This window comes from Strix uralensis, chromosome 1 (genome assembly GCF_047716275.1).
Source record: "Strix uralensis isolate ZFMK-TIS-50842 chromosome 1, bStrUra1, whole genome shotgun sequence".
Classification (NCBI taxonomy): Eukaryota; Metazoa; Chordata; class Aves; order Strigiformes; family Strigidae; genus Strix; species Strix uralensis.
Genome location: NC_133972.1, coordinates 75,559,235 through 76,113,770, shown reverse-complemented (window position 1 = coordinate 76,113,770; position 554,536 = coordinate 75,559,235). Strand labels below are relative to the sequence as shown.

General features: G+C 40.9%; 3 protein-coding genes and 1 long non-coding RNA gene across 15 annotated transcripts; 2 read left to right on the top strand and 2 right to left on the bottom strand.

Moving 5' to 3' along the window:
* Nucleotides 1-33,829: 33,829 nt before the first annotated feature.
* MYLIP (myosin regulatory light chain interacting protein) lies at nt 33,830-50,559 on the bottom strand. The gene is made up of 7 exons (XM_074871331.1): nt 50,251-50,559; nt 48,902-49,092; nt 39,334-39,519; nt 38,399-38,596; nt 37,902-38,066; nt 35,569-35,989; nt 33,830-35,206 (listed from the first exon to the last, which is right to left on the bottom strand). Exons 1-7 carry the CDS (start codon nt 50,335-50,337, stop codon nt 35,117-35,119), a joined length of 1,338 nt encoding a protein of 445 aa, XP_074727432.1. The 5' UTR covers nt 50,338-50,559; the 3' UTR covers nt 33,830-35,116.
* Nucleotides 50,560-221,593: 171,034 nt separating this feature from the next.
* Nucleotides 221,594-291,699, top strand: DTNBP1 (dystrobrevin binding protein 1). 4 transcript variants are annotated; one of them, XM_074871293.1, is made up of 10 exons: nt 221,594-221,717; nt 225,373-225,423; nt 228,440-228,490; nt 229,364-229,424; nt 232,858-232,990; nt 239,807-239,939; nt 252,777-252,799; nt 285,309-285,464; nt 287,294-287,437; nt 290,802-291,699. In XM_074871293.1, exons 1-10 carry the CDS (start codon nt 221,662-221,664, stop codon nt 291,047-291,049), a joined length of 1,056 nt encoding a protein of 351 aa, XP_074727394.1. In that variant the 5' UTR covers nt 221,594-221,661; the 3' UTR covers nt 291,050-291,699. The 4 variants fall into 4 exon arrangements, with proteins under 4 accessions (XP_074727394.1, XP_074727421.1, XP_074727403.1 ...); XM_074871320.1 differs by lacking the exon at nt 221,594-221,717 and adding an exon at nt 221,936-221,966; XM_074871302.1 differs by lacking the exon at nt 221,594-221,717 and adding an exon at nt 222,105-222,319.
* A 717-nt stretch (nt 291,700-292,416) lies between these two features.
* Nucleotides 292,417-517,640, bottom strand: JARID2 (jumonji and AT-rich interaction domain containing 2). 8 transcript variants are annotated; one of them, XM_074871234.1, is made up of 19 exons: nt 517,542-517,559; nt 516,345-516,975; nt 420,236-420,371; nt 391,159-391,300; nt 358,773-358,942; nt 344,266-344,442; nt 333,458-333,687; nt 323,681-324,698; nt 319,043-319,542; nt 313,744-313,836; nt 313,187-313,305; nt 312,954-313,024; nt 312,005-312,119; nt 307,618-307,723; nt 306,603-306,785; nt 300,313-300,443; nt 298,072-298,255; nt 296,437-296,544; nt 292,417-294,337 (listed from the first exon to the last, which is right to left on the bottom strand). In XM_074871234.1, the coding sequence occupies exons 2-19, from the start codon at nt 516,387-516,389 to the stop codon at nt 294,161-294,163; spliced, it is 3,705 nt and encodes a 1,234-aa protein (XP_074727335.1). In that variant the 5' UTR covers nt 516,390-516,975; nt 517,542-517,559; the 3' UTR covers nt 292,417-294,160. The 8 variants fall into 8 exon arrangements, 7 of the variants coding, with proteins under 7 accessions (XP_074727335.1, XP_074727324.1, XP_074727382.1 ...); XM_074871223.1 differs by lacking the exon at nt 517,542-517,559 and having other exon boundaries at nt 516,345-517,280; XM_074871281.1 differs by lacking the exons at nt 516,345-516,975; nt 517,542-517,559 and adding an exon at nt 514,994-515,093.
* Nucleotides 517,641-517,939: 299 nt separating this feature from the next.
* Nucleotides 517,940-539,175, top strand: LOC141944523 (uncharacterized). 2 transcript variants are annotated; one of them, XR_012629256.1, is made up of 4 exons: nt 517,940-518,250; nt 528,883-529,046; nt 531,886-531,944; nt 539,106-539,175. It is a non-coding gene; the product is annotated as an uncharacterized LOC141944523 (long non-coding RNA). The 2 variants fall into 2 exon arrangements; XR_012629255.1 differs by lacking the exon at nt 517,940-518,250 and adding an exon at nt 526,909-527,131.
* Nucleotides 539,176-554,536: the final 15,361 nt, after the last annotated feature.

Below are 554,536 nucleotides of genomic sequence, written 5' to 3'. Positions count from 1 at the left end.
AAGAAATAAATATAAGCAATAGTGCACAATTGCAGAAGGCTTTGGATTGAGAACAACTCAGCAAAAATGAACTTCTGGTGTTGCCTGTGTAACAGCTGATGGATTTTTGTCAGCAAATCACCTACTGTGATGACAGTGCATGAGAATTTCATCATGTTAGAAGCCAGACTCTACTGGATCTGGTCATACTCCCTCCTCTCTGCAGTGTTTCCATTCAAACTTGGATGCAAGCTTGCACCTGAACTTCGTCTGTAATTTCTAGCCTAGAAACTCCCAAGAATCCATTCTCACTTCATCCTGCTCATGTAAAGAGAGGATAATACTGTATTCAAGAAGCAATTTTGCACAAGTGTTTTTCTCACCAGCAGTTGATTTTACAGTATGCAGTAGAGCAGTCATGGCACTGCTGGGGCAGTGCAAATACTAGTTTGCCTCTTAATTTTTTAATTTTAATTTTTAATATACCTGTATCAACATGCTGCTTCCTTCATGTTAGCCTATTTCTTGTGGAATTAGTGAGTTGTAGGTTTATCCCTGAATCTGTGTTACTCAGGATCAAGGTCGTTAACACAGAAAAGAAAGGAAAAAAAGTTCTCTTGTGCCTCACACCATTGATTTGATCAGTCCCTCGGGCATAAAACAGACTAAGGTCCTGAAACTCCATTTCCTGCTTGTAGAGAAGGGTCAGGACATTGCCTCTTTTAACCCTGGTAATTGTTTTTTTTTGGTTTGGTGCCCAAAGCCTGTTTGAATAACCACACTGCTGTTGCTATATGAAAGAAATGAAAAGCATATCATTAATTAAAAAAACCCCACATTATATAACCAAATGGCATTTTATTTATTTTCTGGGCTTTTCTTGACATTTTTGTGTTGGGTGGAAATCTTGCTGCAAATTTTAAACTGGAAAAATGTTTCTAAACTATGAACATCTGGTAATGACTAGCTTTCAAACCCTATTTAATCTTTATTTAAAGAAAAACTTAATAACTTTGCTGCCCTACTGCACCATCTACAGGCAAAACACCCCCATGTTGTTGATATTACAAAATGTTAGAACTGTATCAAGCACTTTCTTTAATCATTGCAATCAATAAATAAAACTGGAAGTTTCCAGTTTTAATCTCAATAAGTATGAGGTTTTTATGCCTTTTGTGTTTAAAATTACATTTCCCACAACTTTAAATACCTTGCACGCTTTGGCCAGGGAGTTTTGCTTCTGCAGAACTTGTGTTAATTTGCATCTTATCACGGGGCAATAGAAAACAAGATTGGCTTGGACCTTTATTGCATTTTAAGAGTTTAATGGGATGTAGATAAAAGCTGCTGCAGTTATCAGCTGTCACACACTTTTTCACAAGGACACCTACATAGGGATTATGATTAACATCAACTCAGTTGTCACCACTATGCCTTTTTTACCCGTAATTCCTCACTGCCTAAAGTTAAAGATATTCTTAAAATGACCTAGAAAATGCTGCCTCTCTTTCCCACAGCAAATAAAACCTTGCTAAATATTCTCGTATATCATTATGATAAAATGGGAAGGGAAAATTTAATGCCTGAGCTTGTAAAATATGCACTAGTTTTGCAAGGCTGTTTAAAAAGTGAAGATTTTTAGCATGTGAGGCCACAGTAGCTGTACATCTGTAGCTATTGGCTTATATCTAGCATGCTGTTTTGAGTGTCCATATTTCAGTAAATGAATAGGACAAATATGATGTGAAAATGATGGATTAAATCTCATTAATTGCCCTCCTCCTTTTTAGGAAGAAAGCAGATCCTCTTTAGCTGTTCTGTCCTTCCTGTGAACACATGTGTTTAAAAAAGTATATCCAGGGGTAAGCTAAAATGAAATACAATCCTTAGAAGTGGTAGACAGATATATGCATTCTGTCAAGAAAATTCAGAGGAATTTAAGTGATTTTGTTCTGGTAGGAGCACAAGGGGCTAAATTCAAGACCACTTCTTGGATTTTAGTCCTGTATATAATGCCTTTGCTGGGAAACTGTGGAACCAGAATGTTATTTGTCGCAGTGCGTATGCAGCACCCAGAGTCAGTAAGGCATGGATCCTGATTACAGTCCTTTGCATTAGTATAATGAAGACTTCCAAAAATACTGCATATTTTTTGTCTGTTATTCCACATCCTTGCCTAGCAGATTATTATTTTGTAGTTTGATTTGTGCCTACCTGTTTCTCCCTTTTTCCTGAGCTGCTATGCAGCAGTGCTGGTTTCTGATGTTAAAAGAGTTGGCTTGTTTCACCCCTGTCGTCCATATGTCAGCAAAGGCAGAAGTCACTTCCATATGTGGTTTGCAGAGTGCTTTGGGATCCTTCAGGATGAAAGGTGTGATATAAATATAAGATATCATTCATTCCCTTTTTTCCACAGCACACACAGTGCTAATAGGTTTTGCTTTCATCTTGAGCTCCCCTGACTAAATTGTCAAACATCTCAGTAATACCATGAACGTTTGCTTCAGGCACAGTCATAATCACTGTTCTGTTAGCTCCATCCTTACAAAAGGATGGCTATTCTCCAGGCACACAATTGACTCTCCTACTACCAAATGCCTCTTTCTTCTTATCATCCTCAATAGCTTCTCTAACAATTGCCCTTGAGTTTCCTTGCTTTCGTCTAATCCTCTGGATCTCATTCAGGTCCCATTTCCCATTTGCCATGTCAGTTCACCTGCAGTACATTGTAAAGTCTGTGCTGATCCTGTATCCTGAGCAAAAAGGACCAGCGTAAGGGTATTTCTTTGGACTTGTGAGTCCTGTGTCTGTCTTTCTTCCTTCCACTGTGTTTGGATGGCAAAGGCTCTTCCTCCTTAGGCAGAGCACTGTGAGGAAAGCAATAACCAGCTTCTCCAGGCTGCCTAAGCAGTACCTCATTCTCTTCTCAGAAAGAAAGAGGCAAAACACAAGAAAAGCTTCTGAGCCCTTCTGCCCAGCTCTGTGGGAAAGGGAATAATTAGCCTCATTAAGCTACGGGGCCAGCAGCCCCTTGCCTTGCCTTCCTTACAGTCCCCTTACTTGACCCCACTGTATCAGAGCTGCAGCCAGTCCCACATTAAATACAGCTGAGCAGGCGAGCCGCTCCCAGCTGTGGTCACATCTATGCTCCCTTCTTTCTCATGTGCTGCCATGGCACCCACCCAAGGCCTCACAAGTGGCCCTTAGAGAGCTCAGATGGCAAATGCAGAACATGGCGGGGCATTTCCTCACACTCCCGCTTTTTCATTTCTCATTATTTTAGCTCAATTTTTTTTGCTCCCGTGTTTCTGGACCCTCTTGCATTCACTGCGGGCTACTTCTTTTCACCCTGACACACTGCTGTCAGGTGGTAATATATCGCTCAGCAGAGCAAGAATTAACCAAGAAAATCAATGAGCTGCAGTGTCCCTTTGGGGCCAGGCAAACAAGTCTTGTGGAATTTGTTAAATGAGATATGTGGGGCTGCACTGTCATGTGAGGAAAAAAATAGGAATAAATAAATGGCTGTAAACATTTGATTTCATGATCTTTGAAACTGATCCACTTGAATTACTGTGTCTAGTGCCCAATTTGGCAAAAAGACACCTTTCTTTACTCATAATTACTTTCCTAAGCCTACATTTGGGCTGTGGTGTAGCAGACTGGTATAGTCTGTGGCATAGAATCTAGCTTCCCTCACTTACATAAGTGTAAACTGGGACTACATCTAGAGGAGTCAGTGATGGTGTCATCATGTAAAACTTGTGTGTATGATCAAAAGGAGTCCTTGTTTTTCTTTTTCCACAACTCAGAACAGATCTCAGAAATGCAGCACCATTTTGATATTTAAAAACCATTTGATATTTAATCTGAACAGAAATGTGGCATTTGAAGGGCATATATCTGAGCTGAGCTTTGGGAGACATTAATAATGAATTATGCTGATAAAGAACAGCTGTATTCTTACATTAGAAACCATGGGGACAAATAATTAATTTGCCTTCATTAATTTCCCAATTCTTTCCTGGCAAAAAGTCCAGAAATGCTTAGACTACAGATCTAATTGCTATGACAAGAGTGTATGCATTAAGAGATTGTATCAATTATCGGGCCATCAGATGACATTATGAAAGCTGATTTCTGCTTCTGCAGTGTTAAGACCCCCCTCCCTCCTGCCCTGTCTCTTTTTTTAGTTGGCTACTAACAGGAAATCTGGGGAAAATAATGTGATGAAATGTAGATGATAATTTTCGTATTTAATAGAGAGGAGTTTGGGTCTGTTTCTGAATCTCAGCTAAGCAGGGCTGCACAGAGCTGTGAGGTGGAAGGGAGGAACAGCATACAATGTTAATTCCCTCTTGAATGACAACAATATGGAGGCCATAGTTTATTTGTTGCCCTGGTCACTCTAGATTATGGAAAAATGTAATCCCTAGGTTTAAATTTGCTGACTCAAGCATGGTTTGAAAAAAAACAGGAAAATCTAACCAGCTGATCAGATGAATTTAGGAGTTGAATTGAGTAGCAGAAGTGAAGGGTAATGGAGAGATGATGGGTTGTGTACCAAATGTTTTTGAAAGGAAGATGCAGATTCCGCTTACCATGCTGGAGAGGAGCACCGTGTCCAAGCTACCATGGGGAATGCAAGCCAGAGGGCATGGAAAATGCTGTGACACACTCGAAGCTCCGCTGCTCCTCGGTCCCAATGATCCATCTCATGCAACAGCCCCTTCCAGGAGGGGGCTTGCCACTGGCTTCTCTGCCCAGCAGTGGCCCATGATAGTATTGCAGGATGCAGTGGGATACATGGTGGTGGGCTTGGCTGGAGGGAAAATACATCCAAGACTTTGACTAACTTGTCCATGCTACAGATGGAGTCTTCTTCCCTTATATGCCTCTGATGCTGGAGCATAATGTGGGTTTGTGTTTTAGAGAACAATAGGGACATAGACATACACAGAGTACATACACACGAAAACTATACATCACAAACACTCCTACTGCAGCAAGCCTACAGACTGAGGAAATTATTGGGAACTGGTAGATATTCAAAGGACAGAATGGGATTCCAGATCCTGGGAAATAGAGGATAAACCTCAGCTGGCATAGCTCTTCTGAATGGTGTAGACCTTATATTTATAATTGATCAAGTGCCTTTGAATGAGTCAAATTTTTTTTCAGTGGCAAGCAGATCAGAAATCTTGGCATTGTTTTTTGTCATGAAGCAATCTTGGCAAGTATCTATATGGCTGCTACTTAAAAATTCCTACTGTGTCGTTGAAACACTTCCAAGCATCACTTAATCAGGTGAAGGAGATCTTAGCTCCTTGTTCTTATTCAGGTTTGCCAATTATAGCTTGTCTAGAATTTCGTCTCCTCTTACTTGCAAACGTCTCTTCAATTCTTGCTAATTTCTGCAGCTAGACTGAGTGATCAGAACCAATGTTTCTGACATGCATGGTATGTGCTCTCTCTCTCTGCACCATGCTTGCCACGCCTGGTGAGCTCCATGAGCCCTCCAGCCTGGCTGGATATAGGCCTGATATTTTGTTTAGCCTAGGCCAAGAGGGATTGAGAGGTAGGAGTACATGGCTGCATGTCACTCCATTGTTACATGGCACAGATTACACATCAGGTACCAGGTAGTGCTAGTAAGAGTGCCAGCTATGTAGTTCCCCTACAAAGTCTGTGCCCATGGAATAATTTGGGGAAGCTATTTATGTACAGTTTACAGATTTGCTTTTATACTGGGGGCTCTTTATGCATAACCACTGGTTGACCTGAACTCCATTTTGGATATCTGCTGCTGTTTTTCTCCCATGTTAGACTGGAATCTTGGGTGCTAGAGACACAAGACTGCCCTGACAAGGGAGCTACTTGAGGTGCTTTCTTTCAGGCAATAATCTGGCTCCTACCTGAGAAGAGATTTATCAGAGGGTGCTTGTTGAGCATGAAAATAATCTCATAGAAGTTCTTGTACTTAATAGAGCAGGCACTACTGTATTTCAGTCACCCAGTTTTATAGCCACAGACTGCAGAGAGCTGGTATTAGAGCTGATCCCACAGACTCTGATGAGAAAGACCAGTGGAGATCTGGGATGCTGGCTGTTTTCTGACTCAATCATCTTTTGTGCTTTGTTTCTTAAGGGAGATGCAGCAGTGCTGAAAATTCTGCATGAAGTCGCTTCATTGTTGAGGGAGTATGTGCCACATTTGTGACACACTACACTAGTGCATGTTCCTGAAGAGGTGACCTTCAGGAGAAGTGGGAACTTGAGGGAGACATTGCTGCTTCTAGTGCCTAAGCAGCTGTATGGGAACATCAAAGAGAAGGCTCAGATATTTAAAAGCCATCTGGACTTGGTCCTGGACAACCTGTTCTGCTGCTTGAGTAGGAGGGTTGGACCAGATGACATCCAGAGTTCCCTTCCAATCTCAGTCATAGCATCATAGAATCATAGAATGGTTTGAGTTGGAAGGGACCTTAAAGATCATCTAGTTCCAACCCCCTTGCCATGGGCAGGGACACCTTCCACTAGACCAGGTTGCTCAAAGCCCCGTCCAACCTGGCCTTGAACACTTCCAGGGAGGGGCCATCCACAACTTCTCTGGGAAACCTGTTCCAGTGCCTCACCACCCTCACAGTAAAGAATATTTTCCTTATATCTTATGTAAATGTCTTTCAGTTTAAAACCATTACCCCTTGTCCTATTACTACATGCCCTTGTAAAAAGCCCCTCTCCACCTTTCCTGTAGGCCCCCTTTAAGTATGGGAAGGCTATAAGGTCTCCCAGGAGTCTTTTCTTCTCTGGGCTGAACAACCCCAACTCTCTCAGCCTGTCCTCATAAGGAAGGTGCTCCAGCCCCCTGATCATCTTCGTGGCCTCCTCTGGACCTGCTCGAGCAGGTCTGTGTACTTCTTATGTTGGGGGATCCCAGAGCTGGACACAGCGCTCCAGGTGGGGTCTCACAAGAGTGGAGTAGAGGGGGAGAATCACTTCCCTCGACCTGCTGGCCACACTTCTCTTGATGCAGCCCAGGGTACAGTTGGTTTTCTGGGCTGTGAGCGTGCATTGCTGGCTCATAGTCAGTTTTTCATCCACGACTACCCCCAAGTCCTTGTCCGCAGGGCTGCCCTCAATCCACTCATTCCCCAGCCTGTATTTGTGCTTGGGACTGCCCCAACCCATGTGCAGGACCTTGCACTTGGCCTTGTTGAACTTTATGAGGTTTGCATGGCCCCACCTCTCCAGCCTGTCAAGGTCATTCTGTTGTTCTGTAATGTACACATGCAAATGGACTACATACCTTGACATGCAAGACCTGGAAAACATCTTCAAATACTGTCAAGACCTGTGGACCTAAGAGCATATAGGAATGAACATCTGATCCTTTCACAGCAATTTAGTAAGCACCCAGCAGGGAAAGCTCACCAAGAACTGACGCAAGAGTCTCTTATATAATGTAGAGTCATCAAATGGGCAACGATTGACAGCAACCATCTCACTTCTGTGACAGCACAGCTTGTAACAAGTCTGTGATGCCACAGCTGTGGCCTCAGGGGTTTTGGCAGGTGGGTGTTGCTGCTGGTGACATTGAGCATGTAAGCTTTGTTGGTAAAGAACAGGCCTACATGTGGTGTAGCCACAACAAGTCCAGTCCTTACTTGTCCACGCCTTTGTCACAGTCTGTATTTCACATGTTTAGGTTTCATGTTAGGCTACAGGATTGATCCAACTGGCTTAAGTAGCCCCCATCCTTCTCTCCCTCTTCTTCCTCCATGCTTCCCCACACCCCTTTCTTTACAAAAGTCCCTCTGCCTGCGCCTCTGCATGAAAACTGCATTAGAGGTGCTGCTCAACTTGAAAGATAATGCAGTAAAATAAGTTTTATTTATCTCAATCTGCTTTCATGTGTGGCATGAACGGCTGGGCCAGAGCTTCTGTATGAAAGACACAGACACTGGAGCAAGCGGAGGCATAAGTGCCTTGGAGAAATGCACACGGCAGCATCGCTGCAAACTATAGGTGTGCTGGGGAGATTGCATAAGGGTTCAGAAGTGGCTGCAAATATTAGATGAGTTAGGTGATATTAGGTTGGTAGGTAGGGTGTCAGTGAATGGCAAGGGATTAGTGACTGTCAGAGGACTGTACACTCTGTTTTCCTCAGCCAGGGAACTGCAAATTGCTCTTAGTCATTAGCAGCAGCTCAGTCTCCTCTGAGGTGAGGGAGATTTAGCATCACCTGTGCAGCCAGGAGCAACTGAGCCACTGCCATTCTGGGGGATGCACAAGCCAGAAGGGGGAAGAGCCACTTTCAAACCATCCGAGAAATGGCTTCTGTGTGTTGGAGGCTCCGCACTCCTTTCTTCAGCACCTTGTACTGGGACACGGAGAGCATGAGCACTTGCAGCGAAGCTCCCTGCGGCTCTGGCTCTCTGCCCTCTGCCACCAGCCCGCAGACCCCTGCTCATGGGCACAGGGCTTGTGCAGCTCGGAGGGGTCAGAGCCAGACACCACCTCACACCACAGGCTGGGCAGGCTGAAAGCCGGTCCCTGCGTTTGGCCTTTGCCTCTGAGCCAGCACTTGAGCGTATGGAGGGATTCACACTGGAAAATGGTGATGCCGCATGCTCCCGATTATGTTTCAGTGGTTTTTTACTTTTTTTGTTTTCCTTGGTTAAGATAATCTGTTAGCAACATAGTAGAAAGCTATTTATTCCCCATATCTCTGAAGCACTTCTTTACGCCCCTTAGATGCTGTGACTTGATTTATTGTGAATGACAGAGTAGCCTGCAGAGGGCAGCTTTACTCTTGCATCGCAGGCCTCCGCCGCTTGCTTTGTGTCACCAACACTGCTCAGAGCAGTGCTCCTTCCTTTCTTTCCCGCAAGAGAAAACAACAATTTACATCATGTAATTTTTCTCTGTTTCTTTTTCTCTAGCCTGCTTGTGACAGAGGAAGTCACCCAATCTACTATAATCTCTGTGGCTAAATAACATACAGTTCATTTGCATGCCGTGTGATTACGAGGTTCTAGAGGACATTAATTAGGAAGAAAATGTGGGGAGAGAATAGGGATTAGAAAGTATCCGTCAGTCAGATGCCTGTCAGCCAGCAGAATAATAATAATTAATCATAATTAACAATACGTTCTGTGTCAGTAGTGCATCTTATCTGAGGACTTTACAAGCATTTTGTATTTAATCTGTGCAGCTCCTTCTGAGGGGAACAGACATGGTAAAATACTTAGAACTAAATTTGCAAATGGCATTTCTGAAGTGAGACCCCTAAGGTAGTTCTATACAAGCACCAAAATAAAGTGCCTGATTTTCAGCCATGCTGAGCATCTGCAAACCCCAGAGTTTGTGTTCTAGTATTAGATGTCTTTTAGCCCAGACAACATGAGTACTGCCTGTTTCTTGGTGAAGGAAGGACAACAACTTTTCAAGTGATATGCAGGCTGTGCTGGGAAATTCAAGTCTGACCTCGTGGTCATGACTGGATTTACCTCTCATCTCTACTTTCCTGCACTCTGCAAGGAAAGAGCCTGATCACACATGCAGGATCAAGTTCTTACACGTGAGCTGTGCACAGGTTGGGGATGTGCAAGGCCAAGCATGCCACAGGTCAGTTCACCTACAAATATTCCTGTTCCAGCTCTTCTTAACCATGGTGTGAATACTGCTGGGACATTGCCAGCAATGATGGAAAATGTGCTGTTTGCAGGACTCAGTGTGCTTACTGCTGCTTAATCAGCTCTCAAACCATTGAACAGACATTGTCCAAAGCAGTAAGAAGTGTTCTGGTGAACAAAATACTGAGTTGCCTTACAAGTCAAACTTCTGAGCCATAACCAAAACAATGGCGATGAGAAAAAACTTCCAGCAGTTTTGTGAAATATCTTTTATTTTATATCTACACATTTTTTTCAGTGTTTTTCCCCTCAGATAGAATCTCAGGATGTGTAATGCTAGTTTTAGAAGCACCAGAAAAAAAAAAAAAAAAAAATCCAGATTTTGAGCTCACATGTACAATGCCTTGCTGCCACATTTCCCACACACAGATGATTTCTGTCATTTTCATACTCGGCAACCCTGAAATCAGAAACATTACACCCTTAAAGCTCAGCCCCCTCCATCTCTCCAGGCTCACTGGAGAGATACATGCCATTTCAGGTGAAAAATGTTTGTTTTGTCCAGCTAATAGTATGGTTAGTCGCTTCATTGGACACTACCCCCCCTCCTGCAGACCTGGCAAGTTTTTTTGCTAACACAGGTTAACTGAACAAAGGCAAATAAACCTGTGCCACAAATGACTCTTCACAACTTCAGGGTATATAGCCCTTCCTGGCCTGTGTTCAGCCTTTTTTGTCCTTTTTTTCTATCACCATTGTAACAAAGAACTGGTATACTCTGTAGGGAGGGAAGCCTAAATTCTGCCACGTGATCTCCTAGGTCTGTAGCACAGTGGTAGAAATCCTCCAAGTTCTGTAAGAAATGCAGATTAGTTAGAAAATCCCTCTTTAGAATTGATTTAACTATGGAAAGAAAAAATACATCCAGTGTTGCAGCTTTAGTGCTACTTATTTGAGATCAAAAATTCTTCTCTCTCTTTTTTGCTAGTTCTCAAATTTTCTATTTCTGCTATGCTGCAGTGCTTTTGAACCAGAATAGCACAAACCCCTAGAAACGGATGGATATAGCACAAAAGGTTAGAAGCTCTGGCAGTGGACCAAGCAACAGATTATAGATTTGCAATGACCCTTTTGAGTCTCAGAGTTATCACCACTTTGTAAACAAATGGACAAGCTTCACAATCCTCCTACCTATTGTTTCAAGTTGCCTGGGAATACAGGCAGAGCATTCTACACTGGTGACAATCTGATTAACTAAAGTCAGTAATAATCACTACCATGGGGCCCAACGCATTTCCTCTGTCTTTAAAGATAAAATTCTTCTATTTTGTTCAACACAACACATACAAATCTTGTTTGTAGATTTGGCAGCATGGCTGCAGAGGTTTCTGAAGGTGTTAAGAGCCCACTGTGACTCTTCTCCAAGGCTCAGCTGGAGAGATGTAGTCTGAGCTCCTGCAGAAATCTTTCCTTTAATTTTATGCAGAAGGGTCTTTTTATTTCCACAGATGTTACCGTCTTTTCCACCCTATAGGCAGTCTCAACTGTGCTATGACTAAATCCACTTAAACCCTGTGCTTGCAGAGGACAGTATCACTTGGGGCAGGAAGTGAAAGTTCATCCCTTAGGAAAGAGCTTGCCATGATTTTGCAAGGCACAGCAGTAACCTGGTAACCGACATATCCATTCCTGTTACATTTTCTAGGTCACCATGAATCATTCTTAAGGGAGCAAATTTAACAAGGCAAGTTGAGAGGACTGTAACTACCCTGCGCTCCCCCTTCCCCAGCTAGTACTAATCACAGAGATGTTTGTGCTTTCATGGGACATGGTGTAGTCAGGGTGATGCAGTCCCCATCCCCTCCCTGTCCTCTCAGGGTGCTGCACATCCCTGCTTTCTATTGACAGCGATGCTAACAATGATTCTGGTTCCGAAGATCCCATCCATTGGCATCCCACTCAACAAATGTAGAATAAAATGAGAGAATAAAGCAATTTCAGTCTGAGTCAAGAAACAGGAGGTGTACATGTAAGGGCATGGGGAAGACACTGGTCAAAATGAGAGGCAGATTCCATAGCAAGATGCCAGGCAGAGAGGCAGTTCTAATATACACACCAGTTTAGCCCTATATTGGACATGAGAAGGAATCCATGAGCTTCGAAATGCTAAGGGTTCCCCCACTACACACATTCAAGGATAGTGACATACGTATGAAAACAATACTCTTCCCTTTCCATATGCTGTGAACAACAGCATCAGCAGTTGACACATGACTCCCTTTTATCCAGCTGAATAATACTTTCCCGCAAGATGACAGTGTATAGCATGTAAATTTGACCACGCTGCAGTATTTCTTCAGTGTTATCTCTGAAGATACTGTGGGCCAGAGTCTTGGCTGTTTTAAAACCCGAAGCTCTCATGCCATAAAGCTAAAAATGTGCTGGCAGGGGTTACAGACTGCAGTGATTTGAGCTGAGGACCAACAGGGTATGACATCCTGATTAACATTCAATCTTGGTGCAGCAGTTTGTGGGCAAAGAGCATCTCTCAGCAGGAATAAACCATGAAAAACACAGAACACATCTTCATCAATTACATGGAGTATTTCTTAGCCCACAGTTATCACCAATTAGGCAAATTCTTTTCTCTTGTGATTAACTTCTTTTTTGACCTTATATAAGACACTCCACTTCCTCATGCCTCAGTTTCCACACAGGGGATAAAAATATTCCTTTAACTTGCAGAGATGTTTTGCTGATTAATTAATGCCCAGCTGCACTTTTAAGGCTCTTGAGATGAAAAGTGCAATGTATGTATTTACTTTTAAAACTCTATTTGACTATCTTGCTGAAAAAGACATTTGGACCACTGCCAGCATGGGGAGGGCAGAGTTCTCAGCGGACACAGGAAATCAGAACTGAGCATATCTTGTGTACCCCCCAAACCCTGGTCTTCCAGGTTTTGCTCAATGCTCATTGCAAGACCAGAATATCTACAAAATACCTGCTGTCTCTATCCAGGTTTAATTTTGGCTAAATATTATTCAGGGAACAAATTGTGACAGCTGCTGTTCAAACACAGTGAGCCTTCTGTTGATGTCAGTAGTTGTATGAGAGACGAATTTGGCTTGCTATCCCATTTTAATGAGTGCATGAGTGTATGTATCTCCTGTGTGTAACACTGAGACAGTGTTAAAGCAGGTCAGGATTTGGTTTAAATTCCTCAGCCTCTGGGACTCTCTTATTTCCTGCTGAAGAAATCAGGTCTTCAGCAAAATGTATGTCACCGTAGCAGAATCAGGGGTGCCATCTGCAGTTAGAAAGCTGGATTCCACAAAATTGTGCCTTTGCTTTCAGTGACTGCATTGTATCTCCGTATGGACCCTCTTGATATGTGGGCCTTCATTTTGAAAGAGAGGTCCTGGTTTGTTCTGTCAGAGCAGCGCTCACTGTTTCTCAGGCTGCTGCACAGGGTAAAGTGAGTACAGTTTTTCTTTTAATCCACCTGTGCAACAGCCCCAAAAAGTGTGTGACAGGGAGAAACAACTCCACCGTGCAGAGGACAGCAGGCTCTAAAGTGAATTTTTAGGTACAAAGAATGTGTGGGTTGAATGAGTAGCTGAGCAACAGCTGAGAAGCTATGGAAATCAGAATTTTCCTAGATCTAAGAGGTTTAAATTTTTTGATGGAGAATAACTGCGCCCCGTTGTAACAAAGCTGAACGGTTTTTTGGACTGTGTATAAACCCTTGATTTTGGCAAATAACGGCTGACTGAGAAGCTGGAAGCAGTGTGCTGCGCATGCAGTCTGTAAGCCTTTTGTCATTCTGAATGTTGGTTCAAGTAATCTTTCTTTGACAGCTCATTTGCATCTAAGCTATCCCCAAAGAGTCTGAGAGTTTGGAAATAATAGAGATGACATTTGGGTAAGTGTTTAAAAATGCACAGCAGCAGCATGCTCGGAGGCTTGCATTAACAAGCAGAAACGAATCCTGAAAGTGAGCTATAAAAAAAGAAGTAGAGAATCTGTCTGAATGAAGTAAGCTTCACTGGGCATCTGATGACTAAGTAGGAAATGTTTTGTGCCAAAACCTGGGAAGGTAAGCGTTACTTGCAAGATGACAGCGCCAGAAAATAAACCAACACCAATAAGGCTTGTGGCTAGAATGCAGTATTGAGTACAGTCTACTCCCAACCTCTGTGAAGTGCTCCATTGAGAAAATTGCTTGCAAATCAGGCTGAATGGCAATGGAAAAACAGGGCAACAGAATGGTTTCAATGAGCCAAAAAAATTATGTGATTTTAAGTGTTCCTGTCCTCTAGCACAGGCACAGTGCCAGCAAATCTGTTCAAGCAAGGTTTGAGGATTAGGGAGATGCAATTTTGCTAGTTCCCAGGCAGTTGATGTCAGTGCAACTCTGGAGATGTTGCTCAGTACCAGTAGGGTGTATCCTGACAGGAAAAGAGCTGGTGGCTGGTGAGTTTGGAAAAAAAACTGCTTATGCCAGAATGGGGACATTAAAACTATCTAGGCGTAGGTAGCTCCATGCAACTGAAGCAACACAGAGTTGTAGGTGTCAGGAGCGTTAGAGTTTGTGAATTGGATTTACCGCTGGTGTTTCCATGATGTGCAAACATTCTAATTTTTACTCTTATTGCTATTGTAATAGCTTGTAAGGGCAGCGGTTCAGCTGAGGACCCAATTTTACAAACACATAATAAGAGACAGCATTTGCCTGAAAGCTTTTTAGTCCAAATGGGGTGAAACAAATAAAGAATTGAAGAAGAAAAAAGGCAAGATGAGGGGATGAATTGCCCTGAAGTAAAAGGACAAATTAGGGTGAAGCCAGAACTTCCAAGTTCAGCATCATTCCCATAACAACCCTGCAGAGCTGCTCAGTGGGTATAAACCACAACTGTATCAGGACCAGCATCTTATACTCATTTTGCAAAGCATAATAGCCTTCATAAGGGAAGGTGATGTGACATGTCAGGCCCTCTGAAGAAAGAGGACAGAAGCCCTCAGGAGTTTAGCTCTAAATTAGGTATTTTGGGCTCTGGAATGTTACAGAAAGTCTATTAATTTGCTGTTGAAGAATGGAGATCCCATTCAGGCTGTCTACAGGTTTGGGACCTAGCTATGTGAGCACCAGGGCCTGATCCTGCTAGGGGAGACCCAGGGATACAGGATTTGTGTGGTGTTCACTAAAGCCTTGAATTATGCCTCACACCTGCCCAAACTCCTGCCTGCCACTGTCTGTTCTTAACAAAACACAGCAGGAACTGCTGAGCTTTAGAAATAATTTTTAAAGGTCATTGATTTCAGCCATTTATCCTTCCCCATTTTCCACATGCTGGATTATGTGGTTTTACCTGGAGCTTTTTTGGAGCTTTCTTTCTCTTCTGTGGCATAAACAGCCTGCAGTCTGAGCTCTTTTGCCTGCCAGTGTCAGGCTCAAGAGCACACAAAAGCCAGAAATGCTCATATAAATTACCTGCAAAGAAAGATCAAAGGCAATGAGCTAATGTTGACTGTTCTCATTCATTTCAGTAAGCAGCCTTAGTGTGGCAGAGCTCCTGCTGAGTGCCAGTGTAGCCTGCCCTATTTCCTTCAGACCTCTCACCCTAAATAGTGCCTGTTCAGCAGTATTGCTGGCTTCTTTTAGATCCAGAGGAAACACTTGAATTATAAGGAGGTAATAGTGTCCTGCAGTAATATATGAAAAAGAGTCTTTTATACCTGTGTCCTGTCTGGAAAGCCAACTGGCTCACTCAAGTCTAGATGCAGGCAATAAGCCAGCAGGTGAACAGCATGGGCAATGGGGAATTCATGCTTAGCAGAACTGAGACCCCAAGCTAACACAACAGCACAGACAAAATCCCTCTGCAAAATCAGCTGCTTTTCTTCAGAGGTCAATTAGCCATCAGGGGGCATTTTTACAGAGAATCTCTAATAAATAACTTGGAAGAGAACACGATTTACTCTGTGATGAGAAAGAGGGAGATTTTTAAAACTCATCTGTTTCCTCTTATTCTGAAACAAAACCCCGAGAGTTTTTTGTGCAATACCTGCCCTCTTCCTCTGTTTCCCAACCAGGCACTTCCCTCTCTTTCCAAGTGGGCTGCATGGGGAAACAGCTAGGTGAGAAATTAGCTGCTCAGACATTTAAGTGAGGAGCAGGCTGAGGAAACACTTTGATTTTGATAACTGATGTTTCAAAAAACCCAGACCTTTAATGTTCAAGAATTTCTGAATTCCCATGGGGAATAAAATAAAAAAGATCCCTACTCAAAGAGAATCGAAATATCCTGCAACACTCAACTGCTATTCTGGGATGGGATACAAGTAAAAATGTGGTGAAAGAATCAGATCATTCAGAAGATTTCTTGTTAAACAAATAAACATTTTAAAATACCAGTAAGGTCAGTTTAAGAAGGAAGTATCTGATTATTGACAGATTTTTTACAGAGGTTATAAAAAATCTGAAAGCCAAAAAGCCAAATGATTTGTCAAGTGGAAATTTTGTGTTCATCTTCTAAAGATAAAATTATTTTCTACTCTTTTTTTTTCTGTTTTATCCAGCTTTTCACCAAAGATTTGAGAAAATTTGTGGAAAAAAACTGCATGGAAGGCTTTAGGTTTGGAATTTTTTAAAAAGATTTCTGCTGAACCCAACCCATTTCAGAGTGTGGCCAGCTGTAGTGAAAACACAGAAAAAAGTAAACAGAGGACAACAGAACTGATCCTCCCCATAGAAACCACTGCTCAGAAATACAGATAAAAGTAGCTGGAATGTTCTGGAGCACTCCTGGATTTTGTTTTGGAGTGGCAAGCTGGAGAATATTTATTTGCAAACCTCAGTCAGGGAATAAGGAGCCAGAGAAATGACTCACAGGATCCTAGACCCGCTGAATAAAAGCTGTTTGAAATGGCAATCCACTGAAGAGTACAGTATTTCTTGAATCAGATTAAAGCCTCAGTCTACAACTTCTGTGATCACAAAAATACCTTAAATGCTTTTTCTTTTCCTTAGTGCATCAACTCCTTTAGGTTCTGGACACTCCCAAACAGAAGAAAGCAGGTGACTTGCTTGTTCTTATGGACTATGTGAGAAGCAGGCTATGTCTTTATTTTAAGAAAGTGGGTGTGGATGTGCCTCTCCGGTCCACACTCTCTCTAAGAAAGTCCCTGTGCTGCTTGGGAACATACCTCGACAGAGGAAGGCAAAATCCCATTCACTTGCCTCTTCCTAACTCTAACCCTAAGTCACTCTAGAGCAAGGACTTCTCACAAACAGGCTGCTGCAGCCTGTAAAACACAACAAAATTCACAACAAAAGTCCATTAATATTCATAAACTACAAGAGGCACTGGAGAGATTGTTGAATGCTTTATTACTAAGATAATTTCCATGCTTTTTCTAGATTTTATTCCTTCAGGCTTCTCCACAATATTTCCAAATCACCCATGTCACAGATGTCATCTAGGGGAAACAAAGACATCTCCAAAGAGCACAGTCATTAATCTGAGTTCTTTTTTGTTATTTGCTCTTGTTTCAGATAGATAAGCGTAAACAATGTGATCCCATACATGGTTAGTATGTATGGTTAGTAACATAAAATGCCTTATCTGTGGCTGCATCTACAGTTACATTTTGATTTGTTACAGTAGTGTAGTGTTGAAATGAACCCCCTGGTCATTCCCATTTCTGGTACACAAAGTTGCTTGGCACATGGGAACTAGGTTTCCTTTGAAAGAAACTGCACCAAAAGCTCTATTCCAGATATGCATCAAACATGCTGCAGCTTCCAATGAGAAGCAGTCCCAAGCACAAATACAGGCTGGGTGGAGAATGGATTGAGAGCAGCCCTGAGGAGAAGGACTTGGCAGTGTTGGTTGACAAGAAGCTCAACATGACCCAGAAATGTGCATTTGCAGCCCAGAAAGCCAACTCTCTCCTGGGCTGCATCAAGAGAAGTGTGGCCAACAGGTCAAGGGAGGTGATTATCCCACCCTACTCTGCTCTCGTGAGACCCCACCTGGAGTGCTGTGTCCAGCTCTGGGGACCCCAGCATAAGAAGGACATGGACCTGTTCAAGTGAGTCCAGAGGAGGGCCACGAAGATGATCAGAGGGCTGGAGTACCTCTCCTATGAAGACAGGCTGAGAGAGTTGGGGTTGTTCATACTGGAGAAGAGAAGGCTCCGGGGACACCTTCTAGCGGCTTTCCCGTACTTAAAGGGGGCCTACAGGAAAGGTGGAGAGGGGCTTTTTACAAGGGCATGTAGTAATGGGACAAAGGGTAATGGTTTTAAACTGAAAGAAGGTAGATTTAAATTAGATATAAGGAAGAAATTCTTTACTGTGAGGGTGGTGAGACACTGGAACAGGTTGTCCAGAGAAGTTGTGGCTGCCCCCTCCCTGGCAGTGTTCAAGGCCAGGTTGGACGGGGCTTTGAGCAACCTGATCTAGTGGAAGGTGTCCCTGCCCATGGCAGGGGCGTTGGAACTAGATGATCTTTAAGGTCCCTTCCAACCCAAACCATGCTATGATTCCATGATATAAGACTCTGGACCTATGACCTGTCTATCAGAGAGCTTCAAATCACATGCCTGGGGATGATAAGATGGCACCCTGCATGAAACCAGATGCATTCAAGCTCTAGATGCTCCTTGTGCAAAACACAGAAAGGAAAAAAGCAGCCTAGACTGTCAAATCGAGTCAGACAAATGAAGTCAATAGCAATAGTACAGATAACTGTCTTCCCTGGAGATATTTGCTGTGTGTCAGTCTTGCTGACTGACTGATTCCCTCTTTCTCTATGACATTTGAAAACCAAAAATAAATTAGGAATTTATTATAAATAAATTAGCAGTTAGCACTGTTACTGCTGTGCAGGGAGGCCCGTAAAATCTGGGCTAGGAGCCCTAGAAATTATTCTACTGAAGAGTGAGGCCTGGACAGCCACGCCCTTTGCCTTCACAAAGTGCTGATGCCAGCCTCGCTCGGTCTGAACTCCGGGTGATGAAGAGTTCAGTGTGGCTTGAACTCTGACACCTGGCAGAAGCAATGGTGTGTAAATGCGGCCCTGCCTTCTCATATCCCTCAGTAAACCCTAAAATTTCTACTTCTTTACCTAAATGTTTTGCAGTCTAAACTATTTGGTAAGGACAGCTCCAATTTTGGGGAGTAGGCTAAGTGTAAGCAGCTCCTATTTGCTGTTACTTTGCCTGTGTTAAGCGTTGGATTGTTCTTGGAAAAGCAGTGATATTTATTGTCCTGCCTCTTCCACATGCTCCATTCCCCCAATATTTTATGAGGCCAGAGCACTCCTTGTGCGCTGAGTACTATGCTGGATGTGCCTTAGATCCTCAGTGTTTCCCTAACTCTGCAGCAGAAGACTGGAGGATTTATTTGCTATATGACTTGTATTTGTATGCTTTATGATTGCTTTGTGCTTCATGCATCAGAGCTTCTCCATTCTCTGTTGTCTTGTCATTATGACACTGAGAAGGCACATCCTGCACACTGGTGACGCATCAGGCCAAGTGGTCAAGGTGAGCTAGTTTCTGCAGCTGACAGCTAGAGGTATGATAGCACCATGTTGAGCTGCTTTTGATTCACCGCCTAAAGAAATCTATTATAGCTAGTCCCTATGGGACTAGCATGAGTTTTGAGCCAGACTTCTGGACCTGTAGCAAAAGTCTGGGTGACTGCACCAGCAGACCCTGCTGTGGGTGTAGAGTCATTCCAGATTGCACAAACCCTTAAAACAGCAAATCTCTGCAAATTAGTATTATCTTTCTTCTTCCAGCTCTTGTTGGTTTCTCAAGGAAATGTCTTATAAGGGCTGCCAGTGATACCCATCACCTTTTAATACACCCAAAACATCCAGGTATCTTTCAGGGTACTCTCATTTTCAATCTCTTCTGTTTGTTCTCACAAGAATGTAAATATGCCTTCAAACCTTCAGGTCTTGTTCCATTCTCATGAGATGACAAACCCATGAGGAATTGGGATGCTGGGGCTGTGATGGGTTGTCTGTTGCAGGCTGGTTCTGTAGGTAAGATGGCAGATGAAAACCTAGCTGGCCTCTGTCTAAAAATCACTGAGCTGGAATTCTGTCCATGAAAGATAGACTCCAAGAAAAGGGCAAAAACATAGCTATAATTTTTTCTGATCTGCTGTAGCGACAACATTAAATATAGTGAATTGATTATACAGCATGAGTAATTATTATAGCCTTATTTGCCTTTCTGCTGTATGGAAGAATTAAGATCCTTGAAAAAATTTAAGAACAATGTAGTCACAGTCCATTGGAAACAATTACGAGGGCAGGAGAACCTGAGATGCAGCATCAAGTACCTTTGATTTTTTTCTTCCTTTTTTTTCCCTCTCCTTTTAGTTTTTCTTTACATGGCTTTGCTGACAGCATTATGTCACATTTTTCCTAGATAACTTTTGTTGTGAATTTTGTAAGATGCTTTTATCAATTCTTTAAGGCTGATGATAAGATGAATTACTCAAGGCATCCTATTGTTCTGCAGTTCATATCAACCTCATGATTTAATCATTTGACATGGATACATTCTATGTACATTGATACATTATTTTTTCTATATATAAATCAAATAGGAATAAAAATAACAAACCAAGAAAGCGTACACTGTGAGCGGATTGTCAGACAAGGTAAGCCACCAGGCTGCCACTAACAAGGGTTATTGATATATTTATGAAAATAATCCTCCATTTCCATCTCAATGTACACACGATTTGAATGTCATTAAGAAATTCATTGCTTAGTGTTGGGAAAAAAAACCCCATTAATTATAAATAAACAATCAGTTCTTGATTTTTGCAATGCTTAGCATAAAATTAGAGCACAGATAAACCAGCACACACAAAAGCCTCTGGCTTTTGACTGAGCTTGGGTGTGTCTGAGGTGCTATTGATGGGCAGAGATCTATTAAGTCTTGCATTCAGACCTGTTTCAGGTAGTCAACTTAGATGGTGAATATAATTTCCTAAGAGAAGAAAATGGTGTTATCACTAATTGTTTCTGACTGACAAACAAAACTCAATTCTTGGTTTAGACTTTTCCCAGGAACTTCTTTACATACACGTGGTTGTTCATGTGAGCTCTGTCTGTTGCATACAAACAATCAGGAAAAAAATCATGTCATGTTTTTCTCCTGCAGGCTTTAAGGAAAGGAAAAGAGGGTATTACAATGTTGGCATATTCAGATAAATTTATTACATAGGAAACTAAAAGCCTTAATTTTGATACTTAAGTACTTCTGAACTCCATGATCAGCAACCTAATACACATAGCCTGTGTTCAGCCAAAGGCCAGCAGAGATTCTCCTTCAGCATTGTGGAAAGGACTTGCATCTTCCTAGCAGGAGCCCACAGGTTGTCTCCAGGTATCCATGGCTGGTGATGCAGTTTTATCTGCAGAGATATTGTGGGCATGCAGTAGTTCTGAATACATTTCATAGTGGAGAGGTAACATAAGGAGGCATCATGACAGATTTCCATATGGTACTGCCTCTTCACTGAGCAAGAGACTCCGCATGCAAGTTGGCTATGCATGACTGTTGGCTTCTTCCAAAAACACAGCTGGTCATTAAAGTAACTCTGTTCCTTTTTGTTGATGTTATTAAACTGAGAGATAAATCAAGTGTTTGTGAGTATGTGGGAAGGAAGGCAAGTAAAAGAGAAAACAGAAAGCCAGAAAGAGGCAAATCCATACAACACAGCATGAAAGCACTCGCAGAAGTAGGTTGTGTGTCCTGCAGTGTTTTTTATTTGTCTTTCAGCCCACCATAGTATGTTGGAAAATAGGCCTCATAATGTTCTGAAACCTTGGAGGAACATGGTGGGCTCCTGTTCGTGTTCCTTGAGGGACTTTAACTTACTGAGACTGCCCTTAATTATTGGAATTGAAATGATAATCAAAGAAGGGCTTGAATAGAAACGTTGGTACTTTTCCTTGTGTCCGCAGAGTGAGAAACATACCTCAGGCCAAGGTTGCTTCCCCAGAGGTATGTTTGCTCAGTTATCTAACAGATCTTGCAGTTGGCAACACCTATATTTAATTACAACTTCATCATCATGGTAATAGAAAACTGTTTTTCCTCTGCCCTCAAACTCTTAGATGTCAGGCTCATCTGCTGCTCTTTTCCAGCTCCCTGATGGAGCCACAGTGAATAACAAGCTGGTGCTTCCCGAGAAACTGTGCATCAATACTCCTGGAAGCTACCCAGAAAATACCCTCCAGGAAAATTCCAGAGACACTCTTGATGATTCACTCAGCACTAGTGAACCACCTAACTGGATGTGAGCACTCACCCTGTCAGAAAGGCCTTAATCTAATAAGCAAAACAGGAGACTGACTCCCAGCCCTTTTTATATTTTTCTTCTTTCAAAGCCATCTGCTTCTCCGACCTATTTCAGAACATGCAAATTCACAAGCGAGGTGAAATTTCCCATCGACCAGTAGCCTGTGAAATATAATTACTGTGCTAATTTTGAATTCCAAGTGGTCAGCACAGGTTAGGAGTGCTCGCTCAGCAAACACGTTAACACAATTACAACGAATATTAAAAGCAGCCACACTGAGATTTGGCAATGACTCTGGAAAATGACAGGTAGCTTTTTTGGGGTCAGAAAACAGACAACAAAATGCCTGATAAATGTTTTTTTATGTTGCACAAATGCATTCTCAGTAGAAACGACTGAAGGCAAAAGGAAATGATAGTGAGAGAGCATTGCATCCAGGCTTCTTACCCAGCAACGCTCAAAAAATAAGAGGCTGTTATGAAACCTGTGCTCTCTTGCGAGGTCTTTGCTACCTTGTATGACCTCCGTCAAGTTATGCGCTCATTCAGCACTGCAGTCTGTCTATAACAGGGGCTAATGACACTAAGCCTGCTGGATAAATCCATGTGGGATTTATGGCTGTGCAGTGCACAGCATTTCAAGGTATACAGCATGCCAATTTGACAGTATCAGTGACAGGGGTAAGGCTGTGAAGCTGTTTCAAAAAATCATAGAGTAATCCTGCTTATGAGATAATTTTCCCATTGCTTCACAGTGGAATAAAGAGTGAGATTTAATACTACGTTTTAATGGAAATAATTTTGCTGCTTCCAGTAAAGACTGGAATCATGGCTGAATTTTTTTATTCTTTCAGGAACACCTTTGGGATTCATCTAATATTAAAGAATGTGTTTTGATGGTGACAGCAGGTGGTACATGAGCCAAACTCTGGAGTAAATCATACTAGCAGAGCCTCACCAAAGTAACCGGGAACATCAGTTTTCCCCTTTAGCATCTCTAACACTGGTGGTGGGTTCCAGGCTGTGATGCTTGGCAGAGGATGCTCACCTCAACAAAGTAAAGCCCCAGTTCTCTTCTGGGGAAGCAACAGTCTTAGACCTGCTGTGCTGACTACCTTGGAAGAGGGGGTACAGGCGCTGCTGGTGTGCTCATAGCAGGACCTGAGGGAATCAAAGTAGCAATCATTTTGGATGTTGTCTTCATTTCTTGGAAGGGTCTATGTACAAGGTGTGCATGGAGTGAAAGGGGGAATATGTCTCCCTACATCTGAGACCAATTTCAATCTGTTGTAGCATAGGCAGAAGAATTGGAGAGCTCAGCAGAAAATATACAGAAATTACTAATGCAAAGATAAGACGAAATATACTGACGGGGGATGGAGGGGAAGGAGAATCCATTTTGACATACATGCTGAAATCAGACAGCTCAGTGATTAGTGCGTGGGTTCAAATGTAATCTGACTTTGGTCAGATCTGATTGAAAATCCAGTTACAAAAGGCAAGTTAACTCTCCCCTTGGCACTGTCTGTCTGCAGAGTAGGATCTGGGGGCAGAAGAAGACCTAGGGTGCTGCTCGATGGAAGTGCCAGGCAGCACAGTGCTGGCCTGCTGCAGGTACTCGTGGGAGAGTATAGAAGCTGCCCTGCAGGTTCAGGACAGCAATCTGCAGTGTAAATGTGTTTTAACAGCCAGCTGGGAAAAGCATCCTATATCACATGGCTGGCATCGTGTGGGAACTCCACATAAAAGCAGAATTCAAATCCAGCTCTCCAGTGCTGAGAATTGCTGCTTTAAGCATAAAGACTTTTTCTCCTCCCTCCCCAACACTAACATGTTCTCCAAGTCAGAGCCATTTGAATGAGGCAAGGTAGGAAGAAAAATAACCAGAACTGAATAAAATATATATATCTATATACACAGATACATAGATATATGTGAATACATGTATCTATATGATCAGGATGGTACACACACAAGGGGTTTGCAGAGGCAAGAGTTTTTAGGATGCAAACCAACATATTTTTCCTTACTGTCATTCTTAGAACTTATTTTACTGTGTTGCCTGTCTGTTTCAGACTGATGGAGGTTTTTTTAAACTTCAACTAAAAATTTCTGAGTGGTGCAAATTGGCATAGTTATTTGAATAAAGGCAGACATAGTAATTGTTCCTGCCTGCCTATATTAAAATGTCTCTGCTATACCAAATCTTCCATGAGCTGCAGTTCTCCTTTCTTTTAAGCAGTTGTCCGAGCTTGTCTACTATTTATGGTAAAACAATACTGAACATTTTGCCATCATGTTGGGTCACAGAACAAATGAGAGAGCACAGGCAAACAAAACCAAGGGATCAGTGCATAGATGTCTGACATTATATCTGACTGGAAATTATTCCAAAAGTCAACATATGCAAGTAGTTAAATGTGGCTTATATTTTTCCTTTGGTCCAGGGCCCTGACTTTCTTAACAGCAAACACTCGCAAACACACCATCTGTTGTTGAAGAACGAGCAGTTTAATGAAGAGGATCAGATTCTTTCCATCTCACTTACGCCTTGGTGCCCGTTCCATTTTCTGGGCAGTTGTCTTCTGCAAGTAATACAAAATTTCCTTTGGTTTCCTTGAGTTGTTCTTCAGACTCTTAACTCATTAGATTGGTGATTTGGGATGCAAGCACAGATGTCAAATACATTTTATGATTTTTAAATAATTTGCTTTTAAAAGGAAAGAGACCTGACAAAATCATTCAAATATTATTGCCAGAGCAGCTGTAGTGTTTTTAAACCAGAGGTGTAGCACCAGCAACAGCAGTCGTATATACGTGCACCTGTGCACACAGTCTCTGTAGTCACCTCACTCTGACTTTTACTAATCCGTCAATAAAACTATGAAGGGAGGTGATACTGGTGTCCCTGTGTCCGTCTTCATCCGGACCATTTTTTCTGAGCTCTGGGACCATGGTATGGTACATCTCCCACAGCACATTCCCCACATTGAGGTGGTGCACTCATCTCTTGTGGGCCTTTTCCAAATGCCCTGCTTTGCTTTCAACTCTCCCTGGCAAAAAGGCTTCAGATCCTTTCCCTGCAGTTTCCCAGTGCTCCTTTCCCACTGCAAACCTGCCAGGAGGAAAAGCAGTACTTTTTGCTCCAGGAGAACATGATCCTCACTCAAGCTTTACCGAACCGACAGCCACATTAGCAACCAGCAAGGAGCCCGTGAGCAACCTGAGGCTTAATTTTTATAAAACTGAGCCATTTATTTCTCTAATCCCATTGCACAGCTAAAGAAGCCTGACTGTCCAGGTGGAACGGCAGAGGCTGCCACGCTCCATCTCTGCCAGCTACTCCCTGTGGCAGTCTGGCATTACACTGTGTTTGTGCCAAGGAAAATGCCAGCAGGAACCATGTCCAGACAAAGACATAACTGGGTCAGTCCTTATGTTTGAGATGAAGGTCCTGTTATGCTGCTGTCACCATGAAATAGAGCCTCAGATATGCCCCTTTTACACAGTTCATCTAGTTTAACAGCAATTCGGAGAAACTGGGAATTCGGTTGGTCAGAGCAGCATTGATGGCAATGCATGGTTTGATGGGATAAAGAAAATGAAGCTCAGAGAATAACTGATATCTCATTCTAATTAATGTCCATGTAAAGACTTGCACAGTAAACTGAGACTTATGACTCACCTCCCTTAGCCTTAAGCAGCTCTGGAGGAAATGTTCATTTTACAGAGATGCAAACACAAGGCAAGAAGTAAAGATAACCCGCCCACTATGAACCCATCTGTTTGAGCAGAAAGACCTATCTTTTGTAGGTGGGCACAGCATTTTCCAGAGGATGGAAGCCCTGGGGTAATAATTACCTGATTCTTCAATCTACAAACCAGAGGGAAAGAATGAATGTCAGGGGGAAAGAACATGTTTCGGTATTTAACAAAAACAAGAGACATGCCTGAACTGCTCAGCTGAGATCCTGATACAGATGGCAGTCTCAACGTTGAACTCCCAAACTGGAATTTATCTGGTTTCACTTCAGTGCCCCTTACAGATAGAAACCAGGACCAAAGTCTAGAAAGCTTAAATGCTGGCCTTGGACTTGAGTCTGTATCTGTGGCAAACTGTGATACCTTGTAAGGACACTAAGAGCAAATACATGTATTACAAAAAACCTGTTAGGCAGATGGCTAAGAACCAAAAGTTCCAGTCTAGACTGGAGTCTGCTGCAGGCTAAGTCACTTACAACAGAAAGAAACAAAAGTTTAGGAGGATTAAACAATTAGCCACTCTCATTTTTGGAGACTGTGCAGGAAAAATTGCTGTAAATTCTTTCTTGTCTGGGATGAGTTAGCTACAGACATGTTTTCTCTCAAAGCCTGTGTAGGTTGAAGAACATCACTAGCAAAATCCCTGAATTACTAACGATAGTTCAGGTCCTTATTTGGCTTTTTCCTCAAAAAGATGTAGCAACATCACCATTTTTGGACTGTACATCTGGAAAGTCAGCTGTCTTTTGCTTCTTTGATACTCAGTTCATCAGAGATCCAAGTGCCCATACTGCAGCTCCTCATGTTTTAGAAAATGAAGCAAAGTCCTTTGTGAAAAAGGCAAAAGATCAGGGGAGACAGGTAATTTGTAGGAAGTACCAAAAGATTATAGGTAACTGTAGGGATTTGGGGATTTGGCCTAAATGAAGAGTAACAAAAATACTGCTATGTAGCAAAGAATATAGCAGCATGCAGACAGAAGGTGATTTAGAGCTGATGAAGCTGGCATGCTCCTGGGGTTTGAGTTCAAGAAATCAAGAGTGCAGGAAAGGACAATCTGAAGCAGGACACTGAGACAGGGAAGATAAGCAGGACAGGGTTTTGTGGACAGAGAGGAACAAGGAGACTGCAGGTAAAGAAATCTGTCACTGTGGAGGGCAGAAGACCATGGTGAAGCCAGAACACTACATTTTCAGATATAAAGCCAGAACATCACATCTTCAGAAACAAGACCATGCTGTGCAGGATATGAGAGGTAACAAAACATGCAGCAGAAGCCATAACTCAGGGTAGGAGAGCTGGATGCTGTGTGGAAGCTGAAGGTGAAGGTTTAATCTGGTGATGGTTGGGTGATAGAATTAACACTGAATTTGCAGAACAGTTTCCCTTATAGCTACTTGTTTAGCAACCTGCAAAACTTTCCAAAAATGCCTTTTCCCACGACTGAAACTTTTCATGTTTGCACTGAAGCAAAAACTATGTGTGCCTATGTGAATGTCTGAGTCTGTTTTGAGGGTATGTTACTCTTATGACAATTTTCATAAGCTGGCCAGAGCTACAAAGAAAAATATCCTTTCACTAAGATACCCATCTTTTTTCCCTTTGAATACATTCGTTTTACTAGAATAAAACACTTTACCAACGTAAATTTTCAGATGCAAATTAACCTTACGTAGGAGAAATGTATTTTGATAGGGCTGCATTGGACATAGAAAATGGAGTTTGCAACTGTGTGCGGAAATAGGGAAAAAGCCCTAAGAAATGGAAATATCACCTTCCACATAGATAATACTTCCTAGTAGGTATCCAATAAGATGGTGGTGAAACTGCAGGGTGTTTCACACAACAGTACTGTATCCCTTTCACAAACAGGCTGGGCAAGAACAGGCTTCAAGGAAAAATGTCCCCCAGTACAATCATAAAGGACTTGAGTCTTTTGAAGAAATCCAGGGGGACAGCACTCAGCTGAAGATCAGCTGCGAGGGTTGTATCTGCACCACCAAAGCAACGTTCTTTCTCTATGGCTGTGACTGGTATTAGATAAAGAAGGTTTTGGCAGCCTGGGGTTGTTAATTTAACATTTGCATAGCCAAGAACAGGAAAAGAAACATATGACAGGGTGCCATTTATTATTAAAAAACACAGCAGTGTATTTGATTTTTGGGGAGTTGCCCTTTATCCTCCTGTCACTTGTTCCTTACCTTTGTTGGTTCCTCTTTCCACAGTCACATGTTCCCCTCTAGCTTGAGGACATGATTTTCAGGATGATTTACAGCTGTGCTGCTGAGTCTATATTCATTAGACCACACTCTTTCTGGGGTGATTCTGCCTCTTTCCATTGCTACAGAGCTCCCTGCCACATAAGAGAAAATGTTTGCAGTCATGACCTTGACTTGAAGGCCATGGCAGTTGATTTTGAGGGAAAGCCTTCTGGTAGGAAGAGGACCTGGGGGGGAAGTGCCAGCACTTGGGCACTTGGGAACGTACCCAAGATCACGGTCTTTTGGGCAACAGCTCCATTGTGGTAATAGACTTGTGTCTCTCTTTTTCCTTCCAGAAGTTTTTTCCACACCTATCATTCCAACCAGTCTCAAATGTCTCCAAGAAAAGGCTGGCAATTATTCTTAAAAACAGAAACAGATAAATCTTCTCTCTCTTCTTTCTTCCTTTTGAAAAGTTCAGGGAAGAAAGACATGGTCCTCTTCTTCCTCCTGTTGCAGCAGAGGGATTGCTCACTCTGAGAACAGAATTGTGGTCATTTACTTCTTCAGCCCCAGAGGAGGTTCAAATGCACGTCTCCCCCAGGGCAGGAGAGCCCTAGCAACAAGGTGGCAAAGCACCACTTTCAGTGTACTAAATATAAAGACCCTGTAACTGCCCTTCAAGAGTAACATGCCTGTTGTCAGCACATTACCCAGACAGGGTGCTCTCAGGACACTTCAGTATTGCTTCACTTTGTGGATCTCAGAGAGGCGGAGGAGGAAGTCAGCTGCTCAAACCACAGCAGAATTGAAGGTATTTTTAAAAATTCCAGTTCATACGATGACATAGGCAAACAGTTTTAAGGTCAAACACGGACAGCTGGTGTGTCAGTTTATCTTCAGGGCTAGTTTGCTGCTGGGCATGTGCTTTCTGCATTGCCCCTTTGGAACTTCAGCTTCTGAAGCAAGAGTTGGGTTGGCTTTGGAGCGGAAGTCCAATTTTTGGCTGTGCCTCTGCCTGGTTTACTTCAGTCATCAATACTGTTTGAATGAGAGTCCTCTATTGACTATTTATAGTTCTAAACAAGGAAAACAAATACTGTCTCTTCAGATGAGCTGCCAATGTCTCTGTAATTCCCGCAGTTGTAGTGCTATGATTGGAATTTGGTGCCAGATGCATGGATTCCTCAGACAAACAGCTTTCTGGCAGGAGAGAGGAAGATCTGGCTCCGGCAAGCCTGTTTATGTTAAAAGCTGCCATGTTGCTGTCTATCATTACCTGCATTGATTTGCTTTGAAGAAGTAGAGAAGCTAGACACCAACTACTGGATAAAAATAGCAATGGCAAACACCTTCACACATATGCACACCTAGTTAATCCCATCGTAACTGTTAAGTGACCCTGAAACGGTAGCTATAGACAAATAACTTTGTTTAGGCACCTCAATAGTAAGAGGAAAGATGAATATATACTGTATTTTTTCTTGTTACCACGGATGGAGATGGTGCCCTTTGTGCTTCTGACAAGGCACGGAAAGAGATATATGTGTGTGTGTGTGTGTGTGTGTAACATTCTCACTGGATGGTGTTGACCAAAGAAAGTTAGATTCTTTCCTGGGGCAGAGTTTATGTGGACAACTGCTAGAAGAAGAAAGGTTGGCTTCAGAGCCTGGATCCCAGAAGCCACTGGTGAAAGAACAGGAGAGTTTTCAGGAATAAAGTGGACAGGCTAAATCAGGTCACTCAGGAGAGGGTCAAAGTGAAGGCAGAGAAAGGCATCAGCAGCTTTGAGAGGCAGATTGATTGCCCTCCCACTCATGTCTCACCCTCCCCCAGCCTCCAAGCAGCTGAAAAGGATTCTGTGTTTTAGTTGGCAAGAAATCAGCAAGTGACCTGTTGTTAAGCTCCGAGAAATCTGGTGTGGTTTGTTTGCTTGGCCTTTTTCTTTAAGGAACTTGAGTGCTATAAAAGTTAGCCGCTGGCCAGCCCCACAAGTCCCCCATCCTGCAGGAACAGGAGGTCACACTGAACCCTGCTCACCACCTCCAAGCACAGGGAAGCACCAGCCCCATTGACTCTTCTGAATCCCTCGCATCCCACCCTCACATGGAGAGGAATGATGATTCCCACTGAGTTTTCAGAGTTGTCACGGTTTGTGTCTTCCCACTACTGCACCAACCAGTGATTCCTTTAGCTGGGGCTCTGAGAGCCCTTCCTCAGCGTTATTTCTGGCGCCTGTTCCTAGCTCACACCACCCTTTGCGGGAAACTAGAAGACTCAGAAACCATGATAGTTTTTACCACCCAGGACTGTTGAAGGTAGTGTTGAACCAAGGGGCTTTACCTTGAAGTTGTGTGATGTTGCAGATGGGGAGGTTTGGCTGTGGCCTGCCTGGAGTGTGCTCCGGTGGGAGCTTCCCTGAGGGGTTACTGGCCCGCAGTGGCTCACCTGCCCCGGCATGCCTCATCTCTTGCCCAGCCCTGTCCTGCCTCTCCCAGACCTCTTCCCACCCAGCCCCTCTTGCTGAGGGCCAGTGGCACTCCCTGCCAGGCTGCCTGTCCCCGGGGCAGCCACAGCCCCAGACCCTGCACCCGGAGCCCCCCAAGAACCCCCTGCGTGGGCTTCCTCCAGCAAAGCTGCGCTCAGGCCCTGCTGCAGAAAGTCCACCTCTCTTGTGGCAGTCTACCCTGGTTGTGGTTTTTTTCCCCTCCACAATTTTGCTGAGATTTCTTATTTTAAACCCATTTGTCAGTTGCTACTTTCTGTTTTAACAGGCTCCTGCTGGCTGAATCCATGGGCACAAAGGCGACTGAAGCACCTACCTGGCACTACAGCATGTTTTCAGTGAAAACAGGGGGGGACGGGACACGGATTCAAGAAAGGTATTTGACCAGGCATTACTGGAGCTAAGATTTGTCAATTTGTAATTTTAACACCCCATGGAAAGTTTGTTGTTTAAAACCGTATACAGGAAATCTGAGCTGTAATTTTCTCCCGTCTTTGATCAACATGCCAGCGTGCTGCTGTGAAGTGAAATTGTGTAGGCTGATGGATGAGAATTTTCCCCCAAGGGCATTGTGTTAGGAACGCAACAGTGCTGATTTAGCAGGGAAATAAATCTTGAAATTTATGAATGCTGCTGTGTATGTGCTTTTATGGCACTTGAGGAAGAAATCAAAATAATTTCAAAATACAGAAGACTTCAGTCTACAGTTCTTTAGCGTTTTGACATTTGTATGTACCTTGAAATGAGCAACAACATGCTGGAGGATAAAGCCAGGCTTTTGTACCAGTTGTAACTTGAAACATCTCAACATCCTGCCTTTGTAGTCCCTCACAGGTTGAGCTCTCCATAAACAGAGATCTTGATGCAGCAAAGGGAGGATGAAAGCCCGGTAGATACCAGCGGAGGGCTGGAAGTTCCCAGCCCTAGTAGTGCAGGTGTAGTTACTGCTACATTTCAGTGTTTTCATAAGAATGTGTCTCCTACAGTTCAAACTCACCACCCTCTCTCCACATGGCCGCTTTTGAATGCCATTCTACCATCAGGAGCTCCAAGGAACGAACAGGGCTCCTGCTCTTGAATTTACCCAGCAAGTCATGCTGTCTCTGAAGGCAAGTTTTTCCCATTTAGGTACTTGTAGCAGAAATTTGAGACTATTGCCTTTTAAAATGACATTGCACACACCCGCTGGGATTACAGCTGCTGCATTGCAACTTTGGAAATAAACGAGAACTGAATTTTCTGTCGGTTTTCTTGCCAAGTTGTACTAGCTTTGGGTAGCAAATATCAGCGTAGGAGCTGGCTTCATTATGAGTGCCTGGTACGCACCAAAACACTGACATAAGGTGTGAGAGGCACCAAATGAAGCTTTGTCATCAATCCTCCTGCTTCTGAGGAAGACGGGTAAAGGACACAGACTCCAATTGTTCCCACAAACTATTCTGTTGTGGTTGTTTGGGTTGTTTTTTTTTGTTTTAGGGTTTTGTTTTTTCTCCACTGCCGTCGATTACAACACTCAGACAAAAGTTTCTTAGGAGAAAGAACAGCACTTTGGCAAACAAGACCTCTTTCCGCAGTGACCTCTTTCCGCAGTATGGCTCCAGGGCATGGGCATGTGGAGTTCAAAGTTTCCTATTGTTTCTTTCACACTCTTCACAGCACTTGGCAGCTCACGTGGACTGGACACAGTACTTAGAAGAAACAGTGTGCTGGAACCGCAGGCATTGAGCAACACATACAGCAGCAGTTCTGGATGGTTAAGCAAAACTTTTCTAGCATGGCATGGTCAACTACACTTCAAACAATACTTCTGAAGAAAGCTGGCTGTGAATAAATCCAAGCTGTTCTTACATTGTTTTGCATCCTATTTGATCTTACATATAAAGCAAGCGAGGCTTTTAGTGATTTGCAACATTCAGAAGAGGTTAACTGGTGGTCAGTTCTCAGAACAGGAGAGCTCCGTGCTCTCCTTTGCCAACACCAAACTAGACACCCAGTAGTCTCTGGTACAACTCTTGTCCAGGCCTGGGCCTTGCCCTTTCTGCCCGATCCTCTGCATAGCTTTCAAGACTAGGCAGAGTGCATTTACAGAAGTCACAGGCTTTGCCTGAATTCCACTGATGCCATATAACCTGTCAAACCCCACCTTGATTAGAGTTCTAACTACTGGAATTACTTTTATTAGGGATGTCTAATTATACAGCCAATTTAATTACAAGGACCTAGAGTTAATGCTTGCCTGTTTTAACAGCTTGATCTTGCTGAATGCTTTAAATCAGATGCTTGTATTAACATCTATTTACACTAATTTACAATCCATTTGAGCCAGCTGCCATAGGGTGATGGATTAGATGTTACTAATGCAATTCTGTTAGCACAGAACAAAGTAATCTTGGGAAGTGAGGAAGGTTTGTACACTGGTACAGCAACTGGCTGTAGTTTTCTCTGAAAACACTTGTGCACACCTTCCTTCCTTGTAAATGACATATAGGGACAACAACTTTTCTGCAGAACCTCTGAAAGTGAATTCAGTAGCATCCATTTGTTGAGAGATGAAATTTTCATCTTTAATGTTCCTAATGCATTTGACATTGAGACAAGCAGCTCTTGTATTCACAATTCATTGCCTAGTTGCCAGCCACCACCCCCCTTGCCTGAGCAGCAGTCTTTCAGAGCTAGCCTAAAATAATCTTAGGTCTAGGGCCTCAAGCTTCAGGCCCTGATTAACTGTATTGACAATAGGACATGCTACTCTGCAGTCATCTGGTTTAAATAACAATAAATTAATTTTAAAAGGTTGTAAAGTGACTTCAGTTCACACTTGCCAGAATAGAGGCCCATGGATTCCAGAGAGCTTTGGTCTGATCCCAGCACTGTCTTACATCCTTCAACTTACTGGTGGGGGTTAAGCCAGCGCACCAAGCTGGAAGTGATCAAGCACCATATCTTCCAGAATGTGAAAGTGGAGTCATAAGTCAGTAAATATGAATAGCTTCAGTCAAAAAAAAGAGACCCAAACACATCTAATTAAGAACTTTCCTAGACAGGACTGCTAAAGCTCCACCTCTCTCTACTCTCAAGTTGCATTTTTTATTGCTCTCATCTCACTGGAAGATAGTGCATGTATTTAGGGCAATTTACCATAGGAAAGTTCAAGTTAATTCTGAAGGCTATTTTACAGTTGGAGTATGTCAGCTGGTTTAAAGTACACTGCCTGAACAAAGGGGGTTAATGTCAGTTTTCTTCCCTCCCTTGAAATTTGCAGGTACCCAAGGAAACTTCATTACCTCTTACAATGTGACACAACATTCAAGACCATAAACATGAAAATACTTCATACTATATTTTCAGTTCAGAAATGCCTCAGATAATTTCAGAACAAAATTAAAAGTCTTATCAATAACAAAGTAGATTTTTAAAGTCCTTTATTAATCTGAATATAAAAAGACAGAAGTTGCCTACGATATAGGACAAAGCTCTTGCTTCATGAGGAAACAAAGTTTTCTTTACAAAGTGAAAAAATAAATACCCTCTTAGAGTAAGGTTTATATGCTAATGTGTCATAAAAAAGTAGAGTTTTAATATTTTGACAAAATGTCTGTGCAAAGAAACAGATGCATAAACACACATTACTGCTACATTAAGGCAATATGAAAAGTATAGTCAGAAAATTTCAGTAAAGTGACAGTGTACTTTTCTAGCTTTGATTAAGCCAGTATTGCACCCAAACATGGTCTCTAGTTCCCTCTGTACCCTGGAGAATACACCAGGAAACCAGAGCCCAAAATGCCCAAGTAGGGGGGTGGAGATTAAAAATTTTAGCAGGAAATGACCTACTCAATAAAGATGTTAACTGAAGAAAGCATTTAAAGTTATACACAACCATTATTTTAGAAGTTAATGGTACATGTTTAATAGTTTAAAATCAGTCTCCAAAAATAAAGCCAACTTAAAGGGCAGCTGACTGTAGCTCCCAAGACCACCAGCCAAGGTGGATGTGGGAAACCCCGGAGTACCCTGCCCATCAAGAGCTGTGAATGAAGTCCCACAGCAGTGCTTCCACAGGGCACTGCCAGCCAGACGACTTTTCTGACCCACCCTCAACACTTCGAGACTAACTTGTCCTACCCTTCCAAAGCTATCTTCTCAGAATTGTTTTCTATTTAATAGAATTCCAAGTTAAACACAGCTGCTTGATGAAGCCTTGTAATTTTAAGAACCTTTTTTTTTTTAAAAAAGAAGCTCTCTTTAAAGCAGTTTACTAAAAGCAGAAACTATGAGCCATACTAAACTGGTATTTGTAAAAGCTAATCCTACTATTAAAATAAATGGAGTGACTGTACTAAAAAGGATTTAGAGTGTGTAAAACAAAAGGCTGCATTGCTCTCGCTGGGTATATCATTATGTGTACACCACATTTCTCCAGGGTTACCTAGCTTTGCGGCAACAGCGCCATGCTACAAACTTAGGCATCGTTCTCCTTTTAAGTAACATGAATCAATTACACTTCTGCTCTCAGAGAGATGTCCCAAACCATTTTGGACATGTTGAATGAAGAATATTTACGTTAAAAAATGCAGTATTTTTGCTTTTGCTCGTGGATACGTGCCAGAGTCATTGCCTTCTTCACAATGGTTGCATTTCATATTAGTGCAGTTCAAAGAGTACATGATGGGTTTAAAGTGTATACGCAGATCATATCACAGTCAGATTGAGAAGACTGGTGTGGGTTGGCAAGTACACATGCTGGACATGCTCTACACGAGATCTGCAAACAGGACACAACTGGAAAGGAAAACCATTAGGAAATTAGTTTACATCATATTTTGATAGTCTACACTTACTGGAGACTTCTCTCCACATACACAATAACAGAGCACTTTTCCATAATCTCCATATTTAAAACAGGGTATTGTGAGAAACATGCAGCTAATTCTTACCCTCACTGCAAGTTAAGTTAGCACAGCTAAAACATTTCAAATACATCTCAACAGAATGTTCTTTGGAATTAGTTTACCACAAACAAAATTTTTAAAATAAGTTTTACTAGAGTACCAGCATAAACATATTAATCCATGACACAAGCATACAGGAAACCAAAACTTGCATGTATTTGGTAACTCATATCTTAATGGCATGGCAATTACCTGTAACTGGGCAGCACAGGTCTTGCAGCATACTGTGTGGCCGCAGGGACAAAAGGTTGAATTTATTTCTTCTTCACAACACACCATACAAAGCATGGACTCCTTCAACTTCCGCAGCTTCTCTTGCAGAGCTTTTGTTTGTTGGCAGCTAAGACCCTCACAATTGTCACAGTTCATGCTACTTTCCGAAGACTTAAGGGGGGAACTTGGTGGGGTTTGGTCACTTCTTGAAACAAGATCCACAATGCCAGCATTATAAAGAGCTCGCCTCGCATGATCATAAACTTCTTTTGATGTTCTTTTAATGTCAAAGACATATTTTTTACCAAGATTAATGTTTTCATTCAGGAATAAAGATGCTAGGTGGCCCTTTAAGTCTCGACTATACTGCATCATGACAGCACTGGTGACAGTGTCACACCTATAAAACAATAGGACAAACGCAAACTTGGTTAGTTAATACCAATAAACCTATCCCTACAATAGCTTCCTCTCAAAGTTGAAGTAACAGCGCTCAAATTAAAGAAAATAGAGTAGTCTGAGCTAATATCTAAGCTCTTGAATGTTGTTTGCATGACAGCTCTACTTTGAAAAGTGTAAAAAGAAAGTGACAGTTATTTTACATCTTCAAAAATGGCAAGTGTCTGGTCAAATAGAGTCAGCCTATGGAAGGGACTTAAGGCATTACACTAATATTAACAGCCAACACTTGCTCAATCCACAGTTCAGCTTGGCAACCCCTCTTTACATGATCATTTTTAAATACTGCATTAAAGAATTCCAATTAACAGTCTTTGGCGTAACAGCTCTTTCTTTAGACAGGCTCTCAAAAACTTTTTATCAGAGAGTCAAGTAGTCTTTAACCAAATTCCCATTCAGTACTCTACACACTAGTATAATATCATCTGAAGGGAGCCAGTGTGAATGCAGCGTAGAAAATTAAATTAAGCTATTTGTATTTGCAACCGAGTATTTCAGCTACCCTAACCATGCTCATCACATCTCAATGATATAGTTAAGTCTGCAGAAGCCTATTAAGGCATATCACATCTCTAGACAACATGGGAAACAAAACAAACAGAACGCAAGGACTACAGCCTCACCAAGCCTAACATCCATGATATAAGATTATGGCCAAATGCTATTGCCTAGCTAAAATTCTGCTTAACTTAATGAGAAACTGAAGGACAGCAGAATCACAGAATCATCGAGGTTGGGAAAGACCTTGAAGATCATCTAGTCCAACCATTAACCTAATATTGACAGTTCTCAACTACACCATATCCCTCAGCACTATGTCAAAAGTTACAAGCAGGGACAAAGATCAAAAAGTTAAGACTGTCTAAGAAGTTATGTAATGCTTTAATAGCCTGGAAAAAAGTACGAAGAGTGCAAATCAGCAGCACAAGGGCATATAATTACAGAGCAGAACAAGACACGCTTAACATCAGGCTCACAAAATAAGGAGTGGTTAGCTGCTGATTAGCCACAGTGGTTAGAAAGGCAACTAGTTGATGTTAATTGCTGTAACTGTATTAAAATGATCTAATGTGAGAAGCTGGACAGGTCTTTGCCTTGTGTATGTACTTTCCTCTGCTTTAAGACCAATTCTTTGGATTACTTCTTACAAAGTAATTGAAATGATATGTGGTAGTTAAGTTTAGAGAAAACACCACTAAGTGTTTCTGACAGTTAGTTCTACTGATCAGTGTTGGGAGATCACAGTAGGAATGAAAAGGGATTTAAAAATATCAGTCATCAACAAAGGAGTATAGCACCCCTACCTCAAAGAACAATAGGATAAAGACAGTGGATAGCTGCTAGCATCAAAATCCTGGGCATGGAAGCAAGGACAGAGGAATTGCAGGAAGATTTATATATATGGGATGGGATGGCAGCATATAGATAACTTCTAGCAACTGCAGGAACTACAGGACAAGCTAAGGAGGAACAAGGAATACATGTGCACAAGCTACACCTACATATTCTGAAGGACAGGATCTTCTCCTTTGTTCTCTCATCCTCCCTCTTACACAGGGAGAAAAAATATATATATTGCTTATGAAGTATCAAAGAACACAGTAAGCTTACATTCTGAAGTGCTGTTATTTATAATGGTAGACTTGAGAAATTTTGCTTACTTGTCTTGTACTCCCACCCCACAAAATAGGAAGCAGCAAAAACCTGTTCAGCTTCTGGACTTAAGAGGAAAGTAAAGGCTGCAAAAAATGAAATTTTGCAGAGAATTTCTGAAGTGCAGTCACACTGCTGGCTGCTTTAACACTTAAATACTGTGAAGAGCAGCAGCAGTTGACTCTAGTGGCAATACTGACCTGTAAAATGCATGCGTCTCTGTAATTGCTCTATAGAGTCCACTTGCTGCCCTTGTACTGATCATCTTAAACAAGAGAACTACACTATTACCAGACTCCTTGGTAACAGTCAGATATACATTCTTCCCCGACTGAGTTGCCATTTGAACAACAGGATAAGCAATCCTATAAATTAATATAAAAAAGAAAGGTTATTTATCTTTTAAGGATAAGGGCATTTTCCACAAACTACTATGGTGCACTTTTATCAGAAGTTAGTGATCTGACTGTTGTCTGTAATGCTGGATTGAAGATGTCACCTCAAAAATACATATAGAAGTCAAGAGTATTAAGGCCAGTTGTCTTGATTATAAGCAGGTAGTGTCCTCAGACCCTACATTACAATAGTTCCTTTTAGTCATTCATAGAACAGTTTTGTATATTTATGTAAAAACTGGAGGAATGGTCAGTACACTTCTGAAAAATGGAATATGAAAATGGTTCCACAAAACACATACCTGTTGATAGGACTGAAGTCATCTTTACAGATGGATATGCCTTCAGGTCCAACACCAATAAGGAGTCTTTGCCCTTCACTATCTCTCACTGAATGCCACTCTACCCCATAGTTCTCCAGTGTTGTAACAATCTGTAGAACCTGGTATTCAGCAGAAGCTTGACTTAGACCTTCTAGCTCCTTGTGCTTTGCAATAATGCTGTTGATAAAAAAAGGGTGGGTGAATTAACTCAAGTATGTGCTGTTACTGTTAGCAGCTTGTTTTAACACGGGTTTTTAGATGACCTAGTTAGATTATTATGCTCCTGACCTGCTTTATCTGGCTATAAATTTCAGTCATCATGAACTGGGAAGAATTGAGAATTACCAAAACATCCTGCAAATGTTCAGGAGACAGTAGCATGCATGTGCTTAGAAATTAAAAAGCTACATACAATCAAGGCTTTCCAACTCACCTCCACCCCGCCAATGTATTTACCTGAACAACCACCAAGTTCATAACTAAAAAAAATCACCTACAGAAAAGCATGATATACTGAGTTTCTTGATATTCAGGAATTAAGGTGTTTCAAGAACCTTGTTTATTTCTCAGTGTAAGGGTACTAAGCCAGATAAATTCTTCTTACTTTCACAAGTGTAGGTCTAAGACATACTTGCCATTTGATTACCCTGCTCCAAGTATTTAGATACCTATACTTCCCCAAGTAGAGTTCAACAGCTTTTGCTTTTCACAAAGAAAAAATACTCATAATTGAGCTTAAAAATGAACTGAAATCAGAATATTAAACATTCAGGTTGTATTTTGATCTCCAAAGCTATCTAAATTATTATTTTTGTTAACACCACAAGAGACACCATAGCATCTGCAATTAAGGGCATAATAAAATCTCATGCTTTTGGTCTCCAAAGAGGAGCTTATATTAGTGCTCTTTTTACCTCTCCAAAATGGTAGTGGTGAGCTCTTTTGCACACAGTTCTTCATAATTGTACTTGGCAGTGTTCTGGTTATAATCTCCAAACTTCATCTGTGCCAACAATGCACTAAGTTCAATTGCATGCTCTGAAGAACACTGAAGATGACCAGCCAGAAGATCTTCTTTTATATGCAAGAAAAACATATGCCTGCAATGGAATCAGAAACATTTGCTTACACAAGATGTTAAAAGATGTTTGTAATCAAGGTATGTATCAAATAATATCTCAGATATGTTTGGTAACCATTAGTTTGGTCATCAAGAATTTGCAAGGAACATACCAAGCAGAGAAAGTCTGGCACAAGGGAAAGGAAAGGGCCTCCATCTTACTATTCAGGTATACTTAAAAGATGAGGCTACAACTGAAGATGGTATCTAAGTGCACTATTAAAGAAACAAGCACTCTAATATCATGTTCTTAAGAACTGCTTTAACTCCTAAGGCCACTTAGTAATTTTAATTTTGTGAGTAAAATACCAATTAAATATATTTGGATTAGTTTCCTATGTTTAAATGTCTTCAGTTGCCATTTACAAATTATTCTGCATTTCAGAAAAGCAAATTTGTGAAGAGCAACCCAAAACAGCATACACACATCTTTCATGCAACAGCAGAAGCCACACTTTCTCTACACAGCTGAAATGCCTCTGTCACCACAGTCAAAAGGAAGACAGTGGTTTTGCCAGTGACATGATTAACAGAGTAACTTGAAACATCTGAAAAGAAATTGTGGAATAAAATACAAGAACATCTGCGTAAGCATATTTGTCAGATCAACCTTTACACTTGGGACCAAGGCAGGTTTGACAACTAGCTGAAAAATTCGAAGCTGCTCTTAATTATCTAGTAGGTCAGTTAATTAGAGAAATCAAAATTTCCACCAACAGCAGTCTGCTAATTTCCCCTATAGTCTACCTTAACTTCTATAAATTCATCCTTATCTCCCCTCAGGGAAGACAATAAAAATTTCTTAGCATTTCTTCTTAAGACTTAACATATTTATGGAAACCAGATGCAGAAGCAGTTATGTATCACTGAAAAAAATAATCTTTCAAGAAATGAAACCTAGTACCCACAGGGATATGCCTTAGCTTCCACAGTAACAGGACACATTTTATTTTTTTCTAAAATTAAGCGTAATCTACTTTTCTTAAAAAGCTATACTGAATCACTCATCACTGAAGTTCAAAATGCTAGTAAGTGATTAGCTTTTCTTCCAACAGCAATTTTGGATAATATCTATATCCTGTTGTAGCACCCTACAATTCCATGCACACCAAGCAAATAGGGCTACTTTTTCCACCACTATGAACAATTACATAACTTGCAAAATTTGTGTTCATTTTTAGCTCTACTATGGTGAATACCGCAGCTAAGAAAATACTAGCCAAAAAAATGCCCCTTATCCAGAACTTTTGCAATCAGGAAAAAACAGGTATTAAATTATCCCACAGGCTGCTCTACACTCCATTTCCTACAGCAAGTCACAGGTCCAACACCTCCTTTTGCAAGCAGTTTGAGGCACAATAGAGCTTCATTGCAGTTGCGACACAAGTGCTTAATTGCATCACTCTGATGTCGAGACACCAGTCTACACTTCAGGAGTTCTACTGGGGGTCTGGTGGAAGCCAATATCCTCACTCTGTGCAGGATGCAAGTCTAGGCAGCAAGAGGACCGGAACTTCAGACCATATAGTTGTGTCCACTGCTAGCAGGTTTTTCCTTGGTTAGGCTTTTCTTGGAGCAAGTCCCAAACCTCTGCTCAAATCCCTTTCTCCTACCTTGCTAATTCATAACTTTTGCCTTGACCCACAGAAAGGCCTACGTGTGGCTTTTAAATGCATAGGTTGTACACAGTCCTTTTGGGGCTCAGCCCATAAATCCAAAGTATTTGATGAATTACTAAAGCGCTATGGCCAAAATAAATTCAAATAGTAGGCATGTCCCTAATTCCAATCAGCACTTCCTAAAATAGATGGCTTTTCATGCACTTCTGATCCTGTTAATACCAGAACAGGTTTTCCAGTCAGTATAACTATGTACTAATTACATGTACAGTATTTCAAAGAAATATCTGACAATTTTCTTCTCATTAACTGACACATGTTTACAACTACCACACCTAAATGCTTGTATCTTCAGCTTATTTTATGCATATGACAGCACTGACTACACAGGGGAAAGTTAGTCTTCTCCCCTTGCTGGGAAGACCTTAATGACATCAGGAGTGGAGCTGAAAAACAAAAGATTTCTCCTGCAGATACATTACAGAAACAACTACAACAGAGGCATGGCTTGTCACATTCCATTACTAAAAACTCAGTAATGGCATAGGTAAACAAACAAGTTTAAGGCACAACATGAAACAGCATCACATCAGCTAATGTGCATTAACTTCCCATAACTGACTCCTACCACATAAAGGAAAGCATCTCAGACTAAGCTACTTAGCATTTTTCTGATAAAGCAGACAAAGGTATGGCATGTATAAGGGATAGTTATTGCAAAGTAACTAAAGCTATGCAAGTTCATGTCCTGGCTTACACTATGGTAAGCTATTTCCTTGAGTCAGAGAAAACATACACCCATATTTAACAGGCCATCTCACAAAGTCATTGGTCTGCACCTAGAAAACCCATTGCTGGCCCAAACCCATTGCCTAAACCGCACCCATAATAGGTCAGAAACTAGTTAACATATGGCCTGCCATGAAATGAGTTTCTGAATGACTTCATACAGATCTGCTACAGCAGCTGCCCTGAACAAAAGTTCAAGTAGCAAATTCACTGGGGTTTTTTTGGGGGTGGTGTCCTTAAGTGTGTTTGAGGAAGTAAAAGCATCTAGAAACTGAAAGACAGCAAGGGTTGCAAACGTTTTATACATCTGAAAGTGATTCAGGTTAGTGCAGATGTTGATTAGCCCATCCAGCCTACGATCACACTTCTCCAAAGTTACATTAATATCCATTGCAAAATCATCTCCCTTCAAGGTTCAAAACTAGCCAGAATCTGATTATAAAAACAGATTTTTCTTTACACAAAAATAAAAACCACTTTTTGATCCCTAAACAGAAAGGCAAAAGAATGTGCCTTTATTTCTGGATGAAGTCAAACAAAATTGAAGCATTGGGAGCCTTGAGGCACTTCCTTAATTCTGCAAATTCTAAAGGACCCAACAGATTGTCTGTAGAAAACCTGGCCATATTACAGATTCTATTAGTTACCAGAAAGGATTTATGTAAGTTTTTTTAAATTAGATTGTGACCTAATCACTTAATAGCACTTAATCTACTGTCCCTCCTCTCTCTCTAGAAATCTCTAGATACAATAAAAAAATTGTTAAAAGCTCTTCCCACCTCTAAAGATATTCAGGTTGTACAGTAAAAGGGTACTCAGTTTTTCAAGGAATTATTTTAGTATTTTACATGTAATGGAATTTTTATCTAGCAAGTTTTAAAGCAATGAACTATTTTAAAACTGAAAACTGAACTGTTTAATAACTGAAGTCCTCTAAAGGTTACACTTTCAACATTGCTGGCAGAATGTCTTAGTTCGATCACCATGTAAGAAACTAATTGTTTTTGTTTCTGCATCATTCACCACTTCAGTTATACATGACACATTAATATAACCTGTTATGAATTTGAGGAGTAACTCAAGCCAGACAAAAGGTATGTTTCCTACCCCCCTCCCCCAATATTCTCCCAGCACACACTACAGCTTTTTACTACTCTTGCCAAAGTTTCATTTCATCTTTAAATCTTCATAGAAAACAAGCCTTCAAACTCTTGAACTTTGCCAATCAATTGTTGTGGTTCCTAGTCATCTTAACACCTGCTAGATATGTTGGGACATTGAAAAGTAGTGGCAGCTTTACGAACAGAACTTTCCATTGCACTTGTAGCCTGAGTTCTACACACGACAGCATTAGTACAAAAGACAGTCTGTGTAACCTACAACAGCATTAGTTTCCCCCTTGAACCTCATGCTAGCTAGATATTCCTGTATATTCAATTATCGAACATTTCCTTTGAGTCTGGTAGTTCAAAACAGTACACAGGAATACTGATTAGAGGACAAAGCATCAAGTTTGCCAAAGCTACGCTTCATTAGTCACTGCCCAGGCAGAACTTCTTCCTTTCCAAAAGAAAAAAAAGCAGTTTTAGCATTAGAATAGGATCATATGCTTTCTTCAAGCACTATTTACACTGCTGATTTCCTATTCATTTTGTATTCTTATTTTTGCCCAGTGCTTTTTGTACAATTTAAGTTCTATGTGCATAAAGCAGTCAGTAAAATCAAATATACAGTGTGATTAAGGTATTTTAGTTGCACATAAATAATTTGATACAAATGCTGCAGAAAGGGGAGGCTGCAAAGAGATTTCAGTAGATGGCCCATTTTACAAAAAACTATATCTACCAAACCAGTGTCACAAACCCAGACATCACATAAATGGCTTTTTGCCTCCCTCTGAAGAGATTTATGCAGGCTGACTATACAGCACGCCACTACCAGAAACAGACGTCAGTATTTCACTACAATGAAATTTCTACAGGAAGCAAGTCACCTAGTTAAGTGTTCATCCAACTGAACTGACAATAACAACCCTACAAAACAAGTACTATTACAATTGTAGAGTATATGTAATACAAGATTAATTTCTCTAACTCATTGAAGACAATTATGTACATTAGGAATCAAAGTTCTGCACTGAAAACTTTGTTTCTGCTACTTTTTTAATCAAGGAAAGGAAACCAGGGCACATAGAAATCTAAAGACTATATTAAAAGTTTTAAGGTCTAAATTTAGCTGTCGGGAAAAAGTGACAAACCCCGTCCTTTACCAATAAAAGTATCTGTATATGACTAATGATTCCTAAACTAGAAATAAAACCAGAAGAACCTATTCTCTTGGCAGACTACTGGCAAGAATCTTAGCATACACCCCAAGCAGCTGTCTGTTCTCTTTGGGGTACGACACCCCTTACCACAGGGTGAAGGCACTTTCCTACTGTGAAGTAAATTTACTCTGCAGTCTAAAGGAATCAAAATTAGGAGTCATAATTGTTCTCCCTAAAAGATAAAGATCTCTAGATCTACAGAATATAATTCTGGTTTTAAAGGCAGCTATAAGGCCACTCCATATGAAAAAGCAAAGCCGTTACAATTAGGTTCCTCAATATCTTTGTTCTTATTTGCTCTCAGCAGAGTGGGTGAAAGGTTACCAACTGCAATTCAACTCTGATTTAGACAGATCCATTAAACTCACCCTGGTGTCTATTACAGCAGACTTTTATTGCATTGTAACTAATACCATGGCACTGCTGCACTGGCTAGCCAATGCTACAGGATAATAGCATGTTTTTCTGATTTTCTACCTACTACGTGTATAATATTTTGAGCAGCTGGATCCAAGTCAGTTCTTAGTTTTAGCTAATTCATCAATACAACTGGATTACACTGCAAAACCCATATACTTTGTAAATATAATTCAGATACTGCACACAACTTTCAACAGCTCCCAAAAGAAAAATTTCTTATCTCAAGGCTGGCAAAATACAGCTCTTTTGAATGTTCCATGAGATTGTGCGGCCCGTTAGAATCTGACATGTTATTTTAACTTGTCATGGCTTACACGGAATATTTCCTTTCCAATCATATTACGCAAGACGAAGAACTTTGCCCATTTTGAAGTCTTACTTTGCTCAAAAAAATGATTCACTCTAAAATTATGTCTCCTTTCCCTCGATCACAGCAATGTTGACTTTATCCTGCCAGACTGAGAGCCATTGTTCTCCTGGACGACCGTTTGGCACGATCTGCCTCCCGTGCGGCCCGGCAGACGCCCTCTCCGCGGAGGTGGCCCCTCCCACCGTTTGCAGACCCGCAGCCCGAGCACAAGGACGTTCAGCCCCGGGACGGCGGTGGGGGCCGATCGAGATCTGCGCTCCCGGGCCGCGCCCCGGCGCCGCAGCCGCCGATTCGCCCGCGCGCCTACCGCCGGGCTGCCGGCCGGGGTTACCGGCGGCCACTGACCCGGAGTTACCCCGCACCGCTGGCCCGGCGAGCCCCGCGTCTCCTCCAGCCGGAGTCTCGTCTGAATTGCCAGTGGTGAAGCAGAACCATCACTCCAAGCCCCAACGCCTCGCTGCGATGGACGCGTGTACAATAAAGTGTCGTAATAAATAAATCATAAATCATTCTCATAAACCCCCTACTTTTTACTTTTTTTTTTTACTAACTGCGGCATTGCCTATCAAGAAATACAGAAAACAGTGAACACAAACAGGACATAACCCAGAGCTTAATGATCTAGATCTTGGACCATCACATCTATCTTTAAGCAAAAAACCAGCAGGCCTTTTCAAGCCAATGGGATTTTCCATTCAAAAAAAATGTATAGTTACTCCAACTCCTCTAAACAAGCACCCTGTTCACATTTCAGACTTGTTTGTAAAACTCCAGTTGACAGCAGCAGATTAAATTTGAATAGCATTCTTGCACTGAGGCACTTTCATTCCACTGAAAGCCATTCCAAACTACAAAATCCTGTGGTGAAGTGAAATAAATTAGAAATTGAGATCTGAAGAACAATAGAAATAAGCCACTTTTAACCCTGTCAAAGGAAAGAAAGTATAGTAAGAAGATTGGTTTTTTTCCATGCAATTCTCCCATTCACAAAGCACTTAGTGGAGGTGGTTTGTTGCCACAGTGGTCAAAGGTACAATTACAGCCTGCTCTGCCTTTGCACTCTGTAGCAAGAAGGCTCCCTTGCATAAGAAGATTAAAATGCATGAGGTTGCGATCTTCCGCTGGATTATTGCACACTGATTAAAGATAACAGAAGCAGAGGGTGATGTTCAGTTGCCAGATCATCTTTTCACACAGCATGTAGAAGCCTGAACATTAAATTGCTACAGACATACACCCGAGTTTTAAATTTAAGTGCAAGACAAGGATCTCTAATAACGCAGTGGAACTGGGGTTGACAAAGCTTCCAAAGTATAGAAAAAAATGGTAACAACTCAGTCATGACATTCACTATTATCATCATGATGAAGCATATCAACAACATTTAGAATTACTCGCAGCTTCCCAGATTTCAAAAGCAGTCTCAACATGCAACTAATTTATATGTAAAAACAGCATCAGAGGCAGCAAGCAAAAGACTGGGAGACTTCCTCAGCGTTCTTCACACAAGGGACCAGAAGGCAACAGCTCTGCCAGAAACACCCTCTGCATCAGCTGTGGACATAACTGCTAAAGGAAACCAAGGAGACTCATCGCTATTTCTTCATCGACCAGCACTCTGACTTTGCAAGTAAAGGTAAGAAACAAGGTGTCAGCTGTAACTGTACAGCTAATCCTTGCAATTCCATGATAAGCCTACTGATTTAAAGTTCAGTGACCAGTTTAACAAGCTTGTCTTCTCCTTGATGCCACACATGCTTACATGCAAACTAAATATGAATGCAGTTATGTGCATATGTAAATCCTCGAGCAGACTGGAGTAGGGAAAAAAAAAGAGTAAGTCTACTGAAACCCAGTGTCAACACTACAGAAATATACATTAACGACAGGCCCTATGGAATTCTAGGTGTGCTACACAGACTTCTGGGCATACACAACTAAAAGGCAGCTATTGCAAATTTTACAACTTGTATTTGTTTTAGCAAGAACACTAAAAATACTCAGGATGTTGACTGAACAGCTTAGTTGAAGCCCCAGGACTATTCATGTTTGCAAGACAGAGTGACATTAAATACTAGTTTCAACAGCTGTTGGTCTCCAAAACTGTAAGCAATTCTTTCCAGAGCAGATTTTTAATAGATCTCTTCTGATGACTGAGCCTCAATTAATTTTAAAATTTTGTTAAAAATAGTTTTAGAACAGTCTTAATTCAGACACAAAAGAAAGCTTGTCCCACCTACAGCCTTTTAAAGTCATCGCCATAGTGGAGAAGTACTTGCTACTTTGACATACGTATACAAGCTCTGTTATATTCTAGCTACAACCTGTCTTTTAGGCCCTTGGGGTATGTTTCACCAGTTCAAGCTCTCTAACTTACACAACCTGCCAAGTCTTGCATTGACAGTGTTGAAGACAGGAACACAGGTGTCTGCAAAGGCCTTGTGAAGTTGAACAAACATTCATCAAGGATAGCATAAAAACATCAATCACACCAGCTTTAGGTTTCCTCAGATTCACCCTGATTTAGTCTGTGTGTGCAGACACATCCAACACACTCCAGGTAACCTCTTCTGTCTCATCAGGCATGAAACTGTGTTGCTCCTTTCATTCTACATAAAAATCCTTCATTATTTGGTTTTATACTTACTGAGAATATTTAAGAGGACAAGTTTCTTTAAGACTAAAAAGAACCCAAAGATATACCATGGATGGTAGAATTTATTTTTCCAAAATAAGATACATCAAAACTGGAATTTGGTTAGAATGCACTTGCCTTCAAGCTATTATATAGGACAACTCTGGTCTAACTTGATAGCATTCTGAAAACTTCAACCAGATTGATGAGCTGAAACCACTGCTCCCCAAAAGCCTCTCCCTTGCACAACAGTTCAAAAAAAAAATATATGCATGCTCCTAACTCAAAACATTTTTCCTATTAAATAAACACCAAATCATGTAGTAAGCCTCTGACCAAATTCTTTAGACAAACATTCTGTGTAGAACCACCATGTTGTATCCATGGTCTTAAATCTGCAAGCACCAAGTTAAGGTGAGTAGTGAAAACATGTTTTGGCATTATCATATAGACACAAGATTTCAATTTGCTCCATTTACATTAAAATATATATCTAAAACTAACAGGAAAAATTAGTGGAAAGGTCAGCATTAAACATATATGTGCACAGCTTTCTTTGATTACCACATGAATTGCAACTGAGTTATCTTCAAACTCAAGGAGGAAAAGTAAGTGTTCACTACTAATCTTAGAAGACCAGTTCTTGTGATTGGTTAACAGTAAAACAATTTAGTTAGCAGGACTGGCCACAGAAGAAGCAAAACAGCTGTTACTTTTGTAGCCTCAAAGGGCCTGGAGCTATTTGAAAGTTACTGTAACATAATACCAGACAAAAAGGAATTCAGCAAGTTTTTCACTCTGTGGGAGGAATTGTTTCCTGCTTTTCTGTACCAGTGGTTTAGAACGACCTAGAGTAACACCACCGAACAGGGGTTACTATCGGACATGCAAATACCATATAAATAATTTGCTACTGGTAGCTTAGTTTCTTCCACTTCCAGCACTAAGTGCTCACGGAATTACCTACACTCATTACTTACTGATAGCTACATAATAATATTACCAGTTTTATTTTTTTTTTTTATTATTTTTACAAAAGGAATAATACATTTATATAACACTAAGGTTTTAAAACTATACAGAAAACTCAAGCAAGACTACTGGAAGATGGAAGAAATTAAACCAGCGTGCAATCACTTTCATTGTTTTTAATTTCTGTAATTTATAATAAATTACATCTACTTGCAACCATCTCGATCTTACCTTGTCTGTTCCTGTAAGATAAGATGGGGCTCTACAAAAAACTTGACTCTTAATTTCAATCGATAAGGGGCTAAACCATCCATCTGCTGGGAGATCCTGTTCCTCAAATTCAGCCACAGATTCTCCCCTTTGCTGCCAGTGAACTGCAGTCCAAAATAATCAACTTCTATAATTCCCAACCTTCTGCAAACCTGAAAGAAAGAGGTTCTTATGATAAGGCTACAACATAACAATGAAAAGTATCACCTGAATCAAGTATTGTTTGAGACTGCTCACTTAAAACACAGAAAAATAAACCCTGTGTAAGCACCTTTACACAAAAGATTACTTAGTTACTTGGATTTTAAGTTGCATACAAAACAGCATGTAGACAAATATTAAGAATAAACCGGGAATTTCTCCACCAGCCCAAAGCCACATGGACTTCCATAGTTAAGCTCCATCCCCCTTTCTTGCCCCTAGGACAGGTGCTTAACGGTGTCAGTGGATTTCCCGAAGAGGAGAGTATCTGTTAATTCAACACTACAGCCGATAGCACTTCCTAGGCAAGAAGGACGAAAGAGTACAACCCACAAGTTTTATTTATATGCCACCAACAGGCTGGGCTGCTACGTTTGGCTCCCTCCGGCATCCTCACGGCAGCCGCCGCAGCCACACCGAGGCGGTAGCGACGGAAGGGCGAGAGCACCTGGACGACAGCTTCGGCCAGCACGGCCCCAACAGGCCACGGGGAACGGTGACGGCACGGCCCGGGCGGCGTCACCCGGCCAGGTGGGTCCCACTCGTGCCCCCCGCCCTGGGGACAGTTCGAGACGGCTGCGGCAACGGGGCCGAGGCCTGCCCTTCCCACCCGCGCTGTCAAGGGGAAGACAGCAGCGCTGGGGAGCCCCGAGGCGGGGGACGCTGCACCCCTGCATACAACATGGAGGGGGAATAAAAAAAAACAACAAACCACCAACTACAAACCCGAAGGGAAGCGGGGGGCTGCGGCGCCTCCCCGCCTCCAGCGTCGCGGACGCCCCCGCGCAGGGTTGCGCCGCCGCACGGCCCTGCCTCGCGCCACCGCCGCCCTCAGCGGCCGGGGGGCGCCGCGGGATGGCGAGGCCGCGATCCTCGACCCCCCCCCCCCCCCCCCAACTGAGGCGCGGTGGCTCGGGGATGGGGGGGAGAAGAGGGGGGGGGGGGACGCGCGCCCGCCGACTGTCGTGCGCGCCCGCCAGGCACCAGCGGTCTGCGCTGCCCAAAGGGCCACCGTTACCCGCGCCGCCCCCCCCCCCCCGCCCCGCGAGCTCTCGCAGCCCTGGGAGGCGGCGGGGCCGAAGGGCGGTGGGCGCAGCGCGGCCCCTCACCTGGTTGAGGCAGTCCTCGCCGTTGGCTTTCGCCTCTACCTCCACCTCCATCACCACCGCGTCCGGCCTGGTCACATAGCACAGCATGGCTGGGGCCAGCCAGCGCCGCCGCTGCCACGGACACCCGGAGCGGCTGCCGCTGCCGGCGGCGGGGAATCGCAGCTGTCGCTACAGGCTGAGGGAGGGAGAGAGAGAGGGGAGGTACGCGGGCGTCCCCGGCGGCCGCCGCCCACACACGGGCACCGCCGGCGTCCAGCCCGCCGTGCCCGCTCCCCCAGTGCTGGGGCTCCGCCGGCTCCGCTCGCTCCACATATACCCTCCCTCTCCCCCTCCCCCCACCCTCCGAGCGGCACCTGCGGACCAATCGCGAGGCGCCGCTCATCGCTGCGGGCCGCCGCCGCCGCCAATCAGCGCCGCCCTCACGGGGAAGCGGCGGCCGGCAGGGCGGTTGTTGTCGCCGCTCTCTGGCGCCCCCTGCCGGCGGGCCTCCCCCGGGGGCCGCCCCCCCCCGCCCCGCCAAGCGCCCGCCGCAGGCCCTGCCCGCCCGGGCTTGGCCGCCCGAGGGAGCCGGTCCTCGGGGCCCTCTTCCTCTTTAGCACCCGGCGTCTCCAATTTACCTTCCACCCGTCGTCACCTGCAACAGCCCAGAACTTCTTACCCTGGAATTACGTCCGGTTAAATCGCGGCAAAGTAAGTTCTTCTAAGGGAAGGTGGAGATCGAACCCACTTGGCAGGGGGGGGCTACAAAATTAATTGGAGAGTCAGTGGCCGTGAGCTGTGTGACAGCCAAATATTTTCAGGGCTCATCTCTAGGCTTTGCAAACCCACCTTTTCGTTGAGGGGGAGATAACACCTGGATTAATGCTCGCTCTCCCATATTCTCTTTGGCCTTGGTCCAGCTTCGTGTTATGCAGCATGCAGAGCACTGGAAATGTGGAGATTTTAAGAAGGACCGGCCAAGTGATATTAGAGCCTCCATGTGCTGTCATGCTAATGGGTGATGGAGCTTTCACACTGTTGAACTCTGTAGGTATGAAGCTTGTAGGTGATTCCTGGCCAGGGGAGGAACACCTGCGTGAGGCGAGCCTTTAGAAGTATTTGTTTCAGAAACATACCCAAGGTACATAAAGTAAAGTAGTTTATGGCTGCTTTAACAATGTAAATTGAAACGACAGGGAGGACTAAATACAAAATGCATGCTGTGTAGGTTCCCTGAAAGAAACACAGATCAAAGAAGTATGGAGCAGTGCAGTGGCGAGGAACAAGTAGGCTGTCAGGGGAAGAACTACGAGAGGAAACAGGGATCTGAAAATGCAGTGAAGGATAATGGGAAGAACAAATCACAGCACTAGTGCAGGCCTGAATATTAGCCTGCTCCCCTGCGTACAGGTCACTTGCTTCTGTTTGGGTATTTCTGCTGTGCTTGTCAGGGTTGTTAGTATTTCCAGTCCATGTTAAAGGGACTCTCAGAACAGATGCTCATTCTGCTGGGAACTCTGCAAACAGGAGTACATGGAGCTCTGTCCATTTTGTTCATGTGAGCCCTGTAACTAGAAGACTGCTCAGTTCTGAACCAGGCGGAACAGTAGGAGGCAAGTAAGAGTCAGGACTTGAGATGTCAAACCTGAATGGTGCCGCATTTCACCTGTACACTTACTAGCTCAGATTTTCATGCCCAGGTCTATAGTGTTTAAGTTGAAGAGCTTCAAGTCTTAAAAGACCAGACTCATAGAATGAAGGGTAGAAAAAGGGAAATAACATGAAAGGTGGATGAACAAAATTGCAAAATTATGTTAACTCTGTGATTTTATGAGGAAAAACCCCCTCTTTATGAGGGGATTAATTATGAGGGGATTAGCCACTAACAAAAAAAAAAATCACAAAATATTGTAGTATGGAAAAAAAGCCTGTATTCTCCACTTGTTCTTTAGTTTCTGTTGGAGTGGCTGCAGGAAATAAGGGTTTAGTTTTATTTAAGTTTTACTTCTATATATTGCGGTGTTATGGTATTTTATGTGATTTCCATATTTCTGTCATAATCAAAGGAGTCCTAGAATTGTTATGAAGAAGAAACGCAAAAACTGCCATGATGACTCATGCCATTAGTATTCCGATATCCTCTCCCTGACAGTAGCTCAGATCAGATGTTACAGAGGAAGGTGCAAGAAATCTTTATGTAATTGTGAGCTAATGTGCTTGTATTTTTTCTCTAGCAATAAAAAGTTAAAGCTGGCTTCTACCTAATAGATTAGCCTTTACTTATTTATCCATGTTACTTGTATACTAGGAATCAGTTCACCTTGTGCTAGGCGTTGTCCAGACAAATAGAAACAGATGGTTCTTGTCCCAGAGGTCTTACCTTTTCTCTATATATTAATACCCATTCTGTGTTTTCCTTTTATCTGATTTAATGTAAATGCAGGTGTTCTTATTATGTCTGTAAAAGTGTTATCCTGCTTTGAAATCTGCTAAACTGTAAGCCACAAAAATAGCTTGTGGCAGTAAATTGCATAGATTGGTTAAGCTCTGTGTAAAACAAGCATTTCTTTTCAAGGGTGTCATCTGGACACCGCTGTCACAGAAATACATTCCATTTCACAGTTCTCTCTGTGATGTTTTATTTGTGCTGTACAGGAGAGAGTAAAGGACTGAGTCCTGCATTAGCACACGGGAGACAGCTCTTGTTACAAGTGCCCGTTGCAACCCTTTGGGCTCGATCTGAGTGAGAAAACTGAAATGTTTTACAGTCTCCTGCCTGGTCTCTTTGACAAATCAACAACAGTCAGTGAGGTGCACTGTCAAACTGCTTGTACCATGGATGTTTACCCTTTGTGTATTGTAAAAGAACATTGTTTATCAACATGTCATCTCGGTGCTGTATGTCATAAAATGCTATGATGGGTCAGTCTTTTGCTATGGTGTCAATTTCTGCATAAGCATTTCACCTCACAAACATTAATATGCTTAAATTTCCTTGCCTAACACTTGTTGATTATTTTTCCTTGATGTAATCCCACTACAGGGTTCATTTTTGGTCTCATCCTACTTCACATAACAAATATTAGTTGTAGTGCCTCCTTGTCTGACAAGAAAAGCCTGTGAAAAGTCCAGTTCTTTGAAGAAGGGAAATAAAAGTTCCAGACCTTTGAATTTAGGCCCTAACATGGCAATATTGACCCTTGTTTCCAAAAAAGGCTAATACCTCTCCTCGAACAGATTTTTGTTCCCAAGGTTTCTCAGGTAGTTGCTTCCAACCTATTGCCATGATACTCCATCTTGTGAGGAATCCAGCAGAGTAGTTATGGTCTCTTTACTCAGATGTTTATGCAAAATCTTCTCTAAGATCCTCTGTTGCATTGCTTGTTGCCCATGGTATTGACTCTCATCAAATTCAGGATACTTTACTGCTACAGAATACGATGGTATAGGGTAGAAGGTTAGAAATGCTCAGCTCCTGTATGTGCTCAGGATGAGGCTTCATTGAGTGTTTAGAAGTACCTATCATTTATCTTTACTGTCCATTGGTGGCAGTCACATTAAAGGCATGCATGGAAGTACTGCGTTATTCCAGCTCTTGGTGCCAAAGGTGTGCTCTGCAGACTGTGAGGAAGACAATAACCCAGACAAATGATGAGCTTCTGTAGCCCTGTATTAAACAGTAGCCTGCCCTTCTCTAGGAAAGCTAAACACCAACAGACTTCTCACAGCGCTGGTTGTGTGTGGTGCCTTTTGTTCTAGCAAGAATGAATGGCTGCATGACAAAATATTTTTAATTGTAATTCCAGTTTATATAATAATCAGAAGCAGTACGAGGATGTAGACCCTGGCTTTCTGTTTCCCTGTTCTTGTACCTTGTATATGCTCTTCTCCTGTTCTGATTTATTGCTTTCACATTTTGTTTGGCTTAAATAAGAGATATTAAGTAGGTTTAAATACATACAGTTAGGCTATTGACAGATTGTTGAGTTACCCCCACACCCATCACAGGAGAGCCACGAAAGGCCCATCTTCATAAGACCAGAGGAGCACAGCGGGCACAACGGCAGGCAGGAACCCAAATTAAAGACTAAGAGGAAAGGAGACCTTGTTCGGTCCCCTCCCAGGGCTGTCCCAGCAGACCCTCAGTCCCAGTGTCCAGGTGTGAGACTCATCACCATAAGCCATGAGGAGCTGCTCTCCAGGTTACCTCTGGGACTAAGCGGGGTTGCTAGCTGGAGGTGTGGGACACATAAGAGGATGCAGGGCAAGAGCTTTTGGGGATTGTGCAGGATTTAATATGGGATGTTTGGGGGAGGAACCAAAGGCAGGACAAAGGAGGGATTTAGGCAATTTGGGCAGTAACAAATGTGGGATAAGGGAATAAAAGGGTTCATCTGTGCAAAGAGTTGGCTGGCCAGGACGCTTCTCTGGTGACGCCCTGCTCCTGACCAGCACAGTCTCTTTACTAAACTCCACCTTCAACTGTTTTCCAGTAAGAGGCTCTTTACTCCCTGCATGTATGTGGGGGGGGTCTGTGGTGCAGCAACTGGAGCGAGTATGGGTGAGACTGCAAGCAAAGATCATGCCAGACGAACCAGTGAGTAGGTAAAGTGGGCTGGGGGCCAGGATGGGTCTGGAGGTCTCTAAGGGCCACCGCTGGGTCTGAGAGTGGCTGCTGGTCTGTAGCAGTGAGAGCACAGGAGGGTGGCTATTGGGAACAGGGGAGTTCTGGACAGCTCTGGCTGTGTGTATGTGTATGTGTGTGTGTGTAATGGTCTGTACCAGCAGCTGAACTAGGACTGTGGCCTCGAGAGCTTGTATGTCCAGGTGGCAGCAACTGGGGAGACTGGGATCCAGGGACAGCTACTTAGACATACTGTCTAAACCCTGCTGCTGGAGGGCTTCACTTTGTAGATATGTGTATATATATTCCTACAGATGGAACCCCATCCTGCTCAGCCGGAGCAGGGAGCAGGATGAGGCTGGTGGTGCTGTCAGTGTTGGTGTGAGTGCTCTGTGTGTGTCTGTCTGTGATCTGTATGGCCAGTGGTGTATATATGTATCTTTGTGGTGTATATATGTGCTCTGTGTGCTTGTGTCTACTGGGAATACATGTTCAGCCTCACTACTGGTTGGACCTGGGGGCATGGAGTGGCAGCAGCCTTGCCTCTATCAGGCTGCTGCATTAGGTATATTTTCCACTAACACAAATCCTTAGAGAAAAGCACTGGAAAGCACGTACCACACCTTTGTTACTTTAGTTCTGCTTTCCTTTTTCTCTTTTTATTTTCTGACTGTCTCTTTGTATTCCGTATCAAACTGAGTAACCAAGGACCAGGTCAGCACAAATGCATTTTAGGATGATTTGAAATGAAACTGAGTGGGATCACGTGCCTGTAGTCAGTCTTTTCTGATATCTCCTCGCTGGGTAAAATTGCTTTGTGCATGAACACAGCGGTAGTGTCTAGCTTCTTTCTTGTCACTGTCAAGGCTGCTGGTCATGTTGCAAATGCACATCACTCACATGGATGATGATCTTCTGTCTGAGAAGTGTGGAGGGAAGCATAAAATTGAGGATCTATTCTGACAGAGATGGTTCCCTAGGGGAAACACCATCATCCATCAATAAACACCCAAACACTTTCTTTTCTACCTGAAAGATTCTTTTAGTGTTCTCATATATATCATGCCCCTGTCTGAACTTTTTGAAAAATATTCCTCTGCTCCACACTGTCCACAGTGCTTAATCAGCTTCTATGGAAAAAGTGCATGTCAGTGATTGACATGCTTCCCCCAGTGTTGGTTCACCTTTACCAATATAATGAACATAAAATAATGTGCTAAGATTGTCCATGCAGCTAACAGGCCATGAGGTGACTGTTTTATGAAGCATTATCTGGAGGTCACCTCCAAGACTCTTGACAAAATTAGGAAAAAAAAAAAAAAGGTAGGGGTGTCAGTTCAATCTTGGGGTATCTGGTCTAGGGCATTTTAAGAACATAAAAACGATCCCACCAGATCAGACCAAAGATTCACATAGCCCTGAATCCTGTTCCTTGGCAATTTAGTCCAGTGGTAGATGGCATGCTTAACGTGCAAGAGGTACTTGTTGATGCCTATATGCTGCAAAGTGCCCGAGGTCAATACCTCATGGTATATCAAAGAGTGTAAGAAGTTGTTCTTATTCTTGCTCCCCAGAATCCCCTCCCACCTTCCACTGATTTGCAACTCAGGGACTCCCCATCTATTATTGTGTTAGAGAAATAATTTTGTCAGGTAGAATTGCATTTCCTAAACTCCAAAATCTTCACAGTTTGAGACCAGACTCATTGCAGAAACCCTATTCTTGTTGTTGGGACATGTATAAGCTGCTTGTGAAATCTATTCATTCCATTTCATAACCAATTTATTTATAATTAATAGAAGAAAGAAATCTCTCAGTCTGCACTTTTTCAGAAGCTCCTAACATCAAATCACCTTTGAATTTGAACTTGTTTTCCAGGTCATCGATTCCATTTCTGAGCATTTTGCTTCCTTTAGTGTTTGTAGAATGGAGTCATCATTGATTATTTTCATGTTGTTAAAATGTGCTCTTGTGGTCTAGAATCAAACCTTTCACAAATTAAATTCCCACTAACAGTTGTTCCTACTACTGTCACTATAAGCTCATATATTAAAGCTGTTTGCCCTTCCTCGCACCACTTTCAGAAATGCCAGGACATTGAGAAAAATAGGTTGGCATTTAAACAGATTAAAATATGAAGAAAGGCTTGGTATAATAGCTATTTTTATATGTGTCAAACAACCAGTAACCACATTTTTTAAAAATTTACGTATATCTAGGAAGATTTTACATTGTCATAATAATAAGTCAGTTCCACAAAATACAAAGGGGTGTAATAAAAAAAAATCATATCAAAGGTATTTTTTTATTCTGCATTATCAGAGCTGTCAAACATTGATTTTATAAATCTTGTAGTATAACCCTTGTGCTTTTAACTCTGTCAATCAATCAATATAACCCTTTTAATGTGCTTTTATTGCAAATAGCACCTAACAAAGAGACTTGACAAAATACATATTTCTCTATTTTTGATTGATTTGATCTGTGCATTTGACCTCACTTTGCCTATACTAATTTCCACTGTTTCTCTAGTGCAAGCCCCATCAGTTGTTTTTCTGAAGAAAATGCAACACACTGTCACTGATGGAAAACTTGAAAAAAACCCAACAGTGTCATTAAGGCTTGATTTGATAATGTAGAATATAAAATAGTAAAAGAATGTAAATTCTCATATTAAATTCTTCTACTTTTTTTCTGGGGTTTTTTGCAAGGTTGATTTTTAACCTGTATGGTTTTTCAGCAGTAAAGCATAGGACTTTCAGCAGCGGTTGAGTATTAACATTATTTGATCTCAGGGGATGGAACTTAGTTTTAAAAACTAGTATGACATTTGCTACAAAGTATAAGACTACTGAAGAGGTATATGTACCTTTTCAGTGATGCACTTTATAATATGCTAGATGATATTGATGTATGTTGACTTTTTAATTTTTAGTGATGAATATATATTTCTAAATAAAGCAAGCATCAGTTCAATTAATCACTGAACTACCTTTCTAAAGTAAAATATAATGAAATATATTGTCTTTTTATATTTTGCATGATGCAATACTTTCCTAATGCTCATAAAATGAGATTGATCTGGTTTTCTTTCTCACATAATTCCATATAACAATAGCAACAAAAAACATTGGGAATGGGTTTTGATGTGAGAACTGCCCTTCCTCATTAATACAATTTATGAGCTTCAGCTTCATTCAGTATAATTCCACTAAATTAAGACAATATTAATACTACCATACTTGTCTTATTTGTTTATTTATGGGGTGGGGGTGTTTCTTTGCTATTATTTTATGCTACCTTGAAAATTTCAGTTTCACTTGCATGCATAAAAAATAAAAAACCACGCCACCTCAATTGCAAGAAATTATGTTGAGTGCGAATAATAAATTTTTTTAACAACCATAACAGAGGAATTTAAGAGATTCCATCTTCCATCATTTCACAGACCCTGTACATCCCGAGTTCAGATTCATCCTCACTCTCTACATATCTGTCTGAGTAATCAAAAACATGTATGGTAAGGCACATATACAAGCAGGGTGAATACTAATAGCAAAGATGGTCTTAACTGTAACATTTTTTAAAATTTGGAGTTCATGACTTTGCAAATACAGTAACTATTCAACAAGCTGTATTACAATAATTTTAAACTGTTTTCCAAAGAAAAAAAAAATAATGTGCTCTCCCTGCCTCTTTCTCTTCTTTCCCTTGTTACATTTTGTCTCATCCAACAACCTCAGTGTAACATTCTCATGCACTACAGAAACCTCAGCTCCACCACGCTGACCTAACTGAAGCTAAAAAAATTAATAGCAGTAGTATTTTATTAAAAAAGAAATAATGTTTTCCTTTTATGATTGGAAAATACAGGCTTCTGAGAGTACTCAGTGGACAGATGATGTCACATTGCAGAGTCTGAAATTATGTGAAGTGAATTCCTCCACAATTTTGATTGGACAAACGGATCTATTTCTAATTCTATTATCCTGTAATAATGGTCTGATTATTCTTCTGATTTTCAAGCTACTTATCAGATTTCACAGACCCATGTGCAGGTCAAAAAATTTCACATGAAATTTTAAAGAATATCCTATCTTATGAAACGTTCACATAAAGTCAGAAAGGAAAGTGGCCATTTTCCATCAAGAAATTTAGCAGTAGGTATTCCCCTGGCTTCTTTTAAATATTAATTCTGAGGAAAAGAGAGTATTACAGTTACTGTTATCAACTCAGTTTATATTTTTTATTTCACTTAGAATTTATAGAACTTCATAATTTTCTTTAACCTAGCAATAATTTTTTAATTAGTATCCTTAAAAGGTTTTGTTATAGTATTTTATTCTATATCCTAATATCTCAGTATAAATTTAGTTCACACCATTCTTATCAGCATTTGAATATGTAGCTTGCTTATAGCCTAAAAAGGAGAAATAAGAAATACCTGGATTATTATATCTCTGTGTCTTCTGATATACACCAAGCAATACTGTTTGCTGCTAAAATCCCATGTCTCCCAAGTGTTATTATTAAAACAGCTTGTTTGAGAAGATAGCATTTGATAGCTATCAGTTGTATTTACTCCAAAAAATGTAGTCTCTAGGAATTAATGTCTCGGTATTTAGAAAATGAATGTCCGAAACATGAACACAGAAGTGACCTGATTGCACAATTTTATGAGCATATTTTTCAGAAAGGCATTTCGATGGACTATTATCTTTCAGTTGAAAGTATTTGCAGTCAAGACAATTATGTTTTGTTTTTAATGTCAGCCAAGAAGATTGCCAACAAAACCGAAGCAAAGCTGGTTGCCCTTAGAACCAACATAATTCACCATTGTTAGTAATTTTTTCTCTTACAATATCTTCAAACTAGTCTATCTTCAATAACTTCAGTGTTCTTATTTCTTATTTCATAATTAGAAAAAAGCTTAGGGTCTATAGCTTTCATGACCATAGTAAAGAGCTCATAAACTAATTGGAGGGATTAATATTTTCATCTGTTTCAAATGTTGCATATTATTTTTAACAAAAGCAAAACTCTAATCAGACAACATAACAGAAGTTCCTCTTCTTTAGGGCTTGAAGCATGCATGGAATTTGTTATGAGCAGAAGAGGAACAGATATCAAGTTGTGGTAATTCTAGTTAAGTAGAAATATAACGAGCAAATTAAGATAGGTCAGAAACTTCCAACTCTGTCATAAAAAGCAAATAAACCTTTTATAGAGGTGATTATTCCTTTCTGTGAATAAGCTTATCCTTTCCTAAGAAAAGTCAAAGTAAGCAACTGTAGATAGAGTAGGTTTGGAGAAGTTAATGCAGTGTGTGTGGGTTCTCTCTCTGTGCCATGTTTTAGGGAGAATTTAGGTCAAAGTCAGTGATTTTGTCACTTGACAGATCCAGTATTTATCATTCCTACAAAAAAGGGAAGATCTAAGTGACACAGAATTCTGCCACCCTGGTGGCACAGAGTGTTTTTCTGTGATGGCTTCTTTCACAGCCCCGAAGGGAAATTAGCTCACAGATTAGCTGTTTACCCTGTGTACTTATATCAAAGACAGCACACTTTGGGGTGGGGGGAAGCAAAAAAAAAAAAAAAAAAAAAAAGCTATTGTCATTTAGTTAAAGAAAAAAATGGTTCCTGCTAGAAAAACAATAGTTCCTGCTAAAAATATATGCACATCTGTATGTGTATATATATATGTATGTATCTATGCACATGTACTTTGATTAATACCTTCTGAGTGTGAAAGGTTAGTTGTCTTGCATTGTAATTGTTTCCCCAAATGGGTGATACCAATTGTTTCATGAAGTCATTGAAAAAAATGCCAGTTTCAAGAAATGGATAAAGTGTGACAATTGATTTTCTGAAACATTTGTCTCACAGTTACACGACACATTCTTAGCAGGATCAGGAACTTGTTAGACAAGAGGCAAAGCTCATGATACTGACTGTGTTGTGAATGAATTTGTTTGCACGAGTCGGATCCACAAACTGACACTTACTTGGTGTATTCTTGAATGCAAAAGAAAAACAGTAATCACTTTCTGAAAGCTGCGATCTGGTAGGTAGACTGCTTATTACAAATATTTTTGATAAGATCATGAAAAAAGATATTTTATTGATAGAAACCCCTCCAAACAGCCATAGTTGCCTTTACAGCAGATAATGAAACTGCTAACAGAGCTGGTAGAAATAACTTGATATGTTATTTGATTAAACTAGTATAGTAAATAACCCAAACAGAAGTCACAAATGTTACACATCTTCAAGGACACATAGTTGATATATGTGAAAGCCTCCAATAGCCACATTTGCCACTTATGGGCACTGCAGTGGTTTTATAGTACAGGGGTGCATCTACTGTGGAGCATGAAAAGACCATTAGTGAAGAGAAAAAAACAGCAAGGATCTGGGGAGATGCATTTGTAGGAAGAGAAAGAGGTTGTTTGCCTGGTCCAATTTGGGAAACTAGTTTGAGCAGTCAGTAGTGAGCTAAGGATCTATGAAACTAAGGCAGTGCAGAGCAGACAAAACAGACAAACAAAATAATATATACAAGTTTATGAATAGAAAGAAATGTAATTAAAAAATTATGTCCTTGATAATGAAGGAAGAGAATTAGAACTTGATTTTCTTTCCTCATGAAAGACTGGAGGAAGAAACTGGATAAAATTGAAAATATGAAGAAAACTATGTGAAAAAAGTATCTGGAGACTCTTCTAGGAGAAGTCTGTACATTAACCATAAAATACATAAATGAATGCAATACTTTATAGAGAACATAATCTCTTGATTCAGGATCATCAAAACGTAAAAAAGACTTTTCAATTATTTCATTTTTTCTGCATTTGCCTTCTTTTGAATTTGATTTCATGCTTGACAAATGTTTAAGAATGCCTATCTGTAGATACCAAAATATCTTAATAGCCTCTAATGCCACAAGTGAAAGCATGTAGGATGGGTCAGCAATTGAGGTAAAACCCAAGAAAAGTGGGCCAGAATTGTGCTTTTAACTTTACAACCAAAAATTAGTCACATTTCTCAAAAGGCAAAATAGATATGCAGAAATGGGTATTCCTGTATGAAAGTATCTTGAAATTACGCTTGATTTACAGTTGACTGTAGCTGGGAAGAGAACAAAAAGCAAATTGTAGAGTTTTCTATAAAATGTATGCTACAAAAATAGAAGACAGATAAATTATCCAGATTCTCAGAGCTACGTTGTATGTTCTACAGCTTAGCAAGAAAAACAATAATTTCCAGACTGTTTTTGCATCTGCAGTTTTTGTGGGAAAACTATTGCTCTGAAAGAATTCCAATGTGTTTTGTTGTAGTCTGTGTGAGTCATGTGCTAGTCATTAACATCAGAGCCTGTCCACTGTAAACCCATCATTATTGTGTAGGCCAAGGTTAAAAAGAAAATGTATGGTTTATGATTTCACTCACTCTTCTAGTTCTATCTCAATTCTTGTAACAGAAAAAAAAGTGCTTGAGAACTGACAATTCTTTGCAATTTCCAAAACCTCGGTTCAACATCTATTAGACAGCATCTCTTTGAAGACGCTCTTGGCTAAAATATTATGTTTGCACCTGGCAGCTCTCACAAAAGTTTAAAGAAAAAAAAGAAGTGTAGCTACAAAATAGTACATGCACAGCTCTAACTTTCAGCACAGAAAATTTCATTTCCCTGTCTCTGCAGAAGGTCTTAGAGATTCAGAAACTTCATTTACAAAGAGGATCACATACTCTTTATATTAATTACTATTTTTTTTATATTAATTACTATAGACTGAGGAGAAAACAAAACCGAACAAGAAAAAGAGTGACATGCCCATGAAAGAGCACAAGGCTGTATCTTTTGCTTGAGAAAACCTATTTTTCATGTGCCATCAACATGGGCTCTTTCACTTGACTTGCTCTGTATTTTTCACAGAGCTCTAACAACTACTTTAATGTCAACGTTCATTTAAGGCCAGTATAAAACCATCTGTCTCTTCCCATAGATTTTTAAATCCCTAAATGACCTCCAGATAGTTTTTAGAAGTTTTTTCTTTTCTCTGTAGTGTCTTTGGAATCACCAACCCGGTGCCTTTAAGTATCTTCCTCCTCTTATTACTGAGGCTTTCCAATTAACTGGTGACTAGAAATATGGTGTCCTGTGCATTAGTTTTAATTACTATTGTGGGAACTCAGCAGGACCTCTGTGAGTCAAAACCTACATTTTGTAAGAAGATGGTTCCCTTTTTAAACTGTTAGCATGTAGGTAACATAGCCCTCAATCTTGTTCTGCTATCCCTTTATCAGATGTTCAGAAAGGTTGTGTTTGTTGGTTTGGGTTTTTTTAAACATCAAACCACTCCCAGTTTTGTATTCAATTTGCAAATCATATTTTGGTAGGTGGAAAAAATGATCTGTTTGTGAAGCTGCTTTTGGCTATGGCAGGAAGTCATTAATGGGCAGTTTCAGTAAGTGCTGGCATCCTATAAATAACTATTTCCATGAGGATCAAAACTTAATGAAGCCTATGGATTTGTCTTGTGGTTGGATTCCCAGCTGCTTAATAACCTGCTGCCTCTCACTGAGGCTTTTCCTTTGTCTGGAGCATTCATAATGTCCCTGTCATGTGGTTACTCTGGTGTCTAATAAAGGCTGAGTTCATACCGCAATTTTCCTCAGTGAAGAGACTAATACTCTCTCTCCTCTCTGCACAAATACCTGGTTTCACAAAACATATATAATAACTTGATATCTTTGAGACAAATGCCTCTCTGTCAGACTTAGCTGAGACTGGTCAGCAGTTTCAGAAGTTACTGGATTAGGAATCAGCAGAGAGCACAATACATGGATGATATTTACTTAAGAAAACAGGCTCAGTGTTCTGTTTTGTTTGGTTTTTACATCCAGAAACTGAGGCCACAGTCTTCAGGTCTATTTGTTTATGCATGTCTATCAGTTTTTGCTAGTGAGGAATAGGTTAGCAGCCTCTGAGTTTGACTATACAATGGTAAGAGTTATTGGTAACCTTCTTGAACTACTCATTGCCATTTCCCATAAAACAGACTCCTTAATTACCCTTCAGTGTCATAAATTCCCTTAAATTTTCTGTTCCTGGCACCTTGCAATACTGGCTGGCTGGCAGAGCTGTGCCCTGAGATTGCTTGTGCAGGCAAACTAGGTTAGGCACAAGTTTTTCTAAAGCAATTGCTTTTCTGATGACTACTTACACCCCTACTCTGTTGGAAGAGTTGTCAATGAAGACCAATACCTCAGAGAATATCTACATATATTGTGGCATTTGCTAATTCTAGCATGCTAATTCTATTATCACGTATTGACATTTGTGTTTATTCAGCTTTGGCCCAGTAATCATGTTGTTACCCCAATTTTTATGTGAGTCTTTTCAGATGATGCCTCTTAGATCAAAGCCAACCTCTACACTAACTTTCCTACTCTACATCAGAAGCAATCTGTGGCACTTTGTGGTGAAACACCTCATGCCAAACAAAACAAATATGGCAGTGCATGGTGAACATATTATAAAACAGGTATTTAAGCGTATGCTAACATGCACTCTGTTTTGCTAACAGAATCTGACACAACCCTGCAGATACAAAAAGAAGAGAAAAATATTTGGCATCGTTTCATGTAGAATTTCTTCCTGTATAAAAAGTAGAAAGTATTCCCTTGTATATATTTACTTATTTTTGCTATGCGAAGCATTACTTCTGTGAAGTGTTTCATCTCTTCTTTAAATGTGAAGAGTTATTCCCTCTATTTGTCCCATCGCTCTCTGAGGAAAAAGCATTTCAAACATTATTTTAGCATATGCTTTACCGTGCCCTTTTGCTGGGGTCACAAACTCTGGTCCAGCATGACCCCTTCTGCTCTGCTCTGCGAAGAGCTTCCTTTTGCCTTGGAATATATCCTTAAACTCTTCCCCAGTTGTTCTGATCTCCTGAACTTCAACTGAGATCAGCCTCTTGATGAGAACAAGAACTTGCTATAATTTTAAAGTCAGTAATGGGTACTTTAAATATAATACTATCACAAATTACATGTCTCATGGAGACAGAGGTTGGGGCTTAAAGTAGTTTCTTTAACTGCTGATAGTCTTTCCCTCAGTGCTTCATTGCTTCTGGGGGCACTATATGGTCTTGTACATCTTTATCCTCTTTACTGTCAGGTCTCCATCTTCTACTGTAAGTACTGGCTTTTGCTATGATGGCAATTTTTTTCTGAACTGAAGGTGTTGTTGTCATTCTGTTTCACTGTGTGTACACTAGCATGCTCTGCTAGTACTTGCAAATTCTTGCGAAATGATACAGTTCAGTGAAGTTCCTCTATCTTATGTTATGACTAACAAGCCAAGCTTAAGTTGTATTATTTACCACAGCATGTGCTGGTTTTCTGCAGGCTTATTTTGACCACCACATATCTTCCCGCCTCAAGCTTCTTTTATCAGAGCTGCATAATCTGAGCATTGTCTATTCTCCTCATGTGTTGTTCTGGACAAAACAATTTCTTGTTAGCAAATTCTGGTTATTTTGTCATGGACTAATTTTAGCCTGCCTGTTGCACTTGTGGTTTCATGCATGCTCTCTCTCAGACTTTCATCCCATGTCCTCATTATAACTTGGTCTTTTATTAGGTCTTGAATTGCCTCCTCAAATTATCAGTTTGTCTCTTCTCCTTTTAATTGCAGACTCCTTTTTTCTAAAGTCTTTCTGTACTCTTTGGTGGATATTTGCATACCTTACTTTGATGACTAAGTTAGAAGGCTCATGTCCTACAGCTTCCTATACAGTCAATGAAGAGACAGAGGAGTTGTTCTTATGAGGACAACTGCAGCATTTAAACTGGGCTCTGGACTAATCTTTAAGGAGCCTCCCACTCCCAGCCCTTCCCTTCCTCTTTCCCTTAATAATCTATGAAGACTATTCCTCTAATTTAGCTACCTAATTTATAAGACTACATTTAGGGAGTCTTGAGTACTCCTAAATGCCTAATAATGTATTTTTCATGTGTTTTATTTCTAGATGCTATGATGTTACATTTCTATAAAGTTTTACAGTTAGCTTTTTCTGCTTGAGCTAACTGGAAGGTATTAAAATTGTGCAATACTGTTACCCAAAATAAAGCTACCTTCTGACCAATCATCCCATTTTCACTGGCATCCACAGATTTAACCTTCCCCAGTTGTCCTCTGCACTGTACCTCTCCTGCAGAGCTTTTAACTGCTCCATCCCTTTACTGAGGTTATTTTCTTCATTTGTACCAATACTCCTTATATCACATCCCATAGTTAAATATCATTCAGAGCCAGATATCTGACAGAGCTGTGGTTCATTCAGCATCTGACTCTGACTGATCAGCACTGTCTGCCATAAGTCTCTGAATAATCTCAGTGTCCACTTGCAGCTGGCTCATGTCCCAGCTTCTTAAAAAACAGTTATTCAGAAGTTCTGCTTTTCCAAAACATTGGTATTATAAATCCAAACATATTCTTCAGAACAAATCTAAAGAAAGATCCAGAACACAGAAGTCATAGCCTTTGAAGCCTGTTCCAACCCTGACATGCCGGTTTCTGATGGCATTAGTCTACATTCAGCCATAACTAATAACCATAATCAAAGAGAAACAGTATCTCAGGGTGAACTCTGCAAAGCAGATTCCTAAAGCACTTTAGCCAGATGGCTGTGTTAATCCATGAAGACTAATTTACAAAACAAGACAAAAATGTTCCAATGTTAAGAAACAAACTGTAAATAGGAGCACCAAAACAGTGTATAAATTTATTGAAAGTTATGTAGAGTTCCATTAAATTATTTTCTGTGCTCTAAAAGATGTAGAAATAATGCCTATTTACTCTAGCATTACATGTGCAATTCCAGCTTTTGAAGATTTGCATCATTCATACTCATGGCAAACAATTATTGAACAGGGAGTAAGGGATTTTGTTTCATGCTTACATTTTGCAGACAGTTTACTGAAGAAAATAAGATTTTATTTTAAACCTTTTTAGTTAGCATTTCAATGAATTTTTTAGGATTTTTCAAATTTGAATAATTTGCTAGGAATCTGACATACTGTACAACATAGAGATTTAAAAGTACTATTGTTCTTTGTTATGTAAAGTACTACAATATGTAGGCATCTTCAGCATGAATTGGAGTCCTAATGCTTTAGGCACTTCAACAGATGGGAGAAAATAGTTCCACTTTTCATATTTGTACAATAGGTATGATTGAGTACTCTATAACAAGAACTGCTTTCATCGTGCATTGAAAAGGGTCAGCATCAGTCTAAGATCAACTATTTCAACTGCCTCCAGGCAGTTCTCTTGCTTATATAATGTACATAAAAATAAGAAAATTAAATAGGACTTCTTAATAAGACATTCATCTGAATAAATCTGTAATTGTCTTGAATTAAAAGTGTTTATGGGGTCCTGAATACAATACTTCATCTTCACAAACTATGAGGCAGAGAGAGAGTTTGACAAGCAATTAGGAATCTCAAGATAGAAAGCACTATCAAAGTCCAGGGTATTCTTATTATTAATCATTGCGTAGCTCTCCACTACTGTAAATCAGCATCAGTACATTGAAGTCAATGGAGTAATTGAAGCAACATTGATTTTCCACAAGCTGCAAAGCTGACCCAAAGCACTTCAGTTTTATTCAGGTTTCTTTAAAGAAATATAGTTGTATTTTTTCTTTTCTCCCCTTTTTTCTAAGTCAAAGAAAGTAAATACCAAAGCTAGCGTTAACTAAATGTTTAGAGTTGAGTACATGAAGGGATTAAGAATGCATATTAAGATATATTTTCAGCCTTTCCTGTATATAATGTTTCTATTCCTGTTTCTGAACCAGATTGTAATTTCAGATCTGGCAATGTAGTTATGGAGCACTGCTAATGAAATACAGTGCTATTACTGAGATAAACATCTGACTGATAGTATTTTACATGCACTCCAGTGCTAAATGTACATTGTAGCAATTTTTCATATGGGAAAAGTTTGCCAGAATACATTACAAAGATATTTTTGTAGTCATAGAATGGTTTGGGTTGGGAGGGACCTTAAAGACCATCTAGTTCCAACCCCCCTGCCATGGGCAGGGACACCTTCCACTAGACCAGGTTGCTCAAAGCCCCGTCCAACCTGGCCTTGAACACTGCCAGGGAGGGGGCAGCCACAACTTCTCTGGGCAACCTGTTCCAGTGTCCCACCACCCTCACAGAAAAGAATTTCTTCATTATATCTAATCTAAATCTACCTTCTTTCAGTTTAAAACCATTACCCCTCATCCTATCACTACACCCCCTGATAAAGGGTCCCTCCCCATCTTTCCTGTAAGCCCCCTTTAAGTACTGGAAGGCTGCTACATCTGCTTTTATTTGTCATCAGAATGAAAAATAGATGCAATGGATTAATAAGAGCAAGGGAAGTTCCTACATAGACCCAATAAAATACTATGCTTGTTGAAAGTAAACTTTTGTGTGTTGATTGTTCACCATTAAATATACAGGATATGTCGGGTAACACTGGGGTAAAAAACATTTACCCCAGTGTTTTGGATTACCTGAATTTAAGGTACTTATTTTGGGCTATCACATTTCCAAAAGCTAAAAAGGTGGAGCAGGGGAGAAAGGAGAACATCCCTGTAGCACCACTAGAAGTGGTGGGTGGGGAACAACGCTGTTCATGTCTGTGCTTCAATACCTGTACCTGCTTTATAAGGTGGTAAGGACATAGATTGCCCTTAAGTAACCCCAGTCACTTTTGAACTACAGTATGCTGTGCTCCCCACTCCTCCCATCACACCCCCTTCCCCCAGAGTACTCCTCTTTCCGCGCCACAAGTCCTCACTCTTTTGCCCCAAGTGCACACCCCAGTCTGTTATTGCAAGCCTCTTCTTTTCCTGTCTTTTCTCACAAACACATGCTACTATCCCTCACTCCCCACACCATGCTACCAACCCACCTCCTTTCTGCTAAGATCAAGCTCCTCCAACCTTGGAGTTCTCCATTTGTTGCACGCCTTATGCCTCCTCATCGGGCCCAGCTTCCCCAGGAGGTTCCAGTAAATGTCACACCAACATAGTCTCCTCCAGCGCTTCCCAGTCAGCTGCTGTTTCTGCTGGTTTTCTCCTTGCTATCTGTGCTTCCACGGCTACCAGCACACACTGAGTCCCCTCCTGATTTCAGTGCCTCGCCTACAAAATCTTGCTTGTAGCAGATGAAAAAATCCAGGTACAGGTTGCATTTACCAAAAATCACTTGAATGGGACTCTTAAGAAAAAAAAAAAGTAAGGTATGTTCAGAAGAAAAACCCACAAATATACCATGGCCCTACTAATTTATCAAAATTAGCATTGTATTAATACAATATTTGTTTGAACTTGGTGTTAAATAAATGCAGATTCTGTTATGCAACATTTCATATTGTGGAGAATACAGTGTACCACGAATTTATCACATCTGACATGGAACAACCTTAAGCAATAGGTCAGAATGAAAGCACTTTTTTGAGTCTTACTCACAGTCAGACCTAATTACCCCATGGAAAATATCCAGTTTTGAAAGAATGGGCCAGATTTTTGAGCCTGTAAAGCAGTCACTTACGAATCTGTACAGGGTACTTCACCAGATCTGTATTTACCCAAGCCTTGTCAAGCTGCCTTCAAACAGATGTTGTAAACAACTCTTCAGTCATATCATTTTATTGCTAAAGTAAATGAACTGAGGAGGAGACAAAGAATGCAGAGCAGAATAGAAAAGGTCAGTGTTACTCTCTCTACAGTGACAATAAAACACGCTAAAGCGTGGGCACCAAAACAGTGGTGGGAGGGGGGGACTGGAAGGAAGTTACCACAGTAACTATCTTGCAGTAGCATGTGATTCATAAAGCAGCAATGCATGAAGAGGAGAAAGGGTGATTCACCCAAGAAATTAACACCACTTGGTACGACAGCACCTCTCATTTCAGGGATCTGAAAGGATCCATCTACGCTGCAACCTCAGTGCTGCCCCTGGTACTGCGCTTGCATTCTCTGCAAGCAGCAAGTCTGGAAAAAAAGGACCTCAGGTCTGATCAGCTGCCATGGAAATACAGCCAAAAAGTATTATACACCAACTCTCAGTATCTTTTTCAGAGAGGAATTGTATTTACCCCAATTTCATTGAAAGAGAACTGAGGCACAGATAGATTTACTGCCTTTCCTGAACTCACAATACAAATCAGTGACTAAGTTTTCATTAAATCCCATATACTTTCTCAACTGTATACCCCCACTACTCAGAAATGACCTGTAAAAAACTATACTGCCTCAGAGTTCCCCTGAATTAGCCAAAGAGCAGCAGCAGTTGCTGTTGCAGCAGAAGCCATTTATGTCTCTCCATTCCGCTCTCCTGTCATACGTTTCCCATGACTAGCTGCCTAAGTAGGAACTTTGTACATTTTAAAATCACATTTCTAAATGAATAACTGCAATTTGTAAAATTGTATTTCTGTATTGGACTATCACGCTGTATAACTCAAACATAATGTCTGCTGACACTTGTGCATTTCATATATACAAGAGTATCAGACATAGTAAGTAGAGAAAAGAGCGCTACAGGAGTAATTGGTAGCATCAACTTTCAAGTAGATTGGCTGATTTTAACAAATCATGAGAGAATTTCATTTTTTGGATCAGCAAGCTGGTAAGCCTAACAAGTGCAGATTCTATTATTTCCATGCCTGGCTCTCAGAAAGACTGAAAGGAGCCGAAGAAGAGATACACAATACATCAGCAGAGCTTGCTGTGCCGCTGATTAGGAGGACACCAGAAAGCTTACTCTGCAGTCCCGAGCACTCGGGTGCCATCTGTCTCTCCTCCTCAGAAGATCCAAGTTCTGCAGCGCTGGACAAAGAGGTGGGAGGGCTCTGGATAACCCAGCCGGCCCTGGCAATTCACTGCTGCTCCTGATCTAGAAATAAAGGGTTTAACTCATCTCTCATTTGCATGTATGTCTGAGGCACAGAAAGGAGGATTTTGCTTAGGATGATTTCCACAGAACTGCTCAAATCTAGTGATAGGAGGGGAGTATTACTTTGCTAGATGTGCTGGATACTGAGAAGCAATAACTGTCATATTACATTGCAAGCTGTATGTGACACGCTTAGTATACCTAAGTGTGTCATCTACCTTTGAAGATCAATCACCTCTTGGTGAAGAATGTCCCTGGTTTATACTGAATTAAGAAGGACACTATAAAAGTAAATTAGGCAAGACTGGAAACTCAGGAATGCTTTTTCCAATTAAGAATGCAAGAAGCAATTAGGCAAATTGCAGTTGGAATTTGGCCAGTAAAATCAAACTCTGTTTTTATGAGAAGCAGCACAGGATCCTTAAGAGCACAAGCCTAATCTAAAAAAAGGAGATAGAGTAACTGCTCTTCTTTTCTTGTTTTAGTAAGGTTCTTTCATTTTCCTGATTTTTGCTTATAAATTACTTAATTATATTCTCTATTCATAAACATTCTACAATACAGTTGCCTGGAAGTCTAATCCTACAATTGTTATTACAGTTAACAGAAATACGATTTGAAGAGCTATACATTCAGAATAAATATCAGAAGAAATCCCTTGATCAGGCAATTAAACATATTTTAGTGAACTGAGTACTGAGTCTCATAATAAACACATATATTCTCATATAAATGTGGAAACTCTATGAATTTGGGGACTTGTTTCATTTTTATATCTGAATCACACACTTTTTGTGTCATGATTACAAAAGCAAGAGAGAATAAAGTGTCATTTTTGACACAGATGTAAATTTGTGTTATATTGGACATTTTTTACTTGCTTGCAAAGCAAATTTTTGTTGCATAGAATTTAGGCGAATTTCTAAACAAAATGAAGAGCAAAGCATAGTCATAACAAGCAACGTCCCCTGAACCTGATAGGGCCGCAGTTTGTTAGAAAAAAAACCCCTATAATAACAAAACACTGTACAGGTGGATAAAGGTTTGTTGTTAATATGAAAGGTATGAAAGCTGAACAAAGAAAAACAACAGATAAGATTATTTTAACTTTTAACGGTACATATAAATATATATATGTGTCTGTGTGTTACTGAGAATGAAAGGAAAATAATCCTTCAGATGGGTTTACAAAGAGAAGAGCTAGAAGAAGCAATTTTCATTTTTCTTTTGTAATCTAGATAGTGTAAAATTATTCTGTCTTCACAACCTCAAGGCAAAGAAGACAGTCTGCTTCTCTAGCTATAAAAAACAATCTGTCAGATTTTTTTAAAGGAAGTCACAACTGATTTCTCATAAAATAAAAAGCAGGAGGATTAGAGCTTTGTGGTGACAATGAAATCTACTCAAAACTTGTACAGTGAAACCCAGAGCTCCAGCGAGGTCCTGCTTGAGGCACTGACCCTGCAATAAATGCAGTTTGGATTCTGTAGGTTCAGGGCTTGAACTGCCAAACATTTAGACTTCCTTATGCATGCAGATTTAAATTTTTGAAAAAACCCCAATATTTGAATAGAGCTGAAGGTTAACAAAATTAAAACAACCTGCAACATACGATCCCCACACCTATGGCATCTACACAATCCTTGTCATTCTCCTAGAAAAGTGGTTGCAAGGCAGATGGAAAAATATTTCCCAGAAAATACAGCTTTAAACAAACTGTGTCATGTAATGTGTTAAATTTACTATTCTGCCATATTACATGCTACTATGTCCAACTGGCATTCTTTTTGTATACTATTTGCTGTAACAGTTAATTTCTAGCTCTGGGGTCACACTCAGTTGTTTCTCTTTTGTGAATTTGAATATGATCATAGTCTCCCTAAAGTTTTCAAGAGCCCCAATATTAAGTTATTGGACTACCCTCTAAGAAAATAAATGTTCTTCTCAGGGTCTAAAGCCCACTCTAGTGCCTATGAAAAGACTCTGATGAACTTTTAAACGCTAAGGTCAGGCACCCGGGCTAGAGTCAAAGGAATTGAGGCAAAGATTCAGCTTTTCTGCTCAAAACCTTTTTGCAATAGCTGGATCATAATCTTATTTGGAGCTGAACAAGCTCAATTTGTGCAAGTAGGGTGCGGGGCAATCTTCCAGTACTGCTCATGCTTAGTCCTTTGCCAAAACAAAACAGAATCTGTCTCCAAATTAGTGAGTACTTAAGATCAGGAATTTTATGTCTGTATTTGTTTCTTTAGTAGTTAACATGCTGTGGAAGATGTGCAAACAATCAGCCCCAAACTTTCTGAATACAGGCAGTTGTCTGTGCCAAGTTATTCAAAGTCCAGGATAGTATTTAATTTACCAGTTTATAGAGATTGCAGTTGTGTTGGGTGCCGGCTAGCACAGAGAGCTAGCACAGCTCTAGTGCAGATAAAAAAGGATTCAAGAGTTTTCCCTGATAGTTGTGGGGAGATTTTAAAGGAACAAAAGGAAGAGCAGCCTACAACTACTTGAAGGGCACTTACAAAGATGGAGCCAAACTCTTCTTGGTAGTTACAGACAACCTAGTAGGAGGCAATTGCCACTTAGGTTTGGCTTGGGCATTAAGGAAAATACAAACATGGTAGAATCTCTGTCCTTGGAATTTTTAAGGACTTGGTCAGGCAAGGCCACAGCTGGCAATAGTTCTGCTTCAAGGGGACTTCCAGAGATGCCTTCAACTGGCATTTCTGTGACACAATGAAGTCGGATACACATTTTCTGTAGGCTTACTTACATAATCTTGTGCTTTTGGAAATCCAGGATTTTAACCTTCAATCCTTTAACAGGATTTCACTTTCACACTTTCACAATATCCAGCAGGTATTTTGTTACTGACTGAAGAGATGCAACATTCACATAACTCCCAAAGAGACAACATTCAGCACTTTTAACTGAATTGTATTTGGATTTTGTGCATGCATACGCAAACCTCAAAATTCAGGATAGGTGAAATCTAAGGGACAAAATGTGATTACATAGAACAGGCTGGCATTTCACCCTTAAAATAAAAAGTGTATTTTCCAGATAGATGCATTATGCAGATTTTACTCATTGAATTCAGGTAGTTACAACACTGCATCTATCTTCCCTGTGCAAGTGAGAGCACAGTTTGGTCCTGGAGTAATACATCTGTTTTATTATATGTAAATAGCATTCACCTTTCACCTTTCACTTATTTTAATGGAAGTTTCAAAATCAGCTTTGCTAGTACCTATATTATATTTAAAGATATATACACTTCCATCAAAGAGAAGTTTCCACCCCCTCATGAGGAAGCATGTGATAATTCTCAAAGCTCAAGCATGCAACCTGTCTTCAGCTTAAAGCCATGTCTTTGAAAACAAGCATCCATTTTCAGTTACTTGAGGAAGCTTTGGTTTGGAGAAAGGAGGAAGACTGGAGGCTGACTTGTTTTGCTTGCAGTCAAGTGGAAGAAGTCTCACCCTATGTTACTGTAATAGAAACCCAGGGAAGGAATGAGTGGTGTAGAAACCTGTGAAGTTGCCTGGAGGCCAGAGATGAGTTTACAGCAGGCTGCTCACCTCTGATCACAACAGACTCTGTAGCAATGCCAAAAAGCAAGCATTCATACCAGACTAAGCAGAATACTACACCTATTTACAAAGAATAACATGTCAAGACCAATTTTCTTTAGAAAATTTCTTATTAGTCATGGTGGTTTAAAGGCTTCCTGCATGACTTAAGAAGACAAAAAAGGAAGAGAATATGTTACAGCAGAACTAGGAATTCACCTACCACACTACTTAACGTTCCACTGGAACTTAAAAAGGTGCTCAGCCGTTTCATAAAATGATGACTTGTGTAGCATTACTTCTGTTTTCTTGCCTTGGAAAGGAGATGTTATTTATAAAACAGTAAAGGATTGAGAAAGCAGCTTGGCAAGATGTCCTGTCACATACTTCAGATCAGATTCCTCATTTATAATTTATAATTTCATGAGGCCATTCAGTTTGTAATTTCCTTTCTTCCCTTTTCTATCACCAAAATGTGAGAACAAAGACAGAAATAATGAGTCAGAGAGAACTTTTTGCCTCTAGAAATTCCCTCTCCCTGAAACTAGAAATCATATTATGAATTTATCCAGTAAAGTAGAACAAGTTAATTAGGAAGGTAAATCATAGAAGCATTTTGGAGCTTCAATTTGTATACATACACATTTCTATACATATTATATATTCTATAAACTATGTGTCCACGTGAAGCGCATGGCAATGGCACCCACCAGAGCTGCGTTCCAGGACATCAGCAAGTTGTCCTGGCTCTGCAGCCTTGTGGTGGCTCCACAGAAGTGCTGCCTACCCTTGTTTGCTGAAAAGGAGACATGACTACTTTCTTTCTGCAGATGAATCAGAAGGAACTCAAGCTTCCTTAAGCATGTCTGCCTTGTTCATCCAAATAACCTGAGGCATACCAACAGACAGATTAGGCTGCATTTTCATGGCATCTTTAAGCCAGTCTAGGTGCAGACAGCAGCTGAAACGTGTGATCTCACCCTTCCCTGGCACCGTGCAAGATGTTGCTACTCCCAGCTTTCCACTGGTGCTTGCACTAATGTGTGAGGGAGACCAAAAAGTGGTCTGACTGGAAACTATTGCTTTTTGATGTGTTTTCAGACAGAGCAGCCCCCTGACCTCACTTGCACGAGACTGCATAAATGCAAGTGACAACACAAGGAGACATGAGGAAAGCACGGCATGGAGCAGAGAGGTGGGTAGCAACCAGATATTTCAGCATCAGATATTATTTAAATTATCTCAAAACAATCATGTAACCACTATCACATATACTCTTCCATGGTACCTCCTCTGTGGGGTTCAGAGCACCAGCGAAGCGGTGTCCTTCCCGGCTGAGCACCATCCCAGGGGCGGACTGCAAAGACCAACAAATTTCTTCACTTTCCTTCAGGGTCTTAAAGTGTGACATACAAAGCTCTTGCCTCGACCTCTCAACTTTAAGTGCTTCTATTGTTTTTTATATGTGCAGTATGGGCCAACTAGAGACAACACTTTCAGATACAGCTGCTAGCAAGTAGGTTAGACATCTAGTAGCAGAAAACATCCTTGTTTTATTTTATGAGAAACTTCCCAGATTTCCACATGGACTTTGGTTCCCTTATAGCATGCCGGCAATGGTAAAGGCCACACGTGGTATAGATACTGGATTGTGCTATAAAAGAGCCAGGAACCTGTCTCCCTAAAAAAGTTTCATCTGTCTGAAACACTGTGGGACAATACATTGCAACCACCAAAAGAGGCAAAAGAGAGATGAAAGGCTAATGCTGTAACTCTGTTACTGCAGGTCCTGAAATACTACTTGGTTGTAAAATTTCACTATTCATGTCCCTGATGAAATGTGGGCAAGTCTGTATCAAGCAGCCAAGGGCTTTATAGGGATGGAAATCTAAGGCTGCATTAGGAAAACTGTTTTAATGCACTGATGACAACTTACAGTTTGCATACAACAGAACTGTAAAATATGCATTTCCATAGAATATACATGACAGAATTCAGAAAAGTGCGTAATATTCTACCTTATTACCTGTGGGACAAACACTGTCCACGGATTTCTGTGGCATTTACATGTACAGTTTAGAAGAGAATTTGTACACATACATATCTAAATAGAAATATAAATTGATTATGTAAAATCATTACTCCAGTCTGTACTGATACAATTCCCAATAAAAGACCGAAGAGTGCTTACAGTGGTCCTGTTCTGGTAAGTCTTTAACTTTTTGGAATGGTTAAATAAGACTTCGTTTTTTGCTCTTTGTAAAGGTCATGTAGCACTGTGTGGGCGAAGAGTGAAGTCCACCTTAAAAGTAGTGGGCTTTATAATTTTATCACCATTATTCCTACTGGAAGGCTGTTGAAGAACTTCATTGCTCTTAGTAATAGGATTGTTCTTTTAATTTTCAGCCCAAATCAATACACTAAAACAAAACAAAAAAAAACAAACCCCAAAGTTAGTTGTTCAGCTGAATTCTCCTTTGTTGCAAATGAAGCTAATTTCATTTTGCCATTTCCCTTAGCACAAACGACAAACAATTATACAGCAACAGTTTTATCAATCCCTTCTTTATAACATTTAAAGTTCTTTTTGTGTTAGAAGACATACATCTCACCTGAATTTTCTTGCTTCTAGACCAAAGACAGCCAGTTGTTTCAACCTCTGTTCATAGGTCCTATTTTTTGAACCTCTTCTTTCTGCTGTTCTCTCTTACAGTCTCCTCAGAGTGCAGTGACCGAGGCTGGCACCCACCTAAGCCAGCACCCACCTCCCACAGAAGCCTCTACAGGAGGAGTGGAGCACAGTAATTATCTCCCATGTGTTTTATATGGCCTTTTTTGTTAATACGCCCCAGAATACCATTTCCCGTTTTCAGCATCACATTGCTGGCTCATATTTCACCTGTAATTCTATATTAACACCACCTTCTTTTCTGCCATGCTGTTTTTCTGCCAGATATTCCCCAATTAGTATTTCTGCATTTCATTTCCCTTCCCTTAGCACAGCACTTCATACTCACCTTTCCTGCAGTATTTATACTGGAAGTGACATCCATATGCATATCATCAGTCAGCCTGACTCCTTTATTACAGAAGAAATACATGGTAGTTCCTCCAGGAAACACTGCTTGCAGGTGTGTTGATGATTAGTTATATCTGCTAGGGGAAAAAGAGACAGGTAGGGCTGCATATGGTGGAATAACATTGATCAACAATTATACAATTAAACTGTAGTGTGGATTCAGCAGGCCCTCAAAGCTATGTTATGCTTGTAGATCATTACCTAGAAGTGAACGTACAGGTCTCCTGGAGAACATCACAGAAAGAAGGCAAACTGCACAATAGATTTATGACAAGAACAAATTTATGCATTTGTGCTGCACCCCATGAAACCGATATATTGCGGCAGAACAGCAGGGCTGTAGGAGTCATTTGCTAGTGAAAAATGGGCAGAGCTGGTTTAAACCTTTCAAAGTACAAAAGGGAACAAGAATTCAAGCTCAGGCATGACAGTTACCATATGCCAGGGTTTTTTGGTATATTCTTCCTGAAAAATACAGGGTGGGGAGAACATCTCATTTAGGCATAGATTGCCCTTATTTGTACTTATGGAAGTGTGCAAAGAACTTCTCCCTGTTCTTGGAGCTCAGGTCACCCACAGAGCAACCCTGATAGTCCAGAAACCATTTGTTTTCTCTGTCTGTCCTACTGTTCACCCAGGGAGGCTGCTAAGCTCAAATGATCAGTGTAGTTGCCCTTCCATCTTCACCATGCTGCAGAATGGGACAAGGGGAACACACGGTAGACGGTCCAGTTCACACATTACCACGTGCACTTCATGAAAAACTTGGAAGCCCATCCCTGCCTGATATCAGAGCTCCTTCTTATCAGGAGGTGGCACTGTATAAAAGATTGTGCTAATTGTGACAATCCAGCCTTTGTCAGCAATTCTTTTGAAGGTGACAGCATGGAAGAATGGCAGGGCATTTGCCCAAGGAAACCTGAGGTACCCCTTTCTGTAGCCACAACAGTTTTACGTCTGCATAGCTTGATGCATATCATCATCCTACCTAACAATTTTTGCCTACTGTAAGGTGTATCTGCATATTACCTGTTTTTAGTTTACTTGTATAAATGGAGTTCAATGGGAAAGGTCTGTTACTTCTCTGCAAATCTTACATTTACACAATTGGTCAGCATGGTCTGAAAACATCATTTAGAAGGAATAGAAATACCTAGGATAGCAAAATAAGGACTATTAGAGTAACAGCCTTTTTGTATTACTACTATAGGTTTGAGAAATGAAGAGTAAGTTATTTGGCAGGGTAATGTAAAATGGAAATGGAAAACCATAATGAAAATGCACTCTATTACTGTATCTATCAAAAAATTATATATTACAAATTATAAAGCAAGTGGCATTGTCCCTGCTTATGCATAACTATTATGTTGCATAGTTAGTACGCCTGACACACTGGAACATATACTGGGTTTTCAGATTCTTCAGTGACACCGATAACTATGTATGTGTGTATATGCACACATGTACATACATATAGATGTACATATGTAAATATGTACGCATATATAGATACATAAAGCCACAGACACAACATTGCACTTGTAATTTTTTTGCACTTGTAAAGTGTGGGTAAAAACAGCAGTTTAAAATGTCATACCAACCATATATATTTTTCACTCAAAAATTCCTGTGAAGTTGCTTTACTCAAAACTGTTTTCATTACCATTTTTCTGTGAACTTCTCTTCACTTTCTTCTGATTCTTGAAGTTAGTATTCAGGTTGAAATACAAAGCATTACGAATAAAATACAAAGCATGGATCTCACTGAGAGCTTGCGTGAACTCTGGGCCAGTGAAATCACATCCCTTGAATATTCATGTCCTTGGGGGCTGCGTATGCCTCAGTATTGAATAGAATGCACAAGTACTTGATTTGCTTCTGTCTTTACAGCCCATGACAGGTTGAAGACACTTGGCCATTGAAACTTCCCTCCAACTCCCTGCTCCGTGTCAGAGGACCACTGATTAACACCTTTGAGGAAAGATTTATCCTCAAAACTTCACTTTTCATGATACTGACTCTCAACCCGTTCCTCAAGGCTTGGCAAGAAACACGTTCCAGGCCAGAGACTCTCAGATAAATTTAGGATTTGTGTACAATGACAAAAATTCATATTCTCATCGTGATTTCTGCTGCTAAGAGCAAGTGCTGGTGAAGCTGAGAAGAATTTGGCTTGTTGATTGTCTATATGAAATGAATTTAAAGATAGTAGCTCCAAATATAGCAGCTTATGAAACTGAGCATCACCAGACTGTCACTGTCTCTAAAGAAAGCAGTAAATTAAATACTTGCTGACATCCATTAGACTGCCATGGTGGCAGTTTAATGGTGTAGTTTAATGATTTTAATGGTGCAGTTTAATGGTAACAGACCACCATGATGGCAGTCTAAGGTGGCCTTGGGGCTGCTTTGGTAAATGCACGGCTTCAATGCATACCGCATCCAGGTATAAGAGTGAGTGTCGGTATGGTGGATAATCAGTAGGCTTTGTTCCTGTCAAGGCCACCCAGGATCTCTCTTAAACCAGATAATCTTTGAAGGGGAAAATGCGTGTTGATTGTAGCTGAATGTAAATATTCCAACAATAAAATATTGGAAACAAAGTTACAGAAGACAAATAAAAACCAGTAAAATCCTTCTGTAAAATATAGTCACTAAAATACATTCCTGTATGTCATTATGGATCTCTGAGACTTAAGAAACTGAAAGAACAACCCAAAATTTTCTATCCCGAATGTTATACTTAAGTATGAACTTTCTTCAGCTCACCTGGGTGGCCTTAGTCTGTATCTCCAACAAATGCTGCTAGGAATCTTTGTGCACTCTCCACCCATTTGTTCAGCACTGAGTAGCCTACTTTCCCAGGTTTTGCCATATTCCTTAATGATGACATTTCTTCTTGACTGTTTGCTCATCCTACAAGTGCCAAATTATATGAAGTTTTTTTCATGTGTGCCTCAAATCAACAGATGCCAAGCTCAAACTATATGTGCTGAACTACTCTGCATTGCTTGTCAAACATTATTTAAGTGAGGCTGGATAAAATGATCTTGAGTACGACTCACTTTCAACTTGTATCATATTTCACAATGAAAATTCCTTTTGTAGAGAGGGCCAATATGCAGATGATATTGAATCAACTGCAGCAGCTATTAAGTCTGCTGACTTTCTTTGACTTTGCTCCTAGGTCCTGTTTTGTGCTTTCCATCAAATCCAGTTCTCTTCAGTACCCTTTCCATACAACAAGAGGAACAAAACCATCATCACTCTTATAGCTTACAATTGGCTATGATGCTTTTGGCTGACAGACTTGCTACAGATGTAGTAAATACAGACTCACACAGCCTCTGATCCAGCCCTCAGACAAGGACCTAAACTCACACTATTACAATCAAGGACTCCATCTATAACTTAAATCACTGCACCTGGGATCATGATGGTTCTCTGCCTTACTACCACAGGTAAGGACTGCGCTCTGCAAATCAGAAAATCACAAGCAAAACAATCAACTGGAAAGACATTAGTTACTTGTAGGCAAAATAACTTGCTTACTATATTGATAAGACAGTCTTTTAGAAAGTGGTCTTATCTCTTTCCAACTAAAGCCTGGCTATCTTATCCCAGAGTCCAAAAGATATGATACGAATGTCTCCTTGTATTTATGTCAGCTGCCTGGCACATGTCTTTCACCAGACTTCAAAGTTCAGGGGCATCTTATCTAGAAGAGTGTCAATATGAAAAATTGGCAAGGCAGACATCTGACTAGACCACTGAACTTTGAAAGAATTATACTTTGCCATTAGTCACTCTGCCAGCTCAGAGGAGCAGTAATGCAATGCCTGGCAGAGGCACCAAGTGTTCTTTATTTGCACCACCATGAAGACAACATTAGCTTGTGCAGATACAAACCAGCACGTGAGCATGAAAGGAAATTACTTACCTTAAAGCTGCTGTAGTTCTTCTAGATGTCAACAGTGTGGAGTTCATGACTCACCGTCTGTGCTCGCTTTCTTGCTCCCTCCATCAGCTTCAGATCTGAATTATGAAGGAACAAGGAATGGATGGATCCCACTGCTTTTGCCTTTTCTTGAAAGCATGAAGAGGCATAGAGCACACAGCCAGCACTTCACAGGTTACAGGCTCCTCTGTCATGCACAGGAGATGCACGTACATCTACTGTAGGGTCATTCTGGACCCTGATGCCTGCTAGATCAATGCTGGCTTTTTCCGGGGGAAGAGCGGAATTCCACAGCCAAGTACAGGAGTCATTCTGCAAGAAAGAAATAAATTGGGAAAAGAAGAAAACACTGTCAAAAAGGTAAAGGATGTACACAGGATTTTTGCAGTTTGATCGATGACTTGTTTTATTTGGCCCAGCATACTGCTGATATTCTCCCTATCTAAAATTTATACCGAAAGTTCTTTGTTAGTAACTCTTTTCAACACTATCAACACTAGTAATAAAGTTTATAAAATCCTAATATTTCAGTCAATCTTCCCCATTCCCCATTAGTTCTGTTCCCTGGAGCGCAAAGAATGAGCTTAAGAGTCCACCTCACGCAATTTTCTTACTCTTTGGAGCTTGTGAACTTTACCTCTGTTTTCTTCTCTGAGCTGACATGAGTGTGAGTCATGAGATCTCTGTTTCTGTTTTCTTTTTCCAGCTGTTCCAGGTATGGTGGAAATGACTCACCTGAAGGACCATAAAGATGTACTTGTGGCTTGCTAAGAGGAAATCTGCAAATCACCTTTCCACTTTCTTTTTGAATTTGCTGTTTTTAAAAGGAATTTATTAATTCTTTTGCCTCACTGGCACTCTGGGAAACTGATGGTCCAATTTCTTTGTGTGGGTAGACCATCAAACTCTGACAAATCTTACCAAAGTCATTAGACATCCATATGACCCTGGTCATCATCTGTACCGTGGAAGCATGCAGAGAACAGAGTCAGTGAATTCTGAGGCTGTCGTGGAAGAAACTGGGACTCAAATGATGTGTAAATATTCAAGACTAGCCTTACAGTGAATGAAACAGTTAGGAAGCATCATACTCTTAGCTCTCTCCAAATGTGCTGGACTCAAGCTTTCAGCTGACATTAATTTTTTCTTGATGTCGGGTGCTATTGTCAGTTACGGATGCATTTAGACAGCAAACAATAAATATCTTTTTCTTCGTTAACAAGCTTGCCAGCATGACATAAGGGGTCATTTTTTAAAACTAGGATTTCTCTATTTGTCTCTAAAATGTGTTTTTCAGTTCTGGAGGACAGAACCATAATTCTATAATCCTTTTATATTTTGTCATAATAGGAGTTGCTGGTATATCTTATATTTATGGACATCCCATAGAGAATAAACTACACAAAACATTTAAAAGAAACAACAGTGTGTTCTGGCCAGTGTCAGAGCCACAGTGAAAAAAGAGACAAACTAGAGGAAGAGCAAGCATCTGAGGATGGAAATGCTTCTGGTATGGTCTAGATGGTGAGATAGGAGAAAATGTCTTTTTTTCTATGATAAGGACTTATTTTATTTAGCAGTACAGGTAAGGCTGGCATGGCAACACAGAAATCATGGGCTGTATTTTTCAGGAAGATGACTGTGTACTAGGGGTATCAGTTTATTAGAATTAGTCCCTTGTGCTTCACTTTCACTGTCTACCAAATGTCAGGGTCTGGTCTTTGGTGGACAACAAGTGACTTGCTAGACCACGGTTCCCTCTTCCTGCTCTCTTCTTTCTCCCCAGCCCTAGGATTTATGAAAAGTGCCAAGCTGCCTTTCAAAATTTGCTCTGTTTTGCAGTTATATATAGATCACTTGTTGGAAGTCTTTAATCATAGGGGACACAAGAAACAAGCTTTTGAAAAATATTCATATTATATTAGTTCATAAACATGTTTTATATGAGAACAATGTTCTTCAGTTAAGAACTTTTAAGTTGCAAAATAAATGCTTTGGCATTGAATTAAGGCTGTCCAACCTCCTGCTTCTCCCCTCTTCCATTCATACCATGCCTGTGGGAAATCATTTCCTTGTGTTCAAAATGGTACAATCTTAGGCCATGATGACAAATTATTTTTCTTATAGGAACATACATTTGGTACATGGCCAACCGTTTGGTACATGGCCAGATAGAGCTGAATGAGTGAGCAGCTATTCAACAGACTGCTTGCTTCTTGCTTAGCATAAAGCCCCAAGGTCTATTAACATCACCAGACAAACCCTAGTAAAAGGCCCATTATAAATTTTCCCAGGGGTTATCGCTGGCAGTCATCCTTGCAGTATCTTGGTGAATCATCAGCATGTTCTGGCCTAATTTTAAGATTTTTGGCCTAATGTTTTGTGACTACTTAACATTACACAGTCCCATTGATTTCAAATGCAGCCACGAGTGCTGCAGCACTTTCACACATCAGTCTCCTTAAACAAGGTGCTCAGAAGATTAAGAATACAAATTTGCAATCATCTATGAAAAATTTGGCTTAAATGACTTACAGCACAGGAATCTGTTGTATAAGTAAGATCAAGTTACTTGGTACCATATTTATCTTTACAGATAATTAAAAAAAAATAATCTTGAGGTTAGTCAAACTCTCTCCCCATCCATCTATCCACCAGCCTGCCTCTCTGCCTTGACAATGTGTGAACCTGCTGGGCAATTTCAGCCCAATTTCACAGAAGGTCAGTGATGTCAAAGATAATTAACACTCTTAAGATTGCCCACAGTTGGGTAGAGGTGGGAACCCAGAATGGGCTCAGACACAACATGGGCAGCCATTTGCTTAGGCAAAGAGAGAGGTTACAGAAGAGGTAGTCAGAAAAGGAGTTTAAGGAATGGAAGGCTGGAAATGACGGGAAAACAGTTTTTATTAGTTCTGTAGTTCATGAAGATTATTTTTCTCTGGATTTGCATACCTCCCAAGTTTTTTAGGTAGGGCCCCTCTTTTTATTTAATCTCCTTCACTATGCAACCCTAATTAATTCCCAGAGAAAGCTTAGGGAAAAAAGTATAATTGATTATATCTGACTGCATGAGACTGTATATACATCAGCAGAAAATGTGATAGCAAATTAAACCTGCACAAGGCTGCCTTAATTCTACCATTTCCTACCTTATATGTGCTTGATGTTTGAACCTTAGAAACCTTGCTTTTAAGAAGGTGTTTTGCAAATCTAATCTTTACACATACACAGATAGCAGCTGCAGGACTGAGTGCATGAAAAACATTTCTGACTGCAATATCATTCCTGCAACTGAGAGTTTGAAATACAGAATTCTTGACATTGTCTTATTAGTAAATTGCTAAGTCTGGCATGTTTTAAATCCACAGTTCAACTGTATTATTTGAAAGCAGAAAACAATTACTGAATTTGCTCTTAGAAATGCTTAAGTGATAGCAGGATGTGCAAAGTATGACAGCTTTTTCATGTTGATGCAGCTGGGTTTTGAGTTTAAAAACTTATTTATTTTATGGATTTCAAATAACACATTTAATGCCTTGCATCTTGAAAGAACTAAACAGACAGGGTTTCATTGATTTCAACAGACTGACTTACAGATAGCAAAAGGGTAACAAAGTTCTACTTTGTGCGATTTTTTTTCTAGTATTCCTCGTTCTAACAGGAAAAATATCAGACTTTTGAATTTATCGTTTCCTCATTCAGGAACTAGGTGATAATTGACTGAAGAAAAAAATCCCACAAGGTATCTGTATAATCAGTGCTGTAATATACAAGCCCAGTGAGAAAGACATGGCTGTAAGTAGGATGTAGCCTCTAAGCTGCATGTACAAAATACACTTGTACGAAGGCAAGTGTTAATTACATAAAAGTTTGTGCTTGTTTTTCTATCCATAGATGTGTACGTATACCTAGTCATGTATGGAGATTGATTAGGAAAAAAGCCATTCTGAAGAAAGAAGATTTCTAATGTCCTAGATCAACATTCAAGGCAAATACAGAGAGTCCCAGGCTCTCACAGACTGTGGTGCTCTGGGCTCCTGGTCACTGTGACGAATTTGACATATGCTAATGTAGGCCTGGAAGCCTAAGGTAGAAATTTGCATCTGTGCATGACTAGGGCAGGAATTAAAAAAATACCGGGAGGATCATATAAAGAAAATAAGAAATAAAATGGTGGTGCAGGAAGCATACAAATGGATCAGATGGAGCTTTTGCTAAGTAAAACACCTAGGATATATTGAAGATGCTTTACTGACTAAATGGGTTAACTTGTTACAAATCCTTTTCAGTCCTAACTTGTGGCTGAGGGTTTTGAGTCAATCTGTTGACAGAGGGAATAAAAACATCATTCAGTGGCAACAAAATCATGTGTGCCCGAGAGGTTTTCTCTCCTGTGATGCATGCACTCTGGGATTTAGCTAGGAAAGGTTGGTTTGAAAAGCGTGGTAAGCAACACACAGGAATTTGTGCCCTAAATCTCCCAGCAACTCTGGCCTTGCCCCCCCTCCCTGCAACCAAGAACCCTATTCAGAAGTGCTTTCCCTCTCTTGAGAAATAAGGTTTTGCTGTTCTGTTTTACCACTAGCAGAAACAGACATAATATGGTAAGGAATAATACGGGAATTGGAGACGTTTCCTGATTTGCTTAAAGAGAGGAAAACGCACAGGAAATAACTGAGAAAGGAAAGGAGAAGTTGTGAATGGAAGTGACATATCAAGGCATTCACTTAAACATTTGATGGTGTTAACCCTCTGTGAAATTCCAGATGGGGATTTGAAAGCAAGCGAGTCTGCTGCCTGTGGCCAGGTCAGTACTTCATCATTTCTAACGAGGTGGCATCACTCAACCAGACAGAAATAGACTGCTCCTCCACAGAATCTAACAGCCAAGCAAAATCCAGAGGAGTTCCTTATAGTTCATAAATAGAGTCAGGCTACAAACCCATGATTTAAAGGCCTTTAGAATCACTGATTATTCGGTCATCTCCTGTGATAAACTGTCACACGATTTAATTATCTTCCTCAGTATCAATTTAGCATGATCCCTTGAGACATGCCATTGAACTCTGTCTTCACACTGAGCAAATGGTTCAATTACATCCTCTTCAGCCCTTTGGACACAGAGGAGAGGCACGTTCGCCAGTCACACGCCCCACTGAAGTACCAGACATCAGTAGTCATCTTTGGCAACTTGTCTTTGCTGCTGGTTTTTGGCATCTGTGCCAGCTACGAGACCTGTGCCCCATCAAAGAGCAGAAACTAAGGTGGGAGAGAGTGGAGGAAGCCCCCTGGCACATGCAGGGGCCAGGCTGGCTCCACTCCCAGCAGGACATTTGCTCTTTGCCTTCTTCCCCGCCACACCTTCCTGTCCCTGCCTGGAAAGCAGTTTCCAAAGGCTGAATGCTTTCAACTCCTTGCCTTGTATAACCCGCTGGTAGCTATGGAAAGAGACAAGGAAAGCATTCAGAGATACTTCCACTTAAGGAAGGCTTTGTTCCCCCACATTTCACAGGGACCCGGCTCCTCCTGTCTGATCCTGCAGCAAAGTTGCATAGCTGGTAAGCAACAGCCTCCATAAATTTTGTGAAGACAGAAGCTCACAAAATCTTGTGTGAGACCGTAAGAATAGCATATGGCTTCATTGCAGAATAAAGCAAAGCTGAACAACAACAACAAAAAACCCCACGCTATCCCTTAGTTCTCAACAGATCAAGGGAAAACCATAAGGTGAACATACTCAACATCAGAACGCCTGGGATTATGAATCCATTAGAGTGAAAGAGAAACCACAAGCTTTTTCTGTTGTGGAGATGTTTACGAAGAAACTCTACATCTGAGCAAGCCAAACTTCACAACAGCTTGGCTCCAGACCTAGTGTTGTGGCTCAGAGTTATCTCTGCTTATCGCAGGGTACATTGTTTTGAAAGAAGCTTTCTGTTTTCCTGAGGTCCTCACTATGCCCAAGGTTGTCCTTTAATCCTGCGGCGCAGGTTAATTCTGCCCGGCTGAAGGGCAGTGCACCAGCAGCACACAAGGTTTGGGGCTGGGCAGCCAGGCCCTGCACACACGCTTGCTTTAGCTCTAAGTTGCATAAACTCCTGCTGGGTTTTTGAGAAAACCTGATCCTCCTTATAATGGGAGCAAAGCCAATGCTCACATGCTGGAAAAGTCATTAAAAGCAACAAGGCCAGCAGGAGCCTGACAAAAACGTTTTCACCTTTCCAAAATTCAGACACCAGATCCCTGGAAATAATTGAACAACACTCAAGCTAGTGATGCTGAGCAAGCTTCCAAACAGTGCTGGGACTTAAGAAAGTAGATGGATACAGGGAGATGGGCACGTTAGGTCTGAAAAGTCAGCACTATCCTGTTCCCTTGCTTGGTTGACTTCCTGTAAAGGAAATTCTTCTCCCAGTACAGTTTGAGAGTCAGTGGTTTTGGGGATAATCCACTAAATTATTGTTATTAATATTACTAATATTAGTACCATTAAAGACCCTCTCATCCAAGCTCTGTCTCATACCTCACACAGCTTTCAGAAAATTATTTGTTACATTCCATCAATATGAATCGCAGCTTGCTCAAGTGCATAAGGAGTACAGCAAGGAGAAAAATCATTTATGTGAGAGAAGCAGTCAATTACTCCACTGATGTGTGCTGTTTTATAGGCTTTTCACTGCCAATCAGTGTCACAGCTTTTTGTCTCTTTTTCTGAACAAGTGCATGTTATTTCACACAGTTCAACTGATTTTAGCCTGGCAGCACTCTGTAAATAAAGCTGTCCCTTGTCAAACAGTTAACTTCTTTCCCTTTGCACATCACCTCTGAATATTGCCAGAGAAACAAGCCACTGTCAGTGGTTATTGGCCTAGACAGGCACCAGAAGGCAGTCTGACCATCTCCATTTCATGTCAAGGCAAAACACAGCTGGAGAATAAGAAGAGTATTTGTAGCCTGGGAGCCATCTCAAAGCAGAGCAAGGTTCACAGTATCTTCCTCTGGAGCCTTTGGGCAGGAGGCAAACTCTGATTACTTGGTGCAAAGTTGAGTTATTTTGAAATGTCAGGACTGAAGAGGGATTTGGTGGTGTGGGGTTTTTTTTTGTGTTGTTTGTTTGGTTTTTTTTGAAGTAGTTAAGTCAGGAGCAATCTGATGTGGAAGCAGCAGCAGTGTCATCACACTGGCACTGATTTTATCTGCACTGCCCTTTGAGCATTTTGTAGCAATTTTTCATAGCTAGTGGTTTCAGCAAAGGTTCCTGTTCAGCTAATAAAGACATAATCATATAAGCTGTTGAAGACCCCTTCCACTTACAGAGAGGGCCCTCAAATCTCTGAAACAGCCCCTGTTGCACGAGAGACTTCTGTTTATGCAGACTGCTGTAGTCTCTGGCAAAGGCTGTGCTGAAAACAAGAGATTGTTGTGTCCCTCCAGACAGAAAAAGAAAAATAAAAGCAGCATTCAATTAGGATCTCCTCGAGAGGGTCTTGCTTGAGTGAAATGGTGCTGGAAACACGTAAAAGCTTTGCAATGTCCTACCCAGCTGGGAAATACACTCACTGCACAAGAGACAACTTAGTTCATTCATGCTGTACAGCAACATCCACGTTTTTCCAGCTCAGTGACTCTGCTATGCAGACATGGGTAAAGACAGTGGAGGAGAAAGACATTTTAGCTTTTCCTCCAGGCTTTTAGCTCTAAGACAATATTATCCAGTGATTAGGTTACTGCTATCCAGACCCAGCTGTTATTTTTGGATCTGCCCTTTTCCAGGTTTCTGACATCAGGCTGTTGCTAAGATTCAATGTGCCTCAGTTCCCTCATCTATAAAATGGGGGCAAAAAATGCTCTTAAATATGAGGGCAAAACATCTTTAAAATGCTGGGAAGTTTTCCTATCAGTGACTCTGTAGAAAGGCAAACTATTTCTATCTTACAAGCTACTATCATCTTGTAAGTGGATCTGTTGCCTCTCCAAATACATTGCAGAATTTTGTTGTGACTGGACAAATAATTTTTATTGTGTCCACCAGGAAATCGGATATCAACAGTAATATTTAGCTGCTCGGATCCAACTAAACCATCAAAAAGCACTCTTATCCTACACATCTGCACATGGAGTTACCCAGCAATTCAATAGATTTTAATTTTTTTTTCAGAATAACTCCACATAGAAGCATGCCCTTAAGGTTCACATCTTTCACTGAAAACAATCAACAATATAGGATCAGGCCCTAGTAGCTTTAGAGGCACTTTTGTAGATTGATTTGCTCAGCCAAATTGTTATTAAATTTAATATAAAGAAATGTCCTGACCCATCTCAATTCGCACAGCTCCAGAGGGACGTCACAAGAAAATACTGTCCTCCTTGGAAGAAAAATAGAAAAGATAATTCATTTTATTGCTTTCTAGTTAGAAACAAGTTTCTGTCTCTGACTCAAATTTTCCCCCAACTCTACAGAGAGAATCAACTGGAGCACAGGCTCACCTCTGCAATGGTGGATTACTAGTATCCCTGGAAAGGGAATAAGGAACTTTGACAGTACGTGAAGGAACTGTCCCTATAATCCAAATACAACCCTGGTCTGAAAGGATGAAGTCAGAAGATATATATCTGCTTAAATCTACCAGCTGATTAATACATGACATTTTCTCATGGTATTTTATGATTTATGATGGTTTATTTGAGTAAAAAATAAAATTGCACGGAGCATGGAGAAAATTAATCAACATTTTTGTAGAACATTGCAGGAACAACAGTGCTACTGCTAAAAGAAAAATAGCACCACTTCAATGTGCTTTGCAAAGGCAGATGAACAAACAAATGCCCCTTCACTACATAAGGTATCAAAACCTTTTTCCTCAACAGTTTTTGCTTAAATTGTTGGTGGTCAACAGTTCAATGTATTATGAGAATTGTCTTTACTTCCCCTTATGATGAGCAAAACTTTGTCTCTCTGCTCAGAGTGAGATAAAACCAGTCAAATGGGGGATTTCTGCATATATTTCAGTCAATTTTATTTCAAAAGCAGAGAAAAGGGATGAAAATTGAAAGCATCATTAGAGAAACCAAGTATTTCCATAGTTTACAGCCTATTTAAGACATGCCTGCTGAGCTTTTGGCATGTCTTATAGCACCAAGTTAAATGATGTTCAGTGTGCCTGTTTGACCACTGGTTTAAGGTGAGGAAGGATATAGAAGAATTTTATGATGAAGTGTAGCAGATACATATGAAACAAGAGAATCCTAGGATGCAATAATATTGTAGGAATTGTTATAGGATAATTTAAAAGTGAAATTGGTGGAGGCATTATCTGACCCAGTCAACAAGAGGAAGTTACATATTCAATTACAAGCTAAAATCAATACATTCACAGAGAAGTCTTGTCTTTAAGAAATATAAAAGTAACACACAGTCAAAAAAGATGAAGAGTGTTTTGGAAACTGAGATTTAGGTTCACTTGCTCAGATGCATCATTTACCTATGAACTGTGTCACAACATGGCTTGATATTGTTGCTTCATAATATTGCTTAATTCTGGCAAACGTATGCAGAAATTAATAAGCTTTATAGGTGAATATTTGCAATTTTAAAAATCCAATAGATAACCTTTTCTAATCCAGTCTACCTCTTTATACCCATGCTCTCTTTGCTGTTTTATCAGCAGCACAAAGAAATGAGAGACCCTGCCAGGACTTAACTTGCACAGCAGAACCCTTGTGAGGCTGCAGGCATTAGCCTTGTAGGAACATGCTTGTGCTGGCCTTATCTGGGGGAGGTCAGCTCCCACAGGGACTGGGTGGCAGCAGCTCCAGCACTTATTAAATGCATTGGTTTGCAGTTCCTAGGACTGCTCCACAAAACAAATGAGTAAACCTCATTTATAAGAAGCTAGCAAACACCACAAGCTGATACATTCAAGGCTTCCTGGCCCTTATGCTCAGGAGCACAAGGATCAGTAAAACAGGGTTTGGCTGCCCGCATCAGAGAGTCCCCCTTAATGTTTTCAGGAATGGTTTGAGTCTCTTTCATAATGAAACTTTAATTTCAAGTCCTTATAGAAAAAAAAAACCACCCACACAAAACAATGCCCCCAACAATAACAGGAAAGCTATTCTGAGAAAGGATGCTGAAGGTATTGTAGCAGCACAGCAAGATATCTGTGGCATAGCTCAGCTCTGCCTTACCCTGTGGCATCCAGAACATGCCTGGTTTTATCTGTTATTTTTCCACAGCTTGTCTCTTAGCTTCCTCAGCCATTGCAGCCCTGTATTTACACAGCTGCCTCTGAAGTTGTAAGTCAGCAGCAGTGATTGTTGCACAAACAAATGGAACATGTGGATCTTGCCAAATATCACTTACCCCAGTTTTCCTCCTCCTTCTTAAGCAGTTTATATTTTGGCACTAACAGACTTCCTGAAAATTAAAAAGAAAATGCTTTCTGCTCTGTTTCATGTATAATTCATATCTGTTTTGGCAGAAAAAAGTTTTGAATAGCTTTAGGATGGGAGAAAATACAAATAAGAGAAGTTTCAATGTAATGCAGTGAAAGTCACTGTCACATCAAGACCAGCGCTGAGGATGCTGTGCATGTTATGTACCACCCGAGCCACAGAGCCCCCTCAGCTCCCAGCCCTGGACATGACCCTTCAGCTCTGGCTGCAGAAACGCATCTTGCCAGGTCAGGCTTACTAGTGCATTCTAACACGTTGGGACCAGACTCAGCAGGTGTGCTTGCTTTTTTCCCCTCCTTTGGTCATACCCCACCATGCTCAGGTTATCAGAATGGCAAAACACCTTTTCACACCTTAAGGATGCATTTCAAAACATTACATTTTTCAGCAGCATTTTGATGATCAATCAACTTTCAGCATGAGGGACGTGACTGACTAGCCTCCAACATCTGTTTTCTTAATATTTTTTCTTAGCTACACCAGTTGTGATAAAGGAATTTATGCCATTGTTTGCCTCGGGAGGTGGAAAATAGCCCCTGCATGCCAAACAACCGCTGTGCAACAGGGAACACCACACTGAGTATGGGAGACAGATCAGGATGAAGAGATATACGTATTCTGAAATTAAGTTATCAAAGGTCTCCAAAGATACAGATGTCGCTATAAATAGATCAACATCCTGCGTTACTAGAAACTTCAGAGAAGTCTGTTTCACAGTACTTCATTCCTCTAGTGCTCTAAGTGAAAATACAGATTGGGGTAGATAGGGTTGTACCAAGTTCAATAACAGAAGAGCTGTGTTATTGAACACAAGAAATAGCCAGATATCCATTTAGCAGCATCAGACCATAGACACCACAGAGTATTTTAGGCTAGGAGAGACCAGCTGAGGTCAGGTTGCACAGGGCCAGGTCCTCCCTCTAACACATCCCACAGAGGGGCATATCTCTCCAGGCACCCATGCCAGTGTGGGATCACCCTCAGGGTGAAACATTTTTCTTTATATCTGATTGCAGTTTCCCTTGTTGTAACTTGCGTCTGCTGCCTCTCCTATCACTGTGCACCTTCAAAAAAGTCTGACTCAGTCTTCTCTATGCCCTCATGTTAGGCATGGGTATACAGCAAGAAGATCTCGCCATTGCCTTCTCTTCCTTAGGCCAAACAAACCCCATTTTCTGGGTAAACCCATTCGGCAGTTTCTAGCACTGAAGACATTCATTCTTTCACTGCTCTGCTCCCCTCCCCAGAACACAAAAGTGTCAAGACAGACTATTTGCAGAGGTTGAGCACAAAGAAATAATGTGTCAGGAGAAATGAGGGTCATAAGGAACCAAAAGCACCTCAGTCTCACCCCTCCATTTAGCAAATGATCATGGGCTTTGACGGTTACAGCTGTGCCAACCAAGGATAAAGATAAATCTGAGACCATTCAAACAAAACTACTGCAGCAGGACACAGCCTGCCTGCAATCCCACTACCTTTTAATACAGCCTCATTGAGTCACACCATCTGCTAAATTTTGGTCAGGGTCAGTGTGTGGGTGGAAAAAACTGAAGGAGCAAGTAGCAGTACCGGCAGGAAGAAATGTCAGCTCTCCAGCACTTTGCCTCGCGTGATGAGGTGTTGAAGCACCACCATTACGCTGTGCTCAAAAAGCACTGCAGTGCTGGCAGGGATATAAACATTTAGGTCTTGCTCAAATCCAGCAGGCTGGAGCAACTGGTAGGCCCAGCTGCATCCCACAGATCCTGCCTGCCCATCTGGCACCCCTGCATGCCTTGCCTCTGCAGCAGGAGGGGTTGGTGGCTGCCTGACACCTTGTTCCAGAGGAGGACTCAGATGCTGCCCACTTCAGCACTTGCCACATGCCTCTCCTCTGTGCTATGGACCCTGAAACAGTACAACGCTCCCATGCAGGGCAGCACTGGGTTAGGCAGGGATGCCTCAAACCTTCATGTTTTAGGGCTCCAAGTGCAGCAGTGCAGATGGCTGGGCAAGAGGGAGCACTGGAGCTGGGGCATCTGGCAGCACCAGCATCTCCTGCAGGTTGACATGGGTCTGAGGGAGGACGGGTGATGTTCACAGGTTAGCAAACCCACCTGCAAAATGATTTTTCACTTTGTTTTCTACCATCTTCCCCTGAGTCCTAAAATAGTATTTTCCTTTTGCTTCCATCACAGGCTGAGCAACAGTCTGCATGCAGGCAGCTTGCAAGAGTATCCTGTGTCTGACTGACTGACAGATGCAGGAGCTGTGAGCAGCACCCAGGCTTCACAGTACACTCCTTGTGCATGGCCACCCCACAGGCACTGCACAGAGGCTGCGGGTGTGGGGCAAAAAAAGAGGCTTAAAACAACCCTTCACAATAGATTACAATCCAGGAGAGAGTCAGTTTGTCCCTCAGATCCCACTCTGAATTTGTAGAGCTGCTGTCAAGAAAAGTGTCATACTGGAAAGTACCCACCCCTACAGCACAGGCATCCAGATGAGCATGGACTGGGCTGTCATATATATCAAATAGGGCAGCCACATTTCATTTTTCCTGCTAGCAATCATTCTGAGAAGGAAAAAAAAAAAGCAATAAAACAGTAGGGAATCTCCCCAATTAAGGTCTCCCAGATTGCCCTGAGGGATTAAGCAGGAAGAGCTATCACCAAGCCATGACAAGGCTGCGAGATGTCAAGACAGACTTTCCAATGTCAGGGCCAGCAGCTTCAATGGGGATTGGTCTCTCTGGAAAATATCTGCACAAGAAAATTCATTAGCATTGAAGAACAATGAGAGTGCTATTCTTTGAAGAACTAGAGGTTCATGTCAGCCTTTGTGAATTTTATTTGGCCTGATAAAAAAAATTAATACTGGATTTTCTTTTTAGATGCTTTCAATTAATTACACTGCCAGTATCTGCAGACAGAATAATACCTTGTGTCTCTTTGTAGTTGGATCCTTTTTCAGCTGAGGCCAAATGAGACTTCAGCCTTTGAATGCACCTGGAATGGTAAGAAGCAGTTGTAGCCAACAGTGGTAGCTTCCTAGAAGTGCTGAAAGGATTTGGGAAGACATTCCTTCACTTTAAATTTAAACCAGGTGATACCTTAATTAGCATTATTTTAAAGAGTACCATCCTTATCACATCCTTAGGAACTAATTTTTCTGTAATCAGTTTCAAGTTCCACATTAGAATATTCCTATATTCAATTTATGCAGGTAATTTTCCATAATTATTAGTAGTAACACAAAGTAAGTCTAGCACATGCATTTTCAATTTTCATAAAGAGAAGCTACAAACCTAAGTTTTCTAATGTGGTTCACTGGTATTTCCTGAACTTCCTTTGACTTCTTACTGTTAACTTGAGCCAGAAAGTCCAGTACAATATATCCTGTGCTGCTAAAGACTAATTAGTTTGCTCATGCTAACCCATAAGGGGGTCAGACTTCATTAATTCTAATCTATTTTACACAGATGTTAAAGTAAATTAATTTTCAAGTTTAAATAAAACACAGGTTTTAAATATAGAGTAGCAATATCTAAGAAACTATCACAGAGGGTGGTACTGTTCTTATTGAACTTACACCCACGGGACTTTGACAAATGAAGAATCAGACCCTATCATTTCTTCTTTAGTTAAATGGCCCAGATTCAGTGGTGTCTTACATGGCTGGTATGTGAAAAACAGACATTTATCATCCTTAAGTATGTTGTTTACAATATTTACAACTGTATAAAAACAGTGATTATTTAATATTTGATTTCAGTGATACTGTAAGTCCTTACAGTTGGTACACTTCCACCATAATAAAAATTGAAAGAGCTCTTAAAATGCTTTCTCTCTCTCCTTTTTGGAAAGCAATGGAGGTTTTGGACTATTATGGTAGGAATAAACAACCTGACCAGAAATTAGAGACAACTGTTGTCATTGTAAGGAAACCCACTTATCCAGGTGGCACTTTGGAATATTTATACCAGGGAGAAAAAGATGGACTTTGAAAACATTTGCTCCTGTCAACTGGAAGAACCATGGCTGGATGGAGGTTTCTGTATGGCTCACCTCATGTGCCGGATCAACATGTGTTAGCAGTGTATTACAGTGACACAGCTGAACAGAAAGGAAAGTCTCTAGCTGAGCTACAATAGCACAGGATTTCTGCTGAAAAATCAACTGGGAAAGCCATCAACACTGCCCAGTCAGAGTATAAGGGGAATAAGAATACACTGCTTTGACAGGCTTTCTTTTATAGTTATGGCACTATGTTTTCTTATGTGAAGCAGATGGCATCCTTGAACAAGGTAGTGAAATTACTCTAGCAGATATCCTTACCAATAAATAGTATTAATAAAATATTATTAAATAGAAGTTTCATAGTGCTACTAGAAGTGTTTTAAAGATGGATAAGCCAGAAGCTCAGACCTGCAACTCATTGCACAATGGGAACCCAAACAAAAAAAGTGTCTAAATGTGACCTCTATGAGGCCATGTAGTGCTGGAAGTTGTGTGGCAGGTAAGGAAGTGTTTTATTAGGTACAATCCAGAGTACTTATTTGTAATCTTGAAACTTAAAGCCACCAGTGTTAACTAAAAAACCCCCGAAAAAACCCACAAGAATAGAGGCACATCATTTCCCAGCAAAATGAAGATACAAAAGGAAAATTGTGTGTGCAATAAGCAAGCCAAAACCAACTGTCCAATACATATCACTTCCCACATATTTTGGTTTTCCTTTAGTGTTCCATATTTTTTGCTTTTGTCTGCAAAACATGGAGGAACTTGCCTGTATCCTATCTAAAGGTCACCCTAGTGAAACATTCCTTTGATGTATTGCACCCTTAGTAGAATCTCTGTTCGCATCACGTTTTCTGAGCATGGGTAGTCATTGGATTTCAAGTTATATTTCAATATATCTCAAAGAGATTGAAAGAGGCAGCATAAGCACATAGGTTAGTCATGCTGGTTGAGACTAACCGCTGATGACAGGACATGTCCTAATGTTAATACTTCCTAAGGAAATGCAGGTGTGTGTAAAGAGAGAAAAGACACACACATGGCCTTTTTCATACCCATGACTGACACTGAGCATTAAAAATATATTGCAGTGGTAACCACATAATCCAAATATTTATCCTGTGTGGATAAAGTAGGTTTATCTACTAAACTCCCAATTACCAATAAAAATGTCAAACTACCCATCTAAGTAAATGTTTTGTGTAAGCAGTGGTCTTGAGTCCTTCGCAGCAGGAATGCAGTCATTTGACCTGTCTGCTGCTTTGAACATGGAAAGAAAACTGAAGGCATTTAAAACAAGAATAAGTTAATATCCTGCATTTGTAAGACCTTTCCAATTCTCTCTTTGCATCCTTATTGCCTCTGAAGCAAACAAACAGGAGAGGCTTCAGCTAGGGGTAAAAATCAGGTACCTAACACTTCTGCTCTGCTATACAAAGCAAATACTACTATTATTACATTGCCAAAATAGTTCTCATTTGAAGTGAGGATGCTTTGTAGTTCCAGGAAGACATTTTTGCAGTGCTGATTTTGAAGGATATAGTAAGCTATTCCAATGACAGTTGGCAGCAGAGTTTGGAAAAAGCCCATGCAGAGCAATTGAGTGAAACCTGACTTCAATGATTTATAGTTTTATGCCATTCTAGCCCACGACATAAGAAAACAAGTGAAAAGCCAGTGAGAGGTTCAGCTGTCCCAGCCTCATGTGCTAGCATACAGCTGCAAGGCTCTGACAAGAAAGAGCCATTTGGCTCTTTTACAAGATCAGTGCTTCAGGATGCTGTTAACATACACAACACCCATATACTGCTTCAGATTTGAGGGTGGTAAACCTATTTTGTAGTTGCAAGCCCTTAGGTAGGTCAGGAGCCTTCCTCTTGGTGACATAAGTCACCAGCTTCCATCCTTTACCTTCTCCAGAATTTGCACTTACCTTAATACTGGGGGGGGTGAAGGACACTGCCTGCCTCTCTATTGCGGATGGGATTTAGGGCTCTTCAAGCTACTAAATTTCAGAGAAGGTCCTGTCTATCTCTCTTTCCTCCTCTCTGATGTTGTCTTCCTGTAACTCCACTTCACAGCACAGCTCCTGCAGGAAAGGGCCATCTCTCCTGGCCTTAGAGAGAGCCCACAGGGACTCCTGAAGCCTGGCACACTTGCAGGATACATCTACCATATGAAGCTCAGTCAGAGTTGAAGCCTCTACCTTAGCACAGACAGCTGCTAGGGAAACTACTCTATAGCCTATTACCACCCTGTCTAAGACTGTTACAGCAGAACAAATTCACCCAAATCCCTCTTCTTTATCCCCTTCTATCCAAGCTGTTCTATCTGTTAGCTCTGCTCTGGGAGCTGGGCTCTTATACAGTCCTCACCTGAGCACCGGCTAAAAGGGTGCTTGACCCTCCCTAACTGGGGGCAGCTGTAGCAAAGACTCTGGGCACCTGGGTCAAGGGCAGCTGATCACGCTCATTAGAAGCTGCTAGAGCAGCTCGCCTTACCTTGTCCTTACCTAGTTGCATCAGGCACCCTCGAGTTTCTTAAAGGGTTCCCAAGCATTCCCTGATGATCTTGGACCTTGTCACCAGAAGGTCAAGAATCTCCCAAAGCTGAACCCAGAGACTGCCTCTGTTAGCTGTGCTCCTACAATATCCAGTTCATAACATTCTGAATTAAGCCTCTTTCAAAACCATATATGGGACAGTGGGTCAATCAAATGACATGATTTGTAAAACATAAAAAATGTTTGGGAGTCATTTTTCACAGCAGGTCCAGCTCAGGCTGTAGCTGACTCTCACTCCAGCCACATCGAGATGTTCCGATCATGAAATACTTGCACCATGTGGCAAAGAAGCAATTTCAATACGTCACAGCACTTCTTCCATTTCACCTTTAAAATACCACTTCAGATGCTGAAGCTGGAAGATTAAATCTCCATTTGCTATCATGATTTATCACACCAGTGGATGTTTGGGTAAGCCATGCCCCTGTCCAGTTTTTAATCTTACTAAATTCTTGATTTCCACAGTGTGTTATGGCAATGAATTTAAGAGTCTGTTTCTACAGAAAAACACAACATTTCCTAGGACTCATTTCACTTACACCTGTTACCATGCAACGATCTTTCCTCTGCTACTGGAAATGCAAAATCTGGGTGTTATATTGACCCTTCTACTTCATTTAATATAGGCCTTAAAACGAAAATGACACTCGATCCCACAGGCCTTGAACAAAGCCCTGCTTTTGTGGATCAATATTATGAGTCTCATTAAAAGGCAACCCAGACCCTTAGCTCAATAATGTAGCTCAGTTCTGCTGTTATTCTGACTCACCAACTATGAAAGGTGCTAATTCTTACTTTACCAATATTAGGCACGAGCAAATATGGTTTATAGTGCGATAGTCAAACCAGCTGTAAAAATTAATTGTTACTTCTGCTCAAGTACACCACTGTGTTCCACTCCAGCTGGAATGAAACTCATAAAACTTAAAATGCAGTTGGGGAAGGCGTTCACACCTTTATTGCTTGATGCTGTTTCATGTATCATTATGCTGCTATTTCAGCCAATCTGATGACCATCAGTGCATGACACAGAATTATTATTCAAACAGGAAATTTCAGGTCCAGCACTTGGTTTCCTGTTGACTTGATTCACATGACACAGGGTTGGAGTTTTTTTGCATTTTGCATATTTTCCAGTAGAATATCAATAATGAAAATCAATCAGTGACTGATAGTGAATGGTAAGACTCCCATGATGGTAAAAGTTTTGAATAGATAACAGGTTTCTGGATGCAGGAGCAAAGAGACTCAAAGGTGAAAAAAAATGAGTAGTTTGGCAGACTGCAGCAATGCTTCTGGCACTGGGCAAAGCTACATCGCATCTGTCAATTCATATTTTAGGATTCTCTCCTTATTTGCCTACAACTAGCAACTACACTTCGTGTCACTTTGTCTAACATCTTCACATCAAGACACTGTTTAATGATTGAAGCAGCACTGGGGAAAGAAGCTTCAGAAGACATTAGAAGATTACACATCACACCAATTTAACACATTACAGAGCAAATCAATTGTGATGGATGGAACTTCAAATAATAATCTGATTACAGAGGGACAAAACCAAGAAGCATCCAGAGAATTCTACAATGTGGAAAACCAGCAGATTAAATCTGAAATTAATCTTAACTAGATAATAGGTTTCTTTATTTCGGACTTGCATGCACAAAGATGACTGACAAAAATGTATGTGACCCCAAGGGCTACCACAGGACTCAGGGATAGAAACCCGCTCTTCCTTGGTGAACATCAATGTTGCCATTCATTTCCAAAGGACTTGCACATACCGAGACCAAATTTGGCTTTATAGCTTTTCCATTCTCAAGGGCACATTTCTGTTATGCTTCAAGGGTTTTGGCCATTTCAGAGGGTTATGTGAGCTCTTTGCAGGGGGACAGTCTAAGTCCTCTATCCTGGAGACACTTAGGTATGTCCTTGTGTTTAAGGCTATGAATAGTCACACTGACTCCTCTGGGATTACTTGGATACTGGAAGTCAAGCAAAAATCCAGCATCTGCAGGATTGCTGCCTAGGGAATGAGATACAAAAGACTTTAGAAAAAGTATTCCTTAATGAGACTCTATTAAAAAGAACACAAATGTTTAATATAAACTTTGGTTAGTTTGTTACTAATCGAGAAGTACACTGACTCTAGCAGTGCGTATTTTCCACTGTAATTTTTATTATTTGGATACATGCTGTTATGTATGCATACACTGATGTTATCTGCACTCATATCTTTCAGATTTTTTACTTTGAATGTCATAAGCACATAAAATCAGTTAATTCCTTCCATGTTATGAATGCAGAATACTGATTGTGGAGCTAGTAGTAATATGCATTCAGCGTATACGCCGTAGTGACTCTGAAGGATCCACAATTGAATGCTGAATAATTCACAAAATTCTACAAAATGCAAATAAGGTGACTGACATGATATCGGAATGCTGAATTCCCAGACGAATACAAAGGAGGTATTAGTATTTTGTTCCTCTTGTAGAAAAATTACTTGTGAGACTACGATTTAATTTGTTTCAATTTTTACTAAAAATCCTTTCATTACTCTGACCCATTGCATATGACAGCTGCATTGCAAAATTAATACTAATTTGCAAGTGCAGCTGGGCTCCCTCGACAGTGAGACAAAGCACAAAACACGGTTAAGAGAGAAATTAAGGGTGGAGTTACACATATACTTAATTTTATAGTACATATGTTTCAGAATAATTTATTATAAATATACCCCAGTGACATCAGTGCACCTATGAAATTTTGCACCACAGTTCTCTGGTTCTGACTTTCTATGACCCAGATCTCCACAGATCAGTTTGGGCCAGGTGTACCTTGCATTACTATTTAATCTTAGGCAGTTGATCCCTTCCTGTTTACTCCTTCTGGGTTACAAACACTGCTATGGAGAGATGTAGGGTTTGAGTTTAGGGAACTGGTTTTCTTTTGCTGCAGGCAAGATGGAGGCAGTGATGGCTTTGGGAGGGGAAGTTTCTTGCAGACTGTCACAGCTCCAAACGCCAGAACATCCTGCCCGTTTTGCAATAGAGTGGCGCAGCAAGCCAGGCCAACTCAGCCAGACACTTGCTTGTAAGCATGTGTTTATCCAAAGGCACTGCTTGAAGTTTAAGATTTTCTTTGGTAGACTAGGGCCTTAAAAAGACTGTTAGAGCTCCTCAAGGTTTCCTTGTGCTGTATGTTAATAAAGTAGCAATAACATATCCAGCAATTTAGATTTTGAAATTTCTAATATATATATAACTTCTAAGTTCTAAAGTACTGAAGTTCCAATGTATGTCCAATTTTGCTTTGGAAAGTTGTCCTGAAGGTTTTAAAAAGGGCTTGTTATTTACAAATGATCTAAAATCCACATGCAAAAATACACCAAGGGCAATTAGTATAAGCAGTGAAGTCCGGATTCAGACACGAGCCGTTGAAGGATTCTTGCCAGTCAGACAGTTATTTGGAGATGGCCACATTAGGTTTTATGTGGCTGTTTCTAGAGCTTAGATCCTGCTCAGGGATTGATACTGTGCCATGCCAAGGTTATAATTATATATATTTCTAACCCTCTCTGGCCTATGACTGTCAGTTTTCATTTGAGTTGATCAACATTTCTAATGTTTCTTCTTGGGCACTGCTGACAGCCTCCACCAGTGACCTCTCTCGTCCTGCATTTTCTGTGTTTCACTATAAGTTTTTTCTATTAGCAAAATCTCTTCTTGCCCCTTAGCTCTCATGTCACACGCATACCATGCTGGTGATCCAAGCCTAGTTCTTTGTGAGCCTGTCCTGTCCTTTTTGGACATGGTTGAAGCATGCTGACAAAACGCAATGCGATGAGGACTTCTGCCTTACCTCTTCAGTGACACATGGAGCATTGCAGTCGCCCCCATTGTCAAGGTAGTCCCTCTTATGCCACCTCTGTCTACTGGGGTCAAATAAAATAACACCTTCTGCACTTGAAAAGCTTAAGATTGTTGTAGGCTGGTTAAGCCTACACAGCATTTTATAGGCTGTTACACAACGTGATCTGTTTGCACCCACTTACTTTGTCGCAGTGTTTGTCTGGGAGCAAGCCTTCTTGCAATATGCAGCAGCATGACACCACATCCCAGACCTGAACCAATTAATTTCAGAACTGATTTGGGCACCCACCAAAGCACCATGTCCTGACATGCACACAGAAACCACAACCCTTTTCAAGAAATGAGAAGAAAAATACAGACAGGCAACTCGGCAGCAGTATTGGCGCTGTGCTCACAAGCTACTTGGTGTTCAATATACACTACATTAAAATCTGCCTCAGTCATCACACCCTTCCATGGGTATTAATTTTAAATAAAAATAGACTTAATGGGAAATTTAGCCTATTGATAAAATCAGGTATCCTTTGCACTAAACTCTGCCTCACACAGAGAGAGGTAGTTTCTCTATTATTTGTCTAATAAAATATATTATTTGTCTAATAAAAGGGAATGTTATGATTTATCTATCAGTGGTTTGCTAAACATCTCATTCATTTTAGTTTGCATAGTGAAGCTTTGGGATGAAGGTGCTGATATTTTTGAATACCTGCCAGTCCCCAGGGAAGATGGAAAAGGTTAAAAACTTATTGCAGGCACTCTGAATACACTAATGTCTTGCAGACAGAGCTGGCATTGATCCTTTCCCCTCTCCCGCTAAATCTTCTGCAGATGAGAGTAGCTATTTGCTTTCCATTGTGCAAGCAGAGCTCCTTGAAGAGAAATAAAATCTTTCTAACTTGGAACATACTGCTTGGAGCAGAGTTGAATTTCTGTTACACAACGACTGATTATTTCCATCCTAGCAATATCTGGGACAAAGAAACTGTCTTCAAGAGCATCAGCTCTAGGTGAGCAGAAAAAGAACTGGCAACATGGAAATGTCAGCAGCAGCATGCAAGGCATTTATTTATCTGGGCACAGGCAGAGCTGGAATAGCAACAAAAAAAGCATGCATTTTTTTTTAATTAGGAAAAAAGGTGGAGGGTGTTCAACTAGGAAGCAGTTTAATTTATATGAATATAAGAAACAACTCAGTATAAAGACAGTAATTTTATTGTGATGATTAAGATAAGTGAGGAACTGTGTCGTATCTTCCAGAGTATTTCTGGTCCTTCTTTTTATAGAGCACTTATTAAAAAAACTGGGTTGACTCAGTTTCAGGATTCAATAAATATTTCTTACGAGCTCATGGCACACCTCAGCAAAACTACTCGTGAAATACTAGATTAAAATGGTACATACTGTTATCAATATAGCTTTATCAAGATGCTACCCAATCTCTTGCACTGCAGTATCTGCCATTGAAAAAGATGGGGTAGTTCCATTTAGTTCCAAATTTGGCCCTCAGAGATGTATACTCAGAGCTCTTGTGAAAATTAATGGAAAGAGTACATGAAATCAGGCTTTAGGGCATACCCCTTTATGAACTCTGCTTCTGAAGAATTTCTGTATTGCTTTGATTTACAGAAGCATGTGCTACAATGGCACTTGAAGATCACACCTGCTCTTGGGAGCCCTTTGAGCTGGGTACCATTAAGGCTTGCAACTGGAGACAGTCTCCATGGAGTCCTAGTCTGATTTGTTGCCCTCGCTAGGCAGCAGGGAGGGAGCCAGAAAGTTCATAGATGCCCTGTGATATTCTCTGCTTCCATATAAACAAACTTCATTAAGACATAAACAGGGTTTAGCTAAATTGTATATGAATTTACATAACTATAGACTTGTAAGCAAATTCCTTTTGAAAGGATTTGGCTGGCTAGGCTCCAGCAGCATCCTTTAACGAGAAGATTGGGTAGAAATACAAAGTAAGACTGGTGTAGCACAACCTACAAAGATGGCAGATAACCTAATAGGAGCTGAAGACATGCATTGGCTGGAGTCCCTTGTCATGTGCCCTGGTCCCAAGAGTGGTGGTGCCTTCTTCTTAGTATATAGTTACCAGAATTTTGCACAGGAAGTGTCTGACTTGTTATCAAATACAAAGTTGATCTTGTCATTAGTCTTCTATGCATAAATCACAAGTCCTATTTTATGCAGCTCTTTTGAGAGGAACGTATTCACTCTCAGCTACATACCTGATGCATTTAATAAATGCATGTACAAGCAGTAAAGCTCTACTTTTGCCCTGCATACCACAATGCAGAAAGCAGCTGTGTAAGGAAGGCAAAGTGATGTTGGTGTTTGCATGAATTGTGTAATCCAGAAACCTCAGAAAGAAAGTCTGGAATGGGAGTGGTAGACTGACTGGGCTGCCCTAGGACTGTCTGGTTGTGGCTGTGGCCTGGAGTTACCTTCCTGACTAATCACCACTTTGCCTGCATAGGACTTGTTTGTGAATGTGTCTCTGCATGTAAAGCAGAGCTCTCTCACCTACATTTCTTCCCCGAAGAACAGTACTCCTTGCACTAAAGGTAGCATAACTGAACATTTGAACACATAAAAAAGTGCTCTCAAATCATATGGGAAATTCAGGAATTTTTTTCTTTCTGGTACTCCTTTTTCCTACAAAAAGGCTGTCTTTCTTTATGAGTAGGTTTCTGGTTACCTTCAAATGTTCTACCAGTTCTTCTCTGCCTCTCACTGACCACCACGTCCCAAAACTTTCACCATCTGTATTAAGAGATGTGATGGTGAGGTTGGGAACTGACTTGCTTTTAACTTCAATTGCTGTTTAAACCAAGAGCAGCTAGAAAACACTGGATAAGAGACAGCTCTGCTCTGTTTGAAAGAGGATTATTGTGGTTTAATTCAAACTGCTCCTTTAATCAAATTGACATAAGTTTGCTTGGTATCTATTTAAGTTTCCATATTATTTTTTCTCTTGTTTAATTAAACCCATTTTGAAATATCCTTTAAGGCAAACCTACACAACTCTGTATGTATACAAGTTCTCAGATGGTGTTACCAAGATCCCATTTGGAAATGGTACAGCTCATTAGCTTTGCTGGCTCCCAGACAGTTCAGAGCAGTTTGAATTTCCTGCCAATTCAATGGTATTATTTAGTTTGTATTTAAAAGCTCGTGTTTCCTTTTGACCCATGATGGTCAGCAAGCGCAAGCACTGAAGGGTCTGGTCTTTCATCAGCGTCTGCAAGAGGAGAAGAGCTCTGAGACTTTGGATGAGTGCAGTGCTTTGCCTTTTGCTTCCTTTGACTGCTGTTTTACGGAACAGAAGGAAGAGACAATGTGAGCTTTTGTACAAAAGTGAGGTGACCTTTCCAAGTTACATGTGGGATCTGCTGCTGTTTCTATAGAGACCAAATGCATTAACCTGAGTCAAGTGGGAATGCCTGAGGCTCATTGAAAAGGATATCGTTTCTCAGAGAAAGCTGGAAGATTTAAGTAAAAGGGTTGATTCATGTGTTTTACTTTTTAAACAAAGGGAAGCTGCATTTAAACTTTGAATGTCTGAGCAAAGACAAACTTTTTGTGTCTGGTTTGGGCTCCCAATTTCCAACTTGAATCAGCCTTACCAAAAAAATATCCTACTTTAGGGTCCCAAATACTTCTTTGGCTGAATAAGACTCTACAAGAATTGGTTTTGTACTGGTGAAAGATGCTTCTTTTTCGGTCAAAAAGTCTGCAAAAATACTCTTAAGATGCTATTTAGTTTTTCCATCCTGCATCCATGAACTCATAAACTGAAATCAAATCTCTACTCAAGGAAGGTCCTAAGACATAACTCATGCCCTTCAGACCTAAACCCATTTTGCTTCAATACTCAGAACTAGTGCACAGAATAAAATACTTTTGACTATGTGTAAGAAAGATTTAAAAAAAATTCTAAAGGGATCAGTTGCATTCCTTTTCTATGAGCTGACAAGAGAATAATGATAAATCTCTATACTAACTAATAAAATAAACTATTTTCACTGATTTAAGGTGCTAGGCCTATTTAATTTGAGGGTGAGTGGACATGAATCATGTCACAAGTACTGTTTGCTGTCCTCTGTCTAGATATATACTGTCTGATCACAGAAGGAAATTAATCTTCTGCTTAATGTGACCAGTTTTTTGGTAGGGGAACAGAGGGTAAAGCTAGGATTCTCTTCAAATCCAGATTTCTACTTAGTCTAACAGTGGTTACCCCTTCCAGTGGTTTCCACTCTGCATATTTGGGAGTCTGAAAACAGGTTTTTTTGTTTAATGATTTTTCTCTTTTCATCTCTTAGGCACACACTCTTATGCATACCCCTGGCTTTGGGAAGGGGGGTATGCCTGCTGGGCTGCAGAAGTTAAAAAAATAAAATAACAGTGAATACCAGCTCATTTTAAAAAAAAAAAAAAAGAAAGAAAGAAAAACATAGTTACAAAATGGCACGTTTTAAAGGCTGATTTAAAGTCTCATTTGACAAATGTTGCATAGGAGAGAACCGTGTAACTTACAAATAGGAAAAATTCTAATTATCATCCATGAAAAAGAAATATTGCGATTATTTTGAACTGTGTTGAACCTTTGACTACTTTAAAGAAAGTATTATTCAAAAAGACAGCCAATGCATAAACAGCTCTTCATCTTTTACCTAACTCGGCTGGCTTTTAGATCAAACAAGTTGGATCAAAGTTTGTTTTTACAAAGTCTCCTTTAGATGCAAGAGTCCCAAAAGTACTTTACAAAATGGCCCTTTGAGAAATATAATATCTATCAGGTAATAAGTAAGAAATGCAGAATTTAGCAGAATAAAGAGAGATGCTGGGTATCAGCAATGAGATAATTGTTTTTGTCATCTCAAATACAAAATGAAATATTTCTAAATGGCTTTCATTCTCCATTCTGCTCACCAATCACATAACATATAAAATGCTGCCGTAAGGACCTGAACACTCTATTGATCTTAATAGTTTAGATGGTACTGCTCACTGCTGCGTGTTAGCATTCCTGGAATGCTTAATGGCCAGTTTTAGGATGCCCTTTGAGTGATCATCTAATGGTACAACCCAAGGGTGAAGGTTGTGTCTCAAACACAAGTCATTTAAAGTATCTTGCTCCTTCTGTTTGCTGGTTTGCTGCATCTGGGAAACAGAGATTGTCTGCTGCCTATACCCGGTGCTCTGCTTGTAATAGGTCATGGAGTGAGAGCACGCAGAGAGGAAGACAGCTGACAAGGAGAAGAAAAACTTCCTAAATTGGAGCTGGTCTGATCTGGTGCTCCGTGGGTATATGTTCTTTGTTTGATAAGGGTTAAGCTTTTTATTAAAGACATTCATGTGGGTTCACGTGGGTGCTTTGTGTGCCTGAACAACACGATTCCTCCAGATAAATAAAAGAGCATTAGTTTTGAACACAAGCCTGGTTTATCCAGTGCAATAGCACATGCATATGAATAGACTGAAAATATTGACATAGAGTAACAGAAAAGGTTAAGTCAATGTTTGCTCAATGCTGCAATCCACAAGTCATTTTTCGTGCAGCAAATTCTGAGATTCCCATGCAGGAAGTAAACAAAAAGGTCAAAGCAATTAACAGATTAAGTTAGGTGAGCTCAGTGGATGCACAAACAGGCACAGCAAAGCACACCGTTTGTTCCAGACTGCTGGTCAGCCTGAACACACTGGCAACATCTTACTGCCTACGGTTTTGCAGTTGTGTAGTTTCCTCCCTTGCAGAGGGCATTAAGTCCATCCTTACTTAGGGATGTGTGACAGCCAGCAAGGGCCTGCTGGGGAGCAAGGAATACAGGGACATACATTCGTGGGGGTTGGGTCTTATCGAAATAGGGAGCTGCTCCTGTTCATATGGGCAATGAATATATTGACTTCTATAGCAGCAGGACTGGGAGCTGAAGGAGTCATCAATCTTGTTAGAGAGTATTGAGCAGAAGTATAATAGATGCTCAATTCCATCTGTGTATTTTTCATTTGTAAAAGCTATGTATCACTGGATAACATACATTTATAGGAATTGATCTGACAGCCAGAATCTGTAACTAAGGACAAGTAGTACAGTTTAGGAAGGTGAGATCAAGCAGGCAGGAGAGTAGCAGGTCTTTGAGTTTTCCTGTCTAGCTGCAAGCAGAGCCAGTTACCTGGCCAAACCCTAATCTGTCTTGCTGCTGCAAATTACACCCTCTGTACCACCTCATGCTGGGCAGCAGCGAAGCAGTTAATGTGCCTTTAGTGGGAGAGATACAAGATCCTTGCAAGCCTAGGTAAGTAAGTCAATATTACAAAGCAAACACCATAAAGAACCTTAGGTTCTCAGGCAGAGAACCTTCATTAAAGGAGCAAGCAAAGCAGTGCACTTATTTCCCAGGGGTCAACCACTTACACCTTAAACTTTCAAAAATGAAATTTATTCCCTGTATGCCAAAAGACATTCTACATAGTAGTGCCCTTTTGGGATTATAAAACCAAAATATCTGACATTTTCCTTAAATTTCTGTGATAAGGAGGGCATAGGGATCACATTGTCAGAGCTAGCAACAATCTGAAGAACACTAGAGTCCCCACAGCGCAAGAGCTCTCTTTTTGAATATCTGAGCCACCCTTGGCTGAGATGGGGTACCTGCAGGAAGGAATCAACACTTCAACAGTCTGGAAGTATAGATGGCTTCCAAGCCTCAGGCTGGAGCTCCTCAAAACTACATTCAGCTGCAGGTATTTTTCAGATGAAGCTTATTTCTATCTAAAGTCTCTATCAGGTTATTGTGAATTTGCAGCCACAAATGTGGGCACTTCAGGTGGCACGTGGCAACTGGAAGAAGTCTTGAGTGAATGAATACAGTTTAGGACTCAGGGAAAAAAAAATGGCTAACTTGGGGCTCTTTATCCTTGAGATGAGAAGATGGAAAGGGAACATCATAACTTCAAAGGGCATAAAAGACTGTTGCCAAAGAAATAGCTTCTTTTCTTTACTTTCTTGTCAAGAAATAATGTGTTTCAACTGCAGGAAGATTCAGGTCAGGGACTAGCACTATAAACTTTCTAGCGGCAACACACTGAAGCACCAGAGTAGCCTCACTTGGAAGTTCTTGGACTCTTCTTTGCTGCAGGTATTGAAATCCTAGACCAATCTGGTGACCTAAATGTAGCTGATATTATCTTGTGAGGAGGCCAGACCAGCCTGCTTCTTGAAGTCCCTTCAACACTGCTTCTTTTGCTCAGAGTCAGGAAAACTCTACCATGGATCAGGCCAGTCCCAAGACTTCAGAGGAACTTCAGAGAAGATGCAGGAGGGATGATGTTTACCCTGGCAGAGCGGTCTGCCCAATCGCATGCTTTACTTGTGCCACAGAGATGGCACTCAAAACCTTGCAGTGTGCTTTTTTTCTCCTTGAGCCTGATTCCTGTGATGGTAAATAATATTGGAGAGGTTTTTACACAGTTTGTCAACTACTTAGCCACAAAACCTGACAGCATGAGGCACCACTTGTCTGACGGTAGAAAATTTTAAAATTGAAAATAAATTTCCAAGTTGAGGCTCATAGAAGTCAAAGGGGAATTGCACAAACACACAAAATGAATATTAATGTCTTCCTATATAAATGACTCTTATAGGAAGCAACTTTTCTCATGCCACATATTTGAGATACTCAGGTAAATCTTAGAAATATGCCTCAGAACACTGAAAGCAATGCACAACATGTACGAAGATGTACTGTTTTCCCTGGCATCAGCTGCATTTGAGATTTTGGGAACCGCTTGTATTACCTCATTCATCAATCTCTTGTCCTGTTCTGTTCCCACATTATTCTAACTTGAAGCATAAAAAATGTTCCTGTTTTATTTAATCATTTATATGTAACAGATATCAGACCACAACGAGGGCAAGCAGAAAGAGCTAAAGCAGTGACTACTAGGTATGTGCGAGTCTATGAAGTAGCTCACCTGGAGGTAAACCAAACTTAGATATGAAGAGCTTTTCTTTTTATAGTTCTTCAATAAATATTTAGACTTAAGAAACTAAATGTGTTAGACGTTTCATAAGGAGCTCTCTCAGTGCTCAGACTAGTGAACTGACATGCTAAGATGAAAAGGAGAATTAATTAGAACTACTCTTAGTGGGAATATAGGAACCGTTGGAAATGGATCAAATTCTTGCAGGAGAAAGGAAGAGGCTGTTTCATTACCTAAAAAAAAGGAAGAGCAAATGTTTTTTTGATCTTGAAATCAACTGATTCAAAGCAATTTGCACCTAACCTGCTGAGGAGTATTATTCAACAGCCTGCAATGTAATGTAGAAACACCTAAGCTAACTTGAGTCAAGCTGGGTAAAAGAAAGCAGTGTAATTTAGCTGGAATAGACTTCCATTCTGACATGATTAGACTCCTTCCAGTGCTTAAGATATACTGCTTTAAGCTACCTCAAACCTTTTCACACTGCACTAGCACAGACTTCTTGGTTCTGCTCTTTTGCTGCAGAAAGTTGTACTGTGGTTGAACAGAAAAGGTGGAATTTTAAGTTGATCTGAAAAGTCTCTTTTTCTTGTTCCATTCTCCAGAAAAGTGTTTTGTGTTTAAAGACCTTATAGTTGACTTTTAATTTTATGTTTTCTATAGATTTGCTTTTTTTTCCTCACCATTTCACATGTCTAAGTAAAACATTATTTTGAAACAAAAAAAGGATGTTTTGAAAAAATTAATTTTAATGAGGGGAGGGGCTTGCTAAAACAACTTGTGTTGGGTGGTAATTTGTGCATAGTTTTGATTGATCTAATTTTTTGATATTTAACATTTTAGTTAAAAATTATTTGCTCTGTGCCCATCAGCATTTTCAGTGTATTTAACTGAAAAAAACCCTTAGTTATCCATGTCCATCTGCTTACCTGCATCATAGTGCAGTCAGTATCAAAATGGAATTTGAGCATTGTGTGGTCCTGCTCACAGACTTCTGACCAATAAGCATGAGAAAATTACACATCCCTGCCTTGCTCTTTTCCCACTGCAGTGTGCTCAGGGAATGTCACAAGTGACTGCAGACTGCAAGACATGCATCCACTTAAAAGATTTCCATCCTAAGCACACATACAACCAAATGTAATCTCTATCTGCACTATCAAGGACATCTTTCGTGTTGTACACTATCTAAGAAATAGCCAGTTCATCCATTCTCTTTCTGAGAGGGGGAAGAAACAGGGAAAAAAAAAAAAAAATTCAAGGCCTTGGACAGTCTTATGATTGCTAGATAGAGGAGCAAATTTGGACAATAGGGTCCATGTGACACAAGCTGACTGTACAAGTTCTACCTAAAGAAGAAGAAACAAATATGGGATTCAGGAAAGGTGAAGATTGGTGCCTTAGAGCAGTTGTCTTCAAATCAGCAACCACTGGAAAGGCTATAAACAAACACCTGAAATATCCTTTCTGGGGTAAAATGACTTATATACTACTAAATCCTATCCCAAACTGTGCCTTCCAATGTGAAGATTTAGAAGGCAGAATAGTTGTAGAAAATAGGTATTATCCCTAGGACTCACTGTATTTTCATCCCCCTTCTTAAAACTATTTTGCCTTCCATGTGCTTAAAGAACAATTTGATCTAATCAAGATAGCTTTTTATGTCTCAAGATACATATTTGGTCTGAGTGCCATTTAATGTGCTCCAAAGAGCAGAGATACCCCTCTGAAGCTGTCTGTCAGGCAAAAATGTATGTTGCCACATGTATATAGAGGAAAACAGTTTCAGAAGTGTAGACAGGGATTTTCAGAGGTAATTAAAGGGAAAGAGCTCAATAGCAAGCACCTCTGGTCATATCACAACTACCCTGGGGACATATACAGTGCCCTGAAAAACAATAGAGAGGAACATAAACCAACACACCTTATGGAGAATAAAGTCATCGGTCTTTTAAAAACAACTCAAACAGTTTTTAGGAACTGTGCAAGGATAAAGGAGTGCACCAAGTTTGGTTACTGGAATACCCAGGTATTCCTTGCAGGTAATCCATGCTTACTGTAATAAATTGCTCATTCCTTCTCATATTAGGTAGGATTCAAATGACTGTAAGAAACAAGCGAAGGAAATATGGCTGAAACAAATCAATGAGCAATACTTGTCAGTGGGCGAGGCAGACAGTGCCATGTGAGGGCACAGGCTGCATTAAAATATTTTCCATTTTTTCAGGCAGGCAATTATCACCTCAGTCTTTTGTAGGCCTGTGATGCATAATGTCATATTCTCAAACAAACACATTCTCTCTCACTTTTGCATTTGCCATTTTAACTGCATTTCTGTAATTGAGCTCTTTTGATGGAGGTTAGCAAGCTACTTTAACATGGCAGCTATGGCAGTTCACCTGGAAGAGATGAGGGTCAGTGGGGTCAGAGAAGCAGCCAGACAAGTTAATCATCCTCTGAATATGAAAATGACAGAGAGGGAAGCAGTCTATTCTGTGCAAATAAAGACCTTTCGTGAGAGTAGCTGAGATCCATACAGCTTGTTCATCATAGAAAGTGAATAGTTAAAGGATTTGGGGGGACCAAAAGCACATGCTGTACTGCTGACAGCAATCAGAGCTGGATAATTATGTCTTACCAGAAATAAGTACCTCAAAGAGAAAGAAACTTGTTACATATGGATATCCCTGGAGGTGAACATTCAATGTCTTTTTTTCCCTTAACATACCTAGCAGGCTCTGGAGGAAGCTTTCAGGACTGTTTTTAGTGAGTGAGGAACCTCTTTTTCTCACCTCCGGGCTCACTGATTCGCACCACAACTTCAGCAGCAACAGATGAGCTCAGCTACAGCATCACTGAAGTCACCACAAGTATTTCATGAGTATGGCTTAAATGGAGAGGGAAGAGATAGGACTACCGAATTGGAGCTCAGACGTCACTGCCTGATGGGTCCACACAGACCCAGTGGATTTTTTCTTAATAATATAGTGTTATCTTAGCCATTGCAATGCAGACTGGACACCTTTAGCCAGCTAATGAGAGAAGGAAACACAGAGAGTTACTCTCCTCTAAACCCAGCTGATTCCATCTCTGGTGCATTGCTTGATCTCCAAACAGTCTTCCAAAGGAAGTCAAAACACCTCTAACAAAAGCGCATTTTATCTGGAAGACTGAAAGACTTCCCAGTGAAAGATAAAATTGTATGTGTTCAATCCTAGCATTTATGTTATTGTTCCAAAAAGCACAAAAGACAGAAATGTTTAGACATTAGATTGTCAGTCTCTGGGGTAGGGCTGTATTTTCCATGCATGTCTATAGTGCCTGGAAAAATGAATACCTCTGCAAGCTAAATAAGTAGTAACTACTGAGATACTTCTAATGTCTACTGAGATGACTCACAATCTGTGAACAAACACTGAATGAAGTGTTTTTTATTATCTAAAACATCACTATCAGGAAGAATTATTTGTTTCTCCACCAGTAACTCCAAGAGTGTATACATAAGTAGAAAATCTAGTTATATGTAACTCCTGCCTGATGTTTAAAGATTAAAAATCAGATAAAATCTCACATAGCTTTCCATTGCTGTAGTCTGCATATACCCACTATACTTGTGAGCACAGAAAATCAAAACCATTCTCCTAAAATAGAGCAATTCCCCACCTGAACAGTACTCATCTGTCTGTGTTCATGCTGAAATCTCTGAAAATCTCTGACACACGTTCTCTTGCAGGAACTGAAACATCCAAGTCACTCTGAAGTTAGTGGGTGTTAGGAACCTAAATGTCTTTGGACATCTGAGTCTTAATGTCAGGTGAATTCTTTTTAACTTCTTTAACACCAAGGTCCTTTATGCAGAAGGCTGAATGCCAGTTGCAAATACTCTGTGATGACTGCTGAGAACAGGGGACTTTTGAAAGGTGGCCTAAAATGAAGCTATGCTGCGTAATACTAATATACCAAATACATTACTCATCACTGCTTCCGGGCTGTTTAATTATGTGGCTGAAGGAGGCCATTGCGTGAGTCCTTCATACAGATCTGCCAGTATCCTTTAAGGACGAAGCTCAACTGTACATGATAGGGTGAATAATACATCTTTTGTTGCTATGTGGGTAAGAACAATAATCGAAACTATTTAGAGGATAATTGGTGTGCTCTGTTTTAAAAGGAAATAATCTGGTTTCCAAGGGGACTAACTATGAGGCCTAAAGCCTGTAGTTTATCTCAGTGTAGGAATGGGATCATTATGGGGGAAAACAGAGCACCCATCCAATTCAATTACCCCAATTGTATTACGAATGTAAGAGGAAATTGTATGTATCCCAAAAAGGAAAGTTTCCCACTCTTCCCCTTCCACCCCACTTGGAACCTACCCTGGAAGCACTTGGTGTCCTGCAGACTACAATGGGGCTTTTGTGCTCAGAAAACTTGGAAGGTTTGTTCCTTGTAGATTACCCAGCTACCTCTTAAACCATTCTTCGTCCTACATGAACATCAACACAGTGGAGCTTGTCAGGCTACATTCATCCACCTAGTAAACTGGTATTTTTGCAATCAATAAAAATGTACTTGAAAAAAACACTGCTTGGAAGGGGCAAAACATTTGCCAAGTATAAGTCAACTACTATAAAGTTTGGTCTCTTTTTGGGAAAATATTGTTTGGAACTTCCAACTAAAAAACATTAGGGGCGGGGAGAGGGGAGGAACCATTTTACCCACTCCAGAAGCTTTTAATTGGTATTTGGATATTGCTGTGTTGCTCTCTTCTTCTGACTGGACCAACATCCCCAGATGACTAGGAGATTAAGCGATCTGAAAAGCTGATCAGCATATAGATACTGAAATACGGCAGTAGGAAATGAACTGCTGAGGTTCTGCTCATGAGGGAGCTGGTGCCAGGCTGGGATATTCTGCCTGACCAACAAAGCTACCCGCCCTGTTCCTGGGCTAGTGTTCAATTAACCACTGCAACCATCAGCTCTGTTATACTGGTTTCTAGCATTTTATGGGCCAGGTCATCTGCTAGTAGAATTCACTGTATAGCTGTATCTTTCTCCTTTGCAATATTTTAACCTTCTCCCTCCTTGTTAACAGGTTTCCTTTCCCCTTCTTCAGTAATCTGGAGTCTTCAGTAACTTGGATCCTGTTTCAGTTCTGAGTGCTCACTGCATATGCCTGTGACCAAATCAAATTAATTAGATGCCATTAAAAATGAATGCATCTGAGCCTATCTTGCCATTCTGCTTCAAATACAGTCATCTACCCAGGCCCAGTGTGCTGAATTACTGAACTTTGATCAGTATGCTCCGGAAATACTTTGGCAGTCCTGCTGTGGCACCCAGAAACCATGCTCAGAGGGCAGCACCAGTGCATTTCAGGATGATTTATTGCATGTAGAGAATAACGTGAAATGTTAGACATCCATCATAATTGTACTGACCTAATTGAGTAAACTGACTTACTTTTTATAGAGGGTTGCGAAGGTCTGACCATAAAAGAGAAATAAATATATTCCAGGCTGTTTAGTGCTTTATTTGGTTCTAAATTATTCAGAGCTTCTAAGTAGTGGTGTAGTAGTACAGGTTTGACATTTGGCTTTTTTTCTTCTGAAAACTTTGAGTTCAGTGCAGCCTTAATAATCTGTGCCTGCTCACTGGAAAGGAAAGGATGGACCAATTCATCAGAATAAGTCCATAAATCAGTGTGGTAGCTGGAAAAGCTCTCTGCAAATCCTGTACATTGCTGAAGATGGGACTGATATCCTGATGATCTACTGCCAGTGGCTCTGGTAGGTGATCAAAATGAGCATTCATCAAGAGGGTCACATCTTAATGTTGCATATGCTTCCACCGCAGCATATGCTTCTACTGCCATACCACGGAGGCTGGACAGCTGTTGCTGTCTGAGCCAGCCAAGGGAACCCTACCTTTCACTACAGTCACAGCAGTGACTTCAGTTTTCAATCTGAAAATAGCTGGAAAAAACAAGAATCCCCTGACCCTCCTGTTTCACAACCCTTTGCAGGTGCAGAATATCGTGAAATAGATATTATGAAGATTCTCTTTTACTTTTTGTGGCTTGCCGTCTGAAAATCACGGATTGGGAGCTGATGAACAAGCGTTGCTAGAGCAGCCCCCCACTCCCCAAGCTGTTTTGTCTTCATGCTCTGCCAGTTGGGCCCAGCTCTGTAGGAACATTTAGATTCTCATCCATTACAGATTTTAGCAGGAATCAGGCATTGTGCAGCTGGGCCTCACTACACATTTGTCTGGTGCAGAGTTATTTCATAACACAGAGTTTGCTTTAGGAGCATGGGATTCCAGGAGACCCTGCAAGCTGACAGAACCAGTTCTTCAAAATCCAGGTAACAGCCATTCAACAAAACCCCATGTACTGTTAGGTGAAAACAGCCTCTATTTCTCTATGCCTTCCATAGAGACTTACAATACGTGACTGAAAGAGAGCAAGCTCATCACAATACCTGTCTAATACAATGCTTGATTTTAGTCAGTGCTGTCAGTGTCTCACTTCCAGGGGAAATAAACTCAAATACGAATTAGATTCCCTGAAAAAGAGTTTGCTATTAGAAAGGTTTCCAATGCAGTTGTAACAGACCTCAATGGATAGCAGAATTGCTTTATTGCAGGTGAAGCATCATTTAAGAAAAAACAAGAGTTCTTAAACCATATAGTTCTTGACAGCACCACTTAGAATAGGAAATATCACAATGCAGCCCAACAACAGCTCAGTAAAAGTTGCCTTTTAAATGGCAACTAGTAAATGCCAGGGGCAAGGTTACAAAGCAGCTCGTTAGCAGCTCAAGTGTACTCTAGCCGCTTCTTTCTGTCTTTCTCTCTCACAACAGGAGGCAATTTTAAACTGCAGAGCACAGATGTGTCTGGCAGATACATCCTTCTTCCTGCATCTTAAATAAGTGTCTCAGAGATTGTGAGCCATTAGTCTCATAAAAAAACAGGTACTCAAATAGGATTAGAAAAAATAGAACAACAAAAATCACCTAAGAATTGTCACTAGCTGTAAGAACCAAATGGACACCTCCTGCAGTGAAAAAACCACGGTGTGCTATTGCTATTATTATTCAGACTCCTAGAACAAAGGCCAGAGGAATCAATTTTTGCATGTATTTCTAACTCACCCATCCTTTTGGGACCAAATGCCAGTGACAGGTGCATTGCCTTAAATATTTTATTTAACCACTCCTCAATGTGTGTTTGGGTATGCAGTCATGGTGGTGACAAATGTAGTAATTTTGCAGTTTTGTGATTATTTTTGACTGGTGAGTGAAGTGAGCACAGCTTCTTCTCCCTCAGCTCCCCATGCTCACGGCTGCTATCTGATAGCCAGGTCCTTCCTGTCTGTCAAGGCAAAAGCAGGGAAGCATTTCACCCAGGGTGAATGAACTGAACCTCACGGATTCACAGGCAGGGATTTTCCTCCCATCTCTCCAGGTCAGTTAAAATGGAGTCCAGCAGAAGCAATATGAAAATGTTACACACCACAGAGTACATAGATACTCTAAATATTCCGATAAACAATCAGTTTAAATGTCATGGAGCCTCTGAGACTGAGAAAAATTATTAACTCAATCTGATGTTTTTGGAGACTGGAGCATGGGTTGGTTTTAATGAGTCATTTGCACAAGGTTGCACATGAAGGCACTGCCAGGGTGGGAGTTTTCAATCCTGTGTCTAGGACTTGGAGTTCATTATAAATTACCCTCTGACTATACTTTTTGTGCATCATATATAGTAGCTAGGCACCAGATAAACTTAAGAGAAACAAATAGTGTTTTTCAACATGACTCCTGAAAAATGAGGTTAGCCTTTGAATCTCTCTGCACAATGGTTAAAACAAGGCCTTGAAAATTATGAAACCCAGGCTTTATGCCTGACTCTGCCACTGACTGCATGATCGTGAGAAAGTTGTTCATTTGCCCTACGCCTTTTGTTTCCCCATCTGGGAAAGCTGATACTTTATCCTAGGTACATATGTAGAGCTCAGTTGCTTGTTCATGGTGCTCTTTGACATATGCATACAAAAAGCATTTTGAAAGTAGAAGTTATAAGTGCTGACTGTAACATTTTCAGTGGTTTCAATTTCAGGTGAGTTTCCTCTCAAGACTAAAACAAAACAACACTTTTAAAGGATATTTTCCTTGCTTAGCTAGAACTGATATATGTAAAGTAATAAAAATGTTGCAGAAAAGCTTTGGTTACATTGTTTGAAAAAAAATTATTTAATTTCTGGTTTTGAACTACCCTACATTTTATCACTGTTATCAGAGCTAGGGAAAAGGTTTTCTCTGCACTCTGTTCCTGAGAGCACATTGAGTCTTTGACAATCAGGAAAAGTCATGTTTTCTTGAGCACAAATTTATTCTTCCATCTTCTTCCTGCCAAAACAACTTGTGTCCTGTTTTATGACATGGGGCAGTCAAATCACATTCTAGACACAGACCTGGATCTATCCACAAGGTGAAAAGTAGCACTCATACAGCAAAACCAAGTTAACCTCTTGTGCACACTTGCTCAACAGAATTCTGAATCACTTTGCCTTCTGAAAACCACCTCTTTGAGAAAAAAAGAAAAAAAGTTATGATACCAAAATCGATGTTAATTCACTAACTTCTATGCAGAACTTCTCACACAGATCTTTTATCAAAACAGCCCTAGCTGGCTTTAATACTTTACTTATGCTGCATCAAAGCTCATATGGTATTTGATATAATTTACTTACTGCTTTCAGTGTAAGCTTCTTTCCAACTTGTTTCTTTTAAATGAACTGTTGCTTTAATGCTGTAAATATTCAGCAAACATCAATATTATGGCCAGCACAATGCGGTTCAGTGTACCAGTGCCAGGATTTCATTGATTGCTGCCTGTATGTGCCAGTTTTAAGACAGGCTTTTAATAAGCTCAAAATATGTTCACGGGATTGGTCTCAAAATGTCTCTAGTGGAATAATCAAGCTTGTAAGAGGCTGCAGGAAAACCCAACAATTTTATTCAAAGGATTCCAGCTCAGACACTCAGTCAAAACAATTCCCGGCTTAGCCTCATTGAGCAGGTCTCAAGCTGAAGGTCCAGATGACAAAGACAGCTCTGAAGGGCTGTTTAGGGACTTCCCCCAGCCCTGGCACCAGGGCCTTTGCAGATATTGCATTGCCACCCCGTGGGGAGTCTTCAGGCTGCTCCCAAGTCCCAGTCTCCAAGGCCATCAACGTGTTTGTTGCTCCCCGGGACTCCACTGCGACCAGGGATCCCAGCCTGCCTCCATGAGCTGTCATCAGCCACATTTCACAGGCTGAATGCAGTTCACCCTGCCCACCAGCTCCTGCTACTATCTCACATGTTAACTATACATGTTAACCCTGGGCAACTACCACCCAGTGATGCAGAGCTGAAAAGCGCTGGGGCAGGTCACCACGAAGGTCAGCAGGCACTGGGGTCTGTGGGACACCACCCTTCAGCCTGAAGGACGCCAGCAGCAGCAGAAGGCCATTCATTGCCCAAGGGAATTGTGAGGAGGGAGAGAAGGGGACACAGGTAAGGGCAGTATGAGTAACAGCAGGATAAGATACCCAATTTCAGTGGAAAGTACTAGAGCAGGATAGAAGCAGTTTGGGAGGTGGAATGCAAAGGTGAATATGGGTGAGGGCTTTCCCCTGCCTCCTAATGTCAAACATAAAGAGCTCCTCTGTACTAGCAACCCATTGTTTTTGTTATCATATTTCAGCAATTCTAGCAGTTCTGCAAATGAGAATTGAATCAAGCCTGGAGCTTGCTGGGAAGAAAAAAGGACAGAAATAGAACAAAGAAAGGCACAAGAACAAATGGAGGATACTCTTCAACTGGGAGTTGTGATTGTTACATTTTATTAGGACCTTGGAGATTGTGAATGAATCTTTAAAGCCAGTGTGATGATTTGACCACGTTAATGGTGCATATACTAAAGAGAAGAATCTGAGAAAAACATATTTGACAAAATGGAAAGGAAATAACAAGACAATGGTTGTCATAAGTTGACTTTAAAGACTTTAGACTAAAACTAAATCTTTAAAGTTAATCTTTCCAGACCTTAAGTCAAGAAAACAGTTCAGAATTAAGACCTGAACTCATCTCAGGAGATAAACTACCTTTTCCTTTACCACATTATTCCACACAGACCAGAATAAATACAAAAGCATGTTCTGGAAACTCCTCTTGCAAAATGTGAGTCTTTGTCTGAAGTTCAAATGCAAGCATATTTCCCTGCCTCATCTTCTCCATCCAGCACATTTCAAAAGCAATGATTCTCACTCTAGAATCAGCTCTCTGCCTTCTGTTAGCTCAGGCATGTTCCCAGGGGAACATTAATTTGACCTGTGGCAGAGACATTCCTCAGTGCAGTTCAAGCTGGGATAACTCAAATGTAAATGAATAGAACAAACTTCAGTCTTTCTTTTTTTAAAAGAAAGGATGCAAATCCAGAAAAAAACCCCTGCTATTTACGCAGCCTTTCTATGACGTGGATAGGTTAATTTTAGATTCTGGAGGTGGTACTGTTTTTGCTGTTCTGTATTTTTAAAGCCTCGTCACCACACAAACATTGACTTTATCACATATCATACCATTATGTTATTTCCCCATTGCAAAGTTAAGAATGTGAGTTTGAGAGGGATGTGTACAAGTTCACACAGGCTACAGCAGGCCCTGGAAATGAATCCAGGTCTCCTGAGTCTCAATCAAATAATTTTTCGTAAGATTACCCTTCATCTAGGTTAAATTTCTTTCTTTATTTGTACAGAGACACCAGCACCAAACTTGCAGAGATAAGAGAGTTTGAGGGACTGAAGCAAGTGTCAGACCATTTCCCACAGAAGTCACCATCCTTTTTGTCATAGGACAATTAATGTGTAAGCTTGAAGTTCTGGAAAACCTAGTCTGTTCCACTTTCTTCCTCTCCCACCCTTTAAAAAACAAACGGTGTCCTTTAGCCTTGAATGCTCAAGGCTAAACTCCCACTTTAAGCACATACACAGGAACAAGCTCTTGCTTCTACTCACATGAAAATCCTGAAGCTCCTGCTAAAAATGAGATAACCACTTTGGAGAATGAATCAATCAATTGAATGACCTTCTTTGGGGCTCAAAAATATATAGTGAGAAATTGTTTGTTCAGGTGTTTATTTTTCTTACTTATTTCTGGCTTTGCCTGAGACTAACACTCACAGTGTCCAATATAGTTCAGAGACAGTCTTTTTCTGTCTAAAGAAAACTTGAATTTCTGAATGATTGACAGGCTTTGCAAAACTGATCGTGATTTCTCCACAACACTGACTGCTCAGTGAGCTGTCAGACATTATGCAGCTGTAGAACAAAAAAATGTGTTATTTGCTGGAATCAAAATATCAATTAGATCCTGTGATAAGTTAATTCATATCTTTAATGAAGAGTGATATTTTCCTTTGATGTGCAGGAAAGAAAGTGCCCTGAGTATCAAAAATGTTTGCTAAGTTTGCTGCAGAAGGCAATCACTTTCTCTCCTCTTTTTGAAGTATTTTGCTTAAAGGGGGGTAAAGCTTTTGAACTAAAAAATGTTCACTGAGCTTAATGCCTCCTGTCAGACCATATGCATCTGCCTCCCTGAATAACATAAAATAGAAGTCAAACTCAAAAATACAAAAGTTCTTGCATGGTCTTTGTTTTATTTATTAACCTCAGAGGAAAAGAATGGTCCAAGAAAAAGGATATCAGGTCATTTTTCACTCTTAAATGGATTTCATTTTTAAAACAAGTCTGGGTTGCAGCTTATTTCCTTCTCCCACTTTCTCTGGAAATTTTCAGTGCACCTGTAGCCACTGAAACTGCTTGGGTCTCAGAGCTCAAGGATGGCACGCTATGGTTGAAACACATAGACACAGTGAATAAGTTGAAATATTTCTTGATTGAAAAGGACATTGTTTGGCTTACATGCTGGCCACATCTGACAAATAGCTATGAACAAATAGTTATAACAAATAACTATGAAGGACTTACAGTCAAGGTGCAACTCTGGAATGTGCTTGGGTCTTCTGCTGATAGGTGTCAAAGGAACTTGATATAACATCAGGTATATTAGATTAAGTAGGATTTTGATTGCTATATTTTCCTCTTGATCAACTCAGGATCCTCAGCTGTGGATGAAAACCAAAGCCTAGAGTTAGAATGAAGACAAATTGCCAACTCTGGAGATCTTCTGGAGATCCTCAAGTTCTGATTTAAGTTCACATACCTTGATTTAGATGCATCTCAAGAACAGAGCAGGCTCAGTTCACAAGGTCTGTGGAGTAGGTCTTCAGCAAGACTAATCAGTGCCCGTGCCAGATGAGAGCTTAACAAATGACCATTTCCACAAGAGACCATTTGCGGTTCTTTCCAGCTTTTCTCTATTGTCTACTTCTCCAAGTCTGATTAGGAAGGAAAGAAAGGATGGAGCAGCAGTCAGGAGAACAACCTAGAACTCTTCAGACCTGTGTTCAGTTTGTTATTTCACTGCTCCGTGAATTCAGGTAAAAAAATGGAAGAAGAAACCTACTAGAATTATTGAATTTAGTCCCAATCAACTAGGCAATCACATGTGCAATGTTAAGGGCAAATACCATCTCCTTCAATACACAGCTTAAAATACCTTACAGCAAATGTAATATTACTCGCAGAAAAAATGACCCAAAATAGAGTGTACTTCAGGAAGAAGGATCAGGTCTATGCTGGTATGTATCACAGAGATTAAAATTTACTTGTTTCACAGAGATGCCTCCAGAAGAAATGGTGAGACGTGACAGTGAAGTCTCAGCAAAAAGAGGTAGCTGAGTAAGACAGTGATATTTACTCACCAAGAAGTTCTAGCTAAATGACCCCAGTTCTGCACTTAATGCAATTGGTATATCACTGAAACGATGAAATCATCCTAGGGTGATTTTTCTTTTAAAATTTAGCTTGTGTTTGGCTAAAAGAATTGAGGCACAAAACTGTTTTGGTTCTTGGCTGTTATTTAATACAACAATTGATGTTTTTTAAGAATTCCTAGTATTAGATTTACAACTTGCACTTAAAACTAGAAGGATCAAATCAAGATGCTTTTTCTGGAACCCTAAAAATCCCTACTCATTTTTTTGGGAAGGGTAAGCTATTAACACAGAGCTGCTAACAGTGATTAGTAAACCATCCTTGTACAGAAGTAAAAGCATCAATTATATCAGCTGCTTTCCAGTTCTATTGTAGCATGTAAAAAAATATTTAAAATGCTGAAAAATACAGCCCATGCCTAGAGCTGTTTAAATTATTCAAAACAAATGTGTCATAATTTGGCTTCCATAATCTTTTTCTTTGTTTTTTTCTCACGCACAAAAGGCTAAAGCCATTTCCTTCTGTTTGAAGAATTTTGTCCTCTGAAATGCATTTTCCTGCAATGCAGTAGGCCTTTAATGAAGCAAATAGGATTAGGCCACTGGAGGAATAGTTTATCCTGATTTTTGAAAATCTAAATCCAATATTGTTTGAATGACGCTGGCCCTTCTTTCATTAATCCTAGTCCAAAAGATGTTCTGAAATTTCTGTCAAAGTATATTGTATAACAACAGGACAGTGATATGGGTTACCAGAATATCTCTGCTCCTTAGAACAGAATCAGGCCAACACTCTGTAACTCTTTCCATTACCACCATACAAATACGTACATTAGGGAAGCAATATTTTGAGTTGTCCCTCTCCAGGAAACTCTAGTCAGGCTAAAACGGCCTCTGTATCCAGACTTAGAAGCCATGGGCAAGTCTGGGTAGGCAGCCTGCAGCACAGCCACAGTGTAAAATCAGGGCATTAGAAGTCTCACAAAACAAATGAGGTCATCCAGGTAACTGCATGGTTCTGCCAAGAAAACTGTTTCTGAACTGGAGGCTGCTCCTGGCTCGGTTATTCTGGTCAAGGTCACATCTCATCTTTTTCCTACTTATGTAAGCAGATAAAACCTGCCAGAATAGCTCCACTGGCCTGAGCTGGAATGATTGGATGTGGGAGCCCGTCAGAACTGCCACTGAAGGGACAAACAAAGACGTAAGTTCTGTGGCAGTCAGCAGGGAAATCTGCCTTTGCTATGGCCAAATTCAGTGCTGCCAATTCTTCTTCTCAACTATGCTGGCTCTGTCTTTTGAACTACCAAAATATTAAGCCAAAAATTTCCCCGTGTATCCTGTAAACAATACAATGAATAAATGTTCATGTAACAATTTCCTTCCTGGTTTCTTCTGACCTGAATTGTGTGGTAAATGAGGCTTTTGAACATGCTGTGCCCTTCGGCTGATGCCAGGTCCGTGGTATAGTCATCAATCCCAACCTGCACAGGGTAGATTCCATGCTGCAGTCCAGTGGTTGTCATGAAGGTTTGTACTGCTCCCCCAATGTTCCTGAGCTGCCACATGCAATCCTGGATGTACTTCTCCCAAAGGGGCAGCATTTGAATAGCCAAAGGACCTGCTCTACCCTTGGCAAAAACTGCAGGGTTTCTTCAACAGTCTTTTCATGCTTTTCTCTATGGAGAAAAAAATAGAATCACTGCAATATAGTATGGAGAAGAAATAATGCAGGACTACAGTGATTGTGTCCAGTCCATCACAGCATCTAGCCTCCCTGCTGTGCCCCATATATCATATGGCATGCTTTTTCCCTTTCTCAGGATAAGGCATTTAACTGGATGTGTGCAGGTGGGAAACTGCACAACTGTGATGCTGTCCCTCAGGGAATCATTGGGTTTAGTGGGTTAAATCCAGCTCTATTATAGCTAAATTTGGAGCAGGTGTTTTTGCATTCACTTTTGAGAGGTCTTTATAGCCTAGTGGACATGAGGTGCAATCAGTGGTCTTTTGGGGGGCAGAGGGTGCAGGATGCAGTGTGGGGGCTGTATTTCTCACTATTCCCATTACCTATGGCCATGGGGATGCTAGCACATTGCATTTCCCTCCTACCCCTACTCATCTCAAGCCAACCTACCCCAAGTGAGCAGTGCCAACCAGCTCACATAGCTTTCATCACACCAGGTATTTACTGCACTGGTTGAAACTACTCCAAATTTTTTTGTCTTTGTCTTGCCTCTCATTTTTGTCCATGCTTTTTGAAAATATTGTACCCTAAGTCAGATTTTCTGCTTAATCAGATGCATACTATACACATATATTATTACATATATACTATACACGTATATTATTATGTCCCCCACCCCTATAACCCAGTTTCCTGTTTCTTCCAAGTTCACGGTCTTTGTGACTTCATTTCCCAGAGACACATAGCTCTGCCTAATCTCACCGTTCTTTCCCTCCTACTCTCAGTCCTCACCCTTGTCTCCCTTACTTCGCAGCACTTTGTCTCCACCTAGCAATCCTCTGCCTTTTCTCATGCCATTTTTATGGCCTTGATCAGCATTTGCTTCTTTACCTGAGCTTTGTTTTTCATCTGATTCAGTGCTGCCCTTTCCCATGTTTGCACATTACAATTAATCACTGGATTGTGTCTCTCACTCTCAACACAAGACTCTCAGGTCACACAGCTCATCTTCCTACAATACTTGTAGCACCTATGGTGTTATATAAATAATCCAAATGGGCACTGTATCATGTAAGCTATGTCATACAGCCTGGACCATGGCCAGAGCACAGACGGAGATTTCTATTCATGGCATCAGTCCTCTGCCTGTTCCCCTGTTCTTAGCGTACTTTTTTTCTGAAGATTCTGAGAATAACCAGTGTTCTTCTAGAGCCCAATTCCTCCATATTTCTCACTGTGACTCAAAAGACAAAGGCATTTTCCTTTTCTTCCTATTTCCTCAATCTTTTGTGCATCAACAAAAAGACCGTAAGGTATACATTGCAATTAGCACTTCCTCAGATGCACTCATCTGTTGAGAGCACTCAGCAGTGAGACAGTCTTCTGCAGGTGGGTAACTTAATGCCTCCTCTTACCACTTTTATTTATCCCAAGCTAATTGCCAGAAGTGGCAAGCTCTCAGCATTCTGCATTGAATTCATGATCACACAAATACTTAAGATGATGGATTGTGTGCTGTGACAGCTACCAGTAAACCAGAGATGGAACAGGGATTCTCAAAGCCAAAATCAAGAGCACTTGAAAAAGCTGCCCCAGACAGGATGTAGAAAAAGACCTGAAGTTGGTACACATTCAGCAGCTGGTGACAGAAGATCCTGTTTAGACTTCACAGATCCATCTTAATGCAATAAGGTCTTTGTAGATGCAGACATTTCTCCCTGCTCTCATTTTTAAACCTAGTGGGAACAATGGCTTACATGTAAAGTGAAGTACACACCACTGTCGCTAGCACTTTTTCAGCACTGTAGTCACTGGGACCTGAGAATAGAACTGTGAGGTGTCCATACGACAGAGCAGAGTATGACAGCTTTGTATGCCAATTGTTTTTCAACCTGTCTCTAGAGCAGAACAAGGATGGAAAGTTTCACCTTCTCCCAACAGGTCTAATCATAACTGTACTAGTGCTATGAACCACAATGATAGGCGAGTTCATATTATGCAAGGCACTGTGCAAACAAAAGCAATTCCACTTTCAAAGAGCCAACAGTCTGAAGCCTTTGTGCAACAGTCAGACTGTCCTTGGAGTCAAATGGTTGGCCCTGTCTTGCATAAAGCTATATATTGTTATATATTAGCAGGATGGAGCCCAGAAAAACAGGTGGTTATTACTGATTAGTGCTCATCACTAATCTGTCAATTCCTTACAGATACTGGGGGATGCATGTGTTGTCAGGACAGACACAAGTGCTACAGCAGTGCTGCTGTGACACACCAACCCACTGGGCTTTGCACAAGAGGAACTTTACATGAGGTGTTGCATCTATGCATGTACTGCACGGACTTTCTCAGCAAGCTCTTCCTAACAATGTTTCTGGTGCATATACTGTTGGGAGAAGCCAGCTGGCTGCCATCTGAGAGCAGATGCCAAGTGGCTGTCAGATTGTCATCTTGAGTTTTAGTATTCAACTCGTCTTTCTGCAAATTGGCTTTTGGCCTTTTTTTCCCTGGGAAGAGTTGTGCCTCAGCCAAACAACCTCAGATTTATCTCTTGTAAAAGAAATGAAAGTATGAGTCACTATTGCTTCTGGTGAAACAATTTATAAATCAAAATTTCAGTGCTTTAAGTGGTTTGCCCACTTTTTTTTCTTCTGCAGTTACATAACTTTTCTCCTGCAGTTCCTAAAAGAAATCTCAGAAAAACACATAACAGCCACTTCAGACAGTTTACTCGTTCAATCTGTCCATTATGTAATTAATTAGAAAAGCTGAGAGAGATATAGTTTTTCAGTTTCCGAGCTCCTGATGCTCACACTTTTAAATAAAAAGGCTGGTTGCATATGGTCTTCAATATAATACTGGTCAGTCTTGGAGAAACGTCACCAGTTTATCCACAGATGCAAGACAAAAATAAATGAAAACTAACTGAAAAAATCTCAAAATTGTACAGCAAAAATCCCTGGAACAATTTTTCCAGAAGTAGTGATCCAAAAGACGCAACTTCAAGTAGCCTTAAATGACTGCTACTTTTAAGAGAAGGGCTTCACAAGCACTCTTTGAGGATGGAAAATTTTCAGATGTGTCATGGCAGGCAATTTAACTCACTGGTCTTGTGGGAAAATAATACCCTTAAGAGTTCTGGAGGCCAGAATAGAAAGAAGTTGTTATTGTCACTGAAGCAAGAAAGTATCTGCTGGAAAGATACTTACATAAGTAGAAAAAGCATGTTTTCCATAAAAACTACTTGCTAAAAAATATGCAAGGGCCCAGCAAGGAGATAGTTCCAAGTAGCTTGTGCCATCATGCAGGATTTCCATTCTGTGTTATTATTTGACCACCTGGAAGCAATCACACTTGTGTTAAATCCCATTAATGCAGAAGCACTATATAGGGTGCATATTTGTTATATTATTTCTAATTCTGTTAAAAAAGTAAAATTGTTCTTTCTTTTTATACTTTGGGCATTCACATTTAACTTCTGACAAACGTAAGCATCTGCTTGCTCACTACTGGACTGAAATGGCACTAGGATTCTGACTGAAACCAAAGGGCTCTCAAATATCTACCCCAAAGGATGGGAATCAAATAGTGCATGTTCTTACTGTCCCCACTAATGCATGAGCTAAAGCACTAACCAAACGGTAAAGAGCACAATCAGATGCATACTTGTCTGTACATTTTTGTTTGTTACCTAGTATTAGTTTCACAGGTACACTTTAGTTCTCATGGGTGTAACTGTCAGAATGAGAGTGAGATATTATTTCACATTTCCTGGCTTAGAAATACATGAAAACCTGTTTGCATCACTCCAATCTGCAGGAAGCTCTCAGCTGATACTGCTACAATAAAGTGGAACTTTATTCTTTTCCCAGTGGAAAGAGGATAAGGCCAAGGAAACTGAAAAGAGGAAAGACGTTTCATATACAGTCAGAGTTTATAGAAACAGGTTTTAAGCACAAGAATCAGAGCAAAGCGAAATGCACCTTGCAACACCCAATGAAAAGATTACAACAATGTTAAAGGACTTGAAAGATCTAATACAGAAAGATCATGTTGGTCTGTGCTGCCAGCTCCCATAGAACTAAGCTGATAATGAGGAAATGCATTTATTTTTAGGTCTTTTCAAGAAGGAGAGGGCTGATGTCCTGACACAGCAAAAAACCTTGGGACACTGCCAGCACTTGGCACAGTAATCTTTTCTGTATAGCTCATGTGGTGAAAAATGCTGGCTTGGGTGAAGAACTCTTGATGTCATTTTGGTAACAGCAGTAGGAATTTAAAATGTTAAAAGTAGAGACAGCAAAGAAGAGCAAAACACAACATCCAGTGCAACAGCATGCTATTTCTTGGGTATCAGTGACTGGGTTGGCAAAGGTTGGAGGCTCCTAAAATAGACATTGTTCAGTATTTGTTGCATGTCCTGAAGTGCAACATCAGAATTTTCTTGAGGTCTCTAAGTAATAATGTTCTCTCATTTGAAAGAGACAAATTGCTGCAAAATCAGGCACCTTTTCCTTTACCACTGAGCTTCCAGTAAGTTTGCATTTCCAGGAATTTGTAATAGCATTTTGTAATAGCATAAAGAAACCAAAGTATTTTAAACCACAGTTGGGATTAGAGGCACTGCTGCAGTGACACTGGAAAGCAGGTGTCTAAATTACTGGACTTGAGGGCAAGTGAGGGCAAGGAGGAAATGCAAGCAGCAGGGACATACTCCTTCCAGTACCAGCCAACCCGGGTTTTAGGAGAAAGCAGAAGATGAGAAAGATGACACGAATCAATGCAATGGAGATACACAAGAGAGGCAGGGCAGCTCCAAGCACACATGTCATTAGCTCTCAACAGCTCTTCATCTTAATTTTGCATCTTATTACACACCTTTGGCAGGTTAATAAAATGAAAACAAGATAATTATCAGGGCACAGCAAGGGCCAGCAGCTCTGGGAACAGTGGCGGCTCCTCATGTGGCTCAGAAGGGCCTATCCCACTGGCCCAGCCAGGGAGCAGGCCAGGCCAAGGGGCATCAGGGTTAGGGGACAGGGATAGGCCAAGGCTAGGATGTCTGTTTTTGAGGAAAAAAATAATTGTGTTTTTCTAATTTATTGTTTCTAATCTTCATGTGTTGGTTTTTTCCAAGTTTCTCTGACTCACCTTAAAATCACTGCATTTGATGGGAAGCTTGTGTCATCTGACCAGTCTCGTTGAAATGAACATTTCTCATGAAAATTTTATTTTCATGAAAATGTGAAATGGGAAATGGTTTTCAAAACAAGGAATCTTTTAAAAAATTATACAGGAAGAAAAAAATCTATTTTAAATAGGAATCTTTGAAATACCATCAATTTTTTTAAATTCAATTTGGCATGCAAGGAAGCACATAGGAGAGCTGAAGAGAAAAATGTTCCTGTGGTTGGTCTCCAGGAGTTACAGCAATATTCACATTACAGTGAAATGGTAACCAAACGACATGAAGAGCTCTAAGACTGTTTTAGTACTGGTCTGGTCAGATCTCTGAAGGTCTTGTAAAGAGGGATAGGGAAAGGGACAGCTCTTTCCCACAGAGATGCTGAGCTGGGAGGGGAAGAAGGATGCTTCTGCCAGCACTGACCATGTGGTACTCCATGCAATGGAGGATGCCCCAGGGCTATGTCCAGGCTCTTCACCTCACCAAAGGCTCCGGGAGCAGTCTTTTGGCACACAGTTGGGGTTAGCTCAGGGACCTCCGCCTCTGCCCTTGCTTGGGTCGCTTTGTCCTCAACAGCTTCCCTTGTGTCACTGTAACCACCAACCCATGCTACTGTGACCACCAACCCATTTGCTTTCTCAGGCCATGACACTTGGTCCTCTGCTCCTCCTGTGCTGCCAAAGGCACTCACCACCAGTGCTTCACTTGGAGGAACATATGAGTGTGATAACTGTGCTGGCCTGGGCACTAATAAGAGGAAATCTGGTACTCCCTGGATCCCCCTGGCTGGAGCCTCTCTACCTGAGGAGGACTGGGACACCACTCTGACCTCTTCTGCCAGGGGTGTGTGGCCATGCTGCTGACCTTCCTGCTTCTCTTTACAGCTTCCAGCGTGTGCTTGGAACTCACCAGTCCCAGCACCACCAGCCAGGCAGCATCATCCCACAGCTCCCTGGCTCATGAGAAGAGCGGCTGGTCAGGTCAGGCTGGGACAGGAACTCCCCCATGGGTCTCTGCAATGGAGAGACCCCAGACCAGTGCCAGGGCCGACTGAAGCCCAGGTCACTGGCTGAACTTCTGGACAATGGCACAACCAAGCATTTGACTACTTGTCACAAGAGCTTCACAGACAGGAATTTCAAACAGTCCTGAAGATTCCCCATGGCACCTCCTGCTTTGACTAGATCAATCCATAGGCACAACCTGTGTGTCTTGCTGTGTTGACCAGCACCATGGGTGGAGGATCTGACCATCAGAAACTCCTTCAGGTGGGTTCCGCTGCAAAACTGACCAAAGTCTGCATAGATAAGATGTCAGTATAAACTGTTCCTTCAGATGCAGAAATGGTCACCTAGGGCAGTCTTCTCTAGGTCATTAAGATAGTTATGGGCTGTTTTGCACATAGTACAAGGGGTAATGGATCCTGCCTGCGCTGGAGTGGTCATGTAGGAGCATTGGCCAGTTGGATATGGGACTTAACATTACAAGTAACACAATGGTGAACACTATACTGCTCTTGAGCTTGTTTAAAGGCTCGTTTAAAATGCTTTTCCCTGATCGGTCTGTAATTTCTGAGGCATGCACCCCCCCCTAAAAACTGCTTTAAAGGCCCTGATTATTTCAGAATCCCTTTTGCCTTATAGACCAATGGCTCAGGCTGGTTTGGATAATATGTCTGTCAGTGTTAAGATGTACTTTACAGTATCATAGTATTTGGAAAACTGTTACATACCTACCAAGCCTTCCTGCCACTGCTATCTACCTCTGCCACAATCACTTTGTTCCTTTTGAACTACTTTCTTGGCACCTTATGTAAGCTGTAGGCCTCCTGGTTTTCAAGCCAGGTTGCCACTTGGTTTCTGTTCAAACTGGCAATTTGCCTTTTAGCAGCTTCAAAAAGATTTATACTCCCAAACCTTCTCAAATCCCTAAGCGTATAATAAAGTCTTTTAACAGAAGCAGTGGTGTAGACATGTCTACTGTCACGATGCTACTACACACAACAAAAGAACTACACACAACAAAAAGAAACACTGGGCTAATCAGTGTTTCTTTTTGTTGAAAACCATCTTCTGTGCCTCTCCTCCTTTCCTGGGCTGCTGTGGTCTCCAGCAGATCAGGGCAACCTTCTGCCTCCTGCCTCCTCAGTCAGTCACCAGAGCTTTCTGAAACTTTCAATAAGGTCATTGACCTACAGATGAGGAAATATGTACAGTAGCAGCCCACACCCCATGATGGCCTTACAGGTAGTGGTGATCCCCCTGCAGCCCCAGGTGAAGGCAGCAAATGGCTATTCCCATGTACACTGCAACCAGAGCTTCCTACTCTGACGTACTTCCAGAAAATAAAAAGACTTCCAATGTATGGAAATACAAAGACTTGCGTCCAACAAAGCATTTGGGATCCCATCTCCTAAGGTAGGCACATAGCTCCTTCATAGAGTCCAAGCTTCACACCAATGCCAGCAGTATCTCATTGAAAACTAACAGCCTAAAAGCTTTACTGGATTTGGCCTAGCATTCATGTTGGTTTCTTGTCCCATGGCTGTATTTTCCAATCAGGTCTAATTTAAATGACTTTTTATTATCTTCATGGTAATCTCAAGCTTACAATTAAATGCAGCATGTAGTTTGTGAGAAGGAAGAACAAAGTATTTCCCATTAATGGCTACTTGGGGACTACGAGAACAGCCTAAAATATTCAGAGCATGTAAAAACACAAAGCTGTAAAAGATTTTTTAAGTAAAATTAATAGAATGAAGCTGAGCAAAGGAAAAATATAAGTCAGATAGTATCGGGAGGGATGTCCTGGCACTCCATTAAACTGCAAAATAACCTCCTGATGGAAGCAGTTGGAAGCATCATTAGCCCCAATTGTTTAAAGCAAGACAACACAAAGCAATGAATGGAGCAACGATCTTTGTGGCCACAGAGCACTATACTAAGCAGTTAATGAAATACCCTCATACTGGTATTTCAGTTGAACTTCTGGAACTGGTGTAGTGGTGTATACTTCACCCAAACCACGTACGTCCATTATATGCTCATTTGGAGAGGAGGAGGCTGGGTCACCTGGAACAAGAACAGGAGGACCTGTAAATGCAGGTCTTGTTTCGTGCAGAACCACAGAGCAGCCATGAGGGGCACTTCTGAGGCTTTTGGCAGCCATGAAGTATTTCCTTGTCACTTGGTAGCTTCAAGGCCCAGGGTCCTCTTTCAGGTGTCACAAAGACAACTTTCCTCAGATGTGGCTGCCAAGCTTGCTGGAAAAGACAGATTCAGAGGATATCAAGCAGAGACACCAGCTATTAGATAAGATAATGCTTCTGAATTGTCAATGGAAAATATTTTCTACAACACTGTTCAAGAGCATTGTCTAGGCACTTCAGGTAACTGAAGCAATCAGGTTTACAGTCTTTCTCCAGTGAAACTTTTCTACTCAATACATGCCCTGTAAAGAATTGGCCCTAATAATGATCCCAAGCTCTCCTTTGCTCCTATTTACTACTCAACCCCCAACTAAAGTTCTTTATGTGACAAAGTTGTCTGATGAACATCACTGTTAAGTAACTAGAGTAACTGAAACAACTGATGCAAAGTGGATAAGGACAACATGTTATCCCATTTGTGACAGTCATCTCCTGATGCACCACAGTCTTGTTAGGCCCCTCCCAGAATGACCGTAGGCCAGCACTACCAGAAAGATTTTATGAGAGCATCTGGCTGGCTGCCACCTCAGCAACATCTAAGATGAAGATGCATCTCAACATCTGCTCCATGCTACCAGGTGACAAAGACATATAAGATAGATAGCGGGCAATTAAAATTCAAACATTTTGAGTGGGAATACTGGTTCAGCTACATAGATCACTTTAGAAAGAAAGTTATTTTTTCAAGGGAACAGCAACACCATATAGTTAAGCAAACCATAAACTCTAGGGTTACCTTGAGAAGATGGATTGCTGAAATCAGTGTTTTTCAACATTAAACTTTTCCTTCTGGAAAGGTCAGTTCATGACTCTATTTCACTGAACATGGGAGCTTAAGTACTAGAATTAATGCATCTTAGGAGCAACCACCCCAAGAGAGGGTCTGTCAAAGTTGTAACAGCATAAAACAAGAGGATTTGTGTGTTTTTTCAGCCTGCCACATGCAGCTTTTACAGTCACTAGTATAATGCCCTTTTGGAAATCCCTTAGTGATAACACACTTCATGTGTTCTACATTTAGGTTACCAGTCCTCAACAACTAATATGGGGGAAAAGGGGCTTTGTTTTTTTTTAAGATACAGAAGCAGAGATATTATAGTACTGCAGAGCAGCTCACACAGCATCTCCCCACCTTATTCTTACAGCAGTATCCTAGATTTCTGGAGATAAACAAAGTAATGGCAGATTGGAGGCTTTTATCCCAAGACTTCTTCTGAAGTTTTGAAACATATTTTCAACCTTGAATAAGCACTTCCTTATACAAATGGCCTACTAGGCAGATAACCCCTAGTTTCCTCATCTAACGATGCTCTTATTTTATGTCATTAGTTTATTGCTCCTATTAACAGAACCAAAATTTGGCAAATATTCCCCACGTTTGCCAGCAATGATGTATTCACAAATTGTGCTCCACAGCCATTATGTTTTTGCACACATAAGAGGCTATACTTTAAATATGTAGCCTTAGATAATGATGCTTGAAAACTACTTACTCTAGTATAAAATATTCTATCTGATGATGTAAAGAGCCTTTTGGAGAAATGTTCCCCTATAAACTTTCATATGAGATTTGTTCATAGTGAATATTTTTGACTCATCTAAAAGGTTAATTTTTTTGAGTTAAAAGAAAAAAAAAACCAACAAACCTTTTAGCAAGCACATATTACCTTTGCTACTTGTGGACTAGGTTATCCTTTGAATAGTATGCTTAAGAAATCAGCATACTTCTAATATGCCACTCTTTTTCTAGATTATGTAAGGGTCCATGTAAATCTCAGCTCTTTCTGCAAGAATCAGAAGCCAGTAGGTGATAAGGACACTCCTAACAACAGCAAGCCTACACTCCAAAGTTCCTGTTACCTGCAGAAAAAATCCTGGGCTGTTTAGAGCTACTCGAAAAGTTCGAGGTAAAAGCAACAAAGAGGCTGCTCATCAGGAAGAGTGGGTATTCTGAATTCCTCGGGATTTCTCCCCCAAGGAAGATGTAGAAAGCAGTCTGCACTCCATCAGTGGTGCCCTGCAGACAGACAGAAGAATCTCAGCACACAAGAGGAAGCTGTCCTGTGAATTGCTTGTTTCTGTTGTGGTTTGAGCCCAGAGGGCAACTGAGCACCACGCAGTCGTTCACTCACCCCTTCCCCCCACCCCCCGCAGTGCTCCGAAGGAGAAATGGATCAAAAGGCTCAGGAATGGAGATAAGGACCGAGAGGGCTGGATTACCCACTACGGTTACAGGCAAAAGACAGACTTGTTAGGAGAAGAAAAAGGACATCACTAATCAAACAGTAACAAAACCCAACACTTAACAGACAGAATGGGACGGTGAGAAATGTTACCATATCTTAAAAACATCTCTCCCTCCCTTCTTCCCGGACTCAGTTTTGTTCCCAATATCTCTACCTGCTCCCACAGTGGCACAGGGGCAGGGGATGGGGGGTGGAGTCAGTCCACCACTTCCTCCTCCAAGGTGGGAGGAAAGCAGTCTTCTGCATTCTTTCCCCTGCTCCACATGGCGTCCCTCTCATGGGAGACTGTCCTCCACAAACTTTCTCTCTTGTGAGTCCTCCCCAGGGGATGCATTCCTCTCGAGATGCTCTGGAGTAGGTCACCCCCACAGGCTGCAGTCCTCCCAGCGCCAAACTACAACAGTGGGTCCTTCTTCTCACAGAGTCCTGGGGTCCTCCACAGGCTACAGGCAAATCACTGCTCCTCCAGTGACCTCCATGGGTGGCAGGGGGGTGGCCCTGCTGTCTCACCATGGGATACAGGGGGGCCTCTGCTCCGGTGCACCTCCCCCCTTCCTTCTCCTTCCTGCCACTGATCTCCGTGTTTGCATATGTGTCCTTCTCATAACTCCTCCTCATAAGTCCCCAACCCCCTCTCAGGTTTCCCTTCTTAAATATGTTATGGCAGAGGCGCAGCCATCATCGCTAATTGGCTCGGCCTTGTCCAGGAGTGGGTCTGACTTGGAGCCGGGGGAGCTTTCAAGAAGCTTCTCACAGGGGGCCATCACTGTATCCCCCTCCCCCACTATCAAAAACACTGCCACACAAACCCAGCACCCTTCTTATGAGTGGTGACAACAAGAACAACATCTGGATCATCACCAGTATTTGAAATTACAGCAGTGTCTCCCTTTTGATATGACTTATCTAAGAAAATGCCTTCTCACCAGAGGAAAGCCCAGGCAGAGGTAAATGAAAGCCCCTGTCATTTCAAAACAAGTTAAAAAAGAGAAATCAGTTAACTAAGAGGGAGAATAAATTCTTTTTTCTTGAATCTTTCTTGCATTACCACCAGACAAATTCTTAAGTCAAGATATTTTAAGGTCAGAATAAGCATTAAGATATGATCAAGGCTCTGTCTGAAACTTGGAGGCAAAGTTAGGCAGAGTTATTCAGGGTAAACAGGAGAAAAATTTCTAAAAAGAAGAACACAAAATGAGTCAGAGGGCAGAAAGATGACTGACCATATGTGTTTAAAAATACGCCAACTGTACACAAGGAAAAATTTGTTGGGAAAAACATTGTACATGCAGTAGCTGGCAGAAGTTTAATAATTCTGAGTTCTCACTGGACAAGTAAACTAAATAATTCAAGGCACTTTCACAGCTACTGAACTGAATTTACAAGCCTGGATTGCTGATCTCGCATATGGTTCAGGGAAATCTGCACCAGTCCATATCATTATCACCTTCAATTCTAACTCTCTTACAGCAGTTTGGGAATGCTCCATGTGAAAATTAAGTTCCTTACAAAAGCAGAGCTGGTGAGATTCTGGCTTTGCACTTGATTCTTCACTTTTCAGTCATTGCTGCCTTTATTTCTAATTATCTCACATTACAGAACCACCAAAGGAATCCAGAGGCAACTGGAAATCCACTGTGCTGAGCGCTGTACAGACAGAGATGGACCCTGCCCCACACAGCAGGAGAAACCGCAGCAAGCTTCTAAAAGGTAAGAAAATTGTCACTGTTTAAGCATGTTTTCCAGGGCTGGAGTTTTGATAGATTATGTATTTTATCTACTGGGGCTGCATCATCTTCAATTAACAAGGTTACAGTAAAATGAGTCCTAATATCACCACTTTTGGGATAATGCAGAGCAAAATCATGGGGGGGAAAAGGCAGCAACGCAATGGCTAACAAACAACATGTAAGTATTGGAAGATAAGCACAAAATATGAGGGATGATTATCAAAGGTGTATAAATATAACCTAGAGAAAAGAAAACTCAAGGGGCCATAGCTTCAATCTATAAATACCTTCAAAATATAAATATAAATGAAGGAAGGGAATTACTCAATCTCAGCAGATGCTGAGACACAGAAGCAAGCTAACAAAGAGCTGAGACTAAGCTCAGAGTGTATTTCTGAATGCTAAAACCAGTGGGAGCCTGAAAGAGACTAACTATCAAAGAGGGTATCATACCTTGTAATACTCAAAAATGTATTGAGGCATTAGTGGTAAGAAATGCAGGCAGGGTCCAATCTTGCAAATACAAGCTACCTGACCAAGCAGCTCCCACATCTCGCTGGTGTCAGGTGTGGCCCGAATGGATTCTCAACCCTTGGGATAGGCATTTGCAACACTCAGGCTCCTGCAATGCGACAGTAATGTAGTAGCTAGAGAGCAAAGAACCACAGTGGTAACAAAATAGACATGAAGCAACACCTTTTTGAAATCAAAAGACAAACAAAATCCAAATTAACTTGGGGAGTTTATGAGAGTTTTTAGGTCAACTTCATCCCAGAGCATTAAGGCTTTTGTCTTTCCTTTTGTTGAGGGGAAGCTTGTCAAATACTGATGTGGCCCATAGCTATTCTCACATGGAGATGCTGTCCTTGAAAACCTTGGCTCCTAGGATGCACAAATCAAAATGCAACATTGCATGTGGGACTGCCAGTCCTCCAAGCCTGTCTGCAGGTTATGTCTGAAGGTAGCTTATTTTGTGCATGTTACTCAGGGGTAAGGGGCTCTGGAGGTGCCAACGTAACATTTGGTTGGGGGAAGAGTGTAAGTATCCTTTGGTTTTCTGTAAACCTTTCCTAGTACTTACAGTTACAGTATGGTCAGAAGAAAGGTCAGGCTTTGGCCTTGTATGGATAAAACAGCATGCAAGAGCATTGTTAATGTAACAGCCCACGTTAGGAAATCACATAGTTGTGGTGCTCCATAGTATTTCAGCCTTGTTCATTTAAATTTTAATTTCTTGTTTAGATACAGGGCTAAAAATGCCCATTATTATATATGCAAAATGGACACATTAATATTACTATAGGACCACTAATTTGTTCAATTCCTTGGGGTTTTTTACATCTACATTAGCAACTGCAACATTGCAGGAAGAATTGTCACATTTAACACATTTTATTGTCTTGGCTACTGAATCCTGACTAGTGACATTATTTTAGATGTGTTACTGATAAACAATTTTTTTGTAGTGCAAAATGCCAAGCTTGATAGAGAGCAATACAGCAGTTGCTCTCACTCCTGTCAATTGCCAAGCACTTCAGCCTCTAGCACCTTCAAAGATTTCCTGAAGTCCAAGTCTCTTTTAAAGGCTTTGGGCCCTTTAAAGCCCAACTAACTATAAACAGCATAGGAGAAAGAATAATTCTCCCAGTTAAGCCTCCCACAGAGACTCTTCTCTGTGCCAGTGTACAGATGAATGGGCTTTGAATGCTAATTGTAACACTGTGTGTACTCTTCCTGAGCTAATCAGCTCACAGGGTACAGACAAGCAACTTTTATTATCAATTCCATTCCACCACACAAACCATCCTGAAATGCTTTTCCAATAGCTACTTTAGAGACCTCCTGTTGGCTTAGTTCAGGCTGTGGAAGGTTTGTAAACAAGCTGTTATTCAAGAGGAATTTGCTCTCCCTCACTGTCTCTCTTACTTTCTCTCTCTTGCCTAAAGTGTTAGGGTCTAATGGAAATAGTTGCCTAAGAGTGGGAAGCAAAGCATGTTAATACCTACTGGCAAAAGCACATATTCAATGTCTCAAAGGGTTTCATGTGTGACAGAAGAGAAAACTCACTTGCAAACCTAAGTAACAGCACATCATTTGCTTGATGAAGTAAAAAATCATTGCAAAAAATTATTTTCTCCTTTTGATAGTGGAGTAGTTTTTACCATTAGAAGTTATATACAAATTTAGTTTTGTCCCTCGCTTTGGAATGAGATATTGTGTACGTGATCACAGCTAGCAGTGGTAACTTTCAGATATAAAACCTCTGCTGGGAACTCTGCCAGCATGAACTGCAGACAGCATAAATCAGCTGAATCCTACAAGCTTCCCCACACCTTGTACGACCGTTTAGATCTGTATTGAATGGGTAAAGAAGTGCTGCTAAAACTGAGTATTTTCCATCGGTACAAGTGACCACAACAGCAGTGTGGTGAAGACATTTTCAAAATAGGTATTCTCTGCTTTTATATCCCTGTATATGTACTTCTAATCTCTTCAGAAGTCTGTTTTGTTAAAAAACAGAGTGCATTCTCACAGAATGAAGCCTTCTAATGTTTCTGGCACTGTTCTGTTTTAAATCTTTGGGAAAAGAGAATTCAGACTGACTGTGGAGAAAACAGCCTTTCTTTATAAGCTAAAATGTGTGAATAGCTGATAGCAGTTCTCAGGAAAATAAAAAACCCCACAAGCACTCTCTCTCCTGCCCCCCCCCCCCCCCCCCGCAAAAAAAACCCAACAAAAACAACCCAAGAGAGAACTCCTTATTTGAGATGAAGGGAGTTCTTAATTTAATAGTATTCTTACTAAAGAACAAAGATTTTAGTGTAGCACAAATGGACTTTCAGAGACTCTTTGTAATTGTTCCCTCCTTGCTGAAAGTTCATTTGATCCTATGGTGTCCATATTCCACTGTAACAGGTTGTATACTATTCTGAAATGCACCAGGGAGCTGCTGCTGTTATGTACTACAATCTGGTGCAGGAAGCTATTTGTAAGCCATTAAAAATCCACATTGAGTTGAAGTGCGGGCATTCATTTTCCTGCCATGGAACTAAGATGCAAAACAAGGACCTTGTCTTCAGATAAGTCATTCACCAAATCCCCAGTTTATGCTGAAAGCTGAAAGAGAAAAACCACTGAACGCCCTGGTCTCTTTTACAGCTGAAAACACATTTATGAAAGTGACTTAATTCTTCAGCCACTCTCTGTAACCTATTTTGTTCAGCACTGGAGCCGCATTTTTGAAAGGGCTTAATATCTTTCTTGACCTACTTTTGAAATGGGAAGTGCAGACCAAACTTCCCTTCTGCTGAAGTCGGTAGCAGAATCCCACATCTTCAGCCCGCAAGTGAGTAACTGTGGTTCCCACTGGTAGTATGAGCACCTCAGGAAATGGTATTCATGTCCCACCTAAGTGACCCCTTTGTTTCTCATCCACATTGACTGTGTATGCCACAGCAGCTTCTTATACAATACAAGCAAAGAGTCTAAAGAGTGTTTTAGAACTGTATGAAAATGGTATCTTGTCTTCACTTCAAACAAGGATCCCTCACATACGTTTCCTTTGGCTTTTTCTTTTTAGTGAGGAGATTAAAATCTCAAGCATCTCATAGCTCATTATTAATACACAGTCATTCTCTGATGCTCATAAGGGAGATGGAGATACTGACAACAGGCCCCTGAGACAGCAGCCTGATTACACAACCCCTATATGTAGACAATTCCTAGTGACTGCTTAGAAGAAAGGACCAGTTACAGTTATCAGCAATACTTGTTAGGGACCAGTAGTATTTGTGGTGCTCTACAAGGCAAACACTGTCCTACTTTATCCTGAAGAACAATGGATGTCAAAAGACTTTTAAGACTAAGAGAAAGTTACAACTTACAATGTTTCCATTCATTTTCTTTTTGCTTTCTACTTTTTCCTCCTATCATTAAAGGGCCTGTAAATAATAATAGAATGGTGAGGGCAAGCTAGTGACAATGGCTCTGATGAAATGTGCTTTGAGGAAGAATTTGAATGAGAAAAGGACATACCCACAGGCTGGGAGATAACATAGCTGCCAGCAAATGTGAAAGAGAGAAAGTGAACAGAGCACTGGGATTGGCACTGATGACTACACAATCACAGAATCACAGAACTGTCTAGGTTGGAAAAGACCTTGAAGATCATCCAGTCCAATCAACAACCCAACATTAACAGTTCCCAACTACACCATATCCCTCAGTGCTGTCGACCCTACTCTTAAACACCTCCAGGGAGAGGGACTCCACCACCTCCCTGGGCAGCCCATTCCAACACCTAACAACCCGTTCTGTAAAGAAATGCTTCCTAATATCCAGTCTAAACCTTCCCTGGTGCAACTTGAAGCCATTCCCTCTTGTCCTATTGCTTGTTACTTGGTTAAAGAGACTCATCCCCAGTTCCCTGCAACCTCCTTTCAGGTAGCTGTAGAGGGCGATGAGGTGTCCCCTCAGCCTCTTCTTCTCCAGACTAAACAACCCCAGTTCCCTCAGCCGCTCCTCCTACAACATGTGCTCCAGACCCTTCACCAGCTTCGTTGCCCTTCTCTGGACACGCTCCAGTAATTCAATGTCCTTTTTGTAGTGAGGGGCCCAAAACTGAACACAGTAATCGAGGTGCGGCCTCACCAATGCCGAGTACAGGGGTAAGATCACTTCCCTGTCCCTGCTGGCCACATTATTTCTGATACAAGCCAGGATACCATTGGCCTTCTTGACCACCTGGGCACACTGCTGGCTCATGTTCAGCCGGCTGTCAGTCAACATCCCCAGGTCCCTCTCTGACTGGCAGCTCTCCAGCCACTCCTCCCCAAGCCTGTAGCGCTGCTGGGGGTTGTTGTGGCTCAAGTGCAGCACCCGGCATTTGGCCTTATTGAAGCTCATACAGTTGGCCTTAGCCCATCACTCCAGCCTGTCCAGATCTCTCTGCAGAGCCTCCCTACCCTCGAGCAGATCAACACTCCCACCCAACTTGGTGTCATCTGCAAACTTACTGAGGGTGTACTCGATCCCCTCGTCTAGGTCATCAATAAAGATGTTAAACAGGACTGGCCCCAAAACCGAGCCCTGGGGGACACCACTCGTGATCGGCTGCCAACTGGATTTAACTCCATTCACCACAACTCTTTGGGCCCGGCCATCCAGCCAGTTTTTTTACCCAGCAAAGTGTGTGCCCATCCAAGCCATGAGCAGCCAGTTTTGCCAGGAGAATGCTGTGGGAAACGGTGTCAAAGGCCTTACTAAAGTCAAGGTAGACAACATCCACAGCCTTTCCAATAAGCGGGTTGCCCTGTCGTAGAAGGAGATCAGGATTGTCAAGCTGGACCTGCCTTTCATAAACCCATGCTGACTGGGCCTGATCAGAGATTTGGCTTGGTGAAGTGTTGGGATGAAGAATTTGACCATGGAAGAGAGAGCTGGAAGATTTAGCGAGACAAAACCATGATTTGATTATCAGGCAGGAGAAGGTGGTTGTAGGAGCTGCATTTCTGACACACCAGTAGGTAACAATGAGAATATGTAGCAGGTGGGGAAAGGTTGAACTTTATCATCAAACGATACTGAAAACAAAAGACAGTAGGATTATTATGTAGGATTATTACTTTTCTATGTTTAAGGACACGGAACATTAAAATGTATTTCAGACATGAATAAAAGGAGCTACCAAACAGATGAAGGAGGGGAAGGAAGCAGTTCAGTTGAGAAATCTTAAGGAATCTGTAAATTAAAAAGGAATGTCCCACTACATAGTAGTTTTCAGTTCCTTCTCTCCCCAGATCATGTGGCTGACCTAGAGAAATATTACAGAAAGGTAATTAATCATGCAATAACTTCCCCTCTTCTTGAGTTTTATGAAGATTTTCCTTCTCTCCTTTATTCCCCCAAGGGAATTCCATACTATTTAGAAAGGGCTTGTTCAAAGATAGATTAATCTGTATATAAGATCCTAAGGATGAGATGTATATCTGAGGTCTGTCCATTATTCTAGAAATAGATCGCATACTGTACTTACACGTAATCAAGTGACTCAAGTTTTAATAATGAGACTATCACAGTGGAGGATAAAGAAAGGATTTACACTTTGGCATCCAAAGTAATGGACAACTACTCCTTTTTCTTTCCAAAAATGCCAGTTTTATCAGCATTTATCCTAGTCCTTTATAGAATTCTCTCACTTCAGCAACTCTAAGGTTAGACACAGAATGAACTGAAACAGGATACTGGGATTTGCTTTCAGGAAAGAGGAGGGTTACCTTAACCATACCAGTTAGTGTTCTGGTACCTCCTTTATTTTCAAACTATTAGTTTGGTTAATAAGAAGGGCAGAGGAAGAAGGTTTGCAGATATTTGTTTCATGTCAAAGGATACATTTCAGATCAACCCTATGAGTTACTTTTCTCCACTTCCAGTAACCTTTCCTGTTGGTTCCCTACGGTAACTCTCTGTCAAAGATATTCAACATTATTTACTTGCTGCAGTCCTTAATTTGTACCTGCCATCTTCAGAGACCTCAGTCTGGCTGTCTATCTCAAAGGGTGGGTTTTTAACATGGGCTAATACGTGAACATCTTTGCAGATGCAGGACTAGACATACCACTTAATGCAGGTCCTACCATTTATGTATATTTGTACAATTGTACATTATGTACATTTATGTACAGAGCTGTTTGCTGTCTAATGCAAGATTGCAGTGGAACTTCACCTATACATGACGAACACCTCCCTTGTTTGGCTTTTCACTCTTGTTCTTTGATGGCAGTATGGGCAACCAAACTGCAATACACAACCTCCATGAAGGGGAAAAAAAAATTCTATTAGTACTCTGAGAACCGTAATAAAACCTGGAGTTTTCATTTCACTGTTATTTTCTACATGGTATTCTGTAAGCAAGCAGGAGCTCACTCTTCTTGCTCCAAGCCAAGTAGAAGCCATTAGTTTCTCAGCAGGACACACCTTGAGCTCAGTGCCCCACTACTGAATCTCTACAACTGCTAGGGGTCTTGCAGTTTGAGCAAAGTGAGCTTGCACCTGCCTTCAAAACACAAGAGAAATACACTCTCTCTGTCCATGGGCAGAACTACTATATCCTTGTTTCTCTGATTATCAGAAAAGGATATATACTACTTTTCCTCAAAACAGTTAGAAAAGGAAAAACTAATGCTGGTAAGTTACTTCAAAAATTAATATGCAATTTCAAGATTAAGAGTTAGATCTTTTTATTACGCCATGCAATTTTCCTTTTTACTTCCACAGATAGCATTCTCACTTCATACTCCAAACTTACATCAGTCTTTGTGCATAAACTTATTGCTTGGCAGCAAGGAAGGCCAACAGCATTCTGGGCTGTACAAAAAGGAGCACGTCCAGTAGATTGACATGCTCAGGAGATTGACATGCCCACTACTCAGTACTCATTAGATCACATCTAGATACTGTGTTCAGTTTTAGACCCTTCAATACAGCAAAGACATTGATAACCTAGAGCAAGTTCAGTGGAGAGCCACCAAGATGGTCAGGGACTGGAACTCTTGCCCTATGAGGAGAGGCTGAGAAATCAGATCTTGTTCAGCCTGAAGAACATATAACTTCAGGGGGAATGTAACAGCAGCCTGCCAGTACTTACAAGGCAGTTTATCAAGAAGATGAAGCCAGGGTCTTCACAATGGTACATGGTGGGAGGACAAGGGGCAATGGGTATAAACTGAAACAAAAGAGGTTCAGACTGGCTATAAGGAAAAGCTTTTTTCCTCATGAGGACAGTCAAGCAGGGGAACACATTGTTCACAGAGGCTGTGCAGTCTCCAGCCTTGGAGATTTCCAACACCCAACTGATTAAAACCCTGAGCAACCTGGTCTGCTCCCATAGCTGGCCCTGCTTTGAGCAGAAGGTTGGACTAGAGACCTCCTGTATCATCATATGATTGTCTGAACATGACAACCAGTCTAGCCTCTGCAGTATCATGAACCCTGAAGAGTGCTGTGACTTCTTTCTTTCCGTTGTCTTTTTAGATAATCAGAACACTTTGATAGGACTTGCATGAAAATGAAAGGAAGAAGCCAGATCTCAGTATGTGATGTCATCCTACGCTCTTTAGAGTCACGCAGTCAACTAGTGTCCTAGACTTGGGGCACTAGCTTGCTAGAGGTAAAGGGAAATGTGAAGTTAAACGTTTATTTCCAATGAAACAACAAACAGCTGCTATATCTACAAGGATGGCAAAACAAGTAATTTGCAACTTTTTATTGCAGTCGTATTAATACTTTTATTTCCACTTGCAATAAAGTTGCCAGTATCAGCAAAATTTATTCTAGATTACAAGACTGCGCAAATATCTGTATAAACCAAGTGCAGCGCTTGGATTCCTGGCAGTTGGCCAGCATAGCCCTCTGTGTAAACAAATATGGCTATTTCTGTATTAACCACTCATGCTTATGCCTCTCTCCTGGACTATCAAGCTAGAAGATTACCCTTCGCTGTATGCTTCTCTGTGTGGGACAAAGTCTAGCAATGGAGCTGCATTTACAGGCAAGAGAATATGTAAATGACATGCACTGCAATTAAATAAATGCCCATTCTTCTGTACAAGGTTCATTTAGAAATGCCCTGCTGGCCTTAGAAAAGGATTGTAGTTCATAGGTTCTTGACTGAAACAATAAATGAACCGTGTGAGTAGTAAAGTTAGCTGGAGGACCAAAGACAGAAGATTTGTTCAGTGACATAAATTAGGACTTAGAATTATCTCAACAGTTTACATAATATTTGTTGGGCATATATCCATTGCCTGTGGTGTTTAATATTGCATGTATGATTTGGCAGATCCAGTGCAATTTTACAGTGAAGCAAGGACACAACAGATGACAACTGTCCAAAGCAAAAAAAGTGATAGCTGTATTCACATATTGCAGATGTAGTGAAAAAAAAAGGGCATGCTGAAATGTATGTGTGTTTTATCCATGTAATTGTAACTCTCTGCATTCATTATGACAGATTTTAAATACTTGAACTGAGGAACCTAAATACGCCCAATCACCCTACAAAGAAATCTGTGGTTAGAAAAGAGCCTTGCCAGCAAGCATTTCAGAGATTTTATACCACCCTGCTATACCTTTGCCAAGAGGACTCAAGGAAGTACTTCAGCAAGCGAAAGACATATTTCTTGCTCTATGCAGTCATCAAAAACCATTTCAAGTTCTGAGATCCATAGTTCTGTTTTCTGCTACATTTAGTGGCATGAGCAAAACCCACCCAAAAAAATTAGAAAACAAAACCCTCCAGAGGATCTGGGTCAAGAAGTTTCTTGTTGCCAAGTAGGAACTTTGTCCTGGCTGCAGGGTAGCAGATGAAAAAAAAGCTCTATATACAATCTGTCTAATACATAGCTGGAGATATAACGTCTGAAAGTCTCAGAAGGTGCAGATATGGCATACAGGCATGCACTGGCCCCTTTGAGCATTGCTTGCCATCAGTGATTATAGGGCTATTTAAACACACTCTGCTGAAGAAATAAACAGCATTTTCTATTCAAGTGACCGAGCAGCAAGCACCGTCATATTAGCGCTGAAGGAAGGAGTCTAAGGTTTAATTTCCAGGAAGGTTGTCTGTAGAACAGTGGTGTTTTGCTGATTAGGGATATCAATTAAACTCCGACACCAGAGTGAAAAGAGCAGGTGTATTTTACTATAAATAACTAAATAATATAACAGAATAATACAGAAAACATACAGTAAGAAAAGACAGAATAGTGCACTTAAATAAGAAAATACAGGGTAATGCATCACATCATTACTACCTGAGAGAGAGAATAGTGATTAAGAAAGATGCATCACCACTTGCATACTTTACCATCATCCAGATCCGCAGTCGCTGGGGAGCCCCGGTTACAGCGAGGATTTGGAGAACCTTTCCCTGCAAGTGGGAAATCCTACGCGGTGCGTCCACCCATAGGTGAGGCATCCAAAGTCGCTGTGAGTGGGTCCAGCCTTATATGCTAAAAATCAGCAAGCCAGAATAGCTGGCACCTTTGTTTTAAGTGGAAATATCTGGTTTAAATTTCACATTAGGTTCCCCCCAGAGCCTGGCCAGGGCTCAAGGAAGAAACTAAGGGAATTTCTCTGCTTATCTGATTGGATTATGCGCAAGGTCTCACATCAGGCCTCGAGGACAGACACCTGCCTCCATGACTCTGTTATTCTATTCATATACAAAGGAAGGGAAAGATATATTCAAGAGAGCTACATCCTCCATGCAGATTTCACTGAGTTAACAGTTTCAGTTCAGGGCCTGTTACTCAGGCTTCAACACTTCCACCTTTTACATCAGACTAGGTGGGTTCTTATAACTTAGTATAATACCTGTTAGCACAATGGTTATCAGTTATAAAATATACAGGATTCATCTATAGGTCAACTCTGGCTTGGGCCTATTGTCCAAGCCTTAGCACTTCAAGTGACTATGTCAGAGGAGCAATATCTAGTTTACACAACAAAATAGCCTTTAACTATTAAGCTGCAGGGAAAGACAGCAAATCAAAATTAATTACAAGTGTGTCTTGGCTGCATAGAGACAGAAATGCTGCAGTCCAGTAGAGAAGCAAGAAAAGCCAACCAGGCATCAATGAACATTTAGCAGCAGTTTATATTTTGAAATGGATGGAGTACACATCACTGGGAAGGACAGCATCTAGTAGCTTTCCCCTTAATTTGGGGTACTTTTGTTACTGAGACTGAAATCAGTGTTTCACTTCTGTATTTTCTGAACATAAAACTACAGGGTATTTTCATAGGTGAGGATGACAACTACCTTTTTTGCTTTCCCCATTCAATTCCAGGCTACAAATAGACTCACCTTGCCATTGTGAATATCCTTTGCCCTCCTCCCACACCCAACTGTTTATTCAACCATGACAACATTGACAACATTTTGGGATAGGATTATCAAACGGCTGGAATAAATTTCACTGTGATTTAACTTGGCACAGCCTCTTAAGTTAAAGCATTTGCTATTATAGACCCTGATAATGGTACCCCTAGGTACAATACCCTATTTCAGAAGATCTGTGTTAAACATTATGAATTCCAAAATAGTTACCTCCTCTGGAACAAAATCATTAAGCTGAGTAGCCTGACTTAATTAGACTTAAATGTCATCTGTGATTCACTCTGTTTTAATAAACTCATCTGTTTTCATGTCACTTCTGTAATTTATGCCATAAAAAGCCAGTTATGTTGTTCCAATGCCTCCTGAAAACCTTTCAGGGCTACCTTCGCAAAGGTTTCACGCCACTGTAACAGATGCAAACAGTGTCTGTGAAGATAAAGCCTTTTCAGGGAAAGGCATCACAGAGAGCTTTGTGGCTACTAGAAAACTCAGAGCAATAATGTAAAAAAAAAAAAAAAGAGCACAAGCGCATTGGAGAAGGAGCTCTGTTGCAGAAATCTGCTTTGCTATAGAGCTCTGAAAGTACAGTGGGAAGCAGAAAAGATAAGGAAATGGGTGTTTGTGGGAAAACTATTGCAAAATGGTAAGTCTCAAAATTTGGCTGGTAGCTTAGTAGGTTCACTGTCTTCCCTAATTCTTTTGGAAAGAAGTGTTAGAGCTGTGGGTCAGAGCCAAAGAACAGTCTTTCTTCAACATATACCCTCTATTCACCCTGACCTTTCATTATACCTGTACATTAAAGTTGTCCCAGGAAATCTGTGTAAAGGTATTGCATGCATTCAGTCCACTGGCAATTTAAAAGTCAATATATGACTTACCAATATACTCCAAGTACACTTTTACATGTGGGAGGGCAGGCAAGGAGCTGTGGTAAGGATCTCACTTCTGTGCATCGAACTGAGTAGTGCACAGATACCATCCTAAAGGGAATTTAATCACTCTTCAGTGGAACTGCATATGATAACCTCCAATGCACAAACCCTAGGAACATGCTCTTGAGCTCTCTAAAGAAATTCCCCTTTGATGATGGACAGGGGCCAAAACACATATAAACAATTATAGATTACCTAGGTTTCATAAGGTTGGTACTTACCACTGTGACGGATCCAGTCTAGGAACAGAGTTTGCCGTATGGGAAGCCTGCCCCAATCTACTTCAAAGCACAGTTCGTAGTAAACAGGTATGCTAATGAAGAAATTACATATGCTACTCATTTACCAGCTCCCAGAGGAGCCTTAATAGCAGAAGTTGATTACACATGCAGCAGCAAGAAGGTCCTATACCTGACTGAACACATTTGTGGGTACATCACTCCCTTCTGTGCTAGAAGCAAACAGGACAGGCAATATACAGCCAAAATTAATTGTAATGCATCTCCTGGTCAGATTAAGACCCAAATACTCACCCTGGTTGGTGGTATTTCTAATTAGAGACTGAAAGACACTACTTGATATCATCTGTGATTAAAGAAAAACAAAGCCAATTAAATGAGCATACAAATACCCTAGGTATATTTTGTTTGTATGTTCTTTTTCCTCTACAAATACTGAACAGATTTGTGTGCATGAGTTAGTGATGACTGGATATTGCTCTGTGTTTGCTTTCCATGGTGTTTGAAGCAGCTCCACTGGAACCAGGTTTGTTTATTTACCTGGTGTTTGACAAATGGTCTCTGACACTCAGTTATCAGGGATTCATACTCACACCTCTTACTGGAAACTCCATTCTCCTAATTGTTGCTGTAAGCAGGACAACAGAAGAGGCTGTTTTGCCTCTAGGCTATTTCAACTGGGTCTGGTATCAGCCATGTTTTATTACAACCTGTAAGACTGGGATCTCTTTGATTGTCCTTCCTGAGACTTACAATTTCTTTTTCTTTTTTTTTCTTTTTTTTTTTCCCCCACTCTCACATACACTCACACACAGAGGATACATTTAAAGGAATATGTTGATCTTAATGACCTCTCAAAATTTATCCTGGGGCTAATCAGAGGCTTGCTGTGTTGTGCTGGCTAAATCTATCATGGTATTGAATAATTCACAGCCTGCCTTAAAGGCTCCAGACTAGGTGATTTACCCCATATTAATGTGATGCTTTTGCATTTTAATAGGCTTATGTTAATGTTTTACAAAATGATAAAGCATGCTTCTGAACTCTCCAGCGACAAGGGATGACGGTATGAACTACATAATTCTAGCAAAGGACAGCCAATAACATCAGATTTTTGAGTGTCGCTACAGCATCTATCGTAAGCTTAGGCCAGACCAAGTAATTTTGTTGAGTCTTACCCCTATTCTGATCACAGAAGTGGCTTTTCCCAACCTGTCTGACACTCTAATGAAAGTAGTCAGGCATAAGAGAAAAGCTAGGGCATTCTGAAAGCAGAGCTAAGCTTTCCAAAACTGTTTTAGTGTAGAGGTTTTATATCCCTCTGAGAAAAGACCTGAGAGAACAAAAGGGATTTCATTGCTCTGAGGTTGAAATTTTAGAGAGCAGTGCTCATGAGTGGGGTCATATTTTTCCATTTGAAAAGGAGACAGCCTGTCAGCAGAGCTGAATGTGTTAGGCATATGTTGGGTGTTTAGAATCGTAAAATGCAGGCCAGGTGATGTGAACACTCATGCTCCTTTCCTCCAGCTGTACTGCACCTTTGTATCTCAGCTACTCAACAGATCCCATGTGTGCTTTTACTAGCCTCTCAAGAGAACAAATGAACAGCATTTATATCTTAAAACCTTGTGCTTGATGTGAGAAGGGAGTTGGGGCAGAGGGGGGAGCTACAATGTCTCTTCAATATCTATCTACTTTGTATACTTCACTGGTAATGGTGTCCTTGTACCTACCACAATACAGAAACAAAAGGGCAACTACTTCAGCCCTGAACCTTCTGGTAAATGTTGAGGTGGCAAATGAACTTCAGCAAGGCTAAATGCAGCCTAATACATGTGGGAGGGAGGGGGCAGCTGAACTGCTTACCCATCTGACATTGGTCAGCTCAAGCTTTTGAGAATAGGACTTGCTGACAGCTTGCATGGAAGATGGTGGCTCTCCATCTTCATACAAGGAAAGGTTAAAGAAGACATATGAATGAGAATAGGGAATGAACAACAGTACAGAAACATAACATAAAACAGAGTGTCAGGCATTATCTGGATTGCAGTCTGAAGTTCTATTTCCTCACAGTGACAGGCAAAACAATTGCATTTGCTGATTTCAAAAATAAATTTTTGTTCCAAAAGGCAAAAATAACCCCACATTTTTGTTTTCCTTACATGCATCTCATAATTCTTCTGACAGGGAGAAGAAGGCAGCATTTAACAGAGTAAGTCATCTAGAAATGCTAAGATCTTGAATGCTCAGGTACTCACCCAGCAAACAGAAAATTCATTTTTAGCTTGTGTTTCTTGGCTTGCAGCAGAGACCCGAGCCTTCATTTCACAGACTCCAACCCAATTCCTCAAATGCCAAGGTATAGAAACCATCTCTAGCATAATGAATATGCAATGCATTATGGAACATCTGCTCTTGATTTTTAAATGGACTGTGAGCAATTATGGAACTCACCTGGGATATAAGAGACCCAGGTTTTCATTCAGCGTTAATTTAGATAACCATGTTAGCCTCTGGCTTACTGACTGTTCTGGGGTGGGGCTGCTGTTTCCAGAAAACTCACTCTGCAACTGAGAAATTTTCATGACAGCCGGAATGTTTTGTTAAGACATGTCAATGTTAACAGTAGAGCAAAAATGTCCACTAGTTCTTCTGGACACTGCTAAGAAGATATTACAGAACTATTTTTCACACCACATGCAATTGAGCTGTGGACACCATGGCTACAGTTCAAAAAACAATTATTTAAAAAGTGACTAAACATTTCAAAGGGTAACAATACCATCTGGAATTGAAAATGATTGCTATTAATACACAAGCTGGAAGAAACACTAAACTGCATGCTTGAGAGTTTAAGCCAATCTTTGCTACTAGGTATTAGAAGGAGATCTATTGCAGATTATCCTATCACTGCCAAATTTAGGGTCTCATGAATCTGCATTGAAGCATCTGGTGCAGTCAGACAGGAAACTGAAGTATGAAGCCATTTGGTATTTATGTTCTTCTATATCTATAGCATGTGCAAAAGTTAAAAACAAGCTGTACACCTTCAGAACATTAGAGAATTAAGTCATGCATGTGGGTGATTGAGAATGTTGTTACATGCATGACTGAGATTAAATATCTGCATTTGAAAATGTTTGCCATAATATACATCTATCACTATAACCAAGTGCCCATAGGACCATTCAGGTACGATGTCATCCTGAATCATAGAAAAGAACCAAAACCAGCCTCAATAGAGGTGTTATTCCATCTCCTAGGCCCTAAGGATCCATTCTGTGTACAACATTCCTGATGGATGTTGTCTAGCCAATTCTTTAAAACTTCCAAAACTAGCCATTCCATAACAACATTAGGCAGTCTGTTTACAGTGCTTCATAAACTTTAGTGCTGGAAACTTTTTCCAATGTCCAGTTTTACCTCTCTCTGACTGTAATTCAAGCCTATCATTTATATTCACAAAAGTCATGGAGAGCAAATGATATCCTTCCTCTCTGCAGCAGCCTTTATCTCTCGTTCCCTTGCCTCCCCTCCCCTCCCCCTTCCTCTCCTCCCCTCTCCAACCCTTTCAGTATTTCTCCATGGCTATGTTTTCAAACTTCTCATTATCCTCACTGTTCTTCACTGTACTGAGTTCAATTTGTCCATCTTTCAGAAGAGTTGTGCTCAAATTTGACACAGTACTCCAGCTTGGATCTAAGGAATGTTGCGTAGATCAGAAAGAGAGGCTGATGTGCCTTCCAAGGTAGGCTCCTGTCTTACACTGTACTAGAACACCTTCCTTCCCTTTTTGTAACTGTTGCCTTATGTTCAGCATGTGATCTACTAGATCTGCCAGGTCCTCTTTTGCAGAGCTGTTACTAACAATCACACCTACCCTGATCTTATGTAGCCTATTCTTCTTGTGTAAGAGTAGGACCTTTCCTCATCCTTACTCAGCTGCACCCCACTTTCCCAAGTCACTCTGTATTTTGTCATGATCTTTCCAAATTCTCATCTTCTCTCTGTGTGTTCCCTCTTAGTGCTGTGTTGTCTGCAAATGGAATAAATACAGTTTCTATCTTGTTGTGCAGACCCGTGACAAAACCCTCTATATCAGTATGGACACCTTATAAATGCTAGAATGAAATAAAAATTGTCAGAGTCAAGTCAGCACTTTCTTAGAAATTGCAGTCAAACAAGCACAAAATTGCAATCTAGAAACAGATTTTTTTCATTCTTTTGCTCATTAAGTATTTGTTTGTTACAGTTAACAATCTAAAAAAATCAAGCATTCACCTCATTCTAAAATCAAACTGAGTTAATGTCAGGAGTAGATGACATGTATTTCTGTTTTAGCACTACTCAGTTTAAACATCAGTCATACAAGAACAGATTTACAGCTGGAATGAGTTGCCTTCTCAGAATAAATGAAGCAGGAAGTCTGTTATTTCCTCACTCAATCTTTTGCATACAGCATATGTATTGTAAGTATAACCCATGTATTTCAAGGTCTGCAGAATTTAAATGCATCCATATCTTGCAAAAGGAGTCTTAAAACTTACTCTCAAGACACTGATTATTCTGGAGCATGAATCATTTGGGAGTGTATTAGATAACAACAATCTGCAGTGGGGAAGAAATTTTATTCCATAGTCCAAAGTCTTTTTTATCTTTTCTAATATCAAACTTTATGGAACTAGCTCTTCTCCTCGTGGTAAATACAGTTTCACGGTGTTACCTAACAAATCTCTTTGACTTTGGAAAAAAATTCATCTATTTCTCTACACTTAGATAGGAAATTACAGAAGAACCAGTTATTTCCCTGAAAGATTAAACATCTCTGAAGTGCAGCCATTATATATCATTGCTATAAGTTGATCACTCACAAATCCTCTCCACCAAGTTGCACAGAAAGAGTGTTACATGTTTCAGCTAGAGTTCTATACATTGGTAGAACAGCAACCATCTTTCTGAAAGAAAAATCAGAACAATGGGAGTTCAAGAATATAAGCGAAAATGTTCTTACTGGACCTTGTGTTCCTCACTGATCAGAACATGAGTAAGAACTTCTGGGTGTCTTCACAAGTTCTATTCCAGGCCAAAAGCATATTTGGTGTCTCCATATTATGGGAGATTCTTAATACTCATCTGTCTTGCAGGACTTCTGGAATATTTTTTTCAGCACTTCAAGACTTAAATGAAAGATGCTCTGTATGTGGAAAGCATGATGATGACAATTTTTTTAAATATCTCAACAATGGTGATTTATTATACTACTCTTCACTCAATTTCTTAGCCAAAGCACTTGATAGTCTCATTCAATCATCTATACAGTAAAATTCCTTATTTACAAAAATAGAAGACTTATCCTGATTAAATTGTCTCCCTTTAAACAAAGATGAACAATTTTCGCTGTAGGTCTTCAACACTTAGCTGAAATATAACCAAACAGATGTCAAGAAATGGTAAGAAGCATCTTAAGAAGCTACTTAAATTATGAGTGGCTTTGTGTGGTTTTAAAATCTGCATCTTTTCCATTCTGAGTGGCAACAGAGTGGAGACTTATTCTTGTTGCATGGATATGTTGTAACCAATCTATTTTTCACAGGGCTGTCCAAATGAAAAATGACAAATTAATTAATTAAAAGCTTTATGGAAGACAAAGCCTAAAATAGGATCACCAGTTATTGCAACTACATTGCTCCACATCACGAGCAATAGTTGCTTGAGAACCTGAAGAGACCTTGTTCTATACCATTACAGAGCAGAAGGCCTTTTAGCTGTAACCCTTGGTTAGTTGTGATGTTCAGGTATGTATCTTACACAGAGAAGTTGAAGTCATGCCTGGTGTTTTTAAGTGCTACCACAAAGCAAAAAATCAATGATAACGGTTTTTAAAACTCTCTGAGTTGTCACTTCAGGTCATGGACTGTTTTTGTGCTTATAGGACACCTAATAAAACAGGGCCACAATTTAACTAAAAGGTCAAAGAGCTTTTAAAATTGAAATAACAAAAAATAACTGCTATAGTAATGTGTTTCACAGAACCAACCTGCAGACCTCGAAGAACCTGGCTAGAATGGCTGAGCCAGTACAGAGTAGGTGACAATTAACTTCTTATCTATGCCAATGTCATATTAAGACTTAGAGCAAATCTTCTTGTTGCAGCTTCAGCTCAGTATTTCTTTACCTATTAACCATGAACAGAGAGAATGGATCGTTCTTTTTCTTTCTGAGGAAGCCTTTTATGTACTTGAAGACTGTTAATTCAACTCTGTTCAGTCTTCTGGTTTTTACTCTCAGTAATACCAATTCACTGATTCTGTCTTTGAAGTTCATGTGTTGTAGACTTCTGCTCATTCTCACTGCTGTTCCCCAGTATACATCTAAAGTGTTTATTTTTTTCACAAAGTGCAATGTTATCTTCTTGACCTAGCAGGAATATTGCAGCATACTGTTAAATGTAGAAGGTTTCCAGAAAGCTGATAAATGCATCCTGTTAAAAAGTTGAGCGGCAAATAAAAAGCTAGAGGAATGATTGTCCATAGCAATGCCTAAAGCACTGTTTGCTAATGTTAACGTAATAATAAGTTCATGCTTGTGTGAGAACTGGCAGGTAAACATACTGTCTGCTATGAACAATTTCAAACCTCCTGGGGGGGCAGTGAAAATAAGAAACCAACACTCCTACCCCAGAAGCAGACTCCAACCAATTCAGTTTAATAGGTAGATCTCATCTCTCCAGTGCTGCATCAGTTCAGTACCCAGTATAATGAAATGAGTCATCGCGTCACCTCTTCCTATTTCTAATGCTGTCAGCAAATTGCAACAACTTAAGTAGCTCAGGAAAAAGTCTCTTTCTCCTGTTTCCTAAACTTGACCGACTTAGAATCCATGTGTTACAGAACAAGAGTGCAAACTGAAAAATTCCTAGCAACATTTCCGTGAATAACAGAGATGTAATACTATTATTTCCAAGAGAAGAAAATGTGAAACAAGTTTAATGAGATAAAAAGAGCCTGGAGAGGGTTAATAAAAGACATTCCAGAGAGACTGCATGTAATTTTATAAAGAATATTGTTGATTGCATGCCTACTGGACAAGTTAATATATCAAAAGATGTCTGAGGAAAGGAAATGAACAGAAGATTGAGACTGGTTTGTACACATTCGAAAAAAACTGTGTCACAGTGAAAAAACAGCCTGCCAGTCTGCTTTCAAATATGTAATCAGTGCATTTTGGTTTGTTGATGATAGGGAGGTAAGTGGATAGCCAATTTCAGGTTAGCACAAGTGACTGTGAAGTGATTAATACTTGAGATACCTGAGACAGAGTAACTAGAAGTACAAGATGTAATTAAGAAAGTAAAGAACATGAAGAGTTATGCTCTTCACACCTGGTTAGAAAGAGTGCATTGTTGACATGGGGTGATAGCTACAGATGGTAACTGAAGTGGGAAATGTGTGAAAGGTAGGGACACAATACAAGGATTTGTAGGACTCTTCTTCAGAAGACCTGATTTTCAAAGGTGCTTTCAAGTCAGGAGTATACAACCCTATCAGTCAACTGGAGAAGGTGGGAGATGAAATTTTGTTTAATTATAATTCACTACATTAATGCTAGCAAATGGGCACTCACTAGTTACTTAATCAGCATGTTACTGCTCTACTATAAGGGTTTACTTTAAGATTATGTTAGCTAGTTCTCGTCTCAAAGAGGAATTAGCAGTAAACTTTAACTTCTCTCACACTCCACTGTTTAGGCAGATGTTTATTGAAGTACAGGTAAATATATTGAAATAACAAGCGCATTTAATTAGGAACTTAAATTGTCTGAGAAATTATATCCTAAGCTGCACAGAATGTTGAGCCAAACACGAGGAAACAGTTCATGTGTAACACCTATCAATGCATGCAATGATGCAATGTATATATAACACTACAATGTATATATAACACTACTATAACACTTGGTTCTACTTCAGTTTTGATTGTCTTGCAGTTAACAAGTTATTTTGTTAAATAACAAAAAATGCATAAATGCCTGCTCACATCTTTATGTTAGAAGAAAAGGCTCTGATCTTTTTGCCATTTATAAAGGATTAAGCAACAACCTTGATAAAGCAGTAGCCACTGTTTTCATGTCTGAGATTGGTGGCATTTAGTAAGGTCTCCAGCCAGTAAACTGTCTTAAAAGAAACTGTCACCTTCAGCAGTGATTCCACCATCATCTCAATTAGCCACCATCTCAATCTCCCTTACATATGCTAGTATCTGACAAGCAAGCAGCCCCGAATTCAGCACAGTCCATGCTTCCTCTTTCACTTTCCAAATAACCTAAGTATGACAATAGACCTGACAATAGGATGTTGTGGATGTTCCCTTCTCAGGGAAGGGGTTACATGCCTCAGAGGAGCAAAAATATCCATGAGAAATCATGAAACGTGAATCTGTTTTCTCCTGAAAAGTGAGTATTTTGGTATTTTCATGGAGTACCTGCTTCCTCACACAGGATTAATACCAATCTCTCAGCCTTGACCATACAGCAACTCATGCTCCCATTTGCTCCTGGCTGCAGAGCACATATCAGCTCAGGGACAGGAAACATACATTTTTGGGAAAAACATCCTTTGGGCATGCAATGGGTGCTCTACTCCCACAGCACTTCTATAAGAAATGCAGGTCCTGTGTTTGTACCTATGGGAAGATCTTTTCTATACGAGATGCAGTACTGTGGAGGCAGAAACTAACCTGTAGGGTCTAATCCTCTTCTCAACAAATCAAAATGACAACATCCAACTCTATTCCTTTTACAACTCAGAATGAAGTAAGTTATCCTGCAGCAAAACCAAGCAAAGATGTTGGAGTAAGGAAACTGTGTATGATCTCAAGACCTGCTATACTATGTGAGTGGGGAAAGAAGAGGGGATTTTCAGGAAACAAAGGCTAAGTAAAAAGACATCAGATAACAAGTGAATGTCAGGATTTTTTGTTTTATTTCAATATGGGAATTTAAATTGATGACTACCTGGGCTGCATATTAAAAGGTTACAGGGGATGCAGATAAACTTTCATGCAGAGCATGTTGGAGGCTTGGAATTCACTCTCCAGTATTTGACATGGTAGTTTTAATCCACATGTTAGCTCTTGGGAATTATCTGACCAAAGGTAAACAGCCATCTTGTCTCTTAATGAGCATCTGGATAACAATTTACAGTAACCTTAGGTTCATGTGGAAGGGATGCTGCTTAAAGTATGTGTGCTGTTTTCTGGATGGGACACTGGAGCAGATTTAAGTGAGTTTTACTAAATGAAATTAAACAAATGTTTTTAGCAAACTATAAAACTAGTTGAATAAGTTCATCATAATCAGATAACTTTCCTAATCAATCATACACTAGAAATAATTTTTCTGCTTAGCCAAATCTGCACTTATATGTTCCAGGTACCAACCTCAGCAGTAAAAAGGTACTATATTCCTACTACGTAAATGACCATTTTCTTTTTGCACACACCAAATTATTTTTTCCAATATTTTTAGAATACTCTAGTGACAATTTTTCTTAACAGATACTTATTTCATACAAGAAATACTTTCACACGTGAATGTAACTTACCCCATAACTGCTGTAAACCACTACGAACATCCTAAAAATATTTAGTCTCCACTTCTTCAAAATCAGCTCTTAAAATGATACTGTTCATAAAGACCTTAAATATTGGATTTGGGGCTCTATTCAGATTCAATAAATAAATTAAAACCTTATTCTCAATCTACCACCATTGCTAGTAATGAAACATAAACTGGATGGTAAATGAGTCAACCATGTTGGTGTCTTTTCCATAGGAAATACAAAAACGTGTCCTGATTTTGATAAATAAATCACTGTTAGTTACAGTATGGCTGTAGTTGTGTGGCTTCACTACTAGACAAATAAAAACTCTAGGTCTTGCCCAACAAGGTGATTTATCCAACAGTTGTACATGGGTTAGAAACGGAAGACTTTGGTTTTCTCCCTTTCCTCACAGATACATAGGTACTTCTCCCCCTTTCCTTGCTGATACATAGATCCTTCTCCTGACACTGTCTGGTTAGTATGTATTGGATTCTAGTGGTCTCCACTCATTTTATCTGGACACCAGTGGCCCCAAAAATTAACATGCTCATAAACCCTCTGTTATGAGCATATTATACCACTAGACTTTTAAGCAAGACTTGAAACTGGTTTGTATTTTAAAAATTAAGGTACAGAGTAACCACTATTTAGCTGAAACCAGAAGGGCTTTTCACCAAGCAACATTCATAACAGAATCTCACTCATCTCAGGAAGATGGAATTCAGCAAGGACATAGTAAAAGTTATCAGAAATCTGTATTTACAGCCAAAACCACAGAAATTACATTCTTGCTGCCTTTATAGTAGAAATCAAGTAAACAAAGATAGAAACTGTGTGGATAAAAATATTCCTATGAATCTGGAAGTTGGTGACTATGATTTATAATTACTAACCACTTCTTTAACATATGCCTGTATTCTTTTTAAAGACTGAGGTTAACAATAGTTTTTAGTGTTTCTTGCTTCCTATTCTTCCACCAGATTAGCAACTGCAAGACATGGCCAAAAAGAAAACCATGAAGATTGATCGCCAAATACTTTTTTCAGACTTTAAGATAAGCAGGGTTAAGAAACAGAAGGAAAATTAATTAAGAGGAGGGGAAGTATGAAGCAATGTTTAATGCCTTTGGCATTATTTCTTTTAGCAGTAAATGCTAAGCAATGCTTCAAACTGAGATCACAGTTGAGCAGACAGAAAAGGAGAATATCATTTTGTCTGTGAAGTTCTCAGAAAGATGAACCTGTCAAGAGGTAGAGAAATAGGTCACATGAAAGTTAATGGAAAGTAATAAATGCAATACATTGTGCCACAATGCTTCATCTCAATTAAAAGTTCACATGCTGAATGCCATTTAAATTGACAGATACCCAGCTCTTATCAGCCTGTTTATTTATAGTCTTTGCATTTATAAAGGCTGTTGTTTATTCCACTGGGTAGCCTCTGGAATCCTCCTGTTGCATTTTTTAGTCAAGAATAATTGAAGTGTAAAGGAGTGAAATGCCAGGATTCATAGGAAAATGTTTCATGGGAGACTGTTTCTCTATTACAGATGTTCAGATGCTTCAGAATAAACTGATGCTAGAGAAAGACTGGATTTTTCCTTCTAGCAATGTCAGGCACTAGACTGACATGAACTAACCATTGCTCTTTGACCATAGCAATGTCATCACTTCAAGAGACAGCTCCAACACCCTTTTTCAGCAGTTCAAGACAAAAAAGAGTGGTTTGAAAGGCAATATAGGGAACATGTCATACCTGGGTGACAAGCCGTACTGCACCCCAGCTTCCCACACAGAGGTGTGATGAGAATAACAAACTTGCTGAAAGGGCTAGAATATGCTAACTAGTGGGTTACAGCTTTATCCTTGCATTACTCTGCTGCAAGAGGTGAATAATAGTTTATAGAGATGAATAATAGTTTATAGAGATGACTTGAGCCACTTGTAGATGAGACAAAGCTTTGTAGCTTTAATATGGGAGGAATGACTTAAAGCTGAAGGTGAAACACAGAAAGATACCATAGGTACTACTAAAATTGGGAACATGACTGCAGCATGCTGAGGGGAAAAAAGTTGGGCATCAGAAGGGTGCACTTTTTGAGTTGTACGTGAACTCTCATTCCTTCCAGGTCAGGTGCCTTAAGCTCCATGCTTAAGTACTTCATCCCTCTTCTTAGGTTAAACACATCACAAAACTCGCTTGTCTCAGGGCTATAGTGGAAGATATTGTCTACATAATTGCTTGCTAGTCCTTGAACTTGATCAGGAAATGAGAGCTCTGGCATATAGCCCTCCCTCAGTGCCAGGATCTCAACCATATTTCCTCCAACTCCACAGTAAATGCCTGCATTGTATAAGCGTTGGGGAGCACCTTTCACTTCCTGTGCTGGGGCTGTGCCACTGAGCTGCGCAGACTGCCAGAGGCAGCTAGCAAGAGGAGTCTGACATTGCACGAATGGTCCACCACTACAAGGTGGGAGGGATGAGTATGGATGTCTATTTTGTGATGAATGGATGGATGCCAGAGAGCCACAAGCACACCGAATACAACAGAAACACATGGTAGCTTTACTGACTGAGAGCAGAACTGAGACAAATATTAATCTTTCTTGTTCAGACTGGGAGACTAGTGTGCATGCGCAAAAGCCTAAACGTGGGCACCAAACACTTCTACTGCCAAAGTGTTAATGGGATGCTTCATTTTAGGCAAAGATGTTTCTTAGTTAAACTGATTATGTTTTAGCTCCTTCTCCCAGGGCTGTTTTTTTTTTTTCTTTTTTTGAATCATAGCCCTGACAGAGTTGTGATTTTGGAACAAAGACTGCATCAAATCTACAAGTTCGCAGGTGTTCCAGGCATGATGGGGGGCTGGACTACATGGGAGAAATTCAGTGTAGCCTTATCTGGGTGGACACAGTGCAACTCAGTGGCTAAGAATAAAACAAAACCCAAGAGATTCATCAGTGAAAGAAAAACAAGCTCATAGTGCTGTGTCTCCAGTTTACAACAGATCCAACCAAGATCTGCACTGCTCTGACAGTCAGGCTGGCAAATATCAAAGCCAGGAACAGGGGAAAAAAACCTCTTACAACTTGTACAATTGCACAAGTATGCAGACACCTTTCCAGAGAGGTTTGAAAAGAAAAACTGTTGATCCTTAGCTTACAAAGATGTAAATGTGCACTGCTACTGTGCAAATCAAAATACCTGTGTTTGTGATCTGAAAAACATCATACCTGTGTTTGAAGGTCTGATCTTGAATTAGCTGCTTACCCTTAACTCTTCCAAGCTGTATATGTTCTAAGGATCTTAGCGCTAAGGATTCTGCACTGAATTCCTGCTGATTCTTACTTGTTCAGCATAGTTAAGAAATTGAGCACTTTGGGTAGCTCCTCTCCTCACCCAAAGCCTTAGGCTTATTCTGCAGTCAAAAGCCTGAAAAAGAATGCATCAAGAGTTATTTGTAAAATGCTTCTAAGTGGAATTTGTACTCAGTATTTAAGTACTCCTACAATGTCTGTAATAAAATGGGAGCATGTTTTGGAAAGCCCTGATTGAATGTGCATGTCAGCTGGTGCACTGTTAGCCTAATACAATTTGATTTTGATACAGTGTAATGGAGCACAGTGATGAAAACCAGCAATCCTAATAAAGCTCCTCTTTTCACGGCTTATTTGTGGACACTGAAGCAGGTGCTTCTCTATCCCTCTCTCTTTCAGAGCATGTAATCTCAAAATTATTAGCTAAAACAACTTTTCTTTGTGTCATAATTAAATGAAATCTAAGTAACAGACTATTACTTTTATACTGCAAAACCACAGGGGCAAATTTTCAACTCTTATAAACTGGCAGCACAGACATCAGCTGAACAAAGGAAAAACCTCCAGCAGCATCAACTTCACTCACAGGAAAGCAATGGACTAACGGGACCCGATTGCTCTGTAGGTGCTCAGAAGAGAGATGGCTGTGTCCCACGCTTTCAGGTACCTGGTCTTTAGCATCTAGGCAGATCAGACTGTGCTGTGACTTGTATAAGGTGGATTAGTGTTCCAAAGAGAATTGTATGAAGCTACCAAATTCATTTCTGTGTGATTCTGGTTTTGAACGCAGGTTTCTAGGGTGAAAGGTTAATGCATTCACTCATCACATCAAGCTCATCTCATTATGCAGAAGTTAATGTTAATACACTCAATTTCCTACATTTTTAAGGATCTGATCCTTTCAGGGACTTTTTTTCTCCTCATGTTAATTGTACTATTTGCATCTTTTATCTAATTGAACATGTAGTTTGTGTCAAAAAATTCCTTTGAACAAAACAACAATCAGGATTTCATGAAATCACAGATCATCTAGGAAGCAAGGAAAGTAAACTGTGGCAGAATATTACAGGATGCTATTCTCAATCCCAGTGGGCAGCAAAACTAAGCAGAGAGAGTTACCCACTGAATTGAGTACATTCACTCTAGGAAGAAAAATGCAACACTTTAGAAGTAAATGTATGCAATTATCCTCTTTCTCTCCCAGCACATGCATACACATCTGGCAGTAATTCTGGCCTTTACAGGATCATTTTATGCCACCTTCAGGAAAAAAAAAAAAAGAAAAAAAAAAAAGAAAAGCTGTAAATGACCTAACAAGCACTCCTGGCATGAAAGTGCTAAATCACCAGCATAGAGAATAGTCTGTAACACTCTAGCCTCAAAGATTTTAAGGTATGTATCCAAGGCCATGTCTGAATTATGTTATGCTGAACCAACTGAGATGGCTGGCAGCGATAACTTCTTTTCCTATCCTGCACAGGGTAGAATGAAGTGTAGGGAACCTTGATGAAGTCTGTTGCTGACATTTAAATAAATTAATGATGTACTCTGTATACAAACAAGAGAAGCTAATGTTTCAGCAGTGATGGGCCTGATTAGTTTTTAATGATGATGAAGCCAGCACTTTAATGGTTTGTGTCGAGCTTTTTAAGCCAAATTCTCAGTGAGCCTGTTCATGTGGAAACATAATGTTTTTATTGGTATATTCAGCTATGTGAAGGTATGTAGATACTGTCTAAATTTAAATTGTGCATCAAACACATCCTTGTGATTGTTCCAACAGCAGACTTCATTCAGAGAGTGAATGTGACTACCTTTACACCTACACACCTGTTTCCTTCCCAAATAAACCACAAATCTGAAGGTGGAGAGGAAATGGCGTGCATCTGGGTCTCTCCCGGACACGTCACAAAATGTCTAGCAGCTCTATACATAGGAACTGAGAACTGCCTCTGGCTCAGTTAATTTAGACATAGCCACTGCCATTTTCCCATCTGCTGCACTTCCAGTGAAGGGGAGTTTCTGTCCTTCTGTGATGGTAGCTATGAGGCAGCTGCTATTTTATGAGAGCAATTTATGCAACATATCAAGAGAGCAATTTTAAGATGGATACATTACTGTTATTCTTTCTTGATTTGTTGCTTTTCTAGATCTTGATGTAAGTCTGAAAACAAGTGAATACTTTTTGTGTATAGAAAACAAACTTTATTTCCATATAGTAAAGGGAAAGTGGGAATGCTCAACACTGCCTGGTACCTTCAAGAAACTCACTGAAATTCATATTATTTTATGATTCTGTGAAGACGTGGTATTAGGAAAGCATTAGTCTTGACCAAGACTACAGAGAATCAATTCACATGTCATTCTTACAGCTTAAGTGACTATTAAAATACAGATAATTTGGCTGAGTTGGTGAAGTAATCTTAAATCCTCGGAGGGGAGATGTTAAGCTAATTAGGAGACAGGTATAAATTGCTCAAAAGCTAACAAAAACATAATGTTGTCCTCTTACTTTCCTTACCACTCTTAAGTGTTGCTTGCAGCCCCTCAAAACAGGCACAGCCACAAATAAATTATCTATGATTAATTTTTCTCTCCTACTTGAATACAAAAATCTCAAAATTGCTCCCATACCCCAAAAAAGACCTCTAAAAAATCACATTAAAACATTGTGATAGGTCAGAGATATGTTACAAGTCCACTGTGATCCACTTTAACTAAAAAGATATTTATGCTTTCAACATACAGGTTTTCTTAAGCATCCATGAATGCTGACATAAGTTAAGGATATTTAGAGTTGCACTTGGAAACCCCTTCCATTGGAGATTTTGGTTAGAAGCTGAGACAAAGTGTGTTTTGTAGGTAGTTAAATGTCCCCTTATTTTAAAGGCTGTGATAAAACGTGACGTGACACCTTTGGAATCAATAACTTGCGTTTTAGTCAGCTCAGGTGAGGAGAGCTGTATTTCACAAAATTCTAAAGTAATAAAAGCAATGAAACCTGATTTCCTAAGTATGTCTCTTGTGGCTGGATTCGCTGGCACCTCACACGGTGTCAGTTTCAGCTGATGCTCTTCCCATTTAGAGTACCTGTAACATATAGACTCTCCCATATAGACTCCCCTGTGCCTCATCAGGGTAGAGCTCACGCTACAGTGGGTATTCCCTTTACAAGGCTGCTGAAGCTGCCTCTTCGCTGCCCCCTGGAAATTGTGTAGAACATAACACCTTTGAGACAACTATCTCTTCCAAATTTTGAATCATTCTGACAACTTCTGCTAAAGTCATCAGGCACAATCAGACAGATACAGAAAAGGACACTGTGTAAGTCTTGTTTCCCTGGAAATTGTGTAGAACATAACACCTTTGAGACAACTATCTCTTCCAAATTTTGAATCATTCTGACAACTTCTGCTAAAGTCATCAGGCACAATCAGACAGATACAGAGAAGGACACTGTGTAAGTCTTGTTTCCTTCTGAAACTAGTAAAAAGGAGCTGCCATGCATGCCCCAGTAGGACTCTGACAGGACAGACCCAGCTCCACGTCCCTCTTATCAGTTGCAGCACATCTCTCACCGGTTCCTGACTGACTCTAGAGCAACGTCACAAGACAGTTAATAACAGAGGATGCAAGGCAATAAACGAAAGAAAAGAAGTATCCTTAGATCTGTTTAGTACTGTTCCCATTTTCCCTCTCCCTAGCAGTAGAAGTGTACATTAGCTGACACTGACTTGGTCTTGCTCTCAAACCTGCAGAAGAAAACACTGATGTTTTGTACAGTGTTAGCTCATTCTGTTCTTTCCCAGCATATCATGTTACCTTCACAACTGAGAGAAGGATCCCTTTACTTTTCACACTGAGGTACTAGGACATACACAGCATTTAAAATGTAATATTAAACTGTGTTGGTTGCAGATTGCAGTCCATTTAGTACATGGAGAAAATAGTACCTGTGTGAGTAAATCACAAATGCTGTGACAGATATTTTTTAAGAGTACCATGTAACAGTGTGTCAAAGTATTCTTCTTTTACAGTGCATTAAAACAAATCTTATCCTTGAACTGCTGAGAAAATAATTTATCCTGATTTTTTTTAAAGCCTGATTCAGTCCTCTTAACATAATTTCCTGAGCTTTGAACTCATTGAGTCTTCTAATAATGTCCTTAAATGAGGGAAGGAGGTAATTTTCTCTCTCACTGCCTTTAGGGGATCATCAATCATGCATCACTCGTAAGTGCTAGCATTGCACCATGGCTGCCTTTTTTTATTTTTTTAAAGAAGCCTAATCATGCATGGAGAAAGTGCTGTAGAGTAAAAGTTTCCATTTGTAAATTGCACAGTCTTTGTGCAGAATTGCTGTACCTCCTGTGAGGCAATTTTAGTGTGAAGCCCTACAGTGATTCAGATACCTGGCTACAATAATTTTTTTTTATAACCTTTCCTTCACCCGCTGCCACAACACATTTCTGTAACAAGCAAATTCCATGGATGTTACAAGGACTGATTTATAAATGAGTTGTACCGTGATAGTGTCACAGAAGATGTGCTTATTAAGCCAAGGGACAATGCAAGTATTGAGCTCTTTGAAAAGCCAAGCTACTTTTATTTAAATCCCTAGAAATAGGCACCAAGATATTAAGAACTGGTTTAACTGAGCACTTATTCTCAAACATTTGCATATTCAGTTGATTTCAGTATTAAAACACTGTCAAATTAATATACTAGTCTTTTCCACTTGAAAAGCGCATTAGATCACACCAAATGCAATGGTCTTCATCTGAGCCCTCAGCTGACTTTTCCCACATTACAAAAATCAATATTTGCTTTTCCAAAAAGAATTGCAATTGTCAGTAGGTCATTAGGAGAAATGAAGTCTGAATACTAACTGTACCCTGTGGCCAGAAATGTACAGGAGGAAAGCATGAAATAATTTGTGAATCTTGCTGTTTGTTGAAAATAAAAAGCATTTCCATATTATACATTACTTCTTTCAAGAAAATAAATCAGAGATGGAACTAATTCTATCCCTGGTGCAATCCTGCTTATTTACAAATTCTGTTTCCTGAATACACTGGTGCACAGCAAGAAACAACATCTCTGCTCACCACTCCAAGGCCCCACAGCATGATGTGCTTGTTCTCTGCTTATTTCACCCACTCTTTCCACTTTCTTCTGTTGCTTTCACATACCTTTCCATTCAAACAACACTCCCTGAACTCCATTCACTCCTGCAATACACATTTCTAAATGGCCTCGCACCAACCTTTGCTGTGGCCAGTTGCATGCCCATGTTTTGGCATGGGAGACAATACTGTTTCATAAAGATGCTTATTTGCTTCTAAATGCTTGTGGAAAAGGAATACATCTTTTCCCACCAAGGTTTCATTACACTTTAAACCAGTCTTTCCTGAAGTATATATAGTAGCAGCAGCAGGGAGCAGCCTACACTTGAGGCTAGCAGTCTCACAGAAATACTGTGCAAATATGACTTACTGCTTTTTCCTCTTTCAAGCAAGACTTGAATAACTGGCACTGCCTCATGCCTGTCAAAAGACTGCTCTGTAAATCCATTCTGAGCAAAAAGGAAAATATAAGTAAAATGCACATGTTCACCAAGTCTGTTTTTTCACCTTTTGAACTCTAGAACAGCTTTTTAAAGCAATCAGCTGTAAGTGCAAACGATACCCTGCTGCCACTTAGCCTCCTTTCCCAAGAAACCCACTTGCAAAGTATTATTTGTTTATTTCTCTCAGGACAGAAATAAGCATTAAAGATGGGAAAGTTAATACGCTTCATAATGATAAACCAGGGGTTTAAATAAGCACGAAAACTTGCTGAGGCAAAGCCTTTAAAATGATTTTAAAGCTCTAATAGGATCCCTTGCATGCATTTGAAACATATATGCACACAAAGCACTGAGCCAGGACACTGTCACTGCTGTTTCTATTATCATGATGACTTTGCAAGCTGTGTCTTATTAATGAGCATTCAGTGCAGTGCTTTACCTATTGTGGGAACTGCTGTATCTTTGACATGTACCGCCTTTTCCTGAGAACCATCCCCTAATTAAAATGAAACTGCAGTGGAAGAAGGTAATAGTACATGTAACAGAAGAAGCCCGGAGTAGATTTGCATATTGACAAGTCAGTCCAGCATAACACAGAAATACCTGTGCTACCTGAACGACCAGCAGCAACCCAGCGTGGGCCAAGTGTGGTACCTCCCCATGCAAAGAAGGGAGACATTGAATTACCCCAGCCAGCATTATGTAAGAAGACCCACCACAGAGAGGCAGAAAACAAAGAAGGGAAGAATCATTGGTTTTAAGCATGAAAATATTTGGTGTCCTTTGCAGCCAACCACTCAATCATGCACATGGAGAGCACACGCAAAATTTTTCCTCCTTGCAGAAGAGAAGGGAGAAGATAGACTGGTCACTGCACCAGGCTGGAGCTATGAAAGCACTTACCCTGTCCAAAAGAGGAAGGTAAACAAAAGTCAGCAAACACAGTCTTGCTTCTATAAACAGATGCCACAAAACTGCACATACACAGGGTAAACCTCATTTAAAAGTTAGATGAAGAAGCACTGCAGCAGGTTTTGCCTCCTACTTAATTCTTGCTGATTCAACTTAATTCCTCGGGACCCCAAGGACAGCACAGCTCCCATGGCTCTGTCTTTTTTCATCCCGGAGGCATATATGATGCAAAGCTGTATGCATGAACAGTCTGGGCTCGACTGTGCTTTCAGAGGCACAGGCCTTTTTATCTGCTGCAGCAGTCTCAGTCTCCCACAGGACAGTTGATGCCCCTGGCACTATTAATGCAGTACCTTGCCTGAATATGTGTCACTTCCACGGGAGAGCGCAAGGAAGAGAGGTTTCCTGGAAGTCCTAGTGTATCTGTGCAGAGACTCGCATGCCTGGTGCCATGGAGGGAAGCAATCTATTGCAGTACACAGACATGATGGGTTCCTTATCTTGTACACCTTCTCAGATCTGGATCCTTTTTTCACAGAACGTTCTCAACTCTTTAAATCAAGACTTTGCAATCGACTCTGCAATACTTCAGGCTTCTTTCTTGTACCTTCAGGTTTTGTTTGGCTCCAAATTCATCTGTCAGGCAAACAAGGATGAAAAGAAAAATAACATGAGTTGCTTAGCAGGAAACTTGATTAACTTAAAGCAAATCTTAAAATAGTTATTAAAATGCAAGTTTAGCTTTTCTTCCACTGCACAGAAGCAGCCTCATTGAGACAGTCACTATTGCCTATTTACAGAGCAGATTTTTCCCATTCTAGTGTTTGTTTTAATGGCTGTTTCAAGTGCAGCATTAAAACAGTGAGCAGTTAAATTTTGTGCCTGTGAGAGAGCTCTTATGTGATGAAATCCCACAGCATGTTAACTGCTAAGAAACATTCAGTTTCTAGCCTCTACTCAAACTCTGATATTCTTTGTTTTCCACATCCACATTCTGGTCTCCATCACACACAACTCTTTCAAGTGGTCTACACATATAAATGCTAATTGACTACTGCCTAACCCAAAACTCATGCACAATTTCAATGCAAAGGCTTCCACTGACCTCATGGATCAGAACTTTGATGAACAAAAAAACCTCACAATGATAGACTCACATGAAAAAAACTTCCCTCTAAGTTAAGTGAATTTCTTTTTTCCTAAAACAATTATCTCTGAGTTCAAACAGACAGAATGTTAGACATTTAAGTAACATGTCTAAAAAAGTTAAAGACTCATTCTTTTAAGAGTATTTGCCCACATCAGAAAACACCTTTAAAGTATAACAATGCTGTTTGGAAGTATCAAATTAAACTTTCTTCTCCTAAAACAATGCCATTTTTTAAAAATAAATTGAGCCTTTTAAAGATGGTCAATATTGTTGGAATATCTTCTTATGAATATGATAATCAGTGAGCCATCATGCTAGCCGATTTTACTGAAAGGCTCAAAATGTGCAGGATGATAGCTTTACAGATCTATTTGTTAGCCACTAGATTAACAAGGTGTCAGGCTGACACAGGCCACAACTACTCATCCGCCAATCTACAAACCATTTCTCCCAAGAAAAGGAAATAAATTAAAAAGGCTGATTGCATACCTAACCAAGTCTTGCAGATACAGGAACCCATAAAAGCATGAATATTTATGACAGGAACCTTAACAATGGAGTGCTTTTACCATCCACTAATGTGATAGTACTTGGGAGAACCATTCTTGCTCCATTTAGCAGTTTATAGGCAGAGAGTGTTGGCTGTAACAGGAACTGTCAAACAGATTTGATTTGCTGGTTTTTTGCTTCTAGGAGTTGTGAAAAGTTTGCAAAAAGAAGTTGTTTTTCTACCACCCTTGTTGCCCCGAGTATCTAATGTAGGAACAGTTCTCAGAAACAACAGGTGCAAATCGTACATTTTGATTCTTCTGACTGTTATACGGAAATCTTCTTTTACTGGAATCACCAAGACCACCACTGACTGAAAAATGTATCTGATTAATCTGTGTTACAGTGACCCTTCTCATTTTTTAATGTTCACTGCCGTTTAGGAAAAAATATTCAGAAATAACCTTTTTTTTAATTTAAAATTTAAATAATTGTTGAAAAAAAATATTGAAAAAAGTGCCACAGATGAGATCTTTAGGAAAAATGCCAAACTGGGATCAAACTAGGAGTTGTGCTCATGTAGAGCCTCAGTCCATAATGAATTTGGAGGTTTTGATTTCCAGAGAGAACATGGCATAAATGACCTCTTCTTATATGACTACTTTATCGGTAACTGACTGACTGACTGGTTCTGCTTGACATCCCTTATTCCAATAAAATTTCAGCTATTAATTATTTCAGTTTATTTGGTTTTTACCAGCTGTATCTTTCTGGAAATGTGCGTAAGTAGCATACCCATACTGTATTTCAACATCTTATTCAAAGACACAGAACTGACATCCACAAATAACGCACTTCTACGGAAATCTGTTCAGCTCCATGTGGCCATGCTAGCAGGAGTTTTCTGTTTGCATTCTTTTTTAACACAGATCAAGTCATTCTTCTTAAAAGGAATCATAGGCTTCTGTGCTAAAGTTTCATAAATAGAAACCGAGGTACAAACAGAACATTTTCAGACAATATTAACTCCTCTACTGCCCTGCAGGAATCAAACTTTGTAAATATATTAACTACCTAGAAATATAGTGAATCTCTGCCTTGCTGAAAGGCAGAGTGTCATGGCATGACTTGGTGTGGTGTGTAAATACCATGCCAGCCTGTTGGAGAAAGCTTTTACTCCCGTGGTGAACAAGCCTGAACCTTGCAATCTGCCACTTTCCTCTTCCAGGTATCCCACTTCTTAACTCTAGTCCTTTCCTGGGTGATGTTTTAAGAGATAAAAAAGACATCATCTCAGTCATCCAGACGCTCATTCAGTCATTTCACTGCAGCAGTGGAGGAGTGTTCCACTGCACACTACGAGCACAGCATGAAATGTGAGGAGGAAACAGCACAATGGGAGAGCAGGGCTCTGGATACAGCATGGCTGCAAGCTAGCTACAGTCTGGTTATCACTGACAGACAATTTCACCTTAGATTCTGTGATGGATGCACTCAAACCCCCTTAACCAAACCAGCAGCAGTTTGGTACAGGCTCCAAAGGTGGTAAAGGCCTGAGCTGTAGCTGGGCCAAGAACTCCTCTGGGAAATTCACAGAGGAGCTGAATGACACAGTGAAAGTTGTGGGTACAAGGAGCTTTGTGCACACCTCTCCCACTGTATGCAATTTGACTATGAGCCAACCACTTTATCCCATAAATATGACGGCCTAGGTGAGCCTTCTTTGAGCTCTCCCTGCTAGGCAGTGTGGCTGCATGGTGGTGATCTCCCCTTGAAATGGGATGCCTCTCAAGGTTGCTCATCGAAGCAACGAGATCTTTTACCAACAACAGATCAGTGGATGAGTCCAATCTGAGTTCTCCCTGGACGGCAAATGGACTGCATGCCAGACAACTCTCCCCTTGAGCAGGGACACCTCTCAGTGTTTAGAGATACTAGTTGTTTAGCTTAAATAAGTAAGTTTTAAAGAGAATTAATCATGTAAGAATTATAATGTGTGATTTAGTATGCTGTTTGCTTAGCTTTACTTCACAGAATCACAGAATCATCTAGGTTGGAAAGAACCTTGAAGATCATCCAGTCCAACCGTTAACCTAACACTGACAGTTCCCAACTACACCAGATCCCTAAGTGTTATGTCAACCTGACTCTTAAACACCTCCAGGGAGGGGGACTCCACCACTTCCCTGGGCAGCCCATTCCAACACCTAACAACCCGTTCTGTAAAGAAATACTTCCTAACATCTAGCCTAAACCTTCCTTGGCACAACTTGAGGCCATTACCTCTTGTCCTATCACTTATTACTTGGTTAAAGAGACTCATCCCCAGCTCTCTGCAACCTCCTTTCAGGTAGTTGTAGAGGGCGATGAGGTGTCCCCTCAGCCTCTTCTTCTCCAGACTAAACAACCCCAGTTCCCTCAGCCGCTCCTCCTACAACATGTGCTCCAGACCCTTCAACAGCTTCATTGCCCTTCTCTGGACACGCTCGAGTAATTCAATGTCCTTTTTGTAGTGAGGGGCCCAAAACTGAACACAGTAATCGAGGTGCGGCCTCACCAGTGCCGAGTACAGGGGCAAGATCACTTCCCTGTCCCTGCTGTCCACATTATTTCTGATACAAGCCAGGATGCCATTGGCCTTCTTGACCACCTGGGCACACTGCTGGCTCATGTTCAGCCGGCTGTCAGTCAACACCCCCAGGTCCCTCTCTGACTGGCAGCTCTCCAGCCACTCCTCCCCAAGCCTGTAGCGCTGCTGGGGGTTGTTGTGGCTCAAGTGCAGCACCCAGCATTTGGCCTTATTGAAACTCCTACAGCTGGCCTCAGCCCATCGCTCCAGCCTGTCCAGGTCTCTCTGCAGAGCCTCCCTACCCTCGAGCAGATCAACACTCCCACCCAACTTGGTGTCATCTGCAAAATTCCTGAGGGTGCACTCGATCCCCTCGTCTAAGTCATCAATAAAGATGTTAAACAGGAGTGGCCCCAAAACCGAGCCCTGGGGAACACCACTTGTGACCAGCCGCCAACTGGATTTAACTCCGTTCACCACCACTCTTTGGGCCTGGCCATCCAGCCAGTTTTTTACTTATTTAACATGAGTAGCTAGACTTGCTGAAGCTTTAGGCGGCAAACTGTAAATTTCCACTTAGATTTACTGAACGTGTACCTACTTAGTCAAAACAAGGGCCTCCAGAGCCAGCGTAAATCAGAAGATAAGGAGGCTTCAAGGCTACAACCGTCAACAGCACCTGCAACTCAACAAGATAACAAATGGCCTGTCTGGAGACAGTGAAGGAATCCAATAAGGTGTCAGAAGAGCTCAGACCAGAATCACCATTGGACCAAAGAGGGCACTTGAAGATCGCAAGAAGGGCAGGTGAATAGTCTGTAAAGGAATAATTGCCCAGGGATTTCTTTGTTTGGGTCCCTCCCTCTCTGGAGTCACTCAGCTCGAGCTGACCTTGCTGCTGTACCACTCTACTGAATTATGTTTGTAAAATCCAATGCCTGAGAGTCTGTTTCAGGAAACCTCAAACTTCGGAGTGAACTAACACTGGACGCCCAGATGGAAGGTAAGTGAATTGGGAATAAGCACGATGAAACTTTGAAATCTTAGCTAAGTGGTATAAAGAACTGGGTGTGCACATATAATCCTTTAGCCATAAACACATATAATCTTTTCAACATAAACCACTGATGAAGTCTGGGACTAAGTCTGGATCCAGCCGCACCTAGGCTCCATCAGGAGTTTAGAGGGTCTATTCTGAACCTTGTGACCCAATGGGAGGTTTTCCTTATCCTCTGTATCTCTTAGACATAAACCGTTGACCAAGTCTGGGACCAGGTCTGGATCCAGCAGCACCTAGGCTCCTCTCTGAGGAGTTTAGAAAGCAAGGGGGTCCATTCTGAACCTTGTGACTCAATGAGAGGGTCTCCCTTACCCTTGTACCTCTTCCATTAGACATAAACCGTTGACCAAGTCTGGGACTAAGTCTGGATCCAGCCACACCTAGGCTTCTTTCTGAGAAGGAGTTTAGAAAGCTAGGGGGTCCATTCTGAACCTTGTGACTCAACAGGAGGGTCTCCCTTACCTTTTGGCACCTCCAATCTCTGTGTAAATCATTCTAAACTGACTTTAGCTCCATTTTCCTTTGTACGTTTCCTTCATGTAGTAAGTAACACAGTGAACCTTATCACCAAATTCTGTTAAGTCACTTTACATGATCATAAATCAGGAACGTGACAAATCGTCAGGATCATAAAGCACTCATCCACAACAGATTTGCAATGAAGAAGTTCTATGCTGGTCAGTCTCCCCAGTCCAGGATGTTTTCTGAGCAATAAGGAAATACTCTATTCTGTTTCCTACATGGCTGAAAAATTGAGAGGATAGGCTGTGCAGCCTTTTGCTGTTGTTGTGCAATAGCACAGCACAAGGCAGGGTTCAATCTCCAGTGCACAGATCTGTGTAGCATTACCCCACAACCTTTGAATGCCATCTCTTTTGCAATAGCCCCTTTACAGTCTTATCCCCATATTCTATTCTTTTTTCCACGACTACATTGGTTCTTAAAGTCTTGCTCAGTTAAGCTTTCCACACAGTACATTATCCAGCTGGAAGCCTTCTCTTGTTCTTTCTTTCCAAACCCATGGATTTTCTCTAGCTCAAAACATTTCTCTTCCCTCTTCTATTTCTCCTTTTGCAGTCTAGAGCCAGGCTTCTTTCTGTTCCTTCACACTTACTACTCTTGCTGTAAACACCTTCTCATCTTTAACCTGCCATCTGAAACAGATTGCCTCTTTCTCTCTGCCTCATCAATTCATTCCCTCTTCAAATCTCAATCAAAAGCATAGATTTTCTCCCCACCCTATATCTTTTAATTTTTTCTTTGCGTTATCGGCTTCCTGCCTGACTGCCTTAATTAACTCACTGTAGAATGTCTTTACACAATGACTTTCTGTAATTTATAGTCTTCTGTATCTGCGAGGGGCATTTCAGAGTATATTATTCATGACATTTTCTGTAAAACAAAGCACAATTGTATTCCTGTTGTCTGCCAATAAATCAGTCTTACCTATAACAAAGTTACATCTTGAAAAGAAAGACTGTATATCATGTCAATGATATCATACAATGGATATCATGTATATCATACAATGGAATTAATGAATCAACTGCTTTAGAGTATACCAAATTATATTGCCTTTTAAAATTTTCAAATAATATTTGGACCATCTGAAGGGTAGAACTAATTTCAGGTAAAAGCAAGGTATTTTGACCAAGTTAAATGAGTAAAACTTGGTTAAGTTATGACCAAGGCTCACCGCTTACTTTCTTGAACTACTGGTATGCATTGGAAACCATATACACCTGCCCCAGTACTTTAAATTCACTGTAGATGCAACTCCAATTCCTACTTGAACACCTGACAACCTCAGAAGTAGTCTCTTTGCAGAGACAATCAAAGGACAAAAAGCAAATGACAATCCAAAGCTAATGATGGAAGACATCACAGGTATCTGACCCTGACCTTTAGGGAGCTGCTGGTCCTTCCTGCACACTGACAATTTCATGGTCAATGCCATTACGTGAGTAAGTTGCACAGACTGTAAAAGTATCATCCCAGAAAAAGTACTGTCCACAGATGGGGGACACAAGAGATGTTCACACTGCTCTTGCCCACACTCAAATTGACATGGGGACAGAATTTTACTCGCTAGTTTCTGCATTAATTAATCCAATTTAATTTTTCATAGAAGCCCTAAGAATTACAAAAAATTTGGACAATTGCATTTATATTTTACTGGATTTAATTATGCCTGTAGCATAGTAACTGATAAACTAAGTACAATTCTAGGTTATACTCGCTGGCAGTAATCTTCCAAGAATACATTCTGAGAGGGAAGCAAAAGACAGAAGATAGGGAATTCACTTCAGGAGAAAAAGAAACCAGGCCACAGCATACTTAATGGAGACAATAAGATCAGATAGCTGAGTGAAAAAATGCAGGGGAAAGAAGTAGACATTAATGTATGTGCAGCGTGGAGAAAGGATATGCAGGAGAAGAAAACCTCATCAGGTCCTGAAGACTGCTGTTAATGTTTCGCAAATGGAAAAAATAAATAAAATCCCTACTCATCTTGCTTTAGATAAACGAGATAGATATGCTTTAGATGATGCTTTTAGATAAGCTTTTTAGAAATACTTTACATAAAAGAGATAAATCTAATTGTCTTCTAGTCTTAATTTACCACATCACCCATTGCTGTGGTTGACACATGGATGGCATGGCTCTGTGTCGGGAATTACCTTCTCTATTAACATGTAGTTAACCTGAAAATGTGAGAGGCCCTACTTTATGAATACATTCCTATGCAGCTCCTTTCTGTCTTTCACAAGACAATGATGTCTTTCTTATAACACAAAGATTTTAAAAGAAGTTAAAAAGTGGTCTGGTCCCCAATTTGCTGCAATGTTAATTCTAAAGCACTTTAAGATCACTGTGGGAGTGGCGTGCCCTACCATTCAGGGGAACAGATGTAACCGGTGACAAAGACAAAGCTGGTTTTGCAGAGCTCTGTAAAAATACCAATGAGAACTGAAAGAGGTGCAGAGATAAGTTTTCTGGAACAGTGCTCTTGCAGCCCAAGCAATTTATTGACATATTTGCACTGACTCTGCTGCTGGGGCAGGGACTGATGAGGCTGGGCTGAGGTCGGACTCCGGGGCCATGGCCAGGGTGCAGGGAAGCCCCAGGGGAGGCTGGATCTCCCTCAGGGCCCTCACAGAAATAACACAGTCAACGTAAAGAAGTAACTATACATCAAACTCTCCATTAAAATTTTCTCAGGTAACAAACATACACTGAGTGTCTATCAAATATATACCACACATTGCCAGCATAAAAAGTCTGTCATATGTTGTTTTCAGGTAGAAAATATCTAAGCATTTAGCAGTGTTTTGTACTATGTAACTTGAAGCATGCATGGGGCTGATTACAGTAAAAGCACTTGCGGCTGTGGGCTGTCAGAAAGCGTGCCTACGACTGTGGGAAAAATGTATTTGGCAACTGAGAGGAGCTTGTCTTAACTTGTTTTACTCATTTTATTTTAAAGACAATGTTTATTGTCATAGAAACACAGAAGAATTATGTCTCTAAAATCTGCGAGCGAACAAGCCTCAGGGAAAGAGGGAGAGGGAGGACTCCAGCTCTCACAGCATGAAAAGGCAGCTCCCTGTCTTCAGGAGCGCACTGAAGGAAAGAAAGGCAAGTTCAATGGCTCCTAAAGAATAGGAGCTCTTCCCACCAGTGCCTTGCAAGGCAACTGCCTTGCTGAGTTAGGAACCACAGCCCTGTCCTCCTTGTTAAATTTGAGCACACTTTTTTCCTAAAGATTACTCTGCTCATTAGAGAAAAGACAATGTGTATGCGCATGAGTCACTGACCAGTAGTAAATAAATAAATACAAGTAGGAAACACTGTTCTGCAAAAAGTGAAACGCTGTCTCACCACTGTCTTCCTGAGCAGCCATTCCTCAGGATCCAATCCCTTCTCTAAAAGTCCTTTTCATTCATAAATTTCCCGTCCCTAAATCAGGTAGCCTCCCTGACCCCTCCTCACAGCTTCCATGGTGATTCTGGGCCATCAACCTACCTAAAATAAGGACTTAAAAAACTGTTTTGCCTGTAGCAATAGTCCATATTTTGCCTACTCTTATTTGAATAATTAACCTTCAAGGCCTAACAAACTTTCATTGATGGCTTTCTGCAAGGCACAAAAATTTCTCCTGGCATTCCAGCCTACTTCAGTAAAGGTGAAGCTGTAATATACTCACTTAATGCTCAGAATACAAAATGGAGTTTGTAATTTAATACAGATTCTAAACAGCAAAGAGAATTCACACTTGTGGATCAAGGTTTCCTGAGATGCCATAGAAACTCCGAGGCAAAGTTATGCAGCTTTGCCACAAAATCCTACTAGAAATGTACTTAGAATCTAAATCCTGTGATTTCATTTTCATTTTTTATTTTTATAGCAATTATGAGTATTCTCTGGGAGTATCTTTACTACAAAGTCTTTCCTTTTATGGAAGAATGACTAAGAGACTGGTAAGGGCCATTAGAATTATCAGAGTTTAACAAGGATCTATGCGCGTTTGCATAAATAATTAGGTTCAGAACAAGTCTTCTAGATGAGGACTTTATATTAGCACTTGCAAAATGCTCACACTACATTTCTACCGCTTGTGTTTGGTTCTAATTTAAAGTTGTCATAATTCAGTGGCATCAACTACCATTTCCAGGGACATAATTTTTCATTCATATGTTCAATGTAATTTTTGCTTGCCATTTCAGTTCTATGCCCCCCTCTACCACCCCCTCCCACAGAAGCATGATTCAGCATCCCTGAGAGGTGTGGCTCACAGAGAATCTGTCAACATGACATTATGGATGCTGAGAAACATGGACTGTTTGGCAACCAGAAGAGCTCAATGGAGAGACAGACATACCACTATGCAGGATCATCTCTACTGAAAACCCAGCAAGTTCACTTTTTATCATTCACACTATTATGTGTTTTTTCTTCTGATTGCAATTTTATCATGTTGTAACACAAGACATCAGAGGCCAGCAGGCATTTCAGGGTACTTTGGTTTATTTGGATGAAATACATGTTTATGAAGAGAACTGGGACTCTTTAGGGAGGAACTTGTTTTCACAGCTTTGTTTCCAGAATGCAAAACAATTAAGTGATTGTTGAATATTCTGTAGGCAACAAGTTATGTATTGTTGACTTTCCCTGATTTTGGGACCTACAAAAATCCAATGGCCAGAGAGGCTAGAAAATGATGAGACACTTTTCTCTCCACTCTTCAGAATGGTTCCAAATATATCTTAGATTAGGGAAAGTTGTTGGTTATTTATCAAACTATATAATTTATACATGTTTCTTTTGCAAGTTAAGTAAAGGTGGCCCATCCACCTATGTCCAAATCAGTAATGGATTGTCCAGATCAGTAATTAATGTCCTTTTACCAGAATAAGTGAAATATCATGAGTTTGAGTCCCATATCCCTACATACTATCAGTGGTTTCTTTTCAATGCTCCTACTCTTTTCCCAGGGACCTAACTCACCCTAGTTCATCGTGAGATGGGTTAGTTCCACCCTACTGATAAGGGATAGATAGAAGAATTTATGGAAATAATTCTATTACAGAGTACAACTGCAGATACAACAGTTAAGAACTCACAACTGTATGCAACTGACAAATATATGTACAATATCTACTGATGTAAATAGTGCCCAGCTTGATGACATACAACCTGTCCTGTCAGGAGCTGGAGAGTTCCAATTCTGCCAACAAATTGTAATTGCCCAGATATCATTTGCCACGTGCACCCAAGGAAATCCCATAAATTTGATAACAGTAGCATTAGTCAGTTCTTGTACTTCATCTATGAGATGTTGATATTTTACTTTCTCTGCTGCTGCTTCCACAAGTGATGTTGGTTTACTTTCATACCTAATTGTGACATCCACCATCAGAGCTTTTTCCTCTTTGACAAATACCAAGTCCAGTATATATAGTTCATTTTCTTCATCTTTTAGCAACAGCTTTTGAAGTACTACCCATTCTTTCTTTGCCACCTCTTCCACCAATAGTTCACATAACTGGTTATGTCTCTTGATTCTAGCATCTTGTATTGCAGGGCAGTATCCAATGATGTGTGAACAGGTCTCATTCTCTGCTTGACAGTGTTGACACGATTTAGTTTGCAACTCCTGTCTACCCCTAGCCAGGAATTCTCTTGTAGGGTAAACATTAGCTCTTAGCTGTAATGCAGTGATGAGTTTTGGTTGGGGAATCTCTGTAATATTCAATCCAGCTGTTATCGATTTTATCCTTCTCAAAGTTGGAAATTCCATGGCCCTGGGACAGCAGGTTGGTCCAGTTCACAAATTCCTGTTCTCATCAGTTACAGGGTCTCAGAAATATGACTTCTGGAGGGGGCTTTTTCCATTCCAAGACTTGTTCCTCTCCACCTAGTTCTTCTGATATCACCATAACCATTTTCAGGTCCCAAATAGATGGAATTTTCTCTTTATTTCCTCCCACTACAATCCACAACCATTCAAACTCCTTCTCCATACCTTCATGCCTTACAATTGCCTTCATTGTTTCAGACCTGCACACTGGGAACCAATCCCTAAAGTCTGGTAAAGCCTAAACCTCCATCCTTAGTGCTAGAATATAGGATGGCATCACAAGTACTTACTGGTAGATGTAACCATTCCTTGACAGCTGCTCTTATTGTCAAGTCAAGTGTTTCCAGGTACATAGCTCTTACATCCGCCTGGTCCGCCAAGTAGATCAAATGTGGAATAGTATATCTGTTCTAGATGTTAACTTTCTGAAACAGCTTTAGAGAAGATCTCCCAATCTGATGTAACCCCTCTCTCACTTTGTCCAGTAATTCTGGTTTTGGTATTCCAATCCATGGGTCTACACATAGGCCCAAGTATTTCTCAGAACTACCAGATTCAATCCTACTGAAGGGGGTGCCTTTTATAGTCCATGGTGGACAGTCATTGATCGTATAGGAGTCTTTGTTGGCTGGATGTAAAAGCCATGGCACTTCTCCACTTGTGTCTTGAGGCCTGTTAGACCACAAAAGACCTCAACAATTTCAATGTTCTTTTGCATCCCTTTCCAGGATCCACTTGAGAGCACCAGATCATCTGCAAAGGCCATGGTAATTATATGTGTCAAATAGTGTTGGTACCCAGTTCCTTCCTCCTCCAATTTGCACAGCAGAGGGTCCACAGTCAAGTTAAATAAAATTGGAGACATTGGATCACCCTGTTTCACACCAATCAGAATCTCAGTGGGATCTGACTGTTCATCCTTCATGTCAGTAAGTGTATTGATGTTATTATACAGATTAGTAATCAGGGTGATAATACAATTGTCCATACCCTTCTGTTTCAGAGCCTCAATGATGTGAAAATGGCTCACAGTGTCGAAGGCTTTGGCTAAATCAACAAAGACTACTCCTAGGGGTCACCGTTCTTTTTTCGGGTTCAGCATTAGGAACAGTTTCAGGTTTTCTACCCACCCTGATGATCTTATAAACCCCCTTTGATGTGGATTAATGGGACATGCCTTGGCCAGCCTTGCTGATATAATCCTTGAGAATAACCTCAGGACAGTCGATCCAATGGTAATTGGATGCCAATTGTTGATGTTATTCTGGCACTCCAGTAGGGCCAACTTTGATATTAACATAGTCCGACATTCCTTCACCATGCCTGGTATGGTACCAGATACCAGACTGTACTGGGTCTGGCTGAGCTGGAATTGGTTTTCCCCTATAGCAGCCCTCATGGCGCTGTGTTTGCACCTGGCTGCTTCGATGCTGGGATAATGGGGCTGATGCTCAACAACTGGAAGGTAAGGAAGCCCAACAGCTGGGTTCCCTTGCTTGAAATCAAGGAATTGAAAGGGGAATTGGAAAAGAGCCAACAATTTGCAGTCTGTGGAGAGGGCTCCTTTCAAGTGTTAGAGCAAGATAACCTTTCAAGGAAAATCTTATGGACAACTCCCCAGAGAAGTGGACTACTGCAGATGAAGGTGTCCAGTACCTGAGAGAATTAGCAGTGCTGGAAGTCGTCTATGGTGATCCAGATAATGATGAAGCCCCTAAAAATCCAGAGGATGTCCTGTGCACATGGGCCATGTGGAGGAAGGTGATTAAAGGTGCGCCATCCTCATATTCTGCCAGTTTGGCTGCGATGTACTACCCAGAAATGGATGTGGGAGAAGGACTAGGATGTACACCAACTGTGGATGCAGTCTCTTCCTGGCTTCAGAACTTTGAAGAGAGTCTTGGTACCTCCTCATCTCTACGGGCAAGCACCCTGGATGTCAGGAGCGCCCCAAGAAATCAGTTCTCTTCCACCCCAGTCAGAGGGAAAGCGAACCCCAGGCACGTGACACGTGGTGAACTTTGGTTCTTCCTGCATGACCAGGGAGAGGACATGAGGAAGTGGGATGGTCAACCCACCTTTAAGTTGGAAGCTCATGTACATGAATTGCGAGGAAAGACCCCTGCCAAGAAGAAGACATCCAAGAAGGTTGTTAATGTAGCTGGTGTAAAACCACAAGAAAGTAATCAGTGATCTCCCAGATATAGGAAGACTGAGATCACCTCCCTTGACCCTGATTTTGTAGCACTGCCTGAGGAGGTGGCTCATGCCCAAGAGTTACGCCATATAATGAGTTACCAGAAGATGAAAGGCATTATGCTCTGTTTACTGATGGATCCTGTTGTGTGGTAGGAAACCATCGGAAGTGGAAAGCTGCTGTGTGGAGTCCCACAAGACAAGTCATTGAGGCCACTGAAGGAGAAGGCAAGTCAAGTCAGTTTGCAGAAGTAAAAGCGATCCAACTAGCCCTACAGATTGCTGAACGAGAAAAGTGGCTAGTACTGTATCTCTACACTGACTCCTGGATGGTGGCTAACATCCTGTGGGGGTGGCTACAAGAGTGGAAGAAGACCAATTGGCAGCGCAGAGGTAAACCCATCTGGGCTGCTGCATTGTGGCAGGACATCGCTGCCCGAGTGGAAAACATGGCTCTAAAGGTACGTCATGTAGATGCTCATGTGCCCAAAAGCCATGCCACTGAAGAACATCAAAACAATGAACAAGTAGACAAGGCTGCCAAAATTGAAGTAGCTCGGCTGAACCTGGACTGGGAGCACAAGGGTGAGCTATTTGTAGCTCAATGGGCCCATGAAACATCAGGGCATCTCAGGAGAGATGCAACGTACAGATGGGCTCATGATCGAGGGGTGGACCTAACCATGGAGGCCATCTCACAGGTCATTCATGAATGTGAAACGTGCTGCAATCAAGCGAGCCACACAAGTAAAGTCTCCCTGGAACAGAGGGCAATGGCTGAGTTTTTGATATGGTGAGGCCTGGCAAATTGACTATGTTGGACCACTGCCACGAACACGCCAAGGCAAGTGCTACATACTCACCATGGTGGAAGCAACTACTGGTTGGCTTGAAACGTACCCTGTAAATCATGCCACTGCCTGAAATACCATCTTAGGTCTTGAAAGGCAAATTTTAAGGTGACATGGTACTCCTGAAAGAATTGAATCAGACAATGGGACCCATTTTCGAAATAATCTTAAATACTCCTGGGCAAAGAAACACGGCATTGAGTGGGTGTATCACATCCCTTATTACTCACAAGTATCTGGAAAGACTGAAAGATACAATGGACTGTTGAAGACTATGTTGAGAGTATTGGACAATGGGGGATGGAAGCACTGGGATATAAATTTAGCCGAAGCCACTTGGCTAATTAACACCAGAGGATCTGTTAACCATCCTGGTCCTGCCCAAACAAAACCCCTTCATGCTGTGGGAGGAGATAAGGTCCCTGTAGTACACACAGGGAAATGGCTGGGCAAGGCAGTGTGGCTTGCTCCTCCTTTGGGAAAAGGCAAGCCCACTCGTTTTTGCTCAGGGACCTGGGTGTAATTGGTGGGTAATGCTGGAGGATGGGGCTACTCAGTGTGTGCCTCAAGGAGATTTAACCTTGGGGGGAAAATAATCTGTGGTGTGAGTTGTATGTTGCAGAAAGTGATGGAGGAAGTAGGAACAACGAAGAGTGAACCAGATACATGCAATGATGACCCAAACCTAGCCAGTGCTGGTGTCCAACAGTCAAACATACTGCTCCTGTCCCAAACATCCATCTTGACAGATGGCAGTCAAGTCACTGAACATCTGGAGGAGTGAAGAAAGCTTATGGAATGGATAAATGAGTATTATGTGGAACCTGGACATGACATAAATGGTATGGAATAAGGGGTGGAGACTCTACTGGGTCTGGCTGAGCCGGAATTGGTTTTCCCCTAGAGCAGCCCTCATGGTGCTGTGTTTTATGCTGGAAGCTGGCAGGGTGTTGATAGCACAATGGTGTTGTGGCTACTGCTGAGTAGTGCTTACACAGCACCAAGGCTCTTTCCAACATTTCCCCCCTCCAGTGGGACAGGGTGGGCAAGATCTTGGGAGGGGACACAACCAGGACAGCTGACGCAAACTGACCAAAGGGATATTCCATACCATACGATGTCTGCTCAAGTATAAAGCTGGGAAAAGGAGGGGTGGGGGTGGGGGTGTTACCCTTGGTCCTCTGAGGCAACCACTACATGTATCGGAGCCCTGCTTCCTGAGAAGGTCTGACATCGCCTGTTAATGGGAAGTAGAGAACAAATCTGTTTTCTTTTTGCTTCCACGCATGGACCTTTGCTTTGCTTATATTAAAATTGTTTTTGTTTTACCCACAAGAGTTGTTTTTTTTTCCTAACTTATTTTCTTTCCCCCTTTTTGCCCTGTTGAGAAAAAAAGAGGAAGGGGGGGAAGTGATAGAGTGACTTGGTGTGTACCTGGCATTTAGCCAAGGTCAAACCACCACACAACCACAAATTGAACAGTTCCATTAACCGGGTATTGTGGGGATCAATCCCAATGAGATCCCTCAAACTAAGTCCATCTGGTCCTGGTACTGTGTTCTTACTCATCTCTCTGATGCTTAGAGATCTCTTTTGCTGTGATCACGGCTTCAAGTGCTGAGTTGTCTGCCCAACCAATAGTCCTGAAAGCACCCAGGCCCTTGAATGTTCCCAGCAATTCCCATCTCAACTTGAACACCTTGTGCACCTTGTCCAGTGGGATACTGCACCTCAGGGATTTCACATCATCCAGGATAGTACCATACAGTTTTCCCCTATCCAAACAGCAAAGCCACTGGAACCGCAGGAATTGCACCCACTTCTTGGCCCTCTTCTTTGTCTACTCTTTTGGTGGATCCGAAGGACAAGCCTTGCGTTTCCGACCTTGGCTTGCTTCCACTTCAGTGGATCTCATGTACAGGCATAAATAGCAGTCCTCAACTGCCTCATTGTTGAGGTTTGAACTCAGCCGGCAGCCAGACGCCACATGGCCGGCCGTTCACCTCCCCCCTCCCCGGTGAAATAGGGGAGGGACAAAAAGAAGAAAACTCGTAGGTTGAATAAAAAGAAAGGATTTACTAAATATAAGAAGAGAACAGTAAAAATAGTGAGTCCAAAAAGAAATGGGTAAAATGCAGCAGTGGCTTACCGAGCGCGGCGACCACCCCCACGGCAACACGTGACCGGACCAGAAACCTGAAAACGGCCTGCGCCAGAGGGAGAGCCTATGCCCACCTGTATCCCTGGGCATGACATCACATGGTATGAAATTCTCCAATGACTGATCTGGACCTGGTCCTCTAGCTGTGCTCCCTCTCAACCCAGGGAAAGTTAACTCCATCCTGGTTGAAACCAGGACACTCATCAACCAAAGTTTACAGATATTCCTTCCCTTCAAGCACCTTTTCAAAAACTCCATGAAGAATGTGTAGCTCTTCCGATGTTATCCAGTCGGAAATCACACTTCAATAATGGGATCTTGTTATGGATGCTCTCAAACAACCAACCACCAAAAATTAAAAATTTATTACGAACGCAATTAACTAGCCCTCCACAACTATTCAATTACAGTTCAAATGTCCATGAAAGGAGAACAAAGCAGCACTTTCTAGGGTTTAACGACAACCCAAAACACTCTGTCACTCATCTAACAAGTGAGGGCTCTCAACCTTGAGGAACTTCAGGGCAGCGTCCCAACCCAAGTAACCTCAAGGAGTTGCCTTGGGCAGCATCCCAACCCAAGGGGAGAGTCCTTGACTGCAGCACACTGTTCTACAGGGACTAGCTCAAAATGGCTCCCCCAAGGGACTCCATTTAAACCCAGGCTGAATCTGATCTGTGGTCAATAACAGCTCCCATTGGCCAAAGGCTCCAACTACCATGAAGCCCTGAGAACAGGGGCAATCAACAGCTGCTACACTTCAGCAGCCAAGAAGCCCTATTTGCATTGTGTGGGTGCACCTGTCATGATTCAGCTAGTTTCCTTGAAGTGGTGGTGCAGTCACCTCTTGCCTCCAAGGTTAAAAGGGAGTTCAGTCCTGGTGAGTTTCAATACTCATTGTGGATTGTCATTCCTAGATAATTATACAAACAAGTCTCAAAAAAACCCATACTCTATGTCCTTCAGTTATGATTGTAGCTAGTTAAGCATTCTAACAAGCAAGATTCAAACATATCCAATCAACCAGTTAATGCTTAATACAGCAACAATTGCCTCAAGTCTCTTGCCACTTTCTTCATTTGTTGACCTAAAGTGGCATTAACACAATCTGGACATAAATACACTTTCCCCCATCAACAGCACCAAGTTCAATCATATTCTTCTGAAAGGTGCTAAGTTCGAGATTCATTCACCACCACCTTGTCATCCAAGTCTTAGTTGTCCATACGGATCACCATCACCATTGCCAATCAGGATGCCAAAGTCATCCATTGTTCCTCCAAATCCTAAAAAAATCCACAGAACTAGGCCTCAGATCAGAACCTGAGCATCAAGTTAAAAGTCAGGGATTATCCATCAGGCACTAATACAGTGTGTTTTTCCACCTTTATCCAAGGCCTCTCAAACAGGTAAACCTTTAGGTTTTAAGGTCATAGGCACAATGCCAATCAAAGGTAACTTCACCATGACAGGGTAGCCTGTGTATATTTTCAATGGCAACTGGCCCTTATGATTGTCAAATATAGGAGTATCACCAACCAATAACCCCATAGGGCAAAATGCTCATATCTTTGGGTTCCCACAATTTCCCCAGTGGTTATTAATAAAACCACTTGTGATAACCATATGTCTCAGTTAGGTCATGAGACATTATCATATATATATATAAAAAATATATATATTATATATATAAAATCTATATTTTATATATATATAATGATCATTAATTCGCTGGACTATGCCATTAACCTGAGGGTAGTATGGGGTGTGAAAACCCCACTGTACTCCTTGTGTGCCCACTCCTGGACCACACCAGCAGTAAAGTGGCTCCCATTATCTGACTGAATTGATTGGGGTGTGGGCAGGTAGCTAAACCATCCCTTTAACCCCTTCACCATATTTTCGCTAGTAAAGAACAAAACAGGCCTAGTAAGATCAGAGACAACACAGATAATGACCCACTCAACAGCCAAAACAGTAGTCCCATTGTGAGCTTCTGAAAACCTGTAACATATTGCTATAAAGACAAAGAGTGATTAATAGGATGGGACAATTCACCAGGGATTAATTCGGTGATCCTTCCCGTGTGTTTTCGATGCTCAAATCAGCTTCTCCAAGGCCATAGTAGGCATACAGTCTATTAAATCCTGGGGAATCCCTTTTTTGATTCCCTCAGTCCGTAAGAAAGTCCTTAACTGTAGGGGTTTATCCTTAAGAGGGTTGTGCTCTCCTAATCAAGGGCGACATAAACCATATGCTGAAATTCCCTGGTTACAGACCATCCCCTGCTCACTGCCTCTTTAAATAAATGTTTGCTCTCTGAGTGACCTCGCTTTAAGTGCAACCACTGTAAACACACTCCATATAGCGACTAACTCCCCCACCTGAGCACTTCCCTTCTGTCACCATTCGGTCTCCTGAATCAACGTGTATGACTACCAGGCGGTATTTCCACACCTTCCCCTCTCTCCTAGAAGATGTGTCAGTGAACCAGCTTTTTAAGGTGGGACTCGAATGGAGCAGCAGGTTTTATGCATGAGGGAGGAATCTCTGTCTCAAGGTGATCAGAGAGGGCGGATGTGGAGCACTGCGGATATTCCCTGTCTATCTGCCCTGCGTGGAATAATGATCTAATTGCACATACCACCTCCTCACCGTTTCTCGCTGCGGGACTCCCACAGGAGGGGGGTTTCCAGATACCTTAACCCCTTCTCCGGGCGTGGTTTTGGGGAGCTCAAGCCACTGCATAGTGAGCGATTATCGGCAAGTGCCGATATCCCTGGAGGAGACGTGTGAATGTAAACTGCACGCTTTCCCATGGGAGAGCAAAGCGATCTCCGTTTGCTTCCTGCAAAGGGACCCCAGAGAACCCGTCCCCCCGTCCCAGACCCGGGGGCGTGCTTCTGCAGGGCTGCCCCCAGCCCAGCTACGCCAGGCACAGCAGCTGACAAAGGGCCCGGATGGGCACTCAGCCGCCCATAATCGACTGGCAATCGCCACCTTTTGTTTGGTTTGAGGACTGGCCACACCGGAGAATTAAGGGGAATGTGTCTCTCTTTTTTTCCAAGATCATTAACTACCTCTAAAATACCCTGTTTGGCAGCAGTTGGCAGTGGATATTGAGAGACACGGGTCACTTTAGATTGCGGTAAAGGAGCAACCTGCAAAACTTCTTACATGAGTAGGGGTCCTCCACTTCCAAAACTCCACACTCTACCATCCGGTAAACACCACTGTTTACGTGCCAAAACCTCAAACCCCAATATATTTCCTTTGTAAGGACTTAAAGCAACCTCCACCGCTGTCATCCTCTTTTCTCATAAGAATTGTCTTCAAATAAACAATTTCCAATCGCTTCTCTAGATTATCTTTCTTCACTACTACAAAATAACGCTGAATCAAACAGGCACCTACAATAGCGCACATTTTTCCTTCACTTCTGCCATTCTAAAAGTTTTCCTGGCTTTGTTCCAACTTTCTCACAGCTGCCACCAGATCAAACCACTTCTTCGCCCAGTGTACATCTGGGGGAGAAGGGACACAACTATGCTTCTGTAATAACTCCTCTATCAACATCCTGCGGACTACACCAATTAATATGTTACAGTGGCTCTCAAATAAACAGCCAACCACCAAAATTAAAAAATTTATCATCATCACAATTAACTAGCCCTCCACAACCATTCAATTACAGGTTCAAATGTCTGCAACAGGAGAACAAAACAACTCCCTAGGGTTTAACAACCAAAACCACAGAACAAAGCACCACTCCTTAGGGTTTAACAACAACCCAAAACACCCTATAGCTTCTCGGGGCTTAAGGACAACGCAAACCACCCATCACTCACCTAACAAATAAGGGCTCTCAACCTCGAGGAACTTCTCAGGGTAGTGTCCCAACCCAAATAAGCTCAGAGTTTCCTTGGGCAGCGTCCCAAGGGAAGAGCCCTCAACCACAGCACACCACTCCAGGGGAGACCTACTCAAAATGGCTCCCCCAAGGGACTCCATTTATACCCAGCTAAATCTGACCTGTGGTCAATGGTGGCTCCCATTGGCCAAAGGCCTCAACTACCGTGAAGCCCTGAGCACAGGGGCAATCAACAGTTGCTAAACTTCAGCAGCCAAGAAGCCCTGTTTGCACTGGGCGGGTGCACCTGCCACAGACCTCAGTCCCCCATCTCTTCGGTGCAGTGAATGCAAACAACCTCATCATAATTAGATCAGAAGGTACTTTTGAAATGTCATTGCACTTCCTCAGATCTTTTATTGGCTGAGAATTTTCGACTTCATTATTTCTAGCCATTCATACTTGGGTCATGGGAATAAATGAGCGAGTGCAGAGCAGGTAGAAGGTGCCCCTGTCCTCAAGATCGATGCATTAAACCACACTCCTAACAGAATGGGGGAAGAAAGCAATGAAACAACAGTAAAGGAGAAATAACAATAACATGATCCTAGTCCTATAGCAATGGGTCATACCAGGTGCATATATCTATGCATGTTATACAATTGCAAGTTCCTAGTCACTGGAGAACATTATGGAGATTATTGAATACTCTTTCAAAACAGTACAGTATCCCTTTCCGATATTTTTAGTACAGACCTTCAGACTATCCATCTCCGCATGACAGTTTCTCAGAAACAGAGAGAGGAGGGGTGGAAACAGTCTGCAGCACAAAAATGAAATTCTGGAAGTACTACTATTACTGAGATAAATGGATGGTAATATAATGTAAACAAACAATTTGTAAGAGTTTTGAAAGCAAGCTCCCATCTGTTCTGGATACACAAAAATGCTACAGAAGGGACTATAATTTACAGCATAAATGGTAGTACTGTTAACCTCAATTTAACAAGAGAAGGAAAACTGCTATACATGTCAAACACCATAGCATTATATAAATGATCCACAAAGAGCAGAAAATCAAGACACAGAAATAAGCTGGTATGAGTTATTCTACAAGGAAGCTGGGGCCAGAAGCCTACGTATACAGGTATGCCTGATACACTTTGTCAAACCAGTGCTGAAACATACTCTGTGGTAAATGACTATAATAATTCCCCAAATCCTTTGCATCTTCTGGAAAAAAAAGACCTTTTAAAGATCTCATATAATAATTATTCTGTCAATAATCCATGTTCACTCTATAGCAGCTGCTGTGAATCACTGCGTTTCTCACTCACAAACCCAGAATGGCAAATAAGGCTGTTCGGGAACACAGGTCCTCTCCAGCAGGGTTGTGTGAGTGGTGTGACATTTGTAACAGCACTTAGATGATGTGGGAGCAGGAGTCCTCCTCAAAGTCATGGCACAGACAAAAGAATTTAATCCACCATCACAGATGCAGGATTCCTTTTCTAAATGGATTGGTGATGACAGCAGCTGGAATTACAGACATCAGAAAGAGTTATTTCGTTCTGAAGGTTGAGAGGAAAGAACATTTTCCAGCTCTTCAGCAGAAATATACTTGCTGAAGTCATTAGGATGAAATAGGTCTTACCCTTAGGAGACTAGACTGACTACAGGGATGTGCGTTTGGCCTGTTTCACAGAGGTGGCTATTTTCCTGCAATTACCTGGGAAGGGGAAAGAAAGGGAGGCTTTGATGCGCTAGGTAGAACCACAAGTATTATGGACTGATTTACTGAATATATTAAGATTCATATTGTACATGAAAAAAAAAATCTTTTTTTTAATTATACAATTATTTTCCTTTTAATGCAATTGTTGTGATTTTTCTGTCGATTTGTTTTACTACTGGGTAAATGTTGTTGAATTTAACAGGTTTGCCCAAAGGATACTCCTTGGGAGGCTATAAAAAAACCTTCAAAAGGCACAAAGGGAATTTGTACATGGGGGAAAATTGGAAACATATTGCTGCTAGAATACAAAGTCTACAGTTGTCCATCACTGACAAGCAGAGGTTCTGCAGCAATCCAGGCTCATCTGGTAGGCCAGAGGTTTAATTGGGTGCGATCTCCACATTGCCAAAAGTTACAAGTCAAAGCTACAAAAATCGTGACTTTAAAAAGGCAGGTTTTCTCCCATGTTTCAGGCAAGAACTCGGAACTGTTTCCACAGATGTGGGGTTTTTTTTGTAAGGATTTAAAAGGGGTTTTTTTGTTAAATACTACCCAGTGTTGTGACAGTCTCCACCATGTGTTAGAAACTGGCAATACTGGTGACCTGCATCAGCATACAAGTGTCTCCACCCTGCCTGAGACAGCCCCAAATACATTCTAAGTGCCATAAGGAATCATGTAGAAGGTGATTGGGAAACTTTCATCTAAAAATGGGGAGCACCTCATTTAAGAAGAAAGATTAATCTATAAATCAGTTTCTTCAGTGTGAAGTGAATATTATGAAACAATGCAGTTGCTCAAGTCTCCTGTTCTACCCTATCCCTGCTCTTACTGGAACACTTACACAGCAATGAAAGATCCTGATCCCAGAGGCTGGTGAGCAGTGGCACGAAGTCCGGTTGGAGGCCACTAATTAGTGGTGTACCCCAGGGGTCAATACTGGGTCAAGCACTATTCAACATCTTTATTATTATCTGGATGATGGGGCAGAGTATACCCTCAGCAAGTTTGCTGATAACAAACTGGGAGGAGTCACTGATACACCAGAGGGTTGTGCTGCCATGAAGCGTGACCTCAACAAGCTGGAGAAATGGGCTGACAGGAACCTCATGAAGTTCAACAAAGGCAAGTGCCAAGTCCTGCACCTGGGGAGGAACAACCCCATGCACCAGTATATGCTGGGGACCCACCCAGCTGGAAAGCAGCTTGACAGAAAAGGACCTGGGGGTCCTGGTGGACACCAAGTTGACCATGAGCCAACAATGTGCCCCTGTGGCAAAGGAGGCTGATGATCCTGGGCTGCACTAGGAGGAGGGTTGCCAGCAGGTCGCAGGAGGTGATCCTTCCCCTCTGCTCAGCACTGGTAAGGCCAGACCTGGAGTACTGTGTCCAGTGCTGGGCCCCCCCAGTACAACAGAGATATGGACATACTGGGAAGAGTTCAGTGAAGGGCCATGAAGATGACTAAGGGATTGGAGCATCTCTCCTGTGAGGAAAGGCTGGAGAGAGTTGGGAATATTCAGCCTGGAGAAGCAAAGGCTCAGGGGGGATTGCATAAATGTACATAAATACCTGAAGGGGGGGTTTAAAGAGGACAGAGCCAGGCTCTTTCCAGTGGTGCCCAGTGACAAGACAAGTAGCAATGGGTACAAACTGAAACACAGGAGGCTCCCTTGGAACACCAGGAAACGTTGTTGTCACTGTGAGGGTGACTGAGCACTGGCACAGGTTCCAGGGAGATTGTGGAGGCTCCCTCCTTGGAGACATTCAAAAGCCACATGGACATGGTCCTGGGCTGTAGATGGCCCTGCCTGAGCAGGGGCTTGGACCAGATGAACTCCAGAGGTTCCTGCCAACCTCAAACCTTCTGTGATTCTTTGATTCTGTGATTCTGTATTTATTGCTTGCCAGAAAAGGTTGGTACTATCTTTGTGATTTCCACTCACACCAGAAGACACTTTTCTTTGTTATGAGTGTCACATACAAGACTTCCAACTCCAAAATTATTTCAGTTTCCATGTTTACTATCAGTACAGAAGAACTCATTTGAATCATTGGCTTTAACACCAAATTGGCAATGTGTTTTCAGGACCTTACATATTGAAACACATATTGCTTCTAATCCTAATGTTCAAGAATTTGTTGAAAAACAAACACTGCTGGAGTTTCATTAGGTTACTGTATTTAATCTTAAATTACGTTTCTTTACCTAGCATCCCAATGAACAATAACAGATGTGACTGTTTTGGCTCAGTACCATTCACCAGATATATACAAATTCCTGGAGGATGCTTTCACCATAACAAGCTTTTTGTTGTTTAACAGTAGATTATCACTGACAGGAATGGGCTGCTGATAACTGCCCACTGTATCTTTTAATATACAGGATACATACTTAAGTGCTGAGTGCTGAACAACTTCATGTGTGACATCTAATTACTGGAAGTCACTGAGAAGTATGTTTCTGCCACAACACATAAACACACATGCTGTGTTAAGGATAGGAAGATGCCTGAGATAACTCATTACATGAGACCAAACTTCAACTTCAGGCTTAAAAAAGTGCTTGTCAAAGCTTACTGGATGTTTTTTTTCATGGTTAGAAGGGTCAGAGAAGAAAAGTGGTGAAACTGCCTTATAAAGGGTGATGCATAGGGGAAAGCATTGGGAATAACCAAGGGGTGGTGGTGCTGCAGAAGCCAGGTGACCCCTGCTTTGAGCAGGAAGGGTAGGGAAGATGCCTGGGGTAGCCTCCATTCACAGGACAGATACAGGACGCTGGGTAGAGATGGTACGAGAGAACATAGCTTCATGCTCTGACAGAGGTGTCAGCAGAACTGCCAGAAGTTGCCAGAAGTAACCACAGGCAACCTTACAAATGGAAACTGGAACATTAACAAGGTGCAAGCACATGATTCTTAAAGACAAACCCATACTATTGAGAAGTCTAAGAGTTTCTGAGACTCATATTTCTGTGCTGCAATAGCTATATCAGATAATTCACACTAGATACTCCTTTCAGTACAAGATGCCATTTCTCCCAGACATCTTGACAGTGAGAAATAATCACCTGACTGTGAAACAGACGGCTAGTGCAGTCCCAGTGCTTTCTTATCAGCACTAGAAAGTTCATGTGCTAGACTAGGAAAAAAACTGACTCAGAGAAGCAGTGATGTAAAAGAATCAAAACAGCAGTTACATAAAACACCAGTGAAAATTAGGTGCAGATATTTCTCTAATGTTCCTTTCTTTTAAGAACAAAATAATCCAAACTCTTTAGCAGAAGACATGTAAGGCTTTGTTTTAATAGGAAATGGTGATGACATCAACAAAGTGTATTAGTACAGCTAATTTATGTGTATAATAGTCACTACACCTGCACAGACCAGAATTTGCATACTCTAATATTTATATACTTGCTTAAATTATACTAAGACCCTTGCCATTGTATGAGTGGTATAAGTTGGCATCTACATAAATGAAAGCTAAACCCACTGCTACCTAATTTGCTCATGCAAAGGAGATGTGCTCTCTTTGGTCAAGAAACAGATTTTTTAGATCATATTAACTGAAAATTCAACAACTGTTTTATCACAAACAAAAAGTAAGGTAAGATAAAAACCACATTAAATTAATATACACCACGCTTATTCTGCATTGCAGTTCTATCCTGAAATTTTAGCACTTTGGTGCAGTATTTACTATATATCTTTAATGTTTAATGCAACATAAAGCCATTGTATTTAGGAGCAGTCCCTAGCTTCAAGACCTGATTCTCTGCTCTGTGAAATTAGGAGTACCTCAGCTCAAAGAAAAATCAGTCACATAAAACCTGAATTCAAATTTTCTTGAAACCTTCGAGCTATGCTCTTGGCTCCCCTAAAGTGAACATAAAAATGTATGCTCAGATTCCTGAAAGCACATCAGGAACACTATGTAGGTTACATGGCAAACAAATTACACTGAAGAAAAGACCCACAAGATCCTGCAAATTTTATTGCTACAGAGCTCAGTCTTCGAGGAAAAAAGAGAGATTTCTACTGACACATACTGAAAAAAAAAACAAACCACAGTGTTTTATGCAGGGTGTGTAGAAAAGGAAGGGAGTAAAGCTGATGGTGGGAGAAAGAAGTGCAATAACTCATAACAAGGGAGTTTGTTATTATTACAGTTAGCAGTAATAGGCTATTATGTGTGGACATTTAGGATGCAAGCAAGCACAGCATTAGAGGGAGCTCATATTGCAAGATTATTGTGATATTACCCTAAAAGAACTTCACAAGAAAACCTGTGTCCATAGCAAAAAGGTTCAATGAACTGCTTGATCACAAGAAATAATGGAACAATGTGCATCTGGACAAAATAATCCACGTTATAACTCTCAAAAGCAGCAGCTGAACTGAAAAAAAAAAATGCAGTCCTGTTTTTGCATTCACTTCAGTCAGTTGATGTTTCTTTAATACAGTTCCACTGGCAATGTAATACTGGGAAGTCATTACTACAACACCCACCCTACAACACTATGCATGACTGCAGGTTTTCTGTCACACTGCTGTTCATAAGCCTTTTTCTTCCTAAAGCTGCCATTAAGTGGCTACTACCCTACAAATTAGCTACTACACTAGCAAATAGTAGGGTGCAATAGGAGCAGATCTAAACAGTCAAACGTTGGGTGGTGAGACCTGATATCCTGCAGTATATGTATCTGGAGGCTACTACTGAGGTTTATCTACAGTATTATTACTACCTGGTTCCAATAAGCAACACTCATTAGTGGCTGGAAGGCACTAGGTGCACTCCTAGAGTGCATCCTTGGGCTTACTTACTTACCATTTACTTCTGGAGTATCCACACATAACTAAATTCCTGAACTCCTTATAAAGATACTATTTTTCATAACAATTAGGGTATCTTTATAAAGTGCAGTTTGCTGCCATGGATACTCAAGTTATTTCTGAATTAACTAGCTCAAGTGCCGGGTACTCGGGCCCTTGCTTGGATATACAACAAGTAAATATGAAAGTGTCTTTCATTCTCTCATTATCATTGCACAGACTCCAATGGAAAGCTCTGTCTTAGAGTGCTGGGAAGATGACAACTTCTCTCGTGAACCACCAAACCCGTTTACCTTCTTGAATGGTAGAGAGAGCAGGGGAGTGGAAACGTAAGAGTAAGAAAAGTTTGGGACTCAAAACACTTAGGGTCCAATACAAAGCTGTCTCCGGTTCTGTTTGACTTTACTATAACTGTGGGGAATTATTTTCCTGCATTATTTTGTTGTAAAGTATTTTGTCGGGGCTATTTTTGACATTGGATGAGTACATTTCACTGTTAATTTGGAAACTTCAAGGAAGCGTGACTCAGAAATGGTTCTGTTTGATGCTTTTGGGCAGCTTTCATGTACCCACAATGAGAATGTTTGAGTCTGGGCAGAGTCTTCAGTAATTTGAATACGATGTTTTATTTGTCTGATTATGTAGGCTCTTCAGAAAAAGCTGAGGTTGTTCAACTTAGTTCCATTCAGTTCCATTCAATTAAAAATCTAATTAATAGATTTTTAAGATAAATAATCCCATGACTGCAAGATCAGTCAGCTAGTAGGATCTACACCATTCAACTCCTAAAAGTATAAGAACCGTAGGTATTCTGAGAACTTGTGACGCTAGCACATAATAGCAGTTAATAAAATTGAAACAGAAATCCGTGCTGCTCTACTTTCACATAACCTATACCTCAACAGAATAGCCCCCTATCCACCTACAAATAACTTTCAACCTTTATGCATGATCTCAAATTTGACCTAGAAAGCAAAGACAGAATTTGGGTTTCATCTCCATTAATCCCAGCCAATGTGGAAATGTTTTGTAGTTCTGGTCCTTTGTTGATAAGGCCAGAAAATGATCAGACCAGAGTGTGCAAACCAGCACTGAGAAAATATGAAACAGTTCTTGTGCAGTGTGATATACCCTTGTCCCCAGAGTTTTTCCAAACTTTTTTCTTTACAGAAAAAACATAAACAACTATTGCATAATAACATCTCAGTAAAGCAATTCACTTTAATGCCATTATCCTCTCTGGAATGAGGAGTGATATTATCTTATGCTACTTAGTTTAGAACAATACATACTTAATATCCTTCAACAAGACATACAACCATGTGACATTTGATCACAGTAACATGGTGATACTTCGTGATGCTACAAAGATGATTAGTTATGCATTTATAAGATCTCTCTATTCATGTCAGCAAGCAGATACCCAATACCTGACATAAAGTTGATTTTCTAATTGGTGAACATGTGTCTCTACTATGCCTCGTGTTGGCCTAGTTACCCTCAGTTAATTCTTGTCTTGGTTGTGTTGTTGAAGAAAGTGTGCATTTGCAGAAACTTTACTTTTTGCTGATTTTAAGGAGAGAGAACAAAAACATTAGGAAGACTTTAAAATAAGTTTTCTAGCATAGGGAATTTATTTCTGATTATTCTGGCAGTTCAGCTAACTGCATTTTAACATCTAACATTTGATGTTTGACTAAGTAACAAAGATCTTGTTCAGTCTTTAGGCAAAACGCTACTTTAGTCATGGACACCTATCAAAAACTTCAGAACTGGGTCATTAATACAATTCCACAACTGTGGGGAAAACACATACATATCTTCCTGCACAGCACAAAGCCAAATTTAGGAAAAGCTGCCCTAGCAGGCACTTTGGTAAAGGCTGTATGTGACACTTTGTTTTTGCTTCATTTTTTTGGTGACTCAGACTGCCTGAGACAGATATGTAGTGTCTGAAGATTATTATATGCCAGGTGGGAAGCATCTTCTAGAACCCAAAGCAAAAATCAGCTTATTGATTTAAATATGTAATTGTTAGATTGTTGAGATTTGTTTGTGTTTTCTAGTTATGATGGGCAGAATAAAGAATAATTCTATCTATAAAATATTAATGGCACTTAAGTTCTTCAGGCAAGAACACAGTAATAACTGGAATTTTCTTTTTTGTAGATTGTAATATTACTAATGCCCTCTAGTTATTTTGCTCTAAGTTGAGACCACCCCCTGCTATTAACTCACAGCCAGCATTCAAATTGCCATTTGCATAAACTTTGCCTGCCTCTGGCAAGAAGACAGGAGAAATGCCTTTTCCAAAATCATCAAACAAGTACTTTTCCAAAAAATAAACTGAGGTTTGCAGCCATTTTTTAGTTTCTGAAATAAATGAAGCTTTCAGCCAGTGTATCAAACCAGTATACACAGGGAAAACCTCAAAGAGAGCAAACTATTATAAATACAGTACTTGTTAAAGTGTTGATAAAGGGCATTTGAGTTGGCATGTTAAACTGAATTAAAATGCAACAGCATCCGGACACAGAACTAATTCTTGTAAAGGTATCCTCTAAGGACTGATGTAGGAAGTAAGCCACCAGAACGAACTTGCTGATGGTGATACTGTGTTTTATTTTATCTCAATTTTTTGCTTAGTGTTAAATATGCATTCTTGCCAGACTGATCTCTCATTCTAGAAATTATGGGTTTCAGTCACAGAAAAGGAAGGTAGAATTACATTAAAACGTTGCTTCAGAGTACATATACTGATAAAACAACTTTGAAAAAGAAATATATTGTTGTGTTTTTCCCCATATCTTCCTTCCCATACCACTCCTGTATACTACCTCGTACAGTATTTTAAACCTCTAAAAAGCCAATGACATTTTTCTCCCCTCCTCTTCTTCTTTGTCTTTTACTTCATAACGATAAGTGCCTGTCACATAATAATAATAATAGTAATAATAGTAAAAGTTCTTACATGTTCTGGACTAAAATCAAAGGGCCTCTAGACAATTGCCCATTTTCATAGGCCAGAGTCTAAACTGAAAAACATACATTTCTCTGGATTTACACAGACATAATTAAGATGGGAATCAGATGCTGTTCTATAACTAAAAGCCCAATTATGTCAATCAAATATATCTTCAGGAAGCTAGAAAGCTACATAAAACTTGATCATCCTGCTAATATTAATATATAATTAGTTAATAAGCCCCTACAGAGGGGAAGTAATTTAAAAAATTGTAGCACTAGCTGTATTGCATTTTAAAGACTAATGTCACTTACAAAAAGGTGCACCTAACTGGGGTGTTTTGAACTGATGTTGCACTACCACTTTACTTTGCAGCAAGCTTAGTAATTCATTTAGAAGCTGCAAAAAGACAAGTTCAGAGAGAGAAATTACAAGTCCATTATGTATATGAAGTCATTTGTCATCATGGATATTTTATGAGAATTTTATGAAGCTGTAACAGATGGTGAAACTTTTACTTGGGCTAAAAAGAATTTATGTTTCAAAATGTATTTGATTTCATCAAATACATTTCCACACATGAAGAGATTACAAAACATCTTAGTCTCCTGACTTTTGAAAGCTCTTTGACAGGTAATATTTTGTCAGAAAATTTTGACACAGAGTCAAAGCCAGCTGAGTAGAATCAAATTATGCAGAAAATGATGCATGTAATCTTAATCTATAAGAAAATTAGGATGATTTTGTAAAATGTAATAAAATAAAAGATGGAATAAACACATGGAAATTAGGATTTGTATCTATTATAAAAGAAATGTATTTTTCTTGTAAGAAGGAGAATAACCAGTTCTTAGTAAACACTTCAGTAAACACTTTCAGTCTTTGGATGTCGTACTCTATCTCTAGTAATATAAATATTAACAAAACATGATTTAACTCAATTAATGTAGCTGCTATTCAGCAGCATATTCCTTAAAGATGGCTGCGTGCATTCACGAGCTTCCATCAATAGAAATTCTCTTGTCTAAAGAACCCTCTTAAAAGTTTTGAACCATTTTTTCTGTGATGCTGTGTTTGCTTCAAAAACTTTTCCCATACTTTCCCCAGCTCTAATACTTGATAAAATGGCTGGTGAAATAGAGATTAAATGGGAGTCTTAGAAGTGCCAAAATAGTCCATCACTTCCCACACTGGTTCTACCATGGGCAGACTTCCTCATATCTACTCCTCTCTAAAAGATGTGCTGTGATTTCCCTCATCCTTGTATGTCAAACATCTTGCAGTTTTGCAGACACACAGAATCTTTTATGTTAAAGGCTTCAATATCATGTTTAACAACAGCCTCTAGTGATGAACCCTGGATAAGTGAATACACCCTCTAGAAAGAAATTAATTAAAACCAGGTCACAATAATTGAAGAAAAAAAACTAGATTATAGACTGAGGGCAGGGAGGAAGAGGTAGTTAAAATAAAAGGAAGGAATCCCTAATACACTGGCAATAGCAAATGCATCTCCTTCGATGTATCCACAGATAGCTATAATACTGCTTTGTGGCACAAATAGCCCACTGGTGTGAAGCCACTCAAAAGTAATTTCTTTGGTGTGCAACACACAGAAAAGCAAAAACCTGACCTAACTCAAAATATGTTATATTTACAAAGCAATCCTGAAACTTCTGAATTGCAAAGGGGAAAATAACTATATCTGTGACTATTCACTTCTAGAAACTTCAGTGTGCATGTTTTTACTAGAATGAGAAAATTATAGTTTTTTTCCCTAAAACAAGATTTGTCTGCACTGTTTTGGCTTTTCTTACTGCAACTTATCAGTTAAATTGAAACACAACACTGACTTTGCAAACACTGCAAGTAAAATCAACCTGATTGCACACACTCTTGCTATTTCCCCCAAGAGAAATTGCAGCATAGAAAAACTACTCTCCTTAGGATTTGTGTACAAACCACGTAATGTTATGGCAGAGGGAGATAACCAATTTAGAGGTGAAAGCAGCCACTGTACAGCCTCCTAAATGTCCAGCTCCACTCAGGCCAATGCACGCTAGAAATATTCCTGTCTTGCTGTTCTCTGCCTGTACTCTGAGGGAACAGAGCAGCCACCCAGAGCCAGGTCAGGTACCTCTGCCTTGTGCTTTGCTGTGCAGGGTAGGTATTTCACTATTTTAGCATTTTGTTTAAAGTTCTTCTTCCCGATTGTTACTGTCACAGCCTCTTTGTAACAGAATTCAGCAGGTCATCATATTTCTAATCTTTTTGTAACAGAGTTCAGCAGGATGTCATATTTCTGGTCCTTCTGCTTTGCAGGGCTGAAAGATCCAAGGAATTATTTTCAGCTCAACTCAGTTCTCTCATTGCCATGTAAACCTACACAGCTTGGAATTCTGCATTGCAGCTCACATATCCAGTGAAATGCCACAAGCACTGAAGTATTTCCATAAACCTGACTCCCTGTTCTTGTTTCAAAACAAATCTGTAAAAGATGATAAAATCTTGCAATAGAAAGAGACCTTAATCCCACCCTGGCAGGTTAAAATATACCCAGCTGTAATTTTAAAACTTTTAAAATCACACTCACTTCAGATCTTTTAATTTTTTTTTTTCTTTTTTCTACTGATACTAAGAGTCCAGTTTACAATAGGCCTTTAAAACATTTTTGCTTTACAACTGCTCTAGGGTAGAGCAAAACATTAGTAGCCTACATTAAACAAGTGAATGGTATTCATGTCGCCACAAACATTTGAAGTACCTCAGGTTAATGGGAAAATTGACTTAAAAAATGAGTTAGACTAAACTATATTAAAAGGCTAGTAAAGAAAAAAAATATGCATGATTTCCTTGCCTATTCTTGCAAAAACAGACCCTCTGAACTTTCTAAAAGACAGTATTCACATGGGTAAAGTTACTTACCCTTGAAGTGCTCAGAGCTTCTAGGACATTTTATTTTATGAAATTTGGAGTACTAAGGGTAAGGTTGTGTCTTCTGTCTTCCCCTGGTAGTCACTTTGCTCTCTGTGACTCCAACAAAGCAGGGAGAGACAAATACATGATATGGAACATGAGAGTCTAAAGGTCACTATTCACAGTGAGATTTGGAGAAAAGCATAGTAGCCAAACCTGCACATGATCTTGCAATGTCTAAATTTCAAGTTGGCAAACTCCCTGTGATGATTACTCTCTCAATATATTGGCCAAGATTTTGAAATGCTGCTATACCTGCCTTTAAATCATGCTTATTCATGGATTCAGGAAGGATGTCTCATACAAAGAAAAAGTAGGCATCTATTTAGATACTCTTCTAATCCCTACATCAAGTTCTTTTTCAGATCTTCTCCTAGTTTAACAGTGTTTATTTTGTCTGCACCTAGTTTTTACTCTGTGGATTTTCAAGTGTGTAATCAGAGATGCAATCATACTGCAGCCTTTGCCTCCACATGGGACTAATGAAAACCACTATAGTAACCTCGTTAACTCCTTATGCCTCTGTTAATCTTATGCAAAACAGGAAGTACACTTTTAATTCTTTTCCTTCTTATTCCTCTGTTTATGGGACTGAGCCTTTCCTTTTCTTTTGTTTTATGAATGCATTTATACTTCTGGATCATGGTCATGTTCTCTTTCCTGATCCTATCCTCTCTCAAACTTAGCTGTACAAGCTCCTGCTCAGTTGGCAGATGCAAAGAGGAAACACCCTCAGATGTTGCAGTAGGGAATTTCATGTTCTTCACCAGAGTTTCTGCTCTGGATATTGGTATTCCTTTATACTGCTGAATGGTTTGAACGAAATCCTTTCTTTGTAATATCCTTGATTCACACACTTTTTCCCCCCAACTCCTAATCCTGTTCTCTCTTCACTCTATCATCTTCCTTTTTACAATCCTCCTAGGATAATTTAACATGAAAGATTAATTGAAAAATCCCATCTATTGTAAAAATGTCATGTCAACTGCAGCCACACCTTGGCTTGTAATAAATTGTATTACTTCCTTCTCAACATTTCTTTTTTTTTTTTTTTCCTGTTTAGAGCGTGAGATCATCAGCTAAAAAGTCTACTGTACCACCTTTGCACAATGTCTGGCACAGTGTGGCCCTGCTCTGAACTGTCCCACAAGTCTCACACGAATTGATCCTTCGGTATCTACCTGCTAAACCCATGGGAATCAATAGTCCTATTGATAACATACTTGGGAGAGGAAAGCACTTTACCCTGTGTCTTTAGAGCAGAGAGAGGCAATGTCCTAGATATTCTCTTTTCTTTTCCACCAATTCCTGAGTTTGCTCGCTTTGAGGCTGCTTTCTGGAAGCCACCTGAGCAGTCACCTTTAACTTTAGCAGGTACTGACAGATAAAACATGGAAGTACATTATATTCTTGTTCTCTTTGATCTGTTACCCTGAGACACAACCTTAGCTAGTGGAGTTTGATATCACTAACCTCTCCCCGACCTTTCAAATTTCTGCTTATTTAGAAGTCCACTGATGGTGGAGTTTCACATGCTGTGTACTTGGCATCTTCCACTAAGCAAGTACAACCATCTGTTTTAGTTCGTCATCATACCACTCAGCCCTTCAAAACGCCATAGACAACTTTTTTAACATTAAAATGCAAAGACCTCCACATTGCACTAAGGAGGAAGAGAGAATAAATTAGGCAATGCTTAGAATAGGAGAGACAGCAACCCTCAGATAAGCTATAGATACTACATTTTCTTTTGAATGTTAGCACGTTGCTAAGGAGATGGGCAGGAAGAGAATTTGGGAGTATCTACCTTAAGGAACAGGGTGAAAGAAGCAGGTTGACAGCTTCCCATCAGCTAGACTTCAGTTCAGAACTGAGGACAACATCCAAAATACAAGATGTTCCTGTTTATCCCAGTCCTCAACTCAAAGCATCTGGGATAGATTCTGGGAATCCTAAGTAAGAGAGACTGAGATTTGTAACATACTCTCAATTTTACACATAGAGAAATTAAGATAGAGAGAACTGAAAAATTTGCTTCAGGTCACCCACCAGATCAGGAGAAGTAGCAATGCTTTTCTTATCCAAATAAACCACCATGTTGAAACAAATCTAAACAGCTGCATTATTAAATTCTTGCAGGATTGGGTCCACAGACTGCAGCTGCAGAAGCAGAGATGTTCCACGAATATTCCACACAGTCTCTGTTACTAGATTGTGATACTTTTGCTAGAGGCAGAAATTAATACCAAAAAGCAAGCAAACAGCAGCTACAATAAAAGCTGCTGAGCATTCCAAACTAACAATTTAAGCTCCTGTAAACAGAATTCCTTCAAAATAAAGATGTTTAGAAATAGCAGTCTAGCAGACCTAAGCATGCTAGCGCCATCACCAGAGAGCTTCATCCGCTGGGGAATTTAGAAGTACTCATCTGTGCTCTCTGCATTATAATCAGACAATCTTGTTATGCCTTCCTGCTTCATAATTATAGATCTTATTAACAGAGATGAATATGATAAAAAAAATAGGCATTACAAATTGCACAGTTTTCAAAAGAAGAGGGAATCATTTAGTTTTGGATGCCAGTGAGAATGTTTCTTCATTTACCCCAATTGCCAACACCTCCATTATTGTTAATATCATTAGATTAGATGATTTAATGAGAATGTCATTAGTGCAGACCATTTTTGAGAATTTCCAATGTAGAAAAACTCCAGCTAGCTAGAAATAATCAGTCAGATCTTAATCTTTTCTAGATAATGCTGGCTTCAGGAGAGCCATAAAAGTTCATACAATCTAATATCCAACAACTTTTGGATAACTTGGAGCCTTTTCCACAAAGTTTCCCGTTCTGAAAGTGGCTAGTAATAACAGGCTGTAGCTTTCAGTAGTTCATCTACTTTAAATAGATGAACTTTCATTTATATTGAAAGATAAAGCTAGTGTGTTTCATTTGTTCAGTTAAACTATGATAGTACAAGCATCATACAACCTCTCAAAACTATTTCCCTGTAGTGTTTGTAGTTTGTACCTCACTGGCAGTTCTGATTTTGGCTTTTTTTGAAAGTGCTTTAAAAGAAACAGAGGGAGAATATTCATAATTTCCAAACTCCTTATTGAAACTGTAGTTTAGTTAGAAAGTTTAGATTTAGTTAATCACCACCTACCTGGCCTCAAATTCCTTTTCAACTGTTCTGTTTGCGTTAAGTAGGACAAGTAGGATGTTAATTATGCCCAGGTGGCTAGAGCATGTGGCCTGTTAGGTGCCACCACTGCAATGGCACATCAAACAGCCCATCTGCGCCCAGAAAGGCCATAGCATTTGCCTATAATCTGTAGTGAGCTGGGAAGTTTAGAAGTACCCAAGCTCCCAGTGCACGTACAAAACCAGGATTTGATTAGTATCCAACAACAAGGTGGGTTAGAACGGTTTATCAGGCCTATGAGAAGCAGAACAAGGATTTTCTATCAGAGCTCTCCTTGAAGATCGTGACAGCTATGACTGTGTCTGTGACAGTATAATCTCCCTGAACTCCTCAAAGAATTCCACATTTGAGTCTGTGGGATGGATCATTTAGTGACAAACCAGTTGGTTTTAAACCTGCTAAGGAAATGAACTGGTGGAGCTAGGAACTGACCACTTGTGGTTGGGTCCCACTTTGAAAAGGAGTATCGTACAAAGTCTTCATCCACTGAGAAAGGGAGAATAGGAACTGGGAAGTCTCTTAATGTCAGTTCTGAGTGACTACTTGTTACAAAGAGTCCTGACCATACCATGTATAATATTGAGATTATTCTGATATACAGTTGTGTTGGGTTTGTGTGTGTGTGGCGGGGTTTTTGGTAGCGGGGGAGGGGGCTACAGCAGTGGCGCCTGTGAGAAGGTTCTCGAAGCTCCCCCAGCTCCAAGTCGGACCCGCCTCTGGCCAAGGCTGAGCTGATTAGTGACAGTGGCTGCACCTGTGTGATAACATATTTAAGAAAGGGAATCTGGGAGGAGGAGTTGGACTTGTGAGGGAAATACCTATGCAAACACTGAGGTCAGCTGAAGAGGAGGAGGGGTAGATGTGCCAGAGCAGAGATTCCCTTGCAGCCCATGGAGAGAGGGCAGGCTGTCCCCCTGCCACCCATGGAGGTCACTGGTGGAGCAGATGCCCATCGGCAGCCCATGGAGGACCCCATGCCAGAGCAGGTGGCTGTGCCCAAAGAAGGCCAGGACTCTGAGAGAAGCCCGTGCTGGGACAGTTCATTGCGGGGAGGTTTGCAACCTGTGGGAGGGACCCACACTGGAGCAGCTCAGGAAGAACTGCAGGTCAGGAAGGACTCACATCAGGGGAAGCTCATGGAGGACTCTCCTGTGAAAGGAGCAGGGGAAGAGTGTGAGGAGTCCTCCCCCTGAGATGGAAGGAGTAGCAGAGACAATGAGTGATGAATTGACCGCAACCTCCATCCCCTGCCCCACTCAGGGGTAGGAGGTAGAAAAATTGGGAGGAAAGCTGAGCCCAGGAAGAAGGGAGGGGTGAGGGAAAGGTGTTTTTAAGATGTGGTAACGCTTCTTACTGTCCCACTCTGTTTGATTGGTAAATTAAGTAGTGGTGTGCAAATTAAATTGGTGTTCTTTTTCTTCCCCAGTTGAGTTTGCCTTTTGCCTGTAACCATAATGGGTGAGTCATCCCTCCCTGTCCTTGTCTCAATCCCTGAGCCTTTTGTTGTATTTCCTCCTCCCCATCCCTGAGGGGGAAGGAGTGAGTGAGTGGCTGCATGGTGCTCAGTTGCCCTTTGGGCTCAAACAAGGACAACAGTTATTATTCTTACATACAGTTATGATTACTGGTATTTTAGTATTAAAGGAAGGAAAAGAACATGAAACTATTTGGTGTAAATGCAAGGCTTTGCGGGGGTGGTCTCTGTGGGAAGAGCTGCCCTATGCTGGATGCAGCCTTTTCCAGCTCGCTCAGCAACAGATTCACAACAGGTCAAAGCTGCATCCATCAGCAAAGTTGTTTGTGGTGCCTCAGTGAAAACATCTTTAAGAACGCACAAAAAATGCTGGAGAGGCACAGGAAAAGGGAACAAAAAGAGTGAGAAACAGCAGAGGGGACACCACGGTCAGAGAAGGAAAAAGGAAGAGGTGCTCCACGGTGCTGGAGCAGGTATTCCCAGCAGCCTGTGGAAAAGCCCATGGTGGAGAAGATTCTACTGACAGGAACTTCAGCCTGTGGAGAATTCATGCCAGATCAGAGGAAAAGGGGGAGAAAGAAGGAATAGCAAAGAGAAAATCACTGTATACTGACTGTACCACACGCCCCCATCCTCCCCTGTGCCACTCCAGAACAGGGCAGAGGAGTCGGGTGTAAAGGAGTGAAGTTGAGCATGGGAACAGGGAGAGGAAAGGTGCTGTAACATTTGTCTGTCTTTGTTTCTCACTGCCCAAATCTATTATAATTGGCAATAAATCAAATTAATTTTCACCAAGTTGAGTCTGTTTTACCCACAACAGTAACTGATAAGCAATCCCCCTGCCTTTATCTTGACCCATGAGCTTTCTTGTGCCTGTTGTTCTTCCTATTTTCTCCCCGTGTGCTGCTAAGAAGGGGGGAGTAAGTGAGTGGCTGGGTAGGAGTTTGGTCCTTAGCTACAGTTAACCCACCACAGTAAACCTCTTTAATTCCAGAAATCAGCAGGCATTTGTTACTTCAGCTCCAATTATTTCTGCATGTGTCCCTGAAAAGCTTTCATAATAGTATTGTAGCTTAAACTCGAGTGCTTTGATAATAGCAGTCTTCTCTAGGTAAGACAAAGCATAATTTTCCCACTATCAACAAGGAGTCCTGCTTCAGTATACCACAGATAACTGCTCCAGTTCATAGATGGTAAAGTAGTTTTGTTCAAGTGTTTGTGAGTCCTGTTTCTTATATCAAGTAACTGGAACAGTTGATAAATGGAATGAACTCAACCAAGCTCTATGCTGTTTGAAAAGTAGAAAATGAAACATTCATTTCTTAAAAGAAAGCACTGCAAGAAATAAGCAAATTAAGGAACATTAATATTCAACTCCATTCTTTTTCTTGTTTACAAGAGCTAGCTAGAAAATTTCTTGAAAAACAGGTTTCAAATGATAAATGCCAATTTGACAGAATATATTTGATGGAAGAATGCATCTATTCACTTAAATTACTCAGCAGGAACCTTGTTCACCTGTCAGACTCTGCAGGCTGATGAATTTCTGCTAGATGGCTCCCCTGCTCCAGAGAAGATGAGGAGGACCTCCGTGTCTGAAGCCTGTGCGCTTTGGCTTCCAGATCACTGAGGCAGCAAGAATTCCTTCTGCAGTGTCTGGAACGTAGCACCTTGAAATCACTTAACACAAATGCTGTACTGGAAAAATAATAACAACGTCTTATGGACACAAAGGCACTCTAGACCCAAGCTGGCTTTAGACAAAAATGTGTACTGCTTTGACATTTCAGGTCTAAATGGGTTCCTTAAATGACAAGGATTTTGTTAAGAAAATGGGAGAACCTGCCTTGTGCCTGTGTATCAGTGGATCTGACCAAACACTACCTATGTTTTGAACCTCATGCAACTTTAAAAATCTATGGAGAGATACAGCTGTTATTTTAGAATTTGAGTATTTTGCTTCACTGCATCAGGATTCATCTTTCATCTGCTCTGCAAAAGACAGTATAATAGTATTTTAAAACCATATTCCATTAAGTTACACTTATGTAACCTCACTAACTTTGACAGGCATCAAAACTTCACAAATGGTTCTCCCTCTGATGACACTACAAAATTAAAAGTCATTCTGTTACCCTGAGTAATTTTAGCTAGAACTAATAGTTCTGATAATTTTATTAACTTTGATGGACTTTCAGATTCTTTTTTTCTGAGATGCAGGTATAATATGACAGTAACTTTGACCTGATTTCCCAAGTGAGACGCAACTGTACTGAGGCCTCCCCTTCCTAAACCTGTGAATCCATTGAGCATTTTAGACTTCAGAAATATACACAGTTCTCAAAGACAGTAAATTCCTATACATTTTGTGAAAGCTGATTGCTAGAGACGGATCAAAATCAGTGCTACCATTAAGGAAAAGCCAGTTGCAGTTCAGCCAGTTGGCCAATCACCATGGATATAATGAACAGGCAATCAGCACATGATTATTTCAGCAACAGCATATGTTGCCACATTCTCAGCCAAACTGGCAAAAGACATGGGAAGGAGCTGGAAGAAGTACTTGAGCACTGAGGATGGGAAGGACTGAGGAATGTGGGAGAAAAAAAAAAAAAATTTAAAACCTTCATTAGTTCCACAGAACAACTTACTTTGGTGTCTTAAAACTGTAGATTTTGTGTTGAATAAAGGAATGTATGAATCTCTTATGCAGAAGATGTATATATACTTTAACACAAGCGATTCATGACTTTTAGTCTGTATTTCTTTAAGTGATGATTTATTTACAATAAGATGTATTTTACTGGAGAGAAAAGAGCTGATGTTTCATTTGTGAGTGAAATGAAAAGCAAGTTGTTCTGCTTTATAGTAGCAAGGAAATGTAAAGTGAGAGCTGTTGAAAAGTATTTTCAAACAGGAGAATGAATGTCAGTAGGTGATGCATTCTTATTCTGGTAATGACAGAATGGACTAATGGCATCATCAATATGCATGTGTAAACTTCATATGAACTTAATAGAATCACTAAATTTTAGTAAATAAAGCTGGATTGTTTTTTGTCTCTCAATGTCTGTTCTTCAGCCTATCTGACAATTTGAAGACACTGAATAGTCTATTTAAAATCAAATAACTTTCGTGAAAAATAAAATTGTCTGGTATAAATTAGATAGCTAAGATTTTCCTCTGCTACTGCAAAAATGAAAGTATTACAGTCATGACATTAATTTCTACATGCACACAATGTATACCTACACATATAAAATATGATGTGTATTACATTATTTTTTTTTCTTAGTCATACTGAGGCTCTTCATAGAAAAAAAAAGCATGGACATTCATGCCAAAGTAAATCTTTGGTCTAACATGAATATTTAAGGCTGAGAACCTTGACAAGACCTGCTTTCTAGTTATACAACAATTCCATCAGTAATTGCTGAATATTTAAAATCTTGTATGTTTGTATGTATTTGAGTCTTCATTTACTGATATTCAGAAAGTATTATCAGAACCTGGAGTATCAAATGAGCTAATTTGAAATTACCAAATTACTCCTAGAGACTGATGATTTAGCAGAAGCAAAAAACCACAGCACTGCCTGATTAAAGCAATATAGTAAAGGTATTAGAGTAAGCAGGCTATTACAATAAGAATCAAGGAATCAGCATTTTAGCTCAGTGTTCCACATAAAATCTGGGGCAACCTCTACTTTCAAAGATCTGTGTCTTCAGTGCACAGGCTACTTCCAAAAGTTGTACACATGAGTAAAAAGGAAGTACAAATGAAGTCATAAAGAGTCATAAAGCTGAAAACTTAATATGGTATGCCAAGCCACTAAGGTTGTACAGACATCACTGACTCACAGAGAGCTGAGGTTGCCAGGGGCCTCTGGAGTTCATCTGGTCCAACTCCCTGCTCAAGCAGGGCCACCTATAGTCAGTTGCCCTGGGCCATGTCCATGTGGCTTTTGAACGTCTCCAAGGAGGGAGCCTCCACAACCTCCCTGGCAACCCGTGCCAGTGCTCAGTCACCCTCACAGTGAAAAAGTGTTTCCTGATGTTCAGAGGGAATCTCCTGTATTTCAGTTTGTGCCCACTGCCTCTGGTCCTGTCACTGGGCATCCCTAAGGAGAGCCTGGCTCTGTCTTCTTTGTGCTCTCCCTTCAGGTATTTATATACATTGATAAGATCTCCCATGAACCTTCTCTTTTCTAGGTGAAACAGCCACAACTCTCTCAGCCTTTCCTCACAGGAGAGATGCTCAAATCCCTTAGTCATCCTCATGGCCCTTCACTAGACTCTCTCCAGTATATCCATACCTCTGTTGTACTGGGGAGCCCAGCACTGGGCACAGTACTCCAGGTGTGGCCTTACCAGTGCTGAGCAGAGGGGAAGGATCACCTCCTGCAACCTGCTGGCAACCCTCCTCCTAGTGCAGCCCAGGATCATCAGCCTCCTTTGCCACAGGGGCACATTGCTGGCTCATGGTCAACTTGGTGTCCACAGGACCCATCATATGAAATGATATTCATAAAATATATTTTCTTCATGTTCAACATATTGTTTAAACGCACATGGTGACTGCAACATCAAAGCAGATGTGAGCAAAGTCTTTAATATTACTGCCATGTACAGACAGTGCTAATACAAACAGCACTGTTTAAGTCTGTTTATTGCTTACTCGGTAAAAATAATTTCCTAGCTCAAGCTGCTAGTTGCAGGATATACCTAAGCAAACAAATAAATAGAAACTTGATATGTTATGATGCTAACAGAGATTCAGAGATGGAAGAGCAAAGGAAAACCTAGATGTCTAAAGCCAGACCTTGAATGCATATCTTTGGACTGAAACAAGTTTCTAGTTTAAAACCTGAGAGCAGTTCATAATCCTTAGAGCTCCCTATCATACTGCTGGAGTCTGGAATGAATCTAAACAATAAAACCATGCTGAAACTCTTACTTTATCACACAATTGTTGGAGGCACGCTGCAAAAATGGCACTGAACTGCTTTACGAGAACAAGTGGATATTTGGCTACTAGACATGGATAGACCATGAAAACTTCCTACAGAAGCCAATACTATATCTGAAGGCAGTATATCATCAGCAAACAGGTCCAATCCAGTTTTTCCATTTTGTGTACTGGGATATACAGGCCACAATGAGCAAACATAGTGCCTTAAATTTGGCACTGAAGTGCTCTTATTTTCACATGTGGCAGAATGAGCACATCCCACTTTTAATGACCTCAAAAGCCAGTGCTGTAACTGCAGGTACAAGCATTTGGCCTCTCTGTCTCAGGGTTTTTCATATGAAAAATATTTGTCTATGCAATGCACCTTGATATTCAGCAATGACAGCTACTTTCCAAATGAAAAGTATACCTAAAAAAAAAAAAAAAAATTGAGAGAGAGCAGACAACACTTTAAATCAAAACTCGCCTATGCAATTCTCAGGTCTACCCTGAAGCTATGTAATCTGAAATATGGAGTATTTTCCAGGAGGATGAGGTACTTTTGCTGTAGCTAGTAAAGCAACTCTGGGTTGTCACAACAACTGTAAATAGACAGATAAAATAAATCAAACTGACAAAATACACTGTGATAAGAAAGTTCTGCAACAGTACAAGAACCATTATGACTATTTCATTTCAGTCAAACTGAATTATGCTCAATAAATAAAACATAACATGATGATAAAAAAAAGCCCTGTCTCCAAGCTACTTACAGCATAAGTGGATTAAATTCTATGCATAATGGACTAGTAAACAGCAGACCCATACAAACTGAGGAAGGAGAATTCAATTTCAAACACAGAAACAGTACAAAGTTGACAATTGCACAGAATTATTAGCCAAATGCTAGGCAGTCAGCCAGAAGGCTTCAACAAAAATTGCCTTAAGCAAGAGCAGCAAACAAGGGGAGGAGTTAATGGTAAGGAAAAAAAAAAGGCAATTAAATTCACTCATGGGATGATATTTGTCACCAGAAAGGCCAGAATGACAGATGATTAAGATCTTGTTAATGGAAAAAAAATTTTTAAAAAGAGCTGATTTAATGTAAAAAGAAGTCAGTGAAATTAGCAGTTTAGTACCAAATACAAATCCAGAAAACTCCTCCATTAACAGCAAAAGGACAGCCATTTTATTCTGCTAGTGTGTTGTAATTCCCTTTAGAGTTCACTTGGATAATGAGCGATTAATGTCTGTGTGTATAAAACTAAAACTGTGTCCTAATTGGGTTTGGCTGAGCTAATTGCCTCTGATCAATAAAACTGACACATAGTATGCTTGTCCTTCAAGAATCTCACTCTGGGCCTCATTCCACTTCCCTCAAACCATCCTTCTGACATCCAGGGGAGCAGAAATTGGTCACGGTAATAGAAAATTGAAAGTAATACAGAAGAACTTAAATAGAGCAGTAAGCACTGGGGAAATGTGTATTTTATTCGACTAAACTCCCCCTTGTGCTTCATGACACATCCCATCCACTCGCAGCAGTTTCCTAACATTTTTGCAGTCCCTTCTCTGCAAACAGCATTTCTGTTGCTTCATTTACACCAGCACAGAGACCCCAGTAGAGCCTCCTAGTGCTGGCACAGCATACAGCAACAGAAGGGGAGTCCCTTCGGCAACACCTCCAAAAGGCATAGCCTTTGCTAAAGTTCTCTGCCCCCTGACCCCGGAAGTGTAGCTGCAGTCACAACAGCATTTTTTTGGCACTGCAGTGACAAGAAAAACACGCGACTTTTTACTCAAATTAATTATGCTTTATAGCCTAGGGGAACATCTAATCATATGATACAATGCCTGCTCTACTAAAGCTACACACAAGAACTAGCAGATGCACACACAACATAACTACTTAATACTACTCCAAATATTATGGTACAGCATTCATTCATACTTAATACATCCTTTTAATTTCCTTGACAACAGGGTCAAGATTAGTTATGCAAGCTGTGCAGTCTACACATGTCTTCTAATTAACAGGCTAAACCTGCCTGATACAGGCAGCTGCTGTCTGTAAGACCATGGGATCCTCCCCCCAAAGACACAACAGCATGGCTTTTTCAAAATCAGTTGTTAGTAAGTGCATCCCCTCAGATCATCTCAACAGAAATGACAAAGCAAGAGTCATTGGAAATAGCGTAACCTAGTATTCTGCTAGGAGGCAGGGACATGAGGCTCTTGTCCCTGCTTTTTTTCCAAAGACCATCTGTGTTGTCTATAAAAATACAAGTGAAACAGTGTAACACAGATCTCCTCACCCTGCTTAACCAGGACAAAGGAGCTTATGAAAGTAACACCGTGACTATGTCAAATATCAGGCGGCCACTACACCCTGAGCTTGATGCCAATCAAGCCAGTAGTGGTTTTTAAGGTATCCTTCTGAGACTAAATAAGCCATGAATTGTACTTCATACATTATCAGTAATATTTGGCTCATTCAAGATACATGCACTTCCAGAGAAATGAATACTAGCGTATCTCTATTTTGTTTTTCTATACACAGCTATGCCCTCTAGTGGTACTGCCTAATTCACTACATATTTTGTCCTTTTCTCAAAATCGGCACTCTTATCTGAACTACATTCAGTAGCTGGAGTTATGATCCTCACTTTCTTTCAGGATGCTGTTGTATTAACTTTGAAAAATTCAATTGTACAGAAGTTTCAAGATACTGAGAGAATCCAAATTGTAACGTTTTAAATAAAGTCCTTATTTTTGAAGTATTCTTCCTATTAGTTGTTATTTTGATAGAAGAAATCCTGTTTTGTGGTCTTTTCGATAATGTCAGAGATAAGGTCAATTCAGCTAATCTGGGAAGACACAAAATTAGTTGAAGTAGTCTGGAGCTATTGCTGATCTATTCACAGAATCACAGAACCATCAGGGTTGGAAAAGACCTTGAAGATCATCCAGTCCAACCATTAACCTAACACTGACTGTTCTCAACTACACCATATCCCTAAGCGCTATGTCAACCTGACTCTTAAACACCTCCAGGGAGGGGGACTCCACCACTTCCCTGGGCAGCCCATTCCAACACCCAGCAACCTGTTCTGTAAAGAAATGCTTCCTAATATCCAGCCTAAACCTTCCCTTGCACAACTTCAGGCCATTACCTCTTGTCCTATTGCTTGTTACTTGGTTAAAGAGACTCATCCCCAGCTCTCTGCAACCTCCTTTCAGGTAGCTGTAGAGGGCAATGAGGTCTCCCCTCAGCCTCCTCTTCTCCAGACTAAACAACCCCAGTTCCCTCAGCCGCTCCTCCTACGACATGTGCTCCAGACCCTTCACCAGCTTCGCTGCCCTTCTCTGGACACGCTCCAGTAATTCAATGTCCTTTTTGTAGTGAGGGGCCCAAAACTGAACACAGTCATCGAGGTGCGGCCTCACCAGTGCCGAGTACAGGGGTAAGATCACTTCCCTGTCCCTGCTGGCCACGCTATTTCTGATGCAAGCCAGGATGCCACTGGCCTTCTTGGCCACCTGGGCACACTGCTGGCTCATGTTCAGCAGGCTGTCAGTTAACACCCCCAGGTCCCTCTCTGATTGGCAGCTCTCCAGCCACTCCTCCCCAAGCCTGTAGCGCTGCTGGGGGTTGTTGTGGCCAAGTGCAGCACCCAGCATTTGGCCTTATTGAAACTCCTACAGTTGGCCTTAGCCCATTGCTCCAGCCTGTGCAGATCTCTCTGCAGAGCCTCCCTACCCTCGAGCAGATCAACACTCCCACCCAACTTGGTGTCATCTGCAAATTTACTGAGGGTGCACTCGAACCCCTCGTCTAGGTCATCAATAAAGATGTTAAACAGGAGTGGCCCCAAAACCGAGCCCTGGGGGACACCACTTGTGACTGTCCCCAGCACTTTTTTGCATTTAGAGGTCCTAATTCCAGCCTGAACTTTCACAGGTGTTACCACAGTTACTGATCCATCCATATCCCTTGCATCTTTGTTGTGCTGCACGTCTCCATCCCCTGCCTCCACTGGGATAGCAGGGTGAGGGTCATTGCTGGCACAACAGCCCACAAACTCTGGTAATCTACCCTGGGGCTTATGTCTGGGAGTTCCAGTTTTGTCCCCTTCCCCCTCCAAATCTAGTTTAAAGTTCTCTCAATGAGTCCAGGTAACTCCTGCCCCAATATCCTTTTTCCCCTCTGGGACAGGTGCATCCCATCTGATGATACTTTCTTAGCAAAAGCACATAAAAAAAGACAGAAAACTTCAGTAAGATTAGAAAATGCAGTTTCAGACCCAACTTTCATTTGCAAGTTCACTGGTGGAGAAACAGCCAGAGCATATGATCTTACTAGGCAGTACCACACCTGACAGGCTTCAAGCAGCAGCAGGCTTCACATTTTGTCTGGTTGTCTTGCTGACAACTGCAGCACTGAGAAAGGGATGGTCTTGGCTGACTATTTTAAAAAAAAAGCAAAAAGATAAGACTAGGCATAAAGTGAAGGCAGAAAGGAAGATGTGGGGAAAGGAAAGATAATAGGAACCCATGTCCTGCATTCTAAGTAGTTTTCAAGGTCTGCCACCTTCAGGGTGACAGCAAAATTCTTGTTCCCATCTCCATGACTGAACATAGCCGTGATGGAAGATTAAGAAAATACGAAGTCATCCCACTGAATCTGAGTAGGTTTCAGGAAAGGAGAGGAACAGCAGCCATGTCGAGGTGGTTACTCCTTTCAGGATGTGTTTTGCCACCACATCCAGTCAAGTATAACTACAGCCTGCCCCTGGAAATATCTGTCCCCAGCTATCTGCTCCTGTCCCTTCCCCAATATCAGATTTAGCAATTAAGATCCTGCAGAAGGGATCTGGTTAGCTTCCTAACTCTGCTAAGCCACCCATTCCCCTCACCCCCAATTTCTCCCTACAGATCAGAAAGGCAGCAATTCATCATGTGTTCAGTCACCAGATACGAGGTAAGGAGAGTAGGAGAGGAGTACCACAGAATTTCACCATTACTTATCTCTATCACTGTGATGTGCCCCCCTCCAAAGTCTCTTTCACAGAAATGGCAAAACTGAAGTAACGTATCCTTTGATTATTTTGTACTCCAGTTATCTCATTTACTGCACATCTCTCTGGGCTCATCAGTTCCAACTTCATTCTATTTTTTTAATCATTATCTTAGTGCAGGGTACTATACATACAAACTTTTAGTTTAGACTAAGACAATGTTCAAATTTGCCATATAAAAATATTAAATTTAGAATGATAAATACCTTTCTTTCATGCTGTCAGAAAGATGGTCCATTAAGAAGTTAACATCTAAAACAGGTCTTTGAACCTATATTAACCTGGAAATCAAGTCCCATACCTGTTCTTGTGTGAACCGAATTAAGAATATTTTTACTTGTGGGACAGAAATTATTCTTCCAATTCTCACTAGGATCAGCAATGATTACTGTCCATATCTTCTTGTGCTAGTTTCCAGGAAAAACAAAAAAAACCTCCTAACCAACTTGCTTTATTGAGATAAAAAGATATTCGCTATTCATGTAACATAAAAGCTTTGTGTCAGCTGCAGAGACTTTATTACGTTGTTAAAGCCCCAAGAGTTAGTACAGGTAAGAGCAGAAATTAACTCTTATTAGGAAGCTATAAAGGTTAATTTGGAAAAGGGGGCTCTTAGAAGCTGCTAGAAATGGTAATGAGGCCTCAGGATAAGTGAGACTATGACAGACAGTTCTTATGATGTAATGCTCAAATTTAGTTTCTGCTTATGTCATGTGATCCTGCTGAAGCTTAGGGCAATAAAACTCTTCAACAGATAACAACCTTTCTTTTCAGCATGCAGTGGAATTCCTGCAAGACATGCTGAATCAGACCTTAATACACACTTTCATTTGAGCCTTTATCAGTTAAAAAGGCAGTAATAGAGTTTTAGAATTAAAGTTTATCTCTCAGGTATTTCTAACAACATTTAAGCTTTATATCAGTACAGATCTAGCTAAAAAAAATAAACTCTGTATAACAGAGTCCAAGAGCTATAATGTTCACTTGTCAACTTTTAATCATATCCTACAGATCTTAAAAATAAAAAATTATGAAATTTGCACCCAAACCCTAAAAATAATGAGATTGTTAAACCATGCTTATGGTTTAACCATAAGCCATCCCTCCCATATTTTTAATTCTCCCCACCTATCCCACTGCATGTGTGATAATGATGTCACAAGATCAAAGCAAGCACCGTATCATTTGACACAAGTTTTTTCTAGGGAGCCCCATTGATCAACATTTCAACAAACTTCCCTTGCCCTGTGTCAGAGCCCTGAGGACAGCTAATGGCCCTCACTAACCTCACCTGTGGCTTCCATCCATACCCTTTAACAACAGGCCCAGGAACCCCTCCCAAGCTTTAGACCTGGGCTTTCAGTCTCTGCTTGAGCTTTGTTGTATGGGTGCTGGTCTCCAGCAGTGCCCTTGCCTGACATCTTAAACCATTTACAATTGCACACAAAACATTGTTATGAGTTCTTGATGTGGGAAGTGGAACTTGGATTCAAATTCATGATGTTTATTTCCGAAAAAGAAGCAGAGGAGTTGGTACTTGGTTCTGACACAGAAAATCTGATCTTTGCTCCCTGCCTTAACTGAATGGATGTCGTATGTTATTTTGCACCACTTGTTATTTTGAAAGAAATTGAAAACTGGACCAAGAATGAGAGTAAAAATGTTTAATGAGAGCAGAATTTAGTTCCACTGGACTGATATATCTTCTAAGTTAAAGGAGGCCTGATAAAGCACTTCTGCTTCGAGCACTCAAAAATTATATGAAGGCCAAAACAGTTTCTACCAGCAAGACTCTGAGGAGGACAAAATTACTTCCACAAACCTGAGACATTGTGAAGGGCTGAGAGGTTTTTTTTACTATTTCTAGTCAGTTTGAAAGTGTCATATTGGAGGCTATCAAGCTAACTGCACTCAAAAGCAGAGATCAAGACACAGACCAGATAGACACCTAAACAAACTAAATTTCACATCAGATCAGAAGGGGGGGGAAGTATTTAAACTTATCTTTCACTACAGACCTTAATGGGAATGAACCTAGTCATGCAGTATCACTGCCTCAGAGCAGCTTTAATGTAAAGTCAATCTAAACTGGGGGTCATTAAAGCCTAGGGAAAGGTGGAATCAGGCAAAGGCAGGACTAGGGATGACTTTGGTCTGCTTAAACTTTACAGAAATATAGCCTAACTTACGCCTCTAAGGGCTGCTGATCTAGAAAAGTAGAGAAATCTTCATTTGCCACTAGGATTATCCAGTCAAATACATTTCTGCGCTTTATTGCTCTAAATAATTATTGCTACTGACTTCTATCACCATTCTTTACAGATGTGCAAAGCATAGAAAGCTTATGGTTTTGTTGTAGAGGCTGGTATAGCCACTTAGAGAATGCTTGCACAACATTTTACCTATGCTAGTATCAGAGAAGCAGAAGAATAACCTTGGAAGTCCTGACTCAAATTCAGGTCATAAGTAATATCAAATAACCAGCTGTGAACTGCTTAACTACTAAATGAGCAGAACAGGTCACTGATATTAAAAAGTTATTTAGCATTAATTTTATCTCTAGAAAACTTGATCCAAAGTCCCTGACAGAATTTTAGGTAGCACTGTGTTGAATTAACACCTGAAGAATCTGTTCCCATCTCAGCAACCTGCCTTGCTGTACAAAAAAAGTAATAATCTACACTGGGTCAAGCAGATGAACAGTTGTCAAGCCACATAAATGCTGTTTGTTAAATTAATTGCTATTGTACATGAATATTAATTAATTAGTATAAATATGTAACATGTAGGGCTCAGAATGAAGCCATGCAATTCAACTTCAGTGGTGGAAATGTCATAGCTCTGCACTTTCTGGACAAACTGGGGAATGTCCGAATCAGACCAACCAGAATAAGAAGTTTGGAAAATGACTACAAGGAAAAAAAGGGAACTGGGCTTACTCACTATAGAAACAAAAAAGATCAAGCTAAACATGTGAGCTGATAACTTAAGGAGCTTGCAGAATCTCCTTCAGTTCCTAAGAACCAGTTAAACAAAACTCTACATAGTGTATTTATAATTCATCACAGCCCTTGAGCATGGTATGTACTTTCAGAAGTCTCTTCCAGTCCTGTATTTCTAGGATTACTGTGACTGTTAACACCATCCCAACACATTTCTTTTCCCAAATTCTACACTGTGATGGCAACGACATTGTACAAGAGAGCAGTCTTTGAATAGTTTCTTTTTACCTGCAAAAGAAGCAATGGAATCTAAGTGTTTACTCACTGTGAATTATTAGAGCCACCACTGACAAAAACATTCAAAAGAAAATTGAAAATAGATAACACATAAGAAATTCATATGTCTTCTCAAAGGAAAGGTTAAAATCCCTGCCTTGTTTTCTGAAAGCTTTAATTCCCATTATATATATATATTACCTAAGGCCAGATTGCACAGCTTTTGCAGCATTTGTAATGCATGTCTGTGAATACATCAGAAAAAACTTGTTGATTCAAGTCCTTCCTCTCTTAATCTGGAAGGCTAACTATCCAGGGAAGTGGTAGGTCTCTACTTTCAGATACCATTGTTAGGCCAAACAAGAGAAAAATACTGTGTAAATGTCATATGCTCTTTTACAGAACTATATATGCAGTCTGCCGTGAAAACAGCCTTTCTGACCTCAAGACAAGGCAAGCTACATCAATTTCAATGCTTGAAACGATGAACCCAATCATTTTTCTTTTAGCAGGCATTTAGCTCTTAACTTGTATTAAGTCCACAGAGCAATACTTATTTTCAGTAAACCACATCAGAAGTAACCTATAGGCCCCATATTCTAAAAGCACACAAGCAGAGAGTGAATGGGATTATGGTGTCAATTTTCCAGTTGACTGAATGTACCTTGAACCACTCTGAGAATACTTCTGCAGTATTGAATGGCACACCCAACAGTTCCCCCCCTCCGCATACATTCTCCTTGTAACAAATTATTTCTGTGCTCTTGGCTTACTTTTTTTTTGGAACTTTTAACTGAATTGGTTAACAAATAAAATGTTTTTACTTTGAAACCTCTGCTGCTTTATGTAAAAATTGAAGTCTCAATTAAATAGTAGTTTAAGATTTCCCAGATTCATTTAAATCCCAGGTCTGTGTTCCTCAAATATTAACTGAAAACACACAGAGTGGGAGACTGTCTTCCTACTACTATGACTGTAAATACAGTCATCCTGAATGGCCAACCAATTGTTCTGAAAAGGTCTGATTCCACTTAAACTGTCTCAAGATCAGTTGAGTGACTTATAACAATTATTTGAACAGATAGTACCTAGTTGAATTAAAAATATGCACTGCATTATTTAGTACTCGTAATAACTAACAGCCCCTTTTTTTTTTCATTCTTTTTAAGAATCACTTGTATCTTGTATACAAGTCTGGCAGTCTCCACAGAAAACAGAAGTGGGTCACACAGACATACTTACAGTTCAACTACCTGCTTTGCAAGGACTTTGAAGTGTTACTCCAAAAACCCAGAGAGACCCAGTGGTTTTGCTTTCCATTCTTTTAAAATTTTGTTGCAAAGCCCGACTCCCTGAGTTCAGTCCTGCGCCACTATCACTGATGTCAAAATCATTACGGTGAGGGTCCCAACCTGCCAGGGAGTTTACTGCCGTCTTTAAAAAGCCTCTAGCTGCAACTTCAGGGACCCACATGCTTCTCGAGATCTAGCCGTGAGGCGACCCCGGGGTTTAAACACAGCTCTACTCACACACCCGAACCGTAAAACAAGGCACCCAGCTCCCCTCAGCAGCCTCGCGCTACCCCTGACTACGCGAGGAGACTCGCGCCATTTCCCGCCCCGCCCCGCACGAGGCACACACCGGAAGAGAGGGGGCGGGCCTTCCGCTGGGCAGATGAACGGCCGCCGTCTCATGCCGCGCCTGGTCCCGCCCACGGGCGGAGGGAGAGGCGGGAGCTGAGCCCCGCCCCCAGCCCCGCCCCGGCGCTGGCCTCCGCCGCCGGAGAAGGCCGGGACGATGCTGGAGACGCTGCGGGAGCGGCTGCTGAGTGTCCAGCAGGACCTCACCGCCGGGTGGGTGCCACTGCGGTCCGGCCCGGCCCCGCGGGGCTGGCGGGGGGAACAGGAGAGGGACCCGCGCCTCGCAGCAGGGCGGGGAGGGGGAAGCAGGTGACCGGGGGCCGCGGGGTGGGGGCGGGGACTGGCCCGGCGGGCGGGAGGAGGAGGAGGAGGAGGAGGAGGAGGAGGTGGCGGCGGCGGCGGCGGCGGCGGCGGTGGCGGCTGCGGAGGCGGGACCCCCGGCCGCAGCCCTTCCCTCTCACCGTGGGTGCCCAGCGGCGGGTCTGGGGGTTCCCGCTTCCATGCCGGGACAGGCTGGAAACGCGGCCCCTGGGTCTAACCCAGCACCCCCCTCCCCCCACGTCCCTTCCCGCCTCGGCTGAGCGGGTCATGGCGGGCGGGCGAGCCCTGGCAGCTGCGTGGTGGCCTGCAGCTGCGGGCGGGAGTTGAGGGGAGGAGGTGCCGTGATGTTCGGGAGGCAGCTGCGGTCAGGGGAAAGGGAGGGCGAGAGAGAGAGAAACTGCCGTTTTGAGAGAGCGGGGAAGACGTGAATGGGGTCAATTAACGCGCTTGAATTTTTTATGAAGTAACTGACCTTCAAGGTTTTATGGATTAAGGTAATTGCTTAAAGACCATCTCTGTACTCTGTTCGGCATGTGAAAAGCTTTTCTTGGAAGATGAGTTGCCGCTTGGGGAAAAGAAGCGCAGGATAAGCGGAAGGAGCAGCCCTTTCCTTACATTAAACACTAGAAAGATATTCTTCCTACGTTGCCGCACAAGGGTTTTTTTAGATAGGTCTTGTATCAATGCTATTTTTAGTACAAGCAGGTGGTCCAAATGAGCATTACTGGAAGTCAGTGGATGGCCAGAGAACAAGGTCATGCCTGGGCTGCAAAACTGTTCGTTCATAATGAGCAACAGGAGAGTATCGTGTTGTAATCAATTACTTTTAAAAACTGCCTGGTCTTTGGCCATGTTGAGGTTGCCTTATAATACCCCTATGCTAAATATTTATATATAGTGATGGGAGTCTGTGTACTCCAGAAACTTAAATACTTTATAATTACTTGCACCAGTATATGATGGTCCAGAGAAATTGATAGAATAAGCTACCAATCAACTGGATAAATTGTTTATATGTTATCTGTCTCATCTTAACAAACAGTAATTGAATATTAAAATGTCTTAAGAACACGAAGACATTGCTTATTGCTGTCTATCTTTCTGTTTTGTTGTTATTTTTAGAACTTCTCACAGGGTGTGATGCCTCAGTACAGTGTAAAGTTCTTCTGAAAAAGGTGTTTTTCATATGTTGAAAGAGGACAACAGAAAGGTCATAACATGCTGGATCCAATGGTCATTTAACTCTGTATCTCCATGTATTGCTGCAATGGAGTCAATGTTTCCATGTACTAATTTGCTTTCTTCCTTGTATTGCAAAGTGTTGTTCTGTTTTGAGAACAGTCTCTGATTTCATCATTTCCATCTTTGTGTTTTAGCGGCTCCATTAATGGGTCTTTCTTGGAGTGTTCTCTCTTCTAGTGTTGTTTTCATCTGCAGTGTAATCTGTTGCCATTGGGAACCTGTATCTCAGACCCACAGTAGCAGAGGCTGTGGAGAGCATCAGCTTTTTTCCTGTAGTGTCCCCATAGATGCAGGCCAGAACATGACTTGTCCTGTTTTGCCCCCTTTCTCTTCCTAGACAATGCAACCTCAGTGCCATAGTGCTCTGGACTACTCTGTTCCCTGCCCCACAAAAGTGGTAATAGAAGTAATTCTATGCTGTTAAGACTTCAGTTCAAAATGGTCAAAACCCAAATAAAGTATTTGTGGTGTCAAGAATGCTGGGCCAGTTGTGGCCAACTTGTTAACTACGCATGAATACTTGCAAAGTGGAACAGTTGGATTTCTTGAAACATTGTGAGGGAGAAGCTTTTCCAGGACTTCTAAGGAAATAGTATACTTCCAAAGGAAGAAGGGAACGTTTACGTGCTGCTGAAAAAGGTTAAATCTGGGGTTGTGTGGTCTAAAGAAAGAGCGATTTAGGGTTATTGGCCATTTCTGTGTACAAAGAAATGAGCTCCCCTTCCCCCTGCTCAGCTGTGTCTGCAGTCTACTTCTGTGCATCTTGTGAGTGAGGTATCTAGATTTTGACCCATTTACCTCCAAGCAATCTTTTGCAGGAGGAGAAAAAGCAGAACAGTGAGCTGTGTTTGTCTGTGTTCAGGCAGTAATTTGTGTACTTCTGACAGCTTGAGTGATGTGGCGCACACTACCTCTACTTTGTACAGAGAACACTGCTGAAAGGAAGCCAATATTGTATAGTCTAGTGATAAATCCTTTACCCTTTACTTCTGACTGCCTGGCAGATATTCTAGTAAGAGAACTGGTAGTTGTGACCCAGTATTTCCTTCAGTGCCTGTGTGCAGAGGAGTGCTGCTGTTGCAGGCTGGGGTGAATACTGGGGAACGTGACAGAGGGCAAATTGCAGAGCTTTCTGCAACGGTGTTGTTCTTAGTGTGCTGTGGTGGTTGTTAGCTTGACTATTATGAACTGCGCTCCAACAGGGACAAGAGACCTGTCTTAGCATGTCTTTTCTCAAATTGTCAACCACCTATTTTGCTGTAGACCTTTAAGGTTTCTTGTTTGAGTTCCTGGAAATTGGTGGTGCTCGAGACTGGAGGAATGATTGGGCTCATCCTAGAAGGAGCCTGAATATCTTCGTATTAGGGGTGTTTCTCAGTCACTGGATCACTCAGGATTATATATCTCTATGTCATATCTGAAGGATACCTTTGGAGCTTGTAGCTCATTTCCATCTTGCTCATGTCTGCGTGTCCTTTATTTCTTCCTAACCCCTGGTGTCCTGGACAGCTGGAACTCCAAAGGGCTTAGAGGCTGAGGACATCTATCATCTTGGTGGTCAGAGAATAGCAGTAGGTTTTGGTTCTCACTCTGCCATGCCAACTTGAGTAGCATATATGGGTTGACTGAAAAAGAGTAGAGTGGATAAGAGTTGTGTGGTGTGGGGGGTGTGTGTGTGTGTGTGCAGGGTCGTTTGTTGTTGGTTGGTGTTTGGGATTTTTTTGATTGTTTTGTTTTTTGATTTTTAGGAACAAGATACCAGTCAGTTTGAAATTGGCAATAGGTGAAATAAGCCTCAGATAAACTCAGTAGTAGTGCATTGTGGTGATGCTGCTGGAGATTCTGATAGTTGGCAGAAGAAAAGTGATGCTGTTTTGTGTTGGCAGATTTATGGCAAGTGGGTGCCAATGTCTCTGTGTGACTGCCATGCTTTTCCTTAGTACATATGCCTTCTTGTAAAGGGTGTTCTTCAGGATTGGATTGGTTATTTCTATGCAGATCTTTAATACCTGTCTCCTAAGGAAGCAGTATCAAGAGCTGGATGACTTGGATATATAGCTCCTATTAAACTTTTCATACTCAATTACTTGATGCACTTGTAGAAAAATCTCATAATTTAGAAGCAGTGTAAGTAGAAATAGTTTCATATGACAGTCTCCACAAAGCTAAGTGAAATTTGATTTATTTGAAATAAGCCAAAGCAAAATTAACTATAATAGACTGGAATTAACACATTAGGTTCAAACAAGTTGTTCTCTGGTTTTGGTGTTGGAAATGTCTGATGGTTTTGTGTTTTGATTTATAGGTTGAAGACTTTGGGTGACAAATCAAGAGAAGCAAAAAAAAGCAGGCAGAGGTACTTCTGAATGTCTTAACATATAGCTTATTGATCTAGGATGCTCTTGGTAAAGAAAAATTTTAAAGTGACTCATATATGAGCCAGTTACAAGAACACTTGTATATAATTTTACAGAATATTTTTTGACAACAGAAGAGCTTAACCCTAATATGGAAGAAGTACTTTGCTTAATAGAACCTTCATTGATAGGCCTAAATAATTTGATGGCCATCAATCAACGACTATTTAAATTATGTGAATACTCAACGTTACTGTGGTACTCTGTACAAGATTCAGGTTGCAGTAAATGTAATTGTTTATAATCTCTGTGAATCTCATGTACTAAAATTGTAATTTGGGTTTTTTTAGTGCAAGAACTGAAATATGAGGCTTTTTATTGTGGAAAATAGATGTATAATGGAGTACTTCAATTATCTGTTTCAAGAAGATTTAAGAGTTGTGGTGGTGGGTTTTTTATCCTCTGTTTCACTATATTGTTCATTCTTTCAACCTGTATAAACTATAGGGAAAGACTACTTAATATCTGTACATAATGTCTGTAAATGTTGCTGCTTCAAATAAGCTCAGATATGCTTTAGTGTAAAGCATGTTCGTACTAAAACACAGTGTGTAGACACAAATTTGTTTTAAAACAAGTCCTGAACAAAAAATAAGGCATCTGAAATAAACTGTATTAAGTTCTGAAATTTGATGTTTTGGATGTAAAGGGTTCTTTTAACAGAAGACTGGTTGTATTGACAAGACATGGAAACTAAACTAAGAATGGGTGAAGGTTTGAATACAACTATTTTAGGCAACTGCCTTCTCTGGATGTTTCCAGTCCATAATATTTTGGTTCATCTGGTGTACTGTAAATACCCATCTTTTTTTGAGAAAAGCCCTGGACCAAACAATTGGATCATCACAAATAGGGGAATGCCAGGGTGACCTCTGCTTTGCTGATAAGGTTCTGGGACAAACACAGCTTAGCTTGATTGTAAGGATGTTTGAGAGCTTGTGGGTCAGGAGCAGAGGAGATGCCAGTAAGGGTGGTGTTGAGGTGGGAGTTTGTTACTGACCATCTGGTCAGGAAGTGAATGTTGTCCTCTCTAAACTTGAGGAATTCTCTGTGTCATTAAATCCCCATTCTTGTGGGGCCTTTAACTTCCTTGACATCTGCTGGAAGGAGAGCACAGCAGGATGCAGTCAAGAAGAGTTTTGGAGGGTGTCAGGGATAACTTCTTGATACCTTCTTCATATCTTCTTTGGCATGCAGGAATAGCCTTAAGAAAGCTAGAGCTCACCTAGAATTGACATTTACAAGAGATGTTAAGGACAAGAAGAGCTTCTAGCCCTGCACTGGTAATAAAAGACTGAACAAATAGAACATGGGATTGTTGATGAATGGGGTGGATGATTTAGTGACAGCAAATGACAGTTGTTGAGGTACTCGATGCCTTTGTTGCTTCAGTCCTCACAAACAAGGTCTCTCAGTCCTCTGTGCTTAGTGAAAGGGTTTGAGGAAGTGACTGACCAGTAGTGGCTGAAGATCGCTTTGGGGAACTCAACCCATAAAAGCACATAGGACCATATGGGCCAAAAGGTACTTCATGAAATTCAAGAGGTATAGATGCAAAGTCTTTCCCTGGGAAGAAAATATCCCCTGCAACAATACAGACTGGGGCTGACTAACCAGCCGGGAAGCAGCTTTGCTGAAAAGACCCCGGGGATCCTGGCAGACAGCAAGCTCTATGTGAAACAGCAACATGCCTGGCATCAAGGAAGGCCAACAGCTTTCTGGGCTATATGAACAGGCAGTAGGATTGAGGGAGGTGTTTATCTCCTGCACTCAGCATTCCTTAGACCATATCCAGCTGCTATGTCCACTTTGGGCCCCCAGTGTGAGAAAGGCATTGATAACCTGGAGCAAGTTTAGTGGAGGGCCACCAAGGTGGTTGGGGCTGGAACTCTCTGTATATGAAGAAAGGCTGACACTGGGGCTTGTTCGGCCTGGAGAATAGATGACTTTGGGAAGACCTAACAGCAGCCTGTCATTACCTATGAAGAGGTTATTGAGGCGATTGGTATGTGGTGGGAACAAAAAGGTGATAGGCATAAGTTGAAACAAGAGATGTTCAGACAGGAAAAGGTTCTAAGGAAAAGCTTTTTCTTCATGAGAACAGTCAAGCAGTGGAACAGGTTGTTCACAGAGCCTGTGAAGTTTCTGTCCTCAGAGGTTTTCAGCTTACAACTGGACAAAGCCCTGAGCAAGCTGGTCTGATCCTAAAGCTTGTCCTGCTTTGAATAGGAGGTTGCACTAGAGAGTGCCTGAGATCCCTTCCCATCTCACTGATTTTATCACTTTTCCCTTGGTTTAAGGAAAAAGAGGTTTCATTTATGGTATTTGGTTTTTTTCCATTCAAATTGTTTGGATGACAGTGCAAAACAGTCTCTTCTGGTAATCTTCCAAAAGACGAATCTTGGATGATATCGAGATCTTCACACTTAAAAGTGCTGCATTGCTAATTTTCTTTAACTTATTAAGTTACCTTTATATTTCAAGCTGTTATTAATGATAATATATGCATCCAATAGGAGATCATTAGAGCATTAAACTGGCAAAGGTTCTTTAGCTCAGTATTTATTTTTAATGTAAAGAACTTGTGTGGTAGTGTTATTTTTGGAATGTTTCTGTTCACTGTTTCAAGTTAAAACAATGTTTGTCCTGCATGTTTATTAACTGTACTAAGAAATTATCTCATAAAAGTTATTTTTAATGGACATAGTCAAAAAGAGTTAAGAATGGGCTATGATAAAATAATGAGGGGAAAAAAGCCAACCCTAGCTTTGGAATATTCTTGTAAGATACACTGTCTAATGCATTTTTAACCAGAATTGACAAAATGTTTATGAAAGTGAATATTAGGGAATATTTCTGTGCTCAGCATAGCTGTCAAACACAGATGTGTGTGGACACATTTTTTATAACAGCCTTCTATTAATAACATTTGTATATTTACAATTTGTTTTATAGAACTGTTCAGTGTTTGCCAGAGTTTTCTGCTGGACTGGAATTACTGAGCAGGTATGACTTTCCATGTCTTTGTTAGTGTCTGCTTCCTCTAATTGCAGAAATAACTATTAGGTTAAGAAAATGAGAAGAAAATCAAGGTTTTACTAGTAGTTTTTTGGATGTTCTGCAGTTAGTAGAGTAGGGGTGATTACCAAATGGTAAATATGTTTAAAGCTTGCCCAGTTCTTAAGCGCTGTTAAATGTAAAATGCAGTTAAGTGCTGTTAATGAAACAGAAGTTCTAGAGGAAAAGCAACATTTCAAAGATGACTTTAGTTTATGGTCTAAGGCACCAGGGTGAAGGAAGCCAGCACTGAGGCCCAGCCTGTGGTTTTAATTTGATGTTTTATAACTTTTGCATATTTTATATTATTTCATTGCATTATAATAGAGACAGTATGCCTGTCATTGCCGTGAAAAGAAAGTGTATTCCATGTGTATTTAATCACATTTTTTCTGAGTAACAGAAACTATCTGTATTATAAATTTCTTTTGTATTTTTATCTTTAAAAAAAATCTGTCTGTTTTTTGGGGGGGTAGGAGGGGTGTGGTTACAGTCTTGTTAATATTTTTAATTTTCTTAATGAAATTGGATTCCAAGTAGTGCTTAAGGCTTTTATGTGTTGTCTTATAAATATTACTGGGTCCATTTAGCTCTTAATGTAAGCTAGTAGACTAAAAAACATGTATCACTTTTTCTTTGAAAGAAATTATTTCTTACTATATTTTTGTCTTGGTAGAACAGTAAATACTAGAAAGAACTGTACAGCTTTTTAAACTTATTTCTGGTAGTCCCTGTAAGTATAAGCACAGTGGCATCCATGAAATCCTCTTCCTTTGTAAGGGGAGCACAGTAAGAATAGGCATTTACCTTTCTTCACTTCAGATATGAAGATGCTTGGGCTGCCCTTCACAAAGGAGCCAAAGATTGTGCAAAGGCCGGAGAGGTAAGAAAAAATAACAATGCCACACTTGAAATATTTTTAAATGTGTAAATAATTTTAAACTAAAATTTTTAGTACCACTGTACTGGGTTGACCCTGGCCACTAGGTAAGCACCCACACAGTCTTGTTCACTCCCTCACCGGTGGGACAGAGGAGAGAACAAAAATGAGAAAACTCATGGATCAAGATAAAAACAGTTTAATAATTGAAGGACAGAGGAAAAACAAGTGATGCAAAAGCAGTCACTTGCAACATCCTGTAAGCAGACCAATGCCCAGCCAGTCTCATGGCAATAGTTACCTTGGAAGACCAAACCCATAGTTTTTATTGTTGAGCATGATGTTACGTGGTGTGAAATATCCCTTTGGCCAATGGTCAACGGTTCCAGCTGTGTCCCCTCCCAATTTCTTGCCCACCCCCAGCCTACTCTGCTGGGGGAGCAGGGATGAGTAGGGAAGAGATAAAGCCTTGACACTGTACAAGCATTGTTCGGCAATATCCAAAACATTGGTGTGTTATCAACACTGTTTTGTTCAGAAATCCAAGACACAGCATCATACAGCCTGCTATGAAGAAAATTAACTCCATTCCAGCTGGATCCAGAACAACCACTATAATGAAAAATTAATGCTCTGTATTACTGCTTGGGAAAAATGGCAAGTTGCATTGTTTTTTACTGTGGTTTTGAGACGGCGTTTGGCAGGCAGCTGATGGTATGGATTGGAATGTCCAGTTCGTCTTGTTTCTCACAGCTTTTCCAGATTTGATGGTACTCAGCCTACAATTAATATTCTTAAAGTATTAAATATAGATATTGTAAAAATAAAAATTTTCTGTGATCGTGTTTCTCACAAGGTATCATCTAACAAGAATTATCTGAATTTCATTCTCCTGTTTACTGTCTGACATTGCAATTAGTATAACAAACAGTGAGTGTGAGAATTTCCTAGTGCTTCTGAAGTACTTTTCAACTGATAGCGACACCCGAAATTTCTTGTCTTCTGTCTTTTGTTCAGATAGTTGCAATCAATATTTGCACTTAAGCAAAAAATATTAAGTATATCAGCTTACTGTTTTTATGTGGGATATGTTATGTTAGAGAAATATATTGAGAAGTATGACTTTGTCAGAGTGTGGCAAGAAGATGGTGGTAAAAATAAGACGTGTCCAGAAGTTTGGATGGTTGGTTTTTGCACTCATCTGCCATTATTTGTAAGATTCTAAGTTAGCTAGGAATATTATTTTGAGACTGCTTAAGACATCTTGACATTGCCAATAAATGGCAGTGTAAGCAATAAACAGTAATGTAAACAATGTAATCTAAACAATAATGTAATGCAAACTTTAAATAATGTGATGCAGTGTAAACAATTGCAGAAATGATGTTGCATGTTACTGCTGTAGCTCTAATAAAAAGTGGGGGGGTGGGACTGAGAAAGTATAGAATATATTTGGAGTTGAGACATGTTGGTGGTTAGTTTCAGGGTAGGGCTGTTGCACTGACACTGTTTGCTGCCCTCTTGTAGTGGACAGGGAACAGCAAGATTTGAGTTGTCTGGCTGTAAAGATTCAGGAAGTGTCTGTGCTTTCTCCTGATTTTGTTCAGTTTTCCTGCCCTGGAAGTAAAGTGTCAAATAGTGTGGTTTATTTCTGGAACGAAGGGAAATAAAGCTTCCAGTAAATGCTATCAGTGCATTCATTGCTCTGCTGTTCTGGAGGTCAGCACCAGAGTTCCCATTTCAAACCTTGTTTAAGGGGCAGAGAGCGTAAGCTGGGTGGCCATGATGCAGAGCAGGACTGAGCTGGGGGGTTCTCTGTCCTGGCTGAAAACTTCACTTTGACCGGCTGCATCCTCCCTGACTCTTCCGGTTTCTTTAGGAGTCTTCTCTGTATCTTTTTCCAATGGATAAAAACCTCACAGCTTAATAAATTTTGAAGAGGTGAATTTAGGGTAAAAAAGATAATGTTCTTATTTCTCTTGCCTAATATCATGGCCCACCTCTTCTACCTATTCCAGTGAAAACCCTCTGTTATTAGAGATGAAGTTCTCTCTGCCAGCTTTGTGTTCTTTACTGCTTGTGATGATTTTTTTTTAATAAGATCTCTTAAACTACTTCCTTACAATTTTGTAATACTTGCAAAAGTTTACTTTAAAAATTGTAGTTCTGAAAACAATGTGAGGTTTCATATATATAAAACCAATGTAACCTTAATATCACATATTATGGCTGCTTGGGAAAATTAGAATGAGAAACTTGAAAATGAAAAAGGTGAAAAAGAAAAAAATGAAAATGGGAGAATCCAAAATATGTATTGCCTTTATAAAAGTACACGAGATTGACTGTACTATGTCAGATGTAAAGGTCCACTTGTCCAGTTTCCCATTTCTGGTACTGGCCAGTGGCAGATAAACTGTTCATGCTGTCTCATTTATAAGTGTTGAATCAAAAAAGGAAAGTAAAAATTTCAAGCTTTAATTGCTGCCTACAGTCTTACCATGTTAAATTATAGATGCTAACTACTAGTTCCATCTACAAAATTGTCTTAAAAATACTGCTTTTAGCTGATCGTAATTTTAGCTGCATTCAGTTACCTCTGGGCTGAACTGTTTTTCTGCTATTTGCCCCCATCTCATGGTGTTAGGGGTTTTTTGTTTGCTTTACTGTTTAACTGATATAAATCCCATATCTCATCCTCAAAAATAGACTTGGCTTTATTTAAATAAGGATGGTGGTCTTGCAAAGCGGTTCATCACTCAGTGGGCTTTGGAATAAGTTTTCAAACCTTGTCTGGTGGAATAGGATGGATTTTTGACAGGGATAGGTAGCTGGAGGAATCTGGAAATGTGAGAAGTTGTCATTCTAAAAGAATATGTCTCAAGTGAGTAGAATTGTAAATCTCTTGAACTCCTTTGCCCATTGCTCAGACCTTTTCTGTTTCTGCAACTAAATTCTACAAAACCTGAGGAATTCAGAATGCAGATACAGCCATGGGCTGCAGTTGTGTGCAAGAGGAAGAATGGGTAATGGAACTAAGAGCAGGGAAACTATAACTGAATCATCTCAAGTATCATATATGAAGGGAAACATTTGTTACCTAAGATCTCCCAATCTTGATGTTTTTCATAGAATCTGACCTATATAAATAAAACTTTTTAAGCAGTGTATCCATAAAATATTTCCTACATTGATTAGTATATTGAGAAATAACTTTTTATCTTGTTTTGATCAATGTATTTTGATATAAATATTTCATACTACAGGGGCTTTTTTGACCATGTTGTATATTTACTTGAGAAGTACACAAGTGGCAGAGCTATGAGGTTGCTGTGCTGACCTTATGCTTGCAGATGCATAAGAATTCAAAAAATTAGTCAAGATGCTAGTACATAGGTTCATAAATTTGCAAGTAAAGTAAAGAACCTGTTTGTTTCAGCTGGTGGATAGTGAAGTTGTGATGCTTTCTGCACATTGGGAGAAGAAAAGGAACAGTCTGGTGGAACTACAGGATCAGCTCCAACAAATACCTGGGTTTTTAGCAGATCTGGAATGCCTCACGGCAAGCCTAGGTAAGGTTTTATAGACATAACAAGCGTTCAAGTCAGTAGAGAGGATTAGACTGAAGTTGCAGCTGTTGTAAACTTTGCAATTATAAAATTTAATTTGGCTTCCCAAACACATCCTTTCTATTATAAAACGGTAGTTCTTAAACTGATTTTGTAAAACGGCAAAATTAGTAGTGGTTGCTCTCCCAGCAGTTAAAATACTGTATGTGTCATTATTTGGAAAAAAAAAAAGAATTGTATGGCAACTGCATGTCTTGGTGTGAACAGTTGAAAATTATTATTCTATAAATCTTTTTAAATTCTTAAAAGATTTTTAAGTAGTGTGAACATTCTTGTATATAGTTGCTTCTCTTTGGGTCTATGTTATTTTATATAAATTATTTTAAGTCATCATTTGGTCAGGGGTGGTGGGGAGCAAGAAATTCACCTGGCTTGGGACACTTTCAAGGCAGAAACTTTTTGTTGAGAGTAATTGTTGGTTCCAAAGCTAGCTTTCACAGTTTAAGTTGGAGTACAAGGTTAAGCTATTTTGAAGTGATACCCAGCTGTGTGAAACTAGCAATGCTGCATATTAAGGTTACCAGATACTTCATGTTTGTTACATGGGTTCCAATTTTTAGAACTTTACCAAATGTTAACCTACCTATTTAATTTAAAAGATGAAAAGGTGAATCCTGTAGTGCACTACTTCTGGAAACCTCTTATACAAAACAGTTGATCTGCTGTTGCAAATGAAATTAGGAGAAAATGTTCTGGCTTCTTAGTCTCTGAAAAGCTCTAGTGTTACTGAGTCTTGAAACAGGGGTGCAGCGTTTGACAAGTAGCAAGCCTTTCTGTCAGCAGTAGGCCTCTTGCTGCCTCCATGAAAATCTGTTCAAGTTGCATCAAACTGAAGTTGTGAAAAACTGCTGTCTGTGCATGGATTTTAGTAGCTAAGTTCCCCAGGGAGTCTGCCTGCACTATTCCTACACCAGCTGGGAATTATGCAGAAATTCTTCATGTAATGAGCTCTTGTTTTTTGTGGGGTGGGCTGGATTTGTGTGCTGGCACCTGATGTGAAGAAAAGGAGGTTTCTTTTCTGTGTTCAAAGGTTAATTTCTCATTCTGTGGTCAGTGATATGCACAAATCAGCTTTTGTTCCTAGACAGGCTGCTAATAACTTTGCTATTTCTTTCTGAACCAAGAAATATATTTCATTTTTTATTACAATATTCTTATACCACCTTATTTAGTAAGGCTTTATCCTGTGTGGTAAGCATTTAATGTTGGCTTTTTGAAAAGCTCAATTATTTTCTAAGGAAATATCAATTCAAATAATGATTTATTTAAATACTGATTTTAATATCATGCACAAAATGATGCAGTCCACTGATAGACCAAAGATAAACAATATAATAAAACGTAGTGGAATTGTCTTTATAGTTCATAACTGCAAATGCTATAAATCCTCATGAATTAGGGTTACCTTCCCATTCCTAATATTATAGTTTTATGAACCAGAATTAATCTCACCCTGATTGTAGACTTGGAGAAGGCTCACTGTCTCTAGAATATTTTTGGTACTGTACAAGCAGGATTTAAGGAAGCATTAACCAGTGTGCCCAGGGAAGCTAATGATTTTTGAACTCTACTGCTAAGGTTGCGAGATTTGAACCAAATCTTCTAGTCTTACCTCATATGTCAGATTTCAGTCAATTCATCTAAAGGTTTTTATTAGTTCCTACTAGCCACTGTGAGTTTTTTGGAATTGTTTTTTTCTGGTAAGTTTTATAGAGTCTATTTGAAGACAAAGGTATAATTTATACCAAATTCAACATCTACACTTCTGGAAGTGATTTACCAGAAATTTGTTGTGATACTCTGCTCGCTGTTTTTAGTTTTTATAACTCTGAACTATGCTTTTTATAAATGTCAACTGTATTCACTTTTCCAAGAGATCTTTAATACTGTGGCTGTGAATTTTAAATACAAGTGAAACATTCTGTAAAAAAAAATGTGAATATAGTATTATAAACTGCTGTGTGCTGAGTTGTGCATTCAAGATGTAATTTGGCTAATCTTCATCATTTCAGAAAAGTAACGGTTCTGTGTTGTGACATGATATGCTTTTAATAAATACATTAATGCTTTTTTTTGAAAGTAGATAGGGAATCCTGGCTGCCTTTGATAAAAGAAATTTCAGATAATGGAAATGAGCTTTTTAGTGACCTACTTAAAATTGGTATGAGTCATGTACAGATTCTTCATTCAGCTTTTGCTGTGTATTATTACAAGACACATTTTCATTAGTGCTTTTATAAAGTCCTTTAGGTACTCGCATTATCAGTCATCCCTCCAGGTAAAAAGGCTATGTCTTTATTTGATAAATTTATTGTATTATGCAGTGTCTTGTAGCTGCTGTTTAAAACCTTGAAAAAAAAAATTACTCTCAGGTAAAAGTGAAAAGGACAGTTACTGCCCTCTCAAAGTCCAGAATTTGAATCATCACTTAAGCCAATTGTTATTTGAGATGTTGTAGAAAATATCTGCTTGCCAGTATCTGACATACTTGTCTTAGTATGAAATATGCCTCATGTTTGAGGAGTGGCATTTTGCTCAAATATCCGTTTTGATTTCAGCAAATGAATGCATACAAACCTTGATCCAAATTCAATTTTCACCTTTTTTTTTTTAAACATCTAATGTTAGACATCAATTTCATAGTGTTTTCAGAAAGGCTGGTCATGAATGTAGATGACAGATCCAATATAGTGTGAAAATATTTAGACTGGCCAGACTGGGAAGAAAAAGGTGGGTATATATTCACAGAGATAAAAGCCATTGCTTCCTAATCTTTAATAAATATTTTTTTCCAAGTATGGGTAAGATGAGTCTGTAAATCCATTAGGAAAACAGAAACTTTTCACATTGCTTAGGGGAGATATCCTTGTTTATATCTTGATCAGAAGGACATGCTTTATTTTCAGATTGTGTGCCAAGTTTTGCAGTTGCCATTTTCTAGCTTTGCAAAATTAAATCCAGTTTGTTCAGAGAAGCACAAGTATTTTGCATAGAAGGAAAAAAAAAAAAGGACATGTATCCTTTATTTCAGAAGTGGGATTAAAGTATTTTTAATGGCCTCTTCAGACATTAAGGAAATGTAGTAAAACTTGTGAAATGTAAGGTCACAGTGATGATAACGTCTTTTTCATTAATACCATTTTCTGCTTGAATACAGAAGGAAAAACATCCTAGTATTCTTGCTATGTAGTTTCAGCAAAGAACTTACTTTAGCTTCATGTGAGTGGTATGGTACTAGCTGGGCTTAAGAACTTTTCTTTAGAAACAAATCAAAATTGAGCACTAGTAGAATGTAATTATGTAAAGAATTTTTTTCAAGTGTTGCAGCTGAATTGAGCTCTTCCTGAATATATATGTCTTTCACTGCTCATTTTAAGTTTAGTAACCTGTGTCCCTGTCTGACCTAGGGGAAGAGAGAATTTCTCTGATGCAATTGTTTCCACCCTTTCTGTTTTCTGCCTTTTTGGCTTTTAGTCGGAAAACAAATTGACTTTGTAAAAATTTCTTTCATACTCCTTGGTGGCTCCTGTTGTTTTGGTGACTGGGACAGTGCAGGAAGGCTGCATTTAATGTTACAGTATGAAAAATTGAAAACTGTAATATTTTCTGATACACAGCTGTCATTTAGCTTTTCTGATAATTTTTGTACTACTGCAGAACTACGGGTTACATAGGTTTCAGTTAAAAGAAAATTTATGTAGTAAATTTAAATTAACTAAACTGTAGAAAGAATGTGTTTTCAGGAATAAAATTGTTTTTTGTGATTCTTGGGTTCTAGATAAATACTCTGATACCTGAATAGCTGCTAAACATCGTACACTGATGGAAGATAATTCAATCTAATGTCGTCTGATCAAACATTAACGTACTTCAAAAAAATTAAAACCAAGAAGTAGAACTTTTAATAGTGTTGTACCTGTGATAGTGTAAGAAGTACAGGCAAGCTAATATAATGGAAATGATGTCACCTGAAGAACAAGTTATTTTTTCAGCTATCTAATAAAAAAATATTATCTCTACCAAGTGTGGCATATTACTATACAGGAAAATTCATAATCTAAAGGCACAATGGATTTTTTTCCTAGCCTCCTTAAAAATATTAAAAGGAGGAGATGTTTTTCTCCTTCATAGCATTGCTGTTTCAGAGTGAGATGGTGACTGTTGCCTGACCATGTGGTTGTGGGATTTCTTGAAGGGCTAGAAAAGAAGTAGTAGTTTGGCAGGTATTTTTAAAAACATTAGCAGGCTTTCTGGGGCAGATTCATTCTAGGTGCCAACTTGAACTATAAACTGGAAATTAATTTCTAAATTTCTTATTTTTGCTAAATACCTTTTTAAAAGTATGATCTTATTTATCTGTGAATATAGATAAGAGCTGTTCAAAGCATTATGGTTTAAGTTTCAGATTGATTAAATATGTGGCTTTGGAACTTCCTTTTAATGCACAGTGCATACATTCTTACTTGGGTAGGAGAGATGTTAATTCACAGTCATAGCTGGTGCTATTGCTATGGAGCTAGTCTTCAACTATTTTTGTGAAAAGCAACTACGTTGTCTTTCACTTCAGAAAGAAAAATTCTGAAACCTGTGTTGCAGTGAAGTGGGATTGTTGTCTTCTGGAGGCATCTTAAGTGTTCATTTCTGTTCTTCAGGAGGACAGTGTTTTCTGCAGTTCCCACTAGAGGCTGCTCAAACGCTAGTGCTAGGAATCACTTGCCCTCTAGAATTCACTTTTCTTCATCCTCTTTATTTTCCTGTTCTTTGTTGTTGTCTTTTAATATTATTTCAATAGCAAGTACAGCAAAGCAGGTGGTGGGTTTTTTAAGTGGAAAAAACAGTGGTTGATAGGTACCTTACTAAATTATCTTGAGCCCTGCTGTGTTTGTGAATTTTGCAAATTAGTAAGTGAGCAATTATTCTGAAAAGCAAGATAGCATAATACAGACATTTCGGTTTTAATGCACTCAGAAAAGTCCATTTCTTAAGCAAAAAGAGACCACCAGTTGTAATTGTAGTCATGATATTGCCCTTGAATACATCTGGATTTTGTGAAAGTTGAGTGTGTGGTAAACACAACGGATGTTCCACATCACAATCTGTAGAACTGAAAACATTTTTTTTTCCTCAAACTTGTTTCCACATTGTCAACTGCCTTTTTTTTTTCCCCATTCTCTCCCCCCGCAGTGATCTGTATACAGATAAATAATTTAAGGAAATCTTTACTGATTATATGATTCATGTTTCCCTTTCTGATTGTTGTGGAGCAGTTCCTTACTTGTTAGGGACTAAAAAAAATCTTATTAAATAGTTAGAGCTGAACATATGAATATGCGTGCTAGGAAATTTGTTTACGAGGTCTTAACTTTTGCTTTTCCAGAGGGACCACTAGGATAGCAATTTCTAACTGGGTAATGGCTAAGAAAATTGTAATTTTGTATACTTCAAGATAGGCTCCAGGTACAATGACCAATCCAGAATTGAAGATTTGACTAATGCCTTCAGCTTGCTGTTTACCTTCTTTTGAGCATCCAAAACACATTAACTTTAAATCGCCTTTTTTTACCTTAATAGTTATTGTCTAGCTTTATGAAGATTGCTTCTGTCTGTTACAGGAAAAGGTGAAACACAGCCATTTGCCAAAACTCAGAGTTGCTTTAGGTTTTCTGCTATTTCATTCCATCATCTGTGTAGTTCTTTGCGTGAACAATCAAGTTCATACACTGTAACGGGTTAGTGTATCTGTCTGAACTGCAAACTCCCTTCTATTCTTTGGTTGCTATTTTGTTTGTAAAAATGTGATTTATTCTTCCTCCTGCAATTTACCTTCCCTCTGGTGTAGGAGAAGTCCTGGCAAAAGGGTGTCCTGTATTCACACAGCTTCATCCTAGAGTGACTAACTGGTTAGAGTTTGGGAAAGTAGTTTTTCCACTTTCAGATCCTGAGGAGGGACATGGAGTTCAACATGTCACTCACAGGGAGAGTGATTCTTTGATACAAGATTCACATGGGATAATTTATCAGGTCAGAAGGGATGGCAGGAGTTCTGTAGTCCAAATTTCTACTCAAAACAGGGTGAGCTATGAGATAAGATCAGGTTTTTCAGGGCTTTTCATAGGCAAAAACTTTTTTTTAAGTTGAGACTGAGCAATTACAGTTAAAGAGGAGATAAAGAGGTTTTGCATGTTTTTAATTGCATGGGTATGTAAAATAGCTAAATCTAGAGATTTGCCGATTGGTAAAGGGTCTGTCTTCAGAGTAAACTTTCAAAGTCTATGTTCTTTTATGTTATCACAAGTTCATGTAAAAGTTAAAATTCTTTACTTACTCTCTGCTTTACTTTTGCTTCATTTGAATAATTTAAGGTTAGTACTGGTTTTGATCAGCACAGCTTTATTCCTCAGATGGGTACCAGACAGGAAGGGCTAAACTGACAGTCTGCCCAAGAAGCAAAATTAAATTAGGAGTTTTGGATGCTTCTTTTCCTGAAGTATAGACCACAAGCCTGTGAGACCAAGATGCTGAGGAAAATGCAGTGTTTCAGCATTTTACTACAAAGGGAACCTCAGATAGATCTCCTTTAATGTGGCTCTGCTGTCAGTCTTTACTATGTAATGTGGACTGAGATTTATCTTTCTGAGCCATTTATGTATGTGTAATTATTACCGTGTTAATTATGTACCTTTATGAATTCCTGTTTCTGTTCAGGTGAGTTGTCCATCTGTTGATACAATTTGATATTCATATAAATATTTCTTATAGCCCAGCTAGAGGCAAACTTTGAGGAAATGGAGAATCATCTATTGTGTCTTGAGGACCTATGTGAACAGTGTGAGTTGGAAAGATACAAATGTATGCAGACATTACAGCTGGAAAACTACAAGAAAACAAAAAGGTAAATGAAACAATTGCTATAAATATAAATTAGCATAAAATATAAGCCTTTTGTGATTACTTTTTTCTGTATATAATATAATTCCTTTTATTTTCATCTTTTAAAGAAACAGTAATCTTTGACGGAAAGTTGCGTATTTGTAATTATTTATTCATTGAATGTCGGTCTAACTCTTGGTGATGAACAAAGAGTGTGTGTGTCTGGAAAGTTATCACTACATTTTTGTTAAGATGAAGTTGTGTTTATTATTCTCTACAAACAATTTGAGTAAGGGCTATTGTTAACAAGCACTGATAAATTGTTGTTTCTTTTAATCCCTTGCCCTGTTTTTTGAATTTCTTTTTTTCCCCAGGTACCTGTAAAGTTAGAACTGTATTTTCCTCTATCTTACTTTCAGTTCTATCCTATCCTATGAGTACCTTTCGCTCTGTATGAAAGGTGTTAACCTCCTGCTATTCTCTTACTTGCAAAAACAGGGCATTACTGCTTGGAATCAAAGTTCAACTTGTAGCAGTATGTGTGAAAAGTCAGAACATCCAACTCTTGATCTTCATGTTTACCTAAAATATAAAGTAGCAAGAGATAAATATTAAAAGCTTAACTTAAAATGTCGACTTTCTTGTTTTTGTTACTGGCAGTGCCAAAAATAACCTTACTGAAGGAGATAATAAAAGCAGTATTAAGTCCATTATATAAATGAGGAAATTAATTAAATTGAAGCAATTCAACAGTCTCTGACAGACCTGTGTTAGGGAGTGGTGGGTAGATGTGGATGCTGACAGACCTGGAGCCAGCACTGACATGGGGATAACCAGGTTACTTCATCTGTCCAACCAGGTGTCCTTCTGTTAGTCAGAGGAAGCACCACTCTAGGCACCCTCCTTGCTTCTCTTGGTTGTTGAAGCAAGTTTGACTCATGTGGTGTGGTCAGAACAGCTGGTTCGGTTTATGGTCCTCATTAGGATGTGGTAATCAAGGGCAGACAGCTCTGGTCACATTTTGCATAGCTTATCCATTTTCCTTTTTCTTCATCCTCCTTTTGCTATCCTTGTAGCTCTTTTTTTTTTTTTTTTTAAAAAAAAAAAAAATCCGTCTCCTTCCAAATAAACAATCCACCCTAATTACTTTTCCCTATTGGTCCTGGTTTTGCTATTCAAATTTGCTATTTCTGATACCATTATATAGGGAATCTTGGCCTTCTATGGTGTTATGGTTACTGATGTACTGCTGGTGTTGCAGTCTGCAGACCCAGAAGGTCCCCAATACCTTAAAGGTCCCTCTTCAATTTTCTGTGAAGTTTGGCTGTTTCTCACCTAACTCCCTGTTAACCATCTGAGAAATCCATCCATCCCTCATGGTGCTCTCTGTAGCTTTTGTCATAGCTAGATGTGTTATCTGTCACATCTAGCAATTTCTCATGTCATAACCTTTAGTTTTTCACATCCTGTTCAGCTAGCTTGATCTCGGGCCAGGGCCTCGCAGTGGTCTTCCTGCAACCTGGGTTTTTTCTTTCCCAAGCCAGGGCAACACCATTTTCTGTCTTTCCAGGAAGAGTCAACATTAGTCAGTATGGCTGAATATTCACTTGTTCAGACCTATTTAAATAATTAAATAATTAATAATAATATTTTCAAAATTCAAAATGTGTGCTGTTTAACCAAATAACACACAAATTTAAAATTTGCATAAAGCAACAGATTTGTACCACCTAAAATATAGTAATATTTCTGAAGTTTTCTGAGTTTTGTTTGTTCTTGCTCCCTCTCCCCCTCCCCTAGCCTCTGCCTTCAGCATCAAAATAAAGTGTTAAACTGTTGCCTGCTCTGCTTAGCAGCATCTAATCAGTTTTATAAATAGAATGCTAAGCAAACTACTTAACGTAATTACAAGCTGATTACGTTTGGTCAGATCTAGACAAAACAGGAAAAATGCAGGTAATTTCTGGTTGATCATTACCACTGTATTTATTTAGGTAAGAAATTAACTGCTAGCTCATTACTAGGACACTTGCCAATGTAGATACTTGAAGAATGAACGGCCAGTTAACTTAATGTGAGTGTGATTTGTTATGTATGTTTGGAACTCATATCCTGTCTTCCTCTCTTTAGTGTTTGGGGTTTTTACTGTGATACCAGCTATTGAAAGCATGAAGTAGGGGTTCAGGAGTCTATGCTCTCTCTTTAACACAAGAATTATTTTCTGGGGGTAAGTGGTTTTGTGTAAAAAAAAAAAACCCAAGTTTTTCCTGTGTTTTGACAATATAGGGGTGAAAACTGAGATGAACACAAACTCTAGAAACTGGGGTTATTTTAAGCATGTAACAAAAAGTAATTTTATTTTAAAGTCACTGTAGAGCTTACGCTAGAAGCTCATGTATTTCAAGTCTTTTGAAAAATCTTCCTATATGAAAGATTTAGAAGTGCTTTAGGTCAACGTTAAACCTTTGAAATGCAGCTTATGGTAACTATGGGAACTGATTTTCGGAAATAGGTCTCCCTACTAAATAGAGCAACTTTATTTCAGTTCAAACAGATCAATTTTTTCTCTTTTGTCATTGTGTTGAGTACTAGTTTCAAAGTAGATTCAATCCAAGGTGTTTTCCACAATATATTTTTAAGCGTGCTGTTTGCGGGGACTGGTTGTTTTTCTGTGTGTTTATCTCTGGATTTTTAGTATTTTTTGTTTTTAAATCCATTGATCCAGGTACGAGTATTGTATGAAGTCCAGATTTCACCCTTGTTTTCTCTAGTTAGTCTTGCTGCAATTGTTTGTATGGATGTTAGCATTAAACCATGCTCTTTTGTTTCCTGTCCTTTTCTCAATCAAGCACAATTCTTCTTCCCTTCCCTTCATCCTCCTACTGAGAATGTACTGTTTCCGACTGCAGAGAATTCCTTGTATCACTCCAGTCTCCTATGGTAGTCCTTGCATTCCCAAGGCACTGCATTGTGTCCTTTAGGAAGCATTGTCAGAAGCTCACTTTTTTGTGCTGATTTTTATGTGCACCAAATTGCAGGCTTATGGCGCAAGACAAAATGCTTCTGTCCTGAAGCTGTACTTCCTATGAAGTTCTTAGTACTATTTGTATCCATTTCAGACAGATCACCATTTTTTGAAAAAAAACAACTGGTTATTTTACCAGTTAAAAGAAGCTGCCCAACTGCAACATTCTGTAGGAATACATTGGAGATAGCAAAGAGTCCTTGTCACTGGACATGTGTGAATACATGTTACTGTGTGTCATTTGACTTTAAAGATAGTTATCTATCTATTTTTTAGGATGTCTTGTTTAAGAATCCTTTCTGGTTTTTAGTACTTGTCTGCCTTGAGAACAGACGTAGAAGGAAAATGAATGAAGAAATCTAAAATCCTGAGTCTGAAGTATACTCTGATGCCTAGGGTATACTTCAACAGATAAATGTTTTTTGCAAACCTTAGTGGGACTATTTTTTTTTTTCTTTCTGGTGAGATGTAAAGAAATGCTTTACCTGAAGAGAAAATATGTTCTTAAAATGTATATTCATTCCTAATTTTTGTATTTTAAAGGTTTATTTGTTTTCAAATAATGTGTAACCCCATGCTTTGGTAATTAGTACAGCAGATGAGGAGTTGGACAGATTGTCATAATGTTTGTTAGATGCATTGCCGTGCCATGATGGTGGGTTTGTGCTTCTGGAGGAGAAGAGTGTTTGATTTACTTTCTCATTCAGAAGGGTATAAAATTTACAGAAGTTGCATTGTGTAGATTAGTGTATGTAAGAAAATGTCTTAATCAGTTACCACTGTTAAGTTCATTTCTTCTGTAGGGTCTTCTGTTGGTTTTATCCCTCTTTCTAATTGCTTTGGGAACATAAGGGACAGTGAGGATTGTTGCAGTTAGAGTTAGATACAGTGACTTATGTTATGCCTGGCCAACATAAACATTCAAAAAGTAAATACAAAAAACTTTAGACAATTCAGACTAGTCTGTTTTTTGAAAAAGTTCCTTCTAACTTGGGCCAATTAATGGTTATTTATTCACTAACATACAAAAATATTTTTGGGGTTTTTTTGCTATGTTTTGCTTTCAAATATTATCTTTACCTCCTGCAGTATCACTGTAAAAAGCTGCCATTTTTTTTGATCTTATTTAAACTAATTATTTTTTTTTTATCAGGGTCAAAAGAGAGAAGATGGAATGGGTAATACACTGCCATACAAAATTGTGTTGCCTAAAAGAAGATTTATGTCTGTAGATCTTGTTTAGAGCCTGTTTCGTTCCCCAAGTGATAAGCTAGAACAGTACTTTGTACAGTAGTACATCATCTTCAGTGATGACTCTCTCCCATATGGCAGTGATAAATTTAAATTGTACCTTCATAACCCTTTTAAGCTTTACATGTAATTTGCCAAATTAACTTTTGCAACAATGGTTTATTTTTTATGTATAAAATGTTTCAAACAAGTGTATTTTTTCCTTCCAACATTATTGTGAATTATTTCAAAGACTCTTAGCTACATGTTTCATAATTCTCATCAAAATTTTCATCAAAGTTTTCATGACCTATTCTTGATCAGTCTTCTGGTGGTATAGATTTTCAGTTGCTATACCTCTGTACTTGGGTACATAAATAATGATTTCACAAGGGTGGATGCAGAACTTTTATTATCTCCAGGACAGCTTTCATGGTAGATATGCAGTGGATGACTGGCTTTGAGTTTTCATTAGGCATTAATTGTATAACTGTAAGTTTCTGTGCTCAAAGCAGAGTTCACGCTGCAGAGAGGTTGTCCATCCTGCTGTTCATGAGTTTGCATACAGCACAATCAGTAGCAAGTGTTTTCATGGTGATGACTTGATGGAATTCATTTTATGGCCATCAGTTATTGCACTTCTTTGGACAGACACATGGAATGAGAATTCCTATTGATCCTGAAAATCTGGGTTTGCACAAGCTTTGGAAAAGTTCCCTTGATAATTATGCTTCCTTTTGTGTAATTTTAGGGTTCTGAGCTTTCTTTTGTTTGCAAGAACATTTGCAGTGCAGTATTTTGCATGCATCAAACCTCAAGGAGCCTGCTGGTTCATTATTGGTGAGTTTGACTCCCATCAGTGCTCCAAGTGTTTGAAAACATTGGGCAGACTGAATATATAGCAGATCAAGAGATTGTAGGGTTTCTGGCAGTTTTTTATATTATTTGCAAAGTGTGAGTGTGCAGTATAATTTCTGTCACTTTTAAGTTGATTTAATTTTGCCCTTCTTTGGTGGTGGTCTTTGCTGGATGCAGAGAGACAATGACGTTGTAATAAAGAGGTTTGTTGTGTACTTCTCCTTATAGTTTTGTTTTCTTTTGAATAAGCATATAAAAAATTTTGTCTTTTTGGCTTTTATGACCTGTGATTAAAGACTGAATGTTTGTGTTGGATCCTCTGCATTGTACAGCACCTTTTACTGATGTTTTCTAAAAAATGTTAAACACTATGTCAATCCTGCATAACTTTTCTCTACCTTTTATGTAGTGCTGGCTACTGGGCATAATCCCCAAATTCTGTCAGTCTGTTAGTACCAGGCATTCTTTGCCCAGATTTATTGTACCAATACTAGAAGCAAATGGTTTTGGGCTGCCTTAATTATCATTTTGTACTCTCCCTCACCTCAAAACTGCATTATTTATCAAAGTAATTAATTCATCGTGGCTAGTGGCAGGAGAACAGGACTTAGGTGTTTGTCATTACCACACTGAAATCCATTCTCTGCTTTTGAGCAAGGTACTGTGCCTCCTGATAAATTCTGTCTTCATTATGAGTTATTTTCCTGAGATCTTTAATAATTCCTTTTCACTTACATCCAAACCCAATTTGTTTAGAAATTGTTCCAAAAAAAAAGTGTTAAATACATTTATTGACAACACCTCTGTGAGGGAGATTTTACATTCCTGTGTCAAAGGGATGCATTGAGGATGCCTGAAGTGGTACAAGTTGTAACTTCTACCTGTCACAATTTCATTCATGCTGTGTGGAAGCACATTCAGCATTTTATGTAGAGTGTATATAGGGTTACTGGCTTTTTTTACTTTTTTGGTTTTGTGGACTTGTGGTGTATTATATGTCACTTAGTGAATAAAGTTTGGCCAGTTTTTGAGTAATGTAAACTTTTTTAATGCTTATGGGGAAATTGATGGCCAAGTTAAAAGGAGGTCTGGATTTTGTTGTACAGCTGTTTACCAGAAACAGGTTTGCATGAACCCTTTTCCTTTCTAGGAAAGACTAAAGATGGTGGAGTTGATGGTGGAAGGTGGCTTTTGATGGTGGAGTTGTTTGTACCTTGTCTTAAACTTCAGCTTCTCTTAAATTTCCTTTAAGCTTCTCAGATTTCTTTGTACCTTGTAGTTGTTTGTAGCTTCTCTTAAATTTCTTTTAAATTTCAGCTTTAAGCTTTGATTCCCAAGCTTTGGTTTTATGATAAAAATAAATAAATTGTACTGATATGTGTATCTTTTAGTGATCCAATGACATTGCATGCTAAGATAAAAGTTTTTTAAAAAATCAATTTAAAAACTGTCCCCTTTTTTGGGTAGCAACAGGATGAAAGCAAAAATGTAAGAACTGAGTCCTGTGCAAAATCTTGCATCTAAAGGCATAAGCTTTTAGAGGGAGCTAGAAATTTATTTTGCATTTCAGATTCCAGTTTGGAATAGTTCCAATGCTAAACGGCCCGTATCAGTCTCTTGGCAGAGGACAGAACACTTGGTTGCTTTTAATGATTTCACTTCTACCATTTTCTTTCATTTTTAATGCCATCTCCCTTATTTTTACTGTTTTTCTGAATGATAGCACCTGAAAGGTGACCCCCAGTGTTCTTCATCAAGATAAATATTTGTTTCTTTTTTTGAAACATCCAAAGAGAAATGCTTTCACTGTACCCTGAAACTGCTGAGTATATTAGGGTAGTATTTGTTTTCAGTTGTATTTATTAGCTTGATTACCAGTTAATGTTTGCAATTTCTGTTACAAAATTTTGCTTTGATCTGTTCCATCTTCTGGAATGAAGTTGATGTAGAAGTTTTGCTGGAAGACACGGAAAGACTTCAGCTACTTTTGTAGCTGAATTTGAGTATGGGAGCAAAAAAATCTCCATTGCAACATTATCTAAATTCCCTAGTTCTTTTCTTCTCTCTTCTACTGGATAAAATTTCACACTGATGGTGAAGAATCCTGACCTGTCTTCAGTGTTTCTTCAAATATATATAAAACTTTACCTGCTGCTTAATTCCAGGTTTTTTAGTAGTACTTTTAGTTTTTATTGATTTTTCTCTACTTCAGTCTCAAAGGTATTTTAAAGTACTGGTTGCCCTAAGTGATCTGAAAAGGGTGCTCAAGGAATCTGGGGGAGGGAAAACATTTTTGTGTTATTGTCATAAATACAAATCCTAAGTACACAAGAAAGTACTTGATTACTTTTGCACACCATGCAAGTGGTGCAAGTTCTCTTTGGTTTTTGCTGATGATATCCAGAGGAAAGTCCCTTTCTTGGCTTTTTAGCTTACTAATGCTTGGATTAGGCTATGGAAGGAAATTGTTTTTTTATATCATTTGAAAAATTAACTGTACCAGACATGAAACGTGAAATACGGTATTTTTCAGGTTTTGTTTTGGATCATGTTAGGTGCCAGAAATACTTTTAAATTAAATTGCACATAAGCAGCTATACTTTTAGATGATAATTTTTGTTTGTAAGTAGCATTTACAACTCAACATTTATAAGCACATTTCATTGTAAAATCTTTCTAATTTAGTCCTCAACTTTTACCATCCATATGCTGTTTTGAAATTATCTTTTGTTTATGCATGGGTCTAGTAGTTTGAATTTATTGGCTGTTACTTTCGGAGATAGTGTTATAAAATCATTCCTGACATTTATGACTTTGTAACTTTCTTACCTGCCTATTCTTTTCTTGAAGATAAAATATGGAACTGTCAATTCTGGCTGCTGGCATCATTGTAAAGAATGTGGTGTTTCTGTGGTCTCTAGATATTTAACTGAATTCCCTGGTGTTTTGTTACATTCAGAAAATTGATCTTAGTGTTACAGCCCTTTGCAAGGTACTGTAAAACCTGAGAACTTTGTCTTACTTTTGTTGAACAAACTAAATTCCCATTGATCTCAGTAACTTAAAGCAGAATGGTTCTCCTTCTCCTCGCATATTCCTCTTTCTGGATTTATTTTTGTTTATCAGTGATAACCAATATAATCTTCTTCCTAGTGTCCATCTCTTCTGCCCAGTGATTAAAGCAGGGTTAATTCAGCAGTGCAATGAAAAGCCTGAGGGAAGTGGGAAGATAATTAGGACTTTGTATTTACCTTCTAACTATTTGTCTAAGTTGTGGTCATGTCAGTTACTCTGTGGGACTAGTTATATATTGTAGACAGTTTGTTTCACCTGTTGTCTTCAAAATTATATTTTCACACCACAAACCCTGAAGCTCAACTTTTCTGTAAATGAAGAAGTTGAGACCACTGACCACATGATCATTAGAACGTGCCAGGTAAATTATTCAAAAGACACATCCTGTCTCAACAGAGCTTCAAGGCACTACAGTTTTAATTCGCTTCGGAATTCATTGTACTTCTTGCAAATAAAAAATTGTATAAAAGGTATTCTTCAGACTAAAATGGAGTATTGTATTTTTTCAGTGTCTATATATATCCTTTTCCTCTATACCTGTGGCTCAGGTCTTTTTTGATGAGATATTTCAGAGAAGTTCTCTATGGCATCTCTTGCATTAACAATGCTTTGATTTAATTTCTTTAGGTTATTTTGAACCATGAGACATTATCAGCTGTGCCTTTTTAGACATGGTGCATAGAGGGGTTTGTAGTCAGGTTTACCTGTGTCCATTAGGCTCAGAAGGGACTGAGAATCTGCTTAGTGTATCTCTTATGCTAGCATTAAAATATACCTGAATATCATCTTTGTCCTGACTTAAGCATTATCTTAAAGAAGTAGGCAACCAGGCTTATGCAATTAGGGTTTCACTGACAGTTGTTGCCTTTTGCTTGCTGCTGTTGTGTTGGCTGTTTTCAACTGAATTTGAGGGATATAGAATTTCAGAGAGTAATTAAGCCCCCCATCTATTTTATGAAAACAAGCGACTGGAGAGATGAAAACTATTACCTATATGTGTGTGGCCAAATGGTTTTCATGGGCATAACTCCAGTGTAGATGGGGCCTGTATAGCCTCTTGCCTCTCAGGAAGGAAGCTGGGCTTCATAGGTTGCACTGCACACAGAACAAGATTACTTTTAAAGTGCCTCCCTGCCTTTATAGTCTGATTATTTTAGCCTTTAGCCTGTTATTTTAGCCTTTTTTTCTTGCTCAGTGGTATTAAACTTCATCTTTCACTGATAGGAGGTATTTATATTATAATACAACTATTAAGTCCTTTCTTCTGAAAGCTTACCATTAACTATAAAAAAGTAAAGAATATTCCTATTTGTTTAGCCAGATTTGTTGGCACTAACCTAAAATTTAGTAGCTAAAAGTAAAAGAGCATATAGTCTGATGCCAAATAGTAGGTTGTATTATTAGTGGTTAGACTCAGCATGGGAGTTCTTTTAATCCTGGATTGATGCTGAGCAGCCCACACTGGGCTTCAAGAGTCTTCGGGTGTAGTGAGGCGAGGGGCAAGGCACGTGTATGTTTTCTTTCTAATAATAATGGAAAGGATTATCTCATCCATCTGTGTAAGTGCATGAATTTTTTTGGATGAAAACTCTGTGAAATCCAGGAGTGTTTCTCTGTGGAAGCTTTCAATTGTCTTAAACTAGGTAGAAAAACGGGGTAAAAGGGAAGGCTAGCCTTTTCCTGCAGAAAACACGTATAGTGTAATAAGCTTTTGAGCTGAAGCAGTTGACAGAACTCTTCTGCTGAGATGATTCATTCTACTGCAGTTTTGTCTTCGAGTATGATGTTGTTAGTAAGCTATCCATCAAAGGCTGAGCTCTGCTGCTGTAGCTTTTGTATAAACCTAATGTGAAAAATGATCTCAAAGAATGAACAACTTAAAAGAAAAACAAATAGAAAAATGTAATATATAGCATCAAAGCTGATAATTTAATATGGCAAGATAAAATAGTAAGAGGCAGCAGTCCTAGCTACTCATCCAGGCCTACTTCCAATGCAAGTTTTTCCTCCTGTTTGCCTTTTAACCTTGTTTTGAAGATGAGTTTTTTCCAAAACTCTTTCAGTTTAATCTTTTTTAATTACTCATAACCCAGGCTAACTGCTTTTTCTTTTATAGAGTCTATGTTTCAAATACATAGTTTCCTCCTTAATGTGAGTTCAATGTATTTACTTCTGCAGATGACATTTTGTCTCTAAATTCATGGAGAAGATGTGGGAGGGATCTTCTTCCTGACATTTTATCAATAAATGCAAAAATATTTATTTACTTGCAAAGGGGAGGAGAAATGTAGTACTTTGTAATACACTTTTTTTCTGTACATCTGTCTAGAACTTTGTAATCACATATCTAGAAAATGTACTCAATATAATCTTAAGCCATCTGTTTTTCCAGTGGCTTTACAAGTCATAGTCTCCTTTCCACTTTCAGTTTAGTGTCTGTTTCTTACCAAAGCTGATGATGAATGAGATTTAGGATTAAAATCTAAAAACTTCAAGCTTTTATTTTGATAACTTGATTAAATAAAAAAAAAAATCCTCCATGTTGCTGATGCAGAGCATATTTTCGATGAACATGTTTTTTAATATATATTTCTAAATATATGTTTTATTAAGAGTGTTATGAGAAACCACAAGATGCAATTGATTCATTCATGTTGTCTAAAATATAAAGAATCATTAGTCTTCGGATCAGAATTGGTATGAGGATACTAAATTCCAAATCTGTATTTTTACTGTGTATGTTAATTGTAGATATTTTAAGTTTTTCAGAGGTATGTATTCTAAAAAATTTGTGTCAAATATTAATTTCCAACTTTCTTAATGAATGTTAATTATATATATCGATATAGTGACAGCATCTTAATGCATCAACCCTGAAAGTATTGATGGATTTTGAAAGGGAAAATTCTGGGGTTTTAGACAAAAGCAATGAGTATCACTGTCAGTTGCTTACTGTATTACTATCTTATTTGCTTATCTGTTTGAACACAATGACAGCAATTGTTTTGTCTTCCCTTTTGGAGACAAGTGGCATAAGACCTCCTGATTTTAGGTGCAAGTAACATAGTTTTTTTCCTCTTTCTTTCACAAGATGTTTCCTCAGTATGGTTTTGTTTCAGTCTGTGGAAAACAAGCATTTCCTGTGATTGTTGTTTTCTCAACTAGTACACCATTATTAAAAAATAAGGAGTGCAACTCGTGAGGGTGTTTAAGAACTTTGTAATTATATTTAGAGTACACAGAGTAGAAAAAATTTGAGAGTATGAACCTTTAAATCATAGGTGTTGTGAAGTAGCTTTTTTCGCTGGTAAAAAAGGAAGAAAGTAGCTTGGGAAAGGGGTAGAGGAGAAGCAGGAAGGGAAATAGATACTCACGGGAAGTTACAACTAATAGGCTTCTCTACTGTAAATCACACTATAGCTTATTTCCTGGTAAAGCACTCATTCTTTCAAAAACCTGTATTTGACATTTGGTGACAAAAGGGGCATGTTCACTGAAAATGTGGAGGTAAATGTATTCTCTTGCTTCTTTTAGAATACTTTGTCCTGCTTAGAAAACAAATTTTTTCAGGCTTGAAACAGTTTTGTCTGTTCTTGATGCAAGCATAAATGCTGAATTGCATCATCTGATAAGGAGAAGAAGGAGTTGTTATGATATAGCATACGTATTGTGAAACAGTGTATATGGTAGGTGACTCAGGACTGACTGAAGCATGCTTTAGTCTATGGAGAGTGAATAGCATAATTTATCTGGACCACTGTTAGTTCAGTCTTTTTTTAAATTTATTTTTCTTATAATCAATTTTGCTTTCAGAATTCAGAATCTAACTACGCAGTCTGCAAGGCACAGACTGAAAAGTTTTTTGTTATAAATGAGTGTTTTGTAAGGAAAAGGCCAGCATTCTGCCTTATCTAAGCTATTACTTTGATTCTTTTTTAGCCTCTAATTTCATGACAAATCACTACTTTGTAGTGATGGCAAATGGAGCATTTTGCAATTTCTTGAAAACAGAGAAAATATTTCTTAGTTTTATAGCCTTTGCATTCACAATTGCATAACTACTAGAAGTCGAAGGTGGCCTGGTATGAAGGAAAAAAAAATACTATTGCTGTTGACTAATTTCTTAGCTTTCTGGTACATGGATATTGTGGGTTATCTGTCACTTTCTGTACTTTAAAATCCTCTCCTCTGAGGAATGTCACTATATGCCTCTGTTGCCTTTAAAGTGTGTTGTAACTGAGTGATATTGGCAAATTTTTCTCCTTCACTGTTGCCAAAAGGACTTTGAATAGCATTGATGAAAATGGAACGCTTAATTGTTACTCACTGTGCTATAAATTGGCAAAGCTCTGTTAAGCAATGGATGTTTTAATACCTAAAGCCTAAAGAAGTGTTGGTTATTTTTGCAATAGTGCATCTAGAAATTATGTGGCTAGATATAAATGTGCAATATTTGTACATATTATAAATAGGTGGTGGCCTAATTTCTAATCAGGTTGTGATACTGTTTGCTTTAGATAAACATAAGTAGTAATATTACCCTTCTATATGATGATAATACGATTCTTTGGTTTTCATCTTTTAATGAGTCTTAAACCGTGTAAAATATCTCCTGTAGTTCTAGATGTAGTATTTCTAATTTTTTTTTTTAATTCTGCTTTTCTCCAACAGGAAGGAACTTGAGACCTTCAAAGGTAAATTCTGTTTTTAATCTTCTACTTGAATGTTTGCAAGAGTTACAGTAATTCTTGTATTAAGTGTAACTAGTAAGGAATTGTTCCAGTTCTACATTTGATAATGTTAATTCTATGTCAACCCAGCAGGCTGTTTGTTTTGCAGCTTACCTGTTCTTCCTATTGGTTTCTTTGGGAGAGTCATAAGTGTAGGAAGAACACAGATGGTTCTGTTGTCTTAGCTAGGTTTCAGAGATTCTGTATCTAATTCAAGCCTTTCCCTTGGTGTTCAATTTTGGAAGTTAAGGGCTTTGTCTTCAACTAGTTGATGTCTTTCCTAGCATGAATGTGTTTTTGACATGTATTGCAGGCTGTTACTTGTTAGACTTTTGTCTAGCTATTTCTAGGAAAATTTCACGGTATTATGTTACATCAGACAAATGCAATTTTTGTAGCTCAACTTGTTGGATATACGTGATTATATATACAAGTATCTGTCCTAAATAATATGCAATGGCTAGAAACTCTGTCATGTATTATTGCCTTGTCTGTGGTGCGTAGATGGAACACATTACCATTTTCAGTAAATCTTAAATTCAGGCTTACTCTACCTACTAATGTTAATGTTTGATCAGCTTGACAATTGCTATTATCTTTTGCTTTGAATAAGGTGTGACTGTGGCTTTGTGACTAGACTTTATTTATGAGAATGAAGTCAAGTATCTTGACTTCTGTCAATTAACTGTCTCTTGAAATAGAAATTGCCATCCCTTCTTTCAATCAACTGCATTCCTCTTTGCCTTTTCAGTTCGTTACTATCTCATCTTGACATAATGCTAAAAAAAGAAAATAATAAAGCTAACATTAACAGACAAGCAACACAGATTATGTAAAATGTCACTTCATCTGGAGCTTGCTATAACAACCCTTTTTTTGATTGATTTGACAACTTTCAACACAGACTAGCACAATCCAAAACCAAAGATAATGGTAAGCTCATTCTGTTCCAGAAAAGGCAGCTACTTTGTAGTACCTGAAGCTTGTGAGGGTAGTGAATTCTGGGTTTTTTGTTTGTATTGATTAGGTGTTTTAAGTGAGTTTCTGGAAGCCAGAAGGGTGATTTACAAAGTTATTTCTCTCTTGGCTGCTTCTTTTTCCAGTAGAGATTGTAACTTTGACAGTAAATATTTTACAAAGGCAATTATTTTCATGGAAGAGGAAGGTGTTAGCTCTGTGTTGACCTTGAAATTTATAGCAAATTAAGTAACTTGTTCTGTAATAGATAGAGGCATACAGATTTCCAATACTAGTTGAATACTAGTTCCAATAGTAGTCTTGAGTAGACAAAGCTTGTCTTGGTAGCCAAGGGAAGGTTTTTAGTTTACTACAAAGAGGGAAAATTACAAACAGATGCCAGGAAAAAGTCCAGGCTTTGTATGTTTCTTTACTGAAGAGTTCAACTGCAGACTGTGGCTAGTGTGACTGGTGTCTGTGGGAAAGGAGTAGGATCTTGTGCTGTAACAAGGAAAGACCAGCTCTGCTGGACATTTTTTTTTTTTTACTCTTTTTTTATTCTACAATTCTCAAAAGAATTTGCAGAAGCTATGGAAGGCTGGAAAAGCATAGTGACAGATCTTTAAAGATGGGCATTAGATATCAGTCAGCTTAATTTCTGTGGTTTTTTTGTACAATGAACTGATGGGCAAGTTTGTACCTGGCAGAAGAAAGAATAATAGCTAACAAACTTTCAAGAACAGTCATATCAAGCAAGTCTAAATTCTTTCTATAAGATGACAACAGCGTGCTTTAAAATAAACAGTAGATACCCTATTTTGACTTTGGCAACAACTTTCACTGTTTTGCCTGACATTTTCCCAGGAAACTGAGATTAAACTACTAAAAAGCAGGTGCATGGCTGATTGGAAATACATACTTGGAGGAAATGGTTTTATGGTTTCTTGCTTACTAAGTTGTTCTTTCTCATGTCTGATATTTTTGTTGCTCACCTGGATTCTGAAATAGAGGTGTTCATAAGATTGGCTTCAGTCAGTCTTTTTCTGGCCTTTGGGACCTTCAGCCAATTTCTGAGTATCTAGCATATATTTAATTTGATTAGAAACAGGAAGAGTAAGAGCTTCCTGGTCATGAAGGATTTGTGATTATGTAGTGACAGATGTTTCAGTTCTACAGCAGCTTTGCCCAATCTAACTGGTGGCTCCTTCTTGCATTTTTCTGTTTTAAGCTCCTTCCAAGGCTCACCAGATTTGTGCAGAAAATGATCTGTCACTTGGTTTGGTTTAGTTTCAGTTGATGAAGCATGCTGAAATAACTCAGTAGATGGGCTGTAGAAATCCTGGCACAGAAGAAGGAAGAGACCTCAGCGAGGGCAGGCAGCCTGTCTAAGTTAACAATGTAACACAGTCATCTAAAAAACAAATACTTCTGGTGGTACATTACCTAACACATTTTAAGGTAGAGGTGAGGAAGTATTAGCACCATTATGTAAAGCTTTTATGATAAGATCTTATCTTGCTTATAACTCTGGTTTGCTGTATTCAAGAAGGGTTGATTCCAACTGAAATATGTTAAGTAGTTGGGTAGATGATTCTTTACATTTTTATATTGCAGGTATAGACTACATCCTCAACTAATTCATCCTTGCATAACTGTCCAGAGTGAAATGTGTTCATAAACATTCAGTTTATAAAATACCCAATACAGGGGCTAGGAAGGAAGAACTATTTACAATACTTTTATATACACTTGCATCTTTCAGTGCATGTGCAGTTGAAACCACTGTATATTAAATTGTGTTTTAACATAAAAGAACAGAAATGTCAGTTTTCATAATAGTAACTTGTTATTTGTGAATTTATATACCATATGCCAAAAGGTATTGGCTTCCAGACTAAGGATGGTAAATGTCTTGCATAAAAATATATTTCATAAATATATAACTTCATTCTATCTGAATCTGCAGAAATTGAGTACCACAAAAACACTTCTTAAATATGCTTACTAGAGGGGGTAAAAAGAGGGTTGGCTGTATGTTTTTCAGTGTCCAGATGTAACTCATTCACCAGTGCTGAGTTCTCATGCCTTGCTTGGGATACAAAGTAAGTTTTACTGGAATTAAGAAACTGAATGGTATAGTCTGAGGGTCAAAATAGCACAGCACTGGACACTTGAATTCAGTGATGCATCCCATCGATTTCACAATGAATGCAGAAAAAATATTAATTGTATATTGGCACTGACCATGAGAATGCAGGTCTGGGTCACAGGGCAGGTGGGCAGCTTCACAGGTCTCTCAGATCTGTTTTAAAACTTCACTTCCCTTGGAGTTTTGTGTATGTATAAATATAGATATAGATACACAGGTGTAGTCTGGATGGGACCACTGTAAATTTTGAAATCCTCAAATGTATATAACCCTATAAACATTTTAAGTGTCCTTGTATACCTAATATTTACTAAAGACTTATTTTAATACTGAAACAAAATCAACAGTCACATAACCGAGAAACAGGGTTGTTTCTGGCTTCACTTAGATCTTCCTACAGTGTGCACTAAGGTACAAAGTGGTATTTCATTGACCTATTAAGTATATGCTTTGAGGACACCGGGTGTCATCAAGAAGGGGCTCAAACAAACTCAGCGTATATACCCGTTTGCAGCATTGAAATGTGTTGAGAATCCACTAACACTCTTGCTTGTTGATGTATTTAAGTAGCATGAAATAAGGACATAATACTATTTTAAGAAATAGTGAATTATTTTTGTATTTGTCAGTGGAAATACTGTTTTAGAATTTCTTCCTGCCTTTTTCACGTTTGTATTACATATTGTACACTCTTTCATCATGAAAAGTAGCTTTAATTTTTCATCCTTTTGCTTTAGGAATATTTACAGGGCCAGGCATTTTCCTTTGTTGTTTGCTGTACCTATAGCATACAGGGGCAGGACAAACCTCTCCAGTCTTTTCTTTTAAACTCAAGGGTTTTCTATTACAATGTAAGCATAACATATTATTTAATAATCTGTCATGCTGAGAAAGTGAAGGTTAGAAGCTTTCCTACTTCTTTATATTAAGCATATCTCTGAAGAAGGCAGGGAGTGAGTGTGTGGTGTCCCTGTTAATACTGCTACAGCGCTGACATTTGTGTACCCAAAATGTGAGTGTGTACTAGGACGAAGCATCTCAAAAGTTGTCCAGTTCATTTTTTTTTAGTAATTTATCTTTCAGAGAACTTTGCTGTATAAGATGATGGATTTATGAATGAAAACACCAGCTATACCATATGAAGTAGCCTGCAAGTTTCTTCCTAGCGTGCATCAATTTCAGTGTTCGGAGAACCGCTTGCAGGAGCTGGCTGATGCTCTGTACTGTCCTGTCCTGGCTGAGACTTATAAATCTGCCAAAAAAACCCCAGTGTTCTCTTACGGATCTTGGCAATTTCTTGCAATAGTAGAATTTATTTTAGTCTATATTTGTGTGTGTGTTTGTTTTTAGTATTTGATGGTTTGTCCTCTTCCATGGTTTAGAAAGGGTGTGTTGTTATTTTCATTTTTACATCTGAGAAACTAGAAATTAGATAGCAAATATGTGGTTGTTTTTTCCTGATACATAAAACCTAGTCCATTCATGACTGTGGTGAGATTAGAAATTGTTCCACCATCCTTCTAGGCACATGGTCCTTTTTTTTTTTTTTTTTAAAGTTAACCTTACTTCTGTTCCAGTGCAGCCAGGACTGTGTAGTAAATATTTACAGAATGCTGTTAATCTCTTTACAAGATGGAAGAGTGAAGCAGAGCAGTGAGGTAGATAATAGAAAAAAAATTAAAGTTATAGAAGTAGTAGAATTGCACAATGGTAATAACATATGCTGTTGAGTTTACTTCAGACTTTATCCAAATGGGAGCTGTATACACGATAGATTTAAAAATTACTTCTAAAAGTCCGTTTTTATTTAAAAAAAAAAAAAGCTTAGGATTAAATGTTTTGAGGTTGTTTCTGGAAAGAAACTAAAGCAATAGAGGCCATTTAGAAATCAGCAGCACAGCGCTTTTGGACAATGAAAGGTGGCAGAAACTTTGTAAGGGCAGATACGCACATGGCTTTAGCTACTGAGTCATGCATATTTCTAAACTTTAACAGGATTAGTTTCATTCATGCTCAGGGAAATGGGTCATATGACCATTTTCAGCACTTCTATTTACAATACAACAAAATATGTTTTCAGCCCTTTGCATCAGAGATCTCTGCCAAAGAAGTCCTGATAAGTTTTAAGAGCTTTATCAAAATACTCTTTTTGAGAAGGAGGCTGCTGAAGTAGTTTTTTCTTGCTTTTCTCTTCTAGGCTAAATTATTGGGTCACACTTGATATACAGATCTTTTGTCATTCCTCTTCATGCATCTAAGATGCTTCTGTTGAAATTGCAGTTTTCCAGTCCTTTTGTCAGTAGTTTAAATATGCTTGTATCTAAACTTTAATTTCCTGGCTTTCACTGTCCCCTTTTCTGAGAGCACATGATATTTGGAGCAGTCTGTTGACTCCATCCCTTTGTTCTCCTTTTTTTGAAATCTACTTGCCTCAACAAATAGTGTGTCAAACTGATTTTTTTCTTCCAGTCTAGGGATCCTCTTTATTGTGCTGTATTCTGATGGCTGTCAAAATAAACAACTTTTTCCTAATCTTCATATTGTCTTCCAGATGCATGGGTAATATGCAGTGGAGATCTTTACAGCTCATGGTTGACAAAGCTCATACATTCATATGATGTAGCTGTTCTAGAAGTTGTGCTGTAATTTTGAGCACACAATCCTGTACGTTTCTTCTGAGCAAGAGTAGATGACACTGTGGTAGAAACTCATACCAGCCACATGGAGTTTTTAATATTTCCAAAAGTACGACCCTAGAGCCTGTAGGAACGTTCATGGTGTTTCATTACTGTGAAATTGTGTCCATAACCAAGTTGGTTGATAATGAGAGTTCTAATTTAATGTTGTATTTTGTGATTTTGCATTTCAATGCAAATAGGGGAATAGGGGAGAGGAGAGGGTGTCTTTGGTTGTTTGGGTGCCTCTTCCAAAACATTTTGTGGGAGATACACTTACAACAGAAGTACTGGCTTTGATGATTGTTTTAGAATTTATTTAAGTGACCATGGTAAAAAACTTCAATATTTAAACCTTGTAGCACAGATATAAAAGACGACAACTCTTATTTTGGCATACCAGAAAACAGTTGGGGAAACAATTACTTAATTCTATTGTAGTAAAGCTAAGATGGAGTTAAAATTTCAAAGATACTAAAGTTTCAGGGTTTGTCCTCATTATTTTGCTATGAGCTGAAAATATTCTTAGAGATTTCTAGTTGATAATGTGTGTTACCAGCTTCTTTCCCATCCAGGCTATGGGAAGAGAATCTTGCAACTTTGGATGTCCTTATTGTTTGTGGCAAGAACTGACCAAGACTCCCATATATGATAACCATTCTCTTGAGAATGGAACGATTTGAAACTTGAGCACTTCTAGTCAAACCTTGAATGAAAGGCAAATAAGTTTAACTGCTGAAGTCTTCCATTATAGTGTAATAGGATGAGACAGATGGAGAAGAAAAACAAATGATAAACGGTCCTTATAGCTACCTTGCTTTTGATTTTGCTTTTTGTGATTTCAAGTTTGCAGACTCTCACATCTGTTTAATTCTCAGGACATGTTTTAAAAGCTTCTAGATCTGAATCTACTTGTACCTTCTGTTCTCTCTTTTGCCTTCCATGAAATAGATATGGACTTCAAGTCAAGCCTTTTGAAAAAATAAAATAATATATTTTTTAAAAATCCTTTTAAATAGAGAAATTTAAGGATGATTCACTCTTGGTCGTTCACTGATTTCAATCTTCCCCAGTAAATAATTGAATCTTTCTACATTGGGGCAGATATCACCAGCACTGAGAAGTAAAAGCTTTCAAATGTATATTTCTGTAGCCCACAGGTGGTTGGTGCTGAGTTGCACACATCTGATTCTGTTTGGCTGAGTTATCAGACTTAATGACATACTTTCAGAACTTGTTCTATATATGAATACATACCCAAAAATAGTGGAAGTTTTCAGTTTTCTGTCTTGACAGAGACTGCATGTGATAGCACAAAAAAGTGATTGCTTGCCTTTTGCTGGCCCCCTAAACACGACTTTTTTTTTTATTGGCAACACTATTCTATTGAACATTAGGTGTAGTTGAAAATTTACTAGCTGCCTTTGACAAGACAACAAAACATTTGCTGGATTAAGTATTACGTCAGGTGAAGCAAACTGCAATGGGTAGTATCTTGTGTATGCATTTATTTTAAAGATGACTGGAAATAAATTTGTTACCTAACAGGTTAATGTCTACAAGTGTCAAGTCTGTTGGACAGTCAGTTTTTTCTAAACAAGAAATAGAACTTACATTTCAACTGAAGGGTAAAAATAAGGCGTTTTAAGTGTATTTAAACTGTAGAAAAAAAATTCTCTATGATTTTATCTTGAATCAGTACATCAGAATGCTATTTCCCATTATGCTTTGCCAAAAGGTGCGTTGCACTGTCAACTGGATTAGTAATCTCTTATGATAGGAAATTATTTCCCCTGTGCCCATTTTTTATTGGTTTTCAACTGGTGAGAGAAAAACAGGGCTTCTTTGATAGTGTCAGTACAGGCTTGGGTGGATCTTGGTCAGTCATAAAATGGCATCCATTTCTAAGGTAGTTATAGATATTGGAAATGGGTCTGATTTTCTAAACTGTAAATTGGGAGTAGAGTTTCTAAAGGAAATCTAAATTTTATAAAGGAAGAGATACCAGATTATTTATGGGCAAAACATAATCAGATTTCCTCGGGACAAATATTGTATGTCCTTTCAACTCAGCTGATTAAAGATAGTTTTTGGTTTTGTCACTTCTTCCGCCCCAAACCTCCTCCAAAACATTAAATGCTTTTTTAACTTTTTGCTTGTTGTGTGTTTTGGCTATAATGTAACTTTTTATGTTACAAATTTAGTAGTGCTGTTTGTTTGCTTGTAATCTCTTTGCTCAACTAGATTTCAGGATTTTATATGATGGCTGTCACCTGAAAGTAGTATTCATACAATGAGTTAATATAACCCACAGAATACTAATGTTACAGATATTTCTGAAACCTTGTGTTTATCAGGTTTTTTTAATGTTAGTTCTGACTGGGGGAGAGTGGAAGTTAGAACACTTAAAAATTCTGCTTCATCTGCATGTATTTTTAGAGAATCTTGTGCGTTTTTTAATGTTGCTACCCTTATACTCTTTCATCCTGTCTTATGTTGCTTTGTATTTTGAGGGACCTAGTTTATTCTCCCCACAAATTTTAATACTGATGCATTTATGTGGCTTTCTCTTTTTCCTGGAGTCCTACTCTTTCTACGATCTAGTGTTGCACTAAGTCAAAAGCCCTTTCCGAGGTCAGATGTATCAGAACAATTTTGGCATCACTGCAGCTAAAAATAAGATGGCTCTTGGGTGTGCAGGTACAGCTCCTGTTGGCTGCAATAGAAGTTGGCCCTGTGCTGGAGTCAGCCTTGCAAAGTCCTGGTTTTGTAAGGAGTGGAGGAGGCCAGTGTAACAATAGAGATTTTCTGTGGCTATTGCCAGGGTGAATAGCTAACGGTGTAGATAATAGGAGAAAATTTCATGGGAACATAAGTCCTGTCATACTCAGTTTATGTAGAAAAGAAAACATTTTAAGGTATAATATTTTAATTGTCTATAATGCTTAAATGACTGATGTAAAAAAAATAGAAGCCTATTTTGTCTGCAGCTCTAAGTTGAATTCATCCTTTAAGTACTGAAGTCCAGACTGAGGGCGGGATTATCTCGCGATTATTATTATTCTTTTAATCTTTCCCGTAGATATTTTTGGTGTTATTTTCACCAGTGAAATAAAACTGAGTTTTGTAGGCCCATACATTCTCGGTAATTTTTCCTCTAATGATGATGATTGGAGAAATATTTGTTACATAATTCCCTTTTGTCTGTACAATTGTCATCAAGAAGCTTTTCAAAATGTGATCTTTTTAAGTAAAGGAAAGGAATTGTCATGGCTATCGTGGTTTCCAGCAGCACTGCACCCCACCTAAACTGAAGAGGCAATGTGTGCCAGCATTCCCAATTCTGAGCAATGCCTTACAGTTTTTGAAACATAAATGCACTGTTGTGTAACTGCAGCATCACCATAACCAAAGGTTCTCGGTCATATACTGTTTCTGTAATTTTTTTTAACTGCATAACCATTTTTGAATTTTTGATGTAGTCTGGATATGCAATATAAAAATTCAGTTTTCGGTAGAGAAGAGTGCTCCTAATTTATTTTAAAATCACATCCAAGATTTTTAATATTTTATGTGTGAAGTAAGAATAGTATGTAATCTGGTTTGTGGGGTATGTGAGCTAAGCCATGTTAAGGAGAAGTACTTTGAGGGGAGAGCCTTATGAACATTGCCTAATAAAAAGAGGATTCAGAACCCTTCTGCACCTTTTTCCTTGATTCTAAATCATTCTTAAACGCTTCCAGCTCTCTGCCAAATAAACACATGCTATAACTGCATGTCATCAGATTATAACCTGCCAGGAAGATTTCTCTCTTTGTAGCACCCCTTTATTTCGCAGCATGTGGTACCTTCCCAAATACATGCGTGCGTTTCTGGTACAGCCCAGCTGCTGGGAGCTTGTGCTCAGGTTCTGGAGAGTCGCTGAGTTGAAGTATCCATGTGTATTCATCTGTGTGTGAGTGACCCACTGAAAACTGGCAGTCGCGGTATTACTGCTTTGAAAAAGCAGCCTTCTAGCATCGGCCTTTGTTCTACATCAGTGAAGATGCACATCAGTGGAGCTGCTTGGTAACTGGAGCTTTCACTTGACCAGTACTGTATTTCTTTTTACTTGCTTATTTCTTACTGCCATGTCATCTCCCGGAGCCACTGAGGACACTCAGAAGAATTCATGTAGGTGGAACTTTATTATCATCTTTATTATTTGTCAGCTTCATTTGCCAAGCTAATGCAAAATGAAATTAAATTTAGCTGAATTAATTTCCTCGGTTACCACCATTGCCTGATTTGTAAAGGGTGTGCTATAAATGGGAGGTTAATTATCAACTTGATTTAGCAAATTTGAAAGAAATAGTGAGTTAATGTCTATTTTGTCAGGGCTTTTGTTTATTGCTTTGCTTTTGTCTGTCGTTTTGCATTATTGTCAAGGTAATATTAATTGGAATTAGTGAAAGAATACAAATACACAGATACCTTGTTAGCTAAAATTCGAGCAGACTTGTTTAGGGGTGGGGTGATACTACAGGATGAGGAGAGACAGAATTATTATCTGAAGATAAAAAATTAAAGCAGTGAATTCACTAGTATAGATGCAGTCATGCTAATTCTTAGTTTCCTTTAGATAAAATAATAAATAAATGATAAAAATGTATATTTTAAATGAAGCAATGTTATTTACATCAATATGAGCACCATATATCATATGAAACAGTGTTCTTCGTAATGCAATTAATAACATTTTCATGTTGTTAATTTGTAACTAATGATGTTTAGAACTGTGCATTAATTGAAATAGAAATAAGAAGTGGATTTCTACTCTGATTCTTTTTATGCTCTTTTATATAACCACTGGAAGAGTTTTTTTTCTGTTACCATTCACATGGATTTTTTTTTTCTTCACTTGATGTCCAGGACCAAAAAATAAGAGCAAATTGAACTGTTATATTATTTTAATAACCTGTTGGAGCATGCCTTTATCAAGGCTCTACCCATGAGTTGTAATTCTGACCACTAAATTTGATATTTATGTTAAATAACAATGTAAAGTTGAATATTTTGTTTTAAACAATTCATCTGATATGGGAGAACTCTTTACATTTGTACGGATTAGAAATACTTCATTTATCAAAATAGTTGTTTTCCGTAAATCTAGACAGAACGGTTGACTGTTTACTTAAAGATGGCAAAATTTACCCTCGGTTCTGCTAAATGTGATGTGACCACTTTGCACTGAAAATTGTCAGTTTTGCAAGCAATGCTACTGGTATAATCCATTTTGTATCCTTAACTACTTTGTACATATTGACAGAAGTTGTCTTTTTTCTTCTTATTGTTTCCTGAAACTGAAATGGAAGTATGGTGAATTGGGGGCGCAGCTGTGAACCTTTCTTTTTTTCCTCATTTGCAATTGTATTCTGGGCAGTAGAATAGCTATTTTGGGGAGGGGGGTGCAGGGGCCAACCTTGAAATTATACTTCTATAGGCATTAGAATATGGAATTGGAGAATATTTCTGAAATGTGAGCTTTAGCAATATCAGTCCTCCAACTACCACTGGGAAGAAGTAGCAGTAAGTAGAAGCTTCAGTATCAACATTAATATTGGAAAAGTTAGCACCTCTATGGTAACCAGGATTATTCTAATGGTTTTTTTAATCACATTTTCTTCTATAACTTGGTGACAGAAAAAAGTAATGCAAAACTAAAGGTGGCTTATTATTATATTTTTTTATTATAATCTCTTTGCTCAGCATCTCTGTAGGCTGAGGTTAATGAGAAATTAAGAAATACTCATCTACCTGCTTTAAAAAAGATTACTTCTCTCCAGCAAGATCAGATGTAATACTTTTTGGGGTGCTGAAAGACCAAATGCTGTAGGCTCTTGTGGTCTGTGGCTGCATCTTGGTGCAAATTAATTTTTAAACAGTTTTATAATGATAGTATTCTTTCTTTTGGCATGCTTCTATGTTATTATGTGTTAGAAATGCAAATGTAAGTACAGACATTTCATCGGTTTGAGTTGTAGCTAAATAAATGTACAATAATAGATTATATGGCTTTTATATTTCTCCACATGGCACTTTCCTTCTATAGTGGTACTGTAAATATACTACTCTGGTCCTTACAGTGTTCAGAAATAGTAGAATTGTTTTAAAAGCTGCGGTAGAAATAATGTATTCCTTTTTTATAGCATGTCCTTACATAAATCTCAGTCCTGTCTTTCACAGTGTGTTATTAAACTACTTGTTCTGCTCAGGTTTTAATGATGCAGATGGAAAGGGCGGCGGATGGCTGAGATGTGCATGTGGGCATGTAAGAATTCTGAATGTTTCTCAGCTCCTGGTCAGTAGATGGAACAAAAATGTGGATATTCTGGAAAACAATTCTGCCCATTTTATTTACGAGTGTTGTGTATGCTGTGTTAAATTGTATTAAGGCATTAGAGCTGAAACTGGACAAACATAATTCTTCAGTATTGTGGCTAGTGTGGCATCCTTTTTGTGATTTGTTTTTACTGAACGGGTGAAATAATATTCTTTTGGAAAATGGCATTGAATAATAAAAATAATGACATACTTAAAAAGTGAGCTATTTAAAAAAATCAGTAAAATATATTTGTATGTATGTAATATTTCCAAATGACATATTTCTGATAGAGTTAAGGCCAGAAGAGGCGAAGAAGCAGTTTTGACTAACTGGACACATTGTTTCATTTTTAATCACTTGGGTTACTCTGTGGATTAAGGCGAAATGAAAATCTTCTGGAGATGTTGCTCAGCCCTTTTTTCCTTTTATGTAGAAGCCAGCTAATGCTATTTTGACATTGCATAAATGAGACTTGATCAAAATGTAGTTGGCTGTGTCTCATTCTAAATCAAACAGAAATGGTGCCATTTATAGAAATAAGTTTCTGGCTTAATTAGATGATTATGTAATCACTCCAGACGTGGTTGGTGCACTAACATTTCCATTGGCTCAGGAGGGTTTTAATTTAGATCATAATCTTGAATCCTTATAGATTTATTATATGTTCTCTGGTTATCGAACATTAAAGTGAAAAACCCACACTTCACAGAGAAGACAACTGAAAATACATCGGGTGGTTTTCAGTGTATCTGGTGCGTTCACATCGGTAGGAAATGGAACTGGTAGTACTCAATAAGCTCAGGTTTTGTGGCTCACCAGTGATGTGGGAATTGCAGTTTTGCAGACCCAACTGTCCTGAGCCTTAATCATAAGTGTAATGTAATTGTTTTTGAAGTCTGTTTAACCATACAATGGAATTAGAAGGGTGGGTTTTTTACCTTTGTTTTACAGAGTGCTAGTTAGTTGTCCGTGCAATTAGTCTCGTGTGCAGGGTAGCTTCTGGCGCTTGCTGGAGAGCACGGGCCTCAGGAAGGGCCTGCAGCTTCAGCTTCTGTCAACACAAACCGATGTGAATGGAGGAAGCCTATTCCCATTAGAGGTTGGGTGACACATGTATTTTCCCTTTTTGCTTGTTGGTACATATTTAGAGGGCTGTGCTGCTAGTCACTTAGTCTCTGCTTCTCATTGCACCCAAACATGTTTTGGATGCAAAGCTGTAGGAAGGCTGGCAGAATAGAAAGCTGAGTCCTTGATTTTCGCACATTTGGGGAACCATAACTGGTATGAAAACTTCTGCCAGTTACAGGATGGGAAGAAGTCTGGCAGAGGTACTTCTCTCTCCCTCTCTTGCTCTGTCCCTATATAGAGTTCAGGGTGCTTTTGTACCACTGAAGATTTCTCCTGCATATTAGTGATTATTCAGTCTAATTGTCTTAAAATTCATTAAATGAAAATGAGTTTGGTGTTTGAAAGAATTGTAGACTAACTACAACAAAAGAGATAACAGAAAAGGTTTTATCTAACACAGGCCAAAGAAATAATATATTTTAAGTCATATCTCAAAAATTTGGAAACTTTGGGGGTTTCTGAGACAAAAGAAATCAAATTATTTTGGAAGGAAAGTTGTAAAATGCAAGACAATGTCTAAAGGTATTTTTAATGCGTTATTAAAACGTCATGAATGAATTTCAGAAAAAACAGTATTCTTCCTGTATAGTCCTCTTTGCAGTCCTTGAAAGTTCAAGATTTCAACTGAGAAGATAATCATAATTAGACATTTTCATTTTAAGATACTTCAAAAATAGTTGCTTTTTGAATTAATGTTGTGAGTACTATGGCAGTTTTAACATGTAGACTGCTGCTTTTTGAATTAAAGAAATAGTCCAGTATGCTTCTGTAAGCAAGCATTCTTTAAGTATGATTCTTATGCTTAAGGTACACATTATATATATGACTCTGATATAACCTTTGAGAAATACTTACTAGATCTAATTCAGTTTTAATTTGGACATTCTGTATTTTGTTCAAGCAGCAGCACAAGTATGAAGGTTAAGTGTTAAGAACAGGTGACTCTTAACAGCAGTAAAACATGCAGAAAATAATAATTTTATAGATTTTGTCCTCTGGTAGTTAACAACAAGCTAAAAAGTTCTGTGAGTGACAGGTTATTGAGTGAAAATTATTTAAGATGAAAACAGTCCCTGTTATGAAGTTGCACTTGAGAAATGTAATTTTGAGATTAATTCAACTGTGAGCAGGGTAAATAACATCCCCGGGATGGATCAATCATGTCCAGTGGACAGCTGCAAATGAGAAGTTGTATTAGAGAAACAATTGAGTTTTATGAGAAAAGAGCGTATTTCACAAGGCGCTAGGAGAGCTTGGCTTGCTTGATGGAGGTGGTGCAGGGAGACTTCTACATGTAAACATGTCGAAGGAATTAGCGTCAAGAAAAAGAGAATAATTCCTGAAAGGCCAATGTGTGTTGGGGTGGGGTGGTTTGGGGGTTTGTTTTGTAGTAATTAGTATGCCTCCAGCTAATTGTTAATTGTGTTAAACTGTTCTAGTATTAATTCAGCAAAGAGGCTTTCTTAAATCCTGTAAGCGCTGAAAATATTGTCTGCCCATGTTGTGATACTCCAATTTTTTATTTTGTCTAGCATCAGTTGTTTTCTGACTTACTGTAGTCATTAAATTACTGGGGATGAGGAACATATGAGTATTTGAACAACTTCTACTGAAATCTGTTGGGCAGAAAAGTTTTTTTCATAAGCTGTTGGTTTTGGAGTTTCTAGGAAACTGCTGCTCTTATATCTACAGAGGGTGAGAATAGCTCTGTGGTATAAATTTAGTCATTGATGACTAACCTGGAAGTTTGTTATATAAATGTCAATTTTGCAATATTCTGTTAATTGGATCCATGTTCCAGTGATGTCCTTACCCATCATTCTTAGTTGCTATTTTGATATAGAAGGCAATATGGCATCTGGCTGCTGGCAAAGGCTACTGTAAAGAGTTCCATATAAAGCCACAAGATTGTATATAACCATTAACTTTGTTCAGAAGGACAAGTCTGATAAAAGGGTGGGTAAGCTTTTTGGGTTTTTTATCATTGCCAGAAAACTAAACCACATCTCAAGTCCCAAACCGAATTTGTATTCCTTCAGACATGACAAAAGCTCCAAATATCACTTACGAACTTTTAAATGCAACCTCTAACTTAGTCTGGTCATTTCTGTGATGATGATGATGCCCTTTCATATTCTAAGCATAGGGGACAGGATAAAATTGTGTTTGATATTTCATTTCCCTTAAAACTTCCATTTAAAAACATCTCTGTTTGCTAGGAATGCCTATTTGCCATGGACAGAAATATGCTGTTTTAACCTTGGTTTTCAATTCCATGTAGTACATGATATTTTCTCAGTTTTATGTTTTACTAAGCTCTGTGGAAAGTGTTAGGTAACTTGTGTAAACATGAAGTTTCTGTGCAATGTAGCATTGTTTTTAGAAGTGCCTTCATTTTGTCTTTAAGTAAAGTACAAGTTGCTGACTTCCTTCTGCTTTTGTAAATGGAGCATTAGTGGACATCAGTGTGATCTCTTATGTCATGACCTAAAAAGAAAATTTAAAAAGCTGGGTGCTCTCCCTTCCAAAGTCTTGGACAATTGCCAGAATTTTGCATTAAAGCCTACAAGCAGTGGTACTAGGACAGTTTTTGCCTTAAAAGATAGGTGGAGTTACATGCGGATCACCGAGCTAGCATCTCTAGTGAGATGGAGACAGATTTGCTCTGACAATATAATGCGCTTTGCAAGCTTCTATTTTAAGAATTCTTTGTGCTGTGACTTTTTTAAGACTATATTAGTCAAGTATTTTGTTTCTCTTAGGAGCCTTCCACTTCAGGAGGCTCCAAGTTCATACTGACAGTGTTAAATACTGCAAGTCAAAAAGTGCATATACCTAGAGAAGTATTTTTCATGACTACTTCTAAACATAGCTCTTTTATATTTTATAGTTCAGCTACTTCATATTGTTCTTTTGTACTGTTACCTCTTGGCTAGGTGCAATCCAGTCTGCCTAACACCTGAGAAGTGATTTACTGTAGGACTTTCTATTTCATCTCTTTACAAAAATCTTGGAGTGATCTGAAAAAATCTGAGTTTTGTGTTCATCTTTGCACAATGAGCAGGGGCAGTGAAAGTGCAAATAGCCCATCTTCGTGCTGCCTTACTTGACAAGCCTGAGCTCTGGCCTCCAGATCTCGTCTTGATTGATAAGGTAGCTCAGTTTCTGGGCTCCAACAGTTATTCTCCTAGCATTGAAACAAAGGTATCATTTGTAATGACTGAGTAGTTGAGTAGCTTGTATTTTGGGAGGCAGGGAAGGAGTGGTATCAATTTGCTGTATCAGTTTATATAACCTTGGTGACTCAGTGGATGTACATTATACTTCCAGTACTGGTGATTTGACTAGTTGACTGCTGCCTTTCTCTCAAATCTGTTCCTATAGGTGAATAAAGGTGAAGGGTGAAATCTGTTCAACTACCAAGGACTTCTAAAGAATAGTTAAAACAAAATTAAATGTGAAATGCCTTACGTTGAAGTCTCACTTTAAATATGAGCAGAACTCGCTATCTCCTGATCTGATCACGAGGGGTATTTCCAAATAGAGAATCATCTGATGTGACCTATATTATTATAGGCTGGTTTGCTGTAAATATATGTTCTTCATTTTACTGGGGGGTTTAAGAATAACATTTCTTGTTTTAATCTCTCAATACATAACTATACATGCATGCTTATGAAATGCAATCTCTCTCAGGATTTTTCCTGATTCTTTTTTCCCTCTAGGCTTAGTATCATCATTCAATTTACCACTTAGAAAGCATTAGGCTAGTGTTAGAAAAAACATGCCGTCAGTCTTTAATAGCTGCTGATATTATTACAGTTTTCACTTTAAAAAGTGGATTATAATAGCAGTATGCAAGTATATAATTTCTGACCTATTTTTGAATGGTAAGCAGAAACTGCTACCTTGCAAACTTCTTCAGCAAAATGCAATTCATTCTAGCCCTGTAATGTGTTCATATGTGAAATGATTTGCAATACATTGAATACAATGCATTTGTACTTAAGTATGCATTTATACATCTACCTTTATTAAAATTGACTTAAGGGATTTGCATCTGTATAGAGATTTTAATATATAAAATTAATTCATAAAAATAAACTAATGAAATATATATACACATATATTTTATTTAAACCAGATTAATGTTATAAAAAATCCCGTGTTCTGAATATATAGAGACAAACCAGCATTTTACAGGGAACCTGGTAGTTTGGATTTTTGAGTGAAAGAAAGGAACTAATTAATGCTTCATGAAACTCTATAATCTTCTATATATTTTATGGCTGGTTGTGAAGAACTTAATGCTTTCTTGAATAATGCACCAAATTTACCAATTTTATTTTTAAAATACAGTTTTGATGTATTATCAAGTCTTAGTGCTTTTTTTATTCCTTCTGGACCAAAATTTCAGGACTTCATGGTTAGATTCATCTCTGTGTGATGCAGCCACTGTTTGATGTTGATACTGTATTTACTGCATATATAAACACATGTATTGTCAAGGGAACTTGTCTAGTAAATTTAGCACACATGAAAAATAGTTTAAAAGGAATAATATCAGCAAGTGTATTTACCAAGCTTCTACAGTTTTATAGAGCATGAAATGGTAATAATGATGTTAGTTTGATTCCTTACGAATGCTTCAGTTCTCATTAGCTGTGGATTGTCACTATTATAAACAGATTTGATAGTTTGTAAAAGAATCACAATAGGCTGAAGTTCAACACTTGCTGAACACCTTCTTGGTCTATCATTCATTCAATCCTCGAGAGAAAATACGTGTACCAACAGAACAAGAATGCCCCCACAGTATTTCTTGGTTGATTCCCACCCCCACCTCAAGCCTCATTCATAATTTCTAGTATATTCAGAAACTGATACTGAGGGCGATGCATGTACCTGATGCTGTCCCTGGTTGTTTGTCTTGGAAGACCTCATAGTTGTGGTGTTCTTCATGTTCCAAAGGTCTGTTGTTAGCCAAGCCCCGGGACAGATCAGATCATTTCAGTGTTATGTCTTGCGAGGAGTTTGTTCTATAGCTGCCTATATAGGTTCTATAACCTATAACTGCTCTTCACTATCCCATGTTGCCTACCTATCTCATTTGTCTTTTAAAAGGCATCGCAAAGTCTGAGCATCAAATGTTTAGATCCCATAATGTTGTTTGTAACCCACCTCCATAAAATTTAATCTTTTATTTAAAAAATCAATCTTGATCTTCCTGACTATGGAAGAAATTTTCCCTGTATGAAGCCAGTGAAATCAAACACGGTGTCATCTGTTGGAGTCTACAGTAACAGCTAAGAGGTAAGAATTATTCTGCCTCAATCTCTGTTGAAAGCTTAAATCTTAAACTTCATAATTTTTATTTCTGTGTTAGTATCAAATAAAAATACTGTTGGTTGCTCTAAAAAGGAGGCAACAAATCTCCTTGCCCATGGAAATTGGATGCTGTTGGGGCTGACAAAGCAGATGTATGATGACGGGAAGAAAGAGAAGGAAACAGGGCAGATATAATGGTTGCCTGAAGGCAGTGTTTTCCCGCTGTCATGCTGAATGTGTTGTGAACAAACAATTCATATTTAATAAAGGCCATATTGTGTTCTAATGATATCGTCCTCTAAAATTAGTGGATATTCAGCTTTTGAGAGGCACATTACACAAGCTTAGATATGAAAGTGAGGAAGATTTGGCCACTTGAGTAGGATCAGTACACCTCTGCTTACAGTTTATCTTAATGCTTTAAAAATCAGCAGTTCTACTTTTTCAGAATCACTGCAGTTCTGTAGGGGCTCTTTGAATTGTTACTAGTATGGGTGGCTATACCTGTTGTAAAGGTATAGCATGTGATTTTCATTGCTATAGAAAATGACACCTAGTGCAGAGAGGTGCTGTTTAGAGAAATAGTTAAGAAATGTAACTTTTTGAGAAATCAACTGCGTGTTTACATTATGCAGGAAATGTGCATGCATTTTGTGAGGCTTAAAGTACTCACGACTAATTACTGCTAAAATATTCTAAAGAATAAAATTAAAAATTAAATTAGTAGAGCCTTATACATATTCAGGAGTTAAGGAAAAGATTATAAATCAAGTATTCTGTATTTTTAGTTGGCCTGAAGATGAATGTTTTTAAACTGCATACAAATGGCAGAAGTTGATTGATAAAAATGTCAGGGGAGTTAATTCCTCATTTTATACTGTATTGCAGCACAGGCACAAGTAAGTGCTTGCTGTCCCAAGATGTTGAAGACTTGTGTGGCATCCATGCACTGGAAAAAAAGAAGGTGGGGGGAGGGAGCGAGAGAGATTTTCGTATCGCTGTGTATGTTGAAAGGAATGATCTCGTAGGAAGCGTATTTTACAGGTGTCACAGTCCTAATTACATTGACTTCCTTCTTCAGTCAACCTGCTTCTTTTTTCCCTTCCCCTTTGTAAGTGCTTTTATCAGCTTCCTGAATTTCTGCTTTTTATTCAGTCTTCGCTGTCACTTTGATGTCTATGCATCCTTTAGGTGGGTTTTCTTTGTTTGCTTGAATAAGATACTGTATCCTAGGTGTCATCTGTCAGTTCGTTTTTACTGTAGGCATAGGCTTTAGTCATTGATGGTCACGCAGTATGTGCTTTCTCATTCACTTGTAATTGTTCCTACAGCCTCTTCGCTTTTTGTCTGGCAGAGTAGCTTCAGTAGTGCTTATTTCTTTGGTAACAGCCAATTTTATTGCAGTGGCTTTTTGTTCTTGGTGTTTAGTTTCAATATGGCAAAGCCTTTTGTGACTCTGTTTTAAATTTCTTTCTCCTGGTTAGTATTGCTTTTCTTCTCACAACTTGTTTAATCTCTGCCAGACTGGAAAAATCCAAAATAAAGGGTCTTGTCTTATTTATTAGCTCTGTTGAGCAATCTGAGTTGTCAGTTGCCCTTCCCCTCTGCCCCTGCCCCATCTTCATTTCTCTTACTTTGTATCTCCTTTCCTTTCATATTTTTCTCTTGTTCAGTGCTCCACTGATGTGTTAGTAACATCACACATCTGCTCCATCCTCTCCCTAGTTTGCTCTGCGTCGGTGTCTCTCTTTTTGTTATATATATGTTGAGGTGTTGGGCTAAGCAGCTGATAGACCTAGTTAGTTTTATACTGCTTTAGTGATAATGATTCTCCTAATAAGAAGCAGGTGTAAAACTGTGCACATCAAATAAGGAAAAAGTCTTACCTGTAAATTATGCTCTTTTTATGAGGATACAGATGACCTGATTAGGTATACTAACCACTGAAACTTGTCTAGCAGTATTTTATCCCAATAAGTCAATATATTAATCTCAATTAATTAAATCTATTAATGTAAAGGTATTAAGATCTTAGATCTTGCACAGGAGAAAAAACCTGCTAGTTTTTGCACAATATCTTTAAACCAGCCTAATACAGTACTTGAAAAATTAACGTTGCAGTTATTTAAATCAGTTTGATTTGAATAGCAAACTGTAGAAATCAATTTACCTGTTACTGTAAGCTAAACCAATATGAGCACAGGTTAAAATTGCACTGTTACTTCATGCCTGATGCTGCCATTGATGAATTAATGGCTAAACTGCAAAAATGGTTTTGAGTGAACACAGTTGCCATTACGGCTTTAGCTGGAGCTGACAATATGGTGGCTGTTGGTTTTACAACTGATGTCAATTCTATGCCAGCTGCAGGTGGACAGATGATGGCTGATCCTCTTTAAAAAAACAAACAAGCAAAAGCCACCAGAAGGGTTTCTTCTTCAGAATTGTTCGGTCTAGAAGAGTTATTTTTGTACCCAGCCACCAGAGCTTCCTTGGTGTGGTGATCTACTTTGACTTTTCCAGCATTGATACTCTAGTTTAGTCTGGTTGTCTTGAAAGAATAAGCATCATAAAAACTTCAATGTCAGAGTAAAAATTTGAAAACTACTGATATGTTGTGACCTGGTAGCTTCCCTTCATATTAGCAGTAAATATTGGCTTCCATATGGAATACTGAAATCCTGGAAAATTTAAAGCATGAGACATTCCTCAGGGTTGAACAAAATGAAGAAGTAAACCCAGCCACACTCTTCTGTCATAGTTTACAGACTGTAAGGAAGGTAGGGTTTTGCTTTTCTTCTCATCTGCCTGTGTTGTATGGTTGCTCTTCAAGGTTTGTCCTTAAATGCTTTTAAAAAAAATAGACATGTCAAAGTTGCAGAAACTGTTTGGAATTAACAGTAAAATTATGGAAGTGCTTTGACACTATATATAAAGGCAACCTTTATTCCACCTTCAGTATTTAAAGTTGCACATTTGAACAATTTAGAACAATTCTGCTAGAAGATGGCACACAAATAAGTCAGCAAGGCAGTGGGAGCGATCATCTTTCAAGACTCTTTCTTTTCTCCAAAAAGACTTATCTTAAACATTTTTCAAGATCATCAAAAGAATTTTATTCTTACAGTTGAGCTGTTTAAAGACAGTTACAATTTGGAAGTTTTGTCTGGGCTGCCTTTTTTGTTAAGATCTGTTATTTCTGAGCTATAGACCATTTATTAAGCTGTAAAAAATAAAATGAAGAAACAAGTGGAATGGAGTGAGCATATGAAAACTAGATGCATGTAAGAAAACTTAAAATGTTTAATTAAAAATTTAAAACTCAATATCCTTTCTTTACAACTGACATACTGAAAATTGCCTTACATCTGAATCACAGTCCATGTCCGAACTAAACTGTTTTTCACATAAGCCATTTTGTTTTTAAAAATGTTCATTGGAAGAATTACACTGATGTATATTTCTGCACTTATAAGATGCCATGTTTCTTGTTATATAATGCCTCTCCATAGTAGAAAATGAGGAATTTTAGCTGTGAAAATATAGTCATATATTCTGAAAATACTGCTTTATATTCAGCCACATTGTTCTGTTTGAAATGTAGTATGATTTTTGTTTTGGTTGTCTTCCTTTTATTGTGCCTGTACAGTTGTAACTGTCCACTTGGCTGAATTTAAAAGCAACCCATTAATTGAACAGCACTTTTGTAAGAGGATATTATAATGTAGTTTGAAGAGACCTGTCTTACAGTATTATAAAAAGTCTGGAAAAGACATGCCATTGCTACTGTTGCAAATTAGCTTTACTAGTAAATAGCACTGTTACATGCTCAATTTTTAAAAAGAATGCTGTCATCTTTGTTTTGTGTTTGAGCATAAATAGGGATTTTTAAAACAAGCTGGTCTGCCATAATTGATACTCTGTGTGTAATGAACATGCAGGGCTGCATGTATTTTAAAATTCTGGTAATGCATCCCTGATAGTTGTCTGTTAGCAAATTAGTTCCCTCTCATATTATTTTGTAGAAACTGTTTGGATGCTCCTAGATGCTGGTTTGTTAGAGTGAATGGTACTTCAGTTCTCCTTTGGCTAATCATATCAAACAAAAGTGTTTAGTCACCACTAGGATTTCTAAAGATAGTCTGTAGTGTGATTCATTTTGGGACATTAACTGAACAGTGTTGAACTGAACTGGATTTGTAATCTAACAGTCCTTTTTCGTCTTAACTTCTAAGAATGAAGAAATAAACCCAGCAGTAATATGATGGATGAATAGCAATTTTTTTGCTTGTATTGAAGAAGTTCTTTTGGCAGAAATGGAAGAGGAAATAGACAAAGTTGTCAAGAAAAAATAAATACTTCAAGTATTCTGTGTGTGCTATTGATATGATGATTGGCTTAGGTATTTTTAAAATATTACTGCATATGAAATTGTGACATCGTAAACAAACTAGGCTTCTACATGAGAGAGTGATTTCACCGACGGTCCTGCAGTTCTGACTACTTCCAACATTTAGGTTTAATTCGTAGAATTTTCCCCCTGTTATACTTCGCTTAAAATAGAAAGAAGTTGCAAAAAAACCCAACCCCAATGGTTTCTCCTATTTATTCCTTTTATAGTTATTCCCTAGTCCTTTCCTATTGATCAAGCCCACTCCAAACAGGTAGACGTGCATGTTTTAGCATAAGTACCTCATGTGCATCTTTGGACACAGAATCTGTTTTTGTTGAAATAAGGGAAATATTTGTTCCTTGTTTAAAGTGTGAAATTTAGGCTCTGTTAAAAGCCCTGTTTAAGTAACGAGGCCCTAATGTTCTTAACACTAACAGAAAGCTGATAACTGAGAAATAGCTCTTGCAGTTGATTACAGTAATGCTTACAGGCTTTGTGCTTTCAGAACTTCAGTTTGATGTCCAATTCAGATGAGAGAGGACTGATGATTTGGAATGGTTTCCGGCATCAAATACACTTGAAGCATAATTTGCATTTGCAACGTGGTCTTCTTCACTATTGAATAAAAATGTTTTAAGAGTTCTGATGGACATAGCAGTTTCTTCATTGTACGGTGTTGTTTGCTGCACATTTGTAAAGCACATCTGTTAGCAAATGTAGTTTACATAATGCATACTGAATGCCTTACCATGTGGAAGAGATGTGAAAAAATCAAATTTTTTCAACTGGTTGCATGGGTTTTTTTGTGAAAGGTAGGATTTTTTCTTTTCTATTTCTGATTGAGCAGTCATTACTTAAGTTAACCTAAGACTTGTATTAAAGTATGTCTTGAACAGGGCTTTTTTTTTTTTTATAGTCTAAAATACATCACTGTCAATATAAAGTAAGTCAGATTATACTGAGACTATGAATCTGCAGCGCATTCCTTTTTGTCTCTGAAGCCTGTAGGCTCTACCCATCTGGAGAGGGAGGTATAAATTGCATGTTCAGATCAGAAATCTAGTTATTCTGAAAACAATATATGGAGTAAAAGCCTCATTTTGTTTTAGTTAATAGGAAAGAAGGCAATAATTTGTTCACCTTCAGTTTTTTGAGGCATGATTTAATTAAGCACCAAATGGTATTGTTCTGCTAGCCTGTGTATCTGAAGATGGTTGTAGTCTGGGGGAACAATAGTTTCACCAAAGCAAGAGTTTGACACTTTGTGTTATTCTTAAGGACAAGTAAAAGCTGATACCTGCCAACTGATTTGCCATGTTGTGGAACCCATATTTTCAGCATGTGCACAATGTGTTGTGACAGCAAAATAGTATCTCATAATTTATTTATGTATCTATGCATGCACATAATTTGATCTAGAAGGCAAATGTCTCAGAGTTGTGCAAAGGTTAAGATTTAGCACTATTTTTGTAGTAGCAGAAGCCATTTGTCTGTCTTTGAGAGCCTTCCAGTTCCAAAGGAAAGGTGGTTATCTTTTCAGAATGGAAAATAGTAATTAAATTGTTTGATAGATCAATTTGTACTTGGATGATGGGATGTTATTAATCTTATTTTGGACAGTTTCATGGACTTCTGCAAACCTGGATAGAATACTGCAGTGCTGTGGTTTCTATTTTAAGTACTTTGCTTTTAGATTTGCTATTGATTAGTTTTTCCATCTGAAAATGAGTTTTTTTGAGGTAAGACAGAAAAAACAGTAATTGGAGAGCGTATGCATTAAATACAACTTTTCATGACAGTAGACTAGTGCTGAGTCATTTGAACTGTTTTCAAGTATAATTTCTGTCATAGTGGGATTTTTCTATAATGTGTGGCTAGATTTTAAAGCCAGATTGTCTTCACAAATAAACGTATATGTACTGAAGATACGTGTGACATTGTCAGGTTTATTTATAGTGAAAATAAATACTTTGCAGCTTACTAACAGAATTACTGTTCTTACAATACCATAAATGCTGGATTTACAGGGAGGTGGGAAACAAGCATGTGACCTCAGATGCTTGCCATTTTGTTTGGTTTTGATTTGCTTTCTATGCTAGGGAGGTTCAGCTTAATGCTATCCTTCCCTTGCCACCTTTTCTTCTATTTCAGTTGGCTAGAAATCCGACTAAAGGAGGAATGGGGGAGTTAGAAGACCCTCTTCCTAACAGAGCCTGTCCTGGTGCAAGTGGATGAGGGTTTGTGGTACTTGCATCTCACTGAAGTCACGTTGCTAAATCCTGTCTTCTAGAAAGACAGATATTGTCACTCGGTGTTCTTGGGACCATAAATGGAACTGAACCAGGAAACTGGAAAACAGTGGATTGTAGATTTGTTAACCCAGTAGTAGTCAAGTATGGTCCTGAAGGAGAGAATACAACTTTTTCTGTAACATTACCATACTTTGCAAGACATGCATTTGCACATGTGAAGGTAGGAAAATACTGAAGCAAGTGTGGGAAAAAAAATAATGTGTTGTAGAACAGGATATCCGTGATGATTTTGGCTATAGTTAAAACCAATTAAAACAATTTTAAAATTGTTCCCAATTACCATATTTGCAGGCATGAACATTTGTCTGCTCTTAATTAAAAAAATTCAAGAAGTAGGCAAATACAGTCAGGTTTCAGGATGGTTTTTTATGAGAAATATAACAACCGAAAAGCATTCTTACTGTCTCTGAACCACAGTAGATCTAGATCTAAAACAAGAGTCCATTATGCTGCTGTGGACCACCTTGCAGAGGAGTCCTCAGCCTGGTGTATTTTTAAGCTTGCAGAGAATAGAGAAAAGTGAAAGCAATCCAAAGAATATCATGTGCCATATAGCTGCTATGTAGCATGTTCTGTTCATTCTGTTGCAAAAAAGTACAGCTGGGCAAGGCAGGGTTTAAGCTTTTATATATATCTTCTGATGCTTTAGACTTGTCTGAACCCCTAAATTAATTACAGTATGCTCTGTATTAACTGTTTAAAAACTCAAACCCAAACTAGGTGCAGTCTGTCCGTAGCTCAGCTGTAGTCTCATCTGCAGTAGCAAGCCACTGGTCTGCCTTAGAAAGGTCTCGTTATACTTCACAAGGCTTTAAAAAGTAGGAGAGAGCTGAAGAAAACTGGAAGTAAAATAAATGTAGATGCAATAAGCTTTTGTTTAGCTGACCTAAAAGATCCTAATTCTGTCAAGCTCTGAATTCTTTTCACACACTGTGAGGCATATGATTATAAATGATTTATTTTTAATCCTAGATGTATTTACATTTTTAGAACCCGATTCATGCATTTGCTGTTTGGTGGAGCATATTTTTAGTATATTTTCATTACAATGATTTCCTCGTAGCCAGATAGTTTGGAGTTATGTGGAAACCTTTTCCCAAGCTCTGTTTCCTGTCGCCTTGGTCGGAAGCTGCTTCTTCCTCCAGGTGCTGCTTTAGTAACTGGAATCTTGGCATACACACAGGCGATTATTTTCAGTGGTTTATGCTGATATTTATTTAGGCTTTTTCTGTATTTTTCAAGGATCTCAAGTAAGCAATTTGTTTATTTAGAGGGAATTTCCAGGGTAAGCCAACTTGCTGAAACTTTATTGGGCAACTTCATAATTTCTCTGCACTGGTAAAACCGCTGCTTTTCCTCTTGACTAGATTATTTCTGGGCTAATTAGAGTTTTCATATTCTGATGCAATCTATAAAAACACTAGTTAGAAATTGTCAGGGAATATACACAGTCATTTTTAATGGCTATTATTTTGAATAAATATTTTAATAACAATTTTGATAATCTGAAGTTTAATAAAATATCTCTTCATGAAAATGCAGGCTTTTGAAAATTGTCAGACAATAAATCTCATTTGGAATGATGATATTTTTTCCAACAGAGATGATCTTTCTGTCACTGAAGTCCAGTGAAATCCTGTCTTCACGTTCTAGTAAATCAGGACTTAATTTTTTTGACTGTGATTATTTGAATATACCTTTTGTAAAGAAAAACTTACTTCATAAAAAGACTGTTAAATCAGAGTTTAAAAACAATTAAATCTTTTAGTTTTCACATGTTTTCTTCCTACTCCTTTGAAAGAAAGACTGTACAGCTAATTCATCTATCTTACAATTTTTTTTCAAGTTTTGTCAACAGACTCTCCCAAGTTGTCAGCAAAGTATAGTGCAAGAGTGCTCTGAACTTCCTCCCTCATATTATCAAAATGTATTCTAAATTCCATCAAGAATAATTTAAACATTTTGGAGAAAAACTGTATTCTTTGAAGCGCTCCCTGGTGTCTTGTCTTGCTTTGATATTTTTACTTAAAAGGGTATATAATGAGGCAGTTGCAAGCATAAGTTACTAAGTTATAATTCACTTGAAAAGTTACTTGGCTGTCTGTCTTCCATTGTCTGTTTTAATGGTTTTATCATTCTGGTTTTTGAAGGCTTTCAGTTGTTTAGTGAATAGCCAGCTTACTAATAGGTTTTGACAGTCTCTCACAGTATTCTTGCAGCCAAATTATGATGTTACAGCCTGGATGGATGGGCAACAAGATGGATACATAACTGGTTGGCTTAGAGGGTAGCAGTTAATGGGTCATACTCTACCTGGAGGCTGGTAATAAGCAGCACACTGGTCTTTGCTGGAGGAGGTGACAGAGGGCACTCTCACCAAGTTTGCTGATGACACCAAACTGGGGGGATCAGGCCATACTTCGAGGGCAGGGCTGGCATCCAGAGGGACCTAGAGAGGTTGGAGGAGTGACCTGACAGGAAAATGATGAAATTCAACAGGTACAAATGCAAAGGCCTGCATCCAGGCAGGAGGAGCCCCTGCAGCAAGACTGACTGGGGAGGGTCTGACCAGGGGGTAGCTCTGCAGAAAGGGCACGGGGGTGTGGTGGGCAGCGAGCAGGGCATGAGCAGCAGCTCGCCTGGCAGCAAGGGAGGCCACGTCCTGGGCTGTAGGGATGAAAGCACGACCGGGAGATCAAGGGAAGGGATTATCATCCCCTACTCAGCATGTCTACATGCTGTGTCCAGTTTTGGGGCCCCCAGTACAGGAAGAACATCAAAAACCTGGAGTGAGTTCAGTGAAGGGCCACTTGAGACTTTGATATCGTTAGTGAAAGCAAAAATCCCTGAGAAGAATACTTGCATACATTTTATGGTTGGGTTGAATGAGTCTACAAAAACCAGATGAACTACAGAGGTGGAAAAAAGGGTATTTAGTCTAAGCTCCAGTTTTTGTGTTACTCTGTGTCTTCCCCCTCTTTAGCTCAGATACATTTATGGATTCTGGTTCACATGAGAACTATCAAGTAACATAACAAATTAATTGCAGGAAAGTAAACTGATTGAATAGCAGTATGAAAGCACCAAAAAGCCATCCCTTTGGACAACTTGACATCTTTCACGTTAGGTCTAAGGGATGTGTTAGCAATGTAAACAACCAGTGTTTTCAGTTGCTGATTTTTTTTTTTTTCCCTAGTCATTCTCTAATTTGTTTTATTTGTAGCCATACTTGTTCAGGAAATTTGTGCATAAGTGGAAAATGTTTTAGATTAAGGTATAAAATGGTCACTTAGCTTGGTGGTTGGATAGAAACTTTAGGTACTGTGGCAGAATTTTAATTTGTAGGAAGTGTCAGTGAGGCATATAAATGGTATCAGAAAACAGTGTCCTTTATACTTGAGGTATATGGTTATAACCTATTGTAATTTGTTCCTTTGGAGTTTGGATTATTCTAGTGTTTAGTTCAAACATTTAAGATACAGGGGGGAGGTTTTTCCAGAAATAGAGTTTATTTGTAAATAAAAATATTTTATAAAGTCTTTAAAAAAAATAATCTATCTTGAGGTCCTGGCTTTAATAAATTAATCTTGTAATAGGAATACAGTGTCTGGTTAGCACAGCTTCTGGCTGCAGAAAGGTATCAGAAATGTAAATTAAGATGTGAAAATACAGAAGTTGTACCAAATACTTATATTGTACTCCTGGTTTTGTCTTGATTTCTAAGTCTTTGGCCTATTTGCACAGCTATATGGTGATATTTTTGCACACAAAAAAGGCTGAGGGAGGGAGCACCTATAGGGAAAATCAATGCATTAAGGACTACATTCTGGGCACTGATTTTCCCCCCCCTCCGTTGACCTTTAAGACCACAGGGCAGTCCTTTTAATGACTGGAATTAGCTGGTACAGCTTTCCAGGTTCCGTTAGCTGATATGGGCAGGATCCACAGGGGCAGAAGCAGATGATGACTGTAGCTTTTTCTCATGCTGAGGTGTTTGGAGAAGTAGTCGTCTCCTGAAATTTCCTGATAAATCCTCACCTTGCTAGAGGGGAGACGAGGGCATTGTAGCATCTCAGTAGGGGTGCGCTTACCCAGAGGCTGCTTCAGGCTGAAGGAGACCCGACTTCCATGCTCCAGCACCTGCACAGTGAGCGCAAGGCTGGCGAGAGCACATTGTTCAGCAGTGTTGGAGAAAATGAGGTTTTGTAGCAAGTGAAGGTTTTGTGGACGAGCGCTGCTTCTTCACTTGGGCTTCAGAGGAGGCAGCCTGGAAGTCGTGCTGTGACTGAGGGAGGTGAGCTGTGGGTTGGCTGTGGGGCTGTTCCTGGGGATGGTGCAGAAGGCTGTACGTCAGCACTTGAGTTTCCAATTCTTAAGAAATACTCTGCCTCCTTTTACTTCTGTTCTCTTGAAAGTCCCAGGTGGTGTAGAATTGAAGTTGCCTTGTATTTGGGTTATCATGGCAAGTCCTGTAAGACTGCATCTAATTGTGGATTAGCATTTTCTCTGTAGTCTTCTTTTTTTTTCTGTGCACAGCAGTGTGGTTAAGAAATAGGTGCAGTTACTAATTCAAAGGTACAATTTTATGGTGAAAGGAAAAATGCAGTAATATTTTAAGCATGTCAGGTCTCAGTGATGTCTGTAAGAATTTGTATATGGACATGAACAGCATATGAGGGTATATGGGTGATACTTTTGTCCAATTTAGGGCTCCTTTTGGTGCTGGCTCTATTCAGTGTTTTATAAACATGTAAAATGTCACTTGGATTATGGAAAACATAATTCCGAATAGCTTTGTAAAAGAAACCCATTTTTGTTTCAGGTTTGACCATTAGTTTCATCATCCTTCACATTTCTGACAGCAAACAGAAACCCCACATGTAGCAGTTTGGTTTTGCTTAGCCAAGCAGCTTTTATTATACCTGGCAGAGCGTGAAATCGTGCAGCAGGGTTCTTGATGTTAACTCTCTGTAACTGACTTTGGAGAACAAACCTATGACAACTCTTCAGCTAGAGTATTTTGAGTTTCTTTAGAATATGTCAGCACAGCAGGCAGCTGTTGCCATTTAGCTTTGGCCAGCGACAATTTCAATAGTTAACAGGACATTTTAGACAAAATAAAGAAAACAGAGGGTGCAGTACTAAGAAAAAAGTTGTATCAGTCTCATATGTTGTTTGGATGCTGTCTCTGTTCTGGGGTTAAAAATAATCCTGAAGTACATATAGAGTACAAAACTGTCAGAATATATTATGAGAAAGACAGAAATTTCTGTTGTCAGTGAGAGCCTCTGGCTTTTATTGTTACAATTGAATAGCATTTCTGCATCATACACAATGTTGTTAATAATTGCTCATCATTCAGGACTGGAGTAAAGGAGTCGCTCCAAGGAACATAGAGTCATCATACACAACAGTGTAATTGATAATGAAGATGTGTTGACTTAAAGGAAAATGCTTTCCTTATTATACACTGACATCTTACTTCTGAAATCTGCTTTAAGAAAAAAAAGATTTCAGCTTATTTACTGATGTTTTAATGGATATTTGGTGTGTCAGTCCAGTTTTATGCCTCCTTTTGGCAACTATCACAGCTCAGTTGCTTCTGTATATGATCTGTGACCTTGACGCAGGCAACAGAGTGAATTACTGCTCTCTGATGGTTTTGCCTGGTTTAATAAAACATGTTCAGCATTTGGATAATAATCTCTGTAATGGTAAATACTTCTAAGGCATTTCCTTATTTTAAAATATCATTAACATAACGTTTTCCCTGGAAGACCAACATGATGCTTGTCCTAGAAAACCTTACACTCTTTCAGCATTTATCCAAATGGATATTCTAGCTGTGTCTGTCTGGTGTGTGAAGTCTTGGACATTTTTTACCCAACAGTATTTGTTGGAGCTTCCCCTAATGGGTAGAAGAGCCCACACCAGCAGCTCTTCTTGCCAGACCCATCCTTTCCATCAGCAGCTCAGCTAGCAAATTCTTTTTTTTATTGTAAGCAAAGAACTTGTAAGACCAGTTTAGAAAAATGAACAGAAAACTCTTGAGAAGGAAGGGTTCCAGTTTATATATTCCTCCTAAAAAGCATTTTTTTTCAAGGCATATTCTAATAGTGGTCTGGCTACTGTTAGTACTTCAGTAGCTACCACATCTTTTTATTCTAGAAGATGTTATTCTTCACTAAACAGCACAATTCTTTTCTTTGTACATCCTCTGGCCAGTCTGTAGGGAGGGAAGGAGTTCTAATGATATTCCATCTAATACTGCTTTCGCTGTGGGAGGAAAGAGGAGCTGCTAGAGACCCAGCATAGATATATATAAGCAAATTTAGTTGTCACTGCATGTCAGTACAAGCTACACAAGCCGGCCCTTTCTGCTTGGTGTCATATTAGTAATTCATGGCAGTTGGCTCTGCTTTTTTGGTGTCAGTATCATCATTGTCTTCTGGCACATTCTTTGCTGCTGTATACAGAGAAGAGCCTGTGTACCGAATGACTGTGTGGTGTTGTCGTTGAAAACAGTGCTGTTTACCTGTCTCCTGTCGGCTCAGGCTGCCATCACGGCTTCTGTGGATACATACATGCACCACGTGTAGGATATTCTTCAAAGGATTGTTTCAGTCTGTCTGAAGGCTGACAAAACCAGAATCTCACACGCATGTGCACACACGCACATACATTTATATGTATGTACATATAAGCGTAGGTACATATATATCTTTCCACTTGTATTGGATAATGGTGGAAATGTGTTGCAACATTCACATCAAAAGTATTACTTTTGGGTGTATAGGGTACATATAGTAGCAGAAGCATCGTTATCGGGTAGCTTTTTTGAGCAGAATTCTGAAATCCCAGTTGTTGATGGACAGTGCTTTCACATGTTGCTGCCGTTACAGTTTAAGAAATCTGCATCTTGCCTCAAGATAAATATTTATGACATCACCTTAATGTGAAGGTTGTGCTGCCTAACGTAGTATTCTTACTCTGTCAGATTTAAAATACAGTTACGAAGCGCAGACGCCTTCTTTTATAACGGCCTTTGTTAACAGTCTGTAGTAACAGTCTGTCAGTATTGCACTGGTTCAGAAGCTTTTAAACTCTGAGAGTCAGGGGGATATAAATGCAATATTTTATTTGTTTGTTTGTTTGTTTTATGCTTAGCTGAGCTAGATGCTGAACATGCACAGAAGGTTTTGGATATGGAGCACACCCAGCAGATGAAGCTAAAGGAGCGTCAGAAGTTCTTTGAAGAAGCCTTCCAGCAGGACATGGAGCAATACCTTTCTACAGGATACTTGCAGATAGCAGAGAGGCGAGGCAAGTTTTAAAATACCTTCTGTGTAATCCACAAACTCACAACGTGGAGAATATTGTTGAGGGGTCAGAGTCAGCAGCAGTTTTAATGCTTACAGATGAAGCATTGCAGTGTCTAAATTCTTCCTCAGTGGAATTGGAAGTTCAGATAAGCTCTTCAAACAAACTTTGGGTTCCAGGGTAACTAGACACCTTAGAAAATCAGTCAGATTCTCTGTTCTTTGTCTGAGGAAATGTGAAGCACCAATCTGGAACAGCACTTTTCTCTGCAGCTGAAGAGTGCATCCAGCTCAGTGTTGTATTTCAAAACGGTTCCCAGGTGGTAGCTATTTCCATTGTCTGTGTAACATGCAGAGTATGTGATTAGGACATGGGAGATCAGATTAAGCTCTCTCCTCATCATGAGATGACTCAAGTCTGGCATCTCCTGACTAGTTAAAGCACAAGAATGCCATAGACTACAGATACTTCTGTGTGGGAGGTATCCATCTGTTGGGCCAAAATGCAAGGATTGTAGGACCAGAAAGAAAGCAAGCGGGAGATTACATCACTCGTGTGGCAGGAAAAAATGTAGAGATTCTGTCCCTGCTCCAAGACTGGTTCTGCTATCGTTTGTAACAGCAGAACAGAGAATACAACCCAAGATTTCCTTTTCTCTGCATGAGTGCTATACACACCCATCTGCAAGATGCTCTAGATTGGTTGCGAGGACATTCTTCTGAGAAGTGGGATATGTAAGTCTAAATTCCTTTGGTCTAGGAAGGAATTGAGTTTGGGTCTCCTGCTTACTATATATAAATAGCCCACTTAGGCAAAAAGTGGGCGTTGTCACTGGCTAGTACTGGACACACGGCCCTGTTAGAGGGTTAGGTTACTAACCTGGTGAACTTCAGCACTGCAGTATAATGCACAACCCATGTATAGCAAAGAAACTGTTTTAATAAAAGATTTGATCCTGCAGTACATGTAAAACTACAGAGCTATAGTATATTTGGAAAAAAATCCAATCAAATTATAGGATTTCATCTCATATGAAGGCTTTTAATATTGTAATTGTTAAATTTAGATAAACCATTAAACTGTTCATTGTAGTATTTGATGTTATACATGCAGCAACTGGACTTAAAATCTGAGTACCCTTGAACTTACTTGTTCTGTGTTTGTATGTTTTATTGTTCAAGGAATAAGATGCTCATCCAAGAATTCATCTAAGTATTTCATTCCCTTGTGAATTGTCAGTATTACATTGACAATAATAAGTAATTTGCTTGAGTTATTAATAATGTGAAATCCCCATGCTGAGAAGACATTGGGCATCAGCCTAGGTTTTCCCTCCTACTGTCATTTATTAGACTAACTGAATGAGGAAGAAGAGCGGCTGCTCTCTGTTAACATTAATCCGTACTTGTGAATTTCCATGTCCCTTGTATATTGACATTTCATGATTGTTTGCTTAAATGTGTTTGTTTTTCTCTAAAAAAGACTTTTAGTTGAGAAAATTGGAAAGGAGTGTTGCAAAATGGAAAGTTTCAATCTTTGCCCCTGAGCCCCACCCTAGCATATTTCTGACAGTGCTATTGCTGTAAATATTGTTCCAAAAATGTTTTGGTTTACAAAACCAGTAAGGGGCATTAGTTTCACAACAAAGGTTGCACAGAGTACTCTTGGATTTGGGCTGAGATGGCTGCTGAGCAGCTCCTGTGGGTGTGTTCCTTCCATATCTACTTTAATTATTACTAATGCATACAATTATAGCAGCTAATGAAGGCTTTGTAGGTAACAACATCACGTAGCTGACTGTCAGTTTGCTCACTGCACTATTTTTACTACAGAACCGATTGGAAGTATGTCCTCCATGGAGGTGAATGTGGACATGCTGGAACAGATGGACCTAATGGACATGTCTGACCAAGAAGCACTTGATGTCTTTTTAAACTCAGGAGGCGAAGACAATAATATGCTTTCTCCCATGCTGGGTATGATACTAGTAATGTCAGAGTGCTTAGAGACAAAGTGATAAATCACCGGAATTGCTCTAACTTGTAACGGGTGATGTTATCTCATAAAACATAACACTTTACGTAGATTATTTTTCATTAGTGGTTTTAAAAACATTAGCATTTAGTTGCGGTACAAGAGAGCTTGCTGCAAAACTACTTGTATTTCTGGACTGTCTTTTTTCATCTAGTTACTACAGTTTCATGTTCTATTTGTCATGGATGGATAGGTGATGTGTTACATACTGCTTTTAAGGTGCATTTTTCTCTATATAAAGTTAATAGGGGATGTTTTAACAAACATCAACAGAAAGTTTGCGGTAGTTAGGTTGGGGTTTGGTTTTTTTTAAAACTGCTTTCTTAGAATTTGTCCAGACTTTTGGCATTTTGAAGTAAATTCGCACCAGTTGTATAGTGTAAGATCTTCAGTGAAAGATTCAGAGACATGGTTCAACCCAGCAGTTCATATATGTAAAACATGACAGTGTTCTGGAAGCTTCTGAATAGTGATTCTGACACTGCAGCTCTTTTCATGTAGCCTTCTTACTTCTTTACGCTTTGCCACGTTGCATCATGATGAGGGATCTGCATAAAGCAGGAATTAGTACTACTGGATACTTTATCCACTAGGAAAGTATGCTTTCTTAACTAAAAACTTCAGTACTAAAATGCCTTTTTCCAGAAGAGCGAAAATGAGTTTTCTTGGGGGAGATGATGAAGCTCCTTTAAATGTAATTCTGATTTCCTTTGAAAATACAGGTTGAAATATTCTTTATACAAGTACTTGCAGTAAAAAAACCAGTATACATTAAATCCTATCTGATATTTTGGGATATGTAAAGAAAAACGTTTATAATATCTTGGGGTAATTTTCTTCCTCCTTATGTAAAGGTGATTATTACCTGCTGTGAGCATGAAAAGCTTACAGTAAGTAGTCAAGGCACACTTGACTACTAAAGATTTTTGTTTTATTGCAAAAACTAAATTCAGATGGCTGGTTTTGGATAGGCAGCCAATCAATGCATTATTACAGTTGATCATTCTTTGAGCATGCAAGTAGTTACAGAAAATATTTTCCCCTTGCTGGGTCTTTGGCAGATGTTGGACCAAGAAGCTCCTGTCTTAACAACAAACAGTGTAACTGGACTATCTAAGTGTAGAAACTACTAGGTGTGGTTGTTTTTCCTGAATAGGTGTAAAACTTATTAGCCTTTGAAAAAATACATCATTTATTTTGCGCTGTAATGTATTACAGTGTGTATGTATAGATAGTGTATATATTACATATATGTACATACGCTGTAATACAAGGTACCAGTACTGTTATGTTCTAGAACTGTAACCTTAATTCAGAGATTGGATCGGCTTGAAGCAAGACTTACTCCTCCACAGTTACAACTACTACAGTGTAACAGTCCTGCGAACCTCGCTATTGTAGTTCCAGACGATTCACTCCCCTGAATTAGAAGGGATTTTTATGCTTGCTCTAAGGACGTGGCACCCTCGTATCAAGCCAAATATGCAATAGTCTTCATTCTCAGAAAAATGAGATGGCTTAAAGATAACTCTTCATTTTGCTGTCAGTGGAGAACTAGGTTGGTCAGGGCAAGACTTGTTTCACAATTTTCCTGAACACCACAGAATACAGGTAAGTTATTTTAGTATCTGGTGAAAATTAAAATCAGCTCAAGACATTAAAGCATTTTCAAATTTGTCTTGCTATAAGCCTTGCCAGCTTATGGGCATTGGTTTTGCAACATTTCATGATAGTAAGTGGAATGGAAAAATTTACTCGTTCTGCCATTCCAGAAAACTCCTCCTCTGTGTGCATTGTGTAAATTAATCTAATGCATGCTGGTGTGCACAACGTAAAGACAGGTGTCTTTAAAAACATGTTCAGTATAAATCCGTGTACTACCTGAAGAAGGGACTCAGTAGACCTGCTAGGCATCATGGACTGCTGCAGCACCCTGGAGTGGCAGGGTAGTTTCAGTCCAGGCAGGCTGGTCAGCTGTCAAAAGTTGTGAATGTTGTAGCACGTGTTTATCCACTTGTGTTTAAACTGGAGACCTGCTGAGGCATGTTCTCCTTTGGAGTTCCTGGGTCCCAGGGAAGCTAAAACAATGTCACATACAGGGCTACTTGCTGTCCAAGTTTAGGTCCAGAATTTAAGATTGCAGCTAGTTAGGGCAAGAAATATGCTGGAGCAATGGTGTCTAGTACAAGCTTCTGTTGCCTCCGGATTATGTGACTCTTCTCTTGTTAAATTTTAACTCGGATACTTGGTAAGACTATGGGAAACAGTAGTTTGAATGGCTCTGCAAACTGCCATAGCAGAGGTAAAGTGCAGTGATCAGCTCGTTTCCATCCAACCCTCCTGAAACATTTTTTTATAAAATCCCACAGGATTTTAAAGTGTTTTCTCACTAAGGTTACTCAGTGCTGAAGCTGGATGCCCTGACTGTGGAGGAACACTTGTTAGGTAGAGAAGGAAGAAGGGGATTTGGCAGATCACATAGAAAGAACGTTCAGATGTTCCCCTATTTTAACTTCTTATTTACTGCCAGGAAGTGTCTAGAGAAAGGGATCTAAGATAATTTTGAAATCTGAACTTGCAAACTGCAAGCAAACACCATTACACTGAACTTGCTTATAAGTTTTTTTTGCACAGAGTATGGAGGAAGTATAGTCTTAAAATCCCATTCCTGTGCACTTGTACTATGATATGGCTTCACCAAAGGAATGCTTTCATACTGTGGGCAAGAACTTGTTTTGCTTCTGCATCTTAATTTTTAGTCAAAGCCAGAGATTACTACTATGGCCTGTCTCCTAGCTATTTTTTTTTTTCCAATTTCACCCAGCTTTATACGTGTTGTTCAGTGGGACAGTTTGTCTGGAGGATTTTCCTATTGGTGACAATTCTCAGCACATGCTGAAGTCTGAATGGACTTGATCGAAGTCAGAGTTAGGAGGATTAAGTGGTCTTGGGCAACAGGTGAACTGGACATCAGTGACATCTCTGAACAGTCAGAACTGAATACTCCTGCCATCTTGGCTTACTTGATGTCAAGCATTAGCAATTCTAGAATGAGCGAGAGACATACACACCATCAGAAACAGATTAAAACCAGCCTGTGGCCCATATTTGAAATCAACTTCAGGAAAGCCGAAAGGCAGCTTTGAGTTTTGGGAGGGTTTTTTAACGGTGCTTTGCAAAAGAAGCAAACCAGCCTGAATGCAACTCATTAACCAGTGTTAAGGTCAGTTAGTTAATATACTGACTTCTCAATCCACTTGCTGAGCCACAGCTGATTTTTGTTGTTGTTCTTTTCCCAACTATAAGGGCCCGACTCCAACACCTACGTGAATGAGATAAGTCTTCAGGTTCCGAGCCAGTCTGAATTACGACAGAAACTGTCTTCACTGTCATCAACCTGTACCGAATCTGCCAGCCAAGATGCAAGTGAAGGAGAGTCTCCAGTTATTCAGTCTGATGAAGAGGAAGTTCAAGTGGACACTGCTCTTGCTGCTGTAACTGAAAGAAAGGGTGCTTCAGATGTTAGTGATGAAAGTGACTCTCAAACTATTTGAATCTTAAAACCATATCCTTTAAGAATGACTTCTGAATGAATGAACAAGTGAATGAAGAGCTTGCCTGTGTAACAGTTTGCTAACCAAGCATAACAGCCAGATCTTTTTACTTAGTAATACCGCCTTTTTACAATATTGCCAGTCATGTGGAGGTTGGTTTTTAAAAAAAAAAAATGCCTAAAGCACACACACTTTAACAGTAGTCTTGGGGCTCAGGGGAGCAGTAAAACTGTTGTATATACTATGTATAAGAGAATTAAAGGGGAAAAATACAAGTTACTTTGACCACTAACCTTTAAATGGCTGATGGGAAATACTTAGACTTGATGTGTAATACTGAACCCAAATTGTTCCTTGCATGTTTTCAGCTGCAGCAACTGAAGATTTAGGATCCAAACCAAAATGAAAAGTTATTTTCTACTCTTTACTACCTACTGTCTGCCTACTGCCTTGGTCTACTAATGCAGCAGTGTCTACTCTCTCACACTTCCTGTTCAGGACCAACTTAGTTATCATAGGTGTTAAGGAAAAAAAAAAAACTGAAAAGGAGGAGATGCCTATTGAAATGTTACACTCCTCGTGGAGCAGATATCTTAGCATTGTATAAACGTACTCCTCTTTCGAGATAAAATAAAGTATTTCTATCCCAACCATGTCTTTTACTTGATTACCCAAATATTTTATCCATGACAGTGAACAGAGGAGACTAATTCAGGAATCAGGGGAAGAAAAAAAAAAGGTTATTTATCCTGAGCACCAGTGTAATTTACTTTTCCATGGTAACATCTGTTTGACTACACTGATGCAAGCCAGCAATTTGAGGGAAATAAACCTGAATGAATTATAAATGAAGTGTGTACATTTTATAAGCCTTAGGACTTACAGTCATCATCATCTTACTGCCATTTTTTTCTGCAGTTGTTTTTCTAAAATGAAGGTCTGAACATGTCTAATACCTGTTTCTTGTCAAGTCTCACACTCTATTTGCAGGGATCTGCTCTCCTTTGAGACGGCTCCTGGCTCCTGCTCTTCATGCACGGAGGGAAGGAATGTAATCGGAAACAGCGTAAGTAAAAGGACAAGCTGTGATGTAGATCCCTTCCAAAGACCTGCCCTGACAAAGCCAACGGTTGGCAGTGAGGCGCATCCTGCTGCTTGCCAGCTGGGAAGCAGCCACTTTCCTTAAGGATTCACTCTATCATCTCCTGTTACCTGACAGAGTGTTTCCTGACCCCTCTCTGGGACATGAAAGCTAGAAGCTCACTACCTACAATTAGATATTTACTATTTAACGAGGCATCTGTTGAAAGAAATTTTTCTCGAAGGAGCTTACTTTACTCACTTTTCAGAAGACAGACAAAATGTCAAAAAAAGTTTTGTTTTTTTTATTAAACCTCGTAGTACAAACCTGGAAAGTAAACAAAAAACTGGCAATAAACAACATGAAGTCTTTCCTTACAAGGAAAGAGAGCAGAGCAGCGCTAATAAATTAAATGTCAAACTGTAAGCCATAGTCAGAAGTTTACTGTCAAGAGGGAAAAGTACACAGCAAGGCCATAAAAACCAGACAACCACATTTGAAAACACTTGACTCTGTTTATGTTATTGTTAAATATTCCAAAACAGTTCAGTCTTCTGCAACAACAACCAACAAATTGTATTATAGGACTTTCCTGACAGTCACCACTGGCAAGCTCAGTGCAATATGGGTAGCTACGGTATTGTTGAATTCAATTACGAAACAAAACAGTTTGTGAAAACATTTTCCCTTTTTTATTCCACACATACTGTACACACAACCAGAAAAGGGCAACAGCTACTCCATTATTATTTTTTGTTGTTGTTCAGTGATGTAAGCAGCACTTATAAATGTTACAAGAAAAACCCTGTAAGCATCCAATCCAACCGATGAAGAAAGTGAAACGTAAGGCTTTTCTTCATCTTGTCTCTTCACCATCCCTCCCCCCACCCCAAGAAAAGGCTCAAGTATTTAAAAAAATTTACAGGCATATGTACAAAAGGTGTGATTTTCTTTTTTTTTGTTACAACATGAAGAGAAAAAATAGACAAGATGAAAGCAAATGCATTTTCACATTCAAAAGAAATATGCAGACCTGCTAGTGGCTCTAAATGTGATCATATAATGAAACAAATTCAAAACAAAAATTAATGCTTGACTGTGTAAAGGTGTGAAAAACAGCAGTGGAATGGAAATGGAATGTTAGAAAGATTGCACGTCTATGACAAAAGAAGCACTTATGGCTTCAATCACTTTTTTCTTTTTTTTCTTTTTTTTTTTTTTTGTTAAAGGATGCTATTGAAGGGTTTTTGATAAAGTAGCCAACAGCACCAAAAAATAACAGAATGGATTTCCTAATGAAATCAGGCACAGTTTTCCCTCACGTGACTCCTCAAGGCAGGCAGTCTTTTTTCCTCCTTTTTTTTTTTTTTTTTAATTTTTATTTTTCCCCCTCAAAACAGATGCATAGTGATGTGCTGGTAAAAGAGAACATACTCCAAATCTCCTCCTTTTGCCTACAGTTAGGAAACAAAGTCCATCTTCAGCTGCCATAACCTCCCAAAGAAAGTGTGTATTCTCCAATTTAAAAAATTACAAAACTCATCTTGCTGTGACAGAATAAAAGACATCCAAAGTAAAGCAATTTCTTTCAAGTTTTTGTCTCCTATCCCTTTTCTCTCTAGAAAAATCTGCTCACATGACTGGAGAACAAATTATAAAACACATCAAACTTTAACCTATTCAAAAAATGGGTTAAAAGCCTTTTTTCACAGTTACCAAAAAGGCTTTTTATTTTTTCAGCCATAGGGACAATACAAATTAATATTTTATCAGCCCCTTGCCGGTTTTAAAACAGTGAACATACGGCAGTTTAAAAAAATCAGACTGCTGTATCTATCTATTCTAAGTACAAAAAAAAATTCAACAGTTTAATGCTAAAACAAAATTAGTTCTCTAAAACCAGAAGAAAATCTTCTTTAGAGCTAGTGCAAAGACAGCTTGTATTCTACAGCAAGTACTCCAAACTATGGTATAATAATTACAAAAAATATATATAAATTGACAAAATGAGAGTGTTGGCATCTTCAGGATTAACTTGAAGCACTTTTGGATGAACTGGAGGATGAAAGCCTAGATGATGGCACGTCTACTGTTGCTCTCTTACGAGGTCCTCTTTTTGGTGTAGGCTTGCTGATACAGTTCTCAATGCTGCCATTTTTACCAGATACTTTTCCACAGATTTGATTGACTAGACTGATTATTTGTTCCTGTTCAAGAAGTGGAAAAAACAAAACACAAATTAGCATCTGCTCCTTCTCCAGACACTTCTGATGGACAGAGAGGTAGTGCTGCCTTTTTAACTCAACAGAGGGAAAACAATCTATATATTTGGAAACTGTGCAGAAACTTGGTTCATATACTCCTTATTCACAGCCAGGAGTTGTATAAAAATTACTGTGTAGTAGTGCCCTCACTGAAGCTTCCCCCCCCCCCCCCCCCCCGAAATGAAAAGACAGTAATCAGCAGAACTAGAAATGTCTGAGCTCTGACCACTAAGCAAGAATAGAACAGCTGGGCTGCAAAGTTACTTCCCTAGGGTCAGAAATGTTCTTCAGATACAATTTAAAACCCACTGCTGAACAAAGTTATAAATGGCATAAAATTAAATCCATAGTAACACAGCATGTAATTTACTATTTACGAAACAGTTCTTTAAAATTTAAGAAAAAGATTCCACTTTTTCCTTGTGACATTGTTGTCACTGGTTACAGGATGCTACTTTTGTTTTTAGGATCTCTGGGTGTCCAGGTGCTCTGAGCCTGTGCATAAAGAATGCCGGCTTGCTGCCACGCAGAAAAAGGGCTACAGGTCCGTGGCACTGTGATCAGCAGGAAACAGGAGTCCTTGAACTGCACATCAAAGTGTCTTGGCTACACTGCCACTCCTAATTCCACTGCATTCAGGGATTTGCTGAAGTTTGGGCGGGGGGAAGATTTTTCTGAACTGTCTGTCTCATCCTAGTGAGAATGTTGAGAAGTTATTTTTGTGCAAAGTTGGAACAGCTTCTTAATTAAGTCTACCTAACAGGTAAATAGGTTTAACAAGTGGCATTTGACATGCAGGTTATCTCTGTCCCCATTCACAGCCCTCAAAAAAAAATGCTGTAATAATAGCCAGGCATGCAGTTAGTATCTTTCAGAAGTGTAGAAATTTTGTGAGAGTTTTTTTATGTTTGAAAAAAATAATAATCATCATCATCATCCAGTGCTGGAGGAGAGGTTTTCTTGCCTTTCCCAGCACAGCCTAAAATATCTCTTTGTCATTATAAAACCTAGCAAAGTAATTATGGTAAGGGATTCTGCTGGAAAGTGTGGCTTTGAAAACCTCAACAGAATTCAATAGAATCTGTGAAAACATAGGACCGAGTAATCTCAGGAATAAGAGAAATACATTAAAATTTCTGAATAACTTCCTGAAACTTTTCAGTATTTATCACATTACAAAGGCAATTTCATTGTTGTCCTGGTTTCATAGGTTGTGCTTGTTCATACCTACAGTACCTGATACCAGAACAATTAAAAATGAAGCCGTAAGGGCATGATTTTCCTCAGACCTACTTGACCCCTTTGGGTTTTTCCCCGAACCTCTATGTGCATGCATCAGAAACTGCTGAGAAGCTCGTCTCAAAAGGCTACTTGTCCCAACACTGATCTTTAAGAGCTGGTTTAGTAATTTTTCCCACTGCTTCACTACCCAGTTTGGGCTAACAGTAAAATGCTCCCCCCCTCTATTCCCCACCCGTCCCCTCACTCACAAGGGAGAAGTGGCACTAACTGGGCAGGTAAAGAGCCACTGCCTGACTGTCCTGCACCGTAGCGTTAGCCCAGAACCCAGGCACTGTCCTAAATCACCAACTTGAGTTCTGTGATGATTCATCATCACATTTGCTTGAAGCCATTGCTTGACATCTCATCTACAAGTACTCTACGAGTTTGCTTTAAAAGAAGGTTCAGGCCAAGTCAGTGTGAACTTTCAGTTATCAACAGAGAGGTTATCCTAAAGTTACAGAAGTTACCATAAATTATCCAGTCAAAGCACAGCCTCCTGTTCTACAGCATCCCAAAGCATTAAATGGCTTCTCTGTTCTGTAACGCATATTCATGCAGTTCATGCTTCAGGTTTCATCTTTGTAATCATGTTTCCCACTCTTTCTTTTACTTAGATCATAATAAAGCACTTTCTTCCCACACCAAAAAAACCCCCAAGCGGTCTCCTGAGGTCTTGGTAGGACAAAGGCAGAGTTAAGTCTACTCCCAAGTTTTCGGTATCAAAGCTCACCAGCATCACAAAGCTATATCGTACAGACCTCATCGTAACGGTACATCATTTTCAGTCCCCGACAAGACTTCTGTTTTTCCACATGCCGCAGGGCACACTCCAAGCAGAAGACAACGTTTTCATTCTCCTGTACAACCTATATAAAAATGCAGGGGGGGAGGGGGAAGAAGTGCAGTAAGCTCCAAACTGTAGCCGTGTTATGCACACAGTATTGAATTATTGTCTGAATTAAACCTGTATTTTACTACAAGTTAGTAGAAGGAGGCATAAACAAGAAGCATTACACATTGTGAAATTATTCAGAATGTGTAAGAAGAAAGTACATATCCCTTTTTGAATGCTAATGTTGGCAAATACATGCGATTTTTAAAAAAACCCACCAACAGTAATGCAGGCCAAATCCAAATAATGATACATGCATAAAGCTTTATTGGTATCTAATATGTAGCCTAAAGCTTTCTTGAAGGCAGCCATTTCCTGTTACTTTAAATGCTGTCTTGAATAAGGATAAAATCAGAAGCTTAGCCACAGGATTCCTCAGCTACCATCTCATTCAGCAGAGGTCACATTTGCTTGGCTGGCTACCTGCCAAGCCTACACATTTCAGCTTGGAATCTGACAACCAAGTTGACTTTTTGTCCCTTACCACTGTTAAGAGTGACAAGGAAAAATCCCTCCCTCAATTACACTTGTTCCAGAGCAAATGGACCAGAATTAAGAGGTTTCCGTTGGTTGGTTTTTAAAATAAACTCATTTTGGAGTTACTTCAAACTAGTGCTGCTTAAGCAGCGGTCTGCGGACATGTATAAACTGAGCATGTTCTATCACAGGGAGAGGGAGGGAAACAGCTACATCTGATCATTTAACGGTTACAATGTATTTCCATCAAAAACCTAACATTTATAACCAAAAAAACCCAAAAGATGACAGAAAAAAGGACCGAACACGGACTCACACGCACTGTATTATGTTTAGTTAAATATCTGATCTTGGTACGTAAGGTGGTGGGAGGGGCTTTTAGTATCTTTAATGAAATTGATGTATTTCTGGGTGTTCTGCACACAGCCAAAAACCTGAAAGTGTCACCACAGTGGTTAGCACACCTTCAAAAGCCAGTAGGTAATTACTTCTAAAAAGAGAGAAAGTTTATGGCATGACTTGTATTTTTGAACAGACAGGTTGGCAAACAGCAGCTTAGCTTGACAGATAGGATACATCTACCCTGCAATTTGGCTTGCAGGGAAATTGTCGCAGCACGGGTTGTAGCTGCATGCCTGAGACTCGGGGCACGTATTCGAGTTGCTAGCTCATCCCAAGAACTGTTTTTCCATGACTTACTACTACTGGCAACCTGCAGGTATCTTTGCTACCCCTCCTAGTGCAATGCAGACATGCTCATGGGTGTCTGAGAGCAGCTGAGTGACTAGTTTATCCCTTCCTCAGAGCGGGAGGGAAGGTAGCTTGACACCAACTGTTGTCTTCTGTCACCGCTGCCCAAGGCAATAAATGTTCTGACACAAACCGAATCGACATCTCTGTGTCCTGTGTGGAGGGTGTGAGATGACTCTGCAGTCATGTGCTGCCCCTCGAATACTTCTGGTCCGTTACAGTAGGCTAGAACCCGGGGGACAGTACCCCAGCAGTGGCAAAGGATTTTACTCACCATGGAAAGATAGCACAGGTGCTGACAAATCTGACATCTCCTCTCTGACGTTTCTAACTGCAACCACTTTCGAGGCTTTTTCTTTCCATCCATCCCCGTGCTGCTGCTGTCGTGGCTGCCATAGCGCGCTGAAGAATGGAGACCTGCCTCGTAAAGCTGCCGCCGCTGCCTCAGCTCCGTGTCCCTGTGAATGTTTTATGCAATTAGAGATCGGCATCGCCTCGTACCACCACAAAGCCATGTACAATCACCCTTTTACCACAATCGTCACTGAAACCTTAGCTCCACACAGCAAAGCCCTGAGTGTTGTTGGAGGTTGGTGCCATTGCCTACGCATGGTGAGAGACAGCCAGCACCGCAGAAACGCTGCCTAAATGCAAAAGCTATCCTCTCCGGATTCTAACAGCGACCACTGTATCAAGCCAGTGGTTCTCAAACTGCTCCACAGAGAACTGGGGACTGCCGAGTACTTCCTGGAGGTCGATGGTTGCTCGGGGCCATGTGGAGAGTCGGGAGGTGTGGCTAACACGACTGTCATTCCTGAAGTTGCCAAAAGCCACCTTGAGGAAGAGGAGCCGTTGCTGTCAGCAGTAACATAGCCACCTTCATCAGGAGGCAGAGATGAACCAAGGACCTGCTGCCATGAGGTGCTTCAGGCAGGAAAGGGGGTGCAGGGCAAGTGATTGTGCCAAAAGACGAAGATCTTGCTGTACACCCAGGGGAAAAAGAAGGAGATGTCAATTAAGAATAAAGACCAAGCCCTCCGGCCACCCTTCACCCACGGTGTGTGCAAGGTGGACAGTACTTCCCTATGCTGAACTATACAGCATTAGGAAAGCAGGTCGGGTTGGAGCTGAGTGGAAGACAGCAAGTGTGGAGTGAGCTGAGCAGATGGAAGGGAAGAATAAAAAAGCTCACCACCAGACACAGCTGAAGAGGGGTGGAGAGCCAAGCTAAGCAAATGGCATGGGCAAACTGAGCAACCAAGGCAGATCAGGAGAGGCGGCAGCAAAATACACAGAACAAACAAGCAACACAAAACAAAGGGAAAAAATATGGCATAGTGTTCCACTTTGGTAGTTTTTTTTCAGGTTTTGCTGTTTGGGATTTTGTTTTACATAAGCAGCCACAGGAAGGACCGATATCCTCCAGAGAATTCCAACCTAAGCATAAGAACAAGTTTGAGAACCACTCTGATAGAGGTCGATGTGATGGTCTAACAGCAAGCACCAACATTTCTGTTTCACGTTTCGCACTTGCAGACTTTTCCTCTTCAAGGAAAAAAAAAAGCACTTGGAAGTGATTATTCCCACAGGGGAACCAGCTGCAGGTAAAGCAGTCAGCACACCTCTTTGTATTTCTTTCTGAACACTAAAACAACACATGGGCTGTTTTCCCCTTCATTATGTCACTGGAAATTTTCCAAATGAACATGCTAGTTAGTTAAATACAGTTTGTAGATTCCATTCATCAAAACTTTCTTGACATCTCGAGTACCAGTTGTCACAAACTTGAAAGATAGGTAGCAACTACATGGTAGGGAACAAAAGAAAAGATCATTACACAGGAAGCCAGGCAACATTATATTTTCCTTTTTTTTTTTTTTATACCTATCTTAAGAGAAACCCTAAACATGTTTCCCTAATACTGGGGAGAAAAAGGAGTGTGGAGTTTTTTTTCTTTAAAATGTTCAAGTTCTAAAGCAAGATGCATTAGCACCCATGCACAAGCTCAGTGGTTTAAATCAAGACAACTTTCCACTATGCAAAGCACCTTCTACAGCTGTAGTGCAACAATCTTGATGCTGAAGACAAGGGTTCCTGGTGCAAAACCCATTACAGGCATGGATTGACAGTGGCTACTGATGCCAAGAGGCTGAAAAACTGAAGAAAAGTATCTAACCACTTGGCACCACGTAGCTCACCTAACACATCAGGAAATCTTGACTCTCTGCACCAAGAATCAACAAAATAAAAGCCCAAGGCAAACTAGTTTTAATTCTTTGATGGTGCCCAAAGTAGGGAATTCTTAGAGTAAGACATCCTAACCACGGGCACTCTCACATCAGATACAGCCAAGGAAACTGCTTCTTCCACATGTGGCTGTCTTCAAGTATGTTTGCTGGGCTTTTGCTTGGTTAAGCGGGTGAAAGACACGCGTCTGAAAGGGTTACTTACATCATCCACCTCTGGAGTCTGTCAATGAAAACAAAATAGGTATGACAGGCCCCCAATTCGTTACCTGAGCTCTCCAAGAAGTGATGATATCGTACTCAGAGTCGGTCCGTTTTCCTTTTTTGCTTCTGCTGTTGCAATCTGATAGAGCAACTTTTCCATAGAAAATGGTTTGGCTATACGTCGTCTCTTCATTTCCTGGGACAGAAATTGCCGAATTAGTTCTTGAGCAAATTTGAAAATAAGAAGTTACCCAGAATGAATTCAATGTAGCAAAAAGCAGCCTTTTAGAACAACCAAAAGTACGAGCTTTCTATAGTCCAAATTGAAGTATTTATGTTCCTAACTTACATCCAGCACCTAACTTCATACTGAAATAAACTTATAATTGATCTTTTCAGTGGAAAGCCAGGTTCTCAAGTGCTTTGCTGCATTGGGTCTTTCTGTTGAAAGGACTAAGAAGATTTTCTGCACGTGCTTTAGGTGAACCAATGCCACGTTGATCGATAAGAAATCAAACTGTATGCTATCTTCTAATATGCTTTACTGTGAAATTTAATGCAGAGAAAAGTCTGCATATACAAAGAGAGTGAACCCAAATGCAAGTATTCTGGTGTCACCACATTTCAGGTATACACTTTTTTCATAAAAGAAAATTAAACTTCATCAGTGGAAAAAACAAGAATAGGATAAATGTGAAGAAAATGAGAAAAATTAAAAGAAGAAGGATGCCCAGACATAGGTTAGCATGCAGTTCACTGAAGCGGAGGAACCAACAAACACCTCAGAATTCCCTCCCTAAGAATTCTTTTCCTGTGGAGGCCAAGAGGAGTAACCCAGTCACTCACACTATTTGCACTCTCAGCCATCCATTAAGATCTAGTCTTCTGACTGGCTTGAAGCCCAGGGCTGCTATGATTTTGCATCTTTTACAGCACCAAAGATACAATTGGTGCTTAAGAATTAAAGACAACAATCAGCAAAACAGGCAGATATCAGGGAAAAGAGACAACAGGCAAAAGAGGCTTTCAGTTCTGCTTAGTTTTGCCTGTTACCAGCTCCCACCTCCCTGTCGTGTAAGCTTTTAAAGCTGCATCTTTCATTCCTGTCAATACAAACTGAGAGATTTTGGTAGCTTTAACCCTTTTGATAGCTCTTATGTAGGAAAATTCCTTGATTTACTCTGCAGTTGGGAAAAATCTAAAAGTTTTCCCAGTGTCTAAAGAGGTACGTTTTGTTTTATACAATGTCTGAGAAGTTTCAACTGATGCCAACACTGGAGCATAATGTGAAGGTGCCACTTCAGTTAGGAGTTAAGCCCTGCAAATACCTACTTATCACAAAAATGAAGTTATCTTTAACCTTAAATTTTTTTCACTCTGTTTTATAGCCCTTATTACATGCTCTTGGTATTTCTTTTATCAGAACCAATATATCATAAAATTAATAATTTTTAATAGCACAGATTGCATGCATTGAAGTGATAACTAATATACATCTCATAAAATGGATTAGTAACCTTTGGTGACCAAAAAAGCATTCAAAAGAGAGTCACAGGTAAGAAAAGTGTTCTTCAGAAGGTTCTGCCAGAGCCTCCCTGGGGTCCCCAGAACTGCTGCGCTTTTAGGAGTGGTATGATAAGTTTTGTGGCATGCTAGATTTGCATAGGGTATTGTCCGAGGCTGCATATGAACAGCTACTCCAAGCCAGACCAAAAGCCCAGACCAAAGCAACACACACAGCCAGGATAAAAGGCCACAGTGCCGGAGGAAAAAAAAGCAAGGTACGCTCCTGCTGGCTGGCTGCTCAGGGATCTCCTGAGCCTGAGACGGGTCTGTGCTGTGTTCAGCACAACTCACTGGATCTGTGCATTTATATGAATTTCTGATTCACCTTTTTCATACAGTACTGAAATATACAGATACAGCACTGTGTGTGCTTTTGACCTGCTGCCTAATCATTTCTTTTAATGACATATTTTTCAATGTTATGAAAGAGCACTAATATTCATATCACAATTTTCATCGCCCTGCCACTTGTGATCTGGTCTTACTATCGTATACATGTCTCAGTCATCAATTTTCCAGGCTGAGTAGTCCTCTTATATTTAATACAGAAGCTAATTCATACCTCTGATCATCAGTCTCCACAGTGCTTTTTCTAGTTCCTCTATATTCCTGTTGCAATTAAGAGATTCAGAATTGCTCAAGTATTCAAGCCATGGCCATAGCAAGAGTGTACACAGTGCCATAGTGATGCTTCTGCTTTGTTCTCTGTTCTCTCCTTGCAATTCCTAACATCCAAGGTCTACACCCAAGATTTAAATCTCTCCAGAGCACTTGGCTGGCAGCTCCATAGGAATGCAAAGACCCCTTTTCTCAGGAGCAAGAGCTCATTCAGAGCGCATCACTGTGTCTGTCAAACTAGGATTATATTTTACTCCCAAATCATTTAAAATTTATCAACTCATTTTCTTACTCAGATCACTCAGTATCATGAAAACTTTCTGTAACACCCCATAGCTTTAATTTTTGCTGTCATTACCATAAACAGCCTCAGTATAAAGGCTTAGTTTTGCTATTCACTTTCCTTTCTAGACTATTTACGGATACGTTGAACTGTACTGGTCTTAGTACAAATTCCTGAGGAGTGCAGAAAGAGACCTCCCTCCATGATAAAAACTGACCATGTGTTCCCATCCTCTGCTTCTCTTTAAATCAGTTATTTTTCAGTGCATGAACCTCTCCTCTCAACCCATGGCAGCTTAATTTCTTTAAGAGCCTTTTCTGAGGATCCTCGCCAAAAGTCTTCCAGAAATGCTCACAGACTCCCATCAACTGCAACTCTCGTCTGTACATCCTTCCAAAAGTTTCAAGGCCTGGGGGCCATGACCTCACTACAAAAGCCAAGTTGATTGCCCTCATCTCATTCTTTTCTACATTCATTTTTTCTTTTGGCCTTTAGGAAGTTGTTCTTCAAAATCTCTTTCTGGTCTGCATTTGTGTGTGTTTACATGCGTCTTGCTAGAGTGGTTGTTTTATTTGCATTTTCTTCTTCTGGCCACAAAAGGGATTTTTTGGTCTCATTTCAAACACTCCTTTCTCCTGGTGTTTAGCCATGCCAAGTTTAGTGGGGGTTTGCCTTTTGAAATTTTTCTTTTGCTAGGCAGTGTGCATGTGTTGTGAGCCTCTAACATGGCATCTTTAAACAATTTCTATGCTGCACGCAAACACTTAACCCTTCTTTCTGCATTCTCAATTTAACAAGCTTTCTTGTTTTTATGCGAGGCTGTCTTTTGAAATGAAACACCACAGTAGTGGATATTTTGCTTTTTACTGCTCTTTCAAGGTTCTTAATCTCTGCTCACCATCACAGTGCAGCTCCTTCATAACGATGTTTCGAACTGGGCTCCACCATTACTGAGAAGTGAGACGACAGTTCTTGTGCGGGTTTCCTGACCAGCTGCTCCCTGAAGCCATTTTGGTTCTGTCATCCCACTATCCTAGCTAGGGGGATGATGCCAGCATTTTCTATCATCATCGTGTATCCTGTCTTCGCAGCTTCTCTCACCTCCTTTAGTATGACACAGGCTCTGTCTACACACCATCCAGGATGGCAAAGCAGGAGCAGCACATGTGCAGAGCGATACAGTTGATGCCGAGGATCCAAACACCCACCGGACGTGTGTGTGTAAAGCCAATGGCTTTACTTCAGAGCACTCCAGCCAGGTTCTGGGGCCATGTCACCACCAGTGTTTGGAGGACATCAGGTGCACTTCTGGAGGGCCTCTTCCCATTTGGTTTCATCTGAAAACAACCTGGTCTGCTCAGGCTAAGTCAGCTCTGTGATAGGAACCAAGGAGTGGTAACTGTGTGGCGTTTTAAAAGCACATTCCTCACCCAAACTAAAACTTGGTGGGGGGGGATACATATAAAGCCCCTGCCAGCATCTTGGCTGGGCAGTCAGGAGCACGGTGCTAATACCATGCTTTTCCTATTTAAGACAAGAAGATCAGTGCACAGAGATTCTGTCACTGACGACAGGGTTAAACCTGGCTTATTTGACTGTAAGCTCTCTTCTGTGTGCAGCAGTGCTGCTCCAACTGGATGACGAACTCCAACTTTCCTATGTACTTCTTCCTCTCGTATTAACGGTAGTGGCCGAGTCTCTTCTTTCCACCAAGTTTCTAGTAGGCCCTATACCACCAAAGCCCTCCTTTAAAACCAGACATTGCTCCTTATTTCCAAACCTCTAGACTAGAGTGCATTCATTTACTCCAATATTCTGTTTTCCTGTTTCCTAAATGAGTTTTACTGACTTTGCCCAATGCCTTATTTGAGGATATGAAGTTACCCCGTTGCCATTCAAAAAACAAACTCTTCCACCACAACTGTAAACCTTCTCCTCATCCTTAAGTTTAAAATTTCAAGAACTCTCAGGGGTTTTTTTTAAAAGCCAGCAACCTGATTCCATGTATGGTTTAGGTGAAACCTGTCTGTCCCTTTACACAGGCTTTATACAAACTCTTTTATTCCAGCAATTATCCCAACTCCTTATGAACTGAAATCAATGCAATTTCAGATGCAGAATTTCATTTTTCCATATATTAAAGGAGATTGAGCAGTCATTCAATACAGAAATGAAACAACATCATTTAGTAATATAAAGAGAGTTGCTATAAAAAGATCAGGTCACAGTATCACAGAATGAAAACAAAGTTAATGTATCAAACAGCTGAAAACTGTCAGTATTGCTGTTGCGAATGGACAGACAGGAAGGTACAGTTGTTTGTCAGAGAGTTCATTAACAGTCCAAAAGGGGAATCTTGCTCATTACACAGAACGTCTCACAACCTCTGAAAAGCACAGTCCCGGCCAGCCTTTGAAAATGGCAAAGTGCCTTGTCAAAGGGAAGGAACCAAGGAAGAATTTCCAAAATTTAGGGGAGTGAAGAACATAGGATAGTTTGAGGAAAGAAGAGGAGGAAGGAAAAAAGAAGAAGGAAAAGAACAATGCAATAGGTGTTTCCAGAGTTGTTTTGATATAAACACATATACTGTGGTTCTTGTAAAGTTTGTGAGAGCTGTGACTTCAGTTTCCAAGGTAGGTTATAATAGATTGGAATCTGCTGGATTTTCAGTCAGCTTATATTTACCCAGTGAAAAGCTCTTAAAAATTAATCAAAAGAAACTGTTCTTCAGAATTTGAGGCACCAAGAAGAGCTTTTTAATTGCTGCATAGTGATTTCTGTCTCTTACAGGAGTGGCATTTTCACAATATCAAACAAGTGTTCAGTAGAGCAATAAATACAGCATATGGAGTTAATATAATTGTGTACCTTCAGACAGAAAAGGTTAGCTTAGGATTTTCATTCCTTTACCTACATACAATATACAATTCCCACCTTTCCCCAAAATAAATCTGTAATAAAATAACCTTTTATTTCAAACTAAGTTAATATACTGTTAGTATAACCAGGCTGGAAGAATTCCATTAACCCTAAAGAACCAAGACCTAATTGTGGACATATTACATTTAATTACTTACTAACCACTTGGTCTGAGGCTGTAAATGATGATTTACTAGTGGCTTAGCTATAAAACACTACCAAAATAGCATCTGTAACCCATAGTGTATTTGAGGAGGTTGGGAACACAATTAGTGATATATATTCTTTGTCCAAGAACACAGAAATGTAGCCAAAATCATGATGACTGGACAATTCATCTGTTTGTTTCTGCAGGCAACCTGCCTCTGTTAGTTGTGTGAAAAGGGAACAGGAAGATATTTTTATATACATCTTAGTATCGGATGGGCTGGTCAACAAACGTAAGGATTTTCAAGTCACTGAAATTGAAAAAAAACCTGAAATTGCCCTGATCAACAGCTTTTCCTGAATGAAGGGGCAGAGAAAGACAAGTAATACAGCTGTATTAACTGACTCTGCCTACCACAGGAGCTAACAAGCACAGTTATTCAGATATTTGCACCTGAGATTCTAATGGTTCTAGAAAACACCACTTAAAAAAAAATTAGTAAGCATAATACAATATATTATCATTAGCTCTGAAGGGATTCTGAAAAGCTTCCTCACAAACTGGTCTGCAGGCATAACAATCTTCTGAATTGTTCAAATATACAGAGGTTTATAGCTGTCAATTATTAACTCAGTTGCTTTTCCGAAAACACTGGATCGCCTTATGCCTTGCAGAACCTTTTCCTTTTTTTTATTTAATAGTCCACAAAAATATATGTAGCTGTACTAGTCTCACAATGCTATCAATCCTGGAATGTCTGGTTTGTTGTCGTTTTAGATGGCAGGGCCGTGAATCCATTTTAACTCCTTTTCTCAACTTACCTTGGCTGTTTTAAAACCCATACTTGTCCACTGGGTGGTAGCAAAGTGCACTGTTTCAGAAACACTATAGCCACAACACACTTTAGACACAAAGGATCCAGGAAAACAGACAACAAACTGCCCGCTCTGCTGTACAGTACGGTGCACCCTGATCCCCTCCTTACACAAGATTTCTGGGGAGATCTAGAAAGACATAAAAGCAAGATTAAAAAAAAATAAATCAGAACTTTCTTTTACAGTTAGATCCCCTTCCTTGCTGGGTACTGCACGTTACTTGTGCAGAAAAGCTGTGCTCTGCTAACAGCTCAGCTCTGTTCGCTTTCTCTCTTCCCTTCTACACATGCTGCAGCTTAGTGTTTGGAGTGAGAATTACAGAAGTAGCTCTTTTGAAACCAACAGTTTAAACTTTCACTTGCTAAAGCATCTCTAACAAAGCCTCAAAACAATACTACCTACTACTACAGAAAGTAATGCAGGCCACTTGGTTTTCCATCTAGATCTTCTCAGACTTGGCATTGAGTCCACCTTGCTACTACACTTCTGTTAGAGATGTTAACATGGATAGCTGAGGGAGGCTTTTTGTTGTGGGCTCCCAAATTTATACTTAAATGCACTAAATGGAAATTGCTATACACAAAATAAACAAGGGAGCAAAAAATATTTTTAAATTGTTTGATGTATTAGGCTTCTCATAATCATGCTGGCATCATAAAATGTCAATCATGGCAGATTAATTGATTACAGAACACTCCCTTTGTGAGGTTAAATACATTATGGACAGTATTAAAAAATGGACATTTATTGCACTGTCACATTTATTTTTATTTTAACATGTGAGCCTTGTTAGAAAAATGCCATGTGGGTAAACAACTGCAAGTAGAAAGTAGCCAGATTTTAAGAACAGCCTCTGCATCGTTGTAGTGTAAGACAAAACCAAAATAAATCCCCCAAACAACCAGCCTTCTGATTATCCTTGGGTTCTCAAATGGGAGTATCTCTCCCAGTGTTAACCTACCATTACATTACTTTCAAGCATTTCCAGCCCTGGAGTGCCATTGGCTTGCAGCAGGGTATGTACCACATCATCAAGTTTGTTCTCCTCCGCAGCAGGAATGCAATACCTGTTGTTTTGTCAGAGGAAAAGAGAGAGATTTACTGTGGAGTAAATAACGGTCCACAGCTACACAGTAACAGGCAATTCAGACCAGGACATTGATTAAAAGAATGAAATTAAACACAGGCTTTCCCACACAGTTCTTTTTGGTAAAACACTGAGGATTCATGGAAAGCTGTTTACTTAGACTCAGTGTGATGGTGTTCACTAGATGCCAAAGGACACCAAATCCCCAAACCAGAAATGTGAAAACTCAGTGCTCTGCAGAATCAGAGGAGAGAAATCAGCAATAGAGTCGTGTTCATTTTAATGGCACCAAAACAGCTAATTATGGGCAGAAGTTTGCATCTCGTTAGCACCAATATATATTCTGTTATCTTTATCATAAATGGCTGTATTTATTATCTGTGCATCAAGCAAAGAATCTTTTTATTTAATAACATTTTCTGTTTGTAACAATCAAGAAACCACAAATCACCTTTACTGTTAGCACACAAAGTAGCCTAAGACCTTCTTGCTTTGCTTACTAAACAAATCCCACATCTCTCTTCTCCCTTGCAATAAAAGAAAGACCCAACCAAGAGCAGCCAAAGCAGCAAGAGAGATTTAAAACTCTGCTGGGTATATGCCGAGTTGCACATCCTCCTCTCCTTTAGAAGCCAAGGAAGCAGCTGTCCTCTGTGCTCACTGCCAGCAGTGCTCCCTATGCAGAAGTGACAAGAAATAACGTAGGAGTCTGAGGTCTTAGCTTCACACATCCAGAGAACTGCTATTTCGCCGGATCCAGGGAGGCAATGTGGTGACAATTAGTGTCTACTTTTGCTTGCACCCTGCCAGAAGGGTAACGGTTTACGTCCACCCAGAAGATACCTGTTCCCAAGATCTGATAGTTGGTACCTGACAACTGCGCACTGAGCAGCGCAGCTCGGTGGGAAACACGGTGCAAATCCTGGGATCCCCAAACCTGCCCTGAGTTGCTGCCATGCTGTGCTTCATGTGTGACATTACTTTATTTGGATTTGTTATGCTCAGGCAAGCAAAAAGCACCTCCAGATTTATCATGACTTACCAGTTCACTTTAAGCAATGAGACCTCAACCTGAGCCCGTTTGCCCCACACCAGACACACTCACAGAGCGCCATTATTCCAAACTTGGCAACAAGAGAAGAGAATGAATCTGGAAAGATCTTGGGGAAAGGGTGCAGTTTTCTTGTCATTCATCTGGTTTCTCCACCAATTTCATAAAGCGTTCTGCTGGCCTTACAGACCTTGTCAGGATATCTGCTTATAATGTGCGCTAATATTAACTCTGTATGCGTCATACAGAGTTATCCTGCTTGATGAGTCTGTAGGAGGCTGTACTTCCTATGATTTGAACATCTCGTTACTGTTCACTGTACTGATGATGACTTTGATTCATCTTTGTTGATCTTCAAGCCGAGAGCCTGAAGAGATGACAATATCCACTTGTACAGCTAATTGTAGCCACAATAAAGGCTCTAATGAGCTGGTTGCCCAGTTGTACGTAGACTGACTCCTTACATATATATTGACAATGAGCAGAACCTTGCTAAGAAATCCTAGGGTTATAGAGAGGTGAAATGGAAGAACTTCACCTTGGTAAGGACCAAGTCCTAACAGCAATTTTAAATGCATGCCATGTATCAAATACTTTGCAGTACCTGTGTTGCTAACAGTGACAGCTTCAGAATAGCTCCATGTGTGTAGCATATTACTCTAGTTACACTATAATAATGTATTTTAAATGGTGATGAAAATATTTTAAATTCAAAACACAGAACATGGCAGAGCCCAGTCTTTCCTTTTGGAGTTAGAAAATATAGCTGGAACAGCGGAAAGATTCAAGCATTAAGTCCCTCACAAGATGGGCCCAGGAAAAAGCACAGAAAGGATGTGTGAAGAGGAGGGGCAGCACAGAAGTGCATGGCACTATCCAACTGCTGGCAGGACTGAGGGGAACGGAGATCCTTCACAACTGTGGTGTGTGCTGCAATTTCACTCATTTGCAATTCCTGATGTACCTATAAAAATGGGTAGTGAGCAGCCAGTACAGACTTCTGCATGACTTTGGCAGAACAAGATTTTCTTCTCTCTTTTAATGGGCACTGAGGATCCCTCCAGAATAAAAAGGTTAGGTCACTGACCTCTCTGCCCTGCATGAAAATTGACTTCTCCCCTGTTTACTCTTCAGGAGGTAAAACCTGAGAGATTAGAGTGACCTGAGTGATCTGTAGGTAAATGAAGCACCACTGATTTTAGTACCACAGAGATCTGTCCTTGGAAGAGAAGATTTCTGGATGCTGGGTGGACTTTGCAAGATGGAGGAGAGAGCTTTGGTCCCCAGTGGCCTGCTTTGTTATCACTGAAGCAGCCACTGAAAGCAATGCTGTCAGGGCTAATCCAGATACTACATCAGTCCTAGAGTTATTAAATTCATCTTTTCCTCAATAAAGGTAGGTACTTTGTTGCAATATTAAAAGTTGTAATGAGATAATAATGAATACTAGCCTAAAACTTCAGCCTGGCAGCCTTGCTGAAGAATAGCTTTTACAGACAAAGGAGTTCCACTTCTTCCTTCTTATGAGTTATTCCTGCTTACTATCCATGTTTCATCAAGGCAATCATCACAAATACACCTGAAGCTGTGTATTTATGTGTATTGGTAACCCCATCAAGAAAAAGCAAATGGCTGCTTTGGTTTTATTCTTGGCTTGGAAAAAAAAGAAATAGTAGCCTTTCCTAAAACTTTGGCTGGCTGCATTCAAGCCTGTCCAGTCCCAAAAGGCACAGGTTTTGACACACACAGTATGAAGAGAGGCCTCAGAACTTAATTAGGGGATTCTTAAATGCCTTCTGTTTGGAATTTACTGTCATTTAAGACTAGACAAATGTCATAGAGAGAAATAGACTCACCTAAGGTTGAGGACAATGTACCTTGCTCAGCAATTTGTCCTGATAGTATATTATTATAAAACATTACAGATTCCTAGTTCACAGAAGAGGGAGAGGAGCCATGAAATGCCCATGACAGAAAGTGACAAACTCCCAGGTCTGCAGCATTTTACCTTTACCCCTTGGTATGATCACATACAGATTTCTCCAATTTTAAATATTTATTAGAGAGAGGAGCTCCTGCTTTATGGTTTCCTCCAAGATTTCAAATCTTTTTTTCTGGGCTATGTGCTTTCCCAGTGACAGCTGGGTCAGCAGCAGCTGAGAAACAAGGTAATGGCCAAAGTACACACTTTGCACATGAATGAAGAGCAACTGACACTGCCACCATGGGGACTTCTGGATGCAAAGGGGCCCTTCTCCTGTCACACCAAATAAAGAGCGAAAGGCTCCCATAGTTTGGAGTTCAAGAGGGGAACTGCTGAAAGGGAACCAGCTTCTCACCTTTGCAGGGAGGCATCACTTAACTTTTCTTCTCTGTTCATTGCATTTTTATCTGATCAAGAAACACAGTTACACTGCTTATCATTCACTATTCTCTACTGATGATCCTCTTGGGTAATAACACCAATATCACTTCCTTTCTCCAATCCCTCCATCCGCTGTTATACTTCCACTGCAATCTAACTCATCATCATCTGTAGTAGTATGTATGCGCTGAATTCAGGCAGGAATCACCATGTTCAAAACCATTCATAAGTTCAGTGTTAAGTCTATTTGCATGATGTCTTTACAAAGTATGAAATGTAGCTAGCAACTAACTGGTGATGTCCACATCGAGACACCAGAATGATGTGTGTAATCCTATTAATAATTATTATCATAGGATAATGAAAAAAAATACTATGAGAGAAAATACGAGGGACCTGGTAGGTACAGAGTTCAAGATATTTTGATATAATAAGAAAGCAGTGCCTATTTAGTCAGAGCATGGATTCAGTCAAGTGGCAATATGCAGCTAGCTTGACAAGTGTCCCTGTCAGCCTAAGGAAAGCCTACCTTGACTAGCTGTCATTTGGCTTCCATGTCATGAAAACTTTCCATAGATTAAACCCTATGTCAAGCAGAAACACTTTATTGCTAAATTATCTCAGAACAGAGCATGGAAGACAGATAAAACGAAACTTTTCTTCCAGGATGGGGCATTTCATCATTCTAACTTATGCTACATTTTCCCATTAAAACTGCAACCACACACACTGGACCTTCTAGGTGAGATTCATTCATGCAAAAGGTACTACACAAGCTGCTGTTAACACCAGCCTACAGAGAGCCACTGCAGTGAATGCAAAGAAAACAACCCAGGAATACCTACCAAATGCAATCAGCACCAGTGTGTAAGTAGTCAATGTATGGAAGGTGATTTTGGTCTCGAGACCAGCATGAGGTAGAAAAGACCATGCCAATATTTAGCCAAGGAATTGTCACTCCTAAAGCAAAGAGATTGAAAATTAGGTTTGAGTAACTGCAGTTTCTAATTAAAAGACAGTTTGAGAGGAAATTTCAGTTTAAAAGCTTGTTCTATCCACGAGCTGACCCTCAAGTTTTAAGCCACTTTTACCAGAGTAAATAATTCACAGAGAATGATTTAACAAATTCAGCATTCTTCACTAACAAAGTATCTACCAGCCAATTACAGTGCCCTTGTTTTCTAATAGCTGTAAAAAATTTTTATTCTTTAGAGAATTTACAAGTACCCATAATTCAAGCTCAATGCCATTGATCAGAGGAGGTTGCTTCACATTGTCAAGCGTACATGCGCTTGTAAACATGTATCCTGTTTCCCAACTGGTTTGTTCAGGCTCATCACCTGCAAGGAGACCGAATTATGCTTTCAGCTAACATTTCTACCTGTAAATTGCAATGGCACATATGCAGCTGGAGCACTCGTGACAATTCATTTACAAAAATTGTGTGCTGCTTTACCCAGTGCTACAGACCAGGTTTGCATGTAAGGAAGTTGCACGGCTCTGTCCTTCATCAACCTGACACACAGCAAGAACACCGATGTACCAGCAACAACAGAAGGAGTACAAAGCAAGTACAACTGGTTCCTCCCAGGTATATAAGGTCTCAACTATTCATTAATTCCTTATTTGCACACCTGACTACATTCCTTTAAATACCAACTGCTACATACAACTGCGTGCCCACCCAATCACCCAGCAGAGGGGCCAGAAAGAGGGAGAAGACTTTGGTGACTACACCACCACATTTAGAGGACATTTCCACCTGCTGGAAACATAGAAAAGAGACTTGCTTACCAGGCACAGCACCAAGATGTCGCAGGATGGATCCTGTATTATTAGGAAGGACTGTGAGGTTCCACCCATGCCTGTTCAAGGGGTGACACAGAGGTAGACACACGTCAGTGCGTGTTCCCAGTGCCAACATCCCCAGCGCCAAGCTGCCCTGCCAGCCTCGCGCCCCCACTTCTGCTCAGCACAACGGGGTAGCTGGCATGAGTCGACAAAGTGGGTGGATTTGGTGATCTTACCTTGAAAATGGTTCAGATTTTCCCACGGGAAAGCCGCTCCCGTGGGTGTTGGTATCTACTTTTCCACAATGCACTGCTACGTGGCAATCTTTCTGTTCCACTATCCGCCAATATTCTTGCTGTGGTAAGGGAAAGCGGTAATGCATTTTTAATTCACTGAACAAGGTATCTCTCATTAAAATATAAACCCCAGAAATTTACAGGGCTTTCATGACCTCAGTGCAATTCAACATAAAACACTGCTTAAAAGTAAGAATATAAATACTTAAAAGTAACAATGAATTGGGAAGACAGAATTTAGATCCTCTTGACTCCTGTGCTTTAGCACATGACAGATTAAGACTTCTTTCTCTCCCTCAGTTCATCAACACCTTTATTGAAAATGTCAAAAAACTTTAAAAGGAAGCATCAGTACCATGTGTATCTAACCATTTATTTTTCTCCCACACCAGACAGCCTCAAACTGCTTATGGTAATGCCTGAACATCTACTATATTGAATCTCTGTACTCAATCCCCTGAAACAAAATCTTCTACCACTCCTTTTGTCGGCCTCACCTCTACTTCAGCTACTGTGGGCTCCTTTGTGAAGCACATGTTCATGATGTTTCTTGCTGTTCGGTAGAAGGTTGTTAAAGAAACAGACCTACCCTGTGGAAGAAGAAAATAAAATCAAAAGTGAAAATAAAAAACCATGCCTCCATTCCCCTTGACCTCACTCTCTTCCTTATATGCTCAATCCCAGATCACAATAGTGGGAAAGAGGACAATGTCTCCAGAACACATGTGGGTCTAAATCTCATTTCTTATCTGAGGGAAAATACCTCAAAAGACACAGAAATTTAATCACATCGACTCACCAAACCAACCACTTAGAAGGCCAACTGAATGTTCCCAGAAGGCCACATATGCTGCTTTGTCCAGCAAAACGCTCTGTGTTTGATACATACAGAAGATGGACATGGCCCAGCTTTCTATGACAGGTTGCAAAGGACCCAGTAAGGAACCCTCCTGCAATTTACAATCAAATCCAATATGTGATCAAAGGACCACATGGCTATGCTCTCTACATACGGAGAAACAGGTGAAAGACACTTAGGAAATTCACAGAAATGTTCAGCATCAAACTGGTAACGTATGTGATGGAAGGGGGTCACAAAAAGTTTACCAAGATTACTGTAATCACCTGCTTAGAGAAATGAGTTATGCTCGTTTCAATAAAAGCAGTTCAAATGCAAGGAACCAGGACCTATTGTTACATGGCTGAGAACAGTAAAACACAGTAAAATTGACAAATGAGTTCACTCTTTCTTGGCGCTGCTGCAGGAGCTGTATGAGAAGACAATCTGACTTGGTTTTCTGCTTGAGCTACACCTAAGTTTCTGGATACCGGCTTTCACACATACCTCTAATACCTTATGCTCTGGAAGGCATCGTCTGCAGGCTCTGAAGGCAGGAGCAGGAGAACCCGCTTGCTCCTTTCAGCCCAGACATACTGGTATGCCCAGATAGGGACAACCCTATCACCTTCTCCGCTCCAGGGCAGAAGAAACATCCTGGGAAGCTGTGAGCCATGAGAGCTGGCAGGCACCATGCTAGCTGCTGTGGCCATACTGGCTGGCAGGCATTGCTGCGGGCAGAGACCAGCATCACTCTGCAAACGTCAAGTTGAGAATATCTTTGCCCCCTCGCCAGATCTACCGCTCCTTCCTCTAATTTCCACTGTGTCCACTAGTTGCCCATCTGAGCAACCACAGACTTAAAAACTCCATGTAAATGAACGTTTTATTACTCGGACTATTACCTTTCTAGTCTTTCAATTATGAAACAGATCTGCCAAACCGCCTCAGTCTTTCCTCGTGTTTAATTTATTTAAGAACTATGCCCACGAGTAAACTACAAACAACTATACAAGCAGCTTTTCCCCCAGAGGCCAAGTCTATCACTTTGCCATGCTCCTACAATTGTAACATTGTCACTTTTTAAATTGAAGGCAGCATAATTAGCTGTAACAAAAAAGTTTGTGAAATGCCCAGGGCCTGGGGCCCTCTGATTCCCATAAACTTCAGAGTTGGATGCTCTGCGATACAATAAGCAATTTCCTTCATCTTTTAATGCCCTCATGAATCATTTATTGAGGCAGCCTTTTACAACAAAACCTCTCATAAAGTGCAGGGCCCGCACCAACAGTCGTCGAACTTGAGCACAGACTTCACTGCTCACAAACCAACACACGCTCTGCAGCAGCTTCCTCATTTCAGTTACTTGCCTCTTCCTCTCGCCTTACACAGAAAAATAGGAATAAAGGACTCATCCTCCAAAATTAACCACATACTTCCATTTTTTAGATATGCAGCAAGCACAAAAAAAGAAAGTGAAAAAACTGAACAGTTTAGCCCTTTAAAACTGCATGTTCCCATTTCTTCCTCTATCAAGAACTTGGTATCTTTTTAGACTCCAAAAAGTTGTAATGATTGAGGGGGTTTTGTTGTCTGTTTTTGTTGTTTGGTTGGGTTTTTTTGATCTGAAGGATCTCATAAAATTTTCTAATGCCAACTCAAAAGATAATTTAAAATGCTGTAATGAAGCATTTTAACCAGAACACAAAATGAATTGCTGGAGGGTAAAATACCCTTTTCAACACCCTCAAAAATATCTCAATAGTTCAACAACTGTCCTGGGAGCTTCAAGCTACTGAGCAGAGTCTCTGTTGCTGCGACAATATGACAGAGGAAGGTTTAAGGAACAAAATTTCCTATTTCCTCTCCTGATTCTTCTCCACAGCCTCTGCGTTGGCCCTGAGAGCCAACCCAGAGCATCACCACCAACAACACTAAGCCAGGATGAAAGGCACAGAGAAGGACACTGCAATGCTACAAACGTTAAAGACATTAAAGCAACCATAAATATGAGCAGAAAACAGATATTTCACAATAGCCACAGGTGGGAAGGGGCGACTCCTGTTAAGCAGAGTCCAAAAATGCCAAGTCCCCAGCTGTAGAGAGCTCAGCATGGGATTTCTGGGACACTTTCATGTGAGGGCTCTCAAGACTTGCATTGGCGATTTCTTCTGTGTGTCCCTCTAACAGATCTGCTGATAAAACTTCAGCTTGTTCTGTATGGAAACAAATGCTGCTTTCACTCAACTCCCGTAAAGATTTTAAAAGTTTTTTCAGAGCTAAAATTGGGGAAAGAAGAGAAGAGCGAAAATCTTGCAGCAGTTTACTTCACGTACTTACAAGCAGCGACATTTCATCAGTCAGTAGAATGGCCATGCATTTAGGAGTAAAGAAAGCAAGTGTAGCAGCCTGCAGCACACACTTAAAAGCACAGAAGACCTTACAGCCTGGAAAGAAGCAACACTGAAAATAATTTGGGAGCCCTGGCAGAAAGTCAGCCAAACACAGAGGAGATTTACTCTAACCTTGACATGTGATATGGTGGTACATGCTTCTGGAAGACTGGATGTCTCTTTCTAAAAACATGTTTGAGTTCAAGCATGCGCTGACTGAAGAAATTACTGTGCAAAATCCTCTTCATGGTCTGAAGCATAGACTTTATGGCTGAAACTGGACTACAGCCATATAATTATGATGTTCTCCTCCAGCCCTCAGCCTATTGACCTAGGCATTTATCAAAGGGGTGGGGTTTTTTTGTTTTGTTTTGTGCGTGGGTTTTTTTTTTTAATTAGAATTAGTAGTGTGCTTTAGAAAGGAGCCATTACAATCCCATCATCTGTGGAAACTGTAACATGAGGACATGTTCTCTTAAACAAATTTCAGATTTTCTCAGAAACATGTTAATAGGTAAAGAACACTCCCCCCTCCATAGACACATGCACAGAAGGATACCATCATTCAAGAAAAACAGAGAATGTAGGATTAAAAGACTTGTTTCATAAAATGCCATGAAGTACCCTCTGCTTAAATCCATAAGCCAGCACCACCTCACCTCAGTCTTATTAAAAAGCCCAGTGATGAACTACAGTCATTTTACAAGTCTTATGGGTTACTCTGGTATATCAAGATTGTTGCATAATTGCTTATTTCTACATCTTGAAGCTTCCTCTGAGTGCCATAACCAGTTCTCATGTGTCAGTCCTTCTACAGGGTTTTCCCCCAGGTGCTGTAAAGATGAAGCTATGCACCTCTCTCTGCACTCAGACTGACCAGGCATCCTGCAGGGCACTCCACAGCAGGGATCCCTCCAGAAACCCACCACGGATTTGCTTTCCCCTGTTTTCTCCCCAGTCCATCTCCCGTGACAGCAGTCCCCAGTCTCTGCACCACAGATGAGAGTGGAATGGGATTCAAATGGGCAAACGCCAATGTCCAGGAAGCTGCCTGCACCATAGCGGACAACCCGAGGCATTGACTGAGCCGCTCCATGTGCTGCAGCAGCTTTGGTGGGTGGGGAGAGCCCTGGCCCACAGGCCCAGTGATGCTCGTCTCTACCAGCTTCTATGCTCAGAACAAAAGTATTTCTACTGGGTATGTCAGATTCATATAGGGTCTAATGCTGTCAGTACTACCAAGTGCTTTTTTGGGCAGCAGCAGCAATTTGGGAGCTCTCAGCCTTTTGGGGTAAAAGCCTGGGGCTCAGATGACTCAGGCTGGTTATACTGGCTGTGCTTTGCTTGCTTGTTTTTTTTTTATTTTCCAAGTCTGATTAGCCTACTTATCACAAACCCCAATTTCGCTTTTTGAGTTACTCTGCATCTTCTAAACTTTAACTTGGGACTTGCACTGGAAAAGAAGATGGAGGCATTTCCCCACTAAATTTGAGGTTGTTCGTTCATACAGCAGTCCACGTAAGTTATATCATATTTTTCATTTAACATCATTAAGCACAGGATATTAGGCACAGAAACGTCACTTCACTGTTCACAAGTGCTGCTGTCATTAGATAAGCTTCTCTCCAACAGCAGCATGGCAAAGAGATTGCTTTTCAAAGGCAGGATTGAGGCCGGAGTCCCTGAGTAAAAAGAATTTTTGGGCTAACAAATCATAACAGGCTGCAAAAGAAACCTGAAGCAAGCTTTTAAAGCTCAAGTCATGAGCTCATGCAGTCCCTAAATAGCTTAACAATAAGCCACTTTGGGCTATCTGGCTTCATTTCCTGGTGATGGAAGCGAGATTGGAAGGGGAAGAACAGCGTATTCCTTTACTGGGCACAGACACTCAACGCTATATTTCTCTCAGAGCATGGCTACACAATTCAATGCAACTCAAAATTGCACTGCAAGTTACAGTGCCAAGTCCTGCTCCAGAGTAGGAGACTGCCAAATAAAATACAGTGAAAGAGTCAGCATTCCTTTGTAAATGGATGTACTTGATATGTGGAGGACTAAGCGTCCGTGTGACTGCTAGTGCTAAGCAAAATCTGGCATCACGGATGAAAATATTGTTTGCATTTCAATTTGCCCTTCTTAAATGTAGTAGTATTTCTAGTGATGTTAGTTTTGATGCGGAGCACTACTTTGCTCAACAAGAGACTTGCAAGAAGCAGGAATGAGAAAGCAGAACATTACTTTAAATGTCACTAGAAAATGAAAATAAAAACTGTGTCTGCAAGGATAATTGAGCAGAGCTATTCAGGGAACCTCTCATAAGGAGATGAAGGGAGGCAGAGCCCAGCACATCTCGTTATGACAATAGCATGTTCCAGCTTTTCCAGAGAGATCAGGATAAAGCCACCAAACCGCCCGGCTGCGATAGCTGCTGGCTGTGCTGCTGCCCTGGGGGTGGCACTGCAGCCCATCGACTCCCTGCAGCTGGCTGGGTTTGCACCCAGATGCCACCTAGACGACAGCGTCATCAGTTCTGCAAAACAAAACTGGCAGAGCCTGCCTCGTTACCTTGTATATACACTTGTGTAAGTCGCTAAGAACTCCCTCCTCCTCCTCCTCGTCCTCCTTCGTGGTCTCCTTTTCCTGAGCGAAGAGCCGCCGCCTGCCCGTCTTCAGTGGGACATCGACCTCTTTTAATTTGTTGCGGAAGCCATTTTTGTGAACCACGCCGTTGATGAGTCCGTTTTTGGGCTCAAACCGGGGCAAGGAATGGAACTTGTAGGCATTCTCCAAATGTCCCTCCAAAGGTCCTTTCCTCTTCTCCAAAATTTCCTTTTCCAGCAAGACCTCCTTCTCCAGTTTCTTGTGCTCCTCAGGGGAGAGGGAGTCATAGGAGAGCAAGTACTGGCAGTAGGCTTCTTGCAGCTTGGCCAGCCTGTCCTGTGCAGTTTTGGGGATGCGCAGCATGTCTGCCAGCTTGTTCCATTTCTTGAGGTCAGTCACTTGCTGCATCCCCCCCATCTCGTTGATCAGCTGGACGAAGCAGGCCAGGTCGAGCTCGCAGCCTCCTGGGGTCCACATGTGCCAGGCAGCAGAGGAGGGGAAAGGGAAACACAGAAGCTGGTTAGGAAAGCTGTGGGCAGCTCGCGTCAAGCGTGCTACCAGGCTGAGCGCATAAGGGACATGCCACCCGTACAGCTCTGGTCACCTGGGCACCGGAGCAGGATTGTCCCTATCTTGTATGCCTCTTGCTAAAGATGGGTGCGCGCCACTGTTTTGCATTCAGCAGATCACATTTTGCTATTTGCAGTAGCCTTCCCTGTGGTTAAATTTGCTCTCCTCCTTGAGTTTCATTCCCTTCTCAGGTTATCCCCAGCTATCCCTTGACACACGTCTTTCCCCTGGTCATTACCCAGCTGCTGGGGAGGTGAGAGTTGCCCATCTCTTCAAAAGCCCACCTGCTCCCACCTTTCCCCTGCCTGTCACCAGTTCCACGTCTGGTTTGTAGTGGGAAGAAGCCAAACAAGTATCAAGATGGGTACTGGCAATCAAAAAGACAAGTACCTATTCTTTCTGGAGGTGAAACATCGTTTATCTAATGTCTGCACTACACTCTGAATACAGTTAGTATTTAAAAGGAGCACAGTAACATCATTAATTTCACTACAGGTAGAAATATCCTTTTAAAAACCCAAGGGAGGTGGGGGTTTGTGGTTGGGGCCTTGCAACTGCATAAAAAAGTTCCAGATACATTATTCTTCCAGTTTGAGGCCATCCATATTTTATACTCCATTATGTTTTTGTATGTTTTAAGATGACTAGCACATTTCACACTCCAGTCAAAAAATAAAAATGGAGGATTATACAAACGGCAGCATAAAAAGCAGCCAAATGGATGAGGAACAATAAAAGAAACATAAATACTCTCAAAGCACAGAAATAAATCATCAGTAGAAAGAGTGAAGAAACAGACCAAAGACCACCTACAATTCAACGGGGCACTGCTGAAGGAAAAAAGAGAATTAATACAAAACTCGCGTCAACATCGCTGCCGCCACACTGTCTCTCCTTCACCTTTTCCTTTGAGAAAAGTGAAAAATCATTATGCCATAGCTGTTTCAGAGCACTTAGAAATGCTATTATACAACAGAGAAGTGCAAGAAGCAGCGTTAAGGTAAATATTTACTGTTGGATGCAGAGCTACAGCACCTTAAGGGCCAGCCATATCATCTTCCATGTTAGTGCAAGCAGTATTACTTTCTTTCAGCTACCCTGTGCTGCATCTCAGATGCTTCACAGCTGATCCCAATTTTCCTTCTTCCCTCTGCTTTCCCCTCTTCCACCACTTGTGCCTACCCAGTGAGGAGGGAAGCTCAGCAGTGTAAACCTGGGTGCAACATTCTGGGATGACAAGGGTTGCGACCGAGGCAGAGCAGTTCCAGAGGCCGCTCGCTAATACTGACCCACACAGCGCTGGGCAAAGGTGTGAAAAGAGGAAAGGATTTCAGCTGCAGCCAAAACCAAGGGTAAGGCTTTGAGGAACATACGACATGAGTGGAGGGCAGGGCCATGGGGCAGCAGATTTATCCAATTTAGTAATTTTTTTGGAGGGGTCAAAATGGTTAAGGTCTTGAAGCTGAGAAAAGGTAAACACCATTGGGGAAAAAAACCCAAACAAGTTTGAAAGGTTTTCTTTCTTTCCTGTTTAATCCTCCCCATAAAATAACTTTCAAGCTGGCCTCCATTACATGCTGTTACTTTTTTGGTCTAGTGTTTTATATGCACAGTTCACAAATAAGCTGAAGGCATAATTCAAGATGGCTTTCCATCCCAATAGATTCAGTGACCCACATAAAGTTGAGCAACATATTCCTAACTTCGAAAGAAGTGTGGTCCAGGTTTAATGTTATACGTGTTCTCCAGTGGGACAAAGAGTGCATACCCAGCTTAAGGTCCTAGTTTCAACACTGTTTATGAGCTATTTAAGAAATGCAATTTTCTCCCACATCATGGAATGATCGCTCATAATCACTCCAGAATATTAGAGCCTGGGTAGCACATCATTCAACTGGAGCCTTACATATCTGGCAGATCCTCCATAGGGCCAGCTACAGCAAAGGTTTACAAAATGGTCTCAATTATAATTCCATTTCACACAGTCATAAACTTTTGGAAGCATTTATATCTCAGGCTGATGTTTTCCAGTATTGACCTAAGCATGTAAGGAGTTTTAACCCCATTTATAAGCACCTATAGCAAAATGGCTTAAATAGGAGACCTGGCACACGTTATGCAGAAATAGCATCTTTTTTTTTTTTTAAATTGTCTTCATTTCACTAAGTTAGGAATATTTTTAAATTGCCTAATGAGCAAACACATTAAAAAAAAAAAAATCTTAAATCTTCAGGTATGCATTTAATACCAAATGCTGGCACTACACAAGTCATTGACAAAACTCCCACTTACTTCAATGGAAATGTGATTTGGCCCTGAAAGGAGGGATATGTATGCATGTCTACTTAAATAAGTGTGCACTTATCACCACAGATTATTTTCTATCTTTCCTGCTGGAAAGAACAGATTTCTCATCTTTGTACACTGACGATCTCCAGCTTCTTTTCTCCATTTTGTTTTTAATTTTAAACACAAGATAGGTAGGAAATGAACTGCAGAAAGGATACATAGAATGCAAATTTTATAAGAGACCACTGTTTGCTCTGGTTATATGGCACCCAGCAGAATACAATCCATGCCTATTAATTAGGCTCTTAGGTGCTTAAATAATACAAATAATTAACAGTAATGCCATCTTAATGCCGAGTTAAGGTATTTCATTAAAAAGTTAACATTGTTCCAGAAGCGTTAATCGAGCTGCCTTGCACATTTTCTTCTCTCTCACCAATGTAAATTTAATTCATTATTCTTCTCTATTAGCATACAACCATTGCAGACATTAGGCATACAAAATGTTCACTTATTGCTGCTTGAGTGATTTTAATTTTCAGATTTCCTTGAACGTTTTTGCACAGATCTTACAACAGAGCGCTAACCCTCGCTCCTCCTCCTTAAATTCTGTCATTTCTCTCTTGTGCCCTGCATCAGTTCACCATAAACTCTGCAATGTCTTTCTGTGCTTTTATGCATTTTCATTCACATACCATATGTGATATAAAATAAAGTTTGAAAACTGGAGGGAAAAAAAGCATTGTGAACAGTTTAAACAGAAAACTGTGTCCTTTAATCCAACTAGCGTTGATAGCTGCCTCTGATCAGATAATGCCTCAAAGGCAAAACTTTAGCCTCAAGTCACAACATGCAGGTTCTGTGAGCTCTGACTCAAAACACTTCAAAAACAAAGAGAATGGCTAAGAAAAATTAAAAACACAAGTTTGTTACTATGTCATGTCTGCAAAGGCAGTAGAGATGGAGGTGGCTCATTCAATAGTTCATTTGTATGCTGCTGTTGTCATGTTTTTACAAACTATTGTCACATTTTTGTCACGTGTCATATTTGACAGCAGACCATAAACCAAGAATTCTGTTAAATAAGTGATTCTCACTCAGGCATTAGCCCTGGCAGACACCTGCTGGGAGAAATAATGAAACCTCCATTTTGCAATCAACCACATTTTACTGCCTATTCTTGACACTTAATGGTTGTTAAATGTCAGCAGGTCACTGCAAATTTGTGATTTTAAGTGTCTGAGTACCCAAATAGAAGTCAGTTCAGAGATATTTTCTTTCCCCCTTGGTTAAATGCTTTTAAAAGAAGAGGGCGAAAAAATACCTGTATTAAAGCTTGGCAACACTGCAACCTGTTTGGAAAACATCTTTGGAAAGGTCCGAAAAATATTCTGAGGCAACATTTAAACAGAGGCAATCAATATCTGTACTTGTACTACCTACAAAAATAAACAGCAGGGAAAGGAGAAGATCCTGAAATGTGGAGACCAAGACCCCACGTAGCATTTTTTTCCCTGGGTGAAATAACATCTGGCAGGAGGAAAGTTGCAATATAAAGTCTCCCGGGAAAGCTCTCCGACACCCTACCCGCATCGTGCCTGACCGATGGATAAAGAGAGAGATCCAGAGCTCTGCAGTGTTAATGAACAGGGGTTCAGTTAAGCATAAATGTAAATGGAGCATGAAGTTGTATACGGACACTAAAAAGCAGCGGCAAAAGGCCAATGAAACCACAGCCCTTACCTATGAGTGGGAGTTCGTCCATGGTAATGCCCTGAGATTTGAGGTGCTTCTTGATACAGGCCAGCCGCTGCACGTTGGGTCCCCAGCGCCTGCCTAGCTTGTGTATGTGCTGAATCTGTGTCACAAACCGCATTTCATCATTTAGCTTGCACTCAGGTCTCCAGTCTGGAGGAGGAATCACCCTGCACATCCCATACTTCTCTACCTGAGCTCGGACTGACTCAATGTATATCAGTGGGTCATGAAATTCCTTGGTGGAGGGCCTAAGGATGGGAATCTCCCCCAGCATCCCCCACCCAGACTTACTACTGCCCTTTTCGTGCTTTCCCATTGAGTCTTGTGGCTTGTGCAAGGACTCCGCTTGAGAGGTAGAACGATTTTCACAGGAGGCATTTTCAGTTTTGCCATGTGCTTGTTTCCCTGGCATACTCTTTCCAGCAGTGGCTCTTTTCGGCCTATTTCTTTCCAAACTCTTCTCTGGCACTTCCTTTTTAAGGTGTCCATTCAGCAAAGGCTTTTCTACAGCTGCCTTTTTGCTGGCAGCTTCTGCCAAGTTGACGGCCCCTTTCATTTTCTTGGTGGGCGACTGTATTTTATCTATGTGATTCATCTCTTCCAGCCTCCTCTTCGAATTGCGCAGCCCCTCCCTTAACTGTCTCCCCACCTCCTTAGTGCATGTCTTTTGGTTCAACTTGCCATTGACTTTTACACCATTAACAGCGGTATTGTTAGACTTGGATGCTCCAAGGGATAGCACCTGTTTGCGGGTTTTTGCATTGCTACTTTCTATTTTCCCTGAGATTGTGTGGTTGACAGGTGAACTGGGTTTGTGGTGATTTAGTTTGGTTTCCTTGACCAGTTCTTTCTTGGCTTTGGTGTATGTGACAGTTCCCTTTGTCACTGTTGCAGTGTACTTCACAGTTTTGGACGGTGAAGGTCTGACTTCTCTCATCTTTTTGGCACTGGCTGCATTTGCACTCGGAGATGACATTCGAGTGATCCCATTGACTTTAGAAACCTGCAATGCCAGGGGTGTTGCAGAGGGAGCAGAAGGAAGGAAACAGAAAACAGAAAAGTAAATTAATAATGTTACCACTCAGCCACGGTGTCCCAGTCGCTGGACAACCATATTCTGCAGTCCTGACTCCTGGCCCCTTCGTACAATCTTCATATAATGGATTTCTCCCAGGCAAGAGGAGAGACTGGACATTTATAATAAACAAATAAAATAGAAATATTTTTTTAAAAAACAAACCAAAAAGTCCCCAGAAAGCCAATCTTGCTTTTGGAGGGTACAAGCTTCTGGCATTATGTCCCTTCCTTGCACCACCCCCTTCCTTGTCTACCAGAAAGCCTGTTATGGTATCACAAAACACAGGTAGTCTAATCTACAAACTAGTAATTTCATCCTCCCCTTTTCTGGCCCTCAAATACTCTCTCTCTCCCACTAAACTTCCCTTAAGTGCACACATAGTTTACTACTACTTAGCAGAAAAACTAGCCAACATATACTAACTACTCTAACGGGAATGGGTACGTTTTGCTAAAAATACACACTGAGATTCAAAGCAACCTCCTGTCTATACATACATACAAACGTATTAAAAGATACATTGAACACATTACGAACCCAACAGATCAGGATGGTCATGAAGGATCCAGTCTGTCATACTTATTAAATCTTGGGAGGTATCTTGTTGCTGAAGTCATTAATTTGAAATAAAAGTGTATACAGTAGTTCAATGCATTTTTTTAAAGTTTGATATCTGGGCAATTTTGCTGACACATTTTATTACTTCATATTCATCACTCACTAATGTGTCATTGCAACTTAGAATTGTTAGACTCCACTGCTTTCTGTTAGACATTTAAACCCAGCTATGAAATTCAAATTTGTATTTTAACTATAAGACATGTTAAGCACTGAAGGCAACCCTCAGCTTCAAGAGGAATTGTGACGGCTCAGCACTGCCAAAGCTAAGTCCCACTACTAAGAAAAAGAAATTCAAGTTTAAACCTCAAATGAATTTCAGCATTTAAACAAGTTTAAATGTTCTCTTCTCAGCTCCTTAGACTACTGTGAGTGTGTAAAAACACATGCAAAAAACAGGAACATTGATAAAAGTGCTCAAAGTGAAAGCATACAGTACAATCACCCCTCATGAGTGCTTAGGTGAATAACACCATTCCTGAAAAGTTATACTACTTTCCTCTGGGATTTCAAAATCCTTGCCAAATTAAGTAAGCATGGCAGCTTGTCTCAAATAAATGCAAGAAGTGTAGTCACTTATAAAGTAGAGATAAAATGTTATAAAATAGTGATCAAATAGAGACTGAAAAGATCATGCTATGGTCTTGCATTAAGTGACTTGTGGAAGAGGAACTAGAACCTGAGGGTTCTGCATATGCACACACGTATGTGTATACACGCATTTACTCTGTGTGTTTTCTCCTCTATGCTCCAGAAGCTGGAGCAGGAGTAACACCCTTTTAAAACCCATCCATGTTCTTGTCTGTCCTGTGCTTCCGTGGCAGAAACACTTAAGGAAAATCCAGGTTACTGATGACACGAGTTTTTACCTTGAGCTTTTCAAAGATGTATGAGGTATCATCTGGAAAGCAAACGCTTGCTAACAAAAATGCATTTACCCATTTCCCTTGAAATTTAGGCAGTACTCTGCATTTGAAATGGAGGCCTGGGTTTGACTTTTACAGCACTTTCTCATGCCACAGAGCAGACATGGGTAGAGGGCTGCTGAGACACTGCCTCTTGACTGCAGCAGTCAGAACAAGCGTTGAACATCTCTGGCTTTATAAATAGCCAGAAACATCGATTACAGATTCAATCTAGACTAATAGAGAAGAATTGATTGAGAACTGGAAGGGGAAGGTAATCTGGGTGACAGTGATCATGAAATGAGTTTTCAATTCTAAGATGTGACAACAGTAGAAAAAGGACAACAGACTTAAAAAAAAAAGTGTAAACAAAAAACAACAACAAAAACCCACCTGCAAAAAACCCAAACCAAAGCAATTCCCACTCAGAAGAAGGGCACAAAGCACAGGCCATTATGCCTGTTCACAAAGTTCTCTAATGACTGGAAAATTAGAAAAGAGTCACAGTAAAAAGTGGAAACACAATTCTGTGACTAAGGGCAACTATATAGGAACAGCAAAAGCATGCATGGGTAAAGTCAGAAAGGCCAAGAAGCTAAAGAAATTTCAGTTAGCAAGGGACATAAAATAAAACAGAAAAATTGTATAAATACCTTAAAAAGACCACAAAGAACAGCAGAGATCAACCACCACACAAGGAAACAAATGCAACAGTTTGGCTAAAGGATTTGTGCTTATTTTGCATTAGCCTTCACCAAAAGTACCACTGACTGAATACTTACCAGATATATAACATAACCAGTTTCAGCAAGACCTAGGAAGGTGACCCCAGTAAGCTAAAATGTACCTAGATGACTTAGGACATGGCTCCTGGAAATAAGTTGAGAGCAGGCAGAGTCTACCTAACTTCAAACCCTAACATCATTCTGGAACAAATCATCAAACAGTTTTTGTAAACACACAAATGATAATAAGATAATGTTAAAAAAAAAGAAAAATCATAATAATAACACACACACGAGTTTTGCCAAAATAGCACATCAAGCTAATTTAATCATCTTCTGACAGACACCTAGCTGAGCAGGTAAAGCACCTCTGCTTCAGTAGGGCTCCAGTCACTGTGCCACATGACATTCCATCAAACGGGCTCCTGAGACACATCCTAGACATAATTACTCTAAAGTGGCTTCACAAGGGATTAAATAAAGTTATCCTCAGGGCAAATTATCATTGTCATAGTTCACTGCCACCCTGGGAGGGCATTTCAGGTAACTTTCTGCAGGGACTTGTCTTGGCCTCAGTTCTACCACGTACTTCCATCGATAACTTGGATTATCAGAAAATTTGCCAGTGACACACACCTGGAAGGGGCTGCAAGCACTCTGGAGACAAGGTCAAAATCAAAGGCAATCTTAAAGAACTTTCATAACATTTCTACAATATGAGGAAGTGCTATTTTTAGGAAGGACAAATTATGTAGGGGACGAATAACATTTGGGGACCACAATGGGCTGCAAAATGCGACAGTAGTACAAAGCACACAAATCTCTTCCTGACACCTATTATTAAGAATGCCAAAAGCTAGGGATGGGAGCACAGGCTTTCCTAAGCAGGGCTGGACCCAGCATTGGGCCCACACTGTGAGAAAAATTTAGACAGTGGAGCAAGTTTAAAAGAGCACAAAGTGTTCAGGTATTTGGAAAATATGATCTTCACTGAAAAGCCAAGGGAGCTGGGCTTATTTAGTCTGAAAGAGGTGACTATGGAACAACTCTGTAATGGTCTTCCAATGCATAAGGAGGTCCTCTGAAAAGAGACAGTAAATGCTCTTTCCATGTTCACTGGGAAAAGCGAGAGGAAAAAAACCCTGTAATTGAGTACAACAATGATCTGAGGCACAACTAGGAAATCTTGCTCATTAGTAGAAAAGGAAAATGCTGGAAGAAGCTGTCAATGGATGCTGTGGAGTCTCCTCTACAGGAGATTTTCCAGGTTTCAAGGAGGCTATAGCTATATTACTGAGCTGTCAGGTACAGTCAAGGCAACACCTCGGATTGAGCAGTCAGGCTGTATGGAGGTACCCTGTCACTCCAGCCTTCCTATGATTTTTTCTGAAGAAGTTGTGACTAGAAGTCTGAAGGCCTATCCAGGGCACTCCTTCAGCAAGGGGTGGTGACACAGGGCCTGAGAACAAAACACAATCGTGGAGAAAGTGCTCGTGGAGAAAGGCAAGACCCTGACAGCTCCTCCTCTTCAAAGGAAAACATGACATCAGCACCATCAGGTTTAGGCCAGAATTAAAACTGCCAAGATACAAAACTATGGAAAACTGATTTCACCAAGAAAACAGAAACTTACCACAACTGTTTAGAGTTGTTAGAATACCTCCACACAACAAAAGCTTAGATCTCTCAGGGCCAAATCCCGAACTGAACAGGTACATAAAGCTTTGGCTATCTAACCTCCAGTCCTTGATTATAAGTACACTATTTTGAGTTTTTATTCAAACTTAGTGAAGTTAGTTCAATGATGAACAGGTCCTGAAGCAGAGAACACTTGGCTTTGAGAATACCACAAGGAATTCACTTACTTCTTTCTGGTTGCTAACAGAGGAGACCCCACAAAAAAAGAAACACTGCTGAAAACTTCCTCAGGACCATCATCTTCCTAGAGCAGACATAACATGATGGTTTCCAAATGCTTCTCCCTCTTACCTTCCCAAACGCCCACAGGTATCTTAAGTGTTTTCAGAGAGGACTGCATAACATTTAACACACAGCAGTATTATATAGACCAGAATAGACCATGCTTCAAACAGGAATAGGCTGCAACAAATGTCTTCCAGCTGGAAACAAGTGGAACAAACACGGTCACAGCCCACCATCAAAGCAATAGGTAGATTCAGGATTTCACATTGACAGATGTGAAATTCTGGCTGGTCCATCATCACCTGCATGTTCTTGGTCTGTACTTGTCTCTGAGGACCCATCAGATGATTGCAACTAAAAGAAACACGAAATTGTGGTAGGCATTTTCTTACCTTTCTGCTGTTGATATGTCTCCCCCCAAACCAAACATACACACACAGAGTCAGCCTAAAAAATTGGCCACACTGCCAGGTGCGCAGGTACTGGTCAAATGGGCGTCTATGCCACAGGTTCATCATGAGGCACTGTTTACACTAAGCATGTAAGAAAGAAGTAAATTTAATTCAAATAGAATCATAGAATCATTTAAGTTGGAAAAGACCTTTAAGATCATCAGGTCCAACTGTAAACCTAACGTTGCCAAGTCCACCACTGAACCATGTCCCTAAATGCCACATCTACATGTCTTTTAAATACCTCCAGGGATGGTAACTCAAACACTTCCCTGGGTAGCCTGTTCCAATGCTTGATAACCCTTTCGGTGAAGCAATTTTTCCTAATATTCAATCTGAACCTCCCCTGGCACAACTTGAAGCCATTTCCTCTTGTTCTATAACTTGTTACTTGGGAGAAGAGGCTGACACCCACCTCACCACAACCTCCTTTCAGGTAGTTGCAGAGAGTGATAAGGTCTCCCCTCAGCCTCCTTTTCTTCAGAGTCAACAACCCCAGTTCCCTCACCCGCTCCTCACAAGACTTGTGCTCCAGACCCTTCACCAGCTTGGTTGCCTGAACATAGCGTTCCAGGTGTGGCTTCAGCAGTGCTGAGTACTGGGGGACAATCGTTTTCCTAGACGTGCTGGCCACACTGTTTTTGATACAAGCCAGGATGCTATTGGCTTTCTTGGCCACCTGGGCACACGGCTGGCTCATATTCAGCTGGCTGTTGACCAACACCTCCAGGTCCTTTTCCACCAGGCAGATTTCCAGTCACTGTTTCCCAAGTCTGTAGCATTGTGTGGGGTCGTTGTGACCCAAGTGCAGGACCCGACACTTGGCCTTGTTGAATCTCATACAGTTGGCCTTGGCCCATTGCTCCAGCCTGTCCAAATCCCTCTGTGGAGCCTTCCTACCCTCAAGGAGATCAACACTCCTGCCCAACGTGGTGTCATCTGCAAACTTTCTGAAGGCACATTCGATCCCCTCATCCAGATCATCGATAAAGATATTAAACAGAACTGACCCCAATACTGACCCCTTGGGAACACCACCTGTCACCAGCCACCAACTGAATTTAACTCCATTCACAACTCTCTGGGCCTGGCCATCCAGTCAGTTTTTTACCCAGTGAAGAGTACACCCATCCAAGCCATAAGCAGCCAGTTTCTCCAGGAGAATGCTGTGGGAAATGGTATCAGAGGCTTTACTGAAGTCTAGGTAGATAACAACCACAGCCTTTCCCTCATCCAGAGTGGGTCACCTTGTAGTAACAAAGTGATTGACATTAGCCTTACATGACTCAAAGCCTTGAGCTAAAGGTGAAACTAGGGACATGAATAGTCTTATCTTTGCTTTCCAGCTATCTTAGTTTTGCTGACATATATTTGTCTTCAGACCACTCTTTTCTCCACTTTACTGAACACCTGGCTTGCAGTAAAAGATAGTATAATAGATTTTAAATTTTGTTGTCTTTGAAAAAGTAAATGGGACCAGTACATAGCCTTTCAGCAATTTGTTGGATTTGAATGTCTACATACACACCTCTGCATCACACTTAGGATCCAGTCTCCACACACACACACGCACACAAAATAAAGCCAACAAACTTGTTAGATAACAACCACAGTTATAACAGCAACATTAGCAATACCAACAACAGTTTCAGTCCCAAACAAATTCAAGTTACACAACTGATCTCGAATTCATTCATAAAAAAACTGTGTGAGTTTTGCAGAGCTAAATTACCATATTAGGCCAAGAGGGGGCTCTATTGAACTACATTTCCTTTGCCCACAACCCCTTTGAAGTAGGGGATTTGGGAAGATAGCAAGGGAGGAATAAAGAGAGAGAGGGAACACGTGACAAATGCAAGGGCACACCAGAAAAGGAAAGACAGACAGACAGAAAGACAGACAGACAGACAGACAGACAAAATCTCAGGTGATTCCTAGTGTTCTGTCTTTATTTGCTGTCAGACTGGAGAAAACAAAATCACACACATAAATAAAACATGTAAATGTATGTGAACAAGGAGCAAAAACATACTTGGAAGGAGGAGGCACATGTGTCTGGCACTCTGGGAAAACAACTCTCCTTTTGGAAAATACTGAAAAAGTCAACAGACTCAGGGCAAGGGCAGGAAATCTAGCAATGTCACATAACTGGTAAGTCTAAGATTTTGCAGTCAGGCAAAATGCATAATCCACCTTTAATTAGTTACAGCCACATTTTCATTAAAATTGGTAAGAAAGTACTTATGTTACTGTGGGTTGCAGAAGAAAATTTAAATACCTAACCTTTTTTTAAAAAAAATAAAAAATCATCATCTCAGCTTACAGCCCCCTTATTTTCCGAAGTTTGAGGACCACACTCTGTGAGGCATCTGTATGGTGTGACTGTTGGTTGTACTGCATTGCTTTAGAATTTCTCTCCATTTCACGTAGCACAACTGAAAACATCTAATACTCTATTAAGCAAAACCCACTTGCATTGTGGACAAAATTCTTCTACACCTGTCTTTTCCCTTCTCAGAACTACCTTCACAAGTGACAGCAGTTGACTTTCACAATAATTTTAACCATTTATCCCTTGATGATACAACTTTAAAGCATTTCACACAAGTATTCCAGTGAGTTAAAATAATGAAGTACATCCTTACGTTTTGGGAAACTTGTTAAACATGAAGAGCTCGCCACAGCATGTCACAGCAAGGACCATAGGATGCTGGTAGTCACAAAAAAGAAAGCCAAAAGGATGCAAAAGAAGGCAGGCATTCAAGCTGATGACTAGTTAAGCAAAATTTGCTATGGGGGAATAAAGAATGCAAGTCTTACAGAGGTACAGAGAAATATACCACAGATAGCCTTAAGGATCTCAAATTTGATTTAGAGAGCAATACAAATCCAGTGGAGGCATTTCAGGAGAAGGCAGAAGCTAAACATCACTGAAGCACAGGACATGAAAGATTTCCTGGGCAAGAGCACCACTGTTTTTCTTTTTGCCATTTTTGATTTCCAAGCCTATGACTGAGAGGTGCCATTTAAGGCCTTGATGGCCCTACAAGATGGCAATTCCAGCTCCACTGAAGTCCAGGCCAGCCTACTTAGAAGAAAAACCTTTTGATGCCAGCAAATAGACTGTCTCTAATTGGCCTGTTGAGAATTAACCACAGGGGGGAAAAAAAAAAAAGGCGTAAGTGCAGCAATCTTTCTGTACTGCATTGCCCTAGTGGAGGTACCCAGGTAACCTGCTAACCCAGCCCCAGACTGAATTAAGTACACTGAATGGGGATTTTGAAAGTCCTTTATAAAAACTTATTTGACAGTTGCTATTTTAGGAGTCCTTTGATCAAATCATCAAAAATAGATGGAGACGCATGCTGCCCAAATGCCAGTCACAAGCACCAAAAGGTTGGTCTGCTAAACTTCCACACCCAAAACCAAGTCAGGCTGAGACAAACCTCTTGCTGAATTGTTTTGCTAGTTTTCAACCAGGTAACATAAAACTCTGAATTTCTCCCCACCTGGTATGTCCACTGTGAAAGAGGCAATATCCTGGAGCACCTTCTTTATGCATCAGGCAAAATGTTTTTCCAGGACTCTGAGGTCTGTGTTGCCCACGTGCAACACAAGACACCTAAGCATAATGTCAGCTTCTCTACAACGCCAGTGAGCCTCTAAGATAACCCAAGCAGAACAGCCGTACACAAAAGGAGTTCATTCTTCCACATGCTGCCAACTTTGGCACTGTCAGCAGCGAGGCCAACAAGAGTGCCAGTCAGAAAGGTTTAATAAATAGCGATGTGAACTTTACTCTTTCATATGTATACACTGGATAATATAAAGACAGGGTTGTAAAGCATGCTTTATCGTACTGACTTCCCATGCGTATATCACTTTTCTTTTTTCCTTCTTTCTCTCCTTCTCTCTCTTTCACTGAAAATTAACTCCCTGCTGTCTCCAGAGCATGCTTTTAAGTATTGCCATGTTCACTCTATGCCCGGCAGTGGAAAATGGAGCTAGCACCTTAGAAGTCTGTGTTTCCCGTGTGTCCACAGTAGAGTACAAATCATTACCTGTTTCCTTAAGTCCTGAGCCGATCTATGAAGAGTGTGGTGGTTGTTAGCGGTGAGCCCTTTCGTAGAGGAGCCAGTGTTTGTAGTAGGATGGTGATTAGCAGCAGCCTGGTCTTTTCGGCTCTCAGCCTTATGTTCGCTGTTCCTCTCCTTCCCTGGTGTGGCCTCTTTGCTTTTGTGTTTCTGAGCAGGTTCTTTCTCCTTCGATGATTTGCTGGACCCATTGAAAACTGAGCAGAGAAAAAAATCAAGACTATTAAGGAAAAAAAAAAAAAGAAAGAAAAAAACCCCATACAAGACCAAACCCCTCATTCAAAACAATCCAACTTTCTCTGCTGTCAGTGTTGGGTATTTAGCGAGTGTCTCCTTATATCTAAAGTAAAATCAATACAGACATAGAAGCACTATTTTGCATATTTCTTTATATGAACAGATTTACTAAAGTCTTTCCTTTGCTTGTTAACACACATTATCTTCAATATCCAAATTAAAACATACAAGGTATATTACTGTTTTGATTGACCTAAATTTAGACTTTTCAGTTTGATTTTTATTTATGACAGTTTTAATTAACTTTTTGCTGTTGCAGCGAGGGAATTCTAAACATAATCTAAACAGAAAAAGGATTTATTTTTACATTAATGTAAAAGAAAGATGTTCCATGAAAAAGCATGTTTTGTTTTCATCAATATCCAAACTGCTGAACCAAACTGAGAGCAGTTTGCCTATAGCAGACAAGCTGCAAATAGAAAAAGGTACTTCTGCAAAGAAAGGAAAATACTAAAACCGTTCTGGAGCATGTTATATAAAGTAATTCTGGGACCTATGCTGAGTTCCCTAGCCTTCTGCTGAAATGAAGGGATAAGAAAGAGCAGAACAGAAACCATATTTTTTGTACAATAAATATTATGCAAACGTATGCAAGTCTATCTCAGCAAGTTTTGTTCCTGTGTCTCTGCTGAATTTATTTAAGAATAGTCACTGCTCTTTTGTTGTCAGGGAACATGAAAAGCTGAAGTTAAAAAAACCCATGTCACATTTCTCTGTTTATCAAAAATGTGGTGAATTTATGTCAGCACTGCCCCCTCTTCAGTGAAGCACTTGACAGAGGTCCACAGTGATCCAACACCCACAATGGCAAGTGCCCTCCTGCTTTCTCTACTCATCTATACTTGGTTTTTACTCCTGCCTTTTTTGCCATGGTTTAGGAAAGGATGTAAATAAGAAAATTCATAAATACTTAATAGCACAGGTATCAAAAAATTATCTTTATTACACACAACACACCCCATCTGTTTGGGCATATTAACTAAATAAAATAAGTAATTGTTTGGAAGCCTTCTTTTGTCACTAAACGTGATATACCCACAATACATACCTTTTTATCTAAACTGTGAAGTTTAGTTGTCTCTACAGATGTCCTGTAGTATTACAGCAGTAAGCAGCAGTAAAAGTAGCAATAATAAACAACCAACAATCCTGCTGAACAGAAAAGGGGCACCTAAGCTGCTTCTGAGTAGATACCTACCTCCAAACCTTCCCAACCCGCTATGTACCTTCCCACTCACCTCCAAGCTATTGACAAATTTGTTATTCGGGTCACTTATCATATTCAGTCAGTCATAAGTGTTGAAGCAGGTTATGTAAAAAACAAAAAAATTGCAATTGTTCTTCCTGCTCTCTCCTTTCTCTCTTGCATAAATCGAGTAAGAACAAGAGAAAAGCCATCGGCAGAGAAGTCACCACAAATTCCCCTGTGGCTCCGTCACTCCTGAGCTTAGGAGCTAACCCAGACAGGCAAGGATTTCTCAGTGATTTCAGTGAAAGTCGTGTAACCTCCATGTCTCATTTCCAGTGATGGAACTGATAATAATTGCCAACCCCTCTTGGGGAGTTCATGACAATACATTTATCCTCCTTTGTAAGGAGTTCTCACATCAGATGTAAGGCGCTACAGACACACGAAGCACAACTATTTATTTTTAATAAGACATAGCACAAACAACCTATGGCAGCTTTGTTAATATGTATTTCATCACTACGAGTGATATTTTTCCTTTGGAGGGAACAAATTGTATATACTGATCTGCTCATACGGAAATGTTAAGTCAGAGAGATTAGTTTTCTGTATTCAGTTGCCACTCTATAAACTGAAAATTACTAAAACAGAAAACACAGCCAAAAAGCCAAATTGTGCATTTTTATGGTTCACCAAAAAAAAAAAAAAAAGCGAACATGAGACAAGGTATATTTTATATGCAACAGCTCATTAATTTTAAGTGTCGTGGGAACCCTGCCAGTTTTACCCTCTGAGTAATTATCTTTTGTCTTAATTTGTAAGATTCTTGAAAGGGGGGAAGAGAGAAACGGGAGAGAAAAAATGTTCTGTCTCACAGGAAAAGCTTAAAAAGCTTAAAGCCTGAAAACACAATAAAAAGGGAGAGACGTAGATGCAAAACACTCCTAGTCAAGCTGTCTCTAGTTAAACAGTGGATGGTATCAGTTTCTATAAAAATCAGCATTTGTTTCTTCCGACACCTAGAATATTGTTATATCCAGCTAGACAGGTATAAAAACCTTTATGAGATAGTAAGATCTGCAAAATTCACGAACATATTATGTGAACAAGTATCAAAACATTAACTTGATTAATTACAAAACACTAGCACAAGCCAAGCATTTAAGGGGGGAAAAAAATCCCCTGAACTATGATTTTGCTCCCTTTTGAGTAGAAGTGGAGAAGTTATTTAGACGATAAATAAGTGTAATACAATACAGGATTAAGCTGTGGCCCTAATAGCTAGTAGGACAGTTTAGTGAAAAGGTGAAGTCTCAAGGAAAGACCGAAAAGCCCCCCAAGAAATCTCATTGTTGAAGAGTAACTGATAAATAACACAGACAGAAACACCCACTTCTCAAAGGAAAGAAAACAGTAAAACCCAAAAAACCTCCAAAACTCTGCATTAAAAATTACTGGGACCAAATCTGATTTAACAATGATTACTAATTCTTTTGTGTCTTGTTATGCAGCAAATTTCATTCTCCTTCATGTCTGCCAGCTCTTCAATATTTCTGAGGCATTCAGAAAAGGTGTACCTTATGCTTTACTAAGCCCAGATACAGGTATGTCCCAGCTACAATCTCCCATCCTAGAGATAACTGTGACACGAGCAATATCTAATGTTCTGTTCCCAGTTACTTTTTTTTCCTGGTGAAAGGATAGTCAATAAAGGTTTCATCCCTGAAGCAATAATTTCATTAAAAAATGGAAAGACTGAAAAAAAAAAAAGCCCAACCCACATGAGTGGTGAAACTCACATTATTAAAGCAGAAATCTTTTGTAGTCTTGAATTACGATTATTTTATGCTAGCTTAACCAGCTCTATATTTCCAGAACGGCTTTTAGTTAAGGGTAAGAGAACTACTAACAAATAATTAAAAGTGCAAGTAAATGATTAGTGTTCAGACATTTCAAATAGAATAAATGGATTTCCTTTTATCCATATCTATCTGAATGCTTGTTCTCAAAATGCCATGTCCTCCAAAGCAATTATTAATATTATTATTAAGCTGAAACAATAAGAGTCCCAGAGTGAAATACTTGTGGGTCTTTTGGTTAGCAGTGATGATCAAATGCAAAAAAACTGAACCACTACATTCAAAACTCACAAGCACTAGGTGTTTTTAAACCACTGATACACTTTACATCAGCAGAGCAAAACCTTAGGGCAGGCATGATCCCCATGGATGCATCACAGTGCTTTCTGCATCGGAGGAACTGGACCCTGGGCACCAACGGTCACCCAGAATCCCATACAGGGACTTTGGGGTATCTCATTTGAAACTGCAGTAAAGAATTCCTATGCAAGCCAATGCAAAACTGTGCAAATTGTGCGTGTACTAGGTGCAGTTATAATGATGGCTAAAAATTTTTGATCAAGTAAAGCCACAGATGTGCTCAATTACTACAGATTAACTAAGCATTTACTACAGGAATTGACACTGTAGTGAGCGATAAACATTTATTGTGTTTTCAGCAATTTTCTGAAGTATTCCTAGAAATTCATTTGCACGCAAATATTTTATAGGATACATCCAGCCAGTCATTCAGAAGCCAATTTATAATATGTACAATAACCAGGCTTTCACTGTGGAAGTAGCAGAATTACTGGACTGGGTTCAGCCAGCTGCTGACTCCATGGGCAAAGCTTTCTCTCCCAAGCCCTCCTGGAGAGTACTCCTGCACCAGATAAGCTTTATACTTGAGATAACAAGGGAGTCCATTGCAGGGACAGCAGAGTACTGATGTATGAACCCTTCTGCTTTATGCCAGCATCTGGAAAGTGAAGGCATGGAATATACACATACACATATGCCGCATGTTGCAGAGCTCGTGCTGCGTAAAGCAAGTGATTGCGCATTCATAAAACTATCCAAAACAAAGAGGGAAGATAAGAGTGAAAGGGAGAAGTTTTGTTTTTAGAAGGAGAAAAGGGAGCCTTGCCAATGTTGTGAACCCAAGCCAGCTATTCCAATGCAAACCTCATGTTGTTACATAGATCATGTTTGGGAAGAGATGTAATATTAATCAACTTTCTGGCATTAAGTATCCGTTACTGTACAAAAACATTCTTGCTCTGGCTTTAATTCAGTTTTAAGTCACTGTGAAAACATTTATGTGGCTCTCAAACTGCCTTAAAGGACCCAGGCAATAATTCTTTTCCCCTCCCGGAGGATCTAAAACAATGATCTACTTCCATAAAACAGAGTATTTTAATACTGCTGATTGTTTTCCTTAAGTGTCGGGTATGTTCAGACTTCCATAAACCATTTCTAGAGATAGAAGCTGTCCTCTGGAGCCCCCCAACACAATCTACCTACTCAGGTCAGTGGCAAAGGCGTACTTCAAGAGAAGAGGACACCACAACTTCATAGGAAAACATGTGGTACCACTGTTTCCACACTTCTCCAGTCCTAACCCAATTTGTCAGTGGACAACTCTGAAACAAAATTTTCATAGCTGTGCATGCTAACAGAAGTCAAACAGGCGAACTGTGGCAGTTAACATTTAATTTCTTTTTGACGCTACCAATAACACAGCTCAAAACCTTACGCGCACAGGAATATATTGGGCCACTGAGAGGAGCATTATTGGTATGAGACACCACGCCACCGTTTGCAAAAATTCAATACCAAGTGTCTCGTCTTAGCACAAATTCATTACTCTCACCTAACCATTACGACACAAACAACATCAAAAGGGTCACTTGCTAAGCAGCAAGTCCATACAAGAAGCATCTATCTGTTATCACGAGTCTCTCACCAGGATAACAATTCAATTTTTTTGAGCAACTTCCAGCTCCCCTATTCTTCTCCACAGGTCATACATCTAGCTACTGAAAATCCACAAATCCTCAAATGTGTTGTGCCTGATTTGCATATTTAAATATGTAAATTATTGCAAAACGGGTAATTTTCATGTTACATATTTTTGCAGAAAAATTAAATGTGCAACAATGTTTATTGCAACAATTACTGGTTCCATGCTATTTCAACAAAAGGCTGTAAATCACCAAAATAATTGCCCACCCATTAACTATTGTAGCACTGCCTGAAATTTTCTCATTCTGCATTTTAGCTGGATGCAAAAAATATTTTTCTTCTGAATGTTTGTCTCTTCAGGATTAATTTCACTAAAAAGGATGCATGAGCCTAAGACTCTGTCTTATGTACCCACCCACAAATATCAAATTTAGTTAAAAATAAAACTAAATAAAGAATTGCAACCACAAATAGCATTTTCTCACAACACATTCGAACAGTAAAGTATGTAAAAGATATGCCATTTAAACCCAAGATATACAAACACTGCATTGAACTGTATCCTGAAATAAGATAAAAACCTATCTATGATCTTTTCCTGCATCATCTTTGTTACTACACATGTAAGGAAATTACTCTGCTAAATTATCCATTGCAAATTGAGAAGCGAAACATTCTTCTGTATTTCTGGTAAGTGTGGAAGACAGCACTAAAGCAGTGTATAGTATTTCTAGCAATGCCTGCTCACCACGCACTACTGCCAGATCTGTTTTGAAATTTGAGCCTCAAGAAAAAAGGCCTCTCTACAATTTTCTTCCCTGCTCGTTTCAGGCAAAAGGCATGCAGAGCAGTTTTTACCGGACCATGTTAACAAAACACAGCATGGACCAGTAACTGTTTCTGACCCAGTAGGTTTTCTGACATGCTGGAGCTGGTTTGCTCCGGCTAAGGAAACAAGACTCTCCTTCATGAAGAAGTCTGATTACAAATAATGATGGCTGACTCTGTTTTCCCAAATGTAAATTAGAATTTAATTGTCCGTCTCAGGCATCCAAAGACAAACCCACCCGACATTCCCAGGTATGCTGGCCCAGATGTGTTCTTCTCTCCACCTTTGAACTGCTGTGCTGGTGGGAGAAATACCTAATCCCCAAATCATCCTTCTTGAGGAAATTAGCCAACCATTATTAAAGGAACTGTAGCCTGCTGTGTGCAATTTGCATCTGTGTATGCTGCTCCTCCTGAGGCCCTTTTCCAGTCCACAAGCCCTTTCAAGTAGAGTAAGGCCTATCCCCTCTTGCTCCTGTGATGGGACCCATAACCCAACAACTCCCTAACTCCATCTTCCAGCTCCCGATCCCAGCCTGCCTAACAAAACACTTGGCACCTACAAACATTTTCCTTCAGGAGCCTGCACAGAAAACCTTCCATTGTGTCACAGAATTAAATCAAAGTAGGATTTATTTAGTTGTGAGGAATTCAAAGAATTAGTTTTAAAGAAACAGAGACCTAAGCCTACCCTCTTACCTACAACTTGGAATTTCCTCCAAGCAGTGGGGAGATGTAATTTAGACTCACTACCTCCCTGTCCCCCAGGGAAGCAAAGTACAGCTCACTCGCAGAGAACCTGCTTTCCTGGCACGTCAGCCGGCAGCAGCTGATGACTGACACCCTCTTCCCTTTTCATAAAGTCAATTTTCTAATAGATCAATGTCTCTCCATCTCCTCCTTCGTGTTGGCAAGATGCCCTGTCATCCAGGCTGTGCTTAAGAAGTTTCTCCCCACACCTGGCAGCTCCACTGAAGAAAAAACACATTGTTTAAGCCAATGCTCCTGCTTGCTTCTTCCACTGAATTCCTTGTGTTCAAAGCCATGTAATAGTCTCAGATAGACTGATGGTCATTTGAGATCCGTACAAAATGCAAGCTGGAAAATAAGCATATCCATCTGAGCAGCATGTAGGTGTCCTGTGGCTGGGCATTCTGGATATAAACACCAAGAACTACAGGGTTCCTACACCCACACTCAAAAGGGTAACAGGGCTGCAATTACAACACAGTAATCTGAATCTCTGCTTTATCTGCTGCAATATGCAGCACCATATCATCCCTAATTTTCCATATGTTAATTTTGAAATTCACCACAAACTTACTTAGAAGTCTGAAGTTAAAAGGGAACTACGTGCTTTAAAAAGATTAAATCCTTGACTTAAACAGCAAGAGGCATTTTTCTATTTCAACTAAATGTTCGTATGGTTTCTTAGCTGGGAAAATATCCTTCTTAAGTCAGGAGCTATATGGAGACCAAGTGAGTCAGTTGATCAGTTTCTGGCCTTTCACTGTTTTAACCCCGTTACAAATCCTAACTTAATTAAAATCATTCTGATTAGGACCAAAATTCCACATCAAGTTTTAGAAAGCTTCTATAATCTCCTCCTCCTATAAACATACATATATAATTAAAAGCACAAACCTCTGACAAGTCTATTGCTGAATTTGTCGTAGAAGTTATCAACGGTGTTTTGCAGAAGAGGCAAGACTAGATGACCTCCTGAGGTCTTCTGACCTAATTAATTTATGACATGTACTGTGAGATCATACCTCAGTCCACAAGCAAGAACCACTCACATGTTTTACTCTACATTACAAGAGAAGCGTTCTCTTGCAAACAAAACCTGAAAGTCTTTAGACAGTATCTTCTCTTAATGAGAATTGTTCGTTCTAAGTTTAAGCACACTGAAAAAGACTGTAATAGAAGTTACATGCAGAACATCCCACATGACATGAGCAATACCTACCCAGAACTAATACTAGTTTCTAATCAAGGCACAGAGCACCATCAATGACATCCAAGCGTTTATCTGCTGCTAACTTATCTTTACACATCAGACCTGACCTAATCAGCTGAAGTTTGGCAATGACATGAAACCAATTTTTTAAGAGCACAGCTCTACCATTTTCCCTCGTGGCAGCCACAGCAGTATCTTAGAAAATGGTTTAACCACAAGACTGTCACTGTCTGCACTAAGATACTGCATGAGAGAAAAACTTCACATTGCTACATATCCCTTTTCCACACTCCCATGAATCTGGGGGATAAACACTTCTCCTGCCAAACATTTTCTTTGCTCTTTAACAGTTGGATATGTGTGCAGCACATCAGAAGTACTGAGAAAGGAGGATGAAAAGGCACAGGTAACAATCTGATGCTTTAAATATATCTATGTAAGCAGTAAGGTTGGAAGGTGACAAGTCAACTGAGCTGATTACTTCTATTTGTGCAGCAAGCTATGCCACGTGTTACATGTGCTTCTAATTCACACTTAGGCATTTTCGATTGACTTAGCTGTCCAAAAGGTGGCTCAACAGGCTAGGTTATAACAAATAGTTTGGTGTTCAACCCTAATAATGCCCCATATTGGCATCAGAAGAGGATATTGACAAATGACTTTGCCCACGAAAGTTGTTCTGGCCCCCATTTAGTAGAAAGCAATCATTTGACACTGTCTAATGACATTAATCAAGCTCTGAACCTTTGTTGTTGTATGTCATAGCAAACACTTAGCATTTTCAGGTCCAAAGTGCTTGACTACACATTGTATATTAAAAACAAAAGACTTTAATTCATTAAAAATAGACTCTCACGCTAGATTAAGTTCATTTGCTGCACCCGTCCCTGGTCTGCCTTTGTGTGTGGTCTCATTTAAAACAGACACACATGAACCAGAACCTACTTTATTCACAGGAAACAAAAATACTATTGGCTGTCAACCAAAATAACAGACATTGAAAAATGGGAATACCCCTGGGTAAGGAAATTTTAATTAAAAAAAGAAAAAAAGAAGAAGAAAAAAAGAAATGACAATGACGAAGAAGAAGCAGCTGCCTTCTCTGGGAATTCCTGTTTCATCACCTTTGTCAAAACATCTCACATTGTCTCCTATGTATTTTATAAAGGTCTTTTGCAGATCTATTAAAGCAGCAGCTTCATTTATGCTCACTCTGATCTATATTGATAAAGATTATGAAGCCATTAGATGGCTCATTAAGTTTGCCTTTACTTACCCCCAATTAAGATTTCAGGTGTCTCTGGTTTTGAGCTAATTTCAAAGTGGCTGCCATCTGGGACATTCTCAAGGAACACAATCAGCTCCTTTTGTAATGATATATCACATTTAAAACTCTAAGGCAGCAGTTCTGCTACATACAATCTCATTTTCCATATGTAGAATTCTGTGCCTGTTATTTTGGGGGGTTTATTTAGAAATCAATCCAAAGTGCCAAGTTTTGATCCATGGCTTTTACAGCATTAAAACTCCTGCTCACAGCTGACACCTTGAAATGCTATTAGGCATAATGTCCCCTTGCACTTCACAAACAGTTCACAAAAAGAGAGTTTTTGAGCTTGGGTGTGCAATAAAAAAAAGACTCAGATGTAGTCATGAAAAATAGTTTTGGTATATGTAACAAGGAAGTCCTTTATAGAAAACTTCCTTTTGAAAAGCAGAGATGAGGACCAGCACAGTGAAGTGATTGGGATCTACTAATCTCTTCTTCAGAGCAGAGAGTAGCATGAACGAACAAAAAAACCAAGCACAGGTTACAACCATCTCTCAAAAAGTGCACCTTCCTCTCAGTCCTCATACTAAGATGAGGAGAGCTGGAAGGGCAGTCACCAGAAGGAAAGATTTTCATGGTAAACTAATACTGAGGAAGGGAACGGAGAGCACAGGCTCCATTTTGAAATTATGTCAGGCAGAGAGAGCACAGAGTTGTTATGATACAAGAGCTTTTTGGAGAGAGAACCACATCACACAGGACTTTGGCAACAGAGCATTATAGCAGGCTCAGGAAATTTTCAGTGTGGCTTTTCTATCTTCTATTTTACACTAGGTGATGTTGCAACATACACAGATCCATTTATCAAGATAAGACACAAGGACATCATGACAGAAATACTCTGTAATGAATGCAGCTTTTGGTGATTTGCAAAGAAATAACCGACTTGAAAAAGCTTCTTCCATAAAATCTTGCAATCAGCAACATGTATGCAGTATCTTAATCTACTGCAATTGCGGTATCAATATTGCATGTGAGAAATTAAGTGTTGCCCCTTTCACACGTTTTGATAACACTTATGAATGTTTATATTTAACTTTGGTAAAATGAAACCTTTCTAGATTAAAAAGCAGTCTCAAAAAATCCAGAGAGAGAATGACTATACATAGATGTGTGTGTATAACTCCAGTATGTGTGCGTGTGTGTATACAGAATTCCAGCCCTGCAGTTATAGTTCTGCCACAGAGTTCAGATTGTCAGGAGAAACAGGTTAAAGTGGACGATGCTAACACTACATCTCACTCCACTTTCCCATTATGGACTGTATCCCTCTTCACTCAAATCCAGACGGATGGATGAGGATTAAGCACATTCAGCTCAAATTTCTTTACTAGGCAATGCAGGAAAACAGCACTATTTAGGACCTACCTTGCCCATTTGGTACATGTTTATGCGTTTTTCCTTTCCTGGGGGTTGACTGGCATGATGATGAAGCATTGTTTGTGGCTGTTTTTGTGTCCTCTGTCTCCTCCTCCTCCTCTTCTTCATCCTCGTCATCCTGAGAGCTTCCAAAATATACCATGTTGCTGGGCAGGGCTGGAGAACCTGACCATTATAAAGAAATGGCTCATTAGCATCATTACATTCACTTACTGCACTAACCATATTGATCATAACCTACTTTAGTGTTATGCATAGCAAGGAAAGAGGGGGACTCAGAGATGGAAGGTCACACTAGTGCATGACTAACTGGAGGGTTTTTTATTTATTAATTTTTACCGACAGGATACGTATGTGCTTGAAAAGCAGGGTTTTCCCCCCCAAGCACATTCTATTCATACTTTAGACAATCAAACAGTCTTGCTACAAGCCCTAATTAATAGCTTTGTGTATTCAGAAAAGGACTAATGCACATGCTTAATTTCAAATGCATGCTTAAGTGCCTTACTGAAGTCTTAACACACAAACTAGAAGCTTACAGCTTTTCCAAACAGAAGAAAAAAGAGCATTTACAAACCAATCTGCACCCCAGTAATATTTTTAAGTTATTATTACAAAAAAATATTAGTATTTAAACTTCACAATGCTTTGCAGGCCTCTACCTTATTGTATACAATGCTTTGCAGTATTCTGGTTCAGTTTTAAACAAAGAGAAAAACCAAGACATTGAGATGCTTAAATTTGCCTAGCAGGTCCTTGGCAAAGGAGAGAAAAGAGCAAAGGTCTCCTGATTCCCCACGTGCTCCTCTTGAGGATGCTGTTTCTTATCTCTCACTTTCTTCCCATGATGCTCCCCCTAACCTGTCTGGTTTGCGCAAGGGTAAGATACAACATGCAATTCAGTGACAGAGAAGTGAGGATTCACAAGCTTAACAACAATACAGGGTTGTAATTTAAATTTAACTCTTGCACAGCATTTCTTTTACACGTGTTATGCAACGGTGTACAGGTTTCCCTGGACTGCATCAGGACACATGACATGACTGTAGCAATCTAACAACTATTTTTAAAATGTACAAATACTGCTGACAACTAATGGACACTTTCCCTTATGCCTGATATTAACTTCTACTTCAAAATAAGTCTTCTGGATATCCCCTGGAGGGAGGTGCCCTAGGAGCCTTCTACTTATTCAGAAAGATTTTTTTGGTGAAGGGAAAAAATAGAAAGTCAATAGAAGTGGAGAATGGGGACTCATTGCTTCAATTATTTTCCTGTAGCTAAATAAAACAAAGGACAAAGAGAACTGGGCTGCAGACCAACACAAGGTAGTGGCTATTTGGCTGATGCTTCCTTAGGAAACACTTCTGGCTTCAAGCTCTTCAAAACACCAATTCTGTGTTTTGTTTGGTTTTGAGCTGTTGGTGTTGCTATTGCCAACAACTAACTAAAATTTATTTTTGGGTTGCGTATTTTCTGCTCCTACCAGGCTTGTACAAAATACTCTTAACTACAAAAATCACATTTTAATGAATGGATACCTAAATATGGCACAAAAAATAGGATAGGCTGTTTCTGCAATGAACCATCCTTTCCTAAATGTACTGGGTTTGGTTGGGATGGAGTTAATTTTCTTCATAGTAGTTTGTACGGGGCTATGTTTTGGATTTGTGACCAAAACAGTGTTGATAACACAGGGGTGTCTTAGCTATTACTGAGCAGGGCTTGCACAGCATCAAGGCATTTTTTTTTCCTGTTTCTCACACTGTCCCGCCAGTGAGTGGGCTGGGGGTACACAAGAATTTGGGAGGGGACACAGCCAGGACAGCTGACCCCAGCTGATCAAAGGGATATTCCAGATCATATGACACTGTGCTCAGCAGTAAAAGTTGGGGGAAGGAGGAGGAAGGTGGGGGGGGGGGGGGTGTGCTTTTGAAGTTGTAACATTTGTCTTTCCAAGTAACCATTACGCGTGATGGAGCCCTGCTTTCCTAGAGATAGCTGAACGCCTGCCTGCCAACGTGAAGTAGTGAATGAATTCCTTATTTTGCTTTGCTTGCACTTGCAGCTTTTGCACTACCTACTAAACTGTTTTTATCTCAACATGTGAGTTTTTGCACTTTTACCCTTCCAAATCCCTCCCCCATTCCATGGGGTGGGGGGGTTGGGGGGGGAGCAAGTGAGCAGCTGTGTGGGGCTTAGCCCTGACCTGTTAAGACGTTTGCTCTTGGTCTCTATAACGGCTCCTTTGGGACTGCGATTGCCTTGGGAAGAAGCAGAGAGAAACTCCCCACCAGCACCCCACGCTGTGCATTGGTGGTAGCCCTGGGACAGTTAGGGGAAACACTGCAGCAGTACCTAGGGCATGATGATCCTTCCCCTTGAAATAACATACATATTAATCCACCCAACCTAGACATAAATGTATGAATACATATGGTTATCCTAGGGGGAAAGCCTTTTGCACGCCACAACTTTCATATTTATATAGACTAATGATCAAATTAAGACTGCTGACATATTTCAAGGCATGGGAGCTGTAGCAACTTACAGAAACAAAAGCCTTTGCATTTTTTATGCAAGCCCAGAACTTTCTGGCACACTCTAAGCAATCAACCACAGTAGGTAAGAGGTACTGAGAGGCACATTAATTCTTCTGCTTGGAGAGGAGCTTTAAGTCTCAACAGCAACTAACTAGAAGACTCCAAAACAGTTACTCTAGGACAGCGCTCCCTGAAAAATAAGTTGTCTTTTTTCTTCCATGTAGGTATTCATGTCTGTGGTATGGATTCAGAAGTTATTAGCTCTGCAAGTCTGTACTGTGCATCAGTCCTAACCAGGATCCAAAGTCTGGCACCATCAGTGCATTAGTGCATTGACAAAAGATTGCAGTAAAAGAAACTTACTGTTAGAAGCCCTTAAAATTAGATTCAAACACAGACTGAAATCTCTTTACTATAATTAAATAGTCAGAAATTTTATCCTTCTGAGACACTAAAACAAGAGACCAGATATAGCGTCTATTCTCTAAGCCTCATCTTCCCTAGAGTTCCACATCCCTGAGCTTGTCAGCTGCTCTCAATAGCAACCAGCAAAAAAAATTATCATCTGTGATGCAAATGTTATTACAATAGCAATCTTTTTTTCTTTTTTTTTTTTTTTTAAAGCACAGAATAAAATATAGTACTGTGTCATTCTGCTTAGAAAGGAGGGAGGGTCTAACCCAAGTGCGAGAGCAGGTACAAACTTCACCTAACTCTTGATATTCAATCGTAATCTCAGTGCATATCTCTTCAGTCAGAATGACATTTTTTAATTCTTTCCAATCGAGAACTAGGAACAACAATGGTTAAACTGCATTCCTGGGACAGCTGGGACTGTTTGGGAAGTACATTTCCAGAGAAATTAGACTAGCAACATCCAATAACACAGGAGAGTCCTGCTAGCCCTCACTTTACTAATCTAAGTGCTCTGCAATCTGAGACCTCAGAGAAAAGCTGGCTTTCAGTCTGGGTCGCCTCCTCCCCTCCTCCTTCCCTCTAGCTTTTCCTACATATTCATTGAAGTTGACTTGCAAAACGGAAAGACAGACAGACAGACAGACAGAAAGACAGACAGACAGACAGACAGACAGGCCAGACTCTCACATTTTTGTTATATTTAGGCATTTTTATGAATGGAAGACACTAAAAGAAATCTAAAAGCTTTGAGTTTTCTTACTTACCTTTAATATTAGAACTATGTTTATCATTGTCTTTTATGGTAAGATTGCAGTTCTGGAATAGCCTCAAATACGGAGAATTTGTTCACACCTATGGGTTGAGCTGATTCAAACCACTTTCACTTTAAGTCTATGTAGCTAAACATGTCCAAAAGGCGGAGAAAACACTAGTTTAGAACACCGAGACAGGCTGTTCAAGCTCAAGATACTGCAAATTCCCTTTACGAGCAAACTGAAGGAAAGACAAGCCTGTAAGTATACTGTGATTTCATTCAAGCTAAAAGAATGACAATTATGTTGATTATGCAACACCTAACCTGTGTGAGTGGTTGACACGCACTGTGGTTTACACCAAGCAATGAGCTAAGAGAACCCCCCAAATCTCCTCTTATGGAAATAAAACAGACTTGTCATGACTGAAGAACTAATGAAGCTCATATGAGTGAAGCTGCACCGCTACCAGTCGAAGCCAGGTGATCACTCACCTTCTTTATTATAATAAAGATTTCTGTCCTAAATATCCCTCATCGTCTCTGAGACCAGACAGGGATGTGTATATGATGCCATAGCCTACCTCTACAGGGGACCCCGTTTGTTACTCAAAGCTGTTAATTTACATAAACAATACTATGTAGTGTTATTGTAGCCACAAATGTCTAAAACCATTGGAGATGTGGAGAAGAATGTGCACTCAAGAGCTGGCTTGTTTCTTCCAGCTCTATCAGTTGGTCTAATAAAATATATTGCCTTTCCTCATAAATCTGGCCTGTCTTCATCTCAAGAACATGGTGGTTTTCCTTACAGCCTTTGTTGAGTGTTCTTGCTCTCAGGTTTCTCCATGTATAACAGATATTTATCAAACAAATGATGTATGACAGCAACATGACAAAAACCCTCCAAAACATTATGAAAATAAGGAAAACTGCAGGTTCACCAGACACATACATACACACACATTCACAAAACATACAGGTGTAGGCGCTTGCTTGCTTGTTTAATTTATGACATCTATTCTACACAGTTTTGTCTTTGCCAGGACTCACTCAGCCACAGAAACCCGTGAGGCAGCTATGCCAGTTCATTCTTGCCCATATTTTGCCAGTGAGACAGCAAGAGTAAAGATGAACAATCATCCTTCCTCTTCCTCTTGTCCTCCCCAGCACCAAGGATTGATTCTCAAAGCCTACCCGGGGCAATCTAAAGAGTAACATCAGAATTTGATTAATAACCAACAGCAAAAGAGAAGAACTGCAGTGCTCCCGACAGAGGGCAACATCTGCACCTGGGAGGTGGTGCATGCCAGGTCTCAGCACTGCAGGTATGTAATTCCCTCCTTCCTCAGTTTCCATCTCCAAGAAAACACAGAAAAATCTGCAAGACAGTTATGAGAGCCTGTGGCTGTATTGAATTTTACAAGTCTCCTTCTGTGCCAGGAGCCCCCAAGTTGTGCAGGCAGCTGCTGCTACCACGGGCACTGCAGTGGATGAAAGGGGAGAGCAGGGGAGCAGCCCTCCAGTGCCTGGGGAAAGTGTGTAAGCAGCCCTCCACCTTGAGAAACCCACCCTGCGCGCACCTGATCGGCACGTGCCTGAAAAACCCGCTCACTCGGCAAATCTGATGGTAATCTAGAAAACAAAATTTGACTTCCCACCACTTATTTAGAAGACATTTCATACAAGGAATCATCTAGACTGTCTGTGGCTGCGTGGACATTTTTCTTGGCATCAAAACTGGTCTACAGAGCATCTAAACTCCATCTGGCCTCTTGTTCTTATTCCTGTGCCACCACCTCAAACTGTGGCAGTATAACTTTTTGTGGGGCCATGTGGTGAATCGGATCAGAGAACTGATTCAGATTAAAATCCCAGACTAAGGAAATTAAAGTCCATTAATAAATGCTGTAACTCTAATGTAATGTTACAAGCTCTCAAGTAAAGATTTGGAAAATTTCTATGCACACTTTTTCTTATTGAATGTGTAGCTCAATATATCATTTTACGTTATTAAACAAAACATGAAACACAGTATGTTTCCAATCTCGTGGAGGAGCTGCACATTTTACGTTCTGTCCCAATGATGTCTAGGCACACACCTCCTAAATGCCATTTTTTTTTCCCCTCAGTTGATTTGTTTTGCATTAACATTTGCATAAAAGTATGTGCCATCACCAGAGAACTGGACAAGGCAATGGCAACACATTGGGAAGGAAGGAGAAGCCATGGCAGAAGTAAACTGAAAGAAAGGGCATGCAGCAGCAGCAGAGCAGAAGAAGGAAGAGGCTCAGATGTGCTGGGGCTGGAGAAAGAGGCGAGCGGCGAGAGGTAAGTTAGCTGATGGGCAAAGGCTGCAGGAGCAACAGGAGAAGGAAGATACCTAAAGAATTACGGACATTAAATAGTAACAAATACCAGTAAAGGGGGAAGGACACCTTGTACTGAGCAACTTTAAGAGAAGTATGTCTGATAGTGCTGTCGATCTGCTATCCTGACCTGGAGACGTGCCACTCACCTTCTCCTGCTTAACAAGTTACTGTTAACTCACAGGCGAGGACAGAAAAGTAATGGCCAGGGCCAGGCAGCAACCTGGAGGGAACTTCCCAGCCCTCTCTCCCTCCTGCAAATCACCGAGGGAAGGCCAAATTCCCAAAGCTCACCCTCATAGAGCAATTTTGAAAGTCTACAAATTGTTGTGGATGACTAAGGGATTGCAAGCCATGCAGAAAGCTCAGACAGCTAATAGAACCCCAGGTATGCTCTTCTCACCAGTATCAGAGCAGGAGTTACCACTCCTGTGATCAGATACCGCTGTGCATGGCAAATTTTGAGAAAATCCTCAATGGTGAGCTGTCTTTTTTAAATTCACTCATCATGGTTACAATGAGCTATGAATTATTACAAAAAGGGAGGATACTCAGCTCTTTAAAAAATGAGGTTTGAAGTATGTTTGGCAACTGTTTCCATCAGTATCTGCAGTTTCATTATTGAAATTCCCTCTGGAGTATTTTTGTCTTCCCTCCTATTGTGAGAGCAACACAAAAGAAAACCTAACTATATAGGAAAAACAATTACCACAACTATACACAAAGTGTTGCCTAATGCATATGAAAGGATGACAAATGTATTTTATGTCCTCTGTTATAATAACTTGATGCTTATACAACAGTAAGTATAAAGTAAAATATGTTTTTTAAGTCAGTTTTCTCAGAAAGATGTTACCCTTTGCATGTGCAAAATTCAGACTTGCTACTAACAATAGGCAGAATTGATGCTTACGCAACCTGTACATACAGATGCACTGACCTCAGTAGCAAGTGCCTGATTAACAGAATAAACTATACTCTTTTTCAGCCATTTTATCTGACTAATGAGGTTATTAAATTTTTTTTATTTGACAAATGTGCAATTTTCCCTCCTAAATTATGGTATGTTTTGTTTCTCATTAAATTACATTAACTTTTGTCTTGGACTAGCTAAACATATTAAAAAAAACTCTGAATTTGGATCTGAAGAGTGGAATCAGAAGTATGGAAAGTGCATGCGCTTTGCCAAAAGCACTATTTCATTACTCTTCAGAATTAGCTGGCAGCGTTTCTGCAATATTTACTGAAGTACAAACCAAATGTTTTCATCTGGACAGGATTCAAACCCTGGTATGTTACAACCACAACAAAAATCATCTCAATCCAAGAGCCTTCTCTGTAATTTGGGCTGTGGTTTCTGCAAAATTGGAGGATTCTTCTCCATGAATTATTTACACCAACTCCCTCCCTAGCTCCTCTCTTCTTTTTCCCTCCTAACAATTAAACATAACCCAGATGTGCTTTGGAAAAATCTTAAAACAATTCAAGACATAGAATGACTTAAGCACAAGGCAGGTCAAGGTATGCAGGACTTAAGCCTGCCCCAATAAACACGCAGCATGCCAAGCCCTACAACGAGCTGCATCCAGAGTTTTGGCTTCTGCTCCGACACACGGCCCCATTTTGGGGCTGTATGCAGGTGGAAAAACCTTGCCTCCCAAATGCTCCCAATGTACTGGCATCTCAATGCTTAAAATCTAAGGCCTGCTTCTCATTTATTATATGTCCTACTTATTACATTTTGGCAGGACAGCACCTAGTCCCTCAAGTGCGAATAAATGTAATTTATGCCCACACTTTGTGGTCGTTTTACGGAGCAAGGCTAAAAGAGAATGAATTGCATAAACTCTATAGGAAAGAGCAATTTTATCTCACTTGTCTGACTCCACCTGCAGGAACAGTCCCAGAGGGAGCTCCCCGCTGCCTGAGCGAAAGAGAGGAAAAGGCCGTCCCAAGTACAGAAACAAAACCAAGTTCATGCACACCCCGATGCTCAAACTCTCCCTTCCTCTGCTGTTGTACAAATCACAAGGTCCTTAGTGTCATGGCTAACTTACTGGCTAAGTGACATAAAACACATCTTGTTCTCAGTCCATTCTTCAAAGCAGTAGAGCTAAAACCAAAAAGCCAAAGAAAATTGTTCCTTTTCTAGGGAAATGGAGTAAGGGTGGAGAAATGTGTGAATCTGCAGGAAAAAAAAATAAAAGGTTCACTTTCCAAAGTTAACAAAACACACACCAGAGTAACAGACTACTGAATATTAAAAAAAACCCAAACAAGTATGGTGCTCCTTACATCTACAATTCATATCTGACAATCTCAAAGCAATTTACCTCCATTAACCTGGCTAGATTTGGCAGTGAACCTCAAAACCAACCCTTCCCACATACACTTCAACACCCGACTTTATGTTCCCCTCCACCATGAACAAGACAAGTCCCAAAGTACCACGCTGCCACTCCCAAAAGGCTGTACCAGGCTGTGTTTCATACCCAAGAGATCCTGAGCCCCATCCCTGGCACAAAATAAGTCTTTTGGGGAGCACTGAGCTTATGGTAGGTTCACAGCTTACAGAAGCAGGCTCCCAGGTTTCTGGCTGGCAGGAATGGAAGGAATTGCCTTTGCCAGAGTACTTTACATTGCTCACCTGGGCATCAAAAACTGTGTGCAGCAAGGTTTTGAAGTGCTGCTGCTGCCATCGCAGCACTTGGATTTTATGCCAGTAGCTCATCCATAATCAATGTCCAGCTATGTCAATACCTATATACAGAGTCAAACATTTATCCTCACTTTACGGAAAAAATAAGCAGCTTGTCGAGGGACTCAGAGTGAGTTTGTGGCAAGTACAAAGGCTGAACCACAAGATTAGTCTCCCATTTCAATGAGTTAATTTCATCCTGTGGCTTTTTGCAGGGGTAGATATTGGAATCATTAACATCAGAAAGGGGCCCCAAAATGGGAAGAGCAGGGGAAAAGTTTGATTCAGCTGTAGTACTACACACAGGCTACTCTACATTGCACTCCGCAGCTCTTCTCATCTCTTAAATCTCCCAGTAGGCACACAGTGATGTGAAGACGCATCCTCCACTGCATGTCTGGAGGGATGGCCCTCCAGCAGCACTCCCATTCCTGTGAAGGAATAATGCCACGGTATGGGTTGCCAGCCTCTCCCTGCATACTTCATACACGTGCTGTTTGCTGTGAGCCCGCATATTCACTTCTCCCTGTGAACACTTGTTAAGTTACTCTTGTCCAAAACCACCACGAGAACTGCTTGCCAGCCCAGAGCAGCATATTCCACAGGTGGACTAAATGGTTGCACATAAGAGAAGTATCTCATACCTTACACTTCAATGTTACTCCTAACTTTAAAATAAAGAACTTTGAAATTGTGAATTACAGTTACTAAATGCAAACTTATTTTTATTAAATGGTCATGCAATTAATATTAAACACCCCGAAGTTTATTCTTGTGTTTTCAACCCATCCTAAAATTTTGGTATCAAATACCAAATGATTTAACAACAAAATTGATTAAAAGTCTTCTTCCAGTATTTTAAACAAATTATTGTACGTCTGCATGTTTTAACATTGTTTTGGAATTCTAAAAACTAACCCAGACTGCAAAGCAGCTCACATTTTTGAACAGTGCCAGCATTTCATTGCTTTGCTTCCAGTCTAATCAAGTTGCTGTAATATTTAATATGCTTACTCTGATCTGGTGAGCATGTCTCCACAGTGGCAACATGCTCCCTTGGAAGGCTGGTGCTTCAAGAATGTGATTGATGCAGCCACCAGCTCTCAAAGTCCAGTGTACCTATTGATACTGAACTATCAGGCAAGCGTACCTTCTACCTCATTAAAAGCTAGACAAATTAACAGTTGTTTTCTGACATGCCCAAAATTAAGAGCTTCCCCCAAGTTTTTGATTTTGGAGGCTCTCCCATTGTGACAGGAAACCTCTGCAGGTATCTGCCGGCACTGGCAACCCCTTCTATTAAGACTCGAGAGAGAAGACTGGGATCAAAGGCCCCTGAGCCTACCACCCAAACAAGGTGTTTAAAAAAATAAAAAGCCTATTTAAGAGCAAACTGCAAGAGGACTGGGGCACTGAGATTTAGAAGTTACTGAAGTTTGGACAAACGTGCTATAGTGAGATTTTCTATTTAGGTTTTGCCTAACTGTAATACATCATCAGATTGTTAAGTCATTCCAGTACTCAAAGAAAATGAACAGTCACATGTTTTGCAGAACAGTTGTTAGAAGAGCCTGAAAACTCAATTTGTGAGACCTCAATTAAACCATCTTTATTTAGGAATCCCTGAAATTCTCTAGCATGTAACTCCCAGAGGCCTGGCTTAATTAGAAAATTGATCATGGGAAATCTTCTTAAAATGTAGGCTCCTAATCATAGCCTTCCTGTTATCACCTTTTGCCAAAGATCTACTGCTCACAGGGAGTTGTTTCTCCTTCCCCCTTTAGCCCTATATTACTCCACTCGCAATATTTTTAACCTGTAAATAATTATGGAGAGTAAAGGTAACTTAAATGCACTGTAATGAAAGCTATTAAGAAAAATTTGATCAGAGGCAGAAAATACAGTAAAAGTGAAAGCTGTTGTACAACTGCACAGAGATGACACACTCGCATCTATGTGTGCTGCTGAAAGATACTAATTATGCCTCTGGCAAAGGGCATACAGGCTCCTTCAAAGAAGCTATTTAAAGATAAGAACGTGGCAGACAAACACTTCAGAGATATCTGCTTATATATCCCTTCCTTCTTGTGTTGGAAATTCTAGGTCACAATTAAAAAAAAAAAAAAAAAAAAAGAATTATTTTAAAATAATAGATAGCAGGGGAGCCTTGCCAAGTCTGGTCAGTTAGATGTATTCCAGGGTGCTCAGATATTCATGAACTGTTACAGCTTTTTCATTCTGCTCCACTTACCTTTTAAGAAGTAATTAGTACATTGTATTATCAAATCAAGAGTTCAAAACACAAACTAATTAAAAATATGTCTAAAGCCCCTAGTATTCTGGATAATAAAACCAAGCAGGTCATCTTGGTTAAATTATCTCCCTTTGAAATTACAGGATGCTTTAAAAAAAAAGTAACTAAGTGATTTGAATCATTAGATTTTCTGACACATAGCAGAAGGCCAGGTAAATGGGACTTCTATTCCTAAGTATGGGACCTAACGCACTTTCTTCCACATCATTGCATGATAGTACTGCTCCATCACTCACAGAATTCAGCTGCTGCCTCTTAAAATAAGCCCCCCAGAGCACTGAAGAGTGAACTTGTAGTGGTGATGGGATTTTTTTTTAATTTCTCTATTTAAAAAGTAGAAAATGAAAGTACACACTGACATGGTGTGACAAATTTACATTGTGCTTCTGACACTGCTCCCGGGTGTGGTGGGACAAGGACAGAACCATGACCACAGAGCTGTTTTCCCACCAGTCCTGGAGAAGACTCCCTTGCTGAAGAAAAGCTTTGATCATGAATGCTGGTACTATTTAATCAGAGCATTTTGAAGGACTAGAGAGGACTAGGACCTAAGAGAGTTCCAACTTCAAAAAAATGTTAAAATTTAAAAGTTACATGGAGATTTACTGTCCTGAATCTTATCACTATTACACTTAGTACTAAACAATTTTCAAAGTGCTGGATTTACACCCTGTGAGTGCTCTTATTTCCATGTAATTCTATGTTGCATTTCATCATGAAAGCGCAAACAGCCAAGGCTGGACACACATATCTGGACAGAAGTCTGAACAACCACCTGTCCCACCATGCAAGCAATTTTGAATCCCTTAACACTTCAATAAATAATAGCACAGAGGTTCAAAACCAAAACAAACCCCTTTCAAAAACATCACAAGTCTTCCCTATGCAGGGTTTAAGTAAACTGCTGGCCCTTCCCTCTCCAAGCTCACTCGATACCACTGGAAGAGCAGCACCAAGCTAAGCCTGCAAGTGCCCTGGAAGGCCATTTGTGGGACCTTTCTGGAGCTGGTACATAAACTCCCTGCAAGCATACTAAGAACCAGCTTCCACCTCCTTTTTTCCAATTGGCACTTCAAAAGAGACACAACCACCTCGAGCTAAACCTCCTGAGAGACCAAATGGGCACAATCTCAGGCACCCAGGACCTCCTGAAGGACACAGCAGTTCATATACTGAAGCCAGGACCATGCTAATACTGATCTCAACAACCCCACTCCTCCTCCCTCCAAGCCACAGCCACTCTCCTGCTTCTCCACAGAAATACATCCAGGTAGCAGATGTCCAAGATTTCCCCCCCTGTTTTCACTGGCTCTTTTCAGGCTTTATACAGGGGTGATGGAGCAATAAGCTTGTGGAGGTGCTGAAACAGAGAGCTGACAGCTTCCCCTTTCTGCTTCAGCCTGTTTAAGCAGACCAAGAACATGCCATGTGTGGCACTCAGAGCAGATTTTCCCTCGTGGTTTTTAATATAATTGTAATTGGGACTTTGCTGTCTGAATGCACGTGTTGTCTGATATATACGAGTGCTCCTGCATACTGAAGAAATTAGGAATGAATTGCAAGTTCTTAATTGACAGTACAAAACATCAATTATTCTACAGATGAATAACAAAGAAGAAAATTACAGGTGCAAGAGCTAAACAGCCACTGATTAAAATAGGAAAAAAAAACCCCACACAACAAACCTTCTGAATGAAGCACTGAAATAGGACAAAAGTACCCATGCTTCCCATTTGCATTGTTAGAACAGAATGTTAAGAGAAAGTAAGAAATAAAAATGGAGAGAACTCACATCCCCACACAGGTTGCCTTTCTTTAAGTGCAAGTGCCTTCAAAGCTATAAATAACACATGCTTAGTTAGCAAGCAGTGGAAACAAGTGTGTGAATGCAGCCATGTGTGCTCACACACATACACACACACACACACACACCCCCCCATCTGAATTTTCCCACCAACAACTGTGGCAGTTGGCCCAGATCACAGCAGTGACATGCTGCCAACAGACTGATCAACCTCACAGCAGACTAAATTAGAAATACATTTCCACAGATTAAATTTCAGAGGACTGTGATGCCACTTTAAACTCCATTAGATTCTGCTCCTCTCAATCCTTTAAACAAACACAAAAGCTAACACACCACCCCCTTCCATCCCCTCCACCCACCCGCTTTACCAGAAGTCCCAACAGGATGGAGGCTCCATATTGGACCAGAGTCAAGACAGATAAATTAGCAACCAGTCTAAAGCTACCATTAGCCTAAAATCTCACAGAAGAGAAGAAAAAAAGAAATCAAACCATGCTGTATTAAGATGAGAACACCTCAGCAGGAAGCTATGGGTGGTGTTGACCAGTGCTGCTCACAGATGAAATGGAGACTCAGAACTGGAAAGGGAACTCAAACACAAGCTTTGAAGAATGCAATCCACTAGGTAAGACTTTTGCAGACAAGCCCTATCTGTAACAAATGCACACCCTTTCAGCAGGTATGGGACAAAAAAAAAGCAAGAGGCATCATTCCAGCACACCAAGGATGGAGTAGTGACTAGCTGAGGGGATGGGGGGGGGCACCTGCCCAAAAGAGAAACATACCATGAGAGCCAATACAACAATTGCGAGACTAAACTGAAAGATGCTATCTTCGGTACATGACTTGGGAAACAGGGCTGTTAAAAAGTCCCAAGAAAAATGACTGGTCAGGTCTCCTTTTTCAGTTTAATCTGGACAGTCAGCTGTACTTCACACTAAGGTCCCCAAGTCTGACATGCAGGCTCACAGACACACACCATACAGCTCCAGACAGGCTCAGACACCTGTTACTCTGAGATAATTCGGGTATCTCGCTGTACAACTTCAGTTCCCTTATCTGCACCTGGGTTACAGAGTGGAGGAGCTCACCTGTTTTAATTATCACCACAGGAACAGTTCAGCTCCTGGGACAGCTAAGAACAAAGGCAACCCTTCAACCATCAGCTGAAAAGCCTCACTGAGATTGAACAATAAAGGACAGTGAGTAGGTAGAGAAGGGGAATTTCCAACCAGATTTCTCCTCTTGCAGGAACAAGTACTCAGGCAAGTTAAGCACTTCTTCAGTTTATAGTCAGACAAAACAAAGGAGGATGGGAAGGACTTCAGAGAGCTAGACAAAAACCCATTCAGGATAACAGAGTGCTAAGCATAAAAGCAATTTTCTTTTGCACTATTACCAGCCTCATTTTATGGTCTTTACAACCATGAACTCAAATGCTCATGCTGCAGATACAGTCAAATTGCTGAGAGTTGAAATGCACACAATATATTCAAGTGTAGCACCAGTACATTTGTCTAGCTGCTACTCAGTGTGTGGTGCTACAGCTCGTTCTTTGAAGGAGACTGTCCCCCTAGGCTGCTGCGAGACTCCTACCTCGAAGACAGAGGAAAGTGAGAAAATCTTCTGTCTTGGGCTTCCTTTTGGAGAGGTCAGAAATCTGAGTGGCGGGAGGGGGTAACAACGGCTCCACTATCTTTATTGGAGTTGTGCTGGGACTGTTTGGCTGGGACTGAGCAAACTTCCTTTGTGCTTGCAGCCTTGGCCTGTGGAAACAAGAGCATATCAGAAGAGTGTTAGGCAGAAATTGCAGGAGAGACATCAGAACATAAAAATTCATTGTTTTAAAAAAAAAAAAAGAGATCTGAATCCATCTCCCACCAATAGTGTATCCCTACCTGGGTCGACTGCGAAGACAGTCATTTATTTGCTTTACCCTTTGGTATCTTCTGTGACAATTTGGAAAACCAGAAAGGGAACATCTTGACTATAAAATCTGTGACTGCTATTTCATATGTTCCGAGTATTTTCTTGCACATCATACAATTACAGTTTACCATTCACTTATTTGGAAATTAAATCTGTATTTTGCATCATGAAAATGTCTTTTTTTTTTTTTTAAGTGTTAGTGTTCCTTGCTTCTTGTTTTTAATTAATTTACAAATTAGGTTTATTTTAGCCCCATTAAGGATTTAATTTATTCCAATCTGCTATAATCTTATTTACATGGTAAAATATATATTAATAGATAAGGTATCTATGTTAGTGCCCGGTTCTACAAAAACAAAACAAAACCTTTAGGGAAAGATATTTTTGACAGGGAAAATATCAGGTGAAAGCCATTAGATTTTTGTTCCCTTGGCCACAGCCTCAAAGACAGCGGTGGGGTTAAGTAGTATTTGTGACAAATTTGTAAGAATGAAGGACATGCATGGAGGGAACTTGTCTTAGTGTTGGTACTGGGTGATGGACTGACATTCTCTGATAAGTTTTAGAGCATGCCTGGGTACAGCTGTAGGAAACGAACAGATGCAGGTGGTTTTGGCAGTCAGGCTGCAAATTATTTCAAGCCTATCTGAAGGCTCTGATTAACTGCTAGGTGGCAATGAATATGATTTTCTTTAATATGTCTAGAACACAAATTGGTATTAGGGAAAGCGCTTTGGGGCAGGACAGATACCCGGAGGGGGTCTCACTGGGAGCCTGACTCCACTCAGCATTTAAGAACATGCTAATTTCTCACTTAAGCAACTGGGATTCTAATTATGATCTTTATTACAGCTTCAAAAAGGAGAGAAGCTACTGAAAGAACTTAAAACCTCATTGAGAAAGGATGCAATTTTATGTCATTTTCTTCCCTAATAGCAGAGTATTTACATAATGTCAAACTGAAACACGTATCAAATAACACTGAAGGAAAAGCCAGGTCTTGTCACTCCACGGCAGGCTTAACTGTTATGACTTAAGGAAAGCACAGTTATCGTTCAGTGTGGATGAAACACATAATTGGCAAACCTCTTCTTTTTCATGGATATTAAACTTAAATAGTTGGGTAAGAATAGGTTTGTTAGTGTATTTTAAGCTTCCACAGTTTTGTGGCTAAAATAAATTTTTTAAAAATTTAAATCCCAGCAGTGTTTATATGCATATATACTTATCCCCTAATGACAACAGAGAACAAAAGTAGCATCAGCAATTTTCTCCCTAAACTCTGCATAAAACTGCTCACTACCCAACGCCCACCCACCAAACAACAAAAACCACCAGCCATTCTTACTGCTTATTTTCATCTCCTTAATGGCAAATATAGCATGGTGTTTATAATTTTTTTTTATCATGGTGCTTATCACTTCTGAACTGGAACTGAAAGATGACTGAACACATATATTTTCTCATATCTATGAACTATTATCTTTCCAGACTGAAGGTCTTGTATAGATCTGCCTGTATATCCCCAAAATTACTCAGACTGCCTTGCAAAGCTCTATTCCTTCAAGCAGATGGAGGACTCCTGCACAGGACAAATGGGATTTTAATTTCAACCAACTACATTTCTATCACCAAAACCACACACACGGCGAGAGAAAAAACGCTTTGTGCTGGCTTCTGTTCTGCACAAAACATACACTCTCTCGCCAAAACCCAGACTATAAAGGGCAACCCTGCCTGCTGCTCTCATCTGCACAGAGATTTTTTCCCCATCGAACTGCTTCCTCAGCTTGGCTGTTAAAAACACACTATCCACTCACTGAATCTCTGAAACTACCTGCTCAAATCTCATGTGATCAAAGATAAGCAGGGAGGACTCTACAACCACCACCACCCCAAAAAGTAAAGGTTAAGCCTGTTTCAAGGTTCAAAATTAACCCTTTGCAGCAAGGGTCATCCAGGACTGTTTGCACCACCTCTATTATCGGTCCCTAGAGCACTGAGAGAGGATTAGGGAATGATTGGTAAATCTGGCATATACATGAAACAAATTAGTGAATTGAAAGTACTTTTGGTTCAGTCTCTATTTGAAAATATGCTTTCTGCTAGACGTTCTTCCCCAGTACAAACAATTCCCTGCTCATTTTCCTTGCCTGCTTCCCACGGGGGGCAAGTGTGACTGGATCTCCACTACCCACCATGCTCCCGTGGGGGGTCCTTCATTTCAGTGAGGACAGTGAAAATGCCAGACCTTCACTCCACCCAGCTTCAGCCTACAACTGTGAACTTGTTCCGCTTCCTGGGATGGCTGTGGAGACTTGTTGCTATATGGGCAGATGTGTCTGAGATGCTTCTCCTCTCACACCTCTGTTGATGTTTGCTGTACTTCCTCCTGCTTGGTTTGAACTCACCACTGTCACAAAAACAGGCCATTTCCTTATGAAATACTTATCTTTTATTAAAACCCTGAGCAGTTACAGGGTGTATGCATCACCAATTTGATTTATGAACACTAGTAAATGAAGGCACCCTTTTGTGCCTGTGGTATCTTTTAGGTTTCTACAACAACTACTGTTCTTTGCATGGATAGGCATGGGCTCCAAAGGCTTCTACTTCAATGCCTGAGGGTGTAGAGAGTGAGCTGTGAGCAAGAAATTCTGTAGCTACCACACTGAGGTTAGGAAACAAAAGTCAAGCTTTTATGCAGTCTTTGCTCCAGATTTGTGTAAATATGACCAGTTTCAAAGGTGGGCCAGCGAAGGAAAAACATATACATTTCAAAACATGGGCAACAACTTAGAACTGTTTCCTTGTGAAGGAGTGTATGCATCTTAATAACCTCATATGTCCCCATGAAAACCTCTAGAAGCATAAAACCAATTATTTCGGGTATGGTTTCACATTACACTTAATCCAATATAAGTGTGAAGCTGCTGCCAAAGAAGGAGGTAGCCCCCTCCACTACGATTACATCAGATCAAGTATAGCTGCCCATCGTACTCTGAGCAATACTGAGCAAGGCAGAATAGGTAAGGAAGTGATAAAAGTGCTCAGGAAGACATTTTGTGTGTGATAAACACATAACACTATCAGCGTGGCTTTGCTCTTTGCTTGCTAATGCAATGATTTCTGCTGGAATGACCTATTTAGCGTGCATTTGGCAACAGGAGACAGATTGGCACGAGTGGCAAAAAGAACAACAGAAATCCTGTTTGCGTCCTCAAAATAAATTGCTCACTCTGTCCTCATCGAAAGGGTATATCCTACGTAAGACTTGCAAATATGCAAACAGAAAAAACTTCATGAAAAGTGTAAGGGGAGAACTCATAATAATACATCTAAACATCATGCAAACACCCAACATGCAGCCAGAAATATGCAGACTAGTTAAAAATAAATAGTAATTCCCTTTCTCTCACCAGAATGTTATTTTCATTCTACTGCTTTTGAGAGCCTTTAAACACCTACCTAGGACATGAAGCTCAAAAAAGCCTCAGCCTAAGGAAGCCTCACCTCCTTTTGGTACGCCTCTCCTACTAAACTGACTGTTTAGGTCCGAGACAGCAAATTACAGCCGGAGACTAAAACTCTACAACAAAAATATTCCAAGTGTACAAACTCAGACTACGCTGGAAAACATTTCTCTCCAACGTAAAATACACTTTTTGAAGCTTTTCTAGACTGGAATTTATTTTTAGTTGAATATTTTAAGCAAATTGCATTCTCTAGAATCAAAGCACTACAGTTTGTGCTAGCTAAAAATACTTCAGAAATGTCTTTTAAAATAGAATATCCTAGCACCATGCCTTTAGCTTGTAGAAAAGGACATGTTTAGGAAGAAAACACCTACTACACAAAGGCAGTCTTTTCTTTGCAAAGCATAGCTCAGGCTAGTAATACCAGTCTGTGTTAAATTTAGTAAACATTAATACTCTAGATAGCAGCACATGCTGTGTTAGCTACAAACCAAGTGTTAAATTATCAGTATGCAAGATTTAGTTGTACATCAGTACAAAAATCTGACTATTTTATTACTCCATAACTCCTAAGTGAAAGCAAAGCATAAGTACTATAAAACATACACAAAGAATAATATGCACAATTGAACTGATAATATGTATGTTTTCATACTAATCTATTTATAATAAATTCTGGGGTTGAGAGGCTGTCCTCATAACTAAGCATCTCAACTAGGAAGAGATTTCAAAACAATCTTCTTCAAACGTTCTCTAACCTTCAGCAATCTGCAGATTTTCACAAACTTCCTGCTTGTTATATACTACAATATTTGCTTGCTGTTTGGTCTCAACCTTTCACTTACTCCTTGAACTACACCTTTGCCTTCATTGTTTCCTGCTTTTCTGTTACCTGATGTCTGTCCTTCTTTATAAGGGCACCAGTAGAGTTAGATTTCCAAACTCCATAGGAACTGTAGCTTAAGTAGCTCGTTGTCACCGTTTCGTGATTAATTCCCATCTCCCTTTTCAATGCAGTGTGCTTTTCACTTTCTGAGCTGTTAGCAAGCAGCCTGCAAGCTAAAGCGAAGGAATCTACGCCTCTGTCTTTCTAAAAGCAGCGCCGTATTTGGTTACTTTGCTTTTGTCACTTTCCATCCTGAGAAATTGCAGTGTAAGTATTTGTAGATATTTACTTTTAACAGATCAAAATCGCTACTACTAACTAGCTGTGATGAGCTGGTATTAGTTTCCATCAAACGCTACATAGATAGTTAGGAATACAGACTCGCTTACTGTCTGATATAAGGTTAGCTATTGAGGAAACATCCACTATCAAAACATATTTAAACAGGGAGAGTTTGAGCTTCTTGTTATTGCTCAGTTAGGCTTTGTAGTTCCCAGATCTCTTTCAGTATTACGCTTCTAAATCTGGGCAGCTGAAATTCAGTGCACCGTGTATTCACTTTTTTCCATTCAGGGGTTTGTCCTCGCACGGATACGGGTGAGCTAAGTTCTGTGGGACCTTTCCCATATTGCTGTCTCAACCTGACCGTCCCATACAGCTACACGCAGTTACAGTCAAACATTACAGCTGTCCTTCCATCAGCCACTAGCACCCATTACAGGGAGGGCTCTGACATGGACAGACACTCTACCTCACTGATTTTTGGATCAGGTTTGAAGCACACCATCTTTTGTTCTCATCAGAGCCGATACACAGCTTACACATTCAGTTTAATTGCACTGTACAACACGACACTCGGTCTAGCACACAACATGCCTGTATGCAAAGATTCCTTTGTGTGTGCAGCTTCATTTATTAAGGTAAACGTACCTGTAAGTGATAGGCTGTAGATATGTTCTGCCCTCATTTAAAAAAAAAAAAAAAAAGTAATTTAGGATTTAATAGCCAGGCATCTGCTGCAGATCAAACAACTATCAAGTGTGTAATTTCCAGCTCAAACAAAATCAACCATGTGACAGGCACTTCTAGGCAAGCCCAAAGTGAGCATGCAAAACTTGGTGCTAGAGGTATCATTCTTCATGGGACAACCGGGAAATCCTTACCACTATCACATGTGTGAGCAGGAAGCACAACTAAGCTATATTTCACCCTTTCACTCCTGAAAATAAGCCCAAGACATTCACTCCAAATAGTAACCTCTAGAGGATCACCAGTTCATGAGAACAGGGCTCTAGAATTTAAACCAACAAGCTGTCTACATCAACACTGCCAAAACTTTAAAAAAAATGTTTTCCCCCAACTGTGAAGGTAAACATTGCTTGGATAAGCAAAAAAAAAAAAAAGGGGGGGGGGGGCGGGCAGAGGCAGGAACTGGCCTCAGAATACAAGGAGATTTTATTGGCTCTCTCCCTGGAGCACACTTGAGTGCAAGTGTTAGCTCTGGTACTACTAGGTAGCGTTTCTCTCTTTATGTATTCACATACCGCTGCAACTACTGTGTCCCAAGTTACAACGTCAGGCAATTAAACGGCATCACACCAAGAGCAGAAAGCAGCTGTACGAGGGAGTCCTTTGAAATGCATTTCCTCTCCCACATCCCCCTAAGCTTCTGGGGTAGTATCTTCTGCCTGCATCAGTGATATCTGTTGCCCATTTCAACAACATGCCAGCTCAATCGCTACTACCAGCAAATTTGCAGTAGTGGAAAATCGAGATTCAATCATCATCTGTGTCTCTGCACCTGTTTGTGCCAGGAAGGAACTAAGGGGCAAGAGACCTGGTCACTCCCAGCCATGCAGACACCAGGTGCAGGTAACCAGTGCAAAGCATGTGGTCACCCTAAGACACAACTCCTTCAAAATGATTTGCAAAATCATGTAATCCAAGACACAACTCAGACCTGTATTACTACTAGGTGAGAGTGTAATTGTTAATCCTGTCATCTGATTAGAAGAATCTGGATTAATTTTCAGTAAATTAAACTTTCCAGTAAAGTTGCATGCAACAATTTTCAGAAGTTATTTTTACTGAGCCCTCTATTCACTCAATCTTCTTTACCTTCTGTGGTCCAAAAATTTAAAATTGGGCCTAAATTAATAACACAATTTTAAACCAGCCTTAAACTCTCGAGTGAACAAATTGAAGTAAAATACTAAATCCATCTCCATTCAGTCCTTGATTATTGATCCTAACAGGGCACGTTTCCATAAATAACACTTCTTGATCTAAAACTTTAGCCACAATGAATGGATGCACATTTTCCTTTGTGGGGTTTTTTTTGTTTGTGTTTGTTTTAAATGGGAAACTGTTCCCAAGACCTCCTCTCCTGCAAACAATGGAAAGGTGTTTGGAAATTACATTCAACGAATGATAATTGAGCTAACCCATATGCTTAATGACCAGTTCAAAGTACAGCTGGCAACTTAAGCTTGTTTGCTAAAAACTGCTCAAATTATCATTAATTCTGGAATCATCTATTTTTCCTGACCATGCTCACTAATCACAAGAAGGTATTTGCAGTCTCCAAAACCACCTCACTTCATGCAGTTTAGCAAAGATACTTACACCCACTAAGTGAAATAGCTGTTAAAACAAGGTACAAGACAGCCTTGGGAGTTCTTAAAAGCTTAGGAGTTCTTAAAAGCTGCTGGATGCTGTTTACCACCCCACCACCACGTTAACTGTGGAGGAACTGGACAACTCCAGCCATCATATATGAACCTTGTATGTACTCCATCTCGCATATACAAGCGGCCACAATGACATCAGGACGCAGACCTTGCCTGCTAGACTGAGGCCCATACCACATTGTATAGAAGAAGCTATAGAAAAATAACACTGCATTCAGGTTTCAGCTATGAAACACTGCAGGTTGCATAAAGCCACTCAGGCTAAGCAAGCCTTCAAAAATTCATCAGTCCACATGGGAATCTACCAGCAACACTGCAGACACTTCACTGTGGGTCCTACAAACACTCCTCCCAAGGTCATGGTTATTGCTGACACCCTCGCCACCACAGCATTCAACTGGGCCAGCTCAGATATGCTCACACAAGCTACAAATGTGCATAGCAATGCAAAAGCATCCCCACTGAGAAGGGACAAGGAACAGGAATGTACTGCAGTTTGGAGGGGACTGTGTCCTGGATATGTCTCTTTCCTTGCTGTTCTTTGGGCTATGCATGCTGCAGAGATTGTTCACTTGAGACAGCTTATGATACTAGAAAAGACAAGTTGACTCTATGGGACTAAGCTACAGTGGGAGTCACCGCATTAGCGCTGATCAGTGATGAGTGCCACTTGATGAGCACTTATTTCAGCAGTACCGTCAGCTTCAACAGCTTCTGACTCCTCCCCACGCTCCTTCCTGTGCACAGCTTGCTGCTGCTCCTGCACCTGCTCTGGAGCCATTCTTCTTCTGCAACATTTCTCATCTCCGTCTGCTACTTGGTTCTCTTCACCAGAGTGCCCTGCAAACTGCTTCCCAAGCACAGCTGAGCACGGATACCTACAGAAGCACTCGGAAAACGTAGACTTGAGTTACTGGTTCCTGCATCCAGAAATGGGGGCTCCCCCTCTTTTCTGGTAGCGTGAGCCAAGACTCCTCAGCTTGAGCCAAACCCACCACGCCCTACCAGCAAGTTTTACAGGATGCGTATCACCAAGGAATGACTTTAGGCTAGGCCTGCCATTTTATGCCACGCTGCTGCACAGAGAAGAGCATCACCACGTGCCAGAAAATGAAAATGCAAAACCACATCAGCAGAAAAAAAAAAAAAAAAGGGAATTCGATCACCTTTGCTTGTTTTTTAATAATCACTAGCAGATGTCTGAGTGAGTATTATGTCCTGACAAACTTTTCTTCAAGGAGAAAACGACAAAAATAAACTTATTTTTTCACACTAAACCCTGTGCCATGTGCTGGAAGTAAACAAAGTGAACTCCACACTAGGAAGCACCTTCCACCTGGAAGGAGGATGCAATTTCCAGTTCACTTGCACGGTCTCCACCTACTGGCAAGGAACCGGCAGCGTCCTGCTGCCCGGCCTCTCTGCAGGTGGAAGAGCGAAGCAATCCTCCCTTTTCTGATATTCAGTAAAGCCAGCGTGGGGAAGCCTAGGGGCACAAAATGGGCTCCGCTTTCACTTCACCCACTCTGCAACACCATCCTTCTGTATGCGTTGGATTACATGTAACAGGGACCTTGTTCTCTACCACAGATATTTTTTTCAAAAGCGTTCTTCGGCCCTACAGAAAGATTTCCCCCGCTATGGAAGAGAGCCTACACAATGCTAAAACTTGCCCATTTTCAAAACACTTGAGCATTTCCCCCCTATTTAATTACACAGAAGTCAAAGCTACATTTAGCACAACACACTGCACAACTTCAATATTCTTCTAGTATCATTTTCCGTGTTCTCAGACATCTGAGGGACATCTGCAAAACCTGTTTGCTTTCCAGTTCCCAACCAGGAGACATTAAACAAAACCAGCACGGTTCAGATGACAGTGCTTCCCACTTCTTACTCATGCAACATCCTCCAGCACTACCTGAAACCCTGGTTTCTGATAAATTCAGTGCTGTTCTTTGTTCCATATTCCTCTTCAAAACGGCTGCAGATTCAGACTGAATGCTGAATGATATGCCAAATAATACCAAACATATCAGCAGCTCCCTCCCTAGTAATTTGACCAACTGCTAAAACTCAAGAGGGTGCAAGATCAAAGCCATGCAACTGAAGGAAAATTCTCTTTTTGCTTTGAGCAGCCTTTTCTCTGCAATTGTGGGGTTTTTTAAAGAAAAAAAAAAAGTTATTTTTACAGATCATTTCATTCTTGTTTTTCAATCTCAGAAAAACATGCGTACCTCTTGAAATCTTTCACCTTCGCCCTAAAAGCAACTTGTACTAGCCAGAAAGCCAGAGATTACTTCTGGCAGAGATGTCAGAAGTAACAGTGTATGGATCATTTTAGCCATCATCTGAATGGCTGAAAAACTTCCTGTTCAATTAAGTCCTCCATTAATTCCTATCATTTGAATAAAATTTTCCATCTGCTGCCAGGAAGTGATAAAAGTCACAGAGTCAGTAGGTTTTGGGCATTTTAACCTCTCGCAGGGGTTGCAGCTTGCAATTTAACCACACCTGAAACCAGATATCTGCACTTCCCATGGGGCCAGCCTGTCGAAGGTTCCTCTATGATCTGGCTATTACCAGGGACTCAAATATCTCTCTTGTAAAACTACAATGTTTAGATGCCCAGTGAGAAAAAAAATAAGAATATAAACATCCTATATCTGCTGCACAGACTTTATTCTGATAAACAGCAAAGTGATCACTTTTGCATAAACCACCCATGAATTGCATTCACCATCTTGCCAGAAAAGATTACTAAATAGAAACACACGAATAAGCTACCGGGGGGGGGGGCGCGGGAAGAGTGGGAATCAGTATATGCCATTATGTTAAACCTATACTATCCTTACATAATTCTGAGGATAAAAGACAAACTTTAGCAGGTGCTATCTCCACTTTTTGGTCTCTTCCCTTTTCCTACCTCATCGTAATTTTTTGCCTTAAGTTTCTCTTGGAAGCAAACCGCAACCTCTTCAGGCTTCCTCCCCAGGAGTCGAGCAGCCCATTCTTGCAAGTCAATCAGGCAGACGCAGTCAATTGTTCCAGTAACTCTGTTCATGCCTTCTTTCAAGCCATGCCACATCCTGCTACCAGTCAAACTGGCCTGAAAAGGAAAGGGGCCATTCACCCTGCACCTCTTCTTTGAGGGACGCTAAATCCTATGAGAGGGGGTTGGCTGGACTGCCAGAGCACACTGTCTTTCTCTTCCTCCTGAATGCCAGATAAAGTAGTTGGGAACTAATGATATGGATGGAAACTATGGTAACAATTCCTGTGCCACCGCAATCTATAGCCTTCCCTGCAGACCTTCTTTCTTTACCTGCAGTAGTAAGTATTCAATACTCCCTTGCTTCTTGCTGCATGTGTCACACCCCCCTGCCCCAGTAGACTCTAGCAAAAAGGTAAGGTGCATATTGAACTCATTTTCGTAGCAGGTAATCATAGTAAAAACACACACAAGCTGTGTGTACACACCACAGATTTGTCCAGGAAGTGACAAAAATATAGTCCCTCTGAGAAAACTTTGTTCACAGAAGAGTGAGATTTATCAGTGCTTCATCTTCCCTAACACCCTCCTTAAGTTTAGGATATGGTGGTACGTGAGCAGCAGGATGCCTGACACTTGATGGTACAACGCAGACAAATTAAGAGTTTAATGATGGTAGAAGAAAGCTATGTTCCTTCTAGTCCTGCATGCCACTGTGGAATCGGACCAGGAAGGGATGTGAACACAACATCCAGGCAGGAGCAGGGTGAAGGGAGTGGGACTATACCTTTCTGGAGCAGCAAACCACTGAATTGCCTCACGTGCATCTTTCTGCTCTAAATGAGGGGGCTCAGTTTGGTTTAAACTGATCTCAGGGAGGGCTGCTGAAAAAAAAAGGTATGGAATATGTTCTTCCCTTCATCTCCAGCCACACGTTCCTGCTTATGCGAGCACTAGAGCTCCTGAGACCCCATAATCAGCTGGCTGAGCAAGTCGATCTAGCTGAAAATTAATTTATAGGTTGATTTTTTTTCTTTGTTGGGTTCGGTTTCATAAGCGCAGAAGTGCTGGTATTGGCACAAAAGAGGTGGCAAGAACTCACAGGAGTGAAGAACAGGACTGCCTTTTCCAGTAGCAGCTTGCATTAAGATCACCCTGAGCTGAGTAAGAAACATATTAGTTACTGAACTGTAAAATTTTTACGGAAAATGTGCCTGGCAGCAATGCCAGCATAGTCCCCTTTGCTGTCAACCCTTCTGCAACAAGGAGCCTAGTCTGCACAAAGACTCTGCAGCAAGTAAGACAAATTTGGGTGGGGTTTGTTGTTTTTTTTTTTTTTACTTGATAACCTTGGGGTTTTTCTTCTTTTTTTTGAAGTAATGAAAAGGTCTGATTTCCTGCACTTCTGCCCCCATGAGCAGATCACCATCATAAGCAAAGCCCCAGCCTACACATGTTTGAAATAGGAAGGAGAGGATGGCATTCCAGATGCTGTCTACACGGACAGTGACGCTTCATGAAAGCTGAGCACTTGCTGATCTAGCTGCCCCATGGGTGAAGCATCCTGCTCAGCAGTGGCCAACACGCTGGCTCGCACTGGGCTCCTCTGGAAGTGTCGCTGAGGCGTGGCTGCCCTGCCCTGCCACTGATCAGCTGTGTCTGGCCAGCACCTCACACCAGCGCCCAGCCTGAGGGGACACCTGACAGCAAGAGTAAAGGAAAGGCACCCGAGAGCAGACCACTTATTATTTCCAGGAACTTACGCTTAGAACAATCTTAGGGTCACGTTCAGTAGATGTCTCCATTAGTCTAAACACACTCTGATACTTAATTAATTTTATACTTAGAGAGGAGACTATCTTCAGCCATTTTAACCTGCCGGTAACCTGCTCTGTGACAGGCAGTGAGATACCTTCCTCTTACCACATGGCATTGCAGACTCAACCTGGCACTTAAGTACTTCCTGCTGTTATATGTACATACACACATGCCAACCTGCTCTACACCTCTGATGCCTCATCTCAAATGTGAACTGAGACACTGAGCCTCAAATGCACCCCTTGCTCCTCGCTGCATCCTAGTGCTTTTATTTTATTTGCAACCTGATCTCTGTAATTAATTGCATACCTGAGCTTAAACATCTTCAGAGATCTGCATTTCTCAGCGTCTCCTTGCAAGAGAGAGGTTCCCACCCATCACTACAGCTCGTTGTGCCCGTCTCTCAAACCCCGCTGAAGTCAAAACTGCCCCTGCCATAGCCTGTTGGTAGCATCCACTCAGCCCTGTCACCTGTGGCTTTGGTTCTGGCAGACAGGAGGCCCCTCAGCAAGGAAACCCCACCTCACTAAGCACAGTCTTGAAAATTTGTCCAAAAAGTCCAAAACCCTGTGGTGCTTCCTGATGCCACCTTTCCTCCTCAACAGCACTGAGCCAGTGTTTGGTCACTGATTTACGCAGAGTCCTCAGGCAAATCACTTTACTGTTCTGTCCCTTTCCCAAGCTGAAATTAGATGTTGACCAAAGGAGAGCAGGCAGAAGGATTAAGATCCTACGAAAAACGGTGTGTGCGTGCACTCGTGCCTGTTTAAATCGGATGAGGACCTGAGGCCGGTTTGCCACATGGCTGTGCATAGGTCATGGCAGAGTGCTCCCACACAGGAGCGGCAAGAAATTGGCAATTACTTCAGCTGGGACCGCTGGTGAACATTCGATGAACTCTCGGCACCAGTTCATTTAGCTCTCAAAAGCTGTGCATCTGAAAGGCAATTGGCGAAAACACCATGCGAAACCCTGCTGAAGAACGAAAGAAGTGAAATTGGAAAAAGCACTTGAGCAATAAGAGAAAGCAGGCAATAAGGCCAGGAGCAATAAAGAAAGTAAAGCATTGCGAGGGAGTGCAAAGAGCCATCAGTATGCTCAGGAATGTGGAAGTTACCTGAAAATAAAATGGAAATCCTGCAAGGAGCAGACGACTGAGGAGAGAGCAGCAATGCAGCCGACAACATGCCTTAATAGAAAACTGCAGAAATCTAACAAAATAAGCGATCCTTTTCGTACCCAGCCAACTGCTGAGCCACAGGTAAACAAATACGTGGAGGATTTCATAAAACCCCCAAGTATTTTCTCTGTTTTAAATTATATTAATTAGGGGTTCAGTAGCTAGGGATACGGTTCAAAATAACAAACAAATGCAACCACAATGGGTTCTGTAAGCGACCGCCCTTAGCACTAAAGGAAATCTTAATAGCTTGAAGGTGAGAATTAAGTCAACAAAGTCAACAAATAAAATAAATGCATCTTTTATCACACCATTACCAAGGGAAGAAAATGCCAAAAGGCAGAACTAGAGATGCTTCTCCTGAGGCCTTGCTGGCAACACAAGATTGCCCCAATTTAATTAAATAAGTTTTGTTAAATCAGTTCAAATCCACGTGGACTGTTATGGGTTAAGAGTAGGTTAAACCAGTGCCTTGTTGACAGATAAATCAAAAAGACAGCCTGTCCATACATCCTCTTGTGCCAGTTTAACTTCATTAATTTAAAAGCTACATCTTAAGTTAAATTAACATAAGCCATCTAGAAATCTCAGCAAAGCACCACCACTAAGACCTGAATGATTTTGAATCAGTAAATCCAAAATCACTTCTAAAGCTATCTCAGATTCCAGCCCACCCACTCCATGACCTGCTGTCTTCTGTGATGATTTTCTACTGCAGATAGAGGTAGATTTTGTCTTTGGAAGAAATTTAAGCTACAATTCCATCTCTAAATATTCAAATTCTATACTTCAGAAAAGGGCTGACTTCAACATCACATTTTGAATCTATATGGGCAGTATTAAAAACGCACCAGATGGAGACATCCCTGGTCTCATACAGGGTTCAAAATCTAGGTATGAGTTTTGTGGAACATATTAATCTATATTTTTGTGCATTCAGCAAAGGTTTCCCTACCCACAAGGGACTCCTCACAGTCAGGTAGCTTTAAAAGTGTTCCAGCTCTTCCGTGCATCACTGTTATATAAATCTGCAAGATCAGAAGCTACACTAAAAATAACTGGGTCACTAACAATATCCCTCTTCATAGCCATTGCATGACCTTAACCAGCCTGGCATGACTGATCTAGTTGACAAAACTTTAAGCTGAATAAAATTAAACTGTATAGGTAAGTTTTACTTTATTCAGTGCTTTAGACATGCATATACATGCACACACACATGCGCATATACCTATGTTTGTTATCTGCAATGAAAAGCAAGGATTGGAGACAAAGATCAGAAATACAAATAGACTATTTTTACATTACTATAATAAGCTTTGCAGAAGGTATTTCATAACTTAATGAGATAATAGACTATTACAATTAACTGCATTTTACATACCTCTCCCCTTCCCTGGGGGAAAGTAAAGCTTTTTAAAAAATAAAATCAAAAGCCAAAACTCAGCACTCCTCCAGACTTAATAAGGAACCCATTCCACCAAAATCGGTGAACCAGACACTGTAATACCTGCAAAGCATACCTCTGAGGGAACTGAGAGTTTAAACTCATTTCCAGCTCCAGCTTTTTAAAGGTGGTTTTCTAAATCCAAATGAAACCAACAGAGTGCCATCACCCTCAAAGTTCAGATGCAAAAGCAAAGCAGCTGTTGTCACTCACGTCTTAACCCAGCATTAGGAGTGTCAAATTAAAGACTACTCAGTTTTACTGAGCGGTTCCTTTAGAAGGATTTATCAGCCAATTATTACATACAATCATCTCCCTGAAGAAAGAAGGTCTCAAGGGCGAAAACCAGCGCAGGGGGGAGGGGGGAAAGCGTGAAAATAGTAATCTATGCCTTCTCCAACAAGCCAGGAGAAGTGGAGAAAGAGATCTGTGGTGTCAGTCCTCACCACAGCGGCCACGAGGGTTCCTGGGTTGCAGGGGACAAGCAGTAAGTCAGGGCAGCTTACTCTATACCCCCCTCTCAGCAGATAGCAGGGAACTCTCTAAAAGTATTTCTTGGCAATGTTTTGATTTCAATTTCCCATTTCAGTTAGTGAAGGAAAATCATGCACGAGGCACAGTCTTTGGATCAGCTATAGCTGACCCAGAACATCAATCTCCGTGATCTAGACAGCTGTGATGGAAAATTAGATATGTCAAAAGCTATGGTTCGTCATTATTCAAATGAATCATTTGAACACTTCTATAAAACAAAGTGCTACTCTCCCCTTCCTCAACTTGTCACGCTTCTAGACAAGAAATACAAAGAAAAACTATGGCATCTTAATTTATAGAATCTCAGAAACAACTCCTGGGGGTGGTGGTGGGGAAATATCAGTCTACAAATACTGTGCAAGTAGCAGTATAAATCGAAAAATTGAATTAATCAGCTTCATAACACAGAAGGGTAACAGCAGCTACAGGAAAAATGTGGGCTAAACCCAAGTTTCCCAGTGCTACCAGCAACTCCATGCAGAAGCTGTGATACTGCAGCGAACCTGCTCATGAAGCAAAGGACGTTCATGACCTGTGGAAACAAGAGTCGTTTCTGCATCAGGCAGTGGGATGCAGTAGAGAGCAGGGACTCTTCAGGAGAAGCAGTGAGGGTCTACAGCATGTGAAATACTATTCCAGAGCAGCACAGATGGACTGTAACTGTTAGACATCTAAAGTTCCTGTTGATAACATAATCAGCTATCCAAAAGAAGTAGCTATGGCTTTTAATACCATCTCCAAGAAAAGAGCAGCTATTCCCTTATTTCCTATAAGAAATATAAATCTGCAAGAAAAAACAAAGCCATTGGGGGTGGGGGTGGGGGTGGGGGGAAGGGGGGAGAAAATCCAAAATTCAAAAACTGCAACTGTCACAATGGGAACTCCAGTAATTCTGCCTAACACACGGCACAGGAGGGTTCTGGGATGCCACCAGTCAGGGGCTGGTTGCTACAGATGTCAGTAAGCAGTTTGTTTTCATCAATAACACAAGATGCCTGTAGAATCACCAGTTTTACTATGTTCATTGTTTACCAGGAAACACAACTGTCTTATATTTTATTAGCTGGCATTTCTTAAGGTTCCCTGCCTTTATTTTTCTCTCCCTAGTATAAATGAGCACATTTACAAATAATACAAATACTAGAGATATACAGAGAAAATGAAGCTCACACTGTGGGACATTCATTGTGTGATGCTGGAAAATTTAAAGCAATGATAAATGCATTAAGTTACGTTTCACGTATCATTAAGTAATGCCAAATTCTATCCTTAAAATACCCGACTTGATAATGCAGCCCTCCTAACAGAGAGGCGATCCCCCAGCAGACACGGCAAAGCACCACACTGCATTATATAATAACATTTTCCAGAGGAATGAGCAGAGCGCTTTCTGCGATGCATGGGGAGCGCACAAGCTGTCACTGTGCACTCAGCAGCATCTTCCACAGGGACTGTGTAGCAGAATCAAGTAACTCATGGGTGTATTAAAGAAAGAATAAATGACATTCAAGTAATATCTGCGTTTTGAAACGCAGGTAGTGCCGACCATCACTGCATTGCCTAATTAAAATCCCCATTAACTCAAAGCGACACCCATCCAGAGGTAAATGACTCTCACGTATGCACCTCAGATATTCCCTCTGCCTACCTATCGAGCTGGTAGAGTGCAGCTCTGCGCTGCGACACCCCTTCCTGCACCAGCTAAACGCCACTGATTTACATGCGCTGGCATACATATAGAGGGAGGAGAGAGGGAAAAAAAAGGGGGGGTGGAGAAAACACAAAAAGCCATCTCATCCCATTGAAGAGCCCTCAAGGGCTTGTCAGCTGATAAGGTGTGCTGCTGGCATTGAGTACTGCCAGTGCTCAGACCTTCTTGCTCGTGTTTCATCCACCCCAGCAACGCAGCTGAAAATCTTCATAAATCCTCCCTCTGATATTCTATCTGGAAAATAACCACTGTGACACAATGCTTTGGAGCTTTTCGTTTCTACACTCATTAAAATAATTAAGGAACCGAGACTAACATTAGGTTTTTTGTGGGGTTTTCCACGTCCTCGTTAAAAGGTTCCATGGCCGACATGACTCAGAAATTTAGAGCTCATTATACAGAACCACCTAAATTAGTATTCCGTTCATGGGCTTAATAGGTATTTAAGCAACGTAAGAGACAGGTTTGGTTTTGTTCTTTTTTAATTGATAGAATAAACTGTATTCAAATGCTCAGAAAGTCTCACTTGTCTGCAAAGCAGAGAGCGCTGAATGAGCCGAGCACAAACAGCCCTAGGACCCTTTGTTGCCAATAAGGCAAATGAGACCAGTGGGTTTCCTCCTCCATCTCCAAGCCCTCCGTAATTAAAGATAGCAGCTCACCTAATGTTCAGGAAACGCCGTAAACATTTGTTTTCATTAAGGCTCATATTGGGAAACCACGCAGATTCTGTTGAATAAAACCTAGCAGAAAAACACTTCAGTAGAAAAGGTTGGGATGGTCCAAAGAAACAGCAGAGTAAGGAACAAACAAGGAAGAAAACAAAGCAGAAAAGTCAACAACTAATTCACACATCCTGGACTGTCTAATGCTCATTAAAGAAGTACAGAGAGGAACACAAACAGAAAATGGATTTCTGTTTCCTTCATACTACATTAAAAACAAGAACCTGAGTTAGAAAAGTGAAAGTGACTCTGCTACCCTTATTAATTAGTATCCGGGGGGAAAAAACCCAGGAAGGCAAGAGAAGACAGTCTTCTTCCTACATTTTATTTGGGGCCAGAAATAACACTGCCCTACATCTTCAACGCATGCCCTCAAAGTCCTGCCTTCTTCATATCTAAAGTAAACACTGTAATATTGAAGGGGCAAGTGGGGAAGCAAATCTCTGCATGGACATTACCATTGCACTACTACTTACTGGTAGAAAAATTAATTTTTCTTCTGGAAGCATGTTGCTAGAAAGCTTCCCATAATTTCGCAGCCCAAAAAAAGGTGCCTGACTCAATAGGGTATTCTATTTTGTAACAAAAAAAAGGATTCCTGAATGTGTGCATGTCCTCCAGGCTCCACTTAAAGAAGTTTTTGTTGGTTTCTTTTTAAGTTGGGAACATTGAGTTCTAAAAGATGTAGGTGTCCCCGAGCAGTGAGAAGAGTCTTGGAAAAAAAGTACTCCCAGAGGACAGGAGAGATTAGAACAAGCAGATAGTATCAGGGTCTGGAAATCTGCCGAGATACTGAAATACCATTGACCATCTTCATGTCAAACCCTACTTCAGCCCAAAGGCCTTTAAAAATTGTTATATGAAGATTAAATTCACACTTCCTTTTACAAGACAGAGTAATGAGAACTCTACCAAATTCCCTTTTAACATGCCTTTTTCATGTTAAAAATTAGAACTAATGATGTGACAGAGCTGCATTTCTAACAAGGTCAGAGCTCTGTCTCAGGACAAGGATCTTCCTCTCCAGGACCTGAGAAGAAAGAAGAAACAGCAACAGGCCCAGACCCTGCCTTTTCTCATCCATCCCAGCCCAGAAACTTACTTCCTCCATGGCAAGCCAACCAAGTCTTTCGGTAGTGACCTGTCAGCGTTCTGTAGAAACTGGGAAATTAGCATACAGCTGCATCCCCAGGCTGGCAGAGGGCTTTGAACAGCACGTAAAAACCCGATAGAGAAGCAAATCAATCTGCAGCCTTGAACTGAAGACAGCATGTAACACCAAAGAATGAGACGCAACACACCCCCCAAACAGCTGAAGTAGTTAAATTTCCTGAACCTGGATAGTTTCAGAGTAGGGGATGGGGAACCAGTGCTCAAGAAGATGTAACTAAGAACCTGAAAATAATAACCATAATTTGGAGTAAAGTTCCATATTGGGAAGTTTCTATGACTGAAATAAGAGGAACACAGCGTGGTTTAGGGAACATGAGGTACTTTTGTTATCTGAGATATTTTCATTGAATTACCCTGTAACACCGAACAAAAATGTAAAGGAGAGATTATTCCATTTTTACTATGAATGGCACATACCCTTTGTAGTCCCACCGAACTAGTAACCCTGCACATAAGGTATTAGCTTCAGAGGAAATGATGTGACGTAGGACCTTCACCACCAACACGTACTCGGTGTAAAGGGCTTTGAACAAACAATCCTGCGGGCGAAGAGGACACCTTTCTCTGCCACTAAAATAATCAAGTACCCAACAAGTATGAGACCCAGATTGGCAGCCACCCATTCAATAAACACTTAATTTCTCAGAGTTCACACTGACCAACTTCAACAGAGGCGGCAAGCTGACACAAGCCAGGTAAGAGCCTGGGGAAATACGTGGAAGAGAGTACATGGCATCACATTCTTATGGCTCATTCTGTGGCGTAAAACTCCAGCATACATAAAATAACATAACTGAAAAGGAAAATAAACAAGACTCTTTGCTGAAAAACCTGAAAAAGCACGATATTAAGCAGGGCTACTCCAAGTGCAGTCAAAACCAGGGGTACTTAATTTACAGCATTCTTCAGCCTGCATACTTCTTAGGAAAATGTCTGACGCGCTGAAATCAATAACGAATAAGCACTGTCTTTCAGTGGATCCAGGAGTTAACTCTTGTTATTTAAAAATGGATTTGAATGCAGCTATGGTCATAAAGCACTCTCAAAATCCTCCTTCAGGGACATAATTTCTTTTTTGTTTATTTATGAATATCTGTGTTAATTTAATATCAGAACAAGGAAGTGGAGACATAAATACATAAATCCAAAAATAGACACATATATAAAAATAAAATATATAAATAATATAAATTACTTTTACTTTCCTCTTTAAAATTATAAACAAATATTACTCCAATCTTAAATCCCTCAAAACTCTGCCAATTAATTCTGAAGATGGAAGAGAGATTAAGTAACCTACAAGGCCACACAGTATGACAAGAATTTGAATATGCATGTTTCCTTACCCTGCACCTACAGTACTAGACTACTAGGAGATACTGTGGTTTTATTGCATAAAGAGGAACTAATGTTTGAATTCATGTTCTAGTAGGGTCCTGCAACTGCACACTTCAAGGAAGAAACAACTTTTTTTTCATGTGTTCTTTTTCTGAATTACTTCAGTTAATTCTCCTGATAAGAACAGCGTGGCATTTACTCAAATGCGATCTCCCCTGTTTTTCCATTTCTCATCTGATTCACCTTTAAAGTTTATTTTGCAGTCTATCTGGAAACTGGAAGCAATTAAATACTCTTAAACTGGTATGGCATGTAGCATATGTATTGAGTAAATTTAACGATGAGATTTCTGCGTAACAGAAATGAAATAAAACTGATAAAACCCAAACCTTGATTTCATGGTAATATTTGCCTAGGTATGACTCAATACTTACAATCTAATTTTCAGGTAATGAGAGGATTTCATAGGCCTAGAGACATAAAAGCGAGGTTCTCGGAAATTGTGCCACACCTGGTTTCTCTTCTTGTTCTCTTACAAACCAACCGTGTAGGATGAACTAGATTTCACGAAAAATCAATAGCGGTCAATTTTTCCAGTGTAAGACAAACATAAAAAGCCCAAGCACACTGAGATACTGCAATTAGCGGGACAGCTTGGTTTCAGGCTTCTGACCTAAGAGTCAGGGGGTTTGAAAGATTTCTCAGTCCCTGTTAAGAAAACTTCATGATTTTCAATGTGCAGGTGTAAAGAAGACGACACTAAAAATAGAAGTAATCAACAAAGTCCCAGCTGCTCACTTTCACAGCAAACTAGACGTATGCAAAAGAAAAACATGAGACTCCCTTCTAAAAAAAGAGTTGATTAAAATTTTAGAGTAATTTATTTTTAAATACACATTTTGCTTGACAACTTGAAGAACAAATTGTCACAGGGCCAGGAATAATCTAAGGCATAATAAAGGAGCACAGAAGACAAAAAGCAAAGGGTTTCAGAGTCTCTCCCTCATCTCACTAGGAAAGAGGAATGACCAAAAGAGACAAGAGGTTTGCTTGCTTAGAATAAGTCTGAGAGCAACATTATCCTGGAAGGCTGAGCTGATCAGGGCAGCCTGCCACTGCCCAGAGGGGTTGATGCTCCTTCTCTTTGTCTTTCTCCCCGTGGCCACCTCTGCTGTGCTCGCTGAGGTGCCACAGGGATCTGTCCCCGAGACCAGTCCCACTAACCTAGCAGAAAACCATCTGCCTTTGCTTTTGCTAGGTGGCAAACCGTGCCAGAGCCAGCACAAATTGGGTCAGGGGAAGCCGGCTCCTCCTTATCATGCATCCCCTGGCTGCATAGCAGGCCATTAGGCTGTAATTTCAACCCAGCCTCTCAACAGGAGGCAAAGTGATTTGCATCATCTGACCAACAGCCCAAGGTAGGGTATTTATGCAACTGTAAAACAGAGGGACTCCTCAGTAGGCTCCCGATTGTGGAAAGCCACAGATGACAGTGCTCAGCAGGCCAAAGGAAAACCACAACATCCCAATTCATAATCACCTAGGGCAAGATCTCCCTACAGAAAGAGAGAAAACCTCTGAAGATGCAGCTATATTGTAAGAAACAAGCGTTCATCAAAACAGCAGTGCACCTACACCAGCTTTCGGGGTGGGATGTCCCCTTGGCCAGGTAGTTGTGGTAGAACTTCTTTGTTGGAGAGCACATTTCAAATCTAAATCATTCAACAGAGCGCCGACACTAAACCACCGACACCAAGTGAAACAACACTTCCCCAAGACAAGGGGTTCAGAAATACAATAGCACATGTGCAAAGGAAAATATCCTATCTGTTGCAGAATAGCCAGCTACCCAAACATCCACATTTCTCCGTTAAAGCTGGAATATATAAAGCTGTATAAAGAGCTATCAAAATTATGATGAGGTGCAAAGAAAAGTCTCTCAGACTTAAAAGGCTAATGAAGTGTTGTCTCAAGTTTTCATTTCTTCATCAGAGAAATTTTAACTTGCAGCAGAATATGTTTATATTGAATTCCAAAAGCTGCCATTTAAAATAAATAAATTCTAAAAGCTAGCCTAGACACTCAGCATACATATATACACACACATGTTACCAGTTAATTCATTTTGCAGAATTATGACTCCAATGAACAGCTCTTCAACTGTGAAGAAAGATCAAATCACATAATAGCTCCAGGAGTGACCCTTTTAACTAGTGATCTCCTCACTCTCTACTCATACCCCAAATTTTTCATTCATATAAATGATATCTACAGGATTTCATGAAAGTGGAAGCATTACAGGCAAATGACACGTTGCAGTAGAAGTGATATTAGAAATGAGGTCCATACAAAATCTACTTACTTTATTGAAAAGATAAATAACAGCTGCAGGAGCTCCAGGAAAGGAGGAGGGCAAGGGAAGAGGAAGAGTGGACAGTCATCTCCATAGTAACTACCACTATGAAACTCAGGGGAGAACTTGTCTGAAAGCTGAAAGAAGGATGCTACCACTGGAAATAGACTGTAATACAACTGGTGGAAAAAAAAAAACAACCAACCAACCAACTTGCAAATAATTTGCCACATGGTCAATGATCCCTTAAGCTTTAGTTTATTTAATCAGAGCCAAGAACATTTACCAAGAGAGAAAAGCAAAGAAGAAAAGCATCAAATCAAAACATAATGATGATATGGCCATTACTGCACAAATTATTTAACAATAAACATACCATTAAAGTAGTAAAAATACAAATGTTCAGGTTAAGAAGGGAAAAAAAAAAAAGAGTTTCCTCAGGAAATCCTGTGCTACTGGATGCAGCAATGGAAGAAAGTAAAGGAAAAGCACTATACCAGCATAAGCTAGGCCATATATGTATAATGCCTGTGATTTTTCTATCAACACAAGAGACCTAAGAAGATTCCAGAGAAGATATTTACAGAAAAAAGATCTATGCTTCTCAAATTCAATTCAGAGCTAGAAAATTCTTACACTCCCAAGCTTCAATGCTGGTGATGAGGACTGCCCTGTTTCTGACCAGTGCTCACACCTCTCCCACACCTCTCCCATCCATCTGGGAATCTTGAGACCCCCTCCCTACTTGTGATAACATCTGCTTTGGTCTGACCCATAACAACAATAATACCTGCACTGCGGTCAGTTTTGGTGAATCAGCAGTAGTCCACGCTCATGCTGCCATTTGCAAGGAACACGTCAAGAATATATTCCTACCACTGACACTTTGTCCAGGTCAGCCTCAGGAATAAATACAGAATAAGATTTCCTATAGTTCAGTGTATGCCAAACCAGCATACAGTATAAACACAATCTTCAGGTACTTATAAAAAATACCAAAACCCCCCAAATATACTTAAAACTCAGTGTTAGAATACACTTCCACTTTAAAATACTGGAATGATGCTCTGTTTATTTTCATAATATCGTTATCTTTGCAGAGCACATAGGACAACATTATTCAACCCAGGCTGGCTTTTTACTCAGCACACATACAAAACACTCAGGTCAGAATTATTGCATACAACATCATTTCTGCTAACAGCCCATGGTAAGTGTCCTCTAAATGTCCATATAAAAGAAACTAGATGCTTCCATCACCAGTTTGCTTAAATAATAGTTAAAACACAAACTAAGTCTTACAGTGCTTAGCAGCAACATCTTCAGATACCTTGTTTGGAGACTGGAGAAGCTGAACCAAATGAAAAATTTCTTCTGGCAACACATCCTTACATTCCAAATGTTACACTGAATGAAAAGATTAGGAGCCCACTATTACTACAAAGTAGAAAATATCAAGAATCTTCAGACTGTACTTCTCTTCCCATATCCTTTGTTTCCTAATCCTTCAAAAGACCACTAAAAAGTGTCCTTACTTCATAAAACTGTTACTAAATTTAATCTCAGCAAACTACTTACTGCCATATATTACAGCATTTTACATCTTTATTTCAGGAACAGGTTTCTGCTTTTCCATTCTTGGCCTTTTATTCTTGCTACAATTATTTTTATCTGTTGACATCTTTTTAAGCTGAAATTTTATTTTTTTGCAAGAAATGAAATCTGTTTCATTTAGTTCTGAAATCTTACCCATACTTGATGGTGTTGAATGTTTTCTCATTAAGTAATCTCTTCTTTTCCAGAAGAATAAGACCACTGCAAATGCTAGGATAGTTAATTTCTAGGAATCAAAATTTTTAAATAGAATCCCATTCTTTAAATAACCTAACAGAAAAAAATCATGGCATTGCTGTGATCTTCAAAATACAATTATATGCCCTTTTTTTTCTTCCTGTCTTTGATTTTAAATTCATTTCGGGGGAATTATGAATGGAGGAGTAAGGGGAAAGACACTTATTTGTAATACATGTGAATGTTTGGGTTGTGGGGGTTTTTTTCCCCCATTCATGGTGCAGGATCATGGAAACTGATGCATGGAGTGAGCAGACAAAGCTGCAGGAGATCTCATGGGCCTCAATGTTTGTTTGGTGAGGATGCAACATTTTACCTATCGGGGTAACACAGCCCAAAGCAAAAAACATGCATATTTCAAATTATTCATGTTTCCACTATTTAGGATGAGATGGCCTAGCTTTGGAACAGCAGCAACAGCCAGAAACAGCTAAGAGCACAGCAACAAGTCCATCTCTGCTGACATGACAAAATCTCTAGGAACGTCAACCACATATAACATTTCTTCTGAAGTAGCATGGCGCTTTGGGAAGAAAAAACACTCACTGGCTGTCCAGATACAGTCCTTGATAGGAAATGTTTTTAATACCACCCTGTCTTTTCGAAATGCCACCTAAGCAGATTGTCCATAAATGCCTTAGTCTCTGGACAGGAGAGTAATAAAAGATAATTTTCAGATAGGAACAAAATCAAGAAGGTTCTAAAGAGGATCAAATCAGATAGATGTCTCTTCTCCCCCAGATCTCAGCGGCAGCAGTCTAGTCACTGGGCTGAGCCATCAGTCAGTAGCTGAACTGTAGCATCAAGGTAAGAGAAGACCAAGCAACAGCATAGATGCACACAGAAAATGACAGAAGAAACTAGATGCAGCAAAGTTATGTTAACCCAAACATCAGGCTAGGGTCTTATATAGACAGTGGCTTATGTGCATCAAAAAACCTCTTTCACATTGACACGCAAATTTGCTTGGAAAAAGTGTATTTCAATACAGAATCGATTAATTCCTACACCAATTCAAAGCAGCCTCTCCCTGGTATTTAAGCAGTCAACATCTGGCCTGTCATACACAGGGGTGAGACCTACGAATAAAGTGAATGACAGTAGGAATGGGTTATCAAGCAGCCGAAAGAGCATTTGCCATAGACAGAACACAGAAACAACTGTGCCTGTCCGGTCTGGCTTTGGAAACTTCCTTGGTCCCTCAGGGGATGAGCCCAAGCTCAAGGTCATGAAGACCTCCTCCTGCAACTCTGACTTTTGAAGAGAAGGTGGCAGGTGAGGACAAGCAAGTTTGAATCAGACATTGCTTAACACTTCTCAGCTGTTATAAATTGTACCTTCATAATTATTAAATCACTACCCGGACGAGTTGTTTACATAGCTGTCTACCCACAAAGTTAAAGTGTCTCAGATTCTTGTACCTTGTTATATCTTTGCCTGTAGGATAGAAGAATCCATGTCAACAACTTCTGTTTGTTACTTATGAAAATACTGAAAGAACATTAATCACCTGATTTTTTCCTTTTCAAACTACTTAGAATGATCTCCTTGACTTGCATTATAAAGCAGGTAATCTGTCTTTTTACTATTCCTGTGCAAATCCACTCTGATGGACTACTGCTTTGTTTATAAGGCTTGTTATTTAAATATAAATGTGCTGCACTAAAAATATATTCCACTCATATCAGAATTTCCAGAGGGGGGTAAAAAAAAATAATAAAAATTATTATACATGAATCTTATTGCCATTTTGGTTTTATTAGGGATTAATATAGTTCTTCATAAGCAAACAACTAGTGCAGATTTGCATAGCCTACCGAAATTAGAAAAAAATAATAGAAGCACCTTGTTGATAAGTAGGATTACATTATGTGGTAGCAGGCAACAGCTGAATACAAATACATTATATAATGTTTCAATTAGTGAAAAGACTGTTCACTAAAAAGGTCCTGGAAAAACACTTTGATATTACAAGCAGTCTCCTGCTTTCACACCTGAGTCATAATACACTGCTTTCTCCATCACCTACATGACCGAGTAGAAATCCCTCACACACTTACACATGTGGGAACAGGATTGACCTTGTTTTATGTCTTGACTGGAAGCTGCTGTCTAGTGCTAAAGAGACTGTTCATTATTAACTATAAAAACAATTTGACAAAAAAAGGAAAAAAAGAAACCAACCCCGAGTCCCCTCAATCTTTTGACAGCTCTGCTGCAAGAAAGTCTTTTGCAGCTCAAGCTGAAAAGCATGTATCACTAAAAGAAACCACTTAAATTAGCAGCTTGCCTAATACGCAGAAGCTTGTCTATCCTCAACTGGCTTTTTTTTGTGCTGAGGGTGCAATACGGCTCTGCCAGCCCAGCAGCTGTGCAGCCGCCAGCCAAAGGAGACCAGCGTACTCGCCCCCACCTCCTTGGCCACATACTCCCAACCTTTTTGTTTGACAAACCTTGACACTCATCTTGCCCCACAGTAAACCAGTTCAGGGAGTTAAATTGGCATCTAAAAATATTTTTTTAAAAAAAAAGACAAACAGGAAAATGGAGCAGGGAGCCAGCACGAGGCAAGGGGCAGAAGCACATCCCACGGATTGGCCTTGCTGTAACACACAACCACACTTCTGATTGTCACATGCTTAAGACTGTTAGCAGAAAGCTGCTCTATTAATTAAAGGCCTCAGAAGATTCCTAATAAGCAATTTCTGGCCAGTCTAGCTGTGGCAGCTTAAAACACTACTGCTCCCCAGTGGGTTGTTCCTTTCTCCTGCAGCCAGCAACCTACCCTGTAGCAGAACTGGACAAAGTCTCTTCTCCCAGGAGCTGTGCACACCCTTAGTCCAGGCAGGGACATCCATCCACTTTGCTGCCCCTGCAAGGTGGGGAAATTTCTTCAACCCTATTTTTCTTCTAAACTAAACAAACCTCTTTGTCCCCCTTAATGGAGAAAATATTCTAACAACAAAACTCCAAAGTTTAAAGCTTAACTACTATTAAAATCAGTCAACCTCCTCCCACTTTTCACAGCCTTCTATTAACAGAACCTTACAATAAAAGATAAACGCATTTGTGCACTTGGCAATTCCCTGAGTGCATTTCTGGTAAGGGGGCCATGTAAATGAGTAGCCACCTGATTAGTAACAGGAAGCAAGCAGTAGCCTACTATCACCAAAGATTAACATACTGTCACATCAAGTCTGCTCTGCACATGGTTCTTCTTGGGTAAGGTGAGCAGCTGTTGCTAGAAAACACATAGCTGTCTCGGCACACTCTTATTAATTGCCAGTGGTTGTAGTCTTAAGAGTTGCCCATAAAGTGTATGAGCATGCAGCACAGTGACCAAGCACCTTTGGCCAGTTACCTATCGACCTTCTCAACTGAGAATCATAGCTGGAAATTGGAGATTCATAACAAGAACGTGCAGCCACACTGAAGTTACACTTCTCCTTCAGCAAATACCTTTTTTATGGGTTTTGAAAACGCACAATTTTTACTCGGTGAAGACCATCCAACCTGATAGTCTATGAATCCTATACACCAATGCTTTTGTTCGTCTCTCCCCCAAGCATTGAACAAACTAGCAACTACTCTCACTTACATGGCAATTAGAGCAACCCATTACACAAGGGATTCAGTGTAACGTTTGAATGCTTAGCTTTTGCCAAATGTTAGAATAAGCTGACACCTCTTTACTGGCTGAAAGTAGTCTTTAGTCCTCAGGATTAACCCCCTGCTTCCCCACACCTGGTCACTCGTAATACACACAGCTCAGATCAAAGCAAGTATTTTCCATTCTTTGAGTGTAAACTCAAACAAATCTAAGTATTTTGAAGTTCGGAGCTTGCCACTACTGCCTCTGCCAATCCTCCCCAAACCCCATTTATTCTGTAAGCAGGGCTTACAATTTTTGGACTGATCTGGAGACTATGCAGAGGCAAAGCTGTACAAGTATTTTTTTTTTCCTCCTTACCACCACCAAGCTGTCAGAGCTGAAACCTGCAGCAACAGAAAAGGCAGGTTTTAGTACACTTTTAGTACTATTCCATGATTTCTGTTGGAATCTAAAACGCTAGACTTGAAAAGAAATGGAGATGGGACTTTCCCTGTTGGCTGCCAAACTGCCTGTGTAGGTAGCTTTCTCCAGTCCCCAGAGAGCAAAGGTGTTAATTACTGACAAAGTACCCACAGACTAGTTGGAGCCATTTGAAGCCTAACAGCACCAGGCCACCAAATTCAAAAGCCTGGTCCATCAAACAAAGTATCTAAGTGAGTTCCTGAACAAAATCTGCAGCATTATATTAAATCAGCATACTTTCACCAGAACCACAATCTCTCCCATCACGATGCCTTCTTTATGGCATGTGTGGCTCTTCAATCAAGCTACGTCACTAGGAAAGGCAGTGAACCTGAAAAAAAATAGATGTGATAAACCTGAAGCAGTGCTTGGTTGGGGGTTCTGCTGTTGTGTTATGCAGCTTGGCATGTATGTGTGAAGTAAGGAATACTTGGCAGTAATCTCTTCACTGGTCAGCAGGCAGGCTGGTAGGGATTTACCTCCCCCACAGACACTTGTCAGCACCTACCTATCTATGGCTAAGTCCTCTGACCTCACTGGGATTCACTGACTCACTGGGAGCATCCACTGCCTAATTCTGACCCAAGGGAAATCTACACCAGAGATAACTGGCGTAGTAAGACCACAAGGCAATGCTAACAGCGAATTCACCCTCCACTCAGCTTGCTATGAGAATTGGCACTTGCTACTCATCCAGGCTCTAGTGCAAATTGTCTCTGAAACTGGAAGAGTTTGGATCAACTATAAATGCAAATTAGAAACACACACATGCTGCACACAAGCATGAATCTATCTCCATTTATATAATGTGACCCACTCTAGGAGGGGGGGAAATGCTGCCAGATCAGTCCACTGAACTGACTGACCTGGGAGCCAGAAGACTGCAAGACACAACAGCTGGGAAGAGGAGGGAAGAAGGAACTGGGAAGAGACTATTTGCCTTCAGAGTACCAGCCTGCCATTACACTGAAGAACTGGAAGGTCAAATCAGAGCCTTAAACTACTAAACAAACTGGAGCCGCTTACAACAGCCTCCCTTATTTACTATGCTTACTTGCTTAGCACTCTTTGTTTCCATCACTAGTGTGAAATACAGGTGACATTTCTCTAGAAGATGACAGGTTCAAGTTTCCAAAAGAAACATTCCTGCCATATGCCAAAGAAAACCCCAAACAAACCCACCAAAACCCCACAAGCCATAGAAAACTAAATAGTAACTTACATATAATGCATGGTTCAAACACCACAGGAAACCTGGTACTCAAAACTCACTGTATTATACAGAGCACGTTCTGAACACATATGCTTCACGAAGTGCACCAATCCCTAAAATAATTTCACTGCATATACCATCAGCTATATACCACTGTATTTTGAGAAGACAAATACTCATTTTGCAGAAAGGAAAAATCTACATGAAGTACATGCTAAAGCTAAAATGTTTAAATGTGTATTTTAGTACAATAGTGCCATTAGTTGTACACACAGCTGAACATACAGTTGAGAAGTCTGATTTTGAGGAAGCCCAGAGGGAAGACACGGAGGGCACGCTTTCTCAAAACTTGATGAGCTGAGGCAGTGAACCCATGGATCCCATTTCAGCCCCATCCCCCCTCCTCATCCTCCTGCATATCCTTTGTCCACCCAATAGCCCTGGCACAACTCTTTGTGGATCCCGAGATGACCTGGATTGAGGAAACATTACATGTTCAGCCAAACAAAACAAAAATCCTAAAAGGAAACAAGACGACAACATCAAAACACTCAACATGCTACAGTACAGCTTAAGAGAAGGAGCCCAGAAGTGGTCTATCTGCAAAGAGGAAGCTGGGGGAGGAAAAAGGTAGATAAAAGTCTGTGTTTGGTGTTAAATGGAAACAAAACAGGAATGTTCTCATTGACAGCAACTGCAGCAACAAATGTTAACATTATCTCAACAGTTCATGATGCATGAAGGAGAACTGAAATGATGCCCTGCCTTCCACAAAAGCCAGAAAAGTATTTTTCATCTTGGCTTCTGTTTTGGGGGTTTTTGTGTTGTTTTGTTTTTAACCTAAAAAGTACCAAAGGCACTGAGTTCCCTATTATTAGGCCTGACCACCCAGCTGCTTCTCAAGTGTCTGAATTCCCACAGCCAAAAACTAGCAAATATTCATCAAAAAAAATTTCACCCACAGTACTCAACTGCAGTTTCTTGGGACTGCAGCAATCCCACTCACTTCTGAAGCTGGACTGTGCAGGGCACCAGAAGCAGGGACAGCATAAGGGAGAAGCCCTCCTGCCCCTCGCCAGCCCCAAGAGAGGAAGTGGATTGCCCCCTTGGTTGCACTGGTGGTGCTGTGAACAAGAGATGAAAACTCATGCAGATTAAAATTAAAGACCCCTGGCAAAAAGCCTCAATCCATCTTCCTCTTGCTATTGTTTTAAAACCTAAGCAGCTCTTTGAACCTACTCATAATGTGACCCTGCAAGCGGTTGTGTCAGCACGGCTGAGGAACGAGGGGACAAAGCAAGTGCAGAGGGCAGCAAAAATTCCTTAAGATAACGTTCAAGCAACAGTGGCAATGCTGTGAAACGATAACCACTGTTTCCCAGGATCACACATACAGTGGATGCCACTAAGCAGAAATCATTTTCAAGCCTCTGTTGTATCTCATAAAGCCAAAAATAAACACACAAATACTCTTCTCCTGACCGGCAGAAGGATGCAATGAGCCCTACAAAATTTCTATCAGTATGGAAGGTAACACAGATTTTCTTCTGATCCACCAGAGGAGCTAAGTGGGCATATTAACTAGACTTTGAGTTTGTTGCTTGGGGCAGTAGAAAAGGTTGTGGGGACCAGGGGTGGGAGGCACAGGAACAAGAACACAGAGGTGTCCAGGAAAGCACCATTCTCCTCACTCTGTCAGGCTTCTCAGGGAAATCATAAGGTCGTGCAGAAAATAGGAATATTTCTTTTGTTTGAAAGAGAACTTTATTTTACAGTTCATTTTGGCTTGGGACTAGGATGTGAGGAGTGGAGGAAAAAGGTTGAGAAAGCATTTTCCGTTTCTGTCTTTTAAATGACATTTTTCAGACAGCCTGTTTTGGTTCTTACTTCACACAGAGGACAACTCCCAGCCTCCTGCATTCTCAGCATATTTTCTGTAATAGATTGGCTTGAGTCCTACGATTTTAACCCACATTTTGCACATTCAGGATAAGAACTCATAAGAGTTCAACAAGGACCTCATAACTGACTTCTAGGAAAGAGGGAACAGCTTGCTACAGCAGTATCTCTAAGTAGTCCTTTGCAACCGATACCTACCACAATGCCTTACTATACAGTTTCTCTTCTCAGAAGCATCTGTTTTATACTTTTTTAAAAAAAAAAAAAACTTCACATGGTTTCATTCACAGAAAATTAAAAATAACAGGAACACTAACCACTTCGGTGATGCTCTCCTTGAAATTACACAACACGTACATATTGACACATCCCTGAGAGGCCAAAGCCAGGGCAGAAGGAGGGAGGGCAGGAGGGGAGAGAGTCTTAAGGCGTTTAATTTAGCAATCACCTACCGCAAAAGAACAACTGCTTTTCCATGCCTTCCAGAACAACAAGAAGAACCATCTAACCCGATGGATGAAGCAAAATTTACTATATCCTCACTGTTATTCGAAAGACTCCACACTGGAAAGTCTGCTTATGGTAGGGCAGTATGTGCAACCATACCCTACTGATAACATAATCACAACCTTATAGCACAAAAGGGACAAAGCAGAAAAGCTTTAATACGTTAATCACAATGCACTACTGACCTTTTCCTCGAGGGCCCTTCTTCAAAATCTGAAGAACTAACATCGTTGCTCGTTGAGGACACTTGCGATGCATCGTCCTTCTCATTCTCCAGCTGTTCTGATCCCGGTCCTAATCCCTTAGATTGGCCATTAGTGAGAAGTCCTGCAAACGTGACAAAGTAGTACACAATATTCAAAACCTGCATTACCAGTGCCAAATGGATTTTATAAAAATTCACGCATAACACTAACAACAGAGAGCTGACGCCCAAAGCAACTGTCTTGCAAAGAGATATACTGATAACATTGATTTTGCACAGAAGTACTCCAATGAAAACCTGCCTATTTGTGTGTTTCTGATTTGGTTAACTGTAAAGCCCCAATCCCAAATAACCACACTACGGGTGTTTGCAATAGTATTTATAATCTTGCCATATCCTTCATTTGAAAAGGGACACAGCTTAGTCAAACTCATCCCTGCTTTCCAGAACTCCTGCTAACTGGCATTAGAGTCTTTTGCATTTATCTGCAGATCAGTTAAGCTGCCATTTGGTCCAATTTGTTGTCATCTTGCTCTTCTTTCTGCTGCTTCCAACTACTGCAATTACGATCCTTTAAAAAAATCCTAAATCCCAAAGGGGTGAACATGGAAACTCTCTTTCTCAACTCTTGTTTTTCTGGCCAAGTGTCAACGCATCTACAGAAACTCCAGACTGCCAGCAAAGGTACACAGCACAGGGGAAGTGTCTGCCACAGCTGCCTTCCCTTTTGTGCCTTTTCTCTCCTGGAGGAAAACTACAGCAAGCAGAGTCACATAGCTGGAAGACAGCATTAGGCCCTATACAAGCATAGCATTTAACAAATTTTGCATATTATCCTCAAACAAGTAACTACAATATAATATGACTCTTACAAACAACAGCAGACAGACAGTGAAACCGCTCATACTTAAGAAAGAATTAAAATAGTAACATACTCTTCGGTATGCTTTGGGATGAGAGGGAGGAAAATTACTAACAATTTTATTAGCTCAGTATTTACTCAGTGTTTTAAGAGCTTATTACCAGAGGAGCTGCAATTTTATCCAGGTGAATGCTTTCCCATCTTTCCACCAAAATGCTTTTGCAAATGGCATAACAAAGCTTTGTTTCTCAGCTTTACTTCCTCCGAGAAATGCTGGTAGGACTTCCCTCCCTCTGTCATTTCAGTCCCCATTTCTATAACTGCATCTTAGAAAAGAAAACAGGGAGGGGGCCAACCCCTTCCAAGATAAGCCAGGCAGCAAGGCTGGTAAGAGTACTAAACCAAAAATGCCTACTAATAACAGCAGTTCAAAACTTTCCACCAGTGCTACATCAGCACTACACCATTTCAGACCTCTGTTTTCAGGAAAACCACTGTTTGGCACCATCAGTGCACTTACTCATCGCATAACTGAGCACTCAACCAAGCTCAGCTTCAAAGAGACACCGAAGCATAACCAGAGCAAGAGGAAGGCACCCCCTCCAGCAAGCTGCCTGCTCTCAGTACTGGCACCTCGGCCACAGCCACGGCCAAAGGCTCCTTCCCCGCAAGGTCGGTTATTCACGGCTCACCTGGGCACTATGACTGTGTGCGATACATCATCTGCTAGCAGGCTCCAAACCTTTCAGCACTTCTGATTTCAATCTAATTGCTCCGATTGCCCATTTTTGAACTGCCTAATCCAAAGCTGCATCATAGCACTACATTACATTGCTCTCTTCTTTTTCCAGAGGTTGCTCTTATTCATTCTGAACTACACAGAATTTGTCTTTGCTTGGAGTCAGAAGTGGCTACATGGTGGCCACATGCTGCAGTTTTTGTATGCCATTTTGAGAATACTACCTACAAAGTCTGGACCTTTTTTGTGGGGAAAATGCAGTGAACTGGTAGCTCAGTTTTCTTCTTCCTAATATGGAGCCCACAAAGCAAAAGTTGAAACTAAGCACCAATTTTTGCATTAAAATGTCTCTTCTAGTAAGCCTAAGACTGGCAGAGAGAAGTTAAATGATCCAATTTACATTTTCACTCCCCTTTGTTAAATTCCTTTCAATACTTCCTTTCCATAAAAGAGATCTCAAACTGTGACCCAACAAATAATACAAATTTCAGTATCAGCACATGATACTACAACAGGGTTTGTAATGTAACACAATGATACGACACAGGGTGACAGCATCCCTTCAAAGCATTCCCAAGGAAATGAAGGCAACCTTTTAAAAGACACTTAATAGATTATATTTCTATGCTGAACTCACACTCACTAGAAGCCCTAGTGCCCACATTTATTCTTAAAAAATTTTCAACTTTTGCTTTGCATTTTTCCATTAAACCACTGCTGATAAAATTTACAATTTTTGAACTCCAGAGAAGTCTAAATCAAGCATATCATTTGAGGCCTGATACTCAGTAACTTAACTCTTATGGCAGAATTTGATTAGGTTTTCCAAAAGCAATATTTGTTCTGGAGACTTGCCATATGTAAAAGCCAGCAACCTGAAGTATATGAGTCAAGAAAATCACCTTTCAGGCTGTCAACTTGCATGCACTTGGAAGGCAATTTTTATTCATCCTTTCACCCTGCCAAACCATCAGTGCACTTGGGAGACAAGCATGATTTGTGTCCTTTAAGGAAAAACATCGGTTTCTCTACTATCATTCATCATAACCAGCACCATCCCAAAACGCAATAATATTGCTGATAACTAAAGTTAGCTATCGTCAGCTGAAACCAATTAAAACAAGTGCCCTAAAACAGAGGTATAACACCACAAATGAGAGATACTGATAAATAATGTGAATGGGTGTTGTGTTCTACAGGTTTTCATGGCCAGCATAATTGCAAAATCCACTCTGAAGTGATGAAAGGCACAGACAGCCACAGTCCACAGCCTCCTTCCAAGCACTGGAGAGGAAGCACATGCTGAAGCAGGCTGTTATAAAGTTTATTGCCACTCAATCATTTTTATATCAAATGCATTCAGTTTGCCCCCAGATACCTCTTCCTTCAAACGCCATTCCTGCTATCTCAAACTGCGATAAACCATGTTCATTTCTGCTGCGCATCAGTCAGGAGCTATAAAGGGTCTGGAGGTCCCAGGACGGGGTGGGGACACCACAGTTGTGCCAAGTGACACTCAGGCACCCACATCACCATTAATGAGTTGGCACCAGTGCAGCTGACGGGACATACAGTTCTGCTGGTGCACTCCAGGAACAGAGTCTGGCGCACATCAATCCACATGGGTTTGATTCCCTGAAGTCAACCAAGCTACAGGAAGCAGCAGGCATTCGTGTTTCTTAAAAGCTAAGCACTGCAATTGTATATGTATATAAAGAGGGGAAAGCAACCAAGCAAGAAAATACTCTTTTGCATAGACTAGAGAGCTGAACCACTCTTTAATACTGGCTACTTTGGAGCACTCAGAAATAGTCATGGCACAAGCATGGAACCACTTTGTGCCCTTCAACCTCTAAATCACCACGCCAGTGAGACCCGGCTCATGGCAAAGCCCGTGACTAGTTACGTTCTCAGCTGCCGGAGAGCTGGCAGCAGCCGCCTGCCCCTTATCCACTAGGCTCGTCTCAGCTCCAGCTCTCACTGCCTTCTCCCCTGGCAGCTGGACTTGTGACCAACCACAGGGCCTGAATAACTAGGCAGAATAAATCAGGGTTGATAAAAATAGACTTTATTCCTGTAATATAAAGTGTTTGTTTTAAAAGTCAAATTAGATTTTCAATATTTTTTAAAAAACTAAACCTCATTAAAATTAAATTTGAAAGTACAGCAACTTGGATTATAAATCAGTGTAAAATTTCATATATTAAAATGACTTACGTGAAATAATAATTTATATATGGAATGAAGCAGTGCATATTTGCTGCCAAAGTTGAAAAGGAACTGAAACACTTGAACGGCTCAAAGTCACTGAATAAACACTGCTTTAACTAAGTCAGTAATAATGAATTATTTAATTAAGTCAGAAACACAGGAACTCACATATCAAATGACATCTATGGTCCCTTAAATACACTGTCCTGTCTCTAATTGATCAAGACTACATACTTTAAGAGAAAGGCCAGTTACTAATCCCTAGTAATTAGAAAGGGTAGCTTAAAACTGAACCATGGAGATCTTAGCATCCTTTCTAAAATGTATCTTAGCCACATAAATGTCAACTTCACAGTGTTGCTGAATTCTTTTTTAAACTTCTGCATATGCTACAATAGCAAACTGCAACGTTAGTTATGTGCTGCTTAAGAAGGAAAAAAAAAAAAAAATCCACTCATCAGCTTCTAAGTGCATTGACAAAAAAGCAGCAAATGTGAATATTACGTCCACTCTGTTACAAGCTGGGGAAAGCAGAAGAGCCCTTTCTGCCTTCTGCGCCCCTGTCATTATTAAAGAGACTTCTATTACCTCCTTTTTATTTGCCTTCCACACTCTGAATGTTTTCAAATCTGTCTGTGGCTACAAGTTTGTTTGTTTTTTCACATGCAGGAAGGGCTCTGCAACGAGCTAAATTATACCTTCTAGGGTGATCCAGACAGAATCCAGTTATCATGGCTTTACCTTTGCAGAATGTGCTCCCTCTCGTTCCCACTGCATCTCACTATCCCCTTTGCTTCTTGACTGTAGTTGTTAACTGAGCGGAGGTCTTGCTGAGCCTTCTCCGTCAATGGTGATGCCCCTTTCACCAAAAACAGTGTGTGTAAATAACAGTTAAATCTGCTTAAATGAGCTTACTTCAGAGGGCTTGCACTGACTCAAGCTGATCACTTCTCAAAACAGCCTTGCAAGTAAGACTTACTATTCCAGTGCAGGCAGGGCTTAATTTATATTGGTACTGATTCGCCAACCTTACCATTTTTGGTGATACACACGCACTTCTGGCAGCAATCTACAACTCTATTCTCAAGCCACAATCTAACCCATCCCTGGTTGTCTGGAGAGATGGCTGACAGGCATGTGCAGGGCAGGTCTTGGGAGCACCTGAACATGTGATGCAAAATCCCAGTACCTGGGAACACACCATACAATAAGACACCATGTAAGTATAAATATATATGATGAAAACAGAGGAGGAAGAAAGAAGCAGAAAGCAGCAATATACGGGAAGACAGGAAAAAATGCAAGGGAGGGCTTGGGGTTAGTTTGTTGGTTTTAAGAATAGAGGAGATTACAGTAACTGGTATGTTCTTCATTATTAAAGTTACTGAATAATCAGGAAACCAAAGGGGAGCATTAGAACAAATTTTGGTATCACATGCTTACTTGAACACAGTGGTTGGGTGAAGGGACTTTCACAATGTTTCCAAAACACTATTTCTACATCACTTACTCTAATGCCAACAAGGCATCTGAGCATGAACATTTCCATGTTCTTACAACACAACAAACACACCTATTTTGGTTTGCTGTTTCCCAGTCCTAAAGCAGCTTAGGAAAAGAAAGACATTCAGTTGTATTTCCTGTCAGTTCTCACAGTCAGAAGCAACAAAGCCATCACATTAGAAAAATCAGCAGCCAACACCACACAAACACAAGCCAAAGATATCAAAAGCATTAACTGACCCAAATAAGGGGGATTTCAACATGACTGTATTCACAGCTTTCTATGTGGGATGAACACCCAACATCAGTGGGTCCACACAGTGCAGGGCAGGGGAGCCATACTGCAGATCTCAGCTATACGTGAAATACATAACTCTGCTCCCGGGTGCTTCTTGACCATGCAGGGACACCCACTTGCCACTGCCAAGAGATGTTTGCCTCCCTGCCTCCGGCAACCCCCCTCCTTGCATTCCTCCCTGATCCCTGCAAGCTGAATTGCTTGGGGCTGGTACAAAGACCCAGTTTCCAGGGCAATTGGCAAAACACACAAGAAAAAACACAACTTACAAGAAGTTAAAAAAGCGGATTTACTCAAAGCAGCATTCTCACCGTGCTGGGTCGACAGTGTTATTTATGAGAGCATGCAATAGCACAGATTGTAGTTACGTAGGCATGAAGCTGAAGTGTTGTTCACTTATGGAACAACATGCCTGCCCAAGCTTGGTAGTTGTACAGAAAAGCTTTGTTTAAAAAAAAAAAAAATTAGTGATTTTCTTCTTTTTGCAATGTCCCATTCAGGATTGCTGCCACAAATGTTAGAAAGCAAGGGGTTTAATTGCAATGTTAGAAAGCTAGGGGGTTAACCATCCCACGCCATGGTCTGAAAGGTCTGTGCCACCTGAGCATGGACAAACTTGACAACTCACCTGCACCTCTTGTTTTCCTTCAACCTAAGAACTACAGAACTTAACAGTTTATTATGAGCTATAGCTTTATACACAAGTTTACCTGCAAAGTACCATTAATGAATAGTCCTCACCCATTTTCCAGAAGTAATAGACAAACAGCTGCAAAACAATACAAATTCACATCCCGTTGTCTGTAACCCTAAATTTATCTTCTACCCAAAACGCCCTTACATACTAGACTACGTGCTGAAACACTACCAAAATCTTGGTAGGCACATTAAATAAAACCATTAATCATTTGATGCCAAGTTAAAACATACCTGTATCTCTAAAACATCTGCAGTCTGCATTAATCAGCATACTGTACAGAGTTACTGTATTTAGCTGTTGTATAGCTATGCACAAAAGATAATTTAGTTTTATAGTGCAAATGCCATCTGTCACATTGTCACAGCATGACAAGGTATCACATTACATATTAAACAGACAACACGCCTCGAAAATAAGGCCTATTTTCATGCCATGGTTGTCTTAGAGACTAAAGAACTGGGTTTTCATGATAGTAACATAATTTAAAAACAAAACAAAACAAAACATTTTTCTCTAGGATAAGAGATACCAATTCCCTGTCCCTTTTTTTAAGGATAGCTGTCACAAAGAAAATGCTATTCTGATCTCATTTGGTAATGCAAAACCACAACAGTTTTCTGTCTCTAAACCACAGCATGAAACAGTCGTTGTTTATACCACACGATGCTCTGTGTTGCCACCATGATGGTAATTAATGGTACATGGTCTTTTCAGATGACAAGCCACTGGACATTAGGTTGATTGTGGTACATAACAGAGCATATGCATAAAGCAGTACTGTTATGCCAAAAACTGTTAGCAAATAGCTTGTACAGTCTTCATAAATGACTAGAAGAGTGCTTTTATATGTAGATATACATCATTACTATGGAAGCCAAGCATGAATGACATTACAGCACAAGACGTGTTTGTCAGCCTGTCAAGAGACAAGATCACCAAAGAGAACTGATTAAATAATACAGGTTGAAAGAAGATCCTTGCTCCTATTACATCTCCATCCAAAATTGCTATTAAACAAAGATGTTTATGAGACTTTGTTTCCTGCGTATGAGCCCATTATCAAGTACCTGTTAGCAGCATTAATTGAAATTATATTGCTCTGGTGTTTCAACACAACACTTTTAAGGGTGTTTTTTGTTTTCATTTGGGGGAGTTTGGATGGGATGATAGTAGAAACAAGAATATAACAGTCAAAAATGAACCTAATTTAATTCTGCCAGGAAACTACCCGAGGCCATAGGACATACTTCAAGCCTCAGTTTTATTTATGAAATATGCATCTGGAAGAAATTTTTTAAAAACCCAAAACCAACCCAAACCCAAGCCTGAACTGTTGCCTGCAACACATCATACACAGAGAAAAACCTCACCTGAAGTCTATACTTCCGTTATTTTAGATTTAAAAAAAAAAAGTCTATTCAAAGGGACACACCTCTCTGATTAAAGACATTTCTCTGCTTTTACAGACACAATGAAAACTCCAAACCCCTGATTCCCCCAGGGAATCACGTGACCCCTTCTGGCACCTTATTCTTCATAAGGCAGAACAGAGGCCATCAGCCTGGGCTCCATGGTGGTGTGGCCTGGATGGGGGAGGGAACAGGATTACCAAACAGGCTGAGCAGCAGGGTAGGTCTTCATACACAGGTGAAAGAGAGATAGCAGTAGTAATGCTGACTCCAAAAAAGCTGGGGAAACCAATATATCTCTCCTGAATCCCCTTCCTACAAATGCAGAAACTCTGACTAAATCAGAGCTTAAAGCCACAAACAGCTTCCTTAAAATTAAAAAAAAAATGGGAAAATTGAAGAGGGGAAAAAAAAGGAAACCCAAGGAATGGTTGCCCCAGGACCCAACAGTTAGAGCTGTCCTGAATGAAGCAGAACAGAGAGGAGGAAAGAGAGCTGATGGCCACCACCCTACCAGCTGCTCCCTATCTGTTACATCAGTACTATTGTGCTATCGAGCTCCTACCAATTGCCCCTGGAGCTGTATGATAAGGGGAGAGCAGCAGCGTTTCTAATAAGTAGGTACCAGGCCGTGTAAAGGTCATTAAGTTTTGACAAACAGAAACACAGTGAATTTTATAGTACTGTAAGCACTCCCTGTTAGCACTGGGGAAACGAGCACCACATACTCTTTCTGTGTGTTGCCAAGGAATCACAGTATTTGATATATGCAGCTTGCATCCACCTCTGCCCCCAGCTCCCCCCGACTGCAGTCAGAAAGCTTTGGAGGAACAAGAGGACTACAAATGTAAGCTATAGGCCTCTGGTGTTCAGAGAGACATAGGCAGAGAAGGCATGAAGCCCTTTGCAGAAGCAAGGGAACACCATTACCAGGAAGAGAGCTCAGTTAGGACGCTGGGACCTGGACTCTGTCCAGATGCAGCCACCACCCAGCAGGTGCCTCTGGAGAGGTCACCTCCCCTCCACACACCTCAGCTCACCCACCTGTAAAATAAAGGTAGTGAGATCAGCCTCCACAGTGAAGCACAGGGAAGGGTACAGACAGTAAGCACGACATGAGACTGGGGGTTATTATTAAAATCCCTCAGTGGTGTGTGCCTCTTGTTGATTTTGGCGTTGGACAGAGTGGTTTTATTTCTCCCTGAGGGGAACAAGTGCCCTTTGATTTGCAGCTATGCCAGGGACATCTGTCCTACAGGACATCTTTTCTCATTTGGTAATAACATATGCAATCTGGAAACAGAGTTAAAACATGCATTTCATTTGAAATTACAGGCACAAGCAGGTCCACAAGTGTAATTTAATCTCTATTTAGTTCAAGAATATCAGTGATAGAAAAATCAGCATAACCATTGAGAGACAGAAGAGTCTAAGTTCTCAGGTATTAACAAAATTATCAGTGACATACAAATAAATTATTCTTTGGTTTTTACGCCAACACCATCATGTCTTGTTTATCCTGCCTTTTCTGGGGAATTTAACGGCTGAATGGAGAACCAGTGGGGTAACATCCCATGAGAGGAGAGAGTAAAGAAAACCCTTGACATGCCTGTGAAAGAAAGCATTTCATTTTAAAATGTTCTGTTCTTTCCACTTTCATTTGGTTTGTATCTATTTGACAGTTATTTGGAGAAAAGTTACTGACTCAGTTTCCAAAGCATTTTTGCTTGTTCTTCTCAAATATCCCCTCATGTGAGGGAGAGAGCATGGATTATTCTGGTAAATAAGAATTAAGTAAAGCAAGCTAGTCAGCATTTAAGGTCTTTGTCACCTATATGTGAGCACCAAGGGAGGGCAATTCTTCCTCCTTCTGAAGCACTTACAGATCCATCTTAACTGTAATGCACCACTAGCAGTTCCATTTTTTACTCAGTTATTTCCCCCCACCTCAGCATCACAGTGATATACTTTTAGACTCAGTGACATACCTTATCCAGTTTCAGTGTTAAGCTTCCACTAGGAATGGATGGACAAAGGAACAGTAAACCCACACTTCAAAAATACCCATACCTCGGCACCAAGGGACTAGACAGATTAGTAAAAATGAAAAAAAAAAAAAAAAAAAAAAAAAGAGAGAGACATTCTGGTATTTTAAGTAACATGAGAAGGAAAGCTATGCCAAGAGCACGTCTCCAGACAACAGCTATTCTGCACTAGAAAGTAAAAATTAGCAATTGTGTCTCCACAGAGTATAAACGAAGGAGGAAGAAAGAAGGTGAAGGCAAACACAGTGAGGCAAGGAAGAGCCTGTTAATTGGGAGAAAAAGCAACATATGAATGTGCAAATAAAACAAGGGAAATAAAAAGGCATGCAATGTCTCACTGCTAACAATGAATACTTGCAAGCCTGAAAAGGGAGAAATGTGCAGCTAAAACCCAGAGGCTTAGCAAGGCTTGGCTATATTTGTTACCACTTCTAGGAAACCCTTACAGGCCGTATAGTTCAAAAACAGTATCTGCGTGAAACCAGATACAATAGCAAAACAGCATCTTGACGAACATTTGCTACACGTTTTTCCTCTAATGAAGCACGGTTCCTACTGATCTGCAGTGAGGGAATCACACAAACAGGCCGGGCTTACGATCTCGGCAGACGGAGGTGACGAAAGGCCCGTTTCTGAAACCAGTGTCACAGACAGTCAGCATCTTCCCCCCGTGAAGGCAGCTGCTGGCAGCAGGGGGCAAAGGACCGGGCCTTCAGAGGAGTGCGGAGAGCTGGCTGCAGGCACTCAGCCTGTGGCATGGCACTTCAGTAACCTCCACAATCCTTTGAAGGACCAGGTCCCGGCCAGCCCTCCTCCATTTGCAAACGGGAGGCAGCAAGAACAGGCAGCCCGAGTTGCTTCTTTCTCAAGTAATCCAAATTAAATTAAATGATCAGAGAAATAAATGTGGACCTTGACTTCTACATACACCTCAAAAGTGCACAAAACACCAGACTCAGAACTGGAGGAGGTTCTAGTACAGAAGCGTACCGTAGGAAAAAGGATGGGGAAAGGCCAAGAGAAGTGCCAGAAAGACCTTTTCGGGAGGTTATCCCCAGCTTAATTGTCTTTAATTCTGCCCCTGTGTGACAAAAGCCATGAAAGGCAAATGCTGAATGACATACTTCTAATTGCATAGTCCCACTTGATATTTTAATGCATGTCATTGAGGATTTGCCTTTCATGACTTTTGCCAGGAGCATGGGCAGCCCTCCAGACAGATAGAAGAAGTATTTTTCCCCCTGATGTGACATGAGCTATGAAGATCTTGTTTGCTGCAAGAACACGCAGCCTGACCACGCAACGGCAGCGACCTTTCCATGTAGCCAGAAGATGTGGGTATGGATTCAGCCCTCCCTTCACTGGAAATACTCTGAGCTTTCAGTCAAAGAAAAGGAGGGGAAAAGTCCTCCTCCTGTCCTGGGAAAAAGTAATTGAGCTAAATGCTAGATGTTCTACAAGAACTCAAGTTACATATGACAGATATTTGAATTAAACCATTTTAATTACTTTCACTCCACATTTTCAATAACTTTTTAGTGAACATGCCCTCCCTAACTCTGAGATCATCCATCAGCCAGCTCCAGGAGTCAAGCTGTCAACTCTTCCGCTGACAAGGATTTTTTTTTTTTTCCTGGCATGCCACCTCCTTCTACTAAGCGCTTGAATTATGATCTCTGGGTTTAGAGCAATTAAATATCACTGAGTTTAAAAAAAAAAAATAGGCTACATACACTTCTAACTTAACACCCTAGACTCTTCAGCAACATGCCAGACAGCCCTCCCCTGCCCCAGGAGGTCAGGGCAGCCGGGCTGGACGGCAGGCAGCTCCGCACAGCAGGGAGGCAGGAGGCCTCCTGCAACACCAGGGATGCACCGGCACTGCCTGCAGCCAAAATTTTCAATTCCCTGCCAGCCTGAGTGCTCACATATCTGTTGATTGCCTTAACGTAGGTTTGACAACCACATCAGCATAAGGGCCTGTGACATCCCAGGAGGAGAGGAGGGAAGAAAGCTGCCCGAGCAATTCTCAAACATTTTCTTTTAAGTCATTGGTTTCCCAAGCTTTAGTCTGCAACCCCAAATTTCATTCACGATGCTTGGTGCCTCGCTGCTAGTAGGGAAAGGTGATTCTCTTTGGGGCAAAACCAGCAGCTGCTTTTCCTGGGAGTGGACCCTTCCCCTTGACACCAGCTACCCAGCATACCGTTCATTTCCTCTCCTTCACAGAAAGCAGCTACAAGGCCCGTAAAACAACAGAAAAACTCAAACACCTGGAAAGCCCTCAAAACTCAGCCTTTGAACTTTTGGGACACCTTCCTCCTTGTCACTGGTTTTACATCTAGCTTGCTGAATTGATAATAAATAGATATATAGGGGTTTTTAATACTTGGCATGATTTTAATGTATGAAACAGCAATGTGGCCATAAAAAGATTTTTTTCCGTATAGTAAGCAAACATATTTCAAACATTTTCAAAAACACGTTACTTAAAAAAACCCCACCAACAACAAAAAAACAAACCAAACCAAACCTTTCTGTGAAATCTGTACTTGCAGAACTGTATCTACCCCTTTCCAAGGGGAAGGGATTTTTTTTTTTTTTTTTTTTTTTTTTTTTTTTTAGTGAGGTCGGTTTTTTTAGTGAGTATCGTTTCCTCACTTACATTAAAGGTTGGAAGAGTAGTACACTTCATGCTTTGGATGAAGAGCTGCTCTGCTGTTTTGACTCAGCCCCCTCTAATCTGTTTGCAGAGTTATTGTCAGAGGAGAGAAGGCTCGTGACAGTGACAGTAAAATGTTTAGACAAACCACCGCAAACTGAAATCACATGTGCAATATGAAAGCCCAACGCGAATGAACAAATTGTTCTGCCACAGGCATGCACAGGAGCGATGACATTTCACCTCTATTCGAGCACTGAGCCTTTGCCTAAGCTGAGGATCCCAGCCCATCTCCTGCGCAAGGCCGAGGATGGTGGACATCTCTCTGATGCACAGCAGCTGTCCACCTGCTGGGCACGTGCAGTGGGAAAAAACACGCTGGGAAATAAATTTGTAGCTGGAAGATGCTTAGGAGAAATCCCTGCCCTCCCAGAATGGCTCCAGCACTGCGGTGACTGGAAAGCAGGTGAGGGGACAAAGCAGGAGGAGCCCACGCTCGGCTGCCAGCTGAGCTCCAAGGATCTCGCCGCTGGAATGATGCACAGGCCAAAGCAAAAGCGATGCAAGCTTAAAGGCATCACGATCGCGTAAACTTCAGCCGCCTGCCAGAGCTTACGTAAACTTCAGCCACCTGCCAGAGCTTACGTAAACTTCAGCCACCTGCCAGAGCTTACGTAAACTTCAGCCACCTGCCAGAGCTTACGTGGAGACCATTCTCATTTCAGCTGGGGGAACAACTGATTCTCACCAGCATTAATGCAGTTCTCCGATGCATCAGCATATGAAACGTCAGCGCTGTAACAGCCTTTAAGGAAATGCTCCTCATATGCCAAGCAATTTCCATCTCTATTTCTAGCTCTTGAGACCAGCAGCTTAACCTTACTTTCACCTCCCTTTTGTGAGCTCTACAGGCGAACCACAGGGGGAAGAGATGAGAGCTGGGGTAGCGGGCCAGCCACTTGAAAACCTGGAGAAAGGACTTCTGAAATGGTAAGGAGACTTCCCAATACACACCCCCTGGCAGAGTTAAAGAAATTCCACCACCATGAAATATTCTGCTGCTATTAGACAACTTTTTTTTGCTCATTTTTTGGGGCATCAGAAGGGGAAGTAAACAACATTAGCCGTTTCCTGACTTAATAGAAACCTTGGAACAACAATCAACACACACTTATACAATGAAGACTATACAGGCATGTGTATTTAACGATTTTATCTTTCCAAATAAGCAAAGGAGAGATAGTAATTTATCTTGCATTTTTTAAAGAACACAGATTTTTTTTTTCTCCCCCCAAACCAAAAATTCATTGCACAGAATTTTCTTTCCATCCATTCACATAACCAAAGGCTGACACCCCTTACCACATTTCTTGTTTTAAGTACAGCATCAGAGAAATGGGGATGAGAGGGTGGGAGGTGCATGCGATGCAACAGCATAGAAATGCAGGATGAAAACAGTAAGCGAGCTTTCAAAATATACCCAAGAGATGGTGCGTATGCCGAAGTTCACCACTGTATTACTATAATAACAAAAAAAACCCAGCACCTGATTTAGGACCAAAAGTACATTATTGATATTCAAAAAAACACTGCATAATTCTATTTCAAGATGACGTGACAATACTGGAGGGAAAAAAAAAAAGACTAAAATGACAACTGGAATCCCTCTGTACATTCACAGTACCCTATAAAAAGCTAAAGACATATATTAAACTGAAACAGTTCAGACAACAAAAGTCCTCCTGGAGTGAGAACATTCCCTCTCTACATTGTTTCAAGGCATCTCTACCAAGCCCAACTCAAGCTACAAAGACTATTAAGTGGTATTAACACTTAGCAGGTATTTAGCACTTTGTGTGTTCAAAGTGGTAATGCGCACACACCAGGCCCCACAAAAAACACCAAACAAAACCATACTGAACAAATGGGAGAAGAATTCTTCCTGTCCCCACATGAGGCGAGGCTATAGCAACATTTATCCTGCAGTGGGAGAAGACGTCCTGCTTTATAACCATAGCCATACATGGTGGGATGAGACAGAAAGGATGTTGTCAACTACACTGTAGGTATTGGAGCTACCCTACTGACAGGGAAGGATGGACCAATTTAATGGGAAAGCAGCACTGCGGGTACGCCGTGCTGCGTTTTGGAACAGGGGCAGTACACGGAGCAGGAATTATCATTGTCAGTGTCAAAGCTGGAACCCTGATTAGCCCTTTATCTGCACCAGCTGCTTGATGCACTGACAGTCTTTGCTTCTTCCCATGCTCAAGACACCCAGGCCAAGGTTTAACTCCCATGTCAAGCTGTTTACTAATAACACCAAACAGCTACACAGTTAGGATGAGAATGAACGTGAACAAAAACATCACTTGAAACACACCCACATCCCTCCAAAAGCTCCCCCATCCCATTTAACGGTAAAAAGAAAATGTATGACTGGATCCCAAGTGGCAAGCAGGATATGAGAAAGACAGAGAGTGATTTTTTTCTCTACTGGTACATAAAACATAAAATCAGGAAAGGCTCTGGCAGAACCTGGATAGATAAAAGTGGACCACTTGTAAAAGAATGGTGTGGACGTTTTACATTTATTTTCTTTGTGAACTTAAATCTGCCTCGGAGATATTACAGAAAACACTTTCAAGTTTAAAAAAAAAAAAAAAAAGGTCATTGGGGACATGAAGGCCTCATTGTTTTCCCCAAACTTTATATGTCAACACATACACATGCATAAAAAAATCCTTACCTCCCTTCTGAGACATTAAATCCACACAATGTTTCTTGGAGAGGGTAAAAAGAAAATGTAGGTCAAGATGTTGAGATAGGGATTGCTTCTGAAAGATGAAAGCATAAGAGGACTAAGCTTTCATTCCTTATGTTTCTTTGAGATTTCAAACAGAGTGTTATTTGATAATGGTTCCTTTCAGAAAATTGGAATTTAATATAGCTAATTATAAGTTAGAGAATTAATGTACAGTCAGTACTCCAACTGAGCTGGTATACCATGCTGATGCTTTTTACCAGCATGTCCCCAGTGCTTATTATAGATCTTTTCTCCAAATACTAAGGCCAATCTGCTCTCACATTAGGCTGGATGGCCCAGGAGTTTGTGGGAGGAGGGGGGGTGGGGAGAAGAAGAAAAAAAAAAAAACCAAAACTGTGATCTCCACGGCTGTAACACTGAGCCTGCAGCAAGAAGCCTGGAGTTGTCCTCATGGCATGGCACAACGCAGGAACCGACCCTTCCACTTCAAAGGGAGCACAGAAAATAAGAGGATAAAGACAGAATGAAAAACGCAAGTAGCTGGAGAGGAAAAGTATGCAGGGAAACAAGAAAACACATTTTCCTTCATCTGATTAAAAGGGAAGAAAAAGGATGATGACAAAGGATGAAGATGAAGGCAAACAGAAAGAGATGGAGTACTCCTAATTGTCAGGTAGTAACATGGAAGTATCTGAGAATTATTTGTCCTCTGAGCAATTACAAGTTAAAAATCCTGACCTACATTTCACAGAGAGCAAGTGGTATACATAGGAATATCCCTCAGGACCAGGCGCCAGCAGCAGACACAGCTAGATTTGGACCAGGTGCAGTTTCTCTGCAATTCGGAAGGAAGCCACACGTCACTGTTTCAGGGACCTACGCAGGTTTGAGATGCTCTGTTTCTAGAGATGGCACAAAATGTGTTCAGCAACATCTGCTGCACATCACTGGTTAGTACGTAGAGTAAAACTGTATCTTGCGTAGTCATAAATACAGATCATACTTGACTGAATTTTGAGGGGGAAAATGTGCATCACAGGAAGCTCTGCAATCTGCAAGGTTCTAGCAGCTTTCCCTTTGTTTTTCACTGTAGTTTCCAAATAAATACCAAGGCAGCATATTTCTTTAAGTTCTTTGATGGATGTGTGAGCTCCTGCAATTAAATCCTGTCATTGACCAAGGCACAAGCTCTCTGTTAAGGTCTCAATCAGAAGGGCTGTACCCACTTTCTTCCTCAAAACATTCAGTTTGAGCTATAAGCTTCTGGGGGAAGACGGGGCACAGTTTTGATATAATCAGTAGAAGTTTCTTACACATTAACAGATTAATTCCTCTGAAGTTGTATTTTCATTTGGCATGTCCCCACCTAAGTTAGAGCAGGACATTCCCTATGAAAGTAGGTGTTGCCTTCCAAAATATTATTCTGCTCCTAACAGGCCACATCGGGACAAAATCTACCCTATAGGTAGAGGGCACCTCCTCCCTCCTCATACTGGAAGAATTCCCAAAACCCTGCTAAACTTGGCACTACTACCCGCTCCCAAACCTTGGGGCTGAGGAGTGTTTGCCTTTTCTTATTTCTTCGAGCTGCAGAACAGTGTTCATTTTTAGAGAAAACCTCACTAACCAAAAGCTTAGTGAGGTCCTTCCTATCATGCTTAGTGCTTTAGGGAACTGGAGTCTTCTCATGACAAGACAACACCAAAACAGCACTTTTCCATTGCTTTCAACCTGAGTAAAGGGAAGCAGAGCCGGCATGGAAAACACTATCATCTCCTTCAGTCTGGTCTCTGGTTCCTGTTGCCTGAAGAAGAACCTGGTCAATCTAGGTCAGGAGGGAAAGCAGTCACTGGACAAAAGCTGAAAGTTCTTTTCCTAAAACCTTGGTAAAGTGTCCGAGTTCTTTGTCTGTACTGGTAGAATTTCTCCTGGAAGTAGGAAAACACAAACTGAAGAGCTGTCTGTCTTTCTCAGCAGAGTCTGTTCCTCTCTAACTTTCCCTGCAAATTTAGTTTCATGACACTATCCCTACTCAGTCCAAAATGGTTTGAGAAGCTTTAAATAGAAATTTACTTAGCAGTTATAATTTTGATCCAGCCAGATGGTAATCCAACACCACCTCAACATCGAACTATGCCAGGGAAATTGAAGGACTGCAAAACCATCTTCCCCATAAACCCCGATACTCAAGTTCACAGTTTCTTAAAACTCCTTCTTCCAATCAGTCAACTATTCTAAAAAAGAGTGTGCTTTCCAGGCTGTTAATGGCAGACGTCTAAATCTGTAACAGAAAGAAAGGTGGTTTTCTGCGCTAAGCAATGCCTTAACTAACGGCCCATTTATTCTGCTTTATGAGCAGAGTATTTGTATATAACCCTGTGTTATGCTCTGGATGTTAATCAACCTTCAAGACTTTGCATGCCAGTTTTATTGGAGCGCCTTCCATGCTGGCATAAAGGGGACTTTGTACCAAGCAGTCTTCCTCCAGCCTAGGAGAGATCAACATCAGTCTGCAGCTCAAAAACCTCTCTTTCACAAAGAGCTTTTACTCTTCAGTTCTGGTCTCTTGTTAAGACTTTACATATTCAAGGACACTGCCATACTGTGAGAAGGTAATCTATGAAAGCGTGCATTTAAATCTACAATTGCAAATGGGCTGTGTTTATCTACTTAGATAAGACAGCCTTGTTCACTTCAATTAGAGAAGGTCAGTTCCAGGCAAATGTAAACTGGCATTTGAAGTTCATCCCTGCAGGACAATGAGATGAGGTAAAGCATCTGGGACAGGTTTCCATCTAAATAAAGCTTGACAAGTAGTCCCTAACCACAGACCTCATTGCTGCACAAAAGGCCATCTTCAATTGATTTCAGGGAGGGGGGAGAAGAGTAGTGACAACTATGTTTCAAGAAGACTTGGAATTCAAGCCACATTCTGGTAACTTCTATCCCTTATTCATGGCTTCCACCTGGAGGGAATCGCTGCTGACCTCCCAAGATGTAAAGAGGCAGAACAACTACTGTAGAAAGCACCAGATCTTATTATCTTGGCAAAACAATAAAGGTATTTGCTTACCGTTCTGTCAAGCAGATCATCATATTAAAGAGGAGTTGGGATCCTCGAAGAAGAAACAGTATGTTACTGGACAGACACACCGCAGAAACCAACAGGAGGGAAGGGAAATCGAGCCCTGCATGCAGACTGCGTAACAGGAGTATGCTTCTCCCCAACCCCAGCCCACTTCCACATGATGCCTCAATTTTGAGGCTCTGTGCAACCCTACCGCTCCCTTATGGCATACGAAGCCAGAGAGCAAATGGGAGCCTGAGGCTCTGAAACAAGATCCCAACATCACAGCAAGGGAGCAGGGGTCAGGAAAAAACAGAAGGGGATGAAATTCCTCTTCAGCCCTCTCCATCCAATACACCTGCTCCTGTACACCTCAGTACAACACAGATGCTTTTTGTCAATGTCCTGTATGAGAGGACCATTGCTCTAGCACCTCGTGCTAACATTGTGACAGCATTTCTGCCCTGAAGCGGAGAGAAAATTCCCACGTTGTGAAGAAAGGGAAAATCTGTACTCCCTCTGTGCCATTTTCATCACTTTTAAGCTTCTTTCAATCTCTCCACATACACAGCAGGCATGACATAAAAACACTGGGGTGCTTTGCAGCCACAGTAAACAGCGCATCTTTAAAAACAGTTGGCCATGAAATGCTTTCACCTTTCACAGCACAGGAGGAGACAACCACTGTCTGAGGGAGACGTTTTAGGAAAAACCTGCTTTCAAGGCAACCTGACTGAAACAGAGCATGTCAAGGTGTGATTTACCTGTAACACATCTGTTTACAAGCATGCACACAGACTAGGAAGAGGCTGAACTGAAATATTTTTAAGGTCAGCCACTAGTGCAGCTAAGTGAGGGATGAGTGAAGAAGGAGAAAAATGCAATTAAATGCTGGTGCGGTCTTTGGGCATTACTCAGAACGGCTGGCTGAGGCCAAATCTTTTGCAGGAAAAGTAGCTTATCTCCTGGCTTCCCAAACTGCACCAGAGGTCAGCTGAAGAGGTTTCAGGAGTTTGCCAGCTCTGTCCCTCTGTGGGATCCTTGGCAGATAGTTCCAGCTGGACTCCTTCCAACTCTTCCCTTTCTCCATTTTAGTGTATAGCTTGAATAAAGAAAACAAGATGAAGGCTTTCAAAGATAACGCAGTCTTTCACAAACAGATGCAGAACAAAGCACAGGAAATTCTGAGCAAAGTAAAAAATGAACGTTGTCTGTTCAAGGCTTATCTGGAACGAGTTAGCCTCTTAGTGGACAGATCTAAAACATTGCACCGTCCCGACTGCAGTTGCAATGCTCAGTAACAGTCTTGTGAGGGGTGAAAACAGGATGGGTAAGGGTGGAAACTCAGCTGCCTTTAGCTCTCAGAGCTAGAAGCTCCTTCAGATATACCAGAAACAACACCTGTAAGTCAAGCTTGTCACTGTCATACCATGTCACCCTAAGCACAAGGCTTCTATATCTACACCTTTAACTGGACACCCCCTTCAGGTATTAAATTCATTTAAATTGGGAAATAAAGGACAAAGACAGGTTATGGAAAATGTGTATTCAACTAATTCTGGATACAACATCACATTAACTGCATGTAATGAATCTGTGCTAGTCAGACACACAAAAAAGACTTAAAAATACATGCACATTTATTATGATGTAGAGCAATCTGCTATGACTTAACAGTATACGTGCTAAGCTATATTTATTTTTCAGAAAACATTCACTCACGAGCTCTGGGAAGTATCTGCTATGTGATGAACCTCTCAACACCATCAGTTATCAAAAGACAGCAGTAATTTCAGAATGATTTCCTGGAGATTTTAAATCATAAAGATCCTATGGACATCAAACTGAAATGTGGAGGCATGAGCTCAGAGCACGGCCCAATCTCCCGACTGTTATGAGCCATGAAACTAACATGACTAATTCCTGAAGAGTTTCGTTGCTCAAAAAGGTGACTGATTTTCTTGCTTTTCAGAGCAGAAATTCTACGTTCAAATGTGGGTTCATGACACCTTAAAATAATGCAATATCAACCCACTGAGTTTTCCGTTTACTCCATGTCACTACAAGGATCCCCAAATCCATTTCGATTGGCAACCCGTATGCTTAACAAGTCAAAGCCTGGGAACACAGGTAACGGAGGGTATTTGAGGTGAAGAGTAATGTGCATTGGCAGCTGTGTCAGGCAACTTGCAGAAGTGGCTACTGTGCCCATCAGCAGTTACAGCCATCTGTCACTAATCTTTACTTTTTCTTTTAAAACCACTTTAATGCCAGGGTTGACACGATAAGGTTTACAGCACACATGACATCTGCTCTGATTAAACACAGCCTAATGGCCTTAAGAACACCCTACTGGACCAAATAGTTCTCAAACTCTTTCCACGCTTTCAAACAGCAAGCCATTTCTAAAATGCCCCCCACATCAAGGAAAGACTGTTGTGGAGGTTTTAAGACACAAGACAGGCCCTTGAAGACTGAAAATGTATTCTACCCAATACTCTGAAACTGCTCCACAAAATGTAGTCTTGCACTAATAGCTCAAAGCTATAGTGTAAAAATAATTAGCAAAAACCTTACTCAAAGCTAAACACAGAGTTTCAGAAAAGACAGTTCGCTAGAACTGACTACAGTAAACTGTATTACACAGCCTGTGTGTATGACTGAAACTCTTTTACTTGTGATGCTGATTTTATTTCCTGTTGCATTCCAATTTTCTTAATAGAGTCTGCTATTTCAATGACTGAATTTTTCTTTCCCTGCTGCTGTTCTGGCTATACCCCATATTGTCTGTCCTTCAAATTAAAAACACTAGTTATTTAATGCACAGTTTCCTTCTGTCAATCATGGGCAATGGGAGAGCAACAGGAATATTGAAATTTAAACCCTCCTTACAACAGCAGCTACATAATATCCTAACCTGCAAATCTTTGATCTCCACTAGAATATTGTAATAAACACTAAAATAGTAATAATGATGAGCACTGGGCAGACAGACGTAAAGTACCTTTCTCCCCACTCCCATGCCTTCTGAGAACTATTGCTCTGAAACAGAGGAGCATCGTGGTCACTTTTTCTGAGCGTACTGCTGGATTGCTGCTGCCTTCTCCACCTTGTGTTCGCACTTCGTGCAAGTTTTCCAGCCCTTTCAATAGCACAATCCGCCAGGCAAGTAATGGTGTGGAACTCGATCATTTACACTGCCTTTAACAGCTGTTTAATTTTGTTTTGATTTCTATGTAAACCACAAGTTATCTCTTTATCTACTCTTAACACAACTCAACAGCTTAAGAAGGTGGCCAGCACCAACCATCAGTTCTCATCTCAGCAGATCACCGGCATGAACTTCATTCACCCCAACCCGTCAGTTTGAAGTACAATGCTCTAAGCAGATGTCTCTGGTCTTTAACATCCCAATAAAAATCTAGTAATAAACCAAAAATATTAACAAATTTAAACTTCTTTACCTGTTGGCCAAAGAAATGGTTGAGTTAGAATCCAAAGTGGTGCATTTCACTTAATATTACAGTCAAAAAAAGCAGCTTTGCATAAGTTATGTCTTACTCTCATTTCTAAAATAAGCAAACCAGAATTGACAAAAGGTGCAATTTTTTGACAGAGCTGGCAATCTTACAAGGCAAAACTACCATTGCCCTTTTGGATGCACACGCCAGCCAAAAAGGTGCCAGGGTGCAAATACAGGCTGGCTGGCAATTTTATGGCTGCCAAAGACAGAATGAAGCAGTCTGCTTGTCTGCGCTCAAGGGTGCTCCCCAGACTGCTGATACAAACAATAAATTCAAGGCAGCAGCTATGCAGAATGACCCTGAGTCAAGGAAAACAAAATTTTTGTCCCCTGTTGGGGTTAAGGCAAAGTTTTGCTTCATGGACAGTCAATGCAATGAATTTCACCACTGTGGGGTAAAATTCCCAGTGGTGGGGGGTTTTTTTGTGTGGTTTGGTTTTGGTTTTGCTTTTTTTTAAGAAATACATAAATCTAACACCTATGGTTGTGAAGCACTTTTCAATGAATTTTTAAGCTGCATCTTTTTTTTGCTCCTATTTCCAGCAACTGTTGTTCTTTCTAGCATCTGAGACTGTGGTTAGACAAGACAACTGCACCAGTCCTGAGGCTGTGGTTAGACAAGATAACTGTGCCAACTGACCAGCTTGCTACTTTGGAAAGGGACAAGTCTGGTCTCCTCCTCCTACAGCTTGCAGTCAAGGTACTCTGGCCCCTCGTTGCCACCAGATGAGCAGTTGGTGCTCATCCGACCTCTTGATGAACCTGTGTAGTTCATTAAACTAGAAGAAAATTATTTCTTTTTTAAAATCATTTCTCTGGGCTAGTTTTCTGCCACATTAGTACACTGAACTGGCTGTACTGCATGGGCAGACAAATGGCAGAGCCAGCACAAGACAGGAGGTGAAAGGAGGGGGACCAGACCCATCAGCCGCTGCTGAACTCCTTCCAACCTTTCCTCACCTTATTTATTTTAGGCCTACAATAACTCAGTCTCTTACAGATTATGCACATGCCTCTCCAGATTATTATTCATTGCCATTTTCACTTTCCATTACCTACAATTAGCAATATGCAGGGAGGCAAGATTATTTTTAGACTTACTTTGACTAGAAATTCACTCAGAGGCAATAGTAACTTTTTTAGATGGCCATGAAATGAAGTTTTAAGAAAATTAATGATACAATTCCTCTGTTTCTCTGGTTAAAAATATATCCATCTCTGTTACATTTAAGAGAAAAAGGATGATGGGCGTCCTGCAAGACAAAATTTTCTGGCAGTCTTGCCAAACACTGTATTAGGACAGGAGTACAATTTAGACATAATCGAATTGGGTAGAGATCACCGAGGACATAACTTGGCCGGCAGAAATTTTATAAGGGGTGATGACGGAGAAGGCAAAAAGAGCTTGTGTCAGCTGACGAGCAAGCAAGTCCCTGGCAGACTTGAAAACAAATTCTGTTCTAAAAAACAAAGAAAGGAAAAGAGATTTGGAAATTTTCAATGGAGCCCAACCCCAACATCCTGTTATTTATTTGTTAATCTTTAAATTCACTTGACAGCAAGCACCAAAGTGAAAGTGATGTTGAGTGCCATGACAAATCTGCTCAAATGCCTATTTTCTGAACCTTTTAGTTGAAAACATCTATATTTAATCACAGTTTAAAACTAGCCAAAAAGGCTGTTTACTCTGAATGTAAAGGGGAAATATTGCAATGTTGAAAGGGGTATTTCTGTTTCTGTAAATGCATTTTAAAAATCCACTTACACAGACAAGGGTCCTTGGCACACTTACAATCTTCTACTAAAGCTTAGGAGACAGACAGACATTACCCACTGTCAACAAATGCAATTTCACATCACTGATGGAGTGAAAAGCTCCCTAGACAAACGTTAGCATAAAACCTTCTTCCAGTATTTAATTGCAACCTTCAGAAATAAAAAAGATAAAGTTACCAGTATCGTTGAACCATCACAATGAACGAAGAGGGCTACATTCTTGTTCAAAATTAAAGGCTGGGTGGTGGTCCAGCCTATGTATCTGTACCAGGGAGGAAGGAGGCGTACGTCGCTCTGGGCACGTAGGGGCGCAGCTGAGACAACAGCACTTCCCTGAGGGCTGCCATGTTTTCATCTGTGCAGGTGGGAAGAGGAGAGACATGGCCTCAGCCCAAAGAAGATGCGGTTGGCCTGCTGGCAGCTGCTGCTACACCTACATAGTTGGCTTTTAGCAAGTGCACTGAGCTGAAGCACCCGGCTTAGCTGCGTCTAGGCATTTCTACCACGTCTGTCACAATTTTTACGCCATGCCTGGGGGTACCATCTACACAGCCAGGGAAAAGAGGTTTCACCAACAAGCTGGACTCGGATGAACCCAACCCCACACCACCTTACCACTGGGCACCTTCGTTCCAACATGGCCCACTGGGGACCGTGGACAGAAACCCCCATGCAGCAAGAAGGCAACACTTGAAAATCTGTGCAACCATGTCAAAACCAGCTCTTTCCAGATAGCACTGCTGCCTGCCCCATCCGGCCTGGCCAGTCAGCACGGCAGCCAAGGGATGGGCACACCCTGGCGTCGGAGCAGGCTGCTGCTGCTGCTGGATCCGGCACTGCAGTCCCCCCACGGGCTGCTTCAGGGGGTCCTGCTTCTTGGTGCAGAGGCATTTCATCCTTGGAAAAAGCAAACCTCCAACAAAAGCCATGCTAGCCTTTGTGCAGGAAAGGCTGAGAGCAGGAGCAGACGAGCACAAGGGAGGAAGGGGCCCCACAGCCATCCGTGGACTGACCACCATCTCCATCGAAGTGCTGACATTGTTCCTTCTCTGTTTAAAGAGCACACATAAAATGAATAAATGACTTTAACAACCCTAAATGTAAGGTAGAGTCTCTCAGAATAGCAAAATTACATGTTTTTAAGCATCTCTATTTACTAAATGAGCAAGACTTCCAACTCCTACCTTGAACCAGAGCACTCCCTTGCATACATTTGATTTCCCAACTAGACCATGTTTGCCACAAGCTTAACCTAGTTGACACGTTTGGAAATTGCCATGACACCTTTCTAGGACAAAGCATGGATGGTGAAAACGCACTATCTGCTTGAAAAATTCTAATGTCTGGTTTGTCATCTCTGTAGATGAACTAACCACCTTTAAACAAGCAAGCAAACTTTGGCACTTTTTCCATTTTCAAAACGCTAGCACTTCTGTATCACAGATTTCTTCTTTATCGCAAGTTTTGAAAAATAGAATTTAAAATCTTATGTCATGAAAAGTTGCTTTACGATATACTCTTTTGAGAGAGCTGGATTTATTCTCATAAACAGAACATAAGCAATAATTACACCTTTCATTGCCTTTTTTACAGCCTTATCTCACATTCTAAGCTACACAAGAAGAAAACGATTTCCCAAGGGAATTAGTTTTCCTTTTAGACAAGGATGTCTGAAAATTGGTATCACTATTCCAAATGCCAATCCCTATTCTTAAAATCCTAACGCAAATGACAGGCAGCAGTAGTCAAAATCACTAAAGAGGTCTCTCTGGGTTTTCCAGCGCACGACCTTGTTTCCATAATCAGACTTCCAGTATCCCATTTAGGGCTGCAGAGGGTTTCTTGACAACCTGCAGAAGCACCTCCTTCAGATTTTATATTCCCACATGCTGGAGAGGAACACGTAGCAAACAAAGGCTCATTGTAGGGTGTCATTCTGTACCCTGTAAATATCTAGAGTCAACATAAATATGCATGCAATATATCCACTGATACAACAGCCATAATACACCCTTTCACCTTTCTCTGAAATCCTTCTAGCTGGGGGTGGGGAGCAAGGAATAAGATTAAGGAAAGCAGAAAAACAGTTAGGATGAAAAATAACTGGCAGCACAAACATGTAAGCAAAAAATCAGGTGAAAAGGAGGTATAAAAAAGGTAAGGAGACTTGCAAACACACCACCACCTCCAAACAAAACACCACTACTTTAATCAGAACCACCTAAGTAACAGGGTTTTCAGCCACAAACTGAAAATGGCAGGATTGTTTTCAGGATAATAAATATTTTTAATAGTAAGGCGGAGACAGCCAAGGTATTATAATACATATAATCTCCAAAAGTAATTTGAATTTTTATTTATTTAAAATTGTATTTTTCTTTTATTTTTCAGAGAGGCATGGAAGTTAATTGTCTCTGTGCCACCACCCGCACATCTTAGAGCTTGCAGAAACTTTAGTACAGAAAAGACTCCTGTTAATGGGTCCGTCTCTCACATTTAAAATGAACTCGCTTTTTGCACTATCAGTCAGAGGCACCATTAGTCCAGCCAACAAATCATTAATGATACTACTGTACTGAACAGCTGAAATACCACTGACAATCATTTTCATACAAGTTTTGTTGTAGCTTGGCAAACACTGGCAAAGAAACTTTTGTAGCATGTCTATGCAACTTCAGCCACTTTAAATCCATAAAAAATTCTTAAAGACACCAGTTGCAAGGGGCTGGTGCATACTTTACCTTCCTCTATTGCCAAAAGTAAGTACTTTCTACTGAAACAAATTACAGGTTGCAAGTCTATAAATAAATAAATTTAAGGGATGACAGTTATAAAACCAGAACAAAGAAACTCTCTCTGCACTACAGATGGTGGCACTAAGATCAAATCCCGCCATCTAGTTGTTCACAGTCCCCTGAACTCTCCAAACTATGTGAGACCAATTCACGCTTTCACACTGAGCAGGCAGCTCAGAGAGCTTGAACCCCACTCAGAGAGCTTGAACCCCACTCAGAGAGCTTGAACCCCACTCAGACCCTTCCTTCCCAACTCCTGGAAATGGTTATATTTGCCAGGTACTGGAAGGTGACCCATTCGATTTTCAACAGCTGAAGGAGTTTTAAAGTTCACTAGGGAAAGCAACAGGGTTGTGCAGCACAGACTCTACACTTTCCTTTATGTTTGCGAGGCAAAGCACCCTAACCAGAATTCAAGCCAGAATTCGAATTATTTCAGATAGATTCACCCTGCTGCCCTCCCCAAGAGCTATAGGTGCTGAATATCAATAAAGAGATCACTCACATAAAACTGTATTTAACTGCATGCTACCTTTTGGAGTAACATGCAAGAAACACTGGTTGTGGCCTGCCTGTTGTAAGGAAGGACATATGCAAGGAAATATTTTTTTTACTCTAACAGTATGAAACCATGGATCTAAGGCTCACCCTTAAAATACCACATCTCCCTAAATTCAGAATAGCTCAGTCATTTCTTAGGATGACCTGCTTTTTCCCCAGTCCACAGACCTGTGGATTTGAAAATACCTATGTTTTTTTAAAAGATGTAATGAACAAATTATATGTTTAAATAGATTCTCTTAATATCACTACACACTATCAATCCTCCTCCCTTTTGCAAATCTTTTTTCTCTGTATAATGAAACATTCTTCCAAATATGAGTGGATAAAAAAAGCTTTTGGACAGTGATGTTGAAATAGAGCAGCGCTGAGACAGGACATTTAAAGAATCATTTAGCAAACAGAAGGAGTAACAGAGAATATCATTCTGGCTAAAAAAAGAAAACCAAAAAAAGGCCAAAAAAACAAACCCCCAAAGAACTGATCACCTACTTCTGTGAAGAAGAAAAAGCACCGAACGCTACAGCTCTCAATGTGAGAGGCAAGCTCTGAAGTCGCGAGCTGTGCTGCTGCCAGCGGAAGCCAGTAGCATACTCTGCGTCTGGTACCTGCATCGACACAGCATTCCCAGCCAACTCACTTTTCATCTAAGCTGCCTTTGGAGAAACTAGACACCATAAAAACCTCAGTCATCCTGTAACCTGGCACACCATCAAAGCCTCCTAACACACAATTACTGTGCTTCACGCCTTTAGACTTTTTTCCTTTGACTAAACAAAACCCCCACAATGGAATAAGAAACTTTCCAAGAGAAATTGTGTTTGACAGAAGATCAATGATGCAGAGGTGTTGGAGGGAAAAAAGCCAGTGCTGTTTTGTGTACACCTCCAAGCTTATTAATGGCTTGCTGCTAAAGCTAGATGCCCCTTCCCATCAGATCAGTATTTGATATTATTACTGAACTCAGAAGTCTGAGGTCTTCTTTAATCACATTAAGGAGTTTGCAATTGCTTACGCAATACAGTAACTTTATCACGTTGCCTGTAGTTATCCAGTCATTCCCCTAGGTTTTTGCGTTGTCAGCAATAAGACTCAGTGAAAATGCAATGAAATTTGACTCACCATGTCAAAAACACAAGCTACATATAAATATGAATAACCTACCAAGTAAGCACCCAGCTGCTGCTTTAATGCATTAGCACATGTATAGTTATGCACATGCCTAAAAGGAACTGCCATAAACCTCCATAAAGAAACAAATAAGCTCTTGTGAGTGAAGAGAAAACCATAAGCCTGCCCAGAAATCTGAATCCTGCTAGTCATCACTTTCAAGGCTCAAGCCAGCATGACAAAGCCTTTTCAAGAAAGGGTCCTGTGTCAGGGAGTGAATCTGAAAGAGACACATTTTATATTCACCTCTCGGGACACCATGGCTTTTTTAAGCAAGCTGTAAGGGAGTGGGGAGCAACAGATAATAACTGGCCAAAGGATTAAATAAATAAAATTCAACTCCTTTCAAGCCCCTGCAATCTATGCTTGTCTTCATCTCCTTTTAAAATCTTTAAACAACTGTTCTGTGAACTGCTAAACTAGGGGAGTCCAGTGTCCCAGCGCTTGTGTTCTCTCAGTCCTTTAAATCTTTTTATGTGGGTCCTATACTACTTCACCTCTGGACAACAGAAAGTGTGGACTGAGATCCCTCCAGAGATACATATGCTGGTTAGCCAGTTTCTTGCATCTAAATGACATAGAGTAGGTAAATGCTGTCCAACTGTCCTTCCCTAAGATAACCGAAGCCAATCACCTTTAAATGGGTACCTTCTCTGTTGAGGTACTCGGCACATCAGGGAGCAGACTGACCACAGAAGCCTCCTTTTCTACCACACAGCAGCCTGTCCCTGTCCTCCTGCCTGATACCTACCCTCCACCCTGACCCCCATCTCAATCGCTTCACCAGAAACCGAAACATATGGATTGTTCAAACCCGGTGTTTTAAGCACTTCAGAAACAAGTTCTTCTGTGCAGATCAAAAGGGCACAGTGCATGCCAGATGGTTCACTGGTCTCCTTCCTTGCTACAGTGGAAGGACCACATTGAAAAGGACTGAGTCCTTCCAGTGGTACCACAGAGGCAGCTCACCGTTCACTGCCTTGAGGCTCCCACTAATGCCATCGCCGTGCTGCCGCTTCTGTGCATTCTTGAACTCCTTCAGAGATAAATAAAGGACCTTCCGCACCACCCTCTCCTCTGACCAGGGAATCCCATCGCTGTCATCCTAAAGACAGAAACGGAAAGGAGACATTAGTTGCATGCATCAAACAAAAACAAAACAAGTAAAACCCCAAAGCCTAGGCCTACACAGATAATTTTAAATTTAAAAAAAGAGAAGCTGAAGAAAAGTACTGTGTAACAAAATGCAACCTAAACTTGATCAGCTCTAACAGAGAACAGAAACATAACTAGTATCATCAGAGCATTAGTCCCTCTAATCCTTTATCCTACAAACAGCAGTAGCTGTGTACCAGGTGTTAGACATGAGGTGAAACTTATTTGTTAAAATCCTCATAATGAATCCCTTACGGAGAAATTTATCACAGCCAGGAAGTGCTCTCCCAGATAATTAAGAGGAGGGGAAAAAAATACCACCACTAAATTGAATGTTGCAGGAATTTAAGAGGTAAGTTTTGTGAACCAACTTCTCTTGTTGCCATTTTGGCCTTGGTTTGTGCCTCTTGGCTCAGGATTTTTTCTTTGATTTAGTGATTTGCATTCATTCCAGTGTTGCAATGAAGTTGTACATTGCTAACAATGAATTTATCTCAGTGTAAAGCCAAGTAGAATTTGGCCCACAGGGCATATGTTTTCTACTTTATTTTTAGAAGACAAATGCTATATTGTCAAAAAGAATACTAGTGTATGTCACATTTAGTACTTGCTTTAGTTAAAAGATTAATTCCCTGGAAAAGCATTTCCCCAAAGCCTTTAGCATTCAAATAAATTAAGTCAGCAAATTGATATAAAGACATAAGTGAGATCAGGTAAGTCATCATATTTTCATAAGCTCTATAATTGTCTCGGGGTCTTTAAAAATTACTATTTTGAGCATTCTTGCCCTTGAATTCCTCAAGGGCTACATGATTGCCAAGCAAAAAGATTTAACATTTCTAGGCAGGCCTTATTTAAGTAAGTGTACCACAGCATACTGCCACACTACACTGGAAACCCCAAAAGCCCCATCAGCAACCCCCCACCTGGAGGCAGGAGAGTTTGTACCATCCTATGTGTCAAAGAAGTGACCAACATCATCAACTTCAAAAAAAAAAAGCATAGTTCAGGGTGACCATTGATAGCTTTTTCTTTGCTTCTCTAGTGAGATACTGGCATTCAGCTGCTGAACTGTGATTAAAAACATTCCCCCCACCCCCCAAAACTGACAAATTAGTTGGCAAAAAAAAAAAAAAAGGGGGGGGGGGGGGTGCGCACGCAACACAACGAGCACAGTGAAAGCAGCCGACATTTTGGCAGTGGGGCGTGCATTTCACACAAGGGACAAGCTACTATACTTAAAGAAGGCTGAGCAATGCCCAGGGAGCTTTAGAGTACAGGCTGCTCTGGGCCAAGACAGCAAACTTTGTAACCCAACACCCACAGCAACCAGGAAAAAAAGAATCTCCAGGCAAGCACTTTAAAAGGACTAGTACATCCAGTTATTTTGTCAACAGGTTTACACAAACAACTCCAGCTTACCACTTTGCTGCCAACGTAACTTCAGCCCTAACCAGAAGCAACTAAACACAAAGGACTGCAGCCTGCTCGATTTTAACAAAGCTTGCCCAAAGACGTCCCATTTACGTTCTCACTGGTAAGGGCCTGGTGGGACATCATGCACTTCTGTTTTCACAGAAACTACTTATTAAATCCCCAAGGGAATCACGCTCAGTTATTGAACAGTCGTAATCACCTCCAGCACCCATCCGTGTTACAGACACAGGCCTGCGGACACCGCTTGCTCCCTTCACTGGCATTTGTACAAATCTCTAATATAATGGGCAGCAAACACGAGAAAGAGGACGAAGAGCCCTCTGGCCAGGCACACTGCTCCTGGCTCTGAAGCCTAGACAAGTTACACAGAAACCCTAACAAGAGGCAGAAAAATCATCACCCTGTATTTTTATATACTTTAAGCCAGGCATACACAAGACACACGTAACGATCAAGCCCAGTTAACGTAAGGCATCCTCAGAGACATGTTGCTTTCCCTGGCCTCTGTCAGCCCGAGGCCCCTCTCCTGTGAAACACCAGGCCCATCCTGAAGCCATGAACATGCCCTGTCCTCCACCTGACTCTGCAGTCCCTGAGGAGCTGGAAGTTACATGAAAACACCCATAGATTCCTGATCCCACTGGCCCTTCCATCCCTGACTAAAAATGCAGAAAAAAATATATATAAAAAACAAATAAATGAATCCCACTTAAATTCACTTTGTCACGACAGCTCACTGCAAAGGAGCATGTGGTGACATTTGCTGTTTCAGTAGTGGCAGGGTGAAACCTGCTGACAGGATTGTTCTTCACACTGGCGTGTGCCGAGCAAGCGGCCAGCTGCAGCAGGTAAGCAACCACGGGCAGGCACAACCCAGGCCCTGGGACATAGGGGTCACAGTTCCTCCTGCAGGAGGGAAGGAGATGATCACCACACACCAGAGGCCTCTGGTCTAGGCCACCCTCTCAAAGTATTTCTGTGAACGGCCTGAAGACATCTCCCTCTCCCCAGACAACATGCTGGACACACAAAAGAATGGCATGCAACCCAGCACCCTATTTTCTGAGGGACAAGGCTGCCAAGATGTCTTCCTGGTGCCAGCTGGAGGCTCCAGCCCTGCTGCAGATCTTCCTGCCTTCCCACTAGCCCAGGGGCTTGCATGGGCCATAGTGCCACCAGCAAAGAGACAGGTCCCAGGAGGTGGGAACAAAGACCTCCCTCAGCACCCCCTGAAGCAACGCAGTAACATTTCACATCACACCCAACTGAGATGAACCATACTGGCTTCATCCCTCTTCTATAACAGCAGCACCGTAAACAGAAACACACATGGGGGAGTCTCTCCACACCAGAGCTCCCAGTAGTGCCGAGGCTGCAGCCACTGTCCTGCCTACACAGCTCTGTTGTAGGCTTTCCCTGCACCCATCACTTGGCTTGAAAAAGGTCCTCAAGTTCCCCAACACCGTGTTATCCAAGGTCAGCAAAGTAAGGGGCTAAGCCACTGCCAACACCCGCATTCACACAGCTCCATATGCAGGAGCAATAAAAAGCTTTCACAATTGTTGATGGCATCTTCCCCCAAGCCTGCAGCACAAAAGCAGCCACAAGCCAGAGAGCAGCTGACTCGGAGCCCAGCTGAGCTGCTGCTCCGCCAGCAACGCAGCTCCAGCTCCCGACACATTTAACCATAATTACATGGGTCAGATCGTCTCTGCCTCGTCACGCCAGTGGAAGGAGAGCCGCCGTGCGCCCCGCTCTGCACTCACACCGCCGACAACTGCAAGAGTTATCTCACTTTAGCAAAACAACATACACACACCCAGAAACCGTTTAGAAATATCCTCAAGTGAAAGCCTTGAGGAATTTAATCTATGTAACTTCTAAAAAACAAACCAAAAAAAACAAACCCTCAAAGGGACTGATTTGATCGCTGCCTTTAAATATTTCCACAGGGAGTAGAAATTTGATAATAGATGGCTCTCAAGGTTGGCAGAGAGGGTATAATACCATTCAACAGCTGGAACTCGAATTCAGAAAAATGTTAAGACATAATTAAAGAACAATTTCTGCAACTGTGCAAGTAATTAGCCATTGAAACGACTTATGGGGAACTAATGGATTGTCCATTATTGACTTAGACCCAAAAAAGGACAGAATAACATCTTAAACTGGTGGTTCAGCACCACAAGTCCATAGTCTTCACTGTGCAGGTCAGCCAAAATGATTTCTACCTCCCAATCTGACAAGATGATTGGTTTATAAATTCAGTAAAAAAGCAACAGACACAAACAACCAGGGAAGCCCTGGGGCAAAATTAAGAAACAGAACTGCATCATTTCCTTCAAACTGCTAAAAAAATTAATCATGTCACCTGCTTTGTTATGCTGTTTTGGGGAACCACACATTTATATTTGAACTTCAGCTACCAGGGCTGCCAAGCAACAGTTCAGCAAGTTCAATCCGAGAGGACGGGGAAGACGAGCACAACCTCCATTTACCTGTGCAGTACATTCCTCCACAAGACGCTACCCCACAGATAGCGGAGTAGTTCTCTTCTGTGCTACCTGCCTGGCAGCTTGCTTTCAGCTCTGCAGTTGTAGAGGTGATATTTGTAGAAAAGTGCAGCAGACTACTGCCACATAATTTGGGAAGGGAAAAAAATATATATATACACACACAAACACATGTGTGTGTTTTTGCTATGTGCCTATTAAATGTATGTAACACATTAAATACACAATATATATTAATGTGTGTGCACAAACTAAAATATATACATATTAGTATATAACGCATACATAAAATAGGTATATATACATATCTATAAATAATACATATTAATATATATAGTGTGACTATATTTGCAATGAAATCAAAATGTGCACCACCTGTACCTTTCACCATTCACCTATAGCTTGATGCTGCGGTTCAGCTACCTAGCTTGCACGTGGCCTGCATGCAGCCTTCCTATTTCTTAAGTTATTTGCAAAAAAAAAAAGCAAAGCAGGCAGAAGTGAGAGGCAGGCTTCACGCCGCCTCCTGGGTAGGTGAAATGCCAGCCTGAAGTAGTGGGGGCTGCTGCATGATGCTTTACTCCATGAGAAGCAGCAGAAGCACACGCATCGTCATGACTCGAGCTTCTCCGTTCATTCATCACTCGATACTTCAGCCTGGCCTGGCCTTGCTTTAAGCAAACAGGAGTCACAGTTCACAGGGTAAAACAGAGCTGGAACAAGGGAGAATGCATGCAGCACTCGATGTTATTTGTTTTACTTTTATGTAAATACTTTAACAGCAGTGATGGTTTTATTTGAAAAGTCAGGACTTTGTAAGGTACAAAGATACTTATAAGCATGTGTGCTATGACTCAGTGTGGCTGGCGTGTTTCCAGCTCTCTCTTTGGGTCTTTCCCAAGCACGCATCTCCTGACCCCATTCTTCATGCCAGGTTGCAGAAAGCAAAACAACAAAACACAAACCCCCTCTTTTTTCTTTTTCCAGCGCTGCAGCCAACACTCGGTTAAAATCACTGTGGCACCCAATGCCCTAAATGAATATGCTTTCATGGTTCAACAGCCCCCAGAGAGTCGTTCCCGCAGATGTAAGAAGGTCATTTTGAAGCAATGGGAAAAATAAACCACAAGCTTCTACCCTTTCCTCAAGGATATTTTTGAAGGAGAACTATTTCAAAGGGTGTTTTTTTTCCTGTGTTTAGTTAGCAACAAAACAAAAATCTGTCTTTTGCATGAAAAACAGACAACACATTTTCAGAGATCATATAAATTACTTCTCAGCTGAAGGACCAAAATGGAAATGTTTGTTTACTAGATTCAAGACCTGCAACAGATTTTTGCCTTTTGGCTGTATATTATCAATGGAAAACAGTTATACCTGTTTTTCTCTAAAAGCCAGACGTAAGAGAAATTGGTGGAAAACCTAGATACTCCTTCTGAGGCTGAAAGAGATCCTCTGTGCAGTCTTGGGCGAGTTACTACTCCTAAGTGCAATTAGCACGCTTATTCATTTACAGAGCCCACCTCGTCGGTATACGTATGGCATGGCATGAACCTCATGAGAAAGTGCAAGGTCTTACTACTATATCAACACACGTATTTCCCCCGTTGCGCTAGCAGAGGTCTCCGTTGTATTGCAAAGTCCCACTGACTTTCTCACCACCCCAAACACACACCACATACATAGAGGAAAACCCCGTCATGGGTGGGGCCCATTGGTGCAAGCTCCCTCTCTACATAACTTGCAGGAGCAAGTGGGCTGTTCCATGACCAGGCGGCAGAATCCTTTCTCACCAGAAACTCCTAGCAAAAGTTTGAACTTCCAGGGCAACGGTTTGAAACCAGACTCTAATATATTCAACTGAAGCTATATAAATAAAGATTTTTTGGCTCCTTCTGGCAGCTATCGTGCCACTTGGGCTTCTTACAGCCAAGCACAGCATCGTGCAAACTGGATATACCCATATATACCCACAGTAATATCCTTGCAGTCTTTTACTTACTATCAAGGTCCCTCCACTCCCTTCTCCTCTCAGAATACAGTTCACACTTATTTAATATTAAACCTTTTAATCAAGTTTAACTATCCAGAGAGGATGTAGCAGTTTCTCATTTAAAACAAACTGCTTATATTCAGTGAGAAAAAATAAAACCTCATGAATGGCTTAAGTTGATGAAGATTGATACGGCTTGGAGACTTTATAGTACAATGACTCATGCCTTCTGGAAAATGTAATCTGTTCTGTCTAGTTTAGGAAAATAGGTCATGTTTTAAAAATGTGCTAACTAACATGAAGAAAGGGGAAATTTTCTTTATTAATGGTTCTGTTATAGCATTTAAGTGTATGTGGTAATTATAGCAACTTTTTCCCTCATACTTTCAGAAAACTTCCCCAAAGGACTCACGTTACGTTACAGCTCCTGACTAGCAGAACCGATGTTAACATGGCAAAGAAACGATGGAGAAAAATAAAAATCTCTCCTTCTTCCTGCTTTAGCACTTCTCCTACAGCTTTCTTCCCCTGCAATCTCCTGTTGGTTTGAGCTTGTTCACTGCCTCCTGCTGCACCAGGGATTGCATTTCCTCCTTTCAGACTGAATTCTTCTAAGAGCAGCATGGGAGAGAAACACTCTGTTTTTTGGGTCACTAAAGGCCTCAGGCACTTTTGAGCCCAGTAAGCTTCAACCTACTCTTGCAAAAATACATTAGGGTAGAAGAGTTACTGTCGAAATTTCCCAACAGAAGTCACTAGTGTCTTCATACAGGCTGCCAGAATTGAGGCATAAAAAAATAACTCCTAACTTTACCTTAGGCCTAATAATGAAATATTTAAAAATAGTGTGGTCGTGTATTAATTGTTTCTTTTACATAAACTCAGAGGTCTTGGCAATGTTTCTGCACCTCTAGAAAACTACTACTCAATACGAAACTAGTGAAAACTTAAAAGACATCAACTGTTTCCCCTGCTGGTCTGCCAAGATAAACACTTTTTTTAAAAAAGGCTAAACCCAAACAAATTCAGAGTGAAGTCAGGTCTAAAGTTTCCTAATTTATCAACTTACGGCAGGACTTCAACTCGAACCATCTCTCACCGATAGCAGTGACTCTATAGCTACGACTTTCTTAGGCCAGGCCAGAAATCTAATCAACCATTTTGCAACCAAAGCACCAGAGTTTTGGGCTCTGATGAGAGCTGGCAACACATAGAAGCAAGCCAGAAAAGACTGAGGGTAGCAGAGTGCTAGAAGTAAGAAGTAAGAAGGTACAACATAATTATTCATATTGGGGGAGTGGTTTTTATAACTGGCTTAAGTGAATTCACCTGTCACTATGTGAGATACATCTGCCAAATCCAGCACTCGCCTTGATGTGGCCATTTGACCAGCTTGATTGGGGAAGAGTCCAAATCTCACCCCAAGACAGGAAAAATTATCCTTTTCAGCCAGATCAGTTCCCTTATTACTACCCACGTGGCCATATGGGAGCTACTGCTGGGGCAGAAAGAAAGGCAGGATTGCTCCTTTTAGCAGCCACCCACACTTGGAGGGATGCAAGCCCATCATGACACCAAAGCATGGCGGTCAACATAAGGGAGGGAGGGCATTGCAGATGGTATTCAGGAAATTAAAATCGCTTTGCTGTTGTGCAACCTCAAAGATCTCGTGGCATTTAGATGAACCATACCCCCTTTTTACACGATGAATTATTTACTTAATGAAAAGTAGTGAAAAGGAAATATGTGGGGAGCGGGAGTGGGGGTTTATCTGTTAGAGGGACAGGGCCTGCAACATTTCAGGTGGGTCACCACCTGACAAGGTACAATCCTGTGTTTGACCATCACTTGTAGCCAATTTATGCCCAAGCAAAAGCTCTGACTTGATAAATAGGTTCCTTATTTGGTGCTCTCTTCAAAAAAGGGGAACGTGTCCTAAAACGCATGTTGAATTCTCTTTGAAAGGGTATGCTGTATACAGACACATGCCTCCCAGCCAGAAATCAAAACACTTTAAGCATCCCTTCCCATGGAGGTGAACAGGTCTAAATCCTTCTTAAAAGAAAAACAAACAAACCAACCTGATGGGGGACACTCACGCTGCATGTCTTCACTTCTCTGAAACACCATGAAATAATGTATACTTATCTTTGATTACAGACGACTAAAAAATTACAGCTGAAATTGGATTAGAAACTTCTGCTGAAAAACAATTTATTGCATAACACAACTCTGACAGCCTGCGTTTCTGGCCACCAACTGAGCCTTTATAAAAATCTGCTGGGCAGCTGCCAAATCAGCTCTTTGAGTCTTGGCATGTCCGACATCTGAGACAGTAGTCAAGGCAGCCACATGTCCTGTGCCATCCACAGCCCTGCACTTTTACAGTTAAATGGTACCGTCAAAGAACAGAGTAGTACGAGCCATTAAACACACAAAGGTAAAAAAATCTCCTGCAGCTGTGGATCTGACAACTCTGATCACACTGCAGAAGACTGAGAGCCACAGCAGGATTTTTTCTTTTTCAGGATCTGGTATTAATTTGAACATAAAAGTAGCTTATTAAGAAGAGGGAAAAAGAGAAGCAAGAAATGGTAGCGAGCTCCAAAAAACCTCTGCACTCCTAGCTGAAAATCACTGCCATTTATAAATTTCACATTCCAAATATTCTTACTGTCTCCAGTTCTAATTAAAACTCTCCACTAAGTACACTTCAGATAGATACATAAAACCCAATATGCACAAAGAGTATTCAGCACCTCAAGATAATTAAATTCAAATATATACTTTCTAATTAATTTCATTTTGAATCAGTTCATATTTTTATAAGGTGTTCAAGCTCCAGTATGCAACCATATGAATACGGTCCAATAAAAAGTGTTTTCTGCAGTTTAAATGTCTGCTAATAAGATCTACAGATGTGAAGTTTAATATAGCTAATCCAATCCTGCTGCATATTACTAATTATTTTAAGGCCTTTTCCTACCCTCAGACAGAAAGCCTGATCCTTTACTTGAAAAATACTAACCACTTTTGCATGCCAAAATAGTGTCAAGGTAGTAGGGAAGAGAGAAAGACACAACTGGGGTGTTATAAATTTGCCTTCAGTATTTCTATGGGAATTTAAAGAGATCTAATTTTTTGGTACCTCACAGTGTCTGAAAGGTCAGTGGTATCAATATTTAGAGAAGCTGGAGTACTGTTGATGCATTTAGCATCTATCCTCACAAATACAACAGGACGCCAGCACTTATGTAATTTCTTTGATAGGAGTTTGGTACCTGGATGACGAAGCCTTGTCTATTAATAGGAAAAGATCTGCTGATCCATCTGCTTTCTAGGAGTATAGTAGTATATACCAGCAAAACCATGCATCTACCAATATAAAACTTACATTGCTCCCTCAGTGAAATAAATACACTAGCCCAAAGCCTATATAGTTTAGCTACATTATTTAATATACCTGTGCCCATCAGGAATGTGATGCCTTCACAGGCTTGAGGATGGGGACAGAGGTTCCCTTGCAGACTTGGGAAGGTCACCGTATCCCTGCTGGATGACCCTGTGCCCAGCAGAGCTGCTCACTCGCTCCCATTTAAACCTGTGCAGTACAAATGGGTTGGGCTGGCTTAAAGAGATAAGATGGGAGGTCTTGGCTCGTCTGACTCAATTTGATGGCAATGCAGTAGAGCATGCTTATATGAGTAGCTCCACCGTCAAACCCCTGCAAAAGGACCATGGCCAGCAGCGGGGCAAGTGGCATTGCTGGAGCCAGGGCATGACAAACTACCCACAGGGTAACTTGCACAGTGTGGACCTGCAAGTTTGCATAAATCTGACCCAAAGCAGGTCCAGGTGACACAAGAAGTCCCTTGCCTTAGCTTGGAAACGTTTAACTTGGTTTCCTCCTCTTTCACATCAGTCTACAGGATGCCCCTCACTCAGGCAATCACCAGGTTTAAAAGAAGATTAAAAACACCCAAAAAAACACCAACCCATCTTGTCATTCTTTAAACCCTGGAAGGGTAATGACAGAATCAAATGTGCTGAACCTATTGCTGAGAAATCTCAGGTTATTGGGACCTGAATTAATTTTACTGAACTGGCTGGGGAACTAAATTATTGTCACAAGCTCCTGGGATGGCCACGCTGATACTGCGCTAAGAGCATGACATGTTGATTTTGCTTGTACTACCCAAAAAGTGATATTTTTATCAGACACTTTTTGTCCTCGTTTACATTCCTGACTGGCAGAATATCCTTTAAAGCAGGGGTGTGTGGGTGTGGGGGTCTGTGTGTGTGCAAGTATCCATTGAAGCTGGGAGAATTAAACTAAACCTGTACTCTTCACTCGTATGCCAATTAAAGATGACGTATGAGGAGACTGTAAAGCTACTCTAAATGTATTTTCAGGCCAGTTTAGTTATATCAGCAAATTTTCTGCACGAAGATAAGCTATATAATCAGTGAAAACCTACACTCTAAAGCTTTACCAAGGTTGCCCTTCAGTATTAAATATATTTGACTTCCAAAATACTACCCAGCAAACAAATGATGGTATTTTAGTAGCACAGGGAAGAAATAATTTGAAATTGCAGAAGACTGCTCAGGGTACCAAAGTCAAGCATTTCAGAAAGAGCTGGGCTCAAGCACTGCTCCGCCACACACAAGCTTCAGTTCTTGCTACAATTTAAAACATGAGGGAGGAGGAAGAGAGAATGGCTACTAGCAACTCTCACATCTGGCCTGATTTGTGCCACACTGTATCTCCCCAGAACAGTTAAATTAAGATCATAAAGGGCAGCTGGGGGGGGAAGAAAGAAAAAAAAAAAAAAAGTTCTTTCTTAGGGAGATAGCAGGCTTTCCTAATTGCACAGAATGATTTTTAACACACAGGTGTTTCACAACAACCGGATCTGTGTTAAACTGATAAGGAAAAAACATAATCAAGTTTTGACCTTTCTGTGATCTTTTCCTTTTCTTCTTTTTTTTTTTTTAAAAAAAAAACCAACAAGTGTGCACGAGAACTTTCAAAACAACGGCACAATCGCCTTTCCTTCGCTTTTGCTGGTTTCTCGGCAGGCAGTGCTGGGTGGGTGCCAGGCGGCACAGCACCGGGGCAGGGGCGATGCGCAGGCAGGGTGCCAGGTGCCCATGCTGGCTCAGCTCCTGCGGCCAGGGGTCTTTAGAGAACAAGCCCTTCCACTCCACGAGAACTGTTTGGGTTAGCGTTCAATTCCCTCATCCCTCCTCCACTCCCTGATCAATGACAACATTCAAACTTTACTGAAGATATTAGAAGCACATCAAAGACAACCATTAAGCTTTTAAGTGCACTAATTGACATTTTAGCACTTACAAATCCATCTATGTGTTCTATCACTCAATTTAAGAGACTTGCTTCCCCGCCTGGTAAGAGTTCCCCATGTTTTTAGCGGGCAGAGGGGGATTTTCAAAGCTATTTTTTTTTCACAGACAGGATTTCAGAGAATTCAAATTACAAATATAATGCACTTCAAAAAGTAACACGTTTCACAAATTTAAGAGCTCTTCCATAAAAGCTGTAAATGGCATCACAGCTATAACTCACAGGCTTCTAAGCTCCAATGAATTCTGCAGCTGTTACGGCACGTTGAAGCCAAATCATTGTTACCTTCACACCACCACAACTGAAAACCCCAGCTATGATATTACAAACTGCATGGTGCTACATGGGGGGGGAAAAAAAAAAAAAAAAAAAAGGACAGAAAGAAAAGAAAAAAACGAACCCCTGGGTAATTTTGCAGCTCCTTCTTTCTTCCTTCCCAAAGCTCGCATAAAAGAGACACTAAAACTGTAAGCGACTACTTTAGGTTTTCCTACAGTGAGTATCCCACAACAGGATCCAGGGAAGCGTTTCAGAAGAGCCCCCCCCAAATGTTGTAAAATCAGAGGATACAGCACTCCCCACCCCAGGTATGGTGACTTAGAGCAGACAAGCTGCTACCCAGCGGCCAAGCCCAGCCTCTGATTGCAGAAGAGCAGCTCAATGACAGCAGGTCTGGACCCTTCTTCTATTACTGTCACATACCAACATGTTCACCTTCTGTTCTGTTAGAGAAATCCTCATTCAGTCCCAATATTTAAAGCAACAAGAAAGATCAAATTAAATTCTCAGGGTTTAAAGCCGTTCAGTTCATTGCTAGATCTATTTTAGGGTCTGAGGCTGCCAGCCACCCCCACAGAATCTGCACGCTAAACAAGGCTTTTGACAGGCTTGTTTATGCCTTCTGCTGCAATCAAAGGCAAAACATTACAAATCAAAGAACCAGGAGACAAATACAGTACTCTGCATAACAGAAACCTCAAAAAGCTAGCCAGCAGCAAACCTGCCGCTCACCGAGCCTGCAGAGCAGTAGAGATAATGCAGGAAAACAGAAATGGATAGTTCAAGTAAGAACAGGCTTGTGCTGTACATATGCAAACATCTGCAAGCAGGACCTCTGAAGCACACATCCATCAAAAGAAGTGGATGCAGAATCACAAGACAAGATTATTCATCTTCTCCACAAGTACCATGGGGGAAAAGTCCTAATTTAAGAATTTCAGTTTAAAGATTGCAGGGGACTTTAGATTTCTAATGATACCAGAAAAACACCCAAGAAAACAAGCAGGCATGGACAATGTACCATATTTCTGTGGCTGGGATTTAAACAGAAACACAAAGACTGCATTTTGGAACCTAGGCAGTTAGCTCCAGTCCATGCCTTTCCTTAGAGAAGGCAAAATTGTATTTTCTGTTCAATTCTTCCCTATGTTGAACACGTGAGAAGGATGGAGTCAGTTTTACTCAGAGACACACACTGTGAATTGCATCACCCATACTTTAGCAAACCCACCACATCAGGGGAGCATCTAAGATGTACATCGAAATTACACCCAGAAGAAATTTAGTGGTATGCCTTTGCTACTGTGTTCCTTTAAACCTTTCACCTCTTAAACTGTGAGTTCAATGTCAGATTATAAACATCATAAAAGCTCATAAAACCCAATCATAAAACTGCCAGCTCATTTCAAGATTATTTGCTCTTAGCCTTGCAAAAACATCATGAGCAGTATGAGAATTGCACCATCTCTCTGCAAACCCCAACCCCTCTTCCTTTGCATCAAGCTAAGGTTACTGCAATCATCCGTGTTCGTGTCACTGGGAAGGGCAGGCATTGTAGCCTTACCTTGGAGGTGGACCTTCACAGGAGAGCTTCACAGCACATCATTCACCTGCTAAACCATCCTGAGCAACATTCCTGACATCAGCTTCTGATGAAATCACCTGTTACTTCACTTTCCTCTTGCAAAACCTAGCTTTGCGTGTTACCAGCACAACTGACAGAGACACGGAAATCTCCTGCAACTGCAGCAGGAGCAAACGCCAAGTTCGGATTTTGGGGCACCTCTATAGACCCCTCCATCACACGCAGCAATATCTACCTCCAGCCTAGCCAGAGACTGAGCCACACAGCACAGCAGCTGCCCAGAGAGCAGGCAGAAGCACAGGCTGATAGATACCTCCTCACACATCATTAGCGTCAGGTGCTGGTTGTTTGCATTAGCCTGCAGTAGGAAAAGAGACAGCATTTCGTTATTTGGGCTGGGTTTCCTGCATGACCAGCCACATCATTTCACCTCTCTCTAGGGAAAAGACTGTGGGCTGGATGGAAGCTGTCTGTTAGCTTCTCTGTGGAAAAGGACAGTGAAATGAAATTGTCGCGCGGGTCTAGGCAGAGCAGAGCTTATCAACAACAGGTTTATGCCAAAACATTTGAGGAACTGGCTAAATCATATCTAGCATAATGTCAAGCAATGCCACAGTGAAGTAATGATTCTGAAGGCAGACTGTGATCAAGTCTGGGAGTTGTAGGACAGACCATACCTGCCCCACCTACAATAAACTCAACCCAATCTTCACACTTCAAGCACACACCAAACCACTGTTTTTTGTCTCTGCTGTGCACTTGCAGAAGGTGAAACAGGGTAGCAAGAAAAGGGGAAGGAAAAAAAAAGGATAATAAACCAAAGACTGGATTAAAGAGCAGCAGTACATTTTTAGGCATGGATCAGCTCTTGCAGTCTCTTGGCAGATGAGGTGGCAGCAGAGAATCATCCAGGCAAATTTAGGAGCTGTGTTTCTGTTTATTTTAATTTTCAGTCTATTGATTTTACTGTTTTGTGAGCTCACTCATGAGTAATATTGGAACTGGAGGCTGAATGCAGTGATGGACTGGGCAAGGCAGATACACCCACCCGAAGAGAGCATCTCCTCTGCTGCCAGCCTCTGCTCCCAGCAAAACAAGCTGACTGGCTACAGCCCAGCACCACTCCTGTGACACTGCATGCAGGCAAAAGATTAACCATCCATCATTACAGTCCACTGCAATTCCTTATCAAATCTCCCTGACAGATACAAGGAGGAGGGACAGACTGGTGATGATTACACTCCCTGTTGTGGGCAGGCACAAACTTGGTAGCTCGATTTTGCTACTGGAGCGGTCTTAGATACACTGGGCACGTGATCACATCCAGTCACGTTACACGAATGCAACAGCCTCTGGGAGCGGCGGCTCCAACAGGACGCAGGGATGGAGCTACACGTGCCTTGGGAGAACAGATCATGCTGAATCCTAATTAAATTTTTAAAAAATTGGTGTGACTTGTTTAAATGCCTTTGCACTGCTAGGTGACCTACTCCTCCCCGCGACTCCTGCATCCTAGCCATTGCAAGCTGCTGCATACAGATGTAGCAGCAATGCTACGGCTTAATCAGTCAATGTTTTCACAACACATATTTCAAATATTAAGCACTTATTGAAGACTTAGAAGTTACTGTGTAAATATTTGTATTATATTATACTGCTAACACTTCCTCGCCAACTGTGGAATTTTAAATCTATCTCCTCTGATAAAGCTTTATTTACATATCACACTGCTCTCGATACTCAACAAAGTGAACTGACTAAATTTACACCAACTCCATTCAAGGAGTACATGTCAGGAAAGAGCAACTCAATGATTTTTCGTCTCTGGTATGTGACTAAACTAAACCACAGGCAGTCACAAGGCTTGTTTTAGGTTGATGTTAACTGTTTTCACTAGGCAACAACGTTCATGGGGAAAGCATTGGAGAAATGCACCTCGCTCTTAAAATATCCCACAACCAGCATGGCCTACACCGAGAGCTATACACTCCCAACATGGAGTCTTAAAGTAAGTCTCTGCTTAAAATTTGGCAAACTGGTGATGCCCACAGACCTCACACCACAGTGCTGCTGCAGTCTGCTTTAGCCGTCTGAAGCGTTCCTAGGATGCTGGTATGCACCCAGACAGCACAATAGCCCCAGGGTTACCAGAGCTATCTCCAGAGGGGAAAGGCAGGATTTGATCTCCCCTTTTAAGGTGGAGGCAAGTGGAGTTCCTTACTGGTTTATTTGGGTCAGATTATCACCTCCCACTATTTTACAAGAGGAAGGCCGTGAGAAGCTGCTAATGCTCAGACAAGCAGCTAATGCTTGGGAAAACATGATCAAGACACAACCAGCAGCAAACGCAAACACCATTATTAGTCCCAGACAAAGTACCTTATGTGGAAAAAAATAACAGCCACCGAAGTTTTTTCACTATTTTTGAAAAAGATGACAGGTCTAAATGGGATGTTTTTCCACACATGCATTAGGAAATACTCACGGTGCAAAGCCCTTTTTCCTGCCCCTCCCCTCCTCCCCCCAAAAGCCCTAAAAAGCAAAAATGAGACTTTAAGGGACTCTGTATCGACTCCAACAGTTGATACCAAGTTGATCATCACATCAGCTTTGAAAAATCTGTGCATCTAAAGCACTTGCTGTATTGAAAAAAACCCTGTAGTGCAATGATCTGTTTACTCACTGAATCCAACTCGCAGATCTATTCTTTATTTTACATATTGAATGAATATTTACTCTCCGATTAATTTAGTTAGACTTGCACAATCATATGTTGAAAAGGGGGGGAAAAAATGGAGTTGAAGTCGCATGCTACCTTTCGACAGCTCTGCCAGCTGGAAATATGCCATCAATTGTCTGTTCGGTACGTGACACGAAAGCAGAAGAGCCTGCCTAATAGAAATTCACTCAATTTCACCATGTTTACTTCAGGTTTAAGAAAATGGCCATGAAGAAGATAGATTAAATATTTTTCCTTTTAAGAATATCCTCCTGTCTTATTTTGTTACAAGCTTTTAGCCTCATACCAAATTTATGACATTTCTAATTTAAAATGTTATGGAAACTGGAAGAACAAAGTAGAAATGGAAATATTAGCAGAATTTTCCTTCTTTTCAAAATCTGAACAGTATCATACTAAGAAAAAAAAGTACATCCAACATTCTGTATGCATTACTACCAAGCTATGCATTCATTAAATACATGTGCATTTCTGCTCTGGAGAAATATGGCCCACTTCCACAGAAAGTCAAAAACATACATAAACAAATAGCAGAAAGCAATAATTTTTGTCAGCTGGCTTATTCAAGAAACACAAAATTCAGTACATGGCACTTTAGCACAAGTCTTTCCCCTACCTTTTGCTATGCACAGGACAGGACAGACAGATGTACACACAAAGAAATACGTGACACATATTGCCCATGAGTTGCAGCATCTCAAGCTTCAGGCTGCTGAGCTCAAGCTCGCTATCGCTCACAGCCCTGTGACAGTGGGCCAATTTACTAGCCCCAGCCTACTACAGATAAATAAACAAACAGCACATTGTTCACAGACATCTGTCTTATTTTTTTTCCTCTGTACCACTCAAGAAATGCTACTAATACAACAATTACTTAACCATATAAATCTGAGGTTAATGAAAAGACCATGCTTTGAGTGACAATATCTACTTTGCTATCACAGAACTAACTCTTTATTCTCTATAAATAAATGTTATTATCTGGGAATTGAACTCTGAGTGGTGAACTAGTAGCTTGCTTTCTTAGATGCTTCAATACATTAAGTGCTTTGCATTATGGGCAGATCAACTGCCCATTCACTAAGAAAGGTTACCAAAGTGATGCTGTAATCTCATTTAGCTCCCCCAGTGTTTACCTTCTATGGCCAGACTAGGATAGCAGGGAAAAAACCGTGCAAGAATAAAGCTGGGACACACAAATGTGGAAAAGAAAGAAACAGTATTTACCTCCTAGGTTAGAGATCCTTTTGCTCCAGCTACCTCACCAACAAGGTATAGTGCCAAAAGTATGAAGAGGTAGAAAGTGATTTACAGATTGGAAACATTTTGAAATGGAGATAAAAAAGAAGGAAAAATCAAAACACTGTGAAGTAACTTAACTGTTAAACAATCTAGTGCATTTTACAGCAAATCTCATTGGGCAAAAACTTGGATTCATGACCAAAAATACACACATAAGATCAAGGCAATGAAAAGGAGGACAGAAAGGCATAAACTGCGAAGTTTGAAACCAGTCATTCCCTTTGCTCTTTTCTTTCTCGGCTTTTGCCCTATAACTCTTGCCAGGGATGACAATTGGGGAAGATCCCCAGAAAAAGACCTGCTTCCTGTAATAGTAAGAATACTCATTCCTGTTGCAGAATGGATTTCTGACCTGAAAACTGCTGGCACTTGGAAAATTGAGAGGGAAAAGAAAAAGCTCAATATTAACCTCCAGAAGGACTGAGAAGGGAAGGGTAGTAAGAGAAAAACAAACAAACAAACAAGATTACTGGTGAAAAAAGAACATATTTTGCCTCATCCGGTAACAAACGTGAAATACTAATGAAAAAGGAAAGTTAAGACAAATAGGACAAAAAAATTTGGCAGTGAGAGAAGGCTGACCAGATCCTTTGTCTTAGGCAAAACACCAACCCGGAGAACAATTTTTACCTTTGGACAATAACCAGCCTTCGGTGCATGGTGCTCTGTAAGTGGAGGCCCGCTGAGCGGGGAAGGGCAGGAGAGCAAGGCTGGGTGAAAAGCCAGCACAGTGCTTGGAAACCCAAGGCATGCATCTGAGCCTGCAGAACTAAGTATAACAAATGAAGCATTCACTGACGTAAAAGTAATATTATGATGTTGCATACAGTAAGCCACTGCTGAACGCCATGTCCAATTTCACCCACAATTTAACCATTTTTACGTGGACTTTCCAGAAGCTAATGCATGCTTGCCTACCTCTGCTGAAATCACCCCTTTGCTTTGCCTTGCAGACATACATCACTAGAAACACGGTTGGTCCAGGATAAGCAGTCAAGGACACAGCACCATCTATGATGCAGATGGCACCACAATCAGGTTCTATAATAAATCTTGTTCTAATTTAGAAAACAGTTTTAAGATCCCGAACACATTAATTAACTGGGACTAGGCGACGCGCTCAGGGAGAAGGACCCATCCCTACAGCTGCAAGCGTTAGCTTCTGCACAAGAGGATCCTGCGCACCGGGTGAGGGCACTGCGAATGGGCCAAAGCTCAGGAGAGGATCGGCAGCCACCCAGGCAGTGGGATGAGTTTATGACAGCGACTGGCACAGCCGGAGGTAGTTGGTGAGGGTGCTCATGCTCACATTGTAGAGCTGCCACAGTCGGGGAAAGAGGGAAGGACAGACATCAAAATGGGAATCCAGAAAAGGGGGCTCCCAAATTGTCCCCAGGAATGTGAATAGAAGGTGGTGAGGCTGCAGTCGGAGCAGTGGTCCTGGCCCAGGATGGGGAGACATCAAGCACAGTAGGGTATCAGGAAGAAGGAGAGCCATGTGTCTGTAGAAAAGGTTCCCACCATTTTCCCCCACAGCGCATCTCAAACACTTCAAACAGGTTCATTCCCTCAACTTTATGCTATGACATTTCTCTGTTTGAAAGAGAGAAAAAGACAAAGCATATTTCTGCTTGAGCTGAAACTCAAGTTGCTGAACTACCTTGGGAGCAGGTTGGTGAGATTTCACTTCTCAGGAACAAAGACCCGCTCGTCCCCTCGTGCCTTCACACAAATTCACCAGCAAGTCATGAGCTCCAAGGGTCACTGTGTCCAAAAGGCCACCATGCCTGAGCACCAGAAACCCATCCCACTACCCAATCCCAGTGCTGCTCCGCTCTCGAGGCTGGTTGCGTGGGGCAAGGAAGAGGCAGGGCACCCATCCCGCCAGAGCACCCGCTATTGGGGAGGACGGTGCACACAAACCCACTCTACACACAGACAAGCCCGCCTGCAGGGATGTCCGAGCCAGCATGGGGGGAATCAGCCTGGAAAGGAGGAGACAAAATGGCTTCACTTGCTTTTTGCTTTGTTTTTCCCCCTCTCCCTGTTATCTTTATTGCTACGTAGCTGAAAATAAAACCATTACAGAAGTTCAAAAGCAAAATCAATTAGTAAATGGAACAAGCATCTCTCCATTTTAGCCAAGCATCTTACAGGGCCCAGCTGCTGCATTTGAGCAATAAAAGCAGGGCTGTTTGTTTAATTACTCGTTTATCAGAATCAGGCTCGGGCGCTGCTCTGGAAACACGGGCACTCTCCTGTCTGCTGGCAGGGCACAGGCAGGGTGATGCTCTCGGAGCAGCTTCCCCGGCTGCTGCACCAAGCGAGAAACAAGTAAAAGATTTATCTTGCACACAGTGTTCATAGACATAAATTTGACTTAATTAAAACAAGTTGCTTCATGAGCAGCTGAATTAATGAGACCTGACTGCATGTGGACCCAGGCACTCAGCTCTCCCAGCACCGTGCTCCCCACTGGCCGACACGCGGCACCCAGTGGCCAGCTGCTGGCCACTGCTTCTCTGGGAAAGGCCACCAGCTTCCCTCCTGCTCCTCATTTCAGCCATGTTACTTGCAGGGGTTATCTTTGACAGTTCCACACCTCTTTCCAAGTTCCCTAAGATCTGCCAATGGACTACGAACCTGCAGGCGAAGGGCAGAAGGATGATGGGAGCACACCAGTTTACTCCCCCGTGCCCAGTGCCCTCTTCCCTCCACAGCGTCCTTGCCTTGCTCCTCCTCACACTGGCTCGCACAAGGATGGCCCAAACCCTCATGCTGGTCATCAGCTCCCCGGGCCTTCCACCAGCTTTCCTCCTCTCTAATAGAGCACACTGGATTTCTGCTCATGTACTTCCAGTCTCCACCGAGAACAGCATTCGAGACGGCTGTGAAGCAACTTACACTTTGCCATAATTTTCCCAGATTTTTTTCTTGCAACAGCTTGGCAGGCACCTACCACCATTACACTTTCAGGAAGGAGGAGGAAAGAGAGGGAGAGGGGCGAAGCACGTAATTGCTAGAAAACTCACAAAACCAGTGAAAGGACGTCTGTGCTGTAGATGCTGAGAATGGACTAGATGATCTCGCCCCTACAGCACAGATGCTTGGTCCAGCCCAAAATACTCCAATAGCACAACTGCAGATAATACCTGCAATTGTCTACTCCTGCAAATATCTACAAACTAAGTCAGAGATGTTATAATTTTATGAATGCAGCCCACAATTTTCCAATAGATTTACCTCCTTTTTGGTATATATTTTTCTAAAAGCAACTTATGGCTGTCGCTTTTTCACTTTTGGCTCATATAAGGTCCAGCTTTCTTCTTCTCAACAGAAGGGGAGAATACAACTTTTAAAATATTACACCAAGTTTATGAGCAAGGTGGCCAAATTTTACAAATCAAGTATTTTGAAATCAGGTGTTCCTTTTTAAAATGTTTCCTGCATATTCTGATATTGTGTCCCTTGCCTTTATGAACAAAGACAGCAAGTGTTAGGGGTATCTTAGACCATCTAAGGGGGCACATGCTTAAGTCTGGGTTAGCAAATCTTTCACATGTATTTCTTCAGGAACTAGAAACTAGGGAAGGATGCTGCCATTCCCATGAGCAACCCAAGACTCTTTTCTTTTTTTTTCTCCTTCATGTCAGTGAATCCTAAGATTTCATATCAATCAAGACTGCATAATTCAGTTTCTAACATAACACAATAACTATGAATTAGGATGCACAGATAGACTTAACACTGGCCTGCTTCTTCTCCATCTCTCTGTCAGAAGAAAATTTTTTTTGCTTTCCTTAATAAAGTGAACAAACAAAAAATCCATCACAACAATGATACCCACTTCAAAATGCGTCACAGTTCTGAGGTCAAAGAAACAGGTCGATTAGAGGGAGGGGCTCTTCAGTTTATTCTAGAATCTGGATGGAACTGAAAATTAAATCAGAACACCAGAATATCTGTAAGGCGGAGTTCATAAATACTATATGTAAGGGGACTGGTGTACATTCTGTCTTGTGACCACTGTCACAGTCAAGTTTCTTCTCATATACTTTTGTTTAAGGTTTCAGACCTGTTGTGGCGAGACAGTTTCTGGACAGGATTACCTAAGAAAGACAACCAACGCAGAATTGAACAACGTGCATGTGGCACACACAAAAAAACCTTCTGGAATAAAATATAAAAGAAATGGGTTTCATCAAATTGTGGTCTCCAAAAAGGAGGCTGCATGAGGTCACTTTCAGTGCACTGATCAGAAGAGTGACAAGTGACATCAGACTTGGTGTGCAGAGCTCATTACCTGCTTTACCACAAGTCAACTGCATTTATGGGAAGTTTCACTGCACTATGGAAATGCTGAGGGCCTTTGTAACAAAACTAGGATTCATCTTTCAGTTACAACAGGTCCAAACAGATGTCATCTCAGCAATATTGGAAATGTAAGGGAGGCATATCTCAAGGAGTCATACTAACAATTTGATGTTCAGCAACAAACACTGCAAATTCACCAGGAATGATTTACTATAAACTCAGGCAAGCAAACAGCTAGCTACCTAAAAATATGTCTTTTCCACTCTGTACAAATTTTGCTGTTTTCAAATGTACACCTTAAGTATATGAAAAGGATTTAAAAACTTATTGCATGAGAATTTAAATCAAGAACCACCATGTCTAGTGGCATCCACTGAAATGTAAGGTTTTAAGTCTTTTCCCGATCATTTTACCAAGACTAAATCACTCAAAACATCTAAAAAATGCTTTTCTTGCAATTCAGCATTACGGGTAAATGGCACAGCTTAGGCATTAACAGTCTTAGAGTAAGAAAGCCACATTAATAGCTGGATAGCAAGATCAGGAATCAACTGGGTAGTGTGACTGGAGAGAAGTAAGAAATCTGGGGAAATGAGGGCATCTGTCAAGGCCAGAGAGAAGACATTAACTATTACCTATTTCAAGGTCTCACTCCTTTCCTTCTGTCCCCTATTCCCAACCCTTTGCTTCAGCTGCTCCCAAACAGCAGCAGGGGTTTTTTTAAGAAAAGAAGAAAGTACTAAAGCTGATTTCACACTGCTGCTCCTGCTGTAGCTCAGAAAAATTCACAGCAAACCCTTTTTTCCTTCCATGTTGGAAATGTACTTGACTTGTAAGAAAATGCAGAACATCAATCACATCTAACCTGAGGACCGAGTCCTGCATCCACACAGAAGCCAAGGCCCTCGGCAGCCAAGAGCTTAGCCGATCTCTCGTTTAGATGTAGACCTAGCTCCCTCCAGACCCAGCTGTATGGAAAACGTCTCCTCTTACTCACTGTGAGCAACCAGTAACTTGTTTCTCAAAGTCTTAGCTGAAAGAACCTTTGAGACAGATCTTCACATATGTCTGTCTGATTCTGTAAAGGTTTCTGACTAATTTAAGTAAAAGTGGCAATACGGATGTGACAGCACAGGCTTCAGCCTCAGCTACCAAACCACCAACCACCTATTTTGGGCATCCCCAGAAGGCTCATATTCCAGTTGCTCGCCCAGGCTGAAACCTCACGCATTTTATTTTCTTTCACATATTTACACCTCTGCTGCTAGGTTAAAGCCAGAGTAGGCAATGCCTATGCGTGTTGAAATCACACCTTCGTGTTACTACACAGACACACATCATTACAAATGCAATCAAGTCAGGAAATGCAGGTACAACAGCCCAACCTCTCCTGTAAACACAACTGTAAATCAGCCTGTGTAATCAACCTTGCGTTTAGGGAAAACACTTTTTAAAATCCCACCTAGGTTTGCCTGGAACTGTGGTTCCACGCAGAGTGGGGACTCTCCAGCCCCAGCACAAAGGCTGGAGCATAGAGGTTGCCTCTCAGAGGCGGATGAAAACCAGACAGGCTACAGAGCCACTGAGGATGGGCCAAGGTATGCAAAAGAGGAGCTGGAGCTGAGGTAGTGGCAAGAAAAATGATGGAGGGTAGGCACACGTCTGCAAATCTGATTAACGTTACTGCCCGTTACTAGTAATGCAAAGAGATTTCTTACTGTGGAAACAACATGGTTAGAAACAAAGGAGGAGCCTGGGAAGTTAAGAACCAACTTAGGGATTCTGCAGTGTGGTTTCGGTAGTCCTCTACTACCTTACTGCTGAATGATAGTTGGCACTGCTAGACTAACAGACAGGCAGACAAAACCAGAAGTCCATAAGTAGGGTGCAACAAATTCTGTGTTGTTACACTTTAATTCACCTACAAATACTTACACATGGTATAAAAATAAAAAACTCACAGACACACCAACTACCACACACACACACTAATCACCTTAACAGCTGAGGGAGGGGGAAATGTTTTTCAGCCTCTTAAAATCAGAAGGCATATACATCCCAAAAGATGCACGGTATAAAATTATAGATTCTTTGGAAGTCAAAGGCAGAAGTCAGGGAGATTTTCATCAGTTGAGGATTTCACTGAGAAGCATATATAATACTCCCACGATGTCAGCAGAAGTGGATATGGTGGGTGTACTTAAGTACTTCAGCAGAAAGTCAGGCTGAAGGGAAGCAAGCAAAGTTAAAAAATTATACTCCTCTGAATATACACTTGCTACTCAGTAGTAATAGAGCTGAGTTTAAAAAAGAAAAAGAAAAAAAAAGTAATGAATTAAGAAGATATCACATGCATTTTATCTGCCCGGTAACCAAACTGGGCAGGAAACAGCCTGTTACGAATGCTGCATTCAGAAAAAGGCATTCAAGGAGCCAGCCAGCCCAGCCAGCCCTGTCCTCAGGCAGCACCAAGGGATCCGCACAGCCACGTCAGAGCGTGTGCACCCAGGAAGACCCACCGATTACAACACACTGGATCTTAATTACTCCTGACCATGTCTGTCATACGGCTGTGCGTGTTCACATCGAGAGCAGCATTTCCTTTAGGTCTGCATGGGAAGCGAAGGGGGCAGAGAGGAGTTCACCTCAGGCAAAGCTGTTAAAGCTTTTTTGTCTTGGCGAGTATGACTTTATCAAGTGAACTTTGTTACATACGATTACCGCCACTGGAAATCCCACGAGCTTTGGCACTTGTAAGACCTCTAGGTGTTGGCAAGGAAACACAGAAGGATGCACAAGATTAAAACCAGAGCTGGAAGTTGAAAATTGCTTTTTGAGTCCCTTGCATATTTTTTTTTTCCTTTGTTTAGCTGATCCAGAGCTGCAGTCCGCAGGGGGAAAAAAAAAAAAAAAGAAGTGTTGGCATTTTCTTTGCAGGCTTAATTTCCCTTTATGGTATCCTTCCTTTCATTCAGCTGTTCCACAGGAGTTACTCTTACGTCTAGCAAGCCAAGATCTATAAACTTTCTCCAAAACTACCTTCTAAAGCCGACCGATGCCAGAATCCAGCTTTATTTCTATGACAACTTTACTCTTCTTACTTTTTTTAATTTAAACCCAGCCTTTACATCAAACTACTTGCTGGAAATAGAAGAGTATTTCCAAAGAGGATACATTTCATCTCAAGGCCTTTCTTCACCAATCCACCAAATTAGGTAACTTATTACAAGGAACCAACCAGAAAGGCATGGTCAGCTAGAAGTCTAGGTTAAAAGGAAAGACATCTGGAATCCGTCTGGTTCTTCTAGAAGTATTCTGAATTTCCCCCCAGGCTTCAGTACCTCCAGACACTGCTTTATTAAAAATAGTACAAATCAATCCTTACATTTCTTTACCTTCTATCAAATGTTTTCTGCAATGGCATAATGCCACAAGGTCCCCAGGAAGTCCCAGTTGAAATGTTTCTGTCGGCAAGTCAGGGGGACCAGTAACTGTGTAGGACATGGACATCAGGTATCCCAACAGGGAGGTTGGGAGGTGGTGGCACTGCTACATGTTACAGCAAGGAGGCTGAAACTCATAAGCTGATCTGTAACTGTCCCCCAAGCCAGACCACAACATATAATGAGGAAAATCCCATTAAATATCATATTTCCTCTGGAAAGACTGGTTTGTCTTGTTTTTTACAGATACTTTCATAACTGATCCATGAAACAGAAAATACAGATTTTTTTGTAAAAGAAATCTAACTTTGGATGGTGGGAACATTTAAAAAACTGTGCAGTATTTGCAACTGACACACTGTATTTTTGACACTAGAAAGAACAAAATAATCTAGCTAACGTCATGCCTAAATTAGTTGGAAAGAGAAAAGGTGATAAATAGATTTTAATTTCCATCTAATGATCCACAGTTTATGGCCCCCAGCCAGATCAGCCAACCAGAAAGGTTACTCATTTTGGGCACCACAGTACATACCCTCTTTGACAGGGTTAGATTTACTTAGCAGCCCATGAAACAAGCAGGACAAATACATTTGGCTTATTACTAGAAAAACCTTGGGGGTGCATTGTTTAAGATCACAAATACTTTCAAATTTTAAATTTTTTTGTTTTCTACAGAAACTTGGTTCAAACATTCACATCATTGTATCTATCCATGAGACACATACTTGAGATTATTTTTCCACTCCCAAAGAGATAAAGTCTGTAGATGACTACTTTTCACTCAACCCGAAAGTGGTGGTCTGTGCCTTTAAGTCCAAAAAAACCCTTCCACCCCAAATAATGAAGCTAAACCTTTCCATTCAATTCTCTTTTCACCACAGCTGCTTCTCTTATCACTCCAGCTGTACTTTCCTCAGAGCTGCAACATGACGCTCAGGTCTGGAAGAGCTTAGAAATATTTATTTTTTAACACAGGGGTTTGGTGTTTTTTTTTTTTTTCCAGTAGACGTAAAAATACCAGGCTGGAATGATCCTTTACATCTTTCTTCCAGAACACTAGTCCTAGATGAAACAATGATTGCTGAATAGCTCTTTGTATTTTATAAATTTTCAAGACCAAAATCTGCCCGAGGAGGCAAAAAGACTGCAGAACTTTTATCAGGCAATTTCTATAGTCACCAAAAAACAATAAGCTACAGATATTTTATTATTATTATTATTTTTAAAAAAATTATCCATTCTCAGTAAGTTTCTGTGATGGAAAATTCACTACAGGTCTAAGGTTGCTAAAATGTACTAAAGGCAAAAAACCACTGCAGCTGAAAGAAATGCCTGAAAAAGTTGGGAAACCAATCACAATTTCTACTAGGCTTCAGAGGCTATGGGGCACTTAGCATTTAAGTTGAGACAAATGTTTCAAGAATCCTAAGGAATACAGAACATAATGGCAGTAATTTACATCTTGGAGTTAAAAGAAAGAAGGCATGCATGTTACACAGAGGGAAAACACAAAGAAAGAATTACTTCAACAGCTATGAAAATCCCTTGGGGAAATAGTATTTCAGTTTGAATGTGTTTCTTCCTATTTCTTTTCCCTTCTGGAAAGAATTACTACTTTTTTTTTTTTCTTTTTAACAAGTATACACATATAATATACACGTATGAACTGCATTTAAAATTGTTCAATAAAATTACTACATTAAAGAAACCACACACATTTCCAAGAGAATCAAGAAAGACAGACAGACCCTGTTCTCACAAACCAGAAATACTGCCAGATACACAGGATTGCCCAAAGTCACAGAACAAAGAAAACTCACGCAGATGAGCAACATGTGGCAAACCTTTAATCAGCCATTTTTTCTATGCGTGCTAACACCAGCAAAAGCCAGCACCAGGAATGTCAATATTTCACGGAGCAGAACAAAACCCAGCCCTGATAGCACGGGGGCATCTCAGAGTGCCAGCAAACTGCAGCACTGCACAAGCCAAAGAAGAAACACCTTCAAAAACATAAAGCATCTCGGATGACTTCAGATTATTTGGGATCTTAAAAGAAAATAATCAGCTCTATTGTAATTCAAACAAACTAATGGCAGGCAGTCATCCCATACATAGCAGCGTGCCTACAGAAGACAATTCATTGTGATACAGAGAGAGAGCTGGCTTGCCAGAAGAATTTGTCTCTCCTTCTCCCAAAGGAGGAGGACACCAGGAGTCCCTCAAGCACAAAGAAGTGACAAGCTGCAGGTAACTCATTCTCCTTCCCAAGGATCTTACTATCCCTCACCTGTGCCACGATGGGACACACACCCACTGTACGTGGGCACTACTCAGGAAGCCTGCATTTCCACCATAAGATCTGGAGAGATGCTGGGGACCATGTCTTGTCTTTGTCTGTGTGATGGTTTATCTGTCCTGTCATCTGGCTGGATCCACTTACACAAATGCAAAAATGCAGCCCCTCACCTTCTTTCTTCCCACCAGAAAGGCACCCATTAGATGATGGAGCACCTACACCTACATTTGGATGTGAGAGATGCGACCCCTACTACAAATTGAAAGGCAGGCTGGGGAGGGATGATGGCCACACATGCCCTCCTCAACCACACAGTGGCCAGAAGCTCATGAATCACCGATTCAAGTCCCCTAGTCTAAGGCTTGGCATGTACACAGACCCTGAGGAGCCACCTCAGAAAAAACAGGTTTGTTTCACTGGGCTCAATGGAGAACAAATCTGCAAGTAGGTTTGCCACCCCTTCGCATCCCAGACCCTCCCCAGTAAGGAGTGGGCAGCACAGTCTCCCTGTCAGCTTCAGGACAGCAAGACCATCTCAGAGCCCACCGATGTACTGGTCCTCCTCACTGGGGGCACTGTGCATACCTCCTCAGACCTCAGTCAGCTACACAATGGAGAGCCAAGACGTGTGCTTCTAATTCAGCTTACGCAGAGAGGTGGCTTTAGAAAGGACAAATTTTCCTGCCTCTCCAAAGCCCACAGAAAAATGGGGGGGGTGGGGAAAGTACTTCATAGATTTAAAAAAAAAAAAAATTACAGTGCAAGGGAGGGAGGTATCTGTAGCCAAACATGAGTCAAACTGGCCATGATAAGAGAGAAATATTTCATAAAGCTGCTGCTGGAACTTTTATTGTACTTTTTAAAATTCTCCTAAGGGCAAGGCTTTGTTCAGTTTTTGCTCATTAGATTTCTGCAGTTTCTACCCTATATCAGGCTATTTGACATTATAGGTTGCTCTAACCCACACAGAAACATCAGCTCTGCATCAGAAACCTGAAAGGGAGCTGCAAGATCAACAGTCTAAATCGTTTCTTGTGCTGAGGCTTTGTTCTCTCCTTTTACCTCTGATCTGGCAAATTAAATTCTGTTTAACCTTAGAGTCGATATTGTTACTGATTTGCATATACTTATTACAGACGCATATGTGGATTGTCTGAGAGTGAACATTTTTCAGAGTGATTTGATGAAGATTAAGGTAATTTACTCGATAGATGCATAAACATAAACTTTAAAAAATATTTAAAAGCACATTTCACTGTCAAAACCTTCGTATTCTTTAGATTCTAATCTATGTATTTAAGCATTAAGTAGACCTGTATTTTCAGACTCATAATGTTCTCATCCTCTTTTCCTCTGCACACTCTCAGCCATACTAAATATCTCTGTGAGAGCTTCTGCTGCCCATTAACAGCTCAGAGCACAAGATCACGGAGTTACTACAGCCATTTTAAATGGCCCAAAATCCGAAACAGCGCTTAAAAAAAACCCAGGGAACCTGATTAAGAAAAAATGGCTTAACATACGTTTTGAGCTTTTGTTTGTCTATTTTAATGAACAGTGCGCGTTGCAGGGGATGAAGACTGATTTATAAAGAGCCTCGGATGTTCCTGCACAGAAGGCAATCAGTTCCCAGTTTAATTATTCACCGTGAAAATAAAATTCCCTTTAACCATTTCAAACATTGCCTTTTAGTTTGACTTAAATGCCTCCTTGCGTGGCGTTTGCCCCTGCCCTGGTTAAAGGATCATGTCAGAAGTCTCGCTGGAGCCGCAAAAGAAGCAGGACGACCTATTGTACAGCAAGGTTAAATACAGCAGTGCTCCATTTACTCCTTCTGTACAGCTTATTATGTTGCACACTTCTGCCATTTAATTTATACCCATACATAAGTGGCTTACGCATTCCTTCATTAAACCCACCTGCCTACACCTTGCAAGCATTTTACCTTTTCATCTCAAGCTCTTCAATTCCATCCCCCCAACTACTTCTGAAAAACAAAACAAAACAAACATTCTCTAGCACTCTATTCATTGCATGATTCATTTCTGGCCAGCTTTTTATTCCATCAGTATTCCAAAATGAGCAAAATTGAACAGTTTTAGAGCTGACATCAGACCACCAAATTTTATAAGAACTGAGAAGTTTCATAATTATATTTTGTTCTGTTCTGCACCATTTTATTTTGTTTCTGTTTGACTATCGATGCACAGTGCAACAGAACATGAAAAGGTTTGCGAGAGCTGGGCTGGGTGATGTTCGTATCTTTTTTCCTCAGTAGTTACAGTTAATTTATAACCCAGTAACGTGCATGTCTCGTTCAGATTATTCCTTCCAACGTGCATTACTCAAAAATTAATTTTATCTTCCAGCAAGCTGCCCATAGAGCCTACCGGGGCTGTATATCACATAAGAGAGGAAGGAAGACACTTATTTGGTCTCTGGGCTATAGCCTGTAACTCCATGACTGAGGAATACAGCAGCGTCACAGGCTGCCTGCAGATAAGAAGAGCGCGGTGAGCTCCAAAGGCACTCTGAAACAACCGTGCACAGTCCCTCCACTCCTTTTTGGTGCAATCAAGGATGGACGAAGGCAGACGGCGTGGATGGGGCTGCAGGCTGGCAGAGAATGCAGGGCCGCAGAGCCCCAGGCCAAAGGGGCCACGAGCTGTCAGGGGCTTGTCAATCTGATGGGGTGCAAGCCCCATTTATAACCTTAATCCCACACAACTCGAAAGCAGGCGGTTTTGGTGTGTTGGGGTTTTTTTAAGTAAATCTCTGTGTACACTTGCAGAGCTCTATAAATAAAAAACATGTGCATTTATCTCCAATTAAACTCCTATGTAAATTTATATGCAAATTAAGTGCAACCCTCGGGCTCCTGGAGAGATGCCAGTTCAGCCCCTGGTACCGCAGAAGTTATGCGCCATGGATGTGAGACCTGCCATGTTCGACTTTAGCCAGGAGAAAGCACGGATGGTCCCACCCAGGGGAGAACGAAACCGGGAGGGTATTGCAGGTTTCAAGATTTCCGAGCATGTCGCATCTACACCATCAGAAAATGCATGCACGTCACTCAAATGCAAAGGAAAACACGAATAAATGTGTCATTTTGCAAAGAGCAGATTTCTTTCAAGCTCTGCTCCTCCCCTCCCCCTGGCTCTTCAAGGCTTTACCCAAGCCTGCACAGTAGGACCTAAAACCTTTCCATAGGCTATGGATACAGGTGCAGCAACAACACACCCCTAAAAAAACCAGGAAGACAAGCAGGCAGCTATAGGGGAAGAAGGAGGGAAAAAAAGAAAAGAAAAAAAAAAAAAAACCAGATTTCAAAAGCACATTAATCTGCTTGACAAGCCATGAACCACATCACCGCTCTAATTAGAAGCAGAATCTGGGGAAGCAGAGGGAACACAGAGGTGCAAGCATTTATAACAAAAAAGGGACTTATGATTTAATGACCTCCTCTGCTAGTTTAAAAATTAATGGGGCCAAATCAGATTAAAGCATTTTTAATACAAACCAGCCCGACATTTATCACTGGTGTTAACTGTAAGGTGGCTCCCCCATCATTTCAGCAGAATAAAAAATTCTGCTCCTTTTTTAACCAGGCCAGCTCCAAAATTAATTCTTAAAGGCGCCTCATATTTAAGGTGTTTCTGCTGTGGTTCAATGCATACTGCTGACTTTCAGTCTCAATCCCAGTTATTTAGGACTCTTCCCTGTCTGGCTGCTCCAGGCACAACCTGGAAAGGGAGAAGGGGAAACTCTAGCCTACCTTCAAGACAGTGACAGCAGTGCAGCTACCTCTTTACACACCTGCAGGTCAGAGGGTTTTTTTCCTCCTCCTTGTACCCCAACAACCATCACAACTGCTTCTTGCTCTGAGGGGCTTTTTTTTGCGTGCTTATTTTTGATCCAGGACAATGCAATGCTCTGTTTCACAGAGCGGCCCAAGAAGGAACTGTGCTGGCACAAGCCGGGAAAGCTGCAGACCCTGGGCTGGATGGATACGGTCAGCTGGAGAGAGGATGGCTGGCTGGATGCTGTCCACCCAGCCTCAGGGTGACACCAAACCCCCTCGCACGTTGCTGGGCACTTCCTCGCATCAAAACCTGCCTTTGATTTATAGCTTGCAATTTACCATCACCACCATGGAGAAAGGGAGGAAACGTAGCAAGCGATATCCTCCCAACAGAAAAAAATCTTTTTGAACATGGCATTTCTGCAGTGCTTTGAAGGCAGAGTCAGCCTAGAGAGCTGCATGTGCCAAGAGCGTGGGCTTCCACATTAAGCCTTCCTGGGGGAAAAAAAAAAAAAACAAACCCATCTTGCAAACACCAGTGGATGGCGAGGCGATGGCAGAGCTGCAGTCGCAGCATGTTCGTGCTCTCACTCCTCTCCTCCTGCCCTGTCGCTTTGGTTCTGTTTCAATAAGAAAAGTGATGAAAGCAATCATCTGAACCTCACTCTTTCTCACAAAAAATTATACCTGAGTTATTCCTTAGAAAAGTAATTTACTAAATTGGGAGTACAAAATACTGGGATAGTCAGTTAAAATACTGAAAAAGCCAGCCAACTGCAAACAAAAGTTAATTTCCTTTGGACAGGTATATAAAACCCCCTACGGTTTAAAGGCTAATGTCACAACTTTAAATAACTCTTTCAAACCAAGTTACCAAGACTGTAGAAAGGAGCCTAGTTTATAAACTCAGGTGATTTATTTCTCAAGCGCATGGGATTTGTATTTGCTTGCTTACCACTGAAGGTCAAATTTTCTTGAGGGATATGAGCCACTTACAGAGAAATATTCTAAATTCAAAGTGTATCACAACTTGAGTTTTACAGATGCACAGTGTCCATCAAAAAAAGAGTTACATAGAGAAGCTTTGAGCCACCGAATGAAAAACAGATTAGATCAATCCAACGTATTCCTGGGGTGCACAAAGACACTGATGAGAAACAAAAATGAATGTGACCCCAAATCTGGTATTTCGCTCTCTCCCCCGTCCAAGTATCAGAGTGTCTCAAGTCAGAAGAGAATCCCCTCTCCCTGTCTCAGCTGTGGCATGGGAGGGGGAGGGACTCTGCTTCCCAAAGGGCGACCAACCTCAACCCACCCACCGCTCCTGGCACACCTGGACCTCTGTGCAACTGCCTGTGCTCCATCTGTAAAGCACCAAAATTAAACCTACAAAAGCCTATTAAACAGCAGCAAGTAGTTAAAACTGCAGAGAAACAGCCCATTACACCACTCCACTTAGCAGGTAAACGGTCTTATCTCTTCCACTGCTTCCCTGGAAAAATATGTAAAGCTGAGAGAGGAGGAAAGCATAGGGAGAGCAATTTTTGGCAGTGACAACTGTCAGAAGGAGCTCAGTCTGAAAAGAAAGGTGAAAAGCTTTTCCTCACTTGGACCTTAATTGCACGAAGGGCACTTCATGTTATATATTAAAGCAACATCTATTTTTAAAAACCTAAGAATATAGTATCAGTACATACTGCCTCGGGGGTTACATCAATTTCCTGCTTATTAATTAATTGGCTTGTTAATACAACAATTTGCAGGCCTGTACTGCCTAGCGAGCTCAAGGAGCCTGTGTTCTCCCTGCCAAGATCAATGTGCATTAGTCTAAACCCTCTGATGTTGAGCAGACTCTGCTTCTGTCAAAGATAACTGAGAAGCAACATTAACTCTTAGAAACATCTGCTCAATATTGGAGGGAGGAACAAACAACACGGCACAGAAGTTTAACTCCAGAATGCCATCATTTAAAGGGTCGGATGAAACATCACTTGCAAGACCAGCACAAAAAATAAACCAAAAAAACTTTGCCAGCAATGCTATCAATGAAATATAAAAACAAGAGATCTGTAACCATCTCACAGGTCAGACATAAAAACCCTATAGCTCCTGCACTCTCTACAGTCTGGACCTCTAGATAACACAAACCTCATGTTACTGAAGTGTATCAGTAGAAAACACTCACCTGGCTGCAATCTGAACACAAATAAACCATCTTTGAGGCACTTCCCCAACACACCAGCTTTGTTCTCTGGGTCACATTGATATTAGTCCAATTAGGTCCTTTCACTGAGCACACATCAATTCCCAAATACTCATGGATAAATTTAAGAGGTGTCAGGATGCAGCATATTTATGCACCATTTGCCTCTGTTTTGCAAGGACTCACGTAATGAAGACTAAAGGGAAAAATTTAGCTCTGAAATCTCATCTAGTATAAAATGGGACTGCCTGCTAACAGCAGTTATGTGCTCCAGGAGCATGCTCCTTGCACTGCACCAGCCTCCACTTTATCCCTCTGTTCAAGTCTCAGTGCTGGACCAACACTAAGGCTTCACGTGGAGACTTCCCACCTCCTTGCTTAACTCGCCTGTTGGGCTTGACCCTGCGAAAAACCCCAGCTCTGCACTTGCACACATGGTGCCTAGCATCCTCCGCACAGCAGCCTCGTTGCTGCCACACAACCAAGGCATGGCATTTCCAGAGGAAGGCTTGAGCTTTCCAAGCAATTTTCCAAACTGAATGGGTGGGCTGAGGAGACACAAATCTGAATATGATCTTCCTACACATACAAAAGTATGCTCACTCTTAACAGAAGTAATGGGCAGAGTATCAACACTGCCCTTTTTCTACTTGCATCATTTTTCCAGCTCATTCCAGTAATGTACATTAGCGTAACTTTCACAACATTGTGATATTTTTTTTATATATTGCCTCAAAGTGAAACTATTATCACTTCCCTATATCTTCAAAAATACAAACGTTTAAATCAGTGCTTATGCCACTTAAATGAAAGAAGAGAAATATTTTGCTAGAGTGAAGCAAGATGCTAACAAAAAGGTCTGTATTTAATACAAGGAGCACTCAGTCCACTGTCATGCTAAAACCACTCTTTTTTGCTTTGTTTGGTGTTTGGTTTTTTCCTGGAATTTGAGCTCCAGAAATGGCTCCCACACGGCATGGTTAGAGTCAAGTGTCCTCAGCTTTTACCAACTCCTTTCTGTAGATTCAAACCAGTCTCCCCCCACTGACAAACAAAACAAAATACCCAATAGCCTTCCAGAAATAAACATGTTTAAACTTCACTTGTTTTCAGTTGTTGCTTTTAGCTCCTTTTTTTTCCCCATTAATTCATTCATTTACATAAACACCTTTGGAAGGAAAGCTTCCAGTTAAGATAAAAATTATGGGTATAGTTTCATGTTTGGCTTAAGCTGATCTAAACCCAGGCTGTTGCTGACAGGGGCACTCCTGCTCTCCACTGAATTATTCCTACATTTATTTGTAGCCACATGCTGACTATAAAACAGGAAGGAGGGACAAGCTGCCAGTGAGGAGGGGAGAAGCAGATCTCAGGCTGGCTTACATCAGTTGGGAAATCACATCCCAAATCCTACATCACAATCCTTGCATCTTTTCGGTCCCCCCACTCAGGCACTAACCAGCGTGAAACTCCAAACAACTCCTACAGCACCTCCACGCTGCCTCTACTCACTTTTATCTCCAGCAGCAGCAAGATGTTTTCTAGGTCAAATCCCCAGTACCAAACTGCCAGAAAGGCAACAGTGTTTTTCTCAAGGCCTTGGCTTTTGTAACCTGCAATTGCGCAGGGAAAGCAGCACATGGGAAAACCCAGAGAATAGAGCACAGAGGGTGGGCAGCCTTCCTCCATCTGACCCATCCTGAAGGGACACCCTGTCGAAAGGAGAAAATGTGGGAGGCTGGATACAGGTTGCACAACCATGTAGTAAATGATGAGAAAAACCTGACAAAGAGGCAGCGTGTGCATGTATGTGCTAAAACATCTCTTTATGGATGCCTGTATATAAATGCAGTTATCTGCTCAATAGGCACATTTTCACATTATGGGAAAAAATACAAGGGCAGCCTGCTGTCAATGTTTTCACTAACAGCAGAAGAGGAATTACAGTATCAATTATCTACCAGTCATCCAGATTTTAACCCCAAACTTCCCCAACTCTGGACACAAACGAAAAAGCAGAGAATTCTTTGCCATGAGAATCAAAAATTTAACTCACCATTTAAAAATGACTCAGTAGTGAATAAATTCCTCCTAACTGTGTGTCAAACTTTAGTCTCCAAAGGTAATTTTATGGATGAGACCAAAAATCACTTCTAATAAGAATTTCAAAGGTATCACTGCAAAAAATTAATTATGAAGTCATTGCACAGAAGCAGACAGGTTTGTTTTTAAAATATTTGTTATCTCCCTCTATATTAAAACACATAACATTTAAAAAACTGTGTAGATTGTCCTGTCTTTCATTCCTTCTGGGCCAGTGCACCACGGGACAGCGCACAGACCAAATACAGTAACAGTTTTGCTTTCGCAGCACCCGAAGAGGAGATGCAGGAGCTCTTTCACTACCTAACTGCCAAGGAGGTACTTCATCACAGCTGGGCCTGACCGGGCAATGCACAGACGGTTAAGTGAACCAAACAGAAAGCATGAAACAGACGTTATTTTCAGATCCCTAATCTCCATCAACATTACACATTTCCTTAAAACTGCCCCCAAGATGCAAACAATGACTTGAACCCCACTGCACGAGGCTGCTGCGCAACACAGGAATGTTCACAGTAGGACAGGACAGAGTAAAACTAGGTATACAGAGCTGTAAGGCGGTGCAATAACAACAACAACCACCACCAGATGGGAAGGAAGGAGAGTTAGTGCAACAGCATCACATAATAAGGCTAGCTATATAAGCATTTTCCAGGGTTTGGTTTGATAAAAATGCCATTCATCTCTATATATTTTTATATATGTATATATATTTTTAATATTTATAAAGGAGACCTATGTAAAATTATAAACATGGTATATTACCACTAAGTCCCTATGATACAACGCTGCAATGACGCTAGCAAACAAGTGTAAGATGGCCAACTGAAGAAAGGCCCTGAGGACATCTGGAGGAGAAGGCTGTGATCTTAGACATTCACCCAAGGATGATGGTTCGCATGCACAGAACCAGGCAGATATGGGGTGCACACACTCATGTGAGGTGCAAGCCAAGAAGACAGTGGCCAGCACTATTACCAGGACATGAGAAAGTAATACTCTGCTGCCTTCCTATAGAAATTCAGGGGGGAAGAAGGGGTGGCACAAACCACCTGCCCTGCAACACAAACTTATGTCACGATTCCTTGGGGGACAACAACAAAATGGAGCTGCACTGCAGTCCATCTAAAATACAACACACTTGAGTGAGACTGAGCTGTACAACTTGGGTACTGACCCCAAGGCCATGGACTGCCTGCACTCAGAGGAATGATGCTCCAGAGTTTCAGCCTCAGGAGTTTAACCCAATTGGTGAGGAAAGCACCATCCCCTGGCAGCCTCCCCCTCCTCAGCCATCACCACCTCTTATCGGAGCAGTTAACACCACCACTAATTAACCCACAAAAACCAGTATCCTGAAGAAGACACAGTCATGCAACTGGAGACAAAGTGCTAAATCTCCAAGTCACAAGAAAGATGGGAAGAGAAACCACACTGGCAGATGCAGCCCCTGCAGCAGTAGAGGAGAGTGAGACAGAAGAAATAAGCCAAATCATTTCTCAGTCTGAGGGAGTATACCTACAGGTATATACCAACATGTGAACTGATGCCGGGATTGCTTCAAGGATGTAAAACGCTACCAAAAGTCACCTGGGTCTCTACAGTAAAGATTACTAGGCATGAACTTCATGGCTAAGTAAGAAGGCAAAAATAAAGAAAAGCAAAAGATAGGAAACACTGACGGTCTAATGGTGGATATTACCAAATGCTCTGCCAAAATTATTTTTTGCAATTGGCTGGAGACAGTTCTTGCATGACTTGCCCTCTTCAGTATATACACTGCAATTCCCTTTCCCCCACCCCATAAACTAGGAGGAAAAAAAAAAATGATCACTCTAGTTCACTGTTGTATCTCAAACAGGGGATCCCAGTGGATTTGTGAAGTGAGCCAAGCTGTCCTTCAAGCATGAAGCAAGGGTTTAATCAAACACAAGGTGTGCCAGCTCAGCGGAAGCCTCTCTCACAGAGATTACGTAAACTTTTTAAAACACTCATAGGAAAACACCTCAGAAGATTTAGAGGATTTGTAAATTGAATGCCTGATGATACCCTGAAGGGAAGGAAGACTTAAAGATAAGATGTGGGCTTGACCTTACACGGAAGGCATCCTCCAGCAGAAGAGAAAGCACCGTATTTGAGGGAGAGCAAAGGCAACAGGATCCCCAACATTTTGCCATCGACTGCGATGAGTATCACCGAGAATTCAATTTCCTTGTGTCCTTATAACACAGAGAAATAGAGCCGTTTTAATTCACTCATGTCCAATAAAGAGCGAAAGACATCACATCAGCTACCCTGGGAAGGAGCCCTTGTTAAACTCTCCCTCTCAAAGAAATTGCCCAACCGACACCTCCACACCTTGCGATGCTGGAGGTGCCAGGGGAAGTACAGGCTGCCTTTCAGTGAAGTCCGCCACAGCCAAACCATCTCCCAACCTGCCTTCCAGACAGTATTTATAACCAGAACACACAGTCTTAACGAAACATTTTACCTTTCAAAATATGTAATGTTTTCTCAACAGAGATGAACTGAAGTGTCAGGTGTTTCAGTGTCTAGCCTCCTGCCAAGACTGATTTGCAAATGCTCTACTTATTGAAGAGGCTCCAAAAAAAACCTCTTTTAGGACTGTCTTACTATATATCCAAATTCTCTTTAGACAATCAAAACGATGTAAGCAAAACCAGTATTCCTCATCTCAAATCTTAGACAATGCCCCCATGTCTTCCTTAAAAGAAAAAACCCTGAGTAAAAGTAGAAGAGTGCACAAATCCAAAAGTCACAAAGGGTCAATCTCCAAGCAAACGAAGCAAAGCTGTATTTACAAAGTTACATGGAAACTAGGGATTTTAAACATTACAGCAGATTGACCGCAAGTATTAATAAAGTTTGTGTTGTGCCAACATTCCCCTTATAAAACTCGTATTTTCAGGGCTATGTTCCACGCCGACCACATCGTTCAAGATTTCAGTCCGCAGTGCATCTAGCAACGATATATTCAACACCTGGGTATCAAAGAATAAAGAATAAGTCCTTCCCAGTTTAAATAATAATTAACAATCCTTAATTACTTTGTCTAAATGCCCAAATTCTCACAAATTAACTTAAGCTACAGTTGTTAAGAGATTTTCAGAGCTGGTTCCGGGCAAATTTTACCTCAAAATTAAGGTTTAAGAAAAGCAAAATGTTTACTTTTGAAATGTAAGGATTTGCATTGGAGGCTGTACTTGCAGACCAGCTGTTTTGATACTACACTACTGGGCCAGCAGTATACTGTTGAAAAGGCGAAAAAATATTTTTAGTCCATCTGGAAAGATACATGAGAAGAAATCAGCAACATTACAAGAAATAATAAACGTCTTCCAGTATAATAAGATGAGATAATTCTTGCTGTTTTCATAATTTTCTTTTAAAATACCTTAAAAGTGAAAACATCTGCCACACTCTGACAAAATTACACAGAGGATTTATATTGCTAGTTATATCAAATATACTCATTTTTTAAAGATGTACTTACTGCGGACACAAAACTCTTCCATTTAACATTTAATATTTTATCTAACACCATACACGAGGACATTTCTGAAATACTCAAATGTATTATTTCCAAGTAGTTTTCATTTCAGCCAGCATGCACTTGCACCAGCTATTGAAGCCAGAGAGCTGGAGCCTACACACAAAGACCTTAACAAGTTGTAACAGTCATTTGAAAAGCGCTGTATCAAGCTGAGACACCCCGCTACTTTTAAACCTGGCCTATGCTTCTTCTAAATAACTTATGTATTTTGTAGCCTCTCGCAAACAAAAAAAGGAAAAGTTTAAAACTAAGCTGGCAGGAGAACACTGGAGAAAGAATGGTTGATTATAACACAGCTTTGAAGGAAATGGCTGGAGGTAGCTTCTGCTGAATTCAGTGAAAAATTTCAGAACTGGAAGCACTCATTCAAGATGCAGTATTAAAAAAAACCCAAACCAACCAAAAAAACCAAACCACACAAACAAAAAACCCCAAAAAACAGATGAGGACCCTTAACATGAGCATACATTCATGACCTACACCAACTCAAGAAATGTCACAATAACCCCTTTTTATCCAAAACCACACCTGAATTATTCTGTGGAAATAACCCACGAGGTCCAACCTCTGTATGCGTACCTCCCCCCATGCACACCCCCTCTCCCCAACCATGCCCTGTTTATGAGCGAGGTGGCGCACACATGGACAGAAAGAAGATTAATTCACTGAAACCTGGTTCACATCACATGGATCTGAAGAGGCGGTGTGAGGGAACTCAGAAACCACAAACACTTTTTGTTGGGCGGGTTTTTTTTCTAAAATGCATGCTGAAGCCTACACTAAACCTCCCCATTAATTTACCGAGAACATGTTTTGGAGTTTCCTTGTAAGACAGACTTGTGTGTTACACCATTCACACAGTTCTCACAGAAGTAGCTGTGTATTAGCATGCTGCGCAGCCCAGGCTGCCTAACTCAAATGCAGAAGTCTGAATTTCCTTCGTGTCCCACCACCAACCACAAAATGTCCAAGGGCTCTCCAATAAGTCGATGACATGGAGATAATTCTTTTTTTCATGCAAAGTTTTTGCATTCTTTTCACTTCTTTTCCCCACCCCACCCCCCTTCCACATTTCTGAATAATTTGGGGCATATGAACAGCATATTTGAGAGGAACTCAGCTATTAAATAAAAAATGGAAATAAATATAAAAATTTAAAGTCTCTTCATTAAAGAAGCCCTAGGAATTTGAGCTATTTAGCTTCCTGAGAGATAAAAGAAATCTCCACCGTTTCAAATTGCAATTTGACGATACCGAACTCTCGCAAACATATCCGGAGGATTTATTCCTTTTGAAAGGGCCATTGCTGAACATACCATCTAAACACTGACGCTCAGAAGCCCCGTGGTGACTTGGAGGCATGTCAGCTTAATCCTGCGCCAACGCAAGTGGCTATTCTCACTCTCAAGGTGTCACAAGTACTTTCTTGATCCCCAGCACCAATGCCCTGCATGAATGCCCTCACAGGCACCTGAGAAGGTCCCTGGGTAGGGTTTTACTTCTGCTGCAGTTCCAAAGCTACAAACAAGGAGCTGCTACTGCTGCGGCTGGAGGCAGAGACAGCTTCAAAAGTCCTGGCCAAATTCAGCACACAGTGCCCCTAATTACCACTCTGTTTTCTTCCAGCTATATCCCCTTAGGGTTTGTTTTTCTGAAATCGAGAAGGCAGATGGAAACAGTCTGAAACAAAACCCTGTCCTGCCCGCGTTTCTGCACCGTACACCAAGCTGCTGCAGGTAAAGCACGTATTGATAGACGATGATGGTATTTTTGAAGCTGCCACTTATCTGTTTAGATTTGGAGAGGCAGGAGTTTGCCTGCCTGCAACTGTCTGATGTGTTGCCTTTATCACCGATCTCCAGAAAGGATGCATAAAAAACTTAAAAGTCATGCACAATGTCTTGCAGAGGCATTTCCAGCTTCAATGTTTCAGCTACAAGCGTTTGCTTTGTCTGTTCAAGTGAAAAATGATCCCTCATCCTACAAGCTGGCAAAACTATTTTTCTTACTTGTAGCTTTTGCTGCCTTCTCTTGTCAAGTCTTGCACCTTTTCTTAAGTCCATAGGGTTTTGCAGCCAAGGACTTCTGCAGGACTCCTCCAAACCAGAAAAGAGGCTCTTTAATAAATACCATTTATAAACATAAATGACCCAAATTTACTTCTGGATAATGGAATTTTTATGTGTATATTTTTAGCAAGACTTCAGTCCTAGGATTACATTGAAATTTATGTAGGTAATTACCATCACTGGAGAAAAATACAGGATAATCCACATATAACAGCTTCCTCTTGTAATTGTAAATACTGGCCACTGTGTCCTATCAAGAGTCGGCCACACAAGTGGATAACTTAACCATTCCTGTACTTGCGCAGGATGTGCGCAAGGTGGTATTAATGAGAGAAAGGGCCTGAAGTAGAGCTCACCAGAGCAAATAAGCTCCTGACCACACAAGTAGAAAATAATTAAAACAACACACCGCTCTAATTTGGTTTTTGGGACCAGATGGCGGATGCTCCAGCAGCCAGTGGGTGAGACAGCAGCGATGCTGTGACAGGGCAGGGAAGAGAAAAGGTAGCCTAGTCCAGGCTCAGCATATTTAAATACCTGAAAGGTTGAAGGTAGCAGTGTCCTCCTGAGCACAAGACCTCAGAGCAGGAGGCTATTTCAGGGCAACCCATTTCACTTGGGCATGCCAGGCAGGAGTTGGCTGCCTGTTAAAGTCAAGCCACAGTGTCTTAAGTGGAGAGAGAAATGCATGTCCTATTTCCAAACTGCTGCCTTTAGAGTTGAGTAATTAATAACATGCACATAAGCACAACGAAGGGGCTGGAGGGTGGTTTTGAGGGAAAGAAAAATCCTTCTGAAAGGCCACTTGAGTAGAAGAGCATCCCTCAAGCAGAGCAGGGTCAGGCTCAGCCTCTGCGCCGGGGCTGTGTCACCCTCCTGTACCTGCTCCTGCCAGAGCTTACCTAACGCAGGGAGAAGAAATCAAAATGGTAGCGTGACCTTCACAGGCTATGGACAGCATGAATGCAGTTTAACCCCAGCATTAAGGATGAAAGCCTCTGCTCATGAAAGGCAGGCATTAACTAATCTGCTTACCCGTACAAAAAAAAAGAAAAAGCCACGTACACACCAAAAAACACACTGTGGTTTACGGTAAGCCTGCCAAGAATGTAGCAGCATAATCATAACAGAGTTTATTTCAACACATCATCGCAATCATGCTTAAACATTGTTCTTTGTACCGGAGCAGGCATGCTGTCAGTTATCCCTCTAACGCCTATCTGCAGAGGCACGGAGGCTCCGACAGCTCCCACGCTCCATCCTTTGCTGCATTGTGCCTGGCCAGGGCCAGCTGACCAGCCTCTGGGAGCTTGCCCCGGCCCCCCTGCAGCAGTAATTGCAAGCAGCCATGCAGTATAAATCAGAGGTTGGAGCCACATGACGGAAAGCTGGGGGTGGGGAGGAGGAATTACCAAAACAAAAATTAAAGAGCATTTGCTTGCACACATCTGCCAGCCCAGTCAACTGAAGGAGCAGGAGGAAAATAAGGCATGACAGGAGGGGAGACCATCATTCTTCTCCCCTTCGCGAGTATTTTCCTTCTCGTATCGAGCCTGTTCCTTCCTTGCCTTCCGACTCCTTCGCATCCTACATCTCTAACAAATACACCCCAACTGAAACACAAATTATTGCTGAAAGATTTTGGCATATAAATATTTCAACTATGGACATGGCATAAACATATTAAATAATGTTCCATTATCTTCCTCGCATAGAAATCCCTCGCCCTTGGTCTCTTCAGTCTCTAAATGAATTTGCTTTCGTCTAGTCAGCAATGCTTTTTGGCTCGAGTTTAATTAAAATTTCAACCAGACTATATGAGAGAGATGGTATCTTTCCTTTCAGAGACGGAAGACAATATCCTCTAAGTATTTCATATCCTCATTTCTTAAAATCAGCTCATCAGAAAACCACACTCCTCAGCAACAAGTGTTAGATTATCTTTAGCCACCAGCATCAGCGTACTGAAAGACTGAAGCCATTTTATTGCCTCACTGAGATTTTATTGTACATTTCTCTTTTCTGGTGGATTTATCTGCCTTATTTTTTCAATGTTATTTTATTACACCAGTTCCGTCTGTTCAAAGGATTTCTTAATTACGTGCAAGGTTCCCAAATTAATACTCTACCTTCAGGTTTCATAAAGACTTACAAGTATTCTGGGCTCTGCTCCTGTGAGGGGGGGTTTGTTGGTTTTATTAACCTTTTGGTTCAGCCACACAGTTGACATTTTTCAAACTCTCCTCTATAGCCACAAGAGCTAGAAACACTGATTTCAATAGCATTGGAATCCAAAAGACTTCTAAAAACCTCCACAGATACCACGCAAATAGTTGAAACTGGATTTCCGCAGACTGATTTTGCTTCTTTCCTCAACTCTCCTCAGAAATACCTTGTTAGGGTGTACCAAGGCACATGGGTGCCAGGTCTGAGGAACTCTCTTAGCTGGGCCCAAGCCACATTTCTGTTTCCTTGGTCCCCTTTCCTGCATCCCATGGCACATCCCTCACATGAAAAAAGAAACCCCAGGATCCTCACCTGAGCCACTGCAGTGGGACACATCTCTCTTTTGGAAGGGAAGGAATAAAGGCAAATAAAACCATCAGCGCAATCTAGCTGGACCTCCAGTGGGAATGTACCAATTTACAGGACATGCCGGAGCCCAAATCCAAATGCCTGTATCCAGCTGCGTTTAGAGGAGCCTCCCCACCAGAGTCTCAGGTGAGCACAGAGCTCTGATTAATACATCCCAGCTCCAAAAAGAACCACCCAGCTGAAAAAAAACCCTCTGACTTTTAAAGTAAAAAAACCTCAATTCACTTTTGTATTAAATGCACTCAAACATCTGTGGGGTGTGGGGTGGGTGGGAAGAAGGACACAATGGACGGACTCACTCAAGTTCAATCAGGATTTTCTAAAAAATAATAATAATCCTCAGCAAACCAAATTCTTTGTAGCAATATTCATGAAATTCACTGTTTACTATCACATAAAGTATTTGCATATTTGAATATTTTTTTAAGCTATTTATTGATAGGACTATTTCCTCACTTGATGAGGCAACTTAATTATACTGCATAGCAGAAACTGCATGTTAGGTTGCAGGGTTAAAGCTGCCACATCAATAGATCATTATCAAATATACAATTTTCTCATTTCTGCTGTTGATTCTAGAGAGCTGAAAGTCAATGGATAACACCACTATTAAAACTGAACATATCCATTTGCCAAAGACAATGCTGGCCCATTCATCTGCCCAGGATCCCTCATCAGGAAACAGGCTGGTGCTAAGGCAGCTCCCAAGGACACTTCAAGGGAATATTCTACACACAAATTCATGATCAAGATTACAGCCCTAAATAATTTTCTTTTGATTCACAGATATAATGCAGTGGAAATTCACTGTAAGGTAGAGGAAAAAAACCTTGTATTTGTATATTTGCACACAGATATATGTGCAGGCATTGCTTTTAATGCATTCATTTTTTAATCAATACTGAAGCAATTTTCTTTTCCTTAAAATGATTCTGTAAAAATTAAGTTGAATTTCAGATGGTTGGTACTTTCATCATTTTAAAGTGGACAGGCCTCCCACTTATGCAAATCTTGTTCTTTTACCACCATCACCACAACCTTCTGAAAGCTATTAATATTTATCTTAATGCAAAGCAATACGGTCAAACTACTGTTTCCCTCAGAGGCAACAGAGTCATTCATCTGCTTTTTCTACCCCTCCCTCCGAGGTTCTAGACTGCATCCTGTGCCCCTTGTCAGGACGGGGACCTGCAGGATGGAGATCTTTGCAATTACCATCTGCTGCCACTTCTGAGAAAGACCTCATGCAGGAAACTCATGCCATTGACCTCATTTGATCCAGGCGAAAAGTAATAACGGAGCTCCTGTGGCTAATTGCCAAGAGAGAAACACTTAAAGGACTTGTTTCCGACATCCTCCTCTCCTCTGATGAAGATCTAAACCAGCAGCTCAAGACAGGCTTCTGATTAGATCAAAGGAGAAAACATTTCATCTTATTAGCCACATAGTTTCATCTTGTTTATGAACCGCACCATAATGGACCCCAGACGAGTTAAAATACAGTAGCTCACAAAAAACCATGATTATCAGAATGTGATTATTTGCTTCCAATATGTATCTTTCTAGTGAGTGCTTTAAAATATTTTCTGTTCCCAACTTCACTGGCATTAGCACAGATTAGCATCAGATTTTCTAGTTTACAACCTCACCAATATTTGAAAAGATTGCTTCTGTAAATAACCAGGAATGTTTAAGAAACCAGTTTACTATATTTGCTATAAAGACATGATATTAGCTCAACAGGAAGCAATTATTTTTTATAAACTAATTCCCCCACATCCAGTTGTCTAAATAATGCAGAAAATCTTTTGTATATAAAAAAAACATCCAAACACTGTTGCAAAACTGATTCTCCAACTACCAGTGTTCAGACTGTGCTGTATAAGGTGAGGTACACCAACATTTAAGCCATAAAGGCATCTTCGACCGATCGCAGCGGTGCATTTTCAGAAGCCACTTGCCCCAGCTGAAGCTGGTTTAAGCAAACCTGGTTGGTTGCCTTTGCACCGCAGAGGAGGTACAGTTGGTCAGCTGTGGTTTTAAACTGCTATAATGTAAAGGCAAGGTAACCATGAGGCAGCAAAGGCTGCAAGTCCTTACATTTCTCAACAGTGTAAACCAAAGCTCTCCTCCCCGGAGGGACAGGAGGCTGGAGAAGCGAGTACTTGCCCATGAGAGCGGGGAAGCTGCAGTTTCTACGCAGGGTATGACCATGAATGTGGGTGGCATTAAAAAGCCACTTCTGCCTCCCGGATGCACGGCAGGCAGTGGTATGCTGAGACAGGGTACTCTTTGTTCACCTCTAAATTTCTTCATCAAAAGCCAGAGATGACTCCCTCTCAGGCTTCAGCCTAATTTACATCCCTGAAATATTGCCTCCATCCAAATCTTTGTCAAAAAAAAAAAAAAAAAAGGGTGGTGGGGTGATTTGAAAGTATTTATGAAAAAAAAAAACCCAAACCTATGCATTGTATTACATTTTGTTATCACTTATATATAAATATGTACATGTATACAGACAATACAGAGTCCCTGCTTCATCTGCACAAGGTCTTCACTCAATTTATTTTCTTCTCTGCATAACGTATGGGCAATTTCCCAGTATTAACTTTTCATTCAGGCTCTCCAGTTATGCACAAGCTTTCATCTCTTCTTTCCTTCCTGAGCAAGAGCCTGATGTTACACCTAATGAGAGCCAGTAGCCAGCCTAAGCAGGCAGTAAGCAACAAGGAGCTGCCATAAAACATCTGAACAGACCAGAAACAAACACGCCTTCTAATTCTCTAGCGGCAACAAGACCCTAAAGGGAAGCCTTGTCTGAGCTGCTTCCTTACACCTCCTTAATGACACCAGCCCTAAGCCAAGTAGTGGCAGTGGAAAACAGGATGGAAGGTGGGTGATTTCTTGCCACTTGCCTCCAACATCCTTTGGTCAAAGTAACGGCATCTCCACGACCCTTCACAAGATCAAAAGGCAGCAGCCCTATTTACAACATCCTGAGCAATTTAGGCATCCCACTCAGCATTGTTTCCTACCTCCTGCCCAGTTCCCTTTTAAATTGGATGATTTCTGATGAAACCTCTACCATTTATGAGTTTATAGCCACAGCAAGTCAAGGAGTGCTGCACAGACAATTTTAAAATAAATAAAGAAAAAATTCTCCGTCTTAACCTTGTTGCACACAAAATGGTAGTGCATGAAAAGGAAAAAAAAACCTCCTTGGTATTTTTAATTACTAACTTGAAGGATTTATGCTGCTGTGTGTTTTATGGTCTGCCTTCACTTCCCAGTAACGCGTATGGTACTTGGGAGTGTGCAGCTTCTAAAGCAGTTGCTCTAAGGCAGCTTGGCATTTTAAGGGTAAGGAAAAAACCTTTAAATTAAAGCATTTGCTAAAGGCACAGGATGTTGCAACAGGGCTCTCTTTACACCCTCCCCCCCTTTTTTGTTTGTTTGTGGGTTTTTTCTATTTACACAACCTGTATTTACAAATTTAGGGCCACTGTCATACCCATCAGCAACTGACAGGGCCTGTAAGGGAAGGAAGGAAGACACACGCACCCTAAGGAGTTCCCTAGAAGAAACCCCAGAAGAAATTCCCCAAAATATGGCATGCAGGTGTTAACAAGCTATGTGCACACCACCCTCCTCTCCCAGCAAAAGCAGGGGCGCCCACACCTGAGGGCACAAACTTGCCCAAAGCCCGGGCCAGCCCAGCACGGGCTCCTGGCCAAGGTCTGGGACAAGGGCACCAAGGGCCAAAGCCACTGGCCCATGCCCCCTGCACTGTAGCTACTGAACATATTTAAGAGGCTGATGCTCATCTGTCCCCTTTTAACGAAAATGCATTAGGTAGAGGGGATAAGCAACTTCCCCGTGGTCCTTCAGGAACACATTTTCCTCATCTTAAGTCATGTGTGCCATGAGCACTGAACACTTTTTAAAGAATTCCTCTTCTTCAGGCATATAATTTCTTTTCCTCATCTTCCTTTCTAGCTAAACCAGTAGTTTAATGTGCTTCGTATATTGTCAAATAAGATGTGTCTGTGCGTGTAAAAGCAAAGCAAATTAAAAATCACAAAATATTTTAATTTACATAAGAAAGTTATGATTACAGTGTTTTATAAAACTTCTAATTTCATCAACTTATTATATGTCATTCTTCAATGGAGAGAGCACTCACAGTATGAAGAGTTCTTAAATCAAAAACACACTGCTGGGGAACAATCTTCATTTTAATGATGCTCAATAACAGGGATAAAAATATTTTATGAGTCACGGTTTCCATAAAAAAAAGCAAAACAAAAAAAAAGAGAATGGTGATGATTTTTTTCAAAGTGTGGGACTTGTTCATTAATACAAAAAAACAAAAAAAAAAGGTGTGTGGAGGAAGGGAATAAATAGGCCTCTGAAAACGTATATACTGCACTGTACTTTAAAGCACTAACTACTTTTCCCTTAATTGGTTTCCACAGTTCCCAAGGAATCTGCAAGCCCACCAGCTCCACAGCACAAGCAGCCGCTGTCCCGGCCGCTCCAGACAGGGGATGAAAGAGCCCTTCAATCTACAGATCTATTTATATTCCCTCACGTGGCAACTATAAAAAGGTTTCCTTTCAGGCTGAGGTTTCTCAGCATTAAAGTTAGCAACTGTTCGAATGTGAAAAACCCTATGTACTCTGATTTTTAAAACGGAGGAGACGTCTTTGTGTTTGGGTAAATTCGGTTTAAAGCAGCAATGAGGGAATCTCACACATCTTTAAACTTCCCGCATAGTGCCTTGGCAAAAAGAAAATGGGACCCAAACTCACCTAAAATAATGCATTAAATAAATGATGCCACTGATTCTGAACAATAAAATTTTTTGACCAAATAGTCTCTATCCCAGTCACCTTTGCATTCCTCCCGTCTGCCTGCCAAGGCATCCAGCCCCGCACACCACGCCATTCCCAAGGGCCAGAGAGGGGCACCGGGTGCTGGTGTTTCTCATCTGAGCCTGCCCCAGCTTTCCCGGCCGGCCTCACACAGAACGGCTCTGTGCTTCCACTTCCTCTTATGTAAACACCAATAATTATATTTCCATACCTCACAGCATGTAGAAAGGAATGACAGCTCATACCTTTCCACAAAAAAACGTCTCCCACTCTGCCATGCAAGCTGCTCCAGAAAGAGACTTGTGGTGAAAACAAACTGCTTAGAAATTAAAAGGCATACAATAGAAACTTGGTGCCAATTCCTACAAATCCAGCTCTACCATGGGAAAGGAAAGCTCTGCTTTTAGTCAGCAGAGAAAGAAGTACTGTGTCTGGGTAATGTGCATGGTCCTGGTCATCTTTTCAATTTGCTTTAACAATTTATTCTTTCCACTAGCTCAAGAACAACAAGCCTAGAAGGCTAATGATTAAGGATCAGTATTCTAAATTTAAAGTAAAAAGTTTTCAAACTGAGACTGTAAGCCAACTCCAGCTCTCAATCCCACACGCTCCTTCCTCAACTCCAGCCTCATCAGCAAGAGCCCAGGCTTCCTAAAAGCAAGTGAAATCACAGCTCTGCCTTGGGAAGACCAGGACATCATCTTGGGATGACAATTACTTTCTTTTTTCTTTTACTTTTTTCTTTTTTTTAAATTCACAAGGCAGTGAAAAGACACCGGTGTGAATAAGTCCATGGCTTCATCACACAAAGATCTGAGACAATTCTGTGTGAGAGCACTCCTCCTCTGCCCACCGCCACCTCCACAGCCACATCCACAGCCGCACCACACTGTGCCCTGCATCCACCCTGTGTGTATTACCTACTGCTTTTAATTAACACCAGTATTGCAGAGCAGCCTTGCCCAGGGCAGTTACTGCCACCCCAGGCATGCACCTGCACTTGCGGCTGCCCAAGCAAATGTCAAAGCTGGGGTCTTAGGATGTTATTATGGCCACAGACATAGTTTTCCCAAAAGATAAGTATTTTCCAGTTTGGCTATTAGAAGTAAGAGTGGGCAGGCTGGTCAGCCAAGCAATGGCCAACACGTGTCCTCCAGAGCTCTGGAGTTCAGTACCAGGCTTAGTAATACCATTGCTGCCCCTGGTTAAAGCAGTGGAAATGCAAACCATTAGCCTCTAAGGCTTATTCCTGAGTCACAGAAGAGCAGCAGCATTTGTCTCTAAACTGTTGCAACACACAAGTGTTTCTATTGCAAAGGGAATTTTAAAGGAGTATGTATCCAGTTTGGCTTGGCACAACTAGAAAAAGAGAAAACAAGGGGGGAGGGGGGGAAATGTTGTCCTAATCCCATTATTTGTACCAGTGGAAAGACAAGTAATTCCTTAATGGTCCATACAGTTTCTTCTAACGGCAAAAGATTGTTTCTCTCTCAGTAGCACATTAATTAACAGAAATTCAGATTCATAAACTGGTAAAAATATTTGTACACAGTCAAGTCTTCTGTAATCACACTGCAGTATGAGAGCAGCTGTCCTTTGCAATTAGTTTTATCATAAGAAATTAGGACTCAGAGAACAGGATTTAAAACCTTTTCCACCTCTCCCATAGTTGTTCTCCCTGCTCTTGCACACTCTACCCACTGTACAGGGACGTCGCTAACAGGAGCAGCCAGTAACAAGGAGGCCTGATAAACAGGCCAGGTGCCTTGCGTACCAACCAGAAACATAAATTATTACGGGGTTTTAAATACATACCCTGTTCCAAGAGCTCTTTTATTAGTTATGCATATTTTAAATCAAATTCTATAGAAAGTAGCTTAAAGAACATTGTAACCAAGAGCTGTGCTGGCCCAATAAAGCACATCAATCTCCCGTATTCAGCGAATGAATGGCAGGTAACAGCTGTTATGTTGTACAAAACTCTTTTCTGACCTAGACCAAACATGCATTTGATCAAATTGCCTCCAATAATGCCAGGAGCACTGCTAACCAAAAGATTAAATATTCTGGTTTCATTAAAAAAAGAAACCTCAAGATGCGATAAGTATTTTTAGCTCCGAATCAGAGGAAAGAACATTCTGTTTTTCCCATTCTTTGAAGTTACATTTGAAAAAATTGTCTGTCCTAAAATCCAGATTATGTAAATCCTGCTCTGCAAAGACACAACGCTTCCCCCGAACTGAAGAAATAAAAATGGAAGAAATGTTCTAGGTCAGGATAAACCGTCACATTATCTATAGGGACAAATTAAAGAAGCCAGTTTTGCATTTTTTCCTGAAGCAACAGAAAACAAAACTCTTCCTCCCGACGGGTTCTTCTAATGACAGAGATGGCCAAGCAGAAAGAAATCCACTTTACCAGAGCCCTGGTGTGCATCAAAAGCAGCGTCTGAAAAGCAGGTTTTGTCAGAACTTGTAAACCGACAGAAAGGTTCACTGACTCACACTGACTGATGCCAAAAATGCCTTCCCTGTAAATCTGCCTTAAAGGTAGCATGTATAGAAAAAGAAAACTGGCAGCATATATAGAAAAATGAAATTATGTCCTTTGTTTTTTTACAATACTCAAAGAAACCTTGTCAAGAAAATTCAGAGGGTGGATTGGTTGGTTTTTGCTTTGTGTTTAAGTACACACAAAATGTGAGGTCTCATTCTCCCTGAAAGGCTCCTGGCGATTACAGAGTGCAGAACAGCAGTCTATCCGGTGGCACAAAAGCTGTAGGATCTAGGAGAGGGGAGTTTATTCACACTCTACAGCTGTGTGCTTCTTTTCCCCTCTCCATCAGTGACTGATGAAGATGTAGGAGTACAAATGCCTTCACTATCATAAAAGGTTTGAGAGGTTTCAATACACATCAAGTTCCTCCCACGATTTTCTGAAGCTAAACTAATGAAGAATCTGTTTGACTTGATGTTTCGGGGACTATTTTTTGTTGTTGTTCATTTGCTTTTTTCCCTAAGAAAAACAGAAGGTAAAAGTCAAATATGACTCCCCTAACACCAGACATTAGGGAGAAGAGTGTGCAGAAGATCAAAACATAATCTTCCTATGCACCACAGCATAAAGAACAAGTTTTAATAGCCTATGCATGTGGACCACAAGCTCCAGCCTTTCCGAGCTCTTCAGAGCATTCTTAAAATAAAAGCTTTCCTGGACTTCAAAGGGAAGTCTTTGAAAATTCACAAGCAACAGGAGACAACCAAAGAGGAGAACTACGAGTATGGGAAGAACTGGTGTTTCAGATAAATTCTCTTATCAGGCAATGGGACAGGTGTCTTAAAAGCAAGCAAGAAAGAATGGCAAATTACTAACGCTCGGTACACTCTAAATCTCCCAGCTAGCACTGATAAGTAAGATGAGGAGGAATCATATACATGTCTCCAGCTTTCCTGCAGGAAAGAGGAATCAATCATTCAGGCTGAAGGATGCCTGAAAACTGGCAGCAGGAAATTTCAGCTCCTAAGGTATTAATGATGTGATTCACCTGCTGTTGAAAAGAGACAAAGTTTAGTACCTCCTGGATGGGAGTCTGGGAAAGGTAGGACCGTGCACATGCTTCCTTCTCACCCTCCACTCCCAAGCTCCAACGTGAGGTGCTCTACAGAGAGGTTGAAACACATCGAGCCCTTCCAGGAACAGCACCTCCAACATCGCATTTGCCCAATACTCATTAAACTGGGAAGATGTGGCTGGGGATTAGGGGGAATGGCCTTAGCCAGGGGTTAATGGCCAGAGCAGCGGGTTAGTCGCAACCTCCTGGAAGGCAGAAAAAAATTGGAAGCCAAACGCAGCCCAATACCCAGCGACCTTTGAGGATCCAGAATATTTTTCCCTATTTCCCTGCCAACACACACTGCTTTCACGCATACCCTCCCTCTTTCTAAATCAGGCTGAGGTGACACCTCTAGTTAGTAGAAGGACTGGACAGGCCACTGGGGTGCTGCAGGAGCCAGGGCTGTCTGGCCAGGAGGGCAGCAAGCTCCCCAGCTCCTCACAGGGCACCTCGCCAGCCTGCCACACCACGTACCCTTGGAAAAACCCCATGCTCGGCTGCACGGCTGGCTGCCAGTTACTTCTGCATACATAAAATGATGGGAACCAGTCCCAAATCTAAGAACTGGAAGCAATGGAGCATCAGAGCAACCCAAAAGTGGCAAATCATTTGCTCTCATTATGCACAACACCCTTCCAACAGCACCCCAAAAGTCTTCTCTACACACACTTTTGCTAAACCAATGACACCATGCTATGGGATGGCTGGTGTTTATGGAAAAGGATCGCAGGGGCAGGATGAATTTGAATTAAAAGAAGCATCTTTAGACAGATTCAGCAGGACTGGCCAAGCTGTACATAGACAATATAAACTCTTAATATACCTAACATACTGAAGTGATGGTCCTAACTAAGAAAAAGGTACATGCTGTGTTGAACAAAAGTTACCTTGTTTGTTCTCTTCCACATTAAACCACCCAGTTTTGCACATTCTTAACATGATTATCTAATAACAGTCCCTGCCTATATGTTTGGCTACACATTTTACATATAGCACTGGAGAACAGAGAGGTACTGAGAAAAAAAAAAAAAAGGTATAAATGTGTGAAGCTAAATTATACACATTTAAGCAATCACATGCCTACCTGAAAATCTTGCACTGCATTCAAATTCATGTTTTGTAGGAAAGGCCTGGCGATATTTGGTCTGCTTAAATAAATATTTATTAATCTCAATATAAAAGATCAGACACCAAATTTATATGAGCTGAGCACAGTTCGGGCAGAAGCCAATAATAGCTGCTTTCAGACTTTGCAGCGTTGGAGTTTGCCAAATGGAAGTGACAAGTCTGGACCACTAAGAAAAATGAAGCCATTTGGTAAGTTATACGCTGCGTAATAAACAGTCTGTCAGTTTGCTTCTAATCCCCCTCTTCCACAAGGGGGTTTTTTGCTTTCTTTTTTTTTTTTCTTCTTCTTTTTCCTGATGCACTCCACAGAGCATGTGCGTATTATAAATTAAACAGAAGCTACTTTAGCTCTGTGGACCACACACTGTGGACAACTTAGACAGGTCATTGTTACCTAAACAGAATTTGGTTTTTTGTTTGCATTGTACATTTCCTTTCTGTTTTGACAGCAGGTTTTAAAAAGAGGATGTTACCCTCCTTAGAGCTTTGAATCATTTACGAAGAAAAGAGAAAAAGAAGAAGTTCTGCGACAATAGCACAAAAGTAAAGCCTTGCAATTTTTCGTTTCTTCCCATGACATCTGTGGGTAGTCCTGTTCATAACGCCTTTGTTCGGGGCTGATTTACCGCAGTTTGAGAGAAGACACCATTCAGAGTCTATTCCAGGAACTATGGAGGAAGTAGAAGGAGGATGCATCTAATTTGTTAGCTATCGTGACATTGCCGCTTATGATTAATACAAGGCGTTGAGAGAGCAGAATGCATTTCCTCCAAGCGTTCTCCATCTCAACCCCTTTTTGTATATGCTGAAGAGGGTGAGGATAGCAAGGCTGCCACAACAGATTTGCTACTTGCAACATGGCTTGCCAACTGAGCAAGGAAGGAAAACACCTTGTGTTTTAAAAACTACGCACCCTAGCTTTGCACAGCCAGCCAGCTGGCTCTGCCCGACTCCAACTCCACAGAAGAGGACTCTGCTGGTGTAAGTGGGACAGCCAGGAGACACCGCTGGAGGAGAAGGTCCTGCGGTAAAAACCCAATAGCAAGGAGCAGGCCCGGGGGAAGTTCTTGCCTTGTTTGCATGTGACTCCCAGCAAGTCGCTGTGTACGCTGGACTCATTATTTACAGAAGCACAGTCATATTACCTCCTGCCTGACAAGATTTGTAGGAGGAATTAATGCCTGCAAAACCCTTGAAGATCTTTTCTGCAAAAGTACAAAGTATTAAACACTTTGAAAGAAGAGTGGGCAGAAACCATTCAGTCCAAAATGCTAAACCAAAAAGAAGTCCCCAGCTAATCATTACCTTAACCCAATCCTCCCACTGGCAGTCTACAAGACTTTACTCTGATGGTGGGGGAAGCCACACAGCTCACCCTGCCCATCCACCCCACCAAACCTACACATGTGGATATGCTGGAAGCATCAGACTTAGGTGGCACATAAACCAGAGGAGCTTTGGTTGCAGCACACAACACAGGTACCAAAGTTCCCAACTACTCACAGATCCTTTGGGGTACCAGCCAGCCAAGGGAGGGTGACACTGCCAGAATAACTCACATCTCCCACTTTTTGCCTGCTCTCTTGCCCCAGGGTATTTCCTGCAAAGGGCTAGGAGCAGAGTGCAGGCCAGGTAATTTGCTATGGTGGTGGGAGGCTGTTCCACACACCTCCCAGCCTGGCCTGTTACATGACCACATTCACAACATGGCACAGCATTAGCCAAAAAGCCCTTCGAGACAGCTGGTAGCTGGAGTGAACTCCTGTCTCCACACATCTCATCTGGCAAAGTCCACTCCTGCTTGGCCCTCAGCACCAAAGTGCAGGCACCTCGACCCACATGCTCAGGGCTCACCTGAATTATTCTGCAATATCCACCTACTGTTGCCGACCCTCCCCAATGAGCAATGTCCCTGCTGCAAATACCGACCTCGGGCTGCTCAGCCAGTGGTTCTGCCTCCTGTAAAATGGACACCAAAGCACTTACAGTGGGTTTATATCAGGTCCCAAAATCAACGCAACCTTTACAAAGTAACAAAAAACCGAAATTGTGGAACAGAGTTTCTAGAAGTTCCTCAACATCATGTGAATGGACTAAAACTTTCTTCTTTTCTATTAATTTTTCCTTTTTTTCCCTTTTTCATGCAGTTACTGCTTTCAGGAGCTTATCAACAAAAAGAGCCTGCTCACATTGGCAAAATCCCAGGTCACTCATTTTCTTAAGTAGCATGTTATCAAAACGTACCAACACAGGCTGTACTTGCTGGATACAAAGGAAGCCCTTACAACAACAACAGTAAACGCCACATTTGCAACTGGTTAGGTCAGTCCAGTAGCCTTCCCTCAGCCTCTTCCCTAGCCTGCACTTAGGTCAACCAATTCTTGACATGGAGAGGCTGTCAAAGACTCAACAGCACTTTCTCAGGCTCACAACAGATCAGCTCAGTGGAAGACCCTGTCTACTCCTATTTGCTGTCACTGAACAAAAATCCTTGTCAAAAAATCCTCTAGGAAACAACAGGAAATGTTGGTATTTTTTACAGGGTGAACCTACATTATCCTTCAGACTTTGGTCAGGCATTCCTTCTGTAATATAAAACACTCCAGGTTTGATGGGAAATACTTACTACTTTACCAATTCTATAATAAATTACATTCTCTACTACATCATGTTGTTACATTCTCTACTACATACTTCTCACCTTTGTATCACCTACAGAGCAATTACCAATAGGGATGGAAGCCCCAGACTTCGCCTTCACCTCTCCAGCTCATCCAGGATGCTAGGTATGATGCCCAGTCCCTGAAGCTGCAATGCAGCCATGGCTCATGGAAAAGGGTGGGAGAGGAAAACAAGGTAAAATCACATACATCTGTGCACACAGCCACACATCGGCGTCATAGGAAGGCGGACGTTTCATTTTGGCATTCTCTGCAGTGAGTCAGCCAGCGTGCCCACTGCTTCTCAGGAGGGCTCTGCCACCTTTCAAAGAAAATGCCAAGGGGTGATTTATGGCAGTCAGGGAGCCCATGTTTGTCCAAGGGTGTGGTTAGACAATGTCACTGAGCAAGCTTGCTGCGCTCACAGGCCTGCCCCACTCCCTCCTCTCCAACTGCACTCCTCCCTCTTTGCTATTTGTTGGATTGGGTTTCTAACAAATCAGCAAATTGATCATGTTTACTGTGCAAACAGATGAAGGGCTGAGCTGATACAAGGGGCAGAGCAGAAGCCTGCAACTGGAAGCTGATGAGAAAGGAGGAAGGAGGCAGAAGCAAGCCATCGGTCTGGCTCAGACCATACCATTTAACTTCAAAAAGTGTACTCCATATTCTAGTTAACATCTTAATATATGCATTTCATTTATCTCATTTCCATCTGCAGTTCAAATTACTAACCCTCTGGAGTTAATAATACAGTATTTACCCCAGAAGATTTAACTGCTCTAGGCACATATTTTATTTCCTGATCTAAGCTACAAGGTGGCAGCCACAGTTTCACAATGTTTTGAGCTCCGACTCCAGAAGTGGCTGCCATGCAGGGTAGGCACTGCAGGACACTTTTACAACAAAGCAGGAAAACCAGTGCCCCACAGAAATCCCCAGAGGTTCTCCTGGTGCTCCCCTGGCAGACAGGGAAGGACTGTGCTCGAGATTGTTTTCCTGCATGTTGCAATGGCAAAGCACTTCCTGGCACAACCAGGCTGACGGGTCAGGTTGCGTTACTCGGAGGCTGAGAAGTGGCTGAAGGCATGGGAGATCAGCGTACCCTGCTAGGGCACAGACCGACACGCAGAGAGCATGAACTGCCCCCCATTAAAGGTTTATAAAATGTGCTTGTTGTAGCCACCTTCTTAATATACACATAACGACAACTCACAGGAAAACAACATTTGGCTGAAGCTCTTCACCAGTGATGCAGAACAGCCCGTCAGGAGGAAGACCAGAGCCCTTCCTCCTGCCACCCCTCCTCCCCCTGAGGCTGCACCGCAGCCCAGCCTCTCTGACACAACCAGCTCTCTTTTACACAGCTGGCACCTTCGACAATTTCCGAGACATTAGCATTTTCCTGAAATAGTCTTAATCCTACATAAAACGACCAGCATTGCAACCATGCTGTACATTTTCAATCCCACCGACTACCACATCTGAATAAAGTCCGGTCGAAGTTTAATAGGGGGGTACAGAAAGGGCGCTATGAGCTGGGGCTGCTGGGCGAGAGGAGTGGGGTCCTCCCCTGGCTACATGGCCTTTGCTCCCAAAGCTCTTGTGTTCCTCTGGCTGCAGCAATGCCGCTTCCCTCCATCCCCGTCAGGTCTCCTGGCAGTCAGGCAGGAGGGACAGATGCATCCCAACATGGAGACAGCTGCTGAGCTTTGCCAGCATTTCTGCTCAGGGGGGCCACTGCTTTGGGATCCCTCCAGCTCACTTCCACCAGAAAAAACAGAGAAAAGGTGAATTATTTGAACAACTCCTAATTCTCTTCTGGTTAGGAACTGGAAAACAAGTTCAAAAGCTATTCAGGGCAGGATGACACAGACAAAGCCACCATACATGCCTCATTTCCCTAAGAAATTAGGCTCCTCTATCCTCAGTGCATCAGCCTGGACTGTCGGACACCTATAGCTTCGGGAAGGGGGGGGAGGCTTTACTGCACTAGATGTCTACTATACTAACAGCATGCAAAAAAAAAGGTCCAAAGGGAGCCCTTGTCAAATCCAAAAGTAAACAAGCTTTAATGTTTAAAACTCATTCCAGATCACCAGCACAGCCCCAAGTAGCGACTCTGCGGCTCTGCTCATCCCTGCCAAGAAAGTTCATCTATTTGGATGGAGTAAGCACTCAAATCCAACGGAGAAGAAAAAAAAAAAAGAGAGAGAAACACAGTCACATTTGGGAGCACAAGAGGTGGAAATTAATGCAAAACAAAAGAGCCCAAACCAGGCAGCAAGTTATAAACACCAAATATTGAAATTCCAAAGCTGACCTGCAAATTTCACGGTTAATACGATGCAGATCCCTTTTCTGCAGTTGGGTTAAAAGTGCACAGCCCTCTCCTAGGCAAATCTCCAAGGAATTTTAAAGCTTGAATGAAAATACTAATTACAACATACTAAAAACAGAGCGAGGAAGTGTGCGAGATGACTTTCGAGCACTGTAAGGAAGAGAGGAGGAGACAGTCCGGCCACTGTCCGCCACTGTCGAAGCACTCAGCAGGAGCAGCTTGCAACAACATTAACTCCTTCATAAGGAGACCTGGCAACTCAAAGGATCCAAGTACTCCCAAAGCCTTGCATCATACCTGTTACAGCAATGCCCCCTTGGCTTAAGCAGTTTAGAATGGCATCCTTAAGAAGAGTGGCTATGCATCCCCAATATTTGGCATGACCAGCGCAGCCATCCTTTTTCATAATTACAGGAAGACTGTATCTTAGCAGCTGTTTTTGCAGAAAAAAACCCCAGCTATTTAGTTTTTAACCAACAAAATCCCTCACGAGGTTAACTAAAAGTGTAAACTGAATTCCACGTTAAATTATCCTCTGTATGCCAAAGCCACAACATCTAGTACTCGTTATTACTCTTTCAAAAGAAACAGTCCAGAGTTTACACACACATGTATGTTCTGAGGAGAATATTTTATAAACCCCACAAAAACATTTACACAAAATAACTCAATTTAGGCCAGCAGAGTAAATCTCTCACATACAAAATGTCAGCCAATTAAGCTTTTAGCAGAGCACCAGGGAGACCGATTTTAGAAAGCTAAGCAGGTTTCTCAGTCTAGGAATGCCTGAAATCTGTTTATTCTCAGTCAACAATGACTTTCTGCCTTCTGCCAATTACTAAAGTAGTGGGGGGAAAATGGATTTACTCTCTGCTTTTACAGATCAGTTGGCTTAGCAAAATCTAAACTCATACACAGGCGCCTTGCAACTCCTCTCATTAATGCGAGCAGGCGACAACAAAAAATTTGCTCTACTTTCCCCCCCTGTCCTCAATCTGCTTATCCTTTCTTGCTGACAACTGGAAATGGCTAGTCCTCCCATGGCATCCTTCCCCCTCCCGCCCCCCAGGCTGCAGGATGTAGCAGGGATTTCAGGAAGAGCTGGCGTGCAAGGACACAGCCACAGGCTGGCCATCAGGTCCAGTGAACACCCTCAAACAAATGGACCTGACGAGCCATACCATGGACTTCAGGCCTGGCAAAAGCCCTAAGATAAAGTTCCTCAACACCATAACACCCTGCTACCAAATAGGGAGATTCACTCCTCTGCTCACCCTTACCCTTCTCCCCTTGCTTCCCCTTTCCTCCCAGCCTGAGTCACCCTGCACATTCCACCTCCTCTTCTCCACTGGCTCTGGTCTCACCAGACATCTCCATGGGCCAAAACAATTGATTAATCCGATCCACACCACCCAATTTCTGCAGCACCAAAATGCCAGATCATCATATCTTTCCAGACAGCAGTCAAACCCTCCCTCTCACCCATGCACCCTCCCTGGCTCCTGCTCACAGCTGCTTCAGCACACTCATCCGGCAGAAAACCATCGCTCCGCTGGTGGGGTTTGTCTCCTGCTGGCCCCATGCTGGGCCCTTCGATGGAACCAAAACCACCAAATACTGCTGTCAGGGTTGGGACAGTTCATTTACGGATGAACTCGGAGCAGCACTTCACAGGCATCTTGTACTCATTAAAATTATATTCTTCTTGTCTGTGTTTCTTTCCAGACTGAAGAAAAGGTTTGAACATAACCGTATCTTGGAATAAGTCCCAAATAAATTTCCACTTCCCAAAGGACAGGTTTTCTCCAAGGCAAGCAGTGGAAATTTGCAACAGTTTATTAAAAAGAGGCAGCTTTACCTCTGGCCAATATCATGTATTATCTGGATGTCATCAGAGGTCCTGGAAAGTAGCTTATTCCTAAAATGCCTGGAGGTTCTACAGCACATATGATGCTTAACAAATATTCCAAAACACATTAAGTTATTTAACTTTCACTCAAAAGCATCAGCTTTCTGAATTTAAAAAAAAAAAAAGCCACTAAAACTAAGATACTTTACCTTCTCATGACACATTTAGAAAACCCAAACAAAAAAAGCAAACAAATAGATGTGCACATAGAGTCCTTCCCTTACCTTTGCGAAATACTGCGAGATGACGCTTGAAAAGCTACAACTGCGTCTCGTGTCTGTTTTCCACCTTCAGTTACTATAGGTATTCTTCCCTAGGAGGATTTTTTGACTGACAACATCCCCTAAGACCTACCTAGATCCACAGGAGAAAAACACTGACTACAAAAAGTTATCTAGCAACTACCAGCAAAATGCAGCAAGCAAACTCTGGCCGTTATTCCCCCAGCCAAGGCAGAAGAGAAAACAAAAGTTTCTCTGCACATTCTCCACATGTAACACAGAGCACTACCATGCCACCGCAACACTGCGGCTGAAACAACAACAAAAATGCCCCAGCTGGTGAGGATCACAAATACTTGTGATGCATCTATTACTGGGATCTACATCACTAATGATGAAAAACTAATTCTCTCCCCTTGTGAGCACAATTTAGTTGGCTTATGAAATGCAAATCAAGACACTTCTGCACAGGTGATATATCATGAATGAACAAAACAATGAATTATTTTGTTGAACGTTGACAACAAAGAACTTGAGCAAAACTGAAAAATAACCTAAAATTCATATAAACTTATATGCAAAAGTTCAGATTTTTTTTTTCACAACAAGGAAGAGGAGATTATTTCATAGTAAGAAGCTAGGGAGCTAAATCCATCATCCCAGCTCAAGAGGAAGTACATGGTCACTCTGGGTTAGAAGGGGACAACTCACTCCCGGAGCACCTTAGAGTAAGGTCAGGATAAACAGGGTGCTTAGTGCCTTCAGCTCTCTCAGGACACGTGAGGTTGTGGGAATTAAGAGAGTGCTTGCAGGTATTTGCATGGCAGTAGGAACTGCCCAAGGGACAGCCAGGACCAACAAGAGGATGACTGGCCTACAGTATATTAAATATAACTGAAGAGATTATGAGGCACTGTGCATACTAGGTATGGTTACCGATACCAGGCATTTTTCCATCTGAACTACTTAGCAGCATGAAAACAATTCATCCTATGGAAATTATTCAGCATTTATGAAATGATGTAAAAAGCAAAGGGGAAATCCAGTTACTCATTTGTCAATCTGCCTGTTGTGAAAATATCATAGATTTACAGACTCCAAGGTTGCTTTAAAGAAAAATCATACCATAAATTTCTTCACTTTATGAATGAAGACAGTTCTCAGTAAACCCCATATTGGGTAGGATACTAGATTTTCTTATAAATGCCTCAGGATGAAGGAAACTACCTCATGAACAAACAGCAGTGTATTTCTATACAAGGGTTTGCTATGCAGATATAATTTTTTGAAACCTCAAACAAAATACCACAACATGCTAATCTGCTCTTTCACAGCAGGTAACCTCAGACATCCTATAACTCTATGGCGTGTTCATTCCTGCCTTGTTCAAAAGCCTGACGAGCACAGGGATCAGCCCAAGCCCTTCCTCCTGCTTACCAACCCCATGTCTTAGCATCAACTTTATTTTGTGCTCTGGGTTTCAGAAGTTACTCCATTTCTTCCAGAAGCATGCACAGCATTCCTTAATCTGCCTGAGGTTTTACTTACTTTCTAAATAAAAAACACTATTAAAAAAAAAAAAAAGATTGTTTTGAGAGGGATTTTAAATGGCACTGGAGTCAGGAAATTAACAATAAGGGTTCCCCAAGCAACAGCGGGCAGTACAGTCACCCCTTTCACCACCAGCTCGAAGGACCTTGTGCTGCTTGGCTTCATGCTGCAGCCCATCCCTTGCCCTGCCAAACCCGTGGTTGCCCCAGGAGCAACCCAGTCAGGGACTGCTGGATTTTCCTCATCCTTCTGCAAATTAAGGTTTGGCTCTTACCTCTGTGCTAGTCAGTGCTTACCATTTCCCCTCTCCTTTCCATGGATGAACTTTCGTCTTCCAAAACAAAAGGAAGAAGAAGGAGACAATGGCCACGTGGTCACTAGTGTACATCATGGAAACATGTTACAGAAGCAAAGGAGATCAGAACGACCCTCATCCTTTCCGAGCAGGATTCTCAGTATTTCAAAACACTAAGTAATCACTCGGTTAAATCTTTCACTACAGTTGAGTCAGAAGCCCCAGATTTCAGCAAAGGAAACTGAAAAAATATGCCTCTTTAAAGGACTGATGGAAGGACTTTCCCAGAATTATTCTGGCTCTTGCTGCTCTAAAACAAAGCCCATGCTTTCTGTAAAAGAGAAGCCTGAACGTTGCTTTGGACAGGGGCAGGGAAGCGAAAGTTTATGTTTATAGACTCTAATCTAATTTCACGCCTTCCTCTTACTCTCACTACCCTGTCTTAAAAATTCATGTTTTATTAGATTCATGAAACAGCTATAGCTCATAATGAGATAAGTCAGCTGATACTGTCCATGGGGTGTTTTGTACCAAACATTAATGCTAATTATATAAACCTTTCACCACACTTTGTTTGCTGAACCCACGCGCTTAAGCTGCTTGCTGTATTACTGCAAACAGTTCATTAGCAGTAAGTTTACGGGCCTGGGCGGCATTAACCTTTCCTCAAAATTGTCCCAAGCTGAGAATGTGGACCTTGTGCTGTTAATTACAGGAGGCACTGCCAGACCTCCACCAACAAGAGGAAGGACAGCCCTGCATCTCCAAGGCCACCCCTCTGAGCTCCAGCAGGGACAGGGACAGGAAGGCTCCTCTGACCTGTAAATGGCTCATAAATTTTGTTTGTAACTTGAAATGGGAAGGGGTCAAACCGAGCGATCTACGTTTTTAAATGCTGTCATTACTCTCCTGCTTGCACGCAGGAGAGCTTCATCTTCGGTCTCAGCGATTGGGAGAGTTTATGGCTTCACGCAGGGCAAGTGCAACCAGCACCTCTTCAAATTAGGTTGTTCAAATGCAGGATTACTGGATCACTCACAAATTAATCAACAATGATACAAAAGCGTGCACAGTCCTTGGTTTCAATATGCTACACCGCAACCTCTCTTCACACACTCTCTGTTCAGCAGGTTGGGAATAAACTTAACGTCATAGGCAGCGAGTATGCTAAAATAATTTTAAAAGTAACATCAGGTCCGTATTTTGTCTTCAAATTTTTTGCACATGCAAAAAAGGGATGGTAGATGGGAAATAAGCGTGTAGTGAGGCACTGATAAAACATACTCACTTACTGTTCCACAACAAAAAAACCCAATAGTTTGTTTAAGCAATCAAAAGACAGACCCAAATACGAAACAATAAGCATTCCTGACCACAGAGCTGCTTTCATAGAGTAGATAGGAGAAACATGTTAACAACAAAGACAAAAAAAAAAAAACAACTCAACATAAACTGCATTTCAGAGCAAGGTTTCACTGATACACTCTGTGGTTTTACTAACGTGAAGAATGCTCCAAAAATTATTCATAAGAACAGAAGCAGCAATTTTTCTTAAGCTCTCCAGACAATTATAGCAAGTCTGGAAGAAGTGAGAAATCTGCAAATTTAAAACCACGACAAAGATACTGAATTTGAACATATTTGGCCACATACACACCAGCCCAAACAGGAATAAGCACGTGGGGAACAGAAAGTGAAGGACAAGGCACAGCAGAGCCTCGCCAGGCACGCAGCGGGCAGCAGGGGAATTCACTTTGCTGATAATAAAAGAGAAGTATTTTAATCTCTTTCACAAGCATAATCACGGAAACAACTGAAAACCATGACGGACCAATTGACGGTTCGTTACTGGGAACAATGCTTTTTGTTTTCTAAAGCTTGCTTTCTCAGATCTTCTAAGTAAACGGAGACACATCACAGATTTGAAAGGCAAGGGAGCTGTTTAAAATTAATTTCAGTTCCAGTTGCAGCAGCAAAGGAAGAAAACCCATCTTCTCATATTCGGCCATTTGCTTCAAGTGCCTCGCAGAAACATGTTCTTCCCTCAGCCACCTCGGGTCCACACGAGTTTGTGCACAGATTCTGCCCTGCCCATGTTGAGAGTAGTTTGTTATTAGTATGCTTTAAACCCAGGAAAGACTTCAGGAAGACAGATATACTACACTCGAAGCATACGTTTCAAGAAACTATATCCAGCTATTTTGTTGTGCACAAACAGCTATTTTGTCTTACAAGATCAAAACACAAGCAAACAAATAAACAGAAGGCGATCCAACTGGAAAGATATTTTTGATGGGAGGAAAAGACTTTGCTAACCAACTATTAGAGAATGCCAAACTGTCTAACACTCAGTTCTAGTATAATACAATAAAATGGTAACTTAAAATGAATATACATGCACTTCACTCACTGATTTTAACTAGTTCAGCACATCTATTCTGCAAAGGTTTACCCAATACCATCCCAACAACCATTCATTCTCCTGGCAGGGCTATCAGAAACATCCTATATATCCTCAAGAGGTGTATCCATAATCAAAAACGCATGTGTGAGAGATGTGCTCGTTCAGCAAAAGCCAGCCCCACTGGGCACTAGTGCATGACCACTCACAGGTCAAACAATTCCGTAGTCCTGTCCCACAAGACATGGGGCATATCTCCCCAGCCCCACTGAGTCCAGAGGCAACCTTGAAGACCACAGACTACCTATTAAGAAGGCAGCACACCGCAACCGCTTGTAGCTGCACTAAGGCAACGCTAACCAAGCCTGCACCTCTGCAGAATAAATCAGCAGAGTGCAAATGCTCTCAGTCACGCTTCAAACACACCGCAGATCACCCATTTCAACTTCTGGTGCAAGGTGATCAATACGAACCTCCTACAAAAATCCTCCTAAAATGCACCAGTGTTTTAGCATTTCCCTATTTAGCATTTCACCTACATTTACAAAAGATTTGCTTGTGGCTTTCTTGACAAATAACAACATAATCATAAATTACAAGATTATAACAGAGTTTATGGACTGAGACCTGCCAGGATATTTATTGTGCTGCTGCATGGGAGAGGCAGTTTCCTTTTTTACATGCCCTTGTGGGAATGAAGTCAAAAGTACACCCCAATGCTAAGCTGAGGACAGTCCATCTGATGGAGACCAGCAGTAACAATGCAAGGGCACCGCGAAAAACACGTTACTTAATTCTGCAGGATTAGGCTGCCGTGACTCACCCCCACCAATGCCAACAGGCTGCGGCTGCTGCCTTGCCCATGTTGTAAAAGGAATTTGCTAGCCCACAACACAAACCTGATCTTTTTCAATGCATTTTAAGGCACCCCACTGTGGTTGAGAATGCCCAAAATTCTGTAGGCCTCAAAACTTGTAAGGTGCTTTCCACACTAAGGACAGTGGGAAAGTACTGCTTCACACAATTTAAGACAAAGATGAAGGCATTAAATGAGGAAAAAAAAAACAGGAATGACTGTAGGGATGCCTATTGTCTAATTATTTTTTTAATGACTTAACAGATATTTTTTTAATATGTAAAAGCTCTATATACACCTTTCTAGTTGCCCTTATAAACCCAAATCCACCACTTCTTGCTTGCCCTTTTTATTTTTTTTTTCATTCCCTTAAGTCTCATCAAAACTTTAAAATTTTGCATGTCCTGATGAGAACCTTGTTTATTTGGTTTCCTTTTTTTTTTTTTTTTCCCCCTCTCAGAAATAGGTTTGCAAAGTATATTTCAAAAAACTTGAGAAAGTACGAGCATGATCAGCAGCCTTTGGACCTCAGGTACCCTTCATTCCAGACAGAGTTGGGATACCCAGGCTGGAAGGCTCGCTTAAAGGGTATTCAGTTCACACAAGCATTTGTAGACTGCTCCTGATGGCTCACTCTTTCCAAAATAATCCCACCAAAAAGTCAAGAATCAGAATGATGTGGCTCTACCAAGAGAGGCGTTTATTGCAAAGTACAAATTAAAACCTCCAGAGATCACAGGGACCCAATACATTTTAGCATAGGAAAAGACACAATAATGGTTAGCTGGCTACCTTCTCCTTCTCTGCCATCCCCATTATTAAACCATGGAACAAAACCTTTTATAGAGGAGAACCTAATGATCACTAAATATACCTTTAGTCTTTAATTTAAGTGAAAACTCTGACTAAGTGCATAGAATTAGCTGAAAATAGCAATACAGCTGGCCACCTTTGGCAGATTCACAACCAATATGCTTCATCTTTTTGTAGCCACTTCCTTTTGACTGCAGCACCTTCATTTAGCTGCCAAGTTGGAAAGAAGAGCAAATGTTGTGCTTCTCTTTAGAGACCGAGAGGAATTAATTCTTTGTATTGTAAGATGAAAAGGCCTCCGTGTATAGGGTTTTAGTCCCTTAAATCTACCCATTATTTGCTCAAGGAACTCTCTAGACTGAATTTGCAGGGTTTGCCAACCGAACAAAATTTCCTCCAAGACAGGCTTGCACTTAGACTTAGTCTAAGTTTCATCGTATGGGAAGAAACAAAAAGTGAATGAACAATGGGCAATTTATTTTTTTTCAATCCAGCTGTTACAATGAAGCATATTTTCTTTTTAAACATTCTTTCTTTAAATCAAAGTAGGGGTGTTAGTGAAGCCACTGTAACACATCTTTTTTTACACAAATCTGATTTTACAAATGCAACATCCATGAACTTCCAGGCTCCAAGATCTTCTAAGTACAAGCCCTGCAGAGACAGTACCCACTGTCCTGTCAGTAAGGCAGCAGATACTCAGCAGCAGTAGGTGCTGAGTAGGTGACAATAGGAAAAGTTTTGTTAAGATATGGGTCTCACAGAAAGAAAAGTCCCAACTAGCTATCAATTTCAGAAAGTCAACCCAAACAGTAACGCACACACCAAACATCAATATAACTTTTCCCACAACTCCAGTTGACTAGTTCGGACAATTTTTTGTGCTCTCTTTTTTGTCTCTGCTCTCCCTCTCAGCACTTGCACAAATGAAAAGTCACGTATAACATATTCAGCAAAAATTAAGGAATGAGCTGTCTTTACCCTGTACCAGCTCATGATGCCCATGGTTCAAAAGTAAAATCTCTTTCAAAGGAATATGCAACCGATTTTAAGACATTCATCAGGTCTGTCAAGTGAAGCATGTAAGCAGTCACCTCCTTTCATAAATACAAGGAGGGACAGAACAACATAATAAATATTTTGCAAAACATCAGTCAAAGAAAAGCACCGCGGCTGACAGTCCAGCCAGTCCGGTCCAGTCCATCAGCCAAAGAGCCCTGTAGTAACCAAGATGAGGGGTAAAGTTAGCGTGGTTCAGGTATCACTCCTGCTGCATCTCCTTTGGAAAGCTGAGACAGAGACACCACTCGCTATAGGCCAGCAGAGCAGGAAAGTGGGTTAGAGGGGCAGCTCTGGGGCCGGAGCGCCACACAAGTTATTTCTGGCAGTTGTGCCCAGGGGAAATGAAAGATGCAGTCACGCTTTCCTGCAAGACTTGGAAGGGACAAGCAGATCGAATGCTGCTCCAAATTCACAGTAAAAAAACCCTCCTGCCTCTAAATGATGTAAAACCAAGTAAACAAGTTTTGCCAACCCATGACACGCAGCGTGTCTCACCGCACAGCACGTGGTAGCATCCTTCTTAAAGCCTCTATTCTCCCTGTTGCAGAGTCAGGCAACAGTCTCCAGCTCCAGCTGTTTGGAAATATTCATGGCTGTTATATTTCCAAGACAGAGGCTTGCACCTTAGACACAGTCAGGAGCAACCTTAAGACCATCTGGCTGCTGTAAGCAACATGAAGTTTGCCATCCCTACCACAGGAAATCACAGATAATGTAACATACACTCTCAAATCCTCTACTTAATTATACATTAATTAATAACATACTAACAACTACATATATGTAATTTCTTACTGGTCATAGAAACACCACTGATTTGATTCTGCCTCAACAACCCGTTTTATCCAAAGAACAGCCAGTCCTCAGCCCAACTATACCCTTCAGCCTCAAGATGAAGAATCTCAAATTTACAAAATTTTAAAGCAACATTTCCTGATTAATTGGACCCACGTGAAGTCACAGCTTTGGCAAACCAATTTTTCCATAATTATCAGAAGATAGAGGACAGGGAAAGGAATGCTACAAATTTTTACTGCAGTCATTGAAAAAAAAGGAGTGCTGTTCACAGTTTAGAGTATTGCAGAATCATTTTAACATGCAAAACATATAGAAAGAAAAATGATAAAAGATACTAGAACAATTTTTCTTCTCCTCTGGCCTGAGAAAGCAAATCTGAGAAAGGAAATAGCATAAAAGGAAGGAAAGAAAATCCATTTAAAATATTTAAAAAAAAACCAAACAAATTCATTCAGTGTCTTCCTTACAACACAGCAATATATTTTCTGGCCATAATCACATCCAGCTTCACTCCATGCACGATCCAACATTCCCCAAAACTGCTTGTGGTGCAGGAATGCATTGATTATAAAGCTGCGTGTGACTTGCACCACATAATACACAGACATCTCTTTTAGGCTACACAGCTCCTCTTGCACACTGGCCAAGAGGAGAACCACACTGCAAACCAAGAACCAGACTATGCGCGCTGGTCCTTGGGTCACTACCATTTTGCTTTCACAGCTATAAGAAGCAAGGTGGAGAAAACCAGAAAATCAGACTTTAAGCTAAAAAGCTGGACAACAGGATAGGATTTAACATATTATACAGCTGAAGAAAGCGTTTCACTCAACTCTTTGATACCTACCTACCTATCTATCCATCAAGGGAGAAACACAGCCGAGCAACAAGGCTATGCAAACATTTCCAGGTTCTAAAAAGATCGAGCCAGTCAAGCTTCCCCCTTGTGGTTTGCATGTCGTCATCAGCACTGCTTCATGTTTGTATAGCCTTATAGCTCAAATATGTTTTATATGTCTTTGGAGGACAAGTGCACATATTTATGAGTTACAGTGATTGCTTCTTCGTGAGCAGTGCACAGACATGTGCAAAACAGAGGTTCCCAAGGCTGTAATCCTGTCTCCAACTAGAACACTGTAAGAGAAAGAGAGGCAGGAAACCAAACTAACATACAATGGTACTGACACGTTTTATTAGGAAGGGGCGTATATAAATTAAACAATACCACAACAGCACAGCCCCAACAAATCCTCCCTGCTACAACCAATTCTTAAACAGCAACACTTTACAATGCTAAGGTAAATTATCTATATCTGTGTATATTTATTTAGTATCCTTCACCTTAAAAGATCCCACAATGTGATTTTTTTTTGTATGCATATGTATCTCTCAGTTGCCCTCCCCATTCTCATTCTTCCCTTCCTTACCTCCCTGCCAAATTATGTCGCAGCATTGGGTATACTAGCTGGTACAGGGGACTGAAAGTAAAGAATCTCATGAGGAAGAATTTACTCAGCAGAGATCCATTAAAATTCAATTGCCAGTTTCCACCAGATGAAGATCTCACCTCACAATTAACTGAAATCTGAGTGAGATTAAGATAGAAAGGTGCACCAAAACTACAACAGAGTGGGAATACTGCAATACCTGTGGTTCATGCTGCTTTCCTCTGCTTGGATACCAGGAAACCACAGCCATCATTTCCAAACACGGAGACAAAGATCCAAGATCAAGGGCATCTTTGCAATGTGTGTTGACATTTTGTTTCTAGCCAAGACCAGGTCACGCCCATGCAATGTCTGTGGGTCTATCCTTATAAAGTCTACTAAAATTTTTGTTTGTTTCTAATCAAAAGCTTGGGTTTATAACTGGTTGGTTTCCAGCTGTCTTCTGGTTTCTCAGTACAAATGAATAGAGGCAACAAGAGCATTTGCTGTAACAATCACAATATTTAACGCAATATCAAGCTGTCTCCCGCTTACCTTCATGTTTGATAGCATATTGAGGAAAGTTTCTCCATTCAACTACACCCTCCTCTCCTACTTGATACCTGTGACTTAGAAAAACTAGCACGAATAATTTTTAAGACTAGCCCAGCATCCCTCCTTCCGCCACCAGTTTAAAGGAACTGGAAAGCAGCAGCAAACCTCCCACTCAGTGAAGGTAAAGCAATCACCATCACCACAGCCATCAACAGCAAGAACATCTTTCCACAGGCTCTGTAACCCTTTGTCTGCATTGCAGTCATTTTTCTCCCTCTGATCCCAAAAGGGACTAAATAAGTAAAATTTTAACTCGCATCTACACGTGTTTCAAATTAAAATTCTAAAAATGGTTGTTTCCCCACATATTTCAGAAGCCGCCTATAAACAGCTCCTCTATTTACATAGTCCTAAAAGCAGGAGAGTGTCTTAGCTCTAAGACCAGATGAAAGCTGAACTCATACTCATGCCCACAAACTCAGAAGCAAAGCCAGATGTCAGATACCAAAGAATCAGACACCCATGCCAGCCCGCACTCTTCACACCATATATTTTTTAATTAAATGTATTATTTTACCATGCTATTAGTAAGCTCCACACTTAAGTGCTAAATCTCGCCTGCTCAGATACCCCCCTTCCCTCCAGTGTCATGTGCGATATAAACCCTATCACTGCTGTTGAGTTTGATAGAGCCTCCAACCTGACCCACTCAGCTCTGCTGAGACCCAAGGAGGGATGGAGAGGACGAGGGAACTGCAGAACCCAGAGCACCCTGGAAGCAGCAGAGGCTGCACTACACAGAAACTAATTTCTCAGCTTGGCCCCGCTCTCGTTTAACTCAAACAGATTTAGAGAAAAAGCTACATTACCACAGTTGCTTCTGAGCCAACATTTACTCTGGCAGGCTATCATCAGAGCTATTGAAGTTTTTCCTCTCTCTTTTTATCCTACTGAAGTGTTATAATAGGAGCAATAATACATTTACGTTCGCTTTATTCTTCCTTAGCACACAGTTCAAAATTCTATAAATGACACTGAAGTAGGTAGCAGAGGCGTTTTGGCTGTACTGCTTACATCTTCCAGGCACTCAACCTCTCCTCTGTAGGCTACAGCAAGGACTAATCCTGCCACTTGATACCATCCATTGACATCTTCTTTAAACAGTGCTGCTGCCTACAGAATGGAAAGGATTCTCCCCAAAATATTTACATGAATCTGAGACACATAGATGGCTTCAGGATCAGTAAGAGATGGTGAGTTATGCTGTGAAATGAACACATTCTCATACTGAATCAGTATGTTGCACGTAGCAACAAGCTTGGAATCAACGGGCGATCCAGGAGAGCTCTGGGAGCCCTGGCAGCTGGTGTAAAATAAATAGTGGTAACTCACCAAAATGCATCAACTACGGGGCTAAGAATTCCCCAAGTCTTTTCCAAAAGCCTGGAGACTCATTGTTACACTGAAACTGTGGAAGAGAATTTCTGTGGAGGGGTGAGGGCAGAAAATGGAAGGGAGGAGAAGGAGCAAAGAGGCAGAAGGAAAGATATAGCTTATTATTTTGAAGAATTAAATGTTTAATGTGTTTGTTTATACAGTTCTGAACTAAGATTTACAGCAAGGCATGCAGCACTGGTTACAACCTCTTCTTGTCCTGTGTATGAGATGACTAGTGTAAGGCCCAGCAATCTAATCCACCTGGGATCCCATAATCCTACACTGCCACACAATTTGAAGCACACATGTATGGCCAAAAGGTAACAAGAATATGAGGGACAGAGAAAGATGTGTAAAAGCCATCTAAAGTAACATGGATGAACGAAAAAGACAGGAAAAACCTTGCAGCAGCTACCTTCAGAAAGAGCCTCTCCCATATCAACCTGCAGGAGCCTTCCCACTGGACTCTCAAACTGCTGGAAACCTCACACTGCCTCACCTGAGTCACATATATAAATACACACACATATATATATGCACATACACCTATACGTATACTCCATTAATAAGAGAAATAAGGAAAAGGAGAGGCTGACCAGAGAAGATGCATCCTTTCCAGCACAGCTAACTCCAAATTTATGCTGCTCAACTGAAAGATGCTAAGCAATCACCTTGACCAACACATGGCAATTACACAAGTGGCTGATGAGTGGTGTTAACCAAGAGCACTTGACTGCTTGCTGGCAAGCCAGTCAACGATCACATCCACCACATGTAAGCCACCAGCTCGCATATAAATGAATCTCAGATTAAAACCAACATGGAAATGATGGCTGAGATGTGGAATAAGTCGACTGTCTGTTTACAACGGACATGCTATTTTCTAGTGTCCCTGAAGATGTTGCCTGTATCATTTTCAAACATTCTCTTTTTGTAGTCAAAATGAAGACAGATGATTTAAGAGTTGACAATCTCTTCCCCTTACTGTTGGGAGAATCATAACATAACCAGCCCCCACCCTTTTGCACACAACTGCAAGAACAGTTTTGTAAAAACCTGCAACTTGCCAACTGACTACGTATGTCAGGATACAATATGGCTATCAAGTGTTTCAAACCTCTCTGCAGGTACTAATATTCAGACCAGGGACAAATCTTGCCAATTTTTCCTGCAAAATGTCACAGAGACACAAATCTTCCTCAGAGCTAAAATGCTTTGTGAAAGACTCACTCTTTTCTTTCCCCATTACTGCAATATTCTTTCACTTCACATTGATGAATCCCATCAGAACATTCCATAGAAATCATTTTTGTAACTACTGTGTTGGCTTGGTCACTTCCATCTTTGCATTTCCTGACTGATTCCCTTTTCTCTGCTGTTCCACACTTTAAAGCCCTCTACAACCTATCTCGATCTTCCCTGTCACTGCATGAACGGTCCAGATGTTGAATCACACCTCCGATTACCTCCTATTTTTCAAACCATAAAACAAGCAAATAGGCCCAATTAGCTTTATTCCTTTTTTAAGCTACATCAACTCTACTCCTAAATTTTCATTTCTACTAAAAAGAGAAGAGAGTTAAGGCAGCAGATCTTCTTAAGGTACATTTATACTGCAGCTTAGGCAGCAATGTGGAGACCAGGTTTACCAGCTCTCCATGGCCCTTCATACCAAAACATACTAGTATAAAAAGAGTAAAATGATTTTTCTGTAGCTCTGAGATTGCAAATCAAGCTGCTTTTCCAGCAACAATTCTAAGATTCAGGCTTATTCAACATTTCAATGAGCATGAGTCTAATGTGAATCCTGCTCCTTTGCCTCTGATCCATATGGGAAAATGATATATATTAGCGCTTTTTTTAAAATGGACAAGGAACTGTATCCAGGACTAGGTACAGAATTATACTTAGGCTTTCTAACACTGCACATTCTTGATACAGATATCCTCATACCTGTACCAAAGCAGTAGCTACATGTAATTTCTGCAGAAGGTGGAAGTTGCACAATGTTAAGAATAAAAAGGCTAATAAAAATTAGTTTTGTCAATGCATTAAGAGACTTGATACACATAGATTTAGTGAACTGACATATTTCATGCAGGTTTAACTGTTGAGAACATACAGTGCTATTTTTACATATGCACTCTTTTGACTACAACTACTTTTCTGCCGAAATTGAGAGTCACAGCTGTACCAGCTAATGAGACGTACATGTGCAAAGCACTATTTTCATTACAATTAAACCACTACAGGACCACCATAGTAAAAATTTTCAAATCCAGAAATAAACTAGGGATACTTCAGAAATCACATAGACAAAGCATTTTCCTGCCACTTACTAACTCAATCCACAAAGGGAAAAGGCTGTATTTAAGACCCATTTTGAGAGGAATACTGCTGAATTCTGGAATGGCCACTCTGCGCTTCCCTACACCCATTGTGGCAACAAAGCCCACCTCCAGAGCAGCTGCCCTGAAAAAGTCTTTTTGGAGAACAGCATCTAAAATGTGCTGTTGGGGCTGGGCCACCACACAAGAATGGCAATCCAGAAGTAAAGCAATTTTCTGTTACGTTTCTGAATAAAGCATTCAGAAGAGAAAGTTTTAATCTGGCCACAAGTGGTAGCATATGTGGTGTTTTTAATTGCTGAAAACTTTTTTTTTTTGCCTATCAGAAGACAGAAAGATTAGGGGAAAAAAAAAAGAAAAAAAAAGGGAAATCTTAAAACTGACAGAGATACCAACCTCACAAAAGCATAACTGTAAGCACCAAGAAGTGAATAAAGCTGGTAATCTATACCACTCATTTTCCCCTATGGTTAACTATACTCAGAGTCCCAGTTCCTACAGGAAAGAAAGAAAAAAAAAAAAAAGAGAGAGAGAGAGAAAAAAGAGGGGAAAAAAGCTTCTGTCCCCACAGCTCTTTACTTTGCAGCTCCTGTTTCACTACACTTTGTTTTAAAACAATTTCCCTGGATTTTCAGAAGGGTACTTCTGCAGAATCCTCTTATTCACAAAAGGGAAAATATTTCTCATGATAAACTAGACTTCAGACTTCATCAGAAAGACAGTTCCTTCTGCAAAACTTAAAACCTCTTAGCATAATGCACAGAAGTGCATTGCTCGCATCCACGACGAGAGAGAAAACTGGATAGATAAAAGGGAAAAGCTGGGAATTTCTATTCCCCTGAAACATATTTGCCACAACTCCAAACTATGCTCAGTTCCTGGTGAATTTTTTCTGCATGATCTCATCTTTATTGTATCTGGGTTTGGAAGAGGCTCATTCAAAAAAGTCAGATTTGTCAGTCAACAGACAAACTCTGGTTACTAAATTATTTTTTTTTTTGTAAAAAATACTGACCTGGGACAGTTTTTCCTTGCCTACATGTGCAACATAGACTGAGGGCTGATGAGACAAGCTCCCACACCTATAGGAAATGGAGAACTTAAGCTAAAAATTCTGACTGACATTTAACTTAACACAGCAATACTTCTCTGGGGGAGGGGAGTTTCCTATAGCTGCATTAATTCAGGCTAAAAATACCCATGCTGACATGCTGTCATGTGAGAATCTCTTTGATTCCAAGAGTTTATTCAGAGCCTTCGTGTTACTTTGAACTTTTTTGTTGTTTAATATGATCATCGCTCCATTTGTCATCATATGACAAGAGCAGACAATTACACAAGCTGAAGATATGTCTGCCAGTCATAGCATGCCATCTTGCTGCTGTCAAGCAAAGAGATGTGCCTCTACACACCTCTAGATTGAGTTCATTAAACCAGCCTGCAGGATATCCCTCAGTAATGACACAGATGAAAGACCAAATTAAAATTGCTTAATTCAGATACACAATCTCTAGCATTTTCCACCTTGCAGTCTAACTGGTTAAGCTGCATGTTTGAATAAGCCGTCCTAGCACAGAAGCGGCTCTAATTCTCCACTTCCATCACTTTTAATTAAAATATCTGAAAGATTTTCAGAGTTTGTTTTGTACTTCCCTCAGCCTTGAACGTCAGCTAAGCTATTTAAAAGAAAAGCAGACTGGTCAGCCACATATTAACGTGCCTTCTGTCAACCGAAGCACGGAAAGCAGCTCTCTCCTATGTTCAAATTGCCACAGGAAGAGGTGAGCACACCGGCGATGGTGGGTATTAAGCAAAAAGCTGTGTATCACCTCAGAGAGCATGCATCAGTGTTTTCAGTGCTCACTACTGCTTTCCCAAGGCCAATCTGTTGCCTCCAAAGCCTTGGTGCTTTGTTAGTGACACCACATTACCTCCATGTTCCTCATCCAAATTCCAACTTCCCAGTAGAGTGTTCTGAAATACTATTTTTAACAATGCGCTTCTTGAAGTTTTTTTCATTTCCTAATATAAAATATGAAGTTCTTGCCACACAATTGTCTTTTTCTCATACAAATAGGGCAGAAGAAGAAGTATGCTTAAAAAACAAATATCCAGCAATTTTGCATTAACACTGTGACAAGTCCATAGGGAAGTAGCACCTACCTCAGTTAGTAGATTGAGCCATGTTTTCAAACAAAGCCTAATTAAAATAAGCTCTTCTGAATCTCCATCAAGAGCCAATTCACCAGCAAGGGGACAATTGCTTAACACAGCCTCCTATGATGAAATACGTTCCTGACTGGCAGAGCAAACATCCGCGTTAACACTGACAAGACTATTTCCAAAGCCAATGCATTTACAAGCCTAAATATAAAGCTGGAATCCCAATTTCCATTACTTCCTCATTAGTGGCTTAATGTATTGGACTGGGGGGAGAAATCTTAATAAATAAGAATAAAAATGCTTATTACACCTAAAACGTTACTACTGCATTTTTTCAGGACAGCTAAATGTATCCAAGGCCGCATGTAACTACTAAAGTGTCTTCTTTACCAAACATGATTTGGCATGGTACCAGCAACCCAAAGGGCAACAGGAAACCACAAAGTTGATTTGGCTCAAAATGTGAGTTTTTTAAAGCTGGGTTATACAACAGTGTATGGGTTTTTTTAAAAAAGAACTTATACTGTAGATAATTTGGTATCATTTTTAAAACATTCCCATGAAGCAGCTCTAAGTTCAAATTCAAGTGTCAGCCAGGACACAACAGAAGCAAGGATGCTGCGGTGGGTAGGGTAGGGATACAGCAGCAGCAGCAGCAGCAGCAGACACCCCTGGGACAGGCAGTGCAGGGAGCGCAGGCAGCTAACCAGCCTGCCTTGGGAGAAAGGCAAAAAGACATGTTCTCCTTCTGCTCTTTCCACCTTTTGGATTTAACAGCCGTTTCTTTGTTTCTGCTACCCAACCTACAGAAGACCAGCATGCCTGAAGCTGAGGGAGACTTCAAGAGGCAGCTCGCCTGGCCCCCATCCCCTCAGGGAGCACTCATGGCATTCAGAACAGAATTTGGCCTCTTATTAGGGTCCCCCACAGCACAGAAGCCTCGTCCCTGCTTGACTTTGGGGTGCTCTGTGCAGGGATGGGGCACGGGAGCAGCCTGCGTGCTGGGAACAGCCACATCATGGGCACAAACCTGACTCCCTGCAGCTCCAGCACCCGTTTTCTGCCTGAGGGGACTCCCCGTGTCTCACACAAGCATGTTTCCACCACGGGGGGATTAGCGTCGTTGCCCATCCACCACACCGTGCACACACTGAAAATAGCAGCTTCCCAGCTCAGTCTCGCCTGCGCAGGCATCACCAAAGGCTGCTCTTAACTGCACTGTGCCCCCAAAATACAAATGCCCCATGATGTGCTCAGATACTTTATTTCCATCCGTGCAAAGCCAAGCTACTGCATCATGAGGCCGAACAGGGCCTTCACATTAAAGAATGGACAGACCTTTTGCCGAAGAGGTTTTGGTTTCTCTTAAAACCACCTCCCTCAAAAACATTCAACCTATTTTCATCTCTGTCAAGAGAAAGTGCTATGGTGCAGTTTCATCAGCTGCAGTTTAAAGCCCGCTGCCTTTCTTCCCCCGATTTATAGACCAGAGGAATGGACCCAGCACTGACGGAACAGCTCCTCCAAGTCCTGCCTTAGCGCTTGCTGCCGCTATTCCCTGCTCAGCACCCCCAAAGCAGCCCTCCCACACCACTGCCTACCCTGCAGCAAACAACAAATAATAAAACACTAACAGAGACTCCAAGGGAAATAAATGGTAGTGCTTACAGCGACTGTAAATGAGGTGCGGGAAAAGGAGGGATGGAGGGTACTGGCTGCCAGGTTGAGATTTCCTTCGGCTGCTGCTGCTTTTCCAGCTACAAAGCACTGGCAGAGAGAGTGCTGCAAGCAACTTGCTCCCTGGAACAGCACGAGAAGAGGAGGCTGGTTGTATTTTGAGCCTGAGCCTGTAGATAATAGAGGCCACGAGAGCAGCAACAAGCGCAGGGAGGAGGCAAATCCTCCTCTCATGTCTGCTGGGTTACAGCAGCTCATGTGCCTCAGTGAAGCAGCAAATCTGGAAATGAAGCCGAACTCCCTGCCTTCTCACTTCACCTGGCAGGACTCGAGAGTATCCTTGTCACACATCACACCTAGAGAAGTGCTGCTTTAGCCGCAGGCCAACAGCTTAGCCAACAAACATGGATACTACCAGTCGTGCACTGAGCTAAACATCGTTTGCTCCAGCATAGGAATCTGCCTGCATTATGGCAGAAGAGCTTAAGCGAGAACACAGCTTTGCCTGGCCATGACGACCAGCCAGAATAAATCTCATAATCTAATTTGTATATGACTGTGCCTAAGCTATTCTACACTCACGTTGTTCAACTCACCCCATACGTGCCCCGCATGTACCAGCGTCAGGCATGCTTCCAGACAGGCGTGCCTCCCTACAAACCAAACTCAGCCCCTCCAGTGATGATACTGCACCCCCAACCAGAAAAGCAAAGGCTGCCTGAACATTTCAGCAGCAGCCTGTGCCGGCACCATTTAGCTCATTTCATTTCCAAATGCAAAAGACAGGTCTCCAATAGACAGAAAACAAATCCCACTAGCCCATTCTTACATTTAATTTGCATAACAGATCACTCCACAGCATTAGCAAAATTCCATGCTGCAAGCATATTTAATAAAATCATAGCGACGATGGCTTAAACAGCGCATTAGTTAAAATTCCTGCAATGCCTATTATCGGTGGAGTTACATGATACGGGGAAGGGTGGCATGCCCTAATGAAACCTCACGCACACAGCCAACTGACGGCAACAAAGACTGGAAGATCACATGAACACTCCCACAGAAAAACAATTTAAGACCTGAACTTCCCCCCCGCCTCCTCCTTCTACCCCCCAAAAGCCAGTGTCGCATCATGTAAGCAAAAGCCCTGCTCCATGTTACATTCCTGGAGCCTCAAGCAAAGGAAAGGAGAATTGGTAGAGGAGCCGTGTGCTCAGCTCCACCACAGAGGCATGCTTTGCATTCTTAAGCAGTACCCTCTGAAACCAATCATCGTTACTCTCTAATTGGCTGGAAGGAACCTCGTTCAAGCCTTGACAGCCAAAAGAAGTACCCTGACTTCTGGCGACCATAGAAAACTGTTAGTGCAACTCCACCCATTGACAGTTAAGGGGGGAAAAAAAATCTGCATTAAAGCTGTGCAATTATTTAATTGTGACTGCTTATGATAATCAAACTAGTAGCAAAAAGGATGCACAAGACAGGAAGAGAACCGAGTTACTCGTGACCAAGGCAGGTACAGCGCAGTAATTCAGATGCACATTTACATGAGTCAGGGCAAACGCTGTTAGAAGAGGGGACTAAACTGAAGAGGATCCTTAAACCATCTTACTCCTAAAATATTTTGCTCTAAGGCAAAACACACACCATGTATTTTGAAGCATTAAGACACTAATTCTGTAAACAATAATGCCTCCAGCATGCACACCGCGCACTGGAATGGATTCCTCAACTTGGCCTCATCACTTATGCATCTGATGAAACAAACACTGACAGCTTTTTTGCATTTGTAAAGGCCCCACAGCAGCTGTGGTGATCCCACCATAGAGCAATGAATTAAGCCTGAAACCCAGCTGGGTCTGCACAGAAGCCTTTTTTGCACAATACAGCAAGACTATCATTGTTAACCTAGGCATTATTGTAAAATATTCTGCATTACATTAAGAACGGAGATAGAGATGCCCTGGAAAATTAGCTCTAATAGGCAATTTATAACATTTAAAAATATGGATACCACATTGATTGCTAATTGACAACAGATTTCATAGTTTCATTTACACAAAACCACAGTGAATCAGGTAATTACAGAATATCGCTTAAGTAGGAAACAAGGCAAAATTAAGAAATAATCCACATTAAAGTTATAAAACATACGACAAAGTTCTATAAAATGAATGTATAAACAGCTGAAATTTAAAATAACTATCAAAATTATCAATCTTGAGATCTGAAGGAGTTTGAGACAGACTCTTAGAGGAAATGGATGTACGCATGCTTTTATCTAATACCACTGTTACAGAGTTTCTTTTGGGACTAAAGCAAGCAGCCTAACATATTAAATTGTAATATTTAGCCAGGTATTGATTATATTATTTTTCCACTTTACAAGTACATAAATATGTACTGAAAGAAGAGTCAGGAATGACTTGGGAAAAGTAATTTCAAAGTAATTAATTGAAAAAGAGTTTTCATAGACAGAATACATTGGTTCAGAACTGAAACTCTATTCTTCCATTGCATTTAACATCATATTTAAAAGAGAGGCCAGAGAAATCCAAATAAAGTTGTCTCTTTTATAATATAGACTACTCGGCTCGTTTTGCTTAGTTATTAAGAACACTTCTTTAAGACTGAACCACAAAAACTCGTATTTTTCCAGGAATGCTGAGAGACATGCAAAAAAAGCAGCTAAGTTGTGTAAAACACTTAGAAGAATTCAAGGTGCTATCCCACTGAGATGAAAAGATTTTAAGCCTGTCCTCAACTTCTCAATGTGAGGAAACCGTTTCTCTGGGTACCACAACAGAAATATACTTTCTGATTTCAAGTAGTACATAGGCAGATGTTGTGCGTGGTTTGTCTTGCCCCCATTCTCCTTCTTCTAGAGGATTCTCAGCTAAGTACATAGACTTCCCAATGATGACTTCACACAGGCTTCCAAATGGTGACTTCCCAAGTAAAGGTACCAAAACAGCAGTGGAGAGTAATGATGAAGCAGGAGGAGGAAAACAAAGCCACAATGAGCGATTTGGAAATAAGCAGCTAACTTGGAGGTAGGAGTATGGTTAGCAGAAATAATAAGATGAAAAATATCTTCCATTTACCATTTTTGAAACCCATGCATTTCTCCACAATGCAGAACTTATCTAGCCAGAGAAACTAAAGTCTTGTTAAGAGAAACCAAAATTACAGGCAGCAACAACAAAAAACCTAATTTCTTTCATTTGTGGCATTGCCTCTGTTCCCAGGCCTTTTTTATTTTCAGCAGGAGGAACTGAGGGGAAGGGAAGGTGAAGGAAAGGAGAGAGAGAGAGCAGAAGGTAAAAAAGTTACAGGGAAGAAAAGAGGGGGGAGGGCCTTATGGAGAAATGCACTTCAGACTCTGTGCCACATTTGGCTAAAATGAAGTAAGATCCAATTGGCAGCTTTTGAATATATGATCCTCCAAAGGCAAGCTGTCAGCTCGATAACAGTTGAAGGAAATAAATGGACAGCTCTGTACTGTTCTGAAACTCCTGTGTAATGAAGTTACAGTTTCATCCTGGAAGATGGCCAAAAAGCATAAATCAATAAGCAACCAACCTTGTATCATTTTATCACAACAGTAATAGTCATCCAAAGGTAGGTTGTTTATTAAGCCCTAGTAATATCTGCGATGGTCCTCCACACCAGAAAGTTAAACTGACAATAACAAGGAAACTTGCTGTGCTGAGAAAACGTAGGCAGAGGTACTTTTCCAAAGTGACAATAAAGCAGCTCTTCAACCTAGTCCAGGAAGAGCCAGACATGGGAATCTTCTACAGAAAGAACAGGGAGATTACAGACCTTGCCAACACAGAAGAGCTAAGAAAATTTACTTAGACAGACAAGCCAGGCACTGGCAAATATCATGAAATGAGGCCGTACAGCAGAGAGTTTTCCTTGTTTCAGAGAACTTTTTCATGCCGTGGCATGAATGTAAGAAGACAACTAACATTTTACTATGGGTAACCCTGAGAGCAGACACTTGCACCTTCAAGAACCTAAAGGTCATGTCATTGTGGAAATAGTCCTGGTTTCTCTCTAGGGACTTCCTGCACGAACAACCAACCAAACCAATTTAAAAAAAAAAAAAAGCAAGCCATGCAGATGACAGCAACCTGGGAGATGCAGATTTAAAACCCTGTTTTTGACAGTTTTATATTCTCTTATCTATGGCAGGATTAGGAGCCCTGATAACCAGAGATTTCCCTTACTAGATGTTGTCCTAGTTTCTAAGCTGAACAGTAGGTCAGTCAGACAGTCTTAGAATTGTTCTTACAGTCTTTTGTCTCAAATAATGCCAACTATTCAATCTTCTTTCTTACGTGCTTAAAAATTTATAAGACATTACTTCTTGTTTCAAAGGGTTGCCTCAAGAGATCACCTATTACTTTGTTCTTCTCCTTAACTAGACTAGTTTATGCATGGGCTTAACATTATTCATGTGTGTTGAAATTAAACTATGTATTAACTCCCTCAGATCAGCTGCAGATCCTTGCTTTTATTGAAGAAGGTGATCTAATCACTGAGAAAGTCAGTGGATTGGAAATTTGGAAGCCAGCTGGAACTATCTCAATGGCATTTTTCCACAGAGGAACGAGTTTTCAAAGCTGAAGTGCTAGACTATGTTGCTTCAGCTTTGTAACATGTGGGTTCCCGATTAAAATACTGGATCTTCGCTGGTGGGGAAAAAAACACCTGGATATTTGGAGAGTGTGGAATAAAGGAAGAAGTGGTAAAAAAGTATGAAGCCTTTTAAGGAAAAAGGATAACCTTTCAGCCCAGGTGTGATTTACTGCTCCACAGGAACAGAAGAACAGTGATAAATCACCTATACAGAGGATAGTCGAGAGCAAATTTCAGAACACCTTCAAAAGCATGCCTGAACAGACGTTTTCAAAGTCTTCTTCCAAAGACAACAGTAGTGTGCTCATGTACATTCTTCCATTGTACAAGACAAAAAAGCATTTCCCTCCTAAACTACCATGCCCATCAGCCAAGCTGTAGCTGATCTTCTGAAGGCATGACCACGACACAATGCTGAGGGAGAACACGAAAGTAAAAGCAGCAAAAATATTGCCAAGGCAGCTAAAGACAGGAATAGTGGTAGGACCTAACCGGGAACTCAGGGCAAGCCATCCTCCACATGAGCAGGACTCCAACCATGGATACAGATCCTGGCCATTTTTCTCACATTATACTAAACTTGGTTTCACAAACTGTGCCGAAGGGCAGGTTAGCTCTCCAGAGCTGAGCACACTCCTGCTTCCCTGACAAAGCCCCAGACGCAGCTGCAGTCATGCTTGTAGCGTGCAGGCGATAAATTGACAACGCTTTGAAACACCTCTGAAAAGAGCTCATGTGAAGGAGACAGATTCCGTAGAGCTGATAACCAAGCAGTCCCTCAGTCAGTATCACATACCTACTCGTGGTTATGCAAGGTGAACAGGGACAACCGAAGGACAGAAAGGAAAGAAAGAAGCAAAGGCATATCCAGAAAAAATCTTCCAAAAAGCTAAAAACCTTCTAACCACTTTGCCAGGGAATCCCTGTGGTCAACTCAACGCTATTCCAGAGGGGTAAGCAGGACACGTGCAGAGAGGCGTGCGTGCAGGAACGCCGTTCCTGGTCCCATCTGGGCCAGGAGGCAGAGCCTAGCAGGAATGGCCTGACCAGTCATCAGGCATGAGTAGACCAGGAGTTAATGCATTAAGAGAGGGGCTGTCTGTAAGGGGAAAAAATGACAGACTCACTCCTGAGAGGATCTGAGAGAAGTTAGCGAAAAAAGGAAATAATAGTTTATTCCTTCAGTCTCCTCCATCCAAATTAGTGAACCAGTAATTTCCAAAATGCCCACAGGGAATTAATTTCACTGCATCCTTAACTGCAAGAGTCATAAAATGACACCACAAAAAGAAGAGGAATCAACAATAATATAAGAAAAGATGCTTGCGAAGGGAAAAAACATTATTACCTACATCATAAACACAATTCCTTCTTCTGCACGATACACCACCAGCTTTCATAGGAGCCAGCTGAAGTAGCAGTATAATGAAATACTAAGTATGATATAAAGAAATTATATTACCCAGAAGTCTTTAAGAGACCGTACTTTTCTTAACATATTTATGCTGAAAATTATGTTTCTGCTCTCCAAAGCAACAGGGCCCAGAAATCATTATACCTGGTCTGCCGCCCAGCCTGAAAGAAATCTGACCACCTTTAGTTATTCTGGAAGGTCATACTCAAATGGAGACTGCAGAGATCCCTTCAATAATGGAATCTAAGCACTGTTTTTTATGACTGGTCAGTCATGTCACATAATGCCGCTCTTGACTGAAAGAGATGAATATTAATGTCTTACAAAAAAAAGCCTTTAATGTATGTGAATTATGAAACTAGCTTTTCCTGAATGCTCACATCAGCAGGATTTGATTTCCCAAAAGTTCATAAAACGACTGTAAAAAGGGATGAGCAGGGCCATGTTCTACTTTTCCTCCACAGTATTTGCGCATTAACAGTTTGCTGAGCCTTGCATAACGTAAGTACACAGCCAGTACTTTCTACAACCAACACTCAAATTCTGCATGCAGGCTTGAGAGACAAGTAGCAACAGCGCAATCCCTCCCCTTCCAAAGTATTTCCTATGGAGCTGCCCCCAAAATGAACTGCAGGAACCTTTCCTCATCTTCCCCTCTCACCTTCAGGAAAAGAAAATAATACTACGACATTAGTTCGTTTCGCTTTCTTGCGAAAGAAATGCCAGCAGCTTCGCAAGAGCTAATTTCTTCAGACGAGGACGACGTGGATAGAGGAGCCCAATCAGGGAAACACACAGAAATGAGAGAAAGAGAAAAGCATGGAACTAGAAGACAAGGGGGGGGGGGGGGGGGGGGGGCGGGAGTGAACTGTTAAAAAATGCCAGTACTGTGCACACATGCACACTACAATGAAGAGAAGACTAAGGAAAGACACAGTTATTGCATTTAAATAAAATATTAAGAGAGGGCTCTGGAAAAGCAAAAAGAAAAAGAAACAATTCAGAATAAAAAAACCAGGCAGGACTACATCTAGTAAAGCCATTAAAGCCATTAAATGGCTATCACCCTCTTAGAAAACTAACATTCCTGCTTGCAAATACTTGCACACACTCTTACACAGGAATGGCAAAATCTCGAGCCCTGAAAAGCACTTCGGCATGTGCTTAACTCACAAGGCTCCAAGTACTTCAACTGACGTCAGTAAGAGTATTCATACATTTGAGACAGGCACGTGCTAAAGCGCCTTGCAGGATTGAAACTGAGGGTGCAGTTCCATATGCCTTTCTAATCCGCAGCAAAGCCAAAGAGGTACTTGTACCCCACTGTTTCCTTAACTGTGCCACTAAAATGTCTTTGCAGGCTTACACTGAAACCAGACCATTTAAAGATGAGGTGAGAGAAGAAAGGAGAGAATTGGCATAACTACTTTTTAAGCCTGATAATTTTAGTGACCCAATTTCGCATGCAGCATTTTAATTGTATTGATACGGCTAAAGCACTATACCATGAAGGAAAGATCAGTAGGGTCACCACTGCTGGCTTCAATGCTGAGAAAAAGGCATGTGATGCCACATCCTGATGTTCCTATAATTAAAGGAAACCTTGTTTTCTGTAGCTTCTTGATTTGACATGGTTTGGCCTTCTCACACTACTTGGGAACCTGGGGCAAAAATGCATCAGCACTTCAGTTTGCTTGCACATTCAATAGACACGAGTGGTTTTAACAAGAGAAGCTATCTGAACTTACTCTTCAGTAGTACAAGATAAGACAAATAAAGGCACAGGAAATTTCTGGAGGAACTCCCTTCTGTAACCAGGTCCTTGTTGTAGAAAGTAGAACGGCACACTGGCTTCACTTCTACAGTGGACCTCTTGTATTGTGGGGTGGGTGCGTGTGGCTGTTGAATTAAAAAGAGTACTTCTTCTACCATATCTAGCAGTGGAACTCGGCTTCCAGTAGCACAGGTATCTTATTTTTTTTCCCCTTTTTTCTTCTCTTGTTTAAGATTAAAATTGTTCAAATCCTATCTAAGCACCAGCACAACACGTAACAACAGTTGCACATTTTTAATCCTCTTCTAACATATTTTAATACTTTGGAAATTATTATGGCACTACCATGACCACAGGCACAAACACCTCCAGCTTCATTTTCACCTGCGTAGCCTAACTTCATTTCAGCCTTATTTAATATTCACCATGCTTCCAGCAGTAGGACAGTACAGCAAAATCCATGCACGAACAATCCTTAGAACAGACAAGGACAGCTGATTTTGTTTGCTAGGAAATAAAACATATATCTTGACTCCTATTTAGTCATGATTTCACAGTCCATTTAAGCTCACACTATTGCTAACAGAAGCAATCCAACCCCTCCCTTGCTGCTTCATTTTGTGCCCCTGCAACACTTTCCCCAGACCAAGTATTTTTATAGCTACATCACAAACTGCAATATTAAATAAATTCACATTAAAAATCAACCATATTTTGTCAATTCAGTTTTAACCGGGAAAGTCCCCAATCTGCAGGGGGAGTCATCACCTGGTACACATGCTGGCCTGCAGAAGAGAGGGGAAACAGGCAGCCAGAGGAAAGTTAAACCACTCCTTCCAGTGCAGTGCAGGCTTAAAACGATCATAAAAACACAGCATTAGGCAGCTTACTGGTCTCCACATTCACAACGTTGTTACTGAAGGCAAAATGCAAAAGCTACACACTGGACATTCCCACCAGAAATAGGAAGAAGGGGACAGTAGAACAGGACAGGACAGCTTCTCTCGACGGCTACTTCTTATTTTTGTAGGTTTTATTGGTTCAAGGCATCACAGACAGACTTGAAAAAAAGAAAAAGCCAGCTTCAAAATTATTTGCCATTAGAACAACTATTATTTCTTCCAAGTTATAAATAATTCACAAGTTACAGTTACTGTAACATGCTGTAACTCCAGCTTTTAAGTAACACGAAGCCTCTTGTCTTACAAAGTGATATTACTGTGTCCCCATTATATGTTGAATAACTAGAGCAAAAAAAGTAACATTGGTAAAAGCTTTTCAAACTTAAGATAAAGGCCTCAGCAGCAGAAAGACTACCATTTTACAATCTTACTCGGGTGTAGTACAGCTTTTAATAAATGATTAGAGGAAATATTATTCTAACGCATTAACTTCTGCTTTATATCCAAAACTGAAAGGGATGTTCCCTGGTCTCAGAAAGCCAGTCTGCACAATGGCAATAGGCCATGAGAATTTTCATCACTATCACTGCTCTTTGCGAGGGGGGAAAAAAAGAGACTGTCAATCAGAAAACCACAACTCGGGCATCCATCTATGTCATCCTTCCGTGAAAAACACTCACATTAAGGCTGGTGGTTTGGAACATCACCCAAAAAGGAACCACCTACAACACCAGCTTAGTTATCAGTCAATTTTACAAACAATTACAGAAAACCTTCTTTTTGTTTGGCTTTGAGTTTTGTAAATTCAAAAGTCTAGACCAAGTTTTGTAGGGCTGAAACCAAAACAGAAGCAGTTCTATTTTTTTTCAGCTCGAGTTGAGTTAAGAAGTTAATTGATCTGGCATACGTGCAGGGTTGGAAATTTGTGTTACGGGGTTTTTAGCATGCACACTGCAGCTGAGAGATTTGGCTTACAACTTTGATGTACCAAAAAGAACTCTGTGGGACAAACTGGCTGAAAGTAATATCCATGAAATAAAAAAGGCGAGAAAGAAGGAAACACATCCCTTCTCTAAATCACTCTTAATCTGCCTAACAGGCACCTTATAAAAAGAAAAAAACTATAAACATACGGTGGTAGCCTGCAGCAACTTGAAAGTATAAATGCAATTTCTAGGCTATGTACTTTCGGGGCATAAAGACTCACAGTTTTAAAACAGCATAGCAAATTATATGCTAAATATGACAACTAATAAAAATAATGATAAGCATCTCAAAGAGTGAGACCCTGGACAGACTCTTGTCTAAGACGCATGGTTTCTGTCCACTTTATTAGTAGCAACCTCAAAAAAAATTTGTACATTGCAATTCGCTTGACTTGCATGCTTTACATCTGCAAGTTCCTCTTTGTATTTCTTAAAAACGCAGGCCATTCCCACATGCAGCTAGAAAATTGTTATTAGCTGTTTAAATGGAGTTGTCATGGCCTACAGGAAACTGAATTCCTGTCACTGAGGAGCCTCAGAAGCTCACTGTCTTGGTTGGACTCCTCAAAATGCAGCGTGACTAGCCAGATGCCTCGCACGAGACTAAAGTTTACCTAAAGCAATAGCAGATTTTTTTATCCAGAAGAAAATAAAGCACAATCCTCAAAGAGAAAAGAAAGTCCTTCCCATAGAAAGGGCAGAAAAGACCATCCTGTCCTTGTGGGCAGTGAAGGAAAAAAACATCAAGTCAAAATGCCAGTACACAACATTGTCCAGAAATATTGGGGAACATGTATCTCTACCCACTCACATAAACCTGTTTTAAAAATAGACACAGAGCTGATTTCCATATGCATATAGTTGAAAGAGCCAACAATTTCTCCAAATTCACTCCCATCATTCTTAATTTAAAAGCACGCATTGCTTCAACACTAATCTGCAAGCAAAGCTAAAAATGAACTGCTTGCAATATATAGTTATCCTAACTTGGCTCAGACAACACAGTATCAAAGTGCAAAACTAAGATTAGTAGATTATGTCAGAATGAGCTCCCATGGTTTATTTTTGAACTTTATAAATATCGTTAGCCAGTCATCATAGCATGTGTGTGCCAAAACATGCTCGTCTCCTGCAACCATCACGTCATCCGAAAGATGTCAGACCAGCAAGGCAAGCTCAAAGAACTGAAAGCAGAGCACAGGGACGTGAATACCACAGCAGGCCACAGTTTCTCGACTTGATTCTTATTATTTGCATTTCTTCTAGCCTTTAGGAAGTAAAAGCAATATAGTAACAGCCACAAATCCAAAGCTGCCTTTTTGTAGAGCAAATCAAGGGAAGAACCTGGCAGAAAAGACCGCAAAAACCCAAGTAGGACAGACCAAGCAGATTATACGTTACAGGAGAGACATTTAGAAAGGATTAAGCCATGCCCCTCAAGTGATGCAATTATAAACTCTTCTGGGGGCATCGTCACATTTTTGCTAAACCGGTTTTAGCAGTGTCAAAATGTCTGACTGCAACTGTAACAATCCTACAGGCACTAAACCCAACCTGACCACAAACTACTCTTGCTCCACAGGCCTCACCTACATGCAGAAAGTGTACGGAGACCTTAGTACAGGTTTCTCATTTTGTTTGTGTTGCATTTTTTTAATCACACAATCCCATTTTTATGCCTGATTCTTTAATCGGGCATAAAAGGGTTTTGTTCCCACAGATAAAAATACAGGATATGGTTTATGACGTGCCAGTCCAGGATGAGACATTTGACGCAGAAATGCTGAAGCAGTTTCAGATGCCGCTCTTCCCTATGTGAACTGGTGGAACGATGATTTCCACCTGAGCATTTTTCCCTTGTTTCGTGCTCAGCCAAGCTGGTCACTCCAAACAGCCTTCTGCAGCAGCATAAATGTAAACCGATAAACTTCGCACAGGAGCAGATGGGGCACACTCACGCCATCCGTCTGCTCGCAGACCAGGGAGCTGTGATCTCTAGCTGAGAGCCTTGAGACATGGTGTTCAGCACAGCAATGCTCTCAGCCACGGCTCAGCTTTGCCACTGATCGTGGCCACGCTTGCAGGGCAAGTTGAACAGCAGCATTTTACAGCTTCAGTCCCTTCATCGGCATAAGGAAGCGATGGACAAAAAGAAAGCACACGTGGAGGGGAAGAGAGCTAAGCATATTTTCGAGCAAGCCCTCACTGCTATAATTAAAGGGTTTATTCCTTTCCCACAGCCCACCACTGGAAATACCAGGCCTCTGCCAGACTACTGAAGGAACAACATCAGAACAGGATGTCATTACACGAGGGAAAGTGTGAAACCCGAGCATGTGAAATGGCAAATGGTTTTAAACCTTCTACCTACTGATTCATTGAGAAAACGTTTTTGTGACTGACTGAAATAAACCCACCCCTACAAATGAAAACCAAGAGTTCCCAAATAAAACCTGCCCGTTAAAAACCAAGAAGGATCGCATCCAATATTCCCAGTAGTAATGAGCCAGCAAAACAACCAACCCATCAAAGATCTAAGAGAACACCAAATACATTTTGGCAAGCATATTATTTCCTGTATCTGAATTTCAGCGCCAAGTACTCCTCACATACTAGACCTGAATTTTACAAGCGATTTGCAGCTTTTAAGTTTCCTGGTGGCTTCCTACCACTTAAAAATGCTTTAAATAAAAAATGGTACTAAATATAAAAAGTATATGCATACCATACCCCATCGTTCACTTGGACATTAAACTCCAGGTACGTTTTACCCTTTCCTCTCAAGTCGTAACAAGAGGTTAGGGGGCTTTGTGCTGCTGCTGAAGAGCTAGATTGTAAAAACTGTCAACTGAAGTTTTGGCCCATTGCATAGGGACATTTAGGGCCATCGGCATCAGGAAACATTTAAGGGAAGCTCAGGTTTGGCAACACTGAAATTTGCATTATTAGACTTGAAAGTTAATGTCCCATTAATCTTACACAGAGGCAGTCAAATCCATCAGCACTATTGTTTTCAGACTGTCTGCCCACTAAGGCAAACAATGCATCATTTACACTTGGTTTACATTTATAGTTGGGAAGAAAGCCATGCAAAGGACTGGGGGGAAAAAACAGAATGTTTTAAATGCAAATTTGGATTTCGCAGCAATGCATGTATTCCTCTGCAAATACCACATCTGCTAAATCACACAAAAGCTGGGTGCTTGTAATAAAAAGTAATAAACCTGTCTCTGCTTTTCCTTTCCCTACTTTAAAATTACCTTTAAGCCTCCCTTTCACTGGAGTGCTGCAAACTGGAAACTTTAGAAATGAAAGCAGCTGGTGTTTCCCCTCCCTCCCCAAGTTCAAGTTGATTGAATTCAGTCACTATATGATATAAATGGCCAAAAAAATCCCTCAGATCAACCCCAAAAAACATTTCCCTCCCCCTCAAGAACTTTCAGTTATGTTCAAACCAGGAAATATCAACAATGTGTATAAACAAAACATAAATTTTAAATCTGGAGTCTCTTTAGCTTCACACTATGAGATTTAAAAATTGACCTACTTTATGTAATACACCCACAGCTGAGTCATCACAGTATCAACTGGTCTCTATCAGCTGCAGGGTATGATCATCACTCAAAAGAAATCAAGTACCCATACTGAAATACCTCTTTTATTTTATTATTATGTTAAAAATGCACTGTTAATCTAACAGTCCAGACCATAACAGGGAGGGGGAAAATCTTGAAGAAAATAACTGAACTGCATAAAGTAGTCCCTGTATAGCAGATGCCATGCCTCATAGCAAAAGCCTGTAAGCTACAGGATAGAATATTGGACAAGGCTGCAGAAATACAGATTAGTTCCATCTCTGCCACTGTTACAGTATGTAGCTTCAGGCAAGTAATTTAAACTTCTTTCTGTTTCATCAAACAATAAAATGGAGGGAATGCTACTGCCTTACAGAATCAGCTGACGTTTATACCACACTTTAGCATATGCATAACATTAGCTATTATTTTACATCTACAGAAAAAGAAGGGGTAATATATTTTTAATACTGGCTTAGTAGGCCTCGTAAGAGAAGGTGAAAGTGCTTAATGAACATTAGAAACTCTTCACAGGGGCCTTGATTCATTATAATTCACTCTGGACAGCATCTTACAGAGACTGCTGGCTCATGGACTCCTGGCTCACGGTGCACCTGAGTGAGCAGGAGTCCATTAGTATCTCAGGGCAAAGCATTTGTTGATAGCAAAAAGCAAATATTCCTTAGGAAAAAAAAAAAAATAATTACTAGTTTCTAGTTACATGCTACCACATAGCCACTTACAACATAATGCTGTAGTCTCAAGAGACCAGGAGGAGGTTAAGAGGAACTCAAACTCAGATCTCAAGTGCAGCTAGCATCCTTACACCATTAGCTAAAGTTATACATACAGAAAAAAGTGATAGTTGAGCACACTATGCTGCTGGAATTGTTACTGCAAGCCTAAGAAAAACCCAGCACAAGAAAGCTCCAGAAGGTTATGTGAAATAAGATGCAATGTACACTGAATACCTCTGCTGCCACTGGTGTATTCACATTATTTCTTGTAGGAAGTCATCAAACTTAAAGCACGCTGTCAGTTGTGGGGCTGCAGGAGAGAAATGAGGAAACTCCCACAGAAAAAAAAAAAAAAGCAGGGCAGGACGGTTGGGCAGAAGCCCTGGGGTGCCAAGGGCCACACAAACATCCTTTACACAGGAGGAGGTGGTACTGCGTGGTCACCGTGCCCCCCCCAAAACTCCCTGAGCCCGCTTCAAGCACGCCCAAGTAGAGAGCATTTTTTCAAAGGCTGCAGCACTCACAGGAGCTCTCCTCGGATGTCTGTAGCAGGCTAATCCTGGACAGGCCTTGCAGGCCCTCTGTCTGAGGGGCTTACCAGGCCGTCTGTAGGTGAAGCGTGTCACCTCATGGCAGACTACAGCACTTTTACTTCTGCAAGGACAAGGAAACAAATCACACGAGGCGACAGCAGTGACATTACTCCTTAATTATCTTTTGCCATCTGCTACCGTTGCAGAATTGTGCAGGTATTTTAAGAGAGTAATCCAGGTCTGATACTCTGACACCTAAACCAGCGAGAACAGAAGATTTGCTATTCAGCATCACAAAAACAGGCAGAAAAATGCACCTGTGAAATTACGCTTAAGACTTCAAAGCTTTTCATTTAAGAACTATTAATTCCAAGCGCATACTGAATGCAGTCTGGCTTCTCGGCTGATGCTTTACAAAGCTGTCAGTTTTCTGAGGCTTGAGCCAAAAGGCAATATTTGATATGTAAAGATGTTTGAGAAGGAGGAGGGTAAAGTGAGAAGAAAGATTTGTATGAGTCAGCCATAGTTCTTTTAAAAATTAAGTGATAGCGTTTTTAAAGCACAGAAAAAAAAAGATGCATACCCGGATTTCCCCGTTCCTGGGTTATCAGTTGCAAAAGATAACGCTCTCAAAGTTTAAGAGAACTTTTAACTGCAACCAGTTACAGGAGCAGGGAGCCAAGCCCCGCCACGGCAGCCCGCAAGGCACAGGCTTTACTCCATTGTTCTCACCACCTTTTTGTTTTCAGAATTCATTTCGCAAACGCCGAAAAGCAGCAGCCTGAACAGGCTCCACTCCCGATACGACAACCCGCAGCGATGCGAGGAGCGGGGCCACCACAGCCGCGCTCGGGGCCTGTGCACCCGGGATCACTCGGCTGGGCCCTCGCTCCCCACGGCGGGGCATCACCCCCGGCGCGGCCCTCGCCTCGGGGACGGGAGCACCGGCGGCTCCGCGGCCGGGCCCGACACCCGGCGGGCCATTGTTCCGCTGCGGCCCGGCCGCGGGGCAGGGAGGCCGGGGAGGCGAGGCCTGCCTCAGCCGCTGCCGGCTTTCCGCACTGCCTCTCCCGGGTCACCTGCGGCGGTGCCGGGACGCCCGGGCCGGAGAGGCCTGCCTCCGGGCCGCGGGGTGCCACCGGTGGGGGCCAGCCTGACAGCACGGGTTGGGGGCGGGGAGGGGGGAGGGGTGCTCAAGGACCCCGACCCGGGGACGAGCGGCCCCCGCGGAGGCCGGGACGCGGTGGCGGCCCCGACCCGGGGCGGGCGCTCACACCTGCAGCCGCGCAGGCGGACAACAAAAGGCCCGGCCGGCACCGGCGAGGAGGAGGAGGAGGCGGCGGCGGCCAAGGCCCGGCGTGCTCCGCCGGGCTGCCGCAGCGCCCGAAGGTCACGGGCAAGAGGAAACGTGCCACGCGTGTCGCCACGCCGCGTCCCCACGCCTCCGCCCCCGCCAGGGCGACGTGACCGGCCCTCCCCTCCGCTCGGGGCGGCGCGTTGACCGACCGACCGACCAACCTCCCACCCCGAAACCGGCAGGGCCGGGCCGGGCGGCCCCGCACCTGCTCACCTGGCCCGGGGCCGGGCCGCCCCCTCCCTTCCCCCCCCCGCGGCGCCGCCGCCGCCGAGCGCTGCCCCGGGGCCTCCCCCCGCCCCCGCCCCGCCTCGGCTCTGACGTCACAGCGGGGGCGGGGGGGGCGCGCGAAGCGGGGCGGGGGGGCCTAGGCGACGAAGATTCCACGGCGCGCAGGCCCTTCCCTTTGTGACGTCACGGGAGCAGGGCGAACCTGGCCGGGCGGCGGCGTGGCCGGCGGCCCGCGGGCTCCCGTCACAGCCCCGGCAACCTGTTGCTGCCGCCGCCAGCGCGCCCCGCCGGCACCGCCGCCCGCGCCCCCGCCCCCTGCCGAAAATAAAAAAAAAAGGGGGGGGTAGGGGGAAAGAAGGGGGGGAGGGGGTGTTAAAAAAAAGAAAAAAGCGCCGCCGCGAAGTTGGAACCGGGGAGCGCTCGGCACACATCGCCCGCCCGCCCCGCCGCGCTCGCCCCCGTCCCTCCTACCTTCCCCCGGGGCGCGGGGCCGGCGGGAGCCCCCCTCACCCCCTGCCCGGCGGTGCGGGAGCGGCGCCGCATTGTTCGCCCCCGCGAGAGCAGCGGTTTGGGGCGATCTCACCCCCCCCCTTCACCCCCCCTCTTAATTATTAACACCGCGGTTTCCTCCACACACCCCCCCCCCCGCCCCGCTTTTGTCTGCCTGCCTGGGAAACGTGGACGCCTCGCGTGTTTCGCCAGACTTTCCACCCGCCGTTCCCGTTTCGATGCAACACTTTAAACTCGCCGGCCCCGGGCTCCCCGCTCCTCTGCAATGCGGATGTATTTTAATTCGGAAATTTCGGGGGGGGGGGGGGGGGCAGCTCCGAAATAGCGCGCAGCCCCCCACCCCCCCCCCCCCCGGGCTGCGTTTCAGCGGGGCGGGCAATCGATAGCGGCAGTCAGCTGGAGTCAACTGCAGTTTTTACCAAATCTATATAATAGCGAGGGAAAGTGTCCCGAAGGTCACCCTCCCTGCCAAGAAACACCCCTCGCTGAAAAAAATCGGCACAAACGACAGGCGCGATATAAACTACAACTTTTAAAGCCTCGCATCAAACACACCCGAAAGCATGGATTTGTATCTTCCACCACCACCACCCCAACAAAATGAAGAATTTTTTTAAAAACGTGCAGATAAAAATCATTATTCGCTCTACTGCGTATTTGGCTAATTCTCCTCAGTTTTTCCAAACGTAATGAAAAACTCCCCAATGCCAATCAAAACGTAACTGGAGCACGAACAAAAATCCAACTATCCATCCACATTTATATGTTTAAAGGATTAGACAATTATAAGGGATTGGTTAAGCGGTTGAATAAAGAAAGGCAGAAATACAGCCCGGGCTGCACTGGATTAGCCCAAATTTTCGAGGCATCATAATGAATTATTTTAAAACTGTAGCGAGCCATTTTCCCCATTATTCCAGTCAATCCCGAGGAAAGCGTTCCCGGTAACGCGATCCCCGGCTGGTTCGGTTTCTATCGCAAGGCAGAGGAGGAGACGATCGCGCACAGGAGATGGGATGTGGTGGTGCGAGAAACGAGCTCGCCATAACCAGACACACTCGACTTCAACTTAAAGGGCTTCCAGCAACCGCCGCCGCCGCTTCACCAGACGGGGACATACACACGCAGATCATCAAAAAATACCTCCTTTCGCATGCAAAAGCGCAATATTAATACAAGCGCTTGAAAAGGCAGCTTCGTGACATTAGCGCGGCAGCCCCCCGAGCTCCTCGCCTTTCATCTAAAACTAGATTATGATTGTGTCATTTGAGGTCAATACATTTATTCACTGGAGGAATCGCTACACAAATCTGGTTTTATAACCAAACTGGGTAGAAGGTTTCCCCGTTAAAAAGGGCCTCTGAAACTCCCCCACCACACCGCAAAAAAATAAAATCCAGTATCACATTTGTTTCGAAAGCCTTGTAGCTGCAGGATTAGCTATAAACTTGACATTCGCTGCCATTTCCTAAAATTGGGAGTCAAACGATATATGTTATTACCACTTACGTATTTCTTTTGAATTATATTCCTCTTGGGTCTTTCTTTGCTCATTCTGGTATCCAAATTCTGATTGCAAAAGGGGACAATTGCTTCATGAATTAAAGCCGCGACAATTTAAAAAAAAAAAAAAATACCGAAAAAATCCTGGGGGGAGGGGGTTGTTTGTAGTGGTATCTTGTAATCCGACTTTCTTTCCTCACAATGTGATTCTCCTAGCAATAAATCCGAGGAATGGGGGACGGAAAAAAAAAAAAAAAAAAAAAAAAAAGACGAATGCGAAGGAAACAAACAAAAAAAAAATCACTTTAGTGAAACATTATAATGGAAAATTTCCCCCTAAACACAAAAAAACGACGCCCTTGATATCCCCTTTTCTCTTTCTCAAGCCACCTAAGCGATCTGCAGGTCCTTAGTGTCAGAGCTGTAGTTACATCTTGGAGAAGGAAAGGGGCCGAAAGGAGAAGATAAATAATCAAAACGTTGGAAGTCACGTTTGTGCCGCTGCAGCAGGGAAAGCGGCAGAGACAACTCCAGCAGCGGCGGCGGCTCCGGCGGCTCCGGCGGCGGCAGCGGCAGCAGCAGCGGCGGCAGCAAGGGCTGCGCGCACCGTGTGTGTCTCCGCTCCTCCAGCTCCCCCCTAACCAATGAGAACAGCTCTCCGGCAGCAACTTTAAATGGACCTGGCTCTTTTTTTTTTTTTTTTTTTTTTTAAATATATATGTCTGCGTGTGTGTGTGCGCGCGTGTGTGTATATATATATATACACACGGGCACACGCGCACGCACGCACACACACACATACATACAGCGCTTAGGGCCTGGCCTGAACTCCCAACCGGGATAGGAGCCGCAACGCCCGGCCCCCGCTGCGTTCAACGCATGCAACAGGCCTCGCTGCACACTTCATGCGGGTCAAGCGTCACACGCTCCCCTTCTCCCCCCCGCACCCCTCCTCCCACCTCTTTTTTTTTGGCATTTAAGCGCGGCCACCCGGCAGCCAAGGTCGCCACTCGCCCTGCGCCGCAACCCGAGCGGGGAGTTTGGCGACGGTCCCTCACCGCGCAACACGCTCTGTCGCCCTGCCCTGCCCCCCTCCCCTCCCCGCCCCGCAGCAGCCTCTCTCCTCCCGTCTACCGGGGGCTTCTCCTTCCGCTCCGTCCCTGCGCCCCGCCACGCCGCGCCTTCCCCGGCTCGGGCACGCACCGGAGCCCGCCGCGCTGGCAGCACCTGGCCTCGCCGGCGGGGCTCCGCGCAGGGCCCGAGAATTGTCCTCGCTCACGGGAAAGTTGTAGTTCCCTCGCCACAAAATGGCGACGGCGGGGAACTACACCTCCCGGCGGGCCGCGCGCGCCCGTCCTGCCCGCCGCCGATTGGCCGCTGCCCGAGGAACCCCCTTCGCGACGGTCGTCTTTTCCTCCCCCCCGCCTCTCTCCGTTGGTTTCCCCCTCTGCTCGTGTGTCCCCCTCCCCTCCCCAAATCCCACCCCCCCCGGCGCTCGGTGGTAGAGGTGGGAGGTGGCGGGCCTGTGTGAGGGGCGATCGGGCGTCGCGGGGTGTCGGTGCCGCCGCCCCGGGGAGGGGACGGTCGGCGCGGCGGGCGGAGGAGGAGGAGGAGGGAGGAGAGAGAGGGGGAAGTTTACTGGGAATCGCTGACAGGGAGCGGGGAGGCAGGCAGGCGCCGCGGGAGGCTGCCGGGAGAGCGTGGGGATTAATGTGTCTGGGTTGGGCTGGGAAGCGGCGGCACGAAACTTCGTGTCTGTGGGCTGCGCCGCCGAGGAGGCGGCCGGCGGCGGGCTCGGCCGCGGGGCTGCCTGCTCTGCCCGCCCGCCTGCCTGCTGGGCGGGTGGTGTCAGCTCAGGACAGGCTGCCGGGCCGGGCTGGGCTGTGCGAGCCTCGCTCGGTGTGTCTCAAAGGTATCCTGAGGTCGCGCCTCCTCCCTCCCTCCCTCCGAAACGCCTCCGCCGCGCTGGGCTGCCCCGCGGGCCCTGGGCGGCCGGGCCGGGCCGGTGGTCCGGCGCGACGCAGAATATAACCTTTTTGTGTGGATGTAGGCTTTTAAATCGCCGGCTCCGCGGCAGGTAGGGCACGCCGCGGGGAGCCCGGGAGTTCCCCAGGAGTTTCCCGAGAGGCTGAAGCGCCGAGGGGAGCTGGGTGGCGGAGCTGGGGTCGGCTGAACCACCAGCCGGGCGCTCGTGGGGCTTGGAAACCTGGTGTCAATGCAAACCCCTCAAGTTCAAATACTCGATTTCTTTTTTTTCCAATTACAAAAAAGCAGGAAACTGGGCGCGAAAGTGGAAGGTGCATCTCCAGCGACAACACAACGGTTCTTTAATGGTGCATTACATCTCTTGCAGGGGTAGGGGGGAAGGAGGTATTTCCCTGGTGAGGTATTGGCCTACTCGGTGGGCTGTCTGTGCTTTTCTGTACAACTCACCACAAACTATGAGGTGACATACCCCTATGCTAATGCCTACATTTATGTAACACTTTACCCTGTCTTCCAGATGCAGTTTATATGTTCACATCCCTTCAGGAGAGTGTTACCTCTGCTCCATAGGAGTGAAAACCTTTGCATAGGCTGTTGAGTGGCTGGAGAGCAGGAGACCCAGGACTCCCCATAAACTCACTCACTGGTTCCTGGCCTTCAGTCTTAACCATGAGGCCATGCTTCCTGACTTACATAAATAAGTGAGCAAATGAGCATAAGCATACCCTAGAAATAGGGTGCAAATCATGTTTAAGACACTAAATGGAAAAAATCAAGATATGTTGTAATTTCTTAGTTTTCTCTTCACTTCTTCATGCTTACTACTGATCATTTTAGGGCTTTTTTTCCTAGCCTCATTTGGTAAAAAACTGGAAAAAAAAATTACCTGTGCTTGTCCTCATCCAACATCAAGCTTTTATAGTAATACTAGTTGTGATTAAGTTAATTTTTCAAAGCCTTTTCTTTAGGTCTCTTGTAGGAAAATATACATTATTTCTAAGTATAACTCCAAAGAGATATTTTTTGTTCCTTCAAATTGGAAATATGTACATTTCTTGTAAAACTGTTGAATTTTCTGCCCTCACTTACTTTTATTATGGTGTTTATGTAGCTTGAAGGTCTAAGAACATAGTTGGAAGAAAACACTTTTGTCTTGGGTTTTCTTCAGTTAATGATGAGTCTGTGACTCTCTCTCTCCGGAAGACATTTTGGAAAGCCAGAAGAGACAAAGATAGTCATTCATGTATTTCTAAGTCAACAATTGAGCAAAAGATTCTTGTAGCAAACCTACCTGGCTCTTCTCAAATAACATAAGGTAGCGAAACCAACTGTTTCTCCCCCTCGCTTTGGAGATTACTTCCTGAGTGTTCTTAAGACTCGGTGTTGCTATGTTTGCTACTGGCTTTTGTGCCATATGTTGAACAAGAGCTTACTGTCAGTGCAAAGTAATGAATTTTCTCTTCGAGGCTGGGTGGGAGAAACCTTTTCCATAGATCCGTGACTCTATTTACATTTGTGTCCTGTTATACAGAGCATCGTATTATGTACATGCAGCGTATCGTGTATCTGCGGTGGATCTTGCCTTTCAGTTCTAGCTTGTGTGCATTTTGGAGGCTGACCTTTTAAATACTGAAGCTGAACTGGTTTACAAAATTAATTACATGCTAATACAATAGCAGTTAGTATCACAGGTTAACTGCTACCAATGTCAGTGTTTGCCATTACATTTGATCACTTTTTTTTTTTTTTAATTTGATAGTGAGCTTCATCCTGGCCGCTTCCAACTATATTGTGCCTTGAAAATGTTTGAGAAGTGACTAACGTTAGCATGGTGACGTTTCCCTGTTTGCACCTCATTCATTTCTTCATTGTATGTAATCCTTTTACAAGGGATTACACAGATTTATAAAGGAGCCCCCAAACTGGATTTAGGTGTTCTACAGTTAGGTTTTATCACTGTCCAGAGTCAACTTTTCCAACAACTCGCAAAGGTCAGAACAGGCTCAGTGGTCTGACCTATGATACTATTGTTCAAAAAGCTTTGGTGGCTTTTTTTGTGGGGGAGGGTGATGATATTGTAGATTATTTCTTTGCATGAGAATAACACATAATGCATTTATGCAATATGCATTAAACATCCTAGGTGCAGTTATCTCTGAGCAAGAGGTGAAGTAGAGTCACTTTCTAGTACATAAAATAATCTATTACACGATTCCAGTGAAAAGTGAGAGGAAGCTTCATTAAGAAGGAACGTTGGTGATACCTCTCCAGCTACCGGAGCTTTCATAATACTTGCCTACTTCACATCTCAATGCAGATAAAATCTCTAAGGTTATAGGAAAGGAACATTCAGCATAGCTGACTTACGTATGACTGCACTTCTTTTTTTAATCAGGGACTACCGCTTTTGACACTTTCAAACTTGGAAGGTAGATGCGTATGCAAAGTGGTTTGTGGTGTCCTCAGAGTTCTGGGGCAAGAGTTTCAGTAAGCTAATGGGGAAGGTCCTGGTACGGTTGCTGGTCAAAACAAATAAATGAAAAAGAATATTTAGTTCATAAGGAAAATTAGGATCTACTATAAAGCAAAGCATAACCATTTCAGGTTTTTTTGTTGTCGTTTCTTCTTTTTTGGTCAAATAGATAAAACAATAGGCACAAGCAGTACAGGGAAGGCAGAAGGAACATGGGGTGAATTCGTGAGCCATAATTCACCAGTCAGCAAACAAAGGGCATGATGCCAGACAAGTTCAGCCATAAAAGAGCCTTGTCTTGGGGGCAGGCTGTGATTGTTTGTGGACAGATGGCTGCTTACCAGTTCATAAAAATAACTTCTGGATACCTTTTCCTCAACTGTGGCATATTTACCTGAATTATGCCTGCCTATGAAAAGGCAAGATTAAGTTCTCTAGCACTGAACAGGTCTTCTGCATCTGAAAGGGACGCAACTTTGAATTCTGAGATCTAATCTCTTGTGTAGATAAAGGCAAAACCTTTTTGTACACTGAAATGGATGAGGGTGGGAGTGGGTTGGTAGCTTTGTACCATGGGATGCAGAACTTGTTCTAGCCCTAGAACCAGGCTGGCTAGCTGTGGAGATACAGTAATGCATGGGAATTCTCATTTTTAGAGGTTTGAATGGCTACCTAGAAGCTTGATGAAGTGCATAAAGAAACTATAAAAGTAGATGCCCAGGTTTGTAAAATCCAGACCTGTTCCTACGGAGCAGCTTTTTGTGCTACAAATGATGACACCATTTATGTATAGCACATTTTCTTTCATGTTTGAGAAGACAGAACTTTACCACAGGCATCTGACTCTTTCTTGTAGCAGGTAAGAAGGAGATGTGGAGACCATCAGAGAGGGGCCTCTGCCTATAGATACCTTGCCGCTGCCCTGATGTCTAGACCTGACATTCTGGTTTCCACATCCCCTAATTTGAGTTTCCCCCACCTCTTTCTGTCACATTTTACATGCTATCTTCCCTGTATTCCTATATTCTACCTTATTGTTTTGCACTGGTCTTAAAAGTCCCATTGCACATTACTGTAATATTGGAGTAGAATATTAAAGATAGAGTTACACACATATCTAAGAGGCTGCTGCTGTGAATGAATCCCTTGCAGAAGAGGGAAGTAGAACTTCCTTTTATGTGTTCCCTTGAGGAAATAGAGATATGAGTAGCCAGTTACTGGCAAACAGTTTGGCCACTTCCCCACAACCATTTTTACTTGTTAAATATATGCATAAATGTACGCATGTTTGTTAAATATATACATAAAATGCAAACATAATGACCATGCAACGTAGTAAGCTGGTGTACATGCAAGGTGGTGTCTCTGCATCTGGGCCTAAGGCTTTCCCAACAGGCAGCTGCCATCATGCAATTAAGCTTTACACGTGTAGCAGATTCTGTATCACATGCAGAGTAAAGCTGGATTCGTGCAGCGTAGATTTACGCATGTGATTTAAAGTCCTCTGGGCAATTGAGACATGGTGTCTAGCATCTCCAGGATCCTTGAGGCAGCCTTACATACACGTGCAGACAGACACTACACAGATGGTCAGAGTGAAAGGATATTAAACTGGCTAAGTTAAGCACTCAAAAGTTACAAAATGCCAGAATTAGGAAATGCTTATGCAATCTTAATTCCATCCATACATCTATATATTGCTTTGTAATAATCTTAAAATAGATTGCATACCTTCCCTTCCGCCCTCCATAGGATGATTGGTTTTTATTCAGTATATTAAACGAGTCTGCTCTGGGGATGAATTGGAGTGCATGCTGAAGGAGAGTGTTGTTTGTTGAACTCTTACCCTCCTGTGTTCCTATGAATGCAAGAAGGGAAGACATAATCTCATTGTTAAGGCAGCTGAATGTTGCTTTGGAGAAGTTGATTCTCTGCCAAGGAGTGTGATGCCATTTACATCAATCTTTTAATAGTGGCCAGGTCAGCACTACTAATTTGTACATAAATAGCTACAGTTGTAAGGTGGGTGATGAGTTGTGACTTGTGACCATCATAGCTCTTTGATCCGAATCTCCTAGTGTGCAGGATACTTTGTTCCCCCACTTGAAAATGTAGAAGAGGAGATGGGGAAATAAATATGTCTGTGGTTGCTAAAGTGTTCCTGTTGTAGCTCTTGCATTGTGTTCCTCATTTTATGGGTTCTCTTAGGACTACACGTGTGCATCTGCACCAAAGGTTGCTGGAAGCTCTATCCTTTGAACACTCAAAGAATGTGCAATGCGTAGTACTAGCAAGAATTGGGTTTTAAGTACTTTGAGACTCTTCAGATCTTAATTTCTGACTGCCTCATTTCATAATCTGTAAAATGGGGCTAATATTCCTTCAGCTCACAGAACTGATGAAAACATAGCGCTTGCGGACAGTCATGATGTTCTTGGTGCAAGCTCTGCAAAAAAAGCGGTATCTCTTCATTTGGCTCTTTGTCTGCCTTTTCTCTGATGAATTTAGTACTACGTCAGCTTTTCTTTTCTTCGCATTTTATTTCACTGCGTTTTACAGCTGGTAATGTAAGGGTGCTTGTCCTTGCCACATTGTTCAGCATTTACTGCAGTTTGCTTAGTTGCCCTGCATCTGTTGAGAAATAGGACTGTGGGACAGTAACCCTTGGGGCACACAAGCTTGAACGAAACCCTTGAAAGCACACACGCTTGAACAAAAATGATCAAATTGGTATGAACTTCTGGTTTTTCTTTCAGTGCAAGTTGCTGCGCAAACTGTTATTTTGCATATATGTGAACTATTTCAGTTGAGTTGGTAATTTTAACCAGTTCATTAAATTGAAGTAAGATGCTTTTACACTTAAATAAAAGCTCCACATGGAAGAAGGGGAACAGGGGTGTGCCTTAGTGGGTGGAAGAGGGGACTGAGATAAATGCTTCATCCTACCTTTCTTCCTCCTCCTCTTCTTCCTTCTCTTTGTGCATTTGAAAGTTTATGTTTCTTCCTCCCTCGTCTCTTCCCACTCCAGCCTTACAAAGAGAGTAGTGCTTACTTTGAGCTACGCAGAAGATCAGGCTCGTGGGACCAACGCAGTCTAGGTTGTGATCGGAGGACAATGTTGGATAGATGGACAAAGGGAGGATCTCTTCATAGCCACCTCTGCCCTTTCCTTTATGAAATGGCAGGCCTGCCCAAACTGGCACGATATGCTGCAGAGTGTGCATAACTGGCCAGGACATGGCACCCCAGGGAGCCCAGCATGGTCAAAAGAAGCATGGAGCAGTGCTGGGGCCAGGGAGGAAAAGATGATTGCCTTGCCAGTATTTCGTTGTTGGCAAAAGGCACGGGAAAGGGGAGGGGAGAGTTGAGAGGGAAAGGTGGAGGGTGGGACTGGAGTGCATGCAGAGAGCCAAAGAGGTTGTGAAAAGGAGGAAGGACTGGGGAAGCGCTGGGAATAGGTAGCCAGAAAGGGGCAAGGGCTATCTTTGCTGTAGAACTTGTCTGGTGATTTTGGGGGAGGAAGGGAAGAGGTAGCACAGTTTTTTATGCTCCAGGGTGGACTGGAGGCTCTAGAGACTCTGTTCAGCCTGTGCCACCCCACAAACCTACCATTTGCATGTCTGTCTTTCCTGTCTGCACATCAGCTCAGTGTTGGCAGGGCCGTTTGCCTTAGCAACAGGTGTCATCAAGGCCTTTCTAGGACTTATTGCAACTATTTGAGGTGGCTTAATTTGCAAAGAGAGAGTACATATAGCTCTGAAAAGAGACGTAGTATGCTGGAGCCCATCTTAAGAGGCAGTAATGATGCTCCTGTCAAGCATAGGACACGCTCAGTTTTCCTGTTGGAAGAAAACTCCAGTTCAGTTGCCCAGAGCTGGTTCCAGCTGATGAGTAGTGTGGAAAAGTGGTGAATCAGGCCTTGAGCTGAGCTCCAGTGCTGGCAGGGGCAGCGCTGCTGGTGTCCAATTTACTAGCCAAAGTTTAGCCATTGCTTTGCCTTGTAACTGACCATAAATTTCACACATTTGAAACATCATTTGTGTTACAGCCAAGTACAATTAATTTTGAGCACAGTGAAGGCTGTGTTTTTTTAATAAAAGGTCATGTTTATAAATAATCGAGTAACACACATAGTGATGGCTCCTACTGAATGGACAGAAACAGCAAATTATTGTTGTAGTCATAAGGAAGCTCATCAGACAATTCAGCATTTAATAACAGCATAGATAAAGCCTGATCCTGTAGGGTGCTGGATGCTTCCAGCTCCTTTTGATTTTTGATCAGTTTTTGAGGTACCTCAGCATCACACAGAGACGGGGCCCTGAAATGATTAAGCAAAGAGCAGAGCGTAGGAAATAAAGTACAAAAACAATTTGCTTGTTCTTAGTAATCGCTTTTGTTGCCCAAAAACTTGAGTATGTTTATTTCTTGTTTGTGATAGCCAGTCATAATAACTCCAGTGGTGGTCTCTGTTGTTTTTATTGAATTTGTAATATGTGCTGGCTTTGGATGCACATTTTCAAAGTTTTCTGCTGATGGGAACTGGAATTTGTGCTCTGCTTGGTTCATGCTATGTCTTCTGTCACTGCAGTGCCTATATAAACACGGCTGATTGTATGTAGTAGCTTGGTGTGAGAGACTAAGATAAAACCCCAGCTGTTTCTGAAGATATTGCCTGCTGCTATCAAGAGGTTTGGGTTAGCAATTTTAAGTGTTACAAGGACCTGTAGGACCTATGGTTTTGAACTGCTTTCCTGAAGAGAGGGTGGAAATGTACATGCCCGGCTATTTTAGGAATCATTCTTTCTTGAGTGTGCTTATAGTTTATGAAATGCGAGCCCAGGGAATATGGATAATAAAGCTGAATTATCATCCTTGAGTGTTTGTAGATTAAGGATATTGGGCATGAGTGAGTTGTGGCAAAAGCTGAATTAGGTTTAAAATATCAGCAACAACAGAGAAAAGATGGCCCAATGAAGTGTTGGTCATGTCATTATAATTCTTAAGGGATTTTGGGTACAGCTTAAGATTTGCCTCCTTCACTAATGTGGACACAACTCACCAGGAAGGCAGCAGGCTTGCTAAAGTCACCAGCCAGCTTCCACGGTGCCTCCTGCTGACCAGTCCATGAAGAAATAGCTATTTGCCAAACAAGCTGTTTGTTTTATTTCGAAGCCCCAGTGGGCCCAGCCCTTCCTGCCCAGCAGCTGTGGCGAGCTCCATTCCTGCTCCATGCCTGGCCTGGGAAGAGATTGCTTGCTGGCCCATGAGAATGGTTCTCCGTAATTGGCTTGTGGGGAACGCTATGTGAGAGGAACTGGCTTTTTAGTTTTTTAATTGTTTTATTAAAGTTTGTTTATTAAAGCGAATATCTGGTCACAATGAAAACATGTTTCTGAAGCCTGTGTATTGCCAAGAGAGCAGGGTAGAGCATTGATCAGGTTGTTGCTTCCCAGGATCAGAAGTACACACGCAGCTCTGCAGGCCCCGTGGGTCGCGTCCTGGCGTCTCCTCTCTTCCCTCTTCCAGTTGAGCTCTGCTGGATCTGCTGTAGTGATGGTTCCCTGCATCTCTACAGGCAGGATGGTGAGGTGGAAGTTGCTCCACCTGTTGTGTTTCAACAAAACAAAGGTTAGATCTATATTGCAGGGGCACCAAAGCTAGCTTTGAACAAGCCAATTTGAGTACCTCTGACAATCTAGCTGATGAAGGAGAGGGGTCTGGATGTGCTCATTTATCCCACTGAAAAGTATGATTGTTTGCACATAGATTGCTTCTCTGCAATGGTAAATTAGTGGCAGAAAGCCTGCCTCTAGTACCCAAGGTGGTTTAGCCAGCTTTGCAGGATACATGTACCCAGTCAGTTGTGTTCATTAATTAAAAAGTTTTTAGACTGCAAGTGTTGTCTGTAAATGAAAAATATGCTTGTCATATTGAGTTCCTCTACCATTCTCCCATCAGTTGACAGGAGAACATGACACCTGCAGCTGTCATGAAAAGTGTGGGCAACAGGTCTAGTAGCCTTCTCTAGTAAGTACGTGCCTGGTAATTTATGTAATCGTAACCTAAACCATAATATGTCATCTTGCCTATCTGGACCATGAGATGGCTCATCTTGTGAACCAGGGAAGATGAATTTTAAAACCAAGATAATCTTGTTTAGAATTCATGGCTTTTGCAATTGGAGCATCTCATCACTATATAATTATATGTTTGTATGTTGTAGTTTCTCTGCATGGAGCATAACACAAATAATCCCAGGCTTTCTTAGCAAACAGTTCAGGACGAGGGAGTTGTGTGGATGAGGAAACGGCGTGGGAACACTTACTTACCAGTGAGTCAAAGACCGGAATTCCCTCTCTAACCAGTAAAACTGTCTGGCAAGTTACATGCTCAGAGCTGCAGCGGTTTGGGTTTGTTGAAACACTTCTCAGTGAGACTGGTGTTATTCAGTCTCATGGCTAGGACTGGCTTTGGACAGCTGAGTGAAACAAATGTTCCTAGGGAGAAGCATGAACTGAAGGCGTGAGGTTAAAACAAAATATCCTTTGCTGGCCTGGGGAGAGAGTAGCAGAGTGGTGATTTTTAAATCCTGCCTGTGAGATCAGCGTTATAAGCCTTGAGCAATGTGTAGTTAGGTCTGTGTCTACAGGGATGAGTGTGTGTAGGTGCCAGTGTCCTTGTAGCCATAGCAGGGATTTCTGGTTGGTTCGTGACTTGGCTCAGTCTTGAAATGGACACCCTTTGAACTGTTCTTTCTTCTGTAGCTATCTGTATTCCACCCTTGCTGGAGACCCAGACTTGGTACCTTGCTGTGATCTAGTAACCCAGCTTGATGGACTGAGATTTCTGAGAGGAGGATTTAGGATGGACTTCTCTACTTAGGAGAATTCATCAGTGTCCCGTTGCTCATTGTCCTGCGTGCTGCAGGTTGCTATGCTGCAGAAATGTTTTTGCGGGGCTCCTCCACTGGCAATCCTCAGACCACAAGTGGGGGTCCCCACCAACTGTGGGGCCCACCAGCAGCCAGGGACTTCCCAGTGCCCAGGACTCAGGTGTTTCCCCCTCAGCCATTTATGTTGCCAGTGGGGAGAGAATTCCTCACCCCTTCTGTGGCAGACGTATTTTGGGACAGTAAGAATGTGTGAGATAAACAGGATGGGTTGCTAAGCAATCCCTTATTGGGTGATTGTCACCACATCAACTGAGGAAGAGTAGCCAGTGGCTGAAGACTGGTGTCTGTCACACCCTGCCCTTTGCCACCCATTTCTGGCTTGCCTTCTCCTGTCTTGCTTCCAGCCTGCCCGCTTGAAAAAAAAAGCTAGCTGAAGAGACCTGCACTACTGGTTATTTGATGCAGATTTTGCTAAAACACACTGACACTTACATATAGTTCTGGCTGGTGGTAGCTGTGCATGAATAAACATAACTACCCGTGGCTGTGATGTGGTATCAAGCTACTATAGATGCAAAGCATGCTTTTTAATAACTGTTTATGGTGAAATGGTAATAAATGCATGACTATGCAGTGTAGACAGGGTCTGATATATCACTCATTTGTACATTTGTAATTAATTGTAAGAACAAGATTGTTCTTTGCATGTGTTCTTTCTTTGCTGCCAAGCACGACAGAGAGCTATAATGATCTTATACCTTAAGCTTGTAATAAAATATTGTTGGTAACCTAGCAAAGAAATTTCTTAATTAAGTTTGCTACACAAAATCCCATAATGCTTTCTAAGATTTTTTTGTTGTTGTTGTTAGGACTCCTTAATGACTTTTACCTCTGAATATAATCAAAACCAAAATTTCTGATGTTTAAGAAACATTTCTGCATATTTTTTCCATCTGGATATAATGGAGCATAATTTAAGACTATGGGCAGAGGAGGGGGTAAATGATGCATGTAATGATTGTTTTAACATTTACAAGAAAATAATTTATTTAAATTGGATTAAGCCTTAATATTATCACACTTTTCTACCTGATTTAACATGGAGGGGAGGGTGAGGGAAGGGGGAGAAGGCGATTTCATGGTAAAGTGTTTTAAGTATTTAATATTTTTTTTTCTTTTTGATCATCCAGGCATCCTGCCCCACAGCCATGTAAATTTTCCTACATACAAATGTTCATTGCTGCCTTTTACATTCCTCTGCTGACAGTGAAGAGGTCATGCTAAATCAAACTGATGGAGAAACTGGACATCATCTTTACCCAGGATGCCCAAATTAATTCTACCAAAACAAGAGGTGGGGGAACAGCAAAGAATAATTTGCTTTTGTATATTACTCCTTTTAAGTACTACATTAATCATGTTGATATCTCTGGTATACATATTCAGAGTGAGCCAAAGAAATAAGTACCTGCTTAGGACATGAGACCTCAGGGTCTTGTGGCTTTTTTCTATCCCCAGCAGTTTTCCTACCAGCCTAATTATTTCAGCTGAGAATGGGTCTCTGAGTCCAAGTCCAAACTTTATCATCTTCATCTAATTCTTTTCCCCGCTCCAGGAGAGGAATCAAGTGGGATAAATTCTGTATCCATGTGCTCCTCCAGCTTTGAGTCTACTGATTGAAGTGTTTTGTTTATAATAGATGCTGTTCTGATGAGAAAAAAAAAAACAAAAACCACCTCCTACAGCCAAAGAAGCTCCATTAGTGGCAGAACCAGCAAAGCCTGGTTTTCCATAAGTCGGTGTCTCATGGTTTCACAGTGAATTACAATTGTCTCTTTTTTCCTACAGTGGGGTCATTTGTTAGGTCTCTCTCCCATGCGGATTCTTTAATGTTTCATAAGGTTTAAATTCATGTTACAGCTTTTTTATCAGTTAGGACACTTTCAGAATCTCTTTCTTCTCCTAGCTATTTATTTTTTACAAAGAATGAGGGAATTTGAGACCTCTGTATCTCTACTGCATTTTGTTGAAACAGAAAAAAAATAACTGGAAACTCAGTGTGTGACTACACAAACTTTGGTGTCCTAGCAAAACCAAGCTAAAGTGGTAGTATCTTGCTAAGTACATTGCCTGGTTTGGGTCTGTATTTAAGTTCATACCTTCTGGGAGAAGTAAGTTTGCATTACTAGTTAGTCCCATTCATCCAGTAGAGCTACTGTCATCAATAGAAGATGTTCTGGCTTTATGAAGCATCAAAGAACAATTGTGTAAAATCCTATTAAAATGACAGATTTCCTTCCAGTCCCATTTCCATTAGAGTCAATTGTAAGTGGCTCGCTCATCACCTTCAGGAGGAGCTAGATTTGCTTTTACAACTTTAATCAGTACTCAGAGGTTGGGGCAGGCTTATTGTCACCAACATACTGTTCATCACTGCTATGTAAACCAGAAAAGATTTCTTCTCAATTCCAGTTTCAGTTCACAAAGCTGGGGGTATGGGGTGTGTGAAATCTCATATTTGTGTATTGAGCAATTTACCTCTGTGTATTATGGTGATACAATACACATGGAGTGCCATGATACCTTTTTTCTGTAATAGTTCACTTTTAAGACTTAAAAGTACACTTCAGATAAATGGAAGGTTAAATTCTAAACACATTCTTATTGTGTGTATAAGCTTCTGTTTACTTGGAAAGTATAATATCAGTAGAGTACTTCTCACTTTAAAGTTTATGAATTTCTTTCTTCTCCTCCTTAATTCTTTGAGGTGTCAGTACTGAGAAAGATGAATCATTTATTAGTGGGAGGCCTGACACATGATGAAATCACTATCTGACACTTCAATGACTTCCAGTGTTGTTCTCTGAACATTCAGCAAAGCGCAGATGATGCGATGTTGCAGTTCTGTGGGTAGTGTTTTCTTCTTCTTTTTCTTTTTTTTTTTTTTTGCAAAGGGATGAAGTGCTTTATCATCATAGTGTGTGAGAACTTCCCCATTTGGTATGAATAGCCTTTGCCTAATATTAAGAATGATTCAGAAGCTCTGATGTAGGGAAAAAATAGAGCACATCTGCAACTGGCAGAGAAGATCTTGATATATTTCTTCTGAGAATCAGTGAAAAAGCAGAACTCAATCCACTTTTTTTTGGGGAGTGGGGGGGTGGGGGTGGGGGAGGAAACCAGATAACATTCTTGGCTTAAGTGTTAATACAGTTTGGAGCATTCCCCTTGTCACAGAGGATGCAAATCTCCATTATGTTACAAATGAAGTGCACCTAAGGGGCAGTTCTGTGCTGGCCACTGGATTACCCCCTGAACAGGGCAGTGGTCTTAACTCAAAGACATTTAGGGCATAAATTGGCATCTGACAGTAAAGCAATTGCCAGTAAACAACAGTCTGTTTGTCGATAAGCTGAACAGTTTTATTTTTTTAAAAAAAGTAATATTAGTTCCAGTGTCTTCACTCCAGTAAGCAGTTCTGCAAGCATATACTTAGACTTTTTGCCTTACTGAACTTACCCCTGACTACATCTTTCTCTCTTCTTCCTCCTTCCTTTCCTTTCCCAGTATAAATGTTTTCCATTTGCTCCCCTCCCCCACAGCTAATGTTGCAGTAGTTTCAGGCTATTAAGATATTTTCTTGCCTCACACAATTTGAAATCTGAGCAATGTTACTTACGCTCCTTTCCCAAGCCACATCACTCAGCCATTCAGATGTGCTGCTGCAAGTGAAATGTCACAGGCTGGGAACTTGTAGGTATAGATGTGCCTTCCAGTACCAAGTCTGGCATTTAAAACGTGGCTTCAGGGTTTTCTTCTAACTTAACTGGTTTCTCCCTTTGTTTCCTTAGAAACTCAAGTGCTTTTCCCAGTGAATCCAGTCTTTCCTCTCTCATTCCTTGAACTTGTGATTTTTTTCTTGTCTTGATTGCTTCATATATTCCTCATCACTCTGCTGTCCGAGCATCTCCAGTTCCTAATGTGTCTATCATCACGATACTTTGCAGAACGTACTCTTCACAGGTTCATGTGGGTCCAGCAGAACTAAATACTTGTGAAACTAAGGTGATGAGGGAAGATTGTGGAAGACCTGGCAATTAAATCCACCTTTCAAGTAAAGACACAAGGTATACCTTGTAGGATATTCTCCCTGTCTAGTGGCTAATTTGGGTATCCTTGATTTTGCCTTCCAGAGCTTTGCCTCTAAACTATTCTACAGCTACTACTGGAAAGAAGCAAGTGACCTTTGGAGGTAGTAAAACTGTCTAATTACATGTTTGCTGTTTGTTATTGTGTGTTCCTCCTCATCTCTGTGCCAGCATGCACACATCAGATGTGATGATGTGTGTAAACAGGTTAGGAAGAAACAAACCACTTTGCCTTACTACTGAGGATCTGATGAAAAACCTGGTAAACTTCAGAAAGGGGGAGAAATTATTTCAATTTCCAGTCCAGATAGACTTTGATGTGTCCCTTCCTTTACCATCTTTCCTTGGCATCTCTTTACATTCAAATCATCTGTCACATTGGGCTTGGATCCTGGTAGTTCATCACAGCTTCCCAGAATGCCCTGGCTGTTGTGGGATGCTTGGGATCTTGGCTTTGCCCCTGAGAGGGAGCTTCCCTGAGCTCAACACAGAGGACAACACATCAATGCCTGTTCTGCCACAAGAATGCAGAAACTCCCTGTAGGCTTCACAGATCACAGGAGGCCATTTCCACAAAACCCTGCATGCAGGTGTGCCCGAGGAAAGGGCTACTGATAGCGAGGGGAGGCTGCCCACACCTTCTGATCTCATGAAGAAGCTTTTTTTAGGACTACTCCCAAACTTGAGCCAGGCAGAAAGAGCTAGATCAGCACAAGCAGTTTAAATAGCAGGCGTTGGCTAGCCCAGCCTGGAGTGTGGTTCCAAGATGGTTTAAGCCGATCCAAACCAGAGCTGTTGCAGCCTGGCTTTGCATCATGCATATCCCCACTCCATCTCTTGCACCAGCGTTGGTGCTTGCTTGACTCCACAGGGAGCTGAACTGGCAGGGAAGTATTAGGATTTTTTGAGTTAGTTCTGTCTTTTCTGAAGCAGTTCAGTGTAGGACCAGACAAGGATCCTTGCTGGCATGGGAAAGGCAGCAGCTGGGGATGGAGGGACTGTGGCAGCCCCCGTTTAGATCGGATTAGACTGTCATGGAACCACGACGGTCTCATCTGGAGAACACACATGAGCATCTCTGGGAGATTTGAGGGGACAATACCCCTAGGCAGGAGGAGGGGCATTACGATAGTAATCTCTCTCAGTAGTGCAGCTGATCCCCAGTAAATATTTGTCTACAGTCTAAAATAAATTATAGAAGAACTTTCCAAACACATTTAAAAGACCTGTCAGTGTTGCGTAAAACAAGGTAATTCAACATAGGCTTAAAAGATGTTTCTTTTGATTCCATCCCTCCCCCTGGCAGCCTGTCCCATCCTGTTTTCAAGCCATAAGCTACGCTCCTGCCCTGGCCCTCTTAGGTCATGGTATGATGGGCACCCTGCCAGATGAAGCTGATCTTATAAGCTGCTACTGTCCTGGTTGTTGCTGGGACTGTTTGCATGATCTTTAATTCACTTCTGTGGTGCCCTCATTTTTTTTCCTGCCGGAGCTTGAAGTGGGAGTGTGTTTAGCTGTGAACTACACTGCTGCAAATTCATGGTCTATTAGCACCTTTTCAAAGCTCCCTTCTCTGTTCTCTGAAGAATTAGAACACAGCTATAAAAAAATCACTCAAGGCTATTGCACAGTGTCATTGTTTCGGGCTTTGTTTTTAAAATTATTACTAAGATAGGTTTGTTTGTGTGCTTGCTTGCTTTCCCCATACTGTATTTAGATTTGAAAACAACAGCATTAGTAATAAGATACTGATGAACCTAAGGTAGATGTGACGGTATAATGTGGATAGTGCATATACAATTTGTCAAAGCAGACAAAATAACCCCACCTTGGGCAATTTTCAGAAGAAATACACTACAGTACTTGTCAGGTCTGGGTGACTACTCCATAAACGTATTACCTGCTGGCATACAAATATCACTTTCTATAAGGTAGCAAAAGAAAAGGGAGAGGCAGGGCAAAAACACTGATCTTACGGAGTCCTACAAAAAGCCAAGATCCCAGATAGAAGAATGCTAAAATAAAATCACCCCGATTCAGGGATAACTATGTTTATGTGTAAAAAATCCACATGTTTTATTTGTATTTCTGTAATGATAAAATAAATGATGTTGTAATTTTTATCCATGTATTTTTGTGAATATATCTAGTGTCATTGGTAGGGATACAAAATTAGGCTAGAAATAGACTTTTTTCATTAACGCATTACTAAAAATTTCAGAATTACTGCCACAGTTGGGATACGTGCTTTGGCAGGAATATCCTGCAGTACAAAATGACTGGGAACTTCAGAATCAAAAGCTTGAGTTACTGCACAATATCATTGTAGGTATAATTTTTATGTTAAATATTTTTTTTTTCATGAGATCCATGGATCTATTAATTTATCTTTCATTAAAACAAGTAATGATGGAATGATAGCAGGTGAATTGTGTTAAGATTCCCCATGCTTACCCATATATGTATAGGTTTTTTTTCCTAGGATGTGAAAAAGAAAACAATGGCTTTCATAATATACTCATACAAAAACACTATGACAGCTTTTCAACTTCTGTGTGTTTGTAATACCAATTTGCACATATTTGCACACACATCTGTATACAGAGCTATGAAAATCACATCTTGGAAATCAAAGGGGGCAGATGGAATCAAAATTATTAAAATCATAGCCAAAGCATGCACTAAACCGTAAACCACAGTATGTTTACCTCTGCGATCTTAAGTGGTTTTCTTTCTTTGCTATTTCACTAGTAGTTCCCAGGTGCATGGGTGTGCTTAGATCATGAGTCCACCACCTCCATCATTTATACTGTAGGAGTCTGTTTTTTGACTACAGAAAGCAGAATCATCTACTGAAGTGTAGGAATAATGTAAGAACACCTTATGTTGCCCTAGATTTTGTATGTTAATTCTAGGAATATGTTGATTTAACTTGAGGCCTCTTGGAAGAGGAGCCATACATATGGCCAACCCTTGCAAAAAAAAAAAAAAAAAAAAAAGCATAAGAAAGGATGACTTAAGGCATTCATTTGTCACCTGAGAATTGTTAACACAATGGCAGTACGCTTGGCCATGAGCACCTTGTCTTTGTCTCCTGCTGAGCCTTTGGGACTCCCTTAGCCAGAGGGGTAAAAGCCAGGAACTCACAAAAACAATTGAATTTGGCAGAATCGGAAATGTTCCCTTTCACAACATGAAGGAACAAGGTTCAGAAGTATGTTCTGCGTATATGAGGAAGTTCAGCAATACGGGTTAGCCATCAAAGGATTTTACAGAGAGGGGTTTATGTAGGCTGTAATTTAAAATGTTATTTGTGTAATTTCCAATTGTTGCAGTCAATGAAACTTTTCTTTTAAGAAGGCTATGCATCGGTGTATACTATAACTGAGTAAGAAAAAGGAAAAGTTTGACTTTGGGAAAGGTTTTCATTCTGAGTTGGGGAAAACACACTCTGGAATATCTTTGTCTGTTGTATATTCTGTAACACTGCATCTGCTAAATACAGAACCATTTCCACACCTGGCATACCTCATAGTTTTAGTAAATTAAATACAGCCTCCAGTTGCCCACCTGGCAAGATGATGTGGAACCAGAAGAACCAGGAAGCCTGGCATCCTTAGTCTCTGGATAGAGTGTTTTGATGGCAAATCATTCTGTTAGGAAATTTCTATCAGTGCTTCTGGTTACAGAATCCAGAAACAGGACTGTAGGCTGGCCAGTCAAGTTTGCTTTGCAGAACAACAGTGGCTAATGCACTGGACCTCTCTGTATGTTACTTCTTCATGAGTAAAAGTTGAGAATGGATAGAAAGCAGACGTGTCATCCAGCATTCAAACCAAAGTATTTTTCTTTTAATAAATACAATAACATCCAAGTATATTCAGAAGACTTTCCTTCTTCTTTTCATGGATATACGCACTTCTGAAAAGATGTACACCTTTTTCCCCGCTTCTAATCGATTTCTGGGGTCTAATTCCATATTATGGTATGCACAAGCATATAGGGAATGTTAGAAATTAGTAAGAGAAATTCCCATCACTTCTGATCAGACTTACACTTGCACGTACTTTTTCCTTACTAGCTTCTCATGTTTGTAATCTGAAAGTCATTGTTCAGGGAAAGGTGCAGAGGCTCATGTTACAAAGCATCTCCTTTTTGCTGAACAGTGTTAGCAGACCTTTTTGCTACCTAGTGCAAACTGACAATAGGAATTCTCCAGTGTGTTCCCATCTTCCCACATTATGGTCTCTGTCTTCTTTACTGTCAATGCATCTAGAAATTTCTAACAGGTCAGTAATCCCTGAAAGAGAACATTCATTAGGTTAAAATGAGGACTCACTGCCATGTAACACTGGTTTTCCTTTGTAATACAAAAGCAAATATAATTCTTTCTAAACAAAGTAACTTCCAGTTACTGAAGAGGAGTTCTTCCATCTCCACCACAATGTTGAAACATGCCATTAAAACAGAGATGTGGTTGATACTTCCAGAAATTATTTATACTGACAGAGATGGGTAAGACTGAAAAGAGCCAAAGTCTTTCAGTTTAGGTTCTGCAAGTTGTTTTTGGCCATAAATATGCTGTTTATTTCAGAAATCTGCACTGTGACATTTCCTCCATAGTGGGCAAAAGCCATTTCTGAGAACCCTTTAGAAATCTTAGGATCAATAGTACATAGCATAAGCATAATGTGCTACAGAAAGGCAACAAAGAAAACCAGGGCATGACTAAGTTTCTTCAGTACCCAAAGTTCAATAAAATTCTCCAGATGGTCTTAGACAACAGACTGTTCTGTGCCACAGAGGAAGGAAAAATGGGGTTGTGGGTTGTGGCAGTCTGAAGTGAGGGATAGTTTGTTGGTGATCCTAAGAGTATGTGAACGTTCTCTTAAGCCAAGTTCTTTTTTTTGTGCCTGTATCTTCATTAGCCTGGACAACGTTGCACCCCTTTTTTGATGGGGGTAGTAGAACGGATATATTTCTGGAAAAAGCTCATCTGTGATTAGATTTGCTGATGCCAGTGCCTATGTGAGGATGGCAGTACATGCAATAACAGCCATTTTGGAAAATGAGGAGGAGATACCAGAGAGATATGCAGACAAGAAGAGATTCTCGTTCTAAAAGACAAAGTTTTATACACAGGGAGTAAATAAATGACTGGATGCAAAGCCTAAGCACAAAGCCACTCTTGTCATATTAAATTAAGCTGATTTTCATTTAATGTCTTCAATCTAGCTATTGCTGGGCTTCATACAGAATGCAGGCAGGATCTGGAATGTTGATCAAGTCCAAGGACAAAGCGACAAAGAAAATGGCCACCAGTTTAAATGGCATAGTTCAAATAATTGTCAGTGAAATACCCTGTCTAAGACCTTCTGCCATGGTGATTAGAAGTTGCCTGTTCTTTGCTATTTGAAATGTTTCTGTCCAACTTAATGACAAATAAATTTTTGTGGTCACATGATTGTAGTCATGATTTATGAGCATTGTGTTAGTATCAAGAAAAAAGTGCAAGGTGAGTTGACTACTCTTGAATGAAAGCACTCTGGAAAATTTGGATGCTTTTTAAGTTTCTAAGATACTATTTCTTTTTAATGAATGACAACAGCATTTCTAACAGAAGTTTACTTCCAGAAGGCATCAACACTTGCACGACCTTATTGACAAATACAAGGATTCTGTTAATTCTCAGTGCTAGTGTCTTCAATACATTTTCCTTGGAAAAAAATTCAACTCCAGGATGAAATTAATTTGCCTCCCAAACACTAAAAAAGCTCAATCCAGGGCCTGGCTAACATATTTCTATATAGCAATTTACAATATTGAATATTGGGCTGTAAATTTACTAAGAACCAGGAAGTGATTGGCTTGTAAACCTTAATAAAATAATAAAGCCTGGCTTTCTGCTAATGAGAGTTTAAAATTCTGCCCAGCTAAGCTTAGGACATACCTAAATGGGGAAACTAACTGACACAGCTATTACAGTACAAACTAGTTTACAAAACAGTCTCCTGTACAGATGCTTTATTTGAGAATAAGGATTATGTTTAAGTCCTATAACAGTTACTCTGTTTTATGAAGTGAGTAGTGATTCCAGAATAAAAGCATTTTCAAAGAAACTGTAGAAGCCTGTGTAGTGAAGAACCTCGTAATGCCACTCAGAGAACAGATATCCTATGAGAAAGCTTAACCAGAGTTCAGGCTAACTTTCAGTAACGAATAATGTAAATAAGTTTAAAAACAAAACCCCAAACCAACACCAAAACAGGTGTAGTAAAAAGTTATCTTTATTTTGCATTATTTTTATCAAGATTAATTCCTTGTATACTTCCCATTATTGTTTAAAGGGAGTTTCCTATGTGCATCAAAGGAAGAATATGCCTTTAAATGCTTGCTATTGATTTGCACTCAGAAGTCCAATTGACTACTTTGGTGGGAGTTCCCTATGCTGATCAATGAGAGTATCAAGTTAATAAATAATTCACTTAACAAAACTGCATTAAAATAATGCTAAAGTTTTGCAAAATATAGGATTTCTCGCATTCCTAACTAACTACTTGGAGTCAGGTTTAACTTGGTGAAAGTGAATGGAGCTCCAGAAACATTGCTGCCTCATCTTCAACAAAAGTTACACACTGTAGTTTATTTCCTGTTTTAACTTATCAGTGAGGTACATGAGTAGGTGTCAGTAGTTGGAATATCACCTTGCAGGGTTTTTTTTTATTATTTTTTCTTTTCATGGTTGGAAGACTGAGGTTGGAAGTGGTCTCTAATAGTCATCCTGTGTAAACCACCTGTTCAAGCAGGGTGACCCAGAACAGGTTGCCTAGGACTATGTCCAGATGGCTTTTAATCTTCTTTACCCTGGAGACAGAGATACATAACAGGCACCTGCCTTCTGGCAAGAAAACTTTAACATATCAATCTTTGAAGCTTATATCCACTGCTGCCATTTTACCAGAAGAGTGTTTGAACATTGCACAGATTTCTGGAGCATGCTTTTTCATAATACTCTTTTGTCCTCTCAGTTCTGGCTCTTACAGATCTTGGCAGAAAGGTCTGTGCTATCACATCTGAGTACAACTTTGGGGCCTACATTCACATTGTTAATTACTTCACATTTTGCTAGCTGATTGTCAGACTCCAGAAGGACATGAAGTAGGGAGTTAACCTGGATGCATTTTACCTCTTAACCAAAATGTCCTTGGGGATTAATTTGAGTACTGAAGTGCTTAAACTGTGTCTTTTTCCTGTATTCCTTTTAGTATATTAGGATCTTTGGAGAACGAAACACTTTTCTGAAAACCAAACGCTTCTGAAGAATAAGCCATCATTTGTGAGTATGGTCTTAACTAAGATTTTCCAGCTGAACCAGTTGTAAGTTTTATGCCTGAAATCTGTATGCAGGGGGTTAAGAATTTACCCTTTTATAGCCCTATATATGTATATATAAAATCTATTTAAACTCTCTAGAGATAGAAAGAGAAAAAAATCTTGCTAACCTGTCTAGGAGACTTAACTGTGCTGCTTCACTTGAACCACTCTAGTCTTGGACAGTCATCTAAATTACATGTAAACACCTCAGGACCTTTAGCAAGGCTCAGTGCTTTGTACTTGACTTATTAGAAGCTTTTAAGGACTAGTATGAAGTCACAGGACAGAGCCACAGATATATAGTTACACATTCAGAAGACTCTATTAAAGGCCTTTTTAGCTTTGCTGTGAATTTACAATTTGAGAATTTCCAAGAGAGTAGATTTTCTGAGACAAATTTCATTGCCTTAGGATAATTTTAATTTTTTTTTCTTTAATGTGATTTGTCATGGTAGAACTTAGACATTTTCCATGTGGGTTTACTCTGTGCTTTCTGTGGCCTGCAAGGAATTAGTTTTAATTAATATGACTGGCAAATGTATTGTTGAAATAGTCGTTGTGGCAGGCAGCCTCTGTGTTAACAGTTGGGTTAAACAGCCCCTTTATCAGAGCTATTAGCACCTAATATTACTGTCTGATTAAAGATCATTCAGCGGATTATCTAGTCCCAATGCTTCCACAGACCCCAGACAGGTGCTCAAATAAGAAATTATGTTAAGTAAATTAGCACTAGTATCGCATTGTTCATGGCTTTGTCTTGGCTGCAGGAAAGGAAAAAGTTATTCATCTGTTTGGGTATTTTTTTTGTCCCTCTTAAGCAGCAGGTTAACTTGTGCAATCCCTGTAGATTTACATTGCAAAAAAAGGCAAGATCAGCACTAAGGCCTTTGTACTATAGTTGACCTGACCTTCCTATCTCATCAAAGAGTACTCTGCCTTTCCTCCACCCAGGTCGGTTAGGAGGATAGGTGTGCTTTTACACTAAAAACGTTATCTTTCTGGTTTGTTTATTTGTTTGTTTTTTTTACAGTGGAAGCAGCATGTATTGTAGACAGTCTATCCCGTGTCTCTAGAAGTACATTTTATTTTAAATTCATGCATTTAGACTGGGCTCGTAGGTAAACTGGAAATGCGTAACTTAAGAAGGCAGGAAATCCCACAAGAGTTCACAGAGCATATCTTAGCTGACAGTTCACTTTTTAATGGGTGAAATGAAGCCTTGACATTAATGAGCACAGGCCCCCTGACTTCAGTGGAATTTTGCATCCTTATACCAGTCAGATTTCTGGCTCAATTGTGTTGGATGGCAATTTATAGTACCTTTCATGTCCTCCTGAAAAGCTATGTGTCCTGTGTAGCCTGGGGACTGTTTCTGACAACAAGGCTGCAGAGTAGAAAATAGCAGGCTGATGACAGACAAGACCCCAAAGTTTTTGTGTGCCTTGAAACAGGAGCAGTGTGTCTTGTCCCTGTTGATTTCTGTTAACTTTGAAAGGGCCAAGGATTTAATATAAGGAGCTGGAATGAGAACTAGCCTATAGGTAGGGCTAGCATTACCGTAAGAACTATCTGAGCAGTGCTCATTGTAGGATAAGGAATCTTCTTGGGCGTCTATGAAAGAAACATAATAAAATAAGCACTATTTATTGTTGAAGTGTTATTCTTTGTTTGCTGCTCTCTTTGGAGAGGGTGTCAAAAGGACACGCTGGTGTCAAGTGGATTTGGACGTATGCTACCTCACGTTGCTTAAAAGCGTGCGCTAAAAAAAAAATCTCAGACTGTCTGGTTAGATGGAGGCGGGTGTCTAAGATGCTTAGGGACTCTGACAAAAAATAGGAGCTAGCTTGGAGCCTCTAGTTCAGTCTTGCTCTAAATAGACCTCCTCTTAGGTTAGAAAGTGGTGACATGTAAAGGGAGCTTTAGAGATGCAGCACAACATTATGAGACAAACCCTTTCTCCCCTCACCGCCAAACCCCTGAAGCATCACACTCTGCAAAAGATGCATTAGATTTATCAATAGACCTTTCTTTACTGAACTGTGCTGCAATTCCTTTTGGGAAAAATTGGATTTTCATCAAAGACACAGAAGACTATAAAATTGGAAGCAGATGTGAGGTTGGATTGGATAGCTCTATGGCTGTTTCTTTTGTGGAAGCACTTTTGAACAAACCCAGCCTTATGTGCTTCTTGCTGTCTTGCCCCGTGTAACTCTCTTGCCTGCTTTTTACATTTTCCAGAGAACCAGGAGGTGCAGTGTGACTAACTGATCTAAATGTAAACTTCTTCCCTATCACGTCATCTATCTCTTGATTTTCCAACTGTTCCTGTATTCTTTGGAAGATGTGTTTAAACAATAACCTCAATATTTTGCATTGTTCACAGAATACAAAAAAATACAGGCAGTGCTCTGCACGTAGAGGCTGAATTTAGTCATGATTACTAGCACCTTTGCTGGCCTGCATGAAGTTTATACCTGGTCCATACATGATACCTTAATTTATTGGCATGTTTTAATTTGTTGAAAACACACTTAAATCTCATTTACTTAGAGAATGGTCTGTCTTCTGGCATATTGATGGTGTTATTAATGTAATTGATGAACTGGGAGGAGGAGTACAATTTTAAAGATTATTAAATTTTTTTTTGTGCCTTTTTATTCAGTGTCTTTGGTGCCACATGCAATGTACTGCAATGAAAAGAGGAGCTGAGCAACAGGATTTATGATGTTGTTTATCTGTTGGTGATGTTTCCTCAGTTCTGATTTATGGCAGTATTGAGCCTGGGCCCAGTGAAGTACGGTTTCAAATATAGTTTGCCCAGAATTCATGAGGGCTTACCCACCTTGATCCAAGAGCTTAGCTCTGCATTTTGTACCTGCTATATGTGGACATCCAGTCTCTTAGGAATTAATTTTTTCCCAACAGAGGGTTAGTACCTGATGAAGAGAGTCCCTGGTGCTGTTGCATTTGCTCCTGAGGGCAGCGTGGCAGCTGCTCTGTTGCAAGCCTTTGATGAACTGATAACATGGCACAGAAATGCTATGCTCTTGCAGGACAGAGGGAATAACCACAAGCCTGGAGAACCAGTCTATGTCATTCAAGTTTTAGCACAGGGCAGGTTCTCTGCTTCAGTGCTCCAAGAATTGACTTTTTGGCTCATCCTTTCACTTTGGCCTCCAATTACACAGCTATGCATGCTTTCACTTCCTAGTCTTCTCCCCACACTGCCCTTTACATACTTCCTCCAACTGTCCCCCAACTCATCAAAAACCTGCTCAACCCCTTCCTCAATCTGCTTATCCTCTATATGCTGTACTTATCCCTTCTGAGTCTTTTATGAGCTCCACTTCTTCCACAGGGTCAGCCTCACTTTGGCTGGCTTGTCTTCTTGATTTCCTCACTCCTGGTGCTAAGCAGAGTTGATGAGACAGGAAGAAAGAAAGTGGCAGGGACTGCTAAATCTGAATCTCTTCTGCTAAGCCTGGAGCAGCATTGAAGTTATTTTAAACAAGAGAAGTAATTAACATGCCTTTTTTTAATGGTAAAATGGCCTGTTGGAGATATCAAAGTGTGGAATTCAGACCCTGAGATTTAACTATGGAAAATCACAGGTGGGAGAATTAAATGGCAAGTTTTCGATAAAAAAAGTTACTGAAAATGTTCCTTATGCAAATGCAAATCAATACTTTTCTGGAATAGGCACACATGAAATCTGGTTGTTTTGTAAAAAGTAATTGTGTCAAACCAGGAGATCAGAATTCAGCCATTACAATGAAAAAGGGAAGAGATCCAGTTCAGCCCATGGATGAAGCTACTTGTGTAAGGCTGGGTCCACCATTGAAAAGCGCACAGAGTTCATGCCAGAAGATCTTCCTGACTGTGGGGTCGCTTTCTAATCTCCACAGCTCACCATACATAATACTGCACAGATTAACTGTGGATTGAAGTGACACTCCCCAAAATTTTGTAGAACAGATCAGGATCCAGATTCTGTTCTCTACCTCACCTGCAGTTTCTGTCTCATAAAACAGATAAAAATTGGGGTGCAGATGTACTTTTCCAGAAATACAGGGTTACCATGAATCTCTGACTCTTTTCTGAATGATTAACAATGAATCACTGTTTTTTTACAAGTCCCAATGCATTCACCATATGCCAGGTGTCGCAAGAGCATGAGAACATGTAGCAATTTGAAACTGGCTAAACAGCTTCACACTGGCATCTCTACTTGGTAGTAGGAGTCTTGAGAGGGAACTACTTGAGTTTAACCTTCCTAGTATGGATAAGATACTGTCATCTTCTTGAGCATAATTATCTTTCCACCCCCGCCATCACATCCTTTCTATATTTCCCAGTAGGAGGATCAAAAGAAAGTTGGTTAACTGCAGCATTCATCAGATAATCCAAAGGACACATTAATCTGGAAGACAGTATTACCAAATAATTGATTCATGGGTTAATTCCATCCTTATTTATTTGATTTTCTTATGATTGTGAGTGTGAGTTTCTCAGCCTAAATCCTATTACAAAGGACTCCCTGCTTGAGGAGAGCGATCCTGGAGTGGAACAGAGAGGAAGGAAATGTGTGTCTTCTTCAGGACACTTGCTAGTTACTGATAAGTTTTAAGGGAAATTATTATTCTTCACATTACAATAACACTTGGTGAGTTGCTAAAAAGCTGAAAAAACAGTAAGCAGAAAACTGTCCTAATTTTGTATGTGCATACATAGTTATTTAGGATAGATTTGCACTGAGGCTTACTTCCTTATTCTGGAATTATTAAATTTGTTTTTTATTTCTCATGTCATCTCCATCTTTCGATTTTTCCAGGTGACCATTGATAGGTCACTAGGAAAGCAAATCTGTCTTTTTATCAGTGCATTTTCTCCTGTGCTGCTCTTGACAGTACCAGTGCTATTGGTAAGTATGTACTGAATGCAGACAGACCATGTAGGGGAAAATCACCACAAAAATAAGTCAGTCTGTGAGCAGTGGAACTAATAAAACATGGTTTCCGTTGGCTTGGTGTCCTTTGTCCCTTCCCCTTCATGGTGCACTATATTGACCTTTCTCCACTTCTTTTATGGCATGCTGTGCTGTAAAGAGTAATGTGCACGTTGTCTAGCTCAGCGCTGTGCATGCCCAGTACTAGCTGGGCAATTGGTTGCTGCCAACTGTAGCAGCTGAGCTCTGCCTGCTTTTCCCTCAGAGCAATCGCTAATTTGGGTTGGCCAACAGCTCAGAAAGTTTTCTGAGAGGGAGGTTGGGGAAGAGGGAGGGTGTGGGAAGAGGTAAACAGATGGAAAGAGGCAGATAGCACAATCATTTAAGCCTCATTACGTATAAAACTAAGCTGGAAATGGCTGCTGGTGATTACCATTAATGAAAGTTTATTCAGAATGCAGCAATGAGATGTCAAAGGTACGACTGCACCAACGATGCATTTGGGCTGTGTGACAGTGGCCTCTCCCTCCCACCTCCATGCTTTAATCACAATTCCAGTTACTTTCAGGATCCTTTTGTCAACAATCATACTCGCCGGTCAAGCTGGGCCCACCATCCAAAGTCCATTTAATTCTTTGCAAGACGTTGAGACTGATACGTGTTGAATACTAGCTCTCTTTCTGCATCTTTACAAATGTGAGCATCATATGCTTTCCCTGGAAATGCTTTCACACAGATTTCCACAGGCTGTTCACCCTATCTGGGAGATTACATGAGGTTATCTTAAGAGATGACATAATAGCTGTACTCTGTTAACCAGTTTCTGAACATTTTGCAACTGACAGTTTTATCTTTAAAAATATACCGTCTTTTTTATTAAAATGATAAGCATATCTCTTATTTTATATACATGATATCTAGGTGCTCTAGGTAGGTCGGAGACATGTGAGTTTATGGCCATTCAAGTAGATGTATGCTCTAAGTTGTGGTATGAATTAGGTGTCTAGAAACGAAATGATGCCTAATTACCTCCGAGGACCTTAGCCCAGAATTACATTTTATTTACATTTTGTCGTGATCTATGTTGAAAACTAAGTTGTGATATACTGTGCAGTACAATGGAAGTTACTGAGTAAATAAGGAGAAATTTCATTCTGAAAGAGGGCAACATTTTAAAATTTGTGCCTAAAATTAGGCTGATAAATCATACTCTTCTGGGCAGCTGAGCACCTGCCAGTCACTTCAAGTCAATTGGACTCGCAGATGCTGCTCCCAGAGGAAAGTTGGTGCATGGTAGTTATTGGTGAGAAAATAACCTTAAGCACCCAAGTTTGAAAATGTTTATTAACCTTTTTATCCTTTAGCTGGATATTGGTTTAATCCAATATATTGATCACAGATTTGGGAGTTTTACAAAGGTTCTTCAAGAAGCTTATTTAAACATTTATTTAGGTTCAAAGAAGTGCATTCCAAATGGCATGGTGGTTTCTGTGTAGAGACATGTCAGATGAAATACTGTATGTTTGCAAGTGTTAGGCAAATCCCTAATGACCTTTAGCTCACATAATAAGGTTGCTATCCAAGTGTCTGCTTAAGAGAACTCAACATTTAAACGTCCATTTAAAAATTGATTTGGTTGAATGATACTGTTCATCTTGTCTGAGGCCCAACATGTCTTAGAGGAGAGTAAAAGGAGTGTTTCCCTTCTACGTGTTGTCAAATAAGGAAGAATGATTGTTCCTCAGTTTTGCATATGTCAGCATAATAGAAGCTTAGTCATGCAAATCCTTATTACTTGGCAGTTCTGCAGCAGGGAAATACAGAGTGTTACTATATTTTATCAGTGTTTGTAGTTAAAAGTATGTCTTTCATTGTGCTTTTTAAGAACAGATGTTAAGACAATCTTGAAAACATAAATAAGGGCTAAAAATATTTTTCTGATTTAAAAAAGGGGGAAACCACCCCCTAGCTAATTGAATGTGTTGGTCTTCATTTCCATAAAAAGACATGAACTGTTTATATGCTTCCTTCCACTTCCATGGGGGGAAATAAAACGATTATTCAGTTAATGACATATTTTATTTTACTATTATCTACTGATTCTGCTAAGTGCAGTAGTATACAACGGAGTTTCAAATCATCAAGGATTTCTTAGCCCTTTATGGGAGTACAATATGTTGTAGTATGTTGATTAAATGAGCTGTTATAGAGCAATGATTTACTCATGTAGTCCATAGACACACATAAGAACCAAGCTGGAGAAAAGCTGGCTTTAGAAACATTAGCAGAGTAAGACAAAGGGGAATGCAGATGTCAGTCACATTTTAAGGTGCTCTTTACAGTGACACAGATCCAAGTTTATTAGGGAAAAGACCTTTTCCTTTCTTGTCTTTTCCTTTATGGAACAGTGTCAACCATGAGAAGACATGTCTGGTAATTACTCTTGGCCGTATCAGGACAGAACTAACCATGACTCACTAGGGTAAAAACTGACTGGGTCAAAGTCATGTATTTCTTCTGAGCTGGCTAGAAGTGGTTTGTTTGCAAGTGAAGTTTTCCTTTCTGCCTTCCTTATGCTCTAATAATTCATCAATTTACTGGTTCATATGTAGGAATGTCGAGAAGGGGGTTTAGATGCTCATTTTTGCTTCTGTGCTATATTCAGGTACTCTTCTGAGGTTGTGAACACTGATTACATGGTATAAATCATTTGATGCCTGTTTGTTTCAGATCATCAGAGGAATGACTGAGACCTCTTAACGCAGCCTTGCTCTTTTGTGTAGGTATGCAGAGTCCTTGCGCTGGCTGCCTCATCTGGATTAGCAACAGACTCCTCATAGGAGATATTAATTATAGGCAAAACTGTGAATGCCACCTATAGTTAAGATTGCTTGACACTTTTCATCAGAAGACTGTTTTCAGTTGCTTATAAATTTGTCAAATGTATATTATTTGGAGTGAAAATGTACAGACTGGGAGACTGCATCTGGCTGAATCTAAAGCTTCAGAAAAAATAGCTGGTGTTTTGTTTTGTTTTGTTTTGTTTCATTTTGTTTTCCTGAGAACAAGTTTAAGAGAAATGTCTTGCTTTTTCACTTGTCTTAAAAACAAACATGTCTATCCATTTCTTTTTGATGAAAGAATTCAATAATTGGGGGGTAGAAGCAAAGTGTACCAATGTTGCCAGAGTCCAGGCTTTACAAATGTCCTAGCGCACATGCAAGAAGAACTCAAGAACTGTTAAAACATAGAAGGGATGTGGTGGAAAGTAAATTAATTGTGGAGACTTAAGTGAAGCTGCTGTTTTCCAGGTTATCATTATATTATGATCTTTTCACCTGTGTAAATGAGAGGAAGCTCATCCTGTTCACAAAATCACACGGATGATTTCTTGCTTGCAAAGCACTCAAGTAGTACAAGGATGGCATGACAGAAAAGTCAACAGACATTCATAATCCTGTCTTCATAGCAAGTCTTGACAAGGGGTCAGTAAATAAGATCTGGAGCCTCATGGAGAGCAGTAAGAATTTAAAAAAAAAAAAAAAGAATATTCATGTCTGTTATAATTAGCATCTAGTCTGTCCACTGAATGAGGAAATGGCTTTAGGAAAAAATAGTCATGTCATCTATCCATATTCCTGCATACAACGTGTATGCCAAGGGGCCTGAAATACAATTGCCTGGGAAATCTTGAAAGGTTGTAAGTTTTGAGTGATTGACTTATATCTGTAATGTTCTTTTAATATGATTTTTGGAGTATAATTTGCTACTTGGTATTATCTGTAGCTCAAACAGTAGAGGAGGTAGACAAGTGCATGAAAATAAAGTAATTCTACACTGAAGGAAAGAAAAGGCAAATTCTTTTCTTAAACCCTTGGAAAAGTTCCTGTTTTGTCTGCAAAATAATATTTTTCCTTGGAGAGGAAAAAGGTGTTAGACATAGCAATTTCACTTGGATAGAAACGTCATCACATAAATAGCCTGCTGTGAATGACATTTTAGGCAGCTCAATCAATATCCTGCCAGGAGAAAAAACAGAAAAAATCCCTCAAAAACCAGTTGTAAATTCAATGTATCCCTTAATTGGAGATATATTGGAATTTACTCATAGATACATATTACTTATAAAACAGGGAGAAAATAAACCTCACATTATTCTAAAGTCATAGCCATTCATATACCAATACTAATCATCTGTAGATGAAATATTTGTATGATGCATTGTCTTTTTTTTTTTTTTTTTAATTTGCCAAAGAATAGTGGATCTGTATCCTTAATAACATTTATCATACACAAACACATCACACTTTTCACTCAGATTTCAAAGAACTCTGTAAAAGTTTCACTATTTTGTAGGTGGGGAAATAGCAGAGAAAGGTGAGGAGTTTGTCTAGAGCATCACGGCATGTCTAAAGTACTGTATTGAGCCCATAGCCTGGTGCCTCCCAACATCCCGGAATCAGAGCTGCATTTTGTCCGTGTTGTATCCTTAGATGTATCACACAGGTCTGCAGGATACCCTTGCACAGTGAAATAACACGAATTTTGATTGTTGTTTCTAAGACCACGAGCTTGTTGGAACAGTGATTTGAAAGCTAATCAAAGCAGAAATTTAAGAGTTGAAACAGGACTGTAGTTTGCTAGCACATTTAACACAATCGTCAGTGTTTAATTACGGGGCATTTAAGGCTAAATATTCAAGTGTGACATTTGGGATTTGATCTCTGGAGCTGCACAAAAAGGTGACAAAAGCTTCTGCCCTGACAAGAAGTTGTGAATATTTGCAGTCTTGTGAACAGTGGAAGTTTAAAGGTACAGCCAGGCACGAACTCTTTCAGCAGCTGTGCTAGTTAGCTTAAACTGTCTAAATAGTAACGCCACTCACTTTGACTTCAAGTGGCTTCGGGAGTGTTTCTCTAAGCAAGCTCTGCCAACAAATGTGAGGGAGCAGTAACCTCTGCAAAGAAGTGATGATCAACAGCTGGGGCTATAACCTTCCCCTGGCATGTCTGCATCCAGCAGGGAACATCTGTTCAAAGCCTAACTTCCAAAATTTACAGATCAAAGGTATAGTTTGTTTAACAAAATTACTCGTATTAGCTAAATAATGGAACATGCTTTGATTCTGCTGATGCTAGAACCACCCAACTTTTACTTTCCTTACTTAATTAGGATTAATTTATTCAGAAAGCTCAAGATTTGGGTTTTCAGTTTGGTTGGTTGGTTGGTTTGTTTTGTTTAAGTAAAAAAAATAGAGCTTATGTCAGCATGTCAGGTAAGGCTTTCTTAGTTTAGGAAAAAACTTCCATGTTACTCAGATTACTTTTTTTTTCATCAAGCTGTGTATGGGTCAAGATGATGCATACAAAATATTTGATGATAAAATTCTCCCAAAGCATGTCATGATTTATTTGGTACCACTTAGATATGCCAACGAGATAGGAGTATACATAGGTCCCATTAAGTGTTTGAGGTTTAAACATATGCTCTTGAAAAATGAACAGCAATAGACAAAGTTGCTTCCTACATTTCAAGTCTTACTGGGTACTGGTATCCATTAATTTCTTTACTGACAAAACAGCATCATGAACTTCAGATAGACAGATTGCCCCATTGATTTAAGAATGACCAAAACAGCACCCAGAACATGCACAGTACCATATGAAACTTCAGTGTATTATGGTTCTTTATGTCAGTAATTTGAATTCAAATGCTGTTTTGTACTTGTTTTCATAAATAAATGGGAACCAAGTTTGGAAAGTTAGGGTAAATGATCCATGAAAATAATTTCCTTTTTTTTTTTTTTTTTTTTCTTTCCCTAAGAGTTGTTCTAGCCATATTCATGTCTCTGAAAGTACAGCACCTGCTGAAGGAGGGTAAGGTCAAGTTGAGTGTTGATTCCCACACTTACTTCTTCTGGGCATTCCTCAGTTAAATCATGCATTTGTTAGCCATAGAATAAGCCAGTGTTGAATAATCCTTGAAATAGCCCAAACTTTGAGTAAGAGCATTTTGTTATAGAAAAGGAGACTGGCAGAAGAGCCCTTGTAAATATATCATCTACCGCCAGAACACAAATATGTAATTTGACAGTATTTTTTTGTGGACAAGAGGAATGAAAGTTATTTTAAACTTCTCTCTCTTCTCCTCCTACCTTTGAGGTTATAGCTGTAATGAAATACCCCGAATGTCATTTATTCCTCTCTACGCTTCTTTCAATATGAGTCTCCAAAGCAACAAGCAACATCTTATGCGGGAAAAAGGGTATCTGAAAATTGTTCTGAGTACTGCAGATAGTGAAATAAGAATGAAAGTAAAAGAAATACCTTAAACGGTGTCTACCAAGAAAGCTCCCATGGAACTACTGAGTGAGGAAGGCTGACTCTTGGAGTCACGTAATTATGAAACTTAGTGAAGATGAGCTGTCGGGAGATCTTTAATTAGATAGTACAGCCAACCCAGACAGATAATGTTTCCTACGTGTGCCACTAAGGGGTGTTACGTCAGAGAAGTTGGTGGGTTGTTCTCCCAGTGAAATGGCTGAGAAAAGATACAGCCTGGTAAAAATACATAGAAAGTTTTTTGGGGTGGGCCTTTTTGTGTGTGATCTATCCAATTCTAGGTTATTTAGCACAGTTGTGAAGGAAAATAAAGGTTTTGTATTACCTGGAAAGCTGAGAGATGGGCAGATACCCAGTAGATTGGGGTTTCATCGCAGTTTCCATTTGCCTTGATTCTGCCATTTGGAAGATGATAAAATTAACACCTCATCCTAACTGCTCTGCTTTGCACACTTCACAGAAATGAGAGTGAAAAAATATAATTCATTATTTGTAACTTACCATTTTTTAAAAATTTCCCTTTGCACTTGGGGCAGCAAGTTGTGTTGTTTTATGGAAAAATTGTCTATTTACTTTGCATGTAGCTGTTCTTCTAGAAATACATTTTTTATACAGGAAGGTGTTAGTGGCTGCCATCAGATGGTTCTTACATCTGTAGAAAGTCTTGGATCTAGGTAAAGATGTTAAATGTGCTAAACAGCTTTCCTTTGGGCTAAATGATAGGAATATTTAAACGTGGGTTTAGCTGCTTGTAGGAAGGCAGTAATCAAGCAAAGCAAAGGCTGAGCAGAATTAGGCCATGCAGTCTGGGAGACTGGTTCCAAATGCAGCAGAAGTAAGTCAGGTAAGAAGCTGTGAGCATGGTTTAGGAGTCAGTGGAGAGTCAAGGCCCTTTAGGGGCTTATGACTCACCGACCAGGGAGGCTTGGGCATGCTGAGCAATGAAAGTGGCTCTTGTTTGCTTTTTTTACTCTGTGTGATTATATACTTTGCAAACATCATTGCGCAAAATACAGCCGCAATGAACACCTGTTCATATTATCAGCTTCTTTCTCAGGGATGTAGCCCATGGCTAGTGCTGCACATAGAGCTGTGCAGGATGCATATCTGGACATCAGGTCATGGCAAGAAACAGTAATGAAATATTCTGCTTCTGAAAGAATTTGTGATACAACCTCCAGAGAAGGAACACTAGTAACTTTCTTATCCTTGGCACAGAAATGAAAATATATAGGCCACTCTTCACTCTTTAAAGAGAGAGTTGAGCACTGCTTTAAAGAAAGCATATATGTTACATAGCAAACGGACCAGACAACTTGAAGATGATATGTGGAGAATGGAGCAGCATTTACACTTCTAAATGCTGTCCAACTAGGCAAGATATCCCCTCACATTGGTGCAATTCTTTACAGGTATCTACCTGAGAAGTAGTTTGTGCAGTAATAAAGCCCAATAACTCAGCTGCAAACAGGATCTGTTGCAAATGTGTGATCCAGCAAAACTGTGGGTGGGTGCACTCAAAAGTTGATAGCTGCTTGTAAGCTTGGACCAGTAATTAATTAATCATGAGGAAGTTAATAAGGAAAAAAACTGAGCAGAACATGAGTGCCAAGAATTTTATCAAAACACACCCAGAGAAAACAGTGCTCTTTTATAATTATTTTATTATTAATAATATTGATTTTTTTATTACAGCTGGGGTAATAGCTGGGGTTTCCAGAGGAGTCAGTGGGAGCTGTGCATGATTCTGAGGTCTGATGGTAGTATCTTAAATGAAAAATGCACCTTATTGTAACAACAGTGAACATCGTGAATACAGGAATGAAAAACAATTGCAAGCTGTAACCCGTCTGCACCAAAGTCAGCAAGGAAAAGGCATGTTGCACCCTGTATTATTTGTAAAGTAGAACACGATCGTACAATTAAAGGCTTGTGTCATAGTGGATACATGTAGGGAAAGTACTGCAACCTTGATATTCTCTTCACGTACTAGGCACAATGAGCTACTTTTTTTGTGTGTGTCTTGCTGTGCTAGCAGCCCCATTGAAATTATGGAATAAAATGGGTAGGCATGGTATGATCTGTTCTTTAATAATTGCAAAACACTCTAGGATCTTCAGAAGAAGGATGCTCAAGAACTGTGAAATAGCTTTTATTAGACGGGGGCGGAGGGGAGGGGGGTGAGCGGATGGAGAATGATATCATGGGCCCTGGTTCAGACGGTGCTTGTTTAAATCTATCACATCTGAGTGGGGCACTTAAAGGCGTGTTTAATGCCAAGTGTATGAAACCTTGTTGAATAAGTTAAGCATCAGCTGAGTCAGGTGTATGCTTGTATGCAGCTTGCCCTCTTTCGGCTCTATTAGTCTACAGCCTGGGAGACTTAACTGTGAACAGAGCAAACTTGGCAATGGAGCTGGTTTCTTACCCTGATAAGTTGTAACAGACACACGGGTGATGCTGCCTGTTAATTTAGAAGGCATTTAACACTTAATCATGCTTGTCTAGTACAAGCCAGGAAGGACACTGCTTTCTGCAACCTCTAATTGGGTGCCATCAGTAATATAAGCCTAAGATTGTCCCAGTCAGCAACTGTACTGCTTAATCAGCATGAGCGTGTGCCCATTGGGGATCAGACAGATAAGCGGGAGAAAGGGAGAGAGAGATCTGAACATATCTACGAGATGAGCAGCATGTCAGGAGCATAGAGGATGTCTAGATTTATGTGCTTTTTGGCAGCGCTAGTGAGCTATTAATCATTTCTCATGAATAGGGCTCTTGTAAATCAGAGGTAGGAAACATTTCGTGGATAATCACGGCAAAAATGTCAGCTTTGCTATTTGGTCATATGCTGATAGAATGCTTAGCACTGGAGCAGACGCAATCACACACATAAAATCAAAATAGTACTCCCCTTACATGATGAGTGGAAAGCAGGGAGGCAGTAGAGGTGAACTTTTCATCAGTATTTGAAAAGTAGAGAGATAACATGTGATAACAGAAAGGGAGACCTATAGTTTTTTTAAGGTGAAGCTTTACTGAGGGAGCCAGGGCTGAGTTCTAGTCAGCATCTGGATATAACACAACACATTTAATAAGACACACTTTGCATCATTTTAACAGCTGGCTGATCAGTTCATGGTTTTCCTTTACTTTCATTGCTCTGCAATTTACTGTATATGGCCCTTATGTGCAAATACCTCATTAGTCACAGGGTTGCGTATTTCATGAAGTATACTGAATGCACTGTTAGAATTAAATATTGTCAGGATAATGAGCAAGGGTGGGGTTTTTAGCTTTATCACTGAAGGCAATGTTCAGGTTGAATAGAAGAGTAAAAGTAGCTGGAAAGCCAAATGCAGGTGTCCCTTCAAATTGTGCAAGGCAGCCGGCTCTGGTGTATGAAACCCGTCACTCAAGGACTGGCTCTTGAAAGTAAGTCCTGTGTGAGGGAGGTGAGGGAGAAAGCCTCACCCAGGGCTTTCCAGTGCCTTACTTGCTGTAACCAGTCAGAGCTGAAAATCTCAGTGGCTAATTCAGGATTAATGCAAAATTGTTCTTAGGTTAAATATAATGGTGTCCTCAGTGTGCTTTTGGCTTAATAAATTTCCTAATGTTCATTGCCTTAAGGGAGCATCGCCTTCTCTCCCCCAGTTTGTTCCATTTGCCTCCAGTCATATGCCGTTTCTCTATAAATCAGCAACATACAGAAATGGAAATGACATGTAACTGTTGTCCAAGTTAATGCTGGTCACCTCTGGGGTGGTTCCCCACTGGGGAATGGTTTTCACACAAGTGCCCTGGTTTTGGGTGCAGCCTTGGGTAGCATCTGTAGGGGTCCTGCCCCTCGCAGGTGCTGGGGTGGAAGCTGCTGGGTGACTGTCCTGTACTGCTGGTCCAAACATGCTGAAGTAACGACCTGTGGGAGACATTTAACTGCATTTCCTGGGAGTTGTGGGAAGAAAGTCCAGGCTTTTGAAACTCCCTGGGAAATATCCATAAATCCCCATGAATCACAACCTTTTTTACATCCCCT

Bases quoted from the DNA above. Each gene is read 5' to 3' on its own strand.
- MYLIP (XM_074871331.1), bottom strand. From the start codon at position 50,337: ATGCTGTGCTATGTGACCAGGCCGGACGCGGTGGTGATGGAGGTGGAG. The intron at 49,093-50,250 runs GTGAGGGGCCGC...TCTTTCTTTCAG, and splicing joins GCGAGGACTGCCTCAACCAG to GTTTGCAGAAGGTTGGGAAT. The intron at 38,067-38,398 runs GTATGTGTTTTG...ATTAATTTATAG, and splicing joins GACTTCAGTCCTATCAACAG to GATTGCTTATCCTGTTGTTC.
- DTNBP1 (XM_074871293.1), top strand. From the start codon at position 221,662: ATGCTGGAGACGCTGCGGGAGCGGCTGCTGAGTGTCCAGCAGGACCTC. The intron at 228,491-229,363 runs GTATGACTTTCC...TCTTCACTTCAG, and splicing joins GGACTGGAATTACTGAGCAG to ATATGAAGATGCTTGGGCTG. The intron at 229,425-232,857 runs GTAAGAAAAAAT...TGTTTGTTTCAG, and splicing joins ATTGTGCAAAGGCCGGAGAG to CTGGTGGATAGTGAAGTTGT.
- JARID2 (XM_074871234.1), bottom strand. From the start codon at position 516,389: ATGAGCAAAGAAAGACCCAAGAGGAATATAATTCAAAAGAAATAC. The intron at 312,120-312,953 runs GTAAGCAAGTCT...TCTTTGCTTTAG, and splicing joins ACATCTTGGTGCTGTGCCTG to GAGTGACAATTCCTTGGCTA. The intron at 294,338-296,436 runs GTCTGTACGATA...CTTCTTGAACAG, and splicing joins TGATGTACCGTTACGATGAG to GAACAAATAATCAGTCTAGT.